Source organism: Triturus cristatus, chromosome 11 (genome assembly GCF_964204655.1).
Source record: "Triturus cristatus chromosome 11, aTriCri1.1, whole genome shotgun sequence".
In the NCBI taxonomy this organism is placed as follows: domain Eukaryota; kingdom Metazoa; phylum Chordata; class Amphibia; order Caudata; family Salamandridae; genus Triturus; species Triturus cristatus.
In genome coordinates this window covers 917999111-918575826 of record NC_140594.1, presented here as the reverse complement: position 1 = coordinate 918575826, position 576716 = coordinate 917999111, and the positions used below count along the sequence as shown (strand labels likewise).

Below are 576716 nucleotides of genomic sequence, written 5' to 3'. Positions count from 1 at the left end.
TTAGACATACCATGCAGAAGAAGTGTTTGGGAGTATAAAGATTGAATGCAGATTATTTGAATTATTATGTTATCGGCAGCAGACGCGCTAAAGGACCGTGAAGCGGCAGCAGACACCCTATTCTCTAACACATCAGAAGTTGATGAGATACGTATTAAGCAAATCAGTAATACATGTATTAACAATGATGCTAAGACCTTACTAAAGAAGCTAGAAAAGCTACACTGTACTGAAATGACAAAATGGTGGGAAAAGAAATCGTTAGAAAAGTAAAAAGAGGTTGGGAGAGTCCGGCTGGGTTTGAGGGTGATGATTGCGCCCTCATTCAAAAATCCTAACCCCATGATGCTAAAGGAGTGGGCGACAAATAATTTAGATGCCTCAATGAATATGGTATCAATTTTGACAAAATACGCCGAGATTAATCGAGTTGGAATACTCAAACAAAATAGAAGATATCAATGCTCTGTTGGAAACTAATGAACACAAAGAACAAATCAAGAAAGGACCGGAGGAAATAGAAACAAGGCTAAAAAAACATGAGGAAACTATAAAAGAACGAGAAATCTACAAATTTGCAAGAGATAAATGCGACTATGAGACAGGGCGCGTGTTCACATTTTCAAAGAAATTTGAGAACATAAAGCGTCGAGCACTAGCAAATGATGGTAGTAATAAAAAAAGTGCATCAACATCTATCATGCAAGCGGATTGTAATTTCTCCTCTGTGGAAATTAGTAGTGTGGACAGTAGCATTGAATCTGATGACAGCGTGGGACGTAAGACACCTCAAATACCTAACAATTTTGCACCAGGAGAGGAACTTTCTTTTTTAGTAGAAGACCTCCGGCAAACTCTAAAGCCACGCAATCAAGCACAGAAACAAGGAGCAGAAGGAACCAATGGAGAAAACAGAGGAGGAAACTCAAACTACAGAGGGAGAGGCAAGAACAGCTTCAACGACAAGAAATGAATAAGGTACCAAAAGATGTTGTTGATAATACTGTGATTAATTTATCTGAAATAACTTTATCGATTGCAGAAAAACAATTGCTGGCTCTTGGTTTATCGTACTGTCCCACCAATTTTTTCAAATACACACAAACAAGAGTAGATGTTTTTAAGTTTATTCGGAAATTGAAATTGAGAAAGCACTTTCAAATAAAAAATGCAGCAAGTATAGCATCCCAAACTAGACCTACTCAGGGACTTTGTTCAAACCTACAAGTTGCAGATGTTGGCACTATGTTAGCAGCACAATCTTTGGCAAATGACAATGACAGAGCAGGAAATTCTACACAGGAAAACCTACATAATGCAGGCATTATCTGCAATACTCCAGCCATCAACCCATTCAAGCCTTCATCTACTTGTATCCCAATGATGCCAAGGGACTCAATTGATGTGTTTAATGATTGTATGGTTGAGGATTTAAAAAAGTTTAATTGTACCGTCATGGAACAAAACAGACATCACAAACATTCAGAAATTCAGTACACTAAGTTCATCCAAAAATTACAAAAACATACAGAAGTTATCATTAATAAGGCTGATAAAGGTGGGAGTATTGTGCTGTGGCTGAGAACATTGTACATGGAAGAAGCCTGGCTGTCAGGGTTCACGGGAGGTTTCCTCCGCGTGATCCTGAAGCCACAACTGTATGTGCTGTTTCTCCTGCTAGACTGAATGGGAGAAATCATGGGGCCCCTAGCTGGCGAATGTGTTGGCGCCACTGGATGTCTAACATGGCCGCCGACGTGTTCGCGGGTCAGCGTTCTAGTGTTCACTGATTTCTAATGAAGCAGGTGAAGCGCGCTTCCCAAAGTTCTCAAGTGCACTTCACCAGAGAATTCAACGAGATAACACCTACCTTCACACCGTCGTGGAAGTTAGGGTAGGTCGCGTCGTAGTTTTGTCTGGTTTAGATTCGACAGACTTAATCTTTCATCAGGTGAGAGTTAAAAAGAGTAGTGTCTCAGGAAAATACCGGCGCATGCGCGTATGTATAGCGCATCCCAAAACTCTTTTCTGACTGGAAAGATAGAGAAAGTCAGAGCACTAATCTCCTCACACCTTGTAGCATTTTTAGAATGCGTGCATCTAGTGATCAAATAGGGTCTGAAGTAAATATGAAATCCATAGTAACTTCTTAGTTTTTGTTTAGAATGAGCGCAAGTCCTCTCTAGCGCTGTTCTTATAAAAGAATTAGTCTACAGGATTTTAAGGAAAGAAAAGAACACTAATCTCCTCAGACTGATTGGCATACTTAGAATGTTGCGCATATCGTGAACTATCTTTAGCGCTAATCTAGTTTAAAACTTACTCTTCAGGATTGTGAGGGAGGAAATAATCCCAAAGAAATTAAAATTTAAAACAACTAATAAGTACCTCTCGTTTCCATCAATTCCTGAATAAACTTAAAGAAGAATCATACACTGTGCTCAGGCAAAAGAACTTAGTAAGTTTCCCTAAAAGCAAACTACTTGATTAGTTAGACCATACAAGAATTCACAATACTTACCTTATGATTCTGTTCCAAGACACTTGACAATCTCCATTGGCACCTGAGGAGAGAGTTAGAGTGAGCCAGAGCAAATCAGTTGCAAGACACCACAACTGAGAAGATAGAAGAGAGGTTTGGCCCTGAATACTTCCTGGTAAGACAAGCTAACTTATTTTAAAAATACAGTAAGTTATAAACTCGAGTAGCAGAAAGGTAATTGAATGTAAATTGTTACAGCTTCCATTCAAAAAAGAAGACAAAGATATCGAGGGCTGTCTCTTCTCTTTTTCCCAATCCCCTTTCCCCCGTTGACACTTACCTGCTGAGATAGTCAGTAAAAGATTTGCAGAGACGTTCTGACGGGGGCATTGGGAATTTAGCAACATTCTGCTCCCATGTTATTTGAAGACTAAAAGGGTAGTCGGCTCTGACAGAGTGAAGTGCCCACGTTATCATTAACACCTGAGCAGAATGACGGAAGATTTTGATTTAAAAAATTTGAGTGAAATACTAGGAAATATACAAAGAGATTTAGGAGCAGTTAGAGAAGAGAAACAAATTTTAAGACAAGAGATACCTAATCTTAAGGGAAGAGAGGACTAGTCCCAAATCTACTGCTTTTGAAAACCAAGGACAAAATGTAAGTTCTAGCTCCTTACCCTTTGGTACCACCCAAGTTGTGCACTCTTTGTCCCCGGTAATTCCCCTCGCCCCTCCGGAGCGATTTAACGGAGACACACAAAAGACCCACATTTTTCTAACTCCATGTTCCCTTCATTTCATGTGCCGTCCTGCCATTTTCCCCGATGCTCAATCTTGCGTAGCGTTCATTCGTCTTATCTCAGTGGGGACGCTGCCTCCTGGTCAATGCCCTTAGTAACACAAGATGATCCAATCCTGTACAATCTCGAAGACTTTAAGAAGGAGTTTCTTCGTATATTTGATAGGAGAAAGGCATCGCAGGCTACGGATAATGAATTGCTAGAGCTTCGTCAAGGAAATAGAGACTTGGTAGCTTACCTGGCCCAATTCAATAAGTTGGTGGTGGAGATGAATTGGCCAGTAAGCAAAAGAGCAGCAGTGTTTTACAGGGGTTTGAGAGATGAAGTGAAGGATGCCCTATCTCCGTTCCAAATCGACCTACAAAGATCTCGGCGTTAATAGATTTAGTTCTAGTGATTGACTTTCGTTTAAATGAACGAAAAGGAGAAAAAAGAAGAGATTTTAAATCGAATGTCCCTCGGTTTGACCGAGTCAAGTCTGAATCTACACGAACTGTCAAGCATTCCACCGGAGAGGAGCCAATGCAGACTGGTGCCGTTAGAGGCCCCTTGTCTAAGGAAGAAAAGGAGAAAAGGCGTCAGAATAAACTTTGCATGTACTGCGGGGGGAGTGGCCACTTTGTTAAGGCTTGCCAGAAGAGACCCAAGGTCCAAATCAAGGAAAAGGAAAACTCTCAGCACCACCAGTAGGAGGAGTTGGACTGGTGGATGCAAGCCAAAATACAACTCCAATGGATCATCAATTAGCGAACACCTTACAGGTCTCTACACCACACTTGACATTATCTTTTACCTTGAAGTTTCGAAAAGTGATTTTGAAAGAAATCGCATTTATGATAGATTCCGGAGCGACTGGCAATTTCTGTGATCAAAAGTTTGCTGTTCGCATAGGTTTACAAGCAATCAGAAAAGATAAGAGTGAAAAGGTTAGAGCTGTAGACGGCTCTGATTTAACTTCAGGACCAATAACGAGCCACACGGAACCTGTACAAATAATTACTAAAGAGGTCCATCAAGAAATATTGCAGTTTGATCTAATAGACGCCCCTCAATTTCAACTTATCTTAGGACTACCTTGGCTCACAGAACACAATCCGTCAATTGACTGGGGGACCAGGACCATAGCCTTAAATTCAGAATATTGTACCAAACATTGTTTTCCGGAACCTGAAACACAGTTAGAAAAAAGTATGGCGGCACAGCTTTGTGACAATGGAAGAATAATATGCGTCATTCAAACTACTGAAATTCCCGAAAACCTTCAAGATTTCATGGATGTTTTTGATGAAGCCGAAGCAGAAGAGTTACCACCCCACCGACCTTATGACTGCAAGATTGATCTCGAGCCGAGAGCGAATTTACCATGCAGTCGAGTTTATGCACTCACAGAAAAGGGAAACCTCCATTTGAAAGAATACATAAAGAAAAATCTTGAAAACGGTTTTATTAGACCATCCCGATCACCTGTTTCCTCTCCCCTCTTCTTCTTGCCAAAGAAGGAAGGAGATCTTCAGACCTGCATAGACTTTCGAGCAATCAACAGAATAACAATAAAAAATCGTTATCCTTTACCTCTTATTTCTGTATTGATTGATCAAGTCAAAGAAGCAAAGATTTACACCCGCCTTGATCTTCGAGGAGCTTATCATCTAATCAGAGTGTGAGAAGGTGATGAATGGAAAACGGCCTTCAGGACTAAATACGGTCTCTATGAATATCAGTTAATGCCGTTCGATCTGTGTAATGCGCCAGCGGCATTCCAGTATTTCATCAATGATGTACTGAGTGACTTCATCGATCTATGTGTGATCGTCTACATAGACGATATACTAATTTACTCCAAATCAGAAGAGGAACATCACAAACAAGTCTGAGCAGTGCTGCAACGTCTCAGAGAAAACTCCTTGTATGTAAAGTTAGAGAAGTGCTTATTCAACACTGACACTGTGGAGTTCTTAGTATTCGTGTTATCGCCTTCTGGAATCACCATGGATGAGCAAAAGGTGAAGGCGGTCTCGGACTGGAAATCTCCAACCACCAATAAGGAAGTCCAGAGTTTCATAGGCTTTGCTAATTTTTATAGGAGATTTATCCATGGATTCTCTCAAAAGATTTTACCCTTAACCAGACTATTGAGAAAAGGAGTTCCTTTTAACTGGTCAGAGGAGGCAGAGCTAGCGTTCAACTTATTAAAAAAAAGTTTCATGTCGGCACCGATTCTACTTCATGCAGACCTCTCAGAGCCTTTTTATGTAGAGACGGACGCCTCGGAATTTGCCATAGGAGGTATATTGTCCCAGAGGCATAAGAAAACTGGCCAGCTGCATCCTGTAGCGTATCGTTCTCGTAAAGCTTAATCAAGCAGAATGCAACTACACCTTCACAGAAAAAGAGCTTCTGGCCATAAAGGATGCTTTTAAAGAATGGAGGCATTATCTGATGGGCGCCAAGCATACTGTGACGATATTTACTGACCACAGAAACCTGAAGTTTTTACGGTCAGCAAGAACCCTTACACCACGTCAACTTCGATGGTCGCTCTATTTTGCTGAATTCGACTTTGTTATCACGTATAGACCTGGTTCACAGAATGGGAAAGCTGACGCCTTGTCCAGAATGGATACTGAACACCAGAACATCAGGGTCGAAAGTCATCAGATAATTCCAGAAGACAGAATCATTGGAAGCATTTCCCTGGAACCTTTTGAAGATCAAATCCGAGAACACATGACTGCGGATCTCATTAACAACTGGGCTGCAGAAGACCCACTACGGACTGTACAAAACGGATTACCCTATCATGGGCAGGCACTATTCTTACCCACCACCGACCTTCAAACTAAAGCCTTACGTGAATGTCATGATCATCCATTAGCGGGTCATAAGGGTGTGCACAAGACTGAAGACCTGGTAAAACGTCAATTTTGGTGGCCGCGCATGAGCACTGACATTCAACAGTATGTTTTGGGTTGTGGGGTTTGCATTCGGGGAAAATCGGACAGACAGGCACCAAAAGGCCTTTTACAGCCTCTACCAATTCCTCCATATCCCTGGCACACAGTGTCTTTAGACTTAATTGTAGATCTACCATCCTCTCATGGCTTTGACACTATCTTAGTTTGTGTAGACACTTTCAGTAAAATGGCACATTTTGCACCTATTAAGGGCACACCTACATCACAACACTTGTCACAGCTTTTCAACCAACATGTAATCCGCCTTCACGGCATTCCTAAGGTGTTAATCACTGATAGAGGTTCCCAATTCATATCTGAATTTGGAAGGCCTACATTAAAGGTTTTGGCATAGACCATCGCTATTCCACTAGTTTCCATCCAGAATCAGATGGACAAACTGAACGCACAAATCAAGAGTTGGAACAATATCTTCGGCTCTATTTATTAGATGAGGAAGGTGATTGGGCTGACTTTTTATGGTCTGCTGAGTATGCCCACAATAATGCTCAAAATGTTTCCACTGGGTACTCCCCTTTTTTCATAACCTCTGGCAGACATCCTAACTCACACATTCACTTGACTGACATAGAAGTCCCTGCAGTTCAAGATTTTGCTCAACGTTTATTTAAAATCCACCAATCTGCTATGCAAAATTTGACTACCGCTAAGGCGTCTTACAAACGTTGTGCTGATCGGAAGAGACGACCAACACCCATCCTTCACGTTGGAGACCGTGTTTGGTTGTGCACAAAAAATGTACGCCTCAAGGGGACCCGTAAGTTCCAACCACGATTCATGGGTCCATACCCTATTGAAAAGTTCATAAATCCTGTAACTTATCATTTGACACTACCCGCTACTACTAAAATCCAGTTTTTCATGTCTCCCTACTTAAAAAAGTGCAACCAGCTTTACGACAAACATCTCCGCCTGCTCCCATACTTGTCGACAGAGAGCCTGAATATGAGGTGAAAAGAATTTTGGATTCAAAATCGAGCCATAATGACTTCTTTTATCTCATTGATTGGAAAGGTTTTGGACCTGAAGAGCGATCCTGGGAGAAAAGCTTGGATGTCCATGCCCCACGTTTGATTCGGGCCTTCTATGCAAAGTACCCTAATAAACCCCGCTTGGAGGAAACCCCGTTGAGAGGGGGTACTGTCAGGGTTCACAGGAGGTTTCCTCCGCATTTTCCTGAAGCCACAACTGTATGTGCTGGTTCTCCTGCTAGACTTAATGGGAGAATTTATGGGGCCCCTAGCTGGCAAATGTGTTGGCGCCGCTGGATGTCTAACATGGCCGCCGACGCGTTCGCGGGTCAGCATTCTAGTTTTCACTGATTTCTAATGAAGCAGGTGAAGTGCTTCCCAACGTTCTAAAGCGCACTTCACCAGAGAATTCAATGAGATAACACCTACCTTCACACCGTCGTGGAAGTTAGGGTAGGTTGCATCGTAGTTTTGTCGGGTTTAGATTCGACGGTCAACAGACTTAATCTTTCATCAGGTGAGAGTTAAAAAGAGTAGTGTCTCAGGAAAATACCGGCGCATGCGCGTATGTATAGCGCATCCCAAAACTCTTTTCTGACTGGAAAGATAGAGAAAGTCAGAGCACTAATCTCCTCAGACTGTGTAGCATTTTTAGAATACGCACATCTAGTGATCAAATAGGGTCTGAAGTAAATATGAAATCCATAGTAACTTCTTAGTTTTTGTTTAGAACGAGCGCAAGTCCTCTCTAGCGCTGTTCTTATAAAATAATTAGTCTACAGGATTTTGAGGAAAGAATAGAACACTAATCTCCTCAGACTGATAAGCATACTTAGAATTTTGCGCATATCGTACACTATTTTTAGCGCTAATCTAGTTTAAAACTTACTCTTCAGGATTGTGAGGGAGGAAATAATCCGAAAGAAATTAAAATTTATAACAACTAATAAGTACCTCTCGTTTCCATCAATTCCTGAATAAACTTAAAGAAGAATCATACACTGTGCTCAGGCAAAAGAACTTAGTAAGTTTCCTTAAAAGCAAACTACTTGATTAGTTAGACCATACAAGAATTCACAATACTTACCTTATGATTCTGTTCGAAAGACACTTGACAATCTCCATTGGCACCTGTAAGAAGAGCGGAGGAGAGAGTTAGAGTGAGCCAGAGCAAATCAGTTGCAAGACACCACAACTGAGAAGATAGAAGAGAGGTTTGGCCCTGAATACTTCCTGGTAAGACAAGCTAACATATTTTAAAAATACAGTAAGTTATAAACTCGAGTAGCAGAAAGGTAATTGAATGTCAATTGTTACAGCTTCCATTCAAAAAAGAAGACAAAGATATCCAGGGCTGTCTCTTCTCTTTTTCCCAATCCCCTTTCCCCCGTTGACACTTACCTGCTGAGAGAGTCAGTAAAAGATCTCGCAGAGACGTTCTGACGGGGGCATTGGGAATTTAGCAACATTCTGCTCCCGTGTTATTTGAAGACTAAAAGGGTAGTCGGTTCTGACACTGGCATCATCTCAATTAAATCAGTTGCTACAGAAAAGCGAGCTTCCAGGAACCAAGACAGAACAAAGATGATGTATTTGCTGAATTGGCACAATGGAAACGTGTGGGTCTACTAACTAAAAATGAATACAGCTTTTCAAAAAATTACCATCCTATGACTCCCATTTTGTATTTTATTCCTAAGGTGCACAAAAATGTGGTACCGGTCCCAGGCAGACCAGCCATTTTGGCACAGAAAAGCCTATTGGAAGCTATGTCAAAATATGTTGATCACTTTCTGCATGAATTTGTGGAAAGTCTGCCATCATTCATCAGGGATACCGGACACTTTTTGAGCAAATTAAAAAAGTCCAATGGGAGGAGGATTGCTATTTAATAGTGATGGACATTAGTTCGTTATATAGCAGTATTAATCATAGCGGTGGTAAAAATGCAGTTCGCTAGTATTTGGAGAAAAGGAGTATACACATGTACAAACACAACAAAATGCTTGTAAAAATGATCAATATTTGTCTAGTCCCCCACAATTACTTCTTTTTTAACAAGGAAGTTTTCCAACAGCTGCGCGAAGTGGCGATGGGGGCATGCTTCTCCCCTAGCTACGCGTGTTTACACGTGGGCTGGTGGGAGGAGCATGTCCTGAGGACCACTCACAAAGTTATTTTTGTTGAGCATATTCTCCACTGGTGGAGATTCATTGATGACGTTTGTCTGATTTGGAAGGGCTCTATTGAGTCAGTCAATAACTTTGTAGATGCAATTGATGATAATACATTGAATCTCAAGTTCACATCTGACATAAGCAATGTGAAGGTACAATTCTTGGATGTTGTAATCTATGTAAGGGAGGACACTATACATACTAGGCCACACAGAAAGTTAACGGCTGGAAACTCTGTGCTCCATGCGAATAGCTCACATCCCCACCATCTTATTCGTAGTATTCCCTATGGTAAATTTCTAAGAATCAAACGTATCTGTAGTCACGATGATGATCTTAAAACTTGCCAGGCTGAAGCTTTTGGAAGATTTTTAAATAGAGGATATAACGCCAGAGATCTAAAATCAGCTTGTGATAAGGCAAACAGTGTTATCAGTAATACTCAGCCACCTGCAACACCTGAGATTCATACACCATTTAGGCGGACTAATGATGATACTGACACCATTACCGTTGAATCAGTTGATAACATCAGATTGATAACTAATTTCTGTAAACAGGAGAGACAAGTTTGCAAGATTCTATACAAAAACTGGCCGATAATTCAGTCAGACATTACTATGTCACGAATCTTGCCAGAACTTCCCACTTTAACATTCAGAAGGGCGCCCACGATGAGGGATGCACTTGTAAGAAACAGTCCTGAGGTTAGTATTTCTAATACCTGGCTATCAGCTACATCAGGTTTTTTCAAGTGTAGCTCATATCGTGCTTGCAAATTTGGAAAAAATGTTTCTGAATACGTTACTGCCTTTAGCTCTGATCCTGTCAAAATACAAGGACATTATACTTGCAGAACTGATCATGCAGTATACATTTTAGAGTGCGCTTGACATCTATTATATGTGGGCAGCACAAAACTACAAGTTTTTAACAGGATTCTGCACCATCTTAGAGCGGTGGTCAATTCAGATCCTAACTATCCTGTGGCGCGGCATCTCAAATTAGTACATAACAACAATCTCAATGACCTCAGATATTAGGTTATCAGCTCAGTACCCAAAAACATCAGAGGGGGAAATAGAGAAAAAAGATTGAGACAGGGGAATCAGAATTTATCATGTTACTTGATACTAAAATGCCGAATGGCCTCAACAACAGTGATGATATGCACAATTTTTTATGAATGTTGTTGGTGGGGACGGTGATAATGGATATAATGATGAATCACAGTTTTGCTTTTAAATTGTTTTTTATTCCTGCTTCAGCCGGGTTTTAGTCTGGGTTTTCCTAGGTTTTATCTGGTTTTAGTGGAGGATATTACCGGTTTTGAGCTCTGGGATTTTATCTATTTTATCATCATTAATTTATAAAACTGTATGCACTTTAGTCTAATGGCTGCTAGATTTATGTTTTCTATTGTGGTTCAACATTATATATGAACTGGGGTGGTGATGTTTTTATCTGGTAGGGCTTTGGTTTTACTTAGTTTTATCTGGGGTTCCCCTAGGTTTTACTGGGTATTACGGGGCTCTTGCCGGTTTTGAAGCATTATAACACCAGTTCTACATAAGAATTCTGGACACTGGTCAACAATGTAAATTCTGAATTATAAAGACATGATATCCTAAGTTTTTGCTGCTAAATGAAAAATTAATGGGTTGCCAATATCAAAAACATATATATTTTTGTCTCAATAGATGTTACAAACAAATTAATCCGGAGATTGCGACTTGTTTATATACAACTACTAAGCATGTTAAGAGATCGGAATATGAGATGATACAAGGGACATCTGCTAGAAGCTGCTATGTATTTAATTGTATATATTTTTTCTGTAATTAAGCACTTTCACGCTAGCACTTTTTTGCACAATTTGCACATTTTCGTATATCAGTTGGTGATGCCAATAGACAAATTCTAGGAGTGCTAAGCTATTGGTGTCAATAGGCCTGAATTTTATACATATCAGTTAGTATAACTCGAAAATAAGCACTATGCTATAAGTTGTGTTTTAGAGATATGTCAATTCCAAGTGTACATATTTGGACAAATTCTGTTTGTGAGTCATGAACTTAGAGGCACTAAGCTTTCATTTTTTGCATTTAGTAGCACAAACAAGAAAACGCGATCAGTAATGTGTGACATTTATTATGATTGGTTTGGTCTTTATTTAAAAAAGACAGGCCTCTTTCTATGTTTGCACTCCGTCTTGAACTAATTTAAATATGTGTATCATGTGCTTTTAAGTTTGACACTATATATATATATATATACACTGATTGGTCCAGCGCATCATGTGATCAAGACTGCAGTCGAAACGCATCAGGCTGGGCGCTTGCTTATAATGGAATATGCACTTGCACATTTGCACATTTAAATCTGCAAAAATAAAAATTATTTTTCTCCACGTTGTTTGTGGCTTTGTGGCTACCATATATATATATATATATATATATATATTACCTACTGGCGGTCGCCAGTAGGTAGTTATAGTTAGGACCCCTTTTCCATAGGAAATCCGCAACATTCTATTTTGAATAACTTTGGCGCCGGTCGATGAATCCTCGCGAATTTCTCAAAATAGGTGGGGCGCTACGCTCCGCTCCTACCCTGAAAGTCTCGGGGGGATTCGTCAAGCGGGGGCTGAGATAAAAGGGGGGTCCCAAAACGCGTTTTTCCCATGCATTTTTCCATAGGACCTTTAGACAGAGCTACAGCCCGAACGGCTGAACAGAATTACTAGAAATTTGGCAGAGAGGTAGTCCCTATGTCAAGGAAGTGCCTTTTGTAGGTTTGGTGTAAATCTGTTCAGTAGATTCTGAGAAAATAGCCTTTAAATCAATATATATATCTGAGCCCGCTTACGGTACGCTTACCGTACGCTTACCGTACGCGTACGGTGGCGTGCGCGAGCACGATTCTGATTGGCTCTTTGATCTTAGTAAACATTCGAATCGGCCGTAACCAGGAAGCGGCGTCCGCCATTTTGTCTCTCGCACTGAGTGTTATTTTTCAAACATGATGCCCAAAAACATGTTACGGGGCTGTTTTGACAACTCCCTCCCACATAGTCATGTTGATGGAGTCCCCAAACATCCCCCAAGAGCAAAAACGGTTTTATTTTTTTTTCGGCAATTTCGCCGAGTACGCTTACCGTACGCTTACCGTAAGCGTACGGTAAAAAATAGAAATAAAAAAAACACTATCCACACTTACCCCACCCCCTGTGCTTTTGGTGGCCGTAGGCCACCAAATGTACAGGGCTTATTACATCAGTAAAAAAACTATATTTTGGCAACATGAAATTATAAAATCGAAATAAAAAAAACACTATCCACATTGACCCCACCCCCTGTGCTTTTGGTGGCCGAAGGCCACCAAATGTACAGGGCTTATTAAAGTTGATAAAAACCGTGCACGGAACGCACTGCGTTAAGTGGGCGCGCACGCCTCGAATGGCGTAAAGTAACTTAGCATTTAAAAAAACGTACAAATTCACTGAAAAAACCATAGGTTTCACACACGTTATAGTTAGGAATTAGCATTTAAAAAACCTTGCAAATTCACTGAAAAAACCATAGGTTTCACACATGTTATAGTTAGCGGAAATTTTACTGATAAAAAACCAATGAAATTGCCCCGTTATAGTTAGTGCTGGCAACTATAACTCACGCGACCGCAATCTTCTGCTGATGACATATGTGTCTTTATAAAAAAAAAATATTTGTAATATATGTATAGCTAAAAATGTATGGAAGAAGACATGGGCAAATAAGTGTCTAAATACAGTATTAGCATCAGCAGAGGATTGCGGTCGCGTGAGTTATAGTTGCCAGCACTAACTATAACGGGGCAATTTCATTGGTTTTTTATCAGTAAAATTTCCGCTAACTATAACATGTGTGAAACCTATGGTTTTTTCAGTGAATATATATATATATATATATATATTACCTACTGGCGGTCGCCAGTAGGTAGTTATAGTTAGGACCACGTTTCCATAGGAAATCCGCAACATTCTATTTTGAATAACTTTGGCGCCGGTCGACGAATCCTCGCGAATTTCTCAAAATAGGTGGGGCGCTACGCTCCGCTCCTACCCTGAAAGTCTCGGGGGGATCCGTCAAGCGGGGGCTGAGATAAAAGGGGGGTCCCAAAACGCGTTTTTCCCATGCATTTTTCCATAGGACCTTTAGAACGAGCTACAGCCCGAACGGCTGAACAGAATTACTCAAAATTTGGCAGAGAGGTAGTCCCTAGGTCAAGGAAGTGCCTTTTGTAGGTTTGGTGTAAATCTGTTCAGTAGATTCTGAGAAAATAGCCTTTAAATCAATATATATATCTGAGCCCGCTTACGGTACGCTTACCGTGCGCTTACGGTAAGCGTACGGTGGCGTGCGCGAGCGCGATTCTGATTGGCTCTTAGATCTTAGTAAACATTCGAATCGGCCGAAACCAGGAAGCGGCGGCCGCCATTTTGTGTATTTCACTCTGAAAAAAAAGAGTGAAAACAAGGAAAGGGGGCAATGAGGAGAGTTACAGACCCCCTAACAATTGTAAGGGGGTCAAAGAAGGACAGAAAAGTACAAAAAAAACATTTATTGATTTTAAAAAAAATCACGGGGTACGCGTACGGTAAGCTTACGGTAAGCGTACGGTAAAAAAAATAAAAATAAATAAATGAAAAGCAGATTTAAGAGTTTAGAAATTAGGGAGCTCTAAAAAGAGCTGTTGTGTTTATGGAGTCATTTTTTTAGTGGTACCTACAAGTAAGTACCGATGCAGAGTCTAAGGTTCAAGAGGAAGACTCTGTTCCCTTCATCATTGAAGTGCACACCATCTCCTCTATAAATGTCTTGCATGTCGTAACGCAAGTTGTTGTGGTAAATGGCACCCATACCATAGTCACGGAGGAAAGCAGAAACAGATTTGTTGACGTGCTTTCTTGCTTTGTCAATCTGTGGACAGAAATGATTGGACCAGTTCCATTTTTGCCTTTGGCATATGTTGGAAAACACAAAGGCAGTTTTAGGGAAAAGTGTAAACAGTTGTGCAAAGGTGTCCTTCATAAGCATTTCCAGACCTACCCCAGTCAAAGTGCCTAGGTCATTGCCACCACAGTGCACTATTATGAGGTCAGGGTGTTGGATTTGAATGAAGGATTTCACCAATGGCATCAATTGGTGCCACTTTAACCCTCTCTGACCAATCCATTTAATGTCTACATTTGGCAAAGCAAGGTCTCTCACCATATCTGTTTTCTCTGCAAACTTTTCACTCCAGAAGACATAGCTGTGCCCTACAATCCACACTGTGAACATCTTCAAAGGAGAACTGGATGCACTCAGGAGGTGTCTTTCAGTAGAATGGCAATATGAAAAGAAAGACAGTTTGGAAATGGAGGCATACATATTTTTTACAAAACAAAAAGAACTGATTGGCTGTTTCATACCATTCTAGAAAAAAAACTAGGCTGTATGTGAAAATTAATAGAAGCATGTTTTGTATTGGTACAAAAAAATGTGTAACCAAAGAACAGTACTATGGATTTGCTGTTAGGTTTGAAAAGTCAAGCACTCTTGCTCTGTGGAATTGAAACATTGTGTGTCGAACTTCTGACCTAACTGCACACAGCAGTGTTCCATGAGCTGTTGCTATGGTAGCAGGCAGAAGTCAAGTTGGGGGAAGGGTACTAGGCAGAAGTCAAGTTGGGGGCAGGGTACTTTTGGAAAAGGGTTGGTTTTCAACCAATAGAAATGTGTCATTACATTTGAAAAAAAGGGGGAAGCACTGAGATTTGAAACTTACATGTATATGTGTGGAAAAATAGAGGGAAAGTTTGCCATTATCTGGTTCTGCTGAGAGGAGAGAGGTGAACACAACAGAGATCCTGGCTCTGATAATCTGCTGTTTGAGTGTCACATTTCTTTCACAACTAACTAATTTTAAAGGTGAGTTTACAGTTTGAGAGGGGATGTATGTGGTAACTTAAGAAATGAATAATAGAAATGGGAATTGTTTTTGTTGTAGTTACACATGGTGGTTTCATAATGTGTCAGTCTGTAAAAGTGATTTTCACTTGGCCCGAAAAAAAAAGAGCAGTAAGTGTGCTTTCAAATTGGCAAAGAAATTTCGTTTTGGCACTAATGTGAAAACATGACTCTGTGTGCATAGAAGAATTATAGGCAGAGATTTATTGCGTCTTGCTCTGGTGATTTCACAGTTGCAGTAGATGGAAAAGAGGAGCGAATTTTTGGGGGAAGAAGCAGAGGCTTAGCACACACCCATGTGCTTGCCATGTATAGTCATGCACAGTAATTAGAAGCGAGTGGGGTTTTCAGGTTTAAGTCTGTAATGCAAATACATTCAGCATCACTAAGGCTGGTTGCCCCTGCTGGAGTGTAGGCAGTCACAGAGAATACACACGGTGGTGGTCTGAAAAAAAAACAGCTTGGACATGTGCATTTAAATAAATTTAAAAAAAAGGTTTCAGAATGTGTCAGTCTGTAAAAGTGATTTCAAATTGTAAAAAGAGATTTTCACTTGGCCCGAAAAAAAAAGAGCAGTAAGTGTGCTTTCAAATTGGCAAAGAAATTTCGTTTTGGCACTAATGTGAAAACATGACTCTGTGTGCATAGAAGAATTATAGGCAGAGATTTATTGCGTCTTGCTCTGGTGATTTCACAGTTGCAGTAGATGGAAAGGGGGAGCGAATTTTTGGGGGAAGAAGCAGAGGCTTAGCACACACCCATGTGCTTGCCATGTATAGTCATGCACAGTAATTAGAAGCGAGTGGGGTTTTCAGGTTTAAGTCTGTAATGCAAATACATTCAGCATCACTAAGGCTGGTTGCCCCTGCTGGAGTGTAGGCAGTCACAGAGAATACACACGGTGGTGGTCTGAAAAAAAAACAGCTTGGACATGTGCATTTAAATAAAATTAAAAAAAAGGTTTCAGAATGTGTCAGTCTGTAAAAGTGATTTCAAATTGTAAAAAGAGATTTTCACTTGGCCCGAAAAAAAAAGAGCAGTAAGTGTGCTTTCAAATTGGCAAAGAAATTTCGTTTTGGCACTAATGTGAAAACATGACTCTGTGTGCATGGAAGAATTATAGGCAGAGATTTATTGCGTCTTGCTCTGGTGATTTCACAGTTGCAGTAGATGGAAAGGGGGAGCGAATTTTTGGGGGAAGAAGCAGAGGCTTAGCACACACCCATGTGCTTGCCATGTATAGTCATGCACAGTAATTAGAAGCGAGTGGGGTTTTCAGGTTTAAGTCTGTAATGCAAATACATTCAGCATCACTAAGGCTGGTTGCCCCTGCTGGAGTGTAGGCAGTCACAGAGAATACACACGGTGGTGGTCTGAAAAAAAAACAGCTTGGACATGTGCATTTAAATAAATTTTAAAAAAAGGTTTCAGAATGTGTCAGTCTGTAAAAGTGATTTCAAATTGTAAAAAGAGATTTTCACTTGGCCCGAAAAAAAAAGAGCAGTAAGTGTGCTTTCAAATTGGCAAAGAAATTTCGTTTTGGCACTAATGTGAAAACATGACTCTGTGTGCATAGAAGAATTATAGGCAGAGATTTATTGCGTCTTGCTCTGGTGATTTCACAGTTGCAGTAGATGGAAAAGAGGAGCGAATTTTTGAGGGAAGAAGCAGAGGCTTAGCACACACCCATGTGCTTGCCATGTATAGTCATGCACAGTAATTAGAAGCGAGTGGGGTTTTCAGGTTTAAGTCTGTAATGCAAATACATTCAGCATCACTAAGGCTGGTTGCCCCTGCTGGAGTGTAGGCAGTCACAGAGAATACACACGGTGGTGGTCTGAAAAAAAAACAGCTTGGACATGTGCATTTAAATAAATTTAAAAAAAAGGTTTCAGAATGTGTCAGTCTGTAAAAGTGATTTCAAATTGTAAAAAGAGATTTTCACTTGGCCCGAAAAAAAAAGAGCAGTAAGTGTGCTTTCAAATTGGCAAAGAAATTTCGTTTTGGCACTAATGTGAAAACATGACTCTGTGTGCATAGAAGAATTATAGGCAGAGATTTATTGCGTCTTGCTCTGGTGATTTCACAGTTGCAGTAGATGGAAAGGGGGAGCGAATTTTTGGGGGAAGAAGCAGAGGCTTAGCACACACCCATGTCCTTGCCGTGTATAGTCATGCACAGTATTTACAAGCCAGTGGGGTTTTCAGGTTTAAGTCTGTAATGCAAATACATTCAGCATCACTAAGGCTGGTTGCCCCTGCTGGAGTGTAGGCAGTCACAGAGAATACACACGGTGGTGGTCTGAAAAAAAAACAGCTTGGACATGTGCATTTAAATAAATTTAAAAAAAAGGTTTCAGAATGTGTCAGTCTGTAAAAGTGATTTCAAATTGTAAAAAGAGATTTTCACTTGGCCCGAAAAAAAAAGAGCAGTAAGTGTGCTTTCAAATTGGCAAAGAAATTTCGTTTTGGCACTAATGTGAAAACATGACTCTGTGTGCATAGAAGAATTATAGGCAGAGATTTATTGCGTCTTGCTCTGGTGATTTCACAGTTGCAGTAGATGGAAAAGAGGAGCGAATTTTTGGGGGAAGAAGCAGAGGCTTAGCACACACCCATGTGCTTGCCATGTATAGTCATGCACAGTAATTAGAAGCGAGTGGGGTTTTCAGGTTTAAGTCTGTAATGCAAATACATTCAGCATCACTAAGGCTGGTTGCCCCTGCTGGAGTGTAGGCAGTCACAGAGAATACACACGGTGGTGGTCTGAAAAAAAAACAGCTTGGACATGTGCATTTAAATAAATTTAAAAAAAAGGTTTCAGAATGTGTCAGTCTGTAAAAGTGATTTCAAATTGTAAAAAGAGATTTTCATTTTAAAAACTATTTTTTAAAAAAACAAATGAATAAATATTTTTTTGAGTGAGTATGGTAAGTCAATAATAATAATTGTAGTCTCTCAAGGACCTTCTAATGTGATAAATGATTTTTAGTGTTTTTTTTAAAAAATAAAAAAAAAGGTACGCTTACCGTACGCGTACGGTAAAAAAAAATAAAAAAAAGTTTTTAAAAACATATGTAAAAAAAAGATGAAAGATAAGGTTGGCTCTTAAAAGAACCGTTGTGTTCATGCAGGGACAGAGGAAAGAAAGATTGGGAATATTAGACGGTACGACAAGTGTGCTGATCTATTTTACTGTTCACCAGGGAAACACTGGTCTCCCTATAAGTAATTAGATCGTGACAAGTGGCGCACCGTACTTCAACCCTCGCAAACCGAGGGTTAATTTCCAGAGGGCCAGCAAAAGGAGATTCTCCCCCCACAGATGAAGGGCTCACCTGACCTGCAGAAGAAGGAGTCTGCCCTGCAGGTGATGGTCCAGGCTGAGCTGCTGTGGATGTACTGGCTCGTCTTTCTGAAGAGTTACCTCCAAAAAGATGACCATGTGTCCTTCTGTGTACATCCTGGAGGTGTCTCTTCATGGTGTGATTCCCAAAGGAATACTTCCTGTTAGGATTACCTCTAGAAAGTACACGCTTACACAGCTTGCAAGTAACTAAGGGTGCATTCACCTTTTGCTGGCCTTCTGGAAAAGTAAAATAATCCCAAACATAAGAAGGCTTTACTTTCCTCGCTCTCTGCCTCAAGACAGTGCTGCTGGTGCTAGCCTCACTCTCAGAAGAGCTCTGCTGTTCTGCCATCGTATCCCAAAGACAAACCAGCTCCTTCTCCCAAGGGATCACAAGCAGAAATGAGGGGAATGGGTGTGGTGTAGGAGAGTTCTCGAACTGAAAGTAGTTTCAACCAATCAAAAGTTGTGTTTCATGATCACATGACCAACCGTACGCTTACGGTACGCTTACGGTACGCTTACGGCAAAAAGTACGCGTGCGCGTAAAAAAGACACGCGCTTGCGCGCATGCGCATAACAGTCACTCCCCGGCACTTCCGCGTAACGTGCGCGTGTTGCGTAAGCGCGCACGCGTCCCACGCGCAGTACGCGCGGCTACGCAAAGTACGTAACTATACGCAAGCAGCGTAGATAGATTACGGACGTTGCGTAAACCGTACGCTTACCGTGAGCTTACGGTACGCGTACTATAAAAAAAAAAAAAAAAAATCTGGAAATCAATTTTACATGTTTATTTTAAAAAATATATATAAAAAAAATATTTAAGGATTTTAAAAATTTAAGCATAGTCTTTATAAAAGATAAGAAAATTAAATTAAAAATATGTTTGAAAAAAATGAAGAATAAAAAAAAAAATAGCATTTAAAAAACCTTGCAAATTCACTGAAAAAACCATGGGTTTCACACACGTTATAGTTAGGAATTAGCATTTAAAAAACCTTGCAAATTCACTGAAAAAACCATGGGTTTCACACACGTTATAGTTAGGAATTAGCATTTAAAAAACCTTAGAAATTCACTGAAAAAACCATAGGTTTCACACACGTTATAGTTAGGAATTAGCATTTAAAAAACCTTAGAAATTCAGTGAAAAAACCATAGGTTTCACACATGTTATAGTTAGCTGGACATTTTACTCGTAAAAAACCAATGAAATTGCCCCGTTATAGTTAGTTCAGCTAACTATAACTCGCGCGCCCGCAATGCACTGCTGATGACGTCACATATTACATCACTCATGACATGGTCAGTGACATCACTCATGACATCACTGATGACATCTCAAATGACATCACTGATGACATCACTGATGACATCATCCTTGTGATAGAGTGGCAGACCTCCTCTCACCTTAATATAAGCTTTGATACACACATTCAAAAATAGAGACTAAAAATTTCAAAACAATGGACATACCAATACCAGTTACAACAACCTCTTCAGTAATTCTAAGATCCACATACACATCCACTCATTCACCAACAGTCCTATACAGTCACTCATACATGTACTCACTCATCATATGTACTCATACATCTATACATCCTGTTACACAATGCCACTCATCCATAGAGTTACTCACACACATAGTCACTCATGCTAATAAAGAATAAAACATACATTTACTTGCATATACAGTAATACACACACCACCATACTTACTTCTACGGAAACTTACACATACTTAGTCTTTTAAACAATCACTTATAGAAACACATACTTATTCATACAGGAACTCTTTCAATCTCTCCCTCTCACATATACTCACATATATACACCAATAGTCACATATACTAGTTTAAAACATATGTAGTTACTCCTGAAGACACTATTGAGACAGTCATTCACTCACTAACACACCCATACACACACTCATCCACCCATACAGTCCTGCACACATGCTGTCTTCAACACATACAAACAGTGAGTCACTCATTCATGCATCTATGCACTACGTAATACCCCCCACCGTACCATACAGACACTCAGACTGATACTCAAAAAAACAACTAATAACCTATATAGACACCCATGTAGCTACTCACCAACCCATGCAGCCACTTATACACAAAGTGAGAGATACACTTAATCAGTCAGTTACACAATCAATTTTTCAAAAACAAATCATCCATTTAGACACTTATATACCCATTTATTCTTCCATCGACCTTGAGATATACATATATAAAACATATTTAATTTTCAGAAAAACACACATTCACTGGATGATGTCATCAGTGATGTCATCAGTGATGTCATTTGAGATGTCATCAGTGATGTCATGAGTGATGTCACTGACCATGTCATGAGTGATGTAATATGTGACGTCATCAGCAGTGCATTGCGGGCGCGCGAGTTATAGTTAGCTGAACTAACTATAACGGGGCAATTTCATTGGTTTTTTACGAGTAAAATGTCCAGCTAACTATAACATGTGTGAAACCTATGGTTTTTTCACTGAATTTCTAAGGTTTTTTAAATGCTAATTCCTAACTATAACGTGTGTGAAACCTATGGTTTTTTCAGTGATATATATATATATATTATCTACTGGCGGTCGCTAGTAGATAGTTATAGTTAGGACCGTGTTTCCATAGGAAATCCGCAACATTCTATTTGGAATAACTTTGGCGCCGGTTGACGAATCCTCGCGAAATTTTCAAAATAGGTGGGGCGCTCCGCTCCGCTCCGCTCCTACCCTGAAAGTCTCGGGGGGATTCGTCAAGCAGGGGCTGAGAAAAAAGGGGGGTCCCAAAACACGTTTTTCCCATGCAATTTTCCATAGGGACCTTTAGTCCAAGGTACAGCCCGAACGGCTGAACAAAATTACTTGAAATTTGGCAGAGAGGTAGTCCTCAGGTCAGGGATGTGTCTTTTGCAGGTCTGGTGTCAATCTGTTCAGTAGTTCCTGAGAACATCAAAAGTAAAATCATATATATATGTGGGCGGAGCCTAACCACACATCTCATCCTGAGATCTGATTGGCTGTCAGCACTTCATCCAAGAAGTGTTGGCAGCCATCTTGGGACCAATATACATGATAGCACCTCATTAAAAAAGCATTGCAGTTAATAGAAGGTTTTAAGACTTTAGTTACATTATAAATCATTTGTTGATGGTACCATACTCATTTTAGGAATTGTGGTATGTTCTAAGGTGATTTCACCATGTGAAAAAGCCTTCTGCTGGGATATCATGATTGAGAGAAAAATATTTTCTCATGCTTTTCCCACAGAGGTTTGGAAGGTGATCTATAAGCTAAACTGAGAGCTTATTTTCTGTAAATTCACATTATCTTTCTCAGTCATGTGAGAATGAAGTCTGACATTCTCAGTAAAACATGTACATCCAACAAGGGCAGAGACTGTCAGTTGACTCCTTTGTGTTCTACTGCAGCTTCCCAGAGTGTTCCAAAGAACAACTAGAGCGCTAACAGTCCTACTTATGATAAACGTATGGCACACCTGAAGCCATCTTGCTTGTATTAAAGTGGTAACTCTTAAAACATTTAATTTAAAAAGGAACAAAATGAGGGGGTCCATTTTTCCATAAAAAGTATGATTAGTGCTGCAGAAAGAAAAATTAGGGCACATTTTAAGTGACTTCTCAAATCCTCTTCTATTTCATTAAAAAATTCTGACATGCAGACTGAAACATGCACTTTCAATAACAGCAGCAGTTTTCCCTGGTGAGCAGTAGCTTTACTACAGTGATATAATGAGCAAAAAGAGTGCTAACATTATGAATTTATGGCAAATGTGTGACACATCTGAATGCCTTTGGAATCAAAGTAAAAAACTGAAAGTATTTCCTACTGAGGAGACTGCAGTAAATGAGGAAACTTCACAACAAATAATTCTGCCAAGATGGCCACCAGAGACAAAAGTGCCCAAATGTAGCCCAAATATCACCCAGATGTAGCCCAAGTATAGCCCAATGACAGAATGTCCCAGAGTGTTCTTAAAAACAACTAGAGCGCTTACTGTCTTCATTATGACAAAAGTATGGCACACCTGAAGCCATCTTGATTGGAATAAACTGGTAACACTTAAAACATTTAATTTAAAAAGGAACACAATGAGGGGGTTAATTTTGCCATAGAAATTATGATTAATGCTGAAGAAAGAAAATGAGGGCACATTTTGAGTGACTTCTCAAATCCTCTTCTATTTCATTAAAAAATTCTGACATGCAGACTGAAACATGCACTTTTAATACCAGGAGCAGACTTCCATGGTGAACAGTAGTTTTACTACAGTGATCTAATGAGCAACTAGAGTGCTAACATTCAGAATTTATGGCAAATGTGTGACATATCTGAATACCTTCATGATGGAATCAAAGTAAAAAACTGAAAGCATTTCCTACTGAGGAGACTGCAGTACATGAGGAAATTAGGAAACTTCATAAAAAATAAATCTCCCAAGATGGCCACCGGAGACAAAAGAGCCCAAATGTAGCCCAAAATCACCCAGATGTAGCCCAAATATAGCCCAATGACAGAAGTGTGCAAAACACTTATTATTTTGGGTTTTTGCAGTGTTATATAGTGCAGACTTGTCAGGTATTGGAGTGCTTTACATGAGCATTGGTTACATCACACAAGAACAAATTCATTTTGGTTGTAGACATGGGGAGACTAAGTGATTTGACCAGAATCACAGAATGTCGAGCTGAAGCAGAAACGCCAACCTGGTTCCCCAGTTGCAAAGTCTGCAGTTCTGGAAGTAACACCACATCCTCTCCCCTAATTGCAACATTTAATCAAGTGGTCAACTGGATAAAAAAACATAAAGGTAACAAATAATTTAAAAGTGCTTTCTCGCTATTTGAAAACTCAGAAAATATGTCCTTATTTTAGACTTTTAGAGCACTAACCATAATTTTGATGCCAATAAGACCCTCTCATATATGTAATTTCTAAAGGGAATACTCTAGGTATTACAGTTTTGATTGCATCAAGATGACGTCAGCCGTTCCAAACTTTTGTAATAAATATAGAATGTTAGCAATCTAGTTGTTCATTGGGATACTGTTGAGAGGCAGAGGCCAGGGGCACGGACTCTGAAAATTGAAGGCAGGTAGGAGAGTGCAGAGGCAACAATTTGACTACACTGGGCAGGCAGGAAGGGCAGTGGCAGCACAACAGACTATGGAGGGCAGTGGAAAGGGGGGCAGGGGCAACAAACCAACAATACAGGACTGGCAAGAGAGGCTGTGGCAAAATAATAGGCCATTGTGGGCAGAAGGAAGAGGCAGTGGTAGTACAACCATACATGCCAACAGACCCGATTCAGCCAGGAAACGTCCAATGTTTTTAAGCTCAAATGGGCTTTATTTTATCTGTCTCCTGTCTACAATCTCCTCTTTTTCAATGTAACTCAAAGGGGAAAATCAATACCCCAGTTTTTTTTCTAAATCTCCCTCTTACCAAGTTCAAAATATTCGCAAGTATGGTACATAAGGTCATGGTAGGCAGGAGGAAGTGGGGTAGGGACATGGACTCGGATAACAGAGGACAGGAGGGACATGGAGAAGTGCACCAAACTGACCCTACAGGGCAGGCATCAGGGTTTGCAGCAGCACAACACACCACACAGGGCATGCCAGACGGGAGTGCAGCCCAACAATCCATAGAAAGCAATAGGGAGGGGACAGCACCATGCACATGGACAGCAGAGAACAATGGGGAAAGAGGCAATGGTATCTAGCTGACCATAATGGACAGACAGGAGAGAAATCTGCAGCATAACAGACCATAAAGGGCAGGAGGGATGGATCAGGGGCATTACAATGGAACAGACAAGCCAGGAGGGAGGGAATAGGGGTCTGCACATGGAAAAAGAGGGCTGGGGGCAAGGTGGCAGCGCAGGAGCAGCAAGATGACCATGGAGGTCAGGCAGGATGGGCACTAGAAACAAGACACACCATCGAGAGCAACAATGAGACTATGATGGCATACACACAGACCATGGAGGGAAGGTGGGATGGGGTCAGGGGCATCTAGCTGACCACACAGGGAAGGTGGGAGGGGCCATGGCAGCACAGAAGACCATGCATGGCAAGCGGGAGGGTTAGTGGCAGCACAATGGCTATGATGGGCAAGAAGGAGGGTGCAGGGGCATGCACAAAGGACCATGGAGGATAGAAGGGAGGGTCAGGACCTGGGCACAGACAAGAGAGTTCAGGGGAAGGGGCCTCACAACACACCGCACTGGGCAGGCAGGAGGAGCAGTTGCAGCACAACAGACCAGGGAGGGCAGAAGGGTGTGGCAGTAAAATGGACCATGGAGGAAAGGAGGAAGGGGATAGGGGCATGGCATGTGGACAGGCAAGGTGGAGGTGGCTGGGACAGGTTACAGTCATCTGACAATGCTAGGCAGGTGGGAGGGGAGTGGCAGCTCAACAGAACACTCAGAGTAGATAGGAGTGGCAGGTCCAGGGAACATGGTGGGCAAAAAGGATGGAGCAGGGGCATGCACAAAGACATCGGAGGGCAGGGGGAAGGAGACTAGGGGCAGCAAGTTAAGCACATAGGCTAAGCAGGAGGTCAATGCTGGGCCATAGAATTGGGCAATGGAGGGCAGGATGAGTGGACTGGTACATCATGCTAAATGGAGGGCAGTGGCAGCACATCAGACCATGCATGGCAGGAGGGAGGAGGCTAGTCCATGGATTCAGACAACAGAGGATAGGGAGGAGGTGGATGGGGCAGCAAGCTAACTGTTCAGAGAAGGTGGGTATTAGGAACTTTATTGTTTTTAAAATGTGTGTCTATGCGAACTACTTAATATATGAACAAGTATGCAGCATAATCTCACTTTTATTCAGGAAGAAGAGGACGTTTGTGACTGTGACTCTGGGCTCACTTGGCAGAAACATCCCCTGACCCTCCACCCCCCATCGCAAAATGTAATGCCCGTGAAAAGGGTAGGTGGACGCAGTGTTATATAGAACATAGTCCTGAGAGCACGATTGAAAATGAAACTAGATATAGTATATGGTATAAACTATGCACCAAAAAGTGTGATATAAGATGAACCGGGGCGTGAAATATAATATGCAATACATTGTGCGCAATGACAGATTCATTGGAGAGCACGAGATAGCCCAGGCACTAGCGCGTGCTATGCGATATGCGCCTTGGAGTGTAATATGCACAGGGCAGTGTTGTGTAACCTAACTAGTCTCTAAAGTTGTAATATAAAATATGTGCTGGGGAGTGTAACGTTGCATATGTACTGTGACAAAGATATGGATCCCAGATTGTAATATGTATGGCATAGCACTGTGCGTTATAACATAGGCATCGAGGAAGGCACGTTAGCTGGGGCAATATAACCCGTGTGAAGGCAAGTGTGGCATTACATATTCACGGGGTGGTGTTACAGTGCACATGGGATAGAGAGTGTCATAGCATACGCACTAGCTCGTGGAATACAACACAGAGGTTTGAGGCACTCGGCGGATACTGGTGGGTGTAACACAGCATTGGGCTCAGCCAGGAGCACGCTGTGACTCTCAAGTGAGGTTCATCTCCTTTCCAGAGAGTAAAATAAAAAGTATTACACATCCGGCGGTGGATGTGTGTTTTATTAACCGTGAGGGGGGTTTCTTGCATAGTTTGGTCGAATTTTTATCGAATCCCCTTTGAATGGCTTGGTGTGCGTGTATATTAAATGTGCCCGTCAATAGCTACCCATGTTTGTATAAATAAAAAACAAGGGTGTCTACTTGGAGAGTACCCACCAGCGGGGGAGCCAGGATTAGGCAGGGTAGGGCGTCAGACGCGTCAGAGCTTCACTAGCGGTGTAAATACATTCCATGTGGATTCATTCTATGCAAAGTCGCCTTTTAATGAATATCACGGAAATCGTCATGGTGATAGGTACATACGGTTTGTCCAGCATGTCCTAGGTGTTTCTATAAATATATATTTTTTTAAAATAATAAAAAACAAAGGCCCGCTCAGGGGGATGGGGTCCCCGGGGCCATAAGTGGCCTGAGGAGGGGGGCAACGCAGCCCCCCCCTAAAGAATCTTTTTTTTAAAAAGGCCTTGACGGGGGTTGGGGTCCCCGGGGCCGATTGAGGCCATCTTTATTGTTTTTAAACAAAAAAAATTAGGGTGCAGGCCCTGGGGGATGGGGCACCCAGGACAAGTAAATTAGAAAAAGAAGGGGGGCCACACAGCCCTCCTTCTTAAAAAAATAAAATAAATAAAAGACCGGCATCGCGCTGGAGGCCATGCCCCCTCCTTGCAGCACTCTGCAAACGTGTCCCCTTCAATACTGAGGGTCCCTGAGGGCCAACTAGCCCAACAGGTATCTCCAGTATGCGCCAGGGAGCTGCGTTGCAGACAGGTGTTCTGAGGCCATGCCCCTTTTTACACCTCTATGCAATGCAGCTCTGTGGCGCTTACTGGAGGTACCTAGTGGGCTAGTTTGACCCTTGGGACCCTAAGGATTCAAGGGGACTTAATCTCTCAACTTAGAATGGCCACAGGGCGTGTTTACACAGTGGTGAAGGGAGGAGATGGGGCCTGAGGTGACGTGTGCAAACACGCCCTGTGGTGCGTTTTAAGTTGGGGAAATAATTCCCTTTCAATCCTGAGGGACCCTGGTGGCCAACTAGCCCACCAGGTGCTTCCAGTAAGCGCCACTGCTCTGCGTTGCAGAGAGGTGGTGCAGGTCGTGCCCCTTTTTACACCTCTCTGCAATGGCGCTTACTGGACATACCTAGTGGGCTATTTTGCCCCTAGGGATCCTCAGGATTCAAGGGGACTTAATCTCCCAACTTAAAAAACGGCCACAGGGCGTGTTTACACTGTGAGGAAGGGAGGGGACGGGGCCTGAGGTGACGTGTGCAAACACGCCCTATGGCGCGTTTTAAGGTGGGGAAACAATTCCCCTTCAATCCTAAGGGCCCCTGGGGGCTAACTAGCCCACCAGGTGCTTCCAGTAAGCGCCACTGAGCTGCGTTGCAGAGAGGTGGTCCAGGCCGTGCCACTTTTCACACCTCTCTGCAACGCAGCTCTGTGGCGCTTACTGGAGGTACCTAGTGGGCTAGTTGGACCCTAGGGACCCTCAGGATTCAAATGAACTTAATCTCCCAACTAAGAACGGCCACAGGGCATGTTTACACAGTGGTGAAGGGAGGGAACGGGCCTGAGTTAACGTGTGCAAACAAGCCCTGCGGCGCGTTTTAAGTTGGGGAAATAATTCCCCTTCAATCCTGAGGGACCCTGGGGGCCAACTAGCCCACCAGGTGCTTCCAGTAAGCGCCACTGCGCTGTGTTGCAGAGAGGTGGTCTAGGCCGTGCCCCTTTTTACATCTCTCTGCAACGCAGCTCTGTGGCACTTACTGGAGGTACCAAGTGGTCTAGTTGAACCCTAGGGACCCTCAGGATTCAAGGGGACTTAATCTCCCAACTTAAAACGGCCACAGGGCGTGTTTACACAGTGGGGAAGTGAGGGGGCGGGGCCTGAGGTGGCGTGTGCAAACACACCCTGTGGCGCGTTTTAAGAGGTAGTTTTAATCCCCTGCCCTATTATATACTAGGGGCATACAGAGGAGGTCATGCTGATCACAGGGGGACCCCAACGCATAGTGTTCCCTAGTGTATGTAGGTGTTTTCTCTGTTCTGAGTGTCTTTTGACATAGCACTGCCTCTAGGACTGGTTAGTCAGACTCAGTTACCACCAGTATCCGTCTGTAAAAGTTGAGGGTACAGGATGATTTTGCAACAAGGCTTCTTTCTGCTCTTCTGTTTGTTCTTTCTGCATGTTATCCTTCTTCCTGCACTTTTCTTCGTCTTTGAGGACTTCTGTTGCTTCTTTTTGCATTTTTTTTTTCTTTCTGTGCGCTTTTTCTTCTTTCTTCACATGTCCTATCTCTGTAGGCATAGTTATAAATTAGCATTTAAAAAACCTTTGAAATTCACTGAAAAAACCATAGGTTTCAGGCACATTATAGTTAGGAATTAGCATTTAAAAAACCTTAGAAATTCACTGAAAAAACCATAGGTTTCAGGGGCGTTATAGTTAGCTGGACTTTTCACTCGTACAAAACCATTGAAATTCCCAAGTTATACTTAGTTGAGCTAACTATAACTCGCGCGCCCGCAATGCACTGCTGATGACGTCACATATTACATCACTCATGACATGGTCAGTGACATCACTCATGACATCACTGATGACATCTCATAGCGCTGGGAGGCCTCAGGGTAGCCATCGCGCTTTATAAATCTCATTTCATTCATTCATTCATTCATATATAAGCTCTTCTAAACAAACGCGGACCAGAATGGCAAAAAGAACTTCATTGTGACATCTCTCCAGCATCTTTGTTAAATATTACAAAAATTAGGGTTAAAATGCAAATTGTCTTTGTGCAGCAAAACACTTAAAGGGGACAAATAGGTCATAGGAAAAAAGGGAGAAGCAGGGCAGTGACTTCTGAAAATGAAAATTCTAAAAGACATCTCAGCCCATATTTTTGTGGATTGTGCCCAGTTGTCAGTATGCTGTGATGATAAAGCTGCAAGAATAAGTCTAACAACTTCTCACCAAATACAACCACTCCAAAAATGTGTTACATTCAATGACGGCTTTAAATTGGCTGGATTAGAAAAACAGCAGAACATGTGGAGGACAAAAGGTCTAATAGCTGCAAAAAACATGATAATCAAACCTAAAATATAAACATTGACGTTCAAAATATCTGTGCTAGAGCAAATAATACAGTTCAGGTGTGAAGACGTATACAATATATTCAAATGTGGAGGCCAACTATGGATTTGTATGTTAAATTCTTTTTTATACAGTTTTGAACCTTAGGTGGTCTGTTTGTCTAATCCTGCCCTATATAGTGTCCATAACATATTCAACATTCTCAGATTTTGTATTTTTTTACCATTTTTACATTTAAGTCCACATGTCATGGACACACAAAAAATCGATATAGTTTATGGACGAGAAGAATGAATAAACCAGGACGTCGGAGAGGAAACTACAAACAAAAGCAGGTCAGTAATCAGAAGCTTTGTGTGACTACACTCTTGAAAAGAAAAAATATGGACACACCCATAATATTTCGACTATTTAACTGTGTCTGGTTTATATATCTCTTACTTTATAAAACTGTATACTTCTCTTAAGTCACAATGAAGTTTATAACTTAAAAAAGCAATATTGAAATTATCTTTATATATAGGCATCTTTTCGAAGTTGTGCGCCATTGTTTTAAGCACCTTCTAGATAAGCATTTTTCTAGCGATTTACCTTATTGAATTGCAGACACGAAGCTGTACGATCTTCTCGCGAGATGGGTTGCGCACAGGCTGAACGCAGTTGTTGTGTCAGTTGAGTAAGTATTTTGCTTTTAATGTTTTCAAAATGTGTACTTGTGTTTTATTATTAGACCAACTGTGACTTTCCAATTAATGATTTAAACATGTGACTTGTGTACTGCACTCATTATTAAAATGTGCCCTTTCAAGAAAATGAAATAAAGTAATATTTAACACTTCATAGACAGGCAGGGCTCGAGCTGAGGGTAGACGCAGGTATGAGGATACGTCACATATGTGATAAATAAGAAAGCATCCCATCGACTGCCAAATACTGAGTTGGTAAAAATGTTGGTATTTCTGATTTGAGTAGTAATGTTAGGCACCTATGTGTGATACACACTGAATTATCTTGACCCTAATCTGCCGCCATACGATTCCCTTCCAGGCTTTTAATTGAATTAAATCCTATTATAACAAATATTCGCAGATTATGGTTTTGATGTGTTAATACATGCATATATATTGCATGTATGCACAAATACTATTTGCATACAATGGCACATTAAAGGCTTTATTAGCTTTGCCACTTCTAGGCTCCCAAGAGTGAGCTGTACAAGCCAGCAGTACCAAAGGCTTTCAGTGGGCGTACTTAGAGTGAGCAGTAGAAGCCTGCAATGCAATTACTCAGTGTCAGGGGCGGCTCCTCCATGTGGGCGGAGGAGCGTCGCCCCACTTCTTTCTCACAGTGCGAGAAGCAGAAACATAATATGGTATTATAAATACCATTTTATGTTTCTGCTTCTCGCACTGCTAGAAAGCAGAAGGGTTTGGTTGGGGGCAGGCGGGTGTGTGGTCCTGCTCTAGGGCAGGGGAGGAGTGCCTCGCCCACTCTGAGGGCGCTGACTGTTTGCCGACCAAACCAGTCATACACACTCTGCCTTGCAGCCTAAATGAAGAAAATAGCTTCCCCATAGACGCCTGTGTGGTCGGCATCCCAACCAATCACAATGCTGCCATTGCAGCATTGTGATTGGCTTAGGGGAGGGGAGGGAGGCTGCCTGCTTCCTGTGAGGAGCAGAGAAGTAGAGACGACGCAGGACCGGATCAGGTGGGCGAAGGTGAGTTAACTATTTTTTACATTAAAATTAAACCTCCCCCTACTGCGTGACCCTCTCCTCATGCAACCCCCATCTGTGAGTCATGCCGGCAGTGACTGCTCAGTGCCCCAAGATTTTTTTTAAAGAGAGACTATAATCTATTGTAGTTTATTGCAGTGGCCCCAGAAAGTAACTGTGCAGTAAGTTTACACCTAGTGGATATTGCCAATGTTGTTTTCCCTGTCCATATTTGCCATTTCTCACATGGGAGACATGGAAGGAAAACTCTGCCTCAAGTGTCCTGACCTAGAAAGCGTGAGCATTCTGATCTATAAAAACTAGTGAACGTGCGTGGATGGACCACTGCGTATAATTGACTGCTAGTATAACTTCTGAATATTTTCAAGTCAAGTTTCAAAGCTTTATTCGACAGCATGTCATAAAAGCAAGTAAACATCCTAACAATATCATAAGTACTATGTTCAAATACAGTGTGTAATTTTAAAAATACATTAAATCATGATGCTGGCGAATAATTTTAAAAAGACAACATCAATAATTAAAACCTATTTAAAAAAATAAAAATAAAAAAATAATAAGATCTTAATATTTAAAATTAATCAAACATCATTTGGTGACAAAAATTCATTGGCCAGCTTCTAGAAATTTTAGGGTGCGAGAGCGTATTATCCATGCCCACCCTAAAAATTTTGCAACAGCAATAGCCAGACAAGGAGTGCAATCAGAATATTCTGAATATTTTCATATGCTCAACCTAAATTATGTGAATAAAGCTTCAAGAACAGTCTCCATGGATTTTTGTGATCATTCCAATCCTATTGTTTAATAGTGAACATAACTCCTTGGCCCAAGCAAGCACCTCTAAATTAACTACTCTAGTAAGGATCTGTTGCAACTCAGGGTCCAGTTTGTGCCTCCATATGTGAAGATAGGCAGCACAGTAGTTTCAACTGAAGATACTTCTTGGTAAGTAGGAATCAGAGAGCTAATTCAAGTGTGTAAAAAGGATGAATGTGTTTAGTAGATGGTAGTTGACAGGGTACCTTGCTACACCATGCTGGGGCTGAGGATCGGAGAAAGTATAAGACACATGAATTTCTGTAATCTATTACATCATTTGAACCTGGGGTTCTATAACCACGCAAGGAACCATGTGGTATCTGGTCGTTTACTAAAGAGATTCAATTAACACGTTTTTTTTCTCACGCAGCTACAGGCTAGTGCCCGCTAATCATTTTCCAGCTCCATTCGAGGATGCATATGCTGCTACAAAGTATTTTCTACAAAAAGGAATTCTTTACCTGTACAATGTTGATCCAGAAAGAGTTTGTGTGTCAGGGGACAGTGCTTGTGGAAACTTGGCTGCAGCTGTGACACAGCAGGTATGAGATTGTCACTTGTACGTGAAAATTATTTATGTTGTAATAGAGTCAATTATACACTGCGAGAACTGACCTGGTTTGCGACAATATGTACCCTCATTTTGTGTACCGGGTGCCAATTAAAACTGTTCCCAGTGCTTTAAATGGGAAGGCACTGTCCTGTTCTGAGTACCTGCACTTCTTCAACTTCAAATGGAGAGGACTGTCACTTCTCAGCACTACTGCAATATATTTATTGGGAAAGCACCAGCACTTTTACATTTTCATTTTAAGCACTCACTGTTCCTAACAACAGAGGCACAATGATGTCCCCAATAACATTAGCTAACTCCTTGACTGAACTCAAGGGAAAAAACTAAAGTCCTCATTAGAAGAAATGTGACAATTCGATTTGGCCATAAATGTAGTTTATGGTGGCCAAATCAGTATTACAAGCTTGATGGAATATTGCACATCTGAGGATCTCCCCTGTAGAGACACAATTTCCAGTGTAATTCCCAGTTCTCGTATCCAATATACCAGACACCTATGCTCAGTCGGAATACTACTTGCACAAATCCATCGACCGCGCAGAACCAGATCCACTTCTTGTTTTTCTTCTGCCTCTATTCCAAAGCCTGGATGAAACTGCCTCAGCACATCAGAGCCCTCTACTCAGTTCTTCTGCAAGAAACTGAATATAAGGCTCTTTGATTGGCCTTGGCCCAGGCTTGGCCCATGCTCTTCCTGCTTTCAACACTAAGATACCCTCCTGGGCGAGTTGTGCTCTCTACAAATACACATAACATTACATAACAGAGACGCATAGTTTCCAGACATTCTGCACCTCAGATTTTCCACATCCCTTCATATTGGAATTTATGTATGCTTGGTTACCAAGGTGGTATGATCGCTTAAGAGTTGCATATGTGGTGGAAGGAGCACCATAGAGAAACAAAGCAGTGGTGAGCTCACAAATGTGTGATGTTCACCAGGTATTTTCCCAACAACTAGGTATTTAGGGCACTTCCTAAAGACACTCTCAGTGATGGTTGTGGCCACAAACTGCACCCCCTACTTACAGAGAACTTTAGGAACACACAGTAGAGGTAGGTTGCATTGTACACGACTCAAGACTCATGACAATTTCTTTGCATTTTGCAGGCACACCACTGGCCTGTCTTTGGAATGTGGCACAGACTCCACCCTACTGAGAAGTGCAGCCTTTGACCACACATCTATATACACAACCTTTTTGGTTGTACACACTTAATACTTCTTGAAGGATCTCTGTGCCCGGGCACCTGTATCACTGTTATAGAGCAGATGCATGGGCAAACATAACCCTCATTGTCATGTGTGTTCACCTTCGATAAAAAATAGAACACCCACTGTATATTGCACAACCACTATGTTTGCTACTCTACATAGGGTATTGCAGAAGAGGAAGCACAACTATTTTCATCCCCTTCTGTACTATGTATGTATTTCAGGAGCACTGAAACAAAAGCAAACAACCAGTGCTGTTCACAAGTAAGACTGAGTTAAAAAAAAATGTATGCACACAAAATGTAGACATTTTGGACTATGCAGATTTAGCAACATAATGCTTAATTCTTTGCTCCATGATTATTAGTTGAAGCAGAAAATGCCTAGACATATCCTACCAGTAAATTGGGTGATTTTTGAATCTGAAGGAAGCCCTAGCAATCAATCTTCACATGAGAAGCAATTAGCAAGGACATTTCCTGAATTTTCACAAGCCCCTTCTCCTGAGATACTTTTCTAAAGATGCCCATGATGTCTAACCTTTTTCCATCGTTTTCAGCTTTAACGCAAAGAAAATGTATTAATTGACAGAATTAGCTTATGGGGTACTTTATAACAATGGATATGAAAAAGATATTTAATATTTTTTAGGTTATCAAACTAAACCAAGGCATTTCGTTATTCAAAGGTGTGAAACAGAATAATTGCTTTAATTCTCTTTAAATGGCAAAGAAAATTATTCATTTGTGAATGAGAGAGAAAATCAGAGGTATCTCTCAAAAATAAAACCCTTTAGTAGATCTCCTCTCAGTAGTAATCATATGTACCTTCAACATAACATTAGACTAGGGAGAGATGTAAATGGCAACAGCGTCATGCAAGTAATTTAGGGAATTTCGCACCATGCCCGTGATGCGAAATTCCTAAAATTACACCATTAATTCACTTCACATAAATAGTCTCCATTCGCTGTTAAAAATTTCGAACCAATTGCTAACTTTTACCACAAATGCTCTGAAACAACAGAGGCTATTATTTACAGTGCTTTTGTCAAAACGCATCCTCGTGCCAAGGATTGACACAAGGATGAATTTACCCCTAATTTATAGTGAAAAATAACAATTTGCTTGTCATGTAATTATCCATAATTTTGTATAATTTTGCTGTAAGTTTGTGTAATCATGCAAAAGCAAATTACACACATTTTCAACACTCCTACAGAACATTGATATTATTTGCACAGAAATTAGCAATAATATAACAGGGCTTTTGACAATCTGTGTTCCATAACACAACAGATAATCCACAGCCATGCTCAACAAGAGAATAAAGGGCATCATTGATTAATAGAGATTTGTAGAAGATAACAATATGGTTGATTGCCACAACCTCTTATAAACAGAGGATCACTTTCTTACGTCAAAAGGACTCTACCATAAAACTACAAAAAAGGAGCTGGGATTGATGGTTTAAAAGATATTCCTTAATTTGTCCATTCATCCTTCTTCCCTAACCCCTAAACGCTGATCAAGAACTGTAGGAAAGTCACCCATTTTGCCCTGATCATCCCCATTTATTTTTTAAATGATGCTAGTGGTTACTGATTCTGAAAGTGCTCTTGACTCAGGGGCCAGTGCTCTGACCTCTAAAAGTATATGGTAATTGGTATCATTCTAATTGTCAAAGACAACCTACCTTTACATCCCTAGTATGTGGTAGGGCAGGTAGGTTCAGAGATTCCAGTGAACATAATGCACGTAACTAGGCTGTCCGGTTTTAGGTTTAAACCTATAATAACTGATAAAACCCCACCAAAAGAGAAATAGCCCTCACCAGTGTAAACATATGAACACTGAAATAACACTGGCACAACCACAATGTAAAACCATTAAATGAAAGGAAAAGGACAGTGAAGGAGTCATTTTCTTTCTTCCTGAAGGGGCCAATACAATGTAACTTTGTTATACAGTCTAGCAGCAAGAAAGACTGGGCTAACATTATTCTGCTTAAGTTGTGTTGTTTATGAATGGCACTGAAATATTGTTTCGTCTTCCTTTTGCTTTTTTCAGTTTTGTGGTCTTTGGTCTAAAGATGCAGTGTTTAGAATCATGTTTTAAGATCTTGTTTAATTATTTTTTACACTGTAGAGAATCGGGAAATATCAAAATTATATTTGATATTTTGGTTGCTTTTGATTCTTTCACTGATAGGTAAAATAGCTGGTTTCATAAGAATCTTTCTCAATATGTGCCATCAAATTTACCCACAGATAATGGGTAAAACCCTTGATACATCAACCCCTAATTTATAGTGAGTCAGTATTGATAGTAGGTGAATTGCCAACACCTCAGGCTTTAAACAGTCAATGCAAGGTATAGTGACAAGTATATGTGAAAAGAGTGCTATCACAAAGCATCTGGGATAGTGGTGAAAACATGAAACCAGACTTTTGGAAAACATGGAATGCAGTGTCACTTGGAATGCTGCTGCAAAAAGGTTCTTTTCAAGTTCAAAAAGATTTGAGTGGTATTGTTTGTATTTGCAGTGATTCAGCTACGTATATTAAAAGGTTGTGTGATGGCCTGTCAAAATCGATACATGAGCTGAAGTGCTTCCCTGTAAGAGATCCTTCCCACTTGTTAGATGGTATGCTGAAAGCATATTTACATTCTTCAGAGTTAATGAAGAATGCTATTGACTTTTTAATCCATTCTGGTGCACTGTTTTGTTATGCCTAGGAACTAAAACACAAATATTTCTCATTTTGTGCTTTGTGTGGCATCAAAAAAAGAGTCATCCCAACTGTGTTGCTTATATGATGGTTCTCAGTATAAGGGGCTTTGAATACTATATTATCCATGTGGCAACCATTCACAGAATCTTTGCTGAGTGATGATGCCAAAGGCAAGAAATGTAAGGATCTTTGGTTGCATATTGATGGCGATGTGAAAAAGTACACTCTATTGCATGCTTAGATTTTTACAAGAAAACATAACTGCAGTAGTGGACCTAATAAAAAAAAAACTAAAGTCTGCCAACACCCTTGTCTGTGAAGTGTTCAGCATGATTGGTGTAGATTTTTCACATCTCCTTGAGAGTAGGCTGGGTGACACCTTTAGTGACTTTGGCACTGCAACATGTTCCATGTTAGATGCTTGCCACTTTGTAAGCAAAGCAATGTTGAAGAGCAATTCAGGAACTTTTATTTTACAATGTATGAGAAATGGTTTGCAATGATGCATAGAAATGTCCCTTCACCAACCACGGCATTTGAAGTCAATGAAACCTCACTGTGGTACTCTGTACAAGTTCTAGATCCCTTCCGTTAAGTGGCAAGAGTTAGCAAATTATGTACTGGCTGTTTTGGTATTGCCCGACTCAAGTGCCAATGTTTAGAGGGCCTTTTCACAAATGAAAAGTTTACATGGGGAGGAAAAAGCGAGCACGCATGACCAAAGACTCATCGAAGAAGTATTGTATGGTGTACTGCAATAAATTTGATTTGCAAAAATGTATTTGGACCTCATATTTATTGTACGTACGCTGTCTATATACCATGCACTATCAGTGCAGAAAGCAAGCAATAATAAAAGCAAAACATTCCATAAACACTGGAAAAACACTGTTTCTGTTGTTTTTAATTGCGCGAAAATGTGTAACCACTGATAACCACTGTTTTTTTAAGGTATTAAAATCACTGGAAAATACTGGAAAAAATCCCACCAGAATTTATTAAAAATAGAAACTGAAAACAGGAAAGCCTACACGTAATGCACAGTTGTGGTGTCTGCTGTCATTTTAAAGCCAGGCCTGCCTTGTAGGCTAATTCTGAAATAAAATTATGTCCAAATTTGACTTTAGAATTTAAAATATTTTGAGGTCCAAAACTACTTTTTATGTATCATAGGTCACTCCAAAGGTCGGCCATAGGCCCCCAAGGGTAGGATGCATACTTATAAAAACCAGAGTCAATGTTTTATATGCCCTGTTAAGGAAAAACAGCCAAAGTTATTTTTCCCAACTTTTAGTACTATTAGCCCCACTGGCTAACATGGGAAGAGTTTATTAAACATAATAAAGTCTATCTTTGCATTGGAGCTAGCTAACAATACCATTCAACGTATCAAAATAATGATTCCAATAAATCCAATGAATTGAAATGGAAGAATGTATTATAACTAGTACAGGAAAGTAGTTTTTGAACTTACAATCTTGATGTTACCTAGCGAAGCCCTGTAGCAGACTTTTCTGATTGGTCAGACTTTTGACAGCATGATCCAAGCTGCTCCTTGTGTAGGTGTGAAGAACCCTGGGGGTACAACAATACAGCTATTTGGTGGGAAGCCAGGGAGAGGAAGGTGAATGGCTAGATAAGCTTGACTTCAAAGACAGGAGCCTTGGCAGAAAACAGATGTCACAGGACCTAGACCACCACCACTTCCTTGATCTCTAACCAGATGGGAGACTCCCTAATTAGATTAGGAGAGAGGATGAAAGGAGAATGTAGTAAGTTGCTAACCACAAATCTGGGTTGGCGTACACAGACACACAGACCATGGAGAGGGGGAATAGCGGAGGAGAGAATAGCGCATTCTGAGTCACAAATATGCCACACTTCTCAGGAAGTGGTCATAGTAGGGGAGGAAGCATTATTCTCTTTCGTTGGGAGTATTCCCTTTCCTGCAAGCCTGGAATGAAGGATAAATATGACCGAGCTGAAGGAGCTCTTCAGGTCACTGACTGGAAAAATAAGAAGGGGAAGGAATGAACTGCTGGACCCAAGGACTGCACTGTAGAATGCCTACACTCTGAAAGAATGCACCTGCTGCACTCACAAGGCTCCACTAAGAAAGGACTCTGCCTGACTCAAAGGAGAAGGAGTGGACTCCCTGAACAGCATCAGATACAACATAGCTGAAAGACGTCACCTTCCAAGCCAAAAGGAGGATCACCCCAGCTGATTAGTTCAACTGGATGTTTCATGGACTGTGCAGGTGCATTGTGGGAAAGTAAGTCCTAGCCCCCAAGAGGCAATCCAGAGTCTCTCAACCCTTGGCATGAGGTAGTGGCCACACACTTATTTTCCCCAAAGAAACTCAGAAACAACCAGATTCCAAAGTTTGACAGCCCTGGTTTGACCGGCTGAAAGCTCTGGAGCTTCTCATCGTTGAGGTCAAAGACATCGGGTCATTGTGATGCAGCAGGCTGCTGTTGTTGAATTAAACTCGTCATCAAGAGAAAAGCTCCAAGAAAAACCTAAACTTGTGCTTTCATCTTTAAAAACTTCAAATCTCTGGTTCCACACATAGGATTTTTGTCATTTTGGTGTTGTTTCGAAGATAACAATATTCCATTTTTACAAACTGATGTAGAGTTTTTATTGTTTTGTGTCTTTTACTTATCTACTGTTTTGGTGATATTTAATGCTTTAGCAATTACATGTCTCCTAAGTTCAGCCTGACTGCTCATTTGCTAAGCTAACAAGGGTTGAACAAGGATTAATTTACTGAAACTTTACTGGACCTATTAGTGAGTGTTGTATTATTACTAGCTGAGGGTGAATACTCCCATCTACTAATAATTCAGCTTACTACAGTAGTATTTAATCTGAGGAACCACCGAATACACTGCAGTTCCTCTCCCCTGGCATTGTCTCCAGTTTCTTGATAATGGGCCAATGCAGTATGTTTTTTGAGTCCAAAATGGAAATTAGCGATTCATTTACTGAAACTTGACTGGACCTATTAGTGAATGTTGTATTATTACTAGCTGAGGGTGAATACTCCCATCTACTAATAATTCAGCTTCGTACAGTAGCATTTAATCTGCGGAACCACCGAATGCACTGCGATTCCTCACCCCTGGCATTGTCTCCAGTTTCTTGATTATGGGCCAATACAGTATGCTTTTTGAGTCCAAAATGGAAATTAGGAGGCACAGATAATGTGAATGTGAGGTACAGTCCATAGACTGAAACGCACGCTGACAGTGAAGAACGTTAATATGGGGAAATAAAATGGAGGAGATAAGAGTAATTAAGAAATTGAATAAATAGACACAGTAGTAAGACACATACACAATAGAGATAATTAGATAAACAGACACATAATTGGGAGGCTTAGGCACTGTGAAGGGGAGCTTTAGGTACTGAAAGGCATAAACAGATGGAAAATAGGACATCTATAATGAAAGACACAGATGGTAGCAGATTTTTGGGGACACTTTATCTACACACCACAGGCCACACACCCCCACTTCATCATATGGTGAGAAACAAAAGATCTCCGATAAAGAGCCCCTTTATGGGTGCCCGTTGGCTATTGCAGCACCGACCCAATGAGGAGCAGGTCCAGATGATGAAGCATGACACCTAGCTTGCTGGGTGAGTGAGAACCCTAGTTCCGAAAAAGAGGGATTCCCTCTAATCTCTCTCCTACATCAGGCTCCACCTTGACTATCATTACTAATGACAGTGGTTGGTTCTCTGCGATTTTATTGTCTAGGCACCACTTAAAGAGGAACAGCATACCTTTAGGTGGCAGGATCTTACTGGGCATCTATGCTGGACCTCAATAAAAAGCCCCACAGTCTCCCTTCTTGTTGACTAGCAGATTTTTCAGGCTCATTTAAAGTATGGTAGGTGGCCTGACATCTGTCAGGGTGGTGGAGATTACATCCTCTGCCATCTTGGCTTGACTACAACCCAACATATTGAGAGAGCTCTGCCAGCCCTGAGAAGATCTATGTTCCTTCAGAGAAGCCACTGTTACGGCAGCTTCCATGCAGGCCATGAAAGTTTAGTGAGTTAAGATATTCATTTAGCGTTTGTTACTATGCTACTACGTTCAAGCATACATTTTGGTAATTTTGTGTTCTTGGTTGTGAACAAGCATCTCTGAGGCTCATTGACAAATCTGAGGTGACATGTGAAGTAGCTGTGAAGCAGGATAGTTGGTGAGATTAAACCTAAGTTGCTGGGAGAAACAGGAGCACTGAGGACCTGGAATAGAAAAAAAGTTATTTGTGCTCGCAAATGGGACTGTGCAATCTTGGCCTTTGAGAGCAGTGGTACCAATTGGTGGAGAGAGCAGATGTGCGGATGCCTGGCACTCCTCATAACTACATATTAAAGTTGCAGCTAGTGTAGAGGAGGAGTACCTTCAAGTTCAGTTAATTTCTCCTCAGGGTCCACCCACAGACTTTTTAAAATTGTCTTCGTCTCTCACTTGCCAGTTGGTGCAACAGGTCCTTCAGTCCTCCCCTGGAGGGAGGTGGAGAAGGTGCACAGAATTCTTGTAAGAAATTGGATAATTAGTCAAGGGGGTAACCTAAAATAATATGAATCCAAAAGTCACTAAATTAACCTGAACTGAACTCTTGATAGTTATGGCACAGTCCAGACCGATGTAACTTAGGGCAATGTGTAAAGATTCATACAGTATCAAAGTAGCAAAATAGTAACAAAGTCATAAACACAGCACACTAAAAATTCAAACCAAATTAGAAAAATAGAGTAGATTTTAATAAATATATTGACACCAAAACAACAAAAATTGAATAAGGACAAACGGAGGTATGCATTTTAAACTTTGATATAAAAATAGCACTAAAAGGGTAAAGCGCCAACCCTGGCTAACTGGTAGAGGAAGACCCAAACATCAGCATGATTTGAGGCCAAATACAATGGGACAGAAACCAAATTTGACAGTGTCTGAGATTTAACATTGGGACTTTGTATTAAAAATGGAAGTTAAAAAATCAAGCGGGGTAAGGTAGCAGGCTGTCACCAAAAAGGGTTCCATGAGTTTGGGTAACAATTGGACATGTCCAGTGAAGCCATTGGTTTTGGTGGGAAAAGCTCAGAGGTTGAGAAATTTAAATTTCACACCCATGGAAGTCCTCTTGCCACCCGGATACTTTTAGAACCTTTGCCTGGTTAAGATTTCATCTTTTGCATTTAGTCGCTTTTTCAGACCTCGGAATCCTTTAGCAGGAGAAAGCTGAAGATTGTAGCTGAAGAGGGCTGGACAAGGCAGATACCTTCTCCACAAGGTCCTGCTAAACCAGATTTGCTGCTGTGGAGAAACTCCAAGCAGGAACAACCTGAATCGTCAGCCCAGTGGCAACGCACCTTGGGCAGATCAGCTTGAAAGGTTTGTCCCAGTCCTCCGGAGGTCTTGAAGTTTAAACAGTTTCTAAGTTTTGGGTTTTAAGTAGTGCTAGGAGCAGTCCATCCAGATGCACGCCAAGAGTTCCTTGACTTCAGGAACAGCACTTGGGGTTTGGACTCACTCTAACAGACCCAACAGGAGTGTCCAGGGTTCAAGGCAGGTCCAATAGGAACTGATCATCTGGGCAGTTACAGGAAAATGACTCTTCCTGCTGTATGTGTCCCTATCTCTTAAACAAGAGGTCATCCTTCTGACCCTTGGACTGCACTTCTGGGCACAAGAAGAAGTAAGTCCAATCCTCTAAGGCCCTTTCTGTTCTTCCTCAGGTCTAAGAGTGCCACCTCACTAACCAATGGACCAAAAGTTTCCACTGGAAACCTTGCAAATTCTGCAGCAGTTCCTGCCAGCCCTACTGAAAACAATTACACAGTTCCCCTGACTCAAAAAATCCAAAATGGTGAAAGCCTGCTCCCGTTCCGGAGCCTGGGTGCCCATCCAAAGGCTTGTTTAGGGTAATAAGCAGCCCCTCGTCTGTGGCTATTCTCCACACCCAGGCCTTTATTTCTGTTCTGGGAGCAGCTTTCACACCTCATTTAGGGCCATTGCCATCCGTGTGACCAAAGGGAAACATAAAGTAGCTTTGGGAGGTTTAGGCAGGGAGAAGGCAACTATCTAAAAGTTAATTTTCCTTAAGATGTATTACGCACTACACTGTCACAAATCCCAATGTGTGCCCATCAGTGTAGGGCTTCTTCTTGGAACTTATGGTGTCTCCCTTCTTGTAACATGACTGGAGAAAGTCATGGCACTTGGGCTGGTAGGGCCCCATTGGCATCTTCTCACTAAACCCTTTCATCCAATGCTCTGAAGAGGAATGGAACTACCTTGACTGAAAACTATTTTTGGGTGATTTAGAGATCTCCCTTGTGCTTTCTTTGCCTTACTTCCTTCTGTAGAGGGGGTCTTGAACTACATTTCTTGTGGTTCCTCCCAGATACCTTCTTGGACACTCTGGTACCTTGCTGGAAGTTAGCTTCTTTCCCAAGCTTTCTGGGCAAAGTTAGCTTAGAATTTATCAGGTGCTGGCACAACTCTGTATAGTCTGTAAAGCTATAAGTCAAGATGTTTTCCGACATAAACAAATTGTACAGTCCACAATAATCCTTTACTTTAATATCCTTCCCTCAACCGTCCATTTCCTTGCTAGAGGTATTTTCAAAGCCCGACTATGGCTGATGTGCCTGCTTCAGGTTATCCCTGAACGTCAACTGATAATTCTCTGGGGCAGACCAAATCTGGTTATGAGGGACTTTTTCATGGTGCCATAACGTGACAACGCTCGTAAAACGCATGGACGCGGTATACTAAAAGTGCTTTATAATAAAGGGTTCATTGTTGAATATACACCCTTTTGGCACGGTGGAAGCTGGTACGTGCGCCCTTGGCTCCCACCTGTCACTCCACACACAAAGTCATATGTACAACCTCGCGCCCTGATGAAATTGCCACAATGAAGCATAGGCAATGAAACACGTTGGCCTACTTTAAAAAGATTTGCAACATGCTGTGCTTTTAATGTTGAGTAGGCTCACGAGTACGAATAAAGAAGGCAAAGCTAAATGTGAGTCTTTACTCAATTTTTATTCTGTTACATACTGCCCTGTATAGTACACTGGGTTTTTTGCTTTGGATACATTTATTTATTTATATTTTTTCTCCTTTTCTTGTCTCTTTACTGGACACAAGTTCTGTCTTTTCAGTGAGAAAGCAACCGATGATGATAGACGTGGGCATGATGGTGAGAACCTGCCAGTAGCTCCTCTGGTATAGCGTACGTGAGGTGCTTACTCACCTTTTCACTTATTTTTTTGACATGTCTTATACTCACTTATCTTGGCTAAGGGTATATGTTTGTGGAGTGTTCAGATTATTTTTGTTTTAACAAACTTGAATGTTTGGGGTACCTAGGATTGGCTTAGTCCGAAAGAATTCATCGGCTGTTGGGTGGAGGTAGATACCCCCTAAACACCTATCCTTTGTAAAAATGTAATGCTGCCCCTTTAAAAGCCAGATCTTTGTTGTTTAAACAAAAAACAGGTGTATCTAGGGCCAATAGTATATCCCTTCCAGAATGTACTTCCACAGGCTACCTCTCAGTCCTCCTCTGGGAATTTATAAAGCACCTCATAAGCTGAAAATCACATAAGAATGCCATCCCCCACATATACCTTTGGGGATGTGAAGTCTACTTTACCAAATGGAGGATTCCACAGGCCAACAGAGATCTGTAATCGGTAATGTATGGGAAAAAAGATTATTTAAACAAAATATGTATATATATTTAACATTACAAATAAGTGTAAAATATTTCACTATATTTAGTTGAAATGTAGATCAAAAGAAAAATGTCACAACACTATAAACTTCATTTTGAAATAGTTCCATAATTAATTTTCATATATTAAATGACATTAAAAATATTTTTCTGAAAACTAAATCAAATATTATACCCCCATATTGATTTTAATATGCTTTATTAACTATTATAAGTGATATATAGAATTACACGTAAGAAACAAAAAAGTTGGTTTTCACCTTAAAAATGATTGTTAAGATTTTTGCAATTAAATATTAAACATGTACTATTTTTATTTGTGTTAACATTCAATTAAATGTATTTTTATTTTGATCTATTTACAAATATTTTCATTTAACAATTATTTTCTATGTTTTTTTTAGTCTCTATCTCCAAAATGTTCTATGGTATGGTGTTGCAGTACCTGCGTTCATATGTAGTACTGGACTTACTACTACTTTGGCAGTAGAACTACACTCATGAATTTGGATCTACACCCTTTTTCATGAGGTAGGGAGATGTAAGATACACTTTATGAGTACCTTTACACTCAGAATTTGTGAACTGCCAAAAAGTAGTAAACTTGGTCAAAAGTTGAAGTTACCTTTGTAAACCAGCCCGTATGTCAAGGCCCGCATGCATGGAAAACAGTTAATGAATGTACAATGAGAATATGGGTGACAAATTAGATTTATCTTTCCACAAACCTGAATACAAGATATTAACTTGCAGCAATATTGAGTGCAAAATACTGACATTCACTATGAGGTACAGATTCACTATGCTTGACTGTATGTGGAGTCAAGCATAGTGAATCTGTACCTCATAGTGAATGTCAGTATTTTGCACTCAATATTGCTGCAAGTTAATATCTTGTTTTCAGGTTTGTGGAAAGATAAATCTAATTTGTCACCCATATTCTCACCCAGAGCCCTGACTATCTATATACACTGAGCTATCCCACAAGCTATCTAATCCAAATGATTCCTATCCCAAATACTCTTTACTCAATACTCTACACTTGCTCTGCTGGCAGATCATAACACCTTACATTTTGGAAGGGTAGAGGTACCAGAATACTTTTAACAAGAGACCATCTCAACTTATCAACTAACCAAGAGTGCACCATCTCTTCTTTCAAAAATATTTCTTGTTCTACAAGATCAACACATTACCTAAAGATCTCAGTCCTTTACAGAACTGACTCATTGCAGGATCATATTAAATTAGGACCCCTCTTACTTTTTAAAATTAAGTCTATTGCTAATGAATTACCTCAATGTGGCTGTATGTGTGCATGTTGGCCAAATATCAGTACAAATTTTTGTACAATAACTTGTAGTACCTGGAGAGCCTGTCTGTTGTACAAAAGACCCACAAACAGGTTCAAATATAATCAACAGCACAGGCACTTCATTTATTTCTAATAACTTGTAAACACTTGGGTGAGACTCAATACCATTTTCTATAAGTCATAGTTTCAGACATTACTCTCATTGAATTTAAGCATATTAACATGAGTTACATCTTTCTGTGAACAGTTTGCATTAGGTAGTGAATAGTTAGGTAAAGATGTGCACAGCCATGAATGATCCATGTGTTTTAAATTATTTGTGTCCATATGACATTATCTCGCACTGCTATTGTGTAATGAATCATTTAGTGATCCTAGTACCGATTTCTTTATATTTCATTAAGATAGGCCGGAATCTAAACAAATTGCAAAATATTGTCTTTACAGCTACAAGAGGATAGTGAAGTTGATGTTAAGCCTAAAGTTCAAGCTTTGATCTACCCTGCACTCAGACCATCGACCTGGACACCCCATCATATCGTGACAATAGTGACATGCCTGGTCTTTCGAGGAAAAGCATGGCCAGGTTCTGGATTACATACTTTGCCACTGACAAGTCTTTAATTGAAGCCATGGCCTCCAACATACATATTACTTCAAAATCGAACAATCTTATTAAATTTGCAAACTGGAATAACCTCTTGCCTGAAGAGCTGAAAAAAGATAATGCTTATCACAGCTCAAAAGATGGAAGATCAGAATTTCTAAAAAGGTATCCTCAGATTACAAATCTAAGGGCAGCACCGCTTTTGATTGATGATGACAAATTGAGCAAATTGCCCCTAACACATATAGTCACCTGTATGTAGATGACAAATTGAGCAAATTGCCCCTAACATATATAGTCACCTGTATGTATGATGTCATGAGAGATGATGGTTTTATGTATGCAGCAAGACTCAAGCAGGCAGGTGTGCAAGTTATGCATGACCACTATGACCATGCATTTCACGGAATGATGACCTTCGTTACCTGCCCAACAGAGCAATCACTGGGAATGAGAATGGTCATTAACTACATTACCTGGCTGAATGACAACCTGTAAAAAACATCAATTAGCAACACGCTTTGTTGGAACATACATTATTCAAACTGAATATTGTCAATAAGAATTTACATTTGAATGCAGAAGAAAGAGCATGATTAGGGAATAAATTAGAATACTTGTCAATGATTGTGAAAAGGTTTTCGACAGTTCATGCATAACGTGAACAATTGGAATGTAAATCTCTTAAAGTATAAATATCAAAATTGCTCTTCACTTTTTGCATAACATTCCAAGCTGGGCTTGGTGATCACCATGTAGTTTATGATTTTGCCTAATGACCTTCTGTCCAATCATGTTATTGTTGGGGAAATACAATTTCTACATTACAATGTGGTTTGTACTACGAAACACTGGCATGCCTTGTTTTAGAAATTAGTCAATAACCTATTAATTTTAGATAATGAATATGTGTAATAAGAGGCTCTTTGTTTCCTATCAAGTTTATTATATTGCACATAGAGAAATACAATAGTTAGATATTCAATTTCTTTGTATTAGGAAATTGCTACAAATATAAACACAGACATTTGCGGTTTATGAATGTAGGAACTCACGACTTGCCGATTCATGGCATATGAATGGGACATAAAAGAGCAAAGCAAAGATCAAACAAGAAAGCCACTAGCTCTGGTTTGTAACAGAAATATCACTTCATTGCTTTTGCGTTGATGTGTATGTGTTATATTATGTTATGTTAATAAAATGTCTAAAGTGCAACTGTTACCCTAAGGTGTCCTGGTGCTGAGCACTGCCTAATTGGTTCCTGTGGAATGAGACACTATAATGTAAATACCCAGGTTTTCAGCCCTCACCTGAAGGAGAGGAGCTCGGTTCATTTCTAAGATGGAATGGTAGATTGTTCCGTTCTTTTGCGGCGGAGGCAGTGAAGCTCCTACCAGCCTAGCTTGCTTTTTTGATTAAGGGAACAATCACTTGTTTTGCTGCCAGAGAGCGCAAGGTTCTTCTGGGGACGTACCATTGAAACTGTTGTTTCAGGTAGTCAGGACCTCCTCCCTTTATTGCCTTTATGACTGTGCAAAGGGCTTTAAATTGGGCCCGATGTCTCACTGGGAGCCAGTGAAAATGTCATAGTTCCCTCTTGACTGAGACAAACCTAGGTGTACCGATCAGCAGCCTGGCTGCTCCGCTTTGTACTACTTGGAGTTTGTTCATATGTCTCTTTTGGATATTTAAGTAGAGACAATTGCAGTAGTCTAAGAGTGACATAATAAGTGCTGTAACCACCGTCCTCAGGCTGTAATTCGAAAGAAGGAACTTTATTTTCCTCATAATTCTGAGGAGAAAGAAGCATGAAGAGACAACCCCACATATCTGATCTCCAAAAGTGATTTTATTGTGCACAATCACCACCAGGTTCTTTCCTTTCTTAGTCGGTTCTGAAAGTGTTCCCAGTTCTTTCGGCCACCAGTCCGATGTCAAGTGTGTGTGTGTGTGTGTGAGTGTGAAGGTTTTTGCACTAAAAATGACCAACTAATAAAGAGGCACATTCAATTACAGGCCTCCACTATGAACGTGGGAAAAGCTTATTCATAGGATAGAGCGGTCTTTATTTTAAATGGATGTCATCTATTTGGACCACATTGTTCAAGTGTCCTTTATTGCCTCTTCAGTCAGAGGTGTGGTCACAGCATCTTCTGCTCTGAGAAGAGAGGTTCTCACCCTTCTGCAGCCAACTGGATTTTTCCTATTCCAGAAACTGATTTAAATATTAGATCAAGCTGCTTCTCTGATGAAGCTCCTTAGTGATGATGTCACATTCTAGCAACATTAATTTGTCCATAGTAGACTGCAAGCCTGTCAAGATGTAACACGCATTGGCAAAGTCAGGAGGTCTGGCAGTTCGAGATTGATGCAGCTGCAGAAAAGATCTTTTACAAGGATGATTTACCACAAGACACTCCAAAATGTGTGGCTGTATTCAGACCTAATTGCTTGAAAAAGTGTTCAGAATAATGTAGTACCACAACACGTTAATATGTGCCCTTCTTTTGTCAAATACAACTGATTGAAAGGCTCTCAGACTGTGCGGTCCCTCAAGCTATTACAACGTTGATTTCACAAGTAAAATGTAAGTGCTTGAGATGTCTATCGAAGAGGTGAAGAACTGTAAATGGTTACTAGATTTCATATAATTTCATTAGCACAAGGCATCACTAGATATTCCTCTTGAAGCAGATGCAACTACAGTAGTACACACAGCTTCAGCTCCACAGGACATTACCAAATGCCCATGTGGAATCAGATGTACCTGTTGAAAGGTCTTTCACAAAGATGTAATTGTGTAAGACATTTCTTGATGTGCCTCTCGAGTCAGATGTAACCGCCTGAAATGTCTTTCACAATGCTTCAGTATAACAACGAATTAATAGAGGGCACTCTGAAGTCAGCCTGCTTGAAGTCCTTCACAGAGCTGCAGTCCCTAAAAATGATCATATGTATTTTACTCTAGTTAAATGCTAGCTACTGCTTGGAAAGTCATTCACAAAGTTACAGCTTCACTATATATCTCTATTGTTAGACCTCTCAGCCCTAGGGTGGTCTTACCCCACATTTTTTCCCTTTCTGCCTTAGTGTTTACCACCATCTTTTGTTGGACATAGGACTCCGGGCGCCTTACTGCTGCTGAACAGTGCTGAGGTACAGGTTCTCTCTCCTAACAATATGGTTGCCAGGCCCCTGCTACTGTGGAGTGGCCACTGTCCTTCTGCGCGCTAGTAGTTGGGATCAGGCTGGGACATAATGTTACTGTGACCCTGAACGTCCCGCCTCTTGTCACCAGAGAAGCCACCACAGAGTCCCCAGAGCCTTCTGGAAACTTCCAACCCCCCAGGCTGCTGCCAGAACTTGCCGCCTTTTTGTAGGGTCACCTGACCTAGGGGTATAAAGGTAAGGGAGGAAATACCTGACAGTCAGTTGGAGCACTACTGGACCTGGGGACCCTCCGCTGGAGTATAGGCTGTTGGCCAGGGGGAAGCTACACTACTGAGGCTGACTGAGCTTAGGCCCTGCTGTCCCCAAGATAGCTGAGTGATCCTGCCAGCCCGCTGACCTTGCCCAGTGTGAGGGGAACCCGGGCTGCCAACTCCAGTGTGCCTGTTCAAGCCTTCCATCCTCCCAACCACTGCTGCTAACTTCTGCCACTAATGTCTGTCACCTACTGCCAGCGCTGTGAGAAGAAGCGCTGGCTGCCTAACATCTAGATCACCCCAACTAGCACTGTGAACCCTAAGCGCTGAAGGGCCTGTGAGCGCTGCAGCTGCAGGGAAACCACGAGGTAAGCGCTGTGTCATCTAAGCGCTTTACTGTAAGGACTTGCCCCCTCCTGCTAGCGCTGTGTCCCTCAAGTGCTACATTTCAAGATTTTGCCACCTGCTGCCCGCGCTGTCCCCCAAGAAACTGCTACTGCCTGCTGGGGTGCTGCTGTGGGCCCAGGACTGGTTTGTGCCCTAAGGAATAAGCTCTGTGCCTGAGAAGCGCTGTATGGCCCCGATCACCGCCGCAACCTGGGTACCTCTGAGAAGCGCTGTGCCTGAGAAGAGCTGTATGCCCTCCGATCACCGACGCAGCCCGGGTATCCGCCAGCCCATACCGAGTCTGCTGGAGCGCTGTGCCCATTGAGCGCTGGAGGCCAACGATCACCGCCGCCGGCCCGGAAGACGTGAGGAGAGCTGTGCAGGCTTCCCCCGTGAAGTCAGGGAGCCGCTCTGACATCGTTGCACCGGGAGAAGAAGAAGCGCTGCACCGAGGGACTCCGCCGTGGCCCCCAAAGCCTAGGGAGGGCCACCGCGGTGTCTGTGAAGGCTGCGCTGGACCTGGGGCGCGCGATGCCTAGTGTCATCGGCCGCACCCCCTTGAAGCTGCAATGGGATTGGCTCCCGGGCCTCAAGGCCGATAGAGGCCCGGCGCAGATCCTGAACTTTACCGAGGGGGGTCCGCTGCATGTGGGAGCCCCCAGGCCAGCTCCCCAGCCTCAGAGAGGCCCGAGGATATCAGGGAATCTTGTTGCCCACCCTCCAGGAGAGAGAGAGCCCAGTGAGGAGAGAGCAGTGGGCTGCCCGGAGAGGGTGGTCTCCCCGTAACGAGGCCTGGTGCTGCCTGGCTTCTGCTGCACCGCCCCTCTCCATCAAACTGGTGAGTGCAAGGCAAAGTTGGGGCCTACACCCCGCCAAGACTCTACCCATTGTCCTGCTGGCCAGACTATTAGTTGTGCGCCCCCTCTTCTACCTGCCAGGGGGCCCAGGCCCCAAAACACCAGCAGAGACGGCCCTAGGGGCCTGAGTACTTCGCAAGCCAAGTCCCCCCACGAATGATAACTGCCTAGCGGGAGTGACTGCCTTGAGCCTGCATAGAGCTGGACCAGCCATAGATCGGTTACCTGTATTTCCCAGATATTAGAGAATGTTCAATTGCATGAATGTGTACATCAGTAAGGTTGTCTTTAATGAGCATATACCTAAGAGATGTTGCCTTTATTGATGGTTGCATAAGGAATGTTGCCTATGTTAACCCTGAATATGAGAAGTGTTACTGTTAGTGTACCCATGTACCAGAAATGTTATCTGTAATAACCTGCAGTTGGAGGAACCGTCAATTCTGCACTCTGTGCAAGTTTTGTGATTTCTAATCCTTATCAAAGAGAGATAAAGTGTATTTTCATTGCGTGTACATTACTGTGTCAGTGTGAGTGTGAGCTGCACAACTACTTAACACATAGCTTCCGGAGTACCTTTCCCTTCGCGCCAAGCTACCGCGTCGGAGTTGGTGGTCCCTGGGACCTTCCGGGTCTAACATCTATCAAGCTAAATTAACTGCATTCAGTCTTCTAGAAAGCAGCCGTCCCTACTCCTGTAATTGCATGTTCTAGGGAGTTGCAAACATTTTAAAACGTTTTTATAAAGCTACCCAACCGCAGGGTATTAAAAGATGTCAAAACCCATATAAGCTATGACTGCACACCCTTATGTCAATTCATCTGTCCAACATTGGCATAAGTTGATTTAGAAATGCAAATACAATGTACTTGTTGGTACACATAATTCTGAAAAGGTCAATTCACTCAATGTTCTTCATATCCAACAGAGAGTACAGTCCAAGTCTAATAAATTTACAGATTCTTGTCTTTATTAGCTTAAAAAGAATTTCCAGCACACGATCCAACCGACACGTGTTTCGTCTGTACTCAGACTTTTTCAAGGCAAATGTGAGTTTCAAACATCGATAATTGCAGTTCGTAAGTACAGTCAAAGAAGCATGAAACCACGTGTAAAACGGGCATGGAGTTCCTCATTAAATGTTTCTCTAATTGGAGTGGGATTTTTATTGTATTGTAGTTGTGATTTTAACTGTTATAGTATTACTAAATGCTATGCACATTTTCTCCAAGTTAAGTCTGTTTGCTCTGTGCCATAGCTACCAAGGGTTAAGCTCAGGGTTAAATTACTGAACCCTTTTAGTTGACCTAATAGGATAGTACCTTTATTACTTGTGGTGGAGCTTTATCCCCTCAACTAATAAACCACTTTCTCACATAGGTGCTCAGTGGTGGAATCCATAACTGCAGTACTACTCAGCGATTAAGTTGAAAACTTAAAATTCCTAAATTGAATTGACAGCAAAATTGATTGTTGATTTTTATTTGCCATCAGGTCTTTGAATTGGCCATTTTTGATTTTCCCAAAATTATTTGTATTTCTATTTTTGTATCTTAAACCTAATGGAACATGGGGTTGGATCTGGCTACCCGGCTACCCTCACAGCAGTGGAGATGAAGGATTTATGCACGGGAAGGGAGCTAAGAATGTGCCTGAATGTTATGAAAAGTCAATTCGGGCCCTGCTAGTGAATCACCAGTCATAGATTCCCTTTGAAGATTAAGAGATTCAGGAAACCCCTGAGGAAAAAGAGGCAGGGGCAACTTGTTCCAAAATTGATTTTCTGGTGCCTCCTCCAGGGCTGGGAGCAACACAGGCTCTGGCAGCATAAGCCCTTCTGAGCTAGCTTTCTGCCAGTTAGAGCTCAGCGACAAGAGTTAGCAGGGGAGCTGCCGGCTAAACTGGCAGCTACAGCACTGGGTGTTTAGAGACCTGCACTGAAAGGATAGAAACTGGCCTTGGAGGATGAGATTGCCAGCCTAGGACTCCTGCAGTCCGAAGAAAGTGTCAGCGATGGTGAGATGTATTCTAGCTGAGTGATGGGGATGACATTGACAAATAACTCAGTTCCTCTGAAAGGGCATTGAGAATTCACAGTTTAGGCCAACACCACGGCGGGGCCTTGCTCTGGGAGACAGTACCTTCACTGGGGAGGGATACACTCCTGCCTCTAGAAGATGGGGTAGCGGGTTCATACACTCACATAAAAGATGCCCTAGTGCAGGAGTTTGGGATTACATCTGAGGAGTACAGATAGAAGTTCCAGGACACACACAAAGATTCACAACAATCCTGGGCTGATTTTGTAGAAATCTCTGTGAAAGCACTGGAGGGCTGCGTGAAAGGCAATGCATTAATTACCTATGATGGGCTACATATTCTGATCATGAAGGAAAACATTTTGAGTATTTGTCATTCAGACTTATACAAGCATCAAATGGATTCCAAGCTGCCTGACTCTAGGTAGCTTGGTAAGGCAGCTGATGTGTGGGTGTGCACTAAGGTGCATACAAAGTCTTGGGGGTGATCCAAGAAAGGGGGTTCAGCTCCTGCTGAAGGGAAGGATAGGAGCAACAAGGATACAAAGAAAAGAGTTCTCAGAGGTACCTCAAAAGCCAAACCAGGAGGGGGAGTACTGTACTTTTCCTAAACCTAAGTGGGGTGGGTACAAGGGGAAGAAGCACTTTGACTCCTCTAAGGCAAGCCTGGGCTAAAAAATGGAGACTCTGTTTGTTCTAAGAATCCCCCCTCCACTGGGGGGCAGTCTCAAGGTATTGCAAGTGTAGGAATTGTGGTGTAAGTTTGCAAAGTGGAAATCAGGGGTTGAAAGGAAGATACCATAGTCTCCGTAGGGGTGGATGTTGAAGCTCTGGCCACCTTATACACCCAGCATGGTGATGTACAGGCAATGGCCAATCATTAGTGGAACCAGATAGAAGTTTGAGGGATACAGGAGCCAGCATGACCACTGTGGTGGACATGACTGTGTAACCAGAACGAATCATCCCTGATGTTTTCTATAGGGCAGTCAACATTGACAATGAGGTAAAATCCCTAACTATGTCAACGTTCAACTTTGAATGGGGAGGGGCTACCGGCCAAAAGAAGGTGACTACCATTCCAGTGAAGTTTTTGTTGGGAAACTACTTTAGCTACCTTTGCTTGTGCAGAGGTCAAAAGGAGGAACCATGATGAAATGCATGATCTGCCTAAGTGGGTGTGCGTGGCCACAAGAGTCAAACAACCCTTCTAGTCAAGAGAGCCTGGAGTCTGAAATAATGGTCTGAGTTCCCATAACCTAGAGAGAGTACAAGAGGCGAGGGAAACCAGTCTCAAAATGTCCCATACCCCAGAAGGAATCTGACTACCGGTAGACAGATCTGGAGCACAGAGGGGATGAAGAATCTGCCCTGAGAAACTTACAATAACATTCAGAGTCACATGGGGCAGGAGGACCCTCTTTGGAGGAATTCTGTCAAGTGCGGAAAGTATTCCCAACTTCTGAAGGCCTTTGGTGCTAGACAAGGTCCAAGAATAAGGGAATAAGAGTGGAACCCATAGGATTTCTTGGGTGGAGGGTTTCCTATACAGTGAGGCTAGGCATTCAAATACTGGGACAACCAGAAGACTGGTACTCCCCCAGTATTTCAGGGTATTCCTTTTAACTTATCCCATGATATTTACTTTCTTCGGCATATGTGGCTGACGAAAACCTGAGACAGGTTGGGCAACTACTTTTACTGGCTCCAGATGTCTGAAAGGGTGAAGGAGATCTGTCGCTCATGCACAATCTGTCGAGCCACTGTCAAGACAGGAGGACAACACAAGGCTCCTCTGATCACACTACCCTTGGTTGAGACATCTTTTGAGAGAGTGGGAACTGACACTGTCTAGCCACTAGAGCCTAAGAAAGCCTCAGATTACAGGCTCACCTTAGTGGTTGTAGAGCACACCATAAAGTACTCTAAGGCCATACCTCTGAGGATTGTTACTGTCCCTTTAGTGACCACACCACTGCTTGGTATCTTTACAAGAGTAGGGTCCTCAAAGAGTCAATCTCAAAGTGTGGGACAAACTTCATGTGTGCGTACTTGAAGGCTAAATGGGTTGAGTGTGGACTGACTTTCAAGTTAACAACCCATTATCACTGCCAAATCAAATGACTTTGGGAGAGACTCAACTTCAACAGTATTGGATGTCCTGCTACCATGCCTTTTGTTTGCCTACAGGGAAGTACCATAAAAAAAAGTTGGCTTAACCCCCTTGGAAATTTGTATGGGCTCCCTGTGTAAAGTCCCTAACGCCTAGAGCAAGAAGGGTGGTAGAAGCCCATGAAGGCACCCAAAGACTAGATTCTCAACCTGTGCATATGGAAAGGGCTGATAAACAGAGGCCAGCCAGGAGTGGATCAAGCACTGGTATGGCCAAAAGGCTACCTTGGTAGAATACCAGACAGGCTAAAATGAGTTGATTGTGGAAATTGTGGTTCTCTGGGCCCTCCAGGGCATATGGACTGAGCCCTACACAGTACTGGAGAAGATGTGTGAGGTCACCTACTTGATAGACCTTGGCACACCTAGACATGTACACAGGGATATCCATGTTAACCGTCAGGAGGCCCAATTTGACAGCAAATACATGGCCATGTTGATGGTTAATGATGCAGGAGAGGAGGAGGAACCATATTCTCAGAGCTGATGAGCTAATCGACCGGTTTGGGGGTTGCCAAATATTTAAGTACATTTGACATGACACCATGCACTGGAAAATTGCCCTGACTGAGGGAACGAAGGACAGGTCACCATTTGCATCTCCTAAGGGCCGCTTTCAATTCAAAGTCACATCCTTCAGGTTGAAGAATGTCCCTGCCACATTACATAGGTTGTTCAACCAGGCACTGCCTGGGCTGGAAGTCTTCAGTGCAGCATATTTAGATGGCGTTGCAGTCGTTATCTCCACCTGGCAGGAACAACTGACCAACCTCAAGGAATTGCTTCATGTCTTGCACCATGTGGGAATATCTGCCCTGGTCAGAAAGTGCCACGTAGGATGAGGATCTACAGTGTACCTAAACCACCTAGTTGATGGTGGTCACGTTCAAACTCCCCAGCTTAAGGTCCAGACTGTAATGCTTTGGGAGCCTCTGAAAACCAAGACTCAGGTCAGAGCCTTCCCTGGTCTGACAGGATATCACAAGAGGTTTGTCTAGGTGTATGACACATTTGTGCCCTACCAACAAAGCTGACTTCTAAGAAGCAGCCCAAGAAGGTCACACAGATTAAAGAGTGTCAAAAGGTCTTTTACTTGCTGAACGAGGCACTGTACACTATACTTACCTTCAAGGTACGTGATTTCAGCAAAGAGTTTGTGGTCAAAACAGAGGCATCAGAACATGGCACTGGGGCAATGTTAACACAGCTGAATAATGATGGTGAAGGTGAACTCATTGCCTTTATCAGCAAGCAACTACTCCATAGAGAGCATCATTGGAGTGCCATCAGAAATAAGACTCATCTGTGGTTTGGTCACTGAAGAACCTGAGACCCTAGTTGTTGGGAACTCACTTCTGTATTCAAACTGACCCCTGAACTTACTGGTGGCTAATGCAAGTGAAAGGATAGAAACCAAACTGTTGATGTAGCCCATTTATGTGCAGGATACAGTAGAAAACATACCTTGGAACAGACCACGCCAATGCAGATGGTCTTTCTAGTTTCTTCTGCGTAGATGATGTAAATTGCCAAGAAAACGGTTGAGTTGCTCTATGCGTTTCATCTGGGGGGCATGTGAGAAAGAGCCTCTTTTGTGTGGCAGTCCCTATTTTTTGTCTACTGATTCTGCTGGTTTGTTTTGACTCTCTTGGGAAATTTGCCTTTCATAATCGCGCAATTTGTAGGCATGATTATGGGGGTAATTCTGGGTTGACTCTAATGGTTAATGTTGACGTTCTCTCCGAACACTATGTTTGAAGTGATAGAGACAAGGTTCGTGGGCTTATGGACTTGAAGATGAATATTTAGGCTGATCCCCAGGGTATTTTAAATGTCTTGTCTCTATCTAGACACTTAAACGAGGATTTTGCTGATAGTGATAGATATGAGGTACGAGGGCTTATGGGTTTAAAGAACGAGGCTCAGGCCGACCCCCAGGGTACTCTAAATGTCCCCTCTCCATCTAGACACCCAAATGAGGATTTACGTGGATAGTAACTCACTCTCACAACTGCTCTGTTGATGTCAAATCCCCTCTTTGTATTATAGTTTCTTGGAACATTGCTGGGACCGGCTCTAAGCTAAACATCCAATTGTGGTGGGAATTTATTTTACAATTTGAGGTCCTGTGTTTTCAGGAAACATGGTCTAAGGAAGCGATCCATCTGAATGGGTATAGGACCTATCGCACCCCAGCAGTTGATGGTCGGAGTGGCAGGGCTAAGGGTGGTTTGTGCATGTATATTTCAAGTAGCATGAACACAAAGAAAATAACGATGCTTGCCAGTGATGATTATCATCAACTAGCTAGATTGGATCTAGATACAACATGTTCCATAGTCTTGGTTAATCTTTACAACAACATTCCCCCCGGAAAAGTGGGAACTGTTATAAAAACATGTCGCAATCATTGAAATCGGCAGGTAAAAGCAAGACAAAAGATATAATGTTAATGCTGGCAGGGGATTTCAACTGCACGTTATGTGAGAATGCTGGGGACAATCTATGCGGAGCTCTAAGAGAAGAAGAAGCATGCTCATCTCATTGTAGGCATACTGCTTTGGGGGAGCAGATAAATGAACTCATTCTTAGTTTTGATTTGGGCTTTGTAAATGAATTATGCCCAATACCTGCCTCCTTGCCTTGGACACTAAATGGTACGTGACTTTGTTCCACAATCGACTATGTCTTAATATCAAGCAATTACGCACATAGTCTGCACTCCTTCTATGTCTCAGAGAATTCACTTAGTGACCATTTCCCTCTTTGTCTGGCTATTACATTACCCTCTAGTAAAACTTTTAGACTCAATAATAACAATGATCAGTTGCTAGAAAATATAGCCATTGGGAGTATTAATGGGTATTCCCTTCATTGGGCTATGACAGATCAGGTAGCACTGATTAAAATAGTGGTGGGTAAATGTAAACTAGACATAGAGACATGCCTGAGTGAAAAATTTGCCCCTGATAAAATCTTAGCTTCCTTTCTGGTAATAACTAATGTAATAAGAGAGTCTCTTATTAGGCGTAAAAAGAGTAACGGATCCCAGAACGGGTGGTTTGATTCGAGGTGTGCTCAAGCATATTCTCAGCTAAAAAAAGAGCAGCATAAAACCCTTAGAAATATGCTCGATATAAGGTCGGATAGAGGGGCATATAAACAAGCATTAAGGGACAGAAAAGTTATATTGAAGAAGGAGGCATGGGAGGCATTGCACTCGGCCTCAGTAGCTAATGACACTGTGTCATTTTGGAAGGCAATTAGGGCACCATTTCTATCCAGAGAGGCTGGCCCGTCAATCGAGATAGCCATACTGAGGAACAGTGGATTAAGCACTTTGCTCAAGTATATAATGGCGAGGGAAACTCTGATATGATGGATAACCAAGCCCAGGAGGTTTATGGCTCAAATTATCTTTTAAATTACAAGGAATTAATGTTCACTTTAGAGGAAGTGGAGTGGGCTCTCCACGCAAGTCAGGGTAGCAAGGCTCCTGGACCAGACGGGGTCCCCGTAGATATGTTCAAATCAAACATTCCTTTGTGGGGGCCCCTATTGGTGCAGGTGCTTAATGCCAGCTGTAGGACGTACTTTTTACCTACTTGGGCAGAATGTACTATCATACCTATTTTTAATAAAGGGGACAGACTTGACCCGGAATGTTATAGGCCAATTTACCTGCTGGATGCCATAACGAAGGTAGCGGGCCGAATTGTATTGGAACGCCTTCAGGATTGGGCTGATGAGAACACTGTCCTGTCCAACCTGCAAAATGGTTTCCGGGTCGGTGTGGAAACTATAGAGCAGGGCCTAAATCTGTCCCTCCTGGTGGGGAAATACAGAAGGGTTAAGAAAGGGAACTTATTTTTAGCATTTGTGGATCTCACAGCCGCATTTGACTCTGTGATCCACATTAAACTTTGGTCCATATTAGAAGTTATGGGTTAAGCTCTTCTTAAAGACAACCAAGACTTCCCCCAAGTAGCCGGTCGCCAAATCCCAGCTCTCTTGTATGCAGATGATGCGGTGTTGATGTCTCGCGCACTAGTAGTTCTTCAGCGCGTTTTGGATAGTTTTTCCCTCTTCATAAAAGACCTAGGTTTAAGGGTAAACTCACCCAAACCTTTTATCATGCGCTGTGGCAATGACATTAAGAAACACAAGGATACGTTTGTGGCAGGACCAAAAATTGGGGTCACAAAGAAATTATCTTATTTGGGCATTCTTTTTGCCCGCAATAACAACTGGGTACAAGGAGTTGCAGCAAAAGAAACTGCCACTCCTACGCACTACATCTGCTCTAACTGCCTTTGCCAGAAAACTGGGCAAAAGACCCCCCGAGGAGCTCATTAAAATTTATAAGGCAAAATGTGTTTCAGCGGCAGTTTATGGGAGTGGGGTCCGGGGTTTGCTGATCTGCTCCCAATTCAGAGAGTAGAAAATTCCTTCCTAAGATATATTTTATCTGTCCCGAGTGGTATCTCAGCATGCATTTGTCATGCAGAGCTAGGACTTCACTTCATCTCTGATTTAATTATGCTTGAGCCTGTGCTATTATGGCACAGGCTCTGGACCAAAGAAGAGACCAAACTGAACAGAGATATCCTTTCAGATATTTTGAAACTGGAAGGTGTAATGAGGATACCATGGCTAAGATATGTTCATAATTTTTTTTAAGTTCTTGGCCATTTAGAGTATTTTATTAATCCTACTACCACTAGGGCAATAACAAGGAAGGATCTAGTAAAAGAGGGTATTTTGCTCCTGGACACCATTAGAATGTCATCTGAGATTTAAAAACACACAGTCCTGCACAATCAGTTGGTTTTAACTACTTTTCTAGAGGTTCATCTACAAGATTACCCCGAGTCCTGGGAAGTCACGCCCTGAGTCATGTGAGCGGAGCGGGGCACGGCCACAGAGCAGAGTGGCAGCGGAGGGGAGGAGAGCTGCTGCTGCCAGCTGGGATTGAACCACTGTACTGGGTCTGAGCCGCGAGAGCCACGAAAGCAGTGCTCGGAGCAGAGCGACAACGGCAGTGGCAACGGAGTGGAGGTGGGCTGCCGCGAGCCGCGAGCTGGTACTGAGCCACGAGAGCGTGTGTCCTCGCCGACAAACACTGGCAAGTGAAATCTGCAATAGCCTTGTGTCCCCCTAATACCGGTACACATAAAGCGGCCGGGTGTGTCGTTGCCGCGGACTGTCCTTCAGCGGCGGGGGGTGGCTGCCAGGTGGCCCTATCCCACAGCTTGTAACCCCCGCAGGAAGAGCTTTTGGCTTGTGCAGGGGCGGCTAATAACGGCCCCTGAGTTGTGTGCAGGATAATGCTTGCTTAAATTGGATTTCTAGCAGTTCGTATGTTACAATCAAACCACCTAAGAGTTGCATGCAACCTACCTACAACCTGCCTACAACCTGCATGATACAGGATCAAATGCGGAGTTTTTTTGTTTTGCTTGGATGCACTCGACCGGACGGGGGAGGCAGTGAGTAAGAATTTACTCCACGGACGGAAGGGGTGGCCTACGGACGGAAGGAGGAGCCGCGATCACAGCCCCGAAGCTTCGAAGTTCCCAGCCCGGAAGTGTATGCGAAGAGCGCGCAGCAGTAGTGGCAAGGAGCAGTGCCGACCCCCGGAGTCTCGGAGGACAGTGGCATGGGCATTAGCTGCACCGCCATACCACTGTGAGGGGAATGGTCAGGCGGAAACTATATCCCCCAGAAGCCCCCGGTGTGGTATCGGCAACTAGCACCATTGGAGGGTGCTTCGGACCCTCATAGCCGCAGCTACTATGTAAGGTACTGAATTGTACGGGGGGCTGGAGCATATTGTCTACTAGTACCCGTTGGCCATACACACAATGAGCAAACGCAAGGCTACAGGCCCGTCAGTGGGAGAGGGGGTTGCTGGGACTTTGGATGCTTTCCTGACAAGAGCAGAGTCACTACTGACCCACCAGATTCAGATGACAGAGAAAAGACTCTCACTTGACACCCTCTCAGCACATAAAAGGTCCTCAATGGGAGGCATAGCCACAGCTAAATCCCCCATGGGCACTGTGGGGACTGTGGAGAACCCACGTATCGCCACCTTGTACCATGGCACTAATGGAAGTGTGGCACCTTTAGCAGTAGGATTAAGTTTGGCCACGACTGCACAGATTCATAATGCCAGCTCTGCCCAGAAGCCCCCTGGGGACCATAACTCGGATTATCCTTCTTTATTGAGTGATGAAAGAATAGACCTGTCTACAGTGGATGCTGAACCTATATATTTTGGCAATGAGGCTATTACTCGATCAAAAAGAATCAGCAGGGATGTTGTGACAAGCCTATCGCAATCTCTGATAGTAAGCTCTGATGAGCCACCCGCAAAGTGCACGAGGGGGGGGGGTTACACAAAAACAGAAGACTAAACCTAAACCTAGATCTAAACATCAGGGCAATAGGTCATCGGATAAACTGATACCAAAGCCTAATATTGGACTGGCCGGAGACCGCGTAAATAGTCCAGTAGTGGAGGCCAGGGTTGAGCCTGAGTTATGGACACTTTGATGGCTACATTTTTGGGACCCCTCTTAAGCAAATTAGAGGCAATACAAACAAGGCTGTCACATTTTCAGAACTCTGACAATGTATTAACCACTGTGGGGGCTTGCAGATGTTTTTGTGTTGCTGGGGGGGAGCAGAGATTATTAATGCGAAAGTCCCACCTCTTATCAATGAAACGGCGCAGAGGGCAAAGGGGGCCAATGATAAGGGTTTAGCGGATCGTGGGGGGGTAGATAGTAACCAACTAGAGTGTCCTGATATAATGAGACCAAACCCAATTCCCGCCAATAGGGGACCAAGGGGGCCTAGGCCAGTGAATTTAGGCAACCCCCCAAGACAGTTAGTGGATACATCTGCACAAGGAAGGGGAGATAATGTGACGCAGCAAGAAAAAGTGATGGTGTCTCACCTGGTGCAGAGTACCCCTGGTTTACCTGTTTTAGATCTTCCCCCTGCTTCAAGCCCACTTACAGTTGTTTTAACAGGTGTACCAGCTTATACTAACCAAAGGGAGGAACCTACGACACAATTGATTAATAAGGTGGCGCACTGGATGTGCAGAAATGTGGGGTTCAACATAAAAGACCACAGACATATTTTAATGGCAAGGAGAGTATCATGGGTCGGCAGTACAAGAGAAGTTTTCTCAGGGGACTGTGTGATTGTGACACTTAGGTTCCCCGAACTCGTGCGTAAGACTCTTGCCCAGAGCAGAAGGCCTTATCTATACAACGCGGACTCAAGCATTAAAATACTCCCGCTGGGTTATTTTTATAGACAATCGGCTAATCCGAATGTGCCCTATGGATATGTGGGCCAACAGGAGGGTGAGCCTGGGCAGGTCAATATGGTCCTGACAAGTAACATCTTTTCACCGCTTAGAGGTCTGGATGATATTGACTGACTAATTGGGGCAGAGGAACCAGGTAGTGCTTTCACCAATGGGGTGCTTAGCATAGATCATAGACGGGGGCGTGGGGAGCCTAGTCTGGGGACAGATGAAGTTCAGGACAATTGAAATACCAAGGTGGCAAACGATCCTGAGATTATGGGTACAAGTAAGCCAACGGATAGGCCGCATAATTCTCAGGTGACTGTTAACCGAGAGAGGTTTAATGAGAAATATATAACAATAGTCTCTTGGAATATAGCAGGCCTGTCCTCTAAATTTAAGGACCAACAATGGCTGCTCTATATTCGGGAGTTTCAGATAATTTGCCTCCAAGAAACCTGGGAATCAATTAATAACAACCTCTTTCTAGAAGGACATAAAACCTTCTTTTGCCCAGCACAAAAGGCCTCTTCAGGCAGGGCTAGGGGGAGGGCTGGTTATCTACGTAGATCTTACACTGCAGGGAAAATGGCTGGACCTAGCATGGGGATCAGAAGTTGTGCAGGGTTTAAAAAAGTTTAATAACTGCTAGAGGTTATTTTTTATTAATTTTTATAATGCTAACCAAAATGGACAGGGCTCCGTAAACCTGTATGAGCTAAACACAAGAATTAACCAAACACAGGCGCAAGGGCAGTTGTCTCTCCGGCTGGTCTTAGCAGGTGACTTTAACTGTCACCTGTGTCCATATCTGGGAGCCTCATCTGGGGATTGGACAACATGTATGTTACAGGACGTCCCACACCTGGAACATACAAAGGAGGGAAAGGAACTCAGCAACCTTCTCGATACATATGCATTAGCACACACAATGGATTGGGTCCCGCCAAGCATGATAACACACTTTATCCCACATTTAAAGGCAGAGGCTGTGCCTCCTTTATTGATTATATTTTTGTTTCCACATCACTCAAAAACTCTGTGACCCGGTTCAGCATTGTTTGCAGTGCATTCAGTGACCATAATCCCCTCGCCTTATCACTTGTTAATGGAGGTCAGGCACAGAGTCCACCTGGAATGGGGAGGGGGGTGATCAGGGCCACCGATCAAGGAAGGAGGTTGCGTTGGACACAGGTTGACAGAGAGGCTTTTTACGAGGTATTTTTAAGGGAGGGCTCTCTTGCTGTACAGAGGTGCTTAGACCCGAAAATGGAAGGGATAGAATTAGTGAATGCTTTTAAAGACGTTGCCCAATTAGTCGACAGTCTGTTGAAAGTCCCAGTCCGAAAGGCTAATTTGGATACCCCAAGATGGTTTGACCATCAATGTTCACGTGCTCTAAGAGACATGTCCCCTAGGGATAGGGAGAGGGTGACTTTATGTCGGAAAAACTATAAGCTGGTGGTTAAGGGGCGTAAAAGTCAACTACAGATACAAGCCTGGGAAGATTTAGGCGGTGGCACTAAGGGATTCCACTGCCTTCTGGCGAATTATAAATAATCCATCCTTCCAAGAGGCTGATAAGCCAGGATTGAGCTGTAACATCTTACCAGAGCAATGGTGTGAGCACTTTCAGAGACTCTACAACCACACCTCGTACACGAATAAGCTGTTGGAGGACCACTGGGAACAGGCCACACCCTCTTTAAGATTCTCATTGGGAGAGATAAAAACTGGAATTGGAGGCCTAACTAGGAATAAGGCACCGGAGCCAGATGGGATTCCACCAGACCTTTTTATTAGTAAAGTAGATCAATTTTGACTAGGGTCATAAATGCAGCGGTGGACACCGTTATGCCAGTGTCCTGGACCACCCCCACAATTGTTCCCATTTTTAAAAAAGGGAATAGGAACAGCCCGCAGTGTTATCGCCCCATTTCCCTCATCGATGTGTCAGCGAATGTGTTAGGACGGGTGGTTCTAAATCGATTGATCGATTGGGCTGACGAACAACGGGTTATAAGTGATCTACAATTTGGCTTTAGACCTGGAAAATCTACTACCGATCAATGTCTCAATCTGTATCTGATATCAGCCAAATACACATTAGTCAAGCAAGGAACGATGTATTTGGCATTCATGGACCTGACCGCGGCCTTCGATAGAGTTAATCGAGGGAAATTGTGGGCGATTATTGGCGGGCTGGGTGTGGATCCAGGGATTATTAACATTTTAAAATCATTACATTCACACACCACGGCAGTGGTCCGATATAATCAGGTGGGGAATATAACAGAACCCTTCCCGTTTTCCAGTGGTGTCAGACAGGGTTGCATATTAGCTCCTTTTATGTTCACACTATATATAAACGGTCTGGACCGCGAGCTAAGCATGTTACGGGTGGATACCCCTAGGATAGGTACTCGGGAATCCCGGTTCTGCTCTATGCAGATGACGCGGTACTCTTAGCTCGTACCCCTAAAGGTTTGCAGGTTTTAATTGATGGGTTTGTGTCATTTATGGAGAATTTGGACTTATCGCCTAACCTGGCAAAGTCATATGTAATGGAGGTGGGGAAAAAACCAAGCAAACCCTATAAGTATACAATTGGCTCGCATCAGCTAGGAAAGGTACAGTCCTTTTCATATCTGGGGATTTTATTTGATCATCAATTACATTTTAAATCTCGAATTGAGGATAAGTGTCGGGTAATGACCAGCTGTACTGGATCCATAATGAGCTTTGCGCACAGGTTAGGTCGCTGGTCCCCTGAACAGATACTAAGATTATATAGTGCTATGTGTTGCGCTAAAGCTCTGTATGGAAGTGAGGTGTGGGGCTTTACCCAGGCTACACAGATGCAAATTGAAGAAAACATATATTTTAGGCGTCTGTTAAAAGTACCTCAAAGCACGCCAGCCCACATCGTGCATGAAGAACTGGGTGCCCGATACATCAGCGACAGTATGGCAGTCAAACCTTTAGTCTGTTGGATAAAGATCTGGGCAAACGAGGAGGCGGCTTTTAGTAGGCAGGTTATAGAAGATTGCCTTTCCCTGGACCACGGGCTAAAAATTCCCTGGCTTAAATATGTGAAGGAGACTCTGGAAAAAATTGGTTCTGCAGATCTATTTGCCAACCCTTCTAAAGTGGGTATGAAAGATAAGGCTTTGGTTAAGGACCAGTTTTTTAAACAAGCATTAACGCTCCGAGAAAACACAGAGCTGGCCAAGCAGTCGGTCAGGGAACACCTAGTAGTTAGGTCTGTCAGAGGCATTGAACCATACCTGTCTTGCATAAACAGTGCACACAACAGATTTGTAATGACTCGTTTCAGGTTGAATCTCTTGCATCATGTGTTGGCGGAACCTACAGGGTTCACAACTTCCATAGAAATGAAGGGGCCCTGTGGCTGCGATCATAGATCTCCTCAGGACACCCTTCATTTCATTTTATTATGCCCTTTTTTCTCTTACCCTAGGAGATTCTTCCTGAAGGGAATTCTAAAGAAAGCCAGATTTAAACAGGCACGGGTGGCACTGTTATTTTTAAAACTGGCCCCAGATGCTCTTACACTGTTTTGTATTGTAAACTTTTTAAGGGCTGCATTTAGACTAAGGAACCCAAGGGGTAATGGTAACCTGTAACTTCTCTGTTATAATTACCTATTGTTTTATGAATGATCTTCATAATTAGAGATGAATTGGTTGGATATGTGACAAGGGTTTTTTTTTTTTTAAACGTTCAGATGGAAATTGTATCACATGGTTTGGAAAAAGAGGGTATTTATTAATTTTTAACTTGTACATGTAACCGGCCTTGATAAATTTGGTTGCTTTTATGGTATTTTTATATATCGAATAAAGTTCTAAAAAAGAAAAACAAAAAACTACTTTTAACATTCAATCCTATTTAACTTTTGTACCTGGAACTTATGATATGTTTTTATTAACACTATTTAGGCTAGGGGTCTTTCATAGATTAGTTACTTTTCCCATAACGAATGACTGGTCTCAAGACCTTCAGCTATGTCCCTGTGACAATATCTCCCCACAATCCACGATTCATGTCACTCTTTTTTGTAGGTTTTATTCTGCTGTAAGGAGCCTGTTCTTAGTACCTATCCTAAAACAGTTTGGGCTCCGCCAATGCCATCCCGTTTTTCTGGCACTACAATATTTAGATAATGAGCATAGTGTTTTTAGGATAATAATTTTCTTGAAAAACGTTTTGAGCCAAAGGAAACATATGCTTATTTAATTGTTTTTAATGAGATGAGGGGTTTCGTAAGTTTAATACCGTTTTCATTCTTTGAACTGGAGTTTATGTAAAATTTATATGAACTTTTTAATGTATGAATTGTTTGAATGTATTTTGTAATCTTGTGCTTTTAAGACTGTTTGTCTAATCAATCGAATAAAGCATTCCTTGACCTGACTTTGAGTCTCTAATCAGGCCCCAGTGCATGTGATCGGACCCCTAAAAAATGCAAAATTGGTTTACTCCTACTTGGCCTAACTCACTAGAAATCCATGGTGTATGGTGTCCCACAATACACCCATGGCATGAAAAGTTAAACATCACACATAGACTACAGCACTGCTGAACCATCCACTGGCGTGACAAGACAATCATTACTCCAAGTCTGCCACTGTAGGCAGGCTACTGCAGTTCGAAAACTGCAGTCCAACCTGTCAAAATAACATGTTTTGACAGGAGAAAATCTCCCTTTAAAATATTAAAAAGACACCCTTCGGCAGGACTTGTAGCCTACAAGGCAGGATGCATGCATTTAAAAGTAAGACATGAAGAAATTTAAAGTTGACATGTTCTTACGGTAACTATTGCCCAATAGCTATTTTCACTATAGAAATGCTGACTGGCCCCTAGAAGCACACTGGGAAGCAATATTATATATCAAGTCTGCTGTCTCAGGCTAATGATCAACTAAGAAAAATTACTGACGTGCCCAACTTAATGCAGAAGTTTTATTTTGAATAATATTAAGAAATAGGGACTTTTAAAAGTTATCTTTTCCCCGCCTGAAAGTCTTGGAGGCTAATTTGCATTAGCCTTCAATTGTTACCCAGATGGTGAATGATGATGGGGTGTGAAAACCACTCCCAGAGTAGACACAATTGCCTGGGTGTGGGGAGGTGTTTTTGTTCCCCAGGCAGGAGGACCAGCTGGGTTATGCCTGGGAACTTAATTTGCCCCAAATGGTCCTCCTATGTCCTCCCAGTCGGACAGGCACCAAACCCAGGTGGAGGAAAACTGCCTCTAGAACTGGTTTGAAGTGGCGACAGAGGAGGAGATGCTCGTTATCATGCCCACACCTCTGGATGGGCACACAGGCTCTGCACAAGAAGAGAAGAGATCCTCTAGCTTGGATATGATAAGTAAGGGACAAGTGGGATTGTTTTCAGTGGGGATCAGAAGAACAGCTGCAAGTGGATAGGGTTGCCCCTGGGTACACGTATCCTTTTGGTTATGGAGGGGCCAGGGCCACCCACACCCACAGGTTAATGCCAGACATAAATGTGGCAGCCTAAGACACCTTGAGAACACTCTGGACCTGTGGAAGAATAAAAGAAAGACTGCACCTGCTATCTGAGTTTTGTGAGGGGACCTTGAGTTCTTGACGGGCTTCCCCTTGTACCCACAACAGAAAGGGACTCAAGGGGTTTGTTGGCTGACCTCCTGTGTGGTTATAGGGAAACAACAAGTTGCAAGAGTCCTTTTTGCTGAAGTGCCCAACTTACCAGCACCAACAGGGCAAATCTGGGCCCTGCTAGTTGCCTCTGCTGAATTGAGACTTGACCTCCAAATGTTGTTCCTGAGGTCCTTGGGCGCTCGGCTGTGTCTAACTGGAGTTCTCCTACCAACTGTGAAATCCTGGTACTCGGAAAAGGTTTTGACTCCAAGACCTCTGAAGTACCGGGACAAACATGCCAAGCCATTCCTCCCAAAGTGCAACCTTGCTGGGCTGAAGAAATAGGTTTCCCCCGATCAGTGCTTCTCCCCAACAAAATATTTGCTACAGCGGAACCTTGGTTAGAATGTATTCGACACTGTGGAGGCTTTATGGACTCAGAAAACAGCCTTGCCCCAGTGGAGGATGTTGAGCTCCAAAAAAAGAGACCAGAGGCCAACAAGTCCCTTTTGCCATATTGCATCAGTTTTGAAATGGAAAAAAGTGATATACCGATGGTGCAAGGGGCTTGTAAATAAGCCCCTAGGCTTGAATGAAAAAATCTAGACCAGGCTAAGGCACCAAATGATCAGACAGCTGACATAACTTCCTTTGGCACAAAATTCATATTTTCCCACTCAGCTTTTCCTGACAAAATAAACAGCTTCATAGGGACCTTGTCCAACACCTATCTGATGTTGTGGAGCCATCCTTGGATACAGCATGCTTCCATGCACGCCTAAAGAATTTGGACTTCCAAAAAACACAGTAAGGACCTGATTTACATTTTGGGGGATGGGTTACTCCATTACTATGATGACAGATATCCTGTTTGCCGAAATATAAATCCCATAGGATATTATGGGATTTATATTTCGGCGGATGGGATATCCGTCACCATTGTGACGGAGTACCCCGTCCACCCAAATCTAAATCAGGCACTAAGCTCCAAAGTAAAACCTTTGACCGGGTCGAACCTGGTTGGTCTATCCAACTCGTGCTCCATTGCGGTCAGCCTGAAATCACACTTAAGTCCCAGTCTGTCTCGACTATTGATGCTTGCACTTTTTGGCACTATTTCACTTAGATCTTTCAAAACTCATATCTTCAGTTCCCCTTTTAGAGTTTTTGTTGTTTTGGTGCCATTTTGCTTATTAAATTACTCTCTTTTTGGCCGAGCGAAGGTGGCGGTCGCACCTTGAGTGCGCTCCCGGACCCCTCCACCATCCACTCGTCATCCGGCTAAGAAGAGAGCCACTTACCCGCATTTCATCGCCTCCGGGACAGCCGTGCACCCGGCTGCTTGCCTGGCAGCCGAATTCTGACGACGAGGTCCAGTCCTGGGGGAGAATCACTCGCTCGGCAGGCGCTGGCCCAAGATGGCGGCGCGGCTGTACTGACCGCCGCATTCTGAAGCGCTGGGACCCCCTGAGCCCCGTTGCAGGGAGCGGCGAGTGGGGGCATCCAGAGTGATATTGAGGGTGCCTGACGGTGTGCCGAGGGTGCTGGAGCGCTGCTTGCTCACCCCGGTGCACTTGTCCACAAGTGCGGGGCTGGAGAGCTGGAGGGGCCGACATTCTGGGCGGGCTGCACATGGCGGGGTGCCGCCAGACAGGCTCTCCTCGCTGGGAGCCACCGCTGCCATCACCTGGGGACCCCGTGGTGGTCTACGCCCTTCAGCCGCTGTGTTGGGCGGCGGGCTGGCTGCAGAGTAACGGCTTGGCGACGGAGAAACCTGCTACCGGCCTATGTGCGAGCGCACCACTGTGGAGCTCGGCTGTCACTGCTGTCTTCTGGAAACCCCGCTGCAGTCTGCGCCCTTCGGCCACTGTGTTGGGTGGCGGGCTGGCTGCAGAGTGATGGCCTGGGCGAAGGAGAGTCCTGCTGTCACCAAGGGACGACGTCTGCCCCGGCCTGTGTGCAGGTGCATTGCTGTGGGGCTCAGCCGTCCGGCTGGGCGTACATGTCCCGAGGGGCCGGCTCGGCCGCATCACTGGCGGTAAGTCCCGGCTGCGGGAGGGTGTCCCTTAGTGGATGGGAGGAGCCCCCTCTGCGAGCGCGGGCAGCCTAGCCTGGGAATTGCTTTGTGCCACTCAACACTGGGGCGGGGTGGTCTTGGCCGCTTTGTCGGGCGGTGGTGCTGCGCTCCTGCACTGGGCCCACGCTCCTCCTGACCTACCAGTGAAGCTGCATCCACCCGCCTGGCCTCTTGGGTGGTGCCTGTTGATAGGGTGACCAGCTGCATATATCGAGCGGCGAGGGGAGTCCTCTCCAGGGCCTTTCTCCATCATGGGCACACCTGTGGGGCTCTGGGGTACAGCTTCTGTTCTTCTCACCCTTCTTGGCAGCCTGTCTGAACACTGGGCCCCTTTCCCGGGTGGCCTAAGCCTGTGTGCCACTCCCTTGGATCTCCTGAGCCTGGGACTCCTCGGGCTGGCCTGGCCGCTGGGCGCTGTTCCTTTCTTCCTGGGCCGGTGCGGTGGAGTTTGGGGTGTTCGGCTGGGCCTCCTGAGCAGCATTGAGGTCTTCCAGTGAGTCCCCCCCTGACCTGCCGTCGGAGCCTGGAGATCTGCACCTAGGACCCACGTATTCTAACTGGGTGTCCTTGCCCCAGCTGTCTTGGTTCACCCGCAGGCGGTCTTGGTGGGCTCACTACCTCCATCTTGGGTGGCCCCTTAGATCCTGGACTCTCTGGGCAACCCGGTGGCCCACCCATGGCGTGTGCACCTCGAGTCGCTCAGAAAGTTTCCCATCTGCCCCCAGGGGCGCCACCATGGCCCGGAACGGTCTGGCCAAGACCCCGGCCACTCAGACCAAGATGGACCACTTCACAGCCACCAATGGTGGGGCCACGGGGGGTGCCGCCGAAAAGGAGACTTCGCCGCCTTCCGATCTGTCCACCATCCTGCAGGCCATCCACACCTTGCAGTCCTCTGTTGAGGGCAAGATAGCAGAAGTCCGGGTGGACATGACCCTCATTCGGCAGGACCTCCAAAATGCCACGGCCCGGATCACTGAAACTAAATCCTGTATATCATCAGTGGAAGATGACGTTCAGCAACTTAAGGGGCAGGTGGCGCGCCTCCAGGCTCACACTCAGGAGCTGCACCGGAGGGTCGAGGATGCTGAAAATCGATCGCGCCGCAACAATCTTTGCCCGGTGGGATTTCCGGAGGGGGTGAAGCAGGGCCGCCCCGCTGAATTCGTTGAGAAATGGTTGAGGTCCTGGCTCCATGAGGGCTCCCTATCCCCATGGTTTGCAATAGAATGAGCGCGCCAATCACCACCCAGGCATAATGAGAATCCTCAACTACAAAGATCGCGATTCCATCTTGGCTGAAGCCCGCAAGCAGCAACGCCTCCCTTATGAGAACAATTCAATCCTGATTTTTCAGACTATAAACAAGAGATCCAGGGCCAGCGCCGCTCGTTTGAAGAGGTCAAGCAGAAGCTACGGGCCCTCAAAATCCAATACCGACTTTTCCCGGCACGCCTCCGGGTGGTGTTTGCCAATAAAACTCTGTTCTTTGACTCCCTGGCGGATGCATGGACCTGGGCCATGGAGGAGCATCCCATTCGGCCCACTGACCAACCTCCTCTCCAAGGGTGGGGCGGAGAGCGGACCCTCTCACGTGGTCCGCCGGAACCAAGACCCCAACGCAACCGCTCACGTAGGCGCCGTGGGCAAAGGAGGGCCCGATCTGAACCCCCGCTGATCCCCGCCCGGGAGGCCAGGCTGTCCTCAGGGGACTTCCAAGCTGTGCAGCGCTCTGGCTCCTCTGGCTGCCTGGGATGTGGGGGGGCCTCGCCTGCCTCCTCCATGCCTGATCTCCCGGACACTGACCTTTCCCGCAGCCCAACGCTTCTCAGCAACCCAGCCTGAGCCTGCCTCTGCCCGCCGGGCCTGGCTCCGCAGCCGGAGGCATGATCCAAATTAACTGTTTTCTCTCTTCTTGGACTTGATCACGGACATCATGTCATGAGGAGGGGTCCTCTATGCCTTGTTCAATCCCAATTTTCTGTTCTTTGTTCTGAGCTCCCTTTTTGTTTCACCTTACTAGCTCCTCCTTGTAGTACCTGACGTCTGGGCTCCCAATCCCCCCCTCCCCGGGATGGTCTATGATTATGGCTGATATACTACAGCAAGGGGTATCATTGCGTCTTTTGTCCTGGAATGTCAATGGTCTCCTTGACCACCTCAAGCGCACGGCGGTACTTTGCTACATGCAGCGTCTTGGGGTTGAAGTCCTACTGCTGCAATAGACACATCTATTGGGTAATCGCTGCCCCTTTTTAACATGCTATGGGTACGACAGGGTTTGACAGTCGGGCTTTACACGCGGATCCCGTGGGGTTGCGATCCTGGTACAACGCTCCCTTCCTTTCGCGGCAACATGTGTCATTCATGATGACCAGGGCACCTTCCTGGCCCTATCCGGCACTCTGAATGGCATACCCCTTAACCTGGTGTCATTATACTCCCCTCCAGCGCGGCTAGCTGTGACCCTTGGCGCAGCTGTCGGATTCCTGGTCTCCTTGCCCCCGGGCTCCACCTTCCTGGGGGGTGACTTCAACACGGTCCCTTCCCCGGATATGGACATGACTGGGATCCACTCCCATGGCAGACTGGCGCATGTGAAACACTTAACAAGCTGGGCAGTATTCCTAGGCCTTTGTGATGCATGGCGTACGTGGTACTCGTGATCTAGGCAATTCACTCACACTTCAGCCGCGCACTACACACACGCGTGCATAGACATCATTTACATTCCCTCGACCGACTGCCTTCGGCTCCAGGATGTCGCAATCCTCCGGCAGGGAATATCCGACCACTCCCCGGTAATGCTCACCGTGGGCCCCCCTCCTGCCTCAATGCATGAGATCTGAAGGTTGAATGCGTGGTTCCTCCAGGACAGGGACTTCTGGAAAGTGGTGGGACAGGAACTCCAGCATTACTTCCAGACCAATGAGGGGTCAGTGTCTTCGCCGGGTACTCTGTGGGAAGCTGGCAAGGCCACGATCCGCGGAGTGGGCAAGGGGCAACTCAAAACCCAGCAGCATGCGCAGTTGGACCAGCTCACTTCACGCGAGGCACAGGCCTTACGTCTTGAATGGTCCACCGCCCTAAACCCTGACGCCTCCGACATGAGACTCCTCGCCCACACATGTGAAGAGATTTGATAATTGTCGCTGGATGCTGCTAAACTCCTCTGGCGCTCTTCTATTGCTAGGGTGTACGGATGGGGAGATAAGAACGGCTCCCTCCTCCACAGATTGGCCACATACCCCAGAGCGAACCGTATAATCCCCGAAATCATAGATCAAGACGGCTCGGTATGTAACTCCTCCGCCGGCATGGCCCAGGCCTTCGCTCGATACTATCGCCAGCTCTATACGACCCGGACTCCCTCCCTGTCTCTCTCAGACATGCTGCGAGCTGGAGACGGTCTGCTCACTCACCTGGATTTGGCAGTGCAGATGGACCTGGGCCGCCCCATCACCCGTGACGAGATCAGAGAAGAGTATTACGCCCTGTTCCATGAGACGTTGACTCCACACCTTGCCCAGCTATTCCATGAAGCAGTGGAGAAGGGTTCCTTCCCACCGGAGACTGACATGGCCACCATTGTGGTCCTGCCTAAATCCCAGCCACCCTCGCCTCGGTGCGCGGACTATCATCCCATCTCACTTATTAACACGGAGCTAAAACTGTACACCGTGATACTCACTCAGGGCCTCAAACCCCACTTACACACGCTGGTCCATCCAGACCAATGTGGATTCATGCCTTCCCGTGGTACCCGTCACTGTTTGTGGAGGCTCCACTCAGCCCTGGCTCATTGCAATTTACTCATCCCTTACCTCACAATTCTTCTGGTAGATTTTGAGAAAGCCTTCGACTCGGTGGATTAGGGGTTTTTGGACGACGTCCTGGCGGAGATGGGCTTCGGACCCCGCTTTTGTGGTCTCATCCGCAGACCATATGCCCGACCGAGGGCCCGCGTTCTGGTAAACGGGGTTCTATCCGAACCCTTCCGGATCTGTAGGGTAATGAGGCAGGGTTGCCCCCTCTCTCCCCTGCTCTTTGCGCTGGTGATGGAGCCCCTGGCAGTCCTGATATGCTCGAGCGGACAGGTGCTGGGAATGGCCCAATACAGAGGCGGACAAAATCATCCTCTATGTGGACGACGTCTTGATTTATCTGGCGGACCCCGCGAGCTCAGATCCCCACTGCCTCCGGATCCTCCGGTCTTTTGAGCAAGCCTCCGGCCCCCGGCTCAATCCTGGTAAGTCAGTCTTGGTCCCCCTCCACATTTCCAGGGAGTGTTTTGAGTGGCAGTCCACCATACCGCTCTGCCGCCAGTCGTTTAAGTACTTAGGGATATGGGTGTCTTTACTCCCCGAACTCAGCTGGGCTCTTAATGTCACTCCCCTGGTGAAGCGGGTCAGGTCTGATTTGTCGAAATGGCAGCCACTGCCTCTGAATCCCATGGGAAGAGTCACGCTTTTTAAAATGTGTATCCTTCCCAGGATCCTTTATATGCTCCAAAACACCCCCCTTAATTTCTCGAGAGCGTGGTTCCGGGAGCTTGACGGCAGGGCTTCCAAATTCCTTTGGGGGAGGGGCAGGTCCCGATTGGCCCTGGGTGTCTGTCAGATACCTTCCTTTGATGGGGGTCTAGGAATCTCCCATTTATACCTGTATTACCTGACAACGCGCTTGCTTGTGCTGTACGACTGGTTCAATAGGGGTTGGTCTGATCCGGCATATAGGTTGGAACTTAGTGAGTTGGGCTTGTCCAACCTCCAATCGATGATGTATGGGGCACCTGTCCTGTCTCGTCTGCCTGACATGAATCGCTCGGCATTCCTGGCATGGTGGGCTGCACTCTGCCACACCAAATGGACCAGCACTCTGACCCAATGCACACCCTTATGGCACGGGAACTGGCTCAGGGAAGTCAACGGGCTACAGGGCTTCTGGTCATGGGACCTGATAGGTATCTCACAGCTGGGCGACATTTGGGTGGGTAATCATATGCACTCCTTTCAGGACCTCCAGGGTAGATATTCCTTACACCACTCACAGTTTTACAGATATTTACAGCTGCGTCACGCCCTTCAGGTGCACCTCATGACTGGTACTCGTCTCAGGGACCACAGCCCGCCCGAGGCACAAATCATGCTGGGGGACCTGGGAAGGGGGGGCATCTCCTGCATCTATCGGACACTCATTAACATTACCCCCACCTCACTTGAGCGGCTGCGGATCCAATGGGAGGAATGGGTGGGCTCCCTGGAAAAGGAAGACTGGTGCGACGCCCTTATGGCGCCCAGGACAGTCACGGCCTCAGCCAGACTGCACATGATACAGCTCTACTTCTTGCATGCTGCGTATTTGACACCGGCACGTCTGCACTGCGCGGGATTCCTGCCGTCCCCCACTTGCGTGAGGTGTGGCCACGAGCCGGACGACTTTTTCCATGTGGTGTGGTCGTGCCCGCGCTTAGCGCACTTCTGAGGAGACATTGAGGAGGAGCTCACCGAGGTGCTGGGGTGTGAGATTCCTCACGATCCGAAGCATGCGATCTCGGGCATCACAGATGGGTTGGACGGGTCCAGTCATGAAAAATTGTTTTATACTACAGCAATGGCGGTGGCGAAGAGGGATATAGCCTCTGTTTGGAAAAGTCCTGACCCTCCCACTGTGGGGAAGTGGCGGGCGGGGGTCGACTGGTGCGCCGCACAAGAGAAAACAATGTATGCAGCATGTGGTTGCCCCAAGAAGTATCGTAGGGTTTGGGGAAGTGGTTGGGGGGCTTTGTTTAGTTTTGTAGGGGATTCTCCAAATGCTGTCCTCTTGATTTGTATCCACTTGACCTTTGGATTGTCCAGACCATTGTATGCATTATTTTGTTATCATGGAACCTTGATGATTGGCTGGTATTTTCTTGTTAAAATCAATAAAAATGTGTTTATCAAAAAAAAAATTACTCTCTTTTTTATAAATTGCATTTTATTGTGTTGGGGCTTTTACTTTTTAACTATTGTTGTGTTACGTACTGCTTCACACATTTTCTCAAAGTCAAGCCTGTCTACTCTGCGCCATAGCTATCAAGGGTTGAGCTCAGGTTTAAATTACTGAAACAATTTACTTGACCTAAAAGCATAGTGCCTTTAACTTGTGTTGGACCTTAATCCACCTCACCTAATAAACCATTTTCTCTGACACATATACTGAACGCCTTGTAATGGTGTCCCGAAAAATAAATATATGTAAACCATTTTAGCGACATCATATTTGTAATTTCTTCACAGCCTTAGTTATTATAATAAAGATTTCAAAGTAGATATCAGAAAACTGTGATTCATATATGTTTAAGCCATTAAAACATGTTAATTACAAGGCAATGCTTTAGAATCAAATCTATTTATGTTGCATTCATGAAACTTTCAATCTTTAGCTGAGAAGAAGTTCCATTTGTACTCACTAGAGGGCAGCAGGCTATTCCATATCAAACAGGAACGTCAAAGTTAAACCTGTGTGGTTTTAGGCAAAACATTGAGGGGTATGTGTTTGCTTTACAAAATTGATATTGAATAAGCTATGCACTAATTGCAGAAAGCTCTTTTTTTAGGAAATTGTGGGGCATATCAACAACGAGGCGATGGAAAATTATCGCCGCTTTAGCGGCCGTTTTCGGCCGAAAAGCGGCGATAATTTTATCACCTAATTAGCATGGTCCTGCTAACGTGTGAAACCTTGCTTTAGCGTACGAAATCTTAACGCCCAGCTTTGCATCTCTAATGAGATGCAAAGTGGGCATTCCTGACCTGACATGACAGGAGAAATGTCGCCAAGCGACATTTCTACTATCATCAAGCCCCATGCTATGAAGCATAGCGGCAGGAAAAGTAGCGATAACCCCTGTTATCGCTACTTTCTTTACGTCTGCTTCAGGCCTGACTTAGCCATGATATCCTATGGAAGGAGGATATCATGGCTAAGTTTGTGAGTCCCTATCAACAAGCTAACGCCACATTTCGTGAGATTATCGCTGGGTTTCCAGCTATAATCTCACGTTAGGCAGTTAGCGCTAGGAATTTTATTGCTTTTGAGATAAGCGTTGCTAATAGCACGCTATCTCAGCAATAAAAATCCACGCTAGCCGCCGATAATTATCCTAGCGCTAAGTGCGCTTAGCGATAATTATCACCGGTTGTTGTTGATATGCCCCGGTATTTCTTGTTAATCTACTCTTTGTGCAATAAAACGATGCAAGATACAAATAGTTGCACAACCTATAGATAGTTTGTAGAGGCGTAAGACCAGCAGCATTACACTGGCTGCTCACAATGGACAGGTATACGTTATTATTCCGCCTCTGCCTTTGATATTGGCACATCAGGCCCATGACATAAATCATCTTTTTCTTCTGCTGATAGTGACGTCATTTCGAAGTTCAAGTCAATAACAGTGGTAAGGACCGCGGCGCCATCTTTGGCACTCGAGGAACTAGACTGTGACGCCTGTTTTAATTTTCTGGACAGCAGTCGGAACCACGATTTGAATCCTTGCCCCAGAAACACGTACAGCAAGGGATCCAAGCAACTGTTGGCGACTGCCAAGCACAAAGTGGCCACCACCGTTTTCTGCAACATTCTGTGGAGACCGCAGTTGGTGCGATGATGAACGAGATAATGGAGGTGCATCGTTCTCTGGATGTGATAAGGCAAAAAACAAACGCAGAAAACGAGAAGAACTAGGACAATCATAATGATATGTTTCTTGACTTTTTCTTTCTTCAAGGTGTGCTGCGTGATATATTTTACCAACAGCCCGTTAGATACTAAAATAGCAGCAAACGGGACGGAAAACCCTAATATTAGAGCCACATAATTCATATACATGATGCGAGTCCATGATGTGAGGCTAGAAGGTTCGAAGCATCTGGTGACGTTGTCACGGACAAATGTACCAGACAAAATAAAAGGGGAATTACCAACAGTGGCAATTATCCATACAAGAACACAAACAAAAATAACTTTTTTAACTGTAACAACATGGCGACGAATGAGGGATACATAACGGACGACGCTGAAAAGAGTTAGGAAAAATATGCTGGCAGTCATGCTGGTGTAAAAGGCGCACACCGAAATGCGACAAAGGACATCACCAAAGTGCCAGCTTGCTCCAGAGTGATAGTAAGAAATTCTGAATGGAAGCGTCAGAATGAACAAGATGTCGGCCACGGCGAGGTTCAGCAAGCAGATTGTGCCAACGCTCTTCCTTTGAACCTTTCTGCAGAACACGTACAGCGCCGTCAGATTTGATATCAGGCCAATCACGAACACCAAGGAGTAGACAACCGTGTAGATGCCGTGCTTGTATTCATCGTCTGGCTCACAAAGGCTTTCGTCTTCCAAAAAGAGGTGAGTTTGGTTTCTAAATTGCATGTTGAGCCTAGAAGGTAAAGAGACACATATAAAAGGTTGAGGCAAGCACATACTCAAATTTTAGGTATTAATACTTTAAATATTGTGGAACGTCAAAGCAGAACTATTTCACTATTCAAAAGACAGCTGACGAACGTTTAGAGAAGACTGGAGGATTTGACTTATTTGCATTTTTCTTCTTGGTAGAATGGCAGGTGTGAACGACAGTGTCTTTATTGGCATTATAAGCGATTGGGCGCAATGCCCTGGCCTGTGCCACTGCGCACCTTTAAGTGTATGGGTCTGTAGTACACCAAGACACTGCACCCAATTACAAAAAATGCACTCTCACAAGAGCAGGCGTTCACACAGTTTAGTAGTTCCTACCTGTACCGAGGAGATACCATCAGTGTAAGACAGCGGGGCATATGTTCAAGGACTGGCGAAAACTGCCGCTAACGCTAGTTAGCGGCAGTTTTTTTAACGCTGTGTACAGCTGAAAACTATCGCCTTGTTAGCGACGTGTTTGCAAGACGCCGCTACATGGCGATAGCTTCAGGGATCAGCGGTGAAAACTGCAGCTAACATTAGCGTGATGGCGATAGGAATACCAGCGTTAGTGGGCGAAATCCAATGAAAGGCCCATTAGCGGCAAAAAAACGCACGTTAGTCAGCCCAACATGAGTTTTTTTGCCTCTAATGGAGAAAATAGCCTATCAGTCGACCTCCAATAGAAGATAGGCACAAAAAAAATTAAATGCAGAATGGAGCAGCCAGGGCCAAGTGCAGCACACATCAACAACCCCCTCAAGCCACCCAACATCCAGGATGACCAGGATGAGAGCCTGGATGCGTCCTGGACCTGCATCTGGAGCCTGGATGCGTCGCTGGACCTGCATCTGGAGCCTGGATGCCTCGCTAGACCTGCGTCTGGAGCCTGAATGCCTCACTGGACCTGCATCTGGAGCCTGTATGCCTCGCTGGACCTGAGTCTGGAGCATGGAGTGGGATGCAGAGGAGCTGTGGAGTTGATGGGCCGTGGTGGTAGAAATTGAGGCACGGCGATCGCCCGTACCTGGTGGTGAAGTCTGGCTGGTCGCATGGAGACACGTTGCTGACCTGTGTGAGAAGACCGCCTTGCGCCCCTGTAGGGAGGTCTGTATCGCATACTACGACCCACCACTACACCGGGGCGCACAGAGAGGATTACCAATGGTGGGCAGTACCTCTCTGCATCACAGGCTGGATGAGGTTGCACTGGCCCGACGCTGTGGAAGGTGAGGCCCCTGAGCTGCGCCAAACATGTGTTGCGGGAGCGCTGCAAGTTCATGCCTAAGGGGGCCCTGCTGCATCAACTGCATCGGGAGGTTCACCAGCAGACTTGGCGGCGACTGCTGTACCCACGCTTGTGAAATCCCACCTGGCTGAGGCTCTTGCTGGGTGAGTCACAGATTTGGAGAGAGTTTAGCGGATTGCGCCACAGTGTCAATGTCCAGGTAAGGAGAAGGTGGGACACGTAGTGGAGGAGAGGCCCGGGGTCGAGTTGCCCAGGCCTAGCACCAGTAGATGACGCACCCCCAGTGTTGGCTCATCCGCTATGCTGGAAGAGCGTCGCCCCACTGCTTCCAAGCAGTGCAAGAAGAGGAAACATCATCACGTGATGATAACTTCCTGATGTTATCATGCCATGTTTCCTTTGCGGGCGGGAGGGTGGGTAGGGCTGATCCACTCACAGAGCAGGGCAGGTGCGGAGTGGCATGTCCACTCACGTGCGCAGTGACTGTTTGATTGGCCTGCTCAGGCTGCACAAAGCAGTCATGCGCACTGTCCTGTTTGCAATGCAGGCTGCATTATAGCCTGCATGGAGAACTTGCCCACACCCCCAGCCCCTGGCTAAACGCCTCGTCCCGGCACCAATGACCAATCCTAACGCCACATTGCAGCGTTGTGATTAGCTTAGGGGAGGGAGTCTGGCTGCCTACTTCCTGTTCCTGGAAGCAGACTCAGGAGAGCAAAAGCAACGAAGACACGGGACCCGGCCTCGAGGTAAGATTTCTCTCATTTAAATATTTACAACAGCCGCTCACACACACACCCCGCGTCCACACCTCATCCAGTGTTCTTTCCAGTGTTTCCCACCTCCCAACTGTCCAGTCCCCCCGCAGCACTTCTCAATGGCGGCCGCTGTGCGGACATGCGCACCGGGCATACCACTGGTGTGCCAAAGGTATATATGGTGTTGCAACACATACCATTATATCACATTTGATTACAATGCATACTAATATTAGGCATAGTGCAACAGTAGGTAAGGTGTTGGATTGCGGAGATGTAAACATTACTATTCCCACTTCAGTGGGTGCAACCCTAAAACTGACCCTTGTACCCCAAAGCAACCCCTGATTCCAAAAATTCATCTTTGAGCCCCCAAAACACACCCTGAAAATCATATTTGACCCAAATGCATACCCCAAATTTCATATTTGACCCAGATGCACACCCCAATTTTCATTATTGACCCCAAAACAACACCCCAAATTAAAAATGTTACCCCATAATACACCCCACATTTCATCTCCGACACCCGAAAGCCATACCCACCCTAAAACCCCATTACTGTCCTCACAATGTGTTGTAATGAAATGCGATGTAAAGGCACCTGCGTTGTTGGATTTGTGTTTTAAAGGCATTATGATGTAATACCTGTGTTGTAATGGACGTTTCCCGTGCCAAAGGCAAGCCATAGGCAAGCCCGTCTGTGTCCGTCTCCCCCTGGACCGCGCTCTGCACCAAGGACCCTTCCTCTTGGACACTCCACCCCTACAGCGCCAGCACCCTCCTCACGATCAACCCTGGATGCCTCATTGCCTGCCAGGACCAACATCTGCTCCAGACCGGAGATCGCCATCGCCATCACTGACGGCTACTAAATTCACCCGCAAGGACAACCCTGAGCGACCAGGAGGAGGCATTGCCATCACCTACAGAAGCACACTCCGACTGACCACGCACTCTAATAACCCAATGGTGACCATGGAACACCTCAACTTCCAGATCCGGACCAACCCCAATCCCGTCCTCTGCAGCACCCTCGTCTGCAGGCCCCCGGACCACGGACACCCATTCTCCCATACCATTGTAGATCTCATTGCACACCAGGCTCTCCCATCCACCGACGACATCCTACTCGGCGAACTCAAGTTCCACCTGGACAACCCCAGTGACCAGAACACTACCCCCTCCTGGAGTAGCTCCCCAACATCAGACTCAAGCAGCAAGTCACCACAGCAAGCCACATAGCAGGACACACAGTCGAGCACGTCTCCTCCGCCATCGGGACCTTCAACTACAGCCACACCATCGGACTCTCCTGGACCGACCATCATTGTATACATTACACCTTCACCATACCCACTGTACAGAACCTCCATCATCGCCCCCCTTGCAGCTAGATCAAGGCCACCGAAGTACATCTCATCAACTACGTCAGCACCACCACTCCACCAACGCTTACAGAAGATGACACAGCAACGCGCAGCTGCCACCGATGGATCACCAACTGCGCCGACACACGGGCACCCCTCAAGAACGGCACTGCATCAGTACCTTATGCCTGCATGATGGCAGCCATAAGGGTGGCACAGTGCCACCGGGATAGGCTGGCAATATGCATTTCTGGAATTACATCATGGTTGTGACACGACTGCAGCAATGGGTGACTTTAGCGCAGACAGATACGTCAGGATTCAAGACGTATCTGTCATTACTTGTGCCATGGAGCACTGTCCAGTGAATACAGCACATCCTTGGTGTCGCAAGAAGGGGGTAGTGAAAAGGGTTGCAATGCTGTCTTGTCTCAGCGCTGCAACACATATTATGAGTGAAACCCAGGAATGCGCACTATCTTATTGATTGTGCGCAGTCCTGCGCTGCAGCAACATTGCTTGCAGCGTGGTCCAGCAACAATACCTGCTGAAATGAGGCCTCAAAGGTTATCTTAATTTTTAAGACCAGCTATTTTCTGGTCTTAAAAAACTGCCTCTAGCTGCAGTTAGAGTCAGTTTTTTTGGTCCTCCAAACTTAAGGAATCCCCTTGTACATATTGCGAAGTGTGGTTAGCGGCCATTTTTGCACAGGAACGCCTCATATGGAGATAAAAATATTGCTGCAAAATCATCGGAAAAGTGACACTAACGTGGCGTTAACTCCTTGTACATATGCCCCAGCATGTTCATTTCACCTTTCACTGACAGAGGACAAAACCACATACTCGAGAGGGTAGATATTGTGACCCAGGTAACTTTCAGTAATACAGTCCCAAGCACCTTATTCAGAATTTCTATCATCTACTTGATATGAAAACATCTGTAACAAACAAAGAAATATACCAAATTCTCATTGGTCCCCCAATCAAAAAATGTTTGTTTGGTTTTATATTCAGCACTAGCTGTATGACCAATAATGTAGGTCCCAGTACTGTAATAGCAGGTGTGTTGCTGACCGAGACTGTGGTGTAAGCAAAGAGCAGAGTTAAATATTTATTTCTGATGGAGCAGGGTTTTTCGTAAATAAACCTGCTCAGGTTAAACCTTCCATATTGTGAAATCATTAACGAAAATTGTGTGATTAACAAACAAAAAAATATTAACATGGGGTATTTGGGAAGAGAATCAAGAATAGTGCAGGAAAATGACAAATGGTTCCTATAGGTACGTAAAATGCATGAGAGACAGCAGGGAAATAACGTTAAAGAGATTTGTGTTTTCATGTGCAACAATGTGAATGAAATGCGTTGACAAAAACAAAGTGTCTTATATGAGAGACATTAATTACGTAGAATAACTGTTGAGAATGTTTGCGTTTATATAGGAATAATATGAAGTTTAAAAGGAATAATGAAATGGGGCTTTTTAATGTGAACAAATAACTGAATCTGTTTATGTCTTCTAGAGAAACTGCATGCTTTGCAGAGAAAGCCTCAAATTTTAGTTGGAGTTAATTTGCTTTTTTAAATGGAGACTGCAGAAAAATGTATTTTGTCCTTCACCGAGATATTTTGTTCTTTCCTTGTCGAGGGCTACATGTTTGGAGTATCAGGGGAACTTCCAACTGTCCCAGATAAAGTTTAGTTTTGTGGATAACTTTGCTAGTAAACTGTTACAAAATGTTTTCAAATGTGCGAGAGTCTAGGAAGGAGAAGATTTCAATTTCCTTTACTGAAGGACGATGATGACTGCATGCGTCTAAACAAAGAACTTTTGAGAGTAAAGAGCGAAGGAAGTGGTGTGACCTAACACCCTGCGCCTCTAAACCAATGAGAACTGAGAATTTCCTGGATTTTGTTACTAAGATAGGGATGGACTTTAACATTTAGGGTATAACTATTAATGTTGAAACCATGTTTTAGGAGAAGGAGATGCTAGTCAAGGAGAGGCTATGCGATACATGTGTGGCATGGAGAGAGAAGAACACATTAGTGTGAGTTATCTCCTTGAGTTCCTTTATGATGATGCTGTCTGAAACTGACTCTTTAACTTTGCTCCTTATACCTTTGTGAGGATTGCCCCAGCTTCCACTTTCGGATCTTCCAAATATAAACAAGCTGTGCTAAAGTTTTCTTAGGTTTGTATGATATTCTGTATTTGCATTGATTTTGTTACAATGCTCTTTTGTCTCTACACCTATCCACTCACTCATGCTCCTTAAAGATGTTATTGTGAATTACTGTTTTTTAATTCTCTTGTGTGATGGTTCTGAAATTCTATGCTGTACCTTTGTGTGACCAATTCATATGCTTTTAAAAAAAGAAATAGATAAAGCAAAGTAAGAGATAAAACTGAGTCTCTCTTTATTGATAATTGTGACCAATGAGATTTTATACATTGTGGTGTATAGTTTGGTTTGTAGAATATTCCATTTGTTGTAGGTCCACATGAGGGGAGTATTATCCGTCTTACACTTTTGCCAAATCCCTGTCAACTCTCATAAAGGTTCATCGGAGGACCAGTTATAGGTATGAGCCAAATTTAGTTGTATAAAGAAAGGTTTTAGGTTGGTTGCGTGTGGTGAAAATATTACCCCACGTTTTCCACTGTATCATTTCTATCACATACACAAATGATATAGACCCACTTTAAATAATAGCACCTTCTCTAGTTCAGCAGTAATGCAATTGCAAAGCACGACAATCCAGAGAAGACATAAAGATCTGGCAGTATTTGGAACTTACTGGTAGACATCATTAAACAGACTTGGCAGAACAATTCTGAGATACATCTGGCTATGGCATTAGAAATGTTTCTTTCATATATTTTTCCTGCAAAAAAGAACATATTTTTGCTGGGCCATGATATGACTGCTAGTACCTTTCCAATACTGTTCGACATTATGGGTAAACTTTAGAATTGGGGTTAATATCTTTTGGTATAAGACACTACATATCATTGCATTTAGAAATATGTATGTGGGCTTGGTTTGGACAGTTACTGTACAGGAAACTTAGAGGCCATAATGATATGAACAATCTTTATAGAGCTAGATGGTCACCTAACAGTGAACATTTTCATTACTTGTACTTCCATTTAACATGGAGCCTTTAGCACCTACAGTTAGAAGGGAGTTTGCAATATGAATTAGTACACACAATTAGCAATGAATAAAAATAAAGCTGAACGCTGACAGTAGACTACTTGGTTTTTTGGTAGTAATACTGGCTCTTTGTGAATTTATCAGAACTGAAAAACTGAAATATTGATTTTGCATGTGCATTTGCACTCCATCAATACAGATATTTGAATTTGTGATGTGATATGAGAGGATATCTTAAGGTAACATACTTCAACATTGAACGTTTTCCTCTTTTTAAATCATAGAGAAGGTAGCATATTTAAGGTTGTCACGTGAATGAAGACAAATTTAAATGAATGTCATTGTATGTAAATGTTCACCACTTATGCAGGCACTTAGATTTTGCTGTAAAAATATAAGATATCTAGGTTTAAACTATGCTCCAATCTTGAATGTTTTCCATAGACAAGTTATAAAGAATAAAGTTGTGTAATGTTGTTGTACGAATGAAACTAAAACATTTTGTTTTCGCAAGGATACATTTTATTAAAATAAATGTCTTACAGATATGAATATTTTAAGGAGCTTATTAAGTTATAGATTCGGAAATAAACAGGTAACATTTCAAAGTATTTAAAAAAAAAAAACTCCAGCCATGTTTAAAGTGGGGGGGGGCAGATGGAGGGGTGATAAAATAAGCTCACATAGCAACGGAGTCATTGTTCATTCCATTTATTTAGGATTAATTTACATTAAACTGTCGTGGCAAAGCTACCAATTACATAGCAAAAAGAGGTTACCATTGTTTGAAAAGGATACGAAGAAGCACTAGAGCATTAAACAAATGCGGATACAGTGGTGTATATCCAGCAATGTAAAAGTGCTGTGAAATAATATAGCGAATAGGAAATGCAGACATTAATAACTTTATATCTTTTATGAATCTTATGGTTGGAAGTCTTTTTTTAAAATGAGAAATATACCTTACTTATTGAATTACAATTATGCTTCTTCATGGATCCTTGCACAACTGTTCTCATAATCGTACCACAGCATGAACAATTGTACAAATGAAAATAATTAATCCTGGAGCATAGGATGATAGATAATATAAGTAAAAGGGTTCACAGAGAGATGATGCTACATGGACCATTAAAGAAGATTAATGAGACCATCTTGGTTTTAATATTGTTAACTATTCAAGTCAAGCATTACATTTGTTCAGCAATCCATTTTAAATATCAGATTTGCTTGAAACAGAAATATTATCATACTCCTTCTTCTACAAGTTGGCACTCAATTGCTTTTCAGTGGGTTGAATTCAGTGAACTTGATGCATGAATTGACATCAGTACTGTGACTTCTGGTGTTGTTAGTTGTTATAGAGTGCCTAGCCTTATTGATTAAGCTCCCAACCCTATACAGTTTCTCATTTTCATGCGGATGCACACTCGCGAGGCTGTTGAGTTTTGATGAGTTTGATTAGCAAGTTATTTTTGTTATTTCACCCAACGTAGGGCAGCCGAGGGTGTTACTACATTGTCTGGTGTTGATTCTAAAATATGACTAGGGCTCCCGGTTTTATGGTATTTATTTTTTTGCCATTTCCATCTGTGTTTATCCATATTTATTTTTGGGGCATTTTATCTGTATTGATCCACATTTATTTTTCCCACAAATAAAAGACGACGCTGCAGCTAGTATTTTTCCACATTTATGTAAATTGAGAATGCACACATGCACTCGTTTGTTATTGGTCAACACAATACATTCATCTGAAAACTTTGCCATTTGCAGAATGTCCCAAATACTCCTAAAAGTGCTATCAAAAGCCATTTGTCTCAGAGCCTTGCAGTTTCTGCATCGGCACAGAGTGCCACATCCTCTCCCACACTGAACACCATACTGCTGCATTGAGAGAAACTCACATCTGCCTTCAGCTACAACCCAGTTGTGCCCCACTATAAACACCTGGAAGCAACTCAATTCAAATTATGCACTAGACAAGAGTAATATGCTGCCTGAAAAAGCATGTCTTTCTGTTCCCAGCACTGCTTTCTAAACTGCATGTTATCATTTTCGAATTGGGAAAAACTAATATAATTGCAAGGCCCACAGTGCAGAAATTGGAGCAGATGGGGAGGGTGAGCAGGCCGAGTTCACACGGTGACAGCTCTGCACTTCCTTCCAGAGCTGGGGGGTTCGGGGTGCACCGAAAACATAAGCAAAATACCTCCCCCTTGGACAGAGGGAAGCTAGCCAGTCACGAAAGGCAATCAGTCAATGAGAGGTGCGAACGGGGCTGATTTTACTGTCCCCCCGATTTAAGTCTAGACAGACGTGTCAAGTTGAATTGTTAAAAGCGTGATTGATGCTGTATCACACCAGAAGGGCGACGGGAGGGAGGATCTAGCACCAGGCTCGACCGGAGCAAGCCCCAATTCATTGTTCACATTCATACATTCTTAAGTTTGTTAATGCTTTATTTATTTGGACTGCACGAAAGTTGTTATGGTAACATGCACAAGATGTGCCTTAGTTCATTCTGATAATTTTACAAACAGCCCGCGCCCCGATGCACTCAGCAATTTTCCGAAGGCTTTCGGCCTTTGGGGGCTTCGGCGGCTCTGATCTCTGACTCTGCTCCTCTCCACACTGACTCTTCCCACACAGGAACTGGATGCGACATATTAATTAATAATTTTCTTTGTTAAAAACACCTGAGTACTTCACTGGTCTTTAAAGGGCCATCCACTTCTTAACGAGGCCTTGCTGTTTCTTGAATGGCTTTTGATCACCCCATAAATACTGATAACACCAGAGGCGATACTTACTCTGTGAGCAATCACCATACCTGTTTTGCAACTCTCTGCTGGAGCATGGCAGCACCGCAAAATGTGCTAGTATTTTCCCGTTTTTACATATAACTACAGACAAAGGAAAACTTGTTTTCCGTCTGAATTTATATGTAAAAATCCATTTAAACGGAAAACCGGGAGCCCTAAATATGACGGAACAAGATGCTTTCTCATATACAGGTGACCATATCCAAAGACTATTAATGCACCATCACTCTTTTCCTCAATTTCTTTAAGTCCCAATACAAAACAACAGAATGAATATGAGAAGTTAATCAGAATAAAAAAAGAAGCAAATCAAGACTGAACTGCATAGCCATTTTTTACTCGAACATCTAAGAGCAAGACCACTGACTCATTGTCAGTGAAATTGCTCTCCCTCCCTCTGAGGTTCCGTGCGAGACGGAACGACACTTTTTAGGTGTGGTCGAATATGGATGAGTTTGGTATCTACGAACCGCAAATGACGAGCTTAGTGGGTGTACGCGGTTTCGCTACGCAACCACGTATGAATCGTCTCATTTTTGGGTTTGTCCATCCGAACCCTCGGGTTCCATTTTAGATGCGGCATCCATTTTGTTTCTTGCCCTCAAGTAGCCAGCGAACGGACCTTGTCCGCTCTGTGACCCTGGGATTCCCAAGCTTACACCAAGGACACGTGTTTCTTTGAGGGTGACTTTTATGATAGTGGAAATGACACGGCAAAGGCAGATGGCCCCGCTCGAGGCTCATCTTACCGTGCTAGTCTATTGTTTCAGTCGTGCATGCATTGGGCACGAGGTCTTTGATCCTGTAATCAAGTTTCCGTTATTACTCCCAACACTCTTTTCCAATCTGTCGTGCATCCTTGTTCTTTCTTTGCATCTGTTTCTGTCCCTTCTCTTAATGTGTTTACAGTCAGAATGGAATGTGTTTAACTGTGGGGATGATATGTTTTTACAGTTGGGAACCGGCAATGCTGCTGTAATTATGTTCCGGCCTCCTGAAACATGAACGCGACTCTTTTGAAGTTTATTGTGGGAACTTAGTTGTAACCTTTGTTTGCCATGTTGTGCAATGGCAAAAACGTGTATAAAAGGAGCGATCCACTTTTGCAATTTGAAGCAGTCTCCGAGAACCTACACGTTGTGTACTTCTTGCGATTTCTGTATCCCTGCAGTAAATAAACGCTGATCTTTGACGTCGCTGGAAGTGTCCCCTGTCTCTGTGTTTTGTACGCCAGAACAGGTAACCCACGAAGGTTTCAGGTGTTGTCCCCTGGCACCGCTGGGTCTTAGAATAACCCAGTCCTTCAGTTGGTGCCCAACGTGGGGCGACATCAGCGGTACCGGTCCAAAGCCCTACGATCGTGAGGAACTTCGTGTGAAATCTCCGAGGGAAGGTGCACCCCGCTTCATCGATCCAGTTGTCAAAATAAGTGGCCCGAAGTCTTTTCCCGCGAAGATTCCCGCCTCCAGACGGCTGCGACGGACTGATGCCCTGACTGTCGACCTGTTTTGGCGCCTGGCGTAGTCCTTTGTACGGCGAGACGATAGACGGGCCTTCCTGGTGACGCCATTGCTCTTTCAGTTAAGTATTTGTGGGTCGCTCCCAGAGTTACCATGTTGTTTGCATGGTTCCATTGCATTTGTGGTTCTTAGTTGTTGGTTCTTAGTTGTTGGGTTTTATTTGACGATTGCAATTGCCAAAAACCGAGGGTCTTACACTTTTGTGCGCGGACATCATAATTCGATAGCCCTTGAAGTTTGTAACCTCGGTTAGTGTGCACGATGCCTGGCCGTAGTACTTTGTTTGGTTTCCTTAAATGTTGCAGCACAGATTCCCGGCTGGAGGATTCATGCCCGATACCTCCGGTTGGAACTCCAATTTATGAGCTCTATAGTCGCCATGGCGTAGGTCCTATCGTATATAATGAATATTGGGTTTGTTACACTAAAAATGATGGTGTTCTTACTTGGCCATCACATGGTAGTTTCGAAACTGCCATCTTAGATAATCTTGAAGCTAAACTGTTTAAAAAGAAGGCTAGGCCGGCCATGTTTGATTCCTTCCGGTTATGGCGCAAAGAGGCCAAGCAGAAAGAAATCAAACAGATTAAGAAAAATAAGAGAGAAGGTGTTATTACGGTGATGCGAAATGCAGAACAGTATCAGCGAGACAAAGATGAGAAGGAGCAGGAAGTCAGTGCTCGACTTCATCATATGGCGGTGGATAAATGTTATCCGGTGTTACCGTCTAATTCTGATAAGACGGGAGAGGAAGCGATAGAAGATTCGTTATTGTCTTATCTATTGAAATCACCACCTCCCTATGCTCCAGATACTGTGGGTCCCGTGATTCTTCCTATTCCTCAACCTGCTGTTCTGGCGGCTGCTGGTCAGCCCGTTGTTCCTCCTGCTCTCCCGAATCCTCTTGTGCCGCAAATTGTTCATCCTCCTTTCCCAGCTCTTCTTCCTACTGCTCCTCTGCCAGTACCTCATCAGTCTATTGTTACCACTACTCCTGTTACCCCGTCTACTACTACTGTCTCTACTCCTACTGTCGTTGCTCCTGTACCTCCTTCTTCTTCTCCTTCTGTTCGTAGTCGTCTCTTTAATGCTGTTGCTACTCTCTATTCTCCGCTTTTTGGGCCAATACTCGGATCGACTCTTTCTAATGTTGCTCAGAGACGCAGTCAGATTCCTGATGGTAGGGAACGTGAGTCGTTGGTAAAAATGGCGCGTAAATGGATTCGCCATCCTGTGAAGTACACTTCGCGTATAGTGTTTGAGACATTTTCTCAGTTTAATGCGCCCACACAACGATTCGTGTTCGAGGAAATGTGTAAATCTTTGAGAGAAGAGTGGGATAATGATGCGGTTGATAATGTACCGCCCGAGGTCTCTGAGCTCCAGAATCAATTTACGACTGGTGTGATTGTAGGTGATAATGTTCGATGTGCTCTAGAGCGTCTGTTATCTTTTCGATGTACAGTGCAACCTCGAGCATTGTTTAAGGACGAGACTGAAGAGTGGATGGCAAAACCTGGTCAGTGTCCTATGCGGGAAGTTCCCCCAGTATGGATGCCAGGTGATCCTAATGCTAATCCTGCTGTTCCAGGACGTTTTCAGAGAGTTTGGATACACCTCCCTTGGAAGCGATCGGAAGTTTTGCAGGTAAAGCAAACCTTGCCCGACCCCCGTAAAAATCCTGCAGGTTATTATAAGGAGTTGTCCCAACTAGTGGATGCTACCGTTATGAACCTTGCCGATATTGACATGTTGTTTGGTAATGTAGTGCCTCAGCCGATTTGGGCGAAAATTCGTCACGAGAATCACGCGACTGAGTTAGGCGGTGACTGGGCTGCTCTTGCGGCGGCAGACGCCCAGCAAGTTGGTGGGGCTAAACCTGAACAGCTTATTGCGGATTTGCCCCAGAGGATCATTACCCTTATGAAGACACTTATGCCAGCAATACGCGTTAATTGGGACAAGTTGTCTGCGTGCAAACAAAAGAGGGATGAGAGTGTCTCCGATTTCTTTACGAGATTTGAGGAGGCATTTATTGATCATAGTGGTCAGGACATGAGCTCTGAGGGTGGTCAGCGGTTGTTTGTTGATAAATTTGTATCGAATTTGTTGCCTGAACTCAGCAACAAGCTGAAGAATTCTGAAAGTTCATGGGCTGTTTCTACCACTGCTCAGATATTAGCCACGGCCCAGTACTACGAAAACAGAGAGAAGGAAGAAAGCGAACTCGCAGACAAGAAAACGAAGGATCTTAAAACTAAGGTCTTATTGCAGCAAGCGTATCCTCCGCGCTCGAATTATAATGACTCACAACAGCCAAATCGATCACAATCGCAGTTTTCTAGATCACAGGTGCGTAATGACTCTTCCGCACCTCGCTTTGTGTTGGGGTATAATCAATGCGCATATTGTCGGGGAGAGGGCCATTTGAAGTTTAATTGTCCAGTTTTACATGATAGGAACAATGGTGTTTCGGCTCGAGGAGGTCGTAGTGGTCCTCAACAAGCTTCACGTGGTAGAGGCCGCGGTGTTACTCAGAATCAGACCGAGCGTCTTGCCACTTCCTCAGACTCGCAAAATTGTTTCGATCGACGCGATCTCTCGTCTGGTAGATCTGCACAGTATCATGTGAATGACTATTATGTCGAGCATGATGTTGATGCGGACGTTATCTACTAGGACAGCCGTAGACAGAGGAAGGGAGAAGTATCAGTTCCGGTTGATCAGAGAGGGCCTGATGTCGCAGTTGCCACATTGGGCGTAGTCGAGCCTTTTCTGTTGGACACTGGTGCAGCGAAAAGTTCCATCATGCATTCGAAACTCCCTGGCGCGCCTTTGTCTGGCTTAACGAATGTTTCCGTTGGATTCTCTGGCTCCCCCGTTAGCAATCCAGTTTCTAGCCCTTTGCCCCTTACAATTGGGTCTCGTGAGTTGGAAGCTCCTTTGATTTTGACTACTGGTTGTGGTGAGAATCTTTTGGGCTTGGATTTGTTGAAGCGGTTACATGCGACTTTGTATTGCTCTCCTGCGGGAGTGGAGCTTACATTGGGTCAGAGAGTGATCTCTCCTATGTATTTGTCGATTGATAAGCTCCCACCGGAATTGAGTTCTCTTCCGGCTTCTTTGTGGGCGACAGGTCCCAATGATGTGGGCCTGCTGGATATACCACCTTATGTTGTTCAATTGAAATTCAACGCGCGACTGCCACGCATTCCCCAGTATCGTATCTCCCTTGATGGTGAACGAGCACTATTAGCGATCATTTACGATTTGATTGATAAAGATGTCATTGAGGAAACACGAGGCAACGTGTGTAATAGTCCTGTGTTGCCTATTTTGAAGCGAACTGATCCCTCCAAGCCTCCTGTGTACCGTCTAGTTATTGATTTAAGGGAGGTAAATAAAATTGTTGTCCCACAGTTTCCCGTGGTACCCGACATTACAGCTTTGCTGACTCTGATTCCAGCCTCTGCATCATGGTTCTCGGTAATCGATCTGAAGAATGCGTTTTTTAGCATTCCGATTGCTGAGGAAAGCAGAGATTTATTCGGTTTCTCATTAGGTGGTCATAGCTTCCGGTTCAAACGTGCACCTCAGGGCTACTGTGAGAGTCCATCGATCTACAGCCAAGCTCTTAAAAGTCAACTTGATGCGTTCGTGCTGCCAACTGGCGCGGCCTTGATTCAGTACATTGACGATCTGTTGGTAGCTGCAGACACTGAACAGATTTGCAAGACTGCTACAGTATTACTGTTACAGCATCTTTGTGATTTACATCACAAAGTGTTACCTTCTAAACTGCAATATTGTTGTCAAGAAGTAACCTATCTAGGTCACTTATTGTCAAAGGCGGGAAGGAGGTTGACCCCTGAAAGAATTGCAGCAATTGCTCGAATGACTGTGCCAACAACCCAGAGAGATGTGCGTGCCTTTCTAGGTATCACGTCATACTGCAGACAGTGGATTCCAAATTTTTCACTGTTAGCGAAGCCATTGATAGCGCTCACGTGCAAGGATGTTTCGACTCCTTTGCCATGGACGGAAGAATGTCAGAAAAGTTTTTCTGAACTGCGTGATGCGTTGTGTTCGGCTCCTGTGTTAGGTACTCCTGATTACAGTAAGCCATTTACACTATACGTCCACGAGAGGGAAGGTTGTGCGTTGAGTGTTTTGACGCAACAATTTGGTGGTAAGCAGCGTCCGTGTGCATATTTTTCCTCGACCTTAGACCCGGTAGCTAGAGCGTTGCCAAGTTGCTTGAGGGCGACAGCGGCAGCGGCAGCGGCAGCTGCGGTGTCTATTCGACAATCCGCAGGTCTGGTCATGGATAATATGCTCATAGTGATGGTTCCGCATGCAGTTGACACTCTCCTGAACCGTACAAAAACTCAACATCTGACGAGTGCGAGGTTGTCTGGGTATGAGCTGACCCTTTTGGCAAGTCATATACAGATCAAGCGTTGTAATGTACTGAATCCGGCGACATTGTTGCCGACTAATATGGCAGATGATGTACCACCACATGATTGTTATTTACGAACTGAGGAAGAAACAAAGGGTCGTGTGGACCTGAAAAACACTCCATTGGCAGATCCCGATGGTACTTTGTATGTTGATGGTTCCTGTTTTAAATTGCCGAATGGTGATGTGACGACTGCGTATGCTGTAGTGACGTTGAGCACGGTTGTGGAAACTGCGAGATTGAATCAGAATTCAGCGCAAGCGGCAGAGTTGATTGCATTGACAAGAGCATGTGTTTTGTCTAAGGAAAAGCGAGTGAATGTGTTTACCGACAGTCAGTATGCATTCGGCGTTGCGCACAGTTTTGGACGATTGTGGAGAGAAAGAGGATTTATGACATCGCATGGTACGAAGATCCAACACGAGCAGCTCGTGAATGATCTTTTGGATGCACTTACATTGCCTAAACAGGTGGCGATCGTTAAATGTAGTGCACATCGGAAAGTGACGGATTATGTTGGTCGTGGTAATGCATTTGCGGACGAGATTGCTAAGGAAACGGCTAAGAATCTTGTATCCCGAATGTATGTGACAAGTTCAGCGAGATGGTCGACGGAAACTGGTATGTGTGAAAACACTGTTGAGAGTGTGAAAGCAATTCAGAACGAGGCCACTGAAGTTGAAAAGACCAAGTGGAAAGAAAGTACGGGAAAGTTGGATATGCATGGATGTTGGGTTGATTTGTCGGAACGTCAGAGGTGGATGTTACCGGATGCGTATGTATTAGCTGTCGTGACGATGGCTCATGGGTTGTCACACATTAGTGCGAAAGGGATATGCAAGTTCTTGTCCCCTGTATGGAAGAATGATGGTATTGCTAAATGTGCTGAGAGAGTGGTTAAGAATTGTATGGTGTGTTTGATGCATAATCCTGGCAAGGGCACCCCCACTCCACCTGGTCATTTTGCTCCCCCTGTCTGTCCCTTTGAGGTTATCCAACTGGACTTCATCCATATGGAGAGATGCAATAATCTGAAGTATGTTTTAGTTGTGGTTTGTGCGTTCTCCAGATGGATTGAGGCCTATCCTCTTAAGGATAACACTGCCCTGTCCACAGCGAAAATCCTACTGAAGGAATACTTTCCTCGGTATGGAATGCCACGGATTGTGTGGTCAGATAATGGAACTGAGTTCGTGGGAAGTGTGATGCAGAGTGTATGTAAGGGCCTTGGAATTCGGCAGAAATTCCATAGCGCTAATCATCCTCAGGCAGCGGGTTTAGTTGAAGGGTACAATGGTACCCTGAAGCTGAAACTTGCAAAGATACAAGCTACGACTGGTCTATCATGGCCTGATGCCTTGCCTCTGGCTCTCTTATCGACCAGGGCGACTGTACACTCTCGAGTAGGGCTCAGCCCATATGAGATTGTGTTCGGCCGCCCTGCGAACGTTTGGGGAGTCCCGAGACCTAAGGCCTTTGATAGTCTTGAGTATCCAATGCTAATTGATTATCTTCATGATCTGACTACTAAATTAAGGTTAATTCACCAACAGGTCTTTGAAGCTCTACCGGCACAGACAGAGGGTCCTGGACATCGGCTCCGGCCAGGCGATTGGGTCGTTACCTGACATTTTGGCCGAAAACGTAACTTGGAGCCAAGGTTTGTGGGACCCTTTCAAGTGTTATTAACAACGAGGACTGCAGTTCGATTGGAAGGCAGAAAGAACTGGGTACACGCCGGCCACACGAAAAAAGTACCAATCCCCTCACCAACAGATGGTTGGGTGAGAACTGGGATTGCGGCAACGGACACTGAGACCCCTTTTTGCTTCGTGCCGTTTAGTGATGCTCAACTTGTAGGAGACAATTCGTCGCTGCCAGACACACCTGCGGAGTCATCAGTCGTAGAGAACTCAAGGTCAGAATCGTTGTCCACTCCACCGAACACTGTTTCACCAGCTGAACAATTGTTTGTAGAGCAGACTCGACCTGGAAGAAATCGATACTTTCTTCGTCCACGTAGCAAGGACTAATAAAAATTTTGTTTTATATTTTTCTTTACTGGTGCTATGAACATTACGATCAATTACATCCTTTCTTTTTGGGTTTCTTTTTATGTGCTTTTCACTGCTAAGAGATTTGTATTAAAGCTGAGCGTTTACGAAAACCTACCATCCGGGTTAACCGTAGGGCCGTGCGGGTACTCCTTTCTGTTTAGCAGGTTTCTGACACTAGGTCGGTTACTTTTGTCGACTCCTGGGAACTCCTGGGAATTGATAATCGCTACTCAGAACGAAGTGCGTCAAGTACGTCACGGACGGTTTTAGAGGATGGCATTCTCTAAGCTGTTGGAAGCAGAAAGGATGTCGGCGCAAAGATCAAAATTGCATAAGATTGTACGGACAAAATGTTTTCTGTTTCAGGTATTCCTACTGTTTCTGACTGTGTCTATGCTATTGGTGGGCGGAGTGTATTTTGGAATACAGTCGTTATTGCCTTCTGTTTCACCTACTCTTTCTCCTAAACTAAGCTCCATTACCACTGTTTCCCCACATTCTTTTCATCCCCTGCCTCAACACGAACAGGTTAGACGTGCGGAATTCATGAATAACTCCTTCGTTCAACTCCTACATCAGCATCAGTTGGGGATGAATACTACCAACTGTTGGGTGTGCGGGTTAATGCCACATACCATGGATAGGGGTATTCCGTATCTGGTTCTTCCTTATAGCTCCCAAGGGTCAGCTCGAGCATTCCAAACTATGTTCCGTAGTGCACTAGATTCCTACCCCAGTCAAGAGCCACGCTCTGCGAACTTTGGTCCTGGTCCGTACCACAAGCCTTTGGCGATAGCGATTGCTGATCTAGATAGAGATGTTTTTGATGCATCGCTTATTCCAGATGAAGAGGTGCAAGCCTATAAGGATCTGAGTGAGGCTGAGTATAGTACGTCAGTGGGTGATAGACAGCTCAAGAGTTCGTCCCCAATATGGATCGTACCCCACCTCGGTAATTTCTGCTTAAAGGGTTTGGGTCGAAATCCGAGAGCACAACTTGGGAACAGTGCTTGTACTGACACGTATGTCCTACCGATGCTCTCTTCCCCTGTTTTTCTGACTGCCAAGGGTACTTATTTTGTATGTTATGAACGTGCATATACATGGTTACCCCGTGATTTCTCAGGTACCTGTTATATTGCGAATCTTTTGCCACCGACTTTTACAGTTGCCTCAGACTATCACAAGACTAGAATTGTGAGAGGCGTTATTAGCAAAGAGGACACTGCCGGTCAAGAAGCAGGAGACTTCTTTAAGGGTTTCTTGCCGTTTTGGGGACCTATGGTTAATAGTAGGAACCTAAGACAGTTGACCCGTGTAGTCGAGTCGACTGCTAACATAACTGCGAGTGCTCTTGGTAATTTAACAGCTGAACTTCAGGCGGATAGACTCATGACGTTGCAGAACCGCATGGTTCTAGACGTTGTTCTCGCAGATAGAGGGGGTGTGTGTAAAGTTATCCATTTGAGCTGTTGCATTTTCATTCCTGACAACGCTCCAACTGTCTACCAAGCCATCTCGAAGTTGCACAAGATTTCCGAGTCCATACACGTGGACGAAGGTAATTGGACACTTCTAGGATGGTTTTGGGGCCTAATATCCACTTGGGGTTGGAAGATTCTGATGATCGTAGGGGTTGTTGTAACGTTTCTATTCACGTGTTGTCTTTGTGTACAGTGTGGTCCTGCCTTATGTGGCCTTTGTGCTACAACGTGTATAAGACGGCCATCTGTTACCAAGGAGACATTGATGGTTAGAATGATGTTCCAGCAGCAGCTGAACGATTTGATGAATATTGAAATTGATTCCGATCTTGACTAGTGCTTGCCTACATGAGGGCAAAAGGAGCGTCTGAGGTTCCGTGCGAGACGGAACGACATTTTTTAGGTGTGGTCGAATATGGATGAGTTTGGTATCTACGAACCGCAAATGACGAGCTTAGTGGGTGTACGCGGTTTCGCTACGCAACCACGTATGGTTCGTCTCATTTTTGGGTTTGTCCATCCGAACCCTCGGGTTCCATTTTAGATGCGGCATCCATTTTGTTTCTTGCCCTCAAGTAGCCAGCGAACGGACCTTGTCCGCTCTGTGACCCTGGGATTCCCAAGCTTACACCAAGGACACGTGTTTCTTTGAGGGTGACTTTTATGATAGGGGAAATGACACGGCAAAGGCAGATGGCCCCGCTCGAGGCTCATCTTACCGTGCTAGTCTATTGTTTCAGTCGTGCATGCATTGAGCACGAGGTCTTTGATCCTGTAATCAAGTTTCCGTTATTACTCCCAACACTCTTTTCCAATCTGTCGTGCATCCTTGTTCTTTCTTTGCATCTGTTTCTGTCCCTTCTCTTAATGTGTTTACAGTCAGAATGGAATGTGTTTAACTGTGGGGATGATATGTTTATACAGTTGGGAACCGGCAATGCTGCTGTAATTATGTTCCGGCCTCCTGAAACATGAACGCGACTCTTTTGAAGTTTATTGTGGGAACTGAGTTGTAACCTTTGTTTGCCATGTTGTGCAATGGCAAAAACGTGTATAAAAGGAGCGATCCACTTTTGCAATTTGAAGCAGTCTCCGAGAACCTACACGTTGTGTACTTCTTGCGATTTCTGTATCCCTGCAGTAAATAAACGCTGATCTTTGACGTCGCTGGAAGTGTCCCGTGTCTCTGTGTTTTGTACACCAGAACAGGTAACCCACGAAGGTTTCAGGTGTTGTCCCCTGGCACCGCTGGGTCTTAGAATAACCCAGTCCTTCACCTCGCAGCTCCACTATTAAGTAAGGCCTTCCCCCAAGCCCCTGCACTCTCCAGTGTTGGTGTTTGAGGCCCTCCTCCACCCGCAGGTTTCACCTGCACCTCATCCCTGGTGGTCCAGTGAACCTCTGTCTCCATTAAATTGCGCCGCTTTTTCTCTCCTTTTCACTCGTTTATTTCCTCAATTCTATCTCCCCCCTTCACTCTCCTTCTGGGTCTTTCCTCCATTTTCTGTCGTTTTCCCATCCTTTTAAGCTCACCCTTCACTCTCCTTCTGTGTCTTTCCTCTGTTTTTCACTCGTTTTTTACCCTCATCTCAATCTCCCCTTTACACCCTCTGGTGTCCTCTGTCTCTTTCCTCCACTCTTTCTTCCACTTTGTCTGTTGTTTTCCCCTCATTTCAAGCTCCCCCTTCACTCTCCTCCTGTGTCTATCCTCAGTTTTCACTCATTTTTTACCCTCATCTCAATCTCCCCCTTTCACTCTCCTGTGTCCTCTGTGTCCTTTTTCCACTCTTTCCTGCACTTTTGCTGCCTTATTTGCACTTTTCTCTCTCTTTTTGCCTTTTGCCTTTTTCAGCCCTTTTTTCCCTGCCGCTGCTGCCCCCGCGGCCCATCCCCCCAGTACGACCAGTGCGACCGGCCCAATCCAGCTCCCCACCCCACCTCCCAGCTGTCCAGCCCTCCCCGACCCCTAATTAATGGCGCCCGCTGTTGGGACAGTCGAGCAAGACCACTGACTCATTATCCCCCTTCACTCTCCTTCTGGGTCTTTCCTCCATTTTCTGTTGTTTTCCCCTCATTTCAAGCTCTCCCTTCACTCTCCTTCTGTGTCTTTCCTCCATTTTCACTCTTTTTTACCCTCATCTCAATCTCCCCCTTTCACCCTCATGTGTCCTCTGTGTCTTTCCTCCACTCTTTCTTCCACTTTTTCTGTCGTTTTCCCCTCATTTCAAGCTCTCCCCTTCACTCTCCTTCTGTGTCTTTCCTCTGTTTTTACTCGTTTTTTACCCTCATCTCAATCTCCCCCTTTCACCCTCCTGTGTCCTCTGTGTCTTTCCTCCACTCTTTCTTGCACTTTTTTGGTCTTTTCCCCCTCATTTCAAGCTCCCACCTTCACTCTCCTTCTGTGTCTTCCCTCCGCTTTTCACCCTCATTTTGTCATTTTCCTCTCATTTCAAGCTCTCCCTTCACTCTCCTTCTGTGTCTATCCTCCGTTTTTCACTCATTTTTTACCCTCATCTCAATCTCCCCCTTTCACTCTCTTGTGTCCTCTGTGTCCTTTTTCCACTCTTTCTTGCACTTGTGCTGCCTTATTTGCACTTTTCTCTCTCTTTTTGCCTTTTTCCTTTTGCCTTTTTCAGACCAGATTTTCCCCGCCGCTGCTGCCCCTGCGGCCCCTCCCCCCCAGCACGACCAGTGCGACCGGCCCAAGCCAGCTCCCCTCTCTGCTTCCCATCTGTCCAGCCCTCCCCGACCCCTACTTAATGGCGGCCGCTGTAGGGACAGGCGAGCAAGACCACTGACTCATTGGCAGTGAAATTGCTCTCCCTCCCTTGCAGGTCCACTATTAAGTCAAGCCTTCCCCCAAGCCCCTGCACTCTCAAGTGTTGGTGTTTGAGGCTCTCCTCCACCCGCAGGTTTCACCTGCGCCTCATCCCTGGTGGTCCAGTGGACCTCTGACTCCATTCTCTTGATCCGCTTTTTCTCTTCTTTTCACTCATTTTTTCCCTCACTTCTATCTCCCCCTTTCACTCTCTTTCTGGGTCTTTCCTCCATTTTCTGTCGTTTTCCCCTCATTTCAAGCTCCCCCCTTCACTCTCCTTCTGTGTCTTTCCTCCGTTTTTCACTCGTTTTTTACCCTCATCTCAATCTCCCCCTTTCACTCTCTAGTGTCCTCTGTGTCCTTTTTCCACTCTTTCTTGCACTTGTGCTGCCTTATTTGCACTTTTCTCTCTCTTTTTGCCTTTGTCCTTTTGCCTTTTTCAGTCCGGATTTTCCCTGCCGCTGCTGCCCCCGCGGCCCCTCCCCCCAGTATGACCAGTGCGACCGGCCCAATCCAGCTCCCCACCCCACCTCCCAGCTGTCCAGCCCTCCCCGACCCCTACTTAATGGCGCCCGCTGTTGGGACAGTCGAGCAAGACCACTGACTCATTATCCCCCTTCACTCTCCTTCTGGGTCTTTCCTCCATTTTCTGTTGTTTTCCCCTCATTTCAAGCTCTCCCTTCACTCTCCTTCTGTGTCTTTCCTCCATTTTTCACTCTTTTTTACCCTCATCTCAATCTCCCCCTTCCACCCTCATGTGTCCTCTGTGTCTTTCCTCCACTCTTTCTTCCACTTTTTCTGTCGTTTTCCCCTCATTTCAAGCTCTCCCCTTCACTCTCCTTCTGTGTCTTTCCTCTGTTTTTACTCGTTTTTTACCCTCATCTCAATCTCCCCCTTTCACCCTCATGTGTCCTCTGTGTCTTTCCTCCACTCTTTCTTGCACTTTTTTGGTCTTTTCCCCCTCATTTCAAGCTCCCACCTTCACTCTCCTTCTGTGTCTTCCCTCTGCTTTTCACCCTCATTTTGTCATTTTCCTCTCATTTCAAGCTCTCCCTTCACTCTCCTTCTGTGTCTATCCTCCGTTTTTCACTCATTTTTTACCCTCATCTCAATCTCCCCCTTTCACTCTCTTGTGTCCTCTGTGTCCTTTTTCCACTCTTTCTTGCACTTGTGCTGCCTTATTTGCACTTTTCTCTCTCTGTTTGCCTTTTTCCTTTTGCCTTTTTCAGACCAGATTTTCCCCGCCGCTGCTGCCCCTGCGGCCCCTCCCCCCCAGCACTACCAGTGCGACCGGCCCAAGCCAGCTCCCCTCTCTGCTTCCCATCTGTCCAGCCCTCCCCGACCCCTACTTAATGGCGGCCGCTGTAGGGACAGGCGAGCAAGACCACTGACTCATTGTCAGTGAAATTGCTCTCCCTCCCTTGCAGGTCCACTATTAAGTCAAGCCTTCCCCCAAGCCCCTGCACTCTCAAGTGTTGGTGTTTGAGGCTCTCCTCCACCCGCAGGTTTCACCTGCGCCTCATCCCTGGTGGTCCAGTGGACCTCTGACTCCATTCTCTTGATCCGCTTTTTCTCTTCTTTTCACTCATTTTTTCCCTCACTTCTATCTCCCCCTTTCACTCTCTTTCTGGGTCTTTCCTCCATTTTCTGTAGTTTTCCCCTCATTTCAAGCTCCCCCTTCACTCTCCTTCTGTGTCTTTCCTCCGTTTTTCACTCGTTTTTTACCCTCATCTCAATCTCCCCCTTTCACTCTCTAGTGTCCTCTGTGTCCTTTTTCCACCCTTTCTTGCACTTGTGCTGCCTTATTTGCACTTTTCTCTCTCTTTTTGGCTTTTTTCTTTTGCCTTTTTCAGTCCGGATTTTCCCCGCCGCTGCTGCCCCTGCGGCCCCTCCCCCCCCAGCACGACCAGTGCGACCGGCCCAATCCAGCTCCCCTCCCTGCCTCCCATCTGTCCAGCCCTCCCCGACCCCTACTTAATGGCGGCCGCTGTGGGGACAGGCGAGCAAGACCACTGACTCATTGTCAGTGAAATTGCTCTCCCTCCCTTGCAGGTTCACTTTTAAGTCAAGCCTTCCCCCAAGCCCCTGCACTCTCAAGTGTTGGTGTTTGAGGCCGTCCTCCACCCGCAGGTTTCACCTGCGCCTCATCCCTGGTGGTCCAGTGGACCTCTGACTCCATTCTCTTGATCCGCTTTTTCTCTTCTTTTCACTCATTTTTTCCCTCACTTCTATCTCCCCCTTTCACTCTCTTTCTGGGTCTTTCCTCCATTTTCTGTCGTTTTTCCCTCATTTCAAGCTCCCCCCTTACTCTCCTTCTGTGTCTTTCCTCCGTTTTTCACTCATTTTTTACCCTCACCTCAATCTCCCCCTTTCACCCTCCTGTGTCCTCTGTGTCTTTCCTCCACTCTTTCTTGCACTTTTTCAGTTGTTTTCCCCTCATTTCAAGCTCCCCCTTCACTCTCCTTCTGCGTCTTTCCTCCGTTTTCACTCGTTTTTACCTCATCTCAATCGCCCCCTTTCACTCTCCTGTGTCCTCTGTGTCTTTCCTCCACTCTTTCTTGCACTTTTGCTGCCTTATTTGCACTTTTCTCTCTTTTTGGCTTTTTCCTTTTGCCTTTTTCAGACCGTTTTCCCCCGCTGCTGCTGCCCCTGCGGCCCCTCCCCCCCAGCACGACCAGTGCGACCGGCCCAATCCAGCTCCCCTCCCCGCCTCCCAGCTGTCCAGCCCTCCTCGACCCCTACTTAATGGCAGCCGCGCCGTCGGGACACCAAAGGCAAGCTCGTCTGCGCCTATCCGCGACCCGACTGCGACCAGCGCCAGGAACCCTGTATCTCTGCACCGCCAACGCTACGATCCAGTGGCACTCCACGCTCTTAACCCAGGCTGCAACAACAACTGCAAGCTTGCATCACCAGCCGACACCCACGGACCCTTCAGCTGTCACCGCTGCCAGCACACCTGCAGCACCGCTAAGACCACTGACCCAGCACAATCCGCCGGCAAGAACACAACCGAACCGAAGACCCTGCAATGTATCCTCCTCAACGTCCCATCCCTCCACAAACACGCCACTGAAATCTGGGACCTCCTCGACAGCACTACCCTGGATGTAGCATTCTTTACCGAAACCTCGCCATTGCCATTCCCCAAGGATACAAGATCTCCAGGAAGGACCGCCTCACCCGCCCGGGAGGAGGAATCGCCATCGTCCACAAATCCACCCTCCGCCTGAGCACACTCCCCGATGATTCCACAGACCTGATGGAACACCTTCACTTCAAGATACTGGCCAGCCCTACCTCCACCCTCTGAGGAACCCTCATCTACCAACCCCCTGGACCCCGCAGACTTTTCGCCAACTCCATCATGGACATCTTCTCGCCACAAGCCATCGCGTCCACCAACTACACCTTACTGGGAGACCTCAACTTCCACCTCGACAACCAACTGGATCCCAGCACGACATCCCTCCTGGACAACCTCCAAAACATTGGACTCTGCCTGATCATGACCAAACCCATGCACTCAGCAGGACACACCCTCGACCCCCTCTTCATAACAGGAAACTCAATCACCTTCAGCCACACCACCGAACTCCCATGGACTGACCATCGATGCATCCACTTCACCTTTAGAACATCCCCCATCTACAGACACCAGCACCTGCTCCCACGAAGAAACTGGACCAGAATCACCGACGACCAGCTAACCTCATCACTCAGCAACTCCACCCCAAACATCGCAGTAAACGACACTGCCAACACCGCAGCCCGAACCATGCACAGATGGATCTCTGACAGCGCCAACATAGCTCCCCTCAAGAAAAACAACAACACCCACGCCAAGAAAGCTAGATGGTTCACCACCGAACTTCGAGAGTTCAGACGCACTTGCCGCTGCCTCGAAAAGGCCTGGAGGAACACCAAATCCACAGAAGCCCACAACATCTTCAGAGCCGCCACCAACGTCCACCACCAACTCATCAGAAAAATGAGGGAAAAAGCAATTAAAGAAAGAATCTCCACTCATGCACACAACAGTAAAGAACTCCTCAACATCATCAAGAAGTTCACCCAACCCACCAGCGAGTCCTCACAAGACCTCTGCGACAAACTCAGCACCTATTTCCACCACAAAATCAAGAGCATCTACGACAACTTCAATGAAGACAACCAACACACTGAACCCTCACCAACCACCCGACACCCTGAAGCCAGCGATTAACAACTGGACAGCCCTCACCACCGAAGACACACTGAAGATGATGAAGTCAATCCACTTTGGGCCCCCACGGACCCTTGCCTCCACCACATTTTCAACAGAGTCGCCGACACCATAGCACCCATGCTCCCCTACACCATCAATCACTCCCTGGCAACCACCTCGTTCCCTGGCGACTGGAAACACGCTGAGATCAACCCCCTCCTGAAGAAATCCTCTGCGGACCCCACCGACCTCAAAAACTACAGACCCATCTCCCTGCTCTGGTTCCCAGCGAAAGTCATTGAGAAAGCCATCAACAGCCAACTCGCCACATTCATCGAAGAGCACAACATCCTCGACTCCTCCCAATCCGGCTTCAGAAAAAAACACAGTACGGAAACCGCCCTCCTCGCCCCAACAGACAACATCTTACTGGACAAAGGAGAAACAGCAGCTCTCATCCTCCTCGACCTCTCAATGGCGTTTGACACAGTCTCTCACTGCACCCTAATACGCAGACTCCACAACGCAGGAATCCTAGACAAGGCCCTCGACTGGATCCGCTCCTTCCTCTCCAGCAGAACGCAGCGGGTCAGACTTCCCCCTTTCTTCTCGGACCCTACACCTACCACCTGTGGAGTCCCTCAGGGGTCCTCCCTCAGCCCTGCACTCTTCAACGTCTACATGGCTCCGCTCGCCCCCATCGTCAGAACCTAAGGACTCAACATTGTGTCATACGCAGACAACACTCAACTCATCCTCTCCCTATCCAATGAACCCAACACCACCAGACACAACTTTTGAGAAGGCATGGAAGCCATCGCCAAATGGATGAAAAACAGCTGCCTACAACTAAACACCAACAAAACGAAAGTACTCACCATGGGCCCAAAACCAGACGCCTGGAATGACACCTGGTGGCCCTCTGCCCTCGGAAGCCCGCCCACCCCCATGGACCACACACGCAACCTGGGAATCATCCCGTACTCAGAGCTCAAAATGGACCACCAGATCAACTCTGTCTCATCCTCCTGCTTCCACATCCTCCGCCTCCTACGTAAGACGTTCACATGGATCCCCTTCGAACACAGAAAGACTGTCACTCACGCCCTGGTCACCAGCAGGCTCGACTACGGCAAACCACTCTATGCCGTAATAAACAAAAACCTCACCTGCAAGCTGCACTTTGTCTGTTGTTTTTCCCTCATTTCAAGCTCCCCCTTCACTCTCCTCCTGTGTCTATCCTCAGTTTTCACTCGTTTTTTACCCTCATCTCAATCTCCCCCTTTCACTCTCCTGTTCCTCTGTGTCCTTTTTCCACTCTTTCCTGCACTTTTGCTGCCTTATTTGCACTTTTCTCTCTCTTTTTGCCTTTTGCCTTTTGCCTTTTTCAGCCCTTTTTTCCCTGCCGCTGCTGCCCCCGCGGCCCCTCCCCCCAGTACGACCAGTGCGACCGGCCCAATCCAGCTCCCCTCCCCACCTCCCAGCTGTCCAGCCCTCCCCGACCCCTACTTAATGGTGCCCGCTGTTGGGACAGTCGAGCAAGACCACTGACTCATTATCCCCCTTCACTCTCCTTCTGGGTCTTTCCTCCATTTTCTGTTGTTTTCCCCTCATTTCAAGCTTTCCCTTCACTCTCCTTCTGTGTCTTTCCTCCGTTTTTCACTTGTTTTTTACCCTCATCTCAATCTCCCCCTTTCACTCTCTAGTGTCCTCTGTGTCCTTTTTCCACTCTTTCTTGCACTTGTGCTGCCTTATTTGCACTTTTCTCTCTCTTTTTGCCTTTTTCCTTTTGCCTTTTTCAGTCCGGATTTTCCCCGCCGCTGCTGCCCCTGCGGCCCCTCCCCCCCAGCACGACCAGTGCGACCGGCCCAATCCAGATCCCCTCCCTGCCTCCCATCTGTCCAGCCCTCCCCGACCCCTACTTAATGGCGGCCGCTGTGGGGACAGGCGAGCAAGACCATTGACTCATTGTCAGTGAAATTGCTCTCCCTCCCTTGCAGGTCCACTATTAAGTCAAGCCTTCCCCCATGTCCCTGCACTCTCAAGTGTTGGTGTTTGAGGCCGTCCTCCACCGGCAGGTTTCACCTGCGCCTCATCCCTGGTGGTCCAGTGGACCTCTGACTCCATTCTCTTGCTCCGCTTTTTCTCTTCTTTTCACTCATTTTTTCCCTCACTTCTATCTCCCCCTTTCACTCTCTTTCTGGGTCTTTCCTCCATTTTCTGTCGTTTTCCACTCATTTCAAGATCCCCCCTTCACTCTCCTTCTGTGTCTTTCCTCCGTTTTTCACTCGTTTTTTACCCTCATCTCAATCTCCCCCTTTCACCCTCCTGTGTCCTCTGTGTCTTTCCTCCACTCTTTCTTGCACTTTTTCAGTTGTTTTCCCCTCATTTCAAGCTCCCCCCTTCACTCTCCTTCACTCGTTTTTACCTCATCTCAATCGCCCCCTTTCTCTCTCCTGTGTCCTCTGTGTCTTTCCTCCACTCTTTCTTGCACTTTTGCTCCCTTATTTGCACTTTTCTCTCTTTTTGGCTTTTTCCTTTTGCCTTTTTCAGCCCGTTTTCCCCCGCTGCTGCTGCCCCTGTGGCCCCTCCCCCCCAGCACGACCAGTGCGACGGGCCCAATCCAGCTCCCCTCCCCGCCTCCCAGCTGTCCAGCCCTCCTCGACCCCTACTTAATGGCAGCCGCGCCGTCGGGACACCAAAGGCAAGCTCGTCTGCGCCTATCCATGACCCGACTGCGACCAGCGCCAGGAACCCTGTATCTCTGCACCGCCAACGCTACGATCCAGTGGCACTCCACGCTCTCAACCCAGGCTGCAACAACAACTGCAAGCTTGCATCACCAGCCGACACCCACGGACCCTTCAGCTGTCACCGCTGCCGGCACACCTGTAGCACCGCTAAGACCACTGACCCAGCACAATCCGCCGGCAAGAACACAACCGAACCGAAGACCCTGCAATGTATCCTCCTCAACGTCCCATCCCTCCACAAACATGCCACTGAAATCTGGGACCTCCTCGACAGCACTACCCTGGATGTAGCATTCTTTACCGAAACCTCGCCATTGCCATTCCCCAAGGAAACAAGATCTCCAGGAAGGACCGCCTCACCCGCCCGGGAGGAGGAATCGCCATCGTCCACAAATCCACCCTCCGCCTGAGCACACTCCCCGATGAGTCCACAGACCTGATGGTACACCTTCACTTCAAGATACTGGACAGCCCTACCTCCACCCTCTGAGGAATCCTCATCTACCAACCCCCTGGACCCCGCAGACTTTTCACCAACTCCATCATGGACATCTTCTCGCCACAAGCCATCGCGTCCACCAACTACACCTTACTGGGAGACCTCAACTTCCACCTTGACAACCAACTGGCCCCCAGCACGACATCCCTCCTGGACAACCTCCAAAACATTGGACTCTGCCTGATCATGACCAAACCCATGCACTCAGCAGGACACACCCTCGACCCCCTCTTCATAACAGGAAACTCAATCACCTTCAGCCACACCACCGAACTCCCATGGACTGACCATCGATGCATCCACTTCACCTTTAGAACACCCCCCATCTACAGACACCAGCACCTGCTCCCACGAAGAAACTGGACCAGAATCACCGACGACCAGCTAACCTCATCACTCAGCAACTCCACCCCAAACATCGCAGTAAACGACACTGCCAACACCGCAGCCCGAACCATGCACAGATGGATCTCTGACAGCGCCAACATAGCTCCCCTCAAGAAAAACAACAACACCCACGCCAAGAAAGCTAGATGGTTCACCACCGAATTTCGAGAGTTCAGACGCACTTGCCGCTGCCTCGAAAAGGCCTGGAGGAACACCAAATCCACAGAAGCCCACAACATCTTCAGAGCCGCCACCAACGTCCACCACCAACTCATCAGAAAAATGAGGGAAAAAGCAATTGAAGACAGAATCTCCACTCATGCACACAACAGCAAAGAACTCCTCAACATCATCAAGAAGTTCACCCAACCCACCAGCGAGTCCTCACAAGACCTCTGCGACAAACTCAGCACCTCTTTCCACCACAAAATCAAGCGCATCTACGACAACTTCAATGAAGACAACCAACACACTGAACCCTCACCAACCACCCCGACACCCTGAAGCCAGCGATTAACAACTGGACAGCCCTCACCACCGAAGACACACTGAAGATGATAAAGTCAATCCACTTTGGGCCCCCACGGACCCCTGCCTCCACCACATTTTCAACAGAGCCGCCGACACCATAGCACCCAAGCTCCCCCACACCATCAATCACTCCCTGGCAACCACCTCGTTCCCTGGCGACTGGAAACACGCTGAGATCAACCCCCTCCTGAAGAAATCCTCTGCGGACCCCACCGACCTCAAAAACTACAGACCCATCTCCCTGCTCTGGTTCCCAGCGAAAGTCATTGAGAAAGCCATTAACAGCCAACTCGCCACATTCATCGAAGAGCACAACATCCTCGACTCCTCCCAATCCGGCTTCAGAAAAAAACACAGTACGGAAACCGCCCTCCTCGCCCCAACAGACAACATCTTACTGGACAAAGGAGAAACAGCAGCCCTCATCCTCCTCGACCTCTCAATGGCGTTTGACACAGTCTCTCACTGCACCCTAATACGCAGACTCCACAACGCAGGAATCCTAGACAAGGCCCTCGACTGGATCCGCTACTTCCTCTCCAGCAGAACGCAGCGGGTCAGACTTCCCCCTTTCCTCTCGGACCCTACACCTACCACCTGTGGAGTCCCTCAGGGGTCCTCCCTCAGCCCTGCACTCTTCAACGTCTACATGGCTCCGCTCGCCCCCATCGTCAAAACCTAAGGACTCAACATTGTGTCATACGCAGACAACACCCAACTCATCCTCTCCCTATCCAATGAACCCAACACCACCAGACACAACTTTTGAGAAGGCATGGAAGCCATCGCCAAATGGATGAAAAACAGCTGCCTACAACTAAACACCAACAAAACGAAAGTACTCATCATGGGCCCAAAACCAGACGCCTGGAATGACACCTGGTAGCCCTCTGCCCTCGGAAGCCCGCCCACCCCCATGGACCACGCAAGCAACCTGGGAATCATCCCGGACTCAGAGCTCAAAATGGACCGCCAGATCAACTCTGTCTCATCCTCCTGCTTCCACATCCTCCGCCTCCTACGTAAGACGTTCACATGGATCCCCTTCGAACACAGAAAGACCGTCACTCACGCCCTGGTCACCAGCAAGCTCGACTACGGCAACGCACTCTATGCCGTAATAAACAAAAACCTCACCTGCAAGCTGCACTTTGTCTGTTGTTTTCCCCTCATTTCAAGCTCCCCCTTCACTCTCCTCCTGTGTCTATCCTCAGTTTTCACTCGTTTTTTACCCTCATCTCAATCTCCCCCTTTCACTCTCCTGTGTCCTCTGTGTCCTTTTTCCACTCTTTCCTGCACTTTTGCTGCCTTATTTGCACTTTTCTCTCTCTTTTTGCCTTTTGCCTTTTTCAGCCCTTTTTTCCCTGCCGCTGCTTCCCCCGCGGCCCCTCCCCCCAGTAAGACCAGTGCGACCGGCCCAATCCAGCTCCCCTCCCCACCTCCCAGCTGTCCAGCCCTCCCCGACCCCTACTTAATGGCGCCCGCTGTTGGGACAGTCGAGCAAGACCACTGACTCATTATCCCCCTTCACTCTCCTTCTGGGTCTTTCCTCCATTTTCTGTTGTTTTCCCCTCATTTCAAGCTCTCCCTTCACTCTCCTTCTGTGTCTTTCCTCCGTTTTTCACTCGTTTTTTACCCTCATCTCAATCTCCCCCTTTCACTCTCTAGTGTCCTCTGTGTCCTTTTTTCACTCTTTCTTGCACTTGTGCTGCCTTATTTGCACTTTTGTCTCTCTTTTTGCCTTTTTCCTTTTGCCTTTTTCAGTCCGGATTTTCCCCGCCGCTGCTGCCCCTGCGGCCCCTCCCCCCCAGCATGACCAGTGCGACCGGCCCAATCCAGCTCCTCTCCCTGCCTCCCATCTGTCCAGCCCTCCCCGACCCCTACTTAATGGCGGCCGCTGTGGGGACAGGCGAGCAAGACCACTGACTCATTGTCAGTGAAATTGCTCTCCCTCCCTTGCAGGTCCACTATTAAGTCAAGCCTTCCCCCAAGCCCCTGCACTCTCAAGTGTTGGTGTTTGAGGCCGTCCTCCACCCGCAGGTTTCACCTGCGCCTCATCCCTGGTGGTCCAGTGGACCTCTGACTCCATTCTCTTGCTCCGCTTTTTCTCTTCTTTTCACTCATTTTTTCCCTCACTTCTATCTCCCCCTTTCACTCTCTTTCTGGGTCTTTCCTCCATTTTCTGTCGTTTTCCCCTCATTTCAAGATCCCCCCTTCACTGTCCTTCTGTGTCTTTCCTCCGTTTTTCACTCGTTTTTTACCCTCATCTCAATCTCCCCCTTTCACCCTCCTGTGTCCTCTGTGTCTTTCCTCCACTCTTTCTTGCACTTTTTCAGTTGTTTTCCCCTCATTTCAAGCTCCCCCTTCACTCTCCTTCTGCGTCTTTCCTCCGTTTTCACTCATTTTTACCTCATCTCAATCGCCCCCTTTCACTCTCCTGTGTCCTCTGTGTCTTTCCTCCAGTCTTTCTTGCACTTTTGCTTCCTTATTTGCAATTTTCTCTCTTTTTGGCTTTTTCCTTTTGCCTTTTTCAGCCCGTTTTCCCCCGCTGCTGCTGCCCCTGTGGCCCCTCCCCCCCAGCACGACCAGTGCGACCGGCCCAATCCAGCTCCCCTCCCCGCCTCCCAGCTGTCCAGCCCTCCTCGACCCCTACTTAATGGCAGCCGCGCCGTCGGGACACCAAAGGCAAGCTCGTCTGTGCCTATCCACGACCCGACTGTGACCAGCGCCAGGAACCCTGTATCTCTGCACCGCCAACGCTACGATCCAGTGGCACTCCACGCTCTCAACCCAGGCTGCAACAACAACTGCAAGCTTGCATCACCAGCCGACACCCACGGACCCTTCAGCTGTCACCGCTGCCGGCACACCTGCAGCACCGCTAAGACCACTGACCCAGCACAATCCGCCGGCAAGAACACAACCGAACCGAAGACCCTGCAATGTATCCTCCTCAACGTCCCATCCCTCCACAAACACGCCACTGAAATCTGGGACCTCCTCGACAGCACTACCCTGGATGTAGCATTCTTTACCGAAACCTCGCCATTGCCATTCCCCAAGGATACAAGATCTCCAGGAAGGACCGCCTCACCCGCCCAGGAGGAGGAATCGCCATCGTCCACAAATCCACCCTCCGCCTGAGCACACTCCCCGATGAGTCCACAGACCTGATGGTACACCTTCACTTCAAGATACTGGACAGCCCTACCTCCACCCTCTGAGGAACCCTCATCTACCAACACCCTGGACCCCGCAGACTTTTCACTAACTCCATCATGGACATCTTCTCGCCACAAGCCATCGCGTCCACCAACTACACCTTACTGGGAGACCTCAACTTCCACCTCGACAACCAACTGGACCCCAGCACGACATCCCTCCTGGACAACCTCCAAAACATTGGACTCTGCCTGATCATGACCAAACCCATGCACTCAGCAGGACACACCCTCAACCCCTCTTCATAACAGGAAACTACATCACCTTCAGCCACACCACCGAACTCACATGGACTGACCATCGATGCATCCACTTCACCTTTAGAACACCCCCCATCTACAGTCACCAGCACCTGCTCCAACGAAGAAACTCGACCAGAATCACCGGCGACCAGCTAACCTCATCACTCAGCAACTCCACCCCAACCATCGCAGAAAACGACACCGCCAACACCGCAGCCCGAACCATGCACAGATGGATCTCTGACAGCGCCAACATAGCTCCCCTCAAGAAAAACAACAACACCCACGCCAAGAAAGCTAGATGGTTCACCACCGAACTTCGAGAGTTCAGACGCACTTGCCGCTGCCTCGAAAAGGCCTGGAGGAACACCAAATCCACAGAAGCCAACAACATCTTCAGAGCTGCCACCAACGTCCACCACCAACTCATCAGAAAAATGAGGGAAAAAGCAATTGAAGACAGAATCTCCACTCATGCACACAACAGCAAAGAACTCCTCAACATCATCAAGAAGTTCACCCAACCCACCAGCGAGTCCTCACAAGACCTCTGCGACAAACTCAGCACCTTTTTCCACCACAAAATCAAGAGCATCTACGACAACTTCAATGAAGACAACCAACACACTGAACCCTCACCAACCACCCCGACACCCTGAAGCCAGCGATCAACAACTGGACAGCCCTCACCACCGAAGACACACTGAAGATGATAAAGTCAATCCACTTTGGGCCCCCACGGACCCCTGCCTCCACCACATTTTCAACAGAGCCGCCGACACCATAGCACCCATGCTCCCCCACACCATCAATCACTCCCTGGCAACCACCTCGTTCCCTGGCGACTGGAAACACGCTGAGATCAACCCCCTCCTGAAGAAATCCTCTGCGGACCCCACCGACCTCAAAAACTACAGACCCATCTCCCTGCTCTGGTTCCCAGCGAAAGTCATTGAGAAAGCCATCAACAGCCAACTCGCCACATTCATCGAAGAGCACAACATCCTCGACTCCTCCCAATCCGGCTTCAGAAAAAAACACAGTACGGAAACCGCCCTCCTCGCCCCAACAGACAACATCTTACTGGACAAAAGAGAAACAGCAGCCCTCATCCTCCTCGACCTCTCAATGGCGTTTGACACAGTCTCTCACTGCACCCTAATACGCAGACTCCACAACGCAGTAATCCTAGTCAAGGCCCTCGACTGGATCCGCTCCTTCCTCTCCAGCAGAAAGCAGCGGGTCAGACTTCCCCCTTTCCTCTCGGACCCTACACCTACCACCTGTGGAGTCCCTCAGGGGTCCTCCCTCAGCCCTGCACTCTTCAACGTCTACATGGCTCCGCTCGCCCCCATCGTCAGAACCTAAGGACTCAACATTGTGTCATACGCAGACAACACCCAACTCATCCTCTCCCTATCCAATGAACCCAACACCACCAGACACAACTTTTGAGAAGGCATGGAAGCCATCGCCAAATGGATGAAAAACAGCTGCCTACAACTAAACACCATCAAAACGAAAGTACTCATCATGGGCCCAAAACCAGATGCCTGGAATGACACCTGGTGGCCCTCTGCCCTCGGAAGCCCGCCCACCCCCATGGACCACGCACGCAACCTGGGAATCATCCCGGACTCAGAGCTCAAAATGGACCGCCAGATCAACTCTGTCTCATCCTCCTGCTTCCACATCCTCCGCCTCCTACGTAAGACGTTCACATGGATCCCCTTCGAACACAGAAAGACCGTCACTCACGCCCTGGTCACCAGCAGGCTCGACTACGGCAACGCACTCTATGCCGTAATAAACAAAAACCTCACCTGCAAGCTGCACTTTGTCTGTTGTTTTCCCCTCATTTCAAGCTCCCCCTTCACTCTCCTCCTGTGTCTATCCTCAGTTTTCACTCGTTTTTTATCCTCATTTCAATCTCCCCCTTTCACTCTCCTGTGTCCTCTGTGTCCTTTTTCCACTCTTTCCTGCACTTTTGCTGCCTTATTTGCACTTTTCTCTCTCTTTTTGCCTTTTTCAGCCCTTTTTTCCCTGCCGCTGCTGCACCCGCGGCCCCTCCCCCCAGTACGACCAGTGCGACCGGCCCAATCCAGCTCCCCTTCCCACCTCCCAGCTGTCCAGCCCTCCCCGACCCCTACTTAATGGCGCCCGCTGTTGGGACAGTCGAGCAAGACCACTGACTCATTATCCCCCTTCAATCTCCTCCTGGGTCTTTCCTCCATTTTCTGTTGTTTTCCCCTCATTTCAAGCTCTCCCTTCACTCTCCTTCTGTGTCTTTCCTCCGTTTTTCACTCATTTTTTACCCTCATCTCAATCTCCCCCTTTCACTCTCTAGTGTCCTCTGTGTCCTTTTTCCACTCTTTCTTGCACTTGTGCTGCCATATTTGCACTTGTCTCTCTCTTTTTGCCTTTTTCCTTTTGCCTTTTTCAGTCCGGATTTTCCCTGCCGCTGCTGCCCCTGCGGCCCCTCCCCCCCAGCACGACCAGTGCGACCGGCCCAATCCAGCTCCCCTCCCTGCCTCCCATCTGTCCAGCCCTCCCCGACCCCTACTTAATGGCGGCCGCTGTGGGGACAGTCGAGCAAGACCACTGACTCATTGTCAGTGAAATTGCTCTCCCTCCCTTGCAGGTCCACTATTAAGTCAAGCCTTCCCCCAAGCCCCTGCACTCTCAAGTGTTGGTGTTTGAGGCCGTCCTCCACCCGCAGGTTTCACCTGCGCCTCATCGCTGGTGGTCCAGTGGACCTCTGACTCCATTCTCTTGCTCCGCTTTTTCTCTTCTTTTCACTCATTTTTTCCCTCACTTCTATCTCCCCCTTTAACTCTCTTTCTGGGTCTTTCCTCCATTTTCTGTCGTTTTCCCCTCATTTCAAGCTCCCCCCTTCACTCTCCTTCTGTGTCTTTCCTCCGTTTTTCACTCATTTTTTACCCTCATCTCAATCTCCCCCTTTCACCCTCCTGTGTCCTCTGTGTCTTTCCTCCACTCTTTCTTGCACTTTTTCAGTTGTTTTCCCCTCATTTCAAGCTCCCCCCTTCACTCTCCTTCTGCGTCTTTCCTCCATTTTCACTTGTTTTTACCTCATCTCAATCGCCCCCTTTCACTCTCCTGTGTCCTCTGTGTCTTTCCTCCACTCTTTCTTGCACTTTTGCTGCCTTATTTGCACTTTTCTCTCTTTTTGGCTTTTTCCTTTTGCCTTTTTCAGCCCGTTTTCCCCCGCTGCTGCTGCCCCTGCGGCCCCTCCCCCCCAGCACGACCAGTGCGACCGGCCCAACCCAGCTCCCCTCCCCGCCTCCCAGCTGTCCAGTCCTCCTCGACCCCTACTTAATGGCAGCCGTGCCGTCGGGACACCAAAGGCAAGCTCGTCTGCGCCTATCCACAACCCGACTGCGACCAGCGCCAGGAACCCTGTATCTCTGCACCGCCAACACTACGATCCAGTGGCACTCCACGCTCTCAACCCAGGCTGCAACAACAACTGCAAGCTTGCATCACCAGCCAACACCCACGGACCCTTCAGCCTTCACCGCTGCCGGCACACCTGCAGCACCGCTAAGACCACTGACCCAGCACAATCCACCGGCAAGAACACAACCGAACCGAAGACCCTGCAATGTATCCTCCTCAACATCCCATCCCTCCACAAACACGCCACTGAAATCTGGGACCTCCTTGACAGCACTACCCTGGATGTAGCATTCTTTACCGAAACCTCGCCATTGCCATTCCCCAAGGATACAAGATCTCCAGGAAGGACCGCCTCACCCGCCCGGGAGGAGGAATCGCCATCGTCCACAAATCCACCCTCCGCCTGAGCACACTCCCCGATGAGTCCACAGACCTGATGGAACACCTTCACTTCAAGATACTGGCCAGCCCTACCTCCACCCTCTGAGGAACCCTCATCTACCAACCCCCTGGACCCCGCAGACTTTTCGCCAACTCCATCATGGACATCTTCTCGCCACAAGCCATCGCGTCCACCAACTACACCTTACTGGGAGACCTTAACTTCCACCTCGACAACCAACTGGACCCCAGCACGACATCCCTCCTGGACTACCTCCAAAACATTGGACTCTGCCTGATCATGACCAAACCCATGCACTCAGCAGGACACACCCTCGACCCCCTCTTCATAACAGGAAACTCCATCACCTTCAGCCACACCACCGAACTCCCATGGACTGACCATCGATGCATCCACTTCACCTTTAGAACACCCCCCATCTACAGACACCAGCACCTGCTCCCATGAAGAAACTGGACCAGAATCACCGACGACCAACTAACCTTATCACTCAGCAACTCCACCCCAACCATCGCAGAAAACGACACCGCCAACACCGCAGCCCGAACCATGCACAGATGGATCTCTGACAGCGCCAACATAGCTCCCCTCAAGAAAAACAACAACACCCACGCCAAGAAAGCTAGATGGTTCACCACCGAACTTCGAGAGTTCAGACGCACTTGCCGCTGCCTCAAAAAGGCCTGGAGGAACACCAAATCCACAGAAGCCCACAACATCTTCAGAGCCACCACCAACGTCCACCACCAACTCATCAGAAAAATGAGGGAAAAAGCAATTGAAGACAGAATCTCCACTCATGCACACAACAGCAAAGAACTCCTCAACATCATCAAGAAGTTCACCCAACCCACCAGCGAGTCCTCACAAGACCTCTGCGACAAACTCAGCACCTTTTTCCACCACCAAATCAAGAGCATCTACGACAACTTCAATGAAGACAACCAACACACTGAACCCTCACCAACCACCCCAACACCCTGAAGCCAGCGATCAACAACTGGACAGCCCTCACCACCGAAGACACACTGAAGATGATGAAGTCAATCCACTTTGGGCCCCCACGGACCCCTGCCTCCACCACATTTTCAACAGAGCCGCCGACACCATAGCACCCATGCTCCCCCACACCATCAATCACTCCCTGGCAACCACCTCGTTCCCTGGCGACTGGAAACCAGCTGAGATCAACCCCCTCCTGAAGAAATCCTCTGCGGACCCCACCGACCTCAAAAACTACAGACCCATCTCCCTGCTCTGGTTCCCAGCGAAAGTCATTGAGAAAGCCATCAACAGCCAACTCGCCACATTCATCGAAGAGCACAACATCCTCGACTCCTCCCAATCCGGCTTCAGAAAAAAACACAGTACGGAAACCGCCCTCCTCGCCCCAACAGACAACATCTTACTGGACAAAGGAGAAACAGCAGCCCTCATCCTCCTCGACCTTTCAATGGCATTTGACACAGTCTCTCACTGCACCCTAATACGCAGACTCCACAACGCAGGAATCCTAGACAAGTCCCTCGACTGGATCTGCTCCTTCCTCTCCAGCAGAACGCAGCGGGTCAGACTTCCCCCTTTCCTCTCGGACCCTACACCTACCACCTGTGGAGTCCCTCAGGGGTCCTCCCTCAGCCCTGCACTCTTCAACGTCTACATGGCTCCGCTCGCCCCCATCGTCAGAACCTAAGGACTCAACATTGTGTCATACGCAGACAACACCCAACTCATCCTCTCCCTATCCAATGAACCCAACACCACCAGACACAACTTTTGAGAAGGCATGGAAGCCATCGCCAAATGGATGAAAAACAGCTGCCTACAACTAAACACCAACAAAACGAAAGTACTCATCATGGGCCCAAAACCAGACGCCTGGAATGACACCTGGTGGCCCTCTGCCCTCGGAAGCCCGCCCACCCCCATGGACCACGCACGCAACCTGGGAATCATCCCGGACTCAGAGCTCAGAATGGACCGCCAGATCAACTCTGTCTCATCCTCCTGCTTCCACATCCTCCGCCTCCTACGTAAGACGTTCACATGGATCCCCTTCGAACACAGAAAGACCGTCACTCACGCCCTGGTCACCAGCAGGCTCGACTAAGGCAACACACTCTATGCCGTAATAAACAAAAACCTCACCTGCAAGCTACAGAACATCCAAAACGCCGCCGCAAGTCTGGTCCGCAACCTGCCAAGACACTGCTACATCTCCCAGCACCTGCGCACACCCACTGGCTCCCCTTAGAAGCTAGAGTCACCTTCAAGATGCTAACCCACGCTCACAAGGCCCTGCACGACACCGGACAAGCATACCTGAGTAGCCGACTCAAATTCCACGCACCCCAAAGGACCCTACGATCAGCCCAGCTCTCTTGCGCCGTGGTTGCCCGCACCAGAAAGACCAGATAGGGAGGGCGCTCCTTCTCCTTCCATGAGGCCAGAGCCTGGAACGACCTTCCGCTCCACCTCAGACAGAAAACTTCGCTCCCCATCTTCGCAAGAAACCTCAGAACCTGGCTCTTTGACAGACCCCCTCCTTGATGGACTGGAACCTGCTAACCCCCCCCCCACGCCCCTCCGGTACCTTGAGACCCTTACGGGTGAGTAGTCGCGCTTAACAAACACCTGATTTGATTGATTTGAAAAGCAGGTACCATACCATTTGTATAACAGATACAGAATGTTCCGATTATTTTTACTGAGGACCCAGTATACAATAAAAGTTACAGCTGTATCTGTACAAAATGTAGCAGAGACCCAATTGTGTTAACCATTGAAACAGCCCAATGATTATCCCAACAGCAGCTATCAGAAATTTCTACATTAGAACAAGAGATTAAAGATAACTAATCGATAACGGATGCAAAATCTCTATTGACAAAGATTGAAAAGGAAATAGTGTAGTTTAAAGACTTTACAATAAATCAAAAAAGCTTCAAATGCGAGAAGGACAAAAAAAACTTTAACTTAGAGACAACATATCCTTACATCCAGACGTACTTTTACTCTTGACACGAATCAAAATGATATTTACCAGACTATCAAGCCAGGTCAAGATGAAAGTTAATTTCCTTTTGAGACAGCTCATCCTCTGCTGGGGATTCCGATACGGGAGAAGGGAGTTCAAATTATAATCAACAAGGTAGGACCAAACAGGGTAGGAATCAGCAACCTCCTCTGCCTTCGTTTTTAGGGAGAGGCCAGCAATCAATCAATGAGGGATTTGCAAAGCGCACTACTCGCCCATGAGGGTCTCAAGGTGCTGGGGGGAGGGGGGATTCAGGCAGCTCTGGCTCATCCAAAGACCCAGGTCTTGAGGCTCTTCCTGAATGCTTGTAGTGTGCAGGTTTGTCTGATGCTGAGGGGGAGTCCATTCCAGATCTTGGCTGCAATGTAGGAGAAGGATTTTCCTCCTATTCTGGCTCTGCGGATGTGAGGGATTTCGGCCAGTGCAAGGTCAGCAGAGTGTAGGTTTCTCTTGGGGGCATAGAAGGGTATTCTTTTGTTGAGGTATTAGGGTCTGGTGTTGTGGAGGGCTTTGTAGGCGTGTGTGAGCAGCTTGAAAGTCACTGTTTTTCTGACAGGGAGCCAGTGGAGGTCTCGTCGATGCTGGGTGATGTGGTCTTGTTGTGGGATGCTGAGGATGAATCTGGCTGCAGCGTAATGGACGGTCTGGAGTTTGTGGAGTTGAGATTTGTTGATTACGGGGTATAGGGCATTTCCGTAGTCCAGTCTTCTGGTTATGAGTGCGTGGGTGATGGTCTTTCTGGACTTGGGGAGATCCATTTAAAGGTCTTGCGGAGTATGCGGAGGGTGTTGAAGTATGTGGAGGATACAGCGTTGATCTGTCAGCTCATGGTGAGGGAGGAGTTGAATATGATGGCGAGGTTGTGGGCATGGTCTGTAGGTGTGGTCAGGTTGCGAAGGGCGGGGGGTCTCCAGGAGTCATCCCCACGGAGGGGGTGGATCCGAGAACAAGGACTTCTATTTTCTTATAGTTGAGCTTTAGGCAGCTGCTGGTCATCCAGGATGTGAGGTCCTTCATTCCTTCCTGGAAACTGTGTCTAGTAATGTCAGGTTCTTTGGTGTGGGAGAGGATGAGCTGGGTGTTGTCGGTGTAGGGTACTATTCTGAGCCCGTGCTTTCTGATGATGTTTGTGAGTGGGGCCATGTAGATGTTGAAGAACGTGGGGCTGTGGAAGGATCCTTGGGGTACTCCACATCTGAGCTCTGTGGGTTTGGAGAGGAAGTGCGGGAGTCTGATTCTTTGAGTTTGGCCAGTGAGGAAGGTACGGATACATTCTAGGGCAGTTCCCTGTATGCCGGCGTCTTGGAGCCTCGTGGCTCATGTGAGGGGGAGAAAGTGTTGAAGGCTGCTGAGAGGTCTATTAGAAGGAGGGCTGAAGTGTGGCCTTGGTCAAGAAGAGTACAGATGTTATCTGTGGCAGCTAGGAGGGCAGTCTCTGTGCTGTGATTGCTGCAGAATCCTGATTGGGAAGTGTTGAGGCTTGAGTTGGTTTCTATGAATTTTGTGAGCTGGTTGTTGACGATCTTCTTGGTGACTTTGGCAGCGAAGGGGAGGAAAGAGCTGGTTCTGTAGTTCTTGAGGTCCATTGGCTCTGCGGAGGGCTTCTTGAGGAGGGGTTGACTTCTGCGCGTTTCCAGTCATCGGGGAATGTGCCTGTGTCGAGGGTGCAGTTGATTGTATGTCATAGCTCAGGTGCTATGGCGGAGGCAGCCCTGTGGAAGATGTGTGGCGAGCAGGGGTCGGTGGGAGTTCCGGAGTGTATGCTCCTCTTGGTCTTTGTGGTGTCTTCTGTGGTGACAGGGGTCCAGGTGCTGATGGTTGGCTGGGTGGCTTTGCTGGTGGCCGGTGTTGGGTTGGTGCCTTGGTTCTGTTCATCAAAGTTGTCGTAGAGAGTCCTGATCATGTGATGTAAGAAGGTGCCCAGTTTGTTGCAGAGGTCCTGGGAGGGGAGACGTCAAAAGTTTCACTGGGGGATTCGGTGAATTCTTGTATGATGCTGAAGAGTTCCTTGGAGTTGCGGGAGTTCAAGAGAATTCTGTCCTGGACGAAGTTGCTCTTCGTGGATCTGATGAGTTGGTGGTGTTCTGTCATGGAGGTCCTGTAGACAGTGCTTGCTTCTAAGGTTTTGCTGTTCCTCCATGCTTTCTTGAGTCATTGGCATGTGCGCTTGGATTCTCGGAGGTCCATGGTGAACTAGGTGGCTTTCATGGTGCGTTGTCTGTCAGAATTCTGGAGGGGGCAAGTGTGTTGGCGCAGTCGGTGATCCATCTGTGGAGTTTGTTGACTGCAGAGTTGGCGTCGGTATTGGTGGGTGGAGCAGTGTGGCTGAGGGCAGCATCAAGGTGCACTTTGGTGATCTTGCTCCAGTTTCTGTGCGGGGACATGGTAAAGGCTTTTGTGCAGTTGGTTTCAAGAAGGAGAAGTGGACACAGTGGTGGTCTGTTTAGAGGGGCTGTGTGGTGTGACTTAAGTGAATGTTGTTACCTCCTGTGAAGAAGGGGTTGAGGGTGTGTCCTGCCTTGTGTGTAGGAGTGGTGTTGAGCTGCTTCAGTCCGATGTTGATGAGGTTGTCCAGGAGGGCGGTGGAGTTGGGGTCGCTGAGGCTGTTGAGGTGGAAATTCAGGTCTCCAAGCAGTGTGTAGTCTGTGGAGGCAAAGGTGTGGGGTGCGATGAGGCCTGCAATGGTGTTAGTGAACGGGGCGCGAGTTCCTTTGGTCTGTGGGTGAGGGTTCCATGTACAGTCATTCTGGGGTTGATCTGGATCTGGAAATGGATGAGTTCCATGGGGGCGAGGGGTCGTACGAGATGGTGGTTGGGAGTTGGAGGGAGCTTTTGTGTATGATGGCGAGGCCACCTCCAGGGTGGTTGGGGCAGTCTTTCCTCTAAATTTTGTACCCGTCTGGGATGGCGGTTGTGATGTCAGGTGCAGAGCTCTCATTGGGCCAGGTCTCTGTGAGGAAGGCAACGTTGGACGTGAGGGTGTTGAGGAGGTCCCAAATTTCTATTGCGTGTCTGTGCAGGGTGTTTACGTTGAGGAGGATGCAGAGCAGGGGTTTGGATGCATTGGCGTCCGATGGGTTGGCAGTAGCTGTCAGGGTCCGGAGGTGGGTGAAGATGCGGCAGCAGTGTCAGTAGGAGAACTGGCCTTGGGTGGTGTTCAGATTCAGCCACTGGCAGTTGTTTTTTCCGAGGTTCAGTGCATGGAGGGTTGCTGAGTCATAGCGGTGAGGGGTCGGAGGACCAGGGTCCTTGGTGCTGATTGCTTTTGGCATGCATTCAGCATGCCAGCGGCGCGGCCATACAGCGGCTGCCATTAAGTAGGGGTTGGGGGAAGGGAGTGTAGCTGGGAGGCAGGAGCAAAAACACACAGGGGAGGGGCCGTGGGTGCAGCAACAGCACGAAAGGGAGCAAAAACAGCAACCAGGCAACAGAAAACAGGCAAAAAAGGCACAGAGACAAAAAGGCACAGAGACAAAAAGGCACAAAAAGATAACAAGGCACAAAGAGACAAAAAGGCACAAGAGACAAAAAACAGAAAGGCTGGCAAAACGTACCAGCAAAGAGTAAGGCTCTCCCACTTGACCACCAGGGATGAGGCGCAGGCAGAAGAATGCGGGTGGTGGAGGGCCTCAAACAACTTAACTGGAGACTAGAAGGCCCAGGGGGCAGAGACGCTACGACGGGGCTGCACAAGGGGAGAGCAGTTTCCCTGACCAGGAGGTCAGAGGTCTTGCTCACACTGTTGCGCAGCAGCCAGTATTAAGTAGGGGTCGGGGAGAGGGAGCAGCTGGGAGGCAGGAACATGTGGGGGAGGGGCCACTGGGACAGCGAGCAGCAGGAAAGGGAAAGAAAAAGGCAACCGGGCAACAGAGAAAACAGGCAAAAAAGGCACAGAGACAAAAAGGCACAAAAAGACAACAAGGCACAAAGAGACAACAAGGCAGATAGAGACAGTGAGGCACAAAGAGACAAAAAGGCACAAGAGACAAAAAAGGCACAAACTGCACAACCAGTCAACAAGGCACAGACAGACAAAAACAGGGAAAATCAACAGAAAGGCTGGGAAAGCAGACCAGTAGAAGAGCAAGGCTCTTTCACTGGACCACCAGGGATGAGGCGCAGGCAGGAGCCTGTAGGTGAAGGAGGGCCTCGAACACCTTACCTGAAGACTAGAAGGCGCAGGGGGAAGAGGCGCTATGACAGAGCTGCGCGAGGGAAGAGCAGTTTTCCTGACCAGGAGGTCAGAGGTCTTGCTCGAGAGAAATGATCACAAGGAAGAAGCAGGTACATGTACCAACCATGGGAAATGACAACAAGACGGCAGCACTACAAAACATAGTCACCTCTCCCATTTTCAATCTATCTGATCGACTACTGTCTAAAGCAGAAGAAAGTGTCTTAGGAAACGGGCTATCCTTTGTCCCCACAAAAATGACTGATTTTGTCAAAATGAAAACTGAGGCAATTGAATTTTGTTGAAAAATATAACTCAAGGCATTTTTATTAAACAATGAATTGACAGGAAACATTGAAGCCTCAGGACTTGGAAATAAAGTAACATGTTGTCCTCCATCTAACAAAAATACTAAAGATATTCCGACATTCAAACACACAGTGCAAGGAAGTTTCATGCCGACTAATACTCAATTCACGATGTAGCCATAAGTGGTATGTAGGAGGCTCTCTATCTTTCCAGTCAGTAGCTATCAATCAGCGCGCGATGGCTAATGTTATGAAAACAAAATCTCTTTGTACTGCATCAAGACTTGCCCGACTATCATATCCTAGAAGCATTGCGACTGGGGTAATCATAATTTCTTTATTCAATGTCTGCAGCCAAAAATCCTCTATACCTTTTTTAAGATTTGAAAGCTTAGAACAGGAATAGAACATATGTATGATGTATGCTGGACCCCTTTGGCACCTCGGACATTTATCATTTTCCCTCTTCCCCCATCCATTGAGCTTAAATGGTGTGTAATACAGATTATATAGGGTTTTGTAGTGTTGGGCTTTTAAATTTGCTGGCAGGAAGATCTTTAGCCCTAATTCAACTGCCATGTCCAAATCGACCTCCCCGCCGCCCAGCTTTCATACCCATTTTGTTTCAGTTTTATCCATATCGTCTGGGAGGGTGTTAATTAGTTCCTGATAATAATCCCTAATCCTACTATCCTGGCATTTTATAAATTCCAGCATTGGAATTTCTTCCAGACAAGTGGAATCCTTGGGGAGGCTTCTTATACAGATCTGTACCTGCAAATACTTAATCTGCGTGTTCTTATTGACGTCAAACTTCTGCATGAGTTCTGCAAATGGCATATACTCATTATTCAGGGGTAAATCTGCCACCGCTCTATTCCTGCCTGTTCCCAGCTTCTAGCCATGCCATCATATAGTGCTTCCGGTAGCAGAGCTGAACGCCAGAAAGGAGTATATTTGTTATATCTGGACATATTAAAGATTTTCTTCACCTTTTTCCATACCTTCTGAGTTCCCTTAACACACAGCGCTCTTATATAAATGTAAAAGACAAAAAGCAAGGAAGAAGGGAATGAAGATATGGGAACCCCTATTGATATGGATATATAAGGAAGAAATATAGGAAGTAATGTTCACATATGTATGTAAATATGGAATGTTGAAGGCAAACTATGGTACTGTGACTCTGGTAAGCATAATTACAATATAAAAGTATTTATTTATGACATTATGTATATACCAGACTTTCCAAAATAAATAAAACAAAAAACCAAAAAAAAGCGAACACACAGTGCTATCAGCTATTAATGATATGGAAAAAAAACTTTGTAATTCATAATATTTCAAAAACACAAAGAGAGGCTTTAATAAATATAAAGAATGATTCATCAATTGTCATTTAACAAGCTGACAAAGGTGGTGCCATTTTAGTTTGGTCCACCTCAAACTACCAGAAAGAATTACTGTGGCAAATAGGCAATCAAGAATTTTATTTAAAAAAGTCCAAACTGATCTAACACGTGAAAGTCAAGAAGAATTGTCAAAAATTCTAAAGCAAGGGTTTGAGCAATGTTTCATTGGACCAAGAGAGTACTATTTTTTGATTAAAAAACATCCAAGAATACCGGCACTGTATATGTTTCCTAAAGTGCACAAAAGTGAGACAGCCCCCTCTGCTCGACCAATAGTCTCTGGATGTGAGTCTGTCCTGGAACCAATATCAAAATATGTCAATATTTTTCTAAAACCTTTTTTGGAAGACGTCCCCTCTTACTTAAAAGATACGATGCATTTTATCAACAAGATTGAAACTATAGAGTTCTCTGAGACTTATTAAAAACTGGTCACTTTTGATGTGGTTTCATTATATGCACAAATACCACAAGAGGATGGCATAGCGGCAATTGAATTTTTCCTGGGGACTAGACCGAAGCCTGAAGAAGTTACCGCAAAGTTCATCATTGATCTGGCAAGGTTTGCCCTTAAAAAAACTATTTCAGATTTGGAAACGATTTTTATTTTCAAGTAAAGGGTCCTACCATGGGTTGTCCATTTGTGCTGGAGATAGCAGTATTGTACATTGTAAAGTTTGAAGAAAAGTATATTTTCAATAATAACTCCTTACAACATCAAATTACAAACTGGGTTTGATATATCGATGATATATTTTTCATATGGACTGGATCAGAAGACACATTGGACCAATTTCACTGTTGGTTAAATTAGAGGACTCGTGACATCAAGTTTTCTGTTCAGCATAACTCTTTGAGAATTACATTCCTCAATGTAGAAGTTAGTGTATCAAGAGGTCCAGTCATGACTACATTACATACTAAACCAACAGATAGGAACAAAGCTTTGCATTACTCCAGCCATTATCCTCGTAGCCTTCGAGACAATTTACCTTACAGTCAGTTTTTAAGGATACAAAGAAATTGTTCCCATAAAAGTGAGCACCAATTTCATGCAACAAACTTGATGAATAAACTACAACAACGAGGATACCCCAAAAGATTACTCACACATTCCATAAAAAAAGAGCATGGTGGACACCACAGGATGAAATCTTAAGAAAAAAAGACAGCCCAAAGTTGTACCATCTTGTTTGTGTATTTATATTTTACACAAAGACTAATCATATAAAAAAATCATCAACTAAAATTGGCATTTGATTGCTAATCGTGATCAGTCATTCACTAAACCACTGTTTGCACTCAAAAAAGAAAGAAGTGTTGGCAACCAAGTGGTACGCAAAGCGCTCCCTACATCATCTCTGAAGACAACTCTGCAACAACTTTTCTACCTCCCACTGATTCAAGGACATCATAAGTGTGGTACATAAATTTGCTGTAACCAAACCCTTGAAGGGAGTGTATTTGCACACAAGAATATTTTTTGGAAGCACAATGTGTATGCAAAACAAAAAATGTGGTTTATGGAGCAACCTGCCCATGTGGTATGTTTTGCATTGGAAGAACGAACCTGGAAGTACATCAACGGATTACTCAGCATAAGTCCACAATTCACAAAAAGGTACTTACTGCTCCATTGGAGAATCATTGAATAAACCAAAAATATTCAGAAAGTGCTTGCGGTGGATTGTTAAGTAGGTGGAATAGAATCTGACAACCGCGGCAGTGACCCAGAAAGACGTCTGATTCAGCTAGAAGCTTTCTTAATAGTAAAATTTAACACGGCTCTTGATGGACTTAACAAAATTTTGCAACTCCATAACTTGTAACAGCTTCAAGGGCAATACCAGAAGATTTTCTGGATTTTTCCATAAGACCTTGGGGATGGGCCATTTTAATTACACTAATTTGCAAACATATTTTATATTGGGGCAAGTCCTCCCATTCTTTTTGGAATGACCGATTACGTTCAAATGAGGCCATTGGATTAAATTCTACTCTTTAGCCAGCACTGAAAAGAAAGTGCTTTCTGTGACATCGCACTCTTTTGAAACTACAGTTCACATCATCCTGGGGGTAGACATTTATATTTATCATTTCTGGATTTACAGAATAATCTTTTGCGATGATATATGCCTCATTGCGAATGCATACCAATTGACAGCCAGCACCACCAGAATGCAAAAAAAGATTCAGCATTTTTTAGGACCGTCCTCCGCATATTTTCATAAGGACGAACCAGAACAACAAACCCTGAAGCAATTTAATTAACCCAGAGTGACCAAATTCTGAAGCCTTCTCGTTTGAAAAACCACCGGCAGCAGCAGAGCCAGAGAGGCTTGCTTCCAGCGAAAATGACCTGCCGACCAGATCAGGTACGGACGGTGTATATCAATCCTGGGGATTTCCTTTTATGCTTTGGCAGTTGAGCGATATAAGTGCGGGCCAGAGGCTCTAGCGTTTTTAAGGTTTACATATACATGGTTAGCGAGTGGCATGTCCTTAATTTTAATTAGATGCAAAGTGGCGGCTATAAAATGAATATAGTGGTTTTTGGTGAATTCTTCATTTTGTTACGATCGGTACCTTTATTGGTTCATATGGGTCCAAGAAATGATAAAATGTCTGAATTCCTGGGAAGAAGGTTCCCTTTCAGAAGTGAGGATTTTTTAGGGCTATTTTTAATATATTGGGCAATCTCAGAGTGGATGTAAAATCAGCTGCTGTTCTTTCAGTTTTGATTTCAGATGGAGGTGGAGTTAGAAATCGGATTTGAATCCAGACTTAGGTTTAGAGGATTTGAGGTATTTGGGTGTGGAAGTATTGAAACGGATGAGAGTTGAATGGAGGTGAATGAATATGGTAATTTTGATTATATTTTATTGTTTTTCAACTCATTTGTGTTCTGAGGAAAACCCGGAGAGAGATATACATGGCTTTGAAATGCATCAACTAGGTTTTATCATCACCAAACAAGTGTTGTACATATACAGCACCATTGTGCTTAGAATTATTTACTTTGATGTATTACTGTTGTCGAGGAGCTCAGTAGGGGCACTGGTTTTTACCCTTGTAGATCATTATATTACATCGCTAGTCACAAGGGAAAGATTTTTGAAAGAAGGTCATACTGCAACAGAACCAGAGCTTGATAATGTGTTTGAATATTTATTTGTTATGTGTTATTTGTTATTGGTATTGTATATGTGATTTGTCCAATTTTTGTATAAATTCTGTCATCCGTGTGTATTGAAAAAATGTGTATGAAAAATTTGTATGTATATTTGAAAACATATCTACCTAAAATTGTTGAACAACAGACATACCAAACAAGTCACTATGAATAAATATTGATGTGATCATGACAATTGAATTATGTGACCTTGGCGTATGGATGAACGCATGAATTGACATCAGTACTGGCACTTCGGGTGTTGTCAGTTGTTATAGAGAGCCAAGCCTTACCGATTAAGTGCCCAACCCTATACAGTTTCTCATTGAAGCCAAAAGACAGCATATAGAATATACTGGAGTTAGAAAAAATTGTATTACTCATTAGACTGGACATCTTTGGCAGGGAAATCCCCCAAACTATTTTACCATCTCTCCTCTATTTTTTGCTGAACTCATTTTTGTTGGATTGATTCCTGTACACTCCCCTAAAGTTGTTTTCCCTGTAGCAAGGCTATCTCTCCCATAGGCGTACACTGGATCACCCTATGACCCGTAATAAGTCAGTATTTGAACTTGGGAACAGATAGAGAAATACCTCTTCCACCTATTTAAATTGCAATTTTATTTGCTCTTAAATGGTAACGTTGGATTTTAAGTTACAGTTCTGAAAATGCCACTGACTAAAACAAATGTGCCATTCTGCCAGAGTCCAGGGACACAAGAGTCTCCTGTGGTGAGTTGTGTATTCCTTCTGGACAAGAGGAGAAAAGGGGGCAGGGTGTAGAGGGAGTAGGACTTTCTGACAAATTGGCAAGGGAGGAGTTTTGCCCTGCCTCAGTTACACTTCAAAGGACCCTGCCTGGCAACACACATGAAAGAAACTGAAACCAGGTCTGCCCTTGACTCTGCCACTCTAGACAGTATGGACCCAAACCCAGGGGAAGGGGAAGACATTAATAGAACCAGCTTTGTAGTAGTCCAGATCCCCAAGAGTTGCCCCCCAGGTTCTCACCCCTTGGCTGACATGAGAATCTACTCCTCTTGCCTCAAAACTGAATTCCAGGTGAAAGTCCTGAAGTTTGTGGATCTTCGCAACTGCAAGAGGGCTCCTTGCATCAGCAAAGATCTCACATATGACAACATGAAGTTCTGACAGTGACCTGCTCTTCACACCAGTGACCACCAGGGTCTCCCATCATTAAAAAACGCCAATGATGGCCTGCTCCTCGCGTTGACAATGATCTCCTCCTGACCCCCACCAATGGGAAGTTACTTACATGGGCATGGACTAAGAGAGGATAAGCTCTTCACCAGGGCCAATATGATCCTGTATCTGACCCACACCCATTGCTGCTGGCCTGAACTTGTGACTTTATCTTGGTCCACTGCAACCAGATAACCACAAGTGGCACTTTGTCCTGTTTGGGGCTATTTACCTGACACTTTTGAAATTCATAACAACGGTTCTACTTATTGGATGATTCTCATTTCAATGCCATTGTATTTTTACAATTCACTCTATTTTTCTGAGTTGGTTTGAGATTTTTCCTATGTTATGTTCCACTTCATTACTGTTTGAGTGCTACATAAATACTTTACACATTGCCTCTAAGTTATACCTTAATGTGTTTGTGCCATGCTACCAAAGGGTTAAGCATGACTTTATTTAGTGATTTTTGTGGTTCACCTTGACAAGATTTTCTTTATTATTTGAGGGGGGCTCTCACCTCTCTCAACTAATAACCCAATTTCTTACAGCTCAACACTGGGATATAATGCTGGAAGCTCTGAAATCACATAGCAAGGATGATGTACACCCACCATAAATCACCCATAACTAAGACTGATGAATTTCAATTTTGAACTCAGTACAAGTATAATACTGTTTTGAATGCATATCATAGTCAGTTGTTCATGAGAATAGAGGCTGAATTGTTGCTGTCATTTCTCCACTAAACATCAACTGGTAGATAACATTTGTAATGCTCATGAAGTGTGTTGAGCTGAGCTGAATGAAATGAGGACACTAGCAAGTATATTGGAGAAACTGCACAGCTAAAGAGGAGGGAGTTGTTTAGATTACTACAGTTAGCTAGTTGTGCCAAAATAACATATAAAATGGCCTGAAAGAATACAATAATGGAACAAACTGTACTCTTGACCAGCAAACACTTAGCAGAGTCATCTACAATTTACAATGTAGGATGTATGACGTTACAACGCATACTTTTACAACGCATGCACTTACAACGCAATTTTTACAATGCAACATCCACTACAACGCATTCCATTACATCGCATGACACTACAACGCATTTTTAAAAACTACCTTTACAACGCATTCCATTACATCGCATACTACCTTTACAATGCATACCATTACAACGCATAATATTACATTGCATTTAAGGTAAGTATTGGATAGTATAGGGGTAAAAATTACTATTCTAACTCCAGGGGGTGCAACAGTAGGGTAAGTGTTGGATAGTATAGGGGTAAAAATTACTATTCTAACTCCAGGGGGTGCAACAGTAGGGTAAGTGTTGGATAGTTTAGGGGTAAAAATTACTATTCTTACTCCAGGGGGTGCAACAGTAGGGTAAGTGTTGGATAGTATAGGGGTAAAAATTACTATTCTAACTCCAGGGGGTGCAACAGTAGGGTAAGTGTTGGATAGTATAGGGGTAAAAATTACTATTCTTACTCCAGGGGGTGCAACAGTAGGGTAAGTGTTGGATAATATAGGGGTAAAAATTACTATTCTAACTCCAGGGGGTGCAACAGTAGGGTAAGTGTTGGATAGTATAGGGGTAAAAATTACTATTCTAACTCCAGGGGGTGCAACAGTAGGGTAAGTGTTGGATAGTATAGGGGTAAAAATTACTATTCTTACTCCAGGGGGTGCAACAGTAGGGTAAGTGTTGGATAGTATAGGGGTAAAAATTACTATTCTAACTCCAGGGGGTGCAACAGTAGGGTAAGTGTTGGATAGTATAGGGGTAAAAATTACTATTCTAACTCCAGGGGGTGCAACAGTAGGGTAAGTGTTGGATAGTATAGGGGTAAAAATTACTATTCTAACTCCAGGGGGTGCAACAGTAGGGTAAGTGTTGGATAGTATAGGGGTAAAAATTACTATTCTAACTCCAGGGGGGGCAACAGTAGGGTAAGTGTTGGATAGTGTAGTGTAATAATATGCGTTTTAATGGTATGCGTTGTAAAGGTAGTATGCGATGTAATGGAATGTGTTGTAAAGGTAGTTTTTAAAAATGCGTTGTAGTGTCATGCGATGTAATGGAATGCGTTGTAGTGGATGTTGCGTGGTAAAAATTGCGTTGTAAGTGTAGTGCGTTGTAAAAGTTGCATTGTAAAGGTTGTTCCCCTACAATGTATGTTGTATGGAAACTTGTATACTCCTTTGTGCATATATTGTAGTGGCAAGAGAAATATATTAAATAAACAGATACCAGATTTATTTTTGTAAAAATGGCAGTGAATGAAATAATGTTATCATTAAGGGTGGGCGTAGTTCGCGAAGTAGCACTTCGCGAAGCTACGCAAAGTGAAGTTCGCACTACGCGAGCTACGCGTAGCACTTCGCGAACTGCGAAGTAACATGTTCGCACTGTGCAAGATGTTGTTTTCAATGATTGCACAGTGCGGACAAGCAACCGGCACTGTGCAATCATTGAAAATGGCATCTTGCACAGTGCGAGCTGTAGTTTTCTGCTGCTCGAGTAGATTTTTCCTCGAGCTGCAGCTTTCTCAACGCGAACTGGTAGTTTCTCATCGCGAGCGGTCGCGAGCATACGCGACCCCTCGCAATGAGAAACCTGACCTTCTCGCGTTGGGAATCTCGCCGGGAGGTTTATTTTCCATGCTCGCGATCGCGAACAAGGAAAAAGTCTCGCCAGGATGTCATTTTGCTTGCTCGCGATCGCCAACTTGACGTTGAGGACCGCGAGCAAGCAAAAAATGACCGCAGCACTACGCAACACTACGCTACGCGTGTTCGCACTGTGCTACGTGCAGTTCGCGTAGTGCGAAGTAGCGCGAACTTCGCAAACTACGCGAGCGTAGCGTAGTGCTTCGCCCAGGCCTAGTTATCATAGTTCCAAACAGATGTGAAAGAGGAAAATCATTACTTTCTTTAAATGCCACTGTGTATTTATACCACTTTGAATATTTTTAATTGCGATTCCGTTTTAAAGATTTACAAATGATTATGGCAGATACTAAGTGCATTGGATGTGTATGCATTAAATATTGAAATTGTTGCAAATATGAAGGCTACTACCAGAGTCAAATGAGAATATACAAATGCCTTAGGTGAAGCAAGTGTTTACACAATAAACTTTAATAGTGAAACCACAACGAGAAATGTAAACATTTCAATGTCCCTGCACAAAAAACTCCATTAAAAGCATAGTGCTTCGTAACATTGAAACTTATCACTTTCCTTTTACAGTAAGCACACCTGCCTGTTTTAAGATGGTAATCTATTGCTTGCCTCCAGTAAACACATCCTTGCCAGTTCCCAATTTAATAAGCACACATTTTCATGCACAAAGTAAGCTCACATTTTGGAAATCCCCAGTGTAATATGCTTGCCATTATCCTCTTTTCACACTCTTAATAACAGTGAGATTCGGTGACAATGTGTTCAAAAATACAAATAATTAGCATTCAAATAGTAGCAGGTTGTTAGTTAGCACACACTTGCCTATTTCCATTGAACAACAATTTGTAAATGTCATATTTACAGACATGCTACCATTGCCTGGACGCTGTATTTGTCTTGACATAATGTGTGGCATTCATAGGAAACACTGAATGATCAATGTAAAGAGTTTTTCACGCAATCATCAGTAGGCAACCATTACATCATCAATAGTGGTAACTGATTCTTTGATTCTCTTTTTCTTAAAATGCAAATGTTTCAAACAACAACTTGCCCCTCTATTTTCAACAATTTTCCACAAATGATTTCACAATTATCAACAGTCATCATCAATTCTTGTATAACTTTTTATGTCTGGTGTTAGCTAAGACCTTTGGATTTTATTGAAATTATATTTATGATCTATTTAGTTAGAGGGGCTTTCAGTCAACCTTCTGCATCCATTGATCTGTTGCTGTGCCATTCAAATTTTTTCCTGATCACTATAGCATAAAGCATGGCACAATCGATCAGTCCACTTCAACCATCAGTGAACTTCACTGTGAGTAACAGCATACTTCTGTTTTCCTAAAGAGCAAATTTGCACACAATATAATTTCCTTCAGTGCGAGGAATCACTATAGAAATGTGTGCTTTTTGAGACCAGAAAAATATTTTGCATCAGCCAACCAATGTTTTCTTTATAATATTGGTGAGGGTGCCACAATAGAGTTTTTCAGAAACCATGACAAAACAAACACTGAAAAGTCCAAAACTGCTTGTCTAAATGGTCATTTTGTTTCCGTGAAAGTGTGTTAAAGAACCACCACCAAGGGCCAACATTGACGTTCACATGTACAAATAGATGATAGATAATATGGTGCATATTTGGATCAACTTGGATACATTTGGTTTCTTATATAGTTCAACCATTGAGGTATTCTTTATGTCCCACAGAGGGCAGCCTGGTCTAATATAGACAGACTAATGTAATTTTCAACAAAAATTAAGAAAATGAGATATTAGAGTCTTTATTCAATGTTCTCCTCAGTCTATGTTCAACGTGCTTCAAACTCCATTGTACGGTCACAGCAGATTTACTGCGTGGCCGCCATATTTAATGTAGCAGCTCAGCAGAGTTTTTGTTTTTGAATAACTAACTCTCAAAGTTAGATTTAATTTTTGAAAAACAAAAAGTAGGTGTTAGTTTTCTCACAGTCTGTGGGGACGATTGTTTTGATTTTCCGTTCCGCATCACCCAAATTTCTCTGGCGGTCCCAAAGTTTGAAAAAGTATGCCAGAGCATTTGCTGTAAATAGGGTGAACGATCTAGGGTACGTAACTGACAGCCTGATGTTTGTGGGCCCATTGGTCTACGGTTTCCATTAGCCAAGCCATCAGAGGCTCCACTGGTGGAAAAATGATTGTTCACCTGAATCTAACTAGAACAAGCAAACTGAGAGTTTGGTGGACCCAACATTCCACCATGGTTGTGGCTGAGTAGCCTGTCTACTAAACTCTAAATAAGCCCCAAATTACCTTGTAGTCAAGTTATTAAGGCTCTGACTCCCGGGCTTGAGGGTAGGATTTCAAGTGCTGCTGTTGCACTAGTCCTTTGTTTGGTAACTAACAAGGTGTTTCAATGTTGTTTATAATATGTTCATAGTCAGTGTTTTTCTTATTACAACAATATGTCCACATTTCGTTAGTGGGGAAAAAACACAATTATCTATCAACATATTGATCTATATTTCTCTCCCTCTCACTTTCTCTCATCTACATTTCCAGTGTATTTAGGTGTCAGCTTGCAGTTACCTATGAAGATGAATTTCATTTTAAAAATACATGTAATTGCTATGTACTTACCCAGTTTAAAAGAGAGGTGTTTGTGGATTAGTAGTTAATGTCTAGGATTTTTAACTACTAGATTAAGGGTTTATGCCTCACTGTTACCACTGTTAAGTTGGTGTTTAAAGTTTTTTTCAATGAAAAGGAGTTTTCAAATAACTTTCAAATAAATGAAAAGGTAATAGTTTTCATATGTTAACTGTAACTCCACATTCATTGTTAATGAGAGAAGAGGATTATGTCTTGGGGGGCTTGGTTGGGAGGAGACGATACCAACTTTCCCCTAGGCTTAGCATGCAATGGGGTTTGGGAAGGGAATTGAGGCCTTGGTAAGATTAAACATGTGAGATGAAACTCACTTGAGGATTTTGATGCTCCTATATCTTTAAACTCTTAAGATGAGCTGAGAGGGTTGTACCTGTTTTTATGTTAGTTTATCTCTCATTGGGTGAACTCATAATGTCGGGGTATTGACTGTGTTACACTCACAGATGTATCTGGTCCTGGTTCACACCTTTGGATAAAGATAGCTCATTTGGGCACCCAGCGGTTTCTTGCAAACAACAGACCACACAAACACACCACACAAGCACTAATGTATTAGTTCATAAATGAAACAGCTAGAGATTATGAGTTTGAATGTCCTGGGCCTAAACGCTTAAATTGCTAGCTCTGCTTCCTGCCCTCGAGAGACTCTGGGTGTGAGATTTGCCTGTGACAAGATGCACATCTACTCAGGAAAGTCTAGAGTTGTCTGAGTTATGCATGGTTCCCAAAACAGTCCCCGTCCTTGGGTCCTTCAAAAAAGGGTGGGGTAGCAATCCTCTTGTCAAATGACAGCAGGCTTCTGGCACTGTGTCTTACCATAGAAGGGCAGCCATGCACATTGGCTTTTATGTATTTATCAAATGAGGGGTAGGATACATTTTTAAGGGCCAGCATACCTAAAATCATCCTCTTGGCTGATCCTGGTGGGAAGAAACTTTAGCTTATTCGTGGACCTCTCACTGGATATATTCGGTCTAAAGGTGGAGCAGACAGGGCCATTGTCCCCAGAAGGGATACTCTGGTTAAAGGAGGTGGGTATAAGAGATATATAGCCATCACTCCACCCCCAAGTTAAAAATTATACCTACGTCTGTAGGTCCCATTAGAAGAACAAATTATTGCTGTTGTGAAACTTGTGACCTGTTGTGACCTAAAATAACAAACTGAAAAAGAAAAAGCATTCTGAGCTCAAAAGGCAGGTTAACAAATTAGAGATCTTGCAAAAGGCAACCGGTACACATATATAACTTGGCATTTAATAAATAAAGCTAGAGTCCAACCTAAGCTTTTGGGTGTGGACAGGGCAGAATATGCCTTCCTCTGCATCCATCAGAAATTCCATAGAGGAAGCAATGAGGCTGGAACGATGCTGTTATGTAAACTGATGACTAAAATAAAAAGGAACAGAAAGCACTGTATTAAAACTCACACAGCGTCGGTCACGTCAGATGTTGCAGAGATTGCCGGATCCTTCCTGTCCTTCTACAGCAATCTCCATTCTTTTAGCGACAGACGTTCACAAAACCGACACCTACCTCAAAGAGTCACTGCCTTTACCAGCAACAAAATAGAAGACTTAGAGAACCCAATTACCATAGAGTAGGTTGCAATCTAAGCAGTTCCAATCGCTAGATGAGTTCATCCCTCGTTCTATAAGACATTTTGCCAATCCTTATCCCCATCACTACCCAGTCCTATGCTGACATTAGGGACCTGAGTACTTCTATTCCAGAGGTTACCATTGCTTAATCTTAAAGCCAGGCAAAAACCCTCTGTTTTGCAGTTCCAAGAGGCCCTTATCATCATTGAATGTGGATGCCAAACTGTTCACTAGTATACTGGCTCACATAATAAATCCACATATGCCCTCCCTTATTGAACCTGATCAGGGAGGTTTCATACAGGACAGGAGCAACTCCAGCAACACTAAACACAATCTACACATGATAAATAACATCAAATGAGCCAGGAAAACAATACGCATCATTTCTGCTGATGTTGAAAAGGCATTCAACAGAGTGCACTGGCCACCATTTTAACAAGAAACATTGAAAGGGGTTGGATTTGGCCCCAAAATCAGAGCATGGGTGTTTAGCGGCTATAGAGACCCTAGAGCCAAGGTTAGAGAGAATGGAATTTCCTTACCACCCATCCAAATTTAGAAAGGCATGAGACAGGGTTGCCCAGTCTCCATTATTGTTTACCCTGCATATGTAAACCGTGGCAGAATGGGTCCAGACTAACCCACACATCACTGGTGTGAAAATACACATGGTTAATACATAAAATCTACTTGGCTTGTAGTCGAGCAACGCTCTCCTGGCTTTATTAAACTTGACCCGCTCAGTACCAGCAGTACTGGATGAATTAGACAGATTTGGGGCACTTCCAGGCTTTCAAATAAATATTGAAAAGATCTAAATTATAAATGTTAAACCCCCCGCTCATGAAAGTGAACATCAGGACCAGATCAATACTGTGGGCAACAGACTATATCCACTATCCGGGCTCAAATATTAAGGCTTCCTTGGTCAAAACAGTGCAGATAAATGAGAGAGATCTCCTTCAGATGAGCCAGAGGGTTCCACAAAGCTAGCAGTCAGGAGGTCTGTCGCAGATTAGTAGACTTGCAACACTAAAGATGACCACACTCCACCAAGATCTTTTGCTAAACAAACCCCTCCCACCTCAGGCTTCCCCAAGGATGCTCTTAAAACTACCAAAATATATTGAGTCCTTTTTTTGAGGAGGAAAGAAACCAAGGATGGGCGAGGTGCATGACATAAAGGCACCTGGAGACTGAGGTGGGTGTTGGGGCTTGAGAGACCCAAATCGCACCTACTATTGCTATGCTGCTTAGCAGCAGTACATCTTGGAATGGAGCCTTACTGAACCAAAAAAATACTTAGTGTTGAGTTTTACTGATCAACGATAGTGGATATCCACATTTGGAAAATCTGCTGGCTTAACAAGAAATATGGAGCATGGAGTTTGTGCTGCTGCCCAATTACAAGAACTGCCTTAGGAGCTTGCGACAAGGTGGCACAAAGAGAAGGCTGACAACGATCTCCTACCCTAATACTTATTAAGGATTTGGAAACTACCCCAGACCTATCAGGCATGATATATGCGAGGTAGCAAGAAGTGGGCTGTAAGAGGATTTGGGACTTTTATGACCATCTGGGGCTCAAATTGTTTGGACAGATCAAAACTGAATACAGTCTTGATGATAGAGAGAGCCTGCAATACCTGCAGATCATGCACTGGGTCTCCCACAAACCCATTCATCCATGTGCTAGCAGGAAACTGGAACGCTTTGAAAGATAGCTTTTTACTAAGAAAGACAACAAACACATTTGATCAGACATACATACATGTTTGGTGGTCCCAGCCTCGGACAGGGAAAGGAATCCTTGCCAGAGGTAGAAGAATTAGATCATACATTATTTGATGATGAATGGGGTGACATCCAAAGAAGAGACCTCACAACTGCAAAAATTGCAGCGAGCAGGGAAACACTGGTGAAAATCCAGCACCGTCTGGCATTACACACCAGTTAGACTCATCACCTAGGACCCATTCAAATCCTGAGAGTCTTTTAAGTGATGTGGTATTCCAGGTTCCTACTTACACCTACTTTGGCTATGCCCCAGATTGCTTAAGGTTTGGGGTTAGGTATTGAGAGACACAGATAAAATGCTGACTATAACTCTATCAATACTCCCCATACACATCATTTTCGATTTAACAAAAAGAGACACCCTTTATTTGCTTACATCTTGTCTATGTAGGCTCAGGGAATTGATGGCAATATCTGCTGCATTGGAACAGAAGGAAGAGGCCTTAGTAGCTCTGGGGCCCCTGTTTGTCATCCCTCTTTGACAAATTTATGGAACTTTCATGCCTATGATACCTCAAACATACTGCGCCTGACTACCCTGATCGGTCCCTTCCAAGAGGCTGGTGATTAGGTAGTGGACTACAGAATTTGATCATGTGGGCATTCACAGGCCTTTGGGCTCTCTTTTACGACAACAACCATCCAAAGCTCTTCTTTGTGTGGTGCCACAGTTGAGGATGGAGGCAGGAGAGAGGGATGAAAAAACAGGTTTGGAGTTCCCTCAGGTTTATGTTCAAGTCCCTGCTATCCTTTGATTGCAGGTGGGTCTAAGTGTTTGCCAAATGTTCACTACAAATAGAAGTAATCACATATAAGTATCTGCGGTCACCACCTTGCTCACTTTACAGACTTTATTCTCTCCTACACGGATGCGTATGTAGTAGCAATGTTTGAGCAGTTTCAACCAAACATGCATGACACGAAAACACCCCCCACAAAGTGCATACATCACAAACATATTTTCTATCCATCCATCTAATGTGGAAGCATCCTGTCTATCACATCTTTGCACTTAAAACTAATGTGTTGGATCCTGATGCACAATATCAAGTCCAATCCATAAAGCCCATGTAAAGGAGACACACTCTTCTGTGGATAGCACTCCCACTGATTAGCAAGCTACCCATCCACAAAAGCACTTCAATCCTTTCAGGATTATGCAGCACTCTATAAATGCAACTGTAATCTAATTCAAACCAATATGTTTAGAAATGCTCTGTGTGCACACTCATGGGTGAATCCAAAATGCTTTATCCTTTTAAAGAATGTTCATCCAGCCTGGCTTCAATTGGTCAATGTATTTTGTCTCATCAATGTCTTTGTCAGTCACTATCTTTATCATGAATAACACTCTGTTGAGTTGAATTGCATTAATCAATGATTGGTGGGATTAATACATTTTCTTTCTATGGAAACAGTATTTTGGATTCACCAACAGGAGAGCACAATACATTTTTTGTTGGGACAGAGGTAAACAGTTGGTTAAGGGTGCATGGCCGAATTGGTATGTGCATGCGTTCAGTGAGTTCAAGGGGAAGGCAGCCTGAAATAGACTGTGTTAAGGGTAAAGTTTGATCTTATTTATTCATTGGGGACCCAGGGGGAACAGGGCATGAGCCAGTGTCCCCCTGGGATTTTTCGCGCGGTGGAACAATCCACGCGGCGCGAGATGTACAGGTAGGTTTGGGGGTGGGGTTTAGGGGTAAATTATAAATAGGTGCGCTTTTGGCGGGAGGGCACTCTTGGAGTATAGTTAGTGGTTTGTCTCTGTGACGATAGGTTTATTCCAGTCAACTTTTGTAGGGAATTTGTGTAATTGGTAAAAATATGGCGGAGGGTGAAGCAGTTCTTGACGCGCTGCGAATCCTATGCGCTGCGGGCCGGGAAGACCTGCTGAGGCCCGGGGTGTCTGCTGCTGTGGTGGCGGGCATGGTGCATCCTAAAAGGAAGGCGGCAAGAGGAGTGGTCGAGGCAGTGGCGGCATGTTTACCCTCACACGGCTGAGCTCCACTGCCGCCTGTCAACGTGGGAAGTGAAGCAGCATTCAAACGGAGCCACGGACGCTCTTACCGGAGGAGCGGCGGTGATAGGCTTCCAGCGCTGCGGTGTTCCTCAGCTCCGGTGCCAGTGGGAGTGTCCGGTCAGTTGGGGTGGTCCCCGCCCCTTGTGTGGGCCGGGCTTGGAGAAGAGCCTCGCTGAGGGGTGGGGCTGCCTCCCGGTCACGCTCTCCTTTGTTTCTGCAGGGATGGAGGGAGCGAGGGCAGGGTTTTGCTGGGAGGTAGAGTGTTGCGCTGGTTTTGCCCACAAATTATTCAAATACAGTACAGGCAAAAGAGAAAAAGATGTTGCCCATGAAGCGCCCAGTTTTTAATATGGGAGGCGCTTCAATTGATACAGTTCCTCCAGTAAATTTAGGCAAGTACTCTGTATCATTGATAGACCACCCCAGTGATAGTGGGGAAGAGTTTGTAGAGGAACACACAGTTTCCCCTGTACCCCAACAAGCGGGGAATAAGCAGTCTTGGATTTCCAATGTTTCTGGGGCAGTGTTGTTGGGTGATAATTCTGTGGTTGTGCAGTCTCCTTTGCCCAGAGGTGCCCCTGGTGGTAAATCCCAGTTGTCAAGCAGGGTTTCATTTGCAGCAGGTCAGTTGGAGCACATAGAGTCAGCAGTGCATGGTTATGCACTTGAGGAGCCTGAGGTGGTGGAATTGTTTCCTCTCAGTGAGCGTGTTGATACAACATCTAAACAGTTCTAGGGTGCATATGGGTGTGAATTCATTTTTTCTACAGCTAGATCTCCTCCGGTTCAGCCTCATTTTAATTTTGATTCATCATTTGTGCCTCAAGCTGGGCAATGGGTGTGGGTGGAGCATTCTAACACCCAGTTGGTTACGAGCGGCTGCTCGGGACGGGGGTCTGGGGGAAACATTTTGGAGTTTCCAGCGCCTTTAGGCAGGAGCGGATTGAAGGTGTCATCATCAGCAGGAGAACAGACAGCGACTGGAGTTCTCAGTCTTTCGAGCACGGAGCAGTTTGCGGCTTTTGGTAAGAAATCTGGCACTCAGGGCGGGTCAAGTGCTGTTTTTCAGCATACGGCCTGGCATTCGGAGCGGATGCCCGTGACCAATTGGAGGTCATATGATGGGGGGGGTGGGGGATGGGGAACTGCCTGGTATTAGTAACCTTGATTTGGATATACATGAGGAGCAATTGGATTATGATAATGTACAATTGCTAATACAGGATAATGTGTTTTCAGAGGGTGGGTCTGGGGCAACCAATGTTATTAGTGTGTTGCAGAAGTCTGGAGCGACAATGCAACGGACAAGGAACAGCGACAGGGTCATCTTCAGCGTGATGATCCACAAGAATTTCAGAAATGCTCCGCTCAGTTATCGTCAGGTAAGCCACATTGGTGTGCTTCTTGGTCACAACCCTTGGGTGGCAAACAGAATATACGTTCTGTGGGTATGGGTGTGGGTGATTTTTCATTGTCGGATGTTGTGGGAGTGTCTCCTGGGGAGGTGGCAGGGAATGTGGCCGCACAGTCTTCAACTGTTGGTAGTACTGATGTGGTAAATAAGGTTTCAAGTCTAGATAAAAAAGTGGATGGAGGAAGTAATTCTTGCGAGGTGCAGGTGGGTGAAGTTACTAATATTCATACGAAGCTCCCTTATATGGGAATAGCTATGCCGTTGGGGACGCATCTTTCAGATAAGACAAAAAACAGGATTTGGCAGCACGAGTTTGTTGATGTGTTTAAACTACTCCATAGGGACATTCAACCTAAAGAAGGGTCCAAAGAAGAGGAATGGGAACTTGCTAAACTTCCCATGGTCCCCAAAAACATAGAGAATTGGATGTCAGCATTTTTGATCTATGCAAGTGTATATTGCGAACGACATCAAGAAAGGACAGTTGCAATGTTCAAATACATGGACATCATTAGAAAAGCCCTAATGCACTTTGCTGGTTTTGCGTGGCTCAGCTACGACGAGGAATTTAGAGCCAGGGTTAGTTTGTTCCATGATAAGCCGTGGGGTGATGTCGATTCCGAGCTTTGGCTCCAGTGGATGCCCTCTGCCCAACCGCCCGCCACAATGAATACAGCAAGTGGCTTACCAATCACGTACCGGCCTTTTCAGCCGCGCCCCGCCCAAATCGGGCGGGTTGGTTTGGTAGGGGACAGTTTCCAGTATCCAGAGCCTGTTGGAATTTTAACCGTGGTATCTGTACCAGATAGTTTTGTAGATTCAAACATGAATGTGGAGGAAAACATGCAATCACACAATGTTTTACCAATCAAAGGTTTGGGGAACAAGGGAGATTTCAAAAGGGACGGGGATCAGTTTTCCAACCTATACCGAATGGCTCATACCCCAATTAGGCTGTCGGTTATGGAATCATGGCTGACTGCATACCTAGATTCTGAGGCTGCTTCCAAACTTTATTGGGGTTTCAGGGACGGTTTCAGGATTGGTTATCAGGGGCCAAGGTATAATCGTTGGGCTGATAACTTGAAGTATGCAAGGGAGTCACCACAGATTGTGTGACAGAAATTGGATGTGGAACTGAGAGCAGGCAGGACAGCGGGTCTATTCTGGCAGTGCCCCCTGGTAAACTTGATTCTATCACCTTTGGGATTAGTACCCACGAAAGTGTCTTGGGAATTTCGTTTAATTCACCATCTCTCGTGGCCGGAGGGCCAATCCATTAATGATTTCATCTCCCCTGCTGATTCCAATGTTTCTTATGCTTTGGTAGATGATGCATTAAAATTGGCAAGGTTGGGACTCGGGCTGAATTAGTGAAGAGCGATATTCAGACAGCTTTCCGTTTGCTACCGATACACCCATCAGATTTTGAACTTTTGGGCATACTTTTTGATGGTGCATTTTACGTTGACAGGGTTCTTCCGATGGGGTGCTCAGTATCCTGCGCTCTTTTTGAAATGTTTAGTACCTTTTTGCAATGGTGCTTTACCAAAAGAAGTGCTCATCAATATGTTTGCCACTATTTGGATGACTTTATGTTCATTGGAGCCGCACATTCAGATCAGTGTAGCAGGGCTCTAGGAATTTTTCAGGACATGGCTAATGAGTTGGATGTCCCGCTAGCTCCAGAAAAGAAAGAAGGAACCAGCACTAAACTCACCTTTTTGGGGATAGAAATCGACACACAGGATATGATGGGTCGTTTGCCGAATGAAAAGGTACAGGAAATCAGGTCCTTTTTGCCGGGTGTAATCGTCAAAAACAAGATTGAGCTCAGACAGGTTCAGCGCTTACTGGGCTATCTGAACTTTGCCTGTCGGGTGGGTATGGCAGGCAGGAATTTTTGCAGACGTTTGGGGATGGCAATGTCAGGGGCGTACCTTCCTCACTACAGGATTAGAATTTCTAAGGCCATTAAGGAAGATATTTTCATTGGCTTAAGTTTCTGGAAGATTTTAGTGGAGTTTCCCTCTTTTTTGTAGAGGACAAAACCATCTGGCAGATCCAGCTCTTTTCATATGCTTTCTGGGGCTCATGGATTAGGTCTGTTTTGGGAGGGTCGCTGGTGTGCAAAAAGATGGCCCCCTCATTGGCTTCAACATGGTCGCAGTATTGCCTTCCTTGAGTTATTCCCTCTGATTGTTGCTTTGCTGGTTTGGGGGGAGGATTTTCAGGATAGATGTGTACTTTTTCACGTCGACAATATGTCTGTGGTAGATCTTATTAATAATCAAAAAGCTAAAGATCTACGTGTGTAACACCTGTTAAGGGTTTTCATGTTACAGAGCCTAAGGTTTAATATAGTTTTTAGAGCAAAACACATCCCAGGCATCAACAATTCTATAGCAGACGCTTTGTCTCATTTTAATTGGCAGAAATTCCGCAGCTTGGCGCCAGGGGCAGACAGCTTCAAAACTCCAATTCCGCAGAGCACCTGGGTGCTGGGGGACTGAGGATCGTCGATTTAATAGAAAAATCTATAGCTCCTTCCACTAGACGAACCGATCGGAAAGCCTGGAACAAATTTTTATGTTATGTACACTCAAAAGATTTTGTTGGGAAAGCAGATGGTAACAAACGTTTTATTTTACAGTTTGTGTTACATTTAATTAACAAGGGCTTGTCACACACAACCATTTCTGAGAAATTGGCTGGTATTTCTTTTTATGGTCAATTATGCTGGGGTCAGGACCCGGTGGAAGATGTTTTATTAAGAAGAATGTTGAAAGGTTTTAGCAGGGAACATACCTATTCTTTGCCTTTACGTGAGCCAGTTACTTTTGACCTGTTGCAACAGTTGTTGTTACAATTACCAGTTTGCTGTTATGATGATTGGGAGGTTTCTCTTTTTAGATTATGCATGATCTGGTTGTTTTTTGGTGCTTTCAGGGTTTCAGAATTAGTGGGCTTACGGGATCAGGTAGATATGCAGAGTAGTGAGGTTCAATTACACGGTGCAAACTGGGGATCTGGTTAAGGAAGTCGAAAACTGACCAACTGGGGAAAGGCATGTGGGTTCATTGAAACGGCAGCAGGGTAGTGGAATGCTGTCCTTTGAGGGAGTGGGAGTCTTTCTCTCAATCTGCTTTTTTCTAGCCTGGCGTCATCTTTTCTCATTTGAATGGGTCCTAGATTTCTAGTGTTCATCTGTTGGCTGTGTTAAGGATGGCTTTGGTAAAACTTGGCAAAGACCCTTACGGTTTTGGGACACACTCATTTCGTATTGGGGCGGCCACTGAGGCGGCCAGGTTGGGTTGGGATTGGGAGGATATCAAAAGGATTGGGAGGTGGAAATCAGCCTGTTGTACTCGATATATCAGGAAATGAACTTGTTGTTTGTACTTTGCTTTTTGCTAATTTTGTTTTTCCATCTAGGTTGCGTGAAAGGTTCAATGTCAACAAAGATGTGCACATGGATAATGGGACACTCTTTTATTAAATGTGCCGCCGTCTTTGCTGAACAGCAGCTATATGGCAGAGCACTTGGACTACCAAGCAAAGGGCACAACGTTTTATGGAAAGGAAAAGGTGGTATGCAGTGGGCCGGTTTGTTTCCAACGATAAAGGAGCTTTCTTTTGCACAAGGCTTTCCTGACATGCTGATTATACGTTTAGGTGAAAATGACCTAGTGCCTTTGTCGGGTCTATCCCTTTCTAAGCAGATGAAGTTGGACCTTGGAGTTTTAAAAAACAATTGGTCAGGCACATGTTTGGTGTGGAAAGAGTTTATTTACCGACAACAGTGGAGGGGGGCACGAAATCACGCTGCAATTGAAAAGGCCAGAAGAAAGCTTAACCGGGCGATGAAAGTTTTTTGCCAGGCTATGGGGATTAAAGTTTTATCACATGACAATAACACAGGTGCTGAAGATCATCTTTTCAGAGGGGATGGTGTTCAATTGTCACAGCTGGGTCAAGCATACTACTTATTGGAGATGAGGGATTTGCTGGCAAATTTTTGGAACGAGGATCTATGGTGCAATAAAAGTGTATGATAATTTTCTTTTTCATCAAGCAGTTTTGGTTGGGGCCAGGAAAACACTCTGGTTTTCCTGGGTGGCATTTTTTGGGGGGTTTGGATAGTCTCAAGCAGGCTTATCCATCCCTCTGGGGTGGGGGGGGGGGAAAGGTCAAGAAGCGAAGGAAGGGAAAGGAAAAGATGGCATTGTTTGCATTACATGGGGTTTTTATGCAAGTTTTGTTGGAACTATTTGGGTTTATTATGATAAGATGTTTTGGGTTTGGCTGAAATATATTGCAAATGGGGTTTTAATATGACAAGGAATGTTTATAGTTTTGCATAAAGAAAATACTGTTTTACCTGTCTTAATAAAGTGACCTTTTCTGCTAAGATAATAATGGTGAGTGGATTGTTCTTATTGCGCGAAGCATCAGTTTAAAAGGAACTCAGAATTTTCCTGAAATGAATACAGTTAACATGACCAAAAACAATAAACTAGGCCAGTTATGGTTAGCTATTCAACCATAACTTGCCCCCAGTGCTCTCCCCGTGACCTCACATGTTACAGAAGACAACTAACAACATCAACATACTGATGACATTACATATCAACTAAACCATCAACATCATTGATGTCAATGCTTTAGGCAACCCAGGAGATGTAGCTTCATAGCAAAAAAAGAAAAAATTAAAGCACAATAAATTGTCCCTAGCTAATCCTATTTCAAATGCTTGGTAAGGGGGAACGCGATGCAGATGTAAGAGCCTGTTTTGATCACTATGAATATGGTTTGATTTCACAGGGCCTAGGTACAGGGATTGTGCAAATGTCAGGCTCTGCTCTTAACCTATCCTGGCTGAAAGCCATCTGCAGTGGCTGTTTACTTTGTACTTATCGGGATTAGGTACAGAGTCTGGCCCTTAACTCAACTCCAACTGCGCACACTTAAATGCTGTGCACTGTGGGATGTGTCTGTAGAGGCTCAGTGGAGGGCTGGGCCAAAAGTAAGGCCTTGTACTCAACGTCTGCCATGTACAGTGGATATGTCAGATAGGGTCCCAAACACAGGGGTGATCTGCTTATAGATTGTATGTAATGCCGTGTTGCAGGTCATGCTGGTTGCCAGAACTTTCTGCACATGGTCAATGGCCAATTCCAACTATGTGCGGCTCACAGTTCTACATAGTTTGGCATAGCAGCTCAGAGAGCTGGGAATAATAGAATGTAGAAACACACTAGTTGGCTATAATGTATCACACAACAGACCTCACCACCTTGTTAAGGTATTGGTTTTTTTTCTCTGTAGGCATTAATACATGTAAAGAAATCAGAAATTGCGTGAAAAAGACACCATAACAGTGAAATTTGTTAGTGAAAGTGTCTACTTTTCTTTTCGGTAAGTCAAGTTTCTTACAGATCCATCCAGGTGTGGAATAGATAGAGCTTAATCAAAAAATAATTATTCTCATTTCACCTCCCACAATATGTTTCCCCTCAGGAACAACAAAAGTTGCTGAACTGAAAGCACTTAACTTTATTAGAAAATACAGTTTTTATGAAAATAGGGCCTTTGTGGTTTTATTGGATATCCATGTATTCCTTTGTGAAATATTTGCATAACAAACATATTTTGTCAGGGTTCAAAATGTTAATCAGTTGCACAACCCCTCCCAGGCGTGTGAGTTCACCCCCTCCCTGTCGGCCTCATCATGCGGATTCCCCCCTTGAATTACTATGGGGAGAACATATTATGTATATCAGAGGCCGCAGTTTATTTTCAACAAACATGGATCATACATTTTGCAACTTCCTGGTTGGTCATTCAAAACCCCATGTTTATTACACATCACATTTATCACTTAAACATTGACCCAATGGTTTGTTTCTGCTTCTGGCTGACAGCACTGACCCTGAGTGAGAACCTTTTTTTCAGATGTTTCAGTGTTCTGCGGGATCTAGGCTTTACTTGCTACTGACTTTGTGGGGGGCCGTCAGAACCGGACTGGGCTGTAAGTGCTCTTCCGCTTGTCCTGAACCCTTGGAGACCACCCACCAGCTCCCAGTACCCCTGCTCTGAGGCATTCCATGGACACTGTTTGAGCAGCTCTTTTAACTATGTTACTTTTCTTCTTGGTATCTTTCGGGGCTGCCTCTGTCCCACCTTTCCCCGGCACTGGGGCTGTGACAACCGCCATTGTTCGGTGTGGGTGAGTGGGTACCGAGGCAATATTCAGAGTTGAATGCACAGGGTCGCCCGCACCCACCTTTTTACCTCTAGGCCTGCTCTGCCCTCCTTCCACTATCGACGGTTTTCAAACGATTTGCTCAATCCCAGCACGTCCTTTTTCGTGGGCTTCCTAGTTTTTACTTGGGTGTTCCCGCCGCAGGTAGGCATTCCTTGTGGGCTTCTACTGGGTCCTACTTCACCTTCCACGGCCCGCGCCATTTCTTAACTGTTAATTCATGGACCATCTCAGAGCTCAAAGACCCACATTTGACAAAATAAACAAATCCTATTGAATGATTGAGCATGTTTCCCCCTCATTCAACCGAGGGACCACAGAGCCAAACTAGGTCAGGGGACATGAATAATCTGATAGCTAAGTCACAACAGGAACATTTATTCTGGCCAACACTTATTGAGCATGGCCTAAAATACATTTTGGCCACAACGAGCGTTAGGAAGAGGAATAAAACTACTTGGGAATTTAATGTAGAAAATCATCAGAAAGTCAATGAAAACAACCCAAAATGTATAAAATATATATATGCAAATAAGCAAGTCAGGTTCTTTAGCTGCAAGGTGGGTTGCATTCAGGGACCCTTACAGGGAACTTTAGGAAGATTAACCACTAACGCAGTTTTGCAAATGTGCAAAAACGCGGCTGTAGAAACAAAGGGGCATATCAACAACAACCAGCGATAATTATCGCTGAGCGCACTTAGCGCCAGGATAATTATCGCCGGCTAGCGCCGATTTTTATCGCTGAGATAGCGTGCTATTAGCAACGCTCATCTCATCAGCGATAAAAATCCTTGCGCTAACTGGCTAACGTGAGATTATCGCTGGAAACCCAGCGATAATCTCACGTTAGCTAGTTGATAGGGACTCACAAACTTAGCCATGATATCCACCTTCCATTGGATATCATGGCTAAGTCAGGAAAATACCAGACGTAAAAAAGCAGCGCTAACCGCGGTTAGCGCTGCTTTTTTTGTCTCTAACAGGCTTAGCGATATTCTGGATAATAGGAGAAATGTCGCTTAGCGACATTTCTCCTATTATTTTACTCTGGAATGCCCCCTTTGCATATCATTAGAGATGCAAGGGCAAGCGTAGAGTAAAAGGGTGCTAACATGCGAATTTGCGTGTTAGCACCCTGTTGTTGATAGGGCGCTAGTTTTATCTCTGCTTTTTTGGCTTTTAAAGCCAAAAAAGCAGAGATAAAGCCCTTGTTGATATGCCCCAAAGTTCTGGTTGCATAAGGAATAGTTAAAGTAACAAAACATAACATTGAGTTGAATGTTGGTGTCTTCTGATTTGAACACTGTCTTGTGAGCATTAAGATTTACAAAACTCATTACCAGTTAGTACTACATGCTTTAGGGAGAGCCGTGATGCACATGAAGCTCTATTATTTTCTACCCTAACAATTAAATGGAGGGAAAGGCCTACTTAAAGCGCACGCCTCTGCTCCCTGCGTATTTCTTGCCCACTCTAAGACCTTTTTAACTCAGTTTCTCATATATTCTACAGCGCGCCCTTGGCCCTGAAGCACTCTGGTCCAGATTTATCAACACTTTCCACAGTGCCATATTGAAGTGCTTAGCACGCTGCTTTGCTCTTCTTTGCATGGGGGGGGGGGGCATGATTGGGATAGAATCTCACACTACCACCCATGGATGCTGACAAAAAGCTCTATCTACTAACATTTGAAATCAGGGCTTTGCACCAAAAAAGTATGTCTACTTAAGGCAGTAATAAAGCTGGATACAAGTTTTTTTTATCTCCATATTTTTCAAACTTTCCTGTGTGCTGTTCTGCGTACACACATACAATGTTAGAAAAGTTTTAAACTGTATGTGTGTATAGTTTTTCGCAATGGAAGAGCATGGCCTGGGGAAGAGAGCACCATATCTTAGTCGAAATGGTGCTGTTCTGCTCTCTACCTTCCAAGCTTGGGTGGTTGCTTTGCTGCGTCCCATGACTTCTATGTACATTTCCCCCTATATGCATATAGCTTCCTCTTCTAAAATGTTTTGTTCAATCTTCAAACTTGCTGTGAGGCCCAGATAACAAACAATCCAAAAATACATTTATCAAATAGGATCCATATGATATTTGTGGATATTAAAGTCTGGGTCATTTTGATATAAATTATACATACAGATTGTTCAAATGTGTTGATATTTATTTTTGGGGTCTTATTCAATAAATTAATTTGCGCTGAGGTCTTTAAACATCTTTAAATGTGGGTGCACAGTAAGCTTTGCATTCCGGCCATACAACATACAATGCATTTTTAAGTACATGCAATACATTTTTTTACGTTCAGGTTATGAATGGACTCTTTTATGGCGCAAGCCTACCTCTTTTGTATGGTGCATTCAGCTGAGCGGTTGAAGCCCTGTAGGTGTCCGTGCTTGTCCGTTCAGCATAGGTTGGATTCACTGTGTGTGATTTGTTTTTGCTGCGATTAAAGGCTGGGTGCAAAGTTTGCCTTGGCAAAAACAATCTCTTCCGAGGTTACATCAGTCAGTAAGACTATGTGTCCTTCGGCTCCGCTCGTCCCCGATTTAACCCTATTTCTTTCAACCTGTGGCAAACATTTTAGCACAAGAGAAATGCAACTGGGTTTTCAAAACGCCATTCTTTCTGAATCATGTCCTACTTGCTATTCAATAAGATTTTTCTGGAATCTATACATGTTGCTTTCATTACTAAGCGACTCGAGTACATCTGTGTTTTATAATGTATTTTTAAAAACAGCAGTAAAACGCTAAGAAATGCAGAATAAAGTTATTAATGTTTCATCGCCACTGTATTTTGGTATGACTATTTATTTCTCGGGAGATATTAGAGGGTACAAACGACTCCAGCCACAGATTGCGAGAGCACAGATTCAAACAAGGCACAAAACAGAGCAAAAAAAGCAGTGACGTTTATCAAAGTGGCCAAAGTACCTACACCTTCAACATTGATCAATTTACTCACCCTTACAACCTATACCATAACTCCTTGTTCGCTTACCTGTGTGCCCTTGCAGTCCGGAATCAAGCCAGCTTTTGTTACTCTGATATGCTGTTGTTATGTTTTTGTGTTTTTTTCTTTCTGTAAAGCGCTTCGAAAGGACTTTATGAATTCCAGAAATAAATTAAGTAGTTAAATGCGTGTGGTGATGCTGTGAGAGATTGGCAAAAAATTTGAATCTTTTCATATTTTTTCTCCAGGAGTGCTTGTCACAAGCAGTGTTTGTCAGGATTTTCCGTGAACAATTTAATTTATTACATGTGTTGTACTTAGAGTAGCGTCACGTTTCAAGGACACGGTCCTACAATAACCAGACAGCAAGCCATACCTTAATTTATCACAGATGTTAAGTGATTTTCCTTTAAGTACGAGTGTAAACTATGCATTTTGCTTGCACGGGCAGCATATACCAACATTTCTCTGCTGCAACATTCATATTTTAAAAATAAAATACTGCTAGCACTTACACTCCACTCGAAATGCCACGCTTTCCAGTGCTTGCTGCCAGATGGAATTTATTCTCTGAGCAAAACGTTGCTTCCTTCTCTTTAATAAAAATGAATGCGTAAAGGAGAACAAAAACAGGAAGCTCACTGGTGGGCTCGCGGCTATGTGGTTATGTTGACTAACACAGGCAAACAGAGTGCTCTGCCCTTTGTGTCGAAAGACCACGCACTTTCGCAAAGTATGCCAAGGGGGAAGAGCTTAGCGTGTATGCACGTGACTACAATGCAATCCGTGTTTTTAAAATGCAATAGAGCAGCTGTTCTCACCATGCGGTCTGGGGACCCCCTAAGGGTCCGCGACCCCTGCTCAGGATGTCTAAAACTGCTTAGAAAATTAAATATTAACAGTGAATAAAGTGTGTATATCTATATATACATATATATATATATTCACTGAAAAAACCATAGGTTTCACACATGTTATAGTTAGCTGGACATTTTACTGATAAAAAACCAATGAAATTCCCCCGTTATAGTTACTGTAGGCAACTATAACTCACGCGACCGTAATCCTCTGCTGATGCTAATACTGTATTTAGACACTTATTTGCCCATGTCTTCTTCCATTAAATTTTAGCTATACATATATTACAAATATTTTTTTTTCATAAAGACACATATGTCATCAGCAGAGGATTACGGTCGCGTGAGTTATAGTTGCCTACAGTAACTATAACGGGGGAATTTCATTGGTTTTTTATCAGTAAAATGTCCAGCTAACTATAACATGTGTGAAACCTATGGTTTTTTCAGTGAATTTGCAAGGTTTTTTAAATGCTAATTCCTAACTATAACGTGTGTGAAACCTATGGTTTTTTCAGTGAATTTGTACGTTTTTTTAAATGCTAAGTTACTTTACGCCATTTGTGGCGTGCGCGCCCACTTAACGCAGTTCGTTCCGTGCGCGCACGGTGCGCTTCGCGCACCGTGCGCGCACCGAGAGCACGCGGTGCGCTTCTCGCACCACGTGCCCACGTTACGCTAGATGGGCCATGAACGCACGATGCGCTTCGCGCACCGTGCGCACATGGAGGACATATGATGAGCATCGTTGTGACACGTAAAATATATGTTTTGTTTAGCTCTAATAAGCCATGCACAAAAGGTGCTCTTCGGGCACCTTTTGCACACGGGGTGGGGAGAATGTGGATATATATTTTTTTTAATTATTATTTCTTACCGTACGCGTACGGTAAGCGTAATCGGCGAAATTTTTGAAAAAATTAAAATTGCCTTTTTTCACTTGGGGGATCGTTGGGGACTCCCTCGACATGGCTAGGTGCTTGGGAGCTGTGTAAACAGCCCCTTTACATGTTTTTGCACTTGGTTTTTCAACCCCCTGTCAGAGTGCGAGAGAGAAAATGGCGGCCGCCGCTTCCTGGTTTCGACCGATTCGAATGTTTACTAAGATCTAAGGGCCAATCAGAATCGCGCTCGCACACGCCGCCATACGCGTACGGTAAGCGCACCGTAAGCGCACCGTACGCTGGCTCAGATATATATATTGATTTAAAGGCTATTTTCTCAGAATCTACTGAACAGATTTACACCAAACCTACAAAAGGCACTTCCTTGACCTGAGGACTACCTCTCTGCCAAATTTCAAGTAATTCTGTTCAGCCGTTCGGGCTGTAGCTGTGTCTAAAGGTCCTATAGAAAAATGCATGGGAAAAACGCGTTTTGGGACCCCCCTTTTATCTCAGCCCCCGCTTGACGAATCCCCCCGAGACTTTCAGGGTAGGAGCGGAGCGTAGCGCCCCACCTATTTTGAAAAATTCGCGAGGATTCGTCAACCGGCGCCAAAGTTATTCAAAATAGAATGTTGCAGATTTCCTATGGAAACGTGGTCCTAACTATAACTACCTACTGGCGACCGCCAGTAGGTAATATATGAATGCACATACACCCTCAAAAGTATAAAAGTGATTTAAATCTAGGAGCAATATTCATTTAGGTGCTGGTAGCTAAAAAGGCTCCACTATCATTTTCGGATTTGTTTTATATATATATATATATATATATATTCAATGAAAAAACCATAGGTTTCACACATGTTATAGTTAGCTGGACATTTCACTCGTGAAAAACCAATGAAATTCCCCCATTATAGTTAGTTCAGCTAACTATAACTCGCGCACCCGCAATCCACTGCTGATGACGTCACATATTACATCACTCATGACATGGTCAGTGACATCACTCATGACATCACTGATGACATCTCAAATGACATCACTGATGACATCACTGATGACATCATCCTTGTGATTGAGTAGCAGACCTCCTCTCACCCTAATATAACCTTTGATACACACATTCAAAATTAGAAACTACAATGTTCAAAATAATGGACATACCAATACCAGTTACAACAACCAATTCAATAATTCAAAGATCCACATACAAATCCACTCATTCACCAACAGTCCTATACAGTCACTCATACATGTACTCACTCATCATATGTACTCATACACCTATACAGCCTGTTACATAATGTCACTCATCCATAGAGTTACTCACACACATAGTCACTCATGCTAATAAAGATTAAAACATACAATTATATGCATATACAGTTATACACACACCACCACACTTACTTATACGGAAACTTACACATACTTAGTCTTTCAAACAGTCACTTATAGAAAAACATACTTATTCATACAGGAACTCTTTCAATCTCTTACTCTCACATATACTCAATTAAAAACACCAATAATCACATATACTACTATAAAACATATGAAGTTACTCATAGAGACACTATTGACACAGTCATTCACTCACTAACACACCCATACACACACTCATCCACCCATACAGTCCTGCACACATGCTGTCTTCAACACATACAAACAGTGAGTCACTCATTCATGCACCTATGCACTACGTAATACCCCCCACCGAACCATGCAGACACTCAGACTGATACTCAAAAAAACAACTAATAACCTATATAGACACCCATGTAGCTACTCACCAACTCATGCAGCCACCTATACACAAAGTGAGAGACTGATACAGATATTTACAGACTTAAACATTACTCACAAAGCCATGTATTCACTATGATACACTGAATCAGTCACATAATTAATTTTTCATAAAAAAATCATCCATTTAGACATTTATATACCCATTTATTCTTCCATCGACCTTGAGATATACATATATAAAACATATTTAATTTGAAGAAAAAAAAACATACACTAGATGATGTCATCAGTGATGTCATCAGTGATGTCATTTGAGATGTCATCAGTGATGTCATGAGTGATGTCACTGACCATGTCATGAGTGATGTAATATGTGACGTCATCAGCAGTGGATTGCGGGTGCGCGAGTTATAGTTAGCTGAACTAACTATAACGGGGGAATTTCATTGGTTTTTCACGAGTGAAATGTCCAGCTAACTATAACATGTGTGAAACCTATGGTTTTTTCATTGAATTTGCAAGGTTTTTTAAATGCTAATTCCCAACTATAAAGTTTTTGAAACCTTTGGTTTTTTCAGTGAATTTGTACGGTTTTTTATATGCTAATTTTTGTATTATTTAATTAATGATATTTATTTTTGTATTATTTAATTAATGATATTTATTTTTTAATAAAAATAAAATTCCTATATATTCATTTATATATTATCTGTATTTTTTTTTTTTGTGAAAAATTTCAATTAGGATAAATTTTTTTTTTATTATTAATTTTTTTAATAATTTTTTGTCCACTTTTTTTTTTTGATATAAATTCTTGGGGTGCGCGCTCTGAGCGCGCTCCTAGTACTATTTCGTAAGTTTTTTATGAATTCCGTCGTACGTTATTTACGTACACAAATATACGTCATAGTGCGCGCTGGGAGCGCGCACCCAGTACGTATGTGTGCGTACGTACGTACGCATGCGTGCATGCGTCCTACGCGCTCTACGCGGTTTACTTCCGCATACGCTAAAATTACGCGCAATAACGGTCGCGTATACGCGTGTTCAACGTATGCGCGCTAGGTACGCGCATATGACGTATGCACATGCGCTCTTACGCGTTCGCGAATACGTAATCACGAGGTGCGCGCTCGGAGCTTGCGCAGTGCGCGCACCTCTGGTTTATGCATAATAAAACAATATTTCTTATTGGTTATCATTACTTTCAGTTTCTAATTGTTTCAACACCACACCCAATCCCCTCATGGCAAGTCATGTGATCAAGAATCATCACTTTTGATTGGTTTGAAGTACTTTCAGTTCCAGATTCTTCCCAAACCACACCTACTCCCCTCATTATTAGTTCTGATTCCTTTGGAGAAGGAGCTATTCTGTTGTTGAGAGACAATGGCTGAACAGCAACCAACTTCAGACAGTGACCAGGACACTCTTGAGAGGCAGAGGAACAGGAAGCAGAAAGACAGCTTTATATGGCAGTTTTTCCCTTTTCCAGAAGGTCTGAAAAAGGTAAATGCACCGAAAGTTACATGTGTACTTTGTAATAAAGTCTTATCTCGTGGGAATCCTAACAAGAAATATTCTTTTAGCATTCACACTATGTTGAGACATGTTAACAAAATGCATCCAGTAACTTTTCGTCGAGCTTCTGGAGAAAACCCTCCACCTGCTCAGCCGACGACATCAGCAGCAGCTCAGCCGAGCACATCTTCGGCAGCTCAGGGGAGCACTTCAGCTGCGATGGTGCCTTCACCTGTTTCTACACCTCTTGTTGTTCCACCTTGTTTGGCGAGGTTGTCTACACGGTGCACTGATTGCGGTTCTCTTATTTCTGTGGGGGAGACCAGTCTTGATCTCCTTCAGAGAAAATTTGATGCGCATCCGTGCACTAGGCCATAGATGTTTTTTCTTTTTTTGCGTTTTTCTCTTCCTGTTTCCCTCCATTAACTCAAGGGCTCTTTTAAGAGCCACTTATAAACTAAACCCCCCAAATTTTTTTTTGAGATATTTTTTTTTGACATTTTTTTGAGGTGCGCGCACCCAAGGTTTTTTAAATTTTTTTTTTTTTTTTTTTAAATTAATATACAAAAAGAGGTGAAGAAATGGAACCACACAGAGTCATGCAATCATTTTGAGCACATAACACAGGCTGCCCCTTTCATGGGCTGCATTTCTTTCAGAACAACAACTTCACAAATTAAATCTCTGCCCACAATTCCTGTGCGCACACAGACTCATGCTATGTTTTTTTTAACAAAACAGTGTCCCTGAATAGTACCAAATTACTGTTACAGCCTGATACATTTCCCTTATTATTTACAGAAGAAGAAAACAGCACATTTCCTAACAGCTCCTTAAGACCATTTCCATATGTTACAGAGTGAGTGAATAAACAAGATCAATTTAAATGAGGCCTTGGTGACGTTGAATGTGTTTGCATTACACAGTGCTATCTGAAACAGCACACAGAGCTGTGTACTACACATGAGTGTTGGAGAAGCTGCTGCGTGTGTGCCAAGAGTGTGTTTCTGAACACTGTGGATTGTCTGGTGCTTGACAGATGAGCAAAGAGACTTCCAGAACTGCATGAAGACTGCAGGGATGTATGTAACAGTGCATGTGTGCATGCTTTTTTCAAATGTGCTGCCATTTTCCTCTCTTTTTTTTCAAAGTGATTTCTGCTAAATGCTAACCATCACAATTAAAAAGAAGCTGTCCTTTTCTTTCAACTGCAAGTCTTACTTTTCAACAGCAACACAAATTAAATCTCTGCCCACAATTCTTCTCTGCACACAGACTCATGGTTTGATGGTAGTCACAAAACAGTATTCCTCATTGTTACCAGTACACATTCTTATGTTGAAAACATACTCCATAATATTTTACATATTCAAAACAGTTAAATATCTTGCAAAACTGAAAATGTAAATCACAACTGTAAACAAATAATCATAATTTATTTTTATATATCAAAATTAACCACAAACACCCCCTCTCAAACTCATAACTCACCTTTAAAATGAGTTAGTTGTGAAAGAAATGTAGCAGTCACACAGCAGTTTATCAGACCAGAATCACTGAGCTCCACACCTCTCTCCTCTCAGCAGAACCAGTTAATGGCACAGTTTCCCTCTCTTTTTTCACACATATACATGTTAATTTTCAATCTCAGTACTTCCCACGTTTTTTCAAATGAAATCACACATTTCTATTGGATGAAAACTTCAACCCCTTTCCAAATGTACCCTTCCCCCAACTTAACTTCTGCCTGCTACCATAGCAACAGGTCATAGAACACAGGTGTGAGCAGAGAGGTCAGAAGTTCAACAGACAATGTTTCATTTCCAAAGAGCAAAAGGGCTTGACTTTTCAAACCTAACAGCAAATCCAAACTAATGTTCTTTTTTCACACTTTTTTCTGAACCAATGCAATACATGCTTTTTAAAATTTAAACATACAGCCTAGTTTTTAGTGTAGAATGGTTTGAAACAGCCAATGAGTTATTTTTATAAAAAAAGTATGTGTGCCTCCATTTCCAAACTGTCTTTCATTTCTTTTTGCCATTCTACTGAAAGACACCTCCTGAGTGCATCCAGATCTCCTTTGAAGATGTTCACAGTGTGGATTGTAGGACACAGCTATGTCTTCTGGAGTGAAAAATTTCCAGAAAAAAGAGGTATGGTGAGAGACCTTGCTTTGCCAAATGTAGACATTAAATGGATTGGTCAGAGAGGGTTAAAGTGGCACCAATTAATGCCTTTGGTGAAAACCTTTCTACATCTCCCACAGCCTAACCTTATTATTGTGCACTGTGGTGGAAATGACCTAGGCACTTTAACTGGGGTAGGTCTGGAAATGCTTATTAAGGACACCTTTGTGCAATTGATGACGCTTTTTCCACAAACTGCCTTCGTATATTCTAACATATGCCAAAGGCAAAAGTGGAACTGGTCCAACCAATTTTGTCCGCAGATTGACAAAGCAAGGAAGCACGTCAACAAATCTATTTCTGCTTTCCTCAGAGACTATGGTATGGGTTCTATATACCACAACAACTTGCGTTACAACATGCAAGACATTTATAGAGGAGATGGTGTACACTTCACTGATGAAGGCAACAGAGTCTTCCTCTTGAACTTTAGACTCTGCATCGGTACTTACTTGTAGGTACCAAAAAACAAACAATAAACACAAGGGCTCTTTTTAGAGCCACCTTATATCTAAACACTTAAATGCGATTTTTTTCTTGATTTTTTTAATAAAGTTTTTTTTCGGGTGCGCGCTGGGTGCGCGCACTCGGCGATATTTTTTAACAAAATATAAATCTTTTTTTTTGCCCTACAAGGTCCTACTGTGACCCCCTTACAATGCCTACTGAGTTAATTTCTCCCCACTCTGCCCCCTTTTCAAGTTCTCCCCCTTTGTTTATCACCCCCTCTTTATGCGATAGACAAAATGGCGGCCGCCGCTTCCTGATTTCCACTGATTCGAATGTTTACTAAGATCTAACAACCAATCAGAATTGCGCTCGCGCACGGCAAGGTGCGCGCACCCAGCGCGCACGCTGCGCGCTTACAGATATATATATTGATTTAAATACTATTTTCTCAGGAAATACTGAACAGATTTACACCAGACCTGCAAAAGGCACTTCATGGACCTTATGGCTACCTCTCTGCCAAATTTCACATAATTCTGTTCAGCCGTTCGGGCTGTAGCTGTGTCTAAAGGTCCTATGGAAAAATGCATGGGGAAAACGCGTTTTGGGACCCCCCTTTTTTCTCGGCCCCCGCTTGCCGAATCACCCCGAGACTTTTAGGGTAGGAGCGGAGCGTAGCGCCCCACCTATTTTGAAAATTTTGCGAGGATTCGTGGACCGGCGCCAAAGTTATTCAAAATAGAATGTTGCGGATTGCCTATGGAAATGTGGTCCTAACTATAACTACCTACTGGCGACCGCCAGTAGGTAATATATAGATATATATATAGATATATATAGTGTTTTTCAATGTGCTCTTGCAGCAGAAAAAGCACTCACAGCAGGTAGGTGATTTCCTATAATTTATGCACATTTAGAGGGTGATACAGCATCCGTTCTATTTTCCTGCCAGCCAACGCGTTTCAATGCTGTCTGCATCTTCTTCCTGGGCTAAGGCGAGAAAAGCGGCATAATAACACGATCAGTCCCAGACTGCCTCCATCTTTAGTAGTATTTGGAAGCAGGTGTGTCAGCTTAGTAGCATGTGACTGCCTCGTGGTGCTTTCTGGGACTAGTAGTGATGATTTCACTTTTACTCACAGTGAGTTGCGCTTTTAATCCTTTCATTTCGACAGGGTCACAGTGGTAATTGTAAGTCCTCTGTGAAATTCCAAGCACCTCAGTGTGCTCCGGTATGAAGTGTCCCCTCCATGATCAAGGCAAACTGTTGTGCCTGCCTCAAGACAGAAATTCTTTGTTTGGGCGGCCCCTGTCTCCGACGGCTCCTTCCTCTTTTCCCAGGTGGTGCTTCTTCTCACGACGAAGCTGTCGTGTTAATTATTGTTTTTCAATGTGCTCTTGCAGCAGAAAAAGCACTCACAGCAGGTAGGTGATTTCCTATAATTTATGCACATTTAGAGGGTGATACAGCATCCGTTCTATTTTCCTGCCAGCCAACGCGTTTCAATGCTGTCTGCATCTTCTTCCTGGGCTAAGGCGAGAAAAGCGGCATAATAACACGATCAGTCCCGGACTGCCTCCATCTTTAGTAGTATTTGGAAGCAGGTGTGTCAGCTTAGTAGCATGTGACTGCCTCGTGGTGCTTTCTGGGACTAGTAGTGATGATTTCACTTTTACTCACAGTGAGTTGCGCTTTTAATCCTTTCATTTCGACAGGGTCACAGTGGTAATTGTAAGTCCTCTGTGAAATTCCAAGCACTCCAGTGTGCTCCGGTATGAAGTGTCCCCTCCGTGATCAAGGCAAACTGCTGTGCCTGCCTCAAGACAGAAATTCTTTGTTTGGGCGGCCCCTGTCTCCGACGGCTCCTTCCTCTTTTCCCAGGTGGTGCTTCTTCTCACGACGAAGCTGTCGTGTTAATTATTGTTTTTCAATGTGCTCTTGCAGCAGAAAAAGCACTCACAGCAGGTAGGTGATTTCCTATAATTTATGCACATTTAGAGGGTGATACAGCATCCGTTCTATTTTCCTGCCAGCCAACGCGTTTCAATGCTGTCTGCATCTTCTTCCTGGGCTAAGGCGAGAAAAGCAGCATAATAACACGATCAGTCCCGGACTGCCTCCATCTTTAGTAGTATTTGGAAGCATGTGTGTCAGCTTAGTAGCATGTGACTGCCTCGTGGTGCTTTCTGGGACTAGTAGTGATGATTTCATTTTTACTCACAGTGAATTGCGCTTTTAATCCTTTCATTTCGACAGGGTCACAGTGGTAATTGTAAGTCCTCTGTGAAATTCCAAGCACTCCAGTGTGCTCCGGTATGAAGTGTCCCCTCCGTGATCAAGGCAAACTGCTGTGCCTGCCTCAAGACAGAAATTCTTTGTTTGGGTGGCCCCTGTCTCCGACGGCTCCTTCCTCTTTTCCCAGGTGGTGCTTCTTCTCACGACAAAGCTGTCGTGTTAATTATTGTTTTTCAATGTGCTCTTCTAGCAAAAAAAGCACTCACAGCAGGTAGGTGATTTCCTATAATTTATGCACATTTAGAGGGTGATACAGCATCCGTTCTATTTTCCTGCCAGCCAACGCGTTTCAATGCTGTCTGCATCTTCTTCCTGGGCTAAGGCGAGAAAAGCGGCATAATAACACGATCAGTCCCGGACTGCCTCCATCTTTAGTAGTATTTGGAAGCAGGTGTGTCAGCTTAGTAGCATGTGACTGCCTCGTGGTGCTTTCTGGGACTAGTAGTGATATATATATATCAACAAACAGTTCTCTTCGTAAGTGGGAGCCCATGACCCAGCAGGGCAGCCTCGGCAGGACACGGAAACGAAGCATCCCGCAAAATACAACCAGCATACTAACAAAATCACAGAGGCACCGGTAGGGTTGTAGAGAGCATTTATTGTGCCTTTGGGCGGCAACACGTGATTAATCATCTCTGACGTGTTTCAGCTTCTTAGCTTTAATCATAGAGGAATCAATAGCAGCATAATCCCACAATGCACCATTACGGTAAGTACCAGTTCTGGCAAAATGCTTTAGTCTCTCATGGTGCAAAATATAAATGAATTGGTGCTTTTGTGTGTCGCCACATTACCTTAGCAAATGTCTCTTTTCAACATCTCAAGACGCAATAAAATATCCGTCTTGGTTCCCTTGCTCCTCTCCTTTCAATCGAGTGATTATTTTGTGAATCCTGGAATCGGAGCGGGTCAGTCTCCCATCATTGATACCAACAAACAGTTCTCTTCGTAAGTGGGAGCCCATGATCCAGCAGGGCAGCCTCGGCAGGACACGGAAATGAAGCATCCCGCAAAATGCAACCAGCATACTAACAAAATCACTGAGGCACCGGTAGGGTTGTAGAGAGCATTTATTGTGCGTTTGGGCGGCAACACATGATTAATCATCTCTGACGCGTTTCAGCTTCTTAGCTTTAATCATAGAGGAATCAATAGCAGCATAATCCCACAATGCACCATTACGGTAAGTACCAGTTCCGGCAAAATGCTTTAGTCTCTCATGGTGCAAAATATAAATGAATTGGTGCTTTTGTGTGTCGCCACATTACCTTGGCAAATGTCTCTTTTCAACATCTCAAGAAGCAATAAAATATCTGTCTTGGTTCCCTTGCTCCTCTCCTTTCAATCAAGTGATTATTTTGTGAATCCTGGAATCGGAGCGGGTCAGTCTCCCATCATTGATACCAACAAACAGTTCTCTTCGTAAGTGGGAGCCCATGACCCAGCAGGGCAGCCTCGGCAGGACACGGAAACGAAGCATCCCGCAAAATACAACCAGCATACTAACAAAATCACCGAGGCACCGGTAGGGTTGTAGAAAGCATTTATTGTGCCTTTGGGCGGCAACACGTGATTAATCATCTCTGACGCGTTTCAGCTTCTTAGCTTTAATCATAGAGGAATCAATAGCAGCATAATCCCATAATGCACCATTACGGTAAGTATCAGTTCCGGCAAAATGATTTAGTCTCTCATGGTGCAAAATATAAATGAATTGGTGCTTTTGTGTGTCGCCACATTACCTTAGCAAATGTCTCTTTTCAACATCTCAAGACGCAATAAAATAACCATCTTGGTTCTCTTGCTCCTCTCCTTTCAATCGAGTGATTATTTTGTGAATCCTGGAATCGGAGCGGGTCAGTCTTCCATCATTGATACCAACAAACAGTTCTCTTCGTAAGTGGGAGCCCATGACCCAGCAGGGCAGCCTCGGCAGGAGACGGAAACGAAGCATCCCGCAAAGTGCAACCAGCATACTAACAAAATCACTGAGGCACCGGTAGGGTTGTAGACATTTATTGTGCCTTTGGGTGGCAACACTTGATTAATCATCTCTGACGCGTTTCAGCTTCTTAGCTTTAATCATAGAGAAATCAATAGCAGCATAATCCCACAATGCACCATTACGGTAAGTACCAGTTCCGGCAAAATGCTTTAGTCTCTCATGGTGCAAAATATAAATGAATTGGTGCTTTTGTGTGTCGCCACATTACCTTAGCAAATGTCTCTTTTCAACATCTCAAGACGCAATAAAATATCCATCTTCATTCCCTTGCTCCTCTCCTTTCAATCGAGTGATTATTTTGTGAATCGTGGAATCGGAGCGGGTCAGTCTTTCATCATTGATACCAACAAACAGTTCTCTTCGTAAGTGGGAGCCCATGACCCAGCAGGGCAGCCTCGGCAGGACACGGAAATGAAGCATCCCTCAAAGTGCAACCAGCATACTAGCAAAATCACCGAGGCACCGGTAGGGTTGTAGAGAGCATTTATTGTGCCTTTGGGCGGCAACACGTGATTAATCATCTGTGACGCGTTTCAGCTTCTTAGCTTTAATCATAGAGGAATCAATAGCAGCATAATCCCACAATGCACCATAACTGTAAGTACCAGTTCCGGCAAAATGCTTTAGTCTCTCATGGTGCAAAATATAAATGAATTGGTGCTTTTGTGTGTCGCCACATTACCTTATAAATATATATATATATCTCCAATAAGAAATGAATACTAACGCACTCTCAAAGGTCCATATGCCTCAGTGCTCAATTTGAGCCGGAGCTTTCCGGTGCTGAGCACCAGCACTTACTTAGTTTCTGGTGCTCGGCACCGGCACCTTATTGTCAACATCACACTTAGGGCAGTCTGCCAGAAGGTGGCGCTGCTCATGTAATTTAGAGATGAGCAGTATAACTGTTGTTTAGGAAAACAATATACATTAACAAATTAATAATACCTGCCTTCCCAGCCATTCCTTTAGCTTTGGGGACCTGGAATAATCTGAACTGTTGCATTTACATGCAAGAGAGATGGTTAGTAGTTGTTTTGGCGGCAATGACAAGGGTGATGGGTGGTGCAAGCTGCAGTGGCCTCCTGGTCAGAGCCCTGGCCCTTAATATTTTACAAATTAAGCACATGCCTATACCATAAGCTCTTTATTCTTAACCGCTACGCGTCGCGACACAGAGTGTCTTGATCACACGATAAATCAACTCCACACAGTCATGCATATATAAACAATAAACATGGAAATGGGACTCGTGATACAAGTAACTCGCATTCGACAGTCTTTGTTGTGGCCATTTTGTAACATGAAAAATGTGTGATAAGCAGTACGAATTAATACTATCTGGTTATCAATGCATGTCCTAGTTAATAAATAGTACAAATGACAGGTATGTACAGCTTTCAAGTGATTATGCCATTCATTCCAGGATCTTGTACACCTATAAACCGCATCAAACCATGCTACCTTATTATCGTATTAGCGGACTAGTGCCAGTGACGATACCGACTAAGGTGTTATGGTAACAGTGCTAGCGGAAATGCGCTTAATGCATATGCTCAATAGACTCAGAGCAAATTAATATCAGCTAACGTTCTACACGTGTATTTACAGGTGAAGGCGGATTAGTGCCTGTGAACTATGAACAGAATGTTGCATTTAAGAGGTGGGCCACTTCGGTTCACAATACTAAACCTATGACTGCCTTATGCGGGAAATGTCCGGAACCTAGTGTCTTTAAATCAACCGAGTTCTCGCTCCTTCCATGTACTCCAAAAAAGGTGAAAACAAAAACAAAAACGACATAATGTAGAACCTAAAGTGGTAAAGTGCAATTAAAATGTCTCCTTATCTTGTGCTTGGTGCAGAAACCGGTCACGGTGAAGAAAAGTGTACGGAACCCGTGACGTGACTTGTAGGGTGCTGGGTCCCTTCCTTTCCTCCTGTGAGAAAGATCAAGAGAAATAATTAAAAAACCATATACAACTCAAACAGGTAATAAATGTACATTTCTACTTTTAAGATTAATTAAAAGAGTTATCTTTGAGAAGTATACCGCAATAGTTCATGACATGGAAGTTAAATCGTGGCTAGTCTTTATGTAAATGTTTTGCTAGCTCCTCATCAAGGTTGTGACCCCCAGGGAATCTGGTTTCTAATTCTAATATCCATTTGGGCTCTTTTTTCCTAAGTGCTAGTTCCCTGTTACCTCCCCTGCTACCTAGATTAACTTGATCAATGGCAAAGAATCGTAGAAGGGAGTTTTTCGATTGAAACTCTCTGTGTGTCGAAACGTGTAGCGGTTAAGAATAAAGAGCTTATGATATAAGCATATGGACCTTTGAGAGTGCGTTAGTATTAATTTCTTATTGGAATATTGATGTCTGGCTTGGGTTTACCGGCACCACGCACCACCTGATGAAGGGACTGATCCCGTAAGGACCCGCTTTCGATTTTGAGATGATATATATCTCTAATGATGATTGAACTCTGTCTGTATAATAACTTCTTTTTGTTTGGCACAGAGATATATCAGCAGTTGAGAGGCGTGGCTATGGGGGCATGTTTCTCCCCCAGCTACTCATGTTTACATGTGGGCTGGTGGGAGGAACATGTCCTAAAGGCCAATTACCACACTAAATGGACCAATAATGTGAAGTATTTCTGGCGCTATATTGACGACATTTGTAGGATTTGGAAGGGCGACAGACAGAGTGCCCAAGATTTTGTTGATTCCATCAATATCAATGACCTGAATCTTCAATTCACTGCAAATATTGATGATGCCAAAGTCGAATTTCTTGACATGTCTCTCTATGTCAGTGAGGGCAAGTTACACACTAAATTACATCACGCGGATAGTGCCCATCCCCACCATACTATTCGTAGGATTCCATGCGGTGAATTGCTTCGGATTCGCCGTATATGTAGTGAGGAATTCGAATGTCAGACAAGCCAATCAGAAGCCTTTGTTCGTTTCCTCGACTGAGGTTATTCTAGAGAAATCTTGAACTCAGCACTTACTAAGGCTAATTTTCTGCCTAGGGTCGACCTTTTTTTTTTTTAAGTTTGAGTTTATTGAAGAAATAAAGAAGGGAAGGAGAAGGGAGGGGAACGGGGTATAATCATCATGATAAACATATACAAAAAATAAGCAATTCAATAGAAACTCTCATTAAAAGCAAATATAACAAGCATGAAGCTTACATGAACAGAGCCTACGTATAGGAATGAAAAATACCATATAGTATAGTAGAACGTAATATCATAACAAAAAAGGCATTAAAGAAACAAGAAAATCATGGTGGCTTACGCACCTCAACTGTGTTAGGATCTGGAGAGGCGTGCACTGGAGCAAAAGAGGAGAGATAGGATACCAAAGGGAGCCAAATCAGGTTGCGTTTAATTGCTAGGGAAACGGGAGATACATAATTAGTATCTAGGCGATGATGGAAGCAAACTGCATTCCACCAAGATTAGTAGGAGACATTTGCAGCCTGTTTCCAATTAGAAGTAACGGTATGGAAAGCCACAGCAACTAGAAGGTCAAGTAGTAGATAATGGGAAGGAGATTGCGGGAGTGTCGGTGATAGGGAACCTAGAAAAACTTGCGAAGGGGAAAAGGGAATTTGAAGTTGGGATATCTTTTGTATTTGCGTCCATACTAGGTGCCAGAACTTGGAGATAGGAGGGCATTCAAACAACATGTGTTTGAGATCTGCAACGGGACAGGAGCAGGACCAACAAATAGGGGATGTGTCAGGTGAAAAACGGGATAAAGCATGTGGAGTACATAAAGTTCTGTTATAAATGAAATATAAGGTTTGGGTAGTATTAGCAGCTCTAGAGGCTTTATGAAGCTTAGCCCATATTTTGTCCCAAAAAGGTATTGGCCAACCCTGAGAAAGATCCAATTCCCATGCATTCTCGATTTTAGATTTTAGGCTGTCAGTGGAGTACCGGAAAGAGTTATAAATAGCAGAGGCTGAGGGCGACGTCTCCAATAATAAAGAAGTAGCTTTGCGGTCCAAAGGAATATCGGTAGATGGCGCCAAAGAGCGAAGATATAAGATCAGGACTGGGAGAAGGGCATTGTATTGCGATCGAGCAGAAGAGGACAGTGAGAAAGAGGAGATCCAACACAATCCTCGAGAATGCCATGTCTTCCAAAAGATGGTGCGATTACGAATTTTGAAAAGAGAGTTGTGCCATATCGGTTGTTCATGAATGGAAAGGAGGGAGGGATAAGATGATATTATGTAAGGGAGAAGGAGAGTGCGGGAATGAGAAATAACAGGCGTACGAAAGCGAACTAAAGATGACGTGAAGGATAAGAACTCGCGAAAGGTAAAGGGGGATAGAAAGGAAGATTCCATACTTAACCAGACGGGCGGATAGTGCGGAAGATCAGAAGAGAACCAACGGGTCGATTGTTTCAAAGAGAAAGCTCGATGATATTCTCTGAAATCCGGAAAGCGCACACCAGACTGAGCCTTATCCTTGCGCAATGAAGCCAAAGCTATCCGAGACCGCTTGCCATTCCATAAGAATTTCAGCAACAAGGAATCAATCCGTTTAAAGAAGGAAACTGGAATGTGTACTGGAAGCATGGAAATGGTATAAAGAAGAAGAGAGGATAACATAATTTTTATAGAATTGAGCCGACCCCACCAAGACAGAAAGAGCGGGTTCCAACGTTGAATAGCCATGTCCATTTTCTTGAAGACATAATCTAAATTAAATTTGAGCATATCAGACAAGAGCCAAACACCCAGATATTTGATCCTAGATGGTTGCCAGGAGAAACTCGTTTGGGAAAAAAGATGCTTTTGACAAATAGGGTTTAAAGGTAGAATCTCGCACTTATCAGCATTTAGCGGTACAAAAGGGGGTGGTGATGGATGGAGCATCAGAACCAATCAAACACTCACACCCAGTCAACAGATCTGGGTTTGATCCATCACCGTTCTTTAGCCCACTCTGCCACCCCAGTTCAGACATGGCCATATGCAAATCAGTCTGACCCTGTGCCTCATGGGAACAGTCCAGCCCGAACTACCAAGCCATGCCTTCCCTGGACCGGAAACAATCTTCCTAGGACCGGTTTCTGGCATTTCAGCCGTCTTCAGCCAGGCTTGCTTGAATCCAGTGACAAAGTGAGCAAGGGACTCACGTCTGAGCATACCCTGCCAACTTATGGCGAACAAAGCGGTACAAAAGGGGGTGGTGATGGACGGAGCATCAGAACCAATCAAAGACTCACACCCAGTCAACAGATCTGGGTTTGATCCATCACCGTTCTTTAGCCCACTCTGCCACCCCAGTTCAGACATGGCCATATGCAAATCAGTCTGACCCTGTGCCTCATGGGAACAGTCCAGCCCGAACTACCAAGCCATGCCTTCCCTGGACCGGAAACAAGCTTCCTTATCAGCATTTAGGTGATAACCAGAGACCGCGGAGAAGGAAAACACCTGCTGGAGAAAAGAGGGAATAGAGGAAACAGGATCAGAGCAGTAAAAAAGAATATCATCAGCATAGACCGAGAGTTTAACCTGACGCGAACCAAATTTAAAACCAGAAATACTGTTGTCTAGACGAATTTTGGTAAGAAAGGGTTCCAAGGCTAAAACAAAAAGTAGGGGGGATAGAGGACAGCCTTGTCGCACTCCCCTGTGTAACGAGAAATAATCCGAGGTCATCCCGTTGACAAAAATGGAAGCCTGGGGATTAGAATAGAGTAAAGAAATAATAGAGATGAATTTGGAAGAAAAGCCAATCCAGCGCAAGGCCTGAAACATAAAATCCCATCCAATCCTGTCAAAGGCTTTCTCCGCGTCTAAAGAAATAGCCGCGAAGGGAAGTGACAAAGAGGAAGCCTTGCTAAGTATATTAAGAAAAACATGGGAATTGTCAGATGAGAGACGGCCCTTGACAAAGCCTGATTGTTCAGGGCCAATGAGATCGGGTAAAAGGGGATCCATGCGCAATGCCTAAATTTTAGCCAGAATTTTATAATCCGTATTGACCAGTGAAATTGGTCTGTAATTTTTGCATAACGAGTGGTCCTTATCTTCTTTGGGAATTAAACAGATTAAAGCCTGTTGGAAGGAGCCACTGGAAGAACCCGCTGCAAGGAAGGATCGGAATAATAATAATAGTTTAGGGAGAAGTAGAGAGGCGAAGTGGCTGTAAAATTCAATAGTGAAACCATCAGGGCCTGGAGACTTACCGTGCCGCAATTTAGAAACAGCATGAGAGATTTCAGAAAGCGCAATGTCCCGTTCTAGGGCAATAAAATCAACTTGAAAAGTCGGGGGGGAGGGAAGCGAATGAAAATATGAAAGAAGATCCGTAGTCTCCGGGATGTGTTCGGGGGTATAAAGATTGTCATAAAATTTAACAAACTCAGAAAGAATGTCTTTATCTTTAAAGCAAGAGTTCCCAGTGGAAGTCTTAATGGACTCAATCTTTGTACGCTCCTTTCTTATCTGTAAGTAATTGGCCAAAAGTTTCCCCATTTTGTTCTTACCCCCATAATACCTGGAATTACATTTTAGCAAAAGGTTAGAGGCAGCATCAGTTGTAAACTTATTGAAGGAAATTTTCGCATCAATAAGCTTTTTAAGAGAAATCTCAGATTTAGAAGCATGATAATCAAGCTCTAAAGTCTTAATATTAGCTAAAATGCGTTCGGATTTGGCTTCTCGAAGTTTCTTTCGTCGGGCTACAAAATTAATAATAAAACCCATAGAGGCTGCTTTAAAAGAATCCCAAACAGTAACAAAAGAGGAATCAGGGGATTGATTGAAAAGGAAACATTCAGTGGCAAAGGCAGTAAATTCGGAACAAATAGTAGGTTCCAAAAGCAAAGCATTGTTGAAACGCCATCCGCCAGAGTGAGGGGAAAAAGGAAGTAGGTCAAGGTCCACATGAACCGGAGCATGGTCCGAGATAAGGATGGAACCAATGTCAGAGCGTATAGCGTGCTGGGATAGGGATTTACTAAGGAAGATATGATCAATGCGGGATTGTGATTGATGTGGAGGGGAGTAAAAACTGTATTCTCTAAGATCAGGATTACACAATCTCCAGATATCCACCAAGGCATTATTTTGAAAGGTGTTAACAAATTGAGAGTGCATCCTAGAGGGGACAAATTTAACATTGGAATGACGATCGAGGAAGGGATCAACAACTTGGTTACAATCTCCCCCTAGAAGTATGTAATCCCCAGAAAGGGAGGACAGCTTAGTTGAAATAGAGGGCCAAAATAATCTGTCAATCCCAGTTGGGGCATACACATTAAAAAGAGTGATAGGAATATTATCTATAAGCAGTGTAACAATAACCCATCGACCATCAACATCACATTCGTGAGAAATTGAGGAAACATTTAACTTTTTATGTAATAAAATCACAACACCATTTTTCTTGGAAACTGTTGGGGAGCAAAAAACATGACCCACCCAACAACGCTTGAGTTTTAGAGCCTCCGTTTCAGAGAGATGAGTCTCCTGAAGGAGGGCAACATCAGACTTAAGTCTCGCTAAATGTGATAAAACCCTTTGCCTTTTAATGGGATTGTTTAAACCCTTAACGTTCCACGATGTAACACGGAATGGAACAGCAAAGAAAAACAGCTAACAGCAACATGCTTATTACTGCAGAAAAAATAACTTGAGAAAACTGAGAGAATTGTAACGAATTGATGAAGGAGAGAGGGCAGAAGGAGAGAAAGCAAAGAAGAAGAAAAGGAAAGGAAAAAAAGGAAGGAACCACTATGAATATAATACTGAATCCAAGGAAAGGAAGGAGCAAGAAGGGGAGATGGGAGGTGAAAGAAAGTGAAAAGAAAGAGGAAAGAGCAAAAGGTAAGAGATCACGTGTAGAAAAAAGGACAGAAATAAAAAACAACAAGAAGACAGTACACGTTCGAAACGAACGACTGAAAAACATACTTACAGAAGGAAAAACTCAAGTACGAGGATGGGGTGATGGCGCCGGGAGACAACGACGACGACAACATCCAGAGCAGATATCAAACCTCAACTACCATGGATCCAAAAACGCAGCATATAGAAAGTAGTATGGCACATCAGGGTAGGAGGGAGGAAGGAGATGTCTGTAGAAACAAGAGAGATATACAATTGAAGGGAAAGACGTGTCACAGGGGAACAGGAAACAATTGAACTACATAGGGGACACATGAGAGTGAAACGACTATCGGAAGAAGAGACAGTAGGGGATTCACAACATCAGCGATAATGGAGAGACAACAGAATCATAACACAACGAGTTCCAAGAAGAAGTAGCAGGTCTTGTCAACCAGGTCTGGATACATCCATAACATCTGGGCCTTGCCGTTGGTGAAACGCCTGCAAGGCTGCAGGGTCTTCATATGTGGTTGTTCTATCTTTATATGTGACCTTGAAGAGACAAGGATGAAGTATTCCATATCTAGCATTCAGGGCCCGCAGTTGAGGTCGCATGTCCAAGAACTTCTTCCTTCGATCCGCAGTGGCCTTGGAGACATCTTGTGAAAGATAGAGGCGATGACCTTCCCACATAATTTGCTTCTTGAGCTTGGCAGCTGAAAGGACCTGTAGGAGGTCAGTGAATTGCAGGAATAACATAATGACACCTCTAGGCTTACTAGCGACCTTCGGTCCAAGGCGATGAGCCCTTTGGATGTTAATGGAAGTTAAGGCCGGAGCATCTAAGATCTTGGCAAGAAAGGATTGGAAGAAGACAGTGGGGTTTGACCCCTCTGTAAGTTCTGGAAGACCATATAGGCGTAGATTGTGCCTACGATTCCTATTTTCCAAATCCTCCGTCTGATGTTTAAGTAGAAGTATCTCCGCCTCTATTGACGGAATATGGGAACAAGAGGATTGCAAAGAGTCTGTGGACGTTTCCAAAGTTTGAACACGGGACTCCAGAGACGACCATTTTTCCTGCATAGCCTGCATGTTCTTTGTGGTAGCTTCCATAAAGGGTTTGAACGCACGAAGTTCTTCCAAAATGAGATCCATGGAAGAGGATGAGGAGTTACTCCCTGGGGATGGTGGATCCTTCTTCAGGCGCTTAGAGGAAGCTAGAGAGGACGCCAGTTTTCCTTTGTTGCGCGTTTTTGGGATGGCTCCTCATATTAAATCTGATTTTGGTGCCATGGAGTCTTCCATGTCCTGAAAAGGAGAATCCGAATCTGAGTCCACAGGTAATTGAGAAGAAGTAGCCAGCTTTAAATTCCAGAGTTTGCCCATGAAGAGTCTAAGAGTCAGTTGAACGAAAGCAATAGGTTAATGAAGAAAATACAGGAAACCTGAGACCAAGGACGACAGGCAAACACGAAAGACAGGCTGAGGTCACCACAAGGCGAAGCAATGCTGAGTCGAAACGTAAGCAAGCATGGTCATGCAGAAGTAGAATGAAATAACAAATGTGTGAGAGGAAACACAGTTGTGGCCCTGTAAGACATGTCCAGAGTTAGCAAGTCCTGTTAGCGACCTCCCTTGTAAATGTCCAACTTCAGGGCAGCAGACTCCATAAAAGCAAATGCGAGGCTCTTCAGCCGGCCGACGTGAGAAGACGCAGCTGGCGGAGAAAATGGCGGGTAATTGCGCAGGAGCCAGAGCTGGTACCGCCAAGCAGCATGCAGGAAACCCCTCAGAACCGGGAAATAATGAGGTTCCAGCTCACCTCATGGTCCGAATCATGAAACACGCAGTCCGACAGGAAAAAGACGCGCTTTATTAAACAGTTCTATTGTGTTCCATGCATTTCAAAGGCACTCCAATTGTAGTTTGCTTCCATTAACTGCCAGAACACCTTAACAGGTTGCCTGTCCATAAATACATCAGACAGGACCACGTTCTGCCAATCGTTCAAATGAAGCTGGGCTTGGGCAGAATAATTATAACTTTGTAGTGCAATACTATACCTGTATTCCAAGAGGCACAAATCCAGACAGCTGCCTTCTGTTAAGAACCGAAGTGTTGCATTTGGTAGCGAAAATGCCAATGCTATGTAGTACATTTAGAAGAGGTGTTCAGGGTAGCAGGCAAGTGTTTCCAAAGAGTGAATTTCTGTCTGAGGAAGTCAGTGGTCAATAACCTTTCTTTACAATATTGCTGTTGCAAATGACTGAAGGGCCAGTGTTGTAGAGCAGAAAGTCAAATGTTGTTATAAGTGGTTCACATAAATTACCTCATCAACATAGCCTCTGTGTTTTATGAGGTGTTAAATCATCAATACACAGTCTATTTATTTTTAAACTGTAGACTTCCACCATTATATAGAATGGAAGAAACTATCTTTTTACTCTGAAAGTCTCCACTGTTAATAAATTATGGTAAAAGCTGCCAGATAATTCCTGCCTTCAATTGAAACCCTTCACTGCACAAAAGGGTCAAATACAAGTCACTGGCATACAATGTTGCAATTTAAGCAGAAGCTCTCCAGATTTTTCTCAGCTGACATGAACCCTTGAACTGAGTAAATCACCTCATTAGCACAGTTCCCAGGATTCACAAGGCAGCCCCACACACAGCACCTGAATTTTAGTAGCTTTAGTTTAAATTCAGCTGAAAGAGCTCTTCCTAAGGAAAGAGAAGCCACTGCCTCACCTTCCGGTCTTTCCACACATTAGCTGCTCCATAGTCCATGAGGTGAATTTCCTGTCAGCATTGGAGAAATTATTTACAAGGGCTGTGACAAGCAGCAGGTGCCTTCATTTGAAAAAAAAAAATAACACTGTCTCATCCACTCTCTCTCCACTGTCACAGAAGCAGTTTATAAATCATCTCTGCGCCACCGAAGAGCTGCAGACGGCGGGTCTCCCCACAGCCGGAGCTCCGGTTCTAAGCGGCCATCTTCTTGCGTGGCCAGACCACGCCCCTAGGGTCGACCTTTTGACTGTAAAAAAAGCACAATTGACATCTTCTTTCCAACACAACCTTGAGACAGATGTAACTAATGTGCGATTTGTTACCACTTATAGTCAACAAGACAAACAGATTCGCAATATGATTTACACTCAGTGGCCTATTGTACTAACCGACATGACACTCAAATCTATTTTGCCAGAACTACCGGCAATTACCTTTAGAAGGGCACCCTCTATGAGGGATGCCCTTGTTAAATCAAGCCCAGAAGTCATTTCTAAAACAACTTGGTTGACCAAAAAGGGCTTTTTTAAGTGTAACTCTTGTCGGGCGTGTACTTTTGCAACTAATAGCACTGACTATATTACGGCATTTGACAATAAAAGAGTTCCTATTCAGGACTATTTCACTTGCCTCACAGAATTTGCGACTATAAATGACGCTGTACTTGTGGTCTTGAGTACATTGGAAGCACTAAGCTCCCTGTACATAAGCGCATTTTACAGCATGTCAGAGCAATTGTCAATTTGGATCCCAACTATCCGGTGGTGAGGCATTTTAAAATGGTCCATGACAACAAACTTAAGGATCTTGAATATACTGTTTTAGGGGTTCTCCCCATTTTCGTGAGAGGTGGTAATCATGAAAAAACTCTCCGTCAATTGGAGACCCTCTTCATCCTGTCCCTAGATACAAAGATGCCTAATGGCCTTAACAACAGCGAAGATTTACACACTTTTCCTTAAACATGCTGTCTGAGTTTCTCCATTGGATCTTTGTCTTGTTGTCTTTTGTTTTGGAATTGATGATAAAATGTCTCTAACATTCTAGTCTTTTATGATATGATGTAATATCAAACTGGTGTCTTTCTGAATTTTTATCTCTGAATCGACTTTATTTAAGTCTGTACAATCCATTTTATATTGACTAGACTTATTGAGTGTATCTCTGGGTATATCTGTTCAGGCTTGAACAGATTTTGCCAGCTGCCTCCCGTAAACAATACTTTAAATGTTTTTAATTTGGTTTTGCACAATGCACTACATCACTTTTCTGACTTCTTGGTATTTTATGCTTATTGATAGACCTGACAGTCTTTTCCGTAGTCCGTTCTCTTTTTGCTGCTATCCATAAAATGGCCACTTTGCACATTAGATTAAGATTGGATTTTACCACTATATAAATCCTGCGCTATTTTGCACTATTGTATATAGTTAACCAATTTGTATATCGTTATATAGATCTCGATTATGATACGTATTCCCTTTTTGCTGCTATTATCAAATCCAATTTGCGTCATTTTTGCACATGTGATTGAGCTGATTTCCTTTATTGCCTATTTGCAGATTGTTTTAGAATGTTGATATTATAACAGGTATTTTCCTTGATTCATCATTATTCTACTTATGCGTTTTTGTTGCACATTTTGCTCAAGCTGCTACTTGCTATTGCTCATTGAGATAAGTCCAATGTTTTGGGGACTATTTACATATGTAAATGATTCAGCAGTGGATATGTTACCATCTCATTTTGCACTCGCATTTTATTTTGCACTTGCACTTTATATAATGACTATTGCTGCTTCAATGCAGCTGTTCTACTGTTGATCATTACCAATGGCACTTGCCTCGTGTTCTTTTTCCCCCAGGGGTTTTTACTCGATTATGAGCATTCCTACTATGGTTGGTGCACACAGATATATTGTTTGCCATTTATATGTTGATTGCCATATGTGCAGTATAACCATTTGCATATGTATATAGATGAGGTCTATCTGCATTGCTGTTTTTATCAACATCTGTGGTTTATTTATAATAAAAAGGGACACATACCATGACAAACTCGTATTTATGACGATAAGTTCATTTACAAACAGGGATACATAGCATGTTGAATTTGCACTTCTACGATGAGTTTTTAGTATGGCTATTGTATTAAATACTTTAATGTGCTTAGAGCGAAAAATATCTGACTTTACATGATTTTAAAGTAGAGTTTATATTTGATTTGATATATATATTTTTTTCAAGTACTGTCGGTAGTTTCATGGCAATCTTACCATTTTTTAGAAGTCTGTTGTCTAGTTTTATGCACGTAGTAGTCACTTTCTAAAGGAACTAGTGCATGTGCCGCAATTTAGCTAAGATCGTCGCTAAGTGCGTCATGTAATCAAACTCGCGGACGTGAGCGAAACGCGTCATGGCGGACATTATGTCCAATGAACATGCTGGAGTTAATTATGCCGAATAAACCTGCATTCGCACTGAATCCCTGTTGGTTCCTGATTCTTTGAGCACATCCAACAGGTCCTTGCCAGACTTTCCCCTCCTGTGTTTGCAAGTGGCGGGGCTGGATCAGTTTCTTGATTGAGATATATATATATATTACCTACTGGCGTTTGCCAGTAGGTAGTAATAGTTAGGACCTATTATCCATAGGAAATATGCAACATTCTATTTGGATTAACTTTGGCGCCGGTTGACGAATATTTGTGAAATGTTCAAAACTGGTGGGGTGCTCCGGTCCGCTCCTATCCTGAAATTTTCGGGGTAATTCATCAAGCGGGGGCCGAGAAAAAAGGGGGGTCCCAAAACGTGTTTTCCCCATGCAATTTTCCATAGGAACCGTTAATCGCAGATGCAGCCCGAACTGCTGAACGGAATTACACGAACTTTGGCAAAGAGGTAGCCCTTGGTTCACACTTGTGCCTTTTAGTTAAATGGTGTAAATCCATTCAGTAGTTGCTGAGAAAATCAAAAGTAAAATCATAGATATATCTGGGTGAAGCCTAACCACACATTTCATCGTGAGATCTGATTGGCTGTCAGCACTTCATCCAAGAAGTGTTGGCAGCCCTCTTGGGACCAATATACATGATAGCACCTCATTAAAATCATTGAAGTTAAAAGAACGTTTTAAGACTTTAGTTAAATTATAAATCATTTGTTGATGGTACCATACTCATTTTAGGAATAGTGGTGTGTTCTAAGTAGATTTTACCATGTGAAAAAGCCTTCTGCTAGGATATCATGTTTGAGAGAAAACTATTATCTCATGCTTTTCCCACAGAGGTTTGGAAGGTGATCTATAAGCTAAACTGAGAGCATATTTTCTGTAAATTCACATTATCTTTCTCAGTCATGTGAGAATGAAGTCTGACACTCTCAGTAAAACATGTACATCCAACAATGGCAGAGACTGTCAGTTGAATCCTTTGTGTTCTACTGCAGCTTCCCAGAGTGTTCTAAAGAACAACTAGAGCGCTAACAGTCCTACTTATGACAAACGTATGGCACACCTGAAGCCATCTTGATTGGAATAAAGTGGTAACTCTTAAAACATTTAATTTAAAAAGGAACAAAATGAGGGGGTTCATTTTGCCATAGAAAGTATGATTAGTGCGGCAGAAAGAAAAATTAGGGCACATTTTGAGTGACTTCTCAAATCCTCTTCTATTTCTTTAAAAAATTCTGACATGCAGACTGAAACATGCACTTTCAATACCAGCAGCAGACTTCCCTGGTGAGCAGTAGCTTTACTACAGTGATCTAATGAGCAACTAGAGTGCTAACATTCTGAGTATATGGCAAATGTGTGACACATCTCAATGCCTTCTTGATGGAATCAAAGTAAAAAACGGAAAGTATTTCCTACTAAGTAGACTGTAGTAAATGAAGTAATTAGGAAACTTCATCTGACAAATAAGTCTCCCAAGATGGCCACCAGAGCCCAAATGTAGCACAAATATCACCCAGATGTAGCCCAAGTATAGTCCAATGACAGAATGTCCCAAAGTGTTCTAAAGAACAACTAGAGCGCTAACAGTCTTACTTATGACTAAAGTATGGCACACCTGAAGCAATCTTGATTGAAATAAAGTGGTGACACTTAAAACATTTAATTTGCAAAGGAACAAAATGAGGGGGTTCATGTTGCCATAAAAATTATGATTATTGCTGCAGAAAGAAAAAATAGGGCACATTTTGAATCCTCAAATCCTCTTCTATTTCATTAAAAAATTCTGACATGCAGACTGAAACATGCACTTTGAAACACAACAGCAGACTTCCCTGGTGAGCAGTAGCTTCACTACAGTGATCTAATGAGCAACTAGAGTGCTACCATTCAGAATGTATGGCAAATGTGTGACACATCTGAATGCCTTCTTTTTGGAACCAAAGTAAACAAGCATTGAAAAGGCAATAGGTCTCGCCCTCGTTTAAGTTAAAACAATTCTGTTTGTAATTAGGTGGCTTTTTAGCTTTGCATTTATTAGTGTTTTTCAAACTTTCATGTTCATAACATGCAAATGTATGCATATATGTATATGTCTATGTATGCATGCATTTATATTTGTATTTATATAGATATGCAGATTATATATATGTTTATATATGTATGTATATATAAATATACACATACATGTATGTAAATGCATATGCATATATGTGCATATATATATATGTGCATATGTGTGCGTGTAGTGAGAGGTAGAGGTGTAGAGGTGTAGAGGTAGAGGTGTAGAGGTAGAAAGGTAGAGAGGTAGAGGTAGAGGTAGAGAGGTAGAGAGGTAGAGAGTAGTAGAGCGAGAGGTAGAGAGAGGTAGAGAGTTAGAGAGTAGAGGATGAGTAATAGAGATTAGAGAGTGAGTAGTAGAGAGAGTAGCAGAGAGTGAGTAGTAGAGAGTAGTAGAGTGAGTAGAGTGTGTGGTAGAGAGTGAGTAGTAGAGAGTGAGTAGTAGAGAGTAGTAGAGAGTAGTAGAGAGTGGGTAGTAGAGTGTGAGTAGTAGAGAGTGAGTAGTAGAGCGAGTAGTAGATAGTAGTAGAGAGTGAGTAGCAGAGAGTAGTAGCGAGTGAGTAGTAGAGAGTGAGTAGCAGAGAGAGAGTAGTAGAGAGTGAGTAGTAGAGTGAGTAGTAGAGAGTAGTAGAGAGAGAGTAGTAGAGAGTGAGTAGTAGAGAGTAGTACAGCATAAGTAGTAGAGAGTGAGTAGTAGAGTGAGTAGTAGAGTGAGTAGTAGAGAGTAGTAGAGATAGAGTAGTAGAGAGTAGTAGAGAGTGAGTAGTAGAGAGTGAGTAGTAGAGAGAGTAGTAGAGAGTGAGTAGTAGAGAGCAGTAGAGAGTGAGTAGTAGAGAGTATTAGAGAATGAGTAGTAGAGAGTGAGTAGTAGAGAGAGAGTAGTAGGGAGTAGCAGAGTAGTAGAGAGTGAGTAGTAGAGAGTGAGTAATAGAGAGTAGTGTAGTAGTAGAGAGTGAGTAGTAGAGAGTAAGTAGTAGAGTGAGTAGTAGGGAGTAGTAGAGAGTGAGTAGTAGAGTGAGTAGTAGAGAATAGTAGAAAGAGCGTAGTAGAGAGCAAGTAGTAGAGAGTGTGTAGTAGAGAGTGTGTAGTAGAGAGTAGTAGAGAGTGAGTAGTAGAGAGAGTAGTAGAGAGTGGGTAGTAGACAGAGTAGTAGGGAGTAGTAGAGTAGTAGAGAGTGAGTAGTAGAATGAGAAGTAGAGAGTAGTAGAGAGCGAGTAGTAGAGAGTGAGTAGTGGAGAGTGAGTAGTAGAGAGTAGTAGAGAGCGAGTAGTAGAGAGTGAGTAGCAGAGAGAAAAGTAGAGAGTAGTAGAGAGTGAGTAGTAGAGTGAGTAGTAGAGAGTAGTAGAGAGAGAGTAGTAGAGAGTGAGTAGTAGAGAGTAGTAGAGAGTGAGTAGTAGAGTGAGTAGTAGAGTGAGTAGTAGAGAGTAGTAGAGAGTAGTAGAGAGAGAGTAGTAGAGCATGAGTAGTAGAGAGAAGTAGAGAGTGAGTAGTAGAGAGTGAGTAATAGAGAGAGTAGTAGATAGTGAGTAGTAGAGAGCAGTAGAGAGTGAGTAGTAGAAAGTAATAGAGAATGAGGAGTAGAGAGTGAGTAGTAGAGAGAAAGTAGTTGGGAGTAGTAGAGAGTGAGTAGTAGAGAGTGAGTAGTAGAGAATGAGTAGTAGAGAGCAGTGGAGTAGTAGAGAGTGAGTAGTAGAGAGTAGTAGAGAGTGAGTAGTAGAGTGAGTAGTAGGGAGTAGTACAGAGTGAGTAGTAGAGTGAGTAGTAGAGAGTAGTAGAAAGCGAGTAGTAGAGAGCAAGTAGTAGAGAGTGTGTAGTAGAGAGTGAGTAGTAGAGAGTAGTAGAGAGAGTAGTAGAGAGTGAATAATAGAAAGAGAAGTAGAGAGTAGTAGAGTGAGTAGTTGAGAGTAGTAGAGAGTGAGTAATACAGAGAGTAGTAGAGAGTAGTAGAGTAGTAGAGAGTGAGTAGTAGAGACTGAGTAGTTGAGAGAGTAGTAGAGAATAGTAGAGTAGTAGAGAGTGAGTAGTGGAGAGTGAGTAGTAGAGAGCAGTAGAGAGCGAGTAGTAGAGAGTGAGTAGTGGAGAGTGAGTAGTAGAGAGCAGTAGAGAGCGAGTAGTAGAGAGTGATTAGTAGAGAGTGAGTAGTAGAGAGTGAATAGTAGAGAGTGAGTAGTAGAGAGAGAGTAGTGGAGAGTGAATAGTAGAGAGTAGTAGAGTGAGTAGTCGAGAGGGAGTAGTAGAGAGAGAGTAGTAGAGAGAGCGTAGTAGAGAGTGAGTAATAGAGAGTAGTAATAGAGAGTAGTAGAGAGTGAGTAATAGAGAGTGAGTAGTAAAGAGTGAGTAGTAGAGAATAGTAGCGAGTGAGTAGTAGAGAGTGAGTAGTTTAATTTAAAAGGAACACAATGAGGGGGTTAATTTTGCCATAGATATTATGATTAGTGCTGAAAAAAGAAAAATAAGAGCACATTTTGAGTGACTTCTCAAATCCTCTTCTATGTCATAAAAAAATTCTGACATGCAGACTGAAACATGCACTTTGAATACCAGCAGCAGACTTCCCTGGTGAGCAGTAGCTTTACTACAGTGATCTAATAGGCAACTAGAGTGCTTACATTCCGAATTTATGGCAAATCTGTGACACATCTGAATGCCTTCTTGATGGAACCAAAGTAAAAAAACTGAAAGAATTTCCGACTGGTGAGACTGTAGTAAATGAGGAAATTAGGAAACTAATAAGTCTCCCAAAATGGCCACCAGAGACAAAAGAGCCCAAATGTAGTACAAAAATCACCCAGATGTAGCCCAAGTATAGCCCAATGACAGAATGTCCCAGAGTGTTCTAACAAACAACTAGAGCGCTAACAGTCTTACTTATGACAAAAGTATGGCACACCTGAAGCCATCTTGATTGGAATAAAGTGGTAACACTTAAAACATTTAATTTACAAAGGAACAAAATGAGGGGATTCATTTTGCCGTAAAAATTATGATTAGTGCTGCAGAAAGAAAAATTAGGGCACATTTTGACTTCTCAAATCCTCTTCTATTTCATAAAAAATTCTGACATGCAGACTGAAACATGCACTTTGAATACCAGCAGCAGACTTCCCTGGTGAGCAGTAGCTTTACTACAGTGATCTAATGAGAAACTAGAGTGCTAACATTCAGAATTTATGGCAAATGTGTGAAACATCTGAATGCCTTCTTGATGAAACCAAAGTAAAAAACTGAAAGTATTTCCTACTGAGGAGACTGCAGTAAATGAGGAAATTAGGAAACTTCATAACAAATAAATCTCCCAAGATGGCCACCAGAGACAAAAGAGCCCAAATGTAGCCCAATTATCACCCAGATATAGCCCAAGTATAGCCCAGTGACAGAATGTTCCAGAGTGTTCTTAAGAACAACTAGAGCGCTTACTGTCTTACTTATGACAAAAGCATGGCACACCTGAAGCCATCTTGATTGGAATAAACTGGTAACACTTACAATATTTATTTTAAAAAGGAACACAATGAGGGGGTTCATTTTGCCATAGAAATTATGATTAGTGCTGAAGAAAGAAAAATTAGGGCACATTTTGAGTGACTTCTCAAATCCTCTTCTATTTCATTAAAATATTTTGATATGCAGACTGAAACATGCACTTTTAATACCAGCAGCAGACTTCCATGGTGAGCAGTAGCTTTACTACAGTGATCTAATGAGCAACTAAAGTGCTAACATTCAGAATTTATGGCAAATGTGTGACATATCTGAATACCTTCTTGATGGAATCAAAGTAAAAACTGAAAGCATTTCCTACTGAGGAGACTGCAGTAAATGAGGAAATTAGGAAACTTCATAACAAATAAATCTCCCAAGATGGCCACCAGAGACAAAAGAGCCCAAATGCAGCACAAATATCACCCAGATGTAGCCCACATGTAGCCCAATGACAGAAGTGTGCAAAACACTTATTTTTTGTGTATTTGCAGTTTTATATAGTGCAGACTTGTCAGGTATTGGAGTGCTTTACATGAGCATTGGTTACATCACACAAGATCAAATTCATGTTGGTTGTAGACATGGGGAGATTAAGTGATTTGACCAGAATCACAGCACGTTGAGCTGAAGCAGAAACTCCAACCTCGTTCCCCAGTTGCAAAGTCTGCAGCTCTGGAAGTAACACCACAACCTCTCCCCTAAGTACAACATTTAATCAAGTGGTCAACTGGATAAAAAAACATAAAGATTACAAATAATTTGAAAGTTCTTTGTCGCTATTTGAAAATTTAGAAAATATGTCCTCATTTTTGTTTTTTAGAGCACTAACCATAATTTTGATGCAAATAAGAATCTCTCATGTATGTAATTTCTAAAGGAAATGCTCTAGGTATTAAAGTTTTGATTACATCAAGATGACGTCAGGCGTTCCACACTTTTGTAATAAATATAGAATGTTAGCAATCTAGTTGTTCATTGGGATATTGTTGAGAGGCAGAGGCCAGGGGCATGGACTCTGAAAATTGAAGGCAGGTAGGAGAGTGCAGAGGCAACAATTTGACCGCACTGGGCAGGCAGGAAGGGCAGTGGCAGCACAACAAACTATGGAGGGCAGTGGAAAGGGGGGCAGGGGCAACAAACCAACAATACAGGACTGGCAAGAGAGGCTGTGGCAATATAATAGACCATTGTGGGCAGAAGGAAGAGGCAGTGGTAGTACAACCATACATTCCAACAAACCCGTTTCAGCCAGGAAACGTCCAATGTTTTTAAGCTGAAATGGGCTGTATTTGATCTGTCTCCTGTCTACAATCTCCTCTTTTTCAATTTAACTCAAAGGGGAAAATCAATACCCCAGTGTTTTTTCAAAATCTCCCTCTTACCAAGTTCAAAATGTTCGCAAGTATGGGACATTGGATCATGGTAGGCAGGAGGAATTGGGGTAGGGACATGGACTTGGATAACAGAGGACAGGAGGGACATGGAGAGGTGCACCAAACTGACCCTACAGGTCAGGTATCAGGGTTTGCAGCAGCACAATACACCACACAGGGCATGCGGGATGGAAGTGCAGCACAACAATCCATAGAAAGCAATAGGGAGGGGTCAGGAACATGCACATGGACAACAGATAACAAAGGGGCAAGAGGCAGGACCATAATGGACAGACAGGGGCGAAAGCTGCAGCATAACAGACCATAAAGGGCAGGAGGGATGGATCTGGGGCATTACAATGGAACAGACAAGCCAGGAGGGAGGGAGTAGGGGTCTGCACATGTAAACAGAGGGCTGGGGGCAAGGGGGCAGGGCAGGAGCAGCAAGATAGCCATGGAGGTCAGGCAGGATGGGCACTAGAATCAAGACACACCATGAAGTGCAACAGTGAGACTGTGATGGCATACAGACAGACCATGGAGGGAAGGTGGGAGGGGTTCAGGGGCAGCTAACTGACCACACAGGGAAGGTGGGAGGGGCCATGGCAGCACAGAAGACCATGCATGGCAAGTGGGAGGGTTAGTGGTAGCACAATGGCTATGATGGGCAAAAAGGAGTGTGCAGGGGCATGCACAAAGGACGATGGAGGATAGAAGGGAGGGTCAGGACCTGTGCACAGACAAGAAAGTTCAGGGGAAGGGGCCTCACAACAGACCGCACGGGGCAGGCAGGAGGAGCAGTTGCAGCACAACAGACCAGGGAGGGCAGAAGGGTGTGGCAGTACAATGGACCATGTAGGACAGGAGGAAGAGGATAGGGGCATGGCATGTGGACAGGCAGGGTGGAGGTGGCAGGGACAGGTTACAGTCATCTGACAATGCTAGGCAGGTGGGAGGGGAGTGGCAGCTCAACAGAACACTCAGAGTAGATAGGACTGGCAGGTCCATGGAACATGGTGGGCAAAAAGGATGGAGCAGGGGCATACACAAAGACATCGGAGGGCAGGGGGAAGGAGAATAGGGGCAGCAAGCTAAGCACAGAGTTTAAGCAGGAGGTCAATGATGGGGCATAGAATTGGGCAATGGAGGGCAGGAGGAGTGGACTGGTACATCATACTAAATTGAGGGCAGTGGCAGCACATCAGACCATGCATGGCAGGAGGGAGGAGGCTAGTCCATGGATTCACACAACAGAGGATAGGGAGGAGGGGGATGGGGCAGCAAGCTAACTGTTCAGAGAAGGCGGGTATTAGGAACTTTATTGTTTTTAAAACGTGTGTCTGTGCGAACTACTTAAAATATGAACAAGTATGCAGCATAATCACACTTTTATTCAGGAAGAAGAGGACGTTAGTGACTGTGACTCCGGGCTCACTTGGCAGAAACACCCCCTGACCCTCCACCCCCTATCGCAAAATGTAATGCCCGTGAAAAGGGTAGGTGAACACAGTGTTATATAGAACATAGTCCTGAGAGCACGATTGAAAATGAAAACTAGATATAGTGTATGGTATAAACTATGCACCAAAAAGTGTGATATAAGATGAACCGGGCGTGAAATATAATATGCAATACATTGTGCGCAATGACAGATTCATTGGAGAGCGCGAGATAGCACAGGCACTAGCGCGTGCTATGCGATATGCGCCTTGGAGTGTAATATGCACAGGGCAGTGTTGTGTAACCTAACTAGTCTCTAAAGTTGTAATATAAAATATGTGCTGGAGAGTGTAACGTTGCATATGCACTGTGACAAAGATATGGATCCCAGATTGTAATATGTATGGCATAGCACTGTGCGTTATAACATAGGCATCGAGGAAGGCACGTTAGATGGGGCAATATAACCCGTGCGAAGACAAGTGTGGCATGACATATTCACGGGGTGGGGTTACAGTGCACATGGGCTAGAGAGTGTCATAGCATATGCACTAGCTAGTGGAATATAACACAGAGGTGTGTGGCACTCAGCAGGCAATGGTGGGTGTAACACAGCATTGGGCTCTGCCAGGAGCGCGCTGTGACTCTCAAGTGATGTTCGTCTACTTTCCAGAGAGTAAAATAAAAAGTATTACACATCCGGCAGTGGATGTGTGTTTTATTAACCGTGAGGGGGGTTTCTTGCATAGTTTTGGTCGAATTTTTGTCGAATCCCCTTTGAATGGCTTGGTGTGCATGTGTATTAAATGTGCCCGTCAATAGCTACCCATGTTTGTATAAATAAACGACAAGGGTGTCTACCGGGATTAGGCACGGTAGGGCATCAGACATGTCAGAGCTTCACTAGTGGTGTAAATACATTCCACGTGGATTCATTGTATGCATAGTCGCCTTTTAATGAATATCACGCAAATCGTCATGGTGATAGGTACGTACGGTTTGTCCAGCATGTCCTAGGTGTGTCTATAAATATATATTTTTTAAAAATAATAAAAAACAGTGGCCGGCCCTGGGGATTGGGGTCAAAAAAATATAATTAGGAGACAGGCCCTGGGGGATGGGGTCATCAGGGCCAATAAATTAGAATAAGAAGGGGAACCACCCAGCCCCCCTTCTTAAAAAATTAAAATAAATAAAAGACTGGCATCATGCCGGAGGCCACGCCCCCTCCTTGCAGCACTCTGCAAACGCGCTCCCTGGCAAGTTGTAAGTTGGGGAGTTAATTCCTCTTCAATACTGAGGGTTCCTGAGGGCCAACTAGCCCAACAGGCATCTCCAGTATGCACCAGGGAGCTGCGCTGCAGACAGGTGTTCTGAGGCCAAGCCCCTTTTTACACCTCTCTGCAACGCAGCTCTGTGGCACTTACTGGAGGTACCTAGTGGTCTAGTTTGACCCTAGGGACCCTTAGGATTCAAGGGGACTTAATCTCTCAACTTAGAACAGCCACAGGGTGCGTTTACACAGTGGTGAAGGGAGGGGACGGGGCCTGAGGTGACGTGTGCAAACACGCACTATGGCACATTTTAAATTGGGGATATAATTTTCCTTCAATACTGAGGGCCCCTGGGGGCTAACTAGCCCACCAAGTGCTTCCAGTAAGCGCCACTGAGCTGCATTGCAGAGAGGTGGTCCAGGCCATGCCACTTTTTACACCTCTCTGCAACGCAGCTCTGTGGCACTTACTGGAGGTACCTAGTGGGCTAGTTGGACCCTAGGGACCCTCAGGATTCAAATGAACTTAATCTCCCAACTAAAAACGGACACAGGGCGTGTTTACACAGTGGTGAAGGGAGGGGACGGGGCCTGAGTTAACGTGTGCAAAAACGCCCTGTGGCCTGTTTTAAGGGGTAGTTTTAATCCCCCTGCCCTATTATATACTAGGGGCTTACAGAGGAGGTCATGCTAATCACAGGGGGACCCCAACGCATAATGTTCCCTAGTGTATGTAGGTGTTTTCACTGTATTCTAAGTGTCTTTTAACATAGCACTAGCTCTAGGACTGGTTAGTCAGACCAGGATGATTTTGCAACAAGGCTTCTTTCTGCTCTTCTTTTTGTTCTTTCTGCACGTTATCCTTCTTCCTGCTCTTTTCTTCGTCTTTGAGGACTTCTGTTGCTTCTTTCTGCACTTCTTTTTTTTCTTTCTGTGCATTTTTTCTTCTTTCTTCACATGTCCTATCTCTGTAGGCATAGTTAGAAATTAGCATTTAAAAAACCTCAGAAATTCACTGAAAAAACCATAGGTTTCAGGGGTGTTATAGTTAGCTGGACTTTTCACTTGTACAAAACCATTGAAATTCCCCCGTTATAGTTAGTTCAGCTAACTATAACTTGCGCGCCCGCAATGCACTGCTTATGACGTCACATATTACATCAATCATGACATGGTCAGTGACATCACTCATGACATCACTGATGACATCTCAAATGACATCACTGAGGACATCACTGATGACATCATCCTTGTGATAGAGTGGCGGACCTCCTCTCACCCTAATATAACCTTTGATACACACATTCAAAATTAGAGACTAAACTTTTCAAAACAATGGACATACCAATACCAGTTACAACTACCTCTTCAGAAATTCTAAGATCCACATACACATACACTCATTCACCAACAGTCCTATACAGTCACTCATACATGTATTCACTCATCATATGTACTCATACACCTATACATCCTGTTACACAATGCCACTCATCCATAGAGTTACTCACACACATAGTCACTCATGTTAATAAAGAATCAAACATACATTTATTTGCATATACAGTTATACACACACCACCACACTTACTTCTACGGAAACTTACACATACTTAGTCTTTTAAACAATCACTTATAGAAACACATACTTATTCATACAGGAACTCTTTCAATCTCTCACTCTCACATATACTCACTTATATACACCAATAGTCACATATACTAGTTTAAAACATATGTAGTTACTCATAAAGACACTATTGAGACAGTCATTCACTCACTAACACACCCATACACACACTCATCCACCCATACAGTCCTGCACTCATGCTGTCTTCAACACATACAAAGAGTGAGTCACTCATTCATGCACCTATGCACTACGTAATACCCCCCACCGAACCATGCAGACACTCAGACTGATACTCAAAAAACCAACTAATAACCTATATAGACACCCATGTAGCTACTCACCAACCCATGCAGCCATTTATACACAAAGTGAGAGACTGATACAGATATTTACATATTTAAACATTACTCACTAAGCCATGTATTCACTATGATACACTTAATCAGTCAGTTTCACAATCAATTTTTCAAAAACAAATCATCCATTTAGACACTTATATACCCATTTATTCTTCCATCGACCTTGAGATATACATATATAAAACATATTTAATTTTCAGAAAAACACACTTTCACTGGATGATGTCATCAGTGATGTCATTTGAGATGTCATCAGTGATGTCATGAGTGATGTCACTGACCATGTCATAAGTGATGTAATATGTGACGTCATCAGCAGTGCATTGCGGGCGCGCAAGTTATAGTTAGCTGAACTAACTATAACGGGGGAATTTCAATGGTTTTGTACAAGTGAAAAGTCCAGCTAACTATAACACCCCTGAAACCTATGGTTTTTTCAGTGAATATATATATATATTCACCACTCGTTTTCTCCACCGATCCCTTGGCTCTGGAATCAAAAAGGTAACGGACACCTCTTATTTTGTGCAAATGATATTGTTTATTTTCAGTCGTGCTCTGCCGCCATGACGCGTTTTAGCCCCTAAAGACCTTGATCACATGACGTGCCACCATTTCCCAACAAAATTTCAAGTTGCAAGTTCTGTTAAAAAATATAGAAAACAGACTGTCAGTCTGTTTTCTGCCACCCTTACCCAAACGTTTAGCTTGATAGAACATATGTCCATAATTGGCAGATACATGTGCAAATTACACACAAATAAGGTAATGTCCGTGGTAAAAGCATAAAAAGTCAGACAATTAAAACGTAATGTTTGCTTTTCAGTTGTGGCATCTGAGATCTAACTGTCCCATTATAAATTACAATACGGCTACGTGAACACAGCTAAAATCACAGCTCCAAGCATAATGCCTGATGACTCAAATTTGATTACGATTTTAAGAAACCATATGCAAAATAGGCAAGATTGCTGTTTAAATACAGTTTGCTGCAACTACACATAGTAAACCGTAGTCTGTGTACACTGCTTACATTGAAGGGAAATTCCAAGTCCCCTGCAACCTATTTACCTTTGGTGTGCAAATGGACATGTTGTCACTACGGAAGCATATTCTGCTTTTTGTAAGGTGCTACGTAATTGTGCAAAATAGTGCATAAGTGATGTAAACATTGTTACTCTTATATTTAATCTGTCGGTGAACCTCACAGATAGTGCATACAAAGTGCTAATGTACTCTGGGAATATCTAAGCAAACTAAGGTCGGCCAAATGGAAACAACAGTAGTAGCATAAAAAGTAAAAAGAATGGGGGTGTTTATATGAGATTGAGGCAACATTACTACAAGAATAGGTGAACCTGTTCTGCTGCTATCCTTATAGAAGCTGAACCAGGAAAAACTATTGACATTATTTAAAAGATGAAAATCAGAATGGAAATTGTAATTGCCGCTTCAGCCATGTATGCAAATCCTCAGTGGTATTTAAACCATTAGGGCTTTTGCAGTCCAATTCAAGAATGTATCTAGTCTCCAATCATCTGAACCTAGCTTCCCTGTTGCCTCCTCATCTTGGGGGCAGGGCGGCATCCACTACATAATACTTTAGTTTGTCCAGGTCATTGCCATGGACCTCTTTGAAATGGCGCGCCACAGGATAGGTTTCATCAGAGTTAGTAGGCTGGAGCACTCTCTTGTGGACCGGCAGTTTTGTGCTTCCCACATACCGCTGTTCACAAGAGCACTCCAGCACGTAGACAGCAAATTACGATTTGCATGTTAGAAATTTGTCTATTGGGTACGGCATACTTTTACATGGTGAGCTGAATGTCGTTTTACTGATCCCATATTTACAGGCCCTACAAGTGGAGCATCTGACAAAACCTTTACACTCTGTCAGCCAATTTGAGCCTGTCTTGATCTCAGGGCTGCTGCTGACCACAAAGTCCCTAGTGCTAGCGGCCCTTTTATATGTTATTGTGGGGGTATGAGAAAGTTTCCCCTCAGGACCGGATCACTTAGAACTAGATACCAGTTGCTTGTGAAGATTTTGAAAATACTGTCCTTCTGTTTGTTAAAAGTAAGGATAAGTCTAGGGTTATTATTGTTTGGGCCTGTACTAGTCATAGATTTATGTTTGCCTCGTGATGGTTTGAGGAGCAAGTCCTTACGAGACAGTAGCCCAGTCCTCCGAATGGCATCATCAATTATGTGTTTGCAGTAGCCCCTTTCCTAAAATCTGTTTTTACATTTTTCCTGTGCCACAACCAGATCTTGTTCCCTTCTGCAGATTCTGTGTATTCTCAACATTTCCCCATAGGGGATGCTGCAGATGGTGTGTCTAGGGTGAAAGCTGGTGGAGTGAAGTATTGTATTTCCTGCCTTGGGCTTACGATGTAGTTTAGTTTCTAATCTCCCATTGGCCACATACACTTCTACATCCAAGAAGCTGATGGAACTGTTGCTAATGTTGTATGTAAAGTGCAGTTTTAAATCATTACTGTTAAACTTGGTTATGAACTCCTCTGCACTACCTCTATCCCCACTCCATACCACAAATAGGTCATCGATGTAACAGACCCATTTTATCACATTTCGTGCCATGATATCAGCGTACACAGCTGTTAAAATCATCCTCTCCCACCACCCCATGTGTAGGAAGGCGTAGCTTGGGGAAAAGCTTGACCCATAGCTACACCTCTTACTCGATGGCAGACCTGATGTTGAAACAAGAAGTAGTTGTTCTATAAACAAAACATAGTTAAAATGATAAGCATTTTGTTATGTGAATAAAATTCAATCGGTCTAGTGCCTAAATAAAATTCCAATGCCCTTAAACCATCATTGTATTGAATGGAAGTATATAAATTAGAAACATCTAATGCTATCAACAAATAGTCATTGTGCCATCCAAAGTCCTGAATTTGTTTTAAAAAGTCAGTGGCATCTTGGACGAAAGATGGATGGGCCCTTACATGTTCTTGAAGGATGGAATCTATATAAACCGAAACTTTTTCCAAAAGGCTCTGTTTGGCGTAAAGTATTGGCCTTCCTGGTGGCTGAGAGGTGTCTTTGTGCACTTTTGGTATAAAATACATAATGGGCATGGTGGGGTAGTCATTTTTTAAAAATCTAAGTTCATCCTGATTGATGAGCCCCGCACTCTTTTAGGCTAGAAGCTTCGAGTTTAGTTCATTTTGTATGGTCTTGGTCGCTTGTCTGTTACTCAATCTGTAGCAATTAAGGTCCGACAGTTGGCGTGTTGCTTCCTCCAAATATTGCTTTAACTGCCAGATGACTACATTGCCACCTTTATCTGAGTTTTGGACTACCATTGATTCATAGTCCCGTAATTTTTTAATTAGTTGATGGTACCTGCGTTGATAAGCTGTATGATTCTTGGCTTCCCTTTGGATTTTAAAGTTCAATTTTTTGACTTCTGCTGTTATTACATCGTGGAAGGTATCAATAGAATCTTTGGGCATTACGGGCAAGTGGATCTGGGTTTAAATCCTGTTTGTGGTGTGATATTGATGTTTATGAGTTGTTGTATATATATATTTCACTGTAAAGACCTTAACATATGTGAAGACAAAACCAAGAAAATAACTGAAAAAAATAAGTTAAAAAAAGTTATAGTTAGGTGTTTGAATGAGATACAAGCTAACTTTACAAAACCCAAAAAACACTGATATTAACCATGTGTGAACTATCACCTGTGCCCCAGTCTTCCACTGCGTATGACCTAACAGATTACAACACTCATGACATGTTACAATATACCATTGTCACAAATCAGTACAAATAGCTGGTGTCCAGGCAGGGGTGGAATAGAAAACAAAATGTATTCCATCTATCTCCTGTATGAACCACATGTTTAATCTAACTTTTTTGTTGGATGAATTGCACTAAATCCAAAACAGGTTAAAATACAATATTCTGAATAAAAAATCAGTAACAGGATTTCTAATGTATTGGGGGGGGCGGTGCTCAGAGAAGACATAATCCCTGATTCAGAGTTTATCAGTATCAAGGTGCTATTTATCGCAACCAATAAATAACGATACCCCAGGATATATAATTTATTGGGTGCAATAAATAGGGCCTGTTCGGAATGTTTGGGAAATAATATGCGGATGTTGGTGCCTAAAGCACCAAAATCCTCATGGCATGGTAAATATTGTACACCTTTTCCCTGTTAAATATTTGACGGGCTTGAGCTATAGAAATTTAACGAAGAATTAGATATTTAATGAACCCATTGATCATTAGTGTGTTAAGTACCACCCAGCACAGAAGAATTTTGACCCCTGCGCGAACAGGAATTTGCACACAGGTTGGAAAACTCCGACCCACACATAATCAGGGCCATATTGCTTATCTAACAAATATAAAAGTAATAGAACACTGCATAATTAACATTTGTGCATCCTACGATGGAATGTTCATCCCATCTTGTAATAGGTGTCATTAATTAGCAAGCAGACATACCAAAAAGAAAGTGTAGTTGCTGAATCAGAGAATTATGCAGTAAATATCTCAGAACAGTGTAGATTTCCCTTCAAACGATTGGATCATCAACTCTAACAAAATTATTATATACTTTTTCAAATATGTATGGTGTACTTTGCGAGGTTCAAGAAAGGAAAGTACTACTATGAGCTGGGGAGTGGAAATGGGGCTGCAACATAGGCTGAAGAATGCTCTCAGCCCCTGCCACCACACATAGCTAATTATAGAACCTCTCGAAGACAAGGTCTATCTATATGGAGATTGCCTATAATAAATTTAAGGACTAAGGGCCTTATTTAGATCTTGGCGGATGGAATACTTCCATCCGCTGTATTACGATCTCCGTAGGATATAGTGGGATTGCAATATGGTGGATGGGATCTTGGTCACGCTTGTAATGGAGTATTCCCCTATGCCAAGATCTAAAATAGGACATAAGTCGTACAATAACTGAGAGTGGTGTGATGTGCTTACTGCTTTTGTCAAGCTGATGATAACCACTGAAAGGTGACAGTAAGTTTCTTAGTGTTTGACCTTCCTCAATCTACAACATCTCTCCTGTTGAGCAGGATTCCCACTCTGAATTACTTCTGTGGGTTGTTCCAATCTTTCGCTGACAGGTGGAAAGGATTTGTTACCATACTAATTGAGAAATGAGCCATGCTGTTGGATAATTGTACCCCTGGACAGCTCCTGTTTACTAAAGGGGTGACAGAAGTGAAACAGAATCTTTCCACCCAAAGGCTCCTGAAATCCAGTGGCAGCTGGTGAGATTTGAAAGTGTTGAGACGCAAAAGTTGGGAATGAATGTTGCGTCACAAGCAAAGCAAGCGAGTCTTACTGCCAAAAACGGTTTTGGAGGGCGTATCCTTCTGGAAAAACTTTGAAAAGAGAGTAAACAAATGGTGCATTTTGAAGCACATTTTAGAAAGCAAGAAGGTTTATAAAGCAATAGTGAAAGTATAAACTTGAAAGATTAAAACACATGAAAATAATTTCTATATCTTTCTGATTTAAAATTGTGCAACAGTTACTGTAGTGTGTAAATTGTACAGTGGGACAAGCAAGGTTTTTAATTATCCTTCACACAAGTTTGTCGGTGCACTGCATCTGGTTGGTAAAGCTGTAAATCTACATTTCGTATTGATTATCTTATAGCAAGCATGAGTAAAAGTCAACAATATTTTAAAATAATAACTAACAAATAATCAGTGATGATTAAGTTTGACCGCTGCCATTTTTTAAACTTAATTTCAAATCAAACAGGCCTTTAAGATCATTTATAATAGTATTTTTATAAATGGAACCGTAACCTCAAATGCATCATTCTGTGCATCCCTTCTGGTGTAGAGAGACAAAGAGGCTCATTTACAAGCCTTTTGAACCACCGGTATGTTACTTTTTTGACGTACCAGCAGTGCAGAGTGCAGAACCAGATCTACGAGGCCACGAAAAACCACATAAAGTGGCTTTTCATGGCCTCGTAGATAAGGAGTAAGGCTAGGCAGTGCAAAAAAACCCCATAAACTTACCTTGTCTCCCACCAGTGCCGCTCCTGCACGCTTCTCCCGCTGCCACATGCCTATCTGCTGGCAGCACCGGAAGTACCTGACCTAACTGAAGCAAAGAAAAATAAAATGATAATAACTTCTTGATATTATCATTTTTATTTTGCACTGCTGAAGGAGCAGTGGGGCGATACTCCTCCAAATTGCGTTTGGCGCCATAGCAGTGTAGGAGGACAGTCATGCTCTGTATCTCATAGATACAGTGTATTCCTGCCCTTATCATTTGAAGCAGGACAGCGCAGCAAAGTGACTTGCTGCTGTTGCTAGGATATGAATTTACTTTGAAAAAATGAAAGACAAGAAGCATTTGGCAAAACAGGAAAAAGTTAGTTTAATTAAATGCAGCAGCTGGGAGAGCATCACCAGAGTCACATCTGAAGACAGACTCAAGCTGCAGAGGTTTTTGCCGGCAATATATACAGTTCATGATGCACAAAAAAGAATTACACATTCTTAAAGGGCATGTAGATCCAGGCCTAGTCATGAACCATAAATACAACCATCTGATAAGTATGGCTCTCAACCTCCGGGAGAGCTAGTATGGGCTAGTGTGTATGTGTCCACATGTCCAGCATGGGAAGAGCCTGATCACTATATGTGGTGTGCATGTTGTGTCCTGATTGGCTGAATGTTCCTAACTACATGTGGCATCTGACTTTGTGGTATTTTGGGGACACGTGCCTTTGGCCAAACGTGTTTTATTGGTACCAAGCTCCTTGGACCTGTTTGTGGTGTAACAGCCTATCTATGGAATCAATCGGGGTTTGCCTTGTTCCCGCGTTTGTCTTTGGGCTATGTGTAACTCCACCTGGGACCTCTCAATCGGTAGGCTTGGGTTTGGGTTGCAAGGCCTGTCTGACCACATATCTCTAACTTGGGGTTGATGGGAAAGTAATTTCGAGTGAATTCAACAGCAATGATACGAGTTTGTTACTTCAGATACATATAGCATGGAGGTCATTGATATAATTTTTACCGACATTCTCATTATTATGCGTACGTTTTTCATAGTGTACATCAACATTGTTTTTACTGGTATTGACATTGTTATGTGTGCATAGATTATGGCATACATTGACATTGCGTTTACTGGTATTGACAATGTTATGCATGCATATATCATGGTGTACAATGACATTATATTCACCGATATTAACACTGCACCGCCCATCGTCAAATTCAAGTAAATGGGGCCGAAAATAAGTTGGTTACTTTTAAACAAACGTTTTCAGTTAGACTTCGAGGATCCCGTTTGCAATTTATGTGCAGCTGATTTCTTCACATTACATCCACAGAAGTAGCAGGACGCAACCAAAACTCTATGTGGCTTCCTCTCCACATTATGTAACTGTCACAACCCACAGAGCTACCTGCCAACTTTCACTTTGGAATGCAGAGAATCAAGATTGAATTGTAGCCTTGGCTGAACATCCTGTGATTTTGGGCAAATCACTTTCCCTTTGTGTAAAAGGAAAACATTTAACATAGCCTTCCTTGTTCAGTTATAAACAACTCTAATAATGCCCTCGGGCCAGGTAAGGCTTTACAAAAATTAATAAGAAATTTCAATGTATAACTTGGGAACCAAATGAGACTGTGCTTTGGGAAGAATGGGAAGTGTACCACTTGGGACAACAGCTTGGCATGAATAAGCTCCAGTCAAACTGCATAAAAAAAAAGAGTTGACCAATCGACAGTATTGCGCGGTAATGGTTGAGACTGAATGATGCATGGGAGGCAATCTGGAATAAAAAAACTGACAAGCAGTCATCAGCTCTGAAAATGTCAATGACCATATCTGGCTGGTACAATAACACTATACCAATAGGCCCAGGGCATGCCTTTGCTGAAACACATTCCTTGAAGCACCCAAGAAACAGAACTGTTAAGCAAAAGCAGCCCAGCCCACGTGTTTCTTGAAGAAACAGTCATGGGAAAAACAGAGCATACAGTCACTATTATAATTGCACATTATTTTTTCCCGGAAGGCTGCAATTGCAATTAGTTTCCACCGACTACTACTACTGTACACCTTGAGTGTCAATGCCGATGCCTGCTGCCACAATACAACAATCTGCCAGCACAGTCTAATTTATTTTACATCATTTACAATGGCCGATTCGTAAACTCATTGCGCCAATATGGGCGCTGCACACGAAGAGAGCTTTGGACAAAAGAAATGGTCAAACACTGCATGGCTTCATAGTAAAGCCATACAGTAATTAGCGATGTTCTATGAATCTGAGCCTCCCCCGTGCTGCCTCACATGCTGTGTTGGAGGCTTATGTAGTCCCATGAGCCAATTCAGAGGCTACTCTCATGCTGTTTATGTCAACAAAACAGCATGAGAGCAGCACCAGGATTGGCTTGGGCAGGTGAAGCAAATGCTCAATCTGAGTCCAGGGGGCTCAACTGTGATCCTCTCCCCCCCTCACTAATTGCACAGGTAGGGAGAGTCCTCCAGTGTGCATGTTTCGCTGGTCAGAAAAAGTTAGCCGTTCAAGCAGACATGTACACTTTGAAGAGTGTGACTGTCAACCCAAGCAGATGAGCATTAGCCCTACTGGTTTGTCTATTAGTGATGTCAATTATTAAAAGTCCCAACACACCCATATCATGCAAAGAGACAGTATAACTAAAGTGAATCAACTTCTAAAAATTCTAAGAATTTAATATAGGGGCTGGTTGGTGCAACACAGGTAGGGGGTGCAACACCCTGGCATCTGCTGAAATCATGCTTGAAAATGTCATGAGAGCAGTCACAGTAATAGTCTTATTCATGGGCTTGATGGATAAACTGACTGACATCTATACGATCGAAAATTACTACCTTTCAATGTCATCGTGTAACTCTTCTGTCAAATGCAAGAATGCCTTAGCAGAATGCTTATAACATTCACGTGACAAGAAGCAAGAACTACAGCATCTCCACAAAAAATGTCACTTATTTTAAAGTCAGGTAGAGAGCAAGACAAGATAAAGTTACAATATAATGGCATGTCAAGAAATTTGGAGAAACATGACAAGGAGTGTTTCTTGGTTACAATTCTACTGTCTCAAATGGTTTCCTCGACAGAGGAAAAGGGGGGGACTGGGAGCTGGATTGGAAGGGCCAGAGCCCGTGCTCCTAGGTATAAATCACAATATCACAAAGATAGGGCTTCTGTTCCTAGAGAGGAAGAGAAAGGTTTTAGATAGGTTGTGTGTGACTGGAGCAAGGGCACGGGTAAGTCAACAAGACTGTCTCTTTTTGCCCTCATACATCCTCAAGGGGATGCCATGCTTCATCATAGGGCAGTGCTCCTCGTTGGGCCATCGCTGCAATACCCACGGGTCCCCGAATGGTCACTTTAGCAGAGATCTTTGGTTTAAAAATGCTGTATGACGAGTGTAAGAATGGTAGTAAGTGGGGTGGTGAAGAGAGTAAGTAAATATGGATTATAACTGATAGGGGAGGTCACAAACTATTCTTTAATAAATGGACCACCCTGTCAGGAGCAAAAACCTTTTAAGGTGAATGCTACCAATGCGGTTGTGAGGAACCCTGGTAGTCAGTGTACTACAGTTGGGTCAAGAAAAGTACCCTGTAGTTGTAAGTGAGAAGCCTCCCTCTAGTCTCACTCTGAATTATAATTCGACATGTTTCGCGCATTTCTAGTGGTCATAATGATCTGTGACGCTTCGTCAGGACAGAGAAAGTTGGCTACCCCACAAATATATGGTGCTCCTAAAGTGCTATCTACTGTATATGTGGTTCAATGTCCAACCTAACATGAAATTACTAATTGCCACCTTGGGTGAAGTGGAGGTGCCACGCTCAGTCGTACTATGAATTCAAAGAGTGCAGACCCTCTGTCAGCACCTACCCTCATTCTCCGTATCCCGGAATAGTGCTGACAAAGAGTCTGCACTCTTCAAATTCATAGCACAACTGGGCGCTGTACTTTTGCTTCACCCGAGGAGGCAATTAGTAATTTCATGTTAGGTGAGACAATCAAATTACTTCAGAACCCTCATTGACTCAGACCAAAGAAACTCTTTGACTTGATCAGAACTACCACTAATATCCCCTCCTCTTCAAACATCAAATATGATGACTCTCCCAAGAAAGCAGCATGATGTCTTCATTTCTTTGATCAAAAAGTTAATTCACTAGTTGCCCATACTCCACGTCCAATCTCACACGAGGAATGCAAATCCCAAGGCTCCTGGCACAGCTTTGATTTCATCACCTTTGCCACCGTCCTCAAGAACATTTTAAAAAGAAAATCTTTAAACCACTCTCTGGACCATATCCTAAGCAACCTTTCAATAGACCTTTACACCCCCTTCAGGTCTCATGTTATTACTTATTACCCTCTTTCACAGCCAAGGTTATTTTCCTGATGTCTTCAAAACAGGTGACCCAACTTCTAAAGAAACCATCCGCCGATGTGAACGACCTTAATAATTTCTCTGCTATCACCAACCTCCCTTTTCTTGCTAGAATCACTGAAAGATGTGTAGCGGAGCAACTCACCCAACACATCAAGGACAATAACCTTCTTGATGCATTTCAATCCGGCTTACATCAAGGCTGCAGCACTGAAACAGTGACATGTTATCGACAAAGCCCTCCGAGTACCTGACTCAGGTAGCTCCTACGTCTTGATCCTGCTTGACCTCCCTGCAGACTTTGACACTGTAAACCATTACACACTTCTCAATACACTAAAACATCAAATTGGTTTTGAAGGCATAGTTCTTAAATGGTTTGAATCATACCTCACGGGCAGATTTCAGATGATCAAAATGTAAAACTGTCTCTAAACATCAAAGGCTGCTGATTACGGTGCTCAGCAAAACACACAAGATGATGGACGGAATGTTGCACATTGGCAAAACATTCACTCCAGTCACAGATCTGGGTTTAATCCATCGTTATTTTGTTCACTGCGCCACCCCAGTTCAGACATGGCCATATGCACATTAGTCTTGACCCTGTGCCTCATGGGAACAGTACAGCCCGAACTGCCAAGCCATGTCTTCCCTGGACCGGAATCAAGCATCCTAGGGCCGGTTTTGGGGTTTCACCCCTCTTCAGCCAGGATAGCTTGACTCCAGTGGTATAGTGAGCATGGGACCCATGTCTGGGCATAACGATCCCACATAGGGCGAACAGCAAAACACACAAGATGATGGATGGAATGTTGCACATTGGCAAAACATTCACCCCCAGTCACAGATCTGGGTTTAATCCATCGTTATTTTGCTCACCACGCCACCCCAGTTCAGACATGGCCATATGCAAATCAGTCTTGACCCTGTGCCTCATGGGAACAGTGCAGCCCGAACTGCCAAGCCATGTCTTCCCTGGACCTTGAATCAAGCATCCTAGAACCGGTTTCGGGGTTTTACCCCTCTTCAGCCAGGATTGCTTGACTCCAGTGGCGTAGTGAGCACGGGACTCACGTCTGGGCATACCCTTCCCACATAGGACAAACAGCAAAACACACAAGATGATGGATGGAATGTTGCACATTGGCAAAACATTCACCCCCAGTCACAGATCTGGATTTAATCCATCGTTATTTTGCTCACCACGCCACCCCAGTTCAGACATGGCCATATGCAAATCAGTCTTGACCCTGTGCCTCATGGGAACAGTCCAGCCCGAACTGTCAAGCCATGTCTTCCCTGGACCGGAATCAAGCATCCTAGGGCCGGTTTTGGGGTTTCACCCCTCTTCAGCCAGGATAGCTTGACTCCAGTGATATAGTGAGCATGGGACCCATGTCTGGGCATAACCTTCCCACATAGGGCGAACAGCAAAACACACAAGATGATGGATGGAATGTTGCACATTGGCAAAACATTCACCCCCAGTCACAGATCTGGGTTTAATCCATCGTTATTTTGCTCACCACGCCACCCCAGTTCAGACATGGCCATATGCAAATCAGTCTTGACCCTGTGCCTCATGGGAACAGTCCAGCCCGAACTGCCAAGCCATGTCTTCCCTGGACCTTGAATCAAGCATCCTAGAACCGGTTTCGGGGTTTTACCCCTCTTCAGCCAGGATTGCTTGACTCCAGTGGCGTAGTGAGCACGGGACCCACGTCTGGGCATACCCTTCCCACATAGGACAAACAGCAAAACACACAAGATGATGGATGGAATGTTGCACATTGGCAAAACATTCACCCCCAGTCACAGATCTGGATTTAATCCATCGTTATTTTGCTCACCACGCCACCCCAGTTCAGACATGGCCATATGCAAATCAGTCTTGACCCTGTGCCTCATGGGAACAGTCCAGCCCGACTGTCAAGCCATGTCTTCCCTGGACCGGAATCAAGCATCCTAGGACCAGTTTAGGGGTTTCACCCCTCTTCAGCCAGGATTGCTTGACTCCAGTGGCGTAGTGAGCACGGGACCCACGTCTGGGCATACCCTTCCCACATAGGGCGAACAGCAAAACACACAAGATGATAAACGGAATGTTGCACATTGGAAAAACATTCACCCCCAGTCACAGATCTGGGTTTAATCCATCGTTATTTTGCTCACCATGCCACCCCAGTTCAGACATGGCCATATGCAAATCATTCTTGACCCTGTGCCTCATGGGAACAGTCCAGCCCGAACTGCCAAGCCATGTCTTCCCTGGACCGGAATCAAGCATCCTAGGACCGACTATCCTGGCTGAAGAGGGGTGAAAACCCGAAACTGGTCCTAGGATGCTTGTTTCCAGTCCAGGGAGGACCTGGCTTGGCAGTTCGGGCTGGACTGTTCCCATGAGGCACAGGGTCAAGACTGATTTGCATATGACTGGGTTCAAACTGGAACAGCATGGTGAGCAAAAAAACGATGTATTTAGGCCCAGATCTCTGTACTGGGGTGAATGCATGACATTGTTCTGCATTCTGTCCATCAACTGTTGTTTTTGCGATTATGGTGTTCCTCAAGGCTCTATCCTTGCTCCCACCCTATTCAATCTCATCATGGAACCTCTAGGAGAACTACTACAAAAGTCTTGGATCCGCTATTACCTCTATGCTGATGACACCTAACTCTACCTAAAGGTGTCCTCCGCACGAACATTTCACTCCTTGTCACCACCCTCAATTCTATGCGAGAGTGGATGACTTCTCACCACCTAAACCAAAGTCCGTTGAAAACTGAATTCCTTCTTATCTCAAACTCAAACTCCACACCTCCTGAACAAACTTGGATGGATAATCTGAACATTCTTAACTGCAAACCTAGCATAGTTAACAGTGCTAAATCCCTAGGAGTCATCCAGGACAAGAGACTTAACCTCCATTCCCAAAATGAACACCATGGTGAAAAATGCATGCTACCAACTAATCCTTCTCAGGGTTATCCAATATTTCATTCACGAACAAGACCTGAAAAACATTGTTCATTCTTTGGTGCTCTCCAGACTTGACTATAGTAAGTCACTCCTTGCAGGCCTCACCAAGATCCAGTTTTCTCCTTTAAAACCTATCCTTCATTTGGCAGCGCGCTTCATCTGTGGGGCCAAAAGAAGCAACCATATAATTTCTATGCTGATAACGCTTCAATGACTTCCTAATGAAGCCAGGTCAATATATGACTGCTTGTATAACACACAATGCCATTCATACTTCCACCCCTGCTATCTAGCTAACAAACTCAAAATCTCAGGTGGAGCCAGACCCTCACATAATGCAGAAAACCTACTGCTTGAACCTTCTACTTTAAAAATGGAAAGATTTATGGTGCAATCTTTATCAGGAAGTGTGACCAGAATTTGGAACTCAACTCGCTTCCTGCATACCTATCGCACTACCACCTCTTTCCACATCTTCAAAAAGGACCTAAAAACTATTCTCTTCCAAAGACAAAGTTACCAATATTTTTCTGACTCTGACTGTTTCCTGTTCCTCACTGGAGAACTAGTTTAACCTTCCGCTTCAACTGTGGAGTATGCACTTTTGAGACCCTAATTGCTTCAACTTTAGTTTGCAATGTGTAATTTTTTAGTGAATTTATATTTTGCGAATATGTAACATCATACATTTTGTCACCTTTACCACGTTACCTGAAATATCTAATCTACTGTTCTTCGCTCTATTGTAAATCGCTCTGACACCTCGGGGTAAAGTATGCGCTGTATACTAACACAAAATAAATAGACGTTAGACCAATAAGATGTGTTTGGCTACCTCACAGATTAGCTTTCAGTTGAGCAAGGATCCTAAAATGTTATTAGACTGCCAGACACAGACCCTCTGAAACGACAGCATATGTGGTCACTGCGCTAAAAACCTTGCCATTTCAACTAGCTAGTCTAAATAGTTCCTCCCTCTCAATCATAGAATGTAGTTTTAGGATTACATTTTTTCCATTCCAGTATTTGCATGAAGCACTGGACTTGAAGGTGATCTGATTAATTACCATGGAAGAAAGTGTGGGACGAAATGTGCTTTTTACTAATAGTTCTGGATTCAGAATATAGATTTACTACTCCAGATCTTGAATGCTTTGACAAACTCAGCATGGAAGCAGTGTTCTACCTCTCTATCAGTGCTCCATTCCAAGATTTTTATCTACAACATGCTTACTCAGATGAATGGTACTAGCTTTATGCTTTTTAGGATATCTATTCTGAAATTATTAATACTTATGCCACAAAAGCCTCTTCCTAATGATAGGTCAAAACAGAACAAGGAGTAAGAATCACTTTAATTAAACTACCCAACTTGTGGTCACTCTATCGGCCTCATTCTAGTCCTTGTTTCATTTCTCACTGTGTCTCTGCCATCAAGGATCAACCAAAGGTCACTCAATATTGCCACTGTTTCAAATGGGACACTGTAGCCCAAAGTACGAGGCTAGGTCACCTCTTCTCAGAAGCACAAACAACCCCCAAATGAGTCAGTTGTTATAGGCTTTATCAGTAAAGTGTAACTTGTGGCTATGGCGCAGCAAGTTAAAGGGCTGTCATTGACTGGACACAAAAAGTCTCTTAAGTTTTCTTCTCAAAGAAAAGAGTGACTCCTCCCAGTAGCAACAGTGCCACTTCACATTTATTAGACATGCAAAAGGTGTCAAGTGTGTCCTTAATGCACAAGAGATACAGAACCCATACTGTGAAACAAATGATGGAGCAGGTAAAACAAAATTTTGTATACCTCCTCTAATTTGCATGAAATTAATTACGTAATCATTCTAAATCTAACTTGTACTAATTGGTTTGAAGTGAAATATTACTAATCAACATTTACACCTTGATAAACACGAGATACACGTGGGACTAAAATGCTAATTGCATGGCAGAACAATTAATTAATTAACTATGGTACGCAAACTAACTTTAGATTTTGATGAAATAGAAAATTGCATGATTTATGTTGCTTTTGTCATTGTTTGTGCTTCCAGGACTACAAAATGGTGAGTATTATTGCTTTAAATATTGCTACAAGCTAGGTAAATACTAATATATATTGGGATTAGTGTGGGTTTAAACATTAGAATCTCCATTTCTATATTTTAATTACTGTTATGTCTGTTTTTGCTTAAGTTGGCATTCGGGCCTACTAGGACGCAGTACCAAAGATGGAGTCCCTACAAAACTGCCACCATGTGAGTGCGATGACTTCTGCACAGAATTTGATGGCTCTGGAGATCTCCTTGTCAAGGATGAACGTGTTTGGCTGCCAACTGACTATGCTGTGAGAACAGCGAAGGGGACAATACAGAACCTGTACTGAAATGCCTTCTCTTCTTCTGAACAATACATTCGCAACTTTCGCCTGGGAAGAAAAGGGATATTATACAATTTACACCTTCCTATGCCAAGTCTCATCGAGAACCAGTTTACCCTGGGAAACATTTAGAAAATTACAGATAAACCCGGACTGTCCAATCAGAACATTTCTCTACCCCTAAAATGTTGTGTGTTAAAATGAAGTAAGAGGGAAAAAGGGTATAAAATGCCCTCATCCGCCAAAGGGGGGTGGTCATCGGGCTGATCTTTCATGGCGTTGGGTCTGCATTGAGCTGGTGAAGATTTCCATGATTTGCTATGGGTTTCTTTGATTTTCAGGAAGTTATTTCGTCTGATGGTTTCATCTTTGCTGTGGGTCGGACAGTTTATCCCGGAGATTGTACCAGAGAATGCAGATAATTCTCTGTTTGCTCAGAGGGTCGCCAACGTTTGCTAATTGGTAATTATAAAATGTGCTTTCTAAATCTATGCTTATTTACCAGATGTTCGAGTTCTCTTTGAAATAAACTGAATTTATACTATGACCTGTAGCGCATAAATGCTAATGCAGAGAGAATTATTATTAAATAAACAAAAATTGAATTAATAAGAAATAAGTTTGTGGTTCTTTAATTGATTACAGAAAATAATCAAATGTTTCCTAGGCTTTAATTGTGTTTTAGCTGGTTCTAATTCAACATCAACCAGTCCAACTGATTGGTCCATCGACCAAGTGGTGGAGTGCCTTGATGTTAAGGTCAGGATTCTGGAGGTGCATATGTATAAAATGTATATAATGTAAAGAAAATTAATCCTGATAGGTAATAAGGTACCCACATGTCCAGCGCTTTTTCTCCTATGTACGGATTTGAATGAGACGAGTGCATGTTGGTGTTATGGGCCCCACCAATGAATAAGTGTATGGATGAGTTGTTGTGATTACGAATCTGTGACATATGGAGAATATGAAAATGTTGCCCCTTGCGCTGCATCAGATTTCTTGGTAGCAGATTGATGGTTTTATTGCATTGGTTTGGTGTTTATCGATTTATGTTTAACACTTTATGTTGAGTATTGTATATGTTACATGCAGTCGGAAATTTGAAGCTTCCGGGAAGTAGGAAGTTGGTTGCCCTGTATGCAGGCAGGGGGAAATGAGTGGCAAGTGAAGTCGCACAGTGCATTGTCTGATTTCAAAGTGGTAATATCGTAGTGTGTTATCTTTAGGGACATTTTCCGTATGAATGTGTGTGAGTGAAATAGCAATAGGTTTTCTTTGTGAAAATCTGGGTTTAATTCTTTGGAGCATTGTAGTCGCCACATGTGTTTTATCCCCAGGGAAACAGTTTGCCTTTTGCTTTTTAGACGGGTAAGGTAGAGGGAAGTGCTACTTTATCGGCGTAACGGAAAATTCTGTGGTAGGGTACCTACTGGAAATACAGAATTCTTGTGTAAATGAACAAAACTATCTATTTGGTTTAGCGAAACAGGCTATGGAGATGTTTTATGTTGTTACTAACAGATTTTGAGTAAAGAAAATGTAAGAAAAGTTTGCCGATAAATTTTGTAAAGGAGGGGTCAGCAAGAGCAGGAGTAGCAAGAAAGGCTGACTTCAGAAAGACCACGCTGGGATTGGTCAGCGGTAGAAAGACAAAGCTTTCACTGATTGGTGCATTAGTGTGAGACGCGCTAAGAGTGGAGAATTACCGGTGTGAAGTAGATGCCCAGGATTGGTGCATTAGTGTGAGTCGCACTGGGATTAGAGAACTTCAGGAGTGACGTAGACGCCCAGGATTGGTGCGTTAGTGTGAGTCGCGCTGGGATTGGACAGAATAGAGAAGCCATAAAAGAAGTGATTTGCAAAGCTTAGTTGATTAACAGCTTTTGAAAACTAGAAATTATGTACTACGATCCACCAGAGAAAGAGAAAAAATCATGGTTTGGTAAAATTAAAAACCTATTCAAAAGGGATAAGTCAATTGTGACTAGGGAAGGAGAGATAATTCCTCCACCGAAATCGCCTGCATCTTTTAAGGTAGCGAAATATGGTTATCATACATGGGTTTGGTTAGAGAATTGGGCAAGGTATACCAAAGATGGTTCATTTAGTCTGGCAGTATTATGAAATTTAAGAGATAGGATGATGAGGTTAGAACCGAAACCCAGACCTACCCAATTCGAGGCTTTGACTGAATGGGAAGAAGAGATGTATGAAAGGGAAAGGCATTGGAGTGGAAGAAGGTATAATTACATGTTTGGTAGACATTGTGGTCAAGAAAGTCAAATGACAGAATGAGAAGATGGCGAAATGCGAATATGACTGATGGTATGTTTCCTCTGAGAAATGCTCAAGAGACGAGTGGCAGGAAATGCACAGAAAAGAGAAATAACACAGGGTCAGAAGGTTACAGATATGGAGTGAGTGAATCAGAAGATGAAGTGATGGAAGACTTGTTTTATAAAAACCCACCTCCATATCAACAGAATTCCACGTTAATGACACCGAATGCACCGGTAAAGGAGACTCTAATGCCACTTAATTTGGGAAAAATTAATCCATTTAAAGATCCTGAAATGTCACAACCCGTTAGAACTGGAAATGAAAATTCAGCAGAGTTAGCTAGAACTACACTGGAATTAACTGAGAAAATTAGAGAATTAACTAAGAATATGGAAGCAGTGACAGTACCTGTAACTATAGGACCGGTGACACCTGTTTTTGAGAAACAAAAAGATAGTGAGCATTGTTTAACAGCCCCATATAATTGTGGTATGCAAAACGAGAAAGAAAGGAGTGGTTCCAGAGGAAATGAATGGAAGGGTATGGCAGGAACATCAGTATTAAGTACCCCTACAAATGTAACTGTAAATCAAAGTCCAGCGAGTAAGACCCCTATGACAACAGAATCAGCAACCAAAACCCCAGAGAGAATGATAGATAAAATAAGAACAGAGACAACCCCCGTAGGACCAACATCGGAAGAATTAAGTGATTGGTTAAAAAGTTTACAGAAAAATGATACAGAACCACAATCTTTAGATGTAGCAAAATTAAAAGTCACAGTAGAAGAGTTAATCATAGGAATAATTCCAACAGAAAAATTAAAAGCGTATCATGATGAGGAGCTGATGTTTTTGCGCAAAAGTATAACTTGGAGAGCAAGGAATTTGCATGAAAAGTTAGAAGAGACAGCGAGTGAAATGGGGATCGATTTTGAGAAAATACGGTCATTACAAAAGCCATTCAGGGTAGATTTTTCTGAAAAGGATATTGAAAACTTGAACACTACAGGGAGATTGACCCAAATTAAAGAACTGATTGCATTGTTAAGGAAATGGGGTGATATGGATCGATGGAAAAGTAGATGGTTCAGAAAGAGAGAGGAAACTACAGATAAGGCCTTTTCAGCTTTCCCAGTGAGAGAAAAAGAGCCACTGGTAACAGAATGTCCTATGAGAAAAATTCCTGGAGGAGGATATGTGCATGTTCCATGGACTAGACAGGATATTTTATCATTTACCAATGATTTTCTAAGGTTAAGAGAAAAACCAGTTGAATGGTACCGACATGTAGAAAGGTTTGTCAAACTTTCAAAGGTGTTGTGGATAGATCTGAATGGTCTTTTTGATATAATTGTACCTGCAGATTTATGGGCAGAATGTAAAATTACAATAGATTGGCCAACGCAAGAGTATCCTAGGGATCCTAAAACGGGAGCCCCTAATCCGGAAGTAATGAAAAATATGATCAGGTAATAACTTTTTTGAAAAATAAAGTACCTCCGAAAGATACTGACTGGGTAAAGATTGACAGAACTCACCAGGAGGCTAAAGAATCAGCACATGCGTATTAACAAAGGTTATTGTTGGCTTTTAAACAATACAGTGGAGGTGAGGAATTAAGTGAAAAAGATTTGAGTCATTTTGTGTACAGATTTGTTTATGGTTTAAAGCCTGAGGTTAGTGAAATGATTAAACAGCATACGGTGGATTGGCAGGAAAAAAAGATAGACGAAGTGTTACGACATGCAAAATATTTTAGTGATGAAATTGAAGCCAAACAGCGTAAACTGAAAGAAAAAGCAATGTGGGCACAGGTTAAGGTAGCCGAGCGACAAGAAGTCCAGTTGATTGACCAAGCTAATGGCTTGGGGCAAGCAAAACAAAAGCCTAATATTGGAAAAGGAAAAGGACAGATCAGCATAGAGGAAGCTAAAAAGAAATGTTCATGTCATAATTGCGGAAAATTAGGGCATTGGAAATCCGAGTGTAAATTGCCACCGAGAGCTAATGGTGATAATTCATCATTGAATCCACAGGTGCAGAATGAGGTGAGTTGCCAACCGCCGCGACAGCAGCAGGTTGTTACCCAACAGTGTCAGGTGCCAAAGCCACCTTTTCCACAGCACGTAAATCCTCAAAGATACAGTAATGAGACAGGATTCTACAACGAAGAACAGGTAACAAAGCTACCACATGCTGGTGCCGTTTCGCGGTATTGGCTGCAATGTGATGAGAGTGAGTCAGAAGAGAATTATTGACAGTGCCTAGGAGAGGAAGAGGTGTACATATTTGGCGCAACTCTAGAGGTAGACCAGACAGGACCCTTTGTGGATGGAAAGGTGAATGAAGTAAACATTACTTTCCTAGTGGATACTGGTGCTACTCGTTCAACTGTTAGATCAGTTCAAGTGAAAAATCGTCCTGTTTTGGGTGAAACAATCCAAGTAGTTGGAGTTTCAAACAGACAGATAAAAGCTTATCTTACTGATCCTGTAAAGGTTAAAATAGGGAAATTCACTGATATGCATTGATTTGTCGTATGCGACACTAGTCCTGTAAATCTGTTGGGGAGAGATTTGTTGTGCAAGATGAATTGCACCATATTTTGTACCCCTGATGGTATAGCTTTTGAAACCCCCAGTGAAGACGTACTGTATAGAATGACAATGGCAAACCTAGAACCTGAAATTACTGAGGCATTTGTTGTATTTGATCCGGAAGGATTGCCTCAAGAGTTGAAAGAAACGGTAAATACAGAAGTGTGGGATTTTACAGGAGAGGATGTTGGATTAATGAAAAGGGTAGATCCTGTGAAAATAATTGTAAAAGAAGGAGTAAATTATCCCAATATTCCTCAGTATAAATTAACACCAGAGATAATGAGTAGTCCATGTAACTCTCTGATCATGGGTTTGAAAAAGCCAAATGGGACATTTAGGATAGTACAGGATTTGAGAAAGGTGAATAAAATTGTTGTTCCATGCTGTCCCATTGTGCCGAACCCTTCGGTAATTCTATATCAGATTCCCCATGATGCAGACTGGTACACAGTCATTGACTTGTGTCATGCTTTCTTCTCTATCCCATTGCACCCTGATAGCCAACAAATGTTTGAGTTCCGGTTCGGTGAGCGTATTTTGGCATGGTGCCGTTTCCCTCAAGGGTATACAGAGAGTCCATCAATATTTAATCAGATTTGAAAAAAGTCACTGGAAGATTTAAAAATGCCTGAAAGTTTAGTGCTTGTGCAATATATCGATGACCTATTGGTGGCATCGAAGACGTGAGAGGCATGCTTGGTTGACACAGTTGCACTTTTGAATCATTTGACGGTTGGAGGACTCAAAGTATCCCCATCAAAATTACAGTTTTGTCAGAAAGAAGTACAATACTTAGGTATTAAGATTGAAAAGGGCCTGAGAAAAGTGACTGTGGACAGAATTAAAATATTCAAAGGAATGAGAGCACCAATGACACAGAGAGAAGTCAGAATGTTTCTTGGAATGTTGGGATCTTGTCGACAGTGGATCAGCGACTTTTCGCTGATTGCCAAACTGCTGGTACGTTTGACAAAGAGTGATGTGAAAGATCCCCTTGAGCTGAATAAAGAAGAGATGAAATCTTTTAAACAACTGAGAGACAGTTTGTGTGAAGCGCCAGCTCTTGGAATGCCTGATTATGAAAAAGAATTTGAGCTCTATTGCAGTGAGAGAGATGGGTGTGCTCTTTCCGTATTAGTGCAGAGACATGGAAGATTGAGATGACCGATTGCGTATTTTTCAGCTGTACTAGATCCAATAGCTGTAGCATTGCCTGGTTGTTTGAAAGCCATGGTAGCCACTTGTAAAAGCTTGGAACAAAGTGAAGGAATTGTAATGGGATACCCTGTGAGACTGTTTGTGCCCCATGATGTGGTGATCCTTTTAACAAGAAGTAAGACACAATTCATGATGCATAGCCATCTAACTAAATATGAAAAGGTGATTTTGGGTGCTACAAATGTGAGTCTTGTACGATGCACTAATGTGAACCCATCGACATTACTACCTGATGCAGTGAATGCGGAGGTGAAGGATGATGTTGATCATGATTGTTTGGAAGGGCTTGATTTTTGCACCAAACCTCGTCCAGACATAAAAGATGTGCCTCTGAAAGAGAGTGACTATGGATGGGTCATGCCTAAGAACTGGAGAAGGGACTTTGAGTGCTGCATATGCTGTGTGTACTGTAGCGACTGTGTTGGAAGCATCTTGTTTGAGAGGAGTACGATCTGCGCAAGTTGCTGAGTTGTTTGCACTGATCAGAGCATGCAAGTTGGGAAAGAATTTGCGAGTCACTGTGATTATTGACAGTCAGTATGGGTTTGGAGTGGTGCATGACTTTGGGCAAATCTGGTCCCAAAGAGGTTTCTTGACGTCGAGTGGAACTCCAGTCAGAAATGCAGAAATAGTTGGAAAATTACTTGAGGCGATACAGCTGCCTAAACAGATCGCTGTTATAAAATGTGCCGCACATAGAAAGGGAACTGACTATGTGTCAGCAGGCAATGAGTTTGCCAATGACCTAGCACAGTATTGTGCACGAAACCAAACATCATTAAATCGTAACAAGGAGAAGGAAATGGATTTATGTCCCTTGCTTTTTACTAACACCGTAAGTACATGGGATGAAGTGAGACAGTTGCAGGAAGAGGCAGGGGAAGAGGAAAAGAAACAGTGGATAAAATCAGGATGTGCACCACGAGAAGCAGACAGAGTTTGGTTTTACCGCGATGGAAGACCAGTAATGCCTAATAGCATGGTCTCTACCATGGCATGGATGTACCATGGGCAGGCTCACATAGGTGGGGATGCCATGATTAGACTTTTCAAACAGACCTGGTATAATACAAAGTTTCAGCTTATAGCTGAGAGCCTTTGTCAGAGATGTCTCATATGTCAGCAATTTAATCCAGGAAGGAAAACTGTGGTGAGCTTGGGAACCATAGGACGGGAGGGAGGTCCTTTCACTCGAATGCAGCTTGATTCCATTGAAATGCCCTTATGTAACAGGCTAAGATATGTACTGGTGATTGTCTGTCTGTTTTCACGTTGACTGGAGGGTTACCCGACCCAAAGGAATGATGGAGTTACTATAGCAAAACGCCTACTGAGACAGTTAATTCCTATGTTTGGTTTCACAGTAACGATTGAAACAGATAGAGGAACACATTTCCAGAATGAGATTACAAAACTGATTTGTGAAGCATTAAATGTACAACAGAAACAGCATTGTGCCTACCGACCAGAGGCTTCTGGAGTGGTGGAGCAAATAAATGGCACCATAAAGAACAGATGGGGAAAAATGTGTTTGGCCACAGGTCTAAAATGGCCAGATGTCTTGCCTCTTGTTCTCATGACAATTAGATCAATTCCTGATAGGAAGACTGGTTGAGTCCCCATGAAATTATCATGGGCAGAGCAATGAGACATGTTTTCATTCCTGTCAACAAACTGCTGCCTATATCTGATGACTTTGTCTTGGATTATTCCGAAGGATTGGCTGATATGGTACATTCTATGCTTCATCAGGTTGGACCAGATGTGACCACTCTTGAAAAGAAGCCAGCTCATGACTTAAGTCCTGGAGATTGGGTGCGCACCAAAGTACACAGGAGGAGAAATTGTCTGGTTCCACGCTGGGGAAGACCACGACAAGTGATTCTTACAACAACGACTGCTGTGAAGTGTGCAGGGGTGAAGAACTGGATTCATGCCAGTCACACTCTTCGAGTACCAAATCCGGAAGATCAATCTGAAGAGGAACAACGAGAAGTATCAGATACCAGTTCCAAATCAGAATCAGAAGAAACGAGAACAAGACAAAACCCAGAAGCAGGAGAAGCGGGTTTAAGTCAAATTGTTGGGCAAGAAAATATACCACTAAGAAGACGACTTAAAATTTCTGATACCAGTTCTGAATCTGAGACAGAAACAGTGGGAATACAAAAAAGAATAAATGAGAATACTGGAAAAACTGAACAAGTAATCTTTGGAAAGGAAGTCCTGAGTACAAGCACAAGAGAAATTCCGCCCGAAATCATAGAGATAGAAGGTGAGGAATTAGATACAGAGAGTGAGGGTGAGGTAATTGCAGAAGACCCCCCAAGGAGGTGTAGGGACACAACACACACAGCTAGAAAAAGGGACAGTTAGTCAGCAGGAAGATCGCATGGAAGAAACACGAGGAGGGATAGATACAGACAGTGAACCTGAAGTCTTGAGGATAAAATCCAAAGAAAGTAAAATCCAGACAGATACAGAATCTGAAGAAAGTGAAGAAGAAAGCAAAGGTAGAAGAACTTTGAGGAAAAGAGCTTGGAAAACAGAGCGAGAAGGGAAAGGAACAAGAGTAAAAAGGCCGTTGAAAGAAGATATTTGGCCCAACAAAATCAAGAGGTTGAGATACCGACTAACAAGAATAAAGCCTGATATTGCTGAACAAGTGAACAAAGTGTCTAGTTAAGAGAAACATAAGGACACTGATCCGAAACACTTGCAGTCAGCAAAGAGGATAAAGAAACTAAACCAGTAGTACAAGTCACTGGAATGGACGTATGTGGCACTTCCTGATATACAAGAGGAAGCGGATAGCCAAGAAGGTCTAAGAGTGACTGTGCAGAAAGTGGTTGAAGGAGAAGAAGATTCGGAAATCCTGAGAGTTATCTTGTTTGACACCAGAGAAGAAACGGATGATCAGGAAGTTCTGAACAAAGACTGTGAACCTAAAGACAAAGACGATTCATACATGGAATGAATGGCAAAGGAAATCACAAGGAATTAAAACTCGGAGAAGACACATGACTAGAAAAGAACCAAGTAGGCAATCAAAGCCTTAGGTTTAGACAAAGGTAAATTGTTGAAGAAAAGAGGCTAAGTCAAAAGACACTGATCATTACCGAAATGGCAAACAGAGAAAAAAGAAATCCCACATGTGGGTTTCTCCGAAGATGGTGTAAAATGTGTTTTTGTTGTATAGGATTACTAATGCTTATCTGGATCATATTAGCAATGACAATTTCATTTAGAGTAACATTTGAAAATATAGAAGAACACACAGTAAACGGAACTAATAAGGAAAAGGTTGATGAAACTCATTTTACCAAACTGGTAGATAGAACAGAACTTCACAAAGATAAGTCCATAAATGGTTTTTCTAATACTGTTTTTTCAAAATTACTGTATGAATATGTAAAAACCATGGAGGTTAGAGACTTTTATGTTTGCATGCAGTTACCTGCATCTGTATCAGAAGGTGTCACTTATCACCTTCCTTTGACATATGGGATAACTTGTAGTGTCTTAGCTAGTTTGTTTTATAAATCAGGGAAATTAGAATACCATTATACTGATGGAGATAATATTTTCTCACAGATTCCTGTAGTTCCTGAACTAAACAAGGTGATTCCTGATAGAACATTAGGTGAATTTTTCTTAGAAACAAGAGAATTAACTTTAGAAGAAGTGTTTAAGAATAACCTTACTTGTAGTTTGAGAAATGTTATTTTATGTTATGTTAGGGACACTTCTAGAGCGCGCGACTCACCCGGGGGCATCGCGGCGCTATACTTAGTTGTTCACTGAGAGGGAAAAAAACGGGAAGAAGCATCCACGCCAAGTACTAAGGAGTCAGAAATAGAAAAGTTTTCAGTTTTTTCCTAAAGATTGTGAGAGAGGGGCATTTTCCAATGGCGATAGGAAGCGAGTTCCAGTAACGCGGCGCGAGACATGAGAAAGCCCTCGCCCCTGAACGGGAGCGGCGGATTCTAGGAATCTTCAGAAGTTCCATGGCATTAGACCGTAAGTTGAGAATGGAGGACTTTTTTATTAGTTTGTTTGCCAAGTATTTAGGACCTATACCGTTCAAGGCTTTGTAAGTAAGGCAACAGGTCTTAAAGTGGGCACGTTTCCCAATTGGGAGCCAATGGAGCTCTGATAGGATGGGTGCTGAAGGCGAGCCAGCCGGACGATCAAGTATCATTCGGGCAGCGGTGTTCTGGATGACCTGTAGTTTCTTTAACAGGGACGTGCAAAGTTCGGCGAGCATAGCGTTGCCGTAGTCGAGGCGACAGATCACCATTGCCTGCACTAGAGTTCTTCGGTGCTTAATGGGAAGATAAGGGAGAATCTTCCGCAAAAGCCGCAAGCTAAAATAACAGGAGCTGGTGATTGTAGCTACATGGTCTTTCAATGAGAGGGTCTGATCTAGTGTGATCCCCAGGTTCTTCACTACTTGCTTAGGAACTGGAGCCGTCCCAAGCTCTTTCGGCCACCATTCCTTGGGCCAAGAAGGAGAAGCTTTCCCCACTAATAAAATCTCTGTCTTACTCGGGTTCAACTGGAGAATATTCTCAGTCATCCAGTTGGAGATAGTGGTCATTCCCGCTGCAAAACGTAGGTCTTCTGATGTAGCATTTGGGTTGATTTTAAAGATAAGCTGGGTGTCGTCCGCGTATGAGATGATCTCAAACCCACAGGATTCGGCTATTTTAGCTAAAGGGGACATGTATAGATTGAATAAGGTAGGGCTGAGACATGATCCCTGAGGGACGCCTTTATCCAGGGCACGTTTGTTTGATCGGAATGGACCTAGCATAGTTGGTTGATTTCTGTCTGCCAGGAAGTTTTGTAGCCATTTCAGGGCTTGATCTTGTATGCAACAGGAACTCATGCCCTTCGACAGCTTAGAATGAGATATCATGTCAAATGCTGCGGAGAGATCTGAGAGAACCAAAATGGCTGATCCTCCCGAATCTATTTCTAGCCTCAGTGAGTCAGTGACCGCAAGAATAGCAGTTTCAGTACTGAAGCCAGGCCGAAAACCTGATTGCGATGAGTCTAAGAGATCATTTGATTCGAGGTAGTGGCTCAGCTGTTTATTTATAGCTGCTTCCAGTGATTTGCCCAACAAGGGTAATAGTGATATGGGCCGATAGTTAGCGAGCGTGAGGGGATCTGCAGTCGTTTTTTTCAGAATGGGGCGAACAAACGCTTCCTTCCAGATGGAAGGGATATTGCCCGACTCTATGGAGCTATTGAAGATTGCTTGGACTTCCGAGGCACAGCACGGGGCAATAAGGGCGATGATTCTCGGGGGGCACAAGTCACTAGGAGACCCGGACTTTGCCGATGAAAGCAAGGTGTTAACTTCCGTTATAGATAAGGGTTCAAATTGTTTGAGCTTGCTCGAAGTCTGTTGGTTGGTTTCGGCAGAGCTCATGGGGGGGATATTGGTCTGAGTTAATATAGGTGGAAAATTTGCGTAAATCAGGTTAATTTTTCCGTCAAAGTGAGTTGCAAGAGAGTTGCAGAGGTCCCGTGACTCCATTTGAGGCAGCCTACACGCCTGAGGGTGGACAAAGTCTTTAACTATATTAAATAGAGTTTTTGAGGAGTTTTTGGCTTGGTCAATTTGTTTTAGTATGAACGATTTCCTTGCTGATTTTATGTTCAGATGATATTTAGATAATGAATGTTTATAGGTCATTCAGTCCGTAGGGGTTTGACTGGTTCTCCAGCATCTCTCCAGGGCTTTGCACCTAGATTTTTCCGCCCTGAGTTCTCCTGTATACCAGGGGGACGATTTTCGTTGTTTGGAGGGGCAGAACTTTTTTATGGGGATTAGGGCGTCGAAAGCTGTAGTTAGTTTGGTAGAGAAAATCTTCAACAGATCTGTAGCGTCTGAGCCTATCGGTGGGGGAGCCTGGGGCAGGGCATTGTAGGTAGCCGCAAAAGCTTCTAGGGATAGGTTATTCCAGAGTCTGCGGAATTGCGAGGAGCGAGATTCAGAATCTGGTAGAACAGTTGAATACTGTTGTTGTATAGGGAAAGGGACCATGAAATGGTCAGACCATGTTAAGGGGAGGGGAGGGAGGTCGATGAGGTGGGTCATGTTAGAAAAGATCAGGTCAAGAGCGTGACCTGCTCTATGCGTGGGGGCGGTTGAAAGGAGGGAGAGGCCAATTTGTTTTAAACTGTTTAGGAGATTTTCCGTCTCTGGGTTCCCTGATGCATCCCCGTGGAAGTTAAAGTCCCCAAGCAAGATAAAATTGCTGGACGCTATGGTTTGCAGGGCGATCAACTCCACTAATTCATTCGCGAAGTTGGTCCTGGGCCCCGGTGGCCGGTAGATCAGGGCCCCGTTCCAGCTATCTGATGGAGATCTGACCAACTTAAAAAAGCCTAATTCTAGCCTGGCCGTGCAGTGAGTGGACGTCCACTGGACTTTTTGGTGATCTTTGAATGCTAGTGCGATCCTGCCCCCCGTTTTTCCCTGTCTGTCTGAGTGGATAAATTTGTATCCGTCGGGTATAGCTTGACTGATCTGGGGGTGGTTAGAGGGGTTTAGCCAGAAAAGAAGAGAAAACTTTCCCGAACATGGTAGAGGAGAGGAGAGTTAAAATGCAAAAGAAGGTGTCTGGGGAAAAGATGTAAGCCACCTTTTGGGATGTTATAAAGGAGAATAATTTAAAGGGAGAAACAAATCCAGCAATGGCATTAGATTGGCCCTAGAAAGGGAAATTGTGCATCAGTAGAAATAATACTGTCTATGATAATTACTTTATAGGTGCATGTGAATGCCATGACATATAAAATCATGGGAGGATGGGGATTTAAAGGAGGAAATGATCTGGTATTCCCTGGAATATATTACATCTGTGGGAACAGAGCTTATTATAGGTTACCGGACCACTGGTACGGAACATGTTACCTAGGCCTGGTCTTTCCAAAAATATTTCATGTGGAAAGGGGAGTTGAGGGGAGATGACAGTTTGCACGAAATAGGTCGACAACTAACATGAAGAAGGAGGGAAAGTTGGTCAGAAATTATAGGTGATATTTTTGGAGCACTGATACCAGCTGTTGGAATATCTCTGAATGCACATAAAATTAGAAAATTGTTTACAGTTGTGGATCGTTTATCAGCAATACACTTAAACTTAAAGATGATGATGATCTTTGCTGAAACTGTAAAAGTGTTGCTGGTACCCCTCAAAATATGTTTTTTGAATGCTCCCTTCTCCAAGTGTTTTGGAAGTTAATTCATAAGCATTTTTTAAAAAATTTTAATATCCAGTTTGAGCTTTCCTTTCCTTTAGTTTTGTTGGGTCCATGGGCTGCTTCACCTCCACTTCCTTTAGATGAGTTAGATTTACAACTCCTGGATCTATTGTTATCCATAGCTGTGAAAATTATTTTATCAGAATGGAAATCATTTAATTCCTTATCGTATCACAGATGGTGGGCATGGGTATCGTTTCTCCGCGGTGCTCACACCTGGGTGGAGGAGAGACAATATACCCCTTCTATCTCTTCTAGTGTATGGAGATCGCTTGACAAATATATCCATTTAGCTTCTCAGGGTCTGGTGGCTCAGTATCCTTTTTTCACCGCTGATTGATTTTCCCTTTTATTTAATAAGATGGAGTCACTTTCTCTCTTTCTCGTTCTCTCTTTTCTTCTTTCTCTCTTTCTCTTTCTCTCTTTTCTTATTTTTCTCTTTTTCTTTCTTGTTCTCTATCTTACTATTCTTTTCTTTTCTTTCCTCTTGCAGGTCTTTTTGTTTATCTTTTGTGGGATCAATAATTTTTACCCAAATGTAATACAAATGAATTGACATGACTAGGTTCTTATATATCTGTTCTTATTAAGGTTTATCCATTATTTATAATATTGCTCATATTTATTCTTTTTATTAATTATTTATTGTTCAAGATGGTTTTTATGTATTACATGCTGTAGTACCTTAATTATTTATACTCTCTCTCTTAAATTAATAAAATTGTTTGAACAATATTAGAAAATTGTCTACAGTTGTGGATCGTTTATCAGCAAACACAGATGGAGGGTCCTTAATGGTGAATACCGAAATGGTTGCCATGAGTGCTATGATTATGCAAAATCGACTTGCCCTTGATATTATATTGGCCAAAGAGGGAGGAGGGTGTGGAATGCTGAAAGTGCAACATTGTTGTACTTACATTCCTGACGAAGGTCAGAACCTAAAGAAATACATTGAGAATATAACTGATTTGCATGAAGACATAGTTCCACTGGAGGTTGAGGTGTATGGGACAAACTTTTTAAGGGTTTTTCCACTATTAAGAATTTATTAACAAAACTAGTTAGCTCCTTTTTGGCGAAAATACTGATAACTGTGACGTTTGTGATTGTTTTAGTGTTAATAGTAAAATAAGGATGTGTGTGCATAAAAAGAAGAAAAATACAAAATAAGATAAAAAGAGAAAACAAGAAAAGGAAAGAGAAAGAAATAAGAGAAAGAGAGATAGAAGACATAGAACTAGAAGAGTTACAAGATAATATGTACAAGAAAACAAAAGAGAACAAAATGGGAAGCACTATGATTTAACCTAAAAAATGCAAGGGGACTGTATAAAACCATTTCCGTAGAGAAATTTAGAACAATTTAGTGATTAGTGGTGATGTTAAAATCACTAAAGGGGGATTGATGGAGCAGGTAAAACAACATTTTGTATACCTCCTCTAATTTGCATGAAATTAATTAGGTAATCATTCTAAATCTAACTTGTACTAATTGGTTTGAAGTGAAATATTACTAATCAACATTTACACCTTGATAAACACGAGATACAAGTGGGACTAAAATGCTAATTACATGGCAGAACAATTAATTAATTAACTATGGTACGCAAACTAACTTTAGATTGTGGTGAAATAGAAAATTGCATGATTTATGTTGCTTTTGTGATTGTTTGTGCTTCCAGGACTACAAAATGGTGAGTATTATTGCTTTAAATGTTGCTACAAGCTAGGTAAATACTAATATATATTGGGATTAGTGTGAGTTTAAACATTAGAATCTCCATTTCCATATTTTAATTACTGTTATGTCTGTTTTTGCTTAAGTTGGCATTCGGGCCTACTAGGCCGCAGTACTTAAGATGGAGTCCCTACAAAACCGCCACCATGTGAGCGCGATGACTTCTGCGCAGAATCGGATGCCTCTGGAGATCTCCAAATGACCTCAGATCTGTGACACCGTGTTCCTTTTCAAGGATGAACGTGTTTGGCTGCCAACTGACTATGCTGTGAGAACAGCAAAGGGGACAATACAGAACCTGTACTGAAATGCCTTCTCTTCTTCTGAACATTGCATTCGCAACTTTAGCCTGGGAAGAAAAGGGATAGTATACAATTTGCACCTTCCTATGCCAAGTCTCATGGAGAACCAGTTTACCCTGCGAAACTTTTAGAAAATTACAGATAACCCCGGACTGTCCAATCAGAACATTTATCTACCCCTAAAATGTTGCGTGTTAAAATGAAGTAAGGGGGAAAAAGGGTATAAAATGCCCTCATCCGCCAAAGTGGGTGGTCATCGGGCTGATCTTTCATGGCGTTGGGACTGCATTGAGCTGGTGAAGATTTCCATGCTTTGCCTTGGGTTTCCTTGATTTTCGGGAAGGTATTTCCTCTGATGGTTTCATCATTCTTGTGGGTCGGACAGTTTATCCCGGAGATTGTACCAGAGAATGCAGATAATTCTCTGTTTGCTCAGAGGATCGCCAACGTTTGCTAATTGGTAATTATTAAATGCGCTTTCTAAATCTATGCTTGCTTACCAGATGTTCGATTTCTCTTTCAAATAAACTGAATTTATACTATGACCTGTAATACATAAATGCTAGTGCAGAGAAAATTATTATTAGATAAACAAAAATGTAATTAATAGGAAATGAGTTTGTGGTTCTTTAATTGATTACAGAAAATAATCAAATGTTTCCTAGGCTTTAATTGTGTTTTAGCTGGTTATAATTCACCATCAACCAGTCCAACTAATTGGTCCATCGACCAAGTGGTGGAGTGCCTTGATGTTAAGGTCAAGATTCTGGAGGTGCATATGTATAAAATGTATATAATGTAAAGAAAATTAATCCTGATAGGTAATAAGGTACCCACATGTCCAGCGCTTTTTCTCCTATGTACGGATTTGAATGAGACAAGTGCGTGTTGGTGTTATGGGCCCCACCAATGAATGAGTGTATGGATGAGTTGTTGTGATTACGGATCTGTGACATAGGGAGAATATGAAACTTTTGCCCCTTGCGCTGCATCACAACCACTTACAGCATGTCACTGAAGAAACCTCAAAATGCACTGGTTGGAATGTTCGAATACATTTCTAATAATTGTTGTCTGAATTGATTTCAAGGCAGCTTGCATAACACATAAAGTGGTACACACCAGCCAACTATCCTATCTGACAGACAAACTTCAACTCACCAGTGGAAGTAGGAGCACCAGAAACTGAACCAACCTAAACTTTGAAATTAGGAAAGTTAGCAGGATGTCAACATCAAATCAGTCTTCTTCTTTCTTTGCTCAGAGACTATAGAACTTCAGCCCTGATCAAATTAGACTGAATGCAGATCTTCTAGTCTTTCACAAGGAGTGGTAAACTCACCTGTTTAGAATTTAAATACATTATTAACTACTTTCTTTTTATCCTTCTTTTCTCCTTTCTTTATAATGCATATAATATTGTCTGGTATCAACAGTTGTCTTAAAATGCTCAGCTGTACTATGGCTTGGTCTGCACTATAGAAATATTGTGCATAATTCCATAAATAAATCCTAGCCACTGGAATTTGCTCAGAACTGCTTTCCTTTTCGTGTTATTTTGCTCTTGTTACTACAACTGGGTGATACTAGCCATATACAGATCAGACTTGGCTTCATGGCAAAAAGGGAGAGTCAATCTCAAACTTCTACAAAAGGTTCTCTGTGTCTAAGAGCACAAGCAATTCTACACACTTTTCAGATTTTTAAGAGTTGCTTATTTAGCTGCAATTTGACTACCCTTCATGAGCTAGGGGATCCAATTCTGGGAATGTTCCCAACGTTAATGTGACTCATTCGCAAAAACAAATTTTGATTGAAAGAATGCTTAACTAATCTTTGCCACTGGAATTTAGTTGCTATTGAGTTTTTTTTAGTATTGTGAAAACTCATTGACCTCAAAATCTATGATAAATGAAGCTAATTATATAGAATTTACATAGATTTAAAACATTTAGAAAAATTAGACTAATTAGTGGTTAAAGCAATTTTATTGCCAGTTTATGGCACAAATACAGTGATAAAAAATTATAATATTGAATTTTACATGATAAGTTTTCTTTCGTGTCATTAAGAAAATACATAATCGTGTAGATGTGTCCTCGCCAAGCTCCCGTGGTTTAACAGCCCCAGATGCCACGATGCCCATACCAGCACTGAGGAGCGGGGATTACCTTGCAGACTAATGTAGGGGAACCATTCCCCTACACAACGAGACCAGCTAGGTGCCTGCTAAGGCCATGACCATGGAGTTCTGCTGTGATGTTTGAGCCCCGAGGGAGGCCGTTCCCTTTTGACAAGATGGCGCTGGTGCATTTGGCTGGAGGAGGCGAATGAGCCCAAAGCCGCTGTGATCACTGAGGCCCACGGAGATACTGGTGTGCTGCTAAAAGATATCGCTCACTCCCCCTACCCTTTGCTGACTCTGTGGGCCAAGGGTGAACAACAGGAGTAGATGGGGGCTTCTCACAGTAGCCCGCACTACACCTGAATGCTCCCAGTGGTGCTGAAGGTGCGGCCCATTAATTGAGTGGATGGTCACCAAGTTGAGGCCCAATCATGGTTTGGTGATTTCAGGCACCTGGAGTGGCAGTACCCTGGTACCGGGGACATTGTCCTAGAGTGATTAGAGCATTTGTTGAGGCACAAATGAGCAGCATTGAGGTGTGACTGAGGGCAGATTTCAATTTTGGACTCATTTGACTATCGCCTTGGGAGGTGGATGCCCCCTGAAGTCAGCGGAGGAAAGCATTTTGGGGGTGACAAGGTGGACAGGCCGATGCCTGGTTGGTTGCACTGTTCCCTCATTGGAGGGTGCCAACAGAGGACCCGAAGTTGCCAAGGACGTGACTTGGCTGCACAGCTGTTCTGATCTGACTAAGTGGATTGTGCCCCTCTTATCCCTGGTGGAAGTGAGTGGGTGAGGCTGGTCCACTGATCCCCCTCCCCATCTTTATTTGCCATTGCTTGGCATGAGCCTCATTGCCTGCTAGGAGCACGAAACTACCCAAAGGCCCAAGCATTGCCGAGCTCCTCCAGCACACCCCCACGCCCAGTGTACCGGACATGTTGGCGATGGCAACGCTGGCTCCTTCCTTAATGGCAATGCCCGATGGGGTGGCTTTGGCCACCAAGGCTGACATCCATGAAATGATAGAGGAATTCCAAGATTTGAGGGAGATCAGGAAAGAGTTCCAAAATGCCTCTCCTAAGTTGGATCAGACTTTGCAGAAGATCGACCATAGGGTGGATGACCTTGAGACAGCGATGGATGAGCTTGAATGATATTTTGAGGAAAGCCCAGGACAAGGATGTGATGGTTTATCAAGGCTCAACCTTGCATGTCCACCGGGACATCTCAACGTATACCCTGATTAAATGGAAGCCGTTCAAGCCCATTATGGGCCATCTTCAGAGCCTTAGCATTTCTTACCAATGGGGGTTCCCCTTTAAGATCCTCTTTCACTACCAGGACAAACCAGTGGTGCTGTCCTCTGTAGGTGGAGTCATGCGGTTGCCAGAACTGTTGTCTGAGAAGGGTGACTTTGCAAGCTCACATGTACTGATCCCAATGGCATCAGTGAGAAATGGCCAACACAACATGAACAGTGAACTGTAGAGGGACACTAAGGAACTTTGAAGGGTGGTCTCTATGGTGTAGTACGATGTTGCCATTTCATGATAAATAGAGGTGCCTCTTTTTCTAAACGTGGGTGTATTTGTTTGGTCCTTTGCCAATCAAGCTTTATTCTTCAGTGTGGGTGGGGTGATGAGGACCAATACCATAGGGGCTAGCCTCTTTATTTTCCTTCCCTTGCACGGAATGCCTCTTGCAAGGGGTGGCGTTGGGGAGGCATTGTTGTGATTTATGAGTGTGATTGTGTTTTTTTGTCATCTTTTGAATTTTTTTTGTGTTATTGTTATTCATGCCTTATTGTCTACTTCGAGGAGGGCGTAGGGAGGCATTGCCTATTTTCAGTTTCCTGAGAAGTTTTTGTTGATGTCTTGTCCATGCCTGTATTGCCATTTCTTTGATATTGTTTATTTTTTTTCACAATTTATTGTGTGGACTCTACTGGGGGGGGGGGCGTGAGGATTTGAGTTGAGATGGTTGGCCTAGCAGGGGTAACTGTGCATAGTGGTCCTTCTTGTTTCCACTCCTTCATGGTAAATGATTCTATGCTACATTGTTGGTCTGTCAATGTGGAGGGACTCAATTCTCCTTATAAACATGAAGTATTACTCCATTGGCTGTCCTCTGGATGTGCACACATAGTGCTTCTCCAGGAGACCCAGTTGCTGTCACAAAATGTCTCCAGGCCCAGGTCATACCTTTATCCCCACTTCTGTCAAAAAAGCAATCCCTTTGGACTCTTTTACTTAAAACATACCGACATTACTCTCAAACATTCCTCAACATCCCATTAGTTAGCACCAAATAGAGACCAAAAACATAATATAAATTCTATAAATGTTTTATTTTTAGGATCCTTATAGACTCAATAGGTATAAAAATTGTTTCTTTAAAAAAACATATGTATATCCAAAACACACATTACAAATATTTCATTGCACAAACAGGGAGAATATATCAAGCTTATTAAAACCAATTTCAATGACAAAATAAATTGTATAAACACTCCAAGTATGTAGTCGGATATTTTTGGTGACCCTAGAATGATATTGGATCACGTTCTTCCTTTTATCCTTAGTTATCCAAATCAGGTACTACTTGGGTGCTATTCTTAACCAAAGCAAGCGACGCATTTCAGTGGTATAATTGGATTCACCACCTTCTTCAGGTTTTAAGGATTTCATACAATATCTCCAACCACATATATCTAAAAAAACATCAACATAAAATTGCATGTTTAAAACCATGATATAGTCACATATTTCTTTATATTATATTTCAATAATCATGTAAACATTTTATCAACAATATCCTTAAAAACATATCATTAAACATAATTCTAAACATTTATATTACAGTGTTAGTTCCATTAATGGTGCCAACCACAAAAAACACACACTTGCTTCTAAGCATCACCATGCAAACCATTTGTTTCTTCTACTCACAAACCAAGTTTCACATTTCTCAACATAAACTCATAATAATATTTATCTTGGGTGTTACCCACCAGATAAAGTGTGTATACAGGGGGGTCTTTCTCTCCCTACAGACCGTTTCCTTTTTCATGCGGTCACAACAATAAGTATGACACCAGGAGCGTTTAATAAACTCCCTCAAAAATATAAGATACAAGATGTGTTCCAATTGGACATGGTTAACACTATCCACCCAAACATACTAGTTTTCCTTAATGCAACCACCCAAAATGAAACTGATATAATTCTTCACCTTAGTGTATTCTTTTTCTTATTCTTTCAACAAACTTTGAATGTATGTAACAATCAGGGGACTGAGCCTCACTAGTTACACTGCAAATAAAAAAAAATAATATATAAAATTTACATATTCAATTATATTTTTGTCTCATAAATTGTTCAATTTGTCCCAGCATACTATATTGTCCAAGAGGGATCTTTATACCTTAATTCTCACTTTGTATAATTTCAGCCACAGGAGCTATGGCCCTCCAAGCAATAAAGGTTCTTATTGTTTAACAGGAAGCAGCACCCAGTCAATGCTGTATAGGGGTTTTCAAGCTGCCCAGCACCTGTGAAATAACAATGCCACATTAACACTGCTGACTCTTTGCCCAGTGCCAGTAATATAGTGTACATACAGGGGCCAGCTTTTAACTATTCTTTAAAAAAATTAACTCGAAAAGCAGCTTTTATCCCTCTAGAGAAGTATTTATGGCCCCTTATCAATTACCCCAAAGCACATTTAATATTTGTTCTTTTGGGGACAAACATCCCCCTTTCAGATCTTTTCAAAGATCTCAAAATTATTCCCAATTTGGGCTAGGAAGGGAGTAAAAGTAGACTTAGGTTTAAAACCTGTGACATTATCTAACTCCCTTGTTGGTTTATTTTCAAAAAATCTCCTCAATCTTATTTTTCTAAAAAATGATCGTAAGTCCCTTTCTAGTTGGAATCTATTTGTTTTGGCCGTAAGAACAAAACTAAAGCCCCTACCTAGTACTTCTATTTCACTCTCACTCAAAGTTCTACTTGATAGATTAATAATTGGGATCTTATTTACCACCAATATCTCAGGTGCCTGGTCTGCATATATTCCTGTGGGGGTTAGTTGTGAACTTGTTGTCCCCCCATCTGATTCCCATTCAAATAATATATAAAATGTACATATTCAATTATATTTTTGTCTCATAAAGTGCTCAATTTGTCCCAGCATACTATATTGTCCAAGAGGGATCTTTATACCTTAATTCTCACTTTGTATCATTTCAGCCACAGGAGCTATGGCCCTCCAAGCAATAATGGTTCTTATTGTTTAACACGAAGCAGCACCCAGTCAATGCTGTATAGGGGTTTTCAAGCTGCCCAGCACCTGTGAAATAACAATGCCACATTAACACTGCGGACTCTTTGCCCAGTGCCAGTAATATAGTGTACATACAGGGGCCAGCTTTTAACTATTCTTTAAAAAATATATATATATTTTAATAGCGTGCTCCCCTTCTATTTGTGGGGTGTTCTGATACAGCCTTTCATTCTCGCAAATGTATATTTGTGCCTCGCCAACTACTTAAGGACACAAATAGTCCTTCTCATACCAACATGCTTTCCTCTTTATTTAATAATAATTATGGAGAGGTAAAAACCCCTCTCACCGGGTGCTGCATATCAATTAACTCGAAAAGCAGCTTTTATCCCTCTAGAGAAGTATTTATGGCCCCTTATCAATTACCCCAAAGCACATTTAATATTTGTTCTTTTGGGGACAAACATCCCCCTTTCAGTGCTCTTTACACCTATCCCCCGGGTTGGTACATGCACCTCAGCTTGAAAATCAGCATATACTCCGCTCTACCAATCCCCGGGCTCAATATGTAAAAGTAGCCCTTGAGGAAATATCTCCATATTTTAAAATCTAATCTAAACGGCATGGCCTCCAAGAGAGCAACTACTGCTGAAGCCTGCCAACTTACCGGGACTGAAGAGTCTCCTCACGTGCTCCTAGATTCCATACACCAACCGATAGTGATCATGTGTATCCAGGCTCCACTTTTAAACGCTCCCGTGTCCTCTCTCAATTAGCGCTGATCAAAGCCACAGAAAGAGGACTGGAGAGACCTGAAAATGGCCGCCATCTTTGAATGGTTATTTCGGGACTACTCTTCTTATAGTATCTATCCTTTGATACTGTATTTCGACAGGTCTAGGAATTAAATCTCCATTTAGTTTGATAGCTGAGCGCTCCCCACCTGCCCTTATTATCTAGGCGCCTGACATAAATGCAACTCATTCCTTATTCAATAGGCGCCGATCATAACAATAAAAAGTGGACTACAGAGGATTAAAAAACGCCCACCATCTTGAAGTGGATATTTCGGGACTGCCCGTCTTAATAATTAACCTTTCAGGTAGGATAGGAACAACCTTGGAATTAGATCTATTTTCAAAGTAATCCTCATTGCTTCCCACCTATCCTTATTTTATGGGCGCCTGATATCTACATAAACAAGGGTCAAATTTCAATGGAGTCGCCATCTGATTCCTATGGGCTTCAATCCTTTTTAATTGAAAAAGATTTTTTGTTTTTGTTACTATATAAAATAACTTTATAAAATTAAAAGATAGTACTCAAAAGATAGCCCTTCTCAGTATTCAGCATATCCTAATACCCTCTCCTCCTACTTACAGTAAAGGACTGATTTACTGGATATGTGTCTAGGTGTTATTCACATACATACCCAAACATTACTTCTAATGTTGATTTAACATTTTCTCCCACTCTTCACGTGAGTTGAGGCCTTGTCGTATAGTATTAAGAATGGAGATATACCATTGTTCCCTTGCTTTCCTTTTGGCCTCCATATTACCTCCTCTTTTATTCATGGTTATCTTCTCTAAAATATACCACTCAAATTCAGTTTCCATGCGTCCTTGCTCAATAAAGTGAGCCACTAGTGGTGCATTCACTTTCCTAGTTTTAATAGCAGATCTATGTTCCAGGAGACGTGTTTTAAGTTCTCGGCCCGTCTCCCCAACGTATGCTAGTCTACAGGGGCATCTTTTCAAATATACAATATTTTTACTGCTGCAATTAGTCAAAGTATGCACAACAATCGTCCTACCATTACATTTCAGTTCCTTTGCAACTATGCATTGTGAACACAAGGAACAACTACCACATTTTTTATTGCCTTTCACTATTGAGTTGTCAATGGTTCTCTGTTTCTGTACCGGTTCCTCCATATACGTATAAACTAGTTGATTACGGAGGTTCAAAGTTCTTTTAAAGACAAATATAGGTTTCTCTAGTTTGACAATCTCATCGTTGTTCAGTATGTTCCAGTGTTTGTTTATCACATTTTTAATTTTATTACTGATGTTATAAAATTGACTAACAAGCACTATTTTGGACATTTCTTTATTGCTTTTTGATTCTTCAAACATTGCCTCCCTGTTATAAAACCGAGCTCTTTTTAATGAGTGGGATATCAATTTCCTTGGATATCCTCTCTCCCTTAATTTGGTTTTGAGGGTCTCAGAGTGTTTATAAAAGTTCTGTAACTCTGTGCAATTTCTCCTAAGGCGAAGAAATTGACTAAATGGTATATTATCCCTCTGCGATCTTGGAAGGAAGCTGGAGTAGTGGAGTAAGGTGTTTTTGTCCATCGGTTTAGTATACAACTCCACTTCCAGCTTTCCACCCACTGCCCCAATCGTGATATCCAATAGTCAACACTCTCCGTACTGTACTGCGCAGTAAATTTGAGATTTACATCCCCTAGGTTTAGCCAACTTAGAAATTCCTCCAGTTGTTCAATCGGACAGTTCCATATGAAAAAAACATCGTCTATAAAGCGATGCCATTCACTTATGTTTTCATAAAAGGGTGCTAGTTTGTTGTAAATATGGTGTTTTTCAAACTCTCCAATGTACAAACACGCTAGGCTTGGAGCGCAGGTTGCGCCCATGCAGGTCCCTTTCTTTTGGTGGAAGAACTGATCTTTGAACAAAAAAGTTTTGTTCTTCTGCTCCAATTTTGTGCATTCAACAATGAATTATTTGCTAGCTCCACCAATTTATATATTTTCAAGAATTTCAAGTATTACCTCCACAGTAGATTGCTGTGGAATGTTCGTGTATAAGGCCTCAATGCCTAGTGTTACCAGACATTGAGTATCCTTACAGAATGGTTTGTTGTCCACTAAGCTAATAATATGAGTGGAGTCTTTCACACAAGATTTGAGTTGGCCTACCAGAGGCTTAAGTAAAAAATCAATATACTTGCTTAGTGGTTCTAACAATGAGCCCAGACAGCTTACAATCAGTCGCATGGGTGGATCCAAATGATCCTTGTGCACTTTTGGTAAACCATATATTGCAGGGATCTTTGGATTGCTATTGTGGAGGAATCTTAGTTCCTCATCACAAATCCATTCTTGTTCTTTGGCACTTTGTAAAAGATCACTGCACTTTTTGGCTAAAATCAAAAGTTCCCTCTCCTGTACCTTCTCATAATGTTCTTGGACATTTAATAATTTTAGCATTCTATTGTAGTAATCCTGAGTGTCAAACACAACAACCCCCCCGCCTTTATCGGCGGGTTTTATAGTTATAGAGTAGTCTTATCTAAGGTTACTAATAGCTATTTTCTGGGCTCTATCTAGATTTTGTGGTTGAATAAATTATTTTTTCAGAATGTTTTGAATCTCGATTCCCACCACCTTTTCAAAGATCTCAAAATTATTCCCAATTTGGGCTAGGAAGGGAGTAAAAGTAGACTTAGGTTTAAAACCTGTGACATTATCTAACTCCCTTGTTGGTTTATTTTCAAAAAATCTCCTCAATCTTATTTTTCTAAAAAATGATTGTAAGTCCCTTTCTAGTTGGAATCTATTTGTTTTGGCCGTAAGAACAAAACTAAAGCCCCTACCTAGTACTTCTATTTCACTCTCACTCAAAGTTCTACTTGATAGATTCATAATTGGGATCTTATTTACCGCCATTATCTCAGGCGCCTGGTCTGCATATATTCCTGTGGGGGTTAGTTGCGAACTTGTTGTCCCCCCATCTGATTCCCATTCTGTTTCTCTGTTCTAAAAAAACACCCTGTTGTTCACTAGGCCCTCTACTGCTTTCTTCCCAATGAGTGTAGTCCTCTTCACTGCTAGATGGGATGTTTCAGAAAATGTTATTTGTTTTCTGCTCCCCCGGGTATATCTAGGTCTTCTATATGAATTTTTGTCCCATCCCTGGTCATTTTTCTGATCATAGAAATTTTCTTTAAGAAAGGGATAAGCAATTTCTTGACTAAATCGATTTATATCCTTCTTTAATTTGTTTGTTTTCTTATTGGTTATATAATCTCGGTACCCATTTACATCCTTATTGCTTTCTTCCAACTTTAGTTTAACGTCCTCAAGAGCTGTTTTTTCTTTAAGTTTTGATTCTAGTTTTTCTATTGCCTCCCTTTCTATGATAATTACCTCCTGGGCCGTTTCTATAATCAGGAGCATCCAATCACGGCTGCAGCGATTCGATATTTGTGTCAAATTTTCTCAATAAATAACCCAGGTTCATTATGTATCTGTAAGCCAATTGGTATGACTTCTGATTTAACGTACTCGATCAAATACTCAGCATGGGCTTCAGTTCGTATTAGTTTCTTCTTAAAGTTTAGCAGGGTACCTAACCTTTCGCCCTTCCCTGCAATAACCGTGAATTTGTTGCCATTCTTAGACTTGATTATTCTATTGTATTGATCCTCACTAAATCCAAAGGTTTTTAATTTGTCCATCCACCTAATAAAGCTGGAAGACAGCCAAGACCAGATTGTCTCAGAATATAGTTTAACAGGGACTAAGTCTCAAACTCTCCAGTCAACTCTCCCCGCCAATTGGATTTTTTCTGCTTCTAATAAAACTACTGTTTTCAACAACAGTGGTCCCCAGAAAGTGAAATGGAAACCAAAGGAATGAATATAGACTCAATCGTAGCTATATTTAGTGGACTTGTCCAGCCGGACAGAGGTCTGATATTTACTTGTAGGTTTAGGATATAATCATACAAAACAATACATAAAATGGGACACAATTCTGTGTCCTACTTAGCCAGTAGAGTACATAAACAAGGGAGAAAACGAACAACAGGGGGCTCAGGCAAAGCTTTTCCGGTTTGTTACACAGGGAGGATATACAGTGTTACAAGAACAAATCACTACACAACACCTTTACAGCGGAATGAACGAAAGGTTTTTTGCGTATAAGGTGTATTAGGGTGTCGACGGCGTTTCAATCTGTTTAAAAGATGAGCGGATCTCATGGTTGGAGAGTTCATGGGTAGAGAGGTTAAAAATGGTACTAGACATGTTGCACGGACTCAAGTAAGAGTCTGGAGCAGAGTTCACCATTGATAAAACTTCTGCCTGGTCTGACGCTCCCCTGGGGTGTTGTACCAACGTGGTTGTTGCTTGGCGCGTCCTCTCTTTTGGGGATCTGATTGGTCTCTCCCTAAAAAATTATTGCTTGGGTTTCTTGTGGAGTTGCTAGTTCCCTCTCCTGCATCAGAGTTGTCACAGGACTCAGCTGAGGTGTCCGAAAACCCAACTATGTTATTATGCCTGTTGAAGCGGCCCCAGGGTCTGGAGTTCTGGGGGTTATTATAAGACCTGTTTGTGTAAAAGTCTTTAACCAAATAGGACTATGCACGCTCTTGTGTGAAGGATTTTATATCCTTTTTAACTTTATTTGATTTTTTGTTTTGTTCTAGTCGATGGAATTCTCCTACTGTCTTTTCTACTTTTTCAATTAGATTTTTGGCCTCTGGTACAGTGTTACTTTCCTGAATTTGTTTCTCAATGTCCTTGATTATGTCAGATAGCTTTTTAAGTTCTTCAGTTGCTATATCGATCCCCAACACCATCCAGTGTCTGGAACATGTGGTGCCAATGTAGCTGAAATTATTGATGTATTTCCGATTATCCGTAAACACATCGGAAATATTTCTGACCTGTACGCCAACTGGAATAGTATTTCATTTAAGGTATTCAGTGAGCATACGTATCATAAGATCAAGGCAAACACATTTTTTCTTTTGTTTTTCAAGATCCTCTGAGAGATTAGTGCTAATACTACCTGGAGTATCATCTGAGCTGGTAAAGAGTGATGGGCCTTCACATTTCTTTGTAATATAATCATCTGAATATAGCGGGGCGTTGTCAGACAAAACAGATCTGTGTGTGTGGTGCAAGAAAGAAAGGGGAAGTGGTTTTTGGGGATCGCGATAGAAGAGGGGGCTAACAGAGACAGGAAAAATTACCCACTTTACGAAAAGGGGAAATACTGTTTAGACCCATGCAACCCAGCGGTTGCGGTAATAATATTCTGCTACAACAAGGGAACCCATGAGCCCAAAATTAAAATCAACTCTAATCGTCTGGTATGCGTAACTACCTTCTCCCCAGTCTCAAATGCAATACAAAAAACTATCATAAAAATTTGGCCGGTTCTCAATGCTGGAACCCTCAACTTGGAACGTCCTTTGTTCGCTTTTAAGAAAAGCAGAAACATCAAGGATCATTTTGTCCGCACAGCATTACATAGCAACAAAAAAGCCACCCTACATTCAATGATCTCTGGTCCCTTGCACCTTTAAAGGGTCACTCGAAATGTGGTAACTTTGTGGTATGTGATTTTACAATTGAGGCTAAAGAGTTTGTATTCAAAGATATCAAAACTGAATTGAAAATGTTCACAAACAGTAATACATGCAATGTTGTTTATGCTATTTTCTGCCCGTGGAACAAAATATAAGTTGGACAAACAACACAAAAGATCCGTCTAAGAATCTCCCAGCACAGGAGCAGAATCAGGTGCAAAACAGCGAATGCACCCTTGGTTGAACATTTCGAACAAAATGGACACTCTGAAAATGATATCCGTTGGATTATTATCACTGTGGTGAAACTACCTCCTACAGGAGGCGACATCTCGAAAATATTGAACAAAGAAGAACTTAAATGGATCCTAAAAACAGACAGCTTAAATACTGGATTGAACCGCCTTGAGGACTGGACCTTGTTGATATGACATAATTCCGATGTGTATGACCGATACTGTTAATGTTCTCTAAATTGCCTAACAAGATGTTGCAATTGTAAATTATATGTCATCATAATTCTGTCTATAAACTACAGATCACGCTCCTCTATGCACAACCAACACTTCCAAAATGGTGTCTTCACCTTGTCTCTTGCATAAGTCCTTCTTCTATTAACACTCATAGGGATCTTGTCCCGTAGTCCCTTACCAGTTTCTAGCACCTTCCCACCTGACCCAATTGCTCCAATCACTGCTCCCGCAGGGTTACAAAAGTTGGTCATGTGATGCGCTCTCTGGAATCACACCCGGAAGAATCCTGCTATTCAGCAACTTCCCTGCAACATACTGGTAAGCACTGGCCCTGCTTCCCCTGTGTATACTTCCCAATTACTGACTGCACACTAACTTGCCTCCCCTTCCATAGGCGACTGAGCCGATAGAGTACGCGAAGGCGACTCCCCCGTATCCGAGCTGGAATTCATCATATCTGGTGAGTTACTTTCCCTTCACTCGGTCCCTCAATCATGTAGATCCGCGTTAAAACTAAGTTTCTTCCTTAAGGAGCCGCCATTATAGCAGCCCTCGTTTCCCCGCCTAAGTTCCCCCATTCTGGACTTGCGGTAAGACATGACTCTACGAGCCCTGGTACATGGTTTTCTCCTCATGTAAGCGCCTCCCCCTCACTTCTGACCACGCCATCCCTTATACTTATGTACTGTACTCTATATGCAACTGGCTATTCTCCATAATCCTATTGATGTTAATGTCGCCATCTCGAATTTATACTGTACTGAGTTTCTTTATTTAGCATGTAATTGAGACTATGTATGCAACTGGCTATTCTCTCTAATCAAGTGATTCTAATGCCGCCATCTCGAATCTTCACCGTGCTGAGTTTCTTTATTTAGCATGTAACGGAGCCTATGTATGCAACTGTCAGAACTTTACAACCGTCCAATTGTTTCTGAATTACTGCCTAGATGCTACCTGCGCTCTATTTTACACTCCCACACACCTGGGTTAGACTCAACATCACTGCCAATACTATCGCACTAAGACGCTTGACTAATTTTGTGACCAGGTCCTACTCAGCCTTGCTGCCTCCTGTGTATAGTTGAGTAACTTCCACAGTTTAAGCATGTTCTACAACCCTCCACCCTCATGCGTCATGATTTTAACCTATTTCGCAGCGATTGCACAAGCCTTGGCTGACACTCCTGCATACGCTTGTCTGTGCGCTTAACTATTTAGCATGGCTCAATGACGTGTCTAACTCTTTGTCTCAATGCCCCATCGTGGCCATACCTTACTCGGTTAACCACCACACCTTGTCTACACACCGTATTATGTACATGGTCCATATACCACTTGAGCACACCAGCCTTTTTCACGTCCCATACTGCTCACAACTTACCTCTTCCCATATTGCTCTCGTATCTTAATGCATGCTATTCAGAACTTTTAGAGTCTGAAATGCATGCTGTTGTCACTGCGTCGCCCTTATTGAGTTTCCTATGTATCTGTAATCCTCCTAACTGTTTTCGCTTATGTATCTTCCTTCCCCCCCTTACTCCCCCAGGCTAATGAGGCTCTAATTAACAGGCATGTTATTAAAGTCCTGATGATGATCCGCTCATCCTTTAAACGGATCGAAACGCCGTTGACACCCTAATACACCTTATACGCAAAAAAACTTTAATTCATTCCGCTGTACAGGTGTTGTGTAGTGATTTGTTCTTGTAACACTGTATATCCTCCCTGTGTAACACACCGGAAAAGCTTTGCCTGAGCCCCCTGTTGTTCGTTTTCTCCCTTGTTTATGTACTCTACTGGATAAGTAGGACACAGGATTGTGTCCCATTTTATGTATTGTTTTGTATGATTATATCCTAAACATACAAGTAAATATCAGATCTCTGTCTGGCTGGACAAGCCCACTAAATATAGCTACAATTGAGTCTATATTCATTCCTTTGGTTTTCATTTCACTTTCTGGGGACCACTGTTGTTAAAAACAATTGTCTCCCAATGTCCCTGGTCAACTTCTATTGGGTTTCCTTGCAGAAAATATCTAATAAAACTACAGCAGGGGCAATACTCATCTGGGTGGGTGTCCAGACCAAGGTTACAACCAGGCCTAGGGATAAGGAGGGAGTTGGGTTATGATTCAAGCTTCTGACAACATTACCTCCTAAACCATAGCTTCCATTTTTGGTCCCAATGACCATAAGGCTCCGTTATTCCCCAACTTGTTCCCAATCAAAGGGGCTGCTTTTGGCTACAATATGATACTGGAATGGGATTATAATGTGACTTTACACCCAATGTTGGATTGCTCTGCTTCCTTGTGGGGAGTGTCCCAACCGCCACAGTCTTTGTCCCAAGGCATGACCGACTTGAACCTAGTGGATGCCTGGTGTCACCTTCACCTCCATGATTGAGGCTATTTTTGAACAATCACAAATCTTATTCCTGAATCAATTTTTTTTATTTCTGCCACCCTGTTGTATAGAATGGATGATGCAAGATATGGGACCTCTTTTTTGTCAGACCAAGCACCTGTCACTTTGTTGCTTTTGACCACGTCACCATGGTATCAATCTTATCGCCCCTGGAAAATGAGCAAGATTGCATTTTGTGATCCGGTCCTAAGTTCCATTATTAAAGGGGTGCTTGAGCATTATTTCACTGATAATCTTATTGAGACGCTCTCCTGGGCCACAATTTGGAATGCAGCCAAAACTATGATGAGAGGAGAATTTATGGCACACATTTCTGCCTTTTTCCATCTACGCAAACTCCAACCTGCGGAACTAGCGGATGCATTCCTCAAACTTGAAAAAGAACATAAACAAATAACCTTGCAACTTACTTACATTAAACTGCGCAACACGAGGGGAAATCTAGAACCAATGTTAAACAAGGATGCAGCTTATAAGTTGTTGGAGACCAAACAATTATACTATGTAAAAAGGAACTATGCTGACAGATTGTTGGCTTACAAGATTCAGCAAGTGTGGGCCAAGAATTACATAAAATGGAGGCATCTTATTTGACCTCTGATGCAGATGTTAGCAATGCTTTTGTATCCTTTCATAGGGAGCTGTACCATTGGGGGGAACCTTGGACTCAACTAAGCAAGATGAGTACCTGTTGCCCCTCCACATTTCAGATATCCCTGTGAGGTTGGGGAGGAGCTAGATTCACTTATTACAGAGGAGGAAGTGAGACCAGCTATTAAGTTCCTGATGAAAAATAAAGCCTGGGACCCGACAGATTCTCTAAATCTTTTTACAACACTTTCAGGGAGTTGTTGGTCCCTCATTTAAATGTCTTTAATTCTTTCCTAGACAATGGCTCGGTTACCCTGTCAATGATGGAGTCTATGCTCTCTATTATATTGAAGCCATCCAAACCCCCTGACCAATGTGGGTCATATAGACCGATTGCGCTCTTAAATAGTGACATCAAAATATTCACTAAGATTATGGTGAATCGATTGGATGGGGTCTGGCCCACCCTTATATCATCGGTTTAGAGTGGCTTCATTAGAAATAGGCGGACCGGGGACAATATTCGGCTAGCAATTAATGGCATTAAGTGGGCCCCAATAGATGGTGTGCAGATGCTTCTCTTGTACTTGGATGCAAAGAAGGCTTTCAATTAAGTGAACTGGCCGTTTCTGACCAAGGTCATGTTCTCAACAAAACTAGGCCCAATTTTACTGTCCTGCATCTTGGTCCAATTTTGTAACGTCTTCAACGAAGATTAAGACTTGAGATCTCATGTATGAAACTATTACGCTAGCAGAGGGCACCTGCCGGGGGTGCCTCTTGTCTCTAGCATTGCTGAGCCTCTTATACAGAAAGTTCAGACAAAAGCAGACATATAAGGCCTTCCAATGGGTAATACAAAATGTAAGCTAACAAGTTTCACAAACGACACACTCTGTTTCCTAACTAACCCTGTTGCCTCCTTAGACACACTTGAAACTACCCTGAGAGAGTGTAGGGAGGTGTGGGGTCCCTTTTGACTGCTCTTTAACAATGAGTCGAGTCCAGGGGTTTTGCGTGCACCCCTAACGATTTTATTATTTAGGGGTTCTCTATTCCAGGGGACCCTTCAGATATCTTCCTCTTTAACATCCCATTTCTCCTAGACACTCTCTTTAAGGACCTCTATGTATGAAGTCGGTTCGAGTTTTCTTGGATGGGCAGAGTCAACAGTCTCAAAATGAACTTTTTACTGAGACTTCCCCACGTAGTTAGAGATCTCCTGCTCTGAAATTCCGAAACCGGTGGTCACATTTATCCAGAAGAAGTTATGGACCTTTATATGGAATAAGATGCCCCCTAGAGTGGCTAAAACAGCCCTCTACCACTCATCGGATGTTGGGTTTGGAGATCCAAATGTAGCTCGTTATAGTATGGCTGCCCAAGTTGTTCTGGCATTGGGCTGGATCTCTGACCCCGCTAAGCCCTGGGTTCGACTAGAACACCTTTTGTGCAAGCTCTCTCTTAAGTATTTGGCATGGTTACCACTATAAAGTCTTCCCATTTGAGGCAGGCTACCCGCATGCGTCATTTTAGGCTATACCCGTCCCAGCGCACTTTGGTTCTTCATAACCCAGACTTGATGGAAGGTTCTGTGAGTGGAGTAGGAGTGCAAACCACACCCTTCAGGACCTATAGGTAGATGGGGTCTCCAAGATCAGAGACCAGTGTACGACTGAATTCTCATTACATCGCACAGACCTGCATAGAGTGACACAGCTGACCCATTGGGCCTACCAGACCTCAACTCTTCACGAGGGGGATAGAGGAGACAAATTTGCTGCAAGTAATTTTGAGTGCTAGAGACAAGCAGAAAGTGACTTCACTTTTGTATAGAGTGATGGAAACCCCCCTAGTTGTAACTAAGGTTGGATATATTGGACAGTGGTCACAGGATTTGGATATGGAAATTGACAAGGGTGCCTGGGGCGCAATCTGGCAGAGAACAGCTAAGACCTCGATATCTATCCAATAAAAGAAAGTTCCTACTAATTGCTCATGTGCTGGTATCTCACCCTGGCTCTCCTGCATAAATGATGGAGAGGAGTGACAGCTGTTGGAGGGGGTGTGGGTCTCGAGCACACATATTCATATGTGGGGGTAATGCCCAGTAGTCACAGATTTTTGGAAGCATGTGTTTTGTCAAATCTATGAGATCCTACAAGTTAAGCTCAATCCACACCCCCTTCAGGCACTCCTAGGAGCACCAGATCAGGAGGCACTCTACCCACTCAATCCTCTTTCAAGTAAACTGATCACACAGTGTTTGTTGTCTCTGTGCCTGGTGAATGCCTTCTAATGGAAAGGCCAGGAAATTCCCATTATGACATTATAGTGGGCCAAGATTTGAGATATGTATGCTATGGAGAGTTTGACAGTCAAGGTACCAGACACGAAGTTGTGCTTTGACAAAATATGGACCTCCTTCATGAACTTTGTGACAGATAATTCTGCACGATAAGAGCTGGCGCACCCTCAAGGTCTTATAACTACTGCAGGCTTTGTAGGCTGTGACAGGGCAGAATTGATTTGAATCATCGAGGGAGGGAACAGGGTAAGGTGGATGCTGATGGAATGCGTATTCATTACGGGAATAATCTTGTCCTGTTTCCTTCTTTACCTGTTTCTTTAGCATGGTTTACCCTGGGATCATCCCGCATACCCAATGAATGTGATACTATTTCTATGACTACTTATGCTTTACATTGCTCGCTTCTGGTGGAGAAACACATTGTTTTTGTATGTCTAACTTTGTTGGATTTATTTTCTGAAAAAGTGAAAAGAAAATTGTTTAAAAAAATGCATAAAACCATATTGTCAGAATTTGGGTGCATTTTATGGCATGTATTGGCCATCAAGATTCGGTCTCTTGGGACGCCCAGTGGCAGTCAGCTGTAAATCTATAGAAGTGGGTACTGACTTACTGCAAGGGGAAGGTAAACGATATCTCTCTAGCAAGCTGCTATTCCTTCTGAGCCTGGGAGTTGTCCACACTATTCTCCAGGAGAGCAGAAGCTGTCTAGTGGCCAGTGGCCTTGTGAGCCCACTGGACAAACTGGGTCACTGAAGTAGTGTTTTCATAAAAGTGACATTAAATTTGAATTTGGCATTAAGTCAGGTTTAATGCCATGATTAATTTGATACATTAAAATACCCACTTTAGTAGTCCTAATCAGAAGTTAACTGGGTAAAGTGGTCAGCCAGTAACTCTGTGTTAACCAATGGTGCTACTAAATCTTCCACAGCAAAAACGACAATTTGGAAGTTTAGCTTTTAGGACATACAAAGGACATGTCCTACCTCATATTATACAGCTCCCTACCTTAGGGCTCAGTAAGCCTTCTCAAGGGGAGACTGAGATATAGAGTTCAGGAAAGTGAGAGAGATTTGCCATTGGTGTAAATGGGAAAGTCGAATTAGCAGTTTTAAAACTACCCATCGGGCTCGTGGGGCAGGATGGGAGCCATTTTGTACTTTTTCACACATAGGGTGGCATAATCTGTGCTGCAGTCCTGGGTGGCCATTCTGCCTACATGCCAGGGTATGTTGGGTACCATATACTAGGGACTTATAACTAAGTCAGTCTCTGCCAATTGGAGATGCCTAATTTGCCATACTATTTGTAATGGGTTAGAACACTGGCATTAAGGTATGGTTAGCAGGCCTCAGGGCACTCTCAGAGTCAAAAAAACAGCAATATCAGTTCAAACTTGCTTTTATTATGTAATTCATATTAAAACATTGTTATGTTGGATAATTTTGTACAATTAGTTCAGAGGAAGTGAATAGGTGCTTGAGAAGATTCAGGGTTAGGAAGAGAAGAGTAATGGCAATGTCATGCTTGTTGCTATTTTAACCCCTTCCATGCTCAGGATGGCTCCCGGCCGTCATGAGTCACGGTAGTCGTGTGCTCATGACGGCTGGGAGCCGTCCGACCGTTGCCGCTTCGCCCACGCGCGGCACATTCCCCGCCTGTGCGGGCGAATCAATTAGTGGGCGGAGTTCGGACGGCTCCCGGCCGTCATGAGCACACGCCCACCGTGATTTATGACGGCCGGGAGCCGTCCTGGGCACCTGAGCGCCACGCCCAGCCCCGCCCCCCCTCGCACCGCGGCGGAATTTGCCCCGCATGGAAGGGGTTAAAATTTCTTTTTTCCTTAGTGAGATCTTAAATTGGTGTGTTAGATCTACTATGACTGGTATTAATATCACAATTAGCCAATTCGTAGTTTGACAATAATAAGTGGCACATGTATCAATAATATTAGTTGAATTAGTAGTTGATGTAGCAGTGGGAGTAGCATTAGTGACAGACTGTACTGTTCATTTATTAGTACTGCTATTAACAAGTACATCTAGTGCTGTTAGTAAATTTTTGTGATAGTAGTATTACTAGTAGTTGGAGAGGTAATCATGGCACCTTCCTCAAAAATATCAGCAGCAGTGGCCATAAATATTAGGGCATCTTGAAGTGGCACTATCAGTTGTTATGTTGTGAATATCTAGTAGCAGTAGTTCTTCCTATAGTGTTTTTATTAGTACAAGTATTGGAGCCAGACTCCGATATTTATCCCTGGGGTTCATGTCCTTTTATAGGCAAGCAATTCCTGCTAAACACGGACGGTCAGCGGGTTAGCTCCTCATTCTAGTTAGCACTTCGCTCAATTGCAGTGTGAAGGTTCTGGATATCAGTAGCCCAGACATTCTAGGGATTAGGACCAATAGCGGAAAGCCCAGACATTCTAGGAATTAGGATCAATAGCGGAAAGGGCAAGCCCATTGAGATTTATAATGTGTATGCCAGAAGTACAAGAGGAGGCAGCTCTGCAACTCTACATGATCTGGACAGCCGTTTGGAAGGTAGGCAAAATAAATTCCCCCTTTTAGTGGGTGGCAATTTTAACATCACATTTGAGCCGCTGGATTGGGTGAAGTCACATGATGTGAGAGCAGAGGATAATGTGTGGCTAGTACCACCCTTAGAACTTAGCCCTATTAAAAAATGGTCAGAAGCTGCCATCCAGTTGAATGTTATATCATTACAACACAGGATAAGGGCAGCTAATGGGAAAAATAGCCCCAACAAAAGAGGGGAAATGGCTTTTCATGGCCCGAAGGGGGCTAGTAGGATTGACTACCTATTATTGGATTTGATTTTTTGGCCACTGGGAAAGGATATGGTGATTATATCGACCTGTGAAAGTGACCATAATCCGCTAAGTATGACAATGGCCCATCTATGGGTGGAGAAAGATAGGGCCCCTCTGATCCCTTTATGTAGCAAGGAGGTAATTCCTACCAATGATAAACGTAGGCTCAAATGTCCTTCTATTCGGGCAGATGAAGTTGTGATTAAATCCATCACAAATGATCTAGGTAAGCAACTGGAATCTCTAGCTATAGTTACAGACAGCAGGACAGCTTAGCTTAACTGTAGCATCTGGCATAGCAACGTCTTCAAATATTTGGCTAGATATTTTTACGTCCAAGTGGTAAAGCCCCGGGGAAAAAGGGGAAGACCTTTAGGTGCTAATTTGTGGTTCAACAAGGTATGTAGGGTGTTGAGAGGGAAGCTCACTGTAGCCTTTAAAAGTGGGGATACCCTAAGGCTTCGAGGGGTCAGGCTCAAATTAAAGCCAAGAAAGAGTGGGAGGAGAAGAGATTGGAAGATTTAGGGAAGGCTACCTTGCATCCCGATGGCAGGCTATTCTGGTCCCTTCTGTCTAAGGGCAAATTTGAGAGCTCACCTCCTCTGGCCAACAATATCCCCTCTGTTGAATGGCATAAACATTTTAGCGATCTGTATACCTGTGTCAACTTCCATCCCTGCTCATGTTTGCCCTGTGATATAGGCCACCCTATATGTAACCTTTCCTTCACCAAAGAGGAAATTTTGTCATCTATAAACGCCATTCTACCCGCAAAAGCTCCAGGCCCGGAGGGTATTCCTGAAGACCTCTTTCGTGAGGATAGGGACAACTATGCCCTATATTTTCTGACACTAGCTAATGATATTGCTGGCGGGGGGATCCCTGAATTCTGGAAAGGGGCCGAAGTGATACCAATTTTTAAGAAAGGGGATAGGTCAATGCCCTCCAACTACCAACCAATTTGCTTGATCGACTGTGCCCAAAAGGTCTTCTGCCACTCACTTTTGACCAAAACCCAAGATTGGATGAATGAGAATAATATCCTCTCTCTATTCCAGGCTGGCTTCCGGAGAAGGACCGGCACAATCGACCAGGTGTTTTGTCTTGTCACACTATTGGAAAGTCATTGTGTTGGGCAAAGGCAGTTTATTTCTTGTCTTCATTGACCTAAAAACAGCCTTCGACCTCGTACCTAGGGAGTTGCTCTGGCGGGTACTTAGGGATATGGGAATGCCATTGGCAATCCTAGATATCCTAATCCGGCTGCACAAGGACAATTTTGCCCGTGTACAATGGGGGAACCAAGGTCAGACTACTAAGCCTTTTAAGATCCAGCGAGGGGTGCGCCAGGGTTGCGTTCTAGCCCCCACCCAATTCTCACTGTATCTCAATTAGGTAGCTGATTCTCTGTGCTCAATATAGCAAACGGTCCATCCTTGGCGAACAGTAAAATCCCCGCATTGCTGTTCGCTGATTATACCTTGTTGATATCTAAAACACCTATGGGTCTCCAGAGATTGATAAATCAATTTAAAGCCTTTTGTGATGGGGTTTGGTTATTAATACCACCAAAGCCTAGCTAATGATGCTGAACCCTCACAAATCTTACAAGGGCATCATGAAGCTGGACAACATCCAGGTAGAGAGGGTCAGCTCTTTTGACTACTTGGGCATAAAGATGTCCGAGGGAATGGCTTGGAAGACCACTTGGGAAGGGCTCTGTCGAAACTTGCACAGGTTACGGGGGCATTGAGACGTGAGCACTCTCAATCCTACACAAAACCAGTGGCTCCGAGTCCTGTTCTCAAACTCTACAGTTGTAAGGCTGTGAGCAGTGCACTATACGGGGCAGAGTTGTGGGGCACTGCTTCAGTTGGCAAACTTGTGGCTGTAGAAAATAACTTCCTTAGAAACTTATTATCCCTCCCCCAGAGCACCACTTTAGTCCCCCTTAAACTTGATCTGGGCATTAAGTTTATCAAGGATCTTGCGAAGCTTTGTCCCCTTTTGTTTGGCACAGACTAACATTTGGTTGGCCACCCCTTAATTACATAGTTTTTTACAGACTTAATGGTACCATCTTGTTCCATATGGAGGTCCCATTGGTCTTTTGCAACCGCTTTTAGGGAAATCTCCAGAATTGCCTCCTTCCCCTCTTGACCCACTACTTCTGATTCCATAGGAGACATTGATAGGAAATCTGCCACCTTGTTCTGTGGTCCTGGTATATACACCATCTTGCAATTGTAACCCTGGAGCCCAAGCACCCATTTGGCAATGCGAGGAGTCATATTCTCCATTTCTTTTCTTGTGAAAATGGCCAGTAGGGGTTTGTGATCCGTGCACAATTCGAATGGTACACCCCAAACAAAAAACTTGAAATGTTGTATTGCCCAGTACACAGCCAATGCCTCCTTTTTCACTGTTGAGTAGTTTGATTCTGCACTTGTCAAGGTTCTAGATGCAAATGCTACAACACGCACTTTATTATCCACTTTCTGAGCTAAGGTAGCCCCAATCCCTTTGCTACTAGCATCCGTTGTGATCAAAGTATCCCTTGTTACCTCAAAATTACCTATGAAAGGGGCTGAAATTATGGCTTCCTTTATCTGCATGAAGGCTTCTTCTTGCCCTTTTCCCCAGGTGAATGTCGAATCTTTCTTTACCAGATCCCTTAGGGGCTGAGATAACGTGGAAAAGTTTTTTATATACTTTGACATAAATTCTGCCAAACCCAGGAATGACAAGACATCCTCCCTACATGCGGGAGTAGACGCCTTCCTGACTGCGTCCACCAAATCAATTTTAGGTTTAATGCCTTCCTCCGATATTGTGTGCCCCAAATAGTCCACTGATGTCACGCCCAATTTACACTTACTCTCCTTTGTAGTAAATCCTGCCTCCTTCAATCTATTGAGTGCCATTTCTACATTTTTCCCATGTTCATGCTCACTTGAACCATACACCAAAATGTCATCCTGAAAACACATGGTTTTCTTACAATCTTTTAGAATATGTTGCATTATTCTTTGGAATGCAGCAGCGGCCGACGCCAAGCCAAAAGGCATCCTCACAAACTTATAGTTGCCAAATGGGGTGGTGAAGGCCGTCAAAAGCTGCGACTCAGGGTGAAGGTCCACCTGGTGGTAGGCCGACGATAAGTCTAGCACACTGAAAAATTTTGCACCATGGATTGTGCTCAACATTTCGTTTATCCTTGGTAAGGGATGTCTATCAACAAGAATATTCGCGTTCAAATCTCTCAAGTCCACACATAACCTGATGCTGCCCCCTTTATCCTTGGTTGTAACAACAATGGGTGCCAACCACTCAGAACTCTCTATTTTCTCGATCACACCCTGCTCTACCAATTTTCGAAGTTCCTCCTGTAAAGGTTCCCTCATGAGCAGTGGAATAGACCGGGTCTTGTGCACCACCGGTTTTGCACCCTCCCTCAAGACAATTTTGTGCATGTAATTCTTCAACTTACCCAGTTTATCAGAAAACACCTCAGGAAATTCTTTAATGAAATCATTGCTCACCCCCTGAGGTTCTACCAACATAACCTGTTCTTCATTGTTCGGGTCCAATGTAATGCCCAAATCCTTCTGGTGCTTCCACCCTAGAAGATTCGACCCTTGCTTGGTGATATTTACCTTACCTACAGTGTGTCTATCCTTAAAATCCTTAAAAGTAATTCTCATTCTCACCATCCCAACTAATGGAATGGGTTCCTTGTTGTACCCCGAAGGATTGATGTCTGCATTCTCTATTTCTATTTTTTTTCCTGTGAACTTATCTGCCACTCACTTTTGACCAAAACCCAAGATTGGATGAATGAGAATAATATCCTCTCTCTATTCCAGGCTGGCTTCCGGAGAAGGACCGGCACAATCGACCAGGTGTTTTGTCTTGTCACACTATTGGAAAGTCATTGTGTTGGGCAAAGGCAGTTTATTTCTTGTCTTCATTGACCTAAAAACAGCCTTCGACCTCGTACCTAGGGAGTTGCTCTGGCGGGTACTTAGGGATATGGGAATGCCATTGGCAATCCTAGATATCCTAATCCGGCTGCACAAAGACAATTTTGCCCGTGTACAATGGGGGAACCAAGGTCAGACTACTAAGCCTTTTAAGATCCAGCGAGGGGTGCGCCAGGGTTGCGTTCTAGCCCCCACCCAATTCTCACTGTATCTCAATTAGGTAGCTGATTCTCTGTGCTCAATATAGCAAACGGTCCATCCTTGGCGAACAGTAAAATCCCCGCATTGCTGTTCGCTGATTATACCTTGTTGATATCTAAAACACCTATGGGTCTCCAGAGATTGATAAATCAATTTAAAGCCTTTTGTGATGGGGTTTGGTTATTAATACCACCAAAGCCTAGCTAATGATGCTGAACCCTCACAAATCTTACAAGGGCATCATGAAGCTGGACAACATCCAGGTAGAGAGGGTCAGCTCTTTTGACTACTTGGGCATAAAGATGTCCGAGGGAATGGCTTGGAAGACCACTTGGGAAGGGCTCTGTCGAAACTTGCACAGGTTACGGGGGCATTGAGACGTGAGCACTCTCAATCCTACACAAAACCAGTGGCTCCGAGTCCTGTTCTCAAACTCTACAGTTGTAAGGCTGTGAGCAGTGCACTATACGGGGCAGAGTTGTGGGGCACTGCTTCAGTTGGCAAACTTGTGGCTGTAGAAAATAACTTCCTTAGAAACGTATTATCCCTCCCCCAGAGCACCACTTTAGTCCCCCTTAAACTTGATCTGGGCATTAAGTTTATCAAGGATCTTGCGAAGCTTTGTCCCCTTTTGTTTTGGCACAGACTAACGAGTACCCCGAGTTGGCATTTTATGCTGCAGCCTTTAATGAGGTCCTTAATCTTGATACCTCGAGGAAAATTGGCTGGTTAAAACAGGTGGCTACCTTATTGACTAGCATTGGGCTGTGAAGTAATGACAGACGCAAAAGTAAGTAGTTTCTTCTTTATTCATCTATCTGTACAGCTACATCTCCAGCTTGCCGCCGGCGCTAGTCACAGTCAGGCTCTCTGTCAACATTCCATGAGAGCCTTCCTCACAACATTCTAGGAAGGTACCAACAGTGCAGGGAGGAAGGGGGGTGCAGGGAAATACCAACGGGGGAAAGATACAACACATCTCCCTCCCCAAAGGGAAACAAAGCGGCATACCTGCGATGAACCGAGAAAGGCAGGGGAAAAGTTGCCCTTCAACACATCTTGTAGTCTTTGTGCCAAGTAGGAGAATTTCTGGGTCTTTGCCCCTTTCTCTCCTACTCCTCTTCCCGTCTGCTACTCTGACAATGTGTCTTGTCTACTTCTCTAGTCCTAGTTTCCACGTGATCCGTGGCCACTCTATCCATACTCCACATTTTCCCATTCTCTAGTATCACCACATTACTCTTTACCTCCTTGATCCTTTCAGGGGGAAAGAATTTGTCACCTTTGTTGCCAACACCATACGGTTTTCTAATCCAAACTCTTTGCCCAGGGACTAGTGACTTGTGCCTGGTACCCCATTTCATGTCATACCACTCCTTGTATTTTTGTTGTTTGTCTGAAACTTTCTTTCTGAACTCAACCGGGTTGACAACCCTTGTTTTTTCCTGAGGCAACCAATTGGGAGATAATTTTGAGCCCGCCTTTCTCCCCCTCAAAAGCTCAAACAGGGAATACCCGGTGGCCAGGTTGGGAGAGGTATGGTATGACCACAACATATCTCTTACAGCTGATTCAATGGACTTGCGTGATGTGGCAGCCAATTGAATGCAACCCTTTAACAGTCTATTAGCTCTCTCCACCTTTCCATTAGCTTTAGGGCAATACAAAGGTGTGCGTATGTGCGCAATAGACATGTCTGCAAGAAATTCCTTCATTTCCTCTGATGCAAACTGTACCCCATTATCTTTGACGATAGTGCTCGGGATACCCTCTGTTGAAAACACCTCTGTCAAAAACTCTATGAGCGACCTTGTGTTGATCTTATTCACAAATTTATGTGTAATCCAGTTTGAATAGTAATCAATTAGGACCAACATATACATTTCCTGTGGACCTAAACCATGCAGGGGGCCCGCTATGTCCAAGCCCAGCTTGTTCCAGGGATCCTCAGGTACCTCTACCGGTCTCAGAGGAATCCGCCTGGTAACCTTGCTTTTGTCACTCAAGCTGCATGCCTCACATTCACTCACTTTCTCCTCCATCAATTGATCCATGCATGGAAACCAAAAGTCAGATCTTAATCTCGCTTTGCACAGACTTTTACCTAAATGTCCCTCATGCGAGAGGTCAATAATGTGGTTCCTGAGACCCCCTGGGGGAACTAACTTTCCTGACTTTAGAAGAAAATCCCCTTCCAGAGACAACTCATCTCTTACATTCCAAAAGGGATGTACTTCTTCAGGAAGTGCCTTACATTTGGTTGGCCACCCCTTAATTACATAGTTTTTTACAGACTTAATGGTACCATCTTGTTCCATATGGAGGTCCCATTGGTCTTTTGCAACCGCTTTTAGGGAAATCTCCAGAATTGCCTCCTTCCCCTCTTGACCCACTACTTCTGATTCCATAGGAGACATTGATAGGAAATCTGCCACCTTGTTCTGTGGTCCTGGTATATACACCATCTTGCAATTGTAACCCTGGAGCCCAAGCACCCATTTGGCAATGCGAGGAGTCATATTCTCCATTTCTTTTCTTGTGAAAATGGCCAGTAGGGGTTTGTGATCCGTGCACAATTCGAATGGTACACCCCAAACAAAAAACTTGAAATGTTGTATTGCCCAGTACACAGCCAATGCCTCCTTTTTCACTGTTGAGTAGTTTGATTCTGCACTTGTCAAGGTTCTAGATGCAAATGCTACAACACGCACTTTATTATCCACTTTCTGAGCTAAGGTAGCCCCAATCCCTTTGCTACTAGCATCCGTTGTGATCAAAGTATCCCTTGTTACCTCAAAATTACCTATGAAAGGGGCTGAAATTATGGCTTCCTTTATCTGCATGAAGGCTTCTTCTTGCCCTTCTCCCCAGGTGAATGTCGAATCTTTCTTTACCAGATCCCTTAGGGGCTGAGATAACGTGGAAAAGTTTTTTATATACTTTGACATAAATTCTGCCAAACCCAGGAATGACAAGACATCCTCCCTACATGCGGGAGTAGACGCCTTCCTGACTGCGTCCACCAAATCAATTTTAGGTTTAATGCCTTCCTCCGATATTGTGTGCCCCAAATAGTCCACTGATGTCACGCCCAATTTACACTTACTCTCCTTTGTAGTAAATCCTGCCTCCTTCAATCTATTGAGTGCCATTTCTACATTTTTCCCATGTTCATGCTCACTTGAACCATACACCAAAATGTCATCCTGAAAACACATGGTTTTCTTACAATCTTTTAGAATATGTTGCATTATTCTTTGGAATGCAGCAGCGGCCGACGCCAAGCCAAAAGGCATCCTCACAAACTTATAGTTGCCAAATGGGGTGGTGAAGGCCGTCAAAAGCTGCGACTCAGGGTGAAGGTCCACCTGGTGGTAGGCCGACGATAAGTCTAGCACACTGAAAAATTTTGCACCATGGATTGTGCTCAACATTTCGTTTATCCTTGGTAAGGGATGTCTATCAACAAGAATATTCGCGTTCAAATCTCTCAAGTCCACACATAACCTGATGCTGCCCCCTTTATCCTTGGTTGTAACAACAATGGGTGCCAACCACTCAGAACTCTCTATTTTCTCGATCACACCCTGCTCTACCAATTTTCGAAGTTCCTCCTGTAAAGGTTCCCTCATGAGCAGTGGAATAGACTGGGTCTTGTGCACCACCGGTTTTGCACCCTCCCTCAAGACAATTTTGTGCATGTAATTCTTCAACTTACCCAGTTTATCAGAAAACACCTCAGGAAATTCTTTAATGAAATCATTGCTCACCCCCTGAGGTTCTACCAACATAACCTGTTCTTCATTGTTCGGGTCCAATGTAATGCCCAAATCCTTCTGGTGCTTCCACCCTAGAAGATTCGACCCTTGCTTGGTGATATTTACCTTACCTACAGTGTGTCTATCCTTAAAATCCTTAAAAGTAATTCTCATTCTCACCATCCCAACTAATGGAATGGGTTCCTTGTTGTACCCCGAAGGATTGATGTCTGCATTCTCTATTTCTATTTTTTTTCCTGTGAACTTATCTTTAAACCCCTTCTCCTCAATGAGTGTGAATGGTGAACAGGAATCTGCATACATTTTAAATTTTTCTCCATCCAAGATAACATCACAAGAGGAATATTGTACTTTCTCAGCCATGCTCCCATGACCTATCTGGAAAATATACATTTTTCCATCCCTCAACTCAGCCTCAGCACACCCAATTTCATGTATTTTGGGTATAAACGCTTTACACACCTTCGCCAAATGTCCCTTCTCGTCACATTTCCTGCAAACAATGCTCCTAGCTGGGCACTTCCAATTATTTGCCAAGTGCCGCATCCGAAACACAGCCAACTCTCCATATGTTTTCTGGGAGCTTCTTTCATTTTTTCACCCACCTTACATACTTCCTCCTCAGTTAGGCCAGCTTTTGTCTCCCCTTTTTCTCTACTCTCACTTGAGTACGCTCTAATCTCCTTCATGCATATAGCTGTGTGTTCTAAACCCTTCGCAATGCTTATCGCCTCCTCTAGGTCTGGGTTCCTTGTCAACAATTCTTCTTGAACCTTCATATCATTGGTACACCGCACCAACTGGTCCCTGATAAGGGAATCCGTTAAAGCACCAAACTCACAGGTTGCTGATACACCCCTTAAAACCGCTACATACGATGAAACCTTCTCCTCCTTCTTCTGATTCCTTTTGAAAAATTTGTGCCTTTCCAAAACTACATTTAATTTATGTTTGAAGTGCTCTTCCAACTTCCTCAAAGTATATTCATATACGTCCCCTCCTACATCCTCATCATCCGTCTCATCCTCAACTAATCTTCCAGTGATGTCCTCAAAAACCTTCCTTCCTTGTACCCCAAGATTGTGCAACAAAATGTGCTGCTTTCTCACATTTGAAAAATTTCCAACACCAATGGCAATGAGGTATGACTTAAAAATACCCTCCCACCTATGCCACGGTATGTCCGGTTCTCCTACTTCATTCAAGAACGCAGGTGGTTGACTCATGCCTGCTCCTGCCATATTCGTTGGAGAAAGAGATAAATAGAAAGAAAAAAACAAAAAACACAGACTACCAGAGTGGCTTATTAATACACTATTCCCCAGTAAATGCTATGCTTAGCACTCAATCCCCAGCAATATGCTTTTTACACCGTAAAAACTTCTTTCAAACGTGTATATAAAGACCAGAAATTTCCCCACTCTGTCCCTCTGAAATGCAAAAGGTTAATAGCATCACCTTCACATGCATGCACCTTACTTCCACAATATTCCGAAAATGTCACTGTATTTGTCCCAAAACCCCCTTGGTAACTTCAATTCACTGGCTGTTCATTTCCCTCCGTAGACTCAGTCCCTCCAAGCCGAAAATACTTGTATGGTGACAAAGCAAATGTATTTTATTTTCTCAAGCGCCGATTGCCTGCTAAAAGTGACTTAAGCACAGTCTTCGTATAAAAATTCAGTTTGTCGAATCTGCCACAGAGCAACACAGACTAGTTTACGTCTTCGAACGCTTCATCCGGAACTCCGTTGTTCCTGTGGAAAGATCTCTTCAGAAGTTCTTCTCACCACGTATACCGGAGCTTCACTGCCCTGCCTCACGTGAATGCGCCACCAAATACCCTGCTTCACTCTCGGGCCAACAGCTGTCAAAACCAGTCCCGGACTCTCAACCACAGAATCCTTCTGGCTCCTCACCGTGTCTCCTCAGCAGAGCGACGACCGTAGGATCTCCTCGGCTACGCGCCGCGTCTCCTGAATGGAACAAAACGTTTACTGGGGACTCCACTGCTACTCTTTCCTTGAATGCGCCACCGAAAGCCCTGATCCCATCAAAGGCCCACAGTTATCAGCACCTGCCCTTGACGCACAATCGCAGGATTCGCTTGTAACCCCACCGTGTCCTCTCCACGGTGCGCCTGCCCGATGTGACCAGACAAATACTTCCTCCTGCATCAGCGCAGCGTCCACACTTCAAACTCGCCCCGATAAACACCTCACCACTCCTTTAATATTTCATTGAAATTAATTTCCTCAGGTGGTAACTGACTCACCCACCTTTTTCCTTTGAATCGTGGGTCCACACCACTAAATCAGTTGCAGGATGGTTTCACTAGTGTGATGGAATCAACCACCAGTTGGCAAGACGAAACTCACAGGGGAAGATGCAGCGCTGTCCCTGGCACAGCATCCCGTCCTCGTCACCAATAAATGAAGTAATGACAGACGCAAAAGTAAGTAGTTTCTTCTTTATTCATCTATCTGTACAGCTACATCTCCAGCTTGCCGCCAGCGCTAGTCACAGTCAGGCTCTCTGTCAACATTCCATGAGAGCCTTCCTCACAACATTCTAGGAAGGTACCAATAGTGCAGGGAGGAAGGGGGGTGCAGGGAAATACCAACGGGGGAAAGATACAACAGGCTGCCAGGGAAGGATATTTACCAATCACCATCATTCTCCAGGGAGGAACTAAAATGCAGGTATTGGGTGTGGGTGGAAGAGAATACTATTCTGAATAGACATCATGGTAGCTTGACTGAAGCCTTTATTAATATAAAAACCATTCACTGGCTGGAGAGCTTCTTTGACATTATTAAGGTGCCTGCAGACAGGAAGATATATATTCAGTTTAGATATAGCACCTTGCCCAATAATTATTTTACCAACACGTGGCAGGTTAATAAAACCCAACCCTCTGGGTGACCTTCCTGCCGAAATCCACAGGAATCTATCGGCCATGTTTTCTTCGCCTGCCTGGCTTATTCCAGACCTAGGAGCAAATGGTTGAAACCAGTCTGCAGGCTCCTAGGGACATCAAGCTCCAAAGAAGCTTTAAGAATTTTAAAATCTGATGCCAGGCCCGCTTTTCCCTGTGCAACAGCCAAATGTCAGTTTGGGCAATCAGGAGGAGGACTCAGTTAGTATAGCCAGCCACTGTATGACTAAGAAGTGTAGTAGATCGCAGTTAGTAAATGGGGCTTAATTCCCCCCTACAATTTGATTTTATTGTATCTTATGTATTTTAAATGAAAGTTTTAACAATTGTCTACTGTTTGTAAGGGTGCTATTAGCCACTAAAGCTAATTATTTGTATGTTCATGAGTGTACCCTAGAGGGCCCTAAGTTTCAAATAGCATCCGTTGTAATCATTTTTAAACTTTGTTGTACGCTGTCCATCATTTTTTAGCTTGTGGTTCTTCTTCTTTTATGGTTCTTGTAACAGAAATAAAGAAATTTGATGATGATAGTACAAGTATTAGTAGTGATACCAGTTGTCTTGCTACTTTTAGTTTTAGTGAATATGGTGTTGCTATTAGTGAGACTGTAAAATGTAGCATCAGTCAAAGGATTAGTAATGTAAGTAGGGGCACTAAAAGCAAAACTAGCCATACTAGTATTGACTGAGGAAATTGTGAAAACATTTCAGTTTGTTTCTTATATTGAATTCAATCGTATTTATGTATGCCCATTTCTTAAAAATAAGAAGATAAAATGTGACTTCATAAAAATTGCTCAATATACTGGGTCTCTAAATGGTAACATATTCTTGGGGAAGATGAGAGTGCAAGAAATAGAGTTGCCCAGTTCATCAGTAGATTCTCTTAGAATATCGAAAATATATTTTCTAGCAGTTGCATACTGAGCAAATTGCAAAATAGGATTAAAATCTGCAAAATGACTTTTTAAAATGTACAAAATCACTTTTAGAAGTGAGATTATTCTTTTTAGCTCATGAAAGGGCTTCCACGATGCTCTTACAACTGTAAATAGGCGAAAGGATGAAAGGGGTATTTTCCATCTATTTGTTGTCCGAAAGGTATTATTCATAGGGGTATATGTACAAGAACTGCCGCTAACTAACGCAAACGCTAGTTAGCGGCAGTTTTCTTAACACAGCCTACAACCAACCAAGAAATATCGCCCTGTTAGGGATGTATTTACAATACGTCGCTACATGGTGATAGTTTTAGGAAGCCGTGGTTAAAACTGCCGTGAACACTAGCACGAAGGCGATACAGATTCTTACGTTAGCAGACGAAAACTGAGGAAAGACCCATTAGCGGCAAAAAAACTCATGTTAGTCAGCCCAACGTGACTTTTATTGCCTCTAGAGGCAAAAGTAGCCTATAAGTCCACCTCCAATGAAAAATAGGAAACAAATTCAATGAAATTCTGAATGGAGCAGCCAGTGTCATGTGCAGCACAGATCAACAACCCCCCCAAGCACCCCAACAGCCAGGAAGACCAGCCTGAGTCCCAGGGGAAGAGGAAATTCAGGGTTAAAATCAAAAAAAGAGGCGCAACGTTGGGCAAAACCAGTGATGCATCATTTATCATTGTACACTCCCTGCAACATCATGGCATCCAAAACCTTGAAATCGCGGACAGTCCCGGGGAGCATAGAGGCCTTGCTGGGCCTGCATCTGGGACCTGAAGTGGGATTCAGAGGCGCTGTGGAGTTGCTGGGCTGTGGCGGTAGACATTGATGTGTCGGCGATCGCCCTTACCTGGTGGTGAAGTCAGCCAGGTCGCATGGAGACACGTTGCTGACCTGTGTGAGAAGACTGCCTGGTGCCCCTTGAAGCTGTGAACAGTAGAGGTGCTCCTGGGCATCAACATAGGGAGGTCTGCATCGCATACCACATGCCACCAGTATACCGGGGTGCACGGAGGAGATTACCAATGGTGGGCCTCGCCTCTCTGCATCACAGGCCGGAGGATGTTACGCTGGCCGGATGCTGTGGAGGGTGAGGCCCCAGAGCTGCACCGAACTTGTGTGGTGGGAGTGCTACAACTTCACGCCTAAGGGTGCCCTGTTGCATCACCTGCATTGGAAGGTTCCTCTGTGGACTTGGTGGTGACTGCTGTTCCCAGGCTTGTGAAATCCCACTTGGCTGAGGCTCCTGCTGGTTGATTCACAGATTTGGAGCGAGTGCAGCAGATTGCAACACGGTGTCAATGTCCAGGTGAGGAGAAGGTGGTACGTGTAGCGGAGGAGGCCTGGGGTCGAGTCGGGCCCTGGCCTAGCACCTGTGGGTGACGCACCCCCAGTGGCGTTTCATCCGCTATGGCGGAAGAGCGCCGCCCCACTACTTTCAATCAGTGCAAGACGGGTAAACATAACATGATGATAACTTTCTGATGTACTCATGCTATGTGACCTTGTGGGCGTGATGGTGGGTGGGGCTGCTCTACTCACAGAGCAGGGCAGGGACGGAGTGGTATGCCCACTCAAGTGTGTAATGACTGTTTGGTCGGCCCTCTCAGGCCGCCCAAAGCAGTCATGCACACATCCTTGTTCGCAATGCAGGCTGCATTACAGCCCGCATGGAGAACATGCCCACACCTCCAGCCCTTGGCCGAACGCCTAGTCACGGCGCTCAAGAACAATCACAATACCACCTTGCAGCGTTGTGATTGGCTTAGGGGAGTGAGCCTGGCCTGCCTGCTTCCTGTTCTTGGAAGCAGACTCAGGAGAGCAGGAGCACAGAAGATGCGAGACCAGCCTCAAGGTACCAATTTTTAAATTCACCCGCATGGACCACCCCGAGCGGCCAGGACGAGGCATTGCCATTTTCTGAAAAAGCACACTCTGACTGACCACACACTCTAATGACCCGATGGTGACCATGGGACACCCCCACTTCCAGATCTGGTCCAACACCAGCCTCGACAGCACCCTCATCTACAGGCCCCCGGGGCCATGAACCCCCATTCAATGTTGCCATTGTGGTCCTAATCGCACCCCAGGTTCTCCCATCCACCGACTACATCCTTCTCAGAGACCTCAAGTTCCACCTGGACAACCCCAGTGACTTGAACACCACCTCTCTCCTGGGGAACTTCGCCAACATCGGACTCAAGCAGCTAGTCACCGCACCAACACACATAACATGCTCAAGCCCATCTTCTCCACCAGCAGGAACTTCAAATACAGCCACACCACAGGACTCTCCTGTACCGACCATCATTGTTTACATCACTCCTTCACGACCCCCACCGTACACCATTTCCATCATTGCCCCCCGGTCACAGCTGGTTCAAGGCCACCGAAGAAATTCCAGTCAACTGCCTCAGCACCACCGATCCGCCAATGCTTACCGATTGATCTCCAACCGCGCCGACACCCTGGCACCCCTCAAGAGAAGCACAAAAAGGTGAGCAAAAAAACGATGGATTTAGGCCCAGATTTCTGTACTGGGGTGAATGTATGACATTGTTCTGCATTCTGTCGATCAACTGTTTTTTTTGCATTTGTCACCTCGAGTGGAAAGGGTATGCCCAGATGTGGGTCCCTTGCTCTCCATGCCACTGGAATCAAGCTATCCTGGCTGAAGAGGGGTGAAACCCCGAAACCGATCCTAGGATGCTTGTTTCCAGTCCAGGGAGGACCTGGCTTGGCAGTTCGGGCTGGACTGTTCCCATGAGGCACAGTGTCAAGACTTATTTTCATATGGCTGGGTTCAAACTGTAACGGCATGGTGAGCAAAAAAACAATGGATTTAGCCACAGATCTCTGTACTGGGGTGAATGTATGACATTGTTCTGCATTCTGTCCATCAACAGTTTTTTTGCACCCCTCAAGAAAAGACCAGGCAAACAACACTCCAAAAAGGCCAACTGGTTAACTCCCACCCTCCACTAATCGAGCCCCACCTGCAGACATCTCAAGAAGAGATGGAGCCACAACATCAATCAACTTCACAACACAGCTACTCTAGCACCATGGCGCAAGGGTGCCTGCGTTGGCACATGGCAGCCATTGTGCGCCAACGTAGGGGAAAAAGACAGAGGGGCTTAATCGTGAGCCCATTCTAACAATTTCACCCCGCCAGTGCGTCATTTTCTTCACGTACTTGCAGCGTGATTCTTGTAACACGTTGCACCGTATTTGCAAAGTGAAGCATCTAGGCATACACGTGACCTTGTGAAGCCCGTGCCACATTATACCTGCATCAGGTATGATGTATTCAGGGTGGGCATTCCCATGCAACAAAGCCTCATAGGAGTGGCACAGTGAAATCCATCAAATTTCACTGCAAAACTTGAAGGGTGCCACCGCGTCATTACCTTATGCCTGCCTCATGGCAGGCGTAAGGGTGACACAGTGCCACAGGGATAGGCTGGCCCCATGCATTGCTGGAGTTGCATCATGCTTTTGACACAACTGCAGCAATGCATGACTTTAACGCTGACAGATAAGTCAGGATTCCAGACGTATCTGTCATTAATTGCGATATGGAGGGCCGTACAGTGAATACAGTGCATCCATAGTTTTGCAAGAAGAGCATAGTGAAAAGTGTCACAACGCTGTTTTGTCGCAGCGATTCAACACTTTTCATGAATGAGGCCCAGAAATGTGCCCTATCTTATTGATGGTGCGCATTCCTGCTTGTAGTTTTGTCACAGGCCAGCGCAGCAACATTCCTTGCAGTGCTGTCCAGCACCAATAACTTCTGAAATGAGGCCCCAAGTGTTTGCACCATTTTTAAGACCAGCTATATTCTGGTCTTAAAAAACTGCCTCTAACTGGAGTTGGAGGCAGTTTTTTTTGGTTTGACACCATACAAGGAATTCCTCGTAAATATCGCAAAGCGGGCGTTAACAGCAGTTTTTTCGGAAATGCCGACCTTGCATCTCATTTTCGTTACGTCCCGTTAACAGAAGCGGCGATCCTAAAATTTCTCGTTTACGCCAGAAAACTGCTGCTAACTGCGGTTAGCAGCAACTTGTAAATACAGCGATAAAAAAAAGCTGCCGTAACGTCAAAAACTGGACACAACGGCAGCGTTTGCTGCTTGCACATATGCGCCATAGTTTGCGACTTCAGTTGAAGTCGCTAAATATTGCTCACTGACTTGGGTGGTAGCTGATTGCAAATGGGACAGCTTTTCCTTTGAGAATCGTGCTGGAACGCTGGAGGAGAATGTAGTGGCCCAGAGGGCAACTGCCCACTCTGTAGATGTCTTCCTAAACAATAAATATACATTTTATAAGCAGCACCATCCCTTTAAATGGACACAGGCTGTTTTAAAATTGTGTTACCCATTTGGGAATGCAAATCAAGGTAAGGAGGTCTTCTGTCACTTCATGGCCTCCATCTCAGCATTCACAGCCAATCACAGAGGGTCGCAAATTGAAGACTTGCCCGATTTTCATTGAGCAGGCTGTTTTGTGATCCCCTCTTTCACGCACGTGGACACTTCGCAGTTCAACCTTTTAGTACATAGTTAGCATTGCAAATTGCATTTCAAAATGAAAGCAAGTTGGTGTGGAAATGGAGGTTCCCCGGTTTCCACCTGCTCTAAGATCCATTTCCTCAGGGCCACATTCCAGCCCAACCCATTTTGCTCTGTTTACATCAATACATAGGGACCAATCAACCGCAAACACATTTGGGTACATTTTGAGAGGGACAAAACGTATTTTATATGGTTGGTGCACTTCTACAGAGGCCTACTGAGTAAATGTAACAATGGCCGAGTAAGTGGTCTAAAATACAAGTGCCTGAAACAAATTCAACTTTTCCATGCCTCTATTTTTGTTTCTCTAATCAAATCTTAACAGAGTACTAATAAATTGAGGTAGGTCAGTTAAATATGCTACTAATATGTGATTGGTAATTGGTAATTGGAATAAGTGTGCTTTTCTAAATATATATGCGATTTCTAATACAAGACGTATTTAAAATTAAAAAGATGACTTCCTACCACGAGAGCCTGGAATCTTCATGCATTCATATAAATGTCCGTATCTGGTATGATTCTCTGCTAAAACTTTCCAGGTCATTTCTATCCACACAGGTTAGAAAAAGTTTAGAAAAAATGCAATTCTGAATCACGTTTGCTTACAGGAATATATGGAATATATTCCTGCAGTCAGAACATGTTTTTAAAAACTCTTTTATGTGAGTTCAAATAATCAGATCATTAAAGGGATTACTGCCCACGCTAGATCCTCAGGCCCACTGGCCCCCACTCTGCTTTAAATGATTAACTACTGTGGTACCCGGTATGCAAATTGAGTGGATGTTTAGTTGCTGTAGATACACACGAGGCACATAATCACCTGTCGCTGGAACGGAGCAGCACGACAGCTTTCAGAAAACAGAAAAGCCCCAACATGGTAAGACTTTAAGATATCGACGGCGTCATTCTAGGCTTTTATAGATACAAATATTAGGTTCACAGAAAGATGTAAGCGTTTTGAAAACCACTGTGGCTGCTCCGTGTGCATAGTAATGACTTGATTTGCCAATCGGTTTAAGAGTTACATTTATTTTCCATACCTACGTATCTAGTTTTATGTTAATCTCAAATATAACTCTACCTTGTCATTGTAATTTGCGGCAAGTTTATTTGTCTTTCTATCATGTTAAGCAAAGTGAATTCATTGGTGTTGGCGTTAACATGTGTTTGGTTTTCCTTGGTATAATTGCGTCTGGTCTGTGGTTATTTGAACATGACATATATGCTGTTTGACTGCTTTTTTCTATCTTGAGATTCTTCGGAATGTAAAGGATTTATTTTATAAGGCAAATTTACACTATTTTCGTACTAAACGCGAGTTTGCTCTAGAGATAGTCACATGCAATATTACTACTGTATAGTGTAAAATTACTCTTGAGTTCACTAGCTCACAGGAGTCACCCTAGATTGTTGACGAACGTTGTTATTAATAAACTTTTGCATGTCACGTCCCCAACCTCTTGGACGTACGGAGTATGTGGGGATATAATGTTTAGCTCCCTCAGATTCTGGAGTGGGGGGACATGGAGGACAAATGAGTGGGTAGGGCCGGACTGGCCCTGGCAGGCATCGGGCGCTTTCCAGGGAGGCTGGAAGGATGGGTGCCGGTTTTGCAACTGTGGGGGCCGTTTTTCTTACTGGGGGACGTTTTGCAGACTTGCTACAATACTGGCCCCCAGTAAAAAAGCAGCAGTATTTCACACTTGCAACTCCCACCACCCCTTCCCCTTCCCCTCCTGGGGGGGAAGGGGGCTGATTTGGGCTCCCAGTCTGGTCCTGTGTGTGTGTACGAGAGGGACAAAACAATCTTCAGTGCACCTCTGCGGTTCGCAGGGCTATTAGTGTGTGAAAATGCTACTTATGATGGACCTGCTCTTGACCTGCTGAACATGTAACCAATCTGCGGTCACACGTTGAGGCAGATACCACAAAGGTCACTCCCATCCTGAGCCCTCTGCCCTTTTATTTAGGCTCCAAGGCTGTGGACATTCTCTGTGTTTTTTCTGCAGACAAGCACACAACTCCAAAGGGCCCTGTGCAGCTGCACCCACGCTTGAGGACAAAAGATGAGAATGAATCTGTTTTACTGTCTGCAGCAGCCTGCCCCGAAATGAGGTTCCAGACCTCCATGCACCACAAGCTGGCTGGCTGGTGCAGACTCTGGGTCAACTAGTGCCCCAGGCCCTCCTCGGCCCTTCCCCAGCTGCCGCCTCCAAGTCGACCACTGTACTATAACCATGTAAAAATGCTTCATTGCTCACCAGCCAACCAGCACCACACAAAGAAGAGGGTGGGATCTGATCATCTTGGTTCTTGTGGCTGTGAGCATCAAGCACACTAGACTTTGTCATGGACGATTGCTGACAAGTCTAAATGTTAGGGAAAATATTTGGACCCACTAACAAGCACTGCTGAAAACCAACAGTGCCCTCAAGCTCATCGCCAAAGCTCTCAATCCTGGTCGGTCGTAAACAGTGTTTATAACACGGCATGATTGACAGTTCTGGAGTTGAGGCTGAAGACAGTTCAAGTTGCTCACATAGCCTGTCAGTGAATCAAAATGTTCTTTATTTAAAACATTTAAAGTGTACTTACCTACTGCCTTGGTTCCTGTCTTTCTCAGAAATCCATGGCTCTAGCACAGGCTCCCAGAACTACAGCCAACTCCCCTCTACCAATCCAGATGCTGCTTTCATGCTGCTGATAATGTTTAGCAGAATGAGAGAAGTGCCAGGATTGGTTGGAGTTGGTTGGCTCGATGTTCCTTCAGGCACTGGGGGCCTGTGCCTGCTCTCCACCCAGCTGTTTAAGATAGCTCGGGTTGAAGAGGCTTAATGTGTGCATGTCAGGCTGGCTATCGCAAGACAGTTGGTCAAAGTGCCATGCACACTTTAAACTGAAGTGCACACCACTCTTTCCCTGCTACCAATCAGCAGCAATGGCCCGCCTTAGACTCGGCTGTCAGGTTGAAAAATAAAGTGTTAATAAATTCATTTTATTACCATTCATTTTCCATGTTTGCTGTACTTGCAGCGGGGGTGTTTGATGCTCCCCTGCCTTAATGGAGGAACTGCCATTGGACTTTTTGTGTCTGTACTAGTTTCACACCTTAAGTTTCTCATCATTGTGAACATTTTATGTGCCAAGCTTCTCGTGTTTGAGAGTATATGATGATTGACTAACTACCTTTGAGAGTATCCCACACATAATACTCATCGGTGAGCATTTCACACACTATACTAATTTGTGAGTATCTCATACTAGGCTTCCCATTCTTTACTTTTCTCAGCATCACACACTGTACTGAGCATTTCATATATCAGGCTTCTTGTGTTTGTTAGTGTTGAACCTGGCCCTTTCTGCATTGTCACCCCCAAACCTTTTGCCTTTCTCTTCCCCTTTTTGCAGAATTTGTTTTTGTTGGCTTTACTACTCTCGGCACTTTACCACTGCTAATCAGTGCTAAAGTGTAGGGGCTCTCATTTAAAAAAAATGGTAACATGGGCTTCTCATAACTGGCATATTTGATTTACTTAAAAGTCCCTAGTAAAGTGCACAACATGTGTCCAGGGCCTGTAAATTGGATGCTACTAGTGGGACTACAGCACTGATTATGCCACCCACTTCGGTAGCCCTTTGAAGATGTCCCAGGCCTGCCATTGCAGAGCCTGTGTTTGCAGTTTTAAAGTGCCATGTTGACCTGGCAAGTCTGCCCTCTTGGCAGGCACAAATCTTCATTTTTAATACATATATGTCACCCCTAAGGCAGCCCCAAAGATTCAATGCAGTGAATTGTGGTCACATACTTTAAAGTTTTACATGTACAGGTAGTGAAAAACTCTTACATTTGTTTTTCACTACTGCAAGGCCTATCACTTACATAGGTTAACATTGAGATTGCCTTATGACATGTTATAAGGGTGATTCCCAATCGGGAAAATATAGATATTTCAAGTTTAGTGTCTCTGGACTCACAGTTTAAAATCACAACTTATTGTAAAGTTGGATTTTAAGTTGTTAGTCTGAAAATGCCACTTTTAGAAAGTTGGCATTTTATTACATTAACCACTCTGTTCCTTTCTGCCTGTTCCTGAATACACATCTAGGTGGGTGGCAGCTGGGCCCTGTGCATTCCCTCTAGAAAGCCACACACAATGGGAGCTTAGGTGTGACTTGATGGACCTTAATGGACCATTAAGTGACTTGATGGGGGTAGAACTAAGCACAGCCCCACTTGCACCTAAATTTGGGTGTGCCCTCCCCACACAATAGTCCTAACAACCCTGTATTGTCACTCCAGTCAGTTTGGAGTCAGAGCAGGAGAGGAAGGGAATTATTTGCCCTTCAAAGCCACTGTCTAGAAGCTTCTCCAACCTTCCAGAACCAACACTCCAAAGCATAAATGCTGGATCGCAGACACCACCCCTTCAGTACACTTCTGGATCTGTGGGTACTCTGGCAGGAGGAAGGACTGCTTCCCGCCAGCCAGGCAGCCACGGTAGCAGTGCAGAGGAGGACGCCGCATCTACCTGCCGCATTTCCGCTTCCCAAGACTGCTGAAACGCAGCAAGGCTCCCACTATGCAGAACTGTGCCCCCGCGGCCCCCCGCAGCACCCTCGGCACCTACGGCCCCGGGGTAAGTGGTGAGTGGCGGCAGAGCGGTCAGAGCAGTCGGAGCATTGCCACGCTCCGGTAGACTGCAACCTGCGGTGCCTGCTTGCCTCTCATCTGTGGTGCCTGCCAGTGTAAGGGGGGGTCTAAACAGGAGCCACGGAGACGGCGACGGCGAGTTGTGGAGACCCGGGGTCACAGCAGCAACAGCAGTGAAAAGTGATCGGGGGGGTCCTTTCACGCTGAGCGGGGGAGTCTTTTCACGCTGAGCGTTTGCCTGGGGAGCCGAGAGAGCCAATGCGCCTGCCACTGTAATTGCCGCAGCCCTTGCCTGCAGCCCTTGCCCTTGCCCTTGCCCTTGCCCTTGCCCTTGCGCCTCACCATTCCAATCATCATTGCTGGGAGGTAGGAAACTACACCTCCCAGCGTGCTTTGCGGCAGGGACGCCTGTAGAGAGAGCAAAGGACGCACCAGGAGGCGCTTTAAAAAAGGCTCAGGGCTCGCGCGGGACGCATGCGGGCGAAGCCTGGGCTTAGGGCGGGCCCATCAGAGGCTGGGCTGGGACTACCCCCTAATATTCGTCTCATGGGTCAGGAATACTAAAGGTAATGTTGATTCCACCTATTCTCTGGAGAACCAGACAGCTTGGTTAGATCTCGATTTAATTGTTCTGACTTTTAGGTTGGTATATTTGAAATTTGAAATTTGGATTACAATGAGTAAAAAGAGGGGTGGCAAAGAAAAGCAAGGGGGTGAACATGTTGGGACCATGGATGATTTTTTAACAAGAGCTGAGTCTGTCCTTGCTCATGAAATTGAGCTAACTGAGAGAAGACTTTCTTTAGATTCACTTATTGCCCAGAAACGTTCTTGTTTAGGAGGGCGAGCATTAACCCACTGAGTCTTCGATTTCTGGAGAACCAATAAGTGAACTTGGGACAGCCATGGCCATAGCTCCAATGTCAAGTTCATCTTCCCCCACTGATATTACATCTGAATGCTGTACAGTCAACCAGGAGCAGCTAGCTTCTCTACACCCAGAGAGTGGTAATCCTGTACCAATGACTAGGAAGAGAAAGGGAGGAGGTCCTTTAAAGCAAAAAAGGTTGAAAAAGCCATGCAAGGAGAAAAACACCGAGAAGAGCACTGGGGATGAGGAGTTGGACTCAGGGCCTTTCTTACATCTAAGATCTACAAGAAATACAAGGTCAAAGGATATTATGAGTAAATCTCATTTGGTGAATTATCATGATTATGACTCGGACTTGCTGGCACGAATAGAAACTATGGTGACTGTACTATTAAATCCTATATTGCATAAATTAACCATAATTGAGCAAAAGTTATCATCCTTAGAGGTCTTACTCTCATTGATCCAAGCCCCCCTAATATTATTTAGTCAACTGGGAAAGTGAGGGTGATCCCCCAACCAGGTAGAGTGTCTTCTGGAGTTACTAATAATATAGGAAGTCATGACCCTCAACAACCAACAGGGTTTCCTACTTACTCAGCAGGCTCTGTTCAAGAATCTGCCAATCTGACGAGACCTATTGTATATAATAACTGTCACCCGACTTTGAGTCAAACCACCTCTGGAGTACCTACTCATACTTATGACTACACCCGGTCAAGTACCAAATCTCAATTCTCTAATGGCACTGTGAACAACCACTCTACTTCGATCCATCCTTTAGGATTACCCTCCCGGGTTTTCCTGGTAACCAATTCTCTTAATATCCAACCACTTGTAAACTCTGTCTCCTTAGTGGGCAAAGCACTAGCTCCCTGCACTGGAAGGGGGGTTTCTCAAGTTTTAGCTGAGGATCTGAATGTTAAAGGAAGACTGGATCTTCCTCCCGCAGCCTGCCCATATGTCATAGTCTTGGCTAATGTACCAGAACTAAAAGAAGATTTATTAGAATCGACGGAGTAGTTAATCCATAAGGCTCAGCATTGGCTTTCCAAGTGCACAAGGGATAATTTTAATGTACACAAACATATCATTATGGCAAGGAGGGTCAACTGCCCAAACACTGCTCAAATCCTTTCTGAACAACAGATATCAATATGTTCAGATAGGGGACTTACCTTGCGGGGTGCCACAGGACTCCTCCTTAAGCCCCACCCTGTTTAACCTTTATGTGACCCCTTTGGCCAAGATCATCAGGCAATTCGGCTTCACAATTCTATCCCACGCTGATGATACCCAAAATGTGGTGTCCATCTCTAGCAATCCAGAGGAAACAGCCGAGCGTTTTAACCAGGGTATGTCCCACATCAATAACTGGATGGGAACTCACTGTCTGAAGCTTAATGGTTCAAAAACTGAGGTACTCCTATTAGGCTCTGACACATCCTTTTGGTCACAAAATTGGTGGCCCCCCAGTATGGGTGCTGTCCCTACTCCAGTCCAGAAAGTAAGGAACCTGGGTGTTATCTATAATAACAGACTGACCTTCCAACAACAAGTCAACAAAGTCGTGTCATCAGTGTTCCTCACTCTAAAATCAATTCGTAAAGTGCGCTCCTTCATCCCCCCGCGAAGCTGTAAAGATGCTAGTGATAGTCCTAGCCTTGGCCAAATTGGACTACTGTAAAGCACTATATCTAGCCCTTCAGAAACAACACATGATTAAACTTCATTGAGCACAAAACGCTGCCGCCAGATTACTGCTAGACATTCCCAAATTTCAATCTATCTCCGAAGGTTTAGAAAAACTCCACTGGCTTCCTATCAAGAAAAGGATAGACTTCAAGACCCTATGCCTAGCATATAAAGCTGTACACGGAAATGGACCAACTTTCCTAAAACAACACCTCACCTGGTACCATCCATCAAGACAACTACGCTCAGCGCAGAGCAAACTCCTCCAGACACCTAAATTTAAGAAAGCTAACTGGGGAGGAAGCAGCTTTGTACTAGGTACTGTGAGGTTATGGAACTTGCTCCCGCTAAATGTCAAAAGCTGCCCAACACTGCTCGGTTTCAGAAAACTCTTAAAGACATGGCTGTTTTCAAACTAATGCACCACTTCCGGCTTCCTCCTCCGCTAAGCGCCTAGACGCCCCAGGACAATCGTGCACTATATAAATTCCAAAATCAAATCGAATCAAATCAAACTGGGTTGGAAGAGCATCTAAACTAATAAAGGAGATTGTATTGTTCTAAATTTTGATAACCATCACTTAGTGGGTGACCTACTAGCTATATTACCAAGCACTCCTTCACTTTTTACTGAAATTTGTACCCTTCCACTAGGTTTCTTTTACAAACCTATTTTCTTACTTCAGACCCTTTTTCTTAGAGTACATAATGCCCGGAAGCCTTTTCGTCTTCCATGTAACCAGCCTATTCCTCCCTCTGTATCACCATTACCCCTTAGCAATAGATTTATTGCATTGGAAGGCATGCCAGTATGTGACTGACTGGATGAGCTGAGTCCAATAGAAAATGATACTAGTAATATACCTATGCAAAATGGACCTACTATGCTCTCCGCTCTTTCAGTAGCTTCTCAACTAGAGCAAAATATCCAGATGGATTCTCCGAATTTGCCCCAGATAGCGATACACTTTGAGAATAGTTCAGACTCTGTTGCAGTAATCTGTTGGAACATTGCTGGATACAAACAAAAAAAGTCTAATATGGAATGGTTGTCTCTGATAACATCTAAAGATGTAATATTCTTACAAGAGACGTGTGAAACTGACCCAATATATCTGAATGGGTATCGTTCATTTTTTACTCCTGCTGTACCCTCTTCAGCTGGTCATGCAAAGGGAGGTTTATTGACCTTACTTTCCAAAAGTTTTCCTCTAAAAGTGAATTCCTTTTCAAATATATCTCCATATTATCATACTATTCTCTTAGAGTATTGTGCTGATCAATATTGGCTGCTTATTAATTTTTATAATAATAATGTTGATGGCAATCATGCAGTTCTATTGGCCTCTTTAGAAACAGACATTGATAATTTGCAGAAAGTATGCTCCGAATCCTGTGATATAATCTGGCTTGGGGATTTCAATGCTCACCCTTGTTACAAGATTAAAACTGCAGTGTGTGGGTTGGTAGATGATGATGGGGGATAAGACCCTCATTTTAGTCACAATGATTATGGTAGTGGTTTAAATAGACTTCTAACTATAAATAATCTTGAGTTTTTAAATACTGCAGCAATGGAAACTGGTCAGTTAGGATTCACTTTTTTTTAGTCGTTCCTCTTTTTCCACTCTTGATTATGTTTTGGTCTCTGATTCTATAAGAAAACTTTTCTCTCAGTTTGAGATTAATTGTTATGCTTTTATTGACCATGCTGAAATCACTTTCTCTATCCCTTCTTTAGTGAAAAGGAAATGTTCACTTAAATTGCATATACATCCAGTAATAGCAAGAGAGAATGGAATTGTTCTGAAATGGGAGAGAGTTGATGCAGTGAAGTTTTTGGATAATTTAGTCTCTAAACAAGTAGCAGAGATAATGGTATGCCTATACCCTCTATCTGATGATGACATGGTCACAGCTTTCGAGCAGATATTACTGAAAGTTAGGAAGAATTTAACTCGATCCATACGCAATGGACACCATAAAAAATGTAACTGGTTTGGTTTGGTTAAATCATTGCGACAGGCTTATAAAAAAGCAAGGGTATCGAGGCTGAAAGCCCTAAAGGAAGACTAATGGGAAAATCTGGAAAACGCTACATTATTAAAGAGTTTGCAGGCTTTTTGGTCTGTGATTAATTCACTGTGTTTAAAAGATGAATGGTGTATATCTATAGATAACCATGTTGAGCAGGAGGAATGGGTTACGCATTTCAAAGGGCTATTTGGAACTGTTGAAAAGGGAACTATTCAATCTACCTCCATAAGCTTAGCTGGTTTAGGAGGTGGTGCCCAGATTACGCTGGAAGAAATAAAAGATGCTCTAAATCAGTGCAAACGTGCAAAGGCACCAGGACCCGATGGCGTCCCAATCGATCTTTTTTTAGATAATCAGACCTTTGGGCCCTGCTTTTAACTAATGTTTTTAATAAAATTGCCCAAATTGGTGTTCCTCCCTCATGGAGAACTACTGTAATTGTCCCTATCTACAAAAAGCGAGATAGGTCAATCCTGAAAAACTATAGGCCTATATCTTTGATAGACTCAACTGCAAAACTAATGGCCCGGCAGCTTTAAAATAGGCTTGAGGAATGAGCTCTGGAGAATAATATTAAAATACCACCTCAGTTTGGGTTCAGAAAAGAAAAAGGCACTGTGGATCAGTGTCTGAACCTGAACCTAATAATTGCAAAGTATACGGCAGCAAAAAAAGGCCATTTATAGCTTGCCTTCATGGATCTGTCCGCAGCCTTTGACTGCGTGGCACAGCCTAGGCTGTGGCAGATCATGGAGGCAATGGGGGTGGATATACAGATCATTAATATCATTCGTGATTTGTATTCAGGTGCCTCAGCTCGTGTTCGCTATGAAAAAGGAGGAGAGTGTACTAGGCACTTCAAAATTGCTAGAGGTGTGAGACACCCTTCTTATTTGCACTTTACACTAATGATGTCGAATCAGCTTTGCAGGGATCGACCCAAGATGTTCCTTACATTAATTCACTACAAACACTGATACTCTTATATGCGGAGGACACAGTGATTTTAACTCGTACTAGTAATGCGCTCCGCAGATTAGTGATGGATTATACTAACTTCATGAACCAGCTGTACATGACAATTAATTATTCAAAGTCCTTTGTTTTAGTGGCAGGGCCAAAGCAGCAGAATCAACCACAAATTTGTACTGAAGGAGGCAAATTGGGAGTTTTGGATTCTTTTAATTATTTAGTGATTATGTTTGATCACCAAAACAACTGGCAAAGCATGGTCATAAATACGGGGTTACAGATGGAGAAACATATTGGGGCACTTTTTAAATTTATGAAAAAATAGGGTCTAAACCTATTGAAGCAATTAAAACACTTTATGGAGCCAAAACTGTATCTGCTGCCTCATATTGAGCAGCTGTATGGGGCATTAGAGACTGCCCAAAATTACAAATTATAGAAGATACCTTTTTGAAAAATCTGGTTTCACTGCCAAAATCATGCTCTAATTTTAATTGCAAAAAGAACTATTGATGGACAGAATGCAGAACAATGTCATACATTCACCCCAGTACAGAGATCTGGGCCTAAATCCATCATTTATTTGCTCACCATGCTATTCCGGTTTGGACCCAGCCATATGCAAATCAGTCTTGACCCTGTGCCCAATGGGAACAGTCCAGCCCGAACGGCCAGGCCAGGTCCTCCCTGGACTGGAAGCAAGCATCCTAGGACTGGTTTCGGGGTTTCACCCCTCTTCAGCCAGGATAGCTTGATTCCAGTGGCATGGAGAGCACAGGACTCACGTCTGAGCATACCAGTCTCACTCGGGCCAGGCCAGGTCCTTGGAATTGTGAGTACCTTATATATCTGATAACATTTCTGTGGCGCCCATCTTAATGTGGCACTCGGTCTGGCGGAAGGAAACTCTCTTGTTAACGAGGGATATTAAAAATGATGTCTTGAAGCTTGATGGTGCAAATGATATCAGTTGGTTATGTTATGTTGAATCTACCCTTCAAGTAGTTGGGTTACATCATCTGTTCACAGATCCCACAACTTGCTGGTCTATTTCTAAGAAAGATTTAAAAATCATATGTTATTTAGATTACAGGCAAAGGGTGAGGTCTCCAATTTTAAGATGACAACTGTTAGAGCATTTTTGGAGGTTCCAAGCCTAACGCAAATGGATATGAATGAATTGGGGGAGCAATATTAAAGAACAGCATATGTATGTTGGTGTTATGTCGTTTTGATTCTGCCTAGGAGCCGCTAAAGCATCGCGTTCTCAAAGCGGCAGGAAACACTAAACATTGATGGAAACGCGGCTGAAGCCACAAACAAGTATTCTCAGTGGTGGGCACCGCAAAAACATCTCCCCAACGCGGCAGACGCCGCACATCAAGAAAATCCAACGGCAGAAGCCGTAAAGCATCCCAGACGCTCCTTAAGCTCGGAAAGCAGCTTTTGTGAAGCAACAGAAGTCGCTGGTCTTTACCCATCACCAACTGTTAGTGCAGTTGTGAGATCTTAATTTGTTGGGTTTCTTGAGGCGCACGGCAGGAGCCGCCAGCTCCGCCTCCTTTTGTGAGGATAGTTTTTGTTTTCCAGCTTTTATTTGGGTGTCTTGGTTGTACTCTGGAGCAAACGCCAACAAGAGTTGCTGTACTTTGGTTCAGTACTTCCTCTTTCCTTTCTGCACAAACACCCCTTCCCATGAAGAACCATAAAGCCGTCTGGGGTGCCGCTCGTAGGAGCTGACTCGTGTTTGCCGCCTTTGGGACGCAGCGTTCAGGAACCAGTGCAGCAGTTCCCGTCTTTAGCTGCCTCATTACTCTCTGCTTTGCGGGTGCCGCTTGTAGGAGCTGACTTTTGTTTGCCGTTACTCCTCGCGTCCTCCGCATCCCGGAACGCGAAGCCAAGGGCGGGCCCGTCTGAGCCCGTCCGAGCACGAACGAGGATGGGACGGGACCCCTCTCTTTAATCCTACATTTGATCAGCATATGAAGGTTAGTACGCATTGCTGGATTATTAAGACTGCCCTTCGCTCTTTCTTTATTTTCTTTGTTACGAATTATTGGAGCAGTTGCATTGTAACAAAAGTGGAAAATGACTACAGCCAAGGGGAGAAAGTCGTTATCAGGAGGCTCTATTGTGGGTACAATTGACCAATTCTTAACCAGGTCATCTTCTGTGCTGCAACATGAAATTGAAATGACTGAAAAGAGGCTATCTATGGAGCCGATTTTTGATAACCGGTCGTCAATGGGAAGGCTGGCCCTGGTATCCTCACCAGTGCCTCAATTAACAGTCGATATTGTGCCCTCTGGTCACACTGGTGAGGGCAACCAGTCATCAAAAGTAGTTGGCAGCTTGTCAAGTCCCCCAGCTACTGTGGACTCGGTAGTAGCTGGTCCAGCCATCCGCCCACAAATTCACGAGCTCTCAGTAGCAACTAGATCGAGTTTGCTAACTCGGTCTGCATCTAGTTCTAAACTGGGGACTATTTATCATGTACCAGACTTAGCGGTCAAAAGAAAGCGTGGTGGAGCCACACTGAAGAATAAAAAAGCAAAAATCCAGAAATGTGGCAATTTGGGGACAAATCCAACAATAGGATCTGTAGCTGAACTCGATACACCCCAGCTTACTGCACATGGGCCTTCGATTTTACTAAGTTCTGGCGACATCTTTTCCACCGAGTCCAGGGAAGACTTTTGGGCTAAATTGGAACACATATTTACTGACACCTGTCTTCCTATTTATGACAGACTGAACTCTATAGAACACAGACTTTCACACCTTGAATCACTGCTTAACCCCGCACAGGCAGAGGGTGGTATGCGGGCTGACGTTGGTAACGGTAACATAGAGGGGTTGTCTAGGACAACGAATGCAGTTTGCTACCATGTAACCCCGCCGGCCACAAATGACTTAGTGGATTTATCTGCCCCAACTGTTTTACCCGATGAACACCCAAATCAACCTAGTGATATTGTTGTGCTCAATGATCCAGCAAATCTTAGAAATGCGGAGGGTGGGGGGGACACAGGGGCAGTAAGCTATGATAAACAGCAAACATGGCTAAGACCTCTGATGTACGAAAGAGTGTGTTTCCACGTATAGATCTTCCTCCTGAATCTTTACCTTATGTGGTGGTTCTAGCAGGGGTTCCTGTTTTAATCCAGCGAAAAAAGGAGGTCTACAGTGAGCTTAAAAACAAATGTATCCACTGGCTAAACTGCAACAGGCCTCTCCCAAACCAGGTTTCTAGTGAAATTCTCTTTGCTAGATGTGGGGACTGGGTGGGGCTCCGGGCGAAAAATATTCGGGACAATTGTGTTGTTATTAATTTCAGGAATAGAAGGGCCGTCGAGCACATCTGTAACTGGGTGGCAGATAGCTCAGCAACACAAAAAAAATCTTTTTCCCTAACTTACTTCTATCCGGCTGCGCCTACCAACTTACACACTGATTCTATTAGAAGAAGGCAGCCTTGGGTGAATAGGGAAAATTCGGGCTTTAATTCCCAGCCAGGATATCCTAATTGGAAGGGATCCAAAAATTGTCCCCCGGCACTGGCTATGTTCCATCATAATAACAGATTTAGCATTCTGGATCAAGTAAATTGACGTTCGAGGTGTAGTTCACCCCAACTTGCCAAAGTTGATAATATGAGTTTTTTAGCAGCAAGGGAGGGTCCTGTAATGAAATGTAGCATTTTTCAATATGGTCCTCTGGGGAGAGAGAGCACTTCTGCGGCATCTAGAGGTAACGGCAGGGCGGGTAATATTAGCAAGCACGTTGATGCCCCGTCTCCAGTAACACAGGAGGGTGTAAGCAGCATGGGAATCAGCACAGCTACAAGAGGGGCTCGAGACAGAGCACCGAGGGAGAAGGGGCCCAACTAGGGGATGGGGGGGTTGCACATGGATGATTCACCACTTTGGGCAGTTAGTTGTAGTAGGACACATAAGAATTTTAAAGCATGGGAGGTAAACAGTAACATCAAAATTCTCTCATGGAATTTGGCAGGGATCAAGAATAAATTATTATGTCCAGATTGGGGTCTGTTTGTAGAAAACATGATATTTGTTTAATGCAGGAGACGTGGGCTCTGGAAAATAACCAACGGAGAGGTTTTGCCACTTTTAACATACCAGCCACAACGAGGGGTAGGGGCAGACCATCCGGGGGGATAAGCATCTGGGTGGGCACGCACCTGGGTGCTAAAGCAGAGCAGCTGCCAACAAATTCCCATGATATACAATGTGTCCTCTTATCCCTCCTAGCTAACAAACAAATTGCCCTAATTAATATCTACTCAAGGCCAATGCAGAGTGGGCAAGAGTCTAGAGTCATTGAACAATTGAGAGAATACATACTGACTCTTGACCCAGAGAACATTCTAATAATAGGGGGCGATTTTAATTGGCAGTTTGAGCCCCTTAGTAATGTGAGCCTAGATGATTCAGATAGTGAGAATCAGTACTGGAACATCCCGGAACCCCTGATCCCACCCGTTAGAGCGTGGACGCCGCTGGTCCTCCAAATAAATGTATTCATTTTTTCTTTTTCCCTGAGGGCTTGTAATGAGAGATTAAAATCGGATAGACCTGGCCTACCAACATTTAACAGAGAAGGGCAAACCTCGACCATAGACTACATTATGGTGGAATCCAGATTTTGGGATAGGGTTCTGTATTTTCAGGTTTACCAGCAGAAAGACAGTGACCACATTGCTCTGGTTATGACACTTAAACCAGGGAGTTGGGGCCTGTCTAACTACTCAGTAGTGCCCACTCTAGTTCAACTACCTCTCCTGCTACATAAGAACAGCGGAGAGTAAAATGGCCCTACATATTGGGTTCCCCAAATAAGTTAGCACACATATACCAGCAGGCTGTGCCGTATCTTAGTGAAATGGCTGGGGTTGGGCCATTGGGCACTCAAGTAGGGCTGGACGCTAGGCCGGTAGAAATACACAATCATCTGACTTCCAAGATCCTTGGGGTGTTCTATCCGGAAGTAAGCATTAAAGAAAAACCAGTCCTATCTCATCCCTGGTACAATGCCTCCTGCCGCAAAACGAAAAGAGATTGATTAGAAGCTATAAAGGCCAAGGACAAGCCGAGGATTAAGGAACTTCGGTTGCAGTACAAGCAGGTTATTCAATCTGAGAAGAAGGTCTGGGATGCAAATAAATGGGAAGATCTGAGAACTGCTCTCCAGTATAAGGGTTTGAAATCCTTCTGGGCAATAGTCAGTGACGGTGGGAGGGATGGTGGATTAGCGATAGTACCAAATCTAGCACCAGCAGTATGGGAAGCCCATTTTGGAACCCTGTATGCACATTCGGGCATTTACGATTTAGCTCCTTCAACTTTTGTCCCCCTCCATGAGCATCGATGGGGGGGGGTACAGGAGATCACTATCGTTGAAGTTGAATCTGCTATCGCCAAGCTATTACCTAACAAAGCGCCCGGTCTTGATAAGCTTCCAGGGGACTTATTTTGGTCAGAACCAAAAAATATGGGCCCCTTATCTCTGTGTCTTCTTTAATTCCATCTTAATGGGAACGGATCCGCCAGATTCCTGGCGAGGCGCAGAGATAGTTCCTATTCACAAGAAAGGCTGCCCCCTACTACCGTCCAACTACAGGCCCATTAGCCTGATAAATATCACCCAGAAGCTGATGGGATGAATAATCCTGGAAAGAGTCCAGGCCTGGGTTGAGGAAAATAAGATCTTGAGTACTCTTCAGGCCGGCTTTAGGACGAGCACGTCAACTATTGACTAGATCTTCAGACTTCAGGTCCTGTATTGGAAAACAGTGAGTGTGGAGGGTGGCAGCCTCTACCTCATTTTTGTGGACCTGAGGTCAGCATTTGATCTGGTCCCTAGGGGAAAATTGTGGAGGGTACTTTTAGATCTTGGCATCCCAATATACCTCCTGGATGTGTTAATAAGGCTCCCCACAGAAACCTATGCCCAAGTCAGATGCGGGAAGCATGGAGAATTGTCTGCTCGCTTCCCGGTAAAAAAGGGGGTGCGCCAGGGGTGCGTCCTGGCCCCTACCCTTTTTAGTTTATACATAAATGGGCTTATAGATCATTTATTAGGTATAAAGGATATTGATGCCCCAAGGTTAGTTACAGGCCGGGTACCCGCATTGATGTTCGCGGACGACACCTTGTTGTTGTCCAAGACATCAACGGGTATCCAACGTACCTTGGATGGCTTCGCCGATTTCTGTGCATCAGGAGGCCTGGAGATAAATCTATCTAAAACTAAATTTATGATTTTTAACCCACCCAGGCAGAATCGCCCAAATCCAGTATTGGATGGCATACCTTTGGAACGAGTAACAACCTTTGAGTATTTGGGCATCATCATCCTTGTGGAACATTTGGAATGGGATGCCCAAGTAGCAAAGGCTGCTTTAAAGTTGACACAAACGGTGGGTGGGATTTCGAAAATGCACAGAGTATCTGTGTACAAGCCTGCTGCTCCAGTTATAGAAATTTATACAGTACAGGCTATAGCGGCTTCTATGTACGGGGTGGAGCTTTGGGGGCATTTTAGGCCCACAAGCCTTATAAGGGTGGAGCACTCATTTATGAGGAATCTGTTGGGATTGCCAGTTAGCACTCCGTTAGTACCTCTTCGGCTGGACCTAGGGCTTCTCCTTATTGAGGAGGAAGTGGCCTTAAGGCCACTTACCTACTGGAGAAGAATATGGTCAGTTCCTGAACTAGCTCCCTTTAGAAGTGAGTTCAGGGATGTGTGGGCTGAAATTAGAACCAGGAAAATCCCGTGGTTAATTCATATTAAGGAACTCTGTAATAGGATTGGCTTACCCGAGTTATGGGGAACACCAGAAGTAGTGTGCCCGGCAATATCTAGGGCCGATTTGGTATACCACTATAGACACCACAATCTATTGTCTCTTCACGTGAGCTCTACAGTTGGTAGACTGACATCTCAGTTCCTCCTAGTAAAAGAGGATTACAAAAAGGAGGATTTCCTTGACCTGATTAATCCAGCTTCGGCAAGGAAACTGTACATGCAAATTAGGATGGGTAGTCTGCCGCTCATGTTATTTACTAGTAAATGGGACTTAAATAAAAATACTGAGTACCCAGCGTGCAAATACCATCTTGAAAATGAGATCCACATCCTGTTTTTTTGTCCCAAATATCAGACTGTACGCAATCGTTGGGTGAAACCTATCTGTAGGAACCTTGGCTTCAGAGAATGTTATAAGGCCTTGAGAGTATTAAAATATGATATGCACCCTCGTTTTCGCCCTCTCCCGCTTTTTAAATGGGATGTGGCTTAAACGCAGGAATTGTTTAATGAAATAAATTGTTGACTTACATATTTATAGGAAATTTAATGTATTCCTCCGATAACTACCTTCAATGGTTTAATTTGATTTTAATAAATGCTGGTTTTAAATTTGTAATGTAGGTGTATATATATGATTGTGATTGATTTTGATTTGGTGCATGTTATTTATTCTCTGTAACATAGTGTTTGAGTGTATTTTATGGTCCGTTGTGTCCGCAATAAAGTTATCGAAAGAAAGAAAGATATGAATGCACTCTATTGTTCGTCAGTAATTTACAACATAGATATATTTTGGTTCGATTTCACCTGAAGTATATCCCCTTGATGTTAGGTCTACCTCGTAATACCTATGTAACATCTGAATTGCACATGTGATGATCGATCTATTCAGAATGATCTGCATTTCTTGTTTTTTTGTAAATTTTATTGAGAGGAAAGGAAAAGGTTTATTGTCACCATTATCCGTAAAATGAATTTTAAGCAGTGTCGTGTGGCTCTATATTATCTGCAGTTATTACCTGATCCTTTTAAATGTTTTTGGTTGGCGTCCTTCTTTTTATTGACTTTAAAAAAGAGACGATCAATTCATCAATCTGATAATTAACTGAAGTATTAACTGAATTGTGTTAATCACTGTATGTATATATGAATTTTTTATTCTTTTCCTTTAATATTTGTAATAAGAATAATGCTGTTTTTAATGTGTTTATATTTCTTGTAAGATTCTGGAAATTGTTTTATCTGTAGAATACTTTTTATGCCATCATTATTTTGGTGAAATAAAGTTATCTCTGACTGACTGACTGACTGCTGTGCTGCGACAAGGACTGCCACGCTGATAGACTGCTATTCTGCTGCTTTGCTCTGCATCTGGACTCTGCCATCTGTGAGTCTGCTCTGCTAGGTGTTACCACCCAAGTCCTGTACCCTTGGAAGTGGGCCTAAGGTGCGCTACCCTCTGTGGTCCTCATCCGAAACACTGCGAAGCCTCCCTACGGGAGGTCCTAGCACTCAATGGGGCAAAACAACTACCTTGGTTCAGACATATTGCTAAAGGGTGCAAACTACTGAACCTGATGGGCTTGTGGGAGCACCCAGAAAGGGCCACTAAACGTGAAATCCTGATTCTCAAAGCTACGTATTGGAGTGCAGTAGGGGAACATTATACTAACAATCAAAGAAGTGGTCAGATAACATCTACATTTTTAAATGTTTTATCTAGCTTTCTGTTTGAACCCTTTCTTGATTTGATCTCACTCCCTTTTGCTAAGAGCTTGTATATTTGGTTTAGATACGGTAATCTGCTATTGAAATTTCCAGGGAAAGAGGCGACTGGCCTGGTTTTAGAGTTTTGCCCTGCTTGCCGCGAAGTTAATGAAACTGAAGAACACATCTTGTTTTTTTGCACAAAGTATCGGCAGTTGCGCAGGAAATGGATTAGACCATTATGCCTTAACCTGGGTTTCAGGCAGCACCAGATTGCGTTTAGGATTTTAAAATCAGATACTTCAGGGCCAATAGTTTTTGCTCTTAGTCGTTTTCTATTATCCTTCTGGCTGATTCGCAAAAAATTCTTATTATAGTAATGAAGTCATTTTTTGATTCTTTCCCTCCTTATGTTGTACATGTATCTTAAAACATTAAGTTGGTACTATGGTTCAGCACCCCAAATGTCTGGTGGATTGTATAGCACTCCCTTTTAGCTTGATTAGGTCAAATGAATTTTTATATGTATGTTTTTTAACCTGATTCGGGATGTCATTTGAACTTGTGCTCAAAATGGTTTAATACTATTTTAATTCTATATTTATTTTTTGCATACTTTAATGGTGTTTTGTACAAATGACCGAACAAAGTTATATATGATGATGATTGACTGCTGTGCTGCGACAAGGACTGCCACGCTGATAGACTGCTATTCTGCTGCTTTGCTGTGCACCTGGACTCTGCCATCTGTGAGTCTGCCCTGCTAGGTGTTACCACCCAAGTCCTGTACCCTTGGAAGTGGGCCTAAGGTGTGCTACCCTCTGTGGTCCTCATCCGACACGCTGCGAAGCCTCACAAAGCAATGCTGCACAGACCACGCAACAGGATTTAGGGTATTGTTTTCAGTGGGTCCAAGTGAGTCCCTGTAGCCAGTCCACACTCCATCGCAGTCAGCCTCAACTTGTGACTTTGTCCTGGTCCAGCGCTATTAGATAACCACAGTTGGCGCTTTGCACTTTTATGCACCATTTGCACCTAAATCTTTAAAAACTCATATCTCAAGATCTACTTATTGGAAGTTTTGTTGTTTTGTTCATTAAATGAACCTCTATTTTTCTAACCAGGTATGGTACCTTTTTGTGTTGTGTTTGCACTATTTTATGTTATGTTACTATTTTCCTTTTTTATGTGTTGCACAAATACTTTACACATTACTCTTCAGTTAACCCTGACCACTCTGTGCCAAGCTACCAGAGGGTGAGCACAGGTTAGTTTAGGGTGTGTATCTGGCTTAGCCTGACTAGCATTGCGGTTCCTGCTTGTACAGGGTGCATACCTCTGCCAACTAGAAACCCAATTTCTAACAGTGAGCCTCCCACATATGATGCATATTGTGTTTTTTGCATCTCACACATTACACATTTCAGAGCACCATAGACTGTATGAATTTGTTCACAAACAAGCACTACGCGTTTGTTATGTCTCACTTTGCCAATCATGATTGTGTTCATTGCTAACAACACAATTTGGAGCATCATCCACACTCATCTTGTTTTGCATATCTCACAACACATCCTGCTTCTCTTATTTGTCTGCATCTACCTGGCGTGTAGCACATTTTTAATTTTTACAAGCATCTCACCCACTTGAATTCTTCAATATGTGTCTCATGCAGCAGCATTTTTCATCCAGAGTGGGAATTAGAGTGGTGCGCAAACAAACTTGTGGAAAGTGTTTAGGATATAGTTCCTCCTCATGAAGAAATATATTCACGATGAAGAAAAAATTCAAAGTTATTAAAGGTAATTTGTACTTTGGTGTGACATTTATGCAAGTGTACACTATGTACACATGTAAGTAGCATCAAATTCACAAAACACACCCAGAGCTACTCTTGGTAAATTGTGCACATACAGAGAAGAAGAATCCTCAATAGAATAAAAAGAAGCCTTATATGTGCCCTAAACATAGGCCCAAATTCTCAAAGGTAATTTTTCATGTGTAGATTAACTAAGGTGTAAATTTCCAATTACAGTTTGAATTGACTTTACTACTTTGAGCCTCAACATTTCTAAGTATAAACTTACTCCAAAATGTAGACTTATATGTCCTCACTCTCTGAAATCAGGGGGTGTAGCTGCATTTATGAATGTAAAGTTACTACTTAACTGTTCTCATATAAGTGGAAATCTCTGCTACCCAGGCAGAGATCTCTTCGTTGTAGGTTATAGGGAAACATAAAAAAGGCTAGTAAACTTTAAATTAATTTAATGGTAAATACTAATATAAAATAATGTTATATATTTGTTTAAATCTAGAACAAAATAAAACAGTCACACCATTATTACCTTAAAATGCATTAACATTTATTAATTTAAATATAATGAATTAATGTATAATTGTTTATTTAAGGATGTATTTAAAAAAGCCCACACACCGTACAATATTTATATTTATTTAATAAGTATTAAAAATTACTAAAATTCTTGTAATAGAATTAATTTTCTTAATTTACTTGTTTTTCACGAAAAATAAATGTACTACATTAAAAAATGTTAAGGCATAATATATCAAATATGATTAATTTTTTCATTATATATTTACTTTTTTAAATGAAATACATTGTACACATACTTTTTAAAAGTCAAAATATTTTATTTTATTTTAACATTATTTGCTTTGGGATTTTATTTCAAGTCACTGCCCCATTTCTGTACATAGAAGGGTGATGCAGTTCTGGTGGTTCACCATGTGTGATTCTGGAATGACTCTAAGTCAGAGCTGGGGCCCATTTACTACCGTTTACAACCTTTTTGGCTAGCGTAACTTTAGATGTGTAGTTTGTGAATTTTAATGTGCTTACTCTTTTGAGTGTGGGTGTTTTGTCCCTCCACGAACCCCTCCTTTATCCTCCCTTAACCCCTCCTTACCCCTCCTGAAGGACTGGGTTTTTCTAAGACCCAGCGGTGCCAGGGAACAACACCTGAAACCTTCGTGGGTTACCTGTTCTGGCGTACCAAACACAGAGACACGGGACACTTCCAGCGGCGTCAGAGATCAGCATTTATTTTACTGCAGGGATACAGAGGTCACAAGAAGTACACAGCGTGTAGGTTCTCGGAGACTGCTTCAATTTGCAAAAGTGGATCGCTCCTTTTATACACGTTTTTCCCATAGCCCAATATAGTGAACAAAGATTACAACTCAGTTCCCACAATAAACTTCAAAAAGGGTCGCGTTCATGTTTCAGGAGGCCGGAACATGATTACCACAGTATTGCCAGTTCCCAACTGTAAAAGCATATAAAACACATTCCATCCTGATCGTAACCACATTAGGAGAAGGGACAAAAACAGATGCAAAGGAAGAACAAGGATGCACAACAGGTTAAAGAAGAATGTTAGGAGTAATAAAGGAAACTTGATAACGGGATCAGTGATACCGTGTCTAATGTATGCATGGCTGAAACAATAGACCGGCACGGCAAGATGAGCCTCGAGCGGGGCCATCTGCCTTCGTCGTGTCGTTTCCCTCATCATAAAAGTCATACTCAAGGGAACACGTGTCTCTCGCGTAAGCTTGAGAGTCCCAGGGTCACGAAGCGGGCAAAAGTCCGTTCGCTGGCTACTTGAGGGCAAGAAACAAAATGGATGCCGTATCTAAAATGGAACCCGAGGGTTCAGATGAATAAACCCAAAAAATAAGACGAACCATACGTGGTTGAGTAGCGAAACTGCGTACACCCACTATACTCGTCATTTGCGGTTCGTAGATACCCAACTCATCCATATTCGTCACCACTCAAAAGTGTCGTTCCGTCCCACACGGAACCTCAGACGCTCCTTTTGCCCTCATGTAGGCAAGCACTAGTCAAGATCAGAATCTACTTCAATATTCATCAGGTCGTTCAGTTGCTGCTGGAACATCATTCTATTCATCAACGTCTCCTTGGTAACAGATGGTCGTCTTATACACGTTGTAGCACATAGGCCACATAAGGCAGGACCACACTGTACACAAAAACAACACGTGAACAGAAACGTTACAACAACTCCTACGATCATCAGAATCTTCCAACCCCAAGTTGACATCAGGCCCCAAAACCATCCTAGGAGCGTCCAATTACCTTCGTCCACGTGTATGGACTCGGAGATCTTGTGCAACTTCGAGATGGCTTGGTAAACAGTTGGAGCATTGTCAGGAATATAAATGCAACAACTCGAATGGATAACTTTACACACACCACCTCTATCTGCGAGAACAACATCTAGAACCATACGGTTCTGTAACGTCATGAGTCTATCCGCCTGAAGTTCAGCTGTGAGATTACCAAGGGCACTTGCAGTAATATTAGCAGTCGACTCTACTACACGTGTCAGTTGTCTTAAGTTCCTACTATTAACCATAGGTCCCCAAAACGGCAGGAAACCCTTAAAGAAGTCTCCTGCTTCTTGACCGGCAGTATCCTCTTTGCTAATAACACCTCTCACAACTCTAGTTTTGTGATAATCTGAGGCGACAGTGAAAGTCGGTGGTAGAAGATTCGCAATATAACAGGTACCCGAAAAATCACGGGGTATCCATGTATATGCGCGTTCATAACATACAAAATAAGTGCCCTTGGCGGTCAGAAAAACAGGGGAAGAGAGCATCGGCAGAACATACGTGTCGGTGCAAGCACTGTTCCCAAGTTGTGCTCTCGGATTTCGACCCAAACCTTTCAAGCAGAAATTACCGAGGTGTGGTACGATCCATATTGGGGACGAGCTCTTAAGCTGTCTATCACCCACTGACGTACTATACTCAGCCTCGCTCAGATCCTTGTAAGCCTGTACCTCCTCACTTGGGATAAGCGATGCATCAAAAACATCTCTATCTAAATCCGCTATCGCTATCGCCAAAGGTTTGTGATACGGCCCAGGACCAAAATTGGCAGAACGTGGCTCTCGACTGGGGTAAGAATCTAGTGCACTACGGAACATAGTTTGGAATGCTCGAGCCGAACCCTGGGAGCTGTAGGGAAGAACCAAATACGGAATACCCCTATCCATGGTATGTGGCATTAACCCACACACCCAACAATTGGTAGTGTTCATCACCAACTGATGCTGATGTAGAAGTTGAACAAAGGAGTTGTTCATGAACTCCGCACGTCTAACCTGTTCATGTTGAGGCAGAGGATGAAAAGAATGTGGAGAAACAGTGGTGAGGGAGCTTAGTTTAGGAGAAAGGGTAGGTGAAACAGAGGGTAATAACAACTGTACTCCAAAATATACTCCACCCACCAATAACATAGATACGGTCAGGAACAGTAGGAACACCTGAAACAAAAAACATTTTGTACATACAACTTTTCTTAATTCTGATCTCTGCGCCGACATCCTTTCTGCTTCCAATAGCTTAGAGAATGCCATCCTCTACAAACCGTCCGTGACGTACTTGACGCACTTCGTTCTGAGAAGCGATTATCAATCCCCAGGAGTTCCCAGGAATCGACAAAAGTAACCGACCTAGCGTCAGAAACCTGCTAAACAGAAAGGAGTACCCACACGGCCCTACGGTGACCCGGATGGAGAGGTTTCCTCGCAAAAAAACTCAAATCACAAATCTCTTAGCCACGGGACAGCACATAAAAACTCAAAAAGAAAGGATATAATTGTCCATAATGTTCATAACATCAAAAAAAACAAATATATATAACTAATTTTTATTAGTCCTTGAACAAAGAAAATATCGGCTTCTTCCAGGTTGAGTTTGCTCTACAAACAATTGTTCAGCTGGCGCAACAGTTTTCGATGAACTGGACAACAAGTCAGACCTTTGGTTCTCTGCTACCGATGACTCTTCATGTGGGTTTGGCAGTGACAAATCACTCCCCACCGGTTGAGCGTCGCTAAACGGCACAAAGTGCAAAGGAGTCTCAGTTTCTGTTGCCGAAATCCCAGTCCTCACCCAAGCATCCGTTGGTAAGGGGATCGGCACCTTCTTCGTGTGACTGGCGTGTACCCAATTCTTCCTGCCCTCCAGTCGAACCGCAGTCCTCGTCGTCAATAAGACTTGGAAGGGTCCTACAAATCTTGGCTCCAAGTTACGCTTTCGACCAAAATTTCGGGTAACGACCCAGTCCCCTGGCCGGAGCTGGTGTCCAGGACCCTCTGTCTGCGCCGGTAGAGCTTCAAAGACCTGTTGATGGATTAACCGTAGTTTAGTGGTCAAATCATGCAAGTAATCAATTAACATTGGATACTCAAGACTATCAAAGGCCCTTGGTCTCGAAACCCCCCAAATATTCGCAGGGCGGCCGAACACAATCTCATATGGGCTAAGCCCTACTCGAGAGTGTACGGTCGCTCTGGTCGATAGGAGGGCCAGAGGCAAGGCATCAGGCCACGATAAACCAGTCGTAGCTTGAATCTTGGCGAGTTTCAGTTTCAGGGTACCATTGTACCCTTCAACCAAACCCGCTGCCTGAGGATGATTAGCACTATGGAATTTCTGACAAATTCCAAGGCCCTTACACACACTCTGCATTACACTTCCCACAAACTCACTCCCATTATCCGACCATACAATCCGTGGCATTCCGTACCGAGGAAAGTATTCCTTCAGCAGGATTTTTGCTGTGGACAGGGCAGTGTTATCCTTAAGAGGATAGGCCTCAATCCATCTGGAGAACGCACAAACCACAACCAAAACATACTTTAGGTTATTGCATCTCTCCATATGGATAAAGTCCAGCTGGATAACCTCAAAGGGACAAACAGGAGGGGCAAAATGACCAGGTGGAGTGGGGGTACCCTTGCCAGGATTGTGCATCAAACACACCATACAATTCTTAACCACTCTCTCGGCACATTTAGCAATACCCTCATTTCTCCATACAGGGGACAAGAACCTACATATGCCTTTCGCACTGATATGTGCCAACCCATGAGCCATTGTCACAACAGCTAATACATACGCATCTGGTAACATCCACCTCTGACATTCCGTCAGGTCAACCCAACATCCATACATATCCAACTTTCCCGTACTTTCTTTCCACTTAGTCTTCTCAGCTTTGGTAGCCTCGTTCTGAATTGCTTTCACACTCTCAATAGTATTTTCACACATACCAGTCTCTGTCGGCCACCTTACTGAACTCGTGACATACATTCGGGTCGCAAGATCCTTAGCCGTTTCCTTAGCAATCTCATCCGCAAATGCATTACCACGACCGACATCGTCCGTCACTTTCCGATGTGCACTACATTTAACAATTGCCACTTGTTTAGGCAGTGTAAGTGCATCCAAAAGGTCATTCACGAGCTGTCCATGCTGGATCTTCGTACCATGCGATGTCATAAATCCTCTTTCTCTCCACAATCTTCCAAAGTTATGCGCAACACCGAATGCATACTGACTGTCGGTAAACACATTCACTCGCTTTCCTTTAGACAAAACGCACGCTCTTGTCAAAGCGATCAACTCTGCAGCTTGTGCTGAATTCTGATTCAATCTCGCAGTTTCCACAATCGTGCTCAACGTTACTACAGCATACGCAGTCGTCACATCACCATTCGGCAATTTAAAGCACGACCCATCCACATACAAGGTACCATCGGGATCTGTCAAGGGAGTGTTTTTCAGGTCCACACAACCTTTTGTTTCCTCCTCAGTTCGTAAATAACAATCATGTGGTGGCACATCATCTGATTCCATATTAATCGGCAACAATGTCGCTGGATTCAGTACATTACAACGTTTGATCTGTATATGACTTGCCAAAAGGGTCAGCTCGTACCCAGACAACCTTGCACTCGTCAGATGTTGAGTCTTTGTCCGATTCAAGAGAGTATCAACTGCATGCGGAACCATCACCATGAGCATATTATCCATAACAAGACCTGCGGACTGTCGTATAGACGCCGCTGCTGCCGCTGTCGCCCTCAAGCAACTTGGCAACGCTCTAGCTACCGGGTCTAAGGTCGAGGAAAAATATGCACACGGGCGCTGCTTGTCGCCAAATTGTTGCGTTAAAACACTCAACGCACAACCCTCCCTCTCGTGAACGTATAATGTGAATGGCTTACTATAATCAGGAGTACCTAACACGGGAGCCGAACACAGCGCATCACGTAGTTCAGAAAAACTTTTCTGACATTCCTCCGTCCACGGCAAAGGAGTCGAAACATCCTTGCACGTGAGAGCTATCAATGGCTTTGCTAACAGTGAAAAGTTCGGAATCCACTGTCTGCAGTACGACGTGATACCCAAAAAGGCACGCACATCTCTCTGAGTTGTTGGCACAGTCATTCGAGCAATTGCTGCGATTCTTTCAGGGGTCAACCTTCTTCCCGCCTTTGACAATAAGTGACCTAAGTAGGTAACTTCTTGACAACAATATTGCAATTTAGAAGGTGACACTTTGTGGTGTAAATCACAGAGATGCTGCAACAGTGACACAGTAGCAGTCTTGCAAATTTGTTCAGTATCTGCGGCTACCAACAGATCGTCAACGTACTGAATCAAAGCCGCACCAGTCGGCAGTACAAATGCATCTAGTTGACTCTTAAGAGCTTGGCTGTAGATCGATGGACTCTCACAATAGCCTTGAGGTGCGCGTTTGAACCGGAAACTGCGACCTCCTAACGAAAATCCGAACAAATCACGACTTTCCTCAGCAATCGGAATGCTAAAGAACGCATTCTTCAGATCTATTACCGAGAACCATGATGCAGAGGCTGGAATCAGAGTCAGTAAAGCTGTAATGTCTGGAACCACAGGAAACTGTGGGACAACAATTTTATTGACTTCCCGTAAGTCGATAACTAGACGGTACACGGGAGGCTTGGACGGATCAGTTCGTTTCAGAATAGGCAACACGGGACTATTACACACGTTACCTCGTGTCTCCTCGATAACATCTTTACCGATCAGATCGTAAATGATCGCTAATAGTGCCCGTTCACCATCAAGAGAAATTCGATACTGTGGTATGCGTGGTAAGCGCGCATCAACTTTCAATTGAACAACATAGGGTGGGATATCCAACAGGCCCACATCATTGGGACCTGTTGCCCACAAAGAAGCTGGAAGAGAACTCAATTCCGGTGGGAGCTTATCGATCGATAGATACATAGGGGAAATCACATGCTCACCCAACGTAAGCTCCACACCCGTAGGAGAGCAGTACAAAGTCGCATGTAACCTCTTCAACAAATCCAAACCCAAAAGATTCTCACCACAACCAGTAGTCAAAATCAAAGGAGCTTCTAGCTCATGAGACCCAATCGTATGTGGCAAGGGGCTAGAAACTGGATTGCTAACAGGGGCGCCAGAGAATCCAACGGAAACATTTGTTAAGCCAGACAAAGGCGCGCCAGGGAGTTTCAAATGCATAATGGAACTTTTTGCTGCACCAGTGTCCAACAGAAAAGGCTCAACGATACCCAATGTAACTACGTCAACATAAGGCCCTCTCTGATCATCCGGAACTGATACTTCTCCCTTCCTTCGTCTATGGCTGTCCTAGTAGATACCATCCATATCAACATCACGCTCAACGTAACAGTCATCCACATGATACTGTGCAGATCTACCGGACGATGGTTCACGTCGATCGAAACAATTCTGCGAGTCTGAGGAAGTGGCAAAACGCTCGGCCTGACTCTGAGTAACTCCACGACCTCTACCACGTGAAGCTTGTTGAGGACCACCACGTCCTCCTCGAGCTGACACACCATTATTCCTATCACGGAGAATCGGACAATTAAACTTCAAATGGCCCTCCCCTCGACAGTACGCACATTGATTGTATCCCAACACAAAACGGGGTGCGGGAGAGTCATTTCGCATCTGCGATCTAGAGAACTGTGATTGCGATCTATTTGGCTGTTGCGAATCAGTGAAATTCGAGCGCGGAGGATACGCTTGCTGCAATAAGACCTTAGTTTTAAGATCCTTTGTTTTCTTATCTGCACGTTCACTTTCCTCCTTTTCCCTATTTTCGTAATATTGGGCCGTAGCCAATATTTGAGCAGTGTTAGAAACGGCCCACGAACTCTCAGAATTTTTCAACTTATTACTAAGTTCGGGCAACAAGTTCGACACAAACTTATCAACAAACAGGCGCTGACCACCCTCTGAGCCCATGTCCTGGCCACTATGATCGACAAATGCTTCCTCAAATCTCGTAAAGAAGTCGGAGACGCTTTCATCCCTCTTTTGCTTGCACGCGGACAGCTTGTCCCAATTAACGCGCATCGCTGGCATAAGCGTTTTCATGAGGGTAATAATCCTCTGGGGCAATGCCACAATAAGCTGCTCAGGCTTAGCCCCACCGACTTGCTGAGCGTCTGCCGCTGTAAGGGCAGCCCAGTCACCGCCTAACTCAGCCGCGTGATTCTCGTGACGAATTTTCGCCCAAATCGGCTGAGGCACTACATTGCCAAACAACATATCAATATCAGCTAGATTCATAACAGTAGCATCCACCAATTGGGACAACTCCTTATAATAACCTGCTGGATTTTTACGGGGATCAGGCAGAGTTTGCTTCACCTGTAAGACTTCCGATCTTTTCCAAGGGAGGTGTATCCACACTCTCTGAAAACGGCCCGGGACAGCAGGGTTAGCATTAGGATCGCCTGGCATCCATACTGGGGGAACTTCCCGCATCGGATATTGACCAGGTTGCGCCATCCATGCTGCCGTCTCCTCCTTAAACAATGCTCGAGGTTGCACTGTACATCGAAAGGATAACAAACGTTCTAGAGCTTCTCGAACTTTGTCACCTACAATCACACCAGTTGTGAACCGATGCTGGAGCTCAGAAACCTCAGACGGTACAGTATCTACCACATCGTGATCCCACTCCTCCTTCAACGATCTACACAATTCCTCAAACACGAATCGTTGAGTGGGCGCATTAAACTGAGAAAATGTGTCAAACACTACACGCGAAGGATATTTAACAGGATTACGAATCCATTTACGTGCCATTTTTACCAGCGATTCGCGTTCTCTATCGTCAGGAAGCTGGCTGCGCCTCTGAGCGACATCTGAAAGAGTCGAGCCGAGTATTGGCCCAAAAAGCGGAGAATAAAGAGAAGCAACAGCATTCAAGAGACGACTACGAACAGAAGGAGAAGAGGAAGAAGATCCAGGCGCGGCGACAGTAGGGGTAGAGGCAATAGAAGTTGACGCGGCACCAGGAGTAGCAGGAACAACAGACTGAGGAGGGACTTGAAAAGGCGCAGTAGGAAGAGAAGCCGGTAAAAGAGGAGGAACGATCTGTGGCACAAGGGGATTCGGCAGAGCGGGAGGAACAGTGGGCTGACCAGCAGCCGCCAAAACAGCAGGTGGAGGAAGAGGTAGAATCACAGGACCCAGAGTATCGGGAGCATAGGGGGGTGGTGATTTCAACAGATAAGACAATAGCGAATCCTCTACCGCTTCTTCTCCTGACTTATCATTGTTAGGCGGTAGCACCGGATAACACTTATCCACCGCCATATGATGAAGTCGAGCACTAACTTCCTGCTCTTTCTCATCTTTGTCTCGCTGATACTGTTCAGCATCTCGCATCACCGCGATAACGCCTTCTCTTTTACTTTTCTTACTCTGCTTGATTTCTTTCTGCTTGGCCTCTTTCCGCCAAAACCGGAAGGAATCAAACATGGCCGGCCTAGCCTTCTTTTTAAACAGTTTAGCTTCCAAATTATCTAAAACGGCAGTTTCAAAACTACCATGAGATGGCCAACTAAGAACGCCATCATTTTTAGTGTAGCGGACCCAATATTCATTATACACGATAGGACCTACGCCATGGCGACTATAGAGCTCATAAATCGGAGTTCCAACCGGAGGTATCGGACACGAATCCTCCAGCCGGGAATCCATTCTGCAACATTAAAGAAACCCAAACAAAGTACTACGGCTAGGCATCGCGCACACTAACCGAGTTTACAAACTTCAAGGGCTATCGAATTTACGATATCCTCGCAAAAAGTTTGCGAGACCCTCGGTTTTTGGCAATTGCAATCGTCAAATAAAACCCAACAACTAAGAACCACAAATGCTATGGTACCATGTAAACAACAAAGGAACACAGGGAGCGACCCACAAATACTTAACTGAAAGAACAATGGCGTCACCAGGAAGGCCCGTCTATCGTCTCGCCGTACAAAGGACTACGCCAGGCGCCAAAAACAGGTCGACAGTCAGGGCATCAGTCCGTCGCAGCCGTCAGGAGGCGGGGATCTTCGCGGGAAAAGACGTCGGGCCACTTATTTCGACAACTGGATCGATGAAGCGGGGTGCACCTTCCCTCGGAGATTTCACACGAAGTTCCTCACGATCGTCGGGCTTTGGACCGGTACCGCTGATGTCGCCCCACGTTGGGCGCCAACTGAAGGACTGGGTTTTTCTAAGACCCAGCGGTGCCAGGGAACAACACCTGAAACCTTCGTGGGTTACCTGTTCTGGCGTACCAAACACAGAGACACGGGACACTTCCAGCGGCGTCAGAGATCAGCATTTATTTTACTGCAGGGATACAGAGGTCACAAGAAGTACACAGCGTGTAGGTTCTCGGAGACTGCTTCAATTTGCAAAAGTGGATCGCTCCTTTTATACACGTTTTTCCCATAGCCCAATATAGTGAACAAAGATTACAACTCAGTTCCCACAATAAACTTCAAAAAGGGTCGCGTTCATGTTTCAGGAGGCCGGAACATGATTACCACAGTATTGCCAGTTCCCAACTGTAAAAGCATATAAAACACATTCCATCCTGATCGTAACCACATTAGGAGAAGGGACAAAAACAGATGCAAAGGAAGAACAAGGATGCACAACAGGTTAAAGAAGAATGTTAGGAGTAATAAAGGAAACTTGATAACGGGATCAGTGATACCGTGTCTAATGTATGCATGGCTGAAACAATAGACCGGCACGGCAAGATGAGCCTCGAGCGGGGCCATCTGCCTTCGTCGTGTCGTTTCCCTCATCATAAAAGTCATACTCAAGGGAACACGTGTCTCTTGCGTAAGCTTGAGAGTCCCAGGGTCACGAAGCGGGCAAAAGTCCGTTCGCTGGCTACTTGAGGGCAAGAAACAAAATGGATGCCGTATCTAAAATGGAACCCGAGGGTTCAGATGAATAAACCCAAAAAATAAGACGAACCATACGTGGTTGAGTAGCGAAACTGCGTACACCCACTATACTCGTCATTTGCGGTTCGTAGATACCCAACTCATCCATATTCGTCACCACTCAAAAGTGTCGTTCCGTCCCACACGGAACCTCACTCCCTGAACCCCTCCCATTTTTTAGTAAGTATTCCTTATTTTCCAGTACTCCCTTGTCCCTTCCACATTTAATACAAACACTTAGGTATGCATGTGTGGAGATCTCCTCAACCGGTACAGATGATCTGTGCATAGAAAAGATAGGAGCCACGAAGACGGAGGTGCCTGTGTGTGGATTAGTTAATTGCATGTTGTAGTAAAAGAGTAGTACCATTGTGGTATTAAAAAACAAACTACAAAGTGTAGTTTATGGGTAGGACCCCTAGTGTGCACATTATTTTACACAACAGCCTAGAATGCCTACATTTGTTCTAACTTGTATAGCTTCTGTTCTTTTCAGACAATTTAGATCATTCAGTTTTGAAACTGTAGAGAATTTTTGTTTTTTATTATGCATTGTTCATAGTTGTGCATTGTGAAGTCTTTGCGTAATTCAAGGAGCTAGTCTTTTGTTAGTTGTCAATTTCATTGGATTTATCTGCAAAGTTTTATCTGGACTAGCCTTACAAAATAAAGGACCCTGTTCAAATGCCAGCCAGTAAAAACACTCTATTGAGTTATTATATTAGGGGAAATATGTTTTCTTTATTTCCTTTCTTAGTCAGAAGGAATTGAAAATTAAGTAATTACGAAGCGGTAAAGTTTTCATTGAATTTACTTAATTAGAACGTCAATATTTGCAAAGATGCTACATCTTCCCATAGTACCATAGACTGCCAATATCAAAGTGAGCATTAAAGGAGCCACCAATGACCAGTTTCCTTTTGAAAAAATATTTTTTAGCCATTCGTTAGATACATTGCAAAACAATAAAGAAAAAAATAGCTTTTTCTTGACACTTGGTAAGATTACTATAACGGTTGGTAAAAAAAGAAGCTGAAAGTGCAGAACACAGAAGGATTACATAAGCTGATACTAATACTTCTACTTAATAAAATAAAAGCAGTAAACCAAGAAAACAATAATAGGTGTATGACTTTACCCATTACAGACTAGACCAGACCCTATTGAACCTATGGCAGGCGCCATAGAATTTATTCAGGCTCTAGCAATACATAGGCGTGCACACACTATAATATTAGAGACAAGTGCTCTGCTATTGTTGCACATACATCGTTCCAGAACTACCTAAGCATTGAGGAGACAAAAACCAGTGCTTTAGATCTGCTGCAAACAGTTTACATTTAGGGCAGTACAACTTACTAGAAGATCAAGATGTTACCCACTTAAAGATGAGCTCGGGTGTGTAATACAACATAAAGACAGTCTTATGTTGTTGCAATTTTAGATTGAGGTAGGCAACTGCTCTATCTAAAACATCTAGTGCCTCCTGTGCTAATATTAGTATTCAAAAGCTGACTTAATTTTACAGATATCTGCAAATTATCGTTGTGAGTCGATGCAATGAGCTTCTGATATAATGCACCAATGGAGCACCAGAATTTCCATATATTCCTGCGAATATTTCAGATGCATATGGTGCAGTTGATAAGCTTTGCCCATGTAAGTAATAGTCTGTTATCTGGAGATATTTGAAAAAATAACTGTGTGGGAGCCCGAACTCAACTCTAGGTGCGATGAATGAACGGAAACCCTGATTTTCGCATAGTTTGCCTAGTCTGTATATACCTAAAAACTGCCAAACTCTTCCAACAGAATCCTGTAATATATCGAGGAGAGTTGGATTGCCCTATAGAACAGTATGAAAATGTAGCAAAGGCCAAGAACATTTCTTGCAAATCTCGCACCAGATCCTTGTTATGACCCTGACCACCTTAAATTTAACCTGCTTGTAGTAATTAGGGTCAGAGGTCTTGTAATGAGTGAATCCTATAAATGGCCCACAAGCTAATTGGTAGGCCAGTGAAGATAATCAGCTTCCAGCCCTTTTAGCGGGCTCCGCATCCGCCCAGCGAATGCAGCACAGAAATAAAATAAAGTCTGGAAGCATAAAGCCCCCTTGTTTATAAGACAGTTTAATGAGGCTAAGAGCCCTTTGGGCACGTCGATAACCCCATATGACACTGCCTATAATGCTTTCCAAACACTTAAAAAAGGAATTTGGGACCCACAGAGGAATTGAGCGATAAAGGTAGACAAATTTAGGCAAAATATTCATTTTGCCTAAATTACACCAGCTGATACTACTAAGAGGGAGCCGATGCCAACTGCGTAGTTTAACCGTGACAGATTTAGGAAGTGATTCGTAATTCAGGGCAATTAGATCCTCTACCCGGCTACTAAGACAGATACCTAGATATATGGCCATGTCGGTGACCTCCAAAGATGTTGGAAATATGTCAGACTGGTAGTTTAGAATTGTCTGGGTTTTTGCTAAGTTCAGCTTATAACCAGGGAAGAAACCAAAAAGTTTAGCCTCCTCTGTTATAAGAGCTAAAGCACTAACAAGATTGACCGAGTAAACAGAGGTGTTGTCTGCATATGCAGTAATCTTTCATTCAGTACTATTCAAGCTTACTGGGAGGATGCCTGTATTCTGCAAGAGGTGTCTTATGAAAGGCTCAATATACAGATCAAAAAGCAGCAGGGAGAAAGGACAGCCTTGACGAGTGCCCCTTTGGACAGGGAATTGAGTAGATGACAAGCCATTCAGCTTTACAACTGCAACCGGTTTTGATACAACTTCTGTACTAGACAGATGAACTGAGTACCGAGTCCGAATTATGACATTGTGGCCCATAGTGCCTTCCAGGCAACCCTGTCAAAAGCCTTCTCGGCATCCAGCATGATCATACAGATCTGTGTTTTTAATTTGCTGGATATTTTGAAGGCTGCTATGGCAGTTTTGATATGAAATGCAGTGTCTCTGCCAGGGACAAACCCGTGTTGCTGTGCGGAGACTAGCCAAGGTATATTAGGGGCCAAGCGCGCAGCCAGGATTTTAGAAAATATTTTGACATACGAGTTCATTAAAGAAATAGGGCGATAAGAGCCTCTGTTGTCCAGGGGTTTTCCCTTCCTGGGTAGCACAATGATGTTAGTCAAACTCCAAGAAACTGGAGCTTGCCCTCCATTAGTAGTATAGGTAGCTAATTCTGTAAACTCTGGTACCAAAATATCCCCAAAAACTTTGTAGAATTCCAATGGGATGGTATCCTCACCTGCAGCCTTTCCTGAGGGCAGGGCCTTGATTGTGCCCTCCACCTCAGCTGACAATATGTCTCCTTGTAATATCACAGATTCCTCAGTGTCAAGTCGTGGAAGATGACTCTCTTGCAAATAATCCAGGTGCCTGTTCTTGTTAGAAGCTGACTCGCCGTAAAGTTCAGCATGGAATACTCTGAATTGTACAACTATTTTCTGTGGCTGAGTGTAGAGTGACCCGCTCTCCCCCTTTATCGACTTGATATTCGATTTAGCCTTCCTGTCTGATATCTGTGAGGCCAATAGCTGACCAACCCTCTCTCTGTATTCGTACTGCATTGCCTTATGTTTATGACAATTAGCAGCTGTTTTCTCCGTGAGCCTTCTATTTTGCATAGACCGTTTTTCTAGAAACTGTAAATAAATAGTCTGTTCTGGCGTATCCCTAAGATAGTTGCCTGTACATGCTATCCCTCAAATTCTAGACAATCATGATTTTGTTCCGTCTCCTGAGATGAGCGTCTATTCTGGGCCAGAATAAATTGCAGAGTCGTCCCTCTAATGAAAGCTTTCAAACAATCCCAGACTACATGAGCCGATGCAGTGCCCTTGTTATTTCCTGGATATTTGCTGTTCTGAGATGAATATGGTATTCGCAGTTGTTGAGTAGATGCCGAGGAAATGAAAAAGACCGACGGGCACCCCTTACACTCCGGTGATCCCTTAATGTAAGCACCAGGGGGTTGTGATCAGACGGTACTTTAGGACAGATTTCGTTGCGTGCATTTTCCAAGAGTGATTTTTTGGCAAAAGATCATATCAATGCATGGATATTGTTTATGTGGATTTAAACAAAACATGAACCCTGGCAACGTGGGGCACAGCATCCTCCAAACATCATCGAGTTGATGAATATGCATAAGCTTGAGGATAGCCGCTCGAGTTCTATGCATTATACCCTGTGTTTTTCTGATTGTGGTGTCAATCTTCTGATCGATGTTACAATTAAAATCCCCCATAACTATCAGATCCCCGTCCCAAACAAGTAATTCTGTACTTCAATAGTAAAAAATGTCAGGATTATCAGTATTGGGACCATAAACCAGACATACAGTGTATGTGCACCCAGAGATCAACAACTGTACTATTGCCCATCTACCCTTAGAATCTGCCAGACTGCGCAGTACCGTGGCATGCAGATTTTTGGAATTCAACAAGGCAACCCCATGTATCGAGGTGCAGACTAAAACATTGAACCCTAATTGGTTCAGCATGAACCTGTCGTTATAGGCCAAGTGGGTTTCACTTAGGCCAAGTATCTGTGAATTAAAGGCCAAGAGTTCCTCACGTAAAAGTTGCCGCTTCCTTACTTGGTTTAATCCCGCAACATTCCAACCCATAAACTTTAACTGAGACATAACATAATCTTCCTTCTGCAACTCTGTCCTTCTGCCAAGTGTCATGTAAATATAATTTTCTGACTATTCTCTGGCTATTTACCCCCTCCCTCCCCAACCAACCCCCCCAACATACCAGTAACGTGACATAATGTCAACATCAAGTAATGGCAACCCCCTGCCTAACACAGCACAACCCACCTCCCTGTACCAACAGAAAGGATTCACCCTCTTCCCCTTCTGTCATTGACTGACAGCACACAGAAAGCTACCACCCGAACTCCCAGCCTTCCCATCCCCAAGGCCCCCGTGCCCCACTTGCTGCTCAAACCCCAATTAGACCCCTATTAGAACCCCACTGTGTAAGAGAAAGAAAACTCCAAAATAGGGAGGACTGTAAAAAAGAAGTTTGGTCAATAAAATCCATTGAAATGTCTCAACTAAGCTCCTTTTAATTGTCGTTTTGCCCCTTCGGATGCCTAGAGCCCATCCTCAACCCTAGGTTGGCCCACCAGAGTTCAAACGGGTAGGAGCTTGCTTTGTGTCCATCTCTGTATAGAAAAAGTACGACTACCCATCTTTAAGTATTTTCAGACAAGCTGGATCCTGCAAAAATGCTTGTGTACATACTGTTTTAAACGGGTCTATCAGCTGGCAAAGCCGCCACTGCCGGTCTATTGTGGCCTTGCAGAGATCCGACCTGCAAAATATAGACGTTGAGTTCATTTTGATAGGAGTAGAGGGACAAGCTTTAAGGTATAACGCTTGTCGGAGCAAAAAATTGCCAACGAATGCCAATATAGGGCAGGGATGAGGAGACCTAGCCTGGAGCCATTGTGGGGTGGAGGGGGGTAATCGATGTGCCCCCTCGACCTGTGAGTCCATATCCCAGTCAGCCAGATCGGGAAATGCCTGCTGGAATAAACTAATTATATAGGCCCTGGGGTCTGAGCCTTCCCTCCCTTTGGGAACGCCAAAAACCCGATTTTATATACCCTCGACCTGTAAGGCCGTTATCTGAGCCTCTCCATTTTTAACTAGTCCTGAGATAGAGGTGCTAGATTCTTCCACAATTGTGACTGGCTGCTGTAGATTGGGGACTTCTGATGAAAGTGAGGCAACCTTAGCAGTGACATCCATTAGTGCTTGTTTCATAGCTCGGTTGTCAGCACTGGCTTCTAGATAGAATTCTTGAACCTCCACTCTTTGGGTAGTCAGGACCTGCAAGATTTTGGTTAGAGAAGGTTCCTGGCAACCCTGCCATACAGTCCGATTGATCCACTGATAATAGAATTGGAGATGAAGAATCTTGGCCGGGTGTATTGAAGGTCCCGCCAGAAATTCCTTTGTTGCCTTCTGGTTGAACCAGGCCAGGCCTTGCAGTCTCATAATCAGCTCGGGAGAGTTTAGGTATCTCCCCCTCCTCTGGGGAGCAAGCCGGGGCATCTATTTGGCCATGAGTAGACAGTCTGGAAACTATTGCTTTAACCTCGCCCTTAGATGCCACCCATCTACGTAAGGGGCTAGCAAAGCAGCCGTCCTTAGCACGAGTTGAGGCTGTGTCTTAAATCGCCGCTCCGTGATCATGAGAGCAGATTTAGAGCCTCCCTGTCCTCTCCCTCCTTTGCCCCCTCCTTTAGCCCCTCTGGCTCCTTTAAGTCCTTACCCTCTTCAGGATTTGTCTCCAGATGGGAAGCTGCCTAGTGTTGTAATGAGCTTGGCTGCAGCGGTGGGCTCATTTGATTCCACATGTTGATCTATTAGTTCTGGTACGTATTTGACAAGTTTTGAAGCACTCTGAGAGGCAACCAAAATCTCCGGTTGTGCCCCTGGTGAATCTGCTTCAGAGATTGTAGAAGGTTCAGTCGCTTTCAGATTTAATGAATTCCAAGACTCGAAAAGGGCTGGTAAGCCTGCTACCTGGTTGGAATCCACACCGACTGAGCCATTTATACCATCTTGTGTCATTATACTTGTACTACTTCGCCCTTGTTGTAGGCATATAGTTGTTACAAGTGGAGCACTAGGTAGCAAGAGAGCACAGGAGGTAGCAGGCAGTACGTTTGGACTCACTGTCATCTCACGCACAGCATGCACAAGATCATGTACACAGATACAGCTGGGGGCTGAACGCCTCAATGTGCCCCTTGTACTGGAGCTTGTTGTGTAGGGTAACATCACCTATAGCAGGACTGGTTGGGGAATACATTTTGGCACTCCAGTCCTCCTGTGGTAAATATTTCGTTACCGGTACTATTTTTATGCGGTAAAGTCTATTAAGAATAACTCAGTAAAATGAGAGGCAGAATCCGTGGTATTAGAGGTTTAAAAAGGCTTTATTCCTATACAAAGGAATACAATTCGAATTGTAGGCGTTCTATTCCATCACCACGAAAGTTCAGGAAGGAAGGGCATATATTATTGACAGGCAATCATTTTTATAGAAAAGGCATTACAGTGAAACAGATGCAGTAGGCGTATCAACTGATAAGACAAAATAAAATATGCATGCGTAACTAGAATAGGCGTAACTAGAAAACGTCATTATACATGATGTCACAAGTGGGTGGATCCATAAGAGAATCCTGCAATGTCAGCAGAAATATTTGGCAGAGATGCGTGCGCAGCCGCATGACGTGTGATTGACGTGCAACTAGAGGGAGAAGGGGACTTGACATTTAGCTCTACATGTGGAGACAGAAGTCTGGGGTTATGTTAACCTAATCCCAAATCATATCTAATATCCTATGTTTGAAGAACTGTGTTATCCAAAAAGAGAGGTCTCTTAGGATAGAATCTTATTCTATACTGACTATACTGACTGTTAGTGCGTGTACAAGCGTCTAAGTGTCTACACTAGATGCGAGGGGGTAGGAATATTCCATGGTAACAGGGCTATGAATTACTTGTATGAGGACAGCGAGGCCTGGCCCTTTGCACGGTAGCTGGAGGAATGTTTACCTAAACAGCTAGACAGGAATGCATCGGATGAGGGGCGGAGGAGATAATCTTGAAGGTGAAATACAGTTTTTGGCAGGCGACGGGCTGGATCAGGCACCGTTAGCCGCGCAGGGAGTAAGACAAAGTTCATGGTCACAGATGCAGGCTCAGACTGGAGCTTTCAGAGGCAGAAGGCAGGAAAAGGCTTGATGACAGAATTCGGGCCTACTCGCCTGGATCTGTAAAATGTGGAAAGTGAACCACATAAAGTCGGTGGCCTTTCATACTTAGGAAAGGAATATCTGACCCATTCATAGTGGATCTGAAAGAGGACATGTTGACGGTGGACGCACATATTTGCGTCTTCAAAACTGGAGCAGGAGGGAACATACATGTACGTATAGCATGTACATGGAGCCGTTGGGGTCTACGATAGGGGACATAACTGATCACAAAATTCATATTTCCTCATTCCCTCCTTGTCCCCTTCGGACCCTTAGGAGATATCGATCTTCATCAATCCATCGATCTGTTCATATAGCATCATTTGCTCTTCTTTCTTCTTCCGGGATCTCGAACGAAAACTTGGATGTGGGATACACGAGGTGGCACACAGACCACAAATCGCTGGCCCACATTGTAGACATAAGCAGCAACTGAATAGTATGAGAAAGCCAATACCTAGGAAGGAGAGCATTCTCCATCCCCAGGCTGACAACACGCCCCAGAACCAACCGGACCAAGTCCAGGTGCCTGGACTCTGGTGTATCTGGCTTACAATCTTATGAAGGCGGGTTATGGCTTTATATACTGACGGCGAATTTTCTGGTATGAAAATGCAACAACTTGATCCGATGACCCTACAAGCTCCGCCCCTATCGGCCAGGATGACGTCAAGGACAAGACGATTTTGAAGCACAACAATCCGCATAGCAGACTGCTCTTCTGTTAAATTGCCTAAGGCGGAAATAGTTTCGTTCACTACTGCTTCAAGGGTTCTGGTTAGTCTACGTATTAGCTTACTATTAGTGACTGTACCTATATAGGGAAAGAAACCTTTATTGAAATCTGTGTATTTTTCCCATGCTGTTTCAGTGTAATCGACAATTGGGAGATCTCTCTGCTGTCTATTGTGTACTAAATGGGTATTTCTGTGATAATCAGGAGGAGCTAGGAAAACAGGTGGTAGAAGGAATGCTATGTAACAGGTACCATCCCAATCTAAAGGTAGACGTATATATGCGGTCTGGCCACATATAAAGTAGGAATGACGAGAAGCTCTAAATGTAGACTTGCCTTGATCACTGAATTTTATTACAGTGGTGCATTTACTATGGCCCATGTGTATGGAGCCATTCTTTTTTATACATAGTTCCCCTTTTACTGGGAATACGGACATGGCGGGCAAGATTGGTGTAGCCTCTGATTCAACGTTCAGGATCATAAGGTTAAGTGTAAAATTACCTAATCCATATACTTCATTTTCTAGATCAGTTCCTGTTCTTTTGGGAAGTCCCTCCTTGTTAGGGTAGCAGACTTTAAGCAAAACTAAGTTCAGGTTTCCCCATACCCAGTTGTCTTGATAAACTGCGGAATTCGAATCTAGGGAATTAATCAAACTAAACCATGCTCCACAGGAGCCATTGTGTGTGAACGGATAGGGAAAGAGGGGCAAAACTCCCTTATAGTTCTGATAGGGAGGGAGTCGGCCACATATCCAACAATTTGTGGCATTGCTGGTTTGATGGGAATGATGTAGCATACTAATGAAAGTGTTATTGCGCAGCGCAAATCTATAGGACAATTCATGTGGAGGTAATTCACTAAAAGAATGTTCTGCAGTTATATTATAAGCACGCTTAGGAATAGGATAATACATGTGCAATAGGATGCTGACAATGATGATCAGAAGACTTAGAAAAAACAAAATTAATAATGTTACTGTGCAGTGACTACGAAATGATTTACAATACGCATGCTTCTTGAGCAGCATTTGATTATTTCTTTCTCTATTCCGGTCCAGAGGATACATGTCAGAGACAAATTCAACCGATTCACCTTGGAGAGGACTTAAACAATCAAATTGTCTGACTTACTGGACCTCAATTTTAGTTTATACAGTTCTGGTTTTGTTAATTCAGCCAAGGGGAGCTTTGAGTCTGTTTGTGAGGGAATACAGGGTTGAGTCTCTACGCTGGATGGTAGTCCATAAAATTTCTTGATATGACTCGAGTGCAACCACCCTTTCCTTCCCTCGATCTTCACAGCTGTCCTAGTGGTGAGTAGAACCAACTTCGGTGACTTCCACCTAGGATCCAGTTGGGTCTTCCGGTCAAAATTCCTGACCAACACCAAGTCCCCAGGAACCACGTCATGGGGTTTTACCTCAGTATTGTCGGGAAAAGCTGCGGATACCTGTGAACGACAAGATTGTAGTGCAGACATCAAGGAAGCCAGGTAATCTGTCAGCATATTACAGTCAACATCAGTGATTTTACGAGGTATAGGCGTCCCCCACATATTTGGTGGTCTACCGAAGATCACCTCATACGGGGATAGCCCTGTTCGAGAATGTGCTACCATTCTCATGTAAAAGAGTGCAACTGGTAAGGCTACTATCCAATCAACTCCTTTTTCTCTACATATTTTGGACAATCTAATTTTCAGAGTTTGATTATGACGTTCCACGAGACCTGCCGCCTCGGGATGTCGGACACAGTGGAATTTCCATTGGTATCCTAATAGAAGGGAAACGTGTTTCATTAGTTCGGATGAAAACGGCTGACCGTTATCTGAGTAGACAACACGTGGTAAACCGTACCGTGGGAAGAATTCTCGAACTAACTGTTTGGCAGTAGTCGGGGCAGTGTAATCTGAAACCGGGTATGCTTCTGTCCAACGGGAAAGAGCACAGACAACTACGAGAACATATTTGAATCCTCGACATCGTTCCATCTGGATATAATCCATCTGGAGGACTTCAAAAGCATGATCGGGAGTTTGGAATCCACCCTGCTCTATGGGGATGCTTTTACCTGGATTAAACTGACAACATATCATACAGGTACGAACTTTTTGTTTCGCTGCGGCTCGCAAGTGTTTGTTGAACCAAATGTGTTGAATGCTGTCTAGCATAGCTTTTTCTCCTAGGTGCGCTGGACTATGTATAGTGTTAATGATGACTTGGACCATTGAGTCGGGAAGAAACCATATAGATTTTTCCTTCGTCATCCATCCTTGATCTGTTTGGATCCCTCCTAATTCAGTCCATTTCTTTATTTCTTCTGGTGTAGCATGTGTCTGTATGTCAATTACATCAAGGGCGGGATCCTTAACTGTCATGCAATGTGTTGGTGTCAGGACTATTGTCTTTGTCATGTCAGTTGTGAGAGTCTGATTCTGAGCAGTCTGTTTAGCTGTTCTGTCAGCTAGGTCATTACCCTGAGAAATGATATCGGTAACTTTTGTGTGGGCTTTGCATTTCATAATCGATATTGTAGTAGGTAGATGAATCGCGTCTAATAGGGCTTGAATGAGGGGTCCGTGTTGGATGTGGGCACCGTGAGAAGTTAAATAACCTCTCTCTCGCCACAGTACGCCGAAGTCATGGACGACTCCGAATGCATAACGTGAATCTGTGTATATGTTGACTTTTTTATTTGTGGCTTGAATACAGGCTTGTGTCAGAGCGATGAGCTCTGCTGCTTGAGCTGACAAAGTGTTAATACAATTTGTTTCAATGACTTCAGTGTCTGTTGTGACTGCGTAAGCGGCCAAGAACTCTCCTGTACTGGTTCTCATACATGACCCATCTACATATAATGTCAAGTCTGGATCTGACAAAGGGATGTCTGTCAAGTCTTGTCTGGGTTTCGTCGTGATAGTAATGACTTCGACACAATCATGTGCCAATGGATCTGTTCCGCCTACTGGTAACAGTGTGGCAGGATTTAACGTATTACAACGTCTGATTTCTATGTGTGGCTGAAACAATGTCAATTCGTAACCGGTGAGTCTCGCTATAGTCAAGTGTTGTGTTTGTGTGCGGTTCAAGAGAACCTCTACTGCGTGTGGTACTTGTACTGTCAATTGATGTCCTAACACTATGGCATCGCTTTGTCTGATTGCTAAAGCTGTTGCTGCCACTGATTTCAGGCACGCTGGAAGTGCCTGCGCTACTGGATCTAATGTACTAGAGAAATAAGCACACGGTTTGTGTGATCCTGCTTGTTCCTGAGTGAGTACTGACAAAGCAGTACCTTCGCGTTCTGTAACAAAGAGTGTAAACTGTTTACTGTAACATGGTGTTGCTAGGACAGGTGCTTGACATAAAGCTTTCTTTAAGCTTTCAAAGGCATGTGTATGTTCTGGAGTCCAAGGGAGGACAGTCGATGTGGCTGCCTCCTGTGTTGTCAACTGGATGAGTGGTTTTGCTAGAAATGCATATTGAGGGATCCAGTGCCTACAGTATGAAGTGAGGCCTATAAAAGCCCGCACCTCCTTTTGTGTCTTGGGTGGTGGCATGTTAGCAATTAACTGGATGCGATCGGGTGTAAGCTGCCTTCCCTCCTTGGACAGCGAGTGCCCAAGATAAACAACTCGCTGGACACAGAATTGCAGCTTAGAAGGGGACACCTTGTGCCCCTTGTCGGCCAGAAATTTTAAAACCGTCAGTGACGCTTTTTCACATTCAGGTTCGCTTCGGGCGGTGATCAGCAGATCATCGACATATTGAAGCAAGGCAGTGTTAACTGGCATGTGGATACTGTCAAGTTCTCGTTTCAGTGCTTGGCTATAGATGCTGGGGCTTTCTGTAAATCCTTGAGGTGCGCGTGTGAATTTAAAACTTCGTCCATTTAAACTAAAACCGAATAAATATTGACTTTCTGGATCAATTGGGACACTAAAGAAAGCATTCTTGAGATCAATTACAGTGAAAAATGTTGCTTCTGAGTCAATGGCTGTCAATAATGAAGAGATGTCTGGGACCACGGGGTATTGTGGTACAATGCATTTATTTAATTCGCGCAGATCAATAACTAATCGATATACAGGTGGTGCTTTTGGATCCGTTCTTTTAAGAATCGGAATTATCGGGGAATTACATACATTGGAGTCGGTTTCGACAACCACTCCTTGTGCAATGAGCTCGTCAATGATTTGCAGTAAAGCCACTACAGCATCTGGTGGTAACTTGTATTGTCACATTCGTGGTAGTACCACTCCTGTCTTTAGTGTGACTCGATATGGTGTAATGTTCATGCAACCAACATCAGTGGGGCCTTGTGCCCATAAATGTGTAGGTAAATTCTGCAGTCGGTGATCCATGTCTCTGGATACGTAGTGACCTTTAAAGTCACGTAAAAATAGTCGTACTCCTTCCGGAGAACAACATATTATGGCTCCTAGAGCTTTCAATGTTTTTATACCTAACAAGTTTTCTGGACATGATTTAGTAAGCAATAAATCTGTAGTACGTGTTAATGGACCAACTGTAAGTGGAAGCGGTTGTGTTACGTCATTTATTATAGGTTTTCCTGAAAAACCAAGGGAAATATTTTGTGAGCCTGAGAGGGGTGCCCCTGGAACTTCACTGCGTCTTATAGTTGTTCTGCTTGCCCCTGTATCAAGTAAAAACTTTCTGTCTTCCCCTAATAGTTCACTATGTACATAAGGTCCCTCTTGGTCTACAGGAACCTCAATAAGGGGTAAGCCAACTTCCCTCTCTAGGCTATCTCATGAGTATCGTTGATAATCGGGATAATCTGTTTGTGCGTACTGATACATCTGTTGTGTTGTTGCTTGAGTTGCAGCGACAGGCTGCGCTTGTGGTGGTGCTACGATCTGTTGTGGAGCTGCCTGTTGCGGAGCTAATTGTTGCGGAGCTAACCTAGGTTGTGCATTCTGAGGGATTTGTTGTTGATTCTGATCCTGTCTAGGTGGACGTGGTCTCTCATGTGTTCTACCTGTGGCAATATTATGTTTCAGGACTGGACAATCATGTATATAATGACCTGGTTGTTTACAATAGTTGCATGTCCCTTTCGCAGGACTTGCGGAATCACCCTTTTGATGACTATCGGCTGGAACTGACTGTGCAACAAGCATTTTCATTTTTGTATCTTTCATACGTCTTTGTTCGTGTTCTTGTTCTTCTCTAATTCTATTGTGGTGATATTGTAACATCTGTAGCATCTGTGATGGGGTATTACCTTGCCAGGTACTTTCGAATTTCAATACTCTATTCTTGACTTGTAGCAGAGAATTTTCAACTAATTTTGTCACAAACAGATGTGGATATGACTCACTACTGGCTTTTATGCCACTATTTATACTAAAACATTTTTCAAATCGGGAATAGAAATCACTAGTGTCTTCATCTGGTTTTTGTTTACAGGCTGAGATTGCACCCCAGTCTTCCTTTTTCGTAGTTAATAAACGTGGCAGTACCTGAATTAGTAATCCTGCTAGTGCTGTAGTCTTTTCCCCAAGCCCTGCTCCTGCAGCTCGGGCCTTTTCTTCGTTTTCTAATGCTGTCCAATCTATCTTTTGGTCTCCCACCTCCCATTCTTTTTCTTTGAGTTTCTCATAAACACCGGCGGGTAATAGGACCTTTAATATTTTCATAATATCGGGGTAGGTATACTCTCCCATGAGTAACATGTCTTTTATCTCACGGTGGAAACCTGCTGGGTCCTTGTCATGGCTGGGTACTACTTTCTTCATTTCTAATAATTCCAGTTTAGTTATAGGCGTGTACACAAACACGCGTGTAAAATTATCACCGGCACCTCTAATTGGGTGTACTTCGCGTAACGGATTCTGTCTATCTATGTGATACATTTTTCTTCCCATGATGGGAACTGGAACGTGTTCTGGGCATACAAAATTTAAATATTGGTTTCGGGATTCTAGAATTTCCTTAATCAAATCAGTACCTGACCCTCTCCATATATTCGTGAGCAGTTCTGTCAATATGTCAGGTAAGGGTCCTGGATCGGAGTGTTGGCCTTTATATAATATAAGGAGGTGTTGAATCATGTATATACTAGCTAAACGCTGTTCATATGGGTCTAGATTCAGAAACGTGTGTGCAAGTACATCGTCATTGTATTCGCCGGGACTGTCAGCCCATTGTACTGCTGACCTGACTAATTCTTGTTCGTCCATGGAATCGAGCACGTGGTACCCCCTTCGATCTCGGAGTAATTTATCAGCGGCTTGGAATAAGTGTTCAGGGGATTTTGTATTTAGCATAGGATTTGGAAGATGTCTATTATATTCTGGACGTATTGGACGTATGGGGTCGTTAAAACCTCTGGTATTATTATGGGGTCTTCCTTTACCTACATAAGCTATTGTATCTAATTGCTCTGATTCTTGCTCCTCCTCCTCTCTGTTTAAGTCAGCGGCGTCTACCTCTAATCTTTCTTCGTGTATTCGTTCTACTTCTTTGCGGATCTTTCGGTACATAGCTACTATACATAACTGTTTATCATGTCTCCCTTCTGATATATTCTGGCCCCAAGTGACAAGTTTTTGCATTTCTTCCGGATTTACCCCAGGCCGGTCTTGATTTCTGATCACACAGTTTATGAGGAAACGTAACAGTTGTCCCTGTACCTCCGCTTTCTGGTACTCCATATCTCTGCTAATACTTTCAGGACCTCGTCCTGACTGGACAAAGTGATATATATTTTCTAAATGTGTAGCCATTCCTGGTAGCTTCGTTAAATATATTGCAGCTCGTCGAATACGTAATGATGACAGCAGCATTTCGTCCCGTTTACCGGGCACAGGATCATATCTACAATCTACTAGAAGTTCCTTGAGCATGTCGGGAGTTGCTAGTTTGGGCGTACGTTGGTGTGCTAATTCTCTAAGGGAAAATTTATTCCCTCTGGGTGGCGTAGAAAAAATGTCTGTCGTACCTCCTGTAGCACCATCTGGGGTGCTGGACGTGAAAGGATTTGTTGAAGGTGAGACAGCAACCGTCGTTGCGGGAAAAGCTGTAGAAACAGATGTGCTTGTCGGAATGTGTGTCGGAGCTTGTTGTTGTGGAGGTACAGACGGAGAGTCTTGGCGATGAGCATCATCGGCAAGCGGTCTATGTGGTGCGGTATTAGCATACTCGGGAGCTGCGTCATCTAAATAAGAGGAAAGGAAAACATCTTCCGCGGTTCTGGGATGCCCCTTGGGATGTGCTTTTATCGGAAACAATGGAGGTGGCAAGTCTTTTGGTATTTCCGGAGTAGCCTTAGGTAACCCTTCGGCCAGAAGTGGATACATACCATTCATAAGGGCGTTTCTTTGTCTGTCTACTTGTTCTGATTTTACTCGGGTACCTTCCTCAAGTAATAGATTTTCTCGGTTTTTATTGGAATTCTCTCTACCTTTCTCTTCCTGTCTGAGTGCTTTTTCCGTGCGTCTATATGATTCTTTACGCCATAATTCAATGGCATCTTTCTGTGACTGTCTGGCTTTCTTTTTCCATAATTCTTCTTCTACTCGCATGATGCAATCTGCATCCCAGGTCCCCGCTGCGGGCCATCTCTGACTCTCTGGTAATTCTTTGGTGTAGTCCACCCATAAATCAAGAAATAATACGGCATCTAGGCCATGCTTATGATACATAAAGTACCCTGGAGTGTCCCTAGGTGGGATGGGAACAGCTTCTTCGAGTACACCTTTTCTAGTTTTGATCTGTCTTAGTTTCGAGAAGAGTGGCATTTTTAGACCTTATTACTAGAACACACTTTATAAAAACACAATAATGAACAGTCATTCACACCATAGTATATAGAACGTATTTCAAAACATTTAACACTTAACAGTTTTACGAACAATGATAACTAATAGAAAACTAGTTACTGACATAATACTGACACTAGATAATACTTATTTATATTTATTTATATGCAAAACATACTATATATACTGCTAAACAGTACAGATACACTGCTAAAACAGTGCAGACCGGGTTTGTGTACCCAAACCCGTCTTGACCGGCACAGACTATGTGCACGTTAAATGCCTCCCCGGTAATGGTACTCACCGGGTAGCTCGGAACGGAAGGCCTCGGAACGGAACTGAAACTGGACCGGACTGGATTCGACTCGACTGGACTCGGAACTTCGGAACCTGGCGGGTCTCTGTATGCCTCGGATCTTGCTCTCTCAGCTAGGCTCTGGTCGGGATACTTCGCACTTCTCACCGCCTCGTCTGGGTGTTGATCGCAGCCTCAGTCGTCCCCGCTTGGCCGGAGGGAGATACAGGAAATCCTGCAGATACGCGTTTTTGTCCGTTCAGCTGTGGCAGGAGACCGGGCCTGCAACGCACCGCCGGCGCGTGAGATGAGAAAGTGTCCCTGTTCGGGCGCCAATTTATGTGGTAAATATTTCGTTACCGGTACTATTTTTATGCGGTAAAGTCTATTAAGAATAACTCAGTAAAATGAGAGGCAGAATCCGTGGTATTAGAGGTTTAAAAAGGCTTTATTCCTATACAAAGGAATACAATTCGAATTGTAGGCGTTCTATTCCATCACCACGAAAGTTCAGGAAGGAAGGGCATATATTATTGACAGGCAATCATTTTTATAGAAAAGGCATTACAGTGAAACAGATGCAGTAGGCGTATCAACTGATAAGACAAAATAAAATATGCATGCGTAACTAGAATAGGCGTAACTAGAAAACGTCATTATACATGATGTCACAAGTGGGTGGATCCATAAGAGAATCCTGCAATGTCAGCAGAAATATTTGGCAGAGATGCGTGCGCAGCCGCATGACGTGTGATTGACGTGCAACTAGAGGGAGAAGGGGACTTGACATTTAGCTCTACATGTGGAGACAGAAGTCTGGGGTTATGTTAACCTTATCCCAAATCATATCTAATATATTATGTTTTAAGAACTGTGTTATCCAAAAAGAGAGGTCTCTTAGGATAGAATCTTATTCTATACTGACTATACTGACTGTTAGTGCGTGTACAAGCGTCTAAGTGTCTACACTAGATGCGAGGGGGTAGGAATATTCCATGGTAACAGGGCTATGAATTACTTGTATGAGGACAGCGAGGCCTGGCCCTTTGCACGGTAGCTGGAGGAATGTTTACCTAAACAGCTAGACAGGAATGCATCGGATGAGGGGCGGAGGAGATAATCTTGAAGGTGAAATACAGTTTTTGGCAGGCGACGGGCTGGATCAGGCACCGTTAGCCGCGCAGGGAGTAAGACAAAGTTCATGGTCACAGATGCAGGCTCAGACTGGAGCTTTCAGAGGCAGAAGGCAGGAAAAGGCTTGATGACAGAATTCGGGCCTACTCGCCTGGATCTGTAAAATGTGGAAAGTGAACCACATAAAGTCGGTGGCCTTTCATACTTAGGAAAGGAATATCTGACCCATTCATAGTGGATCTGAAAGAGGACATGTTGACGGTGGACGCACATATATTTGCGTCTTCAAAACTGGAGCAGGAGGGATCATACATGTACGTATAGCATGTACATGGAGCCGTTGGGGTCTACGATAGGGGACATAACTGATCACAAAATTCATATTTCCTCACTCCTGTGCTGCTGCTGCATTCAATGCCTCAACCAGCTCATCCCACTGGGTGGAGTGCATAATCCCAATGGGCTGGAGTAGCCCGCCAGCACTCCCTGAGCGCAGCAGCCCAAGGATTGCTCTGCCCAGTTCAGGGTCTGGGGCTGCCTCAGGTGCTTTTCTTGACCCCCCCCCTGTGGGGTCAACAACGCTCTGTACAGCAGCTGAAGAAGCTTCTATGTCCGCCGCCGCAGCTGCGAGTTTGCTGAAGGTATGGATGCACTTGAAGCTGTGCAGGCCGCGGTAGGCAGGTGGGGCCGCGGGACCCCACCTCGCAGACCTGCCGAGATAAATGAAACTGCAGACTGAGGGAGACCAAAGCTGGTACATCTGCACTCCCAATAAAGGTAGGAGCAGTATTCAATCGAACACTGTCTCCCACTTGGTAGTTTAATTTTATTCGCTCGCCATCATCATATGCAGGGGGGAGACACTGAGGGTCAGAGGCCAGAGGCTGAAGTGCCTGCTGGAGATAATCCAGCCAGTGCTCTCCCTAGCGGAGTCAATCCGCCATCTTCCTTTCCCTCATCTGTCTAATGACCAGTTTCCAAAGTTCCAGAACCCCAGTACCACTATTGTAGGTAATTAAAGAACATTGTTCGTCATTGCCAAGGTTTCCATTGCGGCCAAGTTTTAAAATACTCATTATTCCTCAATCCCTGATGACAGTCAGTACTAGATTTCTCTCTTTATGCATGTGCTGGGGTTTTTAATACTTAATTATCAAGAGGTCTTCCGTAATGTTGAGAGCAGAACCACTCATTTGCACATCTTCAAAAAACCATCTTGGCTGTGTATATGTCTACCTGCATAAAAGGTCCGTATTATTCCATTGTGAGAAACATCATCCACTCTAAAACTTTTCTCCACATTTTCTATTTGTTTACACCTTGATTTCTGATTTTTGCTTTGCGTTGCGACTATTTTGTCCAAGAGGCACACCGAATAAGCTTAACGAATGTGTGTACCTCCAAGGATGAGAGTCCATGACACTTTGTGAAGCTGTCATCTGTACTATTTTAGATTTTTTCTTTATGTTCTGCTATGCTTTTTTCATTTTGATAAATGTTTTAATGATCTATTAGCCTTTGCAATCCTCCCCCTTCAAACTTCAGATTGGAAACTCTATGGTTACCCTTAAGGATACTCAACCCCTAGTCTTGAAGTAGAGGCCTTTTTTCTCTTTTGGGCTATTGCTAGCTAATGTCAGCTGATGCTTAGTGTTTGGGGTGCTCAGGTGCACCCAAATGAATTCATTTCTGACATCCCTAATTTGATATAGTGTTCATATTACTACATGCTATTATCACTGGTGTAACCTTTCCGTACATTGTGTGCAAGGATTCTGAGAGGGTGCTTTACCAATATTACTGGTATTCCTATGTCAGTTTTAGCCATATATCTCTAAATAAAGGCTGAATGACATTTGCAAAAAAAAGGAGCTGGTGAGCAGCCCATAGAGGATAATCACACCCCCACGTCATCTTTCAACTTCTTTCTTAACTCATTGATCTAAGCTAGCCTGAAACAAATACACATATCTTTCCACCTGAGAAACCCCTTGTGGTTTCATCTGAAGCTCCTGCAGGAGGCAGAGACCCCTGCAATTACAGACTCCTCTCTGAGGTGGGATACTTGACCCAGCAGCTCACTTAATTATACTGTATTTGGACTTGCAGGGACCACTTGCTTCTTAACTGTCTCCAGAGCGTGGAAATGTTGAGTTTAGAAACTAATTTTGAAACTCCTCTTAATATGAACCTGAAGAACCAGGATTTTATGCTGCCTTACATGTCAATACAGTATGATAAAATTACCAATTAAATCTTTGCTAAACACACCTTTATAGCCTCATACCAACAACTTGAACCACAGCATGGATCTCAGTATAAGTTGTTGTTAGAGGTTCTGGCTTGGATTGTTTGACATGAACCAGTACTACAACTGTATTTGATGTGGCATTACAAAGACAGATGCAGATTTGGCCTACCCACCTCAGCTTCACTGCCAAGATAATACTACTCTTTGAATCAGGTTGGTTGATGGCTTCTACTCCACACCATCACTTCATCTTTCCCCTTTTGACACCATAGGCAAATGAACTTTTCAACACATTTTGATCAAGAAGGGCTCAGCAGGTACAGGTAATGATTCTAACACAAATTTGAAAATTATTTCGGGTGGGTTTTTTTGGACCTAGTTCACCTTTAAACTGTTTGAAGAACAGTTGACTATCTCCTCTGCTCATTTGTATTGGAGTAGTTTTTAATTATTGATACCTTTTGATTCATTCAATTTGCAATGTTCACTTTCAATGTTTTTTGCTCTTTACATCTTAAAATCGTTTTCCTTATATCTTTTAAAAAGACACAAACTTATCCTAAATTTTAGTCTGCTACAGTCTGCTCAGAAAAAGGTAAGCAAAGATACCTAATTGGAAACCTAGTGTGCATTGGTAGCCTGGACTTTGGGACTAGTTCAAAGGTGAGGCATCTTGCATTCAGCATTCTCATTTTAGCACTGGCAAATGAACCGACTATGCACATTAGGATCACCCTCTATTCCTGACATGCACTAAAGATAACCTTTTCATAATTTCTCTTGAGTCCAGAATGCCATGTGACCTCACTTCCACCATCTGTGGTGTGCGCTGGGCCCAGTTTTTCTTAATCCCAACAGTATTCTTAGTAAGTGTCTTTCAATCTTGGAGTGCATGTCTTTTACCTTCATCTCAGTTTACATATAAAATTCTTAGTGGTTCCACTAAATTTTTTTGAAAGCGCACAGACTAACATCAGAGATGCTTTAAGGCATAGGAAAAGTGGGCAATTGCCCAGGACCCTCACTTTCACAGGTAACTCTTGGAACGTGAACTTGTTGTTTATCTTACTTCTATCTGTTTCTCTTTCTCAGCCCTTAACATATATTTCAATACTGTTTGGCATCATGTGGCATGAATGAGCAGAAAATGAGTAATAAAATTCAAAGCAGTTTCCAATGGGGGGGCCCCAAAATATCTCTTGCCCGGGGGCCCCAAAATCCTTATGATGATAGCGACTAATGTCAGAGTGCACCTTGTTGGATAGATCTTATTTTGGACACAGTTCATTTTAACATATGGATTATTAGCTGAGTTGCACTGTGTTTTCTGCCCAGTACAACATAGTGTATTTGCCTCAGAGTTTATGACAAGCAGGTTCCTGTTATGCACCACCTCCTCTTCAATTTAGTGTGTAGTATTACAGAAGACTGTATATCAGAATATCTATAACAAAAATATTGTCTCACATAATCATTGTGGCATTAATATAGTTTACAAAGTGTTGTTTCATTGGGTGTAGATTCTATTCATTACTGCTAATGGGGCAATATTTTTGTAAACAATATGTTTGTCATACAAATATTAGGGCACAATATTCTGATACCATATTTTAAAGATGGATGGAGCATTGGCATTCTTTTCCGTACTAATTTCAGAGGACCATCTTCCAGCATTTAGTGATACTCCAAAGAATTGCCAGTGTGAAATTTCAGAAAAAATATAACAAACAATGTAAATATACAATGTTTTACAGTCAATCATTGCTTCCAGATTATTTGATAAAACTCATCAGAAGTAAATATGCCCTTCTCTAAACTGTCTGTCAACCAGCGATGTACCTTATATCATACACAAACCATGACTATTGCACTACACAAATCTCAATATCAAATCAGAGCTCTTCTTTGTAGCCAAATAATTTTCTCAATAGGACGCCTAACCGAAAAGGATACCAGTACCACCCCCTAAATTGACCTGGAAACAAAGCACATTTGAGGTGCTTGGACGATCCGCACAACAAGAATATGCCATGTCCTCAATTCCTAAAAAACACAAATTAGCCTTATTATTTCAGGTTTGTTACAAAGAGTTTGAAAATAGAGCTTCAATACCCAAGACAAATGCTAAATAGTCTTCTATACTTAGAATTGCTCCGCTTGAGGCCAGTCTCCCAAACTGAATGACTATGGTCTGTCAGGTTTGGGGAATTAGTCAAATCATAAACAAGCATATCTTATGGTAACATATCTATTCAGGCAGCTGGAGTTGGAATCACGAATATCTGAGTCTATTCATCTTGATAATTACAAAATGGTGAGTGCCACTCATATTTCATGTTTATTGATAGGCTACATCTGGGCAGAAAAAGGTGTACAGGTGGCACAAAGGTGTGGGCCATTCCTTGACCCCTCCATCCTTATACTGTAGCACATTTCTGCTCTTCACATCTCCTGGGTCCTTAAAGGGGAGAAGAGTGAGTGAACTGAACGATGGAGTGGTTATAACACAAGCAGAATATTGTTTAATCCTTTGGTGGTCCATTGGGGGCATGACTTGGAGCCGGAGCAAGATTTGTTGAGATCCGTTGGGGCTGGCGGTGTCTTCACAGATTCCCAAGCTGTTAGCATGGGCTCATTTCGGTCGGTTGAGACTAACATCACGAAGGGGGTGCCACAGGGCTCTTGTTTGAGCCCGACTCTTTTTAACATCTATGTGGCACCCCTGGCCAGAATTCTGAGAGAGTTTGGGTTCATCCCCGTCTCATATGCGGATGATACCCAGCTCTTATTTCCTTTCAAAAGTCTCACCGACGAAGTGAGGACGGCCTTTTCCGAAGGCATGAAAGCTGTGGCAAAGTGGATGACATCGAACTATCTCCAATGTAATGTAAATAAGACCGAAGTCCTGCTTTTCGGGGAGGCAAGAGCTTTGTGGACGCCGGACTGGTGGCCATGCGAGCTTGGCCAAGTGCCAGAACCTAAACAGGTTGTAAAAAACCTAGGGGTACGGCTCGATCGAGAGCTCTCTTTTAAACAACATGGTAACTGGGTGGTTGGCCAATGTTTCCATGTTATTGGACTCTTACGAAACGTTTTTCCAATATTACCGGACTCCACCAGAAAAACTCTGGTACAGGCACTAGTATTGAGTCGCCTGGATTATTGCAATGGACTCCTGTTGTCAGCCTATGAGGGTGTCCTAGCAAAACTCCAGGTGATACAAAATACTGCAGCGAGGCTAGTGTTGAATGCCCCTCCCAGAACGCCATCAAAACCCCTCCTGGATAAATTACATTGGCTCTCAGTCCGTAAGAGGATCAATTTTAAGATTTGCTGCCTGATCCACAAGAGCCTACATGGATGTGGGCCCTCCTATTGGAAGGATACATTTATCCCATATAATCCCACATGATCTCTCAGGTCAAGCAGCCAACTTTTATTGAGAGTACCAACCACAAAGAAGGCCACACAAGGTGGCAAAGCTTTGTCGGTTGTCGGACCAATTTCTTGGAATAAACTTCCTCTCGAGCTTAGGCAATGTCCAGAACATCTTAATTTTAGAAAAAAACTTAAAACATTTTTATTTTAGATTTAATTCATGTACCCTATGTCCATACTGAACTGAACTATAAGCTAAACTGTTGCTGCTGGTCTCCTTTCGCTCTCTCTCTTCGCTTTCTGTGCGCAGAGATACTCTGTATAGAGTCGATTGTAGCGCGTTACAAACTATAAATAATAATAATAATAATAATATGACATATTACCTATGTGTTGGTGGCTCCTGCAACTCCAGAACTGAGGGGATGACGGCGGGTGCCTGCAGAATGCTTGTTGAGGCTTCTCGGCCACCGCTCTAGCGAGTTCCCATCCTTTCTGCCTGATGAAGTAAAGCCTCACAAAGTAGCGGCTCCCGAGGTCCGCGGTCCTAAGATGCTCTGTGCAGAATGCTGCATCCTCAGAACATGTGTCCTGCAGCTGCGGCCACTGAGGCCTATTCCTGCCCCCCAAAATTTTGGTGAGCAACTGAGAAGATCACCGCTTTGCCTGCTCATGCACAGATTTCCTGCTCAACTTGGTGCATCAGCGGCCTCAAAATGGCAACGCCCTTTTTCTCCTCAGTCAGTATCTTTGCTCCCCTGTGCTACATTAAACAGCTTATGGATGTTCTTTCTTCTGCTATTCACCCTCAGGGGTGCTTCTGTTTGTTGACTGTGAGGCAAGGAATCTACTGATGACACAACTGGATGCTGAAAATAAAACATGTGGTTGCTGCTTTGAAATGGATTTCACTAGTATGGAGGCACAGACTAGCATCGACCACCGTATGTAAATTTGCAGCGTGGCAGAGAAGGTATTGCTTATATAACCGGCTGCTTAGGGTGAACGTATGGACTTTGCATATAAAGGGAGTTCTTTTGGATGAAAACCTCTGATCAGGACTGTATATCTCTTGTCCCTGGTGATTAAGCTGTGCGTCCTCTTCATACACATTGAAGACATATTGCCTAAGCACTAATGTGCTTCTTTAGTTAGGTGAGGAGAAGGAGGAGGTGGCCTTCTATGAGTCTCTTTTCTAAGACCTATGTTTAGTGTCTTGTAACCCATCAGCTGCAGTTGACGACTGCATAGTACCCAGCTACTAGCAGGTCTCATCACATTTTCAGAAGCACGGTAAAAGCAGTTTCCCTCAGTCTGACTTTCCTGATCCACAAAATAGTTCTTAAGCTAGGCGATGGTCAAGATGGCTGTTACTAAGGAAATTATTCAGTTAGAAAGAGGCACTAAAGCCAATTTTAAGTGTGCTAATCAGTGTCCTCGGATCCTGAAATCCTCAATCAAAGGTAGCCCTGACTCCTCCATATTAGAGGCAATCCTACTGAAACTAAACTCAGTACATGACATCGCACTGAGTACTAAAACAAACAAAGACATGCTCCAAATATAAGTTGCAGGGATACACACTGATTTAAAAGATTTAACCATCAGATTGAATAATGCTGAAATGAGAATCAGTACTGTGGGGGACTTTACTAATGCTCAGGATAAGAGGATACACTACCTAGAACGATCTCGGCATTAAAAAGAGATCTCACTGACAAGGAGAACCAGAACAGATGCAGCAATCTACACCATTTTGGGCTTCCTGAAGACACTGAAATGTCTGTTAGTGCGTTCACTGACTTCCTAATATGCTGGATCCCCGAAGTTTTCCAAATAACATTTGTTAAAGACGTTGAGATCGAGAGAGTTCCTAGGATACCATGATTCAAGGACAAGCAGGTAATGGTTCCTCGTCCTCTAATTTTCAAGCCCCATCGCTACCAACATACTGAACAAATTCTGGCATGAATGAGAAAGATCAGATTCATCACGTCGAGGGGTCATAGAATTTCAATTTCACAGAACTTTGCAAAAGATACTGTAATTTGTCATAAAGGATTTTTGGCTTTTCTGCAAAGATTTACAGAAAGGCAGATTTATTTTTCATTCTCTAGTCCATCCAAATTCAGAATTACCTTCAAGGGTCAACCACATGCCCTTTCAGAGCTTTCGGATGTTTCCACTTTCTTGGATAACAAATCTCAAATTCAAATGGACTCGGGCCTTCCACCTGATGTTTCGTAAAAGGAATCTATATTTTTTACGTCAGCTGTTTGTTCAGTAATTGCTTGCCACTTGTGTAGTGGGTCCAATTTTGAAAGTTGTGTCTTACCTTTATACATTTGGATAAAATGCCAAATATTCCAGGTTTAAGACGCTGTGATTGTATATCTTCTGTTTGATACATTTGGTATCTCTGTGTGATTTTTATTGCAGAATTGAATAAGTTGTATTCATGATGTTGGGCTGTTTTTACATGTTACTGCTGACACACCTCTTTTTGCTCTTCTAAAAGTATATAGGTTTAACGATCTTTCCTTATTCTACACTATGATCTAATGGTGCACTGGTTATGTTTTTTATTTTTTGGTCTCTTTGGGCATCAATTAACCCTTGATTTTGTGTGTCTCCAATCTCCTCAATGATACACATACTTTGTGTTCACAGGTGGTGTCTCTTAGATCTACAGAATTTATTTCTGATCGGTTGGACTAATTCTTCACACACTTGGTGCTTTTTTCTTTGTTGCTATCACAATATGTCTTTCTTTTCAATGTAGGACCAATAGACACAAACTGCCTCCCTTTCGCACCTTTCTGTTGAGTTGAGAGTCCATTACAAATAAATAAGATTTCAATTGTGATTCCCCTTTTAAGTGGGGACTATGGAATATAGCAAGAAACCAAAATTGGCTTTAAGAAAGCCCTTCTTATGAATAAGGGATAGGTTACTGATGTTGCATGATCAGAAGCACAGGGGAAAAAGAATGGTGTCCTCACTCTTATTTCCCCAAAATCGGGTCTCTCGATTATCACAGAGGAGCATAATTCTAATGGACGCTGGCTTCTATCCAGGCTAAACAATAATGGGAAATATCTGTTTATAATGAACATCTATGCCCCTAATATAGATGACCCCAATTTCTGGATTTCTCTTAATAAAAAATGTACTGATATTCCACAAGGTGCTCAACTGATCTTAGGCTGTGATTTTAGTCTTCCCTAGACCCAATTCTTGATAGGTACTCTGCTTTTCACTTCAGACCCTCTTGATCTCACATACAATTTTTTAACCTATGCACAACACACCATCTACTTGATGTTTGGATACTCCATAATCCCAAATGCAACAAGCTCACCTTTTTCTTTCCTCCACATCCTAGCTTTTCTCACATTGATGATCGTTTAGTTGATTTGGATCTGCTCAAATCTACTGCTGATCCCATTCTTATCTCAGATCATGCTGCAATTTCTGTGTCCATTTAAAGAGGAACAGATAGCTCGGGATTTTGAGTATGGCGATTGAACTCGGAGATTCGGGAGAGTGAGTCTGATGTCTCAGATATTAGAAATGACATTGAATTATTTTTAAGAAAATGAGGCATCGGTTTCCTTCCCGGTGATCCTCTGGGATTCGTTTGTGATTATACGTCTAATGAAACAAGGACAAAGGTCATCATAGATCATTCAGAAGGGGGCCTGGGGAACTCTGGCACGTCTGCCAAGGTTGAAATATTTGCAGAGAAACATATATCAAAAGTAATGCTGAGGTCAAGAATTTATTTATGAAGACATATTCAATAAACCCCAAGTAGTGGTGCATCATGCTTTTTGTTACAATTGCCTTTTTGACAAATAGCTCATTGAAAACGCTGAGCTGAGCTGTTAAAGGGCGATGATGATAGAATAAACAATACAAAACAATATAAAACAACGTTGCAAGACTAAAGCCCACTTACCAGTTACGAGGAAGGAAATTCCTTGTGCAATTCTGCTAGGCACAATCCTATGGGGCGGAATTCCCGATGCAGGAACACCAGGTAAGATTTAATCAGCCAGAAAATCCTTCTGGTTCAACCGCATTGGGAAAGACTAGCCTTGGTTCCTGGACCCCTGCCAATCTCCTGCCAAGGCAGGAGGGGGACCTTGCCAGGGAACATGCAGCCATTCCCTCTCCCACACTTTTTACAGCCATCACTCCATTCCTAGCCCTGCACTGAACTCCTCGCACAAATGTAGCATCTGCTGAGAGCAGGTTTTAAATCTCTGCATCAAACCTCATGGGATTGGAAATTCCATGTAGAATTCTGCCCGGTAAATCTGTATCTGCAGAGTTATTCCCCATAGGCAGAACAATGCACAGATATAACGGGTTGTATTGTTAGTTCCGGCCACCGAGAACTTATGCACATATTTCCTGCTCACTCGTAATAGTGGCCCTGTGTGTGACTTTTTTATGCATATTTGAACTTTATCACAATCATTCAAAAGACAGTTATTGCACGACAGTGTGTCATGCTGCATAACAAATAGCAAATTATGTGCACTCTTCTATCTGGAAATGTACTTTTCAAGTTTATATCATAGAACTACAAATCCAGCAATATTGAAAAAATATTTACATGCAAGCTAAAATAATCCTTGAAAGATAATGGAGAAATAGCTAAGAAGACCATTGTGAAATGGCTAAATATGGAGAAATTCGCATCACGACTCCTCCCTGGGGGCCTTTAATAAGCTGATTATTTTAACGTTAATTATGAAATATATGTAATTTAACCTCATGGGTGAGATGTTTTCTTGCTCAGGTTTTGCCTCATTCATGGTAGGACAAGCACCCATCTTCCAATTAAGCTCTACTTTGGTGTCATGAGATTGTTCTAGCATTTGTCAATTGTGCACCTACATATTGGTAAATAGGCACTCAACATTCTGCCAGGGAGGGTGTCTCCTGTCTGTCCCCTTTCATTCTTATCTCCTGAGTGTAGATACTTACCCACTATTACTCGTCTGTGAAGACTAACATGAATCTCAGACCTCAGGGCATGGGTTCTTTCAAAATAAAATCACCCACTTTTACAGTGCAATTATCTTTCACTTCCCTCAGTCACTTTTCTATTCTTTACAATGTAGCCTATGAAAGTAGTTGCTGCTATTAAGAATTTCGGTTACTTGTGTTCTTACATGTGCTCCTTGAATCAAGCAGTTAAAGCAAAAGGAGGGAAACAAGGGATGTGTGATCAGGTGGCAAATTATCAAATGTATGGCAAAAAAGAACTGTGACATTAAAAATCTATTACTAGCTCTGGGGTCCAAAATAAAACGGAAAGAAAACAACTTCAGACATTCCAAATACAAAACTTTACTACATGAAATTAAACAACTTAAATATACGTTTAACTCCATTGTCAGCTAAAGAGCTTTTTAGCAGGTTCAGGCACAAAAATCAAAAATCCAATTTTCTGAAACAGAGCTGGTAGAACACTAGTTACCCTGAAATTTAAAACTAGCAGCAATCAGATCTCATCAATTAAAGATACTGATGGATCACACAAATTTAAGACTAGTGAAATATTCGAGATTTATAGGAAATTTTATGAAAATCTGTATATGCCCCAGAATCCCTTCAAAAAATCTGCCTGTCTCTAATGTCTTAAATCTATTTCTATGTGTTCCGTCACTGAACTGTAGAGGTAACACCTTAATGATCATATTTCCTTAGCAGAGATTACTTGTGCAAATAAATCAATTTGGTCAGGTAAAGCTCCGGGTCCTGACGGGTTCACCTTTGATTTCTACACTATCGTTCAACACACACTGGGAGTGCGTGTGAAAAATGCACTGGACTAATTTGCTATCACAGGGGATGTCTTGAGTATGCCAACTGAAGTCACAATAGTAGTCATCATGTAGAAGGATAAGGACCACTCTAATCCAAAACATTCTAGTCCCATATCGCTATTGAACTCGGAGGCAAAAGTTCAGCAAATATTCTTACCAAGAGATTGGAGCCTATTATACCATCCCTAACACGTGACCCACAAACAAGACTTGTAAAGGGACGACTTGCTAGGGATAAAATATGCAACTTTTGCCATTCATTCGATAAAGCCTGTCTGTCCAATACCCCCTCTACTGCCATTGCACTGGATGCCAAAAAGGCTTTCGGCATGGTATCTCTATGATCAGGGCCCTAGACGCCCATCTAAAAGCTAATATTAGGATCAATGATGTCACCTCCTCCTTTTTTAATCACCATCAAGGCATGTGGCAGGGCTGCCCTTTCTTGCCTCTGTTATTTCTTCTCACCATTAACCCTCTTCTTGTCCCAAGAGATAAAATGAATGAAATTTGGATCCAAATCGTGCAAAACCACAGCATACGTGGACGATATTCATATTTTCAGTGAGGATATTGAGAGGGCAATCCTAGCATCTCAGGCATTATTCAGAAATGTTCTTGAGTCTCAGATTATCCTTTAAAAAAGGACAAGACTGAAGTTTTTTCAATGAACCCTCTTTGCTTCCCTTCCCATTTAGGTGACTTTGGCCTTAAATGGCAACAAAATTGACTTAAGTATCTGGGAATTTGGTTTGGTAAAGATCTAGCCGATTCCCTTGCATTGAATGAAACAAAGGCCATCTCCAAGATCAAGGATTTACTAACTTCATGGTTTCCTAAATTCATCTTGTGGTGGGGGAGGAGCCAAACCCTGAAAATGATGATTACACCTATAGTTAACTTTGTTCTGGGCATGCACCCTTTTAATATGTCACCCTCATTTTTCCAAGACATTGACAGATTAACTTCTAAATTTCCCTGGAGAGATAAGAGAGCCCAAATTTATATAGAGTCCCTAGGAAGGATATCTCTTTAGGGGGTTGCAGACTTCCCAACTGGAGTATATACCATTCATCATTTTTAGCTGCTCATGGCGCTCTCTGGGTCGCTCCTCAGTCCCTAGGACCACCACGATGGGTAGAAATATAGATAGCTTTGTTTACTCCATTTAATCTTCATGCCATCATAACAATGCCTAAATGTAAGCTTCCTCAATGACAATCTTTTCCAACACTATAAGGGCTCTTCAAAGGTTCGATAAGCATATGCAGACAGCATTCCTCTCTGACACTCACGCCCTAGACCACTCGCAATTTGGCTTCCAAGAGGGACATGGGACAGAAACAGCATTGATCATGGAAGTCGAGGAACTTAGGAATATCCTAGACACCGGAGGGAAGGCCACCTTGATTCTATTAGATCTCTCGGCGGCCTTCGACACGGTCAACCATGATACACTTCTTACCCGTCTAGACGAAGCCGGAGTGCATTCGTCGGCCCCATCATTGTTTGCCTCCTATCTGTCCAACAGAACGTTTACAGTAGAGCTTGGGGAAGCAAAATCACAACCTTTCAGCTCGCCATGTGGTGTACCTCAGGGGTCATCTCTAAGCCCCACTCTTTTTAATCTGTATGTTGAGCCCCTAGCTGCAATCATTAGGAACTGTGGGTTTCTACCTGTCTCGTACGCTGACGACACCCAAATAGTGGTGTTGATTAAAAATAATGTCAGTGAAACAGCAGAAAATTTTCAAAACTGCATGAGACAAGTCAATCAATGGATGCAGAGTAATTGTCTAAAGTTAAATGGAGACAAAAGTGAAGTTATGTTGCTAGGTACTGATATGGAAACCTGCTCCCCGGAGCGGTGGCCGCTCAATTTAGGCCACTGCCCACTACCAGTAAATAAACTGAAAAATCTGGGTTTTATACTAGACAACAAACTGACTTTTGAAGCCCAGTCCAACAAACTGGCACCAACCATGTGGTACATTTTGAAAGTAATAAGGAAGCTCCTGCCTTTCATCCCCTTAGATTCTCGTAAAATGGTGGTAACAGCCCTAACCTTATCCAGGCTTGACTACGGAAATGCTCTGTATGTAGGGATGCAGGCTCAGCCCCTAGCTAAACTACAATGCCTGCAAAACGCAGCAGCAAGACTGATTCTTGACATTCCCAGGTCTGAGCCGATAACACACAAACTAAGATCTCTACACTAGCTTCCAATAGACAAAAGAATAAAGTTTAAATCCGTTTGCCTGGCCTATAAGGCCTTAAATGGGAGTGGATCTCAGTTTCTAAAAACTCATTTACAACTATGAGCCTTCCCGGAATCTCCGCTCTAGCCAAGCAAAACTAATCCAGATCCCAAGATTCAAACAGGTCAGGTGGGGGGGAGAAGCTTTCTGCTACACGCAGCAAGGGCCTGGAATCTCCTCCCAATCACAATCAAGAACATTCCCTCTATCCTGTCATTCAGGAAAGAGGTAAAAACCTGGCTGTTTACCTCCATTTAGAACCAGCCGTGACATTTCTCCGGTAGTTCCTTGTCTCTGTACAGCACCATGACGCCCATGGGCATGCGTGCGCTCTCTAAATTTTTAATCAAATCAAATTACAAAACTCAACGCTAACAGCACTATGGTGTAATCCCAAAAGTTGGGTTGATAAAACAGATTTTTCTCTGGGTTCATGGGTTTAGAAGGGCATAATACAAATTTAAGATCTATTTGATGATCATAATTGCCCCTTACCCTTCCCCAGTTTAGACCATACTGACAATATTTCTGCACTAGACTTATATAGTTTCTTAAAGTTAAATGTCAAACATCCCAAACTTAGCAAACCAGAACCTCCCTCTTTACTAGTACCCTTATTGGGCTGGTTTATGTCTAGTCACATTGCTTCTAAAATATACAGGACAATCTCTAGCTATTCCCCATCCCAACAGTACTCTCTTGACATTAAATGGGACAGATATTTTGACACTGAAAAAATTAGACACATCTCAGAGGAAGAATGGCAAAACATTAATAAACTAGCCATGAGGAACACAATTAGACCTTCGATTTTACAGGCAAAATACTTTTCTATGCATATGTTGCACTGGACTCCTGCTAGGCTACATAAACCGAAGCTTCGTGAGGATGGGAAATATTGGAATTGTAAAGACAAAACTGGTTCCCAGTAGCATACGTTCTATCGTTGCCGACTTCTCAAATCCTACTGGGGCCAAATCCAGTCCCAATTGTCAGCAATTTTCCACTTTGGGATAGTTCTGTATTACTTTGCAGTAATATAGGGTCCTTGGGCTTCTAAATATAGGATTACCTTATGCAGTACTGATATGGCTCTACTGGACCTACTTCTCTCGGTTGCTGTGATGGTTATTCTATCTGAAGGAAATCATTTACTCACATTTCTAATAATACTTGGTGAGCGTGGATCTCATTCCTCAGAAATGCCCATAATTCACATTCCAAATAATAGTCCTTTCCCTAATTATCCACTGCTATCTTTTCTGACCTTAGACAACTTTGCTTCTTTAAAACAAAAATAAAAATATTAGTGATTATATAATTGCCTCAATCTATACTTTACCTATAGAATTCAGCTGGGCACCCCTCTCTTCTCTTTTCACTCCATCCATTGTTTTTTTGACAAGGTCGGGTGCTACACCTTGCTACACCTCATACCACCTTTGTACATGATCTCAGATTTTTTCTTGTTTTACTTGAATTAGCTCTAATATAAGGAATTGTTAAAGGCACGCAACCTTATATCTTATTGCTATACGGGAATTTCTTGCATATTACTCGGTGTCCTTTTACTGTGTCCCCCAGTACCATGCCATTTAATATCAACACCATTTATGGGGCTTCAACTGGTGCTGGTTGTTTATCATTCATGTACTATGCTATTTTTGGTAATATGTCATACTAACTTACAATTTATACTCTATGTATTGTAATACAAGGAATTATTCTGTATTATGCTATACATCATGTATGACAAAAGGGCTATGCATCTTCGTACTGTACTAAGGTAATTTAAATGCCAATAAAAAAGTTTGACAAAAAAATAAATTCTTTGGTGGTCAGTTGAGTGAGGAATCCTCATTGAAAGGTTCATCTGGCAAGTATATTCCCTTGTTTCCCTCCTTGTGGTCTAAACTGCTTGATCCAAGGAGCACATGTAAGAACACAAGTAACCGAAATTCTCAATAGCAGTAACTACTTTCATAGGCTACATTGTAAAGAATAGAAAAGTGACTGAGGGAAGGGAAAGATAATTGCACTGTAAAAGTGGGTGATTTTATTTTGAAAGAACCCATGCCCTGCGGTCTGAGATTCATGTTAGCCTTCACAGACGAGTAATAGTGGGTAAGTATCTACACTCAGGAGATAAGAATGAAAGGGGACAGACAGGAGACACCCTCCCTGACAGAATGTTGAGTGCCTATTTATATGTAGGTGGACAATTGACAGATGCTAGAACAATCTCATGACACCAAAGTAGAGCTTAATTGGAAGATGCGAGCTTGTCCTACCATGAATGAGGCAAATCCTGAGCAAGAAAACATCTCACCCATGAGGTTAAATTACATACATTTCATAATTAACGGTAAAATAATCAGCTTATTAAAGGCCCCCAGGAAGGAATCGTGATGAGAATTTCTCCATATTTAGCCATTTCACAATGGTCTCCTTAGCTATTTTTCCATTATCTTTCAAGGATTATTTTAGCTTGCATGTAAATATATTTTTTAATATTGCTGGATTTTTAATTCTATGATATAAACTTGAAAAGTACATTTCCAGATAGAAGAGTGCACATAATTTGCTATTTCTTATGCAGCATAACACACTGCCGTGCAATAACTGTCTTTTGAATGATAGTGATAAAGTTCAAATATGCATAAAAAAGTCATACACAGGGCCACTATTACGAGTGAGCAGGAAATATGTGCATAAGTTCTCGGTGGCCGGAACTAACATTACAACCCGTTATATCTGTGCATTGTTCTGCCTATTACAAATGGAACCCCTTAAATGGGGAATAACTCTGCAGATACAGATTTACCGGGCAGAATTCTACATGGAATTTCCAATCCCATGGGGTTTGATGCATAGATTTAAAACCTGCTCTCAGCAGATGCTACATTTGTGTGAGGGGTTCAGTGCAGGGCTAGGGATGGAGTGATGGCTGTAAAAAGTTTGGGAGAGGGAATGGCTGCATGTTCCCTGGCAAGGCCCCCCCTCCTGCCTTGGCAGGAGATTGGCAGGGGTCCGGGAACCAAGGCTAGTCTTTTGCCATGCGGTTGAACCAGAAGGATTTTCTGGCTGATTAAATCTTACCCGGTGTTCCTGCATCGGGAATTCTGCCCCATATGATTGTGCCTAGCAGAATTCCGCAAGGAATTTCCTACCTCGTAACTGGTAAGCGGGCTTTAGTCTTGCAACGTTGTTTTAAATTGTTTTATATTGTATATTCTATCATCATCGCCCTTTAACAGCTCAGCTCAGCGTTTTCAATGAGCTATTTGTCAAAAAGGCAATTGTAACAAAAAGCATGATGCACCACTACTTGGGGTTTATTGAATATGTCTTCATAAATAAATTCTAGACCTCAGCATTACTTTTGATATATGTTTCTCTGCAAATATTTCAACCTTGGCAGCCCGTGTCAGAGTTCCCCAGGCCCCCTTCTGAACGATCTATGATGACCTTTGTCCTTGTTTCATTAGACGTATATTTTATGGAAGCCAAAGCCTACAATATGCATATTTACCTATGCAACGACTGCAGTGGCAGTCCTGTGTACTTATCCTTTTTTCTGAGAATGTGTAAATAAAAAGGAATCTTATCGGCCTGTCTATGTGGGAGCAGTCCTTCTCTTTTTGTTTGTAAGGGTTAGACATTTACAGGTATTACACAATGATTTCAGCTTCCCATAACAGCAAGGGTCTAATAAAGAGAGGTCCTAGTTCACAAATGTGCTCATAAATCCTGCATGGGTACAAATTTAGGGACATCAGAGAACGACATACTTTTCTAAGAGCACCCCAGCAAAGTTGTAGCAGTAACAGTTTTTCCAGGAGTATCCCTAGAAAGGTTTTGTGTCTTTCTATACAGGTGCATCCGAAATGATTAACACATACACCACTGTACGCATACACAATTCAAGTTGCGAAAATGGTCTTGAAAGAGTGCGATTGCACTTTTACTATGTTTTTTCCACAACTTAAATATTTTTCTCTTGGAGAAACCCCTTCTCTGACAACCCAACCAACCTTCCCAGGCGCACCCTTTAATGGGGCTTACAGTCACCCTTTACAGAAGTGAATTAATGAATATTTGCATGGGTGAAATGGGGAATTTGGGAGTTTGAGAAATCCCAGAGTTCCAATACAATCCTAAAATGCCTACTCTATTCCCATCTCAAGGATTTACCCATACCATACTTATGAAATAACACTCATGGATATTAAAAAAATAAAATTGCACTCATAAGGCCTGATTCACAAAGGCATTGCACTGACTTGCTCTATTTCTGAATTCCATGTCAGCAGTAATGCAGGGTTGATAGCCTGCTCATAGTAATTTGAACTTACACTTGCAAATCGCTTTCTGAATTTGGCCAAGAGTGATCAAGACATAATGCAAATATATAACTTTCTGTGTCAGATTTAGTTATGTTTGTACTTACAAATAGGGGTGTGTAGTAATTTTAATTAGCTGTGTCTCGAAGACTTGTGTAATAATGTCATTGTGCATTAAGAGAAATGCATCTGCATCACAAGGTGCCTATTTTCTCAAAGTGCTACACTCACTTAAATAATAGATTTGGCTGTGCCAAACATTATTTGATGTGTTCACAAAAGGAAGGCATGTTCAGTTTAGGTGCTCCAAGATGCCATTTGGGAGGGTAGGGTTGCATCCCTACTGTGTTGTGTTGTGCTGTACTGTATCATTGCGAAAGGGTTTGCACATAAAGTCATTCTTCCATTATGGAGGCATTTCTGCTTTATAAATCCAGGCGAATGGATGGTTTTGCGGAATTTTACAGGGGGGGCTGCCAGAAAAAGTTGTCGAACATTTGCAAATTCATAGATTTTTGAAGATTTACTGATTGTAAGGAAAAGAGGAATGAGTGTATTTCCAAGGTGACATGGGGAGGGATCACCTCAAAATTGAAGGAATTGTAGAGCAAGGGGTTTCTTCAGAATGAAAAAGTGCCCCATTAGGGGTGCTTCCTTGGGATGAGGGGCCTATCCTAGCTGCCAAGTCCAACACATTAGCTCTGAATATGGTCACCCAACGGCAAGACCCACTAGTGCAGGCTGTTACTAGGGAAACATCAGAGCTAAGAAAAGCCTCTTGGAGACTGTACTAAGGACACACCAATGAGGAGCTGGTTTGCTTTCCTCTCCATCCATAAAATAATCTGATGACTCCATCAATTCAGGGCAACCTCAATTTTCATAATTGACTCCGCAAAATCTAGAAAGTATAGATGGGATTAATATTATGGAATGCATACACCTGCACACCTTAAACTCTTAGAAGCTGTGTCCCCCAACTTACAGGGGTAAAAAGAATACATTTTCTAAAGTTCTTATTTGGCTAGTACACCTAATTCAAAAGGGGTTCTCTCTGACTATGATTTTCTCATAAGTGCAGCATAAATGGCCACCACATACTGGATGGGAGTGTGAGAGGCTAAAATCACAACCCTGCCAGGACAACCAGAGGTGCTGAAGCTGGCTATTCAGGCGGTCTGACTATGTGGCTTGAACAATTGTTTGGAAATTGTACTCCGTCTTAATATACCCTCCAGGACAACACGCTACTAGATTATTGTTAACTAAATATCGAGGATCAAAATATGGACAGGGCAAGTTTATATAGGTAGGTGTGAGTTTACTTAAATCCACATCTACGTAGCTTGCATGTTTGACTTATTCCACAGTGAAGAAAGCTTTAATGTGCTAAGCTTTTGTTTTGAAAATGATCCAATGACCTGACAGCCCTTGCCTGCTTTTAATTGTGAACGGGGCGGTGGGTGGAGGTGTCAAGAATCAATTTCATATGAGTAGTCTGCAGCTTGCCAGGCTTGCATCTGGCTTTTGCCTTGCTCATTCGTGACCTGTGCTGTGCCAAATTGCTCGCTCCACAGGACAGATTCAGCATACAGTGCAGCAGTGTATGAATCCCAGACAAATAAGCTTCATATCTGCTACTAAGAATTGATGCCAAGTTGTTGGCTTTTTCTCATTTATTGTGCTCCAAGGGGATGAATCAGTAATCTAGATAAATATGAATATTTGATGTCCTTATTTGTATATTCTTAGTATTGACTGTCTTGTACAATCATTATTCGCTTATTTTCCTGGGTTGTCTATTTTCCCTTTCCCTCTAACTATTTATATTTCTTCATTCAATTGTTGCTATGAAACAAAAGGCCAACTATGTCTCAGCTCATTTAATTTTCCTTTGGCTTGCTTTGTAATGCTTTATATAGTAGCATTATTGCTCTGTTTTTGCATGGGGTTGTTCTTATCAATTGTAGTCCTCAGTGCGTGAGTATTTATGTCTGTCCTGTTTTCTATAACAGGAAATCAATTCCCCTTTCTCTTGGAAAATTGTCCTCCATTATCTCACCCACTCAGTCATTCTATTCACCAATCTGCACATGACTCACACTGGCCCAAGGGTGATCCTCCAAACAGGTTAGTACCACGACAATTTTGAAACATTCACAAATTTACTATAGTATAAAAATAATCCAATATTTTTAAATAAAAATTCCTCACATTCAGTGATCCCATAGTGCAGATCACTATTATATCAGTTAAAACACTGTCATGCAATTGAATATTGTTTAAAACGGCACAAAACGAATCACCTTTGCTGATGAAAGGTGAAACCCCGATACCGGTCCCAGGATGCTTGGCCGTCGAGGCTGGACTGTTCCCATGAGGAACAGGGTCAAGTCTGATTTACATATGGCTGGGTCTAAACTGTGGTGGAAAAGTGAGCTAAAGAACAATGATGGATTAAACGCAGATCTATGACTGGGGGTGAGTGTCTGAAAGTTTCAGCGCTCCGTCCATCATCTCCTTGTGCTTGCTTTGTTCACTTCTCTATTGAGGGAATAGTCATACAGACGGCCGCCATCTCAAAGCGGGTTTGTATTCCGTCCTATGCCCCTTTTAGGTAATCACCTCCCATACCAGTAGTCAACATCCCAAATCGGTATCTAACTCTAAACGATTACGTCCAATTGACAACAAATCAGGGCAAGTATACCAAGGGGTATGCCCTAAAAGTTCCTATCTTCAGTGCAAGAGTGAAGTTAAAATGTCTCTACTATGGATATAGTCATACAGTCGGCTGCCATCTTAAAGTGTATTTGTATTCCGTTGAATGCCCCTCTCAGGGAAAACCTCCACATCGCTGTGGCCAATATCCCGAACCAATGTCTTACTCTAAACCATAATGTCCAATTGACAACAAATTGCAGAAATTCCTCCTAGGGGTGGACCCTAAATATTACTAACTTCAGTACTTTCCTGCCTTTTAGTCTGTTTGTAGGATCACCCTCAGACCTACGTGAGTCATATGCAGATTGGTAAGTAAAGGGACTGAGTGGGTGAGATAAAGGAGGACAATTTTGCAAAAGAAAGTGGAATTGATTTCACTGTTGTTAAACTGTACCCTGTCCCCATGTGGGGAGCCCTCTCTCTCATTATACTGTCCTGTTTTCTATGTCCTAAAATTTTTCTTATTGTTTTATTTAGTAGGAAAGGACTTGTTAGTATGTCAAAGTCATTGATTAGATCTTGGACATTTCTCAGGGTGCCTCCTTCGACTATGTCCACTATTTGTGTGATTCCCTTTTCTTCCCATGGGAGCAGTTCTCTCCAATAATATCTGTCCTGGTGGACTGCTAGCCTCTGTATTGGCAATCCTGGGTAGTATATGGGTAATATTTGTGTCCTTTGTAGGTCTCACCTACAGCCATACTTGTTTGTTCCTCATCTCGTAAACAGTTCACCCACTCCCTTTTTGGAGCCTAAGAGGACTGTTGCCAATTCTGTGAATGTGAAAAAAATCAAATCGTCATTCCCTGCTTGTGTTTTGTTTTTGTTTATCCTTCTTGTCACTGAGTGCATCAATGCTGCAATACAGTACAGTTTGCAGACTGGGACTACTGGAGCTCCCTCTTTGAGAGGTAGTTTGTCTCATCTGATTTGCAAATGTTTTCATTGCTATACTGCAATGAAACCAGGACAAAGGGCATCCCTGCCATGTTTTTCTGCCCACCCTATATTATTCTGAGATCTTACACCCTGTTTGTGTCCTCACTGTAGGGTCAATGAATTGAAATGTGAGATAGGCCTGAAACTCCTTTTGTTAATTTTTATCTATTTTGGGCTACCATCTCTCTGTATATCAAGTAAAATTCCACTGGGAGCCCATCTCACACAGAGGTTTTCCTCCAAACTATAACCTTTATTGGACTAGGTGCTGCTTTTGACACGGTGTCTCACACCGTGTTAATAAAATCCCTTCAATCCCTTGGTATTTCTGGCTGGGCACTGGATTGGTTGACATCCTTTCTCACCAATCGTACCTTTCAAATGTTTTCTTCTGTTGCCACTTCCACACCCCATCTTTCCCCCTATGGGGTCCCTCAGGGCTCTATTCTTAGCCCGCTGCTCTTCAATATCTATGTTAAACCGCTGGCGATGATTGCAGAGGAAGCCGTGTTGTCCCTTTTTTCATACGCGGACGACACCCAGATTATCTTCTCGCTTTCCACTGAGAAGGTGTCTGGTCCATCAGCTCTTCAGGATGGACTAAGAAAAATTGCAGCATGGATGCAAATCAACATGCTCAAACTTAATGGCGATAAGACCGAGGTTCTCATTTTGGGGAATAATAAAGATCTATGGGGCCCCCAGCATTGGCCTATCAAAATGGGACCCCCTCTCCAGCCCACCCAACAAGTCCGTAATTTGGGCTTTATTATTGATGATCAGCTGTCTATGAGACAGCAAGTAGTAAAGGTTGCAGCTACTTGCTTTACGGCATTAAAATGGTTAAAAAAAAATCGTCTGGATGCTTCCCTGCTCCACCCAAAGAACCGTGGTTCAGGCGCTTGTGACCTCAAGAATAGACTACGGTAACATCCTCTATCTAGGGGCTAACAAGGATTGCTACAGAGGCTGCAGGTGGTGCAGAACGCTGCGGCTAGATTACTATGTCGAATTCCCAAAGCTACTCCCATCCCTAGCCATCTTCGCGATCTTCACTGGTTAAAAGTGTAAAGCCGCATTAAGTTCAAAGCCTTGAGCTTTCTAATTAAGATCAAGTTCGGCACTGTTATGTTATGTTATGTTAAATTTAGCTTATAAAGCGCACGTACGCCCGTAGGCTTCATGGCGCTGTAGGAGGTTTTCAGAGCATAACACAACAACAGGAGGACAACTTAGAACGTCTAAGGATAAGCTTCTCTAAAAAGCCAGGTCTTAAGGGCTAGTCTAAAGGCTAGAATATCCCCGTGTGACCTTAAAGAAGCTGGTAAGGAGTTCCAGAGGGAGGCAGCAAGAAAATGAAAAGAGCTGCCGCCCTGACGTTGTTTCCTAACAACCGGCACCATGAGCAAGTTTTTGTGACCAGAGCGGAGGTTGCGGGAGGGGGTGTATCTGGCAAGCAGATTGATGATAAATTTGGGGCCTTTACTTTGTAATGCCCTAAAGATAATGCAGCCGGTTTTAAAAGCCGCCCTCTGGGCTACCGGCAGCCAGTGCAGGTCTGCCAGGCCTGGCCCGATGGACTGCCATTTAGGAAGCCCACAGATCAGCCTGGCCGCCTGATTTTGAACCAGCTGCAGCCTCTTGAGCTGCCCGGCTGGAAGGCCCAAATATAAACTATTTGAGTAGTCCAGCCTAGACAGCACAAGGGCGATGGTCACCTGTATCAGGGCAGAATGGGTTAGGAAATGGGCAATCTTTCTAATCTTGCGCAGCTGAAAGAAGCAAGCGGAAACAACTGACCCTACCTGACTTTTCAGGGAGAGGTCTTCACTAAAGGTGACTCCAAGGCTCTTAACTGTGCGGGAATTGGAGGGGGGGTTTCCCATCTCCAGAGGCCAAAATTGAGGTCCCCAGCTGAGTTCGCTCTTCCCAGGCAAGATCAATTCAGTCTTGCCTGGGTTAAGTTTTAGGTGGTTAAGGCCCATCCAACTCTGGATATGAGCCATGACCTCCCTAAACTCAGTGACAGCATCCGGCGACCCGAGGGGGAAAACCAATTGCAGATCATCTGCGTAATTAAAGATCCACACTTTGAATTTCCTCAAGGAGTACAAAAGGGGACGCAAGTATAAATTAAATAAAAGGGGGGACAGGGATGAGCCTTGAGGGACCCCGCAATCGTTCTTAATTCTAGGGGCTGTGAAAGTGCCCAGTCTCACTGCTTGAGTCCGGTCGGACAAGAATGATTCCACCCAGCTCAGGGCAGCACCTCTGAGGCCTGCCTGCTCGACACGGCCGACCAAAATAGTATGGTCGACCGTGTCGAATGCAGCAGACAGGTCAAGAAGCACCAGTGCCTGGTGGACATCCCTGTCTGCGTTACACCGAAGTGTATTCTGGACTGCCAGGGTTACCGTCTCGGTTGAATGGCCTGGACGGAACCCAGCTTGATTTGGCTCCAGAAATCCAGTGGTTTCCACAAAGTTGGAAAAGCAATTGGAGACGTGAGCCTCCAATATCTTGGATAGGAACGGCAGCAGGGATATAGGACGATAATTTGATGAGTCCTGAGGGTCCAGGCCTGGTTTTTTAATTAGAGGGATTAGCAGAGCGTGTTTAAAGCCAATAGGTACCCTGCCCTGGGTCAGTGATTTATTTAGTAGGGGTAGAATCCCCTGAGGGATAGTCTGACCGATTTCCGAGAAGATGTGGGGGGGGCAGATGTCGTTAGGGGATCCGGACTTTACCCTCGTCAAAAGTGAAGAAAAAGTTTTACCATCAATGACCGGGAAGGTATCTAATACAGAGGGATTGTAAAAGACGTCATCCAAAGGAAGTGACGTTGGGGAACTAGCAATGCTCGATTTGATAGTGACAATTTTTTCTCTGAAAAAATTATTCAGGGAATCACATAGCTTCTGCGTAGGAGCTATTGAAGGGGCTGTCCTGTCGTTGTCACAGAGTTCATTAACTATATTAAAAATATCTTTGGACTTGTTGGATGACGATAAAATTTTTGAGGAGAAGAAATTAAGTTTGTGTTGTTTTAAAATTTTTTGATAATTTTTCCTAGTGACGCAGAAGGTTTCCCTATCCTGTGAAGAGTAGGTGGCTCTCCACTGTCTTTCTTTCTGTTGTACCCCTAATTTAAGTGCTCTAAGTTCTTGAGTGAACCATTTGTGGGCATCATTACCTCTAATGTTAGGTAGGTATACAGAGGGGGCGAACAGATCTGCTGCATGGAGAAGCCAGGAGGACAGTGCCCTCTCGTCAACCTCCAGATCTTCGTCTAATGGGGGAAGGGTGTTGTTCAACGTGTCCATGAACCCAGAGCAGTCCATGGATTTCCATTTGCGGAACTCTTTACCCATGGGAGGTTTGGCCTTGTGCTGCCCTTGAATTTCTAGCGGGAACTGGATAAGATAATGGTCTGACCAGATGCAAGGGCTTATAATAGGAGAGAATGATGGTACGTTGTATGTCCAGATTTGGTCCAAGCTGTGACCCTTCTGGTGAGTGGGAGAGTGAATGTGTTGGACCAGGTTTAGATCTGTAAGCAGATCCCTCAGTTCTCCAGCTTGGGTGTCTGTGTCTGTTCTATCGAACCAATAATTTAAATCCCCCACTAGGACAGTTTTAGAGTGCTTTATCACATGGGAGGCCAGTTGTTCTGCCAAAAGTACTGGATAATTGGCCATGTATTGGGGAGGACGGTATAACAGAATTACAGTAAGAGCCCCGCTCTCTGAGTCTAGTGTGATTACCAAATTCTCTGTGTTGGGGAGAGTGAGAGAAGGTAATTCCCGGAAATGAAAGGATTTCGAAATAATTGCTGCTACCCCACCTCCAGCCTTCCCTTGTGCACGGTTGGCAGTCAGAATATAGTAGTCTGAGGGAAGTGATGCCAGAATGTCCGGCAAGGAATGAGGGTTGGTCCATGTTTCGGTCAACAACAGAAGATCTGGTTTTTCTTCCGTCAGGAAAAGGAAGATGTTGACCTGGTTCTTTATTAGGGACCTTGTGTTGAGGTAGTAGCATCTCATGTTATGTAGTAGTAGAGGAGCCGATCTAGGTTCATTCGGCAATGGTGGAATAGACTGAATATCGTCAGCCAGCAGGGGAAGGCGGGAGAGCCCCAATGTTTGTATACGTGTGCAAGTGTGCGAGGGGAGTGAAGGGAGGGCTATTCCTGAGGGGGAGCTAGGTTGTAGTGATAATAGATCATGAGAGGAATACCTCACAAAATGGCCAGGGGGGTGGGCCCGGGTCCCGGTCGGCCGCGGACGGGCGCAGACGGGCTTAACTCAGGCGCAACTCCGGCGCGCCTTCGTCGCGCCCGCTGCGCTCGTCCGCTGCGCTGACACATATGGACCGTTTAAGTAGGGGCGGGACTCGGGGGTGTGGCGGTGATGTCACTGGCCTCGCCTCCCACCTCACCCGAGCAACCCGGCCCAAGATGGCGGCCCCTGCCGCTGCGAGCCCGCTGAAGCGGTCTCCGCTCAGCCGAGCACCGGTGCACTCAGGAGGAGTGATCAGGTAGGTGTCCTGGAGTCCGGGGGAGAGACTGGGATCACAGGATAGTTTCCAGAGTTAAAAGCGCTCCTCTGCGCTTAATGCGGCGATGTGTAAAAAAAAATTAAAATACTGATCCAGCAATGTCTTTTCCGCGTTGTGGATACTGCTGCAGACCTCCTTAGCCACAGGCGGAGACCCCCTGCCACAGGGTCGTCAGCCTGCAAATGCCAAGGGTAGGTTCCAGTCCGCCCTCCTAAGTAGGGGCGGGACTCGGGGGTGTGGCGGTGATGTCACTGGCCTCGCCTCCCACCTCACCCGAGCAACCCGGCCCAAGATGGCGGCCCCTGCCGCTGCGAGCCCGCTGAAGCGGTCAACGCTCAGCCGAGCACCGGTGCACTCAGGAGGAGTGATCAGGTAGGTGTCCTGGAGTCCGGGGGAGAGACTGGGATCACAGGATAGTTTCCAGAGTTAAAAGCGCTCCTCTGCGCTTAATGCGGCGATGTGTAAAAAAAAAATTAAAATACTGATCCAGCAATGTCTTTTCCGCGTTGTGGATACTGCTGCAGACCTCCTTAGCCACAGGCGGAGACCCCCTGCCACAGGGTCGTCAGCCTGCAAATGCCCTGCTCCTCAATATCTGCAAGCTCTAGCCCAGCCTTACCAACCTTCACGTCTGCTGCGTTCCACAAACCAGGGAACATTTTGGGTCCCCAGGGTAAGACTTTCACGGATGGGCGGCCGCTCCTTTGTTTTTCTTGGCACTACTTTGTGGAACACTCTTCCAAACTTTCGCAAAGGTTTAAAGACATGGCTGTTCAACCAATAACACCATTATTTCCTTTTCACTTTTCAGGCTGGTGCTGGGAAACACTTTTTGGGTAGCTGTGCGCCTTACAAAAATAATTTAACATAACATAACTATTCACTTCTCTGTCTGTGATGTTGCCTCGTAGAGTCTCCTATCTCAGTAGAAGGTTTTGTTAAGACTGATTTTCTCGCTTAATATTGATGCCCCTCTCTGTCCCTTCTTTCTTTACTTTGAAATAGCTTTACTTAATATGTCCTGAAGGTCTTGTTCTTTACTCTTGCTATAATGATCAATGTTACTTTACTATTTCTGATTTCCTCGTCCAGTTTTGACAAACACCTGCTTTTCATTGTTTTACTTCCTATAGCGTCTTTGATATTATCACTATCATCATTGATTCTATGAGCACTTTGAGGGTCCTTTATGTTTGGTAGGTACTCCTCAATGCAGCCAGATTGTTGTGCGCCTTCTCCTCTGCCTTCCCGACAAAGGGCTCACCACCTTAATGAGAGATCCCCACCTACTTGGCTACAAGTTTAGATCGCATCTATGAAAAAGTATCCACTGCACCGTGCCTTGTGTGGAGGGCCTGGGCAAGGGAAATCTGCAGCGGGAGGACTGTTATTAATAGCATGGTTAACCCAATGCACTAAAAGCAGCAGTTCTGTGGTGGACAGGCTTCTGTCATTGAGTGAGCAAATGAGACACAGGTGGAAGCCTGATGGGGGCACAATTAGCAGTTCCCCACCTCTAAATGAGGAGGAAGAATGATAAATTAGGAGGCCAACACAAAACCGTAAACTTTCCACTCAGCCAATTTCTACATGTCCACCTTAATTTGTTGACCAACAAAATACTAAGCAACACTGACTGAGGGCAACAATCATATTAATTAATTTTTAAATGTATTTTTAATTAAAGCTTTACAGGCTTTATCCATTAAAAGTTCATGGTCAGTATTGCATAAAAATTATACATGTAGTATTGCAATATTCTCTAACTCTACCTCTTGAAATACCCGAAGGAATCAACTATACCAACTGCAGCATCACAGTTTGCACTCAGTATTGGAAGCCTCACTATGATCCATTAACTATGACACATAGCATCTAAATTTGGAGATTTAACTCCATGTTTTGTTAATGTCGATAGTTTACCTTGAAGAGCATACATCAAAGGAAACAACATAGAATTTTCTTGAGTGCCGCAGGGAGAAAGTAAGAAAAGGAGAAGTTACAAAGGTAGGGAAGACGGGCAAGAATGAGTAAAGTGTGGTGGAAAGAAGGATAAAAAAGAAAAAGGGGGATAAATGTGCAACCCTTTACCTGTATAATCATTGGAGAAGTGGGGAAATACAATGTTATAACAATTAAGGTAACAAACCTATTAGTGCTTGGTTCATTTCTAATATTTCCAGTACACAGTCTTTTCAGGTTGATCCAAACAGCGTTGGTATATTATTTCCCTATTATCACTCATTTATAACTGCTCCTTGCTATGGCAAGACTATGCTTTGTCCTATGGATTCTGAAATTCCCTATCTCTTTACTCACAATATAATATGGGGAATTGAAAAGAAGAAGGCTCCTTCTGTCCAAGGAGCGGGTGTTGGTATCTTTCTGAAACTTTGACTCTTGACACACATTTAAATGCATGCCCATAGTGGACAATATTCCCTGAAATGGATTTGCTTACATTTACACTCCTTCCTAGGCATATTTTCAGGGCCTTGAACATTCTGTACCAGGTTTAAGTTTACTGCACAATATATTGATGTTTGTTGTCTGCTCGGCGCAGCCCTGCTAGGGTAAGAATCAATAATGATGGCCTGGCTAGAGCTCTGGCGCGGTGACATGCGTGAAGTTTTTTTTATATAAACAACACAAATTCTTTGTTTAGACAGAGGAGTATTTTGCTGTCACTGATGAGGTTGTTCCATGCTGGAATTCCAGCCCCGCTAAATCCTGTTTACCTTCCTGAAAAGAATGATGACCCACTCTGCACAGGAACAGGATCCCAAATTAAACATACCCACAGATAACTGTGGTGTTTGATCACCCTAAGGTATTCTGGCAGATTTGTACCCCTTAAACCCACTAGGTAAGGTAGCGCTATGTAGGAGAATATATATATGATTATATATGGATGCATATAGTCCTTGTAACAGCACAATGGTTGAATTATTTATCATCTTTTCCATTTTAGTAATGTTGATTACTCTGTTCTGTTTCCTTTTATTAATCATTGCAGCACATGTATTTACATCTTTACAGCTTCATTAAATGTTTGAAATGCCAATGCGAGTATTTCTGATATCTCCGTTTGGGCATGCATGAATTACTTATGACAGGTACTGATCTGTTTCCATGATTTCCTTGGGGAGTCATAGTTGTCATGTTCGGAGGTTGCCCGTACCATACGGTACCTTGCCAGGTTAAAGGTCCAGATGGAGCACAGTGAGCTAGCCAGGACAAAGGCCAACAATATCCTGATGGTGTGCGTTTACTCAGTCTTACACAGTTTTGATGTTTATGTTGTCCAAATGAACAGTCTTACCGATATAGTATGAACTGTATAATAAAGGAGGCTGCAACACTCTAATATAAAAATGGGCAACTGTAATTGGGGCTTGACTGTCTGGGGGAGGCAACAGAACGGTCCTGCTCAAGTATCAGCTAACATTTGCCTGTCTCAGCGGAGGTCTCTTTAAAATGTGACCCTCTTGTCATATGGAATGCCCCTATAGACCTCTCAATCAGGTCTGACTTTCAAGTAGGACTTGATGAGATATTAATGTCAAAAATGATCCTCCCAGTCCCCTTTACATACTCTGTCAGGTTCAGAGGGGTCATCTCTGCCCAGTGGTGTCACTAGGGGGGTGCGGGGGCTGCAGACCGCACCGGGTGACACCATCACATGGGGTAACACCGTGACACCAAAATGCAAAATAATGGGACCCCTGCCCGGCCCGTGGACCAGCCTGCACGGGGGAGCCCCGCGCCCGGAACCCAGGCAGGGACAGCATGGCATCCATAGGGGACTTCGACCCGGTGACCACCGGCGTGCCGGCTACCAAGATCGAGATCGCCGCATCCTGCAGTTAAGACCCCCATGCAGCTGACCCTCACACGCACCCCCTGACTCCCCGTGCAGCGGACCCCTCACACGCACCCCCATCACTCCCCCAGAAGCCAAGAGCAGGGTGCAAACTCTTGAGCCCCCCTTCCCACTCCACAGGTGGCAGGAGTGGGCGTGTTCAGAGCAGAGGAGAGGGGGTTCACTGTAGAGGGTCTAGCGGGGGCTCACTGTAGGGGGTCCCGCAGGGTCAAATTGTACGCCAGAACAGGCACAACGACTGGGGAGTGCAGTGGTGGGGGCACAGGAGAGATTTGTAGGTATGTGCCACCGAGGAGTGCGAAGGTAGGGACATAGGGGAAGTGCGGGGGTATGGGACAAAAGGAAAATGTGGAGGTAGGGAGTGCAGAGGCAGGGTACAGGGGGTGCAGAGGTCAGGGCACAAGGGAGTGCAAAGGTAGGGGCACAGGGGAGACGAGGGTAGGGGTACAGGGGAATGTGGCGGGATGGGCAGAGCAAAGTGCGGGGGTATGGGGCAGAGGGGAGTAGGGAGGTACGGGCACAGAGGGGTGCGGAGGTAGGGGAAGTGTTGAGGTACGGGCACAGAGGGGTGCAGAGGGATGAGACGCAGAGGGTGCATAGGTACGGGTGAGTGTGGAGGTATGTGGCACAGGGAAAATGTGGAGGTACGGGCACGGAGGAGTGCGTAGGTATGAGACACAGGGAGATGCGGAGGTATTGGACACAGAGGGGCACAGAGTTATGGGGCACAGGGAAGTGAGACGGTAGAGACACAGGGGAGTGTGGAGGTATGAGCTGCATGGGAGTACAGAAGTATGGAATACAGTGAAGTGCGGAGGTATGGGGTACAGAGGGTGCATAGGTATTAGGCACAGGGAAGTGTGGAGGTATGGACCACAGGGGGTGAATGTGTATGGGACACAGGGGGTGCATATGTATGGGGCACAGGGGGTATATAGGTATGGGGCACAGGGGATGCAGATGTATGGGGCACAGGGGGTGCATAGGTATGGGGCACAAGGGACTGCAGAGGTATGGACCACAGGGGGTGCATATGTGTGGAGCACAGGGGCTGCATAGGTATGGGGCACAGGGGAGTACAGAGGTATGGGGCACAGGGAGGGCAGAGCTATGGGGCACAGGGGGCCCATAGGTGTGAGAAACAAGGTTGTGCAGGTATGACACACATGGGTGCAGAGGTATGTGATACAGGGGTGCACGGGGGTTTGGGGCACAGGGGTTGCATGACACGGGTGTGTGGAGGTAGGGGTCACAGCCTGGGGGAGTACGGGGTGCAAAGGTACGGGGATAATGAGGTACACGGGGTGTGCAGGTGGAGTAGTGGGTGAGTAAAAGGCAGCGCATGTGAGTCGTGACGTGACAGACAGAGGAATGCTGAGTGAGTACTAGGTTCTGGGGTGAGTTTCATGGAAGAAAGTCTACGGAGGTGTGACTGGGAAAGTAAAAAGGGGGGGGGCGAAACATTATGGATTGGATAGAAATGGAACGAGGAGCATGCGGAGTAACCGGGGGCCATGGAGCTAGGGGTGGCTGAGACAATACTGGTGGAGAGAGATAAAAGGGCGGCACCACTAGTATAGTAAATGGGGTCCCCGGGCAAGGGCACAGGTGTGACAAGGAGGGAAGGTGTAAGGTCGGTGCCACGAATTCACGGTGGGACATGAGGCACCCCGCAGACACAGTACAGAGTGACGGCAGATCTGACGGACATGCCCCCTCCCCACCCCACAGACACCCCTCCCTTGTCCTTGGGAGCGTGGCACCCTGTCCTGGGGTGACACCAGGAGTTACCGCACTGGGTGACACCAACCCTAGTTGGCTGTCTCTGCCCATTCAGGTCAACCTATTGTTTTGCTCCTGAGAGCAAGTTCACACCTCATTCATTCCTTTTTGTGTGCTAATTACTGGCTGGCCAAAGTGGGAGAACAAAATGCCAATTCGGCCAGGAACTTAAGTCAGGGAAAAGGTAACTTTATAAAAGTTACTTTTCCATAATATCTACGTATATGACTTCATCTCTGATTTAAATCTTAAACAACTATTTAAAATAGTTGTTTATTTTTCTAGTTAGTTACATTCCTGAGATACTGGATTTGTATTCAATATTGCATCCTAGTGTTTTCCTACAGAACAGCTAAACCTGCTGCAGTGAAAGGAGCTTTTTAGGCCATTTTTACTATAAGGACATGATTCAAATTAAAGTTTGTCATGTCCTGCTTTTAAATACCACGCACTCTTCCTTTGTGGATAGCACGGCTTACTTTGGGGTAACTTATACATTTTTAAAATAAGGGTCTTCAGCCTGTCAAAAAGGGTTATTTTAGTAGAACGAATTTGCAGTTAATAACTGCACAGCCAAGGTACCGGTGGCAAGCCTTCAGTCATATTTGCATTGTCACTGCATTGGGTAGCACACTGGTAAGATATAACCTACAAGCCTTGGTACACTTTGAGCACCATACATTAGGGGCGTATATGTTAATATTCCAATTAGGGTTATGCCAATTTCACCATGCTAAAAGTGGGAGCACAAGCACTTTGACACTGGTTAGAAGGAGTAAATTGCAAATAGTTCTATAGCCAGCAAAAATAGGGTTCAGCAAAAAGTCAGAAAGCGCAAATTTCTATCAGTAAAGCATTTGCAAGTTGGAAGGGGTCCTAAATTGACCCCTTCACTTTGTGAATGTTATCAAAAACATTTTAGGAGCAGGCAGTAGCCATGGGACCACTGCCTATTCCTAAAAAAGATTTGAGTAACTTTTCTATTTTTTTTTTAAACACATCCCATTTTCCATTAAAGGAAATGGGCTGAATTAAAAAAAAAAAGGATTGCTTTATTTAATAGCTATCACAGACATGGTGGCCTTGCGTCCCACTATGATTGTGGCCAATCATAGTGGGTCACAATTCACACCTCAGAGATATTAGTGAGGTAGGTCGCATTACAACTCACTGCATTTCTGGATTTTGTGAGCTGACCTATTATTACATTGCTTGGTTCATAAAATATAGAAAAGCATTGGCAAAGCCAATATGTCTCTGCAATCTGAGAGCTATTGATGTTTTCAATGTCAATGTGTTTTGGACATGTGCATCCAGTGAGTCAACATCACACAGTGCAGGACAATTGTGCAATGTTACTGTACTGCACCATGTTACAGTCATGTGGGTAAACAGTAATGTGTACAGAAAGGTATTGGTCTGGTTTGCACAGTTTTCAAGGGGAGCAAAAGCTTGTGTCTGTAGCGTTCACAACAAAGACAACTTATCTTGTTACGGCAGTGCACTGAAACTCAGGTCGATGACCTCTCTCTACTGTTTTTTTTCTTTCAGTTTTTATATAGTGTAAACATGCCCCTGAAGGTATCAGAGTGCCCTACATGGCCACAAGTTTTATTACAGACGGATACGTAGAGACTATGGGGCCGATTACGAGTTTGATGGTGCGGCATGCAGTGCTTAATTTGTAAAAAATGAAGTATAGGTGCTCAAATGTTTGTCAAAGGTCACACCCACTTTCCTCGGCTCCAATCACTTCCTCCACTGGCTCCACCCCCTTCCTCTGGGCCACTGGAATTTTGCGCCAAGGAAGGGCCAAATTATGTGGCAGGGTTGAGTAAATTATGTGGGAAGAAAAGACAAATTATGCAGCATAAGGAGGGACATTTCATGATACTTCATTATTTTGTCAGTTTTACACTTGTTAACACCTCCTTGGCATTGACTTCACCTTATTAGTACCAGCTAAACATTAAAATATAGCAATAAGCAAAAGTAAGGTGGCCAGTCAACCTTTGCAAAGCATCTTCAACTGCTTGCATGTTTAATAACTTTTGAACCAATTGAGCTAGGAATATATTTTTGTGGAACTAGGCAAATTATGAAGCAGATAATGCATTATGTGGCAAAGGTGGCAAATATATACTTATGTGAAAAACGCTGCTGCCGCACAATTGCATAATTCCAGTGGCCCTGTCTGCAGGTAGGTTATCACTTAACAGTGCTGTAATTGGAAGGCTTTCCAAAGTCAAACTGGGAAACTGTATTATTTGTCAATTTAAACCACAGCATAGCCTTTTGTAAGGTGCCTAGCAGACGCTCTTGTCCATGAGAAATACAGAAAATAAGATAAGGAGCAAAATATTAGCAAGATGTCTATATCCATTGTTGCCAACTTCGTTACACTTTTTACACCAACATCAGAACGGTTTTAATCACTCACTGAGCCTCAGATGCCGCTTCTGGGTTCTTGAAGGAACTATGCAAATGCATCTGCATCGGGAGGCCATGACCGAGTCAGTAGACCAACAGAAAGAATGTTATAATCTGAATTGCAATATTCCGGCACATGGGATTCAGTGAGGGGATATGTCACAGAATCGCCCTATGTAATGCTGTACCATCAGCAAGAGTTAAGACAGGTAAAATAATATTATTACCTTTGCAGTGTCCCGTGGCACTGCACAGGTATGCCAGTTATCAACCATGCTAATCGCACTCTTGTCTGGAACCCCCTGTCAACATGCTGAGAAACAAAGGGGCAGTGAGAGGGTTACAATACTCAGAGGGTCACACAGATCACATGCTTTATTTTAGGCGACAAGTGAGAGCAGATCTAGTCTCAATGTTTGACTCTCTTCGTAGAACAGTCATACCTCTTTGCATAATGGAAGAAACAAGCAACAATGCATTTTCCAATACACCTAGCTGTTGATGATGATAAACCACTGAGGCACTAACTGTGAAACACGCACATTTAGGTATGTGTGTGTGTATGTACGCATTTACCATAACATCGAGCGAAGAGTACAACACGGCACTCGCTGAAAGACTGTTTTGAGTGCTGGAACAAAACAAAAGGGTGATGTGACATTCACACCTTCCGGAGTGCTTTGCCAGAATGAACGTATGACTTAGATGACTTGCTGGTATATCTGAACTGGGGAGCGGGAAGACGTCGAATCTCACTTGATAAACTGACATTTTTGGTCACTCAATGGCCTAGGGGGATTTAATCATCAAGATTTTGAACACTTTTTAGGCAGCAACACTGAAACATTGGCCGTCTGATTTTGTTACTGTGGGCCGATTTTGGTAAAAATAGGCCCAGTAACAAAACCAGCCCATTTCAAAACCAGCCCAGCTCCCGCCCTCCAGGCTCCTGGCATTGGGTACTACTTACTCGGTTTTGTAACATCACTGTCTGCAGTTATAGACTGGTCACTGCCTTATTAGGAGGCCTGCTGCTCTGCTGCACACTGCATACTACACGACGACACGTAGTGCATTCGCTCCGAACTGCAGTGTGCTCATGATGATAAGGCGGGCAGAGGGCCAGCATGAATTCTAGAAAGGTTACGTTTGGTTACAGCTTTACGCACACTGTCACGGCAGCCCCAGAGGACCAAATCCACCGAAATCCATGTCCCGCCCACCAGCAACACTGACGGAAGGCATGGATTTCATTTTTATTGGCGAAGCACACTTTATCGGGGAGACAGAGAGTGAGTGAACAACATATGATTAGCTTTGTGCGTCACAGTGACACAAGTGCAGGCACAAGTAGTTGATGTGAGTTAGCAGTGGCAGGCACTTAGGTATAGACCCGGCCCTGATAAATATGTGCCGGTGCTAAGCACCGGAAAGCACCGGCACAAATTAAGCACTGGAGGCATGCAGCGTCAAACCCTTGTGAGAACCGCCTACCAAATAATTACTTTTTTAGTAATTAACAGGTGATTCCTTTGGCCTATAAATAGGCACTGCAACAGTTGCAGCACTCATGGACTGAAAAGTCCATCTGTGCTGGAACTCCTTTACATGTATATGTGGAGCCCCCTTTGTTTCCTCTCCTCCAGAGTTTTCATGGAGGAGGAACCGCCATGAAAACCCTGGTGGAGAGAAAACTCCTAATGTCGCTGGTGGGACCACAGCGGTGCTGCCAAGCATATGGATGCCTCTGGAGCCCTGCACCACTGACAGGGAACGTTAGTTCCCTGGCAGCGTCAGCAGTCCCAGGGCAGCACAACCACTAGGATCGCAATGTGGCAGTCGCAAGACCACCACCGCCGCCCGACCATGAGTCTGGTGGTCTAAGGACCGCCAGACTTGTAATCGGCCCCTAAGTGATTTGCCCAGAATCACAGGATGTTAAACCACCCGCCGAGACTCAAACCTGGCTCCCCAGCTTGAAAGTTGGGTCTCTAGTCATCATGTTATATCCTCCCTAATGTTGTAAGACCAGCATACAATTAGGTTTAGTAAAACCAGTAAAGTTGAAAATAAAAATATTTTTGAATTTTGCATAGATGCGACCTACTTGTGCCACAGAGCAATTTAAGTTTTCTGTACGGTTTTTTTTTGCAGTTTTTATTTAACGCAAACTCAAGCCTGAAGGTATCAGAGTGCTTTACAATAGCACCGGTTCCATTACAGATAGACACAAAGAGATTAAAAGATTGGCACAGAATCACAGGATGTTGAGCCTCCAGTTGAAACTCAAACCCTGGTCCCCAGCTTCAAAGTCGGCACTCTTTCCGTCATGCTAAATCCTCTCAAATGTTGTAAGACTGGCATAATAGCTTTAGCAAAACCAGTAGCGCGAAAAATAAATTTAAGTTTATTGTAGCATTAGCACCTCCGACATGGTGCACAGCCAAGAGAGCAGAAGGGAAAAGCACATTCATCAAAGTGCTTCAAAGCAAGACCTTAGGAGGGGTGGATCGTGCCAGGAGATGGAGTGAGTGAAAACACAAGCACGTGTGTGGAGTGCTCAAAAGACATAGAAAAAAGTAGCTCCTAAAACAGGAGTAGTGGATCTACCCAAGTACTTGGGGGCATATTATCAAGACAGGCGATAAAATTATCGCTGTTTTAGCGGCAGAAGACTGCCGCTAAAACGGCGATAATGGGCTTGATAATATGCTCTATGGAATTCCAATTGAAGCCCATGTTAGATGTGAGGGACATCTAACCTGAGCTTCAATTGGAATTCGATAGAGCATATTATCAAGCCCATTATCGCCGTTTTAGCGGCAGTTTTCTGCCGCTAAAGCGGCGATAATTTTATCGTCTGTCTTGATAATATGCCCCTAGGTCCATTCTCTGGGGGAGGGCCAAACACAAGAAGAGGCATGATGCTTGCATGCCATGGACAAATGGGGACAAAGGGTTTAAAAGCGGTGATGAAGCGAGAAAATTGTAAGGCAATGGGTGGGCTGGAGTCGACATATCGAACAATGCACGTCTCTTTGAGACAGTGCATGCGCTGTCTAGCCAAGACCTTAAAAGCATATTTTAAATGCCGGTGTACACTTTTACCAAATCAACTCTTTGTACAAGAGGTTCACTGTGCCACAGTGTCTTCTTGGTGTGCATGTGGTGTTGTGTGATAATTGTTCAAGTTTGGTTCTTTTTTCTGATCTTCACATGTACAGTGTTTTTTTTTGTTTGTTTTTTTTTGGCTGGTTATGAACGGTCTGTGTGAAAATTCATGGATTCAAGTTTTTACTTTGTAAAGATCTAGCTCAGCATTGCTGTGAGATGTCTGAAATATATTTTTATTTCTTGACTTTTACTGCTGTTTTTTAGAATCTGCTCTGTGAGGCATTGCTTTCCAGTACCTAGTATATGTGCTCCGACCTCTAAACCATGTAAAATTTGGCTAGTGTCCGACTGGCTTAATTAACTTCCTTATAAGGCCATAGTGTATGATACAGAAGCTGCACCTATGGCATAGGAAGTTAAAGTTTACATGTGGAGTGCAGTACCTGCTGTGCCATTTACTAGTGGGATAAGGAAACCATAGCAAACTCTGTGTAGCCTGATAGCAACAGCTTGAACCCTGTTGCCAAGTTCAGTCATCCTTCTGACAGATAAGAATCCGATTTTAAATATTAAATAGGTCACCTCTAAGCACAGCTGACTACCCACAAGGTATGGTGCATTGTAGTTAGAAGTGGAACATGTGTAAAATTTGAAATTTCATGTTTCCAAATGACTAGGCTCAAAGCGACATAGTCACTGGTCAGGCTGTCACAGGCACATCAGAAAAGTAAAATGATAGATTACAAATTTTAATCTATAACTTTTGACCTCTACCAGCTACAGATTAAATTTAAAGACTTTTTTATATTGGATAAATTCCAATCAAACTGTATAGTTATATCTGTATTCAGGGCTTTAAGTGTGATAAAAAAACTGTGCATTGCCTAGGTAATGTAGGGCGTGGCTTGAATCACAGACATTAAGTATCAGCATTTCCCATATTGCGCCATTTTTGTTCCTCTCCGAACTTTCTATTCTTACATCCAGATATAGAACACAACAACTGACATACACCTAAAACCAGCTAGGACTATTGGGGTTGTCAATGGATGTTATCTGTTTAAGATAAATGAGTAACAACAATGATTTTGTTATAAATATTTAATAATAAATGTTTCAATACAGAAATTGTGAGACTGTGAATTAAACATTACTGAGGCATCACCCTTGTTATATTCAATTTGTTAGCCCTTTTTCTCTCCACATCTCTTCCATCTCTATTTCTTATGCCTCATCTATTTCCTCTTGACCACCCTCTTTTCATTCTCTCCTGAATGCACTTCCTTGAATCTCCTTTACTTCACTGTCCCCAAACACACAATGCACCCACACGCTGTAAGCGCTGCATTGTCTTTTACTATCACCTTGTCAATATTTTGACAACTGTGCTTCCTTCAGACACATTTACACTGAATCAGAACTCCAACTGGAATACAGTATCATTGTTCTGTGCGCTCTGTAGAAAGGCCTAGGTTTGAATGACAATGTATTCTGAACACCTTTTTGACCCACTGACATAGACTGTGAGACCCTCTCTAAGCCTTCAGCCTCAATTTTAGACCTCTCAATCGTGGCCCGATCTAAATACTTAGAGGCCATTCAGTTCAAAGTATACACTATCCAACAGTATTATGCTACGCAAAAACATAGAGAAATACAACATCCTGTCAATAGTTAACACTATTAGGGAATGCAAGATTAAGTAAAACATGAGATATGAACAGGAGCTAAATCGCTGACATGGGTTACCGTAACGTTTGTGCATTCATAGTTCAGAAATCAATCAGTGTTTTGCAAGTAAAGTTAAGGACATGAATAAAGGGCCGATAATCATCTGTTTCAATGCCCTTTTTAAATACTACCGAGTCTGAGACCAGCAGAGCAGGGCAGGAACATATTTTACTTCAAAGTGGCCTGCCCTGTCAGAAGGAAATGTCAAGTGACACCTGGGAAGGCCCCCGCCTTTGTCCCCATAGTGAGGCTGGCACAAAACCCATTTGGAGGAATGCTACCACCAAGACTGCTTTCGAGTGATCCCAGTGGACAGGACTTCTCATTATCCTGGGCACACCTCTCGAAGGGTTCACAGGCTTTGCTCTAGTGAAGAAGGATTTATCCATCTTGGGTTTTGAGGGTGAAGAACACAATAGGATTGTTTAAAGGAGGGCAAACAACAACTGTTGAAAATGAAGGAAAGGTTGCCTCCAGGAACTTTGAATCTATTAGTTAGGGAGTGCCTAGGAGATACCCCAACCCACTAGCAAGTGGCATGCATAAATGTGGCATCCCAAAGTACCTCGTCAGAACACTTTCTGGACCTGCGTAAAATCAGAACAGGACAGAACCTCATGTCTGTAACCTGTAGGCGCCCTGGAGGACTTGATCTTTTCCCTCTTGCACACAGGACAGAAAGTGAACTCTAAGGGTCAGTTGACAGGCTTCCTGTGTGGCTACAGCAACACAACACGCTGCAAGACACCTTTTCCTGATGTGCCCAGCTGAATAGTGACAACTGGACCTGAATTTGACCCTGGTCTTGGACTCCACCTAACATCCTGTGATTCTCTAAGTGCCTTGCCTGGATCCTCAGGACTTTGAAATGCACTCATGTGGTTGTTGGGGGACAATAAGAAAGCTTTTGAAATCTTCAGTGGCACACTTCCACAGTGTCAGAATACATTTCGTCTTTGTCCTGCTCAAGGGTCCCAGCAGATGGGACCCTTGAAGTATCAGTGGGAAATCTCTAAAGCTTCAGGGCTCAGACCTGTTTCAATATCCAGCCTTCACTTACATGGCAGTGGTTACAATTTAAGGTGTGACCTGCTCAGTGAGAATGTGTCTTCTCAAGACGTGACACTATTACTTTCTAGGCTAGGACTTAAAAGAAATTACAACACTTTTCATCCAAAAAGTGACAAAGTCCCTTTCTGAAGAGGGATTTAGATGCTATTTTGAACTTTTTGACTTTCAGACTTTTCCACTTGGTGTATCTAAAGTGAGCTCAATCGTGATCGGCTTGAAATTACACCTTGGTCCAGGTCTACCACTTTCAAGGACTATCATTAGACCTTTGTGCTTTTTGGCATTATTTGTCCTTACATCATTTTAAATTAATATCTCCAGTTCCCCATATTGCATTTTTGTTGTTTTGGTGCCATTTTTATACGTTTCCCTATTTTTATAAATTGAAATGGGATTTTTTTGTATTGTGCCTTTGACTTTTTAATTGTTTTGATACTTTGTAATGTTTTGCACATATTCTCTAAATTAAACCTGTCTGCTCTGCTCTGTGCCATAGCTTATAGGAATTGAACCCAGGTTAAAATTGTTGAAACTGCTTGGAGTGCTGAGTTCGGCAAAAACTGCGCCAACCGCCATGTAGCAGAGTTTACCGGCACCGTGCCGACCCCTAATTAATATCCCATCTGGACATTTCACATAGATGTTCTTGGATAGATATAGCTGCTGGGTTTTTATTGCAAACTTTGAAATCAATGCACTAACAGAAACAAACTAATAAATACAACCCAAGACAACTCAAAGCGTCTTCCAGCTAACGCCAGGTTATTAGCAAAACAATCTTGTTGAGCAGCACATGTTTACAATGTAAGGCACTGATCACCAGGGCGTGCTCAGGCAGCTCAAACATGCAAAATTTCACTTAATAAGGTGTGTGTAGCCAGTAGGCAGTGAAAGTATTAAACACAGCATAATACTTTTTACGCTTCCAAATAACCTGCCAGGTTTGTCACTTGCTATCTAGTCCACTAATATTAGATGTGTGTGGCTGAGGGCCTAGGTGCTGCGGGGAATTACCTGTTTTTGTGGTCCAACTGCTGGTGCCACAGGTGCAGGCTGACCTCGCAGAAAAGCAGCAGGAACTTGCCAAGCAGAATCAGCAGAGAGAGTTGTTAACCACTGTCCACTTTATGGGGTAAAATGATTAGCTGTCTAGGCATCAAAAGGAACAGGTGTCAGAACAAAGGGAAGCTTTAGCACTACCTATTTGGACTTAGAATCCCAAGGAGTACCTATCCTTTTAATTCCTAGTATCCTCCCAGACAGCTAGGCTCTACTCACAGTGGGATGTAAAGCCAATTGTGCCCCTGTCAGTAGGATTTGAGATCATCAAAATTTGGGAGTAGCTTAAGAGCTGAAGACATGCTTGCCTTGTAGCAGCTGAGTTTCACCATCTTGAATGCTAATTTTACCACATTACAAAGAGAACATGCTGCAAACGGGGTTGATGACTGTGAGAAATGAGCTAGAATGGGGTTAGAGGGTAGAATGTATCCAATCGCCGGCTAGTAAACAGGATAGCTCTGGCACCTCAGTCACCACCTCCTCAGAACATTCTGGACCTGGTATGACTTATCTGAAATATATCCTGCTTGAGAAGGCTCCTCACTTCTGACTCCTGCTAGAAGAAAATGACTCATACAAGGACTCCTGGACTTCCAACTCCCACAGGCAGTCAGGAATTGTGCCTTCTTTATACGTTTCAAGTGGTTGGGCTTTGGTTTTCCCTGCTTTTAGGTACAGAAATCCCATGGGGGCCCAGATGGCTAAAGAGGACTAGACACTGGAGGAGCCCTGGCTTGAGAGACACGTGGTGCCAAAAGGATTGCTCTAGAGAGCTAAGGGCTTCATTGCTGACCAAGGTATCCTGTCTGCCAATTGTTTGGTCTGCCCACCCTAAAAATTTAATTATGACACCCATGCCCAAGGACAAAACTCCCTGGACTAACTCATTATTTCCTTTTCAAAAACAAACTAACTCATTAGGAGTTTTGTTTTTTAAACAAAAAGTTCAGTGGATAGCTGTCAAAAACGATTGCAATTGTCCAACAAACTAATGGCACTTCCAGAGGAACAGCTGAGCTGGTGGTTATCTCTAGATATAGCAATCCTCTCTTCACTGGAGTGACGGGCTAAAATACTGCCATCTATTGCATGCAAGTCATATTGTCAATAAAAGTTCAATTCATAAAGTCCTAAGTATTCACCTTGCATTGTTCCTGCGTTTTTTTGTTTGTTGATGAATCCAATAACTGTTTGTCAGAGGTGCAAATACATTGTATTATTTTCATAACTCTCTACTTGTAGATTGTGAATTGCACATGGAGCTTTTTCTCAGCTGGTTCTGTTCGCTGTCATAAGAAAGGTCAGGGAGAGAAGATTAATCAAGAGTGGAGCTTTGGAGTTGTCCGTGATGGCACTCCTTCTCATCTGATGGAGCATCATGTGGTCTGGTCCCCAGTATGGCAGTATACTCCATCCTTGTGTGTACAGAGGCAATATACTCCCATAAAGGGTACAAGACCCTTGATTGGTCACTCTTTGACTTTTCTGACATCAGGATGTGTAAATGTAGCTAAAAGATATTAACCAATGCTAAACCTTGATTCTATCTGTTCAAAATTCCACCCGTAAAAAACCATTTTTATATATATGGCTACACCCTAAAATGGGGAAATGTTGATAAAAAAGCGACCACTTCAACAATTGTTACAGCATGTAAAAATGAGATATCACTTTGTCTAGACCATGAGGCAGAAAGCTTTAAGATAATAGCTAGCTTCAATATTATCACAGATAAAATAAAAAAGGCTTTAACTAGATCCCGCAAACAGATTAACTGCGATAAGAAAGGCTGGTTCAATTCAGCTTGTACGAAAGCACACGTAAAACTAAAAAAAGCATTGGCCAGTAAGTATAGAGACAGGGTGAAAATTATCGCTCGAAGGAGAGACTATGCCTTAGCAATTAAAAACAGAAAACATGAGATAAAAACTGACCTCTGGGAGTGTCTAAAAAAAACTACAGAACTCAAAGATAGTGTTGAGTTCTGGAAAATAGTAAGGTCACCATACCTCACAGGGAAGGAGGATATACCCTCTATTGACGTCGCGATCTCCAACACTGAATGGGTAAAACATTACTCAAATGTTTTTGGTTTAAGTCCATCAGATAATATGGAAACAACGGACTTGCTGAAGCAAGTTATCTATCCGCTAAACCTGCAGTTTACGCATGACGAGGTACAGAAAGCATTAAGATCCACTAAATTAGGCAAAGCCCCGGGGCCCGACGGGGTTCCCGTTGACATCTATAAATACGAGGAAGAACTCTGGTCCCCGCTCCTGACAAATGTCTTAAACGCTTCCCTAGAAGAAGGCCTGATTAAATCATGGAAGACCTCTGTACTTGTCCCGATCTTTAAAAGGGGAGACCGAAACTCACCAACTTGTTATAGGCCTATCTCCCTCCTGGACTCTCTCGGGAAGGTCGCTGGTCGGATAGTTCTCGAGAGACTCCAGGAGTGGGCAGTCACTAACAATGTCATATCAGACATACAATATGGTTTTCGCGAAGGCCTAGGCACTGTGGATCAAGCACTAAACTTGACCCTATTGGCAGGAAAATACTTAGAGGCCAAGGGGAGTGCCTTTCACATGGTGTATGTGGACCTATCCGCAGCCTTCGATTGTGTTATACATTCAAGGCTGTGGACGATCCTGTTGAATATGGGAGTAGATCCCCCTATTGTAGATTTCCTACGAGAACTCTATACTGGAACAACAGGCAGAGTGCGATTCGGGACAAAGGGTCAACTGTCAGATAGCTTTTGGGTAGAAAAGGGGGTCAGACAGGGATGCGTACTGGCCCCCTTTCTATTCACCCTCTACACAAATGGCCTTGAGACAGCACTGCTTGAGGGTAGTAGAGACCTCCCATCGGTCGGTCGTCGGCATATACCCGCGTTGCTATATGCCGACGACGCGGTCATTTTAGCGAGAACATCTGTGGAACTGCAGCGAGAATTGGATAGATACTGTGAATTCATGTTAAGTTTGAACTTGTTTTTAAATGTTAAAAAAACTTTTACTATGCATGCGGGGAGGAAAAACATGAAACCTAAAAGACTATTTGTGAAAGGGGAAGTCCTGGAAAGAACACCCACTTACCAATACCTGGGAATTGTCATTGACGATAAATTTAAGTGGAAAGCGGCAATTTCGGCGAGAAAACTATCATTTCTAAAAACAACAGCGGCCTTGAGAACATTTGTCCAAAAACTGGGTCACAAGCCCCCTCTAGAAACCTTAAAAATCTACAAGGCAAAATGTGTCAGTACTGCTATCTATGGGGCAGGGATATGGGGCTACGCAAACGTGACTGAATTACAAAAAATAGAAAATGCCTTCTTAAGATTCTTATTGGGGCTGCCGAAAAATTCTTCAACATACGCCTGTCACGAAGAGCTGGGCATAGACCACCTAGAGGACATTATAAGAACACAACCTATAATGCTCTGGAGAAGAATTTGGGTCACTGAACAATGCAATTTAACCAGACTCATCATTCAAGACATTCAGACGCTGGAGCACTACGGGCGGATGAAATGGACAGCCTATGTAAAAGCCTTTCTTACAGATATGGGACACAGTCATTATTTTACAGATCCATCATCTTTATACAGTATTTCCAAAAGAGATCTGAGGAAAGCATGTCTATCACACCTGCATCAAACACGTCTGCTAAAAGAAATCCATAAATCCTCTGTACAACAAAGTCTATTAGTCCAAACAGTATCATCCATTGAACCCTATTTGCTGTATAACATGACCCAATTTGAAAAACTACTTCTGACACGCTTCAGGTTCAACATGTTCCACTTAATGGTCTGCTTTCCCACACAAAATGATTGGTCATCAAAAATGTCATTGTGCCCTTGTGACACCCAATCAAAGCAGTCGACAATACATACAGTCTTATTTTGTACATTTTTTGAGGCACCCCGCAGACAATGGCTATTGCCCATATTTAAATATTGGGGTCTACGCCAATGTCGCCCAGCCTATCTGGCGTTACAATATCTAGAAAATGAATTGATAGCAAAAGCAACTGTACGTTTTTTGAAATTTTGCATACGCCATAGGTCTAATCTCTGAAAATCAAATGTATGAAGAGACTACAAGGGTTGGTAGTAAGAGTCTAACCTCTTCTTTTAATGATTTTACAAAATGCACTTTAAACTCATGATTTTTTAACAGTCTTTTTAAATTGAACTAATGTATGAAATGTATTTCTATGAACTTTTATGGTCTTCTTTGCAAAACCGAATAAAGTGATTTTTTTTGATTTGATTTGATATATATATATATACATATATATATATATATATATATATTTTATTTTTTTTCACTGAAAAAACCATAGGTTTTAGGGAAAGTTATAGTTAGTTGGACATTTCACTCATAAAAACCATAGAAATTCCCCCGTTATAGTTAGTTCAGCTAACTATAACTCGCGCCCCCGCACTGCACTGCTGATGATGTCACATATTACATCACTCATGACATGGTCAGTGTACATTTTAAAAGTACATTTTACAGATACCATTTGTCACACAGAATGGGTTGAAACAGTAGAGAAACAAATATTCTATATACACACATCTGCCACGTTCAAAATTAAAAGCAAGTGTCTCATACAAAATATTGAGCTGGACTATACTAAAAGTACAGATCTGTATGATGTTATTCAGATAAGGCTAGGCTTGCTTTTGTGGACGATCGGGGACAGGCAGAGAAGGAAAATGACTCTGTCTCTTCCTTACTGCCCAGAGAAGACACAGACAAGGTCCTCTTCTTTTCTGTGCTGGCAGCTGACCCATCCCCCCTTCCTATTATTCCCCCTCTTTCTGTCTTGCTCCTCACTGACTGAAAACCGTGACTTGAAGAAACGGTTCACAACCTCTCTTTCCATCTTTCATTTAGTTGCTTCCCTTTGAAATGGATCCAAAAAAGAAAAACGCTCTTGCGGGAAATGCCCTTTTTCTCATATTTTTCTATTCCAAAGTGCACCCTTGGGATGGTGAGAAATAAAAGGTTTTAAATATGAAAAATAAACACATAACTAAATAAAGCAAGACAGAGTGGTTGCAAAGTGGCCAGATTGATTTTATTCACATCCAAACACATCAGCCTCACTTTACAAACTTTGCAGTGAAGCACTACTTTTGTTTTCTCGTCTTTCTTTGAACAGCATTGTTGTCCCCAGGTGGGAAAGTGCACCATTCCTGGATGTATTGCAATACCTGGTTGATGGGTGGATTGGAAAACAAAATGTGTACCTCTGTGTTTATGGATGTGGTCTTTTTAAACCGTACTGTTTACGTTTATTAAGGATATAAGCAATGGACATTGAAACGGTTCCCTTCAGGGCCCTGTAGTCATGTCCTTAACTTTTCAGGTAAAACCACTCGCTGATTTCTGAATAATGAGTGAGAGACCGTTAAGGTAACCGTGTTTTTTCTGTTTACATTTCATGCTTTACTTAATCTTGCACTCCCTATGAGTGTTTGCTTTTTTTTTTTTTTTCAGGCAGCATATTACTCTTATCAAATGCATAATTTGAATTAAGTCGCATCCTGGTGTTTATAGCAGGGCACAATTGGGTTGTAGCTGAAGGTAGTGTGAGTTTTTCTCAGTGGGGCAGTATGGTGTTCAGTGAGGGAGAGGATGTGGCACTATGGCCAGAGCTGTCAAATTTGGAACTGGGGAGCCGGGTTCAGCCTTCATGACCAGTCCCCCAGACCACTCTTTGAGGGAGAAATTTCCCATGCTAGACCTTAGAGAGCCCCACTAGACCTTAAAAGCCCAGGTGTCTTAGCACCAGCAGGTGGACCTTTGCTGTGGCAAGTGTGGGTTAACCTTGAAGGCCTGTCCACCACAATCCAAACTGAAGTTCACCTCTAGCCTTGCGGGAAGGCCTACGAACCAGCACAACCTAGAGCAACAGTGATCCAGTAACTGTGACTCTGTCACTGAGGTCACATGAACCTTGAGCATGTTAGGGTGGTGCGAACACTGGGGACCTATTTCGGGTGGGTGCGTTGTGTTTGCAAGTGTATTATGGTTTTTAAAAAACTTGCTGCCTCCTTCATGGCCTCCAGCAACTTTCTGCAACAATAAAAATGTCATGATAACTTTGGTGATTGATGTTCTTCCTAGAGAAAGATCAGAGTTTTGTTTAGTGGAAGGGTTGACTCCTGGAAAGGTGGCACAGAGGGTTAATGTGCCTGCTGCAAAGAACATGTACCATGCAGATCACAAAGTGCACATAATGTTAACTAGGTTAGTAGGTTACTGCTTGTGTCAGAGAGATCCTTTTGTTACTTGCAGTTTATAAGTTAAAATCCTAACATAGAACAGTGAGCTATTAAACTATACTACCTACTAGTATGGTTGTCATGTGGCTTCTACACCTTGTAGTCATTTGTCTTATGTAATATTTCCTATACAGGGATTTACACACGTATAAATGATTGTCTCTGTGTAGTGTGTGTGATTTAAAGTGCTCTGACACCGTACACTGGTATGAGTGGCGCTGTAAATCAAATTAAATGCATCTGAGAAAGAGTGTGGTTATGGAAACTTGATGGGGACTGTTAAAGGGTGGTAGTGTGGGATTCCGAGGCGTAGGTGATCATTGGGGGCACCAACAAACATTGTTGCACTGGGCGCCACCAGCACTAAAGCCGGCCCTGCCATCGAGGCCAGTCTGCCTCACCCATTGGTACCTCCATTGGCCTTGTTTCAGCAGTAGCAGCTGCAACTCACCAGGGATTGGCAATGCAGGATTTACACACACACCAAACTAGGTTTTCAAACTTCACACTCTCTGCTTCATGCACAAGCACTTTTAACATGTGCTACCTGCTCTGGAGCCACTGGAATTATGCAGCAATGGGGTACAAAATAATGCCGCAGTGTTGCCTAAATTATGCAACAAAAAAGGCAGCAGCGTAATGCAATATATTTTCTTATACTTTATTATTTAGACATTTTTACACATGTTAAGTCTCTGCAAAGAATCTGCCTCATTAGTATCAGTATAACATACAAATGCAGCAGTGAGAAAGGTGATCAGTCAACTTTTGCAAAGAGCCGTCCACTTTGCAGCAACTCAAGTCACGTTTTTTAGTAACTTTTTATCCGTTTGAGCTGCAAAAATGATTAGTTAAAACTGCAAGATTATGCAGTGGATGATGTATTATGTGACAAATATGGCAGAGCCATAATTATATAGAAAACTTTGGCAAACTAGGATATTTTGCCATTCATGTTTGAACTGCTCTTGTGGAAGAAGGGAGGAGAAGTGCTAATGAGAGAAACTGCATGGCTTGGAGACAAATGGCTTGTGATTCCACTTTTAAGTGTATTTTGGACATTGTGTGATTGGAAATATATTCCACTTTGTGAATGTATTTAATGCCAATAACTCCTATTAAACCTTAAATAATCAAGTGTATCCATTGGTTGAATTGAATAACACAATAAGCTGTAACTGCTCGGTGACATGCCAAACAAATACTAAAAATTGGGATGTTTAGCACATTCTGGCCACACCTCTGACTCCACCCACTGATCCAATCCTTGGGTTATTCCCGCCCTCAAAGTCTCCGCCCACAGTTCTCCTACTTATTATCCCCCACTTCGACCACTGGGTACAATCATGGATTTGAAACAGTGCAGCAAGGAGATGTATATCTACTCTGTGTGGTGAGGAATTGTAAACTCTGAAGTTTAACTCTTCACTCATCACCCTGGGATTACACTCTTGTGCGCATTCCGTCTCTCTCGTTTTCCTCTCTCTCTCTCTCTCTCTCTCTCTCTCTCTCTCTCTCTCTCTCTCTCCTTCCTTCACTGCCTCTCTCCCTCACTCTAGTCCTGTCCTCCTTCTCATGTTCTCATCCTTTCTTTATCTCGCACTTTCTCTCTCCATCTCTGTATCCTCTCCCCGTGTCTCTTGTTTGCTCTCTGTGGCATTGTCTGTCTAAAGCACACACACTTGTCTTTCTCCGTTTATCTGTTTCCTCCGCCCACCCCGAAACTCTTGCCTTTTCTTCCTTATCAAGTACTTTTTGAACGACGCAAGAAAAATATGATATCTTTATTTAAGGTGTTAAGAATATCGTAACATTTACATCCAGAAAGTCAGATTACAAATATTTTTTCCTTTAAGGGCAATACAAAGTTTTTTGGAATCTGTATCCCTAGAAAACATTATAATTTCTAATATTGAAAAGTCTTTTCTCCTAATGGAAATTAAATGTTAATGTTTCTGATCAAAGCATGTATTTTCAACATACGCATCGATGTGTGTAATTTTAGCTCAATTTAGCTTCAGAGCTGTGTGGGTGCAATACAGATTCCATATGCTTTTCTCATCCGTTTCTGGCAGCTTGCTGTAAACTGTGTAGACAACTTGTCGCCAAATGGAGCTAATCACCGGGACAACGACCTTTATTCCTTACAAACTTGCCTCAGTATTTCAATCTGCCACAGACAGTCTCAAAGTTCTCCCTGCAATGCCCCTTGACCGGACTTGATGTTCTGCTCACTCGGTAAAAAGACAACGATTCGAACAGCTAAACATGTCAAGGCTGACTCGGGAACTACGGGGCATGTGTTTGCCAAGGACAACTGTCTGGCTTCTCAGGAGAGGAGCAGTAACTCATTTGCCTGGACAGTTTTGCATGATTTTCTTGTCTGGTTGGCACTTCTTAGTGCCACCTGTTGGGTATTGCTTTGAGACAATTTCTTAAAATTAGGTGTCTGGGGAAGAAGTAACCCCTGTGTCCGATAACTCTTTTTATGGTGTATAATCCATCTTCTGCAGATTCTTCACCCCTCCCCTTTCTCTCCTTTTGAGGTTGGGCCAGTACTAGAAAGGTTCCATTGTAGGTTCAGGTTGATACTTACATCTGTCTAGTTTCCCCCTCCTTAGGCTTTGGTTGGCCGCCAGGAAAAACAAGCATTGGCAAAGCCAATAGGTCTGCCTTTGGGACCTTATAAGTGTTTAGCCATGCAACGGTTGATGTTGATGCACCAAGGATATTGTGCTGCACAACTAAATACTTATAAGATCCCAAAAGCGAGACCTATTGGATATGCCAATGCTTGTTTTAAATGGTGTAAATCCGTTCAGTAGTTCCTTTAGAGATAAAAAAAAGAAAACATTCGATATCTGAGCACCAAGGAGTGTTCGCGAAGCCTTCCAGGCACGAGCTTAACTCTGATTGGCTGCCAACACTCCAAACCAGGAAGTGTTGGCAGCCATCTTGTGACTTGGTAACAGAGTCACAAGAAAAGATTTAAAAAATGTGAAAAACAAGAAAAGGGGGAAGAGCACAAACACCCTGACCCCCTAGGCCTGCTCAGGGGGTCCCACAAGGACCCCCAGGGCCAAAGAAAGCATTTTTTTTTAAAGAATCGGCTGAATTCGCGCTGGATGTGCGAATCCGGCTGACAAAAAAACCCCAAAAAACATGTGGGCTTATTGTATTTAAAAAGCCCCGGGGCCATGCCAATTTATGTTTCGGGGCCCGCGGAGGCCCCGCATTTCCGGGGGCAGCACCTCTCCAGGGCTTCATCATGATGTGGGAGGGCCACGTGGCCCTCCTGCAGCCCCGGGGACCGCCACCTCCCTGGGCATAATAAATAAGGGTAGGGGTCCTTGTGGGCCCTCTCAAGCCCAGGAGACCCCACCTCTCCAGGGCTTGAGCCCCCCACACTGCCTCAGGGACCACCACCTCCCCAGGGTATTGATTATGTAAATTCTGGGGTCCGTTACGGACCCCTGGCCCCAGGGACCATCACCTCCCCGGGGCTATGTAAATGAAGGGATGGGGGCCTCTCGGCCAACCTCCTGGAGCACTTGATGGCCCTGGGGACCGCCACCCATATGGCCGGTCCCTGCAATGTCCTGGGGTGCCCACTCCTGGGACATTGCTGTTTGTTATGACAGGGCAGGAGCATGCCTCCCGCCCTGCCATAGCAAACACTGCTTTGGTTTTTGGTAGCTCTCGTTTCCAAAAACCAAAGCAGATTGCTTTTGCACAAGGGGAACTGCATAACAGCAGCTCCCCGTGTGCAAAAGCAATGCCAGCTCCCGGAGGAGGTGGGGAGCTAGCGGGACCGTGGGGGCATTGGAGCTCCCCCCACGGTCCCCAACTGTGAGGCCCGGCCCCAGGAGATGAGGTCTGTGGGGCCAGAAGTGGCCCCAGAGGGGGGCCATGTGGCCCCCCTCCCCTCTAATTAAAAAACTAAATAATTAAAAAAACTCAGAAAGGTCGCTTTCGGGGGATGTGGTCCCCGGGGCCATAATTGGCCTGAGGAGGGGGGGTCACGCGGCCCCCCTCCAAATAATTAAATATTAAAAAATGTTTAAAGTTTGGCCATCTCCTGGGGGATGGGGATCCCGGGGGTCAAAGTTGGCTTCGGGAGGGGGGCCACGTGGCCCCTTCCCAATTTAAAAAAAAAAATTATACAAAGGGGCCAGGCCCTGGGGGATGCCGTCCCCAGAGCCCCAACAATATAAAAAAAGGGGGGCCACACAGCCCCCTTGTTAAAAAAATATTTTTTAAAAGCCGGAATCTCGCCGGAGGCTATGCCCCCTTTCTCCACCACTCTGCAATCGTGCCCCCTGGTGCGTTGTTAGTTGGGGAATTAATTCCCCAAGAATACTGAGAGTCCCTGGGGGCCAACTAGCCCACCAGGTACCTCCAGTAAGCGCCACACAGCTGGATTGCAGAGAGGTGGTCTGAGGCCACACCCCTTTTTACACCATTCTGCAAACACGCCTCTTGGTGCACTGCTGCTGGGGAAATGAGGTCCTCTTGTGTTCTGAGGACCTCAGGACACAAGTGCGATTCATCCCCCGAGCAGCAGTGCGCCAAGAGGTGCATTTGCAGAGTGGTGTAAAAAGGGAACATGGCCTCGGACCACCTCTCTGCAATCCAGCTGTGTTGCGCATACTGGAGGTACCTGGTGGGCTAGTTGGCACCCAGGGACTCTCAGTATTCAAGGGGACTTAATCCCCCAACTTAGAATGTGCCAGGGGGTGCGTTTGCAGAGTGGTGGAGAAATGGGGCATGGCCTTTGTCCACGTCTCAGCAATCCCACTTTGTGGGGCCTACTGGAGGTAAGAGGTAGGCTAGTTGGCCCCTAAAGGATCCCCAGCAGCAATACGGACTTCAATCCCCATCCAAGAGCATATCAGGGAGTGCGTTTGTAGAGTGGTGGGCAAAGGGGGCGGGGCCTGCTCTGAGAACTTAGCAGTACTGTTGTGTTGGACTTACTGGAGCTAATAGGAGGGGCAGTTGGCCCCCAAGGATGTCCTTGGGGGCCAACTACCCCTCTTGTTACCTCCAGTAAGTCCCACACAGTGGGATTGCTAAGACGTCCTCTGAGGCCATGCCCCCCCTTTCTCCACCACTCTGCAAACACACCAACTGGCAGACAACGGGTTGGTGGATGAAGTCCAATTTGCTCCTGAGGGACTTTGAGAGCCAAGAAGCCCTACTGGTACCTCCTGTAAGCCCCACGCAGCAGAATTTCTGACTGCTGGTCAGAGGCCCAGCAACCTTTCATCACCACTCTGCAAACGCGACTACAAGTTAATGAAGTGTTTGCAATGTAATAGGTTTTGCATTTGCGAGAATTAGAGCTATTGGTGTTGTAAATGCAACAGTGTTTTACTAATGTTTTTGGAGTGGAGAGGATGTACATTGTGTGGAGTGAAATTATGTGGTATGTTGTGCAGTGAAATTTATGTGGATAGAAAGTATATGGTATTTAGTGTATAGGAATTAAATAGACTGGGATTATGTGTTATGAAGAGTAATTATGTGGTATGGTAGTCTGTGTTGTGGAGTGGTAACCTCAGGTTTAGTCTTCCTCATTTCACTGTATTCTAAGTGTCTTTCAGCATAGCACTGGCTCCAGGCCTGGTTAGTCAGAGTCAGTTACCACCAATAGCAGTCAGTAAAAAGTTTGGGGCACAGGACGACTTTGCAACAAGGCCTTTTTATGCACCTCTATTGGTTATTTCTGCATTTCTCTTGCTTCTTTCTGTGTCTTTCTTCCTCTATCTGCACATTTCCTACCTCTCGAGGCATAGTTAGAAATTACCATTTAAAAAACCTTTGAAATTCACTGAAAAAAACATAGGTTTCAGGGAAGTTATAGTTAAAAATTATCATTTATAAACCTTTGAAATTCACTGAACCATAGGTTTCAGGGAAGTTATAGCAAAAATTAGCATTTACAAAACCTTTGGAATTCACTGAAAAAAACATAGGTTTCAGGGACAGTATAGTTAGAAATTAGCATTTAAAAAACCTTTGAAATTCACTGAAAAAAAACAAAGGTTTCAGGAACGTTATAGTTAGTTGGACATTTCACTCGTCCAAAACCAAAGAAATTTGGCTGTTATAGTTAGTTGAGCTAACTATAACTCGTGCCCCCGCAATGCACTGCTGATGACATCACATATTACATCATTCATGACATGGTCAGTGACATCACTGATGACACTGATGACTGATGACTGACGAACTACCTGCTTCAAACAGCTGACCTGCAATTCAGTAGGGAAGGTGTGCGTTCACAGCTGCATTGGGGAGAGCACATTTGCTGTAATAGTTCACATTGAACCTGTCTGTACCCAGTGCACCCCCATGCACATCAAGCCAGTTTGCTTTGTGTGTGCCTTAAATCTAAGCTCCCCTCACATTAATAGACCAGTTATAGCTCAGGCAGCAGCAGTGCAAGCTTCCCTCCCATATATAGACCATGTATTGCATGAGCAGCAATAGTGCCTTATTTCATCACACAAAACACTATTATAGCAACTGGAGCAGTGCAAGCATCCATTCCACACATAGAACAGGTATTGCATGAGAAGCAATATTGTAATTTTTCACTATATAAACAACAGTTTCAGCACATGTAACCGCTGTGCGTTATACCCGAATATATACTTTTACTTTGCATGCGTTACATCGCATACCTTTACAACGCGGTCATTACAATGACCGCATTGTTACAACGCAAACTATTACATCGCAAGTCATTTCAACGACTTGCAGTAAGGGGCACGCTGGACTTAGGAATAGTATAATTTACTGTTCCTACTCCAGTTTGTACAACAGCAGCGAAGGTGTTGGATTCTAAATCCAACACCAGTGCATCCCCTACAGCAAGTCGTTGAAGCGTAGTAACAACGCGGTCATTGTAACAACCGCGTTTTAAAGGCATGCTATGCAAGGTATGCGTTGTTATGGCTGTTTCCCATTATACCCTCACATACAACCAGTATTTCGCACACAGCAATAGTGAAAAATGTCCTCCATACAAACAATAGTTAAAGCTCATTAAGAAACAGTGCAAGTTTCACTCCCTCACACATACCAGGCATTGTGCAAGCAGCAGTGCAAAATTCTGTGACAGTACAGTTCCAGCAGCTGGAGCACCAGTGCAAGCTTTATTCTCTCACCTAGAACAGGTATTGTATTGTATTGTAACATTTATTGTATAGTTAATTAAAACCATAACAAATAGACATAAAATTATTAAAATCAGACAATATGAATCACCTCATCATCTAAGACTCATTAAATTATATAATCACGATATTCCATTCTTTAAATAACCTATAAAGTACCCTTATTAAAATACCAAATGCTTCGTTCTACCCCAGTCCAACAGGGTCAACTCCCTCAGTATGTTGAGCAACAGGTATTGTATGTGTGGCAGTAGGGCCAATTTATATCATACAAACAGTTACGGATCATGGAGCAGCTGTGCAAGCTTCTCTGCTTCACATATGCAGGTATTGTGCGAGCACCAGCTCATGTTCCCTCATAGGGAGAACAGTTACAGCACATCCAACATCGGTGTACCATCCCTGTACGACAGGACATGTGCAGCACATTCAACAATGCAAACTTCACAGATACACACATGCACATTCATACAATAACTGCAGCTCGGACAGCATAGGTACATGTATTCCTCCCATACAGAATTGAGACACACAAACAAGTGAGGCACACATTTCAGAAACATAAGAGGAACAGCATGGGAAGCAATAGGGCATGTTTTCTTAACTCAACAGTTACAGTGCAGGCAGCTACTTGCAGGCAGCTACTGCGTAACTTCCCTCACACACAGACAAGTTAGTCAGAGCTCTAAGTGGGTCTCACATCCAGAAGTAATTTAAAAAAATGACTTTAAGACGGGTCCCAACTGGGCCATATATTCAAGTCTTTAACTTTATAGACAAAAGATATTGATTTCTAAACAATGACTTTAAAACCGGTCAGCTAATCCATGTCAGTGATGCAGTTATCTAGATCCCACGTTTAACATCATCTTGCATTCCCTAAGAGTATTTGAATTTTCCAGGTGTTGTGTTACTGTAGGTTTTTTGTTCAGGCAACATATTACTCAGTAGAGCACATATGGTGAACTGTCATCTGTAAGTGACTGGTTAATTTCATGGTGTGAGTGGGATATTTTGCTCGCAATGGGGCATGATGGAGAGCTCTTGGGTTGAGGCTGAATGCAATGCAAGCTTCTACCACTGCCTCTCAGTTGGTTGTAAAGATGTTCAAACTACATGCTCATGTAGTCATTTGGTGTCTCTGTAAAGCACTAAAAGCAATTATCATATATGTGCCAACTGTAATTACCATTTTATGGGAAAGTGTATGAAGGATGCATACACAGCTGTTCAAAAACAAACAGTACTAGAAGCAGAGCAAGTGCCACGTTTGCAGGCGTGGACATTGTCTCTGAAAGTGTGTGTGTCTGTGTGTGTGTGTGTGTGTGTGTGTGAGAGAGAGAGAGAGAGGGCATGGTGAAAGGGAGGTGACACAAGGAAGTACATGTAGAAGGGCAAAGTGACACGATAGTGATGAAGAGCAAGGAGGTGGTGTTTGATATATGCAGCTGTAAGTTTTCAGAAAAGTATGAGGGAGAAAGGGTGTGCCTGTCAGATTGAGAGATTGCAGAGGAAAGTGGAGAGAAGGGAGTGACTGAGACAATCTGAAGATCAATAGCCCTTTCACAGACCATAGTGATGTTTTAATTCCCATTCTCATATTTCCAGAACTTAAATAATTTCCAATCTAATATTTACAATATTTTCATTCTGTTATTCATTTATCTGATGCTGCCAAATGGTCTAATTTTAGGAATATATTTACTCCAGGCCTTGTCTGTCCCCGGCATTTCCTTGGTGTGCTGAAGTCTTTGGGGGTCAGTTTTTAGAGCGGGGGGCTGCTGCTGGCACCCCTTTTGCTTTCTGCAACTTCCACAGGTTAATTGTAGCAGGCAGAGTGGGAGCTTCAAGAGAGAGAAAAGGGAAATAAAGAGAATATAGAGCTGTCAGACCAAGGAGGAAAGAAGCAGAACTGGTTTGAACATTTTTTGCAAGGTTTGCTTTTGGTTTCTATTCCTGTTTTGGTTCGCTCTTGTGTGATATATCTGGATGCAATAACACAAAACCCAAACTGATCAGTGTGAGAAGTTGGCCTGGTATTTGCTGTCCACTAGTTATAGTGGGCACCTTGCACCAGTCCAAACAACCCCTTATTGATGATAGGTTAAAGACAACCTTATTTGAAAGCTATCCTAGTGGTAGCTATGGAGAGAAGCCTTCAGGCTAAGTCTTGAAGGAATGCAAAGCAGCTTGTTTTACCAGTCTATAATCTCTTGAATGACCAAATGAAAGGAGAACCACACCAGGTATATATATAAAATATATGTATTTAATACTAAACACACCTAACTAGTCTCTTTATGAGGCTAGAGGTCAAAGCACATATGTTACACTTCAAATATCACAGTAAATTAACACAATACACGATAGGCCCTGGGGCGAACCAAACCATATATTAAGAAAGTGGTGTAAGAACCACGACTTGACTAGACACAAGGCCTAGAGCCTATAGAATCACTGGGACCCCAAGGAACCACCCAAGGTAGTGACACTGGCGACCCACAGGGGACGTGTGCAGTGTGAGTACAGCGAGCTCCGTTAGCTTCTATGGGGAAAGTCGCAGTTGGAATTTTAATGTTTAAGGACACTTAGAGGTGGACTAGGAACAAACTCTTTTGGACTTAGATGGTTCTAGGACCAACACCCACAGGAGCACCGGAGGACTCGTGTTACCTCACCCAGGGAAGCCAGGTGCATAGGTGTCAAATGGTGTCGGGTCGCGTCGTCGTTTTCAATGGCAGGAGACTGAAAAGTGTTGATGCCGGGAAGAGGAGATCAAAGATGTGAAGAACCTGAAATCAGAGGGGACAGAGTCTGGGTCACTTGCCAGTAACCAGGGGCAAGATAGACGATTGCCCACTGATGTTGGGTGCTTCAGGTGCGAAGAAGGGAAGCTTGACTCTGCAGCCATGAGGACCAGGAGGTGTCAAGGACAACCAGGAACTGGATTCGAGCTGCCCATAAAGGATGTTGAGTGCTGCAGCATCGGAGCCCGAATTGGACACAACAAGCCTTGGCAACAGCAACCCACGCAGGAAGAGGAAAGATGCTTCAGTGCAGACCAGCAAGGTCCTAGGGACTACCCAAGCAACGGAGAGTCAGGGCACGTCAGGAGCAAACAGGGAAGCCCAATTAAAGTTAAAGTTGCCTTCACGGGGACCCACCAGTTAACGGACCAGGGATCGCGAAGGTACCTCGAGCGAAAACACAAATGGCCAACTCACGGAACACTCTTGGAGTGTAGTCAGCAATCTTCAGTGGAAAAGGTGCTTGGGATCTGGGCTACAAGTAACCCAATGCACAGCCTCAAAGGATGTCAAGAAAATGATGCACTCGCAAATGTGCACGGTGTCCAGGGGTTCCATTTCCGCAGTACCCACGAGGGCTACGTATCTCAGCTTCACTGGGAACTCGGGTCAGCCTCTGGGAAGTCTGGAAACCCACCTCCTGTGTTGTAACTACTCAGGAGTCCGGCAGGAGCTTCGGAGATGCAAACTGGGCAGATGCATCTTTGGTGCCTGCCAAGCAGGGGAGTAACTCCTTTACTCTAAGGGAGATTCTTCAGTCATCTAGTTGTGTAGATCGTCAAAGTTCCAGGATTTCTGTATCAGAGTTTTGTCCAGGTGTAATCTAAAGTCCTGTAGCCAGGGGATCCTTTCTCATACCCAAGGAAGGGGTTGGACATACTCTGGGGACCCACCTATGGGAGGGTCAGGCAAGAGGGGTGCTACACTCATTTCCTTTGTCCAGTTTCACACCAGAGCAGGGGCTGGTAGCCCCTGCAACTGGTTTGAGCTGGACTATGCACAGGGACACCAAATGTGCCCCCAGTGCAGACTTCAAAGCAATCCTGGAGTGCACCAACCCAGCCCTAATCCACTAAGGCCTATCTGGGAGGTGATAACACCTCCCTATGACAGTAAACCTATTGTCCAGGCCTCCCTTGCCAGAGTTTCAGTCTTTGTTCTCCATAAGTTGGCAGGGTATGCTCAGACGTGAGTCCCTTGCTCACTTTGCCACTGGATTCAAGCAAGCCTGGCTGAAGATGGCGGAAATGCCAGAAACCGGTCCTAGGAAGCTTGTTTCCGGTCCAGGGATGGCATGGCTTGGCAGTTCGGGCTGGACTGTTCCCATGAGGCACAGGGTCAGACTGATTTGCATATGGCCATGTCTGAACTGGGGTGGCAGAGTGGGCTAAAGAACGGTGATGGATAAAACCCAGATCTGTTGACTGGGTGTGAGTGTTTGATTGGTCCTGATGCTCCGTCTATCACCACCCTCTTTTGTACCGCTTTGTTCGCCATAGGTTGGCAGGGTATGCTCAGACGTGAGTCCCTTGCTCACTTTGCCACTGGATTCAAGCAAGCCTGGCTGAAGACGGCTGAAATGCCAGAAACCGGTCCTAGGAAGCTTGTTTCCGGTCCAGGGAAGGCATGGCTTGGCAGTTCGGGCTGGACTGTTCCCATGAGGCACAGGGTCAGACTGATTTGCATATGGCCATGTCTGAACTGGGGTGGCAGAGTGGGCTAAAGAACGGTGATGGATAAAACCCAGATCTGTTGACTGGGTGTGAGTGTTTGATTGGTTCTGATGCTCCGTCCATCCCCACCCTCTTTTGTACCGCTTTGTTCGCCATAAGTTGGCAGGGTATGCTCAGACCTGAGTCCCTTGCTCACTTTGCCACTGGATTCAAGCAAGCCTGGCTGAAGACGGCTGAAATGCCAGAAACCGGTCCTAGGAAGCTTGTTTGCGGTCCAGGGAAGGCATGGCTTGGCAGTTTGGGCTGGACTGTTCCCATGAGGCACAGGGTCAGACTGATTTGCATATGGCCATGTCTGAACTGGGGTGGCAGAGTGGGCTAAAGAACGGTGATGGATAAAACCCAGATCTGTTGACTGGGTGTGAGTGTTTGATTGGTTCTGATGCTCCGTCCATCACCACCCTCTTTTGTACCGCTTTGTTCGCCATTAGTTGGCAGGGTATGCTCAGACGTGAGTCCCTTGCTCACTTTGCCACTGGATTTAAGCAAGCCTGGCTGAAGACGGCTGATATGCCAGAAACCGGTCCTAGGAAGCTTGTTTCAGGTCCAGAGAAGGCATGGCTTGGCAGTTCGGGCTGGACTGTTCCCATGAGGCACAGGGTCAGACTGATTTGCATATGGCCATGTATGAACTGGGGTGGCAGAGTGGGCTAAAGAACGGTGATGGATAAAACCCAGATCTGTTGACTGGGTGTGAGTGTTGATTGGTTCTGATGCTCCGTCCATCACCACCCTCTTTTGTACCGCTTTGTTTGCCATAAGTTGGCAGGGTATGCTCAGACGTGATTCCCTTGCTCACTTTGCCACTGGATTCAAGCAAGCCTGGCTGAAGACAGCTGAAATGCCAGAAACCGGTCCTAGGAAGCTTGTTTCCGGTCCAGGGAAGGCATGGCTTGGCAGTTCGGGCTGGACTGTTCCCATGAGGCACAGGGTCAGACTGATTTGCATATGGCCATGTCTGAACTGGGGTGGCAGAGTGGGCTAAAGAACGGTGATGGATAAAACCCAGATCTGTTGACTGGGTGTGAGTGTTTGATTGGTTCTGATGCTCCGTCCATCACCACCCTCTTTTGTACCGCTTTGTTCGCCATAAGTTGGCAGGGTATGCTCAGACGTGGGTCCCTTGCTCACTTTGCCACTGCATTCAAGCAAGCCTGGCCGAAGACGGCTGAAATGCAAGAAACCGGTCCTAGGAAGCTTGTTTCCGGTCCAGGGAAGGCATGGCTTGGCAGTTCGGGCTGGACTGTTCCCATGAGGCACAGGGTCAGACTGATTTGCATATGGCCATGTCTGAACTGGGGTGGCAGAGTGGGCTAAAGAACGGTGATGGATAAAACCCAGATCTGTTGACTGGGTGTGAGTGTTTGATTGGTTCTGATGCTCCGTCCATCACCGCCCTCTTTTGTACCGCTTTGTTCACCATAAGTTGGCAGGGTATGCTCAGACGTGAGTCCCTTGCTCACTTTTCCACTGGATTCAAGCAAGCCTGGCTGAAGACGGCTGAAATGCCAGAAACCGGTCCTAGGAAGCTTGTTTCCGGTCCAGGGAAGGCATGGCTTGGCAGTTCGGGCTGGACTGTTCCCATGAGGCACAGGGTCAGACTGATTTGCATATTGCCATGTCTGAACTGGGGTGGCAGAGTGGGCTAAAGAACGGTGATGGATAAAACCCAGATCTGTTGACTGGGTGTGAGAGTTTGATTGGTTCTGATGCTCCGTCCATCACCACCCTCTTTTGTACCGCTTTTTTCGCCATAAGTTGGCAGGGTATGCTCAGACGTGAGTCCCTTTCTCACTTTGCCACTGGATTCAAGCAAGCCTGGCTGAAGTCGGCTGAAATGCCAGAAACCAGTCCTAGGAAGCTTGTTTCCTGGCCAGGGAAGGCATGGCTTGGCAGTTCGGGCTGGACTGTTCCCATGAGGCACAGGGTCAGACTGATTTGCATATGGCCATGTCTGAACTGGGGTGGCAGAGTGGGCTAAAGAACGGTGATGGATAAAACCCAGATCTGTTGACTGGGTGTGAGTGTTTGATTGGTTCTGATGCTCTGTCCATCACCACCCCCTTTTGTACTGCAGAGTTTCAGGTAGCAGCAGGAGGCCAGACTCGTGTCTGTGGCTGGCAGCATCCATTTTGTAATGCCAGGGCTCTGTTAGCTGGCACCGGGTATTCCGGTGCTGTCATGTCTTTCCCTCTAGAAGGGTGGGATCATACTCCCACACTAGTTACTGGTGTGAGGGTATGATTCCAAGGTGTTTGACACCAAACACAACATGTTTCCGTGCAGCCATCCCAAAGTTAGCATTTACCACGAGGTTATAATGCACTTAAGAGTATATAGTCAGGCTGCTTCACAGACAAACCCGGAGATTAGATTCCGAAGGCTGCAGAGGGGCTCTGCTCATGCATGGGCACCCTCTCACATAAAACCAAGCACCCTGCCTTCAGGATTGATTAGGCCTGCCATAGGGGTGATGGATAGGTTTATATGTGCAGTGATACGGCGAGATATAGTGAACCTATATCTCAGTAAGGGGTGTATGCACCACATTACCTAGGCTGCAGTTGCAGGCCTGTGGGGTCATTTTGGAGGGCTTCCCAGGGGTGGCATAATACATGCTGCAGCTCCTGGTTGGCCTCTGGGGTACCTATGCCCTGGGTACATAGTATACCATATACTAGGGACTTATAAGGGCACCCCAGAATCCAATCTGTGGTGTGCCTAAGTTACATGGAATCAATTTAGAGAGGAAGCAGCTAGTCTGGGGTCCTGAATAGCAGGGCCCCAGCAGAATAAAGTCGAAAAACCGTGAACCATCAGCAAAAAGTGGGGGTAACCATAAGAAGCAGATCCTACTCTCCTACAATCAGGTCACAATGTGCAAGAAATATTGGATTCTAGGTCACGTGTTTTAAGCCAAGCCGTTAATTACATAGACCACACACCTTGGAAAAGATTCCCCACTACACTTCTTGAGCCATGTGCCTTTTGGAGACCTCCCACCATTTTCCTAATGCAGTCCAGTCATCTCCTAGTCACTGCGCCAAAACACAAGCACTACCCATGTACTTATACAATGGCCCAGGCACTAACACATACACTGCTACAATCCCCTGAGGACTACTGATGCAGTCCAGCCATCTCCTTGTCACTACCCATGCACTCCTCCAATCACCCAGCCAGTTCCATGTCCTTATCTAATCACTCTGCCAAAACCCAAGCACTTATAAATTCACCATGCACTCTCCTTGCCGTACTCTACTCATCCAGTCAGGACCCATGTACCTATGCAATGGCCCATGCGCTAACACATGCACTGCTACAATCCCCTGAGCACTACTGATGCAGTCCAGCCATCTGCTTGTCACTTCCCATGCACTCCTCCAATCACCCAGACAGTTCCATGTACTTATCCAATCACTCCACCAAAACCAAAGCACTTATAAATTCACCATGTACTCTCCTTGCAGTACTCTAAACATCCAGTCACTACCCATGCATTTATGCAATGACCCAGGCACTAACACATGTACTGCTACAATCCCCTGAACACTACTGATGCAGTCCAGCCATCTCCTTGTCACTACCCATGCACTCCTCCAATTGCCCAGCCAGTTCCATGTCCTTATCTAATCACTCTGCCAAAATCCAAGCACTTAGAAATTCACCATGCACTCTCCTTGCCGTACTTTAATCATCCAGTAAGGACGCATGTACATATGCAATGGCCCAGGCACTAACAAATGCACTGCTACAATCCCCTGAGCACTACTGATGCAGTCCAGCCATCTGCTGGTCACTACCCATGCACTCCTCCAATTACCCAGCCAGTTCCATGTTCTTATCTAATCACTGCGCAAAAACACAAGCACTTTTAAATTCACAATGCACTCTCCTTGCAGTACTCTAATCATCCAGTCACTACCCATGTAATTATGCAACGTCCCAGGCACTAACATATGCACTGCTACAATCCCCTGAGCACTACTGATGAAGTCCAGCCATCTCCTTGTCACTACCCATGCACTCCTCCAATCACAACGCCAGCACCATGTACTTATCCAATCAATCCGCCAAAATCCAGGCACTTATAAATTTACCATACACTCTCCTAGCAGTACTCTAATCATCCAGTCAGTACGCATGTACTTATGCAATGGCCCAGGCATTTAAACACATGCACTGCTACAATCCCCTGAGCACTACTGTTGCAGTCCAGCCACCTCATTGTTGCTACCCATGCACTCCTACACTCACCCAGTCAGTTCCATGTACTTATCCAATCACTCCGCCAAAACCCAAACACTTATAAATTCACCATACACTCTCCTTGCAGTACTCTAACCATCCAGTCACTACCCATGTACTCATGCAATGACCCAGTCACTAACACATGCACTGTTACAATATCCTGAGCACTACTGATACAGTCGAGCCATCTTCCTGTCACTACCCATGCACTCCTCCAATCAGCCAGCCAGGTCCATGTCCTTATCTAAACACTGCCCCAAACACAAGCACTTATAAATTCACCATGAACTCTCCTTGCAGGACTGCAATCATCCAGTCACTACCCATGTACTCATGCAATGACCCAGGCACTAACACCTGCACTGCTACAATCCCCTGAGCACAACTGATGCACTCCAGCCATCTCCTTGTCACTACCCATGCTCTCCTCCAATCACCCAGCCAGTTACATGTCCTTATCTAATCACTGTGCCAAAACACAAGCACTTATAAATTCACCATGCACTCTCCTTGCAGTACTCTAATCATGCAGTCACTACCTATGTACTCATGCAATGACCCAGGCACTAACACATGCACTGCTACAATCCCCTGAGCACTACTGATGCAGTCCAGCCATCTCGTTTTCACTACACGTGCACTCCTTCAATCACCCATCCAGTTCCATGTCCTTATCTAATCACTACACCAAAACACAAACACTTATTAATTCATTCACCATGCTCTCTCCTTGCAGTACTCTAATCATCCAGTCACTACCCATGTACTAATTGAATGACCCAGGCACTAACACATGCACTGAAACAATGTTCTTTAGCACTACTGATGCAGTCCAGCTATCTCTGTGTCACTACCCATGCACCCCTCCAATCACCCAGCCAGTTCCATGTCCTTATCTAATTACTGCTTCAAAACAGAAGCACTTATAAATTCACCATGCACTCTCCTTGCAGTACTCTAATCATCCAGTCAGTACCCATGTACTAATGCAATGACCCAGGCACTAACAGATGCACTGAAACAATTTTCTTTAGCACTACTGATGCAGTCCAGCTATCTACTTGTAACTACCCATGCACTCATCCAATCACCCATCCAGCATCATGTTCAATCACTCCACCAAAACCCAAGCAGTTATAAAATCACTATGCACTGTCCTTGCAGCACTCTAATAATTCAGTCACTATCCATGTACTCATGCAGTGACCCAGGCACTAACTCATGGCAAATACAGAGGAGGTCATGCTAATCACAGGGGTACCCCAAAGCATAGTGTTCCCAATTGTATGTAGGTGTTTTCACTGTATTCTAAGTATCTTTCAGCATAACACTGGCTCTAGGCCTGGTTAGTCAGAGTCATTTACCACCAGTACCCGTCAGCAAAATCTTGGGGGCACAGGAGGACTTTCTGCTCCTCTGTTGGTTCTTTCTGCACATCTCTTGCTTCTTCCTGCACTTTACTTTGTCTTTCTGGACTTCCCTTGCCTCTTTCTGCATTTGTCTTGCTTCTTTCTGCACTTTTATTCCTCTTTCTTCACATGTCCTACTTTTGTAGGCATAGTTAGAAATTAGCATTTAAAAAACCTTTGAAGTTCACTGAAAAAACCATAGGTTTCAGGGACGTTATAGTAAGAACTTAGCATTTGAAAAACCTTAGAAATTCAGTGAAAAAACTCACAGGTTTCAAGGACGTTATAGTTAGTTGGACATTTCACTCATACAAAACCAGAGAAATTTGGCCATTATAGTTAGTTCAGCTCGCGCCCCCACAATGCACTGCTGATGACATCACATATTACATCATTCATGACATGGTCAGTGACATCACTGATGACAACTCAAATGAAATCACTGATGACATCATCCATGTGATAATCTGATGCACCTCCTAATACCCTCATATAACCTTTGATACACCCACTCTAAAATACAGACTACCATTTTCGAAACCATAGACACACCAATACCAGTTAGTACATACCTACTCACTTATTCCTAGGTCTACACACACATCCATTCATTCACCCATACAGTCACTCATACATGCAGTCAACCATCAATACGGCATTATCACATACACTCACAAAACTATACAGACATTCACACGCCGCCACACATCCATAGAGTTACTCATACACCTTGTCAGTCATGCAAAGAATCAATCACACTCCCATTTACTCACCTATACAGTTATACACACACCACCTCACTTATTCAAACATATACTAACACGTACCTAACCCCTTGTGTGCTCATGACGGATCCACGCCATCATGAGTCACGGTAGCCGTGTGCTCATGCCGGCGTGGAGCCGTCATGCCTGCGCTGCTCCGCCCACGCCGCACTAATTCCCCGCCTATGCGGGCAAATTACTGAGTGGGCAGAGACATGACAGCACCACGCTGTCACAAGCACACGCCGCCCTGACTCACGACAGCGTGGTGCCGTCATAGCACTGAAGCGCTGTGCCCGCCCCCGCGCTGCGATACCAAAGGGGATGATGGATGGAGTGTTTGAGCAAATCAAACACTCACCCCCAGTCAACTGATCTGGGTTTAATCCATCATGATTCTTCAGCTCACTCCACCACCCCAGTTCAGACATGCCCATATGCAAATCAGTCTGACTCTGAGCATCATGGGAACAGTCCAGCCCAAACTGCCAAGCCATGTCTTCCCTGGACGGAAAACAAGCATCCTGGGACCGGTTTCGGGGTCAAAACCCTCATCAGCCAGGCTATCTTGAATCCAGTGGCAAAGTGAGCAAGGGACCCACGTCTGGGCATACACTGCCAATTTAGGGCGAACAAAGCGATACCAAAGGGGATGATGGACGGACCGTTTGAGCAAATCAAACACTCACCCCCAATCAACTGATCTGGGTTTAATCCATCATCATTCTTTAGCTCACTCCACCACCCCAGTTCAGACATGGCCATATGCAAATCAGTCTGACCCTGTGCCTCATGGGAACAGGCAGGGCCGAAATGCCAAGCCATGTCTTCCCTGGACGGGAAACAAGCCTCCTGGGACCGGTTTCGGGTTCATAACACTCATCAGCCAGGCTATCTTGAATCCAGTGGCAAAGTGAGCAAGGGACCCACGTCTGGGCATACCCTGCCAATTTAGGGCGAACAAAGCGATACCAAAGGGGATGATGGACGGAGCGTTTGAGCAAATCAAACACTCACCCCCAGTCAACTGATCTGGGTTTAATCCATCATCATTCTTTAGCTCACTCCACCACCCCAGTTCAGACATGGCCATATGCAAATCAGTCTGACCCTGTGCCTCATGGGAACAGTCCTGCCCGAACTGCCAAGCCATGTCTTCCCTGGACTGGAAACAAGCATCCTGGGACCGGTTTCGGGTTCATAACCCTCATCAGCCAGGCTATCTTGAAACCAGTGGCAAAGTGAGCAAGGGACCCACGTCTGGGCATACCCTGCCAACTTAGTGCGAACAAAGCGATACAAAAGGGGATGATGGACGGAGCATTTCAGCAAATCAAACACTCACCCCAGTCAACAGATCTGGGTTGAATTCATCATCAATCTTTAGCTCACTCCACCACCCCAGTTCAGAAATGGCCATATGCAAATCAGTCTGACCCTGTGCCTCATGGGAACAGTCCAGCCCGAACTGCCAAGCCATGTCTTCCCTGGACCGGAAACAAGCATCCTGGGACCGGTTTCGGGTCCATAACCCTCATCAGCCAGGCTATCTTGAATCCAGTGGCAAAGTGAGCAAGGGACCGACGTCTGGGCATACCCTGCCAACTTAGGGCGAACAAAGCGATACCAAAGGGGATGATGGACGGAGAGTTTGAGCAAATCAAACACTCACCCCCAGTCAACTGATCTGAGTTTAATCCATCATCATTCTTTAGCTCACTCCACCACCCCTGTTCAGACATGGCCATATGCAAATCACTCTGACCCTGTGCCTCATGGGAACAGTCCAGCCCGAACTGCCAAGCCATGTCTTCCCTGGACCGGAAACAAGCATACTGGGACCGATTTCGGGTTCATAACCCTCATCAGCCAGGTTATCTTGAATCCAGTGATAAAGTGAGCAAGGGACCCACGTCTGGGCATATCCTGCCAATTTAGGGCGAACAAAGCAATACCAAAGGGGATGATGGACAGAGCGTTTGAGCAAATCAAACACTCACCCCCAGTCAACTGATCTGGGTTTAATCTATTATCATTCTTTTGCTCACTCCACCACCCCAGTTCAGACATGGCCATATGCAAATCAGTCTGACCCTGTGCCTCTTGGGAACAGTCCAGCCCGAAAAGCCAAGCCATGTCTTCCCTGGACCGGAAACTAGCATCCTGGGACCGGTTTTGGGTTCATAACCCTCATCAGCCAGGCTATCTTGAATCCAGTGGCAAAGTGAGCAAGGGACCCACGTCTGGGCATACCCTGCCAACTTAGGGCAAACAAAGCGATACCAAAGGGGATGATGGACGGAGCGTTTGAGCAAATCAAACACTCACCCCCAGTCAACTGATCTGGGATTAATCCATCATCATTCTTTAGCTCACTCCACCACCCCAGTTCAGACATGGCCATATGCAAATCAGTCTGACCCTGTGCCTCTTGGGAACAGTCCAGCCCGAAAAGCCAAGCCATGTCTTCCCTGGACCGGAAACTAGCATCCTGGGACCGGTTTTGGGTTCATAACCCTCATCAGCCAGGCTATCTTGAATCAAGTGGCAAAGTGAGCAAGGGACCCACGTCTGGGCATACCCTGCCAACTTAGGGCAAACAAAGCGACACCAAAGGGGATGATGGACGGAGCGTTTGAGCAAATCAAACACTCACCCGAGTCAACTGATCTGTGTTTAATCCATCATCATTCTTTAGCTCACTCCACCACCCCAGTTCAGACATGGCCATATGCAAATCAGTCTGACCCTGTGCCTCATGAGAACAGTCCAGCCCGAACTGCTAAGCCATGTATTCCCTGGACCGTAAACAAACATCCTGGGACCGGTTTCGGGTTCATAACCCTCATCAGCGAGGCTATCTTGAATCCAGTGGCAAAGTGAGCAAGGGACCCACGTCTGGGCATACCCTGCCAACTTAGGGCAAACAAAGCAAAACCAAAGGGGATGATGGACAGAGCGTTTGAACAAATCAAACACTCACCCCCAGTCAACTGATCTGGGTTTAATCCATCATCATTCTTTAGCTCACTCCACCACCCCAGTTCAGACATGGCCATATGCAAATCACTCTGACCCTGTGCCTCATGGGAACAGTCCAGCCCGAACTGCCAAGCCATGTCTTCCCTGGACCGGAAACAAGCATCCTGGGACCGGTTTCGGGTTCATAACCCTCATCAGCCAGGCTATCTTGAATCCAGTGGCAAAGTGAGCAAGGGACCGACGTCTGGGCATACCCTGCCAACTTAGGGCGAACATGCGATACCAAAGGGGATGATGGACGGAGAGTTTGAGCAAATCAAACACTCACCCCCAGTCAACTGATCTGAGTTTAATCTATCATCATTCTTTAGCTCACTCCACCACCCCTGTTCAGACATGGCCATATGCAAATCACTCTGACTCTGTGCCTCATGGGAACAGTCCAGCCCGAACTGCCAAGCCATGTCTTCCCTGGACCGGAAACAAGCATACTGGGACCGATTTCGGGTTCATAACCCTCATCAGCCAGGTTATCTTGAATCCAGTGATAAAGTGAGCAAGGGACCCATGTCTGGGCATATTCTGCCAATTTAGGGCGTACAAAGCGATACCAAAGGGGATGAGGGACGGAGCATTTGAGCAAATCAAAAACTCACCCCCAGTCAACTGATCTGGGTTTAATCCATCATCAATCTTTAGCTCACTCCACCACCCCAGTTCAGACATGGCCATATGCAAATCAGTCTGACCCTGTGCCTCATGGGAACAGTCTGGCCTGAACTGCCAAGCCATGTCTTCCCTGGACCGGAAACAAGCATCCTGGGACCGGTTTTGGGTTCATAACCCTCATCAGCCAGGCTATATTGAATCCAGTGGCAAAGTGAGCAAGGGACCCACATCTGGGAATACCCTGCCAACTTAGGGTGAACAAAGTGATACCAAAGGGGATGATGAACGGAGCGTTTGAGCAAATCAAACACTCACCCCCAGTCAACTGATCTGGGTTTAATCCATCATCATTCTTTAGCTCACTCCACCACCCCAGTTCAGACATGGCCATATGCAAATCAGTCTGACCCTGTGCCTCATGGGAACAGACCAGCCCGAACTGCCAAGCCATGTCTTCCCTGGGGGGAAACAAGCATCCTGGGACTGGTTTCGGGTTCATAACCCTCATCAGCCAGGCTATCTTGAATCCAGTGGCAAAGTTAGCAAGGGACACACGTCTGGGCATACCCTGCCGACTTAGGGCGAACAAAGCGATACCGAAGGGGATGATGGATGGAGTGTTTGAGCAAATCAAACACTCACCCCCAGTCAACTAATCTAGGTTTAATCCATTATCATTCTTTAGCTCACTCCACCATCCCACTTCAGACATGGCCATGTGCAAATCAGTTTGACCCTGTGCCTCATGGGAACAGTCCAGCCTGAACTGCCAAGCCATGTCTTCCCTGGACAGGAAACAACCATCCTGGGACCGGTTTCGGGTTCATAACCCTCATCAGCCAGGTTATCTTGAATCCAGTGGTAAAGTGAGCAGGGGACCCACGTCTGGGTATACCCTGCCTATGAAGGGCGAACAAAGCGATACCAAAGGGGATGATGGACTGAGCATTTGAGCAAATCAAACACTCACCCCCAGTCAACTGATCTGGGTTTAATCCATCATCATTCTTTAGCTCACTCCACCACCCCAGTTCAGACATGGCCATATGCAAATCGGTCTGACCCTGAGCCTCATGGGAACAGTCCAGTCCGAACTGCCAAGCCATGTCTTCCATGGACCGAAAACAAGCATCCTGGGACCGGTTTCGGGTTCATAACCCTCATCAGTCAGGCTACCTTGAATCCAGTGGCAAAGTGAACAAGGGACCCACGTCTGGGCATACCCTGCCAACTTAGGGCGAACAAAGCGATACCAAAGGGGATGATGGATGGACCGTTTGAGCAAATAAAACATTTACACCCAGTCAACTGATCTGGGTTTAATCCATCATCATTCTTTAGCTCACTCCACCACCCCAGTTCAGACATGGCCATATGCAAATCAGTCTGACCCTGTGCCTCATGGAGACAGTCCAGCCCGAACTGCCAAGCCATGTCTTCCCTGGGGGAAACAAGCATCCTGGGACCGGTTTCGGGTTCATAAACCTCATCAGCCAGGCTATCTTGAATCCAGTGGCAAAGTGAGCAAGGGACCCATGTCAGGGCATACCCTGCCAACTTAGTGCGAACAAAGCGATACCAAAGGGGATGATGGACGGAGCGTTTGAGCAAATCAATCACTCACCCCAGTCAACTGATCTGGGTTTAATCCATCATCATTCTTTAGCTCACTCCACCGCCCCAGTTCAGACATGGCCATATGCAAATCATTCTGACCCTGTGCCTCATGGGAACAGGCAGCCCGAACTGCCAAGCCATGTCTTCCCTGGACCGGAAACAAGCATCCTGGGACCGGTTTCGGGTTCATAACACTCATCAGCCAGGCTATCTTGAATCCAGTGGCAAAGTGAGCAAGGGACCCAAGTATGGGCATACCCTGCCAATTTAGGGCGAACAAAGCGATACCAAAGGGGATGATGGACGGAGCGTTTGAGCAAATCAAACACTCACCCCCAGTCAACTGATCTGGGTTTAATCCATCATCATTCTTTAGCTCACTCCACCACCCCAGTTCAGACATGGCCATATGCAAATCAGTCTGACCCTGTGCCTCATGGGAACAGTCCTGCCCGAACTGCCAAGCCATGTCTTCCCTGGACTGGAAACAAGCATCCTGGGACCGGTTTCGGGTTCATAACCCTCATCAGCCAGGCTATCTTGAATCCAGTGGCAAAGTGAGCAAGGGACCCACGTCTGGGCATACCCTGCCAATTTAGGGCGAACAAAGCGATACCAAAGGGGATGATGGACGGAGTATTTGAGCAAATCAAACACTCACCCCCAGTCAACTGATCTGGGTTTAATCCATCATCATTCTTTAGCTCACTCCACCACCCCAGTTCGGACATGGCAAAATGCAAATCAGTCTCACCCTGTGCCTCATGGGATCAGGCCAGCCCGAACTGCCAAGCCGTGTCTTTCCTGGACCGGAAACAAGCATCCTGGGACCGGTTTCGGGTTCATAACACTCATCAGCCAGGCTATCTTGAATCCAGTGGCAAAGTGAGCAAGGGACCCACATCTGGGCATACCCTGCCAATTTAGGGCGAACAAAGCGATACCAAAACCAAAGCACTTATACATTCACCATGTACTCTCCTTGCAGTACTCTAAACATCCAGTCACTACCCATGCATTTATGCAATGACCCAGGCACTAACACATGTACTGCTACAATCCCCTGAACACTACTGATGCAGTCCAGCCATCTCCTTGTCACTACCCATGCACTCCTCCAATTGCCCAGCCAGTTCCATGTCCTTATCTAATCACTCTGCCAAAACCCAAGCACTTATAAATTCACCATGCACTCTCCTTGCCGTACTCTAATCATCCAGTAAGGACGCATGTACATATGCAATGGCCCAGGCACTAACAAATGCACTGCTACAATCCCCTGAGCTCTACTGATGCAGTCCAACCATCTGCTTGTCACTACCCATGCACTCCTCCAATCACCCAGCCAGTTCCATGTACTTATCCAATCACTCCACCAAAACCCAAGCACTTATAAATTCACCATGCACTCTCCTTGTAGTACTCTAATCATCCAGTCACTACCCATGTACTCATGCAATGACCCAGGCACTAACACATGCACTGCTATAATCCCATGAGCACTACTGATGCAGTTCAGCCATCTCCTTGTCACTACCAATGTACTCTTCCAACTTCCCAGCCAGTTCCATGTTCTTATCTAATCACTGCGCAAAAACACAAGCACTTTTAAATTCACAATGCACTCTCCTTGCAGTACTCTAATCATCCAGTCACTACCCATGTAATTATGCAATGACCCAGGCACTAACATATGCACTGCTACAATCCGCTGAGCACTACTGATGAAGTCCAGCCATCTCCTTGTCACTACCCATGCACTCCTCCAATCACACTGCCAGCACCATGTACTTATCCAATCAATCCGCCAAAATCCAGGCACTTATAAATTTACCATACACTCTCCTAGCAGTACTCTAATCATCCAGTCAGTACGCATGTACTTATGCAATGGCCCAGTCATTTAAACACATGCACTGCTACAATCCCCTGAGCACTACTGATGCAGTCCAGCCACCTCATTGTTGCTACCCATGCACCCCTACACTCACCCAGTCAGTTCCATGTCCTTATCCAATCACTCCGCCAAAACCCAAACACTTATAAATTCACCATACACTCTCCTTGCAGTACTCTAACCATCCAGTCACTACCCATGTACTCATGCAATGACCCAGTCACTAACACATGCACTGTTACAATACCCCGAGCACTACTGATACAGTCCAGCCATCTTCCTGTCACTACCCATGCACTCCTCCAATCAGCCAGCCAGGTCCATGTCCTTATCTAAACACTGCCCCAAACACAAGCACTTATAAATTCACCATGAACTCTCCTTGCAGGACTGCAATCATCCAGTCACTACCCATGTACTCATGCAATGACCCAGGCACTAACACCTGCACTGCTACAATCCCCTGAGCACTACTGATGCACTCCAGCCATCTCCTTGTCACTACCCATGCTCTCCTCCAACCACCCAGCCAGTTCCATGTCCTTATCTAATCACTGTGCCAAAACACAAGCATTTATAAATTCACCATGCACTCTCCTTGCAGTACTCTAATTATGCAGTCACTACCCATGTACTCATGCAATGACCCAGGCACTAACACATGCACTGCTACAATCCCCTGAGCACTACTGATGCAGTCCAGCCATCTCGTTTTCACTACACGTGCACTCCTTCAATCACCCAGCCAGTTCCATGTCCTTATCTAATCACTACACCAAAACACAAACACTTATTAATTCATTCACCATGCACTCTCCTTGCAGTACTCTAATCATCCAGTCACTACCCATGTACTAATTGAATGACCCAGGCACTAACACATGCACTGAAACAATTTTCTTTAGCACTACTGATGCAGTCCAGCTATCTCTGTGTCACTACCCATGCACCCCTCCAATCACCCAGCCAGTTCCATGTCCTTATCTAATTACTGCTTCAAAACAGAAGCACTTATAAATTCACCATGCACTCTCCTTGCAGTACTCTAATCATCCAGTCAGTACCCATGTACTAATGCAATGAACCAGGCACTAACAGATGCACTGAAACAATTTTCTTTAGCACTACTGATGCAGTCCAGCTATCTACTTGTAACTACCCATGCACTCCTCCAATCACCCAGCCAGTTCCATGTCCTTATGTAATCACTGCACTAAAACACAAACACTTATAAATTGACCATGCACTCTCCTTGCAGTACTCTAATCATCCAGTCTCTACCCATGTACTCATGCAATGACTCAGGCACTAACACATGCACTGCAACAATCCCCTGAGCGCTACTGATGCAGTCCAGCCATCTCCTTGTCACTACCCATGCACTCCTCCAATCACCCATCCAGCATCATGTTCAATCACTCCACCAAAACCCAAGCAGTTATAAAATCACCATGCACTGTCCTTGCAGCACTCTAATAATTCAGTCACTATCCATGTACTCATGCCGTGACGCAGGCACTAACTCATGGCAAATACAGAGGAGGTCATGCTAATCACAGGGGTACCCCAAAGCATAGTGTTCCCAATTGTATGTACGTGTTTTCACTGTATTCTAAGTATCTTTCAGCATAGCACTGGCTCTAGGCCTGGTTAGTCAGAGTCATTTACCACCAGTACCCGTCAGCAAAAATTTGGGGGCACAGGAGGACTTTCTGCTCCTCTGTTGGTTCTTTCTGCACATCTCTTGCTTCTTCCTGCACTTTACTTTGTCTTTCTGGACTTCCTTTGCCTCTTTCTGCATTTGTCTGGCTTCTTTCTGCACTTTTATTCCTCTTTCTTCACATGTCCTACCTTTGTAGGCATAGTTAGAAATTAGCATTTAAAAAACCATTGAAGTTCACTGAAAAAACCATAGGTTTCAGGGACGTTCTAGTAAGAAATTAGCATTTGAAAAACCTTAGAAATTCAGTGAAAAAATCACAGGTTTCAAGGACGTTATAGTTAGTTGGACATTTCACTCATACAAAACCAGAGAAATTTGGCCATTATAGTTAGTTCAGCTCGCGCCCCCACAATGCACTGCTGATGACATCACATATTACATCATTCATGACATGGTCAGTGACATCACTGATGACAACTCAAATGAAATCACTGATGACATCATCCATGTGATAATCTGATGCACCTCCTCATACCCTCATATAACCTTTGATACACCCACTCTAAAATGCAGACTACCATTTTCGAAACCATAGACACACCAATACCAGTTAGTACATACCTACTCACTTATTCCTAGGTCTACACACACATCCATTCATTCACCCATACAGTCACTCATATATGCAGTCAACCATCAATACGGCATTATCACATACACTCACAAAACTATACAGACATTCACACACCGCCACACATCCATAGAGTTACTCACACACCTTGTCAGTCATGCAACGAATCAATCACACTCCCATTTTCTCACCTATACAGTTATACACACACCACCTCACTTATTCAAACATATACTAACACGTACCTAACCCCTTGCGTGCTCATGACGGATCCACGCCATCATGAGTCACGGTAGCCGTGTGCTCATGCCGGCGTGGAGCCGTCATGCCTGTGCTGCTCCGCCCATGCAGCACTAATTCCCCGCCTATGCGGGCAAATTACTGAGTGGGCAGCGACATGACAGCACCACGCCGTCACAAGCACACGCCGCCCTGACTCATGACAGCGTGGTGCTGTCATGAGCACTGAAGTGCTGTGCCCGCCCCCACGCTGCGATACCAAAGGGGATGATGGATGGACTGTTTGAGCAAATCAAACACTCACCCCCAGTCAACTGATCTGGGTTTAATCCATCATCATTCTTCAGCTCACTCCACCACCCCAGTTCAGAGATGCCCATATGCAAATCAGTCTGACTCTGAGCATCATGGGAACAGTCCAGCCCAAACTGCCAAGCCATGTCTTTCCTGGATCGGAAACAAGCATCCTGGGACCGGTTTCGGGGTCAAAACCCTCATCAGCCAGGCTATCTTGAATCCAGTGGCAAAGTGAGCAAGAGACCCACGTCTGGGCATACCCTGCCAACTTAGGGCAAACAAAAAGATACTAAAGGGGATGATGGACGGAGCGTTTGAGCAAATCAAACACTCACCCCCAGTCAACTGATCTGGGTTTAATCCATCATCATTCTTTAGCTCACTCCACCACCCCAGTTCAGACATGGCCATATGCAAATGAGTCTGACCCTGTGCCTCATGGGAACAGTCCAGCCCGAACTGCCAAGCCATGTCTTCCCTGGACCAGAAACAAGCATCCTGGGACCGGTTTCGGGTTCATAACCCTCATTAGCCAGGCTATCTTGAATCCAGTGGCAAAGTGAGCAAGGGACCCACGTCTGGGCATACCCTTCCAACTTAGGGCGAACAAAGCGATACCAAAGGGGATGATGGACGGAGCGTTTGAGCAAATCAAACACTCACCCCAGTCAACTGATCTGGGTTGAATCCATCATCAATCTTTAGGTCACTCCACCATCCCAGTTCAGACATGCCCATATGCAAATCAGTCTGACTCTGAGCATCATGGGAACAGTCCAACCCAAACTGCCAAGCCATGTCTTCCCTGGACCGGAAACAAGCATCCTGGGACCGGTTTCGGGTTCAAAACCCTCATCAGCCAGGCTATCTTGAATCCAGTGGCAAAGTGAGCAAGAGACCCACGTCTGGGCATACCCTGCCAATTTAGGGCGAACAAAACGATACCAAAGGGGTTGATGGACGGACCGTTTGAGCAAATCAAACACTCACCCCCAGTCAACTGATCTGGGTTTATTCCATCATCATTCTTTAGCTCACTCCACCACCCCAGTTCAGACATGGCCATATGCAAATCAGTCTGACCCTGTGCCTCATGGGAACAGGCCAGCCCGAACTGCCAAACCATGTCTTCCCTGGACCGGAAACAAGCATCCTGGGACCGGTTTTGGGTTCATAACACTCATCAGCCATGCTATCTTGAATCCAGTGGCAAAGTGAGCAAGGGACCCACGTCTGGGCATACCCTGCCAATTTAGGGCGAACAAAGCGATACCAAAGTGGATGATGGGCGGAGCGTTTGAGCATGTCAAACACTCACCCCCAGTCAACTGATCTGGGTTTAATCCATCATCATTCTTTAGCTCACTCCACCACCCCTGTTCAGACATGGCCATATGTAAATCAGTCTGACCCTGTACCTCTTGGGAACAGTCCAGCCCGAACAGTCAAGCCATGTCTTCCCTGGACCGGAAACAAGCATCCTGGGACAGGTTTTGGGTTCATAACCCTCATCAGCCAGGCTATCTTTAATCCAGTGGATAAGTGAGCAAGGGACCCACGTCTGGGCATACCCTGCCAACTTAGGGCAAACAAAGCGATACCAAAGGGGATGATGGACGGAGCGTTTGAGCAAATCAAACACTCACCCGAGTCAACTGATCTGGTTTTAATCCATCATCATTCTTTAGCTCACTCCACCACCCCAGTTCAGACATGGCCATATGCAAATCAGTCTGACCCTGTGCCTCATGGGAACAGTCCAGCCCGAACTGCCAAGCCATGTCTTCCCTGGACCGGAAACAAGCATCCTGAGACCGGTTTCGGGTTCATAACCCTCATCAGCCAGGCTATCTTGAATCCAGTGGCAAAGTGAGCAAGGAACCCACGTCTGGGCATACCCTGCCAACTTAGGGCGAACAAAGCGATACCAAAGGGGATGAGGGACGGAGCATTTGAGCAAATCAAAAACTCACCCCCAGTCAACTGATCTGGGTTTAATCCATCATCAATCTTTAGCTCACTCCACCACCCAAGTTTAGACATGGCCATATGCAAATCAGTCTGACCCTGTGCCTCATGGGAACAGTCCGGCCCGAACTGCCAAGCCATGTCTTCCCTGGACCGGAAACAAGCATCCTGGGACCGGTTTTGGGTTCATAACACTCATCAGCCAGGCTATCTTGAATCCAGTGGCAAAGTGAGCAAGAGACCCATGTCTGGGCATACCCTGCCAACTTAGGGCGAACAAAACGATACCAAAGGGGATGATGGACGGACCGTTTGAGCAAATCAAACACTCACCCCCAGTCAACTGATCTGGGTTTATTCCATCATCATTCTTTAGCTCACTCCACCACCCCAGTTCAGACATGGCCATATGCAAATCAGTCTGACCCTGTGCCTCATGGGAACAGGCCAGCCCGTACTGCCAAGCCATGTCTTCCCTGGACCGGAAACAAGCATCCTGGGACCGGTTTTGGGTTCATAACACTCATCAGCCATGCTATCTTGAATCCAGTGGCAAAGTGAGCAAGGGACCCAAGTCTGGGCATACCCTGCCAATTTAGGGCGAACAAAGAGATACCAAAGTGGATGATGGGCGGAGCGTTTGAGCATGTCAAACACTCACCCCCGTCAACTGATCTGGGTTTAATCCATCATCATTCTTTAGCTCACTCCACCACCCCAGTTCAGACATGGCCATATGCAAATCAGTCTGACCCTGTACCTCTTGGGAACAGTCCAGCCCGAACAGTCAAGCCATGTCTTCCCTGGACCGGAAACAAGCATCCTGGGACAGGTTTTGGGTTCATAACCCTCATCAGCCAGGCTATCTTTAATCCAGTGGATAAGTGAGCAAGGGACCCACGTCTGGGCATACCCTGCCAACTTAGGGCAAACAAAGCGATACCAAAGGGGATGATGGACGGAGCGTTTGAGCAAATCAAACACTCACTCGAGTCAACTGATCTGGGTTTAATCCATCATCATTCTTTAGCTCACTCCACCACCCCAATTCAGACATGGCCATATGCAAATCAGTCTGACCCTGTGCCTCATGGGAACAGTCCAGCCCGAACTGCCAAGCCATGTCTTCCCTGGACCGGAAACAAGCATCCTGAGACCGGTTTCGGGTTCATACGCCTCAGGGCAGCAGTGCGCTTTACAAGACACATACACACATACACATAACCCTCATCAGCCAGGCTAACTTGAATCCAGTGGCAAAGTGAGCAAGTAACCCACGTCTGGGCATACCCCGCCAACTTAGGGCGAACAAAGCGATACCAAAGGGGATGAGGGACGGAGCATTTGAGCAAATCAAAAACTCACCCCCAGTCAACTGATCTGGGTTTAATCCATCATCAATCTTTAGCTCACTCCACCACCCCAGTTTAGACATGGCCATATGCAAATCAGTCTGACCCTGTGCCTCATGGGAACAGTCCGGCCCGAACTGCCAAGCCATGTCTTCCCTGGACCGGAAACAAGCATCCTGGGACCGGTTTTGGGTTCATAACCCTCATCAGCCAGGCTATCTTGAATCCAGTGGCAAAGTGAGCAAGGGACCCATGTCTGGGCATACCCTGCCAACTTAGGGCAAACAAAGCGATACCAAAGGGGATGAAGGACGGAGCGTTTGAGCAAATCAAACACTCACCCCCAATCAACTGATCTGGGATTAATCCATCATCATTCTTTAGCTCACTCCACCACCCCAGTTCAGACATGGCCATATGCAAATCAGTCTGACCCTGTACCTCTTGGGAACAGTCCAGCCCGAACAGTCAAGCCATGTCTTCCCTGGACCGGAAACAAGCATCCTGGGACAGGTTTTGGGTTCATAACCCTCATCAGCCAGGCTATCTTTAATCCAGTGGATAAGTGAGCAAGGGACCCACGTCTGGGCATACCCTGCCAACTTAGGGCAAACAAAGCGATACCAAAGGGGATGATGGACGGAGCGTTTGAGCAAATCAAACACTCACCCGAGTCAACTGATCTGGGTTTAATCCATCATCATTCTTTAGCTCACTCCACCACCCCAGTTCAGACATGGCCATATGCAAATCAGTCTGACCCTGTGCCTCATGGGAACAGTCCAGCCCGAACTGCTAAACCATGTCTTCCTTGGACCGGAAACAAGCATCCTGGGATCGGTTTCGGGTTCATAACCCTCATCAGCCAGGCTATCTTGAATCCAGTGGCAAAGTGAGCAAGGGCCCACGTCTGGGCATACCCTGCCAACTTAGGGTGAACAAAGCGATACCAAAGGGGATGATGGACGGAGCGTTTGAGCAAATCAAACACTCAACCCGAGTCAACTGATCTGGGTTGAATACATCATCATTCTTTAGCTCACTCCACCACCCCAGTTCAGACATGGCCATATGCAAATCAGTCTGACCCTGTGCCTCATGGGAACAGTCCAGCCCGAACTGCCAAGCCATGTCTTCCCTGGACCGGAAACAAGCATCCTGAGACCGGTTTCGGGTTCATAACCCTCATCAGCCAGGCAATCTTGAATCCAGTGGCAAAGTGAGCAAGGAACCCACGTCTGGGCATACCCTGCCAACTTATGGCGAACAAAGCGATACCAAAGGGGATGAGGGACGGAGCATTTGAGCAAATCAAAAACTCACCCCCAGTCAACTGATCTGGGTTTAATCCATCATCAATCTTTAGCTCACTCCATCGCCCCAGTTCAGACATGGCCATATGCAAATCAGTCTGACCCTGTGCCTCATGGGAACAGTCCGGCCCGAACTGCCAAGCCATGTCTTCCTTGGACCGGAAACAAGCATCCTGGGACCGGTTTTGGGTTCATAACCCTCATCAGCCAGGTTATCTTGAATCCAGTGGTAAAGTGAGCAGGGGACCCACGTCTGGGCATACCCTGCCTATTAAGCGCGAACAAAGCGATACCAAAGGGGATGATGGACTGAGCATTTGAGCAAATCAAACACTCACCCCCAGTCAACTGATCTGGGTTTAATCCATCATCATTCTTTAGCTCACTCCACCACCCCAGTTCAGACATGGCCATATGCAAATCGGTCTGACCCTGAGCCTCATGGGAACTGTCCAGCCCAAACTGCCAAGCCATATCTTCGCTGGTCCGGAAACAAGCATCCTGGGACCGGTTTCGGGTTCATAACCCTCATGAGCCAGGCTATCTTGAATCCAGTGGCAAAATGAACAAGGGACCCACGTCTGGGCATACCCTGCCAACTTAGGGCGAACCAAGCGATACCAAAGGGGATGATGGATGGAGCGTTTGAGCAAATCAAACATTCACCCCCAGTCAACTGATCTGGGTTTAATCCATCATCATTCTTTAGCTCACTCCACCACCCCAGTTCAGACATGGCCATATGCAAATCAGTCTGACCCTGTGCCTCATGGGAACAGTCCAGCCCGAACTGCCAAGCCATGTCTTCCCTGGGGGGAAACAAGCATCCTGGGACCGGTTTCGGGATCATAACCCTCATCAGCCAGGCTATCTTGAATCCAGTGGCAAAGTGAGCAAGGGACCCACGTCTGGGCATACCCTGCCAACTTAGGGCGAACAAAGCGATGCCAAAGGGGATGATGGACGGAGCGTTTGAGCAAATCAAACACTCACCCCCAGTCAACTGATCCGGGTTTAATCCATCATCATTCTTTAGCTCACTCCACCACCCCAGTTCAGACATGGCCATATGCAAATCAGTCTGACCCTGTGCCTCATGGGAACAGTCCAGCCCGAAGTGCCAAGCCATGTCTTCCCTGGGGGGAAACAAGAATCCTGGGACCGGTTTCGGGTTCATAACCCTCATCAGCCAGGCTATCTTGAATCCAGTGGCAAAGTGGGCAAGGTACCCACGTCTGGGCATACCCTGCCAACTTAGGGCGAACAAAGCGATACCAAAGGGGATGATGGACGGAGCGTTTGAGCAAATCAAACACTCACCCCCAGTCAACTAATATGGGTTGACTCCATCATCAATCTTTAGCTCACTCCACCACCCCAGTTCAGACATGGCCATATGCAAATCAGTCTGACCCTGTACCTCATGGGAACAGTCCAGCCCGAACTGCCAAGCCATATCTTCGCTGGTCCGGAAACAAGCATCCTGGGACCGGTTTCGGGTTCATAACCCTCATCAGCCAGGCTATCTTGAATCCAGTGGCAAAGTGAACAACGGACCCACGTCTGGGCATACCCTGCCAACTTAGGGCGAACAAAGCGACACCAAAGGGGATGATGGATGGAGCGTTTGAGCAAATCAAACATTCACCCCAGTCAACTGATCTGGGTTTAATCCACCATCATTCTTTAGCTCACTCCACGACCCCAGTTCAGACATGGCCATATGCAAATCAGTCTGACCCTGTGCCTCATGGGAACAGTCCAGCCCGAACTGCCAAGCCATGTCTTCCCTGGAGGGAAACAAGCATCCTGGGACCGGTTTCGGGTTCATAACCCTCATCAGCCAGGCTATCTTGAATCCAGTGGCAAAGTGAGCAAGGGATCCACGTCTGGGCATACCCTGCCAACTTAGGGCGAACAAAGCGATACCAAAGGGGATGATGGACGGAGCGTTTGAGCAAATCAAACACTCACCCCCAGTCAACTGATCTAGGTTTAATCCATCATCATTCTTTAGCTCACTCCACCCACCACCCCAGTTCAGACATGGCCATATGCAAATCAGTCTGACCCTGTGCCTCATGGGAACAGTCCAGCCCGAACTGCCAAGCCATGTCTTCCCTGGATAGGAAACAACCATCCTGGGACCGGTTTCGGGTTCATAACCCTCATCAGCCAGGTTATCTTGAATCCAGTGGTGAAGTGAGCAGGGGACCCACGTCTGGGCATACCCTGCCTATTAAGGGCGAACAAAGCCATACCAAAGGGGATGATGGACTGAGCATTTGAGCAAATCAAACACTCACCCCCAGTTAACTGATCTGGGTTTAATCCATCATCATTCTTTAGCTCACTCCACCACCCCAGTTCAGACATGGCCATATGCAAATCGGTCTGATCCTGAGCCTCACGGGAACAGTCCAGTCCCAACTGCCCAGCCATGTCTTCCCTGGACCGGAAACAAGCATCCTGGGACCAGTTTCGGGTTCATAACCCTCATCAGCCAGGCTATCTTGAATCCAGTGGCAAAGTGAGCAATGGACCCACGTCTGGGCATAACCTGCTAACTTAGGGCAAACAAAGCGATACCAAAGGGGATGATGGATGGAGCGTTTGAGCAAATCAAACACTCACCCCCAGTCAACTAATCTGGGTTGACTCCATCATCAATCTTTAGCTCACTGCACCACCCCAGTTCAGACATGGCCATATGCAAATCAGTCTGACCCTGTACCTCATGGGAACAGTCCAGCCCGAACTGCCAAGCCATATCTTCGCTAGTCCGGAAACAAGCATCCTGGGACCGGTTTCGGGTTCATAACCCTCATCAGCCAGGCTATCTTGAATCCAGTGGCAAAGTGAACAACGGACCCACGTCTGGGCATACCCTGCCAACTTAGGGCGAACAAAGCGACACCAAAGGGGATGATGGATGGAGCGTTTGAGCAAATCAAACATTCACCCCCAGTCAACTGATCTGGGTTTAATCCATCATCATTCTTTAGCTCACTCCATCACCCCAGTTCAGACATGGCCATATGCAAATCAGTCTGACCCTGTGCCTCATGGGAACAGTCCAGCCCGAACTGCCAAGCCATGTCTTCCCTGGGGGGAAACAAGCATCCTGTGACCGGTTTCGGGTTCATAACCCTCATCAGCCAGGCTATCTTGAATCCAGTGGCAAAGTGAGCAAGGGACCCACGTCTGGGCATACCCTGCCAACTTAGGGCGAACAAAGCGATGCCAAAGGGGATGATGGACGGAGCGTTTGAGCAAATCAAACACTCACCCCCAGTCAACTGATCTGGGTTTAATCCATCATCATTCTTTAGTTCACTCCACCACCCCAGTTCAGACATGGCCATATGCAAATCAGTCTGACCGTGTGCCTCATGGGAACAGTCCAGCCCGAACTGCCAAGCCATGTCTTCCCTGGGGGGAAACAACCATCCTGGGACCGGTTTCGGGTTCATAACCCTCATCAGCCAGGTTCTCTTGAATCCAGTGGTGAAGTGAGCAGGGGACCCACGTCTGGGCATACCCTGCCTATTAAGGGCGAACAAAGCCATACCAAAGGGGATGATGGACTGAGCATTTGAGCAAATCAAACACTCACCCCCAGTTAACTGATCTGGGTTTAATCCATCATCATTCTTTAGCTCACTCCACCACCCCAGTTCAGAGATGGCCATATGCAAATCGGTCTGACCCTGAGCCTCACGGGAACAGTCCAGTCCCAACTGCCCAGCCATGTCTTCCCTGGACCGGAAACAAGCATCCTGGGACCAGTTTCGGGTTCATAACCCTAATCAGCCAGGCTATCTTGAATCCAGTGGCAAAGTGAGCAATGGACCCACGTCTGGGCATAACCTGCTAACTTAGGGCAAACAAAGCGATACCAAAGGGGATGATGGATGGAGCGTTTGAGCAAATCAAACACTCACCCCCAGTCAACTAATATGGGTTGACTCCATCATCAATCTTTAGCTCACTCCACCACCCCAGTTCAGACATGGCCATATGCAAATCAGTCTGACCCTGTACCTCATGGGAACAGTCCAGCCCGAACTGCCAAGCCATATCTTCGCTGGTCCGGAAACAAGCATCCTGGGACCGGTTTCGGGTTCATAACCCTCATCAGCCAGGCTATCTTGAATCCAGTGGCAAAGTGAACAACGGACCCACGTCTGGGCATACCCTGCCAACTTAGGGCGAACAAAGCGACACCAAAGGGGATGATGGATGGAGCGTTTGAGCAAATCAAACATTCACCCCCAGTCAACTGATCTGGGTTTAATCCATCATCATTCTTTAGCTCACTCCATCACCCCAGTTCAGACATGGCCATATGCAAATCAGTCTGACCCTGTGCCTCATGGGAACAGTCCAGCCCGAACTGCCAAGCCATGTCTTCCCTGGGGGGAAACAAGCATCCTGGGACCGGTTTCGGGTTCATAACCCTCATCAGCCAGGCTATCTTGAATCCAGTGGCAAAGTGAGCAAGGGACCCACGTCTGGGCATACCCTGCCAACTTAGGGCGAACAAAGCGATGCCAAAGGGGATGATGGACGGAGCGTTTGAGCAAATCAAACACTCACCCCCAGTCAACTGATCTGGGTTTAATCCATCATCATTCTTTAGTTCACTCCACCACCCCAGTTCAGACATGGCCATATGCAAATCAGTCTGACCCTGTGCCTCATGGGAACAGTCCAGCCCGAACTGCCAAGCCATGTCTTCCCTGGGGGGAAACAAGAATCCTAGGACCGGTTTCGGGTTCATAACCCTCATCAGCCAGGCTATCTTGAATCCAGTGTCAAAGTGAGCAAGGTACCCACGTCTGGGCATACCCTGCCAACTTAGGGTGAACAAAGCGATACCAAAGGGGATGATGGACGGAGCGTTTGAGCAAATCAAACACTCACCCCCAGTCAACTGATCTAGGTTTAATCCATCATCATTCTTTAGCTCACTCCACCACCCCAGTTCAGACATGGCCATATGCAAATCAGTCTGACCCTGTGCCTCATGGGAACAGTCCAGCCCGAATTGTCAAGCCATGTCTTCCCTGGACAGGAAACAACCATCCTGGGACCGGTTTTGGGTTCATAACCCTCATCAGCCAGGTTATCTTGAATCCAGTGGTAAAGTGAGCAGGGGACCCACGTCTGGGCATACCCTGTCTATTAAGCGCGAACAAAGCGATACCAAAGGGGATGATGGACTGAGCATTTGAGCAAATCAAACACTCACCCCCAGTCAACTGATCTGGGTTTAATCCATCATCATTCTTTAGCTCACTCCACCACCCCAGTTCAGACATGGCCATATGCAAATCGGTCTGACCCTGAGCCTCATGGGAACAGTCCAGCCCAAACTGCCAAGCCATATCTTCGCTGGTCCGTAAACAAGCATCCTGGGACCTGTTTCGGGTTCATAACCCTCATCAGCCAGGCTATCTTGAATCCAGTGGCAAAGTTAACAAGGGACCCACGTCTGGGCATACCCTGCCAACTTAGGGCGAACCAAGCGATACCAAAGGGGATGATGGATGGAGCGTTTGAGCAAATCAAACATTCACCCCCAGTCAACTGATCTGGGTTTAATCCATCATCATTCTTTAGCTCACTCCACCACCCCAGTTCAGACATGGCCATATGCAAATAAGTCTGACCCTGTGCCTCATGGGAACAGTCCAGCCCGAACTGCCAAGCCATGTCTTCCCTGGGGGGAAACAAGCATCCTGGGACCGGTTTCGGGTTCATAACCCTCATCAGCCAGGCTATCTTGAATCCAGTGGCAAAGTGAGCAAGGGACCCACGTCTGGGCATACCCTGCCAACTTATGGCGAACAAAGCGATACCAAAGGGGATGATGGACGGAGCGTTTGAGCAAATCAAACACTCACCCCCAGTCAACTGATCTAGGTTTAATCCATCATCATTCTTTAGCTCACTCCACCACCCCAGTTCAGACATGGCCATATGCAAATCAGTCTGACCCTGTGCCTCATGGGAACAGTCCAGCCCGAACTGCCAAGCCATGTCTTCCCTGGACAGGAAACAACCATCCTGGGACCGGTTTCGGGTTCATAACCCTCATCAGCCAGGTTATCTTGAATCCAGTGGTAAAGTGAGCAGGGGACCCACGTCTGGGCATACCCTGCCTATTAAGGGCGAACAAAGCCATACCAAAGGGGATGATGGACTGAGCAGTTGAGCAAATCAAACACTCACCCCCAGTTAACTGATCTGGGTTTAATCCATCATCATTCTTTAGCTCACTCCACCACCCCAGTTCAGAGATGGACATATGCAAATCGGTCTGACCCTGAGCCTCACGGGAACAGTCCAGTCCCAACTGCCCAGCCATGTCTTCCCTGGACCGGAAACAAGCATCCTGGGACCAGTTTCGGGTTCATAACCCTCATCAGCCAGGCTATCTTGAATCCAGTGGCAAAGTGAGCAATGGACCCACGTCTGGGCATAACCTGCCAACTTAGGGCAAACAAAGCGATACCAAAGGGGATGATGGATGGAGCGTTTGAGCAAATCAAACACTCACCCCCAGTCAACTAATCTGGGTTGACTCCATCATCAATCTTTAGCTCACTCCACCACCCCAGTTCAGACATGGCCATATGCAAATCAGTCTGACCCTGTACCTCATGGGAACAGTCCAGCCCGAACTGCCAAGCCATATCTTCGCTGGTCCGGAAACAAGCATCCTGGGACCGGTTTCGGGTTCATAACCCTCATCAGCCAGGCTATCTTGAATCCAGTGGCAAAGTGAACAACGGACCCACGTCTGGGCATACCCTGCCAACTTAGGGCGAACAAAGCGACACCAAAGGGGATGATGGATGGAGCGTTTGAGCAAATCAAACATTCACCCCCAGTCAACTGATCTGGGTTTAATCCATCATCATTCTTTAGCTCACTCCACCACCCCAGTTCAGACATGGCCATATGCAAATCAGTCTGACCCTGTGCCTCATGGGAACAGTCCAGCCCGAACTGCCAAGCCATGTCTTCCCTGGACTGGAAACAACCATCCTGGGACCGGTTTCGGGTTCATAACCCTCATCAGCCAGGTTATCTTGAATCCAGTGGTAAAGTGAGCAGGGGACCCACGTCTGGGCATACCCTGCCTATTAAGGGCGAACAAAGCCATACCAAAGGGGATGATGGACTGAGCATTTGAGCAAATCAAACACTCACCCCAGTCAACTGATCTGGGTTTAATCCATCATCATTCTTTAGCTCACTCCATCACCCCAGTTCAGACATGGCCATATGCAAATCATTCTGACCCTGTGCCTCATGGGAACAGGCAGCCCGAACTGCCAAGCCATGTCTTCCCTGGACCGGAAACAAGCATCCTGGGACCGGTTTCGGGTCCATAACCCTCATCAGCCAGGCTATCTTGAATCCAGTGTCAAAGTGAGCAAGGGACCCACGTCTGGGCATATCCTGCCAATTTAGGGCGAACAAAGCAGTACCAAAGGGGATGATGGACGGAGCGTTTGAGCAAATCAAACACTCACCCCCAGTCAACTGATCTGGGTTTAATATATCATCATTCTTTAGCTCACTCCACCACCCCAGTTCAGACATGGCCATATGCAAATCAGTCTGACCCTGTGCCTCATGGGAACAGTCCAGCCCGAACTGCCAAGCCATGTCTTCCCTGGACAGGAAACAACCATCCTGGGACCAGTTTCGGGTTCATAACCCTCATCAGCCAGGTTATCTTGAATCCAGTGGTAAAGTGAGCAGGGGACCCACGTCTGGGCATACCCTGCCTATTAAGGGCGAACAAAGCCATACCAAAGGGGATGATGGACTGAGCATTTGAGCAAATCAAACACTCACCCCCAGTTAACTGATCTGGGTTTAATCCATCATCATTCTTTAGCTCACTCCACCACCCCAGTTCAGAGATGGCCATATGCAAATCGGTCTGACCCTGAGCCTCACGGGAACAGTCCAGTCCCAACTGCCCAGCCATGTCTTCCCTGGACCGGAAACAAGCATCCTGGGACCAGTTTCGGGTTCATAACCCTCATCAGCCAGGCCATCTTGAATCCACTGGCAAAGTGAGCAATGGACCCACGTCTGGGCATAACCTGCCAACTTAGGGCAAACAAAGCGATACCAAAGGGGATGATGGATGGAGCGTTTGAGCAAATCAAACACTCACCCCCAGTCAACTAATCTGGGTTGACTCCATCATCAATCTTTAGCTCACTCCACCACCCCAGTTCAGACATGGCCATATGCAAATCAGTCTGACCCTGTACCTCATGGGAACAGTCCAGCCCGAACTGCCAAGCCATATCTTCGCTGGTCCGGAAACAAGCATCCTGGGACCGGTTTCGGGTTCATAACCCTCATCAGCCAGGCTATCTTGAATCCAGTGGCAAAGTGAACAACGGACCCACGTCTGGGCATACCCTGCCAACTTAGGGCGAACAAAGCGACACCAAAGGGGATGATGGATGGAGCGTTTGAGCAAATCAAACATTCACCCCCAGTCAACTGATCTGGGTTTAATCCATCATCATTCTTTAGCTCACTCCATCACCCCAGTTCAAACATGGCCATATGCAAATCAGTCTGACCCTGTGCCTCATGGGAACAGTCCAGCCCGAACTGCCAAGCCATGTCTTCCCTGGACAGGAAACAACCATCCTGGGACCGGTTTCGGGTTCATAACCCTCATCAGCCAGGTTATCTTGAATCCAGTGGTAAAGTGAGCAGGGGACCCACGTCTGGGCATACCCTGCCTATTAAGGGCGAACAAAGCCATACCAAAGGGGATGATGGACTGAGCATTTGAGCAAATCAAACACTCACCCCAGTCAACTGATCTGGGTTTAATCCATCATCATTCTTTAGCTCACTCCATCGCCCCAGTTCAGACATGGCCATATGCAAATCATTCTGACCCTGTGCCTCATGGGAACAGGCAGCCCGAACTGCCAAGCCATGTCTTCCCTGGACCGGAAACAAGCATCCTGGGACCGGTTTCGGGTCCATAACCCTCATCAGCCAGGCTATCTTGAATCCAGTGTCAAAGTGAGCAAGGGACCCACGTCTGGGCATATCCTGCCAATTTAGGGCGAACAAAGCAGTACCAAAGGGGATGATGGACGGAGCGTTTGAGCAAATCAAACACTCACCCCCAGTCAACTGATCTGGGTTTAATATATCATCATTCTTTAGCTCACTCCACCACCCCAGTTCAGACATGGCCATATGCAAATCAGTCTGACCCTGTGCCTCTTGGGAACAGTCCAGCCCGAACAGCCAAGCCATGTCTTCCCTGGACCGGAAACTAGCATCCTGGGACTGGTTTTGGGTTCATAACCCTCATCAGCCAGGCTATCTTGAATCCAGTGGCAAAGTGAGCAAGGGACCCATGTCTGGGCATACCCTGCCAACTTAGGGCAAACAAAGCGATACCAAAGGGGATGAAGGACGGAGCGTTTGAGCAAATCAAACACTCACCCACAGTCAACTGATCTGGGATTAATCCATCATCATTCTTTAGCTCACTCCACCACCCCAGTTCAGACATGGCCATATGCATATCAGTCTGACCCTGTACCTCTTGGGAACAGTCCAGCCCGAACAGTCAAGCCATGTCTTCCCTGGACCGGAAACAAGCATCCTGGGACAGGTTTTGGGTTCATAACCCTCATCAGCCAGGCTATCTTTAATCTAGTGGATAAGTGAGCAAGGGACCCACGTCTGGGCATACCCTGCCAACTTAGGGCAAACAAAGCGATACCAAAGGGGATGATGGACGGAGCGTTTGAGCAAATCGAACACTCACCCGAGTCAACTGATCTGGGTTTAATCCATCATCATTCTTTAGCTCACTCCACCACCCCAGTTCAGACATGGCCATATGCAAATCAGTCTGACCCTGTGCCTCATGGGAACAGTCCAGCCCGAACTGCCAAGCCATGTCTTCCCTGGACCGGAAACAAGCATCCTGAGACTGGTTTCGGGTTCATAACCCTCATCAGCCAGGCAATCTTGAATCCAGTGGCAAAGTGAGCAAGGAACCCACGTCTGGGCATACCCTGCCAACTTATGGCGAACAAAGCGATACCAAAGGGGATGAGGGACGGAGCATTTGAGCAAATCAAAAACTCACCCCCAGTCAACTGATCTGGGTTTAATCCATCATCAATCTTTAGCTCACTCCATCGCCCCAGTTCAGACATGGCCATATGCAAATCAGTCTGACCCTGTGCCTCATGGGAACAGTCCGGCCCGAACTGCCAAGCCATGTCTTCCTTGGACCGGAAACAAGCATCCTGGGACCGGTTTTGGGTTCATAACCCTCATCAGCCAGGTTATCTTGAATCCAGTGGTAAAGTGAGCAGGGGACCCACGTCTGGGCATACCCTGCCTATTAAGCGCGAACAAAGCGATACCAAAGGGGATGATGGACTGAGCATTTGAGCAAATCAAACACTCACCCCCAGTCAACTGATCTGGGTTTAATCCATCATCATTCTTTAGCTCACTCCACCACCCCAGTTCAGACATGGCCATATGCAAATCGGTCTGACCCTGAGCCTCATGGGAACTGTCCAGCCCAAACTGCCAAGCCATATCTTCGCTGGTCCGGAAACAAGCATCCTGGGACCGGTTTCGGGTTCATAACCCTCATGAGCCAGGCTATCTTGAATCCAGTGGCAAAATGAACAAGGGACCCACGTCTGGGCATACCCTGCCAACTTAGGGCGAACCAAGCGATACCAAAGGGGATGATGGATGGAGCGTTTGAGCAAATCAAACATTCACCCCCAGTCAACTGATCTGGGTTTAATCCATCATCATTCTTTAGCTCACTCCACCACCCCAGTTCAGACATGGCCATATGCAAATCAGTCTGACCCTGTGCCTCATGGGAACAGTCCAGCCCGAACTGCCAAGCCATGTCTTCCCTGGGGGGAAACAAGCATCCTGGGACCGGTTTCGGGATCATAACCCTCATCAGCCAGGCTATCTTGAATCCAGTGGCAAAGTGAGCAAGGGACCCACGTCTGGGCATACCCTGCCAACTTAGGGCGAACAAAGCGATGCCAAAGGGGATGATGGACGGAGCGTTTGAGCAAATCAAACACTCACCCCCAGTCAACTGATCCGGGTTTAATCCATCATCATTCTTTAGCTCACTCCACCACCCCAGTTCAGACATGGCCATATGCAAATCAGTCTGACCCTGTGCCTCATGGGAACAGTCCAGCCCGAAGTGCCAAGCCATGTCTTCCCTGGGGGGAAACAAGAATCCTGGGACCGGTTTCGGGTTCATAACCCTCATCAGCCAGGCTATCTTGAATCCAGTGGCAAAGTGGGCAAGGTACCCACGTCTGGGCATACCCTGCCAACTTAGGGCGAACAAAGCGATACCAAAGGGGATGATGGACGGAGCGTTTGAGCAAATCAAACACTCACCCCCAGTCAACTAATATGGGTTGACTCCATCATCAATCTTTAGCTCACTCCACCACCCCAGTTCAGACATGGCCATATGCAAATCAGTCTGACCCTGTACCTCATGGGAACAGTCCAGCCCGAACTGCCAAGCCATATCTTCGCTGGTCCGGAAACAAGCATCCTGGGACCGGTTTCGGGTTCATAACCCTCATCAGCCAGGCTATCTTGAATCCAGTGGCAAAGTGAACAACGGACCCACGTCTGGGCATACCCTGCCAACTTAGGGCGAACAAAGCGACACCAAAGGGGATGATGGATGGAGCGTTTGAGCAAATCAAACATTCACCCCAGTCAACTGATCTGGGTTTAATCCACCATCATTCTTTAGCTCACTCCACGACCCCAGTTCAGACATGGCCATATGCAAATCAGTCTGACCCTGTGCCTCATGGGAACAGTCCAGCCCGAACTGCCAAGCCATGTCTTCCCTGGAGGGAAACAAGCATCCTGGGACCGGTTTCGGGTTCATAACCCTCATCAGCCAGGCTATCTTGAATCCAGTGGCAAAGTGAGCAAGGGATCCACGTCTGGGCATACCCTGCCAACTTAGGGCGAACAAAGCGATACCAAAGGGGATGATGGACGGAGCGTTTGAGCAAATCAAACACTCACCCCCAGTCAACTGATCTAGGTTTAATCCATCATCATTCTTTAGCTCACTCCACCCACCACCCCAGTTCAGACATGGCCATATGCAAATCAGTCTGACCCTGTGCCTCATGGGAACAGTCCAGCCCGAACTGCCAAGCCATGTCTTCCCTGGATAGGAAACAACCATCCTGGGACCGGTTTCGGGTTCATAACCCTCATCAGCCAGGTTATCTTGAATCCAGTGGTGAAGTGAGCAGGGGACCCACGTCTGGGCATACCCTGCCTATTAAGGGCGAACAAAGCCATACCAAAGGGGATGATGGACTGAGCATTTGAGCAAATCAAACACTCACCCCCAGTTAACTGATCTGGGTTTAATCCATCATCATTCTTTAGCTCACTCCACCACCCCAGTTCAGACATGGCCATATGCAAATCGGTCTGACCCTGAGCCTCACGGGAACAGTCCAGTCCCAACTGCCCAGCCATGTCTTCCCTGGACCGGAAACAAGCATCCTGGGACCAGTTTCGGGTTCATAACCCTCATCAGCCAGGCTATCTTGAATCCAGTGGCAAAGTGAGCAATGGACCCACGTCTGGGCATAACCTGCTAACTTAGGGCAAACAAAGCGATACCAAAGGGGATGATGGATGGAGCGTTTGAGCAAATCAAACACTCACCCCCAGTCAACTAATCTGGGTTGACTCCATCATCAATCTTTAGCTCACTGCACCACCCCAGTTCAGACATGGCCATATGCAAATCAGTCTGACCCTGTACCTCATGGGAACAGTCCAGCCCGAACTGCCAAGCCATATCTTCGCTAGTCCGGAAACAAGCATCCTGGGACCGGTTTCGGGTTCATAACCCTCATCAGCCAGGCTATCTTGAATCCAGTGGCAAAGTGAACAACGGACCCACGTCTGGGCATACCCTGCCAACTTAGGGCGAACAAAGCGACACCAAAGGGGATGATGGATGGAGCGTTTGAGCAAATCAAACATTCACCCCCAGTCAACTGATCTGGGTTTAATCCATCATCATTCTTTAGCTCACTCCATCACCCCAGTTCAGACATGGCCATATGCAAATCAGTCTGACCCTGTGCCTCATGGGAACAGTCCAGCCCGAACTGCCAAGCCATGTCTTCCCTGGGGGGAAACAAGCATCCTGTGACCGGTTTCGGGTTCATAACCCTCATCAGCCAGGCTATCTTGAATCCAGTGGCAAAGTGAGCAAGGGACCCACGTCTGGGCATACCCTGCCAACTTAGGGCGAACAAAGCGATGCCAAAGGGGATGATGGACGGAGCGTTTGAGCAAATCAAACACTCACCCCCAGTCAACTGATCTGGGTTTAATCCATCATCATTCTTTAGTTCACTCCACCACCCCAGTTCAGACATGGCCATATGCAAATCAGTCTGACCGTGTGCCTCATGGGAACAGTCCAGCCCGAACTGCCAAGCCATGTCTTCCCTGGGGGGAAACAACCATCCTGGGACCGGTTTCGGGTTCATAACCCTCATCAGCCAGGTTCTCTTGAATCCAGTGGTGAAGTGAGCAGGGGACCCACGTCTGGGCATACCCTGCCTATTAAGGGCGAACAAAGCCATACCAAAGGGGATGATGGACTGAGCATTTGAGCAAATCAAACACTCACCCCCAGTTAACTGATCTGGGTTTAATCCATCATCATTCTTTAGCTCACTCCACCACCCCAGTTCAGAGATGGCCATATGCAAATCGGTCTGACCCTGAGCCTCACGGGAACAGTCCAGTCCCAACTGCCCAGCCATGTCTTCCCTGGACCGGAAACAAGCATCCTGGGACCAGTTTCGGGTTCATAACCCTAATCAGCCAGGCTATCTTGAATCCAGTGGCAAAGTGAGCAATGGACCCACGTCTGGGCATAACCTGCTAACTTAGGGCAAACAAAGCGATACCAAAGGGGATGATGGATGGAGCGTTTGAGCAAATCAAACACTCACCCCCAGTCAACTAATATGGGTTGACTCCATCATCAATCTTTAGCTCACTCCACCACCCCAGTTCAGACATGGCCATATGCAAATCAGTCTGACCCTGTACCTCATGGGAACAGTCCAGCCCGAACTGCCAAGCCATATCTTCGCTGGTCCGGAAACAAGCATCCTGGGACCGGTTTCGGGTTCATAACCCTCATCAGCCAGGCTATCTTGAATCCAGTGGCAAAGTGAACAACGGACCCACGTCTGGGCATACCCTGCCAACTTAGGGCGAACAAAGCGACACCAAAGGGGATGATGGATGGAGCGTTTGAGCAAATCAAACATTCACCCCCAGTCAACTGATCTGGGTTTAATCCATCATCATTCTTTAGCTCACTCCATCACCCCAGTTCAGACATGGCCATATGCAAATCAGTCTGACCCTGTGCCTCATGGGAACAGTCCAGCCCGAACTGCCAAGCCATGTCTTCCCTGGGGGGAAACAAGCATCCTGGGACCGGTTTCGGGTTCATAACCCTCATCAGCCAGGCTATCTTGAATCCAGTGGCAAAGTGAGCAAGGGACCCACGTCTGGGCATACCCTGCCAACTTAGGGCGAACAAAGCGATGCCAAAGGGGATGATGGACGGAGCGTTTGAGCAAATCAAACACTCACCCCCAGTCAACTGATCTGGGTTTAATCCATCATCATTCTTTAGTTCACTCCACCACCCCAGTTCAGACATGGCCATATGCAAATCAGTCTGACCCTGTGCCTCATGGGAACAGTCCAGCCCGAACTGCCAAGCCATGTCTTCCCTGGGGGGAAACAAGAATCCTAGGACCGGTTTCGGGTTCATAACCCTCATCAGCCAGGCTATCTTGAATCCAGTGTCAAAGTGAGCAAGGTACCCACGTCTGGGCATACCCTGCCAACTTAGGGTGAACAAAGCGATACCAAAGGGGATGATGGACGGAGCGTTTGAGCAAATCAAACACTCACCCCCAGTCAACTGATCTAGGTTTAATCCATCATCATTCTTTAGCTCACTCCACCACCCCAGTTCAGACATGGCCATATGCAAATCAGTCTGACCCTGTGCCTCATGGGAACAGTCCAGCCCGAATTGTCAAGCCATGTCTTCCCTGGACAGGAAACAACCATCCTGGGACCGGTTTTGGGTTCATAACCCTCATCAGCCAGGTTATCTTGAATCCAGTGGTAAAGTGAGCAGGGGACCCACGTCTGGGCATACCCTGTCTATTAAGCGCGAACAAAGCGATACCAAAGGGGATGATGGACTGAGCATTTGAGCAAATCAAACACTCACCCCCAGTCAACTGATCTGGGTTTAATCCATCATCATTCTTTAGCTCACTCCACCACCCCAGTTCAGACATGGCCATATGCAAATCGGTCTGACCCTGAGCCTCATGGGAACAGTCCAGCCCAAACTGCCAAGCCATATCTTCGCTGGTCCGTAAACAAGCATCCTGGGACCTGTTTCGGGTTCATAACCCTCATCAGCCAGGCTATCTTGAATCCAGTGGCAAAGTTAACAAGGGACCCACGTCTGGGCATACCCTGCCAACTTAGGGCGAACCAAGCGATACCAAAGGGGATGATGGATGGAGCGTTTGAGCAAATCAAACATTCACCCCCAGTCAACTGATCTGGGTTTAATCCATCATCATTCTTTAGCTCACTCCACCACCCCAGTTCAGACATGGCCATATGCAAATAAGTCTGACCCTGTGCCTCATGGGAACAGTCCAGCCCGAACTGCCAAGCCATGTCTTCCCTGGGGGGAAACAAGCATCCTGGGACCGGTTTCGGGTTCATAACCCTCATCAGCCAGGCTATCTTGAATCCAGTGGCAAAGTGAGCAAGGGACCCACGTCTGGGCATACCCTGCCAACTTATGGCGAACAAAGCGATACCAAAGGGGATGATGGACGGAGCGTTTGAGCAAATCAAACACTCACCCCCAGTCAACTGATCTAGGTTTAATCCATCATCATTCTTTAGCTCACTCCACCACCCCAGTTCAGACATGGCCATATGCAAATCAGTCTGACCCTGTGCCTCATGGGAACAGTCCAGCCCGAACTGCCAAGCCATGTCTTCCCTGGACAGGAAACAACCATCCTGGGACCGGTTTCGGGTTCATAACCCTCATCAGCCAGGTTATCTTGAATCCAGTGGTAAAGTGAGCAGGGGACCCACGTCTGGGCATACCCTGCCTATTAAGGGCGAACAAAGCCATACCAAAGGGGATGATGGACTGAGCAGTTGAGCAAATCAAACACTCACCCCCAGTTAACTGATCTGGGTTTAATCCATCATCATTCTTTAGCTCACTCCACCACCCCAGTTCAGAGATGGACATATGCAAATCGGTCTGACCCTGAGCCTCACGGGAACAGTCCAGTCCCAACTGCCCAGCCATGTCTTCCCTGGACCGGAAACAAGCATCCTGGGACCAGTTTCGGGTTCATAACCCTCATCAGCCAGGCTATCTTGAATCCAGTGGCAAAGTGAGCAATGGACCCACGTCTGGGCATAACCTGCCAACTTAGGGCAAACAAAGCGATACCAAAGGGGATGATGGATGGAGCGTTTGAGCAAATCAAACACTCACCCCCAGTCAACTAATCTGGGTTGACTCCATCATCAATCTTTAGCTCACTCCACCACCCCAGTTCAGACATGGCCATATGCAAATCAGTCTGACCCTGTACCTCATGGGAACAGTCCAGCCCGAACTGCCAAGCCATATCTTCGCTGGTCCGGAAACAAGCATCCTGGGACCGGTTTCGGGTTCATAACCCTCATCAGCCAGGCTATCTTGAATCCAGTGGCAAAGTGAACAACGGACCCACGTCTGGGCATACCCTGCCAACTTAGGGCGAACAAAGCGACACCAAAGGGGATGATGGATGGAGCGTTTGAGCAAATCAAACATTCACCCCCAGTCAACTGATCTGGGTTTAATCCATCATCATTCTTTAGCTCACTCCACCACCCCAGTTCAGACATGGCCATATGCAAATCAGTCTGACCCTGTGCCTCATGGGAACAGTCCAGCCCGAACTGCCAAGCCATGTCTTCCCTGGACTGGAAACAACCATCCTGGGACCGGTTTCGGGTTCATAACCCTCATCAGCCAGGTTATCTTGAATCCAGTGGTAAAGTGAGCAGGGGACCCACGTCTGGGCATACCCTGCCTATTAAGGGCGAACAAAGCCATACCAAAGGGGATGATGGACTGAGCATTTGAGCAAATCAAACACTCACCCCAGTCAACTGATCTGGGTTTAATCCATCATCATTCTTTAGCTCACTCCATCACCCCAGTTCAGACATGGCCATATGCAAATCATTCTGACCCTGTGCCTCATGGGAACAGGCAGCCCGAACTGCCAAGCCATGTCTTCCCTGGACCGGAAACAAGCATCCTGGGACCGGTTTCGGGTCCATAACCCTCATCAGCCAGGCTATCTTGAATCCAGTGTCAAAGTGAGCAAGGGACCCACGTCTGGGCATATCCTGCCAATTTAGGGCGAACAAAGCAGTACCAAAGGGGATGATGGTCGGAGCGTTTGAGCAAATCAAACACTCACCCCCAGTCAACTGATCTGGGTTTAATATATCATCATTCTTTAGCTCACTCCACCACCCCAGTTCAGACATGGCCATATGCAAATCAGTCTGACCCTGTGCCTCATGGGAACAGTCCAGCCCGAACTGCCAAGCCATGTCTTCCCTGGACAGGAAACAACCATCCTGGGACCAGTTTCGGGTTCATAACCCTCATCAGCCAGGTTATCTTGAATCCAGTGGTAAAGTGAGCAGGGGACCCACGTCTGGGCATACCCTGCCTATTAAGGGCGAACAAAGCCATACCAAAGGGGATGATGGACTGAGCATTTGAGCAAATCAAACACTCACCCCCAGTTAACTGATCTGGGTTTAATCCATCATCATTCTTTAGCTCACTCCACCACCCCAGTTCAGAGATGGCCATATGCAAATCGGTCTGACCCTGAGCCTCACGGGAACAGTCCAGTCCCAACTGCCCAGCCATGTCTTCCCTGGACCGGAAACAAGCATCCTGGGACCAGTTTCGGGTTCATAACCCTCATCAGCCAGGCCATCTTGAATCCACTGGCAAAGTGAGCAATGGACCCACGTCTGGGCATAACCTGCCAACTTAGGGCAAACAAAGCGATACCAAAGGGGATGATGGATGGAGCGTTTGAGCAAATCAAACACTCACCCCCAGTCAACTAATCTGGGTTGACTCCATCATCAATCTTTAGCTCACTCCACCACCCCAGTTCAGACATGGCCATATGCAAATCAGTCTGACCCTGTACCTCATGGGAACAGTCCAGCCCGAACTGCCAAGCCATATCTTCGCTGGTCCGGAAACAAGCATCCTGGGACCGGTTTCGGGTTCATAACCCTCATCAGCCAGGCTATCTTGAATCCAGTGGCAAAGTGAACAACGGACCCACGTCTGGGCATACCCTGCCAACTTAGGGCGAACAAAGCGACACCAAAGGGGATGATGGATGGAGCGTTTGAGCAAATCAAACATTCACCCCCAGTCAACTGATCTGGGTTTAATCCATCATCATTCTTTAGCTCACTCCATCACCCCAGTTCAAACATGGCCATATGCAAATCAGTCTGACCCTGTGCCTCATGGGAACAGTCCAGCCCGAACTGCCAAGCCATGTCTTCCCTGGACAGGAAACAACCATCCTGGGACCGGTTTCGGGTTCATAACCCTCATCAGCCAGGTTATCTTGAATCCAGTGGTAAAGTGAGCAGGGGACCCACGTCTGGGCATACCCTGCCTATTAAGGGCGAACAAAGCCATACCAAAGGGGATGATGGACTGAGCATTTGAGCAAATCAAACACTCACCCCAGTCAACTGATCTGGGTTTAATCCATCATCATTCTTTAGCTCACTCCATCGCCCCAGTTCAGACATGGCCATATGCAAATCATTCTGACCCTGTGCCTCATGGGAACAGGCAGCCCGAACTGCCAAGCCATGTCTTCCCTGGACCGGAAACAAGCATCCTGGGACCGGTTTCGGGTCCATAACCCTCATCAGCCAGGCTATCTTGAATCCAGTGTCAAAGTGAGCAAGGGACCCACGTCTGGGCATATCCTGCCAATTTAGGGCGAACAAAGCAGTACCAAAGGGGATGATGGACGGAGCGTTTGAGCAAATCAAACACTCACCCCCAGTCAACTGATCTGGGTTTAATATATCATCATTCTTTAGCTCACTCCACCACCCCAGTTCAGACATGGCCATATGCAAATCAGTCTGACCCTGTGCCTCTTGGGAACAGTCCAGCCCGAACAGCCAAGCCATGTCTTCCCTGGACCGGAAACTAGCATCCTGGGACTGGTTTTGGGTTCATAACCCTCATCAGCCAGGCTATCTTGAATCCAGTGGCAAAGTGAGCAAGGGACCCATGTCTGGGCATACCCTGCCAACTTAGGGCAAACAAAGCGATACCAAAGGGGATGAAGGACGGAGCGTTTGAGCAAATCAAACACTCACCCACAGTCAACTGATCTGGGATTAATCCATCATCATTCTTTAGCTCACTCCACCACCCCAGTTCAGACATGGCCATATGCATATCAGTCTGACCCTGTACCTCTTGGGAACAGTCCAGCCCGAACAGTCAAGCCATGTCTTCCCTGGACCGGAAACAAGCATCCTGGGACAGGTTTTGGGTTCATAACCCTCATCAGCCAGGCTATCTTTAATCTAGTGGATAAGTGAGCAAGGGACCCACGTCTGGGCATACCCTGCCAACTTAGGGCAAACAAAGCGATACCAAAGGGGATGATGGACGGAGCGTTTGAGCAAATCGAACACTCACCCGAGTCAACTGATCTGGGTTTAATCCATCATCATTCTTTAGCTCACTCCACCACCCCAGTTCAGACATGGCCATATGCAAATCAGTCTGACCCTGTGCCTCATGGGAACAGTCCAGCCCGAACTGCCAAGCCATGTCTTCCCTGGACCGGAAACAAGCATCCTGAGACCGGTTTCGGGTTCATAACCCTCATCAGCCAGGCTATCTTGAATCCAGTGGCAAAGTGAGCAAGGAACCCACGTCTGGGCATACCCTGCCAACTTAGGGCGAACAAAGCGATACCAAAGGGGATGAGGGACGGAGCATTTGAGCAAATCAAAAACTCACCCCCAGTCAACTGATCTGGGTTTAATCCATCATCAATCTTTAGCTCACTCCACCACCCCAGTTTAGACATGGCCATATGCAAATCAGTCTGACCCTGTGCCTCATGGGAACAGTCCGGCCCGAACTGCCAAGCCATGTCTTCCCTGGACCGGAAACAAGCATCCTGGGACCGGTTTTGGGTTCATAACCCTCATCAGCCAGGCTATCTTGAATCCAGTGGCAACGTGAGTAAGGGACCCACGTCTGGGAATACCCTGCCAATTTAGGGCGAACAAAGCAGTACCAAAGGGGATGATGGACGGAGCGTTTGAGCAAATCAAACACTCACCCCCAGTCAACTGATCTGGGTTTAATATATCATCATTCTTTAGCTCACTCCACCACCCCAGTTCAGACATGGCCATATGCAAATCAGTCTGACCCTGTGCCTCATGGGAACAGTCCAGCCCGAACTGCCAAGCCATGTCTTCCCTGGACAGGAAACAACCATCCTGGGACCAGTTTCGGGTTCATAACCCTCATCAGCCAGGTTATCTTGAATCCAGTGGTAAAGTGAGCAGGGGACCCACGTCTGGGCATACCCTGCCTATTAAGGGCGAACAAAGCCATACCAAAGGGGATGATGGACTGAGCATTTGAGCAAATCAAACACTCACCCCCAGTTAACTGATCTGGGTTTAATCCATCATCATTCTTTAGCTCACTCCACCACCCCAGTTCAGAGATGGCCATATGCAAATCGGTCTGACCCTGAGCCTCACGGGAACAGTCCAGTCCCAACTGCCCAGCCATGTCTTCCCTGGACCGGAAACAAGCATCCTGGGACCAGTTTCGGGTTCATAACCCTCATCAGCCAGGCCATCTTGAATCCACTGGCAAAGTGAGCAATGGACCCACGTCTGGGCATAACCTGCCAACTTAGGGCAAACAAAGCGATACCAAAGGGGATGATGGATGGAGCGTTTGAGCAAATCAAACACTCACCCCCAGTCAACTAATCTGGGTTGACTCCATCATCAATCTTTAGCTCACTCCACCACCCCAGTTCAGACATGGCCATATGCAAATCAGTCTGACCCTGTACCTCATGGGAACAGTCCAGCCCGAACTGCCAAGCCATATCTTCGCTGGTCCGGAAACAAGCATCCTGGGACCGGTTTCGGGTTCATAACCCTCATCAGCCAGGCTATCTTGAATCCAGTGGCAAAGTGAACAACGGACCCACGTCTGGGCATACCCTGCCAACTTAGGGCGAACAAAGCGACACCAAAGGGGATGATGGATGGAGCGTTTGAGCAAATCAAACATTCACCCCCAGTCAACTGATCTGGGTTTAATCCATCATCATTCTTTAGCTCACTCCATCACCCCAGTTCAAACATGGCCATATGCAAATCAGTCTGACCCTGTGCCTCATGGGAACAGTCCAGCCCGAACTGCCAAGCCATGTCTTCCCTGGACAGGAAACAACCATCCTGGGACCGGTTTCGGGTTCATAACCCTCATCAGCCAGGTTATCTTGAATCCAGTGGTAAAGTGAGCAGGGGACCCACGTCTGGGCATACCCTGCCTATTAAGGGCGAACAAAGCCATACCAAAGGGGATGATGGACTGAGCATTTGAGCAAATCAAACACTCACCCCAGTCAACTGATCTGGGTTTAATCCATCATCATTCTTTAGCTCACTCCATCGCCCCAGTTCAGACATGGCCATATGCAAATCATTCTGACCCTGTGCCTCATGGGAACAGGCAGCCCGAACTGCCAAGCCATGTCTTCCCTGGACCGGAAACAAGCATCCTGGGACCGGTTTCGGGTCCATAACCCTCATCAGCCAGGCTATCTTGAATCCAGTGTCAAAGTGAGCAAGGGACCCACGTCTGGGCATATCCTGCCAATTTAGGGCGAACAAAGCAGTACCAAAGGGGATGATGGACGGAGCGTTTGAGCAAATCAAACACTCACCCCCAGTCAACTGATCTGGGTTTAATATATCATCATTCTTTAGCTCACTCCACCACCCCAGTTCAGACATGGCCATATGCAAATCAGTCTGACCCTGTGCCTCTTGGGAACAGTCCAGCCCGAACAGCCAAGCCATGTCTTCCCTGGACCGGAAACTAGCATCCTGGGACTGGTTTTGGGTTCATAACCCTCATCAGCCAGGCTATCTTGAATCCAGTGGCAAAGTGAGCAAGGGACCCATGTCTGGGCATACCCTGCCAACTTAGGGCAAACAAAGCGATACCAAAGGGGATGAAGGACGGAGCGTTTGAGCAAATCAAACACTCACCCACAGTCAACTGATCTGGGATTAATCCATCATCATTCTTTAGCTCACTCCACCACCCCAGTTCAGACATGGCCATATGCATATCAGTCTGACCCTGTACCTCTTGGGAACAGTCCAGCCCGAACAGTCAAGCCATGTCTTCCCTGGACCGGAAACAAGCATCCTGGGACAGGTTTTGGGTTCATAACCCTCATCAGCCAGGCTATCTTTAATCTAGTGGATAAGTGAGCAAGGGACCCACGTCTGGGCATACCCTGCCAACTTAGGGCAAACAAAGCGATACCAAAGGGGATGATGGACGGAGCGTTTGAGCAAATCGAACACTCACCCGAGTCAACTGATCTGGGTTTAATCCATCATCATTCTTTAGCTCACTCCACCACCCCAGTTCAGACATGGCCATATGCAAATCAGTCTGACCCTGTGCCTCATGGGAACAGTCCAGCCCGAACTGCCAAGCCATGTCTTCCCTGGACCGGAAACAAGCATCCTGAGACCGGTTTCGGGTTCATAACCCTCATCAGCCAGGCTATCTTGAATCCAGTGGCAAAGTGAGCAAGGAACCCACGTCTGGGCATACCCTGCCAACTTAGGGCGAACAAAGCGATACCAAAGGGGATGAGGGACGGAGCATTTGAGCAAATCAAAAACTCACCCCCAGTCAACTGATCTGGGTTTAATCCATCATCAATCTTTAGCTCACTCCACCACCCCAGTTTAGACATGGCCATATGCAAATCAGTCTGACCCTGTGCCTCATGGGAACAGTCCGGCCCGAACTGCCAAGCCATGTCTTCCCTGGACCGGAAACAAGCATCCTGGGACCGGTTTTGGGTTCATAACCCTCATCAGCCAGGCTATCTTGAATCCAGTGGCAACGTGAGTAAGGGACCCACGTCTGGGAATACCCTGCCAATTTAGGGCGAACAAAGCAGTACCAAAGGGGATGATGGACGGAGCGTTTGAGCAAATCAAACACTCACCCCCAGTCAACTGATCTGGGTTTAATATATCATCATTCTTTAGCTCACTCCACCACCCCAGTTCAGACATGGCCATATGCAAATCAGTCTGACCCTGTGCCTCATGGGAACAGTCCAGCCCGAACTGCCAAGCCATGTCTTCCCTGGACAGGAAACAACCATCCTGGGACCAGTTTCGGGTTCATAACCCTCATCAGCCAGGTTATCTTGAATCCAGTGGTAAAGTGAGCAGGGGACCCACGTCTGGGCATACCCTGCCTATTAAGGGCGAACAAAGCCATACCAAAGGGGATGATGGACTGAGCATTTGAGCAAATCAAACACTCACCCCCAGTTAACTGATCTGGGTTTAATCCATCATCATTCTTTAGCTCACTCCACCACCCCAGTTCAGAGATGGCCATATGCAAATCGGTCTGACCCTGAGCCTCACGGGAACAGTCCAGTCCCAACTGCCCAGCCATGTCTTCCCTGGACCGGAAACAAGCATCCTGGGACCAGTTTCGGGTTCATAACCCTCATCAGCCAGGCCATCTTGAATCCACTGGCAAAGTGAGCAATGGACCCACGTCTGGGCATAACCTGCCAACTTAGGGCAAACAAAGCGATACCAAAGGGGATGATGGATGGAGCGTTTGAGCAAATCAAACACTCACCCCCAGTCAACTAATCTGGGTTGACTCCATCATCAATCTTTAGCTCACTCCACCACCCCAGTTCAGACATGGCCATATGCAAATCAGTCTGACCCTGTACCTCATGGGAACAGTCCAGCCCGAACTGCCAAGCCATATCTTCGCTGGTCCGGAAACAAGCATCCTGGGACCGGTTTCGGGTTCATAACCCTCATCAGCCAGGCTATCTTGAATCCAGTGGCAAAGTGAACAACGGACCCACGTCTGGGCATACCCTGCCAACTTAGGGCGAACAAAGCGACACCAAAGGGGATGATGGATGGAGCGTTTGAGCAAATCAAACATTCACCCCCAGTCAACTGATCTGGGTTTAATCCATCATCATTCTTTAGCTCACTCCATCACCCCAGTTCAAACATGGCCATATGCAAATCAGTCTGACCCTGTGCCTCATGGGAACAGTCCAGCCCGAACTGCCAAGCCATGTCTTCCCTGGACAGGAAACAACCATCCTGGGACCGGTTTCGGGTTCATAACCCTCATCAGCCAGGTTATCTTGAATCCAGTGGTAAAGTGAGCAGGGGACCCACGTCTGGGCATACCCTGCCTATTAAGGGCGAACAAAGCCATACCAAAGGGGATGATGGACTGAGCATTTGAGCAAATCAAACACTCACCCCAGTCAACTGATCTGGGTTTAATCCATCATCATTCTTTAGCTCACTCCATCGCCCCAGTTCAGACATGGCCATATGCAAATCATTCTGACCCTGTGCCTCATGGGAACAGGCAGCCCGAACTGCCAAGCCATGTCTTCCCTGGACCGGAAACAAGCATCCTGGGACCGGTTTCGGGTCCATAACCCTCATCAGCCAGGCTATCTTGAATCCAGTGTCAAAGTGAGCAAGGGACCCACGTCTGGGCATATCCTGCCAATTTAGGGCGAACAAAGCAGTACCAAAGGGGATGATGGACGGAGCGTTTGAGCAAATCAAACACTCACCCCCAGTCAACTGATCTGGGTTTAATATATCATCATTCTTTAGCTCACTCCACCACCCCAGTTCAGACATGGCCATATGCAAATCAGTCTGACCCTGTGCCTCTTGGGAACAGTCCAGCCCGAACAGCCAAGCCATGTCTTCCCTGGACCGGAAACTAGCATCCTGGGACTGGTTTTGGGTTCATAACCCTCATCAGCCAGGCTATCTTGAATCCAGTGGCAAAGTGAGCAAGGGACCCATGTCTGGGCATACCCTGCCAACTTAGGGCAAACAAAGCGATACCAAAGGGGATGAAGGACGGAGCGTTTGAGCAAATCAAACACTCACCCACAGTCAACTGATCTGGGATTAATCCATCATCATTCTTTAGCTCACTCCACCACCCCAGTTCAGACATGGCCATATGCATATCAGTCTGACCCTGTACCTCTTGGGAACAGTCCAGCCCGAACAGTCAAGCCATGTCTTCCCTGGACCGGAAACAAGCATCCTGGGACAGGTTTTGGGTTCATAACCCTCATCAGCCAGGCTATCTTTAATCTAGTGGATAAGTGAGCAAGGGACCCACGTCTGGGCATACCCTGCCAACTTAGGGCAAACAAAGCGATACCAAAGGGGATGATGGACGGAGCGTTTGAGCAAATCGAACACTCACCCGAGTCAACTGATCTGGGTTTAATCCATCATCATTCTTTAGCTCACTCCACCACCCCAGTTCAGACATGGCCATATGCAAATCAGTCTGACCCTGTGCCTCATGGGAACAGTCCAGCCCGAACTGCCAAGCCATGTCTTCCCTGGACCGGAAACAAGCATCCTGAGACCGGTTTCGGGTTCATAACCCTCATCAGCCAGGCTATCTTGAATCCAGTGGCAAAGTGAGCAAGGAACCCACGTCTGGGCATACCCTGCCAACTTAGGGCGAACAAAGCGATACCAAAGGGGATGAGGGACGGAGCATTTGAGCAAATCAAAAACTCACCCCCAGTCAACTGATCTGGGTTTAATCCATCATCAATCTTTAGCTCACTCCACCACCCCAGTTTAGACATGGCCATATGCAAATCAGTCTGACCCTGTGCCTCATGGGAACAGTCCGGCCCGAACTGCCAAGCCATGTCTTCCCTGGACCGGAAACAAGCATCCTGGGACCGGTTTTGGGTTCATAACCCTCATCAGCCAGGCTATCTTGAATCCAGTGGCAACGTGAGTAAGGGACCCACGTCTGGGAATACCCTGCCAACTTAGGGCGAACAAAGTGATACCAAAGGGGATGATGGACGGAGCGTTTGAGCAAATCAAACACTCACCCCCAGTCAACTGATCTGGGTTTAATCCATCATCATTCTTTAGCTCACTCCACCACCCCAGTTCAGACATGGCCATATGCAAATCAGTCTGACCCTGTGCCTCATGGGAACAGTCCAGCCCGAACTGCCAAGCCATGTCTTCCCTGGACAGGAAACAACAATCCTGGGACCGGTTTCGGGTTCATAACCCTCATCAGCCAGGTTATCTTGAATCCAGTGGTAAAGGGAGCAGGGGACCCACGTCTGGGCATACCCTGCCTATTAAGCGCGAACAAAGCGATAACAAAGGGGATGATGGACTGAGCATTTGAGCAAATCAAACACTCACCCCCAGTCAACTGATCTGGGTTTAATCCATCATCATTCTTTAGCTCACTCCACCACCCCAGTTCAGACATGGCCATATGCAAATCGGTCTGACCCTGAGCCTCATGGGAACAGTCCAGCCCGAACTGCCAAGCCATATCTTCGCTGGTCCGGAAACAAGCATCCTGGGACCGGTTTCGGGTTCATAACCCTCATCAGCCAGGCTATCTTGAATCCAGTGGCAAAGTGAACAAGAGACCCACGTCTGGGCATACCCTGCCAACTTAGGGCGAACAAAGCGATACCAAAGGGGATGATGGATGGAGCGTTTGAGCAAATCAAACATTCACCCCCAGTCAACTGATCTGGGTTTAATCCATCATCATTCTGTAGCTCACTCCACCACCCCAGTTCAGACATGGCCATATGCAAATCAGTCTGACCCTGTGCCTCATGGGAACAGTCCAGCCCGAACTGCCAAGCCATGACTTCCCTGGGGGGGAAACAAGCATCCTGGGACCGGTTTCGGGTTCATAACCCTCATCAGCCAAGCTATCTTGAATCCAGTGGCAAAGTGAGCAAGGGACCCACGTCTGGGCATACCATGCCAACTTAGTGCGAACAAAGCGATACCAAAGGGGATGATGGACGGAGCGTTTGAGCAAATCAAACACTCAGCCCCAGTCAACTGATCTAGGTTTAATCCATCATCATTCTTTAGCTCACTCCACCACCCCAGTTCAGACATGGCTATATGCAAATCAGTCTGACCCTGTGCCTCATGGGAACAGTCCTGTCTGAACTGCCAAGCCATGTCTTCCCTGGACCGGAATCAAGCATCCTGGGACTGCGGCAGTATTCACGCCGCGGCAAAGGGGATAACCTCTGTTACAATAACTAATACAATCACACACTGATCCATACAGCCACTCTCACAATCACTCACTCTCACATATAGTCATTTATGCAGTCCAACACTCACATATACTGCCTTTCACATATGCACTTACTCACACATGTACCACTGAGGCATGCATTCACTCATCAACACATCCATACACAGACTCACCCACCCATACAGCCCTTCACCGATTCACTCTTGAACCCATACACCCAGTTAATCACCCACTCACACATCTAAGCACAGAGTCCCACACCCCCACCCACACAGACACTCAGGCACCCATATAGATACTCAGACAACCAATCAATAACCCATATAGACCCTCATTTAGATACTGACCAACCCATGCAACCGCTTACACACCAACTGACAAACTAAACTGTGTGAATGTCTGTATCAGTCACTAACCCATGCATTCAGTAACACATTTAATCTCTCACTTATACAGTCAGTCACATACCTACTAAATCTTCCATTCAGACACTTATACACCCACGCATTCTTCCATACACTTTGGCCTATATATATATAAAACACATTTAAACACATTTAAACTTTACGGAAGCACACTTTCACTGGATGGTGTCATCAGAGATGTCATTTGAAATGTCATCAGTGATTTTATCAGTGATGTTATTGACCATGTCATGAATGATGTAATATGTGATGTCATCAGAAGTGCATTGCGGGGGCGCAAATTATAGTTAGCTGAACAAACTATAATGGCTGAATTTCTCTGGTTTTGTACAACTGAAATGTCCAACTAACCATAACGTCCCTGAAAACTAAGTTTTTTTCAGTGAATTTCAAAGGTTTTTTAAATGCTAATTTCTAACTATAACGTCCCTGAAACCTATGTTTTTTTCAGTGAATTTCAAAGGATTTTTTAAATATGAATTTCTAACTATAACGTCGTTTTTTCAGTGAATTTCTAAGGTTATTTAAATGCAAACTTCTATCTATAACAACCCTGAAACCTATGTCTTTTTCAGTGAATTTCAAAGGCATTTAGAATGCTAATTTCTAACTATGCCTACGGAGGTAGGACATGTGCAAAAAGAGGAAGAAAGGCGCAAAAAGAAGCAAGAGAAATGCAGAAGGAGGCAACAGAAGTCCAGAAAGATGAAGAAAGGTGCAGAAAGAAGCACGAGATGTGCACAAAGAACCAACAGAGGAGCAGAAAGATCCCTTGTTGCAAAATCATCCTGTGCCCCCAAATTGTTGCTGACGGGTACTGGTGGTAACTGACTCTGAGTAACCAGGCCAAGAGCCAGTGCTATGCTAAAGACACTTAGAATACAGTGAAAACACTTACATACACTATGGAACACTATGTGTTGGAGTAACCCTGTGATTGGCATAACTTCCTCTGTAAGGCCCTAGTACATAATAGAGGCAGGGGTATTAAAACTACCTCTAATTCAGAGGTTCAGAAAGCTGCTTCTTTAAGTAGTAGTCACGTTTACAGAGTGGTGCAGAAAGGGTGCTGACCCTCTGACCAGCGATCAGAAATTCCGCCACATAGGACTTACAGGAGGTACCAGGAGGGCTTCTTGGCCCCCAAAGTCCCTCAGGAGTAAATTGAACTTCATCCCCCATCCAGTAGAATGCCATGAGGCACGTTTGCAGAGTGGTGGAGAAAGGGGGCATGTCCTCCAAAGAGGTCTTAGCAATCACACTGTTTGGGACTTACTGCAGGTTACAAGAGAGTTAGTTGGCCTCAAGGACAACCTTGGGGGCAACTACCCCTCCTATTACCTCTAGTAAATCCCACACATCAGGATTGCTAAGTTCTCATAGCAGGCCACACCCCCTTTGCCCACCACTCTACAAGCACTCCCTGGTGAGCTATTGGATGGGGATTGAAGTCCACTTTGCTGCTGGGGTTCCTATAGGGGCCAACTAGCCTACCTCTTGCCTTCAGTAAGCACCACACAGTGGGATTGCAGAGAGGTGGACAAAGGCCACACCCCCTTTCCCCACCACTCTGCAAACGCACATCCTGGTGCGTTCTAAGTTGGGGTATTAAGTCCCCTTCATTCCTGAGGGTCCCTGTGAGCCAACTAGCCCACCAGGTACCTCCAGTAAGCACCACACACTAGGATTGCTGATAATTGTCCATGGCCACGCCACCTTTTTACACCACTCTGCAAACGCGGCTCCTGGTGCACTGCTGCTTGGGGGATGAAGTCCACTCGTGTCCTGAGGTCCTCAAGACACAAGAGGACCTCATTGCCCCACCAACAGTGCACCAGGAGGATAAGAGAATACTTAAAAGCACCCATTCATTTCCCAAGACTATTTTGGCACACCCAAATACATCACACTGTTTTATTTTCAAGTGTACCATATTAATAGAAAAAGTACTCTAGTCATTATATTGTAATGGTGATGGTGTCCTACTAAATATTATCTGAGAACATTTTAAAATATGATGTAAGGTAGGGGTTTGTGTGAGAGAGAGGTACATCAAATTTAAGGTTTGGTGGACTGATATGGTAAAAAAGGGAAAAAAACACTTTTTGAATATCAATAGCCTCAAAAACACAACAACTAAGATGGACAATACTACTCTTTACCTCAGAAAGAAACATACTGTCCTTTTTTTACATTTTAAATTCTGTTTCACAAATATCAGAAAATTCATTTTGGGTCAGCTAAGCTGTATTTTCCTAAAACAACATACATGTATAAGCCTATAGTTCATAGTTCTCAGTGCCTAATTTGAGCTGGTGGTTGCCAATGGGGCCCACAGCCACTCATTTTGTGGGACCAGCATTTATTTGCTCATCAGACTCTGACCCAGAACAAGAGAGTGAAAACACACAATGAGGATAAAAGGAGGAAGATAAAGACGAAAAAAACTGTGACACAGCGAGAAAACAGGAAACTGATTGATAAAGGGGCAGGTAGTGTCTGGTAGTGGAGTAAAGTGTCATGAGATGGATTCAAGACTATGCAGCTTTGGTATTCGACACTCCAACATTTAATAGCAACCAGCTGTTGATTTCTGGGCAAAAGGTTTTGTCACAGCACTTATTCTTTTACAAATTCAACATTAATAGTTCTGGAGACAGAGAACAACTGAGAACTTGCAAAGCAAAGCTGTGGCAATTTGTGAAGTTCTTTTCAGAGACCCATCAGTATTTTCTTAACAGATTGCTCTTAACATGGCTTCCTATCTGCTCACTGTGTCAATGAGAGGAAACAGTTATGAATCAGCTGTGGTTCTAATGTAGTGAGGATTGTGATGACAGAGCAGGATACTAAGGCATGGTTCACATTTCTAGAGCACAATTTCACTACAGTTTCAGAAATCTATAGAATCTCAATCTAAAATTCATTTATTCACTCTAAGATCAACCTTAATCTCCTATCAGACTGTGTTTCTATGCTATGCGGTGGGGGGCACCTCTTAATTTTAGTCCAATGCCATAATTGTGCAATTTCCCATTAAGCATTCAGACTCTGCCTGGAATAGATTGCATTGGGTTTTATGTGTCTATATGGCTAGTCAGTATAAGACATTAGGGACTTACCTTATTGGATGCTATTGCTTTTGTTTTGTCAGGATATTATTTATTTTAAATAAGTGCTTTACTTGTATTTAGAACTAGACTATGGTATGGATGTAATCTTCTATTGTGCCATCAGGTAAAATGTGGTTCCTTTCCTGAGTAGACAGATTAGCCCTCTACCTGAGCATTGATTCTAAAATGGTACAGAGGAAAGGTTCTTGGTTTGCTGTGTATACACCACAGGGGCACCACTAACAAACTACCTCATCATGTATTTCATGTTCTGAGGAGGCATGCACCCTTTGTAGTAAATGTCATTCTAATGACAGGAAGTATTCACAAATGTGTTAAAGTCATTAGTTTTGGTCTTGCCTACAGACAGCTTAGCTATATGTAACTAAAACAGACTTAGAGAGGACTCTGCATGTACCTCCTCTATCTGTCAAGCTTACTGTGTTTAAATTCTCATCCCCTCCCAAATGTCAAAGCCTGCCTGATGAAGCCTGAGTCTGAATACAGTTGGAGCACTTGCAGGATCATTGAAAGCTTCTTTATGAACGGCAAACGTGTTTCGGCGTTCATTGCCTTTTCAATTCTGTAGGGCTCAATCAAGGTATCCAGTGTTGCATTGGACAGATATATCATGTCCACTTCTGCCATTGGTTGATTCCTGGCCAATGGAATTCGCTGCAAACAGTAAAAATGCTTTGCGTTTCTTAGCAGCTGGAGTGCTCATATCTCATTACCCATTTGATTGTGACGAATCCTAATGTCAGACAACAATGTCCCAATTGTCAGGTTTGTCCTTGATGGACACACAATGGAAATACGATACTTCACGGACACTGCTTGCAAAAATGTCTGATCGTTTTTTTTACGCCTATGATGCCCTGCATGGGCTGCATGGTCTACCAATCCATTTACAACACTGTGTCATGTCCCTAGCCGCAGCCATCGGATTGCACATGGCATTCTTCTCATAGGCTTCAGATAAATAACTGAACATTCCCAAGTTTGAATAACTTTTGACTCTTCGGTCGGCAGGAAAACCTCGCCTGGCGGCGGTGCTGGAGTTCGACTTTAGTCACCATCACGACTCCCACCTCGGACTTCGAACTCAGGAGGGGTGCTATCTCCGTCGGGTGAGGGTGGGACCTCACATTTGCTACACAGCAACTCAAAACAGTTGGAGCACTCGCGGGATCACTGAAAGCTTCATTATTAACAGCAGACGTGTTTTGGGGATCAGCACCTTTTAAATGCTGTAAGGCTCAATCAAGGTACCCAGTGTTAGATTGGACAGATAGACTATGTCCACTTCTGCCATTGGTTGATTCCTGGCCAAAGGGATGGCTGCAAACAGTAAAACTGTTTCCGTTTTTCAAGCCAGACAACTAAGAAGAAGAAGAGAAAGTAGGAGATGCTATTTTATGATAAATTTACTACCGGCTCCACTGATTTGACAAAAAGAAGGGATTTTGGAAAGACTCCACTCAACACTAAACTCAATTAAATAATTAGCAAAAAAGATGAGGTCTGGAGTCCCCACAGAACTGTTTTATAAGTTACAAATCTTCAAGGAAACTTTGTGAAGTGCAGCAGAATTTCAGACAAGCATGTTCTATCACTAGGTTTGATCATCAGTGTCTGTGGAAACACTGAAAGAAGAAAAATACAGCTTTTAATCATATGATACCACACATGTATGTATTTGTGTGTGTATATATATATACATATATTCACTGAAAAAACCATAGGTTTCAGGCACAGTATAGTTAGGAATTAGCATTTAAAAAAACTTAGAAATTCACTGAAAAAACCATAGGTTTCAGGGGGGTTATTGTTAGCTGGACTTTTCACTCGTACAAAACCATTGAAATTCCCCCGTTATAGTTAGTTCAGCTAACTATAACTCACGCGCCCGCAATGCACTGCTGATGGCGTCACATATTACATCACTCATGACATGGTCAGTGACATCACTCATGACATCACTGATGACATCTCAAATGACATCACTGATGACATCACTGATGACATCATCCAGTGAATGTGTGTTTATCTGAAAATTAAATATGTTTTAATTATGTATATCTCAAGGTCGATGGAAGAATAAATGGGTATATAAGTGTCTAAATGGATGATTTGTTTTTGAAAAATTGATTGTATTTCCCACCGCTGCCTCCCCTGCGGCCCTGCCCCCCCTGTGTCCCGATTTGTCCCGCTTCCCCCTCCCAGATGCTCCTCCCTCCCTCGTCCACCCTCATAATGTGGGCCGCTGTGCGGTGAAGGAGCGACCCTAGACCCTGATTTTAGTTCAGGCCGCTCCCCCACTGCGCTAGCTCACCCTTCTAGTGTTGTGTCCATTGCCCCGCTACTGCCGTGAGTTCGAGGCCCTCCTCCACCCGCAGGCTCCCGCCTGCACCTCATCCCTGGTGGCCCAGTGGTGGGCTTTTAAGTATCCTTGTCTGCCCCTGACTGTGTGTCTCCCCTCTGTGCCCCGTCTGCTTGTTCCTCCACACCCCCTCCCTCCGCTCCGTATTTCCCGCTGCTGCCTTCCCTGTGGCCCCGCCCCCCCGTGTCCTGATTCGTCCCGCTCCCCCCTCCCAGCTGCTCTTCCCTCCCTCGTCCCCCCTCACAATGCAGGCCGCTGTGCGGCCGCGCATCAGATGCACACAGCGGGCGCGCCACAGGCGTGCCGGAGGCGCGCCAAAGGTGAGCCCGTCTGCTCCTGTCTGCGTCTGGCCTGCGCCCAGTGCCAGAACCCCTGGACCCCACGAACGCCACTACGTCAGACACCGCTACGACGCTGCCGCCCTCCGCGCACTCAATACCGGCCAAAACCACAGCTGCTTCTAGGCCACCCACGGACCTTTCTACTGCCGCAGCTTCACCTGCGACAGAGCCAGCAAACCTCCAAAGACCAGACCCAACCACCTCCGCTTCATACTCCTCAACACCCGCACTCCGCACGCAGACACGCCGTCGAGCTCTGGGACCTGCTCGACACCGCCGCCCCCGGCGTGGCCTTCCTGACCGAGACCTGATGGAATGACTCCTCGGCGCCCGACATCGCAATAACCATCCCTGACGGCTACAAGATCACCTGCAGAGACCGCACCAACGGAATCGGAGGAGGAATAGCCATCGTCCACAAGTCCACCCTCAAGGTCTCCACCAATGCAGAGGACACCCTCAAGACCGCCGAACACCTGCATTTCCAAATCCACACCGACCTCAACATCACCCTCAGAGGAACGCTCATCTACAGACCCCCGGGACCCAGGGCGCCATTCAGCAACTCCATCGCCAACCTCACCAGCACCCACGCACTCACCTCCACAGACTACATCCTCCTCGGGACCTGATCTTCCACCTCGAAAACAACAACGATGCCAACTCTACCACCCTGATCGACAACCTGGCAAACCTCAGCCTCAGACAGCTCATCACCACACCCACCCACACCGCTGGCCACATGCTGGACCCCATCTTCTCCACAGGCACCCACGTCACCTTCGACCACACCACCGAACTCCACTGGACCGACCACCGCTGCATCCACTTCACCTTCAAGAAGCCAACCACGCACCACCGCACCCAACAACTCCCACATTGCTGCTGGAGCAAAGTCACCAAAGACCAACTGACCTCCACCCTCGCCCAGAACCCACCTGAGGCCTCCACCAACCCAGACACAGCAGCCCGCAACCTCAGACAGTGAATTGAAGACTGTGCCAACACCCTCGCACCACTCAGGAAACCCCCCATCAACCACACCAGCAAGAAAGCCACCTAGTTCACCGACGAGCTACAGACCTCCAAACGCGCCTGCCGGAAACTGGAGAAGAAATGGCTCCACGATCACACACCTGACAGCCATGCAGCCCACAGGGACACCACTTGTAGACACCACCACCACCTCATCAGAATGGCCAAAAGATCCTCCTTCAAAAACAGACTGGACAACAACGCACACGACAGCAAAGAGCTCTTCAGCATCGTGAAGGAACTCTCCAACCCCAACGCCAACGCAAACGACGTCCCACCTTCACAAGAACTGTGCAACGCTCTGGCAACCTTCTTCCACCAGAAGATAGCAGACATCCAAAACAGCTTCAACATCCCGATCAACCCGACCGCGCCAGACTCCTCCCCCACGAACACCACCTGGACCAACCACCTGACCTCCTGGACCAACATCAACAACGAAGAAACACGCAAGGTCATGAACTCCATCCACTCTGGATCACCGTCAGACCCTTGCCCTCACCACATGTTCAACAAAGCCGACGCAACCATCACACCCCAACTACGGAAGGTCATCAACGCCTACTTCGAGACAGCCAGATTTCCGGACAGCTGGAAGCAGTTGGAAGCACGCCGAAATCAACGCCCTCCTCAAGAAGCCCAAGGAGGACCCCAAGGACCTCAAGAACTTCAGACCCATCTCCCTCCTCCCATTCCCGATGAAGGTCATCGAGAAAATCGTCAACGCGCAACTAACCCACCACCTCGAAGACAACAACATCCTGGACCCGTCCCAGTCCAGGTTCTGACGAAACCACAGCACTGAAATAGCCCTCATCGCCACCACAGATGACATCAGGCGACAACTCGACAACGGTGAAACTTCAGCCCTCATCCTCCTGAACATTTAGGCCGCCTTCGACACGGTCTGCCATCGCACCCTAAAAACACGCCTTCAAGAAGCCGGGATCCATGAGAAAGCCCTCAGCTGGACCACATCCTTCCTCTCCAGCAGAACCCAGAGAGTCCGACTCACACCCTTCCTATCCGAAGCCACCGACATCATCTGCGGCGTACCCCAGCGATCATCAGTCAGCCGGACGCTGTTCAACATCTCGCACAAGTAGCCCGTCAGCACAATCTCAACATCATCTCCTATGCCGACGACACCCAACTCATCCTCTCCCTCACCAAGGACCCGCACACCTCTAAAACGAACCTCCACGAGGGAATGAAGGCCGTCGCCGAATGGATGCAGAGCAGCCGTCTGAAACTGAACTCGGACAAGACGGAGGTCCTCATCCTCGGATTCACCCACTCGGCCTGGAATGACTCGTGGTGGCCTACAATGCTGGGAACGGCACCCACACTAACCGACCACGCACGCAACCTCGGATTCATCCTCGACTCCTCCCTCTCCATGTCGAAGCCGTCTCCTCCTCCTGCTGCAACACCCTCCGCATGCTCTTCAGGATCGACAAGTGGATCCCGTCCAAAACAAGGAGAACTGTTACACAGGCCCTTGTCAGCAGCAGGCTGGACTACGGCAACGCACTTTACGCAGGAATCCCAGCCAAACACCTGCATCGACTACAACGCATCCAAAATGCCTCCGCACGTCTGATCCTCGACGTACCCCGACGCAGCCACATCACCCCCACCTGAAAGACCTGCACTGGCTCCCCGTCGACAAGAGGATCACCTTCAAACTCCTCACCCATGCACACAAAGCACTCCACAACACCGGACCAGCCTACCTGAACGACAGACTCAGCTTCTACACCCCCACCCACCAGCTCCGCTCAGCAAACCTCGGCCTCGCGGCCGTCCCCCACATCCAACGAAAGACCACCGGCAGCAGATCATTCTCCTACCTCGCCGCCAAGACCTGGAACACCCTCCCCACCCACCTACGGCAGACCCAGGACCTGCTCACCTTCAGAAGACATCTCAAGACATGGCTCTTCGAGCAGTAGCGGTCCCTCCCTCCCTTCAGTGCCTTGAGACCCTCACGGGTAAGTAGTGTGCTTTACAAATTGCTTGATTGATTGATTGATTGATTGATTTTTTGAATATCAGTATGAGTGTCTGAGTGTCTGTATGGTTCGGTGGGGTGTATTACATAGTGCATAGGTGCATGAATGAGTGACTCACTGTGTGAATGTGTTGAAGACAGCATGTGTGCAGGACTGTATGGGTGGATGAGTGTGTGCATGGGTGTGTTAGTGAGTGAATGACTGTCTCAATAGTGTCTTTATGAGTACCTACATATGTTTTAAACTAGTATATGTGACTATTGGTGTATATAAGTGAGTATATGTGAGAGTGAGAGATTGGAAGAGTTCCTGTATGAATAAGTATGTGTTTCTATAAGTGATTGTTTAAAAGACTAAGTATGTGTACGTTTCTGTAGAAGTAAGTGTGGTGGTGTGTGTATAACTTTATATGCAAGTAAATGGATGTTTGATTCTTTATTAGCATGAGTGACTATGTGTGTGAGTAACTATGGATGAGTGGCGTTGTGTAACAGGATGTATAGGTGTATGAGTACATATGATGAGTGAGTACATGTATGAGTGACTGTATAGGACTGTTGGTGAATTAGTGGATGTGTTTGTGGATCTTAGAATTACTGAATAGGTTGTTCTAACTGGTATTGGTATGTCCATTGTTTTGAAAATATTAGTTTTTATTTTTGAATGTGTGTATCAAAGGTTATATTAGGGTGAGTGGAGGTCTGCCACTCTATCACAAGGATGATGTCATCAGTGATGTCCTTTGAGATGTCATGAGTGATGTCATGAGTGATGTCACTGACCATGTCATGAGTGATGTAATATGTGACGTCATCAGCAGTGCATTGCAGGCACGCGAGTTATAGTTAGCTGAACTAACTATAACGGGGGAATTTCAATGGTTTTGTACGAGTGAAAAGTCAAGCTAACTATAACGCACCTGAAACCTATGGTTTTTTCAGTGAATTTCTAAGGTTTTTTAAATGCTAATTCCTAACTATAACGTGCCTGAAACCTATGGTTTTTTCAGTGAATTTCAAAGGTTTTTTAAATGCTAATTTCTAACTATGCCTACAGAGATAGGACATGTGAAGAAAGAAGAAAAAACGCACAGAAAGAAAAAAAAGAAATGCAGAAAGAAGCAACAGAAGTCCTCAAAGACGAAGAAAAGTGCAGGAAGAAGGATAACATGCAGAAGGAACAAACAGAAGAGCACAAAGAAGCCTTGTTGCAAAATCATCCTGTACCCTCAACTTTTTCAGACGAATACTGGTGGTAACTGAGTCTAACTAACCTGTCCTAGAGCCAGTGCTATGTTAAAAGACACTCAGAATACAGTGAAAACACCTACATACACTACAGAACACTATGCGTTGGGGTCCCCCTGTGATTAGCATGACCTCCTCTGTAAGCCCCTAGTATATAATAGGGCAGGGGGATTAAAATTACCTCTTAAAACACGCCACAGGGCGTGTTTGCACACGTCACCTCAGGCCCCGTCCCCTCCCTTCCCCACTGTGTAAACACGCCCTGTGGCCATTTTAAGTTGGGGGATTAAATCCCCTTGAATCCTGGGGGTCCCTAGGGTCCAACTAGACCACTAGGTACCTCCAGTAAGCACCACAGAGCTGCGTTGCAGAGAGATGTAAAAAGGGGCACGGCCTAGACCACCTCTCTGCAACACAGTGCAGTGGCGCTTACTTGAAGCACCTGGTGGGCTAGTTGGCCCCCAGGGTCCCTCAGGATTGAAGGTGAATTATACACACGTTAACTCAGGACCCGTCTCCTCCCTTCACCACTGTGTAAACACGCACTGTAGCCGTTTTTAGTTGGGAGATTAAGTTCATTTGAATCCTGAGGTTCCCTAGGGTCCAACTAGCCCACTAGGTATCTCCAGTAAGCGCCACAGAGCTGCGTTGCAGAGAAGTGTAAAAAGTGGCACGGACAGGACCACCTCTCTGCAATGCAGCTCAGTGGCGCTTACTGGAAGCACCTAGTGGGCTAGTTAGCCCCCAGGGGCCCTCAGGATTGAAGGGGAAATATTTCCTCAACTTAAAATGCACCCTGTGGCCGTTTTAGGTTGGGAGATTAAGTCCCCTTGAATTCTGAGGGTCCCTAGGGGCAAGATAGCCCACTAGGTATGTCCAGTAAGCGCCATTGCAGAGAGGTGTAAAAAGGGGCATGGCGTGCACCACCTCTCTGCAACGCAGAGCAGTGGCGCTTACTGGAAGCACCTGGTGGGCTAGTTGGACCCCAGGATCCCTCAGGATTGAAAGGGAATTATTTTGCCTACTTAAAAGGCGCCACAGGGTGTGTTTGCACATGTCACCTCAGGCCCCGTCCCCTCCCTTCACCACTGTGTAAACGCGCCCTGTAGCCGTTCTAAGTTGAGAGATTAAGTCCTCTTGAATCCTAAGGGTCCCTAGGGTCAAACTAGCCCACTAGGTACCACCAGTAAGCGCCACAGAGCTGCGTTGCAGAGAGGTGTATAAAGCGGCGTGGCCTCAGAACACCTGTCTGCAACGCAGCTCCCTGGCGCATACTGGAGATACCTGTTGGGCTAGTTGGCCCTCAGGGACCCTCAGTATTGAAGTGGAATTAATTCCCAAACTTACAACTGGCCAGGGGGCGCGTTTGCAGAGTGCTGCAAGGAGGGGGCATGGCCTCTGTCGCGATGCCGGTCTTTTATTTATTTTATTATTTTAAGGAGGGCTGTGTGACCCCCCTTCTTTTTCTAATTTATTGGCCCTGGGGACCCCATCCCCCAGGGCCTGCCCCCTAATTTTTTTTATTTTTCTTTTAAATTTGGAATGGGGCCGCATGGACCCCCTCCCAAGGCCTTAATCGACCCCGGGGACCCCAACCCCCGGGGCATGGCCTTTTTTTTTTTTTATTCTTTAGGAGGGGGGCTGCGTTGCCCCCCTCCTCATGCAACTTATGGCCCCGGGGACCCCATCCTCCAGAGCCAGCCTTTGTTTTTTATTATTTTTTAAAAACATATATTGATAGAAACACCTAGGACATGCTGGACAAACTGTATGTACCTATCACCATGACGATTTGCGTGATATTCATTAGAATGCGACTATGCATACAATGAATCCATGTGGAATGTATTTACACCGCTAGTGAAGCTCTGACGTGTCTGACGCCCTACCGTGCCTAATCCCGGCGCCCCTGCCGGTGGGTACTCTCCAAGTAAACACCCTTGTTGTTTATTTATACAAACATGAGTAGCTATTGACGGGAATATTTAATACACACGCACACCAAGCCATTCAAAGGGGATTCGACAAAAAATCGACCAAAACTATGCAAGAAAGCCCCTCACGGTTAATAAAACACACATACACCTCCGGATGTGTAATACTTTTTATTTTACTCTCTAGAAAGGAGACGAACCTCACTTGAGAGTCACAGTGCGCTCCTGGCTGTGTTACACCCACCAGTGCCCGCCAAGTGCCACACACCTCTGTGTTGTATTCCACCAGCTAGTGCGTATGCTATGACAGTCTCTAGCCCATGTGCACTGTAACACTACCCCGTGAATATGTCATGCCACACTTGCCTTCGCATGGGTTATATTGCCCCATCTAACAAGCCTTCCTTCATGCTTATGTTATAACGCACAGCGCTATGCCATACATATTACAGTCTGGGATCCATATCTTTGTCACAGTGCATATGCAACGTTAAACTCCCCAGCACATATTTTATATTACAACTTTAGAGAATAGTTAGGTTACACAACAATGCCCTGTGCATATTACACTCCAAGGCGCATATCGCATAGTACGCGCTAGTGCCTATGCTATCTCGCGCTCTCCAATGAATCTGTAATTGCGCACAATGTATTGCATATTATATTTCACGCCCCGGTTCATCATATATCACACTTTTGGTGCATAGTTTGTTCCATACACTATATCTAGTTTTCATGTTCAATCGTGCTCTCAGGACTATGTTCTATATAACACCTACCCTTTTCACGGGCATTACATTTTGCGATGGGCGGTGGAGGGTCAGGGGGTGTTTCTGCCAAGTGAGCCTGGAGGCACAGTCACAAACGTCCTCTTCTTCCTGAATAAAAGTGAGATTATGCTGCACACTTGTTCATATTGTAAGTAGTTCACACAGACACACATTTTAAAAACAATAAAGTTCCTAATACCCACCTTCTCTGCCCTGTTAACTTGCTGCCCCATCCACCTCCTCCCTATCCTCTGTTGTCTGAATCCATGGACTAGCCTCCTCCCTTCTGCCATGCATGGTCTGATGTGCTGCCACTGCCCTCCATTTAGCATGATGTACCTGCCCTCCATTGCCCAATTCTAAGCCCCATCATTGATCTCCTGCTTAGCCTCTGTGCTTAGTTTACTGCCCCTATTCTCCTTCCCCTTGCCCTCCGATGTCTTTGTGCATGCCCCTGCTCCATCCTTTTTGCCCACCATGTTCCATGGACCTGCCATTCCTATCTACTCTGAGTGTTCTGTTGAGCTGCCACTCCCCTCCCACCTGCCTAGCATTGTCAGATGACTGTAACCTGTCCCTGCCACCTCCACCCTGCCTGTCCACATGCCATGCCCCTATCCCCTTCCTCCTGTCCTCCATGGTCCATTTTACTGCCACACCCGTCTGCCCTCCCTGGTCTGTTGTGCTGCAACTGCTCCTCCTGCCTGCCCCGCACGGTCTGTTGTGAGGCCCCTTCCCCTGAACTCTCTTGTCTGTGCCCAGGTCCTGACCCTCCCTTCTATCCTTCATGGTCCTTTGTGCATGCCCCTGCACCCTCCTTCTTGCCCATCATAGCCATTGTGTTGCTACTAACCCTCCCACTTGCCATGAATGGTCTTTTGGGCTGCCACGGCCCCTCCCACCTTCCCTGTGTGGTCAGCTAGCTGCCCCTGACCCCCTCCCACCTTCCTCCATGGTTTGTGTGTATGCCATCATAGTCTCACCGTTGCTCTCCATGGTGTGTCTTGTTTCTAGTGCCCATCCTGCCGGACCTCATGGTCATCTTGCTGCTCCTGCCCTGCCCCCTTGCCCCCAGCCCTCTGTTTCCATGTGCAGACCCCTATACCCTCCCTCCTGGCTTGTCTGTTCCATTGTAAAGCCCCTGATCTGTCCCTCCTGCCCTTTTATAGTCTGTTATGCTGCAGATTTATCTCCTGTCTGTCCATTATGGTCAGCTAGCTACCATTGCCTCTTTCCTCTCTGTTCTCTGTTGTCCATGTGCATGGTCCTGTCCCCTCCCTATTGCTTTCTATGGATTGCTGTGCTGCACTCCCGTCCCGCATGCCCTGTGTGGTGTATTGTGCTGCTGCAAACCCTGATGCCTGCCCTGTAGGGTCAGTTTGATGCACCTCTCCATGTTCCTTCTGTCCTCTGTTATCCGAGTCCATGTCCCTACCTCAATTCCTCCTGCCTTCCATGATCCAATGTACAATACTTGCGAACATTTTGAACTTGGTAAGAGGGAGATTTTGAAAAAAAACTGGGGTATTGATTTTCCCCTTTGAGCTACATTGAAAAAGAGGAGATTGTAGACTGGAGACAGATCAAATAAAGCCCATTTGAGCTTAAAAACATTGGACGTTTCCTGGCTGTATCGGGTCTGTTGGCATGTATGGTTGTACTACCACTGCCTCTTCCTTCTGCCCACAATGGACTATTATATTGCCACAGCCTCTCTTGCCAGTCCTGTATTGTTGGTTTGTTGCCCCTGCCCCCCTTTCCACTGCCCTCCATAGTCTGTTGTGCTGCCACTGCCCTTCCTGCCTGCCCAGTGTGGTCAAATTGTTGCCTCTGCACCCTCCTACCTGTTTTCAATTTTCAGAGTCCGTGCCCCTGGCCTCTGCCTCTCAACAGTTTCCTAATGTAGTGTCCAAAAATAATTATTCCAAGGGCCACACTTACCATTGACCCGCAATGTTAGGTAAGAAGGAGCAGTTGGCAACGTGGAAGGTTCAAACGTTTATTTGCAATCACAGAACTCTATATAGAGGAGCCTCGTCGATCCTCACCCATCAGGTGCGCCGAGGAAGACTGCTGGCTCCTTGACAGTAACACACTTTTATACATTATCAGTACAGCATACAAAACCATATATGTGGAAAAGTACCAGTTAGTCCTGGCGCCCCTAATGAGCTCATGCCCATTTCTAGTTTCGGTTACACATACAAAGGGTTACTATCTTTACAGAGAAGGTCGAAAGGGTAACTCCCTTTTCGTCCCAGGCCTAGAGGAATTTGCCTGATACTCCCTTTTAGCAGATGTGACCTTGCTTCTCAGCAACTCAGCCTGTCTCCTAATTAAATGCAAGGAAAGGGGAAAGCAGAGGGTGTGCGGAAAAGACCACGTGACTCTTAAGTGAGAGAGAGAGCCGTAATCCAAGATGGAGGCAGTTCGGTTTCTCGGCCCTTTTTGTCGTACTAAACATAATCGGGGATCTCGAGCCGTTTAACTCACCATAACGCGGTAAACTATCATTAGGTATACTGCGCTAATCATATCGTAATATCTTGAATACCTCACTAATGAACAACTTGATTGCTAACTTTCTATATTTATTACAAAAATGCGGAACGCCTGATGTCATCTTGATGTAATCAAAACTGTAATACATAGAGCATTTCCTTTAAAAATTACATATATGAGAGGGTCTTATTTGCATCAAAATTATGGTTAGTGCTCTAAAAAACTAAAATGAGGACATATTTTCTGAGTTTTCAAATAGCGACAAAGCACTTTTAAATTATTTGTTATCTTTATGTTTTTTTATCCAGTTGACCACTTGATTAAATGTTGCACTTAGGGGAGAGGATGTGGTGTTACTTCCAGAGCTGCAGACTTTGCAACTGGGGAACCAGGTTGGAGTTTCCGCTTCAGCTCGACATTCTGTGATTCTGGTCAAATCACTTAATCTCCCCATGTCTACAACAAAAAGGAATTTGTTCTGGTGTGATGTAACCAATGCTCATGTAAAGCACTCCAATACCTCACAAGTCTGCACTATATAAAACTGCAAAAACACAAAAAATAAAAAGTGTTTTGCACACTTCTGTCATTGGGCTACATGTGGGCTACATCTGGGTGATATTTGTGCTGCATTTGGGCTCTTTTGTCTCTGGTGGCCATCTTGGGAGATTTATTTGTTATGAAAGTTTCCTAATTTCCTCATTTTCTGCAGTCTCCTCTGTAGGAAATGCTTTCAGTTTTTTACTTTGATTCCATCAAGAAGGTATTCAGATATGTCACACATTTACCACAAATTCTGAAGAGGAGGAAGGGGATAGGGGCATGGAATGTGGACAGGCAGGGTGGAGGTGGCAGGGACAGGTTACAGTCATCTGACAATGCTAGGCAGGTGGGAGTAGATAGGAGTGGCAGGTCCATGGAACATGGTGGGCAAAAAGGATGGAGCAGGGGCATGCACAAAGACATCGGAGGGCAGGGGAAGGAGAATAGGGGCAGGAAGCTAAGCACAGAGGCTAAGCAGGAGGTCAATGATGGGGCATAGAATTGGGCAATGGAGGGCAGGAGGAGTGGACTGGTACATCATGCTAAATGGAGGGCAGTGGCAGCACATCAGCCCATGCGTGGCAGGAGGGAGGAGGCTAGTCCATGGATTCAAACAACAGAGGATAGGGAGAAGATGGATGGGGCAGCAAGCTAACTGTTCAGAGAAGGCGGATATTAGGAACTTTATTGTTTTTAAAATGTGTGTCTGTGCTAACTTCTTAAAATTAGAACAAGTATGCAGCATAATCTCACTTTTATTCAGGAAGAAGAGGACGTTTGTGACTGTAACTCCGGGCTCATTTGGCAGAAACACCCCGTGACCCTCCACCCCATCACAAAATGTAATGCCCGAGAAAAGGGTAGGTGAACGCAGTGTTATATAGAATATAGTCCTGAGAGCACGATTGAAAATGAAAACTAGATATAGTGTATTGTATAAACTATGCACCAAAAAGTGTGATATAAGATGAACCGGGCATGACATATAATATGCAATACATTTTGTGCAATGACAGATTCATTGGAGAGCGCGAGATAGCACAGGCACTAGCGCGTGCTATGCGATATGCACCTTGGAGTGTAATATGCAAAGGGCAGTGTTGTGTAACCTAACTAGTCTCTAAAGTTGTAATACAAAATATCTGCTGGGGAGTGTAACGTTGCATATGCACTGTGACAAAGATACGGATCCCAGATTGTAATATGTATGGCATAAAGCTGTGCATTATAACATAGGCATCGAGCAAAGCAAGTTAGATGGGGCAATATAACCCGTGCGAAGGCAAGTGTGGCATGACATATTCACGGGGTAGTGTTACCGTGCACATGGGCTAGAGAGTGTCATAGCACACGCACTAGCTGGTGGAATACAACACAGAGGTGTGTGGCACTCGGCGGGCACTGGTGGGTATAACACAGCATTGGGCTCAGCCAGGAGCACGCTGTGACTCTCAAGTGAGGTTTGTCTCCTTTCCAGAGAGTAAAATAAAAAGTATTACACATCCGGCGGTGGATGTGTGTTTTATTAACCGTGAGAGGGGTTTCTTGCATAGTTTTGGTTGAATTTTTGTCGAATCCCCTTTGAATAGCTTGGTGTGTGTGTGTATTAAATGTGCCCATCAATAGCTACCCATGTTTGTATAAATAAACGACAAGGGTGTCTACTTGGAGAGTACCCACCGGCAGGGGTGCCGGGATTAGGCACCATAGGGTGTCAGACACGTCAAACCTTCACTAGCGGTGTAAATACATTCCACGTGGATTCATTGTATGCATAGTCACCTTTTAATGAATATCACACAAATCGTCATGGTGATAGGCACGTACAGTTTGTGCAACATCTCCTAGGTGTTTCTTTCAATATATAAATAAAAAAAATGTATAAAAAACAAAGGCCGGCCCCTGGGGATGGGGTCCCCGGGGACATGGGTGGCCTGAGGAGGGGGACAACGCAGCCCCCTCCTTCAGAATTTTTTTTTAAAAAGGTCATGCCCCAGGGGTTGGGGTCCCCGGGGCCGATTAAGGCCTCGGGAGGGGAGCCACGTGGCCCCCTTACAAATTTTGTTTTTTCTAAAATATAAATTAGAGGGTAGACCCTGGGTGATGAGGTCCCCAGGGTCAATAAATCAGAAAATGAAGGGGGGCCACACAGCCCCCCTTCTTAAAAAAATAAAAATAAATAAAAGACCGGCATCGCACCATAGACCACGCCCCCTCCTTGCAGCACTCTACAAACGCACCCCCTGGCGGGTTCTAAATTGGGGAATTAATTCCCCTTCAATACTGAGGTTCCCTGAGGGCCAACTAGCCCAACAGGTATCTCCAGTATGTGCCAGGAAGCTGCGTTGCAGAAAGGTGTTCTGAGACCACGCCCCTTTTTACACCTCTCTGCAACACAGCTCTGTGGCGCTTACTGGAGGTACCTAGTGAGCTAGTTTGACCCTAGGGACCCTTAGGATTCAAGGGGACTTAATCGCTCAACTTAGAATGGCCACAGGGCGCGTTTACACAGTGGTGAAGGGAAGGGACGGGGCCTGAGGTGACGTGTGCAAACATGCCCTGTGGCGCGTTTTAAGTTGGGGAAATAATTCCCTTTCAATCCTGAGGGACCCTGGGGGCCAACTAGCCCACCAGGTGCTTCCAGTAAGTGCCACTGCGCTGCGTTGCAGAGGTGGTGCAGGCCGTGCCCCTTTTTACACCTCTCTGCAATGGCGCTTACTGGACGTACCTAGTGGGCTATTTTACCCCTAGGGACCCTCAGGATTCAAGGGGACTTAATCTCCCAACTTAAAACGGCCACAGGGCGTGTTTACACAGTGGGGAAGGGAGGGGACGGGGCCTGAGGTGACGTGTGCAAACACGCCCTATGGCGCATTTTAAGATGGGGAAATAATTCCCCTTCATTCCTGAGGGCCCCTGGGGGCCAACTAGCCCACCAGGTGCTTCCAGTAAGCACCACTGCGCTGCATTGCAGAGAGGTGGTCCAGTCTGTGCCACATTTTACACTTCTCTGCAACGCAGCTCTGTGGCGCTTACTGGAGGTACCTAGTGGGCTAGTTGGACCCTAGGGACCCTCAGAATTCAAATGAACTTAATCTCCTAACTAAAAACGGCCACTGGGCATGTTTACACAGTGGGGAAGGGAGGGGAGGGGCCTGAGGTGACGTGTGCAAACTCGCCCTGTGGTGCGTTTTAAGAGGTAGTTTTAATCCCCCTGCCCTATTTTATACTAGGGGCTTACAGAGGAGGTCATGCTAATCACAGGGGGACCCCAACGCATAGTGTTCCTTAGTTTATGTAGGTGTTTTCACTGTATTCTAAGTACCTTTTAACATAGCACTGGCTCTAGGACTGGTTAGTCAGACTCAGTTACCACCAGTATCCGTCTGAAAAAGTTGAGTGTACAGGATGATTTTGCAACAAAGCTTCTTTCTGCTCTTCTGTTTGTTCTTTCTGCACATAATCCTTCTTCCTGCACTTTTCTTCTTCTTTGAGGACTTCTGTTGCTTATTTCTGCGTTTCTTTTTTTTCTTTCTGTGCGTTTTTTCTTCTTTCTTCACATGTCCTATCTCTGTAGGCATAGTTAGAAATTAGCATTTAAAAAACCTTTGAAATTCACTGAAAAAACCATAGGTTTCAGGCACGTTATAGTTAGGAATTAGCATTTAAAAAACCTTAGAAATTCACTGAAAAAACCATAGGTTTCAGGGGCGTTATAGTTGCTGGACTTTTCACTCATACAAAACCATTGAAATTCCCCCGTTATAGTTAGTTGAGGTAACTATAACTCGCGCGCCCGCAATGCACTGCTGATGACGTCTCATATTACATGACTCATGACAAGGTCAGTGACATCACTCATAACATCACTCATGATGTCTCCAATTACATCACTGATGACTTCACTGATGACATCATCCAGTGAATGTGTGTTTTTCTGAAAATTAAATATGTTTTATATATGTATATCTCAAGGTCGATGGAAGATTAAATGGGTATATTCTCTCTCATATCCGAGAGAGAAGAGGTCCAGCTCAATTGTTTTAAAGGACTAAATAAAATAGACTAATAAAAGCAAATTATATGACACTTGTGCGGTAAATTTGCCTGGAGGCGTAAAATGCCAAAGTTCTCCAAGTGATTAGACCACATAACCCTCCTCTTAGCTTCAGTCGAGGTATTTGTAGTCCTTCCATTATCACTACACTTTCTCAAATTTCCAGTGACAGCCTCTCGCCTTGTACTCTCTAGGTTCTGCCTGCATGCACCAGTCAAATAACCTTTTCCACTGTATTATGTCTGAAGGCTCCTAGCATCCAAACAAATGGGCAATAAACCTTCTGGACACCACGTTGTGGAACAGTAGTGTTTATCATGGTAGCGTATGTTCACCATATATTCCTGGTATTGACAGTTCCTGATTCAGGACCACTGATTTGTCTGTGGCCCACAAAAGGCAGTGGCCTGCCCATGCCCATAATGTCTTATTCATGGGGCAGTCTCAGCTCTGCACACATATGTCATTCAATCCCTTCACACATGGAACAGTCTTGCTCACGTAGCTAAGTATCAGTCAGGTCTCCAATATGCAGTACATAACCAGGACCCAGTACTACTTGCAGTAGCCCAAACTGAACCACTGAATGTTGTCTCTACTCCAGAGTTCCTTGCTGCCCCCAGATCCTAGCATGGGTCCAGCCCCTCACCCAACAGCTGCAGCTAGCCATGCAGGGTGACAAGTGAGTTCTGTGATGGAAGAGCTACATTGGGAAGGCGAGCAACATGCCGTCAGGTTAGGTGTGTTTGTGTGCTGGTATGAATGCAGTCTCTGTTGTGTTTTGTGTTCATAGTGTGAGCGATGTCGCAATGAGAGTGCTGACTGTTAGGTGTGTCTGTGTGAATGCAAAAAAATTGGTGCTCAAGTGTGAATACAGTCAGGCAGATGTATCTGAGTGCAGGATGAGTGGTGAGCGGAGGAGTACGGTATGAGAGGTGTGTCTGAGCTCTGGGTGCATGCTATGCTAGCTGTGAATGCTGTGCCTGTAAGAGTGCAGCATATGCTTGTGTGACTAAAGGATGACGTTTCCCAGTGTAGGTGATCACCATGCTGGTGTGAGTGAGCACTGTGCATGTTCAGTATGAATGTGTTGCTTGTGCTTGTGCAGCAGGCAGGGTGTTGTCTGTACAAGTGCAAGGTGTGTTGTGTCCATGCTAATGCAAAATGAGACTTCTGTCTATATGAGTATAGGGTGAGTCGCACTGTGCGTTACCTGTGTGAATGCAATGCAAGCGGTGTGTCTGTACAAGAGAAGGGAACTTTCTGTGTGAACACAATTTGGGAGGTGTGCATGAATGAATGCAGGGTGAAAAATATGTCTGTGTGAGTACAGGGTGAGTGTGTTTCTGTTAGAGGGCAGTGTGAGTAGAGTGTGTGTGATTGCAGGGTAAATTGGTGAGTGTTTCAGAGTGCATTGTGACTGGTGTGTCTGTGAGTGCAGGGTGAGAGCTGTGTCAGGATGAGTTCATAGTGAGATTTGTGTCTTTCTATGCAGGGTGATAGAGATGTTGATGAGTGCAGGATGATGGCACCCATCTGGGTCTTACTGGAAGCCCAAACCTTGCAGACCTTCTGGGACCTTGCCATATATTATATCTCAACTCCACCTTAAACGCTCCTCTCCAACCCCATCATCCACGCTTCCCGATTAGCCTGGCATATGGCCCACAGCATAGTGAAGATTTCAGGACTCATTCATACAAAAGCACCACCATGGTGCAACACTGCCATCACTATTGGGGAGGAGGAAATAAGCTGCCAATTAAGGATCATGCGAGGCATTTACTATATAGATGACTTAATCTCCAATGGTTCCCTTAAAACATTTAATGGTCTATGGAGGAAGCATGACCTCCCCAGTCCAGAGAACTGGCATTACATTCAGCTGTCCCATGCTTTGCCTGAGACCCTGGGGAGGATACACATACCAATCGCTCAACAAATCTGTATTTCAGTGGGGTCATTACGGGACTGTATATTACATTAATAGACCATGGTTTTTCTGATGACATCTTGCATGGTGGTGACATGACTTAATAAGAAATTCTTCCGGATAATTGGGAAATACTATTGGCAGTCTATAATAAGGGGTTGAGGGAGGAGAGGCTTAAATACAGTTATTTCGAAATCATTCACCAGTGCTTCTGGACCCTGGCAAAGGTATGTGCAGCACATCTCAGCATGGACTCTCGTTGCTGGAGATGTGGAGACCAGGAAGGTGACATCGTCCATGTGTTGTGGGAGTGTCCCATACTTCATGATTTCTGGACACAGATCTGGAACAAATAAACGGGGTAAGCTATGGGTGTCTAGGCCATCGACCGCTCGTTTGGTCCTTCTAAATCAATCAATTAATCAATCAATCAGGGTGCTTATAGAGCATGAGTACTCACCTGTAAGGGTCTTAAGGTGATGGGGGGGTTCTGCAATTCAGTCTAAGAGCCAGGTCTTGAGGTCCTTCCTGAATTGAGGCAGTGATGGTGATGCAGAGGTAGGGAGTTCCAGGTCTTTGCAGAGAGGTAGGAGAAGGATATTAATACAGCCGATGTTTTGCAGGTCCTGTGTAAAAGGAGAGGCAATGGTTGAGGTATTCAGGTTCGGTGTTGTGCAGGGCTTGCGTGAGGCGCTTGAAGGTAATTCTTTTGTTGATCGGGAGCCAGGGGAAGTCTCTTAGGTGACTGGAGATGTGGTTTCAACCGGGATGTCCAGGATAAGTCTTGCAGAGGCATTCTGGATGTGCTGTAATTTCTTTTGGAGTTTTTGGGTTGTGTGGCTGTAGAGTGCTTTGCTATAGTCGAGCTTGCTGCTGACTAGCACCTGGCTGATAGTTCTCCTGGACTTGGTTAGAATCCATTTGAAGATCCTTTGGAGTAGGGGGATCATGTGGAAGCAGGAGGACAATACAGCAGTGGTAGTTCATAGAGAGTGAGCAGTCGAGGATGATACCGAGGTTGCATGCTTGGTTGTGGGTGTGGGGGGATCTGAGTGCTGCTGGCCACCAGGAGTCATCCCATGCAAAGGGAGTGCAGTCCAGGATGAGGTCTTTGGTTTTGTTGGAGTTGAGCTTTATGCAGCTCTCCTTCATTCAGGTGGCTACTGCCTTCATTCTGTCGTGGAATTTGCACTTAGCAGCTGTATGTTTGTCAGTACGGGAGAGGATCAGCTGTGCGTCCTCGACACAGGAGATGATGTTGAGGCTGTGGTTTCTCACATGGCTGCAAGGGGGGCCATATATATGTTGAAGAGGTTGGGGCTCAGGGAAGAGCCCTGGGAGACTCTGCAACTGATTTGTGTAGGATTTGAGGAGAATGGTGGGAGCCTGACTCTCTGGGTTCAGCTGGTGAAAAAGGAGTGGATCCACTCTAGTAAATTTGCTACAGATGCCGGCTTCGTGGAGTCTTGTGCAGAGGGTGTGGTGGTAGATGCTGTTGAAGGCGGCATAGAGGTCCAGGAGGATGATGGCTGAGGTTTCGCCTCGGTCGAGGAGAGTTTGGATGTCGTGAGTAGAGGCAAGGAGTGCAGTCTCAGTGATGTGGTTTCTCCTGAATTCAGATTGGGAGGGGTTCAGGATGTGGTTTGTTTCAATTAATTCTGTAAATTGGTGATACCTTGATTTCCTTCTCTGATGCAGCATGTTAATAGATAGCTCCAGACTACTCTGGATGCCGCGCAAGATGGTAATGCTGTGTCTTTGCGAGAATTCAACGGCCCCCTCTTTCCAGACGTGGCAGTAAAATATGTACAATATGGCACAAGAGACTTATTTACGACACATTGCAGACTTTTGATGAGTCTGTGGCTCCTTTCTCAGGAGTTGAGGATGTCCCGTCCCTTACCTATTACAGGCACATCTCTCAGATTCCCCTTCGACTTTGACTGCCTATAGCACTGGATAGGTGTTACAGGCATCTCCATAGTCTATCCTTCTACTTGGTATGCAGTATTAATTTCCCCAATTGGCACCAGGTCTCTTTTTTGAGGTCCCTCTTCACAGTGTCTTAACTGACTAACTTACAGAACATCTGTGGGTCACTGAAGATACCAGCATTCAGACCTTTGCAATTGTTGAAGCAAGCAGAATCAGAAGTGGGATCTCTTTATCTCTTGATATTGAGCAATTTTCCTTTTTCTTTTTCTCCATAATTTCACCCTCCTTTTTCTTTTCTTCTCACAGATTATAGTTTATGTGTTTTACGCTGTTTACAACTATATTTGCATTTTTGTATCTCATGTTGTTTTTCGTTAACCTCTCACCTTGGAGCGCCATAGCATGCATATGCAAATTGCACTGATACTGGAGTATTAGTTGTTGTTGATGCTTGCTTTCACACTTTTCTTGGTACCTGTGCCATTTGTGGTACATATGGACTAATTGTGGCAAAAAGTAATGAAGAATTGCAATAGCAAACGTGGTGCCTGCGTCAGCACTGTGCTTGTGTGAGTTCTCGGCAACCGCTGTCTCTGTGTGAGTGCCGGGTGAACTGTGTACATCTGTGAGCCTAGGCTGAATGGCTGTTTGAATGTGAGTGAGTTTTACCTGTGTTATTTCAGTGCCAATACACCATTTGAATATATTGTTATAATATTTCTTTTAATCATACGGCTGCAAATTTCCTAAACAGTCTATGTTTCCCACTATCTACACAAACTTACACTGTTCAACATGGCCTCTATCACTTCCTCTCAGTCATGGTAAATGACAAAAAAAATTCCAGTTACCTGTACACTCAGATAACATCTGATTTGCATATAGTAACTGCTAGCTCAGCAAATATCAGTACCTCACTTCTTTTTTTTGTGCAGAATAATCTATATAATAGGAAAAGCAAACAGGAACAGGGCATTTTGTTCTTTTCCAAATTTTACTTGGCTCATAAAGTAGCCTATTTGTGTATATATAGTGTCAATGTTAAGTGTCTTTCAAATTCATACCTTTCGAAGTACACCAGAGGGACTCCCATTCTATAATGTCAAACACTTTTTCAGCATATGTACTTAACAAGACATGCAAAATATCTAGAGAAATTGTGAAGTAGGTGATCAAGGAATTATTGATAATTATTTGTCCCATATCCTTTTAAAATAAAGCTATCCCGACCCACATGTAACAACTTTTTGATTACTTTATTCAATTTATGAACTCATATTTTATTCAATATAGCAAAGTGGATGTTACACAGGGCTACAAGTTATTCTATCACTGGTGATAGTATTGTCTTATATTGCCACCACCATTGACATTTTAAAGTATGCACCTACTCATGCATATTATGAAGAGTGATGTAGGGAGACAAAGTATTCTGGGAACATTTGTGTTTTATTATTTGTACTGTACTCTTTAATAACACTGGAGATAATTTAATCTTAAAAGTTTATACATCAATCAAATGGGTATTATTTTTGTGAATTGAAACTATTGGTAAGCTAGTGAAAACATTATTAAATTGGCAGTGACAGATTCATTGGAGAGCGCGAGATAGCACAGGCACTAGCGCGTGCTATGCGATATGCACCTTGGAGTGTAATATGCAAAGGGCAGTGTTGTGTAACCTAACTAGTCTCTAAAGTTGTAATATAAAATATCTGCTGGGAAGTGTAACATTGCATATGCACTGTGACAAAGAATTGGATCCCAGATTGTAATATGTATGGCATAAAGCTGTGCGTTATAACATAGGCATCGAGGAAAGCAAGTTAGGTGGGGTAATATAACCCGTGCAAAGGCAAGTGTGGCATGACATATTCACGGGGTAGTGTTACCGTGCACATGGGCTAAAGAGTGTTATAGCACACGCACTAACTGGTGGAATACAACACAGAGGTGTGTGGCAGTCGGCGGGCACTGGTGGGTATAACACAGCATTGGGCTCAGCCAGGAGCGCGCTGTGACTCTCAAGTGAGGTTTGTCTCCTTTCCAGAGAGTAAAATAAAAAGTATTACACATCCGGCGGTGGATGTGTGTTTTATTAACCGTGAGGGGGTTTCTTGCATAGTTTTTGTCGAATTTTTGTCGAATCCCCTTTGAATAGCTTGGTGTGTGTATTAAATGTGCGCATCAATAGCTACCCATGTTTGTATAAATAAACGACAAGGGTGTCTACTTGGAGAGTACCCACCGGCAGGGGCGCCGGGATTAGGCACGGTAGGGTGTCAGACACGTCAGACCTTCACTAGTGGTGTAAATACATTCCACGTGGATTCATTGTATGCATAGTCGCCTTTTAATGAATGCCACGCAAATCGTCATGGTGCTAGGCACATACAGTTTGTCCAACATGTCCTAGGTGTGTCTATAAATATATATAAACTTTTTTTTAATAAAAAACAAAGGCCGGCCCCTGGTGAGGGGGTCCCCGGGGCCATAAGTGGCCTGAGGAGGGGGACAAGGCAGCCCCCCTCCTACAGATTTGTTTTTAAAAAAGGTCATGCCCCAGGGGTTGGGGACCCCAGGGCCGATTAAGGCCTCGGGAGGGGGGCCACGTGGCCCCCTTACAAATTTTGTTTTTTCTAAAATATAAATTAGGGGGCAGACACTGGGGGATGAGGTCCCCAGGGTCAATAAATTAGAAAATGAAGGGGGACCACACAGCCCCCCTTCTTAAAAAATAAAATAAATAAAAGACCGGCATCGCGCCATAGACCACGCCCCCTCCTTGCAGCACTCTACAAACGCGCCCCCTGGCGAGTTCTAAATTGGGGAATTAATTCCCCTTGAATACTGAGGGTCCCTGAGGGCCAACTAGCCCAACAGGTATCTCCAGTATGTGCCAGAGAGCTGTGTTGCAGAAAGGAGTTCTGAGGCCACGCCCCTTTTTACACCTCTCTGCAACACAGCTCTGTGGCGCTTACTGGAGGTACCTAGTGGGCTAGTTTGACCCTAGGGACCCTTAGGATTCAAGGGGACTTAATCTCTCATCTCAGAACGGCCACAGGGCGCGTTTACACAGTGGTGAAGGGAAGGGACAGGGCCTGAGGTGACGTGTGCAAACATGCCCTGTGGCGCATTTTAAGTTGGGGAAATAATTCCCTTTCAATCCTGAGGGACCCTGGGGGCCAACTAGACCACCAGGTGCTTCCAGTAAGTGCCACTGCGATGCGTTGCAGAGGTGGTCCAGTCCGTGCCACTTTTTACACCTCTCTGCTACACAGCTCTGTGGCGCATACTGAAGGTACCTAGTGGGCTAGCTGGACCCTAGGGACCCTTAGGATTCAAATGAACTTAATCTCCTAACTAAAAATAGCCACAGGGCGTGTTTACACAGTGGGGAAGGGAGGGGAGGGGCCTGAGGTGACGTGTGCAAACACGCCCAGTGGTGCGTTTTAAGAGGTAGTTTTAATCCCCCTGCCCTATTTTATACTAGGGGCTTACAGAGGAGGTCATGCTAATCACAGGGGGACCCCAACGCATAGTGTTCCTTAGTGTATGTAGGTGTTTTCACTGTATTCTAAGTACCTTTTAACATAGGACTGGCTCTAGGACTGGTTAGTCAGACTCAGTTACCACCAGTATCCGTCTGAAAAAATTGAGTGTACAGGATGATTTTGCAACAAAGCTTCTTTCTGCTCATCTGTTTGTTCTTTCTGCACATAATCCTTCTTCCTGCATTTTTCTTCGTCTTTGAGGACTTCTGTTGCTTATTTCTGCATTTCTTTTTTTCTTTCTGTGCGTTTTTTCTTCTTTCTTCACATGTCCTAGCTCTGTAGGCATAGTTAGAAATTAGCATTTAAAAAACCTTTGAAATTCACTGACAAAACCATAGGTTTCAGGCACGTTATAGTTAGGAATTAGCATTTAAAAAACCTTAGAAATTCACTGAAAAAAACATAGGTTTCAGGGGCGTTATAGTTGCTGGACTTTTCCCTCATACAAAACCATTGAAATTCCCGGTTATAGTTAGTTCAGGTAACTATAACTCGTGCGCCCGCAATGCACTGCTGATGACGTCACATATTACATCACTCATGACAAGGTCAGTGACATCACTCATGACATCCCTCATGATATCTCCAATTACATCACTGATGACATCACTGATGACATCATCCAGTGAATGTGTGTTTTTCTGAAAATTAAATATGTTTTATATATGTATATCTCAAGGTCGATGGAAGAATAAATGGGTATTTTGTCTCTCATATCCGAGAGAGAAGAGGTCCAGCTCAATTGTTTTAAAGGACTAAATAAAATAGACTAATACAAACAAATTATATGACACTTGTGCGGTACATTTGCCTGGAGGCACAAAATGCCAAATTTCTCCAAGTGATTAGACCACATAACCCTCCTCTTAGCTTCAGTCGAGGTATTTGTAGTCCTTCCATTATCACTACACTTTCTCAAATTTCCAGTGACAGCCTCTCGCCTTGTACTCTCTAGGTTCTGCCTGCATGCACCAGTCAAATAACCTTTTCCACTGTATTATGTCTGAAGGCTCCTAGCATCCAAACAAATGGGCAATAACCCTTCTGGACACCACGTTGTAGAACAGTAGTGTATATCATGGTAGCGTATGTTCACCATATATTCCCGGTATTGCCAGTTCCTGATTCAGGACCACTGATTTGTCTGTGGCCCACAAAAGGCAGTGGCCCACCCTTGCCCATAATGTCTTATTCATGGGGCAGTCTCAGCTCTGCACACATATGTCATTCAATCCCTTCACACATGGAACAGTCTTGCTCACGCAGCTAAGTATCAGTCAGGTCTCCAATATGCAGTACATAACCAGGACCCAGTACTGGTTGCTGCAGCCCAAACTGAACCACTGAATGTTGTCTCTACTCCAGAGTTCCTTGCTGCCCCCAGATCCTAGCATGGGTCCAGCCCCTCACCCAACAGCTGCAGCTAGCCATGCAGGGTGACAAGTGAGTTCTGTGATGGAAGAGCTACATTGGGAAGGCGAGCAACATGCTGTCAGGTTAGGTGTGATTGTGTGCTGGTATGAATGCAGTCTCTGTTGTGTTTTGTGTGCATAGTGTGAGCGATGTCGCAATGAGAGTGCTGACTGTTAGGTATGTCTGTGTGAATGCAATAAAATTGGTGCTCCAGTGTGAATACAGTCAGGCAGATGTATCTGAGTGCAGGATGAGTGGTGAGCGGAGGAGTACAGGATGAGAGGTGTGTCTGAGCTCTGGGTGAATGCTGTGCCTGCTGTGAATGCTGTGCCTGTAAGAGTGCAGCATATGCTTGTGTGACTACAGGATGACCTTTCCCAGTGTAGGTGATCACCATGCTGGTGTGAGTGAGCACTGTGCATGTGCAGGATGAATGTGTTGCTTGTGCTTGTGCAGCAGGCAGGGTGTTGTCTGTACAAGTGCAAGGTGTGTTGTGTCCATGCTAATACAAAATGAGCCTTCTGTCTATGTGAGTATAGGGTGAGTCGCACTGTGCAGTACCTGTGTGAATGCAATGCAAGCGGTGTGTCTGTACAAGAGAAGGGAACTTTCTGTGTGAACACAATTTGGGAGGTGTGCATGAATGAATGCAGGGTGAAAAATATGTCTGTGTGAGTACAGGGTGAATGTGTTTCTGTTAGAGTGCAGTGTGAGTAGAGTGTGTGTGATTGCAGGGTAAATTGGTGAATGTTTCAGAGTGCATTGTGACTGGTGTGTCTGTGAGTGCAGGGTGAGAGCTGTGTCAGGATGAGTTCATAGTGAGATTTGTGTCTTTCGATGCAGGGTGATAGAGATGGTGATGAGTGCAGGATGATGGCACCCATCTGGGTCTTACTGGAAGCCCAAACATTGCAGACCTTCTGGGACCTTGCCATATATTATATCTCAACTCCACCTTAAACGCTCCTCTCCAACCCCATCATCCATGCTTCCTGATTAGCCTGGCATATGGCCCACAGCATAATGAAGATATCAGGACTCATTCATACAAAAGCACCACCATGGTGCAACACTGCCATCACTTTTGGGGAGGAGGAAATAAGCTGCCAATTATGGATCATGCGAGGCATTTACTATATAGATGACTTAATCTCCAATGGTTCCCTTAAAACATTTAATGGTCTATGGAGGAAGCATGACCTCCCCAGTCCAGAGAACTGGCATTACATTCAGCTGTCCCATGCTTTGCCTAAGACCCTGGGGAGGATACACATACCAATCACTCAACAAATCTGTATATTACATTAATAGACCTCTGAAGACGAGCGAAGGCTCAGAAACGCGTCAGGCTTAAAATCGAGACATGAGAGCTGCAGACCGGCATGCGGTGATGTCCTTTACCCGCTTGAAAGTGAAGTGCTGCTGGATGAGTGCAACCTTGCCTGTGGGCACCTTGGAGCTTTAATTGACACGCGGCAGCCCAGCCGCGAAGGTTTGCACCCCCCCGAGAAAAATGGGGGTCACGGGGGCCAGAATTCGCTGAGCCTCTGAAGTGAGGCAGCAGCCGAGGGATCAATGGACACCTGCATCCCGGGGCCCATCCAGGGCTGTGAAATGGCAGAGACGCACCCATACAGGGAGATGACACGGACTATTAGTCCCACAATGCAGTGCGTTCAAACTCATTGGAGTTTGCCCAATCCTGGGCGTTTATGGTTTAAATAGTGGGAGTGTCAAAGTGCCATACTCAAGTCGAGCCTCTGAAGACGAGCGAAGGCTCAGAAACGCGTCAGGCTTAAAATCGAGACATGAGAGCTGCAGACCGGCATGCGGTGATGTCCTTTACCCGCTTGAAAGTGAAGTGCTGCTGGATGAGTGCAACCTTGCCTGTGGGCACCTTGGAGCTTTAATTGACACGCGGCAGCCCAGCCGCGAAGGTTTGCACCCCCCCGAGAAAAATGGGGGTCACGGGGGCCAGAATTCGCTGAGCCTCTGAAGTGAGGCAGCAGCCGAGGGATCAATGGACACCTGCATCCCGGGGCCCATCCAGGGCTGTGAAATGGCAGAGACGCACCCATACAGGGAGATGACACGGACTATTAGTCCCACAATGCAGTGCGTTCAAACTCATTGGAGTTTGCCCAATCCTGGGCGTTTATGGTTTAAATAGTGGGAGTGTCAAAGTGCCATACTCAAGTCGAGCCTCTGAAGACGAGCGAAGGCTCAGAAACGCGTCAGGCTTAAAATCGAGACATGAGAGCTGCAGACCGGCATGCGGTGATGTCCTTTACCCGCTTGAAAGTGAAGTGCTGCTGGATGAGTGCAACCTTGCCTGTGGGCACCTTGGAGCTTTAATTGACACGCGGCAGCCCAGCCGCGAAGGTTTGCACCCCCCGAGAAAAATGGGGGTCACGGGGGCCAGAATTCGCTGAGCCTCTGAAGTGAGGCAGCAGCCGAGGGATCAATGGACACCTGCATCCCGGGGCCCATCCAGGGCTGTGAAATGGCAGATGACACGGACTATTAGTCCCACAATGCAGTGCGTTCAAACTCATTGGAGTTTGCCCAATCCTGGGCGTTTATGGTTTAAATAGTGGGAGTGTCAAAGTGCCATACTCAAGTCGAGCCTCTGAAGACGAGCGAAGGCTCAGAAACGCGTCAGGCTTAAAATCGAGACATGAGAGCTGCAGACCGGCATGCGGTGATGTCCTTTACCCGCTTGAAAGTGAAGTGCTGCTGGATGAGTGCAACCTTGCCTGTGGGCACCTTGGAGCTTTAATTGACACGCGGCAGCCCAGCCGCGAAGGTTTGCACCCCCCCGAGAAAAATGGGGGTCACGGGGGCCAGAATTCGCTGAGCCTCTGAAGTGAGGCAGCAGCCGAGGGATCAATGGACACCTGCATCCCGGGGCCCATCCAGGGCTGTGAAATGGCAGAGACGCACCCATACAGGGAGATGACACGGACTATTAGTCCCACAATGCAGTGCGTTCAAACTCATTGGAGTTTGCCCAATCCTGGGCGTTTATGGTTTAAATAGTGGGAGTGTCAAAGTGCCATACTCAAGTCGAGCCTCTGAAGACTAGCGAAGGCTCAGAAACGCGTCAGGCTTAAAATCGAGACATGAGAGCTGCAGACCGGCATGCGGTGATGTCCTTTACCCGCTTGAAAGTGAAGTGCTGCTGGATGAGTGCAACCTTGCCTGTGGGCACCTTGGAGCTTTAATTGACACGCGGCAGCCCAGCCGCGAAGGTTTGCACCCCCCCGAGAAAAATGGGGGTCACGGGGGCCAGAATTTGCTGAGCCTCTGAAGTGAGGCAGCAGCCGAGGGATCAATGGACACCTGCATCCCGGGGCCCATCCAGGGCTGTGAAATGGCAGAGACGCACCCATACAGGGAGATGACACGGACTATTAGTCCCACAATGCAGTGCGTTCAAACTCATTGGAGTTTGCCCAATCCTGGGCGTTTATGGTTTAAATAGTGGGAGTGTCAAAGTGCCATACTCAAGTCGAGCCTCTGAAGACGAGCGAAGGCTCAGAAACGCGTCAGGCTTAAAATCGAGACATGAGAGCTGCAGACCGGCATGCGGTGATGTCCTTTACCCGCTTGAAAGTGAAGTGCTGCTGGATGAGTGCAACCTTGCCTGTGGGCACCTTGGAGCTTTAATTACATTAATAGACCATGGTTTTTCTGATGACATCTTGCATGGTAGTGACATGACTTAATAAGAAATTCTTCCGGATAATTGGGAAAAACTATTGGCAGTCTATAATAAGGGGTTGAGGGAGGAGAGGCTTAAATACAGTTATTTCGAAATCATTCACCAGTGCTTCTGGACCCTGGCAAAGGTATGTGCAGCACATCTCAGCATGGACTCTCGTTGCTGGAGATGTGGAGACCAGGAAGGTGACATCGTCCATGTGTTGTGGGAGTGTCCCATACGTCATGATTTCTGGACACAGATCTGGAACAAATAAACGAGGTAAGCTATGGGTGTCTAGGCCATTGACTACTCGTTTGGTCCTTCTACATCAATCAATTAATCAATCAATCAGGGTGCTTATAGAGCATGAGTACTCACCTGTAAGGGTCTTAAGGTGATGGGGGGTTCTGCAATTCAGTCTAAGAGCCAGGTCTTGAGGTCCTTCCTGAATTGAGGCAGTGATGGTGATGCAGAGGTAGGGAGTTCCAGGTCTTTGCAGAGAGGTAGGAGAAGGATCTTAATCCAGCCGATGTTTTGCGGGTCCTGTGTAAAAGGAGAGGCAATGGTTGAGGTATTCAGGTTCGGTGTTGTGCAGGGCTTGCGTGAGGAGCTTAAAGGTAATTATTTTGTTGATCGGGAGCCAGGGGAGGTCTCTTAGGTGACTGGAGATGTGGTTTCAACCGGGATGTCCAGGATAAGTCTTGCAGAGGCATTCTGGATGTGCTGTAATTTCTTTTGGAGTTTTTGGGTTGTGTGACTGTAGAGTGCTTTGCTATAGTCGAGCTTGCTGCTGACTAGCACCTGGCTGATAGTTCTCCTGGACTTGGTTAGAATCCATTTGAAGATCCTTTGGAGTAGGGGGATCATGTGGAAGCAGGAGGACAATACAGCAGTGGTAGTTCATAGAGAGTGATCAGTCGAGTATGATACCGAGGTTGCATGCTTGGTTGTGGGTGTGGGGGGATCTGAGTGCGGCTGGCCACCAGGAGTCATCCCATGCAAAGGGAGTGCAGTCCAGGATGAGGTCTTCGGTTTTGTTGGAGTGGAGCTTTATGCAGCTCTCCTTCATTCAGGTGGCTACTGCCTTCATTCTGTCGTAGAATTTGCACTTAGCAACTGTAGGTTTGTCAGTGAGGGAGAGGATCAGCTGTGCGTCCTCGACACAGGAGATGATGTTGAGGCTGTGGTTTCTCACATGGCTGCAAGGGGGGCCATGTAGATGTTGAAGAGGTTGGGGCTCAGGGAAGAGCCCTGGGAGACTCTGCAACTGATTTGTGTAGGATTTGAGTTAGAATGGTGGGAGCCTGACTCTCTGGGTTGAGCTGGTGAGAAAGGAGTGGATCCACTCTAGTAAATTTGCTACAGATGCTGGCTTTGTGGAGTCTTGTGCAGAGGGTGTGGTGGTAGATGCTGTTGAAGGCAGCATAGAGGTCCAGGAGGATGATGGCTGAGGTTTCGCCTCGGTCGAGGAGAGTTTGGATGTCGTGAGTAGAGGCAAGGAGTGCAGTCTCAGTGATGTGGTTTCTCCTGAATTCAGATTGGGAGGGGTTCAGGATGTGGTTTGTTTCAATTAATTCTGTAAATTGTTGATACCTTGATTTCCTTCTCTGATTCAACATGTTAATAGATGGTTCCCAACTACTCTGGATGCAGCCAAGATGGTAATGCTGTGTCTTTGGGAGAATTCAAGGGCCCCCTCTTTCCAGACGTGGCAGTAAAATATGTACAATATGGCACAAGAGACTTATTTACAACACATTGCAGACTTTTGATGAGTCTGGGGCTCCTTTCTCAGGAGATGAGGATGTCCCGTCTCTTACCTATTACAGGCACATCTCTCAGATTCCCCTTCGACTTTGACTGCCTATAGCACTGGATAGGTGTTACAGGCATCTCCATAATCTATCCTTCTACTTGGTATGCAGTATTAATTTCCCCAATTGGCACCAGGTCTCTTTTTTGAGGTCCCTCTTCACAGTGTCTTAACTGACTAACTTACAGAACATCTGGGGGTCACTGAAGATACCAGCATTCAGACATTTGCAATTGTTGAAGCAAGCAGAATCAGAAGTGGGATCTCTTTATCTCTCGATATTGAGCAATTTTCTTTTTTCTTTTTCCCCATAATTTCACCCTCCTTTTTCTTTTCTTCTCACAGATTATAGTTTATATGTTTCACGCTGTTTACAACTATATTTGCATTTTTGTATCTTATGTTGTTTTTCGTTAACCTCTCTCCTTGGAGCGCCATAGCATGCATATGCAAATTGCACTGATACTGGAGTATTAGTTGTTGTTGATGCTTGCTTTCACACTTTTCTTGGTACTTGTGCCATTTGTGGTACATCTGGACTAATTGTGGCAAAAAGTAATGAAGAATTGCAATAGCAAAAGTGGTGCCTGCGTCAGCACTGTGCTTGTATGAGTTCTCGGCAACCGCTGTCTCTGTGTGAGTGCCGGGTGAACTGTGTACATCTGTGAGCCTAGGCTGAATGGCTGTTTGAATGTGAGTGAGTTTTACCTGTGTTTTTTCAGTGCCAATACACCATTTGAATATCATGTTATTATTTTTCTTTTAATCATACGGCTGCAAATTTCCTAAACATTCTATGTTTCCCACTATCTACACAAACTTACACTGTTCAACATGGCCTCTAACACTGCCTCTCAGTCATGGTAAATGACAACATTTTTTCCAGTTACCTGTTCACTCAGATAACATCTGATTTGCATATAGTAACCGCTAGCTCAGCAAATATCAGTACCTCACTTCTTTTTTTTGTGCAGAATAATCTATATAATAGGAAAAGCAAACAGGAACAGGGCATTTTGTTCTTTTCCAAATTTTACTTGGCTCATAAAGTAGCATATTTGTGTATATATAGTGTCAATGTTAAGTGTCTTTCAAATTCATACCTTTCAGAGTACACCAGAGGGCCTCCCATTCTATGAGTCAAACACTTTTTCAGCATATGTACTTAACAAGACATGCAAAATATCTAGAGCAATTGTGAAGTAGGTGATCAAGGAATTATTGATAATTATTTGTCCCATATCCTTTTAAAATAAAGCTATCCCGACCCACATGTAACAACTTTTTGATTACTTTATTCAATGTATGAACTCATATTTTACTCAATATACCAAAGTTGATGTTACACACGGCTACAAGTTATTCTATCACCGGTGATGGTATTGTCTTATATTGCCACCACCATTGACATTTTAAAGTATGCACCTATTCATGCATATTATGAAGAGTGATGTACGGAGACAAAGTATTCTGGGAAGTTTTGTGTTTTATTATTTGTACTGTACTCTTTAATAACACTGGAGATAATTTAATCTTAAAAGTTTATACATCAATCAAATGGGTATTATTTTTGTCAATTGATAGTATTGGTAAGCTAGTGAAAACATTATTAATTTGGCAGTGTCCACTTATTTTACAGAATAATGCAGAATAACATTTTGGTAACATCTCATTGATTTGGTCCTACCATTAAACTTGATCCATATAAATGTTAATTCCTCATATACATTCACTGCTTTCCACTTGTTTTCCACTTTCACTCTACTCTCACAAAGAGATTGCCTGACCACTTTCCTTTAGAAGTATATGTTTCTGGGGCCAACCATGTCATCCTTGTCACTAAAATAGTTCCTTCATTTGCATCTACTTTCTATCACTTTTACAACTGGATTATAATGGTTAGCCATTATTTGCTGTTCCTCCACTATTCTAATGAGGAGATATGATAAAGGCAGCACTGCCTCCTACTGTTGTGTATCTCACATGTTTCAGATATGAAACTCGTACCCTTCACCCATGTCACAGGTTTTCATAATAGAGATACTCCCAATTCCTTCAAGCATGGAACAATGACACTTTTTCCATTCTACTGATCAGGTATTGCAATTCATTGCTGTCCGCATTGAGCTATAACAAGAATGTAGGCTCTGGATCACCAATTTTTTCCACAGTATTCGAAACACTGTTCTTGTGTTGTTGCTCTAGGAAATACCAAGTACTAACTCCACTCATTCTGGGATTTGCACTAGATATTGGGTTGAGTGTAATGTCAGTATTGATCAAAACGTTTACTCTGTAGTCCTCAAACTGCAATAGATATTTATTGGGGTTTAGTCTAAAGGAAATTATGGCTTCATTGATTGCTCACTTTTTTATTCTGAGTTTTATATAGCGCAAATTTGACCGGAAGGAATTAGAGCACTTTACATGAGCACCAGTTGCATTACAGATGGACATATTCATTTTGTGAGGCACAGGAAGATTAAGGGATTTTCCCAGAAGCACAGGATGTTGAGCATCCCTGCAGGGCCTCAAACACGGTTCCACAGCTTGGAGGTTGACCACTCATACCTGAATAAGATGGTCTGAAAAATTGGGTTGTTGGTTGACTGGGGTTTGAGCTCTTGTCAAGCAACAGACACAATCTCTTGCAGGGTGAACCACAAAAAGTCACTAAATTAACCTGTGCCTAACCTAAGGTAGTTTGGCACAAAAAGCAGTCAGGCTTAACATAGAGGCAATGTGTAAATATTTATGCAGCATACAAACAGTGATTATGTGAAACACAATGCAAGAAAATACCAAACCAATTTAGAAAAAGAATACATTTTAATACATTATTTTGCATCAAAACAACAAAAATCCAATCAGTAGGACCAGAGTTATGAAGTTTTTAGTGAAAATTTGCGTGTAAAAGATCAAAGCTCCAATTCCATCTAGTCATGCGAGACCAGGTTGAAATTGAAAAGATAGGCTGACCTCAATGGAGTGCAGGACCAGATACATGTAATGAATTGGGCCTGGTCAGTGCTTACCTTCATAATTAAAAGAAATTTTGAGAATCAGGGGATCATAAGGATGGCGTAATGATCGCCACCACCGGGCCGGAGGTGGCAATTGTTACACCATCCTAATGTGAAATACCCCGCCATATTATGATGGCGGTGGGTATCGCGGCAGATGCAAAGTCCGTCCGCCGTTTTTCAGCCGGTCGGCAATTGTTACAATTGCCGGTCGGGAGGAGTTGAGCCCCTGTTATGGTGGTGGTGCCTAACAGGCACTGCCAGCCATATTAGGATGTGGGTGGTTTAAAGGCCTTTCCATGGTGGCAATGCCGCCATGGAAAATCTGGCAGGGATTGGCTTTGGGGCCCATTGTGGGCCTCCTGGGGGTGTGGGGGGTGCACTTGGGGGTACCCATTGTACCCCCTGCAGTTCCCTGCACCAAGTGGCAGGCACCGCATGGTGCCTGCCACGTGGTGCAGGGAAATGCAGTGCATGCCCTTTTACCACTGCAGACAGTGCTGCAGCCAGCAGCACCGTCCGCAATAGTAAAAGGCCAGGATACGCCCACCAGTATGGTGGGTGCATCCTAATTAAGCCAGTGGGACCGCCGCACGTCTGGCGGTCGGTCCCATCACCGTTATGAAGGTGCCCAAGAAGGGAGTGTCATCGTCAGATGGTCTTGTGTGAAAGCCGCAGTTAAGATTTCTACATTCGGACTTAGTCACTGAAATGGAAGTCGAAAATCATCAGCGGGATGTGGCAGAGAGCTATAGTCGAAGGCAGTACCATGAGGTTGGATACCCCTTTGATGAAGGACCGCTGAAAAGGATTTGCTGCTGCAGAGTAGAACGTAACGGGATAATCTACAAAGTCAATCTGACCAACAATGCACCTTGGTCGGATAGGCAAGAAGGTTGGTACTGGTCTCCTTCTGGTTCTCAAACCACTTTTGGGCCAAACGTCCTCAGTTCTAATTTGTGGACATCTGGGCACATTTACCACCACAGCGAAGGGTCCAGGATTGATGGGACAACTCTTGGGGGTTCAGGACTCACTCAGGCTGGGTCCAGGTGCGTGTTCAAGATGGTGGGAGCCTTTTATGTCCCTGTGGCTCTGAACAGGAGGCCAGCAAACTAGCCTTCGAGGTCACTTGTGGTTGTCCTGGGTGCAGATGAAGATATAGGGCCCAACAGCAGGGCTGGCCTCTGAGGCTTCAAGACAGGCTGCAGGCAGCAAAACAGTCCTTCCAGGTACAAGAGCAGTCTGGCATAGTGCACAGCAGGACACAGCAGCAGGCAGTCATCTGAGAATCCTTCTGCAGGTCCAGTAGTGAACTGAAAAGTTGGTGTCTGAGGTCCTACTTTTATAGCCTGGTGCCCTGGTTCTGGAAGGTGGAAGAAGCATCTAGACAGTTGATTTGAAACATAATTTTAATTGATTTTGGTTTGATACAGCATAACAGAATATTGCATTATTTTGATCAGCGGTAGACATTACAGCATTTCAAGGTTTGCACGTTAACAATGTGATCATTGTTTCATGAGTACTTGGCTTTATGCACCATATGACATCTGTTGCCATTTATCCACATTATAACTCCATCAGCAGTCATAGTTATGTATTTGTACATCTCTTGATGCTTCCACTATAGGGGAATCTGAACGAATAGGAGATAACAAACCCTAACTTCCCACATTTGCCCGTCCCCACCCTCCTTGCTGGCTCACCACGTAACTTATAACTTGTAACAGTTGCTTTGAAGTGCATGGAAAGGCTCTGCCTTCCTTGCCCTGGCTCGAAGTTGATTGTAGTGACAATTCAGGGTCCTTAGTCCCTTCCCTTTGTGTGAAGGCAGAGCACAGGCTATTCAGTTGTACGTGGGGCTGTGCGCCACCCTCCATCATGTCAGCGGATGGCTCATTCGGGCACACCTAATATCTCTAGTCTGTTACTGTCATGTGTTGTGTAGTTCTTATAAACCTATATAGGATCTGCTCGTTTAGACAACATAGACTGTGGGATTAGTGTCCAGACTGATTCCAGACACCCCCACCAGGTATTTTTGCCTATATACCAGCTATCTCACAGTGCTCTATAAGCTCCTCTTACCAAGGAGAGAATAGTTCTTGGCAACTATTGAACATGACAACTCTGCCCCATCAGGGATCGTGGAAACAGTACAGTAATTTTCGCTCTGTCAATCGTGCTCACTTTGTCTCAGAGAGATTCTCAGAATAAACGGTGGGGACGTTTTAAATAAACATTTATTGAACCAGCGTCATTCTAGTGTAAAATAGGTGTGCTGAAACAACCATAAGATAGAAACAGACATAAATTATATTAAGCATCAATAGAGTAAATAGATGGTAGATTTCTACCATAGTGCTAAGACAATTAATATATGCATGCATATAAATACATAACAATAATAATGTGTACTCCTACGACGCAACCCTAACTAGATGTACCTCTGTGTACCTAGCAGGTTGGATGTGTCAAGCCAATAATCCCCCTAGGCTGAAGCCAACCCCATTACCTGAAGTGAGAGACTGTGGGACCCCATCTTGGTCTCGAGATGGACACCCCACGAGGGATGTCAGACTACTGAGAGCTGGAGTGTCTGTGTGCACAAACCACAGCGTCTCGTGTCTGTGTGTCAGCATGGAATTCTTCCTCCTCTGCCTGCCCCGGCAAAGATATGGTGTATATATACCCAAAAGGTACCCTCAGGGGAGTCTACCTTGCTGTGTCATGTCGGCCAAGGATGAAGGAAGGGATGACCCTTACACATAGTTATTATGCAGAAGATGGTAATCCTGCTGTGATTCTGAGAATCTTCATGTATAATTAATGAGGCTAGTTTTCAGGGAAAACCACACGACATTTATGCTGCGCTTAACTAGGTAAAAGATCAATACCAAAACCAGTTATTTAGTGTAATGGTAGGGTGTTAATGTAGTTGAAGCATTAGGGGGCTACTCAAGGTTATATTGGTCTACCTTATGAAACATAACACCCACTCCTCATTTGACCAGACGACCTACTAAAAAGGGATTTCCCTTCTAATCAAGCATTAAATATTTGATAAAAAGGTGTTAAGAAGCTTCTTAAAATGTATAAAATCTCTAAATAACTAAACTCTAAAAGTCCTTTAAAATATGTTCATATATGTACTTTGAGCCTCTGAGTACGTCTGAAAGCCATGGAGCTCAGTAATAGCATACAAAGAAAAAGTTCTGTGTAAAATTCCAATTTCGGTTGTTTTGGAAAAAAGCTGAATTCTTCCCAGGACATAGAGAGCCAAATGTTTATGAATCCTTTGTGGGAGACGCAACATTACTGCTCCTTGCCTTCGCAGACGGTGGTCCCTGTAACACCTCACAGATCAGGTCAATTGAACACAGATGATCTTCCTCAGTTCCCACAGCCGATGCTGAGGAAGCATTTGCAACATCCAAAGCCTGTGTGCCTGTAGTAGAGCCAGTATCCGATCCAACAGGAGCTGAAGAGTCCCATGGTGGCTCTAAGAATGCCAACATCCACATTGGAATACGCTGGGGACACTACAGTACGTGGGCCATTAACGGGTCCAGAAATGCATCCACGTCCAGTAGGGCAACCAATGGAAGTGTTAGACAGAGGTCCAACACACATTCATATCTCCAGAACAAGCAGCGGAGTACAGGTAACACACAGTCAATCCAAACTGTTCGAAACAATAGGAACCAAGACTCGCTTAGCTCACGTAGTTCAGGTGTGCCAAGATGGAGTACCCTGGGATCATGGTAACATCGCTCCAAGAGCGCTTTTTCCATTTTCTTGGTGACTGGGACGTCCACTGCATAGCATAATAATTAAAATCAGGATACCCACTTCTAGTAGCAGGATTTGAGGAAGCCCTCCAAAAATGCTTCCGAATACGGAGTGTATGAAAGCCGGAATCACTCCGAAGGCTGTATGAAAGGTGCTTAACAGTCCTGAACCTATGGTCATAAATAGGTGTGCTATACCCTTCGTATCAGACATGTTAAAGATACGCTGTACTATTTCTCCAAAATGGAAAGAGCAGTTAGTCTGTACCAGTTCCTGTATCTCAGTGGAGGACCTTGTAACCTGCAGATCGAAGGTCTCTCGGGCTAAGGATAAGGGACATCTTTTTGTAAAAGCATGGCTTTCATTCAGCTCAGAGTATCAAACGATATAAAGGAAACATTCAACATAGGCCATAATGGCGCCTCACGGACTGTGTGGGTCGGAGGAAACAATATTTGCATACAAGTAACCCTGGAGTTTACAGTGACAAGATATGCAATGCCTGGAAGCATCCCACAACAACCATGATCATTCGCATTAAGTAACTCCAATTCAAGAGTAGCCTGAACACTGGATTAATCAAGGCAGCGGGGTAACCTTTCAAATGACAGGATAAATTAGCTAATGAACCATTACAGGCCCCGTGAAGCATCATTTCCGGTAAATGGCGTTTACTTAGCATGCGTTACTTCGCATGCCATTACTACGCGGACGTTAGTACGCACGCATTGTTACTTAGAAAAACTTTACTACGCAAGTCGGAACAGCGACTTGCGTTAAGGGGAGGAAGGTGTTGGATTTAAAATCCAACACCTTCCCTAGTGTCCGCATAGACTGGAGTTGGAATAGTAAATTATACTATTCCAACATGCAGCACCCCCTACTGTAATTCGTTGTTCCGAATTGCGTAGGAAAGGAATGCGAACTAAAAACGCGGTACTAAACGCATGCGAAGTAACGTCGTATATTCTAATATCCCAGCAAATTAGAGATACGCTACAAGAATTCTTGCAATCTGTACAGCTGAGAAACACTTACATGTCCCAGTTCCTGCATCGAAATCTATACGGTAATTCCCAAGATTCATGGATGAATTCCCTACGCATTGCTTCATACCTGCCTATCTGGTGGTGTTCTAGGCAATGTTGAAACTGGAAAGTTGTTACTTGCAATGTTATATGACCATGAATTAACCTTTCTGTGGATGGTGATTCTGCTACAGTGAAAGGTAAATGGTTTAATTTTGTAATGTGCAGCATTGTGTATATTCTGCATCCCTTTGTGCCATTGTTGTCTGCCTTGTTGCCAAATTATATGCAGAGTACAGAGACGTACTGTTGATATATTGCCTGGGCACATTCCCAGAGTGCAGTGATTGTAGCATCCAGATTAATAACATAATAGAACATAACTGTGATTGTCCATGTTGTAAGATGGACAGATCTTGTTCCATTATATCAATAGCAGAAGATACAATGTTGCCCAGTGACTAAATCCTGGATGTTAGGGAGGTCATGCCATTGTCAACCACAGCCAAAGCCTTTTCCAAGTTAATTCTATTAATATCACGCAATCTCTCCGCAGCTTTCTGTTGAGAGACTTTCCAAATTTCATTAAACAGCATATAAGAAGCGTTTCTTACTTGGCTTTCGGGGACCTACTAAAAAATCCCTAAAATCTACGTCATCTGACAGTAGGGACAAGTGTTGTTTAGCCAATCTAGTCTGAACTGGGGTGGTGTAGTGGGCAAAAGAACGATGGATTTAACCCAGATCTCTTGACTGGGGGAGAATGTCTGCATTGTCAGCATTCCGTCCATCATTTGTTTGTTGTAACGCTTTTCGCCCTAAGTGGGATGGGTATGCCGCTTGGCAGTTCGGGCTGGACTGTTCCCATGAGGCACAGGTTCAAGACTGATTTGCATATGGCCATGTCTAAACTGGGGTGGCGTAGTGGGCAAAAGAACGATGGATTTAACCCAGATCTCTTGACTGGGGGAGAATGTCTGCATTGTCAGCATTCCGTCCATCATTTGTTTGTTGTAACGTTTAGCCAATCTAGGCATAACTTCCCAACATTGTATGATGTCACCAACCCGGATGTTCTCGTTGTACATAGCGTGTGTCGGACCTATGGATACTAAACCCTTCGGTGGTACCCTTGGATCTTGACTGACACCTATTTCTGTTGATAGGCCAAACTAACCATCCCTTCCAATTGGGGTTTGTTGAATTGTACGAAACTTCATGCATGATGTCATCTAGTGCTCCCCCACCATATTCTATATAGTGTTGCCATCCCTCAAAGTGTGTTAGAGAGGGAATGCGAGGTGTATTTCGGGGTGAACAACCTTTACAACGCAACTGTTACAATGCACTACACTTACAACGAAATTTTTACAACGCAACATCCACTACAACGCATTCCATTACATAGCATGACACTACAACGCATGTTTAAAAACTACCTTTACAACGCATTCCATTACATCGCATACTACCTTTACAACGCATACCATTACAACGCAATCCAACACTACTGTTGCACCCCCTGGAGTTAGAATAGTAATTTTTACCCCTATACTATGCGTTGTAATGGTATGCGTTGTAAAGGTAGTATGCGATGTAATGGAATGCGTTGTAAAGGTAGTTTTTAAACATGCGTTGTAGTGTCATGCTATGTAATGGAATGCGTTGTAGTGGATGTTGCATTGTAAAAAATGCGTTGTAAGTGCATGCGTTGTAAAAGTGTGCGTTGTAACGACATACATCTGTATTTCGGTCCTTAATGTTGGCTAATCCAAGAAAGGAAATCTGTTGCACAGTGTCGTTCAGGAAAATAATCTGTTGTGGAATAAGGCATGCTCTAAATGGTGCCTCAGCTCCCTGAACCTGCCATTCCTTAGTACCCCAGATTGATTTTATGTCAATTGTGTCTCTCCATATGTCAAAACCCTGTTCAGGCAGTTGGGCAATGAAGGACACTGAATATATGTTTCATGTTAGGGAGCATATTTTTCTTCGCAAATGTAGGTGAAAGCTTATAATAATATAAGCGTGGATCGGATGTATCCCGATACGTATATTTCTAGTGCCGCAGGAGTTTCGCAGAATCAGTGCCTTTTTTAACAACACTTAAAAATGTATATTGTCAATTTAAATTTGAAGTTTAAGGAAAGTGCTATACTAAAATAATGAAAAAATATATATTTAAGTATGAAAATATAGTTTATAACGTTTCTTCAATACTTTTTCCGGTTTCGCAATGGCATCACAACATCACCGTGACATCACCACGAATACTATGTGACAGCTAAATAATGGTGTTCGATTGGTTTAAAAACCTCTCATCCGTATTTGGAGGAAGTCCCTCCTGCTTTTTTCCCTCATTGGGTGTCGTTATTTATCTTACACCTGTTGCACTGAGCCAGTTAGTTGGATTTTTGGCTTTGTTATGTTATGTTATTTGGAACTTGATATAGCGCTAAAACTCATCTCTGTAGGGACATCTCGGCGCGTAGTCATCTTGGCTTTAGTGATTTCTTTGTATTACTGTGGCATCTTCCTGCAGTCAGCAGCCAGATGTACAGCACTTAGACAGCGTTTCAGAAGAAGACCATCCTGCCCCAAAGAAAGAGAGCATCACATAAACATTTTTCACCATACCATCAGGGGAGAAAAATGTTGTTGCAAAGCAGGTGCAACGTACTCTATGCGATTGGACTCTGTCAAGGGAAAATGATAAAAAGTACTAGCATGGCACAAGTTCCATGCTGAAACAACTTAAAACTATACACTCACGATAACTGGCAAGGGCACAGAGAAGAATGGATGGAGAGCAGGCTTCTATGTCTGCTGCGGCTTCACTAGCACCAGAAGATCCTTTTCTATCACATTCTCCACCTCCACCTGTAATCCCGACAGGAGTTTGCAAATGTTGGCACATTTTGCAAAATGTGCATTAAAATACTAACCAAAGGAGACCAGGAAATACCAGCCATTTTGGATGCTGCAAGACTGCATAAATGTTATTTCGTTTTTGAATCATTGCAAGAGTTGCGCGTGCTGTTTTTACAGATTTTTTTTACAGTTCCCAGTTTTAGAAACTAAGAAAAAACATCAAAAATCTAAAAAAATTAAAATCAAAATCACAATCACAAACTACAAACCTAAAACAAAAAAAAAAGGTTCTTGTTAGAACCATTATTTCTGGTTTAAATAAAGATAAACCATATATTAAATGTTTGCCAATGAATATCTGAATGTCTGTGTGTGGATGTCTACATATATTCTAGTTTGTCTGACTGTTTTGTTCTTTGTTTGTTAACTTAATGGGTGAATAAAACAAAAGGATGTGGTGATCTAAAGAATTCTACACTTTAGTTTTTGTGTCCTGTAGTGCAATGTGGTGCTTATGAGGTAGGGAGACCATCCCACTTCCCAATATGTGAACCAAAGTCACCAAATTAGTAAACTCTATGCCTACAGCACACGCTAATATCCCCATACAATAAGTTCAATAGCGTCTCACCGATTCCTTTATTCTTGCAATCTTTTATTCATTCCTTTAGTCCTTCCAACATGTGTTTCGTCGCTTGAGGGGATTATACCCGCAACTTTCTTGGGGCTAAAAGATACAGAAATTATATGCCATTGTAATGTGACATTCTATCATTCTGACAATTTTCAACTGCAAACCAGTGACATTTGTGCAATGCACTATCATCTTTCTTATTCCTCAAAGTGACTTAATGGTGAGAAACCATGTGCATTCATAAGATATATATTCCAATTTGAGTAATACGTAACAATATTTCACACATTTTCACATATTTATGAAAATACCATTGTAAACATTTTGGAAACTGCCTCCAGGTTCTGGAAGCAAAAGACTTATGGGACAGTAATTTAACTAGACAGAATTTTAAAACGTGTTTAAGGAAGAGTAGCCCTCTCTTGTCATTTCATTCAGATCGAGCACAATTAGCTAAATGTCAGCATGCCTGGTCAGTTATTGCCAAGTTCCAGCAGACACTGCAGCATCTCATATCTCCAGCACTTCTTCTATCCACTGTTAAACAAGATTTATGAAACTTAGGCTAGGGGAGTGGCCGTTCCTTAACCATCAGCCCAGGGGGTGCCACCCAAGTGCGAGTACAATCTGTAGGGGCTGTGGACACACTGAAGAATCACTTGTGCATGTGGTATGTCTTTGCCCCGCACTGCTTAATAACCGTAGGCCTACCCTAAGAGGAGAATGAAACAAATTGTGTGTTCGTTCATGCCAGCAGGCAGTAATAGTCTGTCTAAACCCTGATAACACGGTCTTGAATGTTTTTTTTTCAAGGTCAGTCATCTCAGCAGCTAGCATCTTCAGCCAGCAGGGGGTATAAAAAAGTAGTCCTCGGTAAATCTATATTGCATGCTATTTTTGAGTAGTTCTACTTTTAAAGGGAAAGTTACTGACAAAAAAATTAGTTTCACTTTACTGTAAAGTGCAAGAAGTACATTTGTTGTTTAAAGACTTGCACCAGCACTTTACAAATGCCATACCAACAGCATTAATGAAGAGCATCTGAATGCAATTTTTGGGTAGTTGAATTTTTAAAGAGAAAGTTATTGAAGAAAATCTGTTGCACTTTACTGTAAAGTAGAAGAAGTATCTTGGTTGCTGAAAGACTTGCACCAGCAGTTTACCGAAACCATATCAACCATATTAATGAAGATCATCTGAATGTTTTCAAACCTTTAGCCTATACAATAAAATTTATGTCAGCCTTCCGGAATTATTACTATTCATTGAAGATGAATGAATATTGTTTCATTAAACTGTATGTGCTATGTTTGATTATCCAATTAAAAATATTGCAAAGGTTTGTGAAAACAACTTCAAACAATAAAGATATTATTATTATTATTATTATGTGATATTAGCTACGGTTTCGTTCTTTTTCTGGCTGTATTAGTGTTTGTATGGGTTTAAATGTTTGTTTGTAAGTAGCTGTATGGGTGTACCAGTCTTTGCATCAATGTGTGGATGGGGTGTGAGTGGGAATATAAATGTGTGTGTGAGTGGCTATATGGGTATGTGGCTGGGTATGTCAGTGGCTGTTTTGGTATGTGCCTGGATCGGTCAGTGGTTGTATGAGTGATTGAATGAGTGTGATATCATTTGTATTACTGAGTGAGTGGGTATTTGTCTGGCTGTACGGGTAAGTGACTGGATGTGTGAGTTTGGGTTGGAGAGTTAACTGTGTGAGTGGCTTAATGGATAAATGACTGGCTGTGTGAGTGGGTGTATCAGTGAGTGAATGGCTATGTGAGTGATTGTATGGCTAAGTGGGTGTGTTACTTGGTATATGGATGAGTAAGTGGGTGTGTGAGCGACTGTATGGGTGAGTGAATGGTATGAGTGATTGTATTAGTAAGTGAGCAGCTGTGTGAGTAGCTGTATAAGAGAGTGAATGGGTGTGTGACTGACTGTATGGGTGAGTAACTGTGTGTATGGGTGGCTGTATGGGTGAGTGAATGGTTGTATAAGTGGCTATTTGGGTAAGTAAGTGGCTGTGTGAGTAGGTTTATGAGAGACTGAGGGTGTGTGAGTCGTCTATGAGTCATTGTGTGGATGTGTGAATGAGTTTATGAGTGAGTGAGTAGATGTGTGAATTGGATTATTGGTGAGCGATTAGGTGTGTTAAAGCTGTGTGAGTGAGTGAGTATATGTGTGAGCAGCTGTATGAGTGAGTGAGTATGTTATTTGGTGTATGGGTATGTGAGTGGGTGTGTGAGTGGCTATATAAGTGAGTGAGCAGGTCTGTGAGTGGCTGTATAGGTTTGTAAGTAGGTGTGTGAGTAGCTGTATGAGTGAGTGGATGGGTGTGTGAGTAGTTGTATGAGTGAGAGAATCCCACAACAACTTCAGAGATGCCACCAACGCCCACCACCAATTCATCAGAAAAACGAGGAAAAAAGCAATTGAAGACAGAATCTCCACTCATGCACACAACAGCAAAGAACTCTTCAACATCATCAAGGAGTTCGTCCTACCCACCAGAGAGTCCACCGACATCCCTCCCTCACAAGATCTCTGCGACAAACTCAGCACCTTCTTCCACCACAGAATCAAGAGCATCTACGACAACTTCGACGAAGACAACCAACACACTGAACCCTCACCAACCACCCCTGACACCCTGAAGCCAGCGATCGACAACTGGACAGCCCTCACCACCGAAGACACACTGAAGACAATGAAGTCAATCCACTCCGGGGCCCTGCCCACACCACATTTTCAACAGAGTCGCTGACACCATCGCACCCATGCTCTGCTACACCATCAACAACTCCCTGGCAACCGCCTCATTCCCCGACGACTGGAAACACGCTGAGATCAACCCCCTCCTGAAGAAAGCCTCGGTGAACCCCACCGACCTCAAAAAACTATAGGCCCAGCTCCCTGCTCCCGTTCCCAGCTAAAGTCACTGAGAAAGCCATTAACAGCCAACTCGCCACATTCATTGAAGAGCACAACATCCTCGACTCCTCCCAATCTGGCTTCAGATAAAAACACAGTACAGAAACCACCCTCCTCGCCGCAACAGACGACATCCGCACCTTACTGGTCAAAGGAGAAACAGCAGCCCTCATCCTCCTCGACCTCTCAGCGGTGTTTGACACAGTCTCGCACCTCACCCTAATACGCAGACTACACGACGCAGGGATCCAAGACAAGGCCCTTGACTGGATCTGGCCCTTCCTCTCCGGCAGAACGCAGCAGGTCAGACTCCCCCTTTCCTCTCGGACCCTGCACTTACCACCTGCGGAGTCCCCCAGGGGTCCTCCCTCAGCCCTCATCCCTCAGCCCTACGCTCTTCAACATCTACATGCCTCCGCTCGCCCCCATTGTCAGAACCTACGGACTCAACATTGTGTCATACGCAGACGACACCCAACTCATCCTCTCCCTATCCAACGAACCCAACACCGCCAGACACAACTTTCGAGAAGGCATGGAAGCCGTCGCCAAATGGATGAAAAACAGCTGCCTACAACTAAACACCAACAAAACGGAAGTACGTATCATAGGCTCAAACCCTGATGCCTGGAACGACATCTGGTGGTCCAACGCCCTCGGAAGCCCACCCACCCACACGGACCACGCACACTACCTGGGAATCATCCTGGACCGCCAGATCAACTCCGTCTCGTCCTCCTGCTTCCACACCCTCCGCCTCCTACATAAGACCTTCAAATGGATCCCCCTTGATCATAAAGACTGTCACTCATGCCCTGGTCACCCGCAGGCTCAACTACGGCAATGCACTTAATGCCGAAATAAACAAAAACCTCACCCGCAAGCTACAGAACATCCAAAACACCGCCGAAAGACTGATCCTGAACCTGCCAAGATACTGCCACATCTCCCAGCCCTGCGCACACTCCACTGGCTCCCCATTAAAGCTAGAGTCACCTTCAAGATGCTCACCCATGCTCACAAGGCCCACCACGACACCGGACCAGCATACCTGAACAGCCAACTCAAATTCCACGCACCCCAAAGGACACTACGATGAGCCCAGCTCTCTTACATTGTGATCCCCCGCACCAGAAAGACCAGATCAGGCGGCCGCTCCTTCTCCTTCCTCGCGAGAGCCTGGAACGTCCTCCCTCTCCACCTCATACAGACAACATCTCTCCCCATCTGTAGGAGAGTAGGATCTGCTTCACATGTTTACCCCTACTTTTTGCTGGTGTTTCACTGTTTTTCGACTTTAGTCTGGCTGGGACCCTGCTATTTAGGGCCCCAGCCTAGCTGCTTCCTCTCTAAAATGATTGCATGTACTTTAGGTACATTACAGATTGGATGTGAGGTGCCCTTATAAGTCGCTAGTATATGGTATACTATGTACCCAAGGCATAGGTACCCCAGACGCCTACCAGGGGCTGAAGCATATATTATGCCACCCCTGGAAAGCCACCCAAAATGACACCACAGGTCTGAAACTGCAGCCTGAGTAAGGTGGTGCATACACCCCTTACTGAGATAGAGGTTCACTATATCTCACCATATACTGCACTTACAAACCTATCAGTCACCCCTATGGCAGGCCTTATCAATCCTGAAGGCAGGGTGCTTGGTTATATGTGAGGGGGTGCCCAGGCATGATCTGAGCCCAGCTGCAGCCTTCGGAATCTCTTCTCCGGGGTTGTCAGTAGTGCAGCCTGACCATATACTCTTAAGTGCATTATAACCAAACGGTAAATGCTAACTTTGGACTGGCTGGACGGAAACATGTCGTGTTTGGTGTCAAACACCTTGGAATCATACCCCCACACCAGTAACTGGTGTGGGAGTATGATCCCACCCTTCTAGAGGGGGAGACATGACAGCACTGGTATACCCGGTAGAAACTTAATAGAGCCCTGGCATCACAAAATGGATGCTGCAGCCACAGACACGGGTCTGGCCTCCTGTTGCTGACCAAAACACCAGCAGGGGAGGCCTGGAAAATAGGTTTCCTGACACAGGGAGGTGTAACAACCTCCCAGACAGGCTTATGTGTATTGGGGCTGGGTGAGAGCACTCTCTGAGTGCTTTGAAGTCCTGCACTGGGGGCACATTTGGTGTCCCTGTGCATAGTCCAGCTCAAACTGGTTCAGGGGCTTCCAGCCCCTGCTCTGGCGTGAAACTGGACAAAGGAAATGGGTGTAGCCACCCCTCTTTCCAAACCCTCCTATAGGTGGGTCCCCAGAGAATGTCCAACCCCCTACCTTAGTATAAGTATGGGACTCAAGTCCTTAGGACTTTAGATTACCCTGGACAAAACTCTGAAGCCGAATCCTGGACCTTCTATGCTCTGCTCAATACCAGAGGACTGAAGAAATCTCCCTTGGGGTGAAGGAGTGACTCCCCTGCTTGGCAGGCACCAGCGAAGCAATTTGCCTGTCTGCATTATCGAAGCTCCCGCCGGACTCCAAAGTATTTGCAGCCCAGGAAGAAGATTTCCAGACATCTCAGAGGCTGACCCGAGTCCCCAGCAAAGCTGAGACCCACAGCCCTCATGAGTAGCGTGGAACTGGAACTCCTGGTCACCATGCACTTTTGCAAGTGCATTGACTTCTCGACTCCTCTTGAAGTTGTGCTTGGGCTAACTTGTAGCCCCCACTTCGAGCACTGAATCCACTGAAGATTGTTGGCCTGGTCATTCCGAGTGACCCGTGGGCCGCCATTTTGTGTTTCATCTCGAGGTCCCATTGCGATCCCTGGTCCATTGACTGGTGGGTCCCTGAGGGGGTAACTTTGTATTTTCTTGGGCTTCTCTGATTGCTCCAGACGTGCCCTGACTCCCAACCAAGTGGTGAGTCCCACAGACCTTTTTGGTCTGCACCGAAGCATCATTCTTGTTTCTGCATGGGATGCTGTTGCCAAGGCTTGTAGTGACCAATCCGGGCTCCAACACTGCAGCACTCGACATCCTTTGTGGGACAACTCAAACCCAGCTCCTGGTTGTCCTTGATGCCTCCTGGTCCTCGTGGCTGAAGAGTCAAGCTTCACCTCTTTCACCTGAAATCACCCGACATCGGTGGGCATCGGCTCATCGCCTTCCTGGTCACTGGCTAGTGACCCAGACTCTGTCCCCTCTGCTTTCAGGTTCTTCTCATCTTCGATCCAGGCTTGGATCTCTTCGGACACTTCGCATCTTCACAGCAGCAGCACTTCTTCGCCAGCTCCCATTGAAATCGACGACGTGACACTAAAAGACACCTTAAATTGATACTTGTATAGCGCACTACTCACCCGCAAGGGTCTCAAGGCGCTTGTACGAATACCGCTGTGGAACCCATCCTGGCTTTCCCTGTGAGGCGTCCACTCCTGGGTACCCCCAAGCTGGAGGCCAGGCATCCTTAGCGTTGTGGGGGCCGTTGTGGAGATTAAGCAAGCTATTGCCCAGAGTTGCAGAGTGGGACTCCATGATTGGAATGGCACCGAGGCGAGAATTATCAGGTCCTTGAAATTTTTGAGCCCAAGACCCGCCGAGGCGGGGAATTGAACCCTGGTCCCGGGCTAGACCTCTGCATCAGGGTCTGCCGCTCTAATCATTGAGCCACACTTCCCCGGGTGAGGTAACACGAGTACTCCAGTGCTCCCGTAGGTGCTAGCCCTAGAACTTCATAAGTCCAAAAGGGTTTGGTCCTGCCTCATTTCTAAGTGTCCCTAATCTTTAAAAATCTAACCGCGACTTTCCCCATAGAAGCTAACGGGAGCTCGTGGCTGTGTTCAGACACTGCACACGGCCCCCGTGGGTCCCCTGTGTCACTACCTTGGGTGGTTCCTTGGGGTCCCAGCGATTCTACAGGCGCTAGGCCTTGTGTCTAGTTAAGTCGTGGTTCTTGAACCACTATTTTAGTATATGGTTTGGCTCGCCCCTAGGGCCTGATGTGTATTTGTGCTATTTTACTGTGATTATTAAAGTGCAACTTATGTGTTTTGACCTCTAGTCTCATAAAGAGACTAGGAGGGTGTGTTTAGTAATAAATACATATATATGTACCTGTTGTGGATATCTTTCATTTAGTGACTCAAGAGATTATAGACTGGTAAAACAAGCTGTTTTACATTCCTTCAAGACTTAGCCTGAAGACTGCTCTCATTAAAGGTTGTCTTTAACCTATAACCAATAAGGGGTTGTTTGAACTGATACAAGGTGCCCACTATATCTAGTGGACAGCATATATCAGGTCAACTGCTCACATTTGTGTTCAGCGTGTGGGATTCCAGCTTGCTATTGTTTTACCAGATAATCTCAATTGAGCAACTAACTTAACCCCTTCAGTGCCCATGACGAGATAGTCTCGTCATGGAGCGCGGTTGCGCTGTGCCCATGATGAGACTATCTCGTCATGAACCCCGCCCGCTAATTCAACGCCCGGCACAGGGCGGGGAAAGGGCGGGGCACACAAGGGGTTAAAACCACTAAAGGTACCCTAGGTACATATAATACAAGCTTTAGAATACAGTAAGTTCTACTGAACTTAGAGTTGTGTGTTAAGGGATAGCACACCCTTTCTACAACTCAAGAGTGTTTAGTAGGCCACACTAGTAATGTCTTCAAGGCCAGGAATCAGTAGGTCCTTGCCAGAAGCCAATGGGCTTCAAGATTCCCAGTATGAGAAACTCCCATTCATGGAATTGAGAGCATTGTCTACAACTAGGAAACTGAAGACAGGCACAAGCCCAACCACCAGGCATCGCATAGAGGTACTCAGGCTGGATGACCTTAGCAGATCTTTAGGATCTGAAGAGTTAGGCAGAGTGGGTGGGACAGCACCTGAGGAAAGGCCTAGGGGTGTAACTCCCCATGACCTGACCTCTGAGGCTGGCCAGGCAGATAACAATGATCTGGACCTGGAAAATCCAATTCCCCTAGGCAGTGATGGAGAGGACCATAATGGACCTCTCTTTGTCCCTCCTGGGAGAGGTGGTGGTGGGCCAAGAAGTTCAAGATCTCCCTCAGTGGAGTCTAACCATTCTAACTCATCTATAGGGACCTCAATCTCCTCTCATAGGAGGGAAACCTCTCAGGAGAGAAGAGAGAGACTGCTTAAGTATGAGGAATCTCCGTTTAAAATCAGAAGAAAGCAAGTAGCCCTAGATAGGGAGGCCCTAGAGCTCTACAGAGCTAGAAAAAAGATGGAACTAGAGTTCCATGGTGGCAGCAACATCCCTAGAAATAGGGAAAGGTCTCATGACCATAGAAACCTGAATAAGATTGTCCCTCCCTACCAGAGTGGGTATGACATCCACAAATGGATAACTGCACTGGAAAGGGCCTGTAAAGTACAAAGGGTCCCCCAGGAGCAGTGGGCAGCAATCTTATGGCTCTCCTTTGCAGACAAAGGTAGAGATAAACTCCCCACTGTTAGAGAGGAGGAGTCAGATGATTACAACAGTCTGAAGAGTGCCTAAATTGATGGGTTTGGCCTAACCACTGGGAAATACAGGTTAAAGTTCACAGATTCCCAAAAGGCACAGACTCAGGACTGGGTAGGCGTTGTAAATTGTGCTACTAAGGCTCTGGAAGGTTGGTTACTTGGCAGTAAAGTGCATGACTATCAAGCATTGTACAATTTGATAATAAGGGAGCAGATCCTTAATAATTGTCTGAATCAGCTGTTGCACCAGTACCTGGTAGACTCAGATCTGACCTCTCCCCAAGAATTGGGAAAGAAGGCAGACAAGTGGGTCAGAACCAGGGTGAGGCAGAGGGTACAGAACCAAGGTTGTGAACCCAAGAAGCAAGATCCTAAAAACTCTGATAAGGGTGGGGAGAAGGGTAAAGACCAGACGTCTTCACAAGGCTCCCAAAAATCTTCTTCAGGTGGGGATTCACAGTCTAACAAGGAAAAGGCCAAAAGAAACCATGGTGCAAAATTTGGTAAACAGAAAATTCACTGAACCAGTGGTTGCACCAAGTCCAAAGAATCTACTCCAGCCACCATTGCCCCTAAGGCAACTGTTTCCCCTAGTACAGCTACAATTGGTGGTGGTAATGTCCATAATAAGGGTGTAGTAGGGTTGACCCTGGGTTCTGAGATGGACACTGGCCTAGTCAGAGTTCCAACTCAGTAATCTGGGCAAATACAGACAACAGCCTTTAAGAAATGGAAGAGAGGCTTTGGCATTCAGGGACACAGGAGCAAGTGTCACAAGTGTCACAATGGTGACAAAAGATCTTGTGGATACTGGGCAGATTATACTTGGTGAAATGTACCAAGTGACCAATGCTAACAATGTCAGAACAGACCATTCTCTGGCAGTTGTTAACTTCTCCTGGGGAGGGGTAACTGGCCTTAAGAAGGTTGTGGTAAGTGCAGACCTGCCAGTACAGTGCATGCTTGACAATGATCTAGAGACTTCAGCTTGGGCTGAAGTGGAGCTCAGGACACATGCAGAAATGTTAGGGATCCCTGCTCACGTCTTTGCTGTGACTAGGTCACAGGCCAAAATGTCTAAAACTGGGCAGGCCCTGGATTCTGGAATAATGGACCAGTTGCCTCCCAAGAGGAGGAGCAGTAGGGTTAAGGCAGTGCCTTCCCACCTGACTCAGAATGCAGATCAGTCTCCTCAGGGAGATGATCTTGAGCCTGAAGAATGAACTGTCCCAGAGGAGCTTGAACCTGACCAGGTTGAGTTCTTGGGGACAGGGGGCCCTTCCAGGTCTGATCTGAGCCAGGAGCAGAAAACCTGCCCCTCTCTTGAACCCCTCAGAAAGCAAGCTGTTGGTGAAGCTGCTGGGAAAGCAAGTGGCACCCATAAAGTTTGTTGGGATGATGGACTCCTTTACTCAGAGAGTAGAGACCCCAAGCCTGGTGCATCCAGGAGGTTGGTTATACCTCTTAGGTTTAGTGGCTTCCTATTGACACTAGCCCATGATATTCCCCTAGCAGGACACCTGCTAAGGGCCAGAACAACACTTGGAACAGAGTTGTCTCTCACTTTCACTGGCCCCACATGACTGAAGACACTAAGGAGTTTTGTCGCTCCTGTGTGACCTGCCAAGCCAGTGGCAAGGAGGGTGGTACCACAAAGGCCCCCCTGATACCACTACCTGTGGTGGGGGTTCCCTTTGAGAGGGTTGGGATTGACATTGTTGGTCCCATGGATCCTCACACAGCATCTGGGCACAGGTTTATACTGGTGCTGATGGACCATGCCACTAGGTACCCAGAAGTAATTCCCCTAAGGACCACTACAGCATCTGTGGTGGCAAGAGCTCTCTTGGGTGTATTCTCAAGAGTAGGCTTTCCTAAGGAGGTAGTATCTGACAGGGAGGCAAACTTCATGTCTAGTTACTTGACTGCTATGTGGAAGAAGTGTGGAGTGAACTACAAGTTTACCACACCCTATCACCCACAATGCAAAGGTTTAGTTGAAAGGTTCAACAAAACCTTAAAGGGCATGATTAAAGGACTCCCAGAAAAGCTTAGGCGAAGATGGGACATACTCTTGCCCTGCCTTTTATTTGCATACAGGGAGGTGCCTCAAAAGGGGGTTGGATACAGCCCTTTTGAACTTTTGTTTGGTCACCCTGTCAGGGGCCCATTGTGTCTGGTTAAGGAAGGATGGGAGTTACCTCTCAAGCCCCCCAAAACAGGACATAGTGGACTATGCACTTGGTCTCCGCACCAGGATGGCTGAGTATGTGAAAAAGGCAACCAAAAACCTTGAGGCTAGCCAGGAATTACAAACAGCCTGGCATGACCAAAAGGCTATACTGACTGTCTACCAGCCAGGACAGAAAGTGTGGGTGTTTAGCCTGTGGCCCCAGCAGCCCTCCAAGACAAATGGAGTGGCCCCCATACAATTGTTGAACAGAAAGGGGAGGTCACCTACTTGGTTGACCTTGGAACCCCTAGGAGTCCCCACAGGGTACTTCATGTCAACAGACTAAAACCATATGTTGACAGGGCAGACATGGGCTTGCTCATGGCTACTGATGAAGGACAGGAGGAAGAGAGTGACCCACTCCCTGATCTGCTTTCTCAGAACCCTGATGATGGGTCAGTTGATGGTGTAGCCTTGGCAGGCAGCCTCACTGCCCAGCAGCAATCTGACTGCGGAAAACTTCTCAGCCAGTTCAGACATATGTTTTCTCTGACTCCAAGTCAGACCACCTGGTGCACTTATGAAGGGGACACTGGGGACAGTCTGCCTGTGAAGAATAAGATCTACAGGCAACCTGACCATGTCAGGGAATGTATAAGGACAGAAGTCCAAAAGATGATGGATTTGGGAGTTATTGAACCCTCGGTTAGCCCTTGGGCTAGTCCAGTAGTCCTGGTACCTAAACCTCACACCACAGATGGCAAGAGAGAGATGAGGTTTTGTAAGGACTACAGTGGTCTCAATGCAGTCACTAGGACTGATGCCCATCCCATCCCCAGGGCAGATGAGCTGATAGATACTTTGCCTCAGCCAAGTTTCTAAGCACATTTGACCTGACAGCTGGCTACTGGCAGATCCAACTAGCTGATGATGCAAAGCCAAAGACAACATTTTCTACCCCTAGTGGACACTATCAATTTGTGGTAATGCCCTTTGGTTTGAAGAATGCACCTGACACTTTCCAAAGGTTGGTGAATCAAGTCCTTACAGTCCTGGAAGACTATAGTGCAGCATATCTAGATGATATTGCTGTCTTTAGCTCCACCTGGGCGGATCACCTGGTCCACCTGAGGAATGTTTTGGAGGCCCTGCAAAAAGCAAGCCTAACTATCAAGGCTACTAAGTGCCAGATAGGGCAGAGTCAGGTTGTGTACCTGGGCCTCCTTGTAGGTGGCGGCCAGGTTCAACCATTGCAGAGCAAAATCCAGACCATAATGGACTGGGTTGCTCCAACTACCCAGACTCAGGTGAGAGCCTTCTTAGGACTGACTGGGTACTATAGAAGATTTGTCAAGGGGTATGGATCAATAGTGAAACCCCTGAATGACTTAACCTCTAAGAAAATGCCCAAATAGGTTCAGTGGACAGCTAGCTTTCAAAAGGCATTTGATGACCTGAAGCAGGCCATGTGCACTGCTCCCATTCTGCAAAGTCCTGACTACTCCAAAAAGTTAATTGTCCAAACAGATGCATCTGAGTTGGGGGTAGGGGCTGTACTGTCACAGTTGAATGATGAAGGTCAGGATCAACCGGTAGCTTTCATAAGCAGAAGGTTGACCCCCAGAGAGAAACGTTGGTCAGCCATTGAGAGGGAGGCCTTTGCTGTGGTTTGGGCTCTGAAGAAGTTGAGGCCATACTTATTTGGTACTCACTTCATTGTTCAGACAGACCAAAAGTCCCTCTTATGGCTAAAACAGATGAAGGATGAAAATCCCAAATTGCTCAGGTGGTCCATTTCCCTACAGGGGATGGACTATACAGTGGAACATAGACCTGGGAGTAACCATGCCAATGCAGATGGACTCTCCAGATATTTCCACTTAGAACATAAAGACTCAACTGGTCAAGGTTAGTTTAATGTCCCTGCATGGGGGGGGGGGTTGTGTAGGGGAGTAGGATCTGCTTCACATGATTACCCCCACTTTTTGCTGGTGTTTCACTGTTTTTCGACTTTAGCCTGGCTGGGACCCTGCTATTCAGGGCCCCAGCCTAGCTGCTTCCTCTCTAAAATGATTCCATATACTTTAGGTACATTACAGATTGGATATGAGGTGCCCTTATAAGTCCCTTGTATATGGTATACTATGCACCCAGGGCATAGGTACCCCAGAGGCCTACCAGGGGCTGAAGCATGTATTATGCCACCCCTGGAAAGCCACCCAAAATGAGACCACAGGTCTGCTACTGCAGCCTGAGTAAGGTGGTGCATGCACCCCTTACTGAGATATAGGTTCACTATATCTCACTATGTACTGCACTTACAAACCTATCAGTCACCCCTATGGCAGGCCTTATCAATCCTGAAGGCAGGGTGCTTGGTTATATGTGAGGGGGTGCCCAGGCATGAGCTGCGCCCCTCTGCAGCCTTCGGAATCTCTTCTCCTGGGTTGTCAGTAGTGCAGCCTGACCATATACTCTTAAGTGCATTATAACCAAACGGTAAATGCTAACTTTGGACTGGCTGCATGGAAACATGTCATGTTTGGTGTCAAACACCTTGGAATCATACCCCCACACCAGTAACTGGTGTGAGAGTATGATCCTACCCTTCTAGAGGGAGAGACATGACAGCACTGGTATACCCGGTAGAAACTTAATAGAGCCCTTGCATCACACAATGGATGCAGCAGCCACAGACACGGGTCTGGCCTCCTGCTGCTGACCAAAACCCCGGCAGGGGAGGCCTGGGCAATAGGTTTCCTGTCACAGGGAGGTGTAACAACCTCCCAGACAGGCTTATGTGTATTGGGGCTGGGTGGGAGCACTCTCTGAGTGCTTTGAAGTCCTGCACTGGGGGCACATTTGGTGTCCCTGTGCATAGTCCAGCTCAAACCGGTTCAGGGGCTTCCAGCCCCTGCTCTGGCATGAAACTGGACAAAGGAAATGGATGTAGCCACCCATCTATCCAAACCCTCCCATAGGTGGGTCCCCAGAGTATGTCCACCCCCTACCTTAGTTTAAGTATGGGACCTAGTACTTTAGATTACCCCGGACGAAACTCTGAAGCCAAATCCTGGACCTTCGATGCTCTGCTCAAGACCAGAGGACTGAAGAAATCTCCCTTGGGGTCAAGGAGTGACTCCTCTGCTTGGCAGGCACCAACAAAGCAATTTGCCGGTCTGCATTATCGAAGCTCCCGCCAGACTTCAATAGATTTGCAGCCCAGGAAGAGGATTTCCAGACATCTCAGAGGCCGGCCCGAGTCCCTAGCAAAGCTGAGACCCGCAGCCCTCATGAGTAGTGTGGAACCGGAACTGCTGGTCACCATGCAATTTTGCAAGTGCATTGACTTCTCGATGCCTCTTGAAGTCGTGCTTGGGCTAACTTGTAGCCCTCACCGCGAGCACTGAATCCACTGGAAAGTGTCAGCCTGGTCATTCCGAGTGAACCTTGGGCCGCCATTTTGTGTTTTGTCTCAGGGTCCCTTCGCGATCCCTGGTCTGTTGACTGGTGGGTCCCTGAGGGGGTAACTTTGTATTTCATTGGGCTTCTCTGGTTTATCCAGATGTGCCCTGACTCCCAACCAAGTGGTTAGTCCCCCAGACCTTGCTGGTCTGCACCGAAGCATCTTGCTGTTGCCAAGGTTTGTTGTGTGCAATCCGGGCACCGATACTGCAGCACTCAACATCCTTTGTGGTGCAGTTCGAATCCAGCTCCTAGTCATCCTTGACACCTCCTGGTCCTCGTGGCTGAAGAGTCAAGCTTCACCTCTTTCACCTGAAATCACCCGACATCGGTGGGCATCTGCTCATCACCTTCCTGGTCACTGGCTAGTGACCCAGACTCTGTCCCCTCTGCTTTTAGGTTCTTCTCATCTTCGATCCAGGCTTGGATCTCTTCGGACACTTCGCATCTTCACAGCAGCAGCACTTCTTCGCCAGCTCCCATTGAAATCGACGACGCGTCCCGACACCAAAAGACACCTATGCACCCGGCTTCCCTGGGTGAGGTAACACGAGTACTCTGGTGCTCGCGTGGGTGCTAGCCCTAGAACTTCCTAAGTCCAAAAGGGTTTGGTTCTGACTAATTTTTAAGTGTCCCTAATCTTTAAAAATCTAACCGCGACTTTCCCCATAGAAGCTAACGGGAGCTCGCGGATGTGTCACTACCTTGGGTGGTTCCTTGGGGTCCCAGCGTTTCTACAGGCTCTATGCCTTGTGTCTAGTTAAGTCATGGTTCTTATACCACTATTTTAGTATATGGTTTGGCTCGCCCCTAGGGCCTGACGTGTATTTGTGCTATTTTACTGTGATTATTGAAGTGTAACTTATGTGTTTTGACCTCTAGTCTCATAAAGAGACTAGGAGGGTGTGTTTAGTAATAAATACATATATTTTATATATATACCTGGTGTGGATATCTTTCATTTAGTGACTCAAGAGATTATAGACTGGTAAAACAAGCTGCTTTACATTCAAGACTTAGCCTGAAGGCTGCTCTCCATAACTACCACTAGGATAGCTTTCAATAAAGGTTGTCTTTAACCTATAACCAATAAGGGGTTGTTTGGACTGATACAATGTGCCCACTATAACTAGTGGACAGCATATTTCAGGCCAACTTCTCACAACATCTTCACAAGAAACGTCAAAACCTGGCTCTTTGACAGACCCCCTCCTTGATGGACTGGAACCTGCGAAACCCCCCTCCCCCAGCACCTTGAGACCCTCACGGGTGCATAGTCGCGCTTAACAAACACCTGATTGATTGATTGATTGAGAGAATGGGTGTCTAAGTGCATGGGTATATCATTGGCTGCATGGCTGTGTACCTGTATGCATTGCTGCTTGTACTGATGTGTGGCTGGGTGTGTCAGTGGCTGTATGACTGAGGAAATGCTTGTATAAGCATTTCTATCAATGTGTGAGTGTGTTTTTGAGTGGGTGTTTAGGTGAGTGGCTGTGTGAGTGGCTGTGTGGGTCTGTGAGTGGGTGTGTGAGTAGTTGTTTGAGTCAGTAACTGGGTTTCTGAGTGGGTGTACAGGTCAGTGAGTACCTCTGTGAGTAGCTGTATGGGAGAGTGAATGGGTGTGTGAGTGACTGTATGAATGAGTATATAAGAACATTTATCACAGTGTGAGTGGGTGTCTGAGAGGCTGTGCGGGTGAGTTAGTAGCTGTGTGAGTGGCTCTGTGGGTGTGTGACTAGCTGTCTGAGTGGGTGTATGGGTCGGTGAACAACTGTGTGAGTGATTCTATGGCTAAGTGGTGTGTGTGTGTTGCCATATGGATGAGTAAGTGGGTGTGTGAGTGTGTGCATTGGTGTGTGAGTGGGAGTATGACTTGATGTATGGGTGACTGAGTGGTAATGTGAGAGTCTATATGGGTGAGTGGGTGGGTGGGTGTGTGAGTGCCTATATGGGTGTTTAAGTGGGTATGTAAGTAGCCATATGGATTGGTGACTGAAATGTAAATTACTGTATGAGTGACTGAGTGGTTGTGTGAGGCGCTGTATGGGATAGTGAGTGGGTATGTGAGTACATATATGGGTGAGTGAGTGGGTGTGTGAGTAGGTGAATAGGAAGGTGAATGGGTATGTGAGTGCCTGTGTGAATGCCTGTATGAGTGAGTGAAATGGTGTGTTAATGTCTATAATATTGTGAACCTGGATGTGCCTATTAGTGTGTGCCTGGATGTGTCAGTGTCTATATCTATATCAATTTGTACCTGGGTGTGTCTGAGCCTGCATCAGTGTGTTCCTAGGAGTGTCAGCGGCTGTCTCAGTATATGCCTGGGTATGTCAGTGCCTGTATTAGTACTTGCCTGGGTGTGTTAGTGGGTTTATTAGTGTGTGCCTGGGTGTGTCAGTGCCTGCATTAGAATTTGCCTGGGTGTGTTAGTGGCCATATCAGTGTGTGCCTGGGTGTGTCAGTGCCTGGATTAGTGTGTCCCTTGGTGTGTTAGTGAGCATCAGTATTTGGATGGCTGTGTCAGTTTCTGTATCAGTCTGTACCTGGGTGTGTAAGTGACTGTAACAGTTTTTGACTGGATGTCACAGTACCTCTATCAGTGTGTAGTTGGGTGTGTCATTGGCTGCATGGATGTGTGTCTGCATGTGTCTTTGGCAGTATCTGTGTGTCCATGTGTGTATGAGTGCCTCTATCTGTGTGTAGGTGGGTGTTAGAGTGGCTGCAGGGGTGTGTGCCTGGGTATGTCAGTAGCTGTATTAGTATGTGCTTGGGTGTATACCTTAAAAATATGAACTTATGAAAGAACACTACGAGAACTAATTAGTAAAGTACATTACTCCAATACAGAATGTCATTGATCTGTATAAAAAGAAAGAAAAAAAGAAATATTAATTAGTATTGCAATTTATAGAATTACAAAATTAACTTACAAATTGAACAATGTATAAAGACATAATTTAAAGAAATTACTACACATTTGGCATGTTGCAAAGGTATGTTGAAATATAAATTAACATTTAATTTTCCCTTTTTTTACTGTTCTCAATTTCTATACTTGTACACCATAAATAATGTACTTTTGAAAGCATCATCTTTGAACAGTGGGGAAAAACAATCATAATGATTGTGCAAAAAAACAGCATACTATGCTATTGCAATCAAGCAGCACTGTGCATTGCACTCACTACACATTTTTCTGAATGATTACTTTAGCTATACTTGCACTATAAATTCAGGAAACTTTATGCTGAAAAAGAGATCCTCATTAACAGAACTACTAATAGATATGTAAAACACAGTAGCAGATGCTAAGCATTACAAAGACATCATCCCTGTTAGGCTAAATGATGACATACATACTGAAAATGGCTGTAGCCCAAATGCACTATACCACTTTTGGAACTGTAATCCTCCTTAGAACTTTGGTTGAAGAAACAAAAGATACAATTTGGTAGTGTAAAAGACAGTTTTTGCTTGAATGCAAAGTTGCCATCATTATGTTCTGTACATGCAGTTTTCGTTTTTTTTAGATAGACAGTGTTGTGTCCAGATGGAATAGGAAGTACTTCATGAAATAAAATAGCTATAGCAGTATAAATTCTTCCAGAAATAGATATTTATCCTCCTCTGAAGTTAGTAATCTCTGCTTCCAATTTACTGCCATATGCTCTGCATCATTGTAGCATTAAAATAAGATATTTGTGGTTAGGGTCTCAGAGCCCCAAGTCCAAATCAGTTCTGTCCTCTCTGGTGTAGCATGACCACAGGAGGTGGAGACAGCTTTGTGCAGAAGACACACTGCCTGTTCAGGTGGTTTGGAGAACTCCTCCCACCCCTCTAAATGCAGCCAGAGTCTACTTAGCCCAGCTATAAGTCACCCAGAAAAAGCAGGACACAGCTTGACCCCTTGTGGCTGTCTACAGTGAATGCATATCCCCAGCTCCTGTGTCCTTACATGATATTTTTATGATTTACCAAGAGGGAATGACTAGTTAATAACTTCTTGCCATGTTAACCTATGTGGCAGAGGATTTGCACTTGGAAAAATAAAATGACTTGGGCCATTTTCCCAACACCAGGGCTTATAAAAACACCTTTTATTAGAACCCTGCTTATATCTACAGGACCCCTCACCCCTGGAACATATAGGGGAGTTCTGAATATGTAAACATATTGCAGGTCCTCCCTCCACAGTGCTCCTAGCACAAATTCAATTTTGTGAAGCGATGTAGGGAGTGAAATGTGCAATTTCACTTAACCTAGGGCATATAAAACTCATTTACGAGGGTCCTCCTTATAAATACCCATCCCCCTACGCCAGGGCTGCTTTAAACTGACCTCAGGCTTCAGCAGGGCACACATGCAAGTGCAGAAAGGGCTGCCGGTCTCTAAACTGCAATGCCCTATTATATTCTAGGAAGTTAAAGGTAGTTTCAATACACCTTCCCAATTATGTAATAGGGCCTTTTAGGGGATCACAGGGGTATCCTAACCCATAGTGTACCCTAGTGTATGTAGCTGCATATACTGTATTCTATGTGTCTCTTTCAGCACAGAATTGGCCCTGGGACTGGTTAGACAGAGCCCCGGGTCAGTCAGAGTTAGTTACCACCAATACAAGTCAGTAACACGTTGTGGGGTGTCCAGGGCAGAGGATGACTTTGGAACCGTCAGTACACAAACAGCAGAGGCACACAGACTGGTTAAACAAAAAAAATCTCCTTTTTAAAGATGGCATTTTCAAACACACAATTTAAAAACCATCTCCCTAAAAAGATGTGTTATTAAATTCTGAGTGCATAGAGCCAAATCTCCATTTCTCCATCTGGTTCCAATGAAAAGTTATACTTGTAAGATGCTACAAAGTAACTCTCATGTTAACCTATGGGACAGATTGCTTTTCAATAATGAAAAACTAAATTTGCAGTATTTCACTATCAGGACATCTCACTCACACCAGTTCATGTCCTACCTTTCCAATACACTGCACCCTGCCGATGGGGGTACCTTGGGTCTACCTGGGGGGGTGCCTTATATGCAAGAAAAGGAAAGGTTAGGGCTTTGTAAGTGGGTGTACTTGCCGGGGCAACATGGCAGTTTAAAACTGTGCACTCAAACACTGCAGTGGCAGGTCTGAGATACATTTACAAGGCTACTCAGGTGGGTGGCAGAATCAGTGCTGCAGGCCTTCTAGCAGCATTTGATTTACAGGCCCTGGGCTCACACAGTGCATAGTACTAGGCACTTACCAGTAAATCAAACATGTCAATCATAATAGCAATTTACATAGGGATCACTTGCACTTTGACACTGAACAGCAGTTGCAAGTGCCCAAAGCATCTAAGCCAGCAAAAACAAAACCCCAGCATACCGTCAAATATATCTGAGGTAGAGGCAAAATGTCAGGGGAAACCACTTCAAGGATGCCAAGTCTAACAAGCTCCATTCAAACTATTGCTTGAAATTGGTGCATAGATTGTATTAGTATTGTCTCATAAACCTATTGATGGCGAAGTTCCCCTGGAATTTGAACCAATTCTAACTTATTATGTTTTGCTCTTGCAGACATTTTCCTGTCCTCTAATTTGTCATAACAATATTTACAGATAATCCGCTGTGTTGACAAATCAAACTGTTACTCCACAAATAAATAACCAGCAAATTCCAGCCATTTTTTTCTGCTTTCTTACCAAGTTTTTATGAACAAATCTTAATTTCGAATTTGGATTTTGTAGAGAGTGCATCGACAGCATACACAAACAAAATGTGGTTTCTCTGTAGAAACTGCATGAAACTTTGTTATTTCTTCTGCAAAATTATCAGTACAAACATCTGAGTTTTGTTCATCTATACCTGGACACACCAACACATTTTCCTCAGACATTACTTCAGGACTAAAGAAACTGAATTGTATGTCATCACAAATGTTTTCAACCTCCAACACTGTATCATACAAAAGTGATTTGTTTAATTGCTCTAAACACAATGCTGGAGGTTTTACATACTAAAGTCTTCTAACGAAATTTTGCATTATTGAATGATAAACAACCAACATTTGAAAATGTTGAAAGGTGTTCTTGCACACTTTCTTGGATAGACATGCCAATGTGTGTCCTGAATTAGTACATTTTCTCACTTTGCATGCATCTAAACCTTGCAATATTGCAATTTCCTGTTTCATATTCTTACTTGGAAATATTTTTAGAAAATCTCTTAATATATCAAATGAATCCTGGCGAAAACTACAAATACCACTGTAGTCCCATTTAAGCATAGGAGCATGTCTACACCTTCCTTGAGCTATCTCCTCCTCTACATTTACACGAACCATCTCTTCTTTTACAATGGAAGTACCATCTTTTACTTTATAGGATCGACCAGTTGTTTAAACTGCATGCACTCATGTGTTCTCTTGGAAGTAGCTTTGTTCATTAAAGAAAGGCTCAGTATTAGATGTATGTTTCCATTCTCCTCTGAATATTTTACTTTTTATTTTATTTACAAGCCTTTTTTTCTGGCTTTTTCTCTTCATAGCAAAAACCAAAGGAAATGATGGACGGAGTGTTGAACATTGCAAGCACTCACCCCCAGTCAACTGATCTGGGTTTAATCCATCACTGTTCTTTAGCCCACTCTGCCACCCCAGTTCAGACATGGCCATATGTAAATCAGTCTGACCCTGTGCCTCATGGGAACAGTCCAGCCCGAACTGCCAAGCCATGTCTTCCCTGGACCGGAAACAAGCTTCCTAGGACCGGTTTCTGGCATTTCAGCCGTCTTCAGCCAGGTTTGCTTGAATCCAGTGGCAAAGTGAGCAAGGGACTCACGTCTGAGCATACCCTGCCAACTTATGGCGAACAAAACAAAAACCAAAGGAAATGATGGACGGAGTGTTGAACATTGCAAGCACTCACCCCCAGTCAACTGATCTGGTTTTAATCCATCACCGTTCTTTAGCCCACTCTGCCACCCCAGTTGAGACATGGCCATATGCAAATCAGTCTGACCCTGTGCCTCATGGGAACAGTCCAGCCCGAACTGCCAAGCCATGCCTTCCCTGGACCGGAAACAAGCTTCCAAGGACCGGTTTCTGGCATTTCAGCCGTCTTCAGCCTGGCTTGCTTGAATCCAGTGGCAAAGTGAGCAAGGGACTCACGTCTGAGCATACCCTGCCAACTTATGGCGAACAAAGCAAAAACCAAAGGAAATGATGGACAGAGTGTTGAACATTGCAAGCACTCACCCCCAGTCAACTGATCTGGGTTTAATCCATCACCGTTCTTTAGCCCACTCTGCCACCCCAGTTCAGACATGGCCATATGCAAATCAGTCTGACCCTGTGCCTCATGGGAACAGTCCAGCCCGAACTGTCAAGCCATGTCTTCCCTGGCCCGGAAACAAGCTTCCTAGGACCGGTTTCTGGCATTTCAGCCGTCTTCAGCCAGGCTTACTTGAATCCAGTGGCAAAGTGAGCAAGGGACTCACGTCTGAGCATACCCTGCCAACTTATGGCGAACAAAGCACAAACCAAAGGAAATGATGGACGGAGTTTTGAACATTGCAAGCACTCACCCCCAGTCAACTGATCTGGGTTTAATCCATCACCGTTCTTTAGCCCACTCTGCCACCCCAGTTCAGACATAGCCATATGCAAATCAGTCTGACCGTGTACCTCATGGGAACAGTCCAGCCCGAACTGCCAAGCCATGTCTTCCCTGGACCGGAAACAAGCTTCCTAGGACCGGTTTCTGGCATTTCAGCCGTCTTCAGCCAGGCTTGCTTGAATCCAATGGCAAAGTGAGCAAGGGACTCACGTCTGAGCATACCCTGCCAACTTATGGCGAACAAAGCAAAAACCAAAGGAAATGATGGACGGAGTGTTGAACATTGCAAGCACTCACCCCCAGTCAACTGATCTGGGTTTAATCTATCACCGTTCTTTAGCCCACTCTGCCACCCCAGTTCAGACATGGCCATATGCAAATCAGTCTGACCCTGTGCCTCATGGGAACAGTCCAGCCCGAACTGCCAAGCCATGTCTTCCCTGGACCGGAAGCAAGCTTCCTAGGACCGGTTTCTGGCATTTCAGCCGTCTTCAGCCAGGCATGCTTGAATCCAGTGGCAAAGTGAGCAAGGGACTCACGTCTGAGCATACCCTGCCAACTTATGGCGAAAAAAGCAAAAACCAAAGGAAATGATGGACGGAGTGTTGAACATTGCAAGCAAACACCCCCAGTCGACTGATCTGGGTTTAATCCATCACCGTTCTTCAACCCACTCTGCCACCCAAGTTCAGACATGGCCATATGCAAATCAGTCTGACCCTGTGCCTCATGGGAACAGTCCAGCCCGAACTGCCAAGCCATGTCTTCCCTGGACCGGAAACAAGCTTCCTAGGACCGGTTTCTGGCATTTCAGCCGTCTTCAGCCAGGTTTGCTTGAATCCAGTGGCAAAGTGAGCAAGGGACTCACGTCTGAGCATACCCTGCCAACTTATGGCGAACAAAGCAAAAACCAAAGGAAAATATGGACGGAGTGTTGAACATTGCAAGCACTCACCCCTAGTCAACTGATCTGGGTTTAATCCATCACCGTTCTTTAGCCCACTCTGCCACCCCAGTTCAGACATGGCCATATGCAAATCAGTCTGATCCTGTGCCTCATGGGAACAGTCCAGCCCGAACTGCCAAGCCATGTCTTCCCTGGACCGGAAACAAGCTTCCTGTAGCGATCACCCTTAGCAGCAGAAGAAGACAGACCCGGTCGGGCTTCACTCCCATACCCGTTTTTCGCCACATACAAAGTATCAGGCCCAAAAACTACGACTCCCAGCAGGCTATGGGGCGCATAGCCACGACTGCAGTACATAAGCACTGCCTCCGGGGGCGGAAAGTGCTTGACAAGAAGAAATCTATCAGGATTGTAATGGCGGATGGTGCTCCCTGCCGGATTCCAGCGAGAAGCATTGCCGCACTTAGTCCAGAGAGGGGCCGAGTCCCGTTTCCGACGAGGAACATTGCCGTTGACGAACCGTGAAAGAAGTCGGAGATACCTTGTCACCAGGAGCCAGGTAACACGGAGACTACTCCGTGCAACTCCGGTAGTACCGAGTTTTCGTAAACCCCCTTGAGCAGTAACCTGAGACATCAAGCGCTTTTCCTAGTACAAACATTGGGTACTGGGAATATCTAAGAGGCCAGTTCATTATTCTCTGGTGCGCATCTATCAGGAGCGCAACCTTTTCCCCGAGTGTCGATTACGAGACAGTTCCTTTGAAGTCCGTTGTTTGTTCAGGGGTCAGAAAGGGCCAGATAGGGACAGACGCTTTCTATTCGCGCGTTCGGCAGCAGGACTGCATGTACTCTGGCTGAAATTCTGTTTTAATATTTTGGTTATTGCGTGAGGTGAATTCAACCTGCTGCACTTTCTCAAGTATCTTTTTTTTTCCAGTGCAGGTTCTTGTTCACAGAAGCATAGTTGTTTTGTTATATCCTGTACATGAAGGCTTTTGCTATGGCAGATGTGATGAACTATTTCGGTGCATAGAAGAGGATCGTAAACCTCTACATAACCTCAACACATTCGAAGTAAAGAAGAAAGGTTATATTTAGAGTAACCCTTGCATGGAGTTGTCATTCGCCGCATTACGGCTCAGTTAATACATGGCAAGATATCACGGCTGTCAACCCATCGTTTGAGTTCTCCCCTTCCCTGTTTCCCCCAAATAGCGCCTCACGCAGGAGGGTTTCCAATTCCTCTGTTGGGGGCGCTGTTCAAGGGAGTTAGGGAATCATTCATCGTCCCTGCTGGAGCACTGGAAATAAGGTTAGTGGCGTTTTATAAGTCTTGTGCTGCTGACAACCTGACAATTCCTGACACTTCCTAGGACCTTTTTCTGGCATTTCAGCCGTCTTCAGCCAGGTTTGCTTGAATCCAGTGGCAAAGTGAGCAAGGGACTCACGTCTGAGCATACCCTGCCAACTTATGGCGAACAAAGTCTCTTCATAGACAGCACTGTTTTATCCAGTGTACTTATTCTATGTATTATTAAAGTAATACTTAACACTTTAAGGCAATTGCTTTATCTACTACATTTTCTATGTGTTGTTTTTGTTTAAATACTGCTGTTCTTCTGTTATACTGATTTATGTTTCTTACCAAATGTTGTATTACTCTACTTCTAAACATTCTATTTATCTGTTGGAGTTTTCCACTTTGAATTACTGATTTTAGTTTCTGGGTTTTTGGTAAAGTTCCCTTTTTATTGGCATCATTTTACACATCTTTGATTTGTCTTAATACTGTTTTAAGAAACCTTTATCTCTCTTGCCAGCAGTTGTTTTTTGCTCACTACATTCTGTCCATCATCTGTTTTTTTATTGCAGTTTTTTGCAGATAGTACTGTTTTTTCATTTTTTTTAAATCCTTCTTCCTTTCTTGTCATTGTAAATTATTTTCTTACAACACAAGTAGATATCTGAAAACAAAATACAGTACACATTTTACTTTACATTATCTACTATTACATTGCATACCTCAAGCAATCACATGCCAACATAATTCATTGTATCACTGTTTCATTCCATTCCAGATGTATTACATGTAACAGCTTTACTCCCTCTCAAATTATATGTCTTACTTCTAAGCACATACCACCCTGCCTTTTGTTCTAACTATGGTGTACCTAATGGGTGACTGATTTGTAGAAAAAGGGGACCTAGTTTAAGGTTTGACAAGGTGTTGAAGTGGCAAATTAAAGTGGCACGAAAACTGCACATGCAGGATCTGCAATAGAAGACCCAAGTCATGTTTAAAGGGCTACTTGCCTGGATGGGTGGCAAGGAGTGTCAGTACTTGAGTACATTGCTGAGTGAGTCTATCAGACCCTCTGTCAATGTCTCAGTGCATGTGTAACTAACTATGTCGCTATATCATTGGCTTTCTTAGTATCTCTACGGATCTGGTAATGTATATGTAAATTCCTGTATGGATTGCTTACTAACTGATAGTGACTGTTAGGGTGTGTAACTGTGTGCGCAAGTGGCTCAGTTAATACTGGATACATAAGTATTATAAGGGTGAGTGAGTGGATGTGTAAGTGCCTCTCTTTCTCTGTCTGACTGGGTGTATCAGTGGCTCTATGCTTTTGTAAATAGGTATGTCAGTGGCAGTATGGGTGGGAGACTGGATGTATAACTGTGCATATGGGTCTGTAATTACACATGTAAGTCACTGTTAGATCTGGGGGTCTCTAGTTGGCAGAGGTAGGTACCACTGTCCAAATAGGGACCCTTACTTCTAGTCAGGGTAAAGGGGATACACTCTTTAGATAACCCCTGCTCACCCCCTTGGTAGCTTGGCACGAGCAGACAGGCTTATCAAAGGCAATGTGTAAAGTATTTGTACCAATACTCACAGTAACACAGTAAAAACACCACAAATGGACTCCACACCAGTGTAGATAAATAAAGTACTTAGTTTAGCGACAAAACCATTCACCTTAGCGTCAATTTTAACCAACAGTACCTGGTGATGCAATAAAAGTTCTTAGCGGCGCTTAGGCGTCGAAAAACAAGCAACAGCGTCAGTCCTTAGACCCTGGGGAGGCGATGCGACAACCCCGCTGCATGCAGCGGGCGTGTACGAAGAATCCGGTCTGTATGGGGAGTGAGGCGATACTTGTATGGATTCCAAGGCGTAGCTTTTCTGGTAGAAATTTACTCGCAAAGGCACGATGCGACGAAATTCGGCCCACTACCGAGCGGGGCGACGATTTCACCAGCGGTGATCTTGGTTGGCTCTGTGACGATATTCGCAGCGATAAAATTCTGCCCGCTAACGAGCGGTGCGATGATTTTGGCTGGCTCTGCGAAGATGTTCGCAGCGATAAAATTCTGCCCGCTAACAAGTGGTGCGATGATCTTGGCTGGCTTGGCGACGATCTCACCCAGCGGCGGCAGGCTCTGCGACGATGTTTGCAGTGATAAAATTCTGCCCGCTAATGAGCGGAGCGGGGATCTTGGCTGCCTCTGCGACGATGTTCACAGCGATAAAATTCGGCCCGCTAACGAGTGGGGCGACGATTTCACCAGCGATGATCTTGCTCAGCGGCGGCAGGCTCTGCAACGATGTTTGCAGCAATAAAAATTCGGCCCGCTAACGAGCGGAGCAACGGAAATTTTCTCGCTAAGCCGGCTGTGCGTGAAAAAGTGCAGATCTTTTGCTTCTTTCTTCTTGGTCAGCTTCCCAACAGCAGGCACAACTTCCAGAGGCCCCACAATTGGATCAAGCACTCTAGGAAGGGCAGAACGCACACAGCAGAGTTCAGGGGGAAGCTGGGGGTGAAGTCCTTTTGTTCCTGGGTCTTCTTAACAGGAGGCCAGCTCTACTCAGGCCCTTGGAGATTCCTTCAAGCCAGGGGACACAGCACACACCAAAGTCCTTCCCCTCTCCTTGGCAGCAAAGCAACTGCAGGTCAGCCTTACAGCAGGTCAGTCCTTCTTCTTCAGTCTTCCAGCTTTCTCCTTGGCAGAGGTTCCTTCTCGATTCCAGGATGATCTCATTTTCTGTAGTCTGGGTTCCAATACTTATACCCCAAAAATCCTTTGTCCTCTGAAGGCAGAGGGGCCTTGGCCTAGTCAGAACCAGTTCTGGCCAGTCCTGGAGCACTCTGTTTACTTGGTTTCTTCTTTCCTTTGAGAGAGAGGGGCAGGGTCGTCAGCCGCCCAGCAGGGTGTGGAGCCAGCATTGTGGAAGGCAGGCACAGCCCTAATCAGGCCCAGGTGCTACTCCTCCCACCCACCTACAGGGGGATTTCCCTATTCAGCCCTGGGCTGACTCATTCAGCCTCTGGGAGTCACCCCTGTCCCTGTCACTCACAAATCAGATAGTCAATTCACAAACATGCCAAGGCACACAGAAAGGGTAGAAAAGGAAAACAGCCACCTTCTAAAAGTGCCGTTTTCACACACAGGATTTAAAAACCATCCTTCCTAAAAGATGTGTTATTAAATTCTGAATTCAGGGATACCATACTGTAGCTTTCTATCTTGCTCCTATGAGAAGATATGCAGGTAAACATTATACTCAGCATTCCCCATTATAGCCTGTGGGCAAGATAGCCTTACAATAGTGAAAAATGAAAATGGCTGTAATTCACTACCAGAGCATGTCACCTACACCCATACATGCTCTACCTTTCACATACACTGCACCCTGCCCAGGGGGGTACCTAGGGCCTTCCATAGGGGTGTCCAATGAGTACAGAAAGGGCAGGGTTAGGCCTGGCCAGTGTGGACACTGGCCAGGTCAGCATGGCAGTTAGCAACTGCACCCAGACACTGCGGTGGCAGGCCTGTGATACCATTTTAGGGCTACTCCTGTGGGTGGCACAATCAGTGCTGCAGGCCCACTAGTAACATTTGAATCATCAGCCCTGGCACACTCAGTGCACTGTACTTGGGGGCTGACAGGTGAAACAAATATACCAATCAGGGATAACCAATCAATATAACAATTTGCCTAGGGAGCACTTGCACTTTGACACTGATCAGCAGTGGCAAAGTGCCCAAAGCATCTAAACCAGCAAAACCGAAATCCAGCAAAGCGTCAAAAATACAGGAGGTAGAGGCAAAAAGTCAGGGGAAACCATGCCAAAGATGCCAGGTCTAACACGTGCCCCCTCCAACTGAAAGTGGGGAGAACTACCCACCCTCTTGGGAGTTCTCATCGGTAAGGCGGAAAAACCTGGACAGACCATCAGCGTTGGCGTGTTCTGTACCGGGACGGTGTTCCACCGTAAAGTCCATTCCCTGTATGGAGATGGACCACCTCAACAGTTTTGGGTTCTCACCCCTCACCTGCATTAACCATCTGAGGGGCCTGTGGCCTGTCTGAACCCGGAAGTGAGTCCCAAACAAGTAGGGCCTCAGCTTCTTCAGAGCCCAAACCACAGCAAAAGCTTCCCTTTCAATCGCACTCCACCTCTGTTCCCTGGGAAGTAGCCTCCTACTAATGAAAGCTACACGTTGGTCCAAGCCCTCGTCGTTGATCTGTGAGAGTACCGCTCCCACACCATGCTCTGAAGCGTCTTTCTCCACTACAAACTCACTGGAGAAATCAGGCGCCTTGAGCACCGGTGCCGTGCACATGGCAGTCTTCAGGGCATTAAAAGCAGTTTGACAGGCATCGGTCCAATTCATTCTCCTGGGCTGCTTCCTTGAAGTCAGCTCTGTCAAGGGGGCAATAATGGTGCCATATCCCTTGACAAATCGGCGATATTACCCGGTGAGTCCTAGGAAGGCTCTCACCTCTGTCTGGGTCTTGGGGGCTCCCAAGCCAGGATGGTATCAATCTTCGCTTGGAGGGGCGCCACCTCGGCGCTCCCTACCTGGTGTCCCAAGTACACCACAGAACCCTGCCCTATCTGGCACCTACTGACCTTGATAGTGAGGCCTGCCGTTTGCAGAGCCTTCAACACTTCACAGAGGTGCTGCAAGTGTTCCTCCCACGTGGAGCTGAACACAGCAATGTCATCCAGGTATGCGGCACTGAATTCCTCCAGCCTGGACAGGACCTGGTTGACCAGTCTGTGGAATGCGGCAGGGGCGTTCTTCAACCCAAAGGGCATAACTCAGAACTGGAAGTGCCCCTCTGGCGTTGAAAACGCAGACCTCTCCTTGGCCCCCTCAGTTAAGGCAATCTGCCAGTACCCAGATGTTAAATCAAACGTACTGAGATACTGGGCAGCTCCCAACCGATCCACGAGCTCATCAGCTCTGGGGATGGGGTGCGCGTCAGTCTTGGTGATCGCATTGAGCCCACGGTAGTCCACACAAAACCGGAGTTCTGGGGTGGCACCGGGCGCAGCAGCTTTTGGGACTAAGACCACTGGGCTAGCCCAGGGGCTGCTGGAGGGCTCAATCACCCCTAGCGCCAACATCTTGGAAACCTCTTCCTTGATGTTGGCCCTGACCTTGTCAGCTACCCTGTAGAACTTCTGCTTTACAGGTAGACTATCTCCAGTGTCCACATCATGGACGCACCAGTTGGTGACACCTGGGGTCAGGGAGAACAGGGAGGAAAACTGACCTAACACCTGGCGACAGTCCCACTGCTGTTCTAAGGTCAGAGTAGGCGAAAGGACCACTCCATCCACTGACCCGTCTTGCTCCTTGGCTGCCAGGAGGTCAGGAAGAGGGTCACTGTCCTCTTCCATTCCAGCATCTGTAGCCAGGAGCATGGTTACATCAGACCTCTTGAAGTGGGGTTTGAGGCATTTCACATGTAAGACCCTCAGGGGCTGCCTGGAAGTCTGCAAGTTAACCAGGTAGGATAGTTCGCTCTTGCGCTCCACCACCTCATATGGCCCAGTCCACTGGCGCCATCACCCACACTTTCTGCCCAGGTTGAAATTCGACCAGAGTGGTATTCTGGTCGTACCATCTTTTCATTTCTTCATGGCTGGCTTCTAGGTTCTCTTGGGAGAGCTTCCTGAAGTGCAGTGTCTGGTTGCGGAAGGCCAGCATATAGCTGAACACATCCTGGGGGGATTTCTCAGGGGATTTCTCCCACCCCTCCTTCACCAGAGTGAGAGGTTCACTAACAGGGTGGCCATACAGAAGCTCAAAGGGACTGAACCCTAAGGACTTCTGAAGCACCTCCCTGTGGGCAAACAACAGGCATGGTAAAAAAATGTCCCACTTCCGTCTCATGGGCTCCGCAAGGCCCATGATCATACCTTTCAGAGTTCGGTTGAACCTTTCAACCAACCCGTTTCCTTGAGGGTGGTATGGAGTGGTAAACTTATAAGTTACCCCACACTCCTCCCACAGAGACTTCATGTACCTAGAGATGAAGTTGGTACCCCGGTGGGAGTCCACCTCTCTGGGGAACCGCACACAGGAAAAGATCCCCATCAATGCACGGCCCACCACAGGTGCTGTGATTGTCCTGAGAGGGACAGCTTCCGGGTACCGGGTGGCATGGTCCACCAAGACCAGGATGAACCTGTTGCCTAAGGCTGTCTTGGGGTCCAATGGCCCCACAATGTCGATGCCCGCCCGCTCAAAAGGGGTGCTCACCACAGGAAAGGGTTGGAGGGGTGCCTTGCACTTTTCTCCACTCTTGCCACTTGCCTGAAAAGTCTGGCAAGTCCTACAGGATGTACCAACGTGCTTCTTCATCTGGGGCCAGAAGAAGTGGGTGACAAGCCTTTGGAAGGTCTTGTCTTGACCCAGATGTCCTGCGAGAGGCACGTCATGAGCAAGACCCATTAGGAAGGCCCTGAAGCGCTCGGGTACCACCAGTACACGGGCTGCACCGGGCTCAGCGACCTTAGGCTCACTATAAAGTAACCCATCTTCCCAGTAAATGAGATGATCCTTGGACTCTCCACCTGCTGCCTGGTCTGCAGCCTGCTGCAGCACACCAATGAGAGAAGGGCATTCCCTCTGCGCCTTGCAGAACTCCTCCCTGGAGGGGCCACCCTCTTGCTGCCAATGGGTCAGCTCAGGTAGCTCCCCCAGTTTGGCCACCTGTTCCCCTGTAGGTTCCAGGGCATCCCCCTGAGGTTCTGCTCCTTCCTGGACCGTGGGAACGGTGGGGGCTAGTTTCCCACGCCCTCTGCTCCTTCCTCTCTGGGCAGGTTCCTGGGCCACTGTTTCAGGTTCCAGGTCTGCTGAATCACCCCTACAGGCTGCCATCGACCGAGTGGTCAAACAGATCCACTCAGGCAAACCCAACATCTCCATGTGAGCCTGGCGTTCCACCTCCTTCCATGGGGAACTTTCCAGGTCATTTCCTAGCAGACAGTCTACAGGCATGGATGGACTCACAACAACCTTCAAGAGTCCTAAGACCCCCCTCCACTCAAAGGAACTTGCGCCACCTTACAGAGGCGCACCGAGTTGTCAGCTGCAACTACTGGGTGAAGCACATTGGGAATGACCTGCTCTTCAGACACCCACTGACACCTCACAGATGTCACACTGGCTCCTGTGTCTCTCAGAGCCTCCACCCTCCTCCCATTGATGGTCACCCACTGCCCCTATTTCTTAGTGTTATCGGGCAGGTAGGTTTCCTGGACCATCTCTTGGTCTCCTAAAGAGACAAGGGTCATACCTGCTGGTCCCAACCCTTCACTAGAAATTAAATCCTCCCCCAAAGCTACACTCACTAAACCCGGTTTAGGAGCACCAGTGGGTGCTGGAGGTTTCTTGGGGCAATTAGGGGCAATGTGTCCCACCTCATTGCAGTGATAGCAGGTAGGTGGGCCCCTGGGGTCCCGCCTGCCCCTAGGGGGCCAAGTCGGTTTGGGATTGGGGGGTTGGGACTCCTTTCCCTGGGAACTGTTTTGGGGACCTTGAGAGAACTCCTTTTCGTTACCCTTGTCCCCCCACTCTTTTGCTGGGGACCCTGCCCACCTTTGGCTGTGGTACCCACAATTCCTCTGTGGACCCTGGTACTGGTCCAGCGGTCCACCTCCTTAGCAAGCTCAATGGGGTCCATCAGCTTGCTGTCTAAAAGATGCTGGCGCAGCTCTGGAACACATAGACTACTCAAGTGCTCCCAACTAATTAAATGCAACAACCACTTATAATCAGTTACTTTGCTGCCCTTCATTCAACCTTCCAGTGCACGTGAGTACAGATTCACACACTCCATCCAAGTCTCAGACTCTTTCTTCTTGGAGCTCCTAAACTGCAGTCTATACTGTTCTGGAGTATGTCCATACCTGAGACATAGGGCCTCCTTCATATTGGGATAGGTCATGGTACCTGCTAATTCTAAGGGCTCTAGAACACTCCTCCCAGAAGCCTCAAAATGTTTGCACAGGCTCGCCCCCCAATGCTGTTCAGGCACACCATTCATTCGCAAAGCAATCTCATACGAGGTAAACCAGGCATAGATATCCTCACTCTTATTAAAATTCTGTACCAAATCCTTGGGGATATATACTTTACCCCCCTGCACTGGCTGTGCGCTGCCACCATTTGAACCAGACTCCACCTGCTTGGCCTTGATATCCAGTTCTCTCATGCTCAACTCATGAGCCAGAAGCAATTTCTTCTCCTCCAAGGCACGGGCATTCGTGCTCTCCTCCACCGCCTTTTCTTTCTCTACTTCTAATTGCTTCATCTTCATTCTCATGATTTCCAATTCATGGTTTCTCCCTCTTTGATTCTCCTCTAACTCTTCTGGCGTGAAACCCCTACTGGAATGGGTGCTGCCAGGCCTTGAGCCTGGGTTGCTCACAGGCAAATCGTGGGGTTCAAAACCATCCCCCCCACTTGCATTATTTCCATCTTGGGCCTCCCACCATGCCTTCAAGGCTTTCTGTAGCACATCCTTTCTATATCCGCTTTTCACAGGGTAACCAAGGTGTTAGAATCCGGGGTCTCTGGTTGGCGCAGGTATGCACTTGCGACAAGCAGGGACCCTTTCCTCTAAGTCAGGGCGTAGGATTACCTCTTTAAAAATAACCCCTGCTCACCCTCTAGGTAACGTGGCGTGAGCAGTCAGGCTAGATTTCCAGAGGATATTAGGTTAAGCGTTCAAGATATCTCACACAATAATCACCTCCCCACCACACAAACTCACAAGGCTGTATTTATATCAAAATAAAGTTCTTTATATAAAAGATTTCTTTAGGCAGGTTGTCAAAATACAGTTCTCTTGCTTCAATAATGTTCCAGTTACTTGTATTGCTTTCAGGCAGTCCGCAGATCTTAAAATGGCAAAGTTCTACTTCAAAAATTCTTCTTTGGGGTATTGTACACTTCGTAGCGCCTCTGGTACGCGTCGTACACGTTCGGGACGTCTCTTGCCAAGTCCCACGCTTCCCGCATGAGCGCCGGCAATGGATTTCACACTGTACGGGCCGTACAGAGGCAGGGACGCGCAGCACAAGGACGGCAGAGCAGGTACGGCTCGTACAAAGGCAAGTACGGGTCGTACCACGGCGTACAAGTCACAAATACCTTAGTTCTTTGATGGGAAGGTTCGCTGCGGCCTCAGGGGTCCACAAGGAGGTTTCCCACGTCGCGTTGTCGTCCCTCGCAGTCCGAAGGCGGCGGTGCTTCGTGGAGCACTCGAGGACAGTTCCCGGCGCACAACGGGGTTGGCAGAAGGAGGGGCGGCTCGGGGGTGATTCCTAGCGCGTCGCAGCGCTGTCGGCTTCGTCCAGGTGACGAACAGGTGCTCGGGGTCCTTACAGTGATCTCAGCGGCGCAGGGTCGCAGAGGCTCGCGCTTGGACGTCCAGGGTCTCTTCCTTGCGGTGCGAGCTACGGCTCGGGGGGGGCAGTTGCTTGCGGTGCTTGGGCCAGGCAGGCAGGCCTTTGCGGTGCTCACGGTAGCCCCGGTGGCAGACGTCGCGGTGCTCGGAGAGAGAAAGAGGAGCACACAGGTTCTCTGGGGGTCAGCGTTACAGGGTCACCTCCAGCAGCTTCTCTTCTTCTTAGGGAAAGGTAGCGCCCACTGTTCCTGGGGCGCAGTTCAGGGGGCAAGTTCACCAGCAAGCCCTTGGAGATTGTTTAAAAGCACAAGTTGAATCAAAGTCTTTTCCTTTAGTCTTTACCTCTCCTTCCAGCAGACAGGCACCTACTGCAGGCCAGTCTCTCAGGCAGAGAGACAGTATTCCTCCTTCAGCTTCTCCAGGTCCTTCTCCTTCAGGCAGAGGTACGTCTTGGCGCAAACAGGATCTGATTTCTTAGGAGCAGTGCTCCTTCTTTTATAGCACAATTCTTTTGTTCTTTGTCGCCAGGGGGCCTAGGCCTGGCTCAGTCCAGTTTTGGAGCACTTTGTTGTGGTGACTCTGCTCTTTCCTTTCATCAGCAGGGCAGAGACATCAGCCGCTCCACAGGGGGCGGAGCCGGCATTGTGGTGGCAGAGCACAGGTCTATTCAGAGTCAAAGGTGTACTCCTCCCACCCATCCTGGTGTAATCTCTCTACCCACCACCTGGCAGCCAGCCTGTCCCCTCAAATTCCCCAGCCCTGCTCCTTTACTGTTACTAGGCAGAACACACACACACAGCAGAGGCGGACTGAAATGGCCAGGTCAGTAAATACTAACTTTCTAAAAGTAGTATTTACAAACGCAGGATATTAAAATAAACTTTACTAAAAGAAGTATTTTATTATTCTGAGTTCAGGCATACTAAACTTGACTTTCTACCATGCTCTCTGAGTCCACTGGGATTACAGCATGTAGTAATTCCAGCAGCCCATTCTGGCCTATGGAGAGCAGGTAGCCTTCAATAGTGAAAAACGAAAATGGCTGTAATTCACTATTAGGACATGCCACACACATCAGGGCATGTCCTACCTTATACCTACAATGCACCCTGCCCTTGGGCCTACCAGAGGGGTAACTAATATGTAGTTAAGTGAAGGTTTGGGGACTGGCAAGTAGGTGCACTTGCGCAATCAGCGCGACAGTACCAGACCGCGCGCAGGTTCTGCAGTGGCAGACCCTAGACACATTTTACTAGGCCGCTTCTGTGAGTGGCACAACCAGTGCTGCAAGCCCACCAGCAGCATTTGCATTTACAAGCCCTGGCACTCCTGGTGCACTTTACTAGGGGCTGATAGTAAACCAAATAAGCCAAACATGGATACCAATCAATGTATTCATTTTACCATAGGGAGAGCATATGCACCTTAGCACTGGTCAGCAGTGGTAAGGTGTCCAGAGTCATAAAACAGCCAACACCAGGTCAGAAAAAATACAGGAGGAAGGCAAAAAGTTTAGGGATGACCCTGCAAAAAGGGCCAAGTCCAACACAAGGTCTTTGCAGTATTGCTTGAGCTCCTCAACTTTGTACGAATACAGATCCTCAATGGAAAACTCCAATTCTGCCCTCTCACTTGTTGCCACCTGAGACATGATGCTCTTGAAGAGTTACTCAAAAATAGAACCAAAAATACAGTATGTGGTTGTGTAGTGATCTGCACTTAAACTAGTGATGTACACCAATTACTGTGGGTCAAGTACAAATACAAGTTCTAATCCTCACCGCTGACCACCAATGTTAGATCTGGGGGTCTCTAGTTGGCAGAGGTAGGTACCACTGTCCAAATAGGGACCCTTACTTCTAGTCAGGGTAAGGGGGATACACTCTTTAGATAACCCCTGCTCTCCCCCTTAGTAGCTTGGCACGAGCAGACAGGCTTATCAAAGGCAATGTGTAAAGTATTTGTACCAACACTCACAGTAACACAGTGAAAACACCACAAATGGACTCCACATCAGTGTAGATAAATAAAGTACTTTTATATAAACTACACAAGACCAAAACGACAAAAATCCAACATACACAGTTCAAGAATATGGTTTCAAAAAGAGTTCTTAGTTTAGCGACAAAATCATTCACCTTAGCGTAAATTTTAGCTAACAGTACCTGGTGATGCGATAAAAGTTCTTAGCGGTGCTCAGGCATCGAAAAACAAGCAACAGCATCAGTCCTGAGACCCTGGGGAGGCGATGCGACAACCCCGCTGCACGCAGCGGGCGGGTGCGATGAATCCGGTCTGTATGGGGAGTGAGGCGATACTTGTATGGATTCCAAGGCGTAGCTTTTCCGGTAGAAATTTACTCACAAAGGCACGATGCGATGAAATTCGGCCCGCTAATGAGCGGGGCGACGATTTCACCAGCAGTGATCTGGGTTGGCTCTGCGACGATATTCGCAGCGATAAAATTCAGCCCGCTAACGAGCGGTGCGATGATTTTGGCTGGCTCTGCGACGATGTTCGCAGCGATAAAATTCTGCCCGCTAACGAGCGGTGCAATGATCTTGGCTGGCTCGGCGACGATCTCACCCAGCGGCAGCAGGCTCTGCGACGATGTTCGCAGTGATAAAAATTCGGCCCGCTAACGAGCGGCGCAACGGAAATGTTCTCGTTAAGCCGACTGTGCGTAAAAAAGTGTAGATCCTTTGCTTCTTTCTTCTTGGTCAGCTTCCCAACAGCAGGCACAACTTCCAGAGGCCCCACAATTGGATCAAGCACTCTAGGAAGGGCAGAACTCACACAGCAGAGTTCAGGGGGAAGCTGGGGGTGAAGTTTTTTTGTTCCTGGGACTTCTTAACAGGAGGCCAGCTCTACTCAGGCCCTTGGAGATTCCTTCAAGCCAGGGGACACAGCACACAGCAAAGTCCTTCCCCTCTCCTAGGGCAGCAAAGCAACTGCAGGTCAGCCTTACAGCAGGTCAGTCCTTCTTCTTCAGTCTTCCAGCTTTCTCCTTGGCAGAGGTTCCTTCTTGAGTCCAGGATGATCTAATTTTCTGTAGTCTGGGTCCCAATACTTATACCCCAAAATCCTTTGTCCTCTGAAGGCAGAGGGGCCTTGGCCTAGTCAGAACCAGTTCTGACCAGTCCTGGAGCACTCTGCTTACTTGGTTTCTTCTTTACTTTGAGAGAGAGGGGCAGGGTCGTCAGCCGCCCAGCAGGGGGTGGAGCCAGCATTGTGGAAGGCAAGCACAGCCCTATTCAGGCCCAGGTGCTACTCCTCCCACCCATCTACAGGGGAATTTCCCTATTCAGCCCTGGGCTGACTCATTCAGCCTCTGGGAGCCACCCCTGTCCCTGTCACTCACAAACCAGACAGTCAATTCACAAACAGGCCAAGGCACACAGAAAGGGCAGAAAAGGAAAATAGCCACCTTCTAAAAGTGCTGTTTTCACACACAATTTAAAAACCATTCTTCTTAAAAGATGTGTTATTAAATTCTGAATTCAGGGATACCAGACTTTAGCTTTCCAGCTTGCTCCTATGGGAAGATATGCAGGTAAACATTATAATCAGCATTCCCCATTATAGCCTGTGGGCAAGATAGCCTTTCAATAGTGAAAAACGAAAATGGCTGTAATTCACTACCAGAGCATGTCACCTACACCCATACATGCTCTACCTTTCACATACACTGCACCCTGCCCAGGGGGGTACCTAGGGCCTTCCATAGGGGTGTCCAATGTGTACAGAAAGGGAAGGGTTAGGCCTGGCCAGTGTGGACACTCGTCGGTTCAGCATGGCAGTTAGCAACTGCACCCAGGCACTGCGGTGGCAGGCCTGTGACACCATTTTAGGGCTACTCCTGTGGGTGGCACAATCAGTGCTGCAGGCCCACTAGTAGCATTTGAATCACCAGCCCTGGCACACTCACTGCACTTTACTAGGAGCTGACAGGTGAAACAAATATACCAATAAGGGATAACCAATCAATATACCATTTTACCTAGGGAGCACTTGCACTTTGACACTGATCATCAGGGGCAAAGTGCCCAAAGCTTCTAAATCAGCCAAAACGAAATCCAACATAGCGTCAAAAATACAGGAGGTAGAGGTAATAAGTCAGGGGAAACCATGCAAAGATGCCAGGTCTAACAGTCACTAAAACATCAAAGTACATGTCTTGTCTATGTCTTTTATGTAGTAGAAAGTGGGGAGTTTAAGGCTTGGCAGGGGTGTCAAATGGCAAGTCGGCCTAGCAGTAAAACTGCCCACACAGACTCTGCTGTAGCAGGCTCGATACATATTTGAAAGGTGACTTGTCTTGATGTGTGACTTGGCTGTGTCAGTACTGGAGTAAATATCTGTGTGAGTATACCATTTCCTCTGAGCATGTCTCACCAAATATGAAAGTAACTATGTCTCTATCTGATTGGATCTCTTAGAAACTGTATCTATCTCTAAATGTATATGTAAGTGGCAGTATAGATTGATTACTTGCTGTGTTAGTGGGTGTTGGGCTTTGTAAATGTGTGTGCAACTAGATCAGTTGCTGTTGGAGACACAAGTGTTGTCTGGGTGCCTCTGTCTCATTGTGGCTGGCTGTGTTAGTGCCTCAGTCCTTTTGTACATAGCTATGTGAGTTGCAGCATGACTGAGAGACTGGATGTATAAGTGAGCATATAGGTCTCTTAAGTTTGCATGTAACTCACTTAAACTTCAAAGTACATCTTATCCTTTAAGCACATAGCTCCCTGCCCTATAGCCTACCTACAGGCTAACTTATGGGTGACTTATATGTAGTAGAAGGGAAGTTTATGGATTGGCAAGGGGTTTTAAGTTGCTAGACTGCCTAGCGCTAAAACTTCACACACAGGCTCTGCAGTAGAAGGCCTGAGACATTGTTAAAAGGTGAATTGTCGGAACGGCTGACTTTGTTCTCTCAGTACTTGAGTACAAATCTGAGTGAGTGTACCATTTCCTCTGAGCGTATGTCACTAAATATGTAAGTATGTCGCTATCTGACTGGCTATCTTAGAAACTGTGTGGGTCTCTAGATGTGTATGAAAGTGGCTGTATGGATTGGTTACTGGCCGTCTTAGAGACTGTTGGGGTATGTAACTGTGTGTGCAACTAGGTCAATTATAGTTGGATACATAAGTGCTGTCTGGGTCTGTGGGTGTGAATGTCTAAGTTCCTCTGTGCCCATGTGACTGGATGTGTAAGTGACTCCATTGTTTTGTACATAGGTATGTGAGTTGCAGTATGGGTCGAAGACTGGATATGTAACTGAGCATATAGGTCTCTAAGTACACATGTAACACACTGAAACTTCAAACTACATGTCTTACCTTTTAAGCACATAGCTCCCTGTCCTATAGCCTACATACAGCCTCCCTTAGGAATGACATATATAAAGTAATCGAGGTGTTTAAGTTTTGACAAGGGGTTTTAATTGGTAAGTCAGCCTAGCAGTAAAACTGCGCACACAGCCTCTGCAGTAGCAGGCCAAGACATCCCACTACTACTATTTAATTTGAGGACCCTGGGCATAGGTGGAGGACTGAACTACAAACACACAAAAAAATTAAATATAACAATTGGGAATAAGTCATTGAACCGTATTTAGGAGACAGGAACGTTCCCTTTACCACTATTTACTGCTAACAACCCTTTCAGTCTCCTAATTCCAACTAGCTGTCTCAGTATATAACTAGATTTTTAGTGCCTGTTTCATTGCCCAAATTGGAATATACCTGATTGTATTCATGCATATATCAGTTACTGTACTAATGGGCGACTTTTTACGTCATTAGTTAACTACAGATGTAACTGAGTATATCAGTGGCTCCTTGGATATATGTCTGGATATGTAAGTAAGCGTCATGCTCTCATTAACTCTACATAGACTAATAACTCAGTATGTATATATACCATTATTAACCTATCTGTGAAATCTCTTTGCTGTTCTACAATTTTTAAGTCAGTATCATTTGAAATATTTTCTTAGGCAGAATGTCAAATCTACAGTACAAGAATAGTATACAACTCTCAGTACAATAGAACCAATAATGGCAATCTTTCCCACTCTTTCAGGTCGATGATGGGCAGGGCTTGCGCTGTCTCTTGACATGCTGTATCTCCTTCTGGGGACTTTCACCACGCCGATCACATGCCCATCACTTTCATTGGCTCCAAGGGCAGCTTTTCAAAATTCCTTTTGTTTGGTAGGGAAATGCTTTACTCTGTCCCGCATTTTGGATGTTTAGTTGTCGCCCTGCCAATGGTTGTATGATAGAACAACGTATTCTGTTGCAACACATTCCTTTACCATGCATGTGTTACAACTCGAATTCCTTTACCACGTATAACCTTTTCCACACAAGCTTTTACAACATATTTTGTAGTAAGGCATGTATGGTAAAGGCCTATGCGTGATAAAAGTTTTCCCTAATCCCTGCCCTCAATTGTCAAGCTGGCCGCCCCCACCCCGTCCCGTTATTTAAAATTCCAGACCCCTGCCCTAATCCCTAAGAATAGTCCCCTGCAAGACCCAATCGCCCCATCTTTTTTTTTTAGTTATCAGACTCTTCCCTAAACCCTAAATCTAGACCCTAGCGTGACCCCGCCCTGTTAATAATTACCCGGCCCTTCCCTAAGCCCTAAATAAATTTATTTTTTATTTTTATTTTACGCAGTTTTATATAGCGTGAACTTGACCCAAAGGTATCCGGTATCAGAGCACTTTACATAGCACTAGTTGCGTTACATGAGGACACATTCATCTTTGTTAGGCACAGGGAGAGTAAGTGATTTGCCCAGAATCACAGGTTGTTCAGCGTCATTGTTGAGACTCGAACCCGGTTCCCCAGATTCAAGGTCGACCACCCTAGCCGTTAGGCCAACTCCTCTCCCCAGAACCCAGCGCGACCCCTGCCCTGTTAAAAATTACCGACCCTTCCCTAAGCCCTAAATCTAAACCCCAAGTGTCAGCTACTACCTGTTAGAAACATACCTGACCCTTCCCTAAACCCTAAATCTGTAACCCTGTGTGAACCCCTCCAAGCCTCCAGCCCTTTTAAAAAATATCTAAATCTGTCCCCTGGCCCCCAATTCCTTTACAATAAAATTACCTCAGTTGCAAACACAATCCCCCTTACCTTTACAGGGCAAGGCACTGTACACACAGGTCGTCATAAGGAAGCAGAAGAATTTCTTCGCTCCTCTAACGAAGCCAATAGCCTTTACTGCGAAGGTGTAATTACCAGCATAGGCCCTCTCCCCGTATGTTGTAAAAAAAATGCGTTGTGAAGACTATGCGTGGTAACAGTGTATGCGTGGCAATGCCTGCGTGGGAAAGGCCCTGCATGGAAACAGCTGCGTTGTATTGACTATTTCAGTGTTTCCCCCTGCCGACTGACCCTGTCATGTGGATTATTTCTTGATCGGCCATTTAGATTGTTGGTGCATTACTTTTTTCTTTGGCCTCAGTTTCCTTTCTTAGGTTCCTGCTGCTTATCTTCTTAGCTTTGCCCCAAGTGCTGCCTGTGTTGCTTTTGCTCCCACCCCCTACCATTGTCTGTGCCGATCACCTCCCTCTTCCCTCCTCCGCCCCCTTTTCTGGGCATGTGGTGTTTTTTTTTCTGTTTACCAAATGTTGCCTTTTCACAGTATGACAGTACTGCACATTGCCCGTGTTGCCTTTGCTCCTGTCCCCCTCCCGTAGTCTATGTTGACCACCTCCCTTGTCCCTCCCTCCTCCTATCCCTTTTCTAGGGCACCTGCTTTTTTAGGTCTCGCCTGATCCAGCGCATGCACTGGTCTGGCCGGGACATTTAGTGTACGGGTTTTGAAAGTGCTGCCACACGGCCTAGCGCTTGCGTTCATGCGCGCGTGCACGCGCGCAGCCAGCAGCTTTCAGCGCCCGAGGCGCCATCTGGAGCTTAGTCATTTTCCGCCCGCGCCGTGCGGCCAATGCTTGTTTTCCAAGCTTTGGCCGCGCGCGCACACAACTCCCGCTTCTCCCCCTCCCCCACCACATATGGCGTCTCGCGCGCACGGCCAATTCTTGTTTTAAGTCCATTGAGGTCCCTTCCTCCCGCTTCATAGATTTGGCACAATTAACTTGAGAACGGATTTCGCACAATTAACTTGAGAATGGATTTTTTCGGTTTTCAAGGAAGCTTGTATATTTCATTTATCTCGAAAAAGTAATGGTAATGGACAAACAGCATTTGTTGTTTTAGTTTCTCTTCAAAGTGCAGGGACGTATACTACATGTCTCATAATATCTTTTGCCACCTACGAGTTTTCATTAGTGCCGTGGCCCCTCCTTCTAAGGTCGTTCCCCATTTTCTAGCTGCACGTGCATCCGATGGCGTTCCAGGGGATTATGAGCTCGGAAAACTAAGATGCAGTAAGTAAGACTTCCAACCAATTTCATGTGTTTATTTTGCCGTTCTACGGGGCATATTTACAAGGGCCATATCTTCGCTTTTTTGGCTTTGAAAGCCAAAAAAGGGGAGATAAAAATATCGCCCTATTTACAAGAGGGTGATAACATGCATTAGCGCATGTTAGCACCCTTTTACCCGACGCCTCCCTTTTCATCTCTAATGAGATGCAAAGTGGGCGTCACTGGGCAGTACAACCTTGTAAGTATCGCTGATGTACACATCGCGATATTTACAAGGCTGCCCAAGCATTTTAGCAGACATTAGTTTTTGGAGAAAACAGCTGTTTTCTCCAAAAACTAACGTCTGCTAAAATGCAGACTTAGCTATACTTACCATTGGGAGTGCATTATGCTGATACGACCACAGAGTCGTATCAGCAAGGTTATCGCCGTTTTCAATGGAACATCGCTGGAAAACCAGCGATGTTCCATGGAAAACATCGCTATCTATGGGAAATTATCGCCATTGCGCTATGCGTTGTCAATACAACTCTAGCATGGCGATCATTTTCTGCGATAGCCAGCGATAACATTTTTCTCGCTAAGAGCGGCCAGCGATAATTATCGCTGCCACTTGTTAATATGCCCCACAGTTCGTTCAGTTTTGACATTCATATTTTACTTCGTGCCTCGGCATGACCTCTCTTGAAAGAGTTTTTTCGTGTCTAATATTAAAATTGGTTAGAAGTTTGTCTTGCTTAAATGCAGCCTTCATTTTTTTATATGACCCGGGTCACCACTATGCTTGCTTTTCACTTTTAGATTGGCAATATTGCAAGAAGAATGGCGGTCTCCCTTGCAACATGATTTCGGTTGCTAAATAAAAATTAGTTGTTCTTCATAGCTGCCAAGTTTCAGATTGCCTATATGTGACATTTTATTGGATTCTGTGTACTTAAGTAACATTCAGTGACACAATTTGTGACACTTTCGTGGAAGTAAAACGAGCAATGATGTACAGACGCCGTCGGCAAAGAGTTAGACACATTTGGAAACTTTCACGGGGTGAGTGCATGATGAAAGCAAAAGTTCCCTTAAAAATTGCATAATCGCGCAAGAGGATTGTGCTTGTTAGCACTGTTATAGTTGAAACTAAGGAGCACCCTATGGTTACGATATACACATGTATATCAGCTCACAATTGCATGTTAAAGAAAGTGCTTGACTTTGTTTTTCTTCCGTTTCTAACCATTTATTTACATGAGAGCATTCTACAGGAGATCCTCTATTTTTAAATTTCATGCGGATTTCTTGTTTAAACGTAGATCAAGCATTGACATAGCCAATAGGTCTCGCTTTTGGTACCTTATAAGTGTTTAGTTATCCAGCACAATATCCTTGGTGCAACAACATCAATTGTTGCATAGCTAAAAACTTATAAGGTCCCACCGGCGAGACCTATTGGCTTTGTCAATGCTTGTTTGTTTTCTTTTGTTTCCTCAATGTTACTTATTGGCAGTATGGCAGTACGCGATCGCGTGTTTACTTTCATCAATTAATGTTCCTACCCAGTTCCTGTGCGCCGAGGCTGCCCATGCCGTAAGGAGACCAACCAGCTCTTTACTTCCACAGTCTGTTAAGAGGCAAACACTTAACAACTAGTTCTCGCAGGTCGGCAGCGCATCAGTGCTTTTAAATGGGCGGCTTTTTCAATTATCAGTTGCTGTAAATGCTGGAAATTATCTACCTCGGAGGAGCTGCAAGAGTGTTTCACCAGAAAAGGTGAATTCCAAAACTTGCATTAATACTAAGGATACTGGTGGTGGCTGATTGAACATTTGAATGTCTGAAAACGTTGGGAAAAGCTGGGAAAAGTATGGTATTAGTCAGGAGTTGTCTGCAGTGATGTTGGCATGTGTGGGCGGTCCACTGATCTGTTGGGGGCAGATTTATGTTCCCTGGCGCATCCCTGCAAATCAGCATGGATGCGCCAGGGAAGATACGTCACGCAAGCTTGCCCTTGCGCCGCATTTACAATGCGGCGCATCGTGGCGCAAGGACAAGCAGATATGTGACGCATCTGCCGGCGTAAGGTTGGCGCAGTGCTGAAGTTGCGTCGCAAGCGCAACGCAACTCCAGCACTGTTCCAACCTACCCTATCCCTAACATGATGCGTCAAGCCTTACGCCTGCTTCAAGAAGGCGCAGGGTTTTGACGCATCAGCATTGGGAAAGTGTCACTTTTCAGGGGCGTTCCTGCGACAGAACGCCCCCCCTGAGTAGAAACGCCCACATGAAACCTGACGCAGGTTTCATGTGGCGCAGGGCTTTACACCGTGACGCATCTCCATAGATGCGTCACGATGTAAATGGGGCGCAACATGGAGCAGGGTTTACGCCGCCGCTGCGTCACAAAAGTGACGCAACGGCGGCGTAAAAGGGGCGCAAGTCCCTCATAAATCTGCCCCTTGGTGTTTAACACCGTTGTCAGAAAAGTTGATTCTTGTCTTTTTATACTCATGACAGAAGTTCCCTAAGGTGGATGGTGTTTTTTTATTCTGTGTATTTGAAAATTTTAAGTAAAATATATTGCTTGTAAAACTTGCCTGTGTACACATTCTGGGGCAGATTTACAAGCCCCTTGCGCCACTTTGGCGTCACTTTTCCCATGTTAAAAATGACGCAAAAGTGGCGCAAGAGGCTTGTACATTCGGCCCTCTGACGGCAAGTGTTACTGCCTGTGGAGATAAGCTACATAAGAAATATACGGTGTCTTATCGTTGTAACGACTTTGCAAATTTTTACTCAAATTGGGCGCTGGCCAGTTCAGTGGTGACGAGTTGTTTGTATGAAGTATCATGAGTCAGAGCAAATCGAGCAGGAAGAAGGTAATATTTGCAGGCGCTCCAGAGGCTTAATATTTGCCTGCTTTGAATATTTTATATCTGTACTCAAGTGTGTTTGTGTTGTGTTTTTTCGGCCACCCCCCGAGTCTCCGCATAATGCAGTAATTTGTGTAGAATATCGTGCAGAACTTTGGACCCTGCCGCACCCATGGTTTGCCCTACTGCTTTCAAAGCCAAAGCTTGGGCCCTTGCCGTCAAATGTGGTTAATGATTCTGAATATATAAGGGCCTCCCCTCTTTAAATTCTAACCGGGGAACTGGCTATTTCCTTTGGTAGTTTTAGGTTATGCTACTGATGGCTCATAGATTAATGCAGCACAGCAGGAGCTTGTGTGTAGCCATGCCTTCATCAGTTAGAATGATGATGGACCTACTCAGCCTCTCATCTTCTGAGGTCGATAGAATTACATCATTGAGCTGGGGAAAAAAACTGATAAGCTCCAAGGCACGGTTCAGCAGTGAACATGTGCTTATGAAGGAGTGACTATGGGGCATATCAGCAACACCCGGCGATAATTATCGCTCAGCGCTCTTAGCGTGAGGATAATTATCGCCAGATAACGTGGATTTTTATCGCTGAGATAGCGTGCTATTAGCAACGCTTAACTTCTCAGCGATGAAAATCCTCACGCTAACTGCCTAACGTGAGATTTTCGCTGGAAACCCAGCGATAATCTCACACAATGTAGTGTTAGCTTGCTGATAGGGACTCACAAACTTAGCCATGATATCCACCCTCCACAGGATATCATGGCTAACTCAGCCCTGAAGCAGGCGTAAGGAAAGTAGCGATAACAGGGGTCATCGCTACTTTTCCTGACGCTTTGCTTCATACGTAGGGCTTGGTGATAGGAGAAATGTCGCTTAGCGACATTTCTTCTGTCATGTTAGGTCAGGAACGCCCACTTAGCATCTCGTTAGAGATGCAAAGCTGGGCGTTAGGAATCCTGATGCTAAAGCAAGGTTTCACGCGTTAGCGTGGCCTTGCTAATTAGGCGATAGAATTATCGCTGCTTTTCAGCCGAAAACGGCCGCAAAAGCGGCGATAATTTTTTATCGCCTGCTTGTAAATATGCCCCTATGTTGTGGGAAAATGAATTGTGCCTGGTGGCCTCTATTGCACTGGGGAGGGCAGGGGAAATTAGTATGTGGAGTATGGACTGTGTGTCAGACATGAAGCTCCCATTCTCCCCCCCACACCCACCAATAGGTTAGTGTCTCTGTCAGGGGTTGTCATTGAGGGCTCTGCTGCCCTTGGAGAAGGGGGGATCGCCTTTGCCATTTGACAGGAGGTGGGCCCTAATCTTGACCTCTACAGAGTTGCCTGTGCATTGAGGTGAGCGATACATGACCTCTGCACCCCTGCTTAATTACTATTGATTGTGGTCACTTTTTGGGGGGATTACTCACACATGCCCCGCTCTTGTAACTGTTCCAAAGTATCGCCGCAATAGACCGGATGCTATAATTAATGATACAATGATCGAAAGATAACCTTTCCTAGCATCAAAAGTAATTATTTTGTAGGTGTATCTGAAAAAGGCATGAAAAAAGGAATAAAAAACACAACTATCGGGCCTAAATACCCCTATTAGAAATCTGCAAAATGCATATTGAATTCCAGCCTGCTTTGATATACGTAACTATAACGGCAATGGGCAATGTGTGCTGTCTAATGAAATGGTGGACCGCACTCTTTTTCTGTCATGTGACCATGATGGCCCGAGGACCCAGCTATATCAAACATCTCTTTAAACACCATATACCCTCAGGTTCTCTTCAGTCACCCGAGCCAATCTCCTCTGTCCCGTCCCACATTTTCTGGGATTAGAAGAATGACCTTTTAACTTTCACACCTGCTAGGGCCCGGAACACACTTCAATTTCCTTCCTTCTCATTAAGTTTCAGAAAGCAATTAATAACTCACCTATTCTCACTGTGATTAACCTTGGCTGAAAAACATATTTTTAAGTTATGTGCCTGGTTTCTTCTTTACTTGTAGAATGCCATACTACATAGGGAATTTGGTAGGGGTTCTGCCTTTCTGTGTTCTGGGGGATGGGTGGAATATGTTTTTTTCTTGAGCACTTCTCCACACACCCTCGAGTGCACCTGAGAATCACTGCCTTTTTAAATCCCACCGAGAGGACACATTGTGATGTGAGCTTGGAATGATGGAGGGCAAAGTGTATTGAGCAGTGACCAGTTGCATGGCAACCGTCCTGCACCATCACCACCACCCTTCACTGACCACGTACTACACATCAGTCAGTTTTCAGACATTTTAACTGTATTTTGCGGGAGCCTAATATTTTACTGTCACTACCAAAGGCATCTGTTAAGTTGGCATCGAAAAGATGGTAGACAAGGTAGCCTTGCTCTTGAGTACTTATTCAATGAAAAACACCACAAAAAGAGCAGCGTATGAGACTTTCACACAGGTCACCATCAACCACCGAATCCCCCCATCGCTTTTCCTGTTGCTCATCACACATTCAACCACATTCTATGTTCCACCCACCCTCTAGGAAGCATCTTACCCAGCAAAATCAAACAAGCACACAGACAAAACAGACACCACACAACACCATCACCCCTCCCAATTCAATAGGGGCCCAACTATCAATAACGCACTAGGTGCAGTGGTACTGGGGTCCATGGGTGTATGAGGCACCTTCTGTAATCCAATTACGGTTGTATTAACCATAAAGCCAGGGAGCGAGGCCTATTTTACCTGCATGCATTAGGGCTCACTGTAGACTTGCTCTCTGCATTTCACTGCTTGGCGCTCGACTTGTATAACTGACATGTAGGAACAGGCTAAATGTTTTAAAATATTTTCGTATCCGTTTTTTTCATGTCTTTTCTCGTGCAGTTCTTGCAAGTGCCCCCAGAGCAATTCTGGAGGAGTAGCAGCGGTGTGTGTGATAGTGTTGGAAGTTCGTTGTGACTAGCAAGATGGCCGTGTGGGTTGTCTTCACCCCAAGACTGGGTCAATATGAAACTGTGGGGGGATGTTGGTAGGACGGCACACAGGCGGCACTGATGACCATAGCAAGAAGGCGTATAGCTGCTTTCCTGGAGGCCGCCAACCTCTTTGGGGTGGAGGAGAGGGGGATATTCTGCTTGCAAAGCAAATGGCCTACAATTCAAAATCTGACTCTGTAGGAGTTTACAGAGGCAGCTCTGATTTAGAGGGCCGGGGTTAATTAAAATTGACATTATGAGTAGGGGCACTTTCAGTACGCTCTAGTTTGCAAATTATCTCCTTTCTAGTAAATACAAATTGCTGCCCGGGGAAAACTTACCCCTCGCAAGACTGGCGTAGTCATGCCAACCGATTGTCAAAACAGCAGAGCCTACTGTGTGCCATCTTGAACATCTTTCGCCATCTCTCACTTCCCTCAATGTCTCTTCTTGGCTGTATCTCCTCTCTCTCTCTCTCTCTCTCTCTCTCTCTCTCTCCTACATTCTATGCAGCCAGCAGAGCAGCAACAAGAGGAGGGGGAAGGGATTCCTTCTTTCCAATTAATTGTGCGAGAAACAGACTACAAGCCTGAATATATATTTGTCTGTAAAGCTTCCCATGCAATTTACAACTGTTACATAAAGTGCTTGTTAGGTCTCGCCTAGGCACCGCTTGCGCTGTCTCTTCAAGATATGCTGCATTCTGTAAAAGATCTTTTCAAACAGCAAGGGGACCCAAGTAAAGTCAGCCAGGGACCTCGGGAATCAATTATTTTGTGCTACAATGGTTCCTAGGGAGGTAGGGATAGGAAGTAACAAATTAATACAGACCCAATCAGTGCTGCATTGGTTAACTTATCCAGCCGGACGGAGGTTCAATATTTAATTTATCAGCAAGTTTTTTGGATATAAACAAACACAAATACTGAAAAGTGGGACACACGTCTGCATCCTACTACATAAACATACAAACATAAAATAGGGAGAACATTTAAGTGAGGCTCGGGCAACGCTTACAGTTTGTTTTGACAAGTAGTATGAATTTTAAAAAACAAATCGCAAGTAACGTCTCTACACAGTTAGTAATGACATCACATTTAGGGCATGAGGCGTTTTAAGGTGATAAATATTGAACCTTCGTCCGGCTGGATAAGGTAACCAATACAGCATTGATTGCATTCTGTAAAAGGGCATGAAGCTCATCTCACTTTCCGCCAATCTTTTCAATTGGTTCCTGCCCATGTGCTTTGTAAATGGTGGCTTTTCATTGGTCAATCGGCTTAGTAGTCCCTCCTTAGTACCACCTTTTCTCTTCTTGTATCCTTCCATAAGGACACCCCCTGTTACATGTGTTGTTACTCTGTATGCTTTAATTACACCCTCCGAGCACTAGTTTGTTAAATAACTATGTCCTGCCTGCTGTTGCAGGCAGGACACACTCTTCCCTCAATGCGTATATATTTTTTCATTTATCCAGGGCGGCACACCTTTGTTGCTGGCCGAACGCAGCCGAATGCCTTTCTTTTTATGTTTATTTGAAATTTTTTTTTTACAATGGCGACACCTACGCTTTACATTTAAACATCTTAAGTTAAAGCGCGGGTGCCGAGATTACTTTACAAGTAACCAAAAAGAAGACATTTTTTTCATTTTTTTTACTTTTGAAGCAATTGCGGCACTAGCGCTTTAGTTTAAGATGTTCAAAGCTAAAGCATGGGTGCTGCAATTGTAAAAAAAAACACACAAAAAACATTTGGCCGCCATTTTTTCTGTTTGTTTACTTTTGTTACCATCGCGGCACCTGCGCTTTAGCTTTCACACAGCAGTCTCACGTCTCTTCACCATAGCTTAAAGACATTGGCAAAGCCAATAGCTCTGGCTAAACACATATAAGTTCCAAAGGGGAGACCTATTGGCTATGCCAATGCTTGTTCAGTGATAGTGATATACTTAGCAAATCATAACCTTCCACTCATTGTTTTTTGTTATTCCACTTCCCAATGGTAAGTTTTGTTTAACCATTTCTTAGTCTCCTGATAAGACGCCCCATCTGGTAGTGTTTGTGGGTGGATTCGCAAATGCGTTGCGACTTTCAGCGTGAACCCTGTGTAACTTTGTGACGGATTCACAAATCTATAAGGGACTCGGTTACAGCATTTAACATTCTACTGTTAATGCTTTGCATCCACATTTTAATTGTAAGATAGTATTGAATTGGAAAGTAAACTCTCCATAATAAGAAATGTCTCTAAAAAACTCTCCTTTTAATTATCAAATAGCAGTCTCTTTTAAACCCTTTCCCTAGACTCTGTTAGCCCAGTTTTCATAGAAACAACCTTTGGAACACTCTATTGTACCAGTAGGTCAAAGTTCACAATTCATTCTATAAGCAGCATACTTGCTTCAAATTCAACTGTAGGCGGGGTGGTTGACTGGAAAAATAAACATGTACAAAATAGCATAACATTTTTAAAATTTTCCAGACCCAATAACAGATCTACTTACTTTTCTTTTAAAATATCTACCTAATTATAGGTATCTGCGTATTTGCATAATCCAATCAAATATGTTATTTTTATAAAACTGGTCCTATCCTCCACTTAAACTACCTTTCATTTTCAAATCTGCCTCATGTAGGCGCATCCTTAAGTGTGCTACACCAACTTTCCTTCAAAATGGTTAGAGTGTGGATTGGGCGTTATATATTGGCCACCTGCAAAGTACCTTGGATGTGTCGTTCAACGTAACCGAGATGTAGAAGGTAAAGAGGCATTGCGTCATCATCGAAGCACAGGATTGAAGCTGATGAGTCGGCAGTGAGCTATGCAAAGTTAGAGATGCGTTGGAACCTGGAGACGATACTATGCTCAGATGATGTCCCTGGTCCTCACAGTAGCGGCCATGCATCCGTGTCAAGGGAGATTCGTTGATTTACCAACAGGCGCCACTGTGTTAATACATGGATTCTGGAAGAAGCAGCACTTTTTACCCACTTCCATGGGCATAGGACTCGGTTAGCACCAATGGGTAGGTCAAGACTTGCAGCAAGCAAAGTCAAGGTGCTGTTACAGGATGAGTTAAAGTCTTTGATGTCCCTGAGACTTAGAACAGTGGGCAAGCCAGCAAGCTTTTGGAGTCCCTCTGGATTCAAGTGAGATGGGTCCAGTCCTTCCTCAGTCAGGGCAGAGGGTAGCAGGCAGCAGGTAACAGGGCAACAGAGCATAAAAGCAGTTCTTCCAGAGCAGCAGTTCAGCAGAGTGGCTGTCTTTGTAGCAGCACAACAGTCCTCCTTCCTGGCAGAGTTCTTCGGAGGGCCAGTAGTGTACTGGAGTGGTAGGGTCAGAAGTCCGGTTCTTATACCCAGTGGCGCCTTTGAAGTGGCGATGACTTCAAAGAAGGGCTTTAACGTGCACTGAGGTCTTCCCTCCCAGCTCTGGCTCCAGACTCACTCCAGGGGATATGAAGCCCTTTGTGCAGGGACAGGACACAGTCTATTCAGGCGTAAGTGCCAGCTCCTTCCTCCTATCCTGATCTGGATGGCCACTCAGTCCCACCTAACTCTCTCTTTGTGTGTGACTGTCTAGAGCGAATGCACAAAGTCCAGCTGCCACCCACCTTCCGAAGTGTATTAGAGACAGTCCATGGGACACAGGGCTAAAAGCAAAAAAATGCTAACATTGTAAAAGTGGCATTTTTTTAAGGATAATGATAAATTCGACTTTACCAGTGAAGAGGATTTATCCTTACCTTTCCAGTGATATGAAATATCATAGTTCTACTACTTCTCAATCAGGAATTATATCTTATAAAGTGTAATAAGGAATCCCCAATGTTAATCTGGTATAAGATGGCCAATGGGTGAGGCGCTCCGGACAGGATCTCTCTGGCCAGGGATTGCCTTTTGGCGATAATCTCCTTGAATATACCCACTCCTCGGATCTTTTCACTCTCCTGGGGTTCTAATGGACAACGGTCCTTCAACTCTCTGATTCCCACGATTCTACTCTTAACCTCTGAAGAACAGTGAATATTCTTCCAACCACGGAGCCCGAACTAACATGGCCGATGCCCGGTAGAGTTGCCATTGCAGCTATAGGGGAGACGGGCCGTCGATCACCCCCTCAGCCGTCACCTACCCAGCCGTACATTGGGCACAGTTTTTCTTTTGCTCTCCGCTGTGTTTTCCCCTCTTTCGGACGAATCATCAAGGATCTGCTGAGGATGGAACAAACTCTGTGCGGCTGGTGTCCGGTGGAGTTTCATCGTGACTGGGGAGGTGATGGGCTGGGTTTCCCCCTCCAGATGTTTCATACCTTGCTTGGTTTGCCCGCAGCTGCCTGACCTCCTCCTTCACCTTCCGGATCGGCGACTGGGACACGTGAGTCTTGCAGCGACAAAAGTTCAGCGGTTCTGAAAAACGATGCCCCTGAGCCTGTTTTCCCTCCTCGAGGCTGCGGAATCTCACCCCCCAGATACAAGCTGCTGCCGCCCTCTCCCAAGGTTTATGCCTAGGTGCCTGAGCTGACGTCTCCGGACTTTGTGGTTTTGCAGAACGACGACATATAAATACATTTTAGTTGCAGTTGATTCATGCACACGTTTTCTATGGGTCTGGCCACAACGCAGTGCTGAAGCTCGAACTGTAGTCATGGATTTGCGCGTCTTTGTGGGAATTTTTGCAGTGGGCACCTTACATTCGGACCAGGGTCCGGCGTTCGCCTCTAAGGCGTACGAAGACTCCATGAGGTCTTTGGGGGTGCAGGTCAAATTTTCGTCTCCATACCGGCCTGTGGGCGGTGTTGTTGTGGAGCGAATGAACCGTGACTTAAAGCAATCCTTAACAGCTAGAGTCCTAGGCACTGGCAGGAACTGGCTTGCCCATTTGTATAGAGTACAACGTGCACTTAATAATCTCCCTAGAAGACCTCTGGGTGGGTAGATGGGTGGGTGGACCCTTTACGAATTGCTCTTTGGCATGAAGATGTTTGTGCCAGACCTTGATGGTCTAGACTTGGCGGCTGCTGCCGTCCCTTTTGACGTAGATAAACATTGTGCTGTATTACAGACCCTACAAGACACAAGAGACAGTCTAGCAAAAGACCATTTACCTGCCGCCACTGATGGTGCTCTGCAGATTCCAGTGATTTGCTGGCTGCCTAAAGTTGGAGAACTGGTCAGAGAGAAGGTGAAGAACAAAAAAGAATTTGGTCCATCCTATCAAGCTCCGGTTCCAGTGCGGGGCGTGCAGGGAACTCATACAGTAATTTTACCACCACTTCCAGGGCGCAAAGACAAACAGATACATCTCAATTGACAATGTCAAACTACAACATCTGGTCGATTCTGAGTAGTTTGCCTCCAGCTTCATCGTATGCCACTATTCCTGGAAATCCTGACACTGCCATAGAGATGGACTCTGCTGCTAATCCTTAGCTGGTCCCACAGTTCACAGCTGCTAATGAAGAACCAGAATATATTTACCCTGCAAGTGAATCTTTGCCTGGGTTAAATGCTACAGCCAGGAACGAGTCGCGTTTTTCCTTTGACTCTCATTCAACATCGACTTTGACCCCATCAAAATTTGCAATTTTTCTCTCCTGGTTTAAACGCACTTATTTTGTTCCCCCATGGAAATATATTTGGCTGCTGCTCATCCTTATTTTTCTGTTCATGTCCATTGGATTTGTGACAGTATTTTTTCTTTTGATCAATGGACACTACCTTAAAGAACGCTCTGCTGTATAACTGCTACATGGAAATTAGGCCCGCATTCTTCATCGCACATCATGAAGAGGGACCCGACTTTCGTCAACATTACAGCCTGGCCAGTTACGTATGTCATAGTTTGGGATACAGTCGCGTTTCAAATTCATGGTCCGACAGAGATTATTAATGTTCCAAATGTACTTTGTGTCTCAATGGGTGATGTGGTTAAATATAACATACGTTCAGATAACTGGAATGTGCGGGCAATACAATCTCTGTTTTCAGATTTAAAATACTATGCAGCATTTGATGCTGAAGACTTGTATTTGAATTCTGCAAATTATGCTGACTTATTTTGCTATCAGCATTATGGCCACCATTATTTCGAGCTGTTTTCAATTGCAAACAATGGGAACATTGCCCCGACCCACCAATAGGGAGTTCTAAGACCCTGTTGAATATATTTACATATTTTATGAGTTTTGATAACTCAAACCCTGTATCTCACTATTTTAAATTAAATTCTAAATCAAATACGAAAGTTATGCTTACCCACACTAAATTTTTATACTCTGATTCCTTCATTCTTAAATTGGCGGTGGGTGGCTACGATCATTGGAAAAATACAGTTGATTTAAAATCAGTTTGGGGTTCCAAAACCTGGCAGGTACAGGGCTCCGAAGCTTTGTATCGTGTATGTATTATACCAAAACACAAATACTGTTTTTGAACGATTCTATCTATCAGACTACGTGTCTGGGTTTAGCTACGACTAAACAACTGAAGCCTCCTGCTTTTCCTTGCAGAATATCCAGACTGGAATGTTACTACCAATTACACATTTGAGGAGTTGCAGTCTCTATTTACAAATGCGACTTTTAATATCTCTAATATTGACACTATGGGGTGGTTGGTTTGGCAGACCAGTGCAGATGCATGCCAAAAGCGTTCCCATTACAGGGCTTCAGGTTACACACAGGACAGGCCTGATCCACGATTTTTGACTACACATTCTGTTACAATGTATTCTGTTAGTAAATTATATTATACTTGGTTACAACACTCTACCTTGTCTTCTGTTAAGCAGCATTTGTCAATGTGATCGAATGATGTGGATTTATCAGATTTCATAAAAGGCCTGCTTGGCCCTAGGCCTAAACAATGGATATATGTGTTTACAACGAAATTTGGAAATTGTCTCAAATTAAAGCCGTTTCACGTTTAAGGGCCATAGACCAAGCTAATCTTGAAAAAGTTCTTGCTGTAGTAGATAAGAGTATTAATACCCTTTCTTCCAGGATATACACATTGGACAATATTGTTTCTTCTGTTGTTGATATTGTACAGGATGATGTATCTGTGTTATATCATGGTCAGACCCAATTGCGCTCTATTATGCAGTTGGCATGGACCTTGCAGACGCTTAAAATGGGTCGAGTGCCATGAGACTATGTAAACGCGTCCTCTTTGTTTTTACCTTTTAATTTGACTGAAAGACAACAGTCTATGTCCATGAAAGATGTCACTTATACCCTTTTACAAATAGAAAAATTAGACCCTTTACCATTCTCAGTAGCGGAAACAAACTCTGCTGTTTGGCTCGTTCATGAGGTTATAACACTGCCGTTCTCCTTATTGAAATTTACATCGTGCATGAAACATTTTCCCTAGGTCGTTATGAACCTTCATGACGTTTGGTCACTCCCCTTCGTGTTTAGATGTTTGCGTGATGACACAGAGGTGTATCTGGCTGGTGAATCTTGCGATTCTTCCATTGGACACTATCTTGTGTGCAAAAATATACAGTTGCGTGGCTCCTGTAATTTAGAGGCGCCCAATTTAGCGTGCATTTTAAAAGGAAAGCCCGTCCCCTCGATTAAACCAACATTCAAACTGTTGTCTAACGGCAGTTATTCACTTCTGAATAATGAAAAATGCTGTGGCATGTTAATAGGCATACCGTACATTGTGACTGTGTCACAACGTGTAGTTTGCTGCAAAAATGTGCTGTTTCCTCCACCTCGTGGGAGTACCGATATCTCAATTTGACCTTTCATTCCGACCTTGAAGGCAGAGTTCGACAAGCTGAGCCGAATAAGAGCTTTATTGTCCCAGAAAGAAGTTCCTCTCACTTCTACCCGTGAGTCCTATGTCCGGCAGGTGGCTAATAAAAGACCAGAAGTTCAAGCACTTTTAAACACTGACCTGCCACAACATTTTGGTGAGCTAATTCATTCTATCTTCAATGCTTTGCATACAACGGGGCTGGCTCATTTTTTTTAAACTTTGGGCTCTGGCCTTGTAACATCTTTTCAAACTATCTTTGGTGTGATCTCGGCTTTCATTCATTCTATTTTTTCCAGCGTCTTCGGTGGGTTGCCACTAATACAAGCCTTAGCTGCCGGGGTCTTCCTGTTGATTTGCCTGCTCAGAAATGGCTGCCCCTCTTGTGGTCGTACACAACCCGGCCCGGCTGCAGCTGCTTCGTAGCCGCATGCTTCAGTGCTACGGTACCTTGCCACTGGCCGCTCTAAGCGTGGCTTATAATCTGTCTTTCCGATTTACATGGTACACTGGCATGCAACCAGTCTTCTCCTGCTTGTAATGTCCTTTTCAATGGGCTTTGGATCTCTGCCTCACAAACACAGTGTCTCCTGACCCGAACTTTGCCTTACTGATGAGCCCACTAGTGTCTCATGAGCAGGAATGTTCCGGTATGGATTTGATGGCATGTGCGGCTGCGCTAGGAGTACTAGCTCAGTGGGATATCGGTGCAGCTGCACGTAATTTCCTGCAACGGAGTTACATCGAGTACCACGCAAGTTGCCCACCGATGGTGCTGGAAGCACCCATCATTAATGAGCATGTTTGCTCCTTCGAATTACTTAATATTTTCAGACAATGACAATGATTTCCTATTGGAAGCTGTCGCCACTTTTTGCGCTTACACGCTGATGGATTGATAAGACCAGGCCACCCAGACATTTTTTAAATTATTTTTTTCCTATTTGTTATTTTTATTTTTTTTATCATTCACTACCAAAGGGATATTTTTAGAACGAAAAGACCTTTACTATATTTCTCTCCCTATTGACATTTTTCACTTCCACGTCGCATAAGGTCTTGTTGCTCAGACTTTTTGAACTCTGTGTTCTACTTCGATCACTGTGTGTAGGACTGCCCATGGGGAGAGTGTCGTGAGCGTTTAGGAGTGCCAGCAGACGTTGCTAAGTTAGCATTTGTTCGTGCGTTGCATCACCACCATCTTGCCGCTTATGCACACGACACTACATGCCTTGGTTCTTGTAAAGACTTTTGCTCGTGCTGCTTCACATGGGAACTCTCTGCCTTTCACTATTTCCGTTGTGCTCTAAGTTCTCATCTGTACATCGTGTTCAAGGCCAGAAAACAACTCCAATGGTTAATCGGCTTTGGTCCGGCCCACACACATATAGACATAACATGGAACACAGCTGCGCTTCTGACTTTCTGGGTGCTTTTAATATTGCACGGGATGCAAGTTAGACACACTTGGAGAAAACATTTCCAGGGGAAGAGCTGTGCTTGTCCAGAGGTGTAAATCCTATCATCTAAGACTTGAGGTAGGGGGTTCCACTGTCCAAGCCCAGAGGTCTTCCACTGATATAATAAACATAGCTTGTAGCACAGGGAGGGTGGTAAAGCACTATAAGGGTTCATCCACTGTCATTATAATATGCTATCCTCGTTCGTATTATATGGAATTGTAACCATGCTGATCATATTGTTTTAATGCATTTCTTTGCTAGTGTTAGCACATGTACTGCATTACAGAGCATGTTAGTTGACATAAACATTTTAAACTATACAGTGTCTCTGATTACTCACATTGTATACAGGTATGAGCATCTAAGCGAAAGAGTGTCTTGTTCCCACGAATTCTGAGAGGCCCTGAGTCGCATGTTCTAGGATATCCAATCATTGGTAGGTCCGCTGTAATACGGAGAATGAATGGGATACTATAGCTAGCCGGATAGGGGTTCTGGGCACTGAGGCGTGTTTTTGGTACACCACAATACATCGAAGTCCTGGTTTCCTGTGCATAGTTCTGTGGATGTGGAGAATCCCTGCAACAGGATAAATAAATCAAACCATGTTTAGGGGCGAGAGCATGTGCACTTTAGCACTGGTTGGCAGAGTCCTAAGTTGGGTGGGAGGTGAACTCCGCTCCGCCAGCAGATTTTACGGAGTTTTACCAACTCCGCGCTCTGCTGGGAATGTGGAGTTCAGCAAAAATTCAGATTCTGCGACATGGTAGAATTTGCCCCTGCCACCCACCCCTAGGAGGCCATCGCTGCTTACCTGGTGTGTTCTCCACCATGCCCAGGCTGCCTCCTCCTGAGTCCTGGCTGTCTCCTCTACTCCTCGGTGCAAAACCGCTATGCAGTCCTCCCAAGATGTAGAGAATAGGGGTTTCATATTGACAAGGAGAGGAGACAACCAGGAGGTGAAGAACAGCCCGGGCACAGCAGAGAATGCACCAGGTAAGACAAGCAGGTGGCTGCCTGGGTGTCAGGAACCCTCCAGGTCTGCTGCCTGCATCATGCTGCATGCAGGTTAGGGTGGAGTGGAGCGGAGCGGAATTCCAAAGAGATTTTAGGCAACTCCGTGGAATTCCACATAGTGGCACTCTGCCAACTCCGCCAACTCCCCCCACCCCTGGTCCTGAGGCATACAAAAAGAATTCATCAAAATTGGAGGCTAACAGACAAAATGTCTGGAGGGAAACCACCCTAAGGCTTACAGGTCTAACACTTGTTGATGACTTTCTGCAGGACTTTGGCTGGATAGGGCAGCAATGAGGTAAGTCGGTAGTTGGGTAGCATCTAAATATCTGCTGAGGGTTTCTTCAGGAGGGGGAGTTTGGTGGCAGTTTTCCAGGCATCTGAGTAGGTAGCTGTGCTTATGGAGTTGTTGAGTATTGGGGTCAAGGCAGTGCTAATGGGGTTCAGATCTTTGGTGAATAGTAAGTGTGGACAGAGATGGAGGTACTGAGTAAACAGATTGCATAGTCACTGTGGTTTCTGCCTTGGTGATAATAGACCATAGACATGGTTAAAGCAAAACAGGGCGTGTTAATTTTCAGACTTTGACAACATCGGGTTGATACAATATGGGATGGCAAGGTCGGTCATTGTCCTGTAGAGCTGCCCGTATGTTTGTTAGTTGAGTATGACAGATTATCACCATACTCGTTGCTTCAAGTATAAAGTTTAAATAAGCACTTTAGTTATCATGTTTAGAGCTTTTTTAATGTACATAATTCCGTGTTAGTAATCTTTTCTAGTACCGAATGCTGCCGTTACTAGTAATTAGATGATTATTTTCTTAAGCTTTAAATAGAAAAGGAGTTGTGTATTCATATATACTTTTCTATTTATTATAATATATCTTTTGTTTCATAGGCAACAGAAGTTTTTTGATATATACTATCTAGTTGGGTTGGCTGATACAATTGCGGCCACCTTTATGGTTATGTCTGGTTGACGCCATTAATATTTTGGAACTAGGGTGAGTGCTTTACAATACTTGCATTTAGACATCTTGGGTTGATTTTATTTGACACGTGGTGCTTAGTGTCTTGGCTACTTCGGTTTATTGACTACATTTTTGACGATTGACACCAGCTGTGGTTTTTCTCTCTTTTCTGTTCCCTTCTATTTTTGAACTATTTTATGTGACGTAGGTGGTTTGGGTATACTGAACACAACTCTTGTCACACTTTAATATCTAATTCTTCTTTACACTTACACCATTTTGGGCTGCTCTCCCCTGTTTGTTGGGGACCTCTGACTTGTTTGGTTAAGAGGAGTGCAATTAATAATTGTGCTGTATATCTATTCATTACAGCCCTGATGAAGTCTTATGGAATATCATCCCTAGACGAAACACGTGTTGGCTTCTGTTTTATCGTATGAAAGCTGTTCCTTTATGACCCGATGAATCGGAAATAAACACTTTGGTCTATAAAAGTCAAATATGGACTCGAATTCTTACTGAACATTAAGGTGTTTATTATTTAAACAAGTCTCCTGAGAATCAATGCCAAAGCCGTGACTTCAAGAGACCTCAATAAGAAGATGCAGATTGGACAAAGCATTTATCTATTAACATATTAATCTGTGATTTTCGAATTATTCCTATGATTTCAAATTGAAGGTCCTGATATATTCAGTTTGCTCAGGGAACTAATTGTTTTTCTGTACAGTTGCAATTGTTATCAATTGTAGGTAACAGCATTGGGTGGTGGCTGTTTTGTTACCTTCGATGCAATTTTTGTGATATCTGTGGTTCTCGTTTACTGTCTTAAATCACCATTTGTTTGCGCAGACTATACCTCACTGCCCATTTCCTTTCCAGACCAGGAGGTTATATGGGGTTCATCTCATCAGGCAGAAGGGTTGGAATAGTGGATAGGTCTGGCAGGGGTTGGAAATCTTGTTGATGTTGAAATAGTGGGAGAGCTGGGTGCAGAGTTCCTGAGATGGGGTGATGCTTGTGGAGCAGTGGGGGAGCTGAAAGCCTTTACTGTAAAGGTTTCTTAGGCATAGTTTGGTCTGTTACCGATGGGTGTGGTCAGTTATGACAGCTTGATGGATCGGATATGCTATTGGTAGCATCTAAGGGCATTCATCTGCTGTTTTCAAACACTTTTTTGGCTTCTTTAGAGGAGCAGTTGACCTGTATTTCATTGTACCTATCAAAATATGAAAAGAGTGTTCTTAATACTCATTATAGTACCCCATTAGTTATTTTTGGAGTGATACATCAAATGTGGCTCGATAAAGTCTAAGGGGACCCACATGTTAGCTGGGATATGGCAGGACCTAGGTAGGGTCTTCTGAACTCCATGGCATATGTGTTTTGTATTTCAGCACCTAGGGTTTCATTCAGGGGGAATAGGCATAGGGTAGCACCATATGTCTTCTTTCTGCACTGCCCTACACCAATGTGAAAGGGCAGGAATGTACAGAATTTATGAAATACAGTGCATTTCCGTCCTTTTCCCTGCCCTGGCACACAATTTTCTGCCTAGTGCCAACGTAGGCACCCTTGCACAATGGTGCAAGGGTGCCTCCGTTTCAAACAGGATTGTTTTTGTGCAGGAAGGAGCACCAGAGAGGCATTTTCCTATTTCTATGCGTGCTGTGTGCTGCAGAATGCAGAACCCATGGAAAGAGGAAAAAACTATGAAAAATAAAAATATTTCTCCTCGCTATGCCTGCTCTAGTGAGGCGTATGGTTTTGGCACGGCCCCAGGTTTACGGGATTTAGTCAATCTGGGGCAGCGTCAAAATCCATCAGTGCTTCGTGGGAACACCAATCGCCACGACCACGGAATGCCTCCTTGACTCACAGTAAGGCAAGGCAGTGATTTGCACTGCTTTGTCTTACTGAATATCAATGAGGCCATGGAAAGCCAATCAGAGTGGTTTTGCATTGCCTCATAGATATAATTGAGAGGCTTATGAAGCCAGAGCATAAAAAAAAAGTGATGCTCCAGCAGTGCAAGCCCCCAAGATTTTAGATGACAAGAACATATCAATGAGTAGTTTGTTGGAAGAGGTTATCTAGAATCATAGGTCTGTAAAGAACACGAAGGTAGAAGACAAATAGTCCCATTCAAGTTAATGAGCCAAAGAAAACGAGTGATCAGCCCTACACGGTTATTGAAACATGTTGAATCAGATTGATAAAGTCACAAAAGAAAGGGACGGGGAGCAAAAAAAGAGGTCCAGTACCCTAGCTCCCAAGAACAAGTTTGTGAAACACAATGGGGTAGCTGTTCCTAAAAAGGCTCAAGCCAAGATGAGGGAGTGAGAGAAAGTTGTTTCAGGATGGATGTACAAGTAGGGTGAGTTCCATTATTTGGAAGTGTTGCTCTCACACACCTGTCAAGGTGTCATGCTTCATCATTGGGTGTTTTTGCTCCTCGTGGGGTCGGAGCTGCAATATCCCACAGGCCCCACGAGAGGGATCTGTAGCCAAGATCTATTAAAGTAAAAATGCCGTAATGGTGAGTGGAAGTGCGTGGTGCCAGTGAGTTAGTGGGTTACAAATACCATTGGTAGGACCCAATAAAAGAAGGTATTCATTCTAGGGTCCACTGGATACAGTAAAAACAGAAGCCAAGCTCTTACTTTTCAATAATGAGTAAATGCAGTTTGGTCAAGAGTGGTGGTGAAATGGATTGCGTCAACATGTTTCATGCCCTATTGGTCCAGAAGGGATCCTTGGCGTTTCATCAGGACCGAGTATAGTGTAAAAAAGGGGGAGTTCCATTATTTGGAAGTGTTGCTCTCACACACCTGTCAAGGTGTCATGCTTCATCATTGGGGTGTTTTTGCTCCTCGTGGGGCCGGAGCTGCAATACCCCACAGGCCCCACGAGAGGGCTCTGTAGCCAAGATCTATTAAAGTAAAAATGCCGTAATGGTGAGTGGAAGTGCGTGGTGCCAGTGAGTTAGTGGGTTACGAATACCATTGGTAGGACCCAATAAAAGAAGGTATTCATTCTAGGGTCCACTGGATACAGTAAAAACAGAAGCCAAGCTCTTACTTTTCAATAATGAGTAAATGCAGTTTGGTCAAGAGTGGTGGTGAAATGGATTGCGTCAACATGTTTCATGCCCTATTGGTCCAGAAGGGATCCTTGGCGTTTCATCAGGACCGAGTATAGTGTAAAAAAGGGAAATCTGTCCTGCCCAGAATTCAGAGAGGTAAATTTAGGTAGTGCGTGTCAATGGATTACACACCTGTGTCTTATCAGATTGATAGCCACAATGTTGTCCATACTTTTCTGCAAAACCTTGAAGCCATATTTGTTAGATCAGATTTTAAACTTGAAACTCCACCAACATATTAGAAGAATGTAATCGACATTAGATTAAGTTAAAAATAGTGAAATAGAGTCATGGGTGATCTATAGGTAGTTCCAAGAGACCTGAATTAGTTCAAACATGAATTTGATTATATTTGGTTAAAATTACAATTTTAAACTGAATATTTGCAGGGTGAATTTATTTAGTGGGCATAGCTGTAGGCATAATGATGGTTATGGTGATCATACACACCATTCCAACATCAATTGGTGTCATAATTATTAAAAAAAGATGTCATAGTATGTGAGTAATATTTCAGGCATTGCATCAGTCGAGTCATCATGAATTAAAATTGCTTAATGGAAGGAGTCCTATGTAACCATTGTTATGCAAAGTGAACTTTTTAAAGGCATACCTTCTATTATTTAATGCTTTAAGGTAATGAGTGTGGGAGTTGAAAGTGTGGTATGCGTACTAGGTAAAGAGGCATAAGAGAGGAATGGATTGGCAAATGCAGTAACATTTTGAGATCATTAATCATATCTTAGTCTTATTTAAGATAGATCTTCTTTTTATGAAGACTATTGCACTCTTCCTATGCTGGGGGCCTTCAAATGTAATGCTGGCATATCGAAAACATAACATTGCTGTCTATGGCTCCATCCTCTATCGGACATATCCACACAAGCTATGATTAGGCATGGCCACACCAGTCCTATTTTCACATTCTCAATGAGGAAACGGTTCTGACTTTATCTGGCTACTCTTTCTCGAGTAGTATTTACCACAACAACGAGTTCTAAGCAAACTCCTCTCATTAAATTAAATATCCATATTGAGCTATAGTTGCGCATTCTAAAATTTGATTATTTTTCATCACCCATCAGCTTTTTTTTGTTTTATCCCTATAGTTAATATTATGCATAACAGCTTTAAGGCCTTTATCCACTTCCCTACATATCCATACTGTTCCAAAGTGTGCAAGTTACATCTTTCCTCCACTGAAAGCTGTTGGAGGCTCCAATCAAACAGTACCTTGTAGTGCTGACCCAGTATTTTTCACTGAATCTTAAGTCAATTATGTGCAACCAATGTCCGAGAGTTTCATGACACAACTAAGTCTGGGCGATTAACTCCTCTCTGCTCGTGGAGTTTGCGGAGATTTCCACACTCCGCAGAGCACGGAGTCCCCAAAAACTAAGCAGAGCTTTTTCCCTCACTTGCGCTCTTCAATGTCAAGTTGGCGAGCTCAAGTGAGGAAAATCCACCTCCCGGCGAGGTTTTTCCTTGTTCGCGATCCTTAACATAAAGTTAGTGAGCAGAAGCATTGAAAATCAACTTCCCGGTGAGATTTCTCAACGGAGGCAGTCAGATTTCTCATTGCGAGTGGTCGTGTATGATCGCCACCACTCACATTGAGAAACTGTTCGCTCGCATTGAGAAAGCTGCCGCTCGAGAAAAAATCTACTTGAGCGGCAGAAAGGAAGCAGCGCCCGCTTCGGCTGTGCATGCTGCCATTCGCGATGATTGCATAGTGCAGACAAGCACCCGGCAATGAAAATCACCACGAACAGCATTTATCCAATGCACTCCACCGCTTGCAGAGCTCCACTTAGCTGGCAGAGTTTTTTTTGCACTTCGCGTTGTTCCTTCGAACTCCCCCCAGGCTCTGTAAAATACATACTCCTATGGGGCGGCATTGGGCAGCTCGTAGTTCAACGATATTACATAGACATGGCTTTCACTACTCTCTCAAGCTCACGAATCCCACTACCTACTGATTACTGTACCCTTCACACCAGCTGCCACAAATATTCTACCCAAATCCCGCAAGATTTGAAAAATTCAGAGAAATGTGAATCCCAAGAAACACCAAATAGTTTGAATGTATCCGAAGTAGACCACCAAGCCCTGCAGCTAATGTTAATATGTTGCACCCTTACTCCCAGAACTAGTCTTGAAATGAAACAGTCAAGTTTATTGAGAACAGAAATATCAAACATTTGATACAGATGATGACAAAGGCGAATTTGTGTAATATATTTTTTTTTACTTGAAATAACAAATGTATTATGACAACTGTCTTTCTTAGAACCACAATAGGCCACTAGACCATTATTTTATAAACTCAATCAAATGAACTATATATCGTTTGATGGAAAATTAAAACTGATTTGCCTGAGCTTATGTCAAAGACCACACCGGTTTGTTTTATGGATTTTAAAATCAGACTCTATAGAATTTATTATTGGTATAAGCAGCTTTTTTTAAATGTGCTTGGTCTCGGTGGAAAAGCAAAACCATGAGCCATACATAGTGTTTTTTCTATATTTGATTTAAAATTGTTCATTAAAGCTATTTTTTGTGTTCTATTAACATATTTTAATGTTCTAACTCGTATGTTTTATGGGGTACATTTCCCGAAATAAACTTGATGATGATTACAACTATAAAAAAAAATCTAAAACTTGATTGTTCTTATCATTTTTCAGAACCAAAATGGAACATATGACCATTGCATCAGACTAGACCAGTTGCTGAAAAAATACTATCTGCCAGTGTTTTACACCCTGGAGTTCATTCTCGGTGTCCTTGCCAATGGGACAGTTTTGTGGGCCTACATCTTTGGCATAAAGAATTGGTCAACTGGAAACATCTACCTGTTCAACCTCTGTCTATCGGATTTTGCATTTCTTTGCACGCTTCCATTGCTGGTGGAGAGCTATGCCAATGAAACCTGGATCTATGGACCCATAATGTGTAGAAGCAACAGATTCCTGTTACATGCCAACCTGTACACAAGTGTGCTTTTCCTCGCTTGTGTTAGCATGGATCGATACATGATGATTAAATACCCTTTTAAGAAACACGTTCTCCAGAATAAAAGATTGGCTATTCTCATCTCGGTTGGGGTTTGGATTCTGGTCACAGCTGAACTAGTACCAATGCTCACCTTCATTGGGCCGAAGAACAATAGCGACAACTCAAATTGCCGTAGCTACGCAAGCTCTGGAGACCCAATAAATAGTCTCATTTACAGCACTTGCCTATCCTTCATTGGGTTTATTGTGCCTTTATGTGTAATTTGCTTTTTTTATTTAAAGATTGTTTTATTGCTGAAAAAGAGAAATAAGGATTTTGCCCCAGTGCCATCCCTCGAAAAACCACTCCGCTTGGTCATTTTGGCAATTATATTGTTTTCGGTCACTTTTACCCCATATCATATCATGCGTAACATCAGGATAGCATCGCGGATGGAGTCCTGGGCACTACCTCCATGTACAATGGTCATGATTAATTCCATCTATGTCATTACAAGGCCTATAGCATTTCTGAACAGTGTCATAAACCCTATTTTTTATTTCTTGATGGGCGACCATTTCAGAGAGATGTTGAACATCAAAATAAGGCATCTATCAAATGCATTGAAGTCATACTTTGTATGAAGGTACTATGATGAAACAGATTCATAAGTAAGCTCTTTATGATCAGTGTTTCAATTAGTACTAGTGATATATAAATGAAGATTTCCTAAAAGATGAATTAGTAAACTATATTCCTTTAATGCCATGATGTAGCAACCTTTTCTAAATACACATTTCATAAATTCAATTGAAAAAAATCTGACCTAATAAGGGGTGATTTATAGGGATTATGAATTTGGAATTATTGTACATCAAAATGTATATTTATTGATCAGCTTCACTATCCACAAAATGTCAACATGCTGACAGTATTCGCAATCACAATGTCACTGTTATCCTGAAAACAAAGCTTGCTGTTCGCCACCTGGCCATCCTGTCCATAGATGAAAGGTTTTAATTTCTCAATGATCTCTAGGTAAAGTTAAGGGTAAGAGAAAGACTACATGGCTCTGAACATTCCTCAGCTGGTGTATTTTAAATATGGCTGCTTTTGCCATTGTTGTCTGGAGGTACCTGGGATTTGAACAGTAAATACTGCGGCATATCTATTAATATTTCACTCAGTGCTGTGCAGCATTGCGTATAGGAGATACAGCAGAAATGCTCCATATTTACAAAGATATGGAGGGTTTCTGCCGTTTCCTTACACTGGTGCACTATTTACAGCCTGGCAGGTCCCTAAGATCCAGTAATGAATCATTACTCTCACCTTTCAGAATCTGCGCCGCCAGAAGCGGAGGTAGGTCCTTCTCTTTTCTTGCCCCCACTCTTTGGAACAAACTGCCAAGAATCTTACGCACAATCACCGATCACAATGGCTTTCGCAAGAAGCTAAAAACATGGCTATTTGACAACTAATCAAGCAATCTCTCAGAGCTGTCTGCAAGCGCCATGAAACTTCCGAGTGATATGTGCGCTGAACAAATGTCCCTGATTTGATTTGATTTGATTTACTGCACCATGGTGCAGGAGTGCCTGTGTTACGAGCAGGATTGTTTTTGTGCAAGAAGGGATACCTTCATACACAAAAACAATCCTTATTGGCATATTCCTCCTATATGTATGCTGCAGAATGCAGCACACATTGAAAGAGGAAGCAATATAGAGAAACAAAAAATATTTCTTGTTGTTACACCTCTGTTGGGTAGGGGAACCATTGTGGCACAAGCCCAGCTTTACAAGCCTTTATAAATCTAGCTTTGTAAAGAAAAAAAAATGGGTGGGAACATGGAAGCACACATGTTCCCCCCATCTAATGCCTACGTGACAAAAAAGCAATGCAAGGTAGCGTTATGCACTGTGTTGCATTACTATGTATTTACTAAACCTCACAAAGCCACACAAACTGGCTTTACGTGGCTTAGTAAATGGTAAACATTATTTTGGGTTAGGGTTGCACCACAAAAGCAACACAACTGTGATCCAAATTCATGTTAAATCTGGTCACAGATGTCCATCTTCCATCCCTTAACATAATACCCACCTCATTGTAAATATTATAAACTATTATAAATATTTATAAAGTCCATCGAGTGACATTTACAGCACTTTACTATGTCTATAATTGCTGAATTTGGCCCTCACTAACAGTTGGCTGGAATTTACTGGTTAAGATACTGGGACAAGAAATATCGACCCACTCAGTGTCTTTATCTCTGAATCCAGCCATTACAGGTTAAGGGGACTGATTTACAGTTTGGTGGGTGGAGTATAGTCCGTAAGGGAGGTTGAGGACTTTAACTCCGCGACCCTCATGGACAACTGCCTGCCAAATTTAGAGATGATCTTTCGCCCAGCAGTCATCTCGGTACAGTGAAGGGAACAGCCATCATGGCTGTTCCTTTCAATGTACATTTTGGATTTTGATGGCTGTCCATTAAACTTAACTTTTTTTGTTTTTCAAAGCAGGGGTTTGTTTCTGAAAAACAGAAAACTGATGACCCCACACCTTAGGAGTTTTCTCCTAGGATGTTGAGGCATTATAGATTGTTTCCACTAACTCACTACCAGGTTTGTCCTGGTGTTGATGGACCTGAAAAAAGGCCCTATCCACCCTAAACACAACGGGTAGTGTATGGATTTCCTCTAACAGATCATTCTCCGTTGGGCTGTCAGAGGAAGTATTTTGTCGCTGGAGGATCGTTCAACAGAATACATAAGGTCCACCCATGTCTATGAAAGTACATTAGCTGTAACACTATTTTCATTGTAAGTAACCCACAATTAAAGTGTACTTTAACACATGAAATATTAATATTTTCTATACTGAAATTTTTATCTTTCTATTTACGTATTGAAATGTACATTTTGCAATAATATTTGGGACATGTTAACTTGTATTTTTTTATGCTGATGCAGTCTTTTGGATGTGAATGTACAATTTTGAGTAAATGAAACGTGACATAAACATAAACATATAATCAAATTTGTGTTTGATTTGTCTTTGGTAGACAAACAATTTTTGATCTAAAAGACATGATTTGCCGTTTACCCATCACTACTTCGCCAATTTGTAAAACACTCAGATCTGCAAAGGGTAATGCTACTTCTGAAAAAATAATACCTAATTAAGCTCTAAAAACCATAAATTCTTCCTTTATGAAAATGTGTGCATTTTGACAGAAATGTTAATTTGGCAATATGAACAATGAAGAAACTTTTAAAAAATGTAACGAAAATTGTGATTGATTGTACCAATTAAAATAATTGTTGTGGACAAAAATCCTTCTAAATACATTTGGATTACCTATTTGATAGCCTCCTCTATTACAATATGTTTCACATGGTATGAATGATCAAATCAAATAGTCGATTTTGTACATCAAAATTAAATTTAGATATGATGCTTCTCATTTATAAGTAGTTACTCAGATATACATTCCATAATTATTGTTTCATTACTTTATTTATTACAGCGGAGAGGCTCTTTTATCTGAAAAAATGTCTCAGAATCACAAACTCTTTTGGGCACCTAAGTGAAAATCAGAGACCAGGAGGCTCATATAAAATGATTTAAGAGTTGCAGAACACTTGTTTTAAATGTAATAACTGATTTAACAATTCAGAAAAGGTGTACGGCCCCAACTTGGACAATGGTAACTTTACAATCGTTTACAAACCCTATTTCGGCCATAAACTACTGGTTCATATTAATAGGATTTGCTATTTGTACATCTCACATTATGGGGCCGATTCCAATCATGTTAAAAGGCCCTACGAATAGTTGTACGGAGCATTTTCTCCATACGACTCGTACCAGGTAAACTCATTTCACAACCTAGAAAGTACGATTTGTACAGAAAGCCTTTTTTTGTACGAATCGTACAAAAGACCGTACAGCAAAAAAATACCCACGATTCCAAACCAGAAATGCTTGTACGCGACGTCTGCACGTATTTCACCAGCGTTTTCCGGCCCAGCAAGTACGATTCGTACCGACTTCACTCCGTACGGCTCTTTGTTTACGGGAGCCAAACACAGCCGGAAAAGCAGAGTCCGCCGCGAACCGCAACACCACGGAGCCCCGGTACACGATGTACAGCCATGAACCCCATCGTACGTGTCATCCCGGTCCTCCTGGCCTACGACCTGGTGCACCGCACCCGACGCACATGCCGCAGAAGGTGAGAACAACATGCGTACCACACGTACCCCTACGGCACCATGACAACAGTGGTACGGACCGTACCCACGCATAAATGCATGGGTATGGTGCGTACCCCTACGGCCCCATGAGTCCTCAGGTACGGACCATATCCATGCATGAATGCGTGGGTACGGTGCGTACCCCTACGGCCCCATGAGTCCTCAGGTACGGACCATACCTACGCATGAATGCGTGGGTACGGTGCGTAGCCCTACGGCCCCATGAGTCCTCAGATACGGACCGTACCCATGCATGAATGCGTGGGTACGGTGCGTAGCCCTACGGCCCCATGAGTCCTCAGGTACGGACCGTACCCACGCATGAATGCGTGGTACGGTGCATACCCCTGCGGCCCCATGAGTCCTCAGGTATGGACTGTACCCATGCATGAATGCGTGGGTACGGTGCGTAGCCCTACGGCCCCATAATTAATCAGGTACGGACTGTACCCACGCATGAATGCGTGGGTATGGTGCGTATCCCTACGGCCCCATGAGTCCTCAGGTACGGACCATACCCACGCATGCATGCGTGTGTACGGTGCGTACCCCTACGGCCCCATGAGTCCTCAGGTACGGACCGTACCCACGCATGAAAGCGTGGGTACGGTCCGTAGCGCTACGGCCCCATAATTAATCAGGTACGGACCGTACCCACGCATGAATGCGTGGGTACGGTCTGTACCACACGTACCCCATTATGGCAGCAGGAAAATTTGGATACGAGGCGTACACACTCCATGAATGTGGGAATAGAGGACTGTCCCAGCATGGTAACTACAAATTGATGTGTGTGTAGGTCCTGGCCAGCAGTGTACTGCTCCAAGGGGGTTCGTGGGTGGGTGCAGAGACCTCCCAGCAGTGTCCAGACATATGAGGGGTGGGTGTAGAGGACTACCAGCAGTACCCAGACATATGAGGGGTGGGTGGAGAGGACTCCCAGCAGTGCCCAGACATATGAGGGGTGGCTGCATATCACTCCCAGCAGTGCCCAGACATATGAGGGGTGGGTGCAGAGGACTACCAGCAGTGCCTAGACATATGAGGGGTGGGTGCAGAGGACTCCCAGCAGTGCCCAGACATATGAGGGGTGGGTGCAGAGGACTCCAGCAGTGCCCAGACATATGAGGGGTGGGTGCAGAGGACTCCCAGCAGTGCCCAGACATATGAGGGGTTGGTGCAGAGGACTACCAGCAGTGCCCAGACATATGAGGGGTGGGTGCAGAGGACTCCCAGCAGTGCCCAGACATAGGAGGGGTGGTTGCATATCCCTCCCAGCAGTGCCCAGACATATGAGGGGTGGGTGCAGAGCCCTCCCAGAAGTGCCAAGACATATGAGGGGTGGGTGCATATCACTCCCAGCAGTGCCCAGACATATGAGGGGTGGGTGCAGAGCCCTCCCAGCAGTGCCCAGACATATGAGGGGTGGGTGCATATCACTCCCAGCAGTGCCCAGACATATGAGGGGTGGGTGCAGAGCCCTCCCAGCAGTGCCCAGACATATGAGGGGTGGATGCAGAGCCCTCCCAGCAGTGCCCAGACATATGAGGGGTGGGTGCAGAGCACTACCAGCAGTGCCCAGATATGTGAGGGGTGGGTGCAGAGGACTCCCAGCAATGCCCAGACATATGAGGGGTGGTTGCATATCCCTCCCAGCAGTGCCCAGACATATGAGGCATGGGTGCAGAGCCCTCCCAGCAGTGCCCAGACATATGAGGGGTGGGTGCAGAGCCCTCCCAGCAGTGGCCAGACATATGAGGGGTGGGAGCAGAGGACTACCAGCAGTGACCAGACATATGAGGGGTGGGTGCAGAGGACTACCAGCAGTGCCCAGACATATGAGGGGTGGGTGCAGAGGACTCCCAGCAGCGCCCAGACATATGAGGGGTGGCTGCATATCACTCCCAGCAGTGCCCAGACATATGAGGGGTGGGTGCAGAGGACTACCAGCAGTGCCCAGACATATGAGGGGTGGGTGCAGAGGACTACCAGCAGTCCCCAGACATATGAGGGGTGGGTGCAGAGGACTCCCAGCAGTGCCCAGACATAGGAGGGGTGGTTGCATATCCCTCCCAGCAGTGCCCAGACATATGAGGGGTGGGTGCAGAGCCCTCCCAGAAGTGCCAAGACATATGAGGGGTGGGTGCATATCACTCCCAGCAGTGCCCAGACATATGAGGGGTGGGTGCAGAGCCCTCCCAGCGGTGCCCAGACATATGAGGGGTGGATGCAGAGCCCTCCCAGCAGTGCCCAGACATATGAGGGGTGGGTGCAGAGGACTACCAGCAGTGCCCAGATATGTGAGGGGTGGGTTCAGAGGACTCCCAGCAATGCCCAGACATATGAGGGGTGGTTGCATATCCCTCCCAGCAGTGCCCAGACATATAAGGCGTGGGTGCAGAGCCCTCCCAGCAGTGCCCAGACATATGAGGGGTGGGTGCAGAGCCCTCCCAGCAGTGGCCAGACATATGAGGGGTGGGAGCAGAGGACTACCAGCAGTGACCAGACATATGAGGGGTGGGTGCAGAGGACTACCAGCAGTGCCCAGACATATGAGGGGTGGGTGCAGAGGACTCCCAGCAGCGCCCAGACATATGAGGGGTGGCTGCATATCACTCCCAGCAGTGCCCAGACATATGAGGGGTGGGTGCAGAGGACTACCAGCAGTGCCAAGACATATGAGGGGTGGGTGCAGAGGACTCCCAGCAGTGCCCAGACATATGAGGGGTGGGTGCAGAGGACTCCCAGCAGTGCCCAGACATGTGAGCGGTGGGTGCAGAGGACTACCAGCAGTGCCCAGACATTTGAGGGGTGGGTGCAGAGGACTCCCAGCAGTGCCCAGACATTTGAGGGGTGGGTGCAAAGGACTACCAGCAGTTGGCTACACATATGACCTACTGCCTGTCATCTGGAGTGGCACCCATGTCCACACCCAGGACAATGCATAAGCCAATGGGACTGCAATTGGGTGTTAAAAAAGGCCAGCTGTACTGTGTGGACACCCTCATGGCAAGCCTGAATGTACACACAGATGTCAGCACACACAGTCCATACTACGTTGCATCAGAACCACACATGTGCCAAAAAATGTATGGGCCGGATTCTTGTTGGTTAAAAAAAGACACAGGCTGCAAAGCACGTACATTGAGCACTGGCCAGCATCACAGGGGCACTGCCCAGTGTATTTTAGTACAGCCAATTCTCCCACAAATGTCAGACCTGCCAGTTAAAAATCTGAGTTGCACATGTATGCCTCTCCCGCACCCCCCTCCCCAATACCTGAGTCAATGTGATGTATACAGATCAAGAAGTGACACCTCTTATTCAGGGTTACAACAACTGTGCTTGCAAAATAGCTTCATTGACACAACATCACCTCGTGGGGCTGAGAACACAGATTTGTGACAAACAACCATCAACATATTGTTGTGAATAGCCACACAGGCAATGCCCAGTGTGAGTATGCACGAGCAAAATGTTGTATCCCTGTCCAGTGGACACATGTAGCACACATTAACCAAATCAAAGTAGGGCTGGGAACAATGCCACAGAGGCAGACCTATGCAGCACACACAGATAATGTGCACAGTGTTGGATGACACACATGATTAGGATGCCAGGGTGTATCAGGGGACTGTAGTGGGCACACTGCTCCATGGTCCTGGAATGAGCTGACTCTACCATGTACAACTGTCATGGCACTATGCATATCTCACACTCATGCACATCATGTCTGAGGCCACAACATTGCACATGCATGCTGCAAGGGTGTCCAGTTGAAGGCTCACACTCCTATGTTGAGAATCAGCATCAGTGACAACAACTATGGACCCTCTACATAGTGAACAGGTCATGGCACAGGCAAGGTCCTGACACAAGTCACAGACCACCCACCAACATAATGCAGAAAGCAATGTGCACTTAGATGTACTGGCACCATAGATGACCATGTGCAAATGTGATTACACACACACCAGGGGACACATGTCAAGGAGAGGAAGGGATGAAAAAGATGGGCAGGTGACATTTAGAAAGAGAAAATGCACTGCACATATGAACTCTGGGAGTGTATTCATGCAAAATAGCACTTCCTAAAGCTGGCGACACATAACACAACAAAAATCCATGTACCTACCCCCTCCTTGCTGCAGTTCCTCCTCTAACTGCCTATCGAGGTCAGGGAAGACCACCGCCAGGACACGTTTCATGTGGAGGGTCAGGTGTCGGCACCCACCGTGGCGGCGAGGCAGCGAACCGCCGGGTCCAGCACAGGATGTCCTGCCACCTCTTGTGGACCTGGGCCAGCTGCCGATCACGCCCCCCTGCAGTCCTCACGGCCCTGACGACATTGGTCCAGATGACCCCCTTCTCGTAGGCAGTTACCTGTCAGGATGACAAAGTGACACAACACCAATACACCTGCTCCATGTCCCAGAAACACACATCAGAACATCTTTGAAATGTTGAACAGGGCATAGGATGCTGACAGGAATAGCCTCATTCACAACATGCAAGTGGCCTGTGTGCAAGCGCACATGCAGTACATGACATTGAAAGTCTACAGGTGGCATGAGGGGAGCAAAACACTCAATGCACATGCCACACGCTGTGCAGCACATCTAACAGCAGGCTGATGGGCAGCACGTGCCATGCAGTCACATGTCCCACTCCAATGACGCACCCTCAGCAGACTAGACAGACACACCCAGCCACTGAGCACTGGCCTGTCATTGACTACAGCGGATACAACCCTCACTCTGCACATGTGCCATTTGCCAGGAGGTAGTCACAGGGGTCGTGACAGCTCTGCAAGTCAGACACAAAGCACGGCTCACTTTTCACATCAGATGGTTATATCAGTAGCCTTCCACATGCAGGTGTGGTGCAACACTTCACATAGACACTCACCCACATGACAAGGAACATTCACACATGTCAATGTCCATGAGGTCGTGCACGTCATTTTGACACTCTCACCACAGCTCCACCCAACTCATACACATCTGTGGGTACAGTCACCTGTCACACCGGGGGGAACACTGAATCACCTCAGGACAACATGAAGAAAAGCCCCCAAGGATTAGCTAGGCTGAATGTCTCATGCACTATGCAGTGAAAGTCACTGTAAGCACCATGCAAGTGAGGAGTGCACACAGGAACTACATGATGCACTGCATGAGTGACATAAGCATCCCCCCTCCCCCGGACACAATCTGAACAACATTGCATGTCAGTCCCACCTGGACACAATATTGACTGTCACACAACAGGTGCATAGGCAAAGGTAGTGGACTCAGAACTCACCTGCTCCCCTGGTCTCCCATACAGGCTGGTGTACTGTGGGAGGAGGACGTCCAGCAGGGCCTGATTCTCCTCCAGGGTGAATGGCTGGGCACTCTCCACAGCACGAGACATGGTTCAGGGAAGCAGAGACAGCAGCAAGGTTGTCGACAGGAAAGTTGTGCAGGCAAGTGCCCTCTCATGGCTTCTGGCTGCCTTATATCTGTCTTGCTGAGGGCCATTCATTTTGAGGAGTACATAGTGATTGGTCAGAATCATTCACAACTTACGTTTACTCCAATCCCTTTAAACATACAGCAGTGACAGCATTTGCATCGTTCAAATTTAGAGCATCATGTCAAGTCAACAACCACTTTGCAACATTGTATATTGTGGCCAACTGACTTTTCCAGGACACCTGCTGAAAAAATTTGAAGAGAAAACTCGGTATCCATGGCAACCTGCATGCATTTAGGGCCTAATACCTGTCCCATATGTGTATGTGTAGGCACTGTTAGTACACGTCCGTGTACGCACCAGTCGTACACGGACGTGTACTAACAGTGCCTACACGTACCTGTACACATACGTGTAGGCACCAGTCGTACACATACGTGTACGCACCAGTCGTACAGGTCCGTGTACAACTGGTGCGTACACGTACGTGTACTACCTGTGCCTACACCTACTTGGACACGTACGTGTAGGCACCAGTAGTACACGTCCGTGTACGACTGGTGCGTACACGGACGTGTACGACTGGTGCCTACACGTACGTGTCCAAGTACGTGTGGGCACTGTTAGTACACGTCCGCGTACGCACCAGTCGTACACGGATGTGTATTAACAGTGCCTATGCATACCTGTACACATACGTGTAGGCACCAGTAGTACACGTCCGTGTACGACTGGTGCCTACACGGACGTGTACGACTGGTGCCTACACGTTCGTGTCCAAGTACATGTAGGCACTGTTAGTACACATCCGTGTACGCACCAGTCGTACACGGATGTGTACTAACAGTGCCTATGCGTACCTGTACACGTACGTATAGGCACCAGTAGTACACGTCTGTGTACGACTGGTGCATACACGGATGTGTACGACTGGTGCCTACACGTTCGTGTCCAAGTACGTGTAGGCACTGTTAGTACACGTCCGTGTATGCACCAGTCGTACACAGACGTGTACTAACAGTGCCTACACGTACCTGTACACGTACGTGTAGGCACCAGTAGTACATGTCCGTGTACGACTGGTGCGTACACGGACGTGTACGACTGGTGCCTACACGTACGTGTCCAAGTACGTGTAGGCACTGTTAGTACACGTACGTGTACGCACCAGTCGTACACGGACGTGTACTAACAGTGCCTACACGTACCTGTACACGTACGTGTAGGCACCAGTCGTACACGTCCGTGTACGCACCAGTTGTACACGTACGTGTACGACTGGTGCGTACACGGATGTGTACTAACAGTGCCTACACGTACATGTACAGGTACATGTAGGCACTGTTAGTGCACGTACGTGTATGCACCAGCTGTACACGGACGTGTACGCACCAGTCGTACACGGACGTGTACTAACAGTGCCTACACGTACCTGTACACGTATGCGTAGGCACCAGTCGTACACGTCCGTGTACGCACCAGTTGTACACGGACGTGTACGACTGGTGCGTACACGGACGTGTACTAACAGTGCCTACACGTACGTGTACAGGTACGTGTAGGCACTGTTAGTCTCCGGGTAAGATTCTATTATGGATGTTGCCAGCCTCTCCCAACCTAAACCTACAGTTGAGAAAAGAAAATGGAGAGGAATGAAAAGGCCTATTCATCGAATCAAAAAAAGGGACGTAGAAAACTGCATTTCAGAGAGGGGGTGCACATATCACAAAGGTCAGAAAGGCTGTTACAAAACCCCAAGTAAGTTTCCAGTGTGGGCACTACAAGCCTGTTGAGAGAGAGGAATTCAGAGGAAATAAGGGCAGTGACTTCTGAAGGTCAGGCATTGGCTATCTTCTCTTCTCTGAATCTAATGGCTACATCATTTGTGATCTTCAATAAGAAGGAGGACTCCCCGCCTCTGTTTAATCCAGAAGGCAAACACCTGCTGTGGTGTAATGTTAATGCTTGTACATTGGATTATATTCCACTTTTTAACTCTGATTTAATTTTGAAAGGTCCTTCCTACATGCTATGCTTCTTTTACAGATAATAAGCTTTTGAATTTAATCCAAAGTTCTGATATTCACTTGGTTTCCTTACTATACACGGGGCTAGGAGCAATCAAGGGTAACTTTTACTAAATGATTACTAGGAATATGATATTATAAAACTGTGAAAGTTTGCAATGTAGAGGGACTGATATCTTCCCAGTCTTTGGAGAGAGGGGTGACCAGGATGTAGGCCCGGATTCAAATCTGAGTAGCAAGAGGGGTACAGATTTGCTCCCCCCTACCCCTCATTGGTGATCTGTTGGTAGCCTCTCAGGGATTGAAAGTACACCCTGGAAAAAATGGTAGACGGCTGTCATTTAAGGAACCTAAAAAAGCCTATGATCATTGTGTGAATGGTGAGATGCAAAGGTGGAATTGGCTCCCTGGTGTTCTAAATAACACATCTATGACTAGTCGCCCTTTGCTGTCCCGTAAAAAGCAATGAGTTAATAGTTATCTCCTGTAACACAGCAGGAATGAAAAAGTGTATGGAGAAGTTGTAATTCTTAAGCTTGCTAAAGGCAGATGCGATTTGCTTCCAGGAGACATGATGCGACGAGGAATTAAAGTGCGAATATTAGTTTGTCTTATAGTGCAAAGCTAGGCCCTCTAGGACGGTATATGGTAAGGGGGGGGGTCGTTTTTCTCTTGTCCAATCAGGTCTTGTGGAAGTATGTCTGTCATAGAGATCCCTTCAATTTGTATTTGGCAGTAACTTAAGGCCAGATGTACGACCAGTTTTTGCATGCGCAAAAGGGTTAGCAACCTGTTTAAGCATGCAAAAACCTACATGGCAATGCACAAACACTATTTTGGGACTCACAAACAATTGCAACTCGCAAAATAGTGTTTTGCGACTCGCTATTAAGAAGGGGCATTCCCTTCCTAATAACGACTCTCTAGCCATGTATAAACATTTTGCAACCGTAATTTACTGCCCTCTTCAAGAGGGTGGTAATGGAGTCGCAAATGGGAAGGGGACCCCTTCCCCTTTGTAACTGGCTCTAAAAATATTTTTTAATGGCAGGCAGTGGTCCCAGGGACCACTACCTGCCCTTAAAAAATTAATCGAAAACGTTGCATTTTTTTTTTTAACGCATCCCATTTTTCTTGATGGAAAACGGGCTGCATTTTAAAAAAACACTGCGTTATTGACCCTCCAAAGGGAGGGTTTAATTTGGATTATGTAGTAGTTGGTAGTTCTTATTTTGTTTGCAGAGTGACTTAAAGGTAGTGAATACGACTGTTAGTGACCATTGTCTATTGCCTTTTACTGTTCGGTTAGGAATGCCTCCCATTTGTTCTTGGGGGTTTGATGGGGCTGTGTCTAAATTCGATGATAAAACTGGGAGAAACCCTGGGATTGTAAGATGATCACAGGATTAAATAGTTTACTAGAAAATAAATTATGAAATATGGATACCTGGGTGGGCAATGAATTGAATAGCTTGAGTGTGTTTATAAAGCAGATCGTAGTAAGCGCTAATCGGAAAATTCCTAAGGGTAATATTAAGACTATCCTTGTCCTGAGCCTGTTGCTAAACTGAGAAATAAATGCCCTAGTGAGGAAGCAATATGTTCAGTATTCACTTGAGAGGAACTCTAGAGTGTCTCTATTAAAGACTCGAAGGAGCCGGCTAAAGGCCTGGCTTAGGAAAAAGGCGTGTGACCGGCTTTGGGTTGATCTAAGAGAGGCCGCTGTCAAGGTTAAGACGAGGTCTTTTTGGGCTTTAGTGGCAGAGGGCTGTAGGTCAAGAGTTAGATCTGTTCCCTCGGCCATTGAGGAAGCTAGTTGGATTGATTTCATCTCCAACCTTTACACAGAGAATGGAGAGGCAGATGATCTCCTCAAGCCAGAAGTGGATACATATGCCAATAGAGCTTCCCTCAGAAAAATAAATTGTATTGGCGATTCAAGGACTGCTTGCCTCCACCACAATGGTCGCAGAAAAAGTCCCAGTTTCTGTTATAAAACAGGAGGCAACCATAAGGAACAAAATATTGCACCCAGTTTTTAATAGCTGTTATAAGAATAGGAGAGTTTCCCCCCATCGAGCGGGAGCAGTATTTTCATTATATAAGAAGAGAAATCGTAAATTGTCAGGAAGTTATCAACAGATTGCCCTCCTAGATGCAGTTGGCAAAGTTTTTGCTAAATGTCTATTATCCCAGGTAAGTGAGTGGGTGGAAAATTATTCCGCTCAAGCAAACAGGGTTAAGGAGAAATCATGAAACCATTGATAATATTGCTGCCCTCCAGCTGATCAATGAGAAATATGTAATGGTCAGAGGGATGGTTTATGCAGCATTGATAGACTTCTCCACATCATTGACAAAGTAGATCGACTCTTTCTGTAGAGAAAGCTCTTAAGCTTGGGTATGTGGAGTACCCTGCCACATCTTGTAGTTGCACTCCACTCTTCCACATGGTGCAGTGTATTCCTAGGTGTAGATCTGGGCCTTTCCAGGGAAATAGCAACCCACAACGGTTTAAAACAAGGATGCCTTTTAGCCCTGCTGTTTTTTCCCTTTCTATATCTGACCTCCCTGACCACTTAACTCCCTGACCACTTAACTCAGAGTAAGGGTATTGCCCCGTCAATTGGTGAAAAAGACATAGATTGCCTTTTATATGCAGTCAACGTAATAATCCTGAACCTTATTCCCAAATGGCTAAATAGACACTACTCTTATCTCTTAGAGGTTTGTGAAACAAAAATCCCTGCCTCATTGCTCTATGGATTGGAGTCGATTGGAGTCAATTGGAGTGGCTATATTGGGCTTTTTAAATATAATGGAAGGGCAAGTGCTAGGAAACATAATTTCTGTTAATTCCGAGACCTCAGTGGCTACATTAAGGTCAGAAATAGGCCTAATAAGGACTTTTGTACAGGGCCTGGAGGGGGGTGGTCTGTTGGATCACCTGCTTATAGAGGAGTGAGGAAGACACATTAAGATCTCTAATGAGAAAAGAAGTTCTGATAGACAAGAAAAATCTTCGTCTATGCAGTTGGACAGCTTAAATTAGATCCTAATGTGATCTGTGCGTAGTCAATGTCACAGTTTAAGGCTAGCTAAAAACAGGCCACATCGGCATTAAGCTTTAACCTGGATAGGGAGGCATGCCTTAAAAAAGGGGTTTCTAAAACATAATAGAATCTATCTCAGTAAATAAGGCTCCAGCCTACATAAATTGGAATTTTTCGCATGGGCTGAGACGTTTTTGGATTTTACTTAGACTGGGCATGATCCCTCTAAATCCCCTCGTGGGTAAATGGCATGGAATCCCTGCAGAATGTAACTTATACTGAAATGGGATTCAAGATTTAAAGCATGTCCTGTTACATCGTCGAAAATGGCAGAGGCCTATCTACCTGCAGTAATCCATATGATCTACTTCGGAAGCACTACAATCTCTTTATGATTTTCCTAATTAAATGTTCTGTTATAGAGTTAAAAAAAAATTCAATGCTTTTTAAACTTGCTTTGGTTTTATTAGGCAGGTATTGAGCACAATTTAAATGTTATCATATTGTAATGAATATTTAGGAATCTGGAAAATCAAGGGGCAGATGTACGACCCATTTTTAGGTCTCGCCTGACCCAGCGCATGCGCTGGTCTGGCGAGACTTATTGAGAGGGCTCCAAAAAGTGCTACCAGGCCAGCCTAGAGCTACAGTGCATGTGCGCGGGCGCGCGCGCCGTGCTTTAGCGCGATTACTTTCACTTTCGCCGCTTTGATGTTTGATCGCAATCGCCAATCAACCAATAGGTCTCGTTTAGCTTTTTGTCCCTTGTCTTGTTAGGATTGCCTCAGCTTCTGGTTTAGAATTGTTGTTTATTAATGGCCTCCGGCCCGGGGAACCTACGCGCGATTGTTAATGCGCTCCCTGTGTGGGGTTTTCTCCTCACCTCACTACTGACACTCGCCCCTTCGGGACTGCGGCTTTGGTGGCTGCGTGATATCTTATTTTTGTCCTCCTCTCTTCACTCAATCTACCAAAGGCCGCCTGCATTTGGTGCTTGTTATCTTTTCACACCCCGCCCCCTCGCTGCTTTCAGGACTGCATTTATAACCTTAACTTCCAGAACAGGTCTTGTGTCTTTTAAGGCCTTTAATTTTAAAATGAGAATGCACTATTTTTTTTTTTTACAAGCATGTTTTCAGGCCGTCTACCTTCCGTTTCCGTTTCTCCTCTCCCTCCCTCCCTCCATCCGCCCGTCCCGTTACTTCTCCCCCACCCAGCCCATGCCTGTTATGTTTGTGCACCTCCATGAAGTCATGGGTTTCGACAGGGAACAAAGATTTCTTCACTGTAGTCCCCCTTACTGTTTAGAAATCGAGCGGACGTGGGTGTGTGATCACGGGCTGGGATGGTGGCACTGGTGTCCTCCCAAGCCCCCCACCTACCCCCTTGCAGTAGCCCCTCGACCTAGGCCCTAACTCTGGCTTCTGTGCTCAGCCTGTGTGTTTCTGCTCACTTGACCCCGTCAGACCGAGTATGGGCACCGATCCTACTCCCCCTGCACGCAAGGGCCCTTCAGAAGAGTCTGGCTGGGGCTTGTATTGTGTTGTAATTCTTTATGTATAGCGCTTAAACACCCAACGAGGCGTTGATGTGCTTATTTTGTAAGTGAAGTAAACACTACGGTCCCTTTTACAATCGGTATTTCCTGATTCGGCCAGAGATATTGTAATCATTCCCGACCCCCCTACCCCTTCACAGTCCGACAGACATTTTACCACCGCTTGATACACATAACAAATCAATGATTGCACCACTGAAAATGTCACACCATCACCCACGGCACTGATGACATCATATATGACGCCAGCAAAGATATTGTAGGCTCTTGGCATGTGTGGATCGGTTTGCTGATCTAATCGATGTCCCCCTCCTGCCAACTGTGAAACTGGCTACTCCAATCCCTTCTGGTAATTGCAGTTTTGGTGACGGTGGCAAACGTAGAGTCATTACCTTCCATGTCCTTTTTACCTTCCATGTCCTTTTTACCTTCCATGTCATTTTTGGTAGTGACTAATCCGCACTCGGCGGCTCGGACTCATAATGACCAGGGTGCGGGGCTAACTCGTGCCAGAAAGTGCACGTTTCAATCGTCGTAAGGCAGCTCAGAGGGTAAATGTGCATGCTGTGGAGATCAGCATGCAGACTGTTGGTTACATGTTCCAATCATGTAAATTAGATATATTCTGTGGCTCATATGGACAGATTGGTCCGCTCCTACTGCAGGGTACAAGTGCTGACCCTGACAGGGCCGTTTCAGACCATTATCTATTTACATTCTATATAATGAAAACCATGAAGTCGACTAACTCCACCAAGTAAACAACCCATCGTGTGGGTTGTCAGGGCAATAACACAAATATGAGTTTTATATATGAAAACAAAAAATTTTAGTCACATATTTAGAAGGATATATAAGGTATATAGATTCGTTTTCCCCTCACCTATGACTGTAAAAGGAAGCTATATTAGGGATGTTTATGAGATAGCCCTTCATTTGACGACCTGTCATAATTATACATGCTAATTAATCCAATGCCCATTTTTGTAGGATTTGCTTCCTGATTTAAGGAAGGGTACATTTAGTTTGCAGCTCTGGTTTTGGTTGGCACCGTAGACAACCAATGCATGAGTGGCATTTCCATGTCATTGGAGTTTGAGATACATATGTTTCCGGGTCTTTACTTTTGGGCCATTGTGCACATGACATGAGGGAGGACATCCTACAGGACCACGGTCCTCATTCTGCTGCCGCAGTGACACTGCTCACATGACCTGAGCTGGGCCCCCCAGTTTAATCCTGGCTCACATGTTTCTCACTCCAGGTCATGGTATTTCACCCTGTATTTGGCCATTATTTGTTAGTCTTCAGTGTTTTCTTCTCTCCGTATACACCCTGCAACGTTTTCTAATCAGGATAATATTTCTTCTTTTCTTTGGGTAATCATTTGGCTTACTTAGTGGGTTAGATCAACTTGTTCAGTTTTTCTTTTTACGCCAGTGCTGCAGATATGGTTTTTGTGGATATTTGCGTTTTAACGTGTTTTTATTTAAATTGTGATTAGATGACCCATGAAATGTCATTGCTTTTTTGTTGAGCAATAAAGCAGTGTTCTTAATAATATTTTGCTCTGATTTCTTCTCCCCTCCCCAAAGAAACAAGCATTTGCAATGCAATTACGCAAGTTTGAGCTATTGGCATTGTAAATGCTAATGCCTTTTATTTATGTTTTGGTTTTTAAAACATAAAATAAAAGGCATTGTCATTTACAATGCCAATAGCTTAAACTCGCGTAAATGCGAGACCTATTGCATGGCAAATGCTTGTTGCATGTGCAAACAGGTTTGCGAACCCGTTTGCGCATGAAAAACATATTGTGCCATGGCATATCCCATTTAGCGAGTCACAAGTTTTTCTGCGACTTGCTAAATATGTTTTGCGACTCGCTCGCTATTTGGAAGGGGCGTTCCCTTCCAAATTGGAAGTCTCAAAACAATGTACTAATGTTTTGGGACCGCAATTGCGGTTGCAAAACACTTGCAATTACCACCTACTTCAAGTAGGTGGTAATGCACTTGCAAAGGGGAAGGGGTCCTTTGCAAATGCATGAAAAATATTTTTTTAAGGGCATGCAGTGGTCCCAGGGACCACTGCCTGCCCTTAAAAAATGAAACGAAAACTTTTCTTTTTTTTTTTTTTAAAATGCATCCCCTTTGACTTTAAGGAAAACTGGCTGAATTTTAAAATCAGCTTTATTAAAAAATCATTCCCAGACATGGTGGTCTGCTGAGCCCAGCAGGCCACCCTCCCTGGGAGGGCTGGCATTCACAATGGGCTCACAATTTGCGGGAGGCTCATTATTATTAATGAGCCTTGCAATTTGGGACCTCATTGGGAATCGCAAAACAGTGTAAACACACTGTTGTACATTTCATTTAGCGCCTCGCAATTTCAGACCCGCAATGTGTCGCAAATAGTGAGGCGCTAAATGAAAGGGTCGTACATCTGGCCCCAAGTGTATTGAATTGTGTTTTGTTAGGTGTAAAATTGTATGTGTTCGGAGTTCTGTATCACAATTATAATTAAAAATGAACTTGCTGTGCAATGTTACAACCCTGTTCCCAGATGCAGGATGTCTCAGAGCAGGGAAAAGAGCTGACATTGCTTACCAATTGCTATTGTTTTCTATTGCCACTCAGATGACTTTGGTGAAAAATAATTCCCAGAACTCTAATGTTGCAACTATGTTGGGGGGACATCTGAAAATGGGTAGAGCTAAATTATACTGCTCTATTGAGCTTCTAATTAAACGCCACCTACCACTTTAATTTGTCTCACCTCCCCTGACAAACTCCTGGACACATTTGCGACAACATGAGTGTAAGTATATGTGGAGCAAAGACATCACTTACGCATCTTTGATTTTTGGGCCGGAGGAGAATAGAAAACTGGCAAACACAAAGGAAAACATTATTATCAACATAGATGGTCATGAAGGCAAACAAGCCGCTGTCCATGACTCCATGTTCTATGCATTCCTACTGAAAACAACTCAATGAAAGGGCTGCCTATTTAGCGCAGGTTTTAGAATGGATGCAATCTTTCCTGCACAATCAAATCCTCCTCATGTACCTTGAGTCAGAGGAATAGTCAGACTGAATTGTGCCGTGCAGGACATTATACCTTGGGTGCCTTTGTTTCAACGTGTACGCTCTTCCATTGGTCTCCAGAGAGTGCTCTATCAGGATGAAATTCAAACGTAAATCCACAGCACACAGATTCACATGTGACTGGCTTGTAAATCAGTGACTCGGACAAATATTACTGCATGCCAAGCCCCACCTATTACCTTGAAACCGGTCCTAGGATGCTTGTTTCCAGTCCATGGAGGACATGGCCTGGCAGTTCGGGCTGGACTGTTCCCATTGGGCACAGGGTCAAGACTGATTTGCATATGGCTGGGTCCAAACTGGAATGGCATGGTGAACAAAAAACGATGGATTTAGGCCCAGATCTCTGTACTGGGGTGCATGTATGACATTGTTCTGCATTCTGTCCATCAATAGTTCTTTTTGCATTTGTCACCCAGAGTGGGACAGGTATGCTCAGACGTGAGTCCCATGCTCTCCATGCCACTGGAATCAAGCTATCCTGGCTGAAGAGGGGTGAAACCCCAAATCTGGTCCTAGGTTGCTTGTTTCCAGTCCAGGGAGGACATGGCCTGGCAGTTCGGGCTGGACTGTTGCCATTGGGCACAGGGTCAAGACTGATTTGCATATGGCTGGGTCCAAACTGGAATGGCATGGTGAGCAAAAAAACGATGGACATAGGCCCAGATCTCTGTACTGGGGTGAATGTATGACATTGTTCTGCATTCTGTCCATCAATAGTTCTTTTTGCATTTGTCACCCCGAGTGGGACGGGTATGCTCAGACATGAGTCCCGTGCTCTCCATGCCACTGGAATCAAGCTATCCTGGATGAAGAGAGGTGAAACCCTGAAACCGGTCCTAGGATGCTTGTTTCCAGTCCAGGGAGGACATGGCTTGGCAGTTCGGGCCGGAATGTTCCCATTGGGCACAGGGTCAAGACTGATTTGCATATGGCTGGGTCCAAACTGGAATGGCATGGTGAGCAAAAAAACGATGGACATAGGCCCAGATCTCTGTACTGGGGTGAATGTATGACATTGTTCTGCATTCTGTCCATCAATAGTTCTTTTTGCTTTCTAGCGAAGGCACATTCAATATAGTGCTCTGCTTCACGTCTGTTTTAACGTCATTTCTAACAGGAATATTCTGTCAATCATTGAAGCTGACTAAGGGCTAGAGTGACGCTAGACACGAGGCAGCAACACGAACCTCATAAAGAGCTCAGTAAACAGATTTCAAAGGTTACATTCATGTCTGCCAGCCTGTGAATTATCCATTAAAAATCCGTCTGAAACACACCATGATCATTTCTAAATCTCTCTGCAATAAAGTCTACTGAAAACAGGGAGCTGGCTACTTGTATTATCTGACTTCCTATTCAACCAGTTTCAAGAACCCAATCTCGTCAAACCTTCACTGTAGTCACTCTCTTCAGGAAAAAATAACCACAAGAGAAAATCCTCTGGCGGCCATGACCCTAGACAGTGTAGCACCTTCAACCCTCGTTTGAAACAAGATGGTAAATCGTGTCATAAAAATTTTGGGTCAAATATCATATTTAAAAAAATAAAAACAACTGAACTCTTCCATAAGCAGCAATATAGTGTAGCTTCCAACATTGCAAGATAAGATAAGTGTGTCTCATTGGCATGAGAAGTTGAGTGACTTTGCACTTGCTGAAGTTGAATCAACACAATATGAAAGACGTGATCACTGATAATGCAGGAGGAGGATTGAGAGGCGCCATTTTGTCACACAAAGGTTCCCGCGAGAGGCTGCTCATCCTCCTGCAGTGCAGCCTAGCGTAGCTGAAGGTGGGCGAGCTTCTATCTTTTTACATCTATAGGACAATAACGGCTGTTAATTGCCCTCCTTAGTTATGTGCCCTAACTTGCGGATTGGGCCCATATTTATAGGGAGGCTAATTAGCAGGCAGAATTGCGTGCAGGTGCCTGCAGTAACTTTAAATATGTGCTGCATTTTATCATTTGCAACATATTTTAACTTTTGTCACATACGTACATTTTTCATGGTGGCAAGCTTCATCACCGGCTTTCCTTATCACACCACTAACATATGGGTTAGTGGTGTGGGCTATAACTCACACAATTCGAGTTAGATGAGTTCTTGCATGGTTCCTATAGGGATATTCCAATGTGAGCTGTGTGGTATAGGTGATGGTAAGCAGAGTATCGTGAAAAAAGTCTGAATAAGTGAAACTTTAATCGCTGTCCCCGGTGGGCACAATTAAAAGAGGAGAGCCAAGGGATCCGACTTCTGTGATAATGGGGTCAACATATTTCTGCCCTTTTGTGGACAGTGATAAGGTTTTCAAATGCATATCTTGATCAATGCTAAACACCTCGTTATAGGGTCTTTTTCAATTGGTCTGCCTTTTCTTTTTTGTTAAAAAAAAATGTGATGGCAGTGTGTTTGGACTTGCACTTGGCTGTGGGTTTGCACGAACTGATGCTTGGCTGTCGGTGGGTATGGACTGTCACTTGGCTGGTGGTGTGCGTCGACTGGCACTTGGCTGCGGGTGTAGCTGGACTGGTGTGTGGCTGTCGGTGGGTGTAGACTGGTGCTTGGCTGCTGATGTGTGTGCACTGGCACTAGCCTGGTGGTGTGCTTGCCCTGACGTTTGGTTGGCGGTATGCTTGGACTGACTCTTGGCTGGTGATGTGTTTATTCTGGAATTTGGCTGGAGGTATGTGTGCAAAGATTTGCTGCTAGTCACTGCATACACATCAGCAGCCAAACACCAGTCCACACCCTATGTCAGCTGCCAGGCGGTGTTATTGCTGGATTAGCTCTGTGGGCGCATGAAAGTGATTGACCCTTGAATGGCATTGTTTGTTGATATAAGTGTCCACCCACGGCTGCCGATGTGAATGGTTTGTGTGTGTCATGCATGAAAGGAGTGTGAATGGCCTGTAAAGTGCTTGGTGCCTTGTGGCTTTACAGCTCGCAAGCTGAGTCATTGCTTCAGTTTTTTGCACTTTCAATTATTAACAGTGTGTTTCATTTTCGTGAATTCTCTAGTTAAAATTATTTTACGTTTTGAACCTTTCACTTGCCCTTGTGCCAAATCCAACTAGTATGTGTGTGTACTTGTGGAGTAGATGATTGTGCAGTAATATTTTTTTTCTGTCTTTCTCTGCCAGTGTGTACATTGTCTCCAGGGAAAATCTACAAACACTAGATATTTTCATAAACTGGACACCAGGGGGACTCCAGGGTGTCTCTCATGGATCCCTCAAAGTAATGGAATCTGCTGGGATCCTCATGCTTACTGCCACCCAGAGTTCCCACATATCTCCAGATAAAAATGGTAGCACACGTGTGGGTAGGCCTAGTGCCTGCAAAGTGCGGGTCCAAGATGCAATGAGGTAACGCCAACAAAAGGGGTAGCTGTGATTTTTGGGTTTGGTTTGGGGCTACCTAGGAAAAATCAAATCTAGCCAGTTCTGAAAACCAGGCACCCAGGGGAGTACAGTCTAGTGTGCCTCTTGTGAATCCCATAACGTTTTCTTAACCCACAATGCCCTGCAACCGTAAACGTTTATTAAGATTGCAAATTTTCCTTGCATTTCCATGCGGTATCTTGCTAGTATTAGAAGCAATTCACTAAATTCCTACCACCCAATGTTTCCCCACTTATTTCAATAAAAATGCAGCCCCACTTGTGTGGCTGGGCCTAGTGTCTGTGACAGGATTGGATCACACTAACCTCAATGGGAGTTGTCGCAAAGGGACACTCATTGACCTAGATTTGATCTGTTCTGTCGCGAGCACTAGGACTACCTACACAAGTGAGGCACCACAAAAATTAGGAAAATGTATGTTTTTAGTCAAAGTTTGAGGTTTTCAAGGGATTCTGGGTAATACAGCCTGGGGAAAGCCATTCAAGACACCCAATCCTGGATTTCCCTAGATGTCTAGTTTTAAAAAATGTACAGTTTTGCTAGATCTCCATAGGTGCCGGCTAAGCTAGGGCCCAACATCCACAGCTAGGCACATTGCACAAAAAGGGTCAGTTTTAAGTGGAAAAATGTGATGTGTCCATGTTGCATTTTGTAGTATTTTCTGCCATGGGCACTAGGCATACCCACAGAAGTGAGGTACCATTTTTATCAGGAGTCTTGGGGTAATGGTGGGTGGAAGGAAGTTTGCGGCTCCAGAAATGTGAGGAAAATTTTGTTTTTTTAATCAAAGTTTGAAGTTTGCAAGGAATTCCCGGTAACACGGCCTGATGAGAGCCACACACTTCACCCCATCCTGGATTTCCCTAGGTAGCTAGTTTAAAAAAATTAAAGGTTTGCTAGGTTCTGTGGTAACTGGGTTACGGTTGCTGGCCAAATGTGCGGCTGAATGAGCATGGAACACCATGATGTCAGCTGGGATGACATGCCTAGCTAATGAAATGTGTAATAGTTTGAGGGTTGGTCAGTTACACCAGAGCCTCTAGCTGAAGGATGGATGGGATTTACTCTGTAATAAAGTATACTGGTTTTCGGCAACAATACAATATTCCTGTGTACTTCTTTGAGCTGAGTTCTTAAATTGCCACACTGTAATAGTCGTGAGGATCAGAGGAGATCCTAACACCCACAGGACCTGGCGATTATCTCCCTCATCTTCACTTTGTAAAGACTCAGAGTTTCTGATCAGGATACTGGGTGAGATCTACCCTTTGGGTCTACTTTATCTGCTTTGCAGGAGATTCCTGTGTTTTTAATCACTTCCCTGATGGTTGAAGTGAATTTCATCTATGTTTGGATCGGGACATGGGGTGCCAACTTTTCCTCCTGTTTCCTCTCTTATTTGGAAGTTGACCTAGCTTTGTTAAGCCTTTTTAGCCTCCTGGGTGACATGTTTGTCACAGTGCTTCTCCTCTAGCCTAACGAGCACCCTTGGAACATGGCTGGCTCGAGCGGCGCTGTGAGCAGCTGAGACATGGGTCTGCACAGCTACAGGAATGTGGCATCACACTTTGCCAAGGTGGCATTATTGTTCCAGGTTCAACCGCATCCCGCTGCTACAGGAACGTGGCAGCGCGCTTGTTCAAGACAGTCTTACCGTTTCTGATTTGGCAGCATCCTGCTTGGAGCCATTGTCACTCGTTTGCTGGGTTTCCCCAGGAATCTTAATACTGTGTGTCTCAGCATGCCCTTTCAGTGACACGCACACTAGCACACTAACTCGGGTGGGGTATGTTGCAAAAGAGGAGATCAGATTTGATTCCACAGTTATCAAGTGCGCATGTTCTTTCAGTGGCACGCACACTAAAGCACTAACCTGCAGGAAAAGGGGAAAAGTTCCTTTCCTGCATGTCTTCTTTGACATGCTCACTTTAGTTGTGTGCTGCAAAAGAGGAGTTCTGATTTAATCCTACTGCAGCATTCCTTTTAGTGGCACTCACACTAGAGAAATATTCTGCAGCACTAAGGGGAAAAGTTTAATTCCTGCAAGTCTTCTGTGATATGCTCACTTTAGTTCTTGTGGAGTGATTCAGGGGCACAGTAGTGTGTTTTTCTGTGGTGTACAATGATCAACACACTTACACTTCTTGCAACATTGGTCAGAAAAGGAGCATTGCAAGTGTGTTTTGCAATGCCCTTGTATGTTGCAGTGATTCACACACTTCTATCTCGTACTTGTCCTTTGCCGTGTCTCTTGCTGGTTGTCCTTCAGTGATAGTCACGCTCTTATCAGACAGTGCTTCCATCTAGAGTCTCTTTCAGGCTGTCCTGTATTGATACGCACACTTCATTTAATTGATGTTATGGTGGAAGTCAGGTGTTTCAAAGTATCATGCAAAGGATCATGCAAAGTATTTCTGCACCTCCCTTGGCAAAAGTGGCAAAAAGTTTTTGAGGGATACACAAAGGTGTGTGGTACATCTTTGGGTGGTGAGAGAAAGGCATCTCTCCTGTTACACTGTTGGGGCTCAGAGCAGCAGGAAATCTTTGACCAACTTCAGCTGCCTTCACAATCTGTTTTAGAGGATTTAGATGAGTACAAATTGAGCATTTAGAAAGTTGATGATCAATTCCTGGCAAAGGTCAGCACAATTTTTGAATGCTACCATTTTGCAGGGAGGTTTTAGATGGAAGGAGAATCAGTAGAAGGTTATGTTACTGAACTGCAAAGACTTACTGCATCTTGCAATTTTGAGAAAATGGTAGATGAACACATTTGTGACCAGTTTATGGAGGGCTGTGGAATTGAAAGGGTGAGAGAAGAAGGAGAAAGTTAAGAACAATTTTGTGAAACCTGAAGAGGAAGGCAGTAAAGGTAAAGTTACTATGCAAAGGGGTTACCATTGTGACAAAACTGATCTTCTTGCCAATGATAAGAGGTGCCCATCATTGAAAGCTACTAATGTTAAGTGCAAGAAAAAAGGACATTTCACAGTTTTGTGCAAAATGAAAGTTTCAAAGCCTAAGGTCAAAGAGGTGTGGGCGGATAGTGATCAAGAAGATGATCACTATGATTGTGTGTGAGGGCAAAGTTTCCTTCAAGTAGGCTGTGAAGGAAAAGTCAGAGCCGGCCCTGTTGATTCAATCTCTAATGTGTTGTTTGACTCTGGAGCATAATTTCCAATCATTTCTATCAAACTTCTGAATAAGGTTACCTTATTCAAATTAGATATCATACTGTATGCTTATGGAGGGGAACCTACATGGATATTTCATTGAGGTGATTGAGTATAAGCAGCGTCTGACTTCTGGTAAGATTCCTGTATCAAGGAGGGGTGACAGCATCATTAGTTGGACTCATCAGGTTGACTTGGGTATTTTGTGGGATGCTTGCTCACCCATTTGTTTGAAAGAGAGGGAGGCATCTTGCAGTGTTGACACTATTACCAAAGGTAAATTGTTGGAACTGCTTATGAGTGATTGTCCAGAAGTCTTCAGAAAGGAAATGTAGTCTTATGAAGTCTTATGAGCATGAGATTTATCTGGTTGTTGAAGCACGTCCTGTTTGTTGTAAAGTTAGGAATGTGCCCATAGAAATACGAAATGTAGGAAGAGATCGGTAAACTCAAGGATGGGGGAGTTATTGAAGAGGTCAATGGAACTGAATGTCTTGCGTCCGTTGTGGCAGCTAGGAGGGTTAATGGAAGTCTAGGCATCTAAATAAATGTGTGATTGTGGACAGGTATCCCCTTTCAAATATCACATTGTTGCTGGGAAGGGCTACTGCGTTTAGTACCATAGATCTCACCTCCACTTACCACCAAATTGAACTTAAAGTGCCGTCCAGGGATTTAATGACACCCACTTTGGTACATTTTGGTTTGTCAGACTGCCTTTTGAGTTAGTTTCATTGGCCTCAGTGTTACAGCAGGTGATGGAAAAAGTCTTACAGGGTGCCATTGGGGTTTGTGTTTATCAGGTCAATATTCTTCTTTTTGGTAAAGATTCTGAAGAACATGAGTCTTGCCTGTGAGAGGTCTTGAGGCAATTTGCAGACTGAAATCTCACCATAAAGCCGGAAAAGTGTAAATTTGGTAGCAGGTCTATCAATTATTTGGGCCATAACATTTCTGGTGTGGATTTGCTTCTCAAGGCGGAGCTCGTTAGCACCATTTCACGCATGAACCACCCATTTCTTATGAAGAAATTATGGCATTGTTGGGGATGATTGAAATTTATGCAAAATCTATTAAGGATTTTGTTGATTTGAGCGCCAACATGAGGAGTGACCTAAGGAAGTGTGTTGATTTTGTCTGGGATGACCTCTGTCATGAAGAAGCCCCTCAGTGCAACTCTGAAACTAAACAAATTTGACCCAATGAAGAGATCATGTTGCCAGTCTCAAAGAATTGGGGGCTGGGCTGCAACAGCAAGGTCAGAATGGCACGAACACCATTATGTTCATCTCACATGGTTAGAAGGACACGGAGTCCAGGTACTCTGTAATTGAGAGGTAGGCTTAAGCAGTCTACTGGGCTGTGAAGAAACAAAAACACTTTTTGTGGGGATCAGTTTGTAGTAAGGACAGATCATAAACCCCTAATTGAAGTTTTTAAGAAGAAGGGTGTAGATTTGATATCAGATCAAATAATGAAGTGGGTTATTGCCTTACAAGAATTTGACTTTGCCATTGATTACTAACAGGTATAAGAAACACTGTAGCTGGTACCCTTTCCAGACTGGTCCCCATTGGTGATGAAGAATCTGATCTTGATAAAACATTGGATGAGGATGATGAATTTGTAAGTGCAGTCAGTGTCATTACAGAAGAATGGTGGGGTGAGGAGTTGATCAAAGATGAGGTTCTTAAGAAAGTGATACAGTTGGTGTGGCAGGAGTGGTGGGACAGAAAACAGGGTTCTGAAGGTGGTTGTGGCTATTGGAGCATATAAGATGAATGGGCCACTAGCAGGGATTTGCTCTTTAGGGGAATGAGACTTGTACCAATACGCAGCCTTAGGGAGGAATTGATCAATCTCACCCATGGGGCATATCAGGGCATGTCTAAGAGTAAAGAGAGAATGTGTGGTTTGTATTGGTGACTGGGCATGGATAAAAATGTGAAAAGAGTGATGCACAATTTTTCCATGTTTGCACTGAGTGATAAATCCAAACAAACGAGAGTGCAGCTTATGGTTGTCAGGCTCTGGGAAGAAATTGAATTGGATATTGTGGGTCCCATCCATGGTCAGGGGTGGCAGACATTTCTCTTTGTGGTGCTTGACATGTTTTCAAGGTGGCCTGAGGTTTTTTCCTCAACTTCCATAGAGAGCAAGGATGTAATTAAATTCCTTAAGGAACTTATGGTTAGGGAAGAGTTCACGCACTTATTGCTTATGGATAATGGTGTGCAGCTCACTTCCAAAGAGATAGAAGAAATGTTTGAATTTATTTTTTATTTTACTTTGAAGGTTTTGTATAGCGCGAACAAGACCCTTGCGGGTATCAGAGCGCTTTACAGGCAAATGTGAATATTCGAGACACGCATAGCAAAAAATATAGTGTAGAATAAAACAGTAATAGTAAACTAATACAAATTGACAAATATACACAAGGATATACCAATAGTTCAGGTGAATTTGGCCATGAGAATAGATTTCACTACTTTTTTGAAGAATGCCGTGGAAAGGTTCCGTCTCGTTTTTGGAGGCAATGCATTCCAAATCCTGGGAGCCATTCCTGAGAAGGTCCTATTGTAAGTTTTCTTCCTAGCAAAACGTTGTGGTTTCAGCAGCAGGTTATTTGAGCTCCTGGTGGATCTGTTACCACAAGAGAGCACCAATTTGTCAGCTAGGTAACTAGGTGTATTGTGCCCTGTGCATTATACAGGCGATTTTCAAGTGGATTCTTGCCTCAAAAAGTAGCCAGTTGAGAGGCACGAATGTCGGGGGAAATGTGACAGTTTCTTTTGGAGCCAGTGATGAGTCTAGCCGCTGAATTGATTGAAGCTCTTAGAGGGGCTGTCGTCGATCTGGGAAGGCCGCAGAGATCGACACTCCCATAGTCCACTCTAGGGATTACTAGCGCTTGAACTGCTTGCTTGAAGTCATTTGCGGGCACAAAGGGTTTGAGTTTTCTCAAGGTGTTCATGTGAAAATGTGCTCCTTTTGTGGAGGCGCTGATGTGTTTCTGCATATTTAGTTTACTATCTAGAATTATTCCCAGCGATTTTGCTGAGTCGATAATGAGAGGTTGACCGTTTTAGTGCTGTCAAGTGTTTCATCCACTCGAGGATGATGGTCGATTGGCTGGGGGGGGGGGCGATTAAAAGGAATTCGGTTTTGAGAGTGTTTAGTTTCAGATGGTTTTTGGCCAGCTAAGTCTGTGTTTGTTGGAGCGTTGCATTGAGAGATTTGATGTCCTCAAGTGAGTGGATCTTTATGTGGAGTTGTGTATCATCTGCATACATGTGATAATGGACATTTGAAGACCTGAGCAGTTCGGTGAGTGGTTCCATAAAGAGGTTGAAAAGCGTAGGTGAGAGGGATTATCCCTGCGGCACTCCTAAGGTGACTGGAGTGGGCTTGGATAGGGATTGATTGATCTTGAATCTTTGTGTTCTATCTTGAAGGAAGGAGGAGAACCAATTACGAACAGAACCAGATAGTCCCATTCTGTATTTCAGGAGGTCTTGCAAGTTGTCGTGCTTGATGGTGTCGAAGGCCGAGGATAGGTCAAGCAAGATTAGTAGACAGGCTTCATTTTCGTCCAGGATTGTTAAAGCGGCGTCTATTATGTGGGTCATGGCTGATTCAGGGCTGTGAGATTTGATTAGTTCGAATAGCTTTTTGGGATGATTCTTGGCTTCTGTGGTAGAATGCATGTAATGAATGAACACATTGATTTGTTGTTACAAGTGATCTCTTAGCACATGTATTCCTGGGAATCAGAGCGATTCACAAAGAGGTTGCTCCGATGTATGCAAGCAATACCACCGCCTGACCTCTCAATTCTATCAAGTCTTGTGAGGCGATATTTTGGGGGTACTAGTATGTCTGAATGACAGGGGATTAAGGTACAAAAAGTGTACATTGTACCATACCGAAATGAATGGAATGAGTGAGAGGCTGAACAGAGTGCTAAAAATACTATCTATCAACTCATTGAATTTGAGAGAAGAAATAATCAGAATGATTGAAATGTACAGAACCACTCCACATTCCAAAGACTTCCTTTGAACTCTTTCAGAGTAGGTATCCCAATACTTTAATGGAACCTGCCAGTTATATATATGCCAGCATGAAAAGGAAAATGCGTTCCTTTAGCATTTCACATGAATTCATCGCCATTTGCAGGTCACCATTCCTCTGTTGAATTCATGTTAAATGCTAAAGGAATGGAGCATGGGTGTTCTCCAGGTCATTGTGTTGTTGAGATAAGTGAAGAAACCAGGGTACTTGAAGGACTTGAAGGACTGTGTTTGATTCCCTGTCATATTGTTGGTACTCTGCAAATTTAACTATGATTCATCTTTTCTGCACAGGTTTTGCAATTAAAACACTGGTACAGGTGCAAAACACTTTTACCTCATATAGATGAGCGGGTAGCTGTGTGAGTGTAGTTATAAAAAAGGAAAAAAATGTAAGTTCCAATTTCATTTGATGTATAATAGTTTAACTTTTGTTTTGTTAAGTCAAGGAAGGAGGTGTGAGGTAACTGGGATATGGTAGTGGGGCAACAGTGTGGCTACATGAGCATGTAACACCAGCTCAGATTGGATGTCATGCCCAGCTGACCGAATGTGTTATGGTTTGAAGGTTGGTCAGTTACTCCAGAGCCTCTGGCTGAAGGATGGATGAGGTTTCTCTGTAATAAAGAAGCCTGGTTTTTGCAACAGCTCAGCATTCATGTGTCCTTCTTCAAGCTGAGTTCTTCGATTTTCACAGTGTCGCTAGAGGCCGACTGAGCTAGGGCCCAAAATCTACAGCTAGGCACATTGCTAGAAAAAGGTTAGTTTTCAGTGGAATAATGTGATGTGTCCATGTTTCGTTTTGGGCCTTTTCTTATAGCGGGCACTATGGCTACCCACACAAGTGTGGTACTATTTTTATCAAGAGACTTAGGAAAACACAAAGGGCCTCTGACCGCAGATCAGAGGCTTTCTGACCAACATCCATGGTTTAAACTCTGACCACCTGATTACAAAAAAGGAGGTCGGAGTTTAAACAGGCCGGTTAAATGACTGGCTTCTGATGGGTTCAAGGAGCCTGTCGGCCAGCCGTACAATGCACATAATCCTGAATGGACGGCGTTTCCGTCATTGGGATTATTATGTTGGTTTCAGACAGGCTTTCCAAGTCGGTCTTTCTGACATGAAAAGCTTGTCGCAAAGCAACTTTGGGGGCCCGTAGCAGGGGCCCCTTTCCTCTGCAGCCTTCAGTTGATAGCCTGGAGAGCACCTATGTTGTCACCCTGACAATCCCTGCACCGTGTGGCAGGCACCATGAGGTGCCTACTACACAGTGCAGGGATTTACACAAACTCCCATTTCATAATGGGAGCCTGTGCTGTGGGCAGTTTCTGCCTGTACCACAAGTTCCTATATGGAAATGGGAGTTTGTAACTCCACAATGTGCGGTCGCAAATCAATTGCGGTTTCCGAAAGCCGACCCGAGGTCAGTCGATTCTGAATCAGCAGAGATGTTGGTCAGAGGCAACTCCGACTGACATCATAATCGGCCCCAGAATAGTAGAACAATTGATATGACCTATTATATTTCTCTGCATTTCAAGCCAGAAAGAAGACATTTTGAGATATGCCCTCTAATTCACATGGTGGTATGGGTACACAAACATTCAGAGACCTCTCTGCGGCCTTCGACACGGTTGACCACAACCAGCTCATTACTCGCCGTCTTTTCCATGGGAGTCAGGAGCAAGGCGCTGACCCTTCTTAAATCCTTTCTCACTGACAGAGAACAGCGGGTTGAGCTTGAAGGGCATAGCTCATCTTGGTTTACCTTGCCCTGCGGAGTGCCAGAGGGCTCCTCACTGAATCCAACACTTTATAATGTATATGTTTTTCCCATCTGCTTGCTCCTAAAATCCTTTGGCTTCAAAACAGTGTCATACGCCGATAACACACATATCGTGGAGTCCTTAACTGGAGACCATACGGTCACCGCTCAAAGATTTCAAGAATGCCTGCGCAAGGTTGGGCAGTGGATGGCCCAAAACCACCTCAAATTTAATGCAGGAAAAACCGAGGTGCTCCTTTTTGGAAACGATACCTCTTTCTGGGGTCCCAAATGGTGGCCACAGGAAATGGGCGAAATTCCCACTCCGACCAATAAAGTGAAAAACCTCTGAGTCATTTTCTAACCCAAACTATCCTTTGAGGGGCAAATTAACGCTATTACCTCCTCATGCTTCTTTTTGATTAAAACCATCAGAAAGATCCTTCCCTTCATTCCGCTAGAGCTCCAGAATGTGGTGGTGACAGCACTCATGCTGTCCAGACTGGATTATTGCAACAGACTATTCCTGAACATACGTACCCATCTCCTCAATAAAATGCAGGTCCTACAAAATGCACCAGCCTGGCTGCTGCTCGACATCCCTAAACAGCAATCGGTAGCACATGCTCTACCCTCCTTGCACTGTCTACCGGTAAAAAGAAGGATCAAGAACAAGGCCCTCTGTACTGCCTTTAAGGCACTCCATGGACTCGGACCAGTTTTCCTAACAAACAGATTTCAGTGGTATCTCCCTGGTAGGGAGCTTTGCTCTGCAACGTCCGCCAATCTTACAGTCCCTAAAGTCAAAATGGCAACTTGGTGGGGGGGGGGGGTAGTTTGTGGCAGGGACAGTGAAGCTGGGGAACTCACTCTCAATAGGACTGAAGACAGAAAATAATCTCATGGTTTTCCGCGAATCCATAAAAACCTTGCTGTTTAACATGTAATGGCCTTTCTTTTTTGTTTTCGTGCAGGCTCACACTTTCAGATTTGAGCTGCCGTGCCTAGACACCTCCGGGTATTAGTGCGCATTATAAATCCCAATTTCATTTAATTTAATTTCATTTCATGTGAAAATAACCACTGCTTTTTAAGTCCATGTCTTGTGCCCATTTTTGAAATACATAGGTTTCTTTGATACCTATTTCTCACACTTTATATTTTACCACATGAATTGTTCTATGTCCAGTACACAATGAAAAACCAATGCATGGTGCAGCTCAGTTATTGGTTTTGGGTAGCTCGAGATCTTGCAAAACCTGCAAATCCTATATATCCCTGCAACCAGAAGGGTCTAGCAGATGTAGTGGAATATTGCTTTGGTGCCATCCATCGTGACACGAAGTTACAAATAAACAAGTTGTCACAAATGGCTTTTGAATATCATTCCTGAGTGGCTGTGATAGAGGCGCACTGTGGTGTTTCAGGAAGGGACACCATAACATATTATAGTTTAAATAATATAGATATCTGGAGGTGTGAGTCTTTGCAGGGGACTCACAGATCCTTCTAAAATTTGGTTGGCTGCCAACACCTCAACCAGGAAGTGCAGGCAGCCAACTTGGGACTCGGCTTAAAGCCGAGAGCCACAAAAAACAAGAAAAGGGGTAGGGTAGACATACCCTGAGCCCCCTGATATGGTTTGGGTGGTCCCAAAGGGACCCCACCGGGGTAAAACAAAACATTTAAAGTTTTAATTATGCAGAGAATTTGCAGGTGGACCTGTGGATCCATGGCAAAATAATAAAAAAGATGCACAGATTCCTGTGCATCTTTTTTTTAAAGCCCCTGGGTGGGCCATGGGCATGAGGGAGGGCAGTTCATGGGGACACCCAACAAGCTTATGCAAAGCCTTGGGGACTACCAAAACAAAAAACAAATGGGGGCCTGCTCGGGCCCCGCAGCCATGGTGACTGCCACCTCTCCGGGGCAATAAACACTACAAATGCAGGGGCCCACTCATCCCCCGCTGCCCCGCAGACCACCACCTCCCCAAGGCACACTGGTTTAAAAAAAAAAACAGAAATCAGGGCATGCCCTATGGCCTCCCCCCAACTCCATGGGGATAAAATAAATATTGGATGGGGGCCGCATGGCCCCCTCCTGGAGCCCTAGATGGCCTTGGGGACCGCCACCCCCAGGGCCAGCTCCTGCAATGTCTCAGAGTACCCACCCTCGGGACATTGCAGTTTGCTGTCGCTTGGCCGGAGCTTCCCGCCAAGCCACAGCAAATGCTCCGCTTTCAGCAAGCAAGAGCAAAAAAATGCTCTTGCTTGCTGAAAGCAACGCATGGGTCTATTTCACTGCCTGCTGTCCACTGACCTCACTAGTGGACTTGTCCCTTCCCTGCACAGCTCTGCATGGTAGCTGCTGCCTCCGTTGCTGGTGCTGACCCTTTGGTCAGGGGTTTTAGGCCCTACTCCACCCGCAGGATCCCGCCTGCACTTCATCGCTGGTAGTCTAGTGGTAGAGCTTCACTGCTCTGCTGCTGGGCTGCCCTTCTGTCTCTCTTTTTTCTGCTTTTGCTTTTTTTTTATAGCTTTTTTCTTTTCCTGCCTTTTGCCTTTTTTGTTTCTTTTTTAGCGCTTTTTTCTTTCCATCACTCTTTTGCTTTGCCCCCCTTGCTGCTGTTATCCCCCGTAGCACTGCCTTCCCTCCAGTGACTCTTTCCCACTCCCAGCGTTTCCCACCTCCAAGCTGTTCAGCCCCCGCATACTACTTAATGGCAGCCACTGCGCAGTGAAGGTGCATTCCACTGCCCTTATTAGATAATCTCCCTTCCCTGCACAGCTCCGCCTGGTAGCTGCTGCCCCTTTTGCTGCTGCTGACCCTCTGGTCATGAATTCGAGGCCCTCCTTCCCCCATGCTCCCGTCTGTGCCTCATCCCTGGTGGTTTAGTGCTAGAGCGTCACTGCTCTGCTAATGGGCTGCACTTCTGTCTCTCTTAATTTCTGCTGTTTCTGCTTCTTTTGTCTTTTTCTACTTTTCCCTTTTTCTGCTTTTTGCCTTTTTTAATCCCATTTTGCCCTTTTTCCTTTCCTTTCGCTCTTTTGCTTCATTGCCCACTGTGGCCCGCTCCCCTCCAGTGACTCTTTCCTGCTCCCCATGTTTCTCACCTCCCAGCTGTCCTGCCCCCCAGCACACTACTTAATTGCAGCCGCTGTGCAGCTGCACAGTGGGCGCACCGCTGGTGTGCTGCAGGTGTGCCATAGGAGAAAGCTTGTCTGCACCTGGATGGCACCCAGTGCCACAGACCCTGGTTCTCGGACCTCCCACTAATACGAAGCCAACACCCTCCTTGCCCTCAACACAGGATCCATGCCACCTGCCACCTCGCATCACGAAAGGACATCAAAGGACCCTTCTCCTTCCGAAACTGCAGCTAAACCCTCGCCCACCTCCACACGATAGATCCTCTTGCCACCTGGCCTGTCAACAGCACACCCAACCAGCACAGCTGCATCCTCCTCAACACGTGCTCCCTCCACAAACACACCAACAAAATCTGGGACAGCCTCGACATCACCTCTCTTGACATCGCCTTCCTCACAGAAACCTGGACGCACCCCGGCTCTGGCCTGGATATCGCCATCACCATCCTCGACGACTCCAAAATCAACCACAAGGACCGTACCGGCTGACCAGGAGGAGGCATAGCCATCATCAACAAGAACACCCTCCTCCTGACCACTCACTAGGATGACCCAACGACAATCATGGAACACTTCCACTTCCAGATCCAAACAAACCCCAAAACCACCCTCCTTGGAACCCTCGTCTACAGGCCTGCCAGACCCCACCTGCCCTTCACTGACGCCATTGTTGACCTCATCGCATCCCAGACTCTCAAATCCACTGATTACATCCTACTCAACTCATGCAGCTGGTCACCCCTCCATCCCACGCAGCGGGACACACGCTCGATCCTGTTTGCTCCACCAGTGGAAGCATCACCTATAGCCACACCACCAAACTCCTATGGACCGACTACTACTGCCTGCACGTTGCCTTCACCACACCCACCCTACAGCACCCCCCTCACTGCCCCCCCTTGTAGCTAGAACAAGGTCACTGAAGAACATCTCACCACCTATCTCTGCACTACCATACAGCCGACAACAGCAGACACTAACACCACAGCACATAACCTCCACCAATGAATCTCCAACTGCGCCTACACTCTGGCACCCCACAAGAAGGCACCCGGTAAGCAACACTCCAAGAAAGCCAGCTGGTTTACTACGGCCCTCCATGAGTCCAGATGCACCTGCAGATGACTCGAGAAGAGATGGAGGATCAACAAAACCCCGTAAACCCACTCAACCTTCAAACCCGTCATCAACCCACACCACCTCCTCCTCCAAACCGCAAAGAAAATGGTGCTCCAAGACAGAATCAACATCAGCGCAAACAACAGCAAAGAACTCTTCGCCATCGTTAAGAAGTTCGCCAAGCCCAACAGTGAGACAACAGATGTCTCATCCTCCCAAGACCTCTGCAACAAACTTACCACCTTCTTCCACTACAAGATCAGGCAGATCTATGACAGCTTCGACATACAATACTCTCCCACCATGACTGACACCACGGCATGCAACCACACCGCACCTCAACGGATCCTGCTCAACTGGAGTCCATTCACCATCGATGACACAGTTAAGACCATGAAGAGCATCCACTCCAGAGCCCCCTGGAACCCTTGTCCGTATTACATATTCCATAGAGCAGCCATCTCCATTGCCCTTAGCTTCACCACACCATCAACTGGTCCATCAAGACCTTCACCTTCCCCGATGACTGGAAACATGCTGAGATCAACTCCCTACTAAAGAAGCCATCCGCCCACCCGACCAACCTCACGAACTTCAGACCCATCTCCCTGCTCCCCTTCTCAGCCAAGGTCATCGAGAAGCCCATCAACGTCCTACTCTCTGAGTTCATCAAAGGGAACCACGTCCTGGACATCTCCCAATCTGGTTTCCGAAGCAACCACAGCACTGAGACCACACTCCTTGATGCCAAAGATGACATCCGCTCCCTCTTCAACCAAGGTGAAATCACAGACTCATCCTACAGTCCTCTCGGCCGCCTTTGATACCGTCTCCCACCTCACCCTTATCACAAGACTCCATGATGCCGGCATCTATGACAAGGCCCCGGACTGGATCCACTCCTTCATTACCATCTGAACACAACGAGTCAGACTACCTCCGTTCCTCTCGGAACCTACAGCGATCAGCTGCGGAGTGCCCCAGTTCTCCTCCCTGAGCCCCACCCTCTTCAACATCTTCATGGTCCCCCTCGCTGCCATCGTTAGGAACCATAGACTCAACATTGTCTACGCCAGCAACACCTAGCTGATCCTCCTCTTCACCAGCGAACCCACAGCCGCCAGAATCAACTTTCACAGTTGGATGAAGGCCGTTGCCAACTTGATGAAAGAAAGCTGCCTCAAGCTCAACTCAGACAAGACCGAAGTACTTATCCTGGGACCCACCCCCTCTTCCTGGGATGATTCCTGGTGGCCCACTGCACAGGGAACCCCCACGGACCACAGACGGAACCTCCGCAGCATACTGGCCTCATCACTCACAATGAAATGCCAACGCCATATCCTCATCTTCCAGCCACACACTCCACCTGAATCAAAAGACATTCAGATGGATCCCCACAGAATCCAGAAAGATGGTCACCCATGCACTCATCACCAGCAGATTCGGCAATGCACTCTACGCCGGCGTCACCAGAATCTCCTCAGAAAACTGCTAAATCTTCAAAATGCCGCAGCCAGACTGGTCCTTCATATCCCTCGCCACAGCCACATCATCGAACACCTTTGAGAACTCCACTGGCTCCCAGTCAACAAAAGAATCACCTTCAAGATCCTCACACATGCCTACAAAACTCTCCATAATGCAGGACCAGCATATCTGAACCACTGCCTCTCATTCCAAATTACCTCTAGACACCTTTGCTCCACCCAACTGGCCCTGGCCACGATCCCACCGATCCACAAAACCAGAAGAGGAGGAAGATCCTTCTCCTACCTCGCCGCCAAGACATGGAACACCCTGCAGCTCCACCTCAGGCAATCCCCGTTACTAACCCAATAGAGAAAGGATCTCAAGACCTGGCTATTCTACTGAACCTGTGCGCCCAGATGGATCAGCAGCCTCCCCACATCAGGGCCTTGAGACCCTTATGGATGAGTATCCCCACTATATAAACCCCTGATTGTTTGATTGATTGATTGGAACAGACAAATTGCTTTGAGATCCAGAGATCTACATGTTTAGCAGCTCCCTAGGTTGCAAAGCAATGCCAGCTCCCGCAGGAGGCAGTAAGACAGTAGGGACCCCGGGGGCCTTGTGGCTCCCCTCAGTCCCCAAAAGAGAGGCCAGGCCCTGGAAATGGGATGCCCGGGGCCAATATCTGTTCAGGGAGGGCGGCCGTGTAGGGCATCTCTCCCCTTTTTGTTTAAATATAAAAGCAAAGACCAGGCCCCGGGGGGAGGGATGAGGTCCCTGAGGCTGAAATTGGCCCGGGAAGTGGGGCCACTTGAACCCCCCCTTTAAGGTTCAAAAAAGAAAAATGAAAAGGCCTGGCCCGAGGATGGGATCCCTGGGGCCAAAATCAGCCATGAGAGGGGAGCCGCATGGCCCCTCTACCCCATTCAAAAACAGCCTGGTCCCAGGGGATGGGGTCCCTGGGCCTGAATTGGCCCAGGGAAGAGGGGCAACGGAGCCCCCTCCCCTAATACATAAATTTTAAAAAAGCAGACCAGCAAGCCGCCAAAGCCCCGCCTCCATTCTTTACCACTCTGCAAACACTGGTTGGGGGATGAAGTCCCATTGGATGCTGAGGGTCCTTGGGGGCCAACAAGCCCCCCTGTTACCGCCAGTAAGTCCCACATAGTGGGATTGCTGAAAGGTCTTGGGTTACCACGACACGACTCTGCCAATACGTTACCTAGCGCCCTGCTGGTTGGGGAATGAAGTCCCATTGCTTCCTGACGGCCTCAGGACTAAAGTGGGCATATTCTCCCAACCAGTTTTGCACCAGGAGGTGTGTTTGCAGAGTGGTGGAGAAAGGGGGTGTGGCCTCAAAGTCCTCTCAGCAATCCCGCTGCCTGTGACTTACTGCAGGTAATAGAAGGGGTTCCTGGATCCCAATGACCATCAGCATCCAAGGGGACTTAATCACCCAACTGCCACTGCACTAGGAGGTCTCCGTCGACTTGTGTTCACATTTCTTTGTTTCTTTTTTTGGGAGAGGGAGCTGCATCCCCTAGGGCCAGGCCTTTTTTTAATGGGTCAGAAGGGCTGTGCGGCCTCACTCCCCGGACCAATTTCAGACTGGGGATCACATCCCCTGGGGCCTGGCCCAATAAATAAAAGTGGCACATGGGCCTCCGCTCCTCAGACTCACTAATGCCCCATGGACCACTACATCCCCGGGGCTTCTTAAAGTATTAAAGGGGTGGAGGCCTGTATGGCACCCCCACTTCCCCAGGGACTGTCAACTCACAGGGGCTTATTTAATTTCAAGAGGGGGGACTATCCGACCCCCCGAGCACCGGGGATTGCCACCTCCCCTGAGCTCCATTGTTATTTGATACCAGGGCTGCATGTATCCCTCCGAAGAAGAGGGGACTGCCACCTCCCGGGGAAATACGTTTAAATTGAGTGCAGGGGCTGAGCGGCCCCCAAAGCCCCAGGGAGCACTACCTCCCCGGGGCAAATTAGATTAAGGGAGGGGGCTGCAGGGCCCTCCTCCTGGAGCCATTAGTGGCCCTGAGGACCACCACCCCCAGGACCGGCTCCTATAATGTCCTGGGGTACCACCCCCTGGACACTGCAGTTTGCTATGGCTTGGCGGAAGCTTTACCGCTCCCACCAAGCCTTAGCAAACAGTGCCCCGCTTTGAGCAGGTGAGGGTATGGTGAAATTTAGATAAAGGTAGCCAGTCTGCAAAAACATATCTCTCTTATGTGCTTCGCATGGAGAGATGCAGTCACTGTACCGGCGACTCGGGTCATGCTGTAACTGGGAAATTGCCGCTGGAAGTTGGGGTAAGTGAGAAGGTTTTACCAGCAACAGCACCGGTGTTTATACTTGACCATGCTCAAATTCAGCCTTTAACTCACTGTGAGTTATTGAAAATCCAGGCTTGAGGTGACATTCATCCCAAGCTGCATGATGGCAGTTGCAGTTTTCCATCCCAAACTGCACGAGTGGCTCCGGAGCGAATTTGAGTCAAGTGTGCTCCCGTAACAATGAAGGGAGGAGCAGGACTATTTAAGGACACTTGAACAGCAAACCCAGACACCCGAGGCATTTGAAAAAGGTTTTCTACCGAAACGCGTCATGCCAGAAAGGAATTAAAACAATCTCACTGAGCCCCGCTGTGTCCCTCTTGTCTTCTAACAAATGAGGAGATTCCATGTGATATTTATATATATAAGATTTAAAAAGGCTTCTGCGAAGCCAAAATGCGTCTCTCTAGCCATGGGGTCGTGTGAGAACTGATATAATAAAGAAAGCCATACATTACATCTTCGAGTATGTGCCTTCTTCTTTACCAGAGTGGGATAGAGCATTCATATATGTATATATCGGTTTTGCCAAATGCCAGCACGGGCTCTGGGGATCCACAGTCTAGAAAAGCCTTGCTCTGGAGACTGGCGCCCCTTGGTGACTGGGCACCGCGGATGCAGATGGGGTGATGACTGTTTGGCATACTTTAATTCTTTGTTTATATGTCTCCTCTGACCTCGCGTTTTGTGCCCATCACAAATCTATTTTCAGTGCTATGTTTTACGAGTGACATTAAGACATTTTGGAGTTACCATCTGTTTGCAAATGACTATTGGTCACCTTCACAATGAACCCATGATTTTGACTTTCATTCGGGCTGTATGCTGATGAACTCCTGACATGTATGCAAATGCAGAGAGGCATTATGGGACTTGCAGTTTGGCTGGTTATTAGAGCATTCACCAGGTGGAAGGCATTTATGCCGGCATTATACACATTGTATTGTAATGTATTGTTTAGCCCCAGGATGTATTTTTCAACCTTTGCATTTCCCTGCCACTTGCGCTGTTAAGTGAGGTTCTTTTGAAATTGCAGCATACCATAACTCTGAGCCCGTAATCAAAACCAGATGTCAATTACCGGTAAACCAATCTGCATCAGGGTTAACATCACGGGGTCAAAGAGGTCTTAAGCTCAATGCGAAGTCGGTTTGAACTGCACGATTTTAAAGACAGAACATTACATTTACATGTTTTTGTTTTTTACAATGAGGACTTTATTTTCCTAAGAGATTGGCGCTGTTAAAATCTGTAACTAGCTGGCGATTTATTCCTCCCATATGCGGGGTTAAACACGCCTTATTACCAGAGCAGGCAGGGGTAGCATTATGTTTAGATTTGCTTGGGTGCACTTCGCAGTTTATTTACAACAAAATATGCATTAACAAATGATCATTTGTACCAGCCGCACCATTCAGATATTCTGTTAGGGTAATGTTTGAATAACACAATTTGTCTGTCCCAGTGCATGACCTGAAACCTTAAAGGTTTTTTCTTTATGTTTATTTGTGTCTTTAGTGGGTCACAAATGCAGGTCCAAATCCTCACCGCTGACCACCAATGTTAGAACTGGGGGTCTCTAGGTGGCAGAGGTAGGTACCTTTGACCAAATCGGGACCCTTGCTTCTAAGTCAGGGAAAGGGGATTACACTACTGGATAACACCTGCTCACCCCCCTGGTAGCTTGGCATGAGCAGACAGGCTTATCTCAGAAGCAGTGTGTTAAGCATTTGTGAACACAAACAGTAATACAGTGAAAACACTATAGATGGACACCACACAGGTTTTATAATAATAAGTATTCTTTATATATACTTAACTCAAGACCATAAATGACAAAAATCCACAATACTGTACTCAAAATTGACTTAAAGATGGTAGAAGTAACTTAGTTCAAGTTGATCATAAGTGCGACAAAGTACTCACAAAAGTATCTAGATGCGTTACGCAAAATAAACAAAAGGTTCACAGTGTTGGAGATGCGTCGGTTCCTTGCTTCGGGGGAGAGGATGCATCTTAATCCTTACCGGAGAGGAGGTGATGCGTAGATTCTCGTACTGTGAGCCCGGTTGCGATGAGGCAAGTTGATGCCTCGATGCGATGCGACAATCCGGTGCATTGCGATAAGATGGCGCCCTTGATGCGACGACGTGTAGACGATGCGTGCACGCCCTGTGGCAGTGCGGCAAACTCTGTAGCTTTGGAGCCGCGACAGGCCCTGCGCCATGCTTCTCTGGTGATGCGGCAGCAACCTCGGCGGTGGCGACACGCTTCTTCGGCGATGCGACAGCAACAGCTGTGACTGCGACACGTTTCTTAACAATGCATCACGCTACCCGCTAACAGCGACACGCAGGCTTCTGCAGATAGAATTCCTAGCAAGGAAATTCAGAGGGGAGCTGGTGGTGAAGTCCTTTGGCCCTGAGACTTCAGCAGGTGACAAGCTCAAGTTCAAGCCCTTGGAGTAATATCCTGCAAAATGGTGAAAGTTCTTTAAAAGTTCCTTCTCCTTTCCTCGGCAATAAAGAAACCACTGCAGGCCAACCCAGCAACACAGTACACTGGCAGGGGGGCAGTCCAAACTCCTGCAGTTTCCTTGGTTCTTCTCCTTGGCAAAAGGTTTGTCTTGTTCCCAGAAGTGATCTAAAGTCTTGGGGTCTAGGTCCTCATATTTATACTACTATTCTCTTTGTTCTCTGAAGGAAGAGGGGCCTTTGCCTAGTCCAAACCAGTTCTGGTCAGTCCTGGAGCACTTTGTTGACAAGATTCCTTCTTTCCTTTTACAGTGTAGGCCAGGGACATCAGACACACCACAGGGGGTGGAGGGAAGGCACAGCCCTATTCAGGTCCCAGGTGCAACTCCTCCCCCCCATCCACATGCAGATCTCTCCATTCAGCCTTGTACTGACTCACCCTGTCTCCTGGAATCCCCCAGCCCCTGTCACTCAAACTCCAGACAAGGAATACACAACCTAGCAGAGGCAGGCTTGGATAGTTAGGCAAGAAAATACCTACTTTCTAAAAGTGGTATTTTCAAACACAGGATGTTAAAACCAACTTTACTAAAAGATGTATTTTATCATTCTGAGATTGGGAATACTAAATTCGAATTTCTACCATGTTCCCTGCGTCAGTTAGGATTATAAGATGTAATAATCAAACTGCCCATTCTGGCCTATGGGTGACAGGTAGCCTTGCAATAGTAAAAAATGAAAATGGCTGTAATTCACTATTAGGACCATACCACACACACCAGGGCATGTCCTACCTTGTACTTACAATGCACCCTGGCCTTGGGCCAACCTTAGGGGTGTCTGATATGAAGATAAGGGAAGGTTTAGGGACTGGCAAGTGGGTGCACTTGCCAAGTCAACATGGCAGTCAGAGACTGCGCAAAGGCTCGGCAATGGCAGGCCTGAGACACAATTTACAAGCTGCTTCTGTGTGTGGCACAACCAGTGCTGCAAGCCCACCAGCAGCATTTGATGTACAAGCCCAGGGCACACATGGTGCACTCTACTAGGGTCTGACAAGTAAATCAAATAACCCAATCATGGAGTCGCTAATCAATGCATCAATTTAACATAGGATTCACTTGCACGGTGGCACTGAATAGCAGTGGCACAGTGCCCAAAGCATCTAACCAGCAAAACAGATCAAAAACAGAGGAGGCAATCAGTAAAAAATGGAAGGGAGACTCACGCCAATGATATCAGGTCTAACAGAAGGTATACTTACATGTATTTGGCACCAATTAGATTGAGAAAGGCTTCTGCAAAGCCGAAACGTGTATCTCTGGTCGCAGGGTCGAGGGAGACCCAAAAAAATAAATAATGCTGTATCACTACAGCCTTGTGTACGTGCCTTCTTTAGTTGGAGTACGAGTGTATGTTCATTTATATATATATATGTATGCGTAGATGTTGTCGTTGCAAGAGAAATAAATCAGAGTGATTAGTACCTCTTGGAGTGCTGGATGGTCTTTGCTAAATGCGGTGAGCTTATTTGATATTCGCCCGTTATAGTTAGTTGAGCTAACTATAACTCGTGCGCCCGCAATGCACTGGTGATGACGTCACATATTACATCACTCATGACATGGCCAGTGACATCACTGATGACATCACTGATGACATCTCAAATGACATCACTGATGACATCATCCAGTGAATGTGTGTTTCTGTAAAGGTTAAATATTTTTCATATATATCTATGCCAAGGTGTATTGAAGAAAGAGTGAATTTACAAGTCCCTGAATGGATTATTTAGTAGGGGCATGACTGACTGTATAAGTGAGTGATTGAACATGTCTTACTGAATGTATTGGTTAGTGACTAAACTGTGTGAAAGTCTGTATTAGTGTCTCAGTTGGTATATAAGCGGCTGCATGGGTTGGTGAGTAGCTACATAAGTGTCTATATGGGTTATTGATTTCTTGTCTGAGTATCTGTATGAGTGCCTGATTGTCTGAGTGGGTGGGTGGGGGGGTGAGTAATTCTGTGCATACATGTCTGAGTGGGTGATTCACTGGTTGTATGGATTCAAAAGTACATCTGGGAAGGGCTGTATGGGTGAGTTAGTGTGTGTATGGGTGTGTTGGTGAGTGAATGAATGTCTCACTGGTATATGTGTGAGTAACTACATATGTTTTAAGGCAGGATATGTGAATGTTGGAATATATAAATGACTATATGTGAGAGTAAGTTATTTGAAGCTTGGGTGCATAAAAGAGTGTCTGCTTGTATCAGTGATTGTATAAGACAGTAAGTATGTGTTAGTATCTGCATAAATAAGTGATGTGGTGTGTGTATAAATAACGCAGTTGGCATGTATAACTATATACATGAGTAAATGGGTATGTCATCGATTCTTTGCATGACTGACTAGGTGTGTGAGTAACTCTATGGGTGAGTGGCAGACTGTGACTGTATGTATAGGTGTATGAGTGCATATTATAGTACTGTAATGATGAGTAACTGCATGTATAAGTCTGTGAGTGGAAGTGATTGTAGACCTAGGAAATAGTGGGTGATATGTAGTATCTTGCATTGTTGTGTGTATGGTTTCAAAAATAGTAGTCGGTATTTTAGAGTGCGTGTATCAAAGTTTATATTAGGCCATCAGTATGTGCATCAGATTATCAGGTGGATGATGTCATCAGTGATGTCATTTGAGATGTCATGAGTGATGTCATCGGTGATGTCACTGACCATGTCATGAGTGATGTAATAGGTGACGTTATCACCAGTGCATTGCTGGCGCGTGAGTTATAGTTAGCTCAACTAACTATAACAGGCGAATTTCTCTGGTTTTATATGAGTCAAATGTCCAACTAACTATAACGTCCCTGAAACCTTTGGTTTTTTCAGTGAATTTCTAAGGTTTTTTAAATGCTATTTCCTAAGTATAACCTCTGTGAAACCTATGGTTTTTTCAGTGAATTTCAAAGGTTTTTTAAATGTTAATTTCATATTTTAATATTTATAAAACCTATATTTTTTCTCTTTTTTTTGGAACTCTATTATCCTTTTTTTTAATTTGACAAATATGTAATGATTTATAGCTTCAAAAAAAAGTGTGTATATCGTTTTCTTTTTTTTTGGGAGAAAACTGAAGTCCCGTACCAGTAGTGTACCAAGCTCCATCAGCACGCAAATCCTATCCACCATATTGCTAAATTCGTAAAGGATGCGCATTTCGTATCTGATGGGTTCGTGGCACCGCATCCCACGTAACATCATATACGTATGTGGTCGCGCCAGCTGCTACTTTTGTATGCGACGGGTACACAGTACCAAGCCACGCCTTATGTCATGTACATAAGGGGTCACGCCTGCTGCGCATTGCGTATGCGACGACTGCACGTTGCCAGGCCCTGTGTTACATCATAGACCTATGGTGTCGCGCCGGGAACGCCATTCCCTCATTTTTTTTGTCTCAAAACTATATCTAAATAAGTTTAAAGTGTATATGAGAACAAGCGATAATCTAAAATATTTTAAACATTTATATATTTCTAACTATTATAAACTTACATTATGGTAAATATATTTTCTCAAAATCGCGTCGGATGCGGCCTCCTTGCGCACTCGGTGCGCAATTGCCATGTGACCTGAAAGAAAAGCATCTCATTGGTTCATAACATTTCCCATTGTAACAGTTGGAGGACCCCACCCATTTAAGTCATTCTCTCTACAGCGTTTGATGAGAGACTCCTCTTCTGCTTACAGAGCTTTTTTGAAAACTTTTTGCTATACACACATATCTGACACTACACACAACATGCAACCATCATCTTCATCAATGTTCATGCTCTGTAAAGTAGCCTTCCACCTGTGATAGCCATGCATGTAAAAGCTATATAACAGAAATTTTCCCCACTGCCAGAGGTAACATGGTTGCATACGCTGTCCACAGCACAATGTAATGTGGTACGGCCCAGGGGCAGTATCATGCATAGATAATGAACACACAAACACAGATAGATAGTGGAAGTGGGTATGGGCACGTGTGCTCGACTCCTTTTTATTACCAGGGTCACATATCCAGTGACGTCTGTGCTGAATGCATGTGGGGTGAGTGTAAACCAGCCCTCAGGGAATGGTTGCTGCTAGCATCAACTACAACAGTAATCATTGGATCACACAATAATAAAAGGGTCAATAGTTTGTGCTGCAGTAAGGTAGGGACACTAGATGTGAAATAATACAGAAATGATTCTATTGTAAAAGAACCATAACTTGTGGTATACTGAGATACAGGCAGTAGATCTGAAATAATACACAAAAAGATTGTATCATAAAGGGTCCATCAGGTCTAGTGCACTCAGATAGCCACATCAAAAGCATTCAGCATGTGCACAGCCAGCGATAATGCATGCTGCGGGCGGGCCGTACTAGGAGCAATGTCTGTTGCCTATAACACTACATCATCTGCAATAGCGACTCAATCTGAATTGCAAACACTGCTGTCGGCAGTGTAGGCCAGAGAGTGGTCAGCAAGGGCCCACAGCCACGTGGTGTTGACTGTCCTGTTTGCCATACGTGAAGCAACAAAAACCGTGTGCGGACCCTGTGATGATGCGTGGTGCGGACAGAGCGCACTGGAGCAATGTCTTTTGCCTACAGGACTGCGTCATCTACAATAGTGACTTGATCTGAATTCTGAACACTGCTGCAACTATTTATACCTCAACTGCAAAACTAGCCAACCTGACAAACTGTAAACCATAGCCAAGTCAATCTGGGAAAATCAAGCAGAGGCACATAGTAATTCAAAAACCTGCTGGGAAACAGTGACAAAACAACTAGGGGAACAATTTCCCAAAAGATCAGAGGGCCACTTGCCAGACAGTCGATCGCCCAATACACAGATTGTAAGATCTCAATCAGGAAACCAACTCAACCATTTACCAATATCGAGTATACCAAACCTGAGGGCCCTCAATAAAAATATAAATAAAACTTTACGAAAGCTAAGACAAAGGGGAAAGGAAACTACCCTACAAAAAACTCTTGCGCAATTAAAAGCAACAAAGAAGAAAATGATCTGGCAAGCAAAAAGGGAAGCAGAAGATACTTTGTGGGCGAAGCTCTTATTTGACGCAAAGACAAATCAAAGCGCAAAATTCTGGCGAACAATAAATAACTTAGGTCATACCCATGTGCATGGCATCAATTCCCACCTAACAGAGGAGAGATTGGGCAGGCCATCTCCAGGAACACTTTAACCCAAGAGGGGAAAGCCCCTTTATAGCACAACCAAGGTCAGAACAGCCTGACAAGCTGAGCACCCATGGAAACATCAGCAGGAGGTCAAAAAGAGAACTGCACTTCACGATTTTACAGATTAAAAACTGAGTAGCCAAAGTTAGGCCAGAGGGGGCACCTGGCCCCAACGGTATCCCCCCAACATTGTTTAAAACTGATCCGAACTACTGGGCGACTGCATTATTACCAGTGTTCAATTGCATAGAAGAAGGGACTGGAATCCCAGACTCCTGGAAAGGCTCTATAATATCACCAATCTACAAGAAGGGAGCTAGAACAAACTTACTAGCTATAGACTTGTAGCCCTAATTGATGTCGAGGCGAAATACTATACCGGTCTACTTTTGGACGAATTAACAGCATGGGCTAATGAAAAATCCCTCATCCCCATCAATCAGACAGGCTTTTCCAAAGGCACAGGGACCATTACAAATCTACTTGCCCTGTTGCTACTGATGGATGGCGCCAAAGCAGCAAACCTCCCCCTATTTTTCTGCTTCATCGATTATTCGGCTGCTTTCGACAGCATAAACAGGCACAAACTATGGACTAAACTAGCGATGATGGAAATTGCATCAGCGCTATTAAAACAGATAATCCACCTACATACCAACACTTGGGTTCAAGTAAAACTAGGCACCGGTGAATATCTGTCAAGGAGAATACCAACAGAAAGCGGATTGAAGCAGGGGTGCGTGCTGGCCCCCATGCTTTTTAATCTGTTTACGGCAGATCTTACTACAGAATTAAACAGTAGCACCTCTTATGCACCGAGGTTAGGTGGGCTGTCGCTCTCTAACTTATTGTATACTGACGACGTTGTCCTAATAAGCCAAACTGCAATTGGGCTTCAGCACCTGCTAAATACAACTGCCAATCATGCTGCATCTAACGGTTTAACTATCAACCTAGAAAAGTCAAAGATCATGCGATTCAACCTGAAAAAGAACACAATCGGGTTTCACTGGAACCTGGCAAGTGCACCCATGGAAGTTGTGCCAGAATACAAGTACCTAGGGGTGATACTTGACGAGAAAAGCCACAAAAAGAAGCCATAAAACGGAGAGGAAACTCCTAAGCGGTAGCTCTAAAATCTTTGAAACTCAAAACTGCTGGGCCAAGCTTTTACCCCTTATTACAAGTTCTACAAGCAAAGTTAATTCCAGCTATTACATTCGGGAGCAAGTGCCTCAGGGGAAAAGATGAAGAGACTTTGGAACAAACTGTGCTAAGAGCAGCAAGAATAATCTTTAGCCTACGAAATCATGTCTCTCCCACGCAAATCAGGCTAGAACTTGGCCTACAGTCACAAAAAATAGCTCGCAACGCTGCTTATGTGAAATGCTGGTTTAGGATCAGAAGCTCCGATAAGTGCTCTCCGAATTTCCACTTATGGAAAGAGATAAACTCAAGCAGAGCTTGCACCCCAAAGGAATACCTGACCGCATCCATAAATCGCCTAGGCCTGAAGGAGCTCTGGGCAACTATGGGAATGCAGAACAGCTTTAAGTCTTTGGTAAATAAGACAGTAAAAAAGCTCTCAGCACTCGAAGACAAAGAAACGCTCAAGAAAAGGTCTCACGGTTGGTGCGTGCTGTTGAGCTACATAACACCTGGACCGCAACATTATCTGCGTGCTGGCTTCAGCAGGAGGCTAAAAGAGAAATACCTCCGGTTTCGATTGGGAATTCTTCCTGTCCTCCCGCATCTACCGCCATGGAAGAGAACAACAGAAACAACTCAGTGCCGCTTCTGCGGGGAAGCAGAAGAGAGAATCAATCATCTACTATGCATTTGCCACGGTCTGGATCTAGAACGACACTTGCTTCTGAAATCTATCTTTAACACCAAGAGGATAAGAACCTGCAGGCAAGCTGTGAAGGTTTGCTTTGGTGGAGGAGACATACAGCTGGCATGCCGGTTTGTACAATTTATGGTGGCGGCAGAGGAGAAAATGAAGAGTCCTGGAGCACCATAAGATAGCTCCAAATCAAGGGCTTACCATTCCTGGTGCCGAGACTGGCCTTCTTTTCACACCAGGGATACACCTGACACAAAAAAGCTTTTTTTCATTGCCTTGAAAACCATTGGGCTTTGGAAAGGCCAAGGACCAGAAGGGCCAGTAGTAGCTATATCATACAAATTGAAACAATCCTGATAAATGCAACTATTAATTCTGTGATTTTTAAATATAATTGCTACGCTTAAATTCTTTTAATCTATGTTTTTATATCACAACCTTCGGACTAAGGATTGACTAAAACTCACTTGATGAAAGGGACATTCTGTCGGAGGAAGGCACATCCTATCTGAAAAGAAAACACTGGGCTAGGCCAAATCCTCCCATAGCTCTTTCCTTTTAATGTTTGCATAAATGATGAACTTGTAGCGTATTTCTCCTTATGAATTTCTGATTTGAGCATTTTCCTTTTTGTAAAGGTTTTTATTAACTTGTACAATAAATATTACTTACTGACTTACTTACTGTCTGCAGTGTAAATGGAAGGCAGTAGTGAGCACAGTCTTCCATGAATACTTTTTCTCACTTCCTCTTCACAAAATACAACAACATAAATTACACAAAACTCTGCAATAAATAAATCAAAACAATTCGAATTGCGATCTCTGCTGTCCACTGTGTACACTGTTATTCAATGTTCTTTACCACTACCAAGAAGAATTTGGCCATTGTTCTAGACCTATAAGTCATCTAAAAAAACTTCTTCAACCAAGTATACTAGAAGGCTATTGTTTATATTTCAATAGACGTTATAGTTAGTTGCCTACTGGATTCTGTAATTAAACAATCACCACTTGATCTGAATTGTGAGCCCTGCTGACCGCAGTGTAGGCCAGAGGCAGTGGTCATTAATGCCTCACAACCACGTGTCATTGTATTCGGAAGCATGGAAGTTGGTTGCACCTGATCGGAGGGGGTACACACAAATCATCACAAACTTTAACTTCTGACATCCTCAATCACAGAATCAAAACCCCGTTTCACTGTTCCGACCTGCTGTACCGCGGTGTACTCTACCGACTGTTGTCAACCAAGCACAATAATCATGTGCAGCAGTTAGCTACGGAAGCACAGAGTCCGATGCACCTCAACTGAGGGAGTTCTGTAAAAAACAACAAGCAGCAGGTAATATCGGACATCGTCCATTTTGGGATCAAGAAACCGTTCCACTGTTGAGACATAGAGTTTGTTGCACCTGGTCGAAGGGAGTACCTTCATCTCCACTCTCCCATACAGTTCTAGCATCGTCCATTGTGGAATCAAGACCCCGTTTCACTGTTCTGACCTGCTGTACCGCAGTGTACTCCACCGACTGCAGTCAGCCAACCCCAATAATCATGTGCAGCACTTAGCTACGGAAGCACAGAGTCTGATGCAACTCAACGGAGGGAGTTCTGTGAAAAACAAGCAGCACGTAGTACCATACATTGTCCGTTTTGGGATCAAGACACCGTTCCACTGTTGGAACCTAGAGTTGGTTACACCTGGTCGAAGGGCGTACCTTCATCTGCACTCTCAGATGCAGTTCTAACATCGTCCATT

At 44.9% G+C, this 576716-nt stretch overlaps 2 protein-coding genes and 1 pseudogene across 4 annotated transcripts; 2 read left to right on the top strand and 1 right to left on the bottom strand.

Annotated features, from left to right (window-relative positions):
• Positions 1-5009: 5009 nt before the first annotated feature.
• LOC146785611 (arylacetamide deacetylase-like) lies at positions 5010-46780 on the top strand (annotated as a pseudogene). The gene is made up of 6 exons (XR_014970372.1): positions 5010-5153; positions 5638-6136; positions 30111-30180; positions 32435-32606; positions 46123-46492; positions 46543-46780. The product of XR_014970372.1 is annotated as an arylacetamide deacetylase-like (transcript).
• Positions 46781-76197: 29417 nt separating this feature from the next.
• Positions 76198-151435, bottom strand: LOC146785610 (cysteinyl leukotriene receptor 1-like). Of its 2 annotated transcripts, XM_085634865.1 has the most exons (3): positions 151276-151418; positions 150148-150374; positions 76198-78650 (listed from the first exon to the last, which is right to left on the bottom strand). In XM_085634865.1, the coding sequence occupies exon 3, from the start codon at positions 78641-78643 to the stop codon at positions 77561-77563; it is 1083 nt and encodes a 360-aa protein (XP_085490991.1). In that variant the 5' UTR covers positions 78644-78650; positions 150148-150374; positions 151276-151418; the 3' UTR covers positions 76198-77560. The 2 variants fall into 2 exon arrangements, with proteins under 2 accessions (XP_085490991.1, XP_085490992.1); XM_085634866.1 differs by lacking the exon at positions 150148-150374 and having other exon boundaries at positions 151276-151435.
• Positions 151436-257355: 105920 nt separating this feature from the next.
• Positions 257356-528593, top strand: SUCNR1 (succinate receptor 1). The gene is made up of 2 exons (XM_085633504.1): positions 257356-257414; positions 525088-528593. The coding sequence occupies exons 1-2, from the start codon at positions 257412-257414 to the stop codon at positions 526039-526041; spliced, it is 957 nt and encodes a 318-aa protein (XP_085489630.1). The 5' UTR covers positions 257356-257411; the 3' UTR covers positions 526042-528593.
• Positions 528594-576716: the final 48123 nt, after the last annotated feature.

Bases quoted from the DNA above. Each gene is read 5' to 3' on its own strand.
- LOC146785610 (XM_085634866.1), bottom strand. From the start codon at position 78,643: ATGCAATTTAGAAACCAAACTCACCTCTTTTTGGAAGACGAAAGCCTT.